This window comes from Pempheris klunzingeri, chromosome 6 (genome assembly GCF_042242105.1).
Source record: "Pempheris klunzingeri isolate RE-2024b chromosome 6, fPemKlu1.hap1, whole genome shotgun sequence".
NCBI lineage: Eukaryota > Metazoa > Chordata > Actinopteri > Acropomatiformes > Pempheridae > Pempheris > Pempheris klunzingeri.
The window spans coordinates 1,543,927-2,071,568 of record NC_092017.1 but is presented as its reverse complement, the minus strand read 5'-3'; the positions used below and the strand labels follow the sequence as shown (position 1 = coordinate 2,071,568).

The window sequence follows — 527,642 nt, the reverse complement described above, 5'->3', positions numbered from 1 at the left end:
AAGAAGAGTTCCAGTGAGCTGTGCCACTTCTGTATCTGTAAGGCGATAAGCCTGAACTCAGTAATCAAAGTTTTGCATTTGTTAATCGTTCTTATTGCCGTTACTTCCTCTGTTCGCTGAGGTGCAGCACCTGGAGGTTGTGTCCCTCCTCCCCAGGCTTTAACACAGGCAGGAAGTGTGGAAAGAGGATAGAACTTCTGCAACAACCTACAGGCAGATATCCACACCATGTACCACTCCATTCACATTCACCACCACCAGCAGCCCCCCCCCCCCGTTGGCCAGGAAGGCACAGCCATATTTACATGACGTTCATCTATTCTGGTTGGCATCAAGTTGTTATAACATGAAGAAGCTCTCTGTAATACTGTCGTAAGTTGCTGCTAGGAAAGACAACAGTTTTTCAGTTTTGTTCAAAGATTTTTCAGCTCATCCTCCTATTCCGTGTCACGCTGGCAGGCTATCATGGCGGGCTCGTGAAAAGAACCACAGTGAAACGTTGATCTTGATGCTGTGGGCCTGCTGCATACACTGAGAAATAATAAGGCAGGCTTGCGTGATCGTTTTGATCATTCTGAGATGGCAGCAAAATAGATGTGTCTGGAGGGCTGGCAAGGAGCTACAATGCATTTCCAAGCAGTGATGCTGTTTGAAAAGTAAATGAAGGAGAAAAATGCGTTGTTCAAAGAAAGCAGACAAATTGGAAAAACAAATGAGGTTGTATTAAACCAGAACGCCCAGCTAGAATTAGAAGGGTGGAATAGAATTATTAGCTGAGCTGTTTTGTTTGGATTTGTGATATCTTTCTTATTGATTATGTCAGAGGTGTTTTCACATGTATTTACTGATAAGACCACAAAGGCAATTCATCACTCGACACCTTTGGCATCTAAACTGAATATTAACTATTAACCAGTGGTACTGTGTGATAAATAAGGGCGATGCGCGATTTCAGCACAATACTCTCATCTGCTGTTTGGATGTCGGTTGAGTTAAACAATCAGAACTTATCATCAAATTCATGTAAGATGTTTTATTGTCATGTTGAAAGTTGTATCTGTAGCGGCTATCAACACCCTGCTTCTTCTTTTTTCTTCCCTTCTTCATGCCAGACAAATTATTACATTATGATACAAACATAAAATGAAACATTAGATAGAATTTATTAGCTACTGTTGTATGAAGAATACGAGATAATACAAAAGGAAAATGTTACATCTTTATTTATGATAATGTAATGAGATTTTGAATTACATTTTTTTATTTGAACTGATAGTAAAGGCAAATTATTCCAATATACAACAATGTACTCCTGTAACGCAGAGTCAGTCTGAACACACTTAAACATAATAATCACACGATGTAGCCTGATTGACAAGAGAACATGAATTCTTTTAGGCATCTTGCTTTATCAGGAATGGTAGTGCCCTGGTAACATCTGCAGTAAGGAATAAAATATATATACAAATACACTGAGTAATGAAAGCTATGTAGTTAATATACAGTACTATTATATTAATATATTAATTAGCGTTCTACTGTGTCTACTGATGTGCTATATGTGGTTCTTTACAGGCCAGAGGAGCTCTGCTTGTTCATGGGAGAGTCTCATCTCTCAGGTTCCTGTTGATCCTCTGGTTCCTGTGGGTCCTGGCCCTGCTGATGTGGTTCTCTGGTTCCTGTGGGTCCTGGTCCTGGCCCTGGCCCTGCTGATGTGGTTCTCTGGTTCCTGTGGGTCCTGGTCCTGGTTCTGCTGATGTGGTTCCCTGGTTCCTGTGGATCCTGGTCCTGGCCCCGCTGATGTGGTTCTCCATCAGCCAATGGATGTGCGTCTGTCCAAGACTACAGCCTGTCCGTCCTTGGGAGCTGGATCTCTCCTTCACTGTGGTGCTCCTGGAGGTTTCTCTTTTCCCACTGGGTTTTTGGAGTTTTTCCTTCCCGAAGAAGGAGGGTCATAAAGGGCAGGTGATGCCTCGGACTGATCCACCGGACTGATCCATTGGCCTCATCGACTGCTGGACTCTTTATTAGATTGTTTGTTCGCTTACACTTGTTTATTTCAGTGAACTTTGTAAAGCACTGTGAGACACTCTGTTGTGATATTGGGCTATACAAAATAAATTGAATTGAAAAAAATTGAATTGAATTGAGTGTATCTGAGTTATTAACCCAGGTGAAGCACAGGCCAGAGCCAGAGCCAGAGCCAGAGCCAGAGCCAGAGCCAGAGCCAGAGCCAGAGCCAGAGCCAGAGCCAGAGCTGGCTCTTGGCATAGGCCATATAGGCGATCGCCTAGAGCGCCACCTGCTGGAGGGGCGCTGCTGCAAGCCCTCAAAAAAAAACCAAACAATTAAACCAATAAATAAAATACGATAAATAACAGTAATAATTTGCATCCCTGACTGGTGCCCTTTCCTCGTGCTCTGTCTGTCTGTTCCTCTGAGTTGAAATAAAGCAAAGTTGCCTAATAGTTCTACTGCAGCTACTGTGGAACTATATAATTCTAGTGCCACCTCTTTTATTTCAGCGCTGCATCACCACAGCTAGATAATGATTCATGTTCTGTTGAACACATCAGTAGTCTGTCTGCTGCAGCTCCATGTTTTGCTTCTACTGTAATTCTAGCTTTATGTTGTCTTCTTCTATAAGGCCCGTTGTTACCAAGTATTCACTGACCGTAGCACCATCTCCATTGATGTTGTTGAAAACAGATTTGCTGTCACTGGGGCTGACTTTGAGTTAAACCCACACTGTAACTTTAGTATTCTGTTTTTATATTATATTGCACTGTTTTGTAGTGTTTGAACGTAGCACCTTTTTATTGTTCACATTGTGGGAGCTGTCAGGACTTTCTAAACATTTGCACAAAACCTGAACAGGAACTCTGGTTTTATTTCATTCTTTTTTATTGTTGTTTTATGTTATTTTAGTGTGTGTTTGTCTGTGTGTCGGTGTGTTAACAATTGAATCTTTAAGGTCTGTCATACGGCTGTTGTCCTTTAATGACTGGGGTGGTGTCATAATCTCGCCTAGGGCACCAAAATGGCCAGAGCAGTACCAACAGCAGCCACAGAGAGGCCCCACAGTCTGGAGGACAGAAGTCACAGTGACTTCATGCTGACGGACACATCACTGACGCCTGAAACTACTTAGCTAACACTCACAGTTTACATTTCTTTGGCTGTGTGAAATGGCAGAAACATAAGATGATATTGAGATATGCTGTGTGACTTCTGCCAGTAGCTGCCAGCCCCCTGCTGCTACACCCCCTACTATACACTATCTGGTTTATACCCTTTATTTCACATCCACATTTATTTTGCCAGTCCAGAGATCAATCCTACGAGCTAAAGCTCACGAGCTCAACACAGATTTGCTCATTTCTTACTTGTGACAAAAATTCTTAAAATGAATTCTTGGTGCCTCTGAGCATGGAGAGATATTTGTCTCATGATTAATAATACTAATAGGAGTCAACTTGAGTGTTGTAGAAGTTAACTAGTGTCTCGTACACTGGCATTTGAATGAGTGTGCAGTGATTCGTACAAATGCATACATATCTGTGAATCCAAGTTTTACACTTTGCACACTCCCCTATAGGAGCTAACTAATAGTTTCATTAAATACGAGGATATCCGCTCCCTGCCATGCAGCAGGCCGAGCGGGTGGTGACTGCAGCAGTCTTGGGGTGGTTTGCTCTCAAAATAAACCACACTAGTCCTCTTCCCTAAAAAGAATCATATAGACTCTTCTATGGTGAAACTATGAGCTTACTACTCCAGCAAACAGTCTCAGTTAAACTTGCACAACACAACGCTAAGCAATTTTACACAAGAGGGTGTGCAAGAGGTACTTGAGTTGAATACCATAATGGCCAGGTTGAGTTATTACCCTCCACCGCTGAAGAAGAAAACCGAAGCAGACAGACGTGCGTCGATCAGGAGCTAGGACTGACACACAAAGCTGTGAGAGAAACAGAGATCATCTCAAAACTACATCACTGAATGCACGCATGTCACTTAATCCACAAATGCAAATTCAACAGTTCCCTTATTTAGATTTTATTTGTCTTATTGCAACTTGTGCATGTGAACATATGAAAAAATTGTTTTTTTTGTAGGTCTTTTTGCAAAGTGTAACACTTGGATTCATACATTTGAATGCAATCGTACAAATCACTGCAAATGTATCGAAAAGTCAATTTACAGGGCAAGAATGAACTTTTACAAGTTACACAAGTTGACTCCTAACAGTATTAATAATTATGAGGCAAACCCCTCTCTATAGCAGAGACATGTACGTGTACTTCAGGTAAACGTAGAGTAGTTTTAAAAGTAGCAGCCACCCTCTGAGGTAGGCACACTGGCTCCTTCTAAGCAGCATGGCAGTGCATGCCACATACATCACCACCTCTACATAACTCCAGCAGCCAGTCCTTATGAGGCTGCTTAGAAAACAGCTGATCTCAGTGCGATGCTTCCAAGGATGGAAAATGTGCAGCTAGGCGTGATGCTGAGGCTCCCGCGTGTCTGTCACTACCTTCGTGATGAAGAGCTCGACGACTGTCAGCTCTCCATCTTACCCCGACACAGCGATGCACTGAAACAAGGAGGCAGAAGGCAGCTGAGACTGAGGGACGCACCAGACGGTGAACGGAATCCTGCTCAGATATCACTTTTGTGACACAGCGCCAAGCCGAGACAAAACAAATAAGACGAGAACAGTGTGCGGATGTATGATTGACCCTGACTTGATGGCGTGTTGAGGTCCTCCAGCTATGAGAGAAACATCAAGGTGTCAAAATACCAACGCTCTGAGGGAGGCATGTGTAACACACAGCAGCAGGGAGTTCAGCCTGGAGCTGCAGATACAAGTAACACAGCTAAAACAAGGTCACCAATATTCCACAAAAGTGAAGACGCAGAACGCAAAGACAAAGTGTCTCTGCATCGTCCAGACAACACAAGAGGCTTCTGAGGGCTGCAAATCAGCAAAGTGTCGGACTGAAGTCTGGCACTTTAAGAGAAGGGAATCGTCTGAGGAATCTGGTCGCCATGGTGCCCACGCTGGACACTTGAATGGAAAGATGCTACAGCTTACTGTGCGAGTGAGAGCTGTGACGCCGAGCGGTTCCAGAAAGGTTTCGCGCCGCAACTGAACATTTGGTTGGATGTCACCAATTGTTCTGACGTAGTTCTTAAAACAGTATTGGCACAGTATCACACCCCATGCGCTTACACATTCATCCTCCTGGGTTTTAAATGAGTCTGTAAAAAGTGTGAACTACTGGAAGTGTTAGCTGTTCCAGAAAAGGTTATGGGTGGATCACTGTGAGGACTGAGGCGGAGAAATAAGAAAAATGGAATTAGAAGTTGGGTTCGTAGAATCTCAGGATACATTTGTGGACAAGGTTTGTATGACAAGAAGTGTTTGTGTGTGTGTGTGTGTGTGTGTGTGTGAGAGAGGATTTCAATATTGATTTGCTGAAAAAAGGAACACAGAACAACTTTATTGTTTCAAGTTTATCACCACAAAGTGAAGCACACGCTCATCGTAAGTTCTATCACTTCTCAAGGAAGACTCGACGAAAAGAGACTGCTGCAGCTGGTGAAACAAGAAGAATCTTGTAGGACTGTCTCTCTGGGCATCATTCAGTATTTTTATCACACTATTTTAATCTGATTGTCCACATACCTGCTGGTTTGCAGAGCACAATCCTGCATCCAGCAATAAACGGATAATAACCTTCGGGTAAGAGTGCTTCTGAACCAACTGTCCACGTGTGAGACTGTGTAACTATCCGATGATTTCTGCGGTCAGTAAAATGCTGCTTCACGACAGATGCAGAAGCTTACAGTCATTTCACTGGGACTCCAGAGCTCGTCTGTCTGTGCTACACAAGGCTGCTGCTGACGGGGTGTTACCAGAGGTGGGACCAAGTCATTGTTTTGCAAGTCACTAGTAAGTCTCAAGTCTTTGCCCTCGAGTCCCAAGTCAAGTCCCAAGTCAAGACCGACAAGTCTCAAGTCAAGTCCCAAGTCTTACCATTTGAGTTTCAAGTCCTTTCGAGTCCTTTTAACAACAGAGAAATAATATTTACACAGATCATGTATGCTACAACATCTGTATTTATTGTTGCGTCTCCGTCTATAATCTTCAACCTGCATGTTTTACATACTGCGATTCGTTTTTTGTTGACCACCTCGTAGTTTTTATACCCAAACGAAACTGTCTTTGGTATAATTTTTGGCCAAGTGGCGCGCTGCTTTATCCGCTTCATTGGTTGTCCTGTAATTTGATTGGTTGGATGCTGTCGGATCAAAACAACATGGATCTAATTTGATTGGATGGACACACACACACACACACACACACACACACACACAGATATAGATATATAGCGGTCCATATCAACATACTTTTTAATCTTTGGGTTTGGGGAAAGTAGCAAGTCTTTTCAAGTCAAAAGGGTCAAGTCCAAGTGAAGTCACGAGTTACTGATGTTAAAGTCCAAGTCGAGTTGCAAGTCTCTTTACATTTTGTCAAGTCGAGTCTAAAGTCATCAAATTCATGACTCGAGTCTGACTCGAGTCCAAGTCATGTGACTCGAGTCCACACCTCTGGGTGTTACTGATAAAATGACATGTGAAATCCAATTCCTCAGCTGGACAAGCTCATTTACACTACACACACTCACCGTCCTGCAACAAATCCGTTGAATGTTGAGTTTGTGTTGAAACTGTTCAAAAGTTGATCATAAAGCTGTTTCTATTATTGTGTCCGCCCTATTTGAATCAGTGATGGATAGGCTAAATACCAGAGACACCTCTGTGTTTAATGCAGTACAGTTCAGCACACAGGAACAGGAGCCAGCTGAGAGTGGAAACAGAGCCGTGGCTCCACTGCTGACTGACGAAGTCTCTCCTTTGTAGTAATACTCTGTTGATAACTTTTGCCAGATTGAACCTTCCTCTCAGTGAGCTCCTGATCAGGCTCTCGGGCTCATGCAGACGCACCACATGGCAGCAGGGTCTTGGATGAACTTCCTTCCTTCCTGTGCGTGGAGTGAGTCATTAAAGAGTAATGATTTGTTCACTCGTCCAAACAAGTTTGAAATACTTCATACACAGTTAACTAGTTTAGTCCAGTGGTTCCCAACCTGGGGGACTAATGCGGATTAAAGAGAAAGGAAAGAAGTACAAACTTAGTTGTGATACACAAACATACATTCATTTGTGAAATGTTTAACATGTTTGAATAATTTGGCTTTACTGAGCCTCACACTGTTATTTAACCAGCACTAACTAACCATATGACACACGGGGTTGTTTGATTCCGTGCCCGCTGTGAGCTCTCCTGCTTTCTCTCGGTGTTCGTTGAAAAGAACGAATCTTTTGGGTGAACAAACTGAACCATATCGCTTCCTCAAACTCTCATTTATTCCTCTGTTCGACGTACAGTGCACGATGAAAGCTGCAACGTGCCAACAGATGGCTGAGGACGGGCTCAGATCTTTGCACTGCAGGGGAATGGTGTATGTTGGGTGTGTGAGATGAACATTTAACACAGTGAACGTGAGCCCTGAGTGACAGCGAGTGGTTGGAACTGCCAGGCCCAGCAAGTTAAAGATGAATTCTAACTAGATTAACTCTAGATCAGTTCAGAAGACATAAAAAAAAAAACAGCACTCATGTCCGATATTCAGCGAGGAAACGTGTACCATCATAATATCAACTATTAACGAGCTGATTCTAGTGAAGAGAACTGCCCTGCACACCACTATTTCCCTGTGTTCTCATGAGTTTTCTGCCACAGTCACATGGTGGATGTCTCCACATAGTCCTTAGGTAGACTGAATGGGAGTGTCTGTGTTTCTGCATTACAGACTTGCCCAGGATGCCCCACAGCATGCTGGGAGCGGCTGCCGTCCCCAACACCCTTAGAAAAAGAATTCAAACGTACCTCCTGAAATCTGTGGTGAGCCACGTACCACTGAGGAGCATCCCATATATACAGCTTTCATTGAACATGGATACATCACCCAGCTGAAACAGGCAGTGCTCGTCGCTCTTCGCGTCAAGAGAACTAAAATTAGCAAATCCAATACCGGAAATGATTGAATGAGAATTTCAGAATAAAACAGACGCGAATATTTGTGGTTTCAGTAATTGCATTTTGTTCTAACTTTGACATTTCTATGAGGACAGAGCAAAGCTTTTTAGTGGTGACTTCTGACCCTTTACCCTCTGATGTGACATATATATATGTATATAACTTAAACAAGTGTGGTACTGTTATGAGAAAAACAGCAAACATCAAGAAAATGTATATTAAGTGTCGTAAAAAGACGTTTGAAGGACAAAATGCCTTTCATTACATTTATAACAATACATGTTGGTTTGTAGCAAGGTGATTCATGAGTGATTGTGGCTTACTGGTACATAAACACAGTGAAAAGAGGCACTGATTGTTCTTTTTTTTGAGATATTTCTTTTAAATCAGTCCTGTATACCTACTAGTGCCCACATAAAAGTTCATGTACTATGTCATGTTCTCTGTGGGCCAGGACACTCAAACGGGTGCCAAAGTAAATCTGGGGGTTAAAAAAAAAATACAAAATGTATTTTGTTTAATTCTTCTGCTCTTTCTGTCATTTGGATTTCTAAATGAATTAAACTTGAAAAGCAAGAATCACATTCTGGTGCTCACAGTGAGGCCGTAGCCTTCGGTGATATCATGCACATTACATAATTCTACGGAGTTAGACGCGCCGAGAGCCGCTACTGTGTGCCACACGAGCCACGAGAAGCTTTTCTTCTGAAGGTTACGACCGGACGTGGCGCGCCTCGTTAGTGACACCTTGACAGCGGTCTGGAAGGAGTGACTCGTTGACTGCGGCGAACGCAATTTCGGCAACATGGGAGACGTTTTGGGATTTACTGTGAACGGATTTTAAGAAGTGTGGGGGAAAATGGCAGAGAGGTGAGTGCAGCAACACGCCCGCTGTGTGTGTGTGTGTCCCGCTCGCCGTTATATTCGATGGCTGCTCCCGGAGCAGAGGCAAGGCGGGCGGGCAGCGCAGCGACGAGGCTAACGGCGCTCCGCTCGGTGTCCGTGCTGAGGCGGCTGTTAGCTAGCTGCCGCTTCTTCGCTCCCACCATTCAACAATTCGCATATTGGGAAAATGTCTCTCTATATTCAGGCGTGTTTTGTGGCCGCTCGCCGGGTTGTTTGGTTGTTGCTGCGGACATTTTCCTCTGGATATTTGTCAAGGTGGAGGCAGCCAGCGTCGGGATGGGGATGCTGTGCACCTGGCGGTCTACATCGCCGTCTCTTTGCTGGAATGCAGCTAACCTTCCTGCTCTAGCAGTACCCGCCTCCGGAGCCGCTATGGCTCGGCTAGCCAGGTGACCCAAACCCTTCCCGCAGCATCCCGCAGCATCCTCGTGATGGATGGAGGCGCCTCCCACGAGAGGAGACGCTGGAAATGGAGCAGTGTGCCACGTCCCGTTACCTTTCTAAACACCATCTTACTGAGCCCCGGAGCTGTCAGCATCTGTGCTCTGCTGCGTGGCAGTCGCAGCACCGAACGCCCGTAGATATCTCTCAATTTCACATCAACTTGCTTCCTGGCAAACGTGCGCGTCTCCCAACACACGATTTAACAGCCATTTTTGAATCAGTTGCCCCCTGTGGGAAATTCGGCATCCATACAACCTATCAGTGAACGACATTAATGTAGTTAAATGTCCATTTTCAGAGCTGCTCCTCTCCTCTGGTCTGGTGGGGAGAGGAGATGAAGCAAAGACCGAAGTCCAACTTGTTCTGATTAAGAGCTGCCTGACTTCAAGAATCTCATACATGCGTTAATGGGGCGGCACAATAGTTCATGTGCTTCACCTGGCATGTGAAGTGGAAGCATTAAAACAGCCGGAGTTTGACTGGGGTTTGGCCCTACAGCAGAGGGGACGTCACTCAGAGCTAAATATAGCCCCCTGCACTGGGAGAGCATTAGGTGGAATCATGTGTTTGAGTTTATTCCGCTGTTTTAAAGTTGGGATGTGGAAGTGGAATACAGACAGTGACACCTCTCATCAGGCCCATCAGTCACTGATGTCCACATTTTTTGATCATCTGATGCTTTGGCAACTTTTTCTGTTTCCGACCATCCCGCTTCCAGCCGCTCTTCTTCTTTTCTATGAGGTGGCACCAGAGGAGAAGAAATCCTCGAGGACAGCGGCAGCATTTAGGCCCGTCAGTCCCGCCACGATCTGGTGGCCACTCGCAGGCGTGTCTGAGGTTAAAGGTCAAAGTTAGGAAATCGACCTACGGAAAGATTAGTCAGTGAATCAATGAGTTTGTGGTCAGAAAAGCAGCAATCACTTCTGATGATAGATTTTTGGTGACTTTATCCATCCTCTGTCTCCAGCTCCCCGCCTCCCTCCCCCAATGTGAGGGTGAGCTGTTGTAGCTCCTGAGGAACAGAACACACTGTGGAGCGTATCCACTTACAAACTTCAATCATTTTTTGGGGCCTGAAAAGTGTCAAATACTGCAGCGTCGCTACTCGACAGCAGCCGCTGGATCAGTGAGCCGATTCACGATCCTACTCTTTACTGCTGTTTCATGTAGACAAAGAGAAATGACCTTTTAATTACTACTAAATTGTTTTCCCACTTACATTCTGGTAGCAATTGGCAAATGGAATCACTGCCTCGATCGTGTTAACAGGCAACGTTTTCTCCAGCTGAGGACGGAGAGCAGTTAGAGAAACATCATGGTTTTGGTCAAAGCACGATTACTGTGTTGTGTCTTTGCTCTGCGGTCTTTATCTGCAGTGAATCAGACCAGCCTGTCATTACTTCCAGGCTAAATATGCAGCCATACAGCCGTACTTCATGGTCAGGAACACTGAGACCGTGCCTTCCTGGGAATATTGTACCAAGCGAAACAATAGCGGAAATGTCACTCTTAAATGTTCCACTTTTCCCACTAAGTTTTTTTTTTTTATTGATGTTCAGTGGCCACCTCCAGACCCCAAAATATGAAGGGAGACTGCGTGATTTGATTTTGAGTGACGTTTAATTGGTGTTGGCTTATTGTTGGATGGCTCACTAGGCTTTTTTCCACCGCTGTCATTCACTTCATCATCTACATGTGTCCTTTTCTACCCAGACTTGTGTGTGCTTAACAGTGCACACCAAGTCTCAGACGAAATCCCTCACGTTCTACTTGTCTTTATGCAATTAGTCAGCAAGGAAGCCTTAAGCTTTGAGCTTTTTTATGCCTCTTAACAAAAACAACCGGGGGGGGGTATGTGGGTTCAGCCAATGCGTCACCAATGGGTCAGGACCATAATGTTTTTATAGGGACGCTGCATTATGCTTTCTCACAAAGTTGAAACCTCAGATCTCCAAAAGCTTCTTCCCCCTGCTCTTGCTTTTCACAACAGGGAACAGAAACACTGAGTGGTGGCGTGCAGACATCTCTCACATTGGTTTGTCATAACCTTGTTTTTTGGTCACATTATTATTAAAACCGAATGAATGAATGTCATTTTCTCGAAGGCCTTTTAATGACCTTCATCGGATTTGATGTCTGCACTCAAGTTGGCCGTGTTTATATATAGACGGCGTAGGTTAATGTATGTCTGATGGCAGCTGCTGTCGGAACTCAAATCTCAGCATGTGTTGCGGCCGCGTTGCATTCCAGTCTATTGAGCTGCTGAGAGTGGAAGTATGATGAGCACTTACAGCAGCTTTTCTCCCAGCATGGCCACTAATTAATACCTCCTAAAAGAAACTGTTAATAGAAATTCTCTTTAAGCTCCTCGTGGTCGCAGCGGAAATGTTTTGGCCATTTATTCACGCAAAAACAGAAGAAAGACAGAAGAGCAAAAAGCATCAGCAGCTGATGCTTTTGAATGATCTTCCTCCTCCTAAGTCTTTTAATGGTCAGTGCTGAACTTCCTGAAAAATGTAGTTGACACACAACATGCCTCTGACGGCTCCACACCGCACGTGTCTACACGTCTGGCAGCCAGCTCGACATTTGATCCCAGCAGTTAGGGTGGGGCACTGAGCCCGTGTGTTGTGCCAGCAGAACGTGGTTGAAATATTCATATGGCTGTGCTTAAGCCACCAAGCTGCTGCCATATCTGTCACATATACTCGCGTTGCCTCTTGCTTGGGGACATAAAGAGGGCAGGTAGTCAACATGACTCAGGGTGGGGGTTGCTGAACTAAAATCTAGCTTTTAACCTTCACTTTTATGCAAGCTGACAGTAACGCACATGACGATTACACAAATTTCGGTTGCATGAGCGAACCCCCAGCATGCTCTATCCCAGGCTTATAAACAGCCCATCATGTCCCTTGATGATGTCTTTTTTAAGATCTGACTGATATCAGAACATAGTGGTGCGTAAAGCTGCACGCAGCGATGATCGGATCCTTGCACCTTCTGAACGGTGTGACACGCAGCAGCTGCCGTGCCTTTCATGTGGAACAATACTGTTCCGAACCTTGATCTTTGGATGCTGTGGAGGGGGCAGACCACTGTGTTTCACGAATGGATCGTGCACTTTGTGATGACTGAAAGGACAGGAAGAGGCAAAGATCCCTTTGAGAAACAGTTAAATATGATGAATATCAGAAATCACCAGTTACTGGTCAAAGAAACTGGAAGCTTGGCGTTAAAGTCTCCTGTTGTCAAGTGCACAGTAATGGCTCTAAAGAGAATCAAGAGGTGTGTTGTTTTGGACCTTTTTATACAGTATACAGAGTAAACTGGTAAGATTCAGCAGCAACCCCTGGTTGTTATTACAAATATTCAGTTATCAGTCAAATCAAACATTCCATAATGAATGACTGCCTCGCCCCATCTCCATCAGTGCTTTGGCCAAACACGGTTGTTCTGCCCTCAGCTGTGTAGCTTGTAACAAGCTGATGCACCTGACCTCACCGACTGACCCAGCCTGATGTGACTGACGGGGAGATTACCGAGCCAAAACACTGCGCACATTAACGTGATCTGGATCTGGAAGATCTGGATGATAACACCCGATCACTGACCTTTGCACAGCTGTCATTACAGGTGAATTCTACCAGTTTTACACATGAAGTTTAGTCTGCTACAGTTTCAGTCTGCTTATGAAAACAGTTGTATAATATAACATACTGTAAAATGGCCTTGCACCTAAAATGACGAAATTCCTTAACAAATAATTTCACATTCACAGGCATTAATTACTAAATACCTCCAGCATTGCCGTATATTAGTCATTTTGGACCGCTCATTCATTTCTCTCCAGTTTACTTCCTGCATATCTGTTTGAATGTGTGTGTGTGCTTATAGAGGCATTGAGCGCCCTCATGTTTGTGCTGCAGGAAAAGCATTGAGCGAGCAGCAGCACACCAGGCTGCTGGCTTGATGAAATGTTGAAATTTACCTCAGGATTGTTGTGCTTTGCTCTCCTGGGCTCCGTCGTTGTCCCCCCCCCTCCTCATTCCCTCATTATCCACATGAAAGAATCAGCAAACTGTTCGCTTCCTATTGATGTAGTGACATGAAAGGACAACAGTTTGAACAAGGCTGCAGTCGGAGCTATTCGTTTTTCATCCATGTGATCAGTGAGCAGGGTGGTAAGAAGAAGATGCATGGGGCAGACACGTGTCACTTTGGCTTCAGTGGGTGGGCCAGCGAGGGCCCCCACATGCTTCATATGAACTAGTCTGTGCAGCATGTCGTTTGACCACACCTGAGGTGTTTCCACCTCTTCTGAATGTTGGCTGCACCTGGCTGATCTCTCCCCACTGGAGTCTGCTGCCTCTGAAGAGAGCAACATGCGGCCTGTTTGTGGATAAACAAAAATGATCTTACAGGCTTGTCTCTGTAGCAGTCCTTTCCATAATGTTGTCAGACATAATACTCTGAGTCTGTCACTGGCACAAAACAAACACTTTTTGGAATTTCATGAGTAACTCAAGAAAATATGCCAAAATGTAACATTTAGCTGGTGCCTGTTTTGGGCAGCACAGTGGTGCCTCACAGCAAGAAGGTTCCAGGCGAATCCGGGTTTGCACCTGGGGTCTCTCTGCGTGGAACAGGTTCTCCCTGTGCTCCGGCTTCCTCCCTCCGTCCAAAGACATGCAGGTTAATTGGTGACTCTAAATTGCCTGTAGGTGTGGGTGTAGTGGTTTGGTCTTGTCTCTGTGTGTAGGCCCTGTGACAGGTGACCAGTCCAGGGTGACCCCACCTCTCACCCCCAGGGTCAGCTGGGATTGGCTCCAGCCCCCTGCGACCCTGACGGAGAAGCGATACAGATAATGGATGGATGGATGGATGGTGCCTGTTTTATATTTCAACAAGACCAACAGAGTGACAGGTCTTCTCTAGAGGAATTATAAAACTGCTTGTGTCACGTCAAACTCAGTAGAATTCCCCAGATAAACCTTTATTCACATCACATCAATATTTTAAGCTGATCAGCTCAATAAGCCTCAAGCAGGCGTCTCCAGTATTTGGAATAAAAGCCCTGTGAAAGGTGTGAAGTCAGAAGGCTCGAGCACTTATTTCAGTGTGTCAGATACATGTGTTATCATTCTTATCTTCTGCTGCACACGTCATCTTCACGTTGTAGTGACAGGTGTTTCACATTAATTAGGCCGCTATTGAAACAGCTTCTGCACTCTTTAACTTTTTAGTTTCTTGAAAATGAGGAGGAACACGAACACTGGAGAAACACTGACGGTGAGACATTCTGGTGGGCTCTTAATGCAAAATAGCAAGTTGGCTTTAAAAAAAACTAATCTCAGTAATCCTCCATCATGTGCTCACAAGCTAATCAAAAAGCAAATTCAGATATTTTAAACTCCTATGAAAATTACTATAAGAATTACACCTTTTCAATGGTGCTAGAATAATTTCGATCCTAAGGAATGGCCCCTCTATCTGTTCATCATTACACAGGGAGAGCTTTTTCCTTATCTCATGATAGCGGACTTGATTAGAAATGACCCTTGAATGGGACCTCAGAATACTAACTACATTAATTATTAGGTAACCTGAAGAAAAGGTTGATGCTGTGCAAACTTGTCATGCTACAGAGTCACAAGTTTAAAAAGAATTGAATAAAAAAAGTCAGATGGGAGACTCAGGTTGTAATAAACTAAAATTATATCCACTTAATGTTATTGCTGTTAAGTTAATGCATATCAGCAGGTGTTCTGACATTAGCCCAGCTTCTGAGCCCTGAGCAGTCATGTGGAGTAAAGCTGTTGGTAAAAAGTGTAATTTGTACTCTTCCATCAGTAGAAGTCAATGTAGTGTTTCCTAGAGGCGTGAATGGCATCTGTGGGGGAAATTATTGACCTGCTGTTATTGACCTTTCTGTATTCACATGCAGTTTGTGCAACACAACAATGATTATGAATGGTAGTCAATCAGATTACACTGTAATTCTAAGAAAAATGATGAGAGTGTGATTTTTGTTGCCCACCCTGATATATCCATAAAAGAAAAGTTGCATGCACAATCCTGTCCAGCCCTGTTTGGATGGTTAAAGGATGGATTCACCAGAGGAAAGTCTGAGAAACATGATGACATAGCGACATCATCAGTGCTGAGAGACTAAAATATATCTAACAGAGGGCCTGCGTTACAAACTGGAGGTGTACTCCTTTAAATAGCCTGTACTGACTGACATAACATATGGCTTGGGTCCTAGTAGCAATGTCTATCCTTGGTTTTGCTCTTAAGACAAAAGGTTGTAACCCCCCCCCCTTCTCCGTTCAACTTGGAAATAGGTGAGGTTGCTGCTTCTAGAGTAACTCCTGCCTAACACATAATACCACATAATGCCTCATTTCATCATACTGGAGATGGATGAAGTCCAATACCCTTTATTCTTTAAAAAGTATTTCTAGACATGCTTTGCTACACAGTAAAACCATCGCACCTACAGTCTGTAATTGTTGATACAAGCATGTCAAACATGTTCAAATATGTCAGCTATATGTCATATCAATTAATCAATCATCAATCAATCAGCCTTTATTTATGTAGCGCCAGTTCATAACAGCATTATCTCAAGACTCTTTCCATAAAGAGCAGGTCTAGACCAAACTCTTTAATTAGAGAGAGACCCAACGATTCAGGAATTCAACATTAAGGATTCAAGAATCCCCACATGAGCAACATCAGATATTACATTAGGACACAGTGGCAGGAAGAACTCCCCTTTAACGGGAACAAACAACAACAACCCAAATGATAACAGCAACTATAGTACTGACAATAAGAATATGACTAATAATTACCAATATGGTAACAGTGAAAAACATGACAATAGTTAATATATGCATAATAATAACAGGACTAATATCAGTAAAAAGTGATCTGCAGCAGTGATTCATGAAGCCAGAGAACCACAGCAGGAGAACCAGGACCAGGATCCACAGGAACCAGAGAATCACAGCAGGAGAACCAGGACCAGGATCCACAGGAACCAGAGAACCACAGCAGGAGAACCAGGACCAGGATCCACAGGAACCTGAGGGATGAGAAAAGCACAGAAAGGCTCTGGAGAAGATACCAAGTTAGTAACAGACATTAAAGAGACATGAAGCATCAGGATGGAGAGGAAGAGGAGGAGCCCAGTGTATCATGGGCAGTCTAAGCCTATAGCAGCACAACAAGGGGCTGGTCTAAGGCCTGAGCCAGCCCTGAACTATAAGCTTTATCACTAAGTACGGTTTTTAGTCTACTCTTAAATATAGAGACGGTGTCTGCCCCCCGAACCCAAACTGGAAGGAGATTCCACAGGAGAGGAGCCTGATAGCTGAAAGCTCTGGCTCCATCACTACTTTAGAGGACTTTAGGAACCACCAGTGGGCCTGCCATCTGGGAGCACAGTGCTCTAGTGGGGTAGTACGGTACTATGAGTTCTTTAAGATATGATGGAGACTGACCATTAAGAACCTTGTAGGTGAGGAGAAGGATTTTAAACTCTATTCTAGATTTTACTGGAAGCCAGTGAAGAGAAGCCAGTACAGGAGAAATGTGATCTCTTCTCTTAGTTCTCATCAGAACACGAGCAGCAGCGTTCTGGACCAGCTGGAGAGTCTTTAAGGGCTTACTGGGGCAGCCTGATAATAGAGTTGCTATAGTCCAACCTGGAAGTGACAAATAAGTGGACTAATTTTTCTGCATCATTTGTAGACAAGATGGGCCTGATTTTAGCAATATTACGTAGATGGAAAAAGCCAGTACTGGAAATAAACTGGAGTTAAAGGACAAATCCTGATCAAGATCCCAGATTCCTCACAGTGGAGCTGGAGGCCAGAGTAGCTGTATTGTTAGAAAATGTGTCTTTTTAGGGCCAAGCACAACATCCGTAAGGCAGACTTGGAGTTTAGTCAACAGATTGGATTCATCTGGCTTTGTTGATAAGTATAATTGGGTATCATCTGCATAACAGTGGAAATTAATGGAGTGTTTCCTTATAATATTACCCAGAGGAGGCATATATAAGGTAAATAGTATCGGTCCAAGCACTGAACCTTGTGGAACTCCATGTCTAACCTTAGTGTGGACAGACGACTGTTAACATGTACTAACTGAAATCGATCTAATAAATAGGACTTAAACCAGCTTAATGTGGTTCCTTTTATGCCAGTTAAGTGTTCTAGTCTCTTTACAGGATGTGATGGTCAATGGTGTCAAACGCAGCACTCAGGTCTAACAAGACTAGTACAGAGAGAAGTCCTCTGTCTGATGCCAGAAGGAGGTCGTTTGTAACCTTCACCAGTGCTGTCTCTGTGCTATGGTTCGCTCTAAAACCTGACTCAAAATACTCAAATAGAGTTTAGAAAATTACACAGCTGATTAGCTATGACTTTCTCCCGGATCTTGGAGAGAAAGGGAAGGTTGGATAAAGGTCTATAGTTGGCTAATACACCTGAATCAAGAGTAGGCTTTTTCAGAAGAGGTTTAATTACTGCTACTTTAAAGGACTGTGGTACGTAGCCTGTTAGTAAAGACTGATTGATCATATCCAATAAGGACGTGTTAATCAAGGGCAGGACTTCCTTAAGTAGCCCAGTAGGAATGGGGTCTAGGAGACATGTTGACGGTTTGGATGAGGTAATTATTGAAGCCAATTCAGGAAGATCAATTGGAGAAAAACAGTCAAAATGCACATTAAGCCCAACAGCTGTTTCCATGGTTCCTAAGTTTGAGGTTGAATCAGAGCCTGTTGAGGGCAGGAGGTGATGAATTTTGTCTTTTAATAGTTAGAATCATTATAGAAGCTCATAAAATCATTGCTACTGAGCTCTAAAGGAACACAAGGATCAATGGAGTTCTGGCTCTTTGTCAGCTTGGCTAACGTGCTGAACAGGAACCTAGGGCTGTTTTTATTTTCTTCTATTAATGATCCTTTCTATAGGTTTTCAGACTGTCTTGCCAGACTAAGCAGGATTCTTCTAATTTGGTGGCACGCCATGTCCTTTCAAGTTTTCGTGAATTTTGCTTAAGTTTGCAGGTCTGGGAATTATACCAGGGACCTTGTCTCTTTTCTTTAATTATCTTCTCTTTTGGAGCGGATGTGAGAGACTAAGAACAAGGCTTTCAAATGAATTATAGTTAAGTTTAGGTCTAGGCTTGATTAATAAACTAGAGTTAAAGATGGCTGCAACTCCACCACCTCGTCCAGAGTCTGGAGGAATGTGAGTATTAATATGACTGGCGGGGGAGTGGCCTCATTAAGGCTAACATATTCTTCATGGCACAGCCAGGTTTCTGTCAGACATAATAAATCAATATGATGGTCTGATATCAGATCATTTACTAAAACAGCTTTGGATGGCAGAGATCTGATGTTTAAAAGTCCACATTTAACTCTCCTGTCCTGTTGGACTGTGGCTGTGGTTGTATTAACTTTGATTAGATTTTTTTGCACAACTCCTCTTCTGTTTACTTTTGACTGAATAGATCTAAATGGTTTGAATGGTCGGGGGACGGACACAGTCTCTATGGGATGTTGGCTGGGTGCATGTAGGACTGCAGCTCTGCCTCCTGGTCTCAACTCTGAATTGTCAGGTTTTGGCCACATTTCATCAGATCAGAGAGCAATGCTCCTTCCAAAGTGGGATGGATGCCGTCTCTTCTCTTCAGACCAGGTCTGCCCCAGAGAGGACTATTATGTATGAAGCCCACATTGTTGAATGATGACATGCGGCTACAAGTCATCACAGAGTCCGACAGTGTTTTTGTAAAATCACACACAGACTCCACATATTTAATTTAGTGACCTCCGATTTCCGGGTTTCATTACCGCTGTGTGAATTAAAATCTTACGTTTAGCCTTAGTCAGTTTTAAATTTGCTTCTGTGTCTCCCGCTCTGGCCCCTGGGATGCTTTTGGCTATGGTCGCTGGTGTTGCTAACTGAATATGGAGCTGTCACTGAATCGGTTGGAGACCTGAACTGGGTGGTGGTGCACCGTGGGCTTCTCCTTAGGGCTATGTTTCCTCCGGACAGTCACCCAGCCGCCCTGGCTTCCCGGCTGCTCGGGAACTGCTGGGGGAGTAGGAGCTAAGCTAGGACGGCCCGCACCAGCTACTAGGGCTGGCTAGCTACAGCGGTTACTAATTTGTTTTCCATGGTGCAGAGCCACTAACCCTTCAGCACAGCAAATAAACTACATTTATTACAGGTACCACTTTCACTAAAGGAGGCTGAGGAAGAACTAAACATGTGACACACAGAGCAGGAGAGAGCAGGACACTGAGAGGGAGAGAGAAGCCATCACCCATAGAAATAGCGAGACAATCGCTAAAAGAAAGTGAGACCTACGAGTGCTAGCAGAGGATTAAATGTACTACGGGTGATTAACAATGAAGTATATAACATATTTAGTTAAAGTTGAAATGCCATCGACGGCACAGTACAAAGAAGCTCCGACAAACTGGAAATGGCAAACGCGCTTATCGTAGGCCGCAGACCAATCAAAGGTTGAACACTCCTGCAAGTCTGATCTCATTAAGGTGCACTTGAATATACATGTCATTTGTAGAGTGATTTGCTGAAGTGATGCAGCTCTAATCTTTAGCTATTAGCCCGTCTGTGGGCTCGCTAAAGGTCGAGTAGAGGGGGATGGGTGGACAGACGATGGAGGGGAGGATCGAGGGAGGACAAAAAGAGACAAAGCTATGAGGGAATATTGACAGGCAGTGTACGGTGGAAAAGTAGCATGAGCGAACAGCAGTGCAGAGAGCAACAGCATGTCGCCTCCATCACTCTGTGCCCCAAAATGAATCTGACACAGTGTTGAGCTATCGAGCTCTCTGCTGGTATTGTTGGACACTGATTGCTTGTGTCCGCAGAAAAGCCTGTTTGAATTAGAATCCTAAAGTGAGTAGAGATTGCAGCGTATTGACTGGCATTGACAGTGGGTACATGGGGAGAGGGAGTGGCGCACGAGATAGAGGGAGTATTGACGAATGGAGAGAGAGAGAGAGAGAGAGCACTTTCTCTCCCTAATAGGATTTTTGTGTAAATGTGCTCGTCTGAAGGGCAGCCCCTAGAGGCTCCCAAATCAGTGTGTGCGTCTATGTCGGATGTGTGTGTGGGCTCAGTGGGAGAGAAGGGGGGACAGTATGTAGTATACATTCAGTTGGTGACGCCACATCCTTTTATCCAAGGGGGAAAACAAAGCATTCCATACCACGCTGAAGAGTTGCTGCATGACCTGCTACGCATCAAATAAACATAAAAATCAAGAGTTAAAGTTTTGTATCTTACCAAATCATGGGACAGAACCAAGTAGAGGAAACAGTCCCTGCAAACAGACAAGAATAAGTAGTACATGAGACAGATAGAGTTAAAATACAATGCAAGTTTCTTTACACAAACATTAATATTTACAATGTTAATTAATCAATTAAATACTCTACATTTAGGATTATTACATCTACTTCACCAGCCACTCAGTAGTGGGCTAAATCCTTATTGTGTGTCTGGTGCTAATTTTCCACCTGGTCCCTCTGGGGTTAGTTAGTTTGGGAAAGCAGGCCAAAGTTAATGGTAAAAGTTACTAACTGAACCTTTATTATTATCCCTGCTGACGCACATCAACACGCATGTAGACATGATTTAGTCTTCTGTCCTCTGTTGTGACTTTTGTTTGGGGACGTGACCGACCGGTGGCCGACAGTCATCGGCCACTGAGCATCTACCATTGCACCGCTGTGCTTGAAAAGCCACAGCACCGGGCCAATCGCTGCGCTCACAGCAGGCTTACCAAGCGACATGCCAGTGGGGACATTTGTCATTAACTCTGTGCCTGAGTGGTGGGGCGGGGCACTCACTGGAGCTTAGCGCTCACTCTCCGCCACCCCACCAGGGGAAGTGACTTAAGGATGAGGCCCCTCCATGTTTACCTGAGACTTCAGTGGTGTTGTTTGCAGAGCCAGGTACCTGTTAGCACTAGTGTTGGCGTGAAAACTATTTTGTTGTTGGAATTTTCAACAAAGGTGGCCCGTCTGCCTTAGATAGCCAGGAAAAGCCCCGTATGATTAGACACCAGCTATATCTATTAGGTGTATGAAACATACAACAGATATGCATGACTAGGCACGTATCATTTTGCAGCATACTGCCACAGATCTGCAGTAGTGTCCCCTGTCTGTATGTTGGAACCATAAAAACAGCTTGGTTCCAGACTGCTGGGTATCCTCACTCTGCACCTGTACTAGAACGACTGGCACAAAATGTGGCACAGACAGTCCCAGGCACTGTGTCTTTTTAGTGTTCCCTTGACTTTTTCTCTGTTTCCTCTTGCCACCAGCAAGATGACATTTCTGGTTCCAACTGAAATGGTTTGACAGCTGTTGGATGGATTATACAGGTAAAAGGACAAAAGCAGTTAGAGAGAAACAGAGAGGTAGGGAGGCTGTTGTGTTGAATTCCTCATTTACACCATTAGGTGACACCGTTTTCAGTGTGTCCTGACACAAAGTGTTTCACATTGAATTTCTTTTTCCAGACCTTTTACCACTTACTGCCAGTGCGCCACATCAGCTCCTAGTCTCCTATTATTTTTGCCTTTTTAAATGCATATGCAACAGGTAGAGAGGCACACGCTGCAGAAATGATGCAGTGATTAGGCTCACCGTTTTTTTTTTAGCACCACAGGGGTCTCATGTAGTCATTAGATGGATATTGATTAGTTCTGTTGGTGGGGTGTTCATGTGTGGCAGGAAGGGTGGTTGTGACCTCAGCTCAGACTAACAGCTCCATTAAGTCTGCCAGATGCATCCCATACACATGCACACATGCACTCCAATTGTTTAGTAGTTGAATACTTAAAATGCAAGTACTTTCTCAAGGGTTGTAATTTAATTTCAAAAGCTTTGAAGAGCCAGTTAGTGAACTAGTTGCATTTTTGTTAGTTGGTGTAGAGGCAGCCGAAATTAAAGGTTAGTTATTGAAGTGTTTTACACACACAAAAAGCTGTAAATCTGTCATATGTATACGGCTAACCATCCATCCATCCATTGTCCATACTGCTGTCTATCCATTGTGAAGAGGGGGGGTACACCTTGGACTGGTCACCAGTCATAGAGACACACTCATACCTACAGGCAATTTAGAGTCACCAATGAACTAAACCTGCATGTCTTTGGACTGTGACAGGAAGCCGAGCCAGAGAAAAGGTTCCAGGTTCAAACCACATACCTGCTGGCCAGTGGATTCAAACCTGGAACCTTCTTGCTGTGAGGCAGCAGTTCTAACCACTGCACCACCATGAAAAACATGTGAGATGTGCATTTCAAGCAAAACTACTAAGTGATAGTCACTGTCACAGTTGAAGATTAGTCATATCAGAGCTAAGCTTACCCAGCTAATACCTAAGGCTGCTTCTAGAAGATCGGCTGGATGAAATGGGACTCAGGCTGCCTAAGCAACAATCTGTAGATGTAGATGTGCCCACATCTACAGAGACCTGGCTCCATCTCAGCACCCCGTATCAATCTACTGCTCCCGACGGGCGTACCTTGCATCATATAGGTCCATGGGAAGCGTTTCAGAAGCACCATAGTTTTCTGTCGGAGCACTACTTTCTTCTCTCTCGTTCTACAGGAAAGTAAACACCATGAGATAATAACCTATTATCTATCTACTTGTGGCATGTCTGCATTTAATATGAAAAAGAAAAACATACGTTTGGTAATGAATACATTAAAACCAAGACGACACGTCAAGATGACCTGTGTGATGCAAGAAAGCTGAGCAAATATTTATTTTATGTAAATCATAAATAAAAATAGCCATTTATGTACGGGAAGGTTGTGTGTTTTGATTTTTGCATGCGTTAGACAGGATGAATTAATTAGGAATCACCAGTGCCTGCAGTCTGGCAGCCTTTCTGGTGGAGCTGGTTGGAGGGTGGGGTTGTTAACAAGCAGGAGGCAATTTTAATTAGCCATGCTGATGTTGAAGAACTAATCAGATTTATGTGGGTGATCGCGCACACACACACACACACACACACACACACACACACACACGCACACACACACGCACACACACACACACACACACACACACAGCCTGTGGAAATAAAACATCCCCCGTCATGCATTGTTGTTGTTGGGGGTGGAAGGATTGGGGGGAGTGTGGGAGTGGTGGGGGTGAAGGCAGCAAAGCAAGTCAGGAAGCTGGAGTTGGCCACTTTTACTCATAGACAATTAACACACACCCCCAGCTATATTTGGCCCTCAAACTCTGTGCATCATACTGTTCTGTCATGGAGCGGGGGTGTTAGACCTGAGGAACAACTACAGTATATGACCTCACTGCTGAACATGTCAGCAGTGAACATACTGCATTGCTCCCACAACCTCCCTTTAACCTTTAGTGGGCCATCTTAGTAAAGCAGTCACTCCCAAACCTAGGAATGCTGAGGCCCTATTTGAAATATAAAAATCTCCTGCGGCCCACTCAAACCTTTAATCACAACTCTTGATAAACACACGAGACTGAGATGATGTGTCAACGTGGGCCTGGGGCAATGCAGCGCAAATTAATAATCCATCCACATCAACCTGTAAAGCAACAAATGTAAGAAATTAAGTGCAAATAGTGAATTGTTAAGCCCCTGTTTGACACTGGGTAATAAAACGCTTCAATAGACAATTTTCCAACATCCAACATAAAGTCAGTGTGAAGAAAATACAGTCATATGAACGCATTTGTTTCAACACAGTCCATCACAGCTCATTGTCATGCACCTTTTCAAGTATTAACCAAGCACTAACTCTCACTAGTCCATAAAATGACCTCGATTCCAACCAGTGAGGCATTGTTCCATTAATTACGATACCCTGCCCATGACAGATTTTAGATACATTCCAGTGTTGCACCATATTTGGTGTCCCATCAGATTCTCTGACAAATGAAGAATCACACTTCATTCAAATAGCTTCGTTTTAGTAGTTCTGTTTTTCCGTTTTTCAGTTTGTTTTATGGTCATTTCAAACGTTATTACAAAATGGAAGATTAATAAATTGAAAATGACCACTAGCGGCCCACCTGCAGTATGTACACGGCCCACCAGGGGGATGCGGCCCACACTTTGGGAATCACTGTAGTAGAGAGGTAATATGGAGCCTTTTCCACTGCAGTACTGTAATTATAATGTGTATCCACTGCCACAGGTTCTGTCACTAGTTATGTTTTTATTAACACAGTAGTCACCTGTGTCTGAATGACACAAAGCCGTCACTGTCAGCAGCAGACAGAGCAATGTTGCGTACTGTCTAAAGAGGGCTGTAGCGATATAGCACCGTAACACCAAGTGGTCTCTCCCCCTGACAGGCCCTCTGTCCTCCCACTTATTCCTCTGATTGGTGCACAGGGTGTAGGTAGAAGGGTCACAGGGGTCAGACACACAGACACAAGTGTTCCTCTTAGTATTCAAGCAGTACACAGCCATTTCAAATCAGCCCTCACTATCAGTTTGTTGCATTCGCCGTATCTATTTGTTGCTGTGTGTGCTGCTGGAGACCATCCTACTATTGACTGACCACAGATTTCTGTTATGTTTCCTTTGTTCAGCCAAGTTCTCAGCTAGAATCAAAACAGCTTGGCAGAAAAAAAGGAAAAAGTGGACACTTGAGGTCCACTTGTGATCCACTCAGAATGGATCCATTGTGTACTTTGAGGCTTTCTCTAACTTGATACTGGATTTTTGGGGCAGATACTGACTGAAGATATTTGAACATTTATGAAGTTAGATCTGCTTATTTTCATTTCTGCCACTCAAAAACATCACATAAACATTGCTGATAAAGATTTCTTTGTTTTTCAAAGGACTTGTACTGAAGAGGACAGTTTAAAGCCTCAGATTCTTCTGCATTTTTTCATTTAATCTGGTTCATTGTGTCGCTGGCCCTACTCAATGTGTCTATGATGGACAATGAACACACCCAGCCGATGAATTTCTTCACTCTTTCTCACATTGTGTCTCATACTTTAGATCCAGATGAGCTGTAAAGCCATTTCTCTCAGACCTGTTTGACCACACTGGACAGTGTTGCCCTTTACAACTAAAATGACAAATGCTGTCGTTTCATTCCCACAGATAACTGAGGACATTTGGAACCTTTAAAAAGAATGCAAAGAGAGGACAAGGACACATTACACATATCTTTTACTGTCAGAAATGTCATCATAATCAGAACTTTACGGTCCCAAAGTAAAAGAGGCAAGAAGGCATCAACATTTCTTTGAGTTAATCACCATCAGCTCCAGATTTTTACTTATAACCATTAATTAGCGTGTGAACTCTCCCACTTTTAGCCCTTGTGCTTCATCTGCTGCTGACAAAGAAATGTACCACATACTAATGCGTTGTCACTCACACACTTTGCCAGATTTCTCCCGTAGTTCTTCCTTCGTCTATGTCCACTCGTGTTAGATCGCTTCAGGCCAGTTGATTTGGGAACTCTCACTGACATTGTGCTTCATATTTAGCCACAGTTAAAGGGACCTTGCTTTGATCTGTTAGTTTTAAATACTTTTTAGACCAAACTCAAATGATTCTTAATTGGCAAATTTTCAGCTCTTCTGAGGTTTGCTGATGACTTTGGATATCGCTCTTTATTGGTGCTTGACCTTAGTGCAGAATTCGCCATGCTTATCAGTAGACTAAACATGTGGGTGGATGTTTCTGGAACGGAGTGATTCTCATCCCATCTGTCGAAAAAATATTACAGTGTTTAAGCTGATTAATTCCCCTTTTCAACTGCACAGACAATATGCTGTATACCTCAAGGATCAGTTCTTTCTAAGTTAGAGCCCATTAGCACTGGTTACCAATTTCTGTTGGAAAGGCACCAGAGTACATCAGTGAACTCTGTCAACTCCTTGCTGTCCCAAAATGCCTCTTAGGTCCGCTGGGTCAAGCCTTTTATTGTTCCAGAGACCAGGTTAAGGTCACGTGTGCGTCAAGCTTTTGCTGTGCTGGAACTTAAGCTTTGTCAGTTTTCGGTCTGTTGACGGTGCCGTAGTCCTGCCCTGATCTTACAGCAGCCCAGCCCACTTCCCTTTCCTGGTCCAAAGCCAAGCCTGCTCCAAAACTGTTATGCCAGACGCCATGCTTGAGGAACCACTGACGATCAGGTGCCAAGATCCATCTCTTTATACCAGTATTTCATCCAATGACTTCCACCCTTGTTCTTCAAGGTCTTTTCTTCTACTTGCTTCAGATCAAGTTCTCTCTCCACCAGACAAGCCTGCTCTTCTGTTGGACAGAGGACAGAGACAGTCACAGTGCCGTTACTTGAGGCCACGCAGTCTTAGCTTTGTTTCTTCCTCTTACTGAAGTAAAGCAATGCTGTACTCACCACGAGTTAAAGATGCTTAGCTAGGTGCCCGTGTTTACACACTGTGCTTGTAATCATGCAGCTAATAGGCTCATTTCACATGCCAGTCTATGCATAACAACTGCCTGCATGTGTGTGAGACTGAAGGTTTGAGTCAATACCATCTGTGGCAGGTCTTCAGTTTCCAGACACACATATGCAGCATCCAAGGGTCACAGAATTGAGAAGGCCACGGTTGCTAGGAGACCATTTCCCCCACGCTTTTGTGTTCAAGAGCCTCCATCATAAACCACTGCATCACACCTAACACACACACACACACACACACACACACAGTGTCAAACACATACATAACAGAACAGACAAACACACAAGAGTCTTTCTCTTATTGTATCGTATACACACACACACACACACACACACACACACACACACACACACTGACACTTAGAAGAGTATGAACAGACAACAGAGACAGTTGGCTTAAGAATGGCTGTGATAAGTTACGAGCTGCAGACACTATATCTTTGAGCATCTGTGGGCATCTCTCTCTAATGTGCCGAACTGATGCAGATTTAGATCCATGGGCTCCCGTACGATTCAGGAGCAGTACCCTTTAATTACAACGTGATATGTTACGATTTGATGCGGTTCATGTCATCTGAATCTATTTGTATGGAAAAAAATAGAAACTGACACAAACAAAATAGACTTGCTGTACGTATTATGAAAAAATATGCAGTGAACTATTCCTAATAGTTCCAGGCCTGGTGATATTGATGTTGTCTCCGCACAACGTACTGAACTGTAGTTCAGGTTGAAGCTGAAAGGATTAATTGGTCAGTTGTTAACTTAGTTGTCTATTTTCATAATCGATCAATAGTTTTAAGTGTTAAAATTAAAATATAAAATCATTTCCATGTTGGCTGAATATTCTTGTCCCAGCTTCTCAATTGTGAGGATTTGCAGCTTGCTACTTTTCTTGGTCTTTTATGATGACACATCACTGCAGCAATCAAGTTCCATAAATATATCTATATATGATCAGTAACAGTAAGCATTTAGATCTAACCTACCTGCCATTATAAAAGGCTAGTGTCCCATAATCTACAGCAGTTTTCATTTTACTATTAATAATGCCATCCTCCAGAGATGCTGAATACTTGCATCCTGTTTTTAGAAAAAATTAAATTAAAACATTAAGTTAAGAGAGCGTAGCGCACATGGGTTGAACCTTCCTGTACACCCATTAACCCCACATCATTTGTGTTGAATATTGTGTCCCTTAAACATTTCATCTTTCCTGAAACTAGATTGTACCAGAATAACAAAGAACATGCCAGGTTTATTTTGAATACACTGAACTAAGTACAGGGATGCTTTTGAATGGAGATGGGCTAATCTGATGGAAGGGTCTTTAACTCTGAGGCTGGGTCGACAGACATCAGAATTTAAGCTCAACACATACATGCATTGTAACGCTACAGGGTACAATCTGTTTCCTAAAGCTGCTGTTGGGAGGCTGTCTGTCCTCAGTATGTGAACACACCACTGCTCTTTCTGCTGCTGCAGCAGCTATTTTTAGTGTGTGGGTGTTGAGAGGTCCAGATCAGCCTACCAGATCATGGAAGCTCCACAGAGACTCCACAACCACCACTGGTGCAAGAACACATACAAAGCACTACACAATAGTGTGGGTGGGCTGTAATGAAGAATGAAATCTAAAGAAATGAGACAAAATAGTGCTATTGCAAGTCCTCAACACACAGTTATCTGATTCTTCCATCACTTTGGTAGGGGATGGGGTGTGGACACCCCACCCACAGTGAGATACTGTCACCCATGCTGGTGTATGTAAGTTCTGAGTGATGTCGCTGATGGATCACTGTGCTCTGCCTGATTGTGGGGTGGCCGTGGCCTATCAGGAAAGGAATGGTCATGAACATTTTTGTAATGGTAGTTTAGAAAAGTTTTGGAGGGATGTACAAATGGTGTTTTCTCGCCAATAAGGGCATCAGATCAGAAAACGTTTTTAAAGGCAATGGGAAATGTTAAGTCTTGAGAACTTGAGTATTTCCACCATTAACAAGCCAAGGTAAGTAGCTGTTGCAAAAAGAAAGTGGCCTCTGGGGAATGAGCATGGTGATTTGTGTCTGCTTCGTGTAGCTGACAATAGTTGAACCTGTTCAGCTTGCCATGTGACTGTGGCAAGCATGGAAAGCTCACTAAGGCAGTCGTATTTCACTTGAAAGACAGAGGAATTGTCAGTAGACTAACGCAGATCGAAAAACTGAAATTAATTCTGTATTTGTTTAAAAAAAGAAACTCCGCAGCAGAGTTGAGAGTATGATGTGACACGATGTTTTACTGATGGAGTTAGTGCTGTGCAAATGTGGATTGTGTTAAATGTATACTAACCTATCCCAATACCAACATCAGTGTTCTTTACCCCGCATTAATTAGCTCTAATTTTAACGCTGGCTGTTATTTGAGATTTTACTGTAGAATGTCAACGAATGTTACAGTGATGATGAGCGATGAGGTGCTGGTGAGTGGCTCCACTCGTTTGCAGTGAGCTCTCCCACCGAGTGAAGTGAGTCTTCTTGTTAGAAGCACATTTAGTACAGATGAGATTTAACAAAAAGGAACACGTGCTTGGGGTATTTTAGCTTTCCAAAAGTGTGAAAATCACAGGTATGTATCCGTACCGTCCCTTTCAGTCTGACCACTCATGCATACAATACTGGTGCAGAGTAAAACAGCTCAGCACCTTGGATTGGCGGTAGAGCTGTACGTTTTAAGCATATTGAGCAGGTGTACAATTTACAGTCTGGATATTGTCAATTTCCAATTTTCCTAAAATATTCATTTTCATCCGAAACCACCCATGAGAGCAGAAGAGTGTGCCAAAAGGCTGGGGCATAATTCTACAGCTAAATGTTTTTCCAGGACGGGAGAAAAGCATTTATTGATCTGTTAATGAAGAAAATGAGATGGAGAGTGAAGGCTTACATGGAGAGCAGCCTCAGGGCAGCGTCTGTGCACGCTGGATGAGATTCATGTATATAGATGTGGTTGGCTGGCTCAGGCAGGCTAGAATCTTAGTGAATGTGTCAGCTGTGAAATGATGATTGATCTTAAAGTTGGGACACGAATTAGGGTGATATTGTTTGGCGGCGGAGCAAGAATCCAAACTGCAGTAAGCATGGATGGAGCGCGCTCACACCTGTACAGGCTGTTGTAAGTTGACATAGGTCTTTGACGGTCAAGACCAGTATTAAGCCATTGATGTAATGAATACAATTAAGAACTTAAGTTAAGATTGAACATGATGAATATGGTTAGTGAGGGGCAACACATTGACAGGACAACATGAGGAACACAAGCGTGGAACTTTGATCACCTGCCTTACCAGGACTCAAGAGTGCTGTTTACCAAAATCCCTGCTGTGGAAGCAGTGAAGGCCACCAGACAGCAGCGAACACAGATGGGCCAACCCTAACTTGGACAAGATCATCCAACCACTAGTTTTTCTTTCTTTACTCCTTGAATATCTGTTTGTAGGTAGTTTCTCATGTGTGATAAGTGTTCCCAATTAGATTGCCTGTGTCTCTTCTGTGTGTCTGCTCAGGAGGACGTTAGTGGCCACATTATGATGTTGTCATGTGTGACCTGAAGTAATTACAGCCTCCCAGTAACAGGACACCCCAGAGACGTTCACACTCTTCACTTTGCCTGTCCTTCTGGGACTAAAACCACCTTGCTTGTTTGAATTCATTGGCTTTTCACAGCTGGCAACCACAGGGAATACTTAGCAAGATAATATGAAGATGATGGTGGAGAAGAGAGGGAAGCATTCATTTGACTTCTGTGCAAGCATGCAGCGCATAGACAGATGCAAGATGTCTCCAATCTAACAGTGTCAGCCGCCAGCGTGGCTGCAGTTCAAAGGACAGCGGTCAGAGCGAAGCAATTCATGGTCTTCACATCACAACACTTGTGAACTCATGACAGCAACATGTTCCTAATTGGTCATGAGGCTTTGTGTATTGACAGCGAACTTCTAAAAACAGGAAAAGTTTAATATGGCATTAAATAAAAATGTAGTTCATCTCCTGAACCAAATCAAAAGGAGGAGAGTTATTTAATTGAAACAAACAGGAATGTTCTGATGTTCAGGCTGTGGAAGGAAGTCTGAGAAACAAGAATCCGAATTCTTTGAAAATATCACAGAGATGTTTCCACTCCTTGATATTCCTGTCCATACTTGTACATTTCACATTTTATTTTATGATACATAGTGTAAATATTCCGTAATGTAAATATTTATTTATCATCACAACACATATTTATTTTGCTATTGCATCCAATGTAAATTTCCCCCTATGGGGGATCAATAAAAAAAAAAAAGAAGTCTATGTTCAAATCTGCCGTTTAAATTTGAACTAAATATACTGCACTAAAATATTGATGAAACTTGCTGAACAATGCACCAAAAATGCTGCTCCTTTATTTCCATGTATTCTATATTAATCATCAGCTCGCAGTGATGACTGACTTTCTGCGTGGTACGTACAGTTTTACTCTCAGTTCTTAGACCAGGATATCACGTATGTAGCCATGACGTGCACATTTAAGACACTGTTGTAGGGTTCAGACTTTCATACACGTTTTTCAACCATTCAAAGACCGTTCACTTAGCCACAGTGCATGTTCAGTGTATGAATTCACTGACCACTTGACACACCGTCAATCAGGAAAACATCTTCCAAAACAAGCCTCACTAGTATTTCACAGGTTCAGACACAGACAAGGGAAAGAACATCGTGTCTTTTGAAATATTATGGATCTGAGTTTGTTGTGAGAGATTTTGGAGCCAGCAGTATTTCTTGCATGTGTTCTCCCTGTGCGCCGGCTTCCTCCCACAGTCCAAACACATGCAGGTTAATTGGTGTCTCTAAATTGCCCGTAGGTGTGAGCGTGAGTGTGAATGGTTGTCCGTTTCTGTGTGTTGGGTCTCTCCCAAAGTCAGCTGGGATTGGCTCCAGCTCCCCCACCACCCTGACGGATAAGCGGTATAGATGATGGATGGATGGATGGATGGATAGATCAGGTGGAGATGATGGCCAATCAAGCTGATAACTATAACCCCACAATTACGTAGGTCAGTATTGACTTAAATAAGACATCAGCCGTGATTGCTAATATTAAGATAAGTGACTGTGCGTGTGTGCATGTGGAAAGTGAAAGAGCATGCCATGCATTTAACATGAGGCAGCTTCAAACTGGACAGAGCAGCCATGAATGTTTCATTAGATCCACAGAGTTTATTAGCCTGTGTGTGTGTGTATGTGTGTGTGTGTGTGTATCTGGGAGTGAGGGAGCAGCAGGGCAGGGTGGCAAGCACAGCTTCACCAATGTGATGATAAGGTACAGTGGTGTTACATCATACTGTCTGATCATTGTTTTACATTGTAACATGTGCCGTCCTCCTCGGTTTTACATTCTCTCTCTGTCTCCATGTCTCCCTGTCTCAGTGGCTGAGCAATCTGCAGCCTAATAACAGATGTCACACTGTGTGTGTGTGTGTGTGTGTGTGTGTGTGAGACTGTAACACAGATGCTGTGTCCTGTCACACTTCTCTGTGGAGACATCAGTCTGCAGCTCTGCTAAGGACAAGCTGTTTACATTTGCAATTCGAGCTACTGTTTCACTGTGCGTCATCAAACACAATGTTATTTTTGGAAAAATGATCTTTATTGACTCTTAAGGAATAATTAGGATGCGGAGCAGCCAGCACTACGGCGAGTGAAAAAGAGTCCTGCATGGCCATATTGTGAGACAGGATCTTGAAAGACACTGGAAAGTTAAAACAATTGTTTCATCTTTCATTGCAACAGTCGTGTAAGTAACAGTGTAGTAAGCTGTGGAATTATTCTGTTCACATTACATTACTGCCAGAAATGAGTGCTTACATGTATTTGATTTACCAATGGAGTGTCTTGCTGGATGACATCCTGCTGTGTTAGAAAGACTGAGCCAAGTGAAAATGTTATGTTATGAGCGTCAAAGCGGTGTTCCCATTGAAACGAAGGAGGGCACCCACACCGCTTTCCTTGACTTTCCTTGACCACATTTGCATGTTGAGACAATCACAACGTGGGCAGATAGAGATAATGAAAACACATAATAATAATAATCAGAAAGTGTGCTTGATTAGATGCCATTTTATGGATGAGGTAGATCACATGATCACATGGTAATACCAGGTGGAAATGGGATCATTTGCTTCAATGTTACCTAGAAAACAACACCCTGCTCGTATTTCGTTAGGCGATTATATTACATGATCGACAGAAAGTTAATGGACACAAATTTTGGACTTTTATCACCATCTGTTCTTCACAGGAGAGATTGTGAGACTTTTAATGTGATTCATCGGTGCAGGGAGCTTTGAGCTTCACTGACAATATTTTACCAGTGATAATAAATCGGCAAAGCAGAAACCAGCCAGCCAAAGTCTGTCTATAATTAGACAAACATGGTAAATAAAGGTTCCTGTTGCTATTTAGGGACAGTTAGGCTAAGGCTAAGCGGTAGATCGGGTCTTCCACAAATCATAAGACTGGCGATCCTCCAGTCCACATGTCGAAATATCCTCAACTTCAAATGGCTCCTAAAGCTGTCCTTGGGCGTGTGACTGTGTGAATGCTTAGCCGCTCCCTGATGAGCAGGTTGGCACCTTGCATGGTAACTCCTGTCACCTGTGTGAATTGGTGAATGCAAATGTAGTGCAACAGCGCTTTGAGTGGCTGAAAAGACTAGAAAGCTTCTATACAAGTGCAGTCCATTTATTATTTGAGATAATCTTAATAATAAGATCTGGTCCATTTAGATAAGAATCAATCATTTTTTGATTTGAGAAATAGAAATCTGAAAAAGGAGAAATGAATTGATGTCTATTAACACAGCACACAAAACGTATCTCCAGTGGAAGTAAACAGTGTGCTGTGCTGCTGCGGGTTGAGTGAGGGAGCAGGTGGTCTTAAAGGAAGGGAATCACACCTTCAGAGCTCTGGGGCTTTGTGGAGGGCGTGCTGACAGGCTGCTCCACAAATGTGGGCTTGGTATGGGCGCACTCATGCCTTCATCCTTCGCACAGTTCCTTCGATGCACACTTCAGCTGTGTTTGAAGTGAAGCAGCTAAGGATGCGGATGCTTTACAACTAAAGAGAATATAGGATTTTTTCATGTAATATTGAAAACATCTTAGACAAAAGGCTAATCACGGCCATGTTAGTGTGGCTGTCAGCAGTGTGCTAGTCATGCTGACTTGCTGTCAGTTACACCCCGCTTGAAGCAAATGCTGTAGTGCTAACTGATTCCATTAATAGTTGAGTAGCACAGAGCTAGACTCAAGTGTTCCACTTCCTGTTACTGCAGATAGAAACAATCATGAAGACCCAATTTACTCTGCGAAAACTACGACTTTTCATGATCAGTTACGCTGTCCATTATTTTCTTGACTAATGTCTTAATCCTTTGGTCTGTAAAACCTTACAAAATGGTAATAAATGCCCATCAGGATCAAGGTGGATCTCGAGATGTTGTCTATTATCTATAACCAACAGTCCAAAACCCAAAGGTCTTTGGTCAACTGCCATTAAAGCAAACCAGAAAATATTCACATTTCAGAAGAAGCTAGAAGCAGATCATTGATTATCAAAATACTTGTCTCGTTGCCAAACTAACATTTCATATACAATACACATGTCCACAGGAACCCTGTGAAATTCCACAGATGGGTCCCATGGCTTTAGAAGAACATGAGAACAGTGCTGCTTCTAGTGATCATGTCTGTCCGAGTGGAAATGATCACTATGAGCACACCATCATCATCCATTTTTTTCTTTCTCTTTATTTCTCATGCAGATTACCATGATAGACATTTGCATATTTATAACCTGAATATAAAGTAGCGGAAGGGACAGCTTCGTTAGTTATTACATGACTCATTATGTGATGAGGATTGTCAATTCACTTTGGCATCAGTATGTGCAGTCTGCAGCTGGCTCAGCATCTCCGCTGGGATTCAAGGAGGAATTCAAGGAATTTACAGAGAATCTTCTGTTTGAGGGATGGTGGCAACAAGGAATTTCTGGTGTGTGGTGGTATCACAAAGCAGGTGGAGGCGGGCAGGGGGGGTCCTGTTTCATTACATTTATTGTTGTTCCTAAAACAGATCCTAAATAAATGAATGACATCCAAGTTCCAGATTGTGGATCATGTCCTTTTAAACATGATGCAGGATGAGTCCTGCCCTCTCATCTCCTCTCGTCTTTTCCCACTGTGCTTTAACCCTCCCTCCTCAGGCCACACTGGCCCTCACAGCGGCACAGATTAAGCCGATTGAGAGCAGAAAAAGCGAAACAAAGGGTTGAGTGAAACGAGAGGCTGGGGTCCTATTGTTGTTCAGCCAAGAGGGAATAATAACACCAATGCAGTGTGGAAGAGGTCTGGAACCCATACTCTGGATTCATGTGGAGTAAAGCTCCACAATCTGCTGAATTCCATCAAAAAGGCTCTTCTTGTTCATTTTGTAATACGAGTGGATGCACACGTGTTACGTCATGATGCTAGTTTAGAATCAATATGAAGTTCGTTTATGGTATACTTACCGTGGCCAACAATTGTTTTGGTATACAACATTACAGACCAACAGTAGACTTTTGTGGCATACACCAATATATGAAAGGTCTTTTACATTTTCTACACGGATGTTTCACGCTTAAAGTCCAGTGGCACAGCGAGTATAATCCCTGTCTTTCCTGGTAGGCTATTAATGTGATAAATCTTCAAATGGGTGTGTTAATAAGCATAAATAAGTGGACTGTACTTAAATGAAATTGAGATGATGTTATTACCACAGTGCAAGACCCTTTTTTGGACACCGTCACTCTGGATGTCGTGTTGTGTGCTAAAACACTGTAGAGTGTCCACTACTGTAGCACAAATCTGAGCTCGGCTCTGACACAAATGGCCATGAAGCAGTGGCTTTGACAAAACTATTACTATTATTGTTTCTTCAGCATTATGTGCAGCTGGCTCAGGATCTCAGCTGGGTTAAAAGGAGGAATTCAAGGAATTCACTGAGGAGATTCTTCTGTCGGTAGTAGGTCCAGTTCTAAGGCAATCAGCACACAGGGAAGTCTGCCCCCCCATACGGTGACATGTGTGCTATTGTTTCCCCTGAAATACAGGGTAGTCTAAATGGCTACTGCTGGTTTGGATGGCTATGTGGCATCAGTGATAGTTGATTGAAAGCTGGGCTTTTGTCCAGATTATCTTTCAGTTTGTAGTGTTTAAGGGACAGGTCGCTCCCCCCCCTCCTCCACACACACACACACACAACCACACACTCTCTCTCCCATCTACACAAATGCAAATTGCACACATGCCTGAGGCCAGAGAATGTCCTTCCTCCATTGTCTTTCGTTTCACTCCTGCTTCTCTGTCCATTATTCTGCATGCTGCTGCCTCATTCATCTGCAAACACTAGTTGCCTTCACACCCCCACTTCCCCCATCTCACCTACTGGCCTTCTAAATCCTCACTCCCTCTCCTCTGTCCCCTTCATCACTCACACCCTCCTCCCATCCCTCCCTCTTCATCACTATTGCCTTCATCCCCACCTGATTCACTGCAGGCCTGTTAAGTAGTTTCTGTGTGTGTGTGTGTGTTGCAGTGCAATCTCATCTACTTCCCGTCTCCATATGCCGGGTGATGCCAGTAAGATAAGCCCCAGAGGTTGGTAACTCATCTAGCCTTGATCACTGAGTGGCACCTAACATCTGTGGTGATCTGTAGAGATCAGGGGGCCGTGCAAGACGCACATTACATTCAGAAAGAGGGGAACCACAGACAAGCCAAGCTGGAGGGATGAATGCCTGGATAGCATGCACACTTGTGCTAATTTGCAGCTATTTTTAGATTTAATAGACTACTCAGATCCGAAGTTCATGTGAGTCCTACTTAGTCAGCATCATTCTTGCTTTTAGTTGAATTTTAGTCAGCTAAAGGAACTGACAAGACTTCATGAACATTTCAGTCTAGTTTTAGTTGATGCAAAGTATTATCAGTTTATTACAACTTAAGCAAAATGCTTCCAGGTTCGAATCCACTTGACTGTGTATGAATAACTGGTGCTGAAAATGTACCACAAAATGGAAAACAGGGAACAGGAAGGTGGCCGAGGGGTGCAGGTAGGGAAGACATGGATTTATGTACTTGTCTCCTAATTATTCATGTTTTATTGTCATATTACAGTCATATATTGAGACCTAGTCATAGTTCTGCCAATAGGATACCTTAGTTTCAGTACTGCTACTGAAACAGTTGATGAACCACTAATATTATCTTGCTGAAATGACTAATATGGACTCTCCACTGGGAGATTGCACTGCGTCAGGGTGGAATTAGGGCTTAAGGTGTTGGATCTCTCAATGCTGCCCCGAAGTATTGAGTGTAAACAGTAATGTTTTCATTGTTATCACTTGTTTCTCATTCAGGATCATTGTAACATCAGTTCTCTTGTACTAAAGCACAGTTCCTCTTGTGTGTCTGAAACTTCTTGCCAATCCCAATAATGAAAATTCTCTCAGACGCTGCAGACAGGACAGATGAATGAAATGAAACCTCAGATGATCGTACTGCTCACCAGAGAGAGGAGCTGATGGGGGTCAATAGTAAGAGATGCTCCTGGCTGACATATCTAGAGGGTGTGCAGAGTGATCTGACAGTAGACTCCAGCAGGTTGATCTGCCTTCAGCTCCTCTGCTACCAAGACTAAAATACCTTAAATCGTCCCAGAGCGAGGCAGGGCAGCATGCAGTAGGACTGCTGGAAGCTCCTGGCAGGCGATCAGCTGGAGTGTGGACAGACAGGTAGAGGAAGACAGGGAGACTGCAGAGAAGGGGAATGCTGCAAGAGGGCGATTAAGATGTAGAGGAGAGAGGAAATAGAAAGGCAGCTTGTTTCATTCATGGAAACCTTTCTGTGGCCTCCATGTCATAGAATAAACTGAAGTGAAGCTGCTGAGGTGGGAAAGTCATCAGAACTGATTGTCATTAGTAGACACTGACCAACTTTCACAACCAAATTGTCCCCTGCATTATAATAAATTGTCTTCAGGGTTTTGGACTGTTGGTTGGACAAAACAAAACATTCAGTGAGCTCCTCTTGTGGTCTGCAATATTGTGATGGGCATTTTTTTCTGTTCTGGGATCTTTGTCGACCAAACTATTCATTTTGATTAATTAAAATAATCAGCAGAAGACAATGAACCCCAAATGACTCCCAGTGTATATGATTCATCATCATTTCTTGGGAATGTCTGTTTGCACTTGTGTTTGTCGATACACCAACTTCATCTCAGCAAAGCAGCAAAGCTCTTTTTTCCCCCCACTCAGCTTCTTTTGGGCAAACTGAAAATGTTTTTAAAGATCGGTATCGATCTTGTCATTTCTCACTCAGTGTTTTAAGTTGCATGTTCATCTCCCTGACAATTCACGCAGTGATTGTTGTCTGTAGTAATGACTGATAGCCTTCCATTGTATTCAAGCCTATATAAGCGCTACGGTATGTGTGTGAACTACATCAATTATAGAAGACGTGTGAGGCGTGTTGAGTAACACGTCTTCACTGCCAGGGAATATAAGCTGCTGGGAGTGAGAGCAGGAAGTGTTGCAGTGAATGATCCCTTGCTTTCACAGACGGTGCTGTAGTGCTGTGAGCCTCCTTGGGTCAGAGGACACGGAGGCCTCCACAGAATGAATGGGACTCCCTGCTTCCCCCTCTTCCCCATCACCCTTATAACTTCCCTTCCTCCCCTCCCCACTAGAACATCAGAGTCAGTGTGTGTGTGTGTTGATGGAGGGACCAGAAACGGCAAACTTGAGTGAGAGCTTCAATGAGGGAGAGTGTGAGAGAAACAGGAGGGATGAAGAAGAACAAAGCCAGAGAGACGGTGGGACATCTGATAGGGCAGCAGATGCTTGGTGAGCCGACCACCGTGTAAAACATTGATTGTGGCTGGTTGTGTTGTTGAAGGCCAGCATTCAGAGGAGCTACACGTTAGAGCCACAGTGCTGCAGCTCCACCACACCCAGGCGCCCTCCTGTACGTCAGACTTGTAGCTTTATACAACTATTAAGTCATTTAGTTTTCCTCACTTGCTGTGGCTGTCTTCTGTTTGCTCGTACACAATGCTAGGTTATTGACAGTTAAAGCAGTGTTGGGCTTGGATAGCCATGAAAATTGTGGTTCAATCAACGGTACAAAAGGTGGATCCACAGTAAATATCCATAATCTTCTGTTCTGCTGTGTTCATTTGCTGTGGTGAGCCCATTCCTCACCAGCTGCATGCACAATAGTAAATACATTCTTTTTAATGTGAAGCCAGTGATTGATTTTTGCTGTCAAACTGGAGATGTTTCCGTTTGCTGTGTGCCGATGTTACAAAAGACTGATTTGATGTATTTTTTGGGGGCAGCCATTTGGAAAGATTGCATTGATAACAATGCACTGTTTTAAGGCTATGCTGCGATGTTGATATCGATTTTTCAGCCAAAGTAACTTGCACACAGCACTGCTTCCCCCTACCCTCTCTGATGGACTGCTGTGTCACTCACCAAAGCTCACTGTGTGTCCTGGAGGTCTAAGACACATTTGAAGTCATTTCTTTCCTTATAAAACATTTTGAAAGCCAATTTTTTCTAGCATTGTTACATCCATGCTTAGCTGCCAGAGGTCTTTTTCTTCTCTGACAGGCACATTTCTGTGTATCTTGGTGTATAACCGCCACCTGTAGATCAGTGGAATAATGATCATTGGTAGGACTGTGTGTGTGTGTGCATCCTCAACATAATAGCTCCAGTGGACAAAAACTCCACAGGGCACTTCCACTTCCAGTTGTAGATGTTATGTTCTCCAGTTACAGACACGTTCACTTTCACGACATTCATCCCAAAGAGTTCCATTAAATTTGAGAGGAAAAAGAGGACTGGCAGGTATCTTGACTTTAACTATTGGAATTGATATCAAGAGACCAAAAATTGGATCGGTTCATCCCCAGTATATACAGTGTGGCATTTAGAAATGTCTGATTTATGAACACATGGCGTGATTAGGTATCAAAAGGACTAGCAGGGGACAGGTGTTCAGGCTAATCCTATCTCCCTGTGCACATTTAGAAGCCTTTTCTCCTTTCCTGTCTTTGCTGTCTGACTGCCTCACCTCTCAGAGCACACACACACACACACACACACACACAGATTACACTATTTAATCTTGATTAGAATCACACAGCCTTAGACTACTCAATGTTGCTTAGCAGAGCAGAAAAGAGAAATGAAGAAAAGGAGGACAAGGGCAAAAAAGACAAACCTCTGTGGCACGACAGAAAGACTGCAGGAACACTGAGACCAAAGGAGTATGTGAAGTAATCAGTACAAATATGGAAAAGATGAAAAGACACAAGAGGTCAGAGCTGCCAGTGTTTCCATTTCATGTTTTCTAGAATTTGTTAAATTGTAAATTTCCCTTTACAAAGTGGCATTAATTGCTTTTTGTAGACCTAAACATGGAACATGAGAATTAATGTTCTGTTGTAACTCACTGTTTAAAAATGAGCAAAAAATCATCTAGACCCTTGATGAATATAACCAAAGAACAAACTTTCCATGTTAGCACGTACTGATTTACATTAATTGGCTCCAGCTGGTCTAATTCACTGCTTCTGATGTCTGTCACTTTAATCGGCAGTCGGCTAATCAGAAGAAGCTGTTACTTATACAGTTGCACTCAAATTATTCAACACCCTTTGCAAATTAGGTGTATTGGCAAAATGTACAAACTTTCTGCTGAGTTCAATGAACAACTCAAACAAGAACAATTCAAATAGCTCAGCCGCATCTGTAGTACTTAGCAGAGCACCCTTTGCTGTTATGACCTGCTGCAAATGTGATGCACAGCCAGACACCAGGTTCTGACAGTGTTCCTGAGGAATCTCAGCCCAGTCCTCATGGACAACAGCCTCCAGCTCTCTAGTGTTCTTGGATTTGCCTGCTGCAAAAACCTTCTTCAAATCTCACCAGAGATTGTCTGTGAGATTTGAGGTATGTTCTCCTAGGACTTCCTGATACTTAGTGAATCCATCTTGCCCTCCAAACGCTGCAGGTCTCCAGTGGCAGAAGCAGCAAAGCAGCCCCAGAGCATCACTGATCCCCCGCCATGCTTCACTGTAGGCAGGCTGTTCTTTTCAGTGTCTGCCTCATTCTCCCTCCTCCAGACATACCGCTGATCCACAGACCTGAAAAGTTCCGGTTTTGTTTCATTGCTCCACCGAACAGAATCCCAAAACTTCTCTGGCTTATTTACATATTCTCAAGCATATTGGAGCCGACTTGTCTTCTGGGTCAGCAGTGGTGTAACGTCCTCAGTGCCTGCTGCCACCAAGTCTTGCTTGAGGATTTTTGGCGTCCTGCCTCCTCAGAAATCTGGTGGCAGCCGTTTTAGCAGTTTTAGCTTTAGTGTGTGTGTGTGTGTGTGTGAAAGAATAGTCTCCTCCAACTTAGATTCCTCCTGAGTGAATGGGTGAATGTGTGAATGAGGATGTGATGGAAAACTTTCCTATGATTTGCAGCAATTGGTGTTTTTCACACATTTACTGTAAATCTGCTGATGTCAGCTGAAATCATAGTATCCATTAGAAGTCAACTAGTACCCAAAGTGGTGTCTGGTGGTTTAAGTAGTCGACTAAAGGGTCAAACCCTGTCTTCTAACCATAAAGTGGTTCAAGTAATTCGGCTTAGCGTTTGGTTTGTTCAGAACTTGTCTTATTGTTTGTTTCTTGCTAGGCTTTGTTGTAATGATGTCACTATGTTACCATGTTGCCAGTAACTATGCAATCAGTAATTCATTTGGTGAATATGTTTTTAATATGTATCATAATTTATTAAAATAATGGTCAGAAGTACAAAAATATGACTTAAGTTGAAAAAAAGCAGAAGAAGTCTTTGAATTTATTTTTTGTTAAGTAATTTCAAGAATCATTGCACCATTAAGGAAATATTTAGACTACTACTACTAAGTAATAGATTACAAAGTTACAGGAAACTTGGATTCTCCTTTCTTCTGTATCTGTGTAGGAATAATGTGATGTACTTTGTAAAGCAAAACCATACAGGGTAGGTGAAGTATTGACCCTGTGAGTGGTCATCTTTGGATTAGATAGCTATCCAATATCACCAGTATGACTTTGATATGTGATATGACTATAGCTGTGCCATAAGGGACATCCATTCTCTCCGTCATATGGACTCCATCATATGGTCAGAGATGGGTGGGGCTAAATGACTGAATTACAAAATCTCTGTCTTTGAGGAGAGAGTGTGCTTCTATAAACTGAGTGGAATGCGGCCCACCAAACCCATCCTTTGTTCTTATCTCTTTACCCTCACATTATAGCCACAGGAAGGAATAGTAATGTGCAAAACGCACATACAGGCACACATACACACTTTATTTGAGTGTGCGTGTGTGTGTGTGTGTGTGTGTGTGTGTGTGTGAGAGAGAGAGAGAGAGAGAGAGAGAGATGCTTATCTTTCCCCCCCTTTAACAAGGTAAAAGTGTTCCCCTACTGATTATTCCTTTTCATTTGCATAATAAATGGTTATTCATTTCTTCAGCAGCAATGCTGTTCTTTGTCTGGAATCTAAGTTAGAGGTGAGAGTTGTGTGTGAGAGCGTGGAACAGGGAGCGCAGCAGTTTCATACTGACATGCAGGGTTGATAATAACTATACATTAAATATCAGGTATGAGTAATCCAGTGCCTTCCACCTTTAGCATAAGGGATAGGATTAAGAATATTTTATACATTGTAAGTGATTTCTGTAATACGTACAGTAAGATACTGTGAAACATACTGTATATACAGTATGTTACTGTAAACTGCATAGGATTCTGGGTAAATATTGGGTCACTACTGTAATTCTTCTATACTGTAAATCCATTTACAGTAATGAACCTGCCTGCCAAAAGCTGACCAATGGGATGGCAGATTTCTTTTTACATTTTTAATAAACGGTTTTGGTGGAAGTGACGGTTCGAGGACAGAAGAGAAAAGAAGTAACGCTGGATAACTGACAACAACGTTAAAGACGTAAGTATATTATTTTTATTATTATTTTTAGTAAAACATTTTCAAATGTAGTAGGTAACGTTAGGTAGGCAGCTTGATTTATTTTTCCCTCTGTCTTATAGTTAGTTCTATACTGTAGCTAGGTATAGTCAGTGTTAACATTCTAACTATCAGAGTTAACTAAAGTTAGCTTAAACTACACAAAGGTCTAACAGCTTGGCTAAAATCAGTTATACATTTTCTACCTTAATTACTTTGATATCCACAAAAATACACTGTTGCCCATAAAGTTGGAATCAAATGTTTTTTTTACCTCTTCTCATGAAATAATTGTGACAATGTGATTTATTCTTGATAAATAATGTGTATATCTTCTCAACTTTATTGATCAAACTCTTCCAAACATATCACAGTGAAACTTAAACCACAATGAACCTTTGCAAACTGTGGATTCAGGCTTTAACGAGATTGGGGGTATTGAACAATTATTCCAACTTTATGGGCAACAGTGTAATTTTGAATCGCAATGACTTGTCAAGCGGCTCCGCATTAATCAGGTAAGCAAACAGCTTGTTAAATGGCGGTATATTTAATATTTTCAAGTGAGTCATGTAACACTAGCTCTCTAGTGAAGCTTGTGTTGTGGATCTGTAAGTGGTGTCTTCTGGAGCCTTTTTTCTGGCTCTGGGAGGGCGGGTTAACATTAACCAGCTAATTAACATTAGCTGATGAGTGACATCAACTGTATAGATTACCTTACCTAATGTTTAGACTACTACGACTAAGTAATAGATTACAAAGTTACAGGAAACTTGGATTCTCCTTTCTTCTGTATCTGTGTGTAGGAATAATGTGATGTACTTTGTAAAGCATTTGATATTGCTACAAACATCAAATAACAACTAAATCAAAATCAGCAATTTCTGTAATTTGTAAGACAGAGAAACTGATGTAGCGCTGATGTAGCGTGAACGTAGTTATTATCAGATCTATTTCAGTTTGTACATGTTAACAATGAGTCCTCTGTCCACACTAAAGTTAAACATGGAGTTCCACAAGGTTTGGTGCTTAGACCGATACTATTTACCTTATGCTTCCTCTAGGTAATATTAAAAAACTCCATTAATTTCCACTGTTATGCAAATTATACCCAATTATATCCAATAAAGTCAGATGTTCAGTTAACTAAACTCCAAGTCTGCCTTAAGGACATAAAGTCCTGGATGACCATCAAGCTGCTAAACTCAGATAAAACTCAGATAAAACTGAAGTTATTGTGCTCTGCCCTAAACACCTTAGAGACACCTTTTCTAACAATATAACTGCTCTGGATGGCATTACTCTGGCCTCCAGCTCCACTGTGAGGAATCTGGGAGTTATCTTTGATCCTTTCTTTCAGCCTTTCTGTGCTTTTCTCATCTCTCTGGTTCCTGTGGATCCTGGTCCTGGTTCTCCTGCTGTGGTTCTCTGGTTCCTGTGGATCCTGGTCCTGGTTCTCCTGCTGTGGTTCTCTGGTTCCTGTGGATCCTGGTCCTGGTTCTCCTGCTGTGGTTCTCTGGCTTCATGAATCACTGCAGAGGATCATCGGCCGTCGCCACTTTTTACTGATATTAGTCCTAGTTAATATTATTCGTATATTAACTATTGTCATGTTTTTCACTGTTACCATATTGCTAATTATTAGTCATATTCTTATTGTCAGTGCTATAGTTGCTGTTACTATTTTGTTTGCTGAGCCTGGTTCTGTTCCAGGTTTCTTCCTGTTAAAGGGGAGTTCTTCCTCCACTGTGTCCTAATCTAATACCTGATGCTGCTCATGTGGGGATTCTTGAATCCTTAATGTTGAATTCCTGAATCATTGGGTCTCTCTCTAATTAAAGAGTTTGGTCTAGACCTGCTCTATATGGAAAGAGTCTTGAGATAACACTGTTGTGAATTGGTGCTCTATAAATAAAGATTGATTTATTGATCGACTGATTGATTGATTGATTGATTGATCGACTGATTGATTGATTGATTGATTGATAGCTATCACTAAACACAGATGAGGTCATTAGTTCTGTAGGTTATCTTGTCATAAACCAAAGTAAACGATGGGGCTAGATAAAGTCAGAGGATCACATGCTGCTAGTGTGACTAAAATGTGAACTCATGATGCTGAAAAGCAGAACAGGCATTACAAAATGAAAATAGAAAATGAAATGTGTTACATTTGAGTAGTTTTGCCTGTCAAAGTCCACATGCTCTCTGATGAGAGATTCCATGAGGGATTCAAGCTGGTTCTTTGTCTTCTTGCCAGATTTCCAGCTGATCTGTGACTTCCATGTGTATTTGGAGTCATTAGGGTTCTCAGAATAAACCTGAAAGCACACAAGAAAAACGTCATTATTTCTCAAACCAGGGTTTCCCCACCTGTAAGTCGCAGGTAGTTATCACTAGGTGCTGTATGTCCCTTAGTGTATAATTTATCTGTAATACAATGCACTTCATACATTGTATTAAAGGTGGCGGATTCAGTGTGTATTACCAACCTATGAACATTTCAGCCAAATTAAAGTCCTGAAGTGGTACAGCAACTGTCGCAGCAATATTCACTGAGAGGCGATTTAGTATTTTGTATTCTGGTAAAAGGTGTAAATTATTCATTTGATGATGACAAAAGGCTGTTACTACTTTGGGTTTTCTGTAATGAAATGAACATGAAAACATGGAACTAGACAGCTCCAACAGGGTGTATGTATAATGGTTAGTTTCAATAAATAGCAGGGGCCGTTCTCATGTTGCTGTCAGATCAAATGCACAAGAGCAAATAGTTTGCATAATAATCACAATATTATCTTTCTAACCTGTCCTGTATTTTTTTTAGTTTAAGTGAACCTGGAGAAGAGTCCCCAGTAATACAATAATACAATAATAAATCCAGTAATCCAAAGACACATTATATGAACATTTCCACCATTTTCTCTACCGTGAGATTATGTCAGTTAGAACTGCTATTATTGGTTTTTGTCTGACCGTCAGTCTAAAACCAAAACATTGTCAGATTTCTACTACGTAAGACAAGGAAAAAGAGCAAATCCTCACAAATGAGAAACTAGAACTAGAGAATGTTTGGCACATTTGATTGAAAAACCACTTGAGTCTTCAATCATCAAAATACTTTTGTGTCAGTTTCAGCTCTAATGCTGAATGAAAGCGTACGCCTCATGCACTTCTATACACAAGTCTTCAAACATTACAGCATCCCTCTTACCTTTATTTCATGCAGAGGATTTGCTAAAATTAGAGGTTGAGCGCTTTTGCTAAAATTAGATGCCAACGGCCATATGCCAAAGAAAGTTGGTTAACTGTGACAAGGAGTGTGGGAGCAGGTAAATAGTCCTGCTGGCATGTACATTTGCAGGATAATGTGTGTGTGCATGCGAGTGGACTGCATGATGTGTTGTGGGGCGGCACAGTGGTGTGTGTGTGTGTCTGTCTGTGTACCTATGCCATCTGCTGAGATGATGGCAGAGGATTTAGGTGTGAGTTAAGAGTAAGGTAGCAGGAGAGGAGCAGAGAATATGTGACAGATGGAAGGAAAGTGTGTGAGAGGATGTCTCTTTTAATGTGATTTCAGTATCGCTTTACTCTATTATTATTACTGCTGCTCCTGCACCTGAACACACATAACTGTCAACTGAAAAACAGCCTCCCTTTAACTGGATGACAGGCCACTTTCCAGGTTATCTAAAGGCACTTTGGATGCCGTACGAAAGCGTATTATCTGAAATATGAACAAATCTAAATTACACTACTCACTAAAAGTTAGGGATATTCGGCTTTCAGGTGAAATTTCAGGATGAACCTAAAATGCATTCTAACCTTTCCAGGTGAACTTAATGTGACCTTCTCTAAACCTTTGAATGCACATGTCCAACTGTTCAGTGTCTCAGTACTTTCTGCACCAGCTGCTGTTCTCTAACAAGAAGCTTAACAGCAACATTCACAACAGGTTTGATCCATGAATCCACCAATACATTTCCTGCTTCAGTTAGAATTGGTATTTAAACAGTCCTCCTCATCCTGCTGTTCACATTCTGACATCAGGAGACCAAGACGACACCTAACAGTTGATCAGCAGCACCTCAACACTGGAGGCTTCAAACAGGAAGTCCTCAGACGGAGGTGTTCACTGAGCTTAGAGGGTCACAGAGTGTCATCAGGAGGTTGGAACAGTGATACAGAGACTGGAAGAGTCACAGAAAGGAGAGGAGTGGACGTCCTTTGGCCACGTCCCAATTTATTGAGACACCGAAAATGTTTTGTTGTGGTATACCTACCACTGTTGTTAGATTTTCTTTCAATAAATTGTTTAAGATGAATAAAATTACCAGTGTATGCTTCTACTTAAATGTCCTACTTTCATGATATAATATCACTGTAGCATTCACTTTTTACATTTTCCATGTGTTTCACCTGAAAGTCGAATATCCCTAACTTTTTGTGAGTAATGTATATTAAATGAATAAGCTTAAGTAAAGCAGATATTCAGATACTGGTCAAGCCTTAGATAAATGCCAATACAAAATGAACGGGGTGTCACCAGATAAATTCAGCATTAGATTAGATAGATTTTTCACAGCATACATTTGGACTCATCATAGCAGGAAAAGCACTGGATTGAATAGGAGGTAAATTAGCTCAGCCTTTTCGTCTACCTCTTTATACCCCACCACCTCGTCATTTGTCCTTCTGTGAAGGACAGAAGACTCTCATCCTATTCATACCTTTTAAAAGTGTTTCAGACTGCTCAGTAGTCTCCCAGCAACAGCGTTGCAGTGATTTCAATGTGAGAAATGCTTTGGCAGGAGAACTGCAAACTGTGCAAACTGCCAGGGTCGAAGTCTGTTCCCTGGTTTGGATGTTGCTTTATTGCAATGGAGGTCTCACAGTAGGTCAGATTTATTGTAATCTCTGATCAGTGTCTCTTCTTATAAGCACAAGTGGAGTCAAATTAAATTAAATCAAAGCAACTTTAATTATAGTTAGTATAACTGATTTTTACTTTTATTAGTTTAAGTGTTGATACAGGGAAGGTGCTTCATTCCTGTGTAACTAATACCTTTTACCCTCAATTAACCCATAACTCACTGTATAATTAACCCATAATGCTCAGTGCTTCATTTAGTTGGCTTGGATAAAGTGCTTCTCAGAGATTGACCTGACTGCTCTGAACCAGTGAGCTGTGAAAACTGCAAACTGTTCAGCTGGAGATTTGATTCTCACAGGGGTCATCAAGGCTGACACTGTGTGCAAACACAACTTCAGCCTTGAGCTCCGAGTCAAAGCATCATCCAAGTAGAACATGTCACCATGTGTGTGTTCTTAAGCTGGGCTCTCTAATAGAGGAACCTCAGGCCAACACTGAACACCATAGTGCAGATGTCTAATTAACAGGAGGCCCTAAGATTAAATGAGACAAGGGGAAAGGAGAGGTACTGGTGTGGTGTAGATGTTTGTTGTGTTTTCTAAAGCTGGATTACATTTAAATAAATAGAACCTGTCAGGTCTTTCATACAGTGTGTTCTGTCTTGTTTGCTTTTCTTTGACTTATTGTTTTATGAGTAGTGCAACACTTTAAACCGAAGGATTGTAGAAATGAACTTGACACTGGAGCTTGAGCTTCAGCTGTTTCTTGCTTGCTTCCATCATGCTAACACATGATGCAAACAGTTGCCTTCACTTTATATTCTGATTAATCTTTTGACCGTCATGAGTGCCTGTTTTAACAAGGTGTAACAAGGCTGCTGAAATTCAAATGATTACTAATGGAACCTTCATATTTGTGGCAGTGCTCCAAGCAGTACAAGCAGCACCCTGACTGTTTTCCTCCTCTGTCTGCCAGTATTGTGCCCAGGAACTAAAGTGTGGTGGGAAGATGGGGAAACAGGTGTGAGCAGCTTCAAACAAAGTGGGAGGCTACTGGGATCTTATTAACTTGAAAGCCCTGATATGAGGTTCCTTGACGTGACACGTTTGCACCCTTGTTGTAAAGTTTTCGCTCCGTATCAGTAGCTTTCCGAGTGTAGCCTATGCTAACAGCGGTACAGAGCCTGTCTGTGCAGGCGCAGGGAGGAGGGTCGCCAACCAAACTGGGTCATTTGGAACACCAACACATCAACCAATTATGGCCAATTAATCCTTCTATCTCCGCTCTGGATCTCTCTATTTAACTGGCCTGTTCTGCTCCATTTGACAAGCATTCACTCTGACAGCTGATGTACCATTTCTTTCTCTCTTCTTTCTCTCTCTCACACACACACACACACACACACACAGGCACACAGGCACACAGAGTAGCCAGAAGAACTGTAGCTGTCCCAGTGCTCAGCAAGAGCAGAGATGATTCACGCTGGCATAGAACTCTACAGGGTGATAGAAAAGTCTAGAATCACACGGAAGCTGCCACCAAATGACAAAATGCTTGTCATTAATTCACTCCAGGCATTTAAAGGATGAATCGATTGATATGATTGTAGGTATTCTGACCATCATGCTCATAGATGATGAGCCGAGATCAGGGAACACTGCACCGTTGCTAATGTCTGACAGCTCAAGAAACACGAGCAGTCAGACGGATTGGAAAGAAGCCACCAGCTTAGACAAACATTCCTTCGAAGAGAAAACAGACCCGAACTGAACTGTCCGTTGTAAACATCCATCCCAGATTCACAGATACGGTCCCTGCCTCAACTTTGACCTACTCCAATTACTGGAGTTTTAGTTGCATTAATGCAGTGGCAGAACATGATCAGGGGATTGGGGACACATTCCAAAAAGATTTTCCAGCCTCAGCTTACGCTTACCTTCCCGAAGCAGCGCTGCTCTCTTGAACTGAATTGTTGGCTAACGTTACTTTTTTAAGGCAGAGATCAGCAGAATGTGATAAAAACACTCCATCTGGGCAATTAAAAACTACTAATAAAAAGCTAATTTGTCATCATGTGATAGCCAATGTTTTCCGTTCCGCCTCTTTCTCTGTCCGCACAGACTGGGATTGGTTATTATTATTGGCTGTTTGGACCACAAACAATCTACAGACAGAAACCAAAATTCTTGTGATTCCAAAATCTTGTCCCTTACTTACAGAGTCTGCATTCATATCACCTTTAGTGGGATTATTACTGACGCTTGAGGTGTCAGTAAAAGCTCCTCATGGTGGGAAACATCCCTCAGTTTTACTTTCAAAAGCTGGTTCAGATCCCTGTCTCTCCTGATGGTAGCTCCTGGTATTGTAGAGGCTTTGTGGACAGTTTTTTGAAATAAATGTGAAACTCAAATGTATAAGCCACTGATATAAATCTGTCCCTTAATAAAACTCCCAATAGATTGTTCGATTACTAAAGGAACTAAATACCGGTGTCAATAATTGTTCCTCAGTAGTTGTAGCGAAGTGGCTGCGTTGTGTTGCAGTCATATCTCCATCATGGTTCCAGTGGAAGTGCATCTTTAAGCAGCTTGTGCCTCAGCCTTCATACGTTATTGAGTTTTCTTACTAACTGTATGAACTTTAAATTGCTGGCTCCAGAACTGCATCTCTCTGCGTTGCCTTGACCTGTGTGAGCAAGCAGTCCCCCCCACAAAAGAAAAACAAAGTTTGAACGGAAGAATGAATCTTCCCTCTTTTAGCTCTTCCATTGTCTTACAGCACAAGTGAAGAACACTTACCTGCCTGCTTGCCACAGGTGTATTTCAACAAGCTGAATGATCTGAATGAAGCTTTGCACGTGCACATTTATCATGCACAGGGATATTGCATGGATCTGCTCCTTTAGGCATGTCAGTTCATCACAAGCGCTCAAAAAAGGTTCAGAAACAGTGGTTAGTAATTTGGAAGTGTTGGTTTGTCTCCTGTCAGATTTTCAGACTGCTCATATTTCTGCTCTGTCAAAATCTGCTATATTGATGTTGCCATGTTCTCAGATCTCAGTAGTTAATCGAGTGAGTACAATGTTATTATAACTCGTGAGGATCCTCACCATTGTGTCCACACGCCTCAAATTCGCTCCTTCAAAATAAAAGTATTCGGAGATCAGCGGAGATTTAGCATCCAATGTACTGATGTGTATTTAGCTGATAATCTAACAGGTGCATCATGGGTATTACAAAGAACTTGTTTGGCAGCGGGTGCACTTTAGTCCCTCTGTGATACATCAGCTGTCAGGACTGTGATCGATGCTGGGTCTCCCTCTCATCAGGAGGAAGAGGAGGATGGAGCTGTTAAGCTTTGTTGTCAGTACTGCTCAGGTCTGAGTGGATCATCAGATTCAGATGCACTTCAGCTACACCTCGGTCACTAATTTACTCTGCGGTATAAGCAACTCAGCAGAGCTGTAATTTCTGTGCATTCATCAGGGATGGGCTGTATCCGAGACGCTCGCTTCCATCAGATTAGTACCCAGATGTTGTTCTGATGTGGACTAAGGTCAAGTTTAGACCGATTTTAGCTCGGCTTGAGAAACTGCAGTCCCATCGTTCATTTGAAGGGAGCCAGTTTATGGATGCAGCAAAGCACCGCAGGAAAAAGTTGAACCATTTGAGTACAGTGACAAAAGATCAAATAATTAGTGCCATGGTAACTTTCCAGAGTTGTAAAATTCTGTCTCACTGTATTATAAATTACTGTGCATGTTTTAATGATATTAAATTGACTCACTAGCTCCTACTTGAAACAACATGCCCCCACCGGCACAGCCCCATGCTTTGTTTAAATACAGGGATCATTTCTGTCTCTAGATTATTCCCTGATGATTTAAATATATTTTTAGTTTTACCTTATAATCAGATCATTCATTATATCATTCATCATATCATATTCAATTAGCATGCTGAGTTTTGTTCTAACCAATTAGTGATGAATGACATGTCATCCGTCCATCCAGTCTATACTGCTTACCCTCAAGGTTCGCAGGGGGCTGGAGCCAGTCCCAGCTGACATGGAGAGGCGGGGTACACCCCGGACTGTCACAGAGCCATCACATAGTGACAGACAACCATTCAGGCTCACACTCACATCTACGGGCAATTTAGAGTCACCGACCCGCATGTCTTTGGACTGTGGGAGGAGGTCGGAGTACCCAGAGAAGACCCCTGCAGTCACATGGAGAACATACAGACTCCACACAGGCTGAAACCAGAAACCTGCTGGGCAGCACATTTGGAACCCAGAACCTTCTTGCTACCATCGCTAACCAGTGCACCACCATGTTGCCCAATGACATATCAGCCCCGCTGAAATTTTGAGTTGACACAAAAGTCGCAGTGGCGGCTGTCACGTAGGTTGTCGTCATCCACACTCTGTAATCATTTTGGCCATTTTTCTGTCACTATTGTTGGATATAATCACTGTAGGTGGGTAGCTGAAGACAATGCCCCCTTCTTACAAAGCTCTGACTGGTTGTATGTTTCTCCATCCAAGGAAACAGCCCCCAATGAGCCCGACAGCAGACTGCTAACTTAATTGAATGTGCACATCTCTAAATGGCACGTGGATTTTACAGTAAAATTGTGACTTTAAGTTAAATGTAATTGTAATTGTAGTTTCTCATAATGATAAAACCTGAACCTGTCTTACATTACAGCAACATGAAGCACCATATGAACCTCGGGCAGTGTCTCTGTTGAGGTCGCTGTGTCCCTGCTGCCCTGAGTTTTCTCCTCACTGTCTGCATTTCCAAGTACAGCATTAAGAATTCCCTCCAAGTATAGATCAATAGATTTGGGTTTCTTCAAGTCTGCCTGAATACAAAGCTCTCACACCATAATGTACAAGAATGTTGAAGCTACCATCTTGATTTTACAGCAGTAATACATCACAGTGAACATCAAGCTGTGATTGAGTTTAGTTACCATTACCATCACACGCTAATGTTAATCTATCTTAAAAGCCCTGCCAGAAAAAGGCTCTTATGCATCTATTTAAAAAAAAGACCTCCTCAGGACAGTACTTAATTCACAACTCTCCTCGTCATGATGTCATGTTTTTATCCATTTTTACTGTCTGATAGCGAAGCAGCTGAATACAGTGTTTGCAGCTCACACCGTCTTCCCACCAGCACATGAAAGCATTCGATAGATAAAGCAAAGGCCTGGTGTTATTTTATAGTTTTACTGAAAACATGTGGCTCAAGCCTTAAGTTCCAAGTGAAGAAGAACATCTTCAAAATGACGTGCATATATGGTTTCATTTTTAAAATAAAGACTCTCGTAAAACAGTTGGCCACTGTAGTTTTTAGTTAATGGGAGGAAAGACTGTATATGTTGGGGACTATTTTCAGTGGCGGAATAATCCATATTTGATGTGTGCTCATGGTATTGAAGGAACCTGACACCCAGTGCTGCAATGTGCCTACCTGATATGTTTTTAATTGTTGTGGACAACAGTGGAGCTCTGTGTCTCAGAGGAAGGAGGTAGGTCAGTCCAGTACAAGTAAAAGTTCTGCATTCAAAGCCGACAAAGGTAAAAGCATGCAGGTATTCTAGCTAAATGTACTTCCAGCAGTCATGTTGCAGTAAGATGTTCCCCGTCACCACCTGATGATGTATAGAGCAGCAGTATAAAGTGACATAAAATGACTTCATACCAGCAGTGGTGCTAGCACAGCTTACTGGGAAGTCACTACTACCTCTGAAAAATAAGATGATGTAACTATATTGATAGAACTATTTCAAAAAGCATTTTTATGAGGGGCGGCTGTGGCTCAGAGGTAGAGCGGGTCGTCCCTCAATTGGAAGGTCCATGGTTCGACCCCCCAGCTATGAGACAGCATGTGACTTGGGCAAGACACTGAGCTCCAACTGGATGAGAGTAGTCAAAAAGACTAGAAAGGAGCCGTACAGATACAGACCATTTACCGTCTGTTGTCATGTCATATATTGCAGCATGGCCTAAAATGTCAAGAGAGGGTTTGTAAGCCATATTGCTCACATTATGTAATACATTTTGTTCTTGTTAAAGACGGTTTGACATTTTATGAGAATAGAACCTACTTCTCACCTCCGTTTGCCCTGGTTCTGGGACTTTTTTGAAGTCTTTGTCAGCATCTCCTCTTTCTGCATCCCCCTCTATTAAACTCAGCTGAACTGACATACAGGTATCCACCCACTCTCTGCCTGCTCAACAGTTATTGTTTTAGCTCTTATCCAGCAACAACTGCTCTGAAGGCTTTACGCACACAGGAGCGCAAAGCCAGCAAACATTCAGGCTGTGTGGTTTCAAAATGCTGTTAAAATGGTAATTTATCAACTGTATGTGTGTGTATTTAGCAAATGAATGTGTCTGTGTAGGTGTGTGTGAGTCATCAAAGCCGCCCTTCCTCCTCTGGAATATAAACAGCTGCATTAGAGCTAAAGACATATGAGTGTGTGTGTGTGTGTGTGTGTGTTTGTGTGTGTGTGTGTGTGTGTGTGTGTGTGTGTGTGTGTGTTTGCAGGCATGTGCAGGAGCAGACAGCTATGTGTATGGCTACGTGAGTGGGCCTCCATTTTATTATTCATAATATGTGGTCGCTCTGTGTAATCCCTTTGCAGGTTTATAGTGTTTTACTCCATTAACAACCTGCTGTGCAGTTTTATCTTCTGTTGCTTCCATTACTGAACAAAAGGAATAAAATGTGGTTGTTCTGTTGGCCCAGAGGTGGATCAGCAATTTTTAAAGTGCGGGGGTTCTACGGACGTGAGCAGTGCAAGACTCCTCAGCGTTAAGAATTCTAAGCAGTTAAAATTCTTACATGCACACAGTAGTACAGGTAGTGCCAGTGCCAGTAATTGGTTCTAAAACTCTTAATAAACAGTGCAAATCATCCTGATGGGAGTGTGTATTTGATTAGTTTGAAAAAAAAGCTTAGCTTGATGTCTGACAATGGATGTCTATGTGTTTTCAAAAAAGGGTAATCAGTTTGATTGAATCTGAATGGAAAAATGAAAAAGCATGTAGCCCTCTCATTACCATAGCAGAGGTGACTTTGAGCAAGGCATTTATTCCACAAATGGCACAGTGAAGCTGGTCAGTGACCGGCAGAACAGACTGCTGGTCCTGAACGGCGTCTGTGAGCGTGAGCAGCATTCATGCTACACATGCATGTTGGTAAAAAGGGAAGCTGAAATAACTGTAATCCATCCTATATATCCACAGTGTGGTGTTTACAGAGACTCCGCCTTAATCACTTTATAATACTGATGGATGGATCCGTTTTAAAGTCCTGTTTGCTGTCATTCTGTAATGTCAGCGGGGGCTGGTGTACACACATGCAGACAGTGTTGGCTGTGACAGTTAAAAGTTATCCTACAAATTAGAATTCTTTCCTTTTAGATTCTGTAGATCTTTAAATGCTCAGAGTTTAGTAGAGGGGGAGGCAATAAGTAAGATGTTCCTGTTGGTCTTTCTGAAGAAAGCATGTTGTTGCTGTAATCTCAATGAAAAGTGCTCCTGCGTCTTTGTCACACTGTTTTATCTCTAGTGGTCCATTTCAGAATGAGGCCACAATCAGCTTATTTCACAGTCAGTTTGCTAAAAGTCTCATTCTGAACTCTCTTCTGCAGGTTGGAGTGGGTGGAGATCATTGAGCCGCGCACACGGGAGCGCATGTATGCCAACCTGCTGACGGGCGAGTGTGTGTGGGACCCTCCGCAGGGTGTTTGCATTAAGCGGACAGGTGAGAACCAGTGGTGGGAGCTGTTTGATCCTAATACCTCACGCTTCTACTACTACAACGCTTCCACGCAGCGCACAGTGTGGCACCGTCCCCAGGGCTGTGACATCATCCCCCTGGCCAAGCTACAGACCTTGAAGCAGCACACCGATGGCACCAACCCCCGTCCAGCTGGAGGAGGAGGAGGAGGAGGAGGGAGAACATCAGTTGACAACAGCCCGGGACGTAACAGCGGGGTCAGCCGAGAGGGAAGCACCTCCTCCTCCCTGGATCAGGAGCTTTCTGAAAAACAGGGCAACAGGGAAGAGGCAGACAGGTAAGGCTGCTGGTCACTTGGTTCACCTGTCAGGGGCTGGCAAACAGAAACCTGCTGAGCAAATGCATGGAATTTATTATAAGAGGAAATTTGTAAAGAAATGAAGTAAAGAATATTCCTGAAAAGGAAAGTCGGGGAATTTGATAAGTCATTTGGGCAAGTCATGAAAAATCAGGGAAATCTGAAGTCTTATTCCAAAACAATAAAAATGTATTTATTCACCAACCCAATGTTTTCTGTAATGTTAGTAATGCTCTTCTTTGGGTTGTTTCCAGTTAGACGAGCATTCTGATCGCATTCTGTTCTTGGATACATGACGTGTAGAGCCCATCTCTCCTCCTCAGTTACCACTCTTTAAGATAGCTATGTTCTGGCTAAGTCGGCAAACACGCCACCAAAGTCTGAAGTTCAGGAGCTTTGGTTACAAAATTCTAATCAAAAGGACTGGGCGTTAAATTAGTTGACAGAAATGCTAAATGTAAAGTATATGTCAATCATCACAGATCAATAGAATGTTGGAGAGGGAGCCTTTCACAGCCATGCTAAGAGCCAACTGATCCTCGAGGGTCGTGGTGCAGGCTTTTGTTCCAGGACACACCACACACCACTCGAATGAGCTCAACTGAGGTAACTTGGTGATCTCAGGTGATGCAGTTAAAGGGTTGGATCATAGAACTGCAGCTCTGTGACCATCGAGGGCTAGGAGTCTGTGTGATCCCACATCACGTCATAGCTATAGGTCATGGAAATTCAACTTTTCAGTCATGGAAAGCCATGACTGAAAACAACACTGACTTTACATTTGGCATCAGTGAGAATCCTGCATTATGTTGGAGGTCACACATCACAAGATTTAATATGAAGTCTTTTCTGGCTTGAGAGGGAACTGTACAAGGCCTGATAAGTGATAACTGAAGTCCAAGTTCAAACTAAAGTGTTTAGACTCGAGTCTTTTCATATTTTGTCTTGTTGAATCTCAAGTCAGCAAAGTTGTGATTTGAGTCTAGATCATGTTGTTGTGCTGATTACCGTACTGTGCAGTAATGGTCCAAGAGCAACAGCCCACAACATGATCTGTTGATCCTGGTCTCATTCTACAGTCCTTAGTGTCGCTGCATTAGTGACATATATCAACTGGCATGTATTAAGAACGATGACATGGATGTGGAGCAACATTACATCTATGTTGCATTTCCACTTTTGGTTCCGTGAGGATGGGGAACCCTAAATGCCTTGTGCGATGGCGGGGAAAGAGACACAAACAAAAGTTCTGCCGGAGAGAGGGGAGGGCGGGCTAAATGACCTTGGAGCATCACTGTAGGAAAGGTTAGAAGTTGGTTAAAAGTTCCCGTTTTCTCTTTCTTTTACATCTAATGATGTAAAGTGGAATGACAATGGAATGGTAAAGGCAGCAATTTCCACGCCACTTGTAGTTTTCCAGTAAAAGGTCTGGATTACACTGGGACTCTTCCTGTCCTTGTGTCAGTTTCCCTTCATCCCCTCATCTCCATCACTTTCACCCCATCACCTCCTTTTGCTTTCTGTCACTGTCCATTAATTCCTATCCTCTCACCTTCAGAGCCTCTCACCTCTGTTAACGCTCTCTCTCTCTCTCTCTCTCTCTCTCTCTCTCTCTCTCTCTCTCACCCTGAGCATCCTATCACCCCTCCTCCCCTCTGTCTAACCATTCTTGGTTGCCGGTTTGCTGTAATCTGCTGCAGTCTGCAGTGATTGGTAGATATGCCTGGCTGGGGTCACAGTGTCCTGTAAATGTCTTCTTTACTTCAGCAAGAGGACACACACACGCACACTCACACGCGCGCACACACTCACACACACTTTTGCGTGCACAGAGTGCACATAGTACACAGAGTGCGAGCACCCTAGCTGTTCTAGCCTGTTATTCACATTGTGTGCACTCAGACAAACAGCAAATCACTGCTCTTAGAGACAATTACAGACTCTGTGTAGCCCAAGGAGAACAACATGTATAGTGACAACGCTGGTCAGACCAATACTGCCATTTTATTAACGACAATAATAACCTGTTGACAGCCCCTGGACTGCAGTGTCCACCCCACAATATTGAAATGTTGGATGAATTAATAGAATGATGATATTGAAATTTGTTTGTCTCACAGGTTGTGGAGAGGGTTCACCCTCTTGTGACATTTTGGGCGAAAGGAAAAGTGATCAGAAACACGATGTCTGTAATGACCAGCTTTTGTCTTAGAAACGTGTTAATTCATGCAGTTTGTGGTTCTACTGGACTGCAGTGGATTGCTTTCAGCACGGTGTGTTGCAGGTTATGATGAACACATTAGTTTCCACTGCGGCCTCTCAGCAGAGGATAGCTGTGATTGTGTGGTCCCTGCCTGGTAACAGGGCAGACTATGGCCCGGTGAGATAGCTCTGTTTTTAAAAGTCTGTGTTAAGGGATTGCTGATGCAAACCCAGCATTTCCTGCTGCTGTTTCACATTAAAAGCACAATATCATTAAGCAAGCAGGATGCTTTTATTGTGAAGGAGCTGTTGGAAATAAAGTCAGCAGGGTCTTTTATTTAGTAGAAACTGGTCTACACTACAAGATATGGACAGAAACAGTGAGAAGCAGCACATCATGAATTCCTTTTATTGGGCAACGATTGCAATGTGCCAGCACACTTTGAATGGTCACAGTTGCTCAGGGCTCAGCTTGTATCCCCATCTCTGAAAACCTGCACACACAGTAGTTTGTGCAGTACTGAGGCAGAAGCATGATTACCTGATATTTCTAAGAAGCTTTGGTATCAGTCCAGTTGAACAAGGATGGTGATCTAGGGTCTAGGGTGAACCTAAACACTCCCATCACCTGCAATTGTGTCTGTTTTCTATTCAAAGTGAAATCATAGCACAGTATTCTCTCGTCGCATTGGTTCACCATCAGCATTTAGTTCTAACCGTCTGTTTAGGGCCGAGCGTCAGGTCGGAGACGGTCTCTGGAGGAAGTGAATGCTGTTAAGGAGAGCAGGACGGGCAGTTTGTCATAGACCACACAGCCTTCTCTGTGACAGATGGGAGCTATTGACCTCTGCACAGCTCTACCTCCCCACACACACCGTATTAAAGAAGGGATGAGAGAGGGACAAATGGAGAGGAAGAGGAAGAGAATGGAGAGAAGAGGATGAGTGAGGATAAAAGGGGTTCAGTCACTGGTATCCTTTATCGCAGTGTCCGAATCAAACTAACTGATGAATGTAGGCACAAAATTGACTTTGCAATCAGCACAGAAACACACACACACACACACACACACACACACACACACACACACACACAGACAATAGATGTGGAAGATATGAACACACACACCAGCAGCCTTTCAGTATAGCTGAGACCCTCCTGTGTGCAGATACTTTCTATTAATCTCTCTTTGCCTGATATTTTTGCAGTGGTTTAACCCAAACTAATTATGAAATGTAATTAACATTGGCTGTTGGATTCATTAAAGGGTACACGCGTACCTCGACTGAGGAACTCAACCCAGATCAGTCCTGAGAAGCTTTTCTCAGCACATCCTCTCCTCAGTCAGAGGCAAGGGCTTATATTGGCGGGGGCATGTTGTATTAAGTTGGCACACAGAAAAACAGCCCACTAGAGGGCACAACCGCTCTGCTCCTCCACTTCCAGTAGGTCTCTGCCACTTATGAACACAGACAGACTGCTGCTGAAGCACTGTTGTAAGAAGTCTGTCTCTTTTCCAAAACAGCAGCTACAGGAAATTCAGTCTATTGGTATTATTTGGAGAAAAGCTTATTTTATATGTTTACGCATACAGCAGGCCATCAGCTTTTACTATGTCTGTATTTAAAGCCAGTACTTATTTCATGCCTAGCATGCTCACACCTGTCCCCCACTTAAATTATTCAATTTATGAAGCAGATAAACCATTCTCAATTAAATGTACATCTGGTAATTATGCTGCCAGGGGTGACTTCACTGTTATTCCACACGACAGCACGTGTTTGATCTCCTCTCAGACTAAACAGTGAGTGAGTTGAATGCACAGTGAGTGCCAGGCTAAAAGATGCCACTGGCTTGGCTACTAAATCTTTCATCTAATGAATGAGACTAACACGTGCGTGCAGTTCCAGGTCTAAATGCACAAAAAAGATTGTACAAATTGTTTCTGATGGGGCGACTCTCCTGCCCCTCTGGGTCTTTTACTGTGAAAGGGAATTATTCATGAATGGTCCCAGACTGGCCTTAAAGACACTTTTGTCTTCAAATTGATCCATTTGTGTGTGTGTGTGTGTGTCCAGATGGCTGGAGGATCTGCTCTCCCACATCCCTCATTGGATCTGGTTACATGTGTCTACAAAGTTCCAAGTTTCTCTCACACACACGCACACACACACACACACACACACAGGAGCGGCGGAAGCAACTTTGTGGTTGGGACCACTGTAAACTGTTGTAAACTGATACACACAAACCCTTTTCATATTCTGGGGACGGTCATAAAAATGGCATATAGCACGACATCAGCAATCATTTGTGGCATGGGAGGCTACCGTGCTTTGAGATGCATGTCGAGTTTTGTCTCGGTGACATCCTCTGAGCTGTCGTGCTTCTGCTCACAAATGTGTTCCAATTATTATTAGTAGGTTTAAATGCAGTGCTTGAATTTAGATAGATACCTACTGGACATCAGAGCTTTAGTGCACAGAGGAGAACAAGGAGCAGAGATTTCCCCCTGCCTATATTTACTGGCAATTGAGTTAAAATGAACTTTTAAGGCGCATGTCATTTGTTTCTGAAATTATATACAGACATATACATGCACACTCTCTCTGATCACCATCACTTAACCCTCGTATGGTGTTCGGGTCTGTGGGACCCGTTTTCATTTTTTTATCAAGAGAAAAATGATACGATTAATAATTTTTTCAAACTCAGACTCATCAATATGAGCCAAGGCCAATGAGTCTGAGTTTGAAAAAATGATTAATCGTATCATTTTTCTTTTGATAAAGAACATGAAAACGGATGAAATTGGGTCCCACAAACTAGAACACCATACAAGGGTTAACAGTGTTGTTTTCATCTACATATTACCAAAATATTAAATTTGATTTTCATAAACTTTATGTTGACCAGCAGTTATTACCAAGCTGCTAAGCTGCAGATAAAATCATCATTTCATGACCATGACATCATCAGAATAGACAAAAATACAGATTACAGATAATGAGTCATTGAGACAGTTGTGTTGTGAGATTAGAATGAGTGTGGAAAGAGAAAAGGAGTCGTAGTGATACAGCCACACAGCATCTGTCACCTACTCCACACATGCAAAGTGCTGGCAAAACAAGTCAGAGCTAGATTCTAAATGTGGCTGCTGAAGAACAGACACATGCACAGTTTAATTTATCCGTCCATGATGCCACAAGGCAAAGATGGCTCACAGTGACCACACTGGGACGAGCACAAGTGGCTTACTGAATTGCAGACAGTATTATCTTCTCCGCTTTTATATTGTGGGTGAGAATTGATGTGCTGTGTAATCCACAACAAATAACCACAGGGGTGGAGATATTGTTTAGCTTTGTTTTTGTTCTCGCTCTGTCTTCATTCCATTCATATTGCATTGAATGCGAGTGTCACTTGTCTTCCTCTATCACTGGCGGTAAAGAAAACCTGTCAGTCACTGGTTTTTCAAATAGTCTGTGCACAACATGCAGAACGTATTCTGAAGAATCACTTACATGCTGTTTGCTTGTTCTTTGATTGTGAATTAAGATGATGTTTTATTGACTTATTGAAAGATCAGATATAGTGCTCGACTTAATTAGCGCTCGATATCCAATGCCTCACTGTCTTATTAGCTTAAAAGCACAACCTAAAGATGTAAAGCACGTGTGTGTAAACACACACTGGTTAACAGAAAAGATGCCGCGCTCATGCATATACGCACATATATACTGTACACTACTGGTGATAAAAAAATACATAGAACAAGAGAGAGAGAGAGAAATACAGCCCATGAGCAGAAGGACCCGTCATCATAAAACAGTAGAAAATATGTTTTCTCTTGCCCCGGTAGAATCGAGTCATGCTGTGACTAAAGTTGCGACTGTAAATCAGTTTTGCAAGATGTTTGCACCAAACCAAGCTGGTAGCTTGTCCTCATGTTGCTTCTTGCACAACAAAGCAGGGCTGTAGCACTCAAGTGTAGTCCCCATAGTGACACAAAGTTCTGTTATATCACCAGCACAAGTGCAGTTAAGGCTTTTCTTCTGTCTGTGTGGAAAACGTTTGGTTGTTAGCCGCGTAACAACGTTCTCATTTTAGCTTTATACACCAATGTGTGGAAATAGAGACGTTCATATTTAGTATTACAGTGTTATAATGTAGCATTGGATTAGATTAAACTATAGTCGTGTCCCTAGAAACACTGAGATGAAGGTTAAAAATCTGCAGGTTAACGCTGTGCAGATTTAGAAAGATAGGAAAAAGCAGAGAATGTGTAAATTGATTCAAAGGTCAAATGATGATGAATAATTAAAGGTTACGGATAGAAAGACCAACATTGACTCTGCTGGTAGAAGTAGGAGACAGCCAGAGAAAAGAGGAATGGATAGACACGCTGGAGAAAGAGAGGCTTTAGGGCAGAGAGGTGGATAGACTGAGGAAGAGAAAGTGGGTTAGAGCTCTGAGTCTGGAGCATGTTGTGATAAATGCCAAAATAGCCCTGTAATGCTTAATCCTGCCTCTTTGTTTCCCCCTCTCACACACATGCATATTGATATCTACAAGACCACAAACACTTACACTGCCTGACCCTGGGGATCAGTATGTGCAAGTATTTGGACACAGAGGATCCCCAATGCTGCAGTCGATGCCACATTTCCCTCCCTCCTGCCCACTTCACCTCTCGTTCTTCATCCCACACTGCTCTTCCTCCTCCTTTTGTCTGACAAACAGGCAGAATGCCACGGCCCAGTCCATGATGGAGTGAATGTGAGTGTATGAAGTAAAGGTCTGTTGTTGCCAGAAGCTGCTGTTGGGTGGACATTAGCAATGGCAGTGTCTCTACATTAACGATTATTGTCACTAAAACTGACCTTCAAGTGAATTAAGATGGAAAAGTAGATTTACACACAAGAACAGAAAACAGGCTAAAAATCAGCACTAACAGTTTTAAAGTCACTTCTTATTTTCAGGTTTCAAAGTGCACAATTACAGCTGAAGTGAAAATGGAAATTTCCATTTCCATTTCAATTAAAGCTGTATTGTGTTTACATTTTAAAAGTGAAAGTCTATTTCACATTTGATTTCATTTTCCTTATGGCAGTGTTATAATAATAATAATAATAATAATGACACATTTTCTTTATAATGCACTTAACATTTGGAAAACAAAGTGCTACAGATAAAAGAAAACACACGACATTTAAAAGCAACAACACTTAAGAACACGGCCTAAAAACTAGCATAAAGCAGAGTACAGTTTCCAGGGAAACAGTTCAGTTAGGAGTAAGCCCTCTTAAAGAGATGAGTTTCTTTTAAAAGAGTCCACCGTCTGAGGCGCCCTCCGACGGTCTGGGAGGGCATTCCACAGGCATGGAGCGGCAGACTGGAAGGCCCGGTCACCCATTGTGCGGAGTTTAGTCCTGGGGGAGCAGAGGCGGTAGTTGTTAGCAGACTGGAGGTTTCTGGTGGAGGTTTGGAGTGTAAGGAGTTCCTTAAGGTAGTCCAGGGCATTGACATGAACGCAGTAGTGAGTGAGAAGGGAGATCTGGTATTCGGTTCTGAGGTGGATGGGAAGCCGGTGAAGTGAGTGAAGGATGGGTGTGATGATGATAATTCGGCACCCTAGTCCTGGCAGCGCTATCTGTGGAGTAGATTGAAAATATTTAGCAGCTTTTGGAAAAATCTGTATTTTGTGTGACTCTGTAGTAACATAATCAGTTGGACAAATATGATGGTGATGGAGCTTACTGTCAGACACTCAGTTGTTCACACACACAGTCAAGAGGGAAGAAAGAGAGCGTGAGAGACAAAGTCAGACCCCGCATACTTTTGCACCTCATCACACTTGACCATTAACTGTTTGTGTTAGATTGCTCTTTTTAAGTCACTGTACAGTGTTATGACTTCGGATGAACCTTTAAACTCCTTTATAACCTTTATTATTCAAAATAGACTTCCTGGATTGTATTTGATTTATCTCTGACCTGTACCACTACTGCATACCATTGCATTATTTTTTCTTTGCTAATCATTGAACATAATTCAAATAGAACATCATGATACTGGCACAAAGTCGAGGCCATGTGGATGATTATTACAGCTGGCAGAAAGGATATAAGGTGTTAACAGGAATATGTAGGAAATATGAGGCTTTAATGAAAATAGTCTCTTTAAAGTGTTGCCAGGCCCTGTAGTGTGAATGTGACAGACAGCTCTTTATCTCTCACCTCCCTGACCCTTAATTACATTTTCTCTCCTCCCTCCCATCTCTCCTGTCACTCCTTTCCTCTCAGGACTTCTCCCTTCAGGTGGAACACTGGTACGAAGGAGCGAATGCTGATCAAGGTCACTGACAGAGAGCCCAGCTTCTTGGCCCACCAGGGAAATGGTTACTCCCCCTGTGACCCCCCCACCCCCGGTCCTCCCTCTGGAGGGGGCACCACCTCACGAACCCGCCGTTCTTCTGGAGGAAACGCGCCCTCAGAACCCGATGGCTCTCCCGTTCTCTACGCCGACCGCCGTCAATCTCCTTTCCTGAAACGGGCTGAGCTGGGAGGCACTGGCACCCATCGCCGCTCCTCAGCTGACTCCCAGCCTCCCTCGCCCCGCTACGCCTATGAGCCCCCGCTGTACGAGGAGCCGCCGTCAGAATACCAGCCCCCTCCCATCTACGAAGAGCCTCCAACTGACATGCACCTCTCTGACTCCTCATCCTTTTATGGCACCGGCAAGTCACCCGCTCGCAAAACCTCAGCTCCTCTCTATCACTCACCCAAGCAGGGCCAGTCGCCCTATGGCCAGCTGGTTCTGACCAGGCAGAAGTGTCCAGAAAAGACCCAGAGTCTGGAGTACAGTCCTGTGGGAAAGGAGTACGTCAAGCAGTTGGTGTATGTGGAGCAGTCGTCTTCCAGCCCCCGCTTCAAGACCACTGACCGTCTGCTCCGTTACGGCACTACGGGGGGCTATGGTGGCTCATATGGGGGATCCTATACTCTGCAGCACAGCCAGTCACTGATCAGGGACCCCCGCCTACTGCTGGACTACAGTGGGGAGGGTGGAGAGGGAGGCCAGAGGTTGCTTTATGAGGATTCCATATCCTGGACATCCAACCAGACCCACTCCCTTTCCTCCTCCTCTACAGGTGGTCCTGGGGCTTTCTCTCCTGGAGGTAATCGAAAGCGCAAGAGCCGCAAGCCATCCCTCCCCCAGGAGCTGGTACGCTGCGGGGGTTTGGAGGGGGAGCTGGCGGGCACAGCATCCGAGGCAATGGTGGCCCAGGCCAGGCTGGCGTGGGAGGCCCAGCAGGTTATGAAACAGAGGAGCAGTTGGGACTCGGGGCAGGGTGGGGGAGTGGCACAAGGCTCCAAAGATGGCTATGAGAGCGATGGGGCGATGCCGCTGCCGTTACCGGGACCGGTGGTGAGGGCCTTCAGTGAGGATGAGGCGCTGGCGCAGAGCGATGGCCACCACTGGAAACGCAACACCTTTGATCGGCTGGGCTTTCCCCAGGCGCTGCTGGAGAAAAGTCTCTCTGTCCAGACCAACCTGGCCTCCCCTGAGCCTTTCCTCCACCCCTCACAGGTACTACTACATCCTGGGTTTTCACAATTAGAGAATAGGATAATTCCAGTTTGTTACAACTTGGGTGGTCATTTCTATCAGTTTACAACTTGATCACTCCAAATGTTTCTTGTTGTGATGAGTACAATGCTGTTACAATAGATAAACATGATTAACAGAACTACCCAAATAAGACTGAAGCTTCGATAAACTGGAGTTATCATTTTAGGATATCAATACCCATCACTGACTTCACCTCGTCCTCTCAAGATGCTTTCCATAAAGAGCAAAAGAAGATGCACAACAAACAACAACCATGATAACAGCAACTATATTACTAACAATAGGAATATGACTAATAATGAGATGTAATAATATCATAATAATATGGTAACAGTGAAAAACACAATAGTTAGATATATGAATAATAATAACAATATCAGTGTTTAGGGCCGAGCAGAATAACAGCAGAAAATTGCTGCTCATCCAGGACTTTATGTCCTTAAAGTAGACTTGGAGTTTTGCCAACTGATTGGATTCATCAGGCTTTATTGATAAGTATAATTTGGCATCATCTGCATAATAGTGTAAATTAATGGAGATAATATCCTGATAATATCGGTCCAAGCACTGAACTTTGTGGAACTCCATGTCTAACCTTAGTGTGGACAGAGGACTCACTGTTAACATGAACAAACTGAAATCGATCTAATAAATAGGACTTAAACCAGCTTAATGTGGTTCTTTTTATGCCAGTTAAGTGTTCTAGTCTCTTTACAGGATGTGATGGTCAATGGTATCAAAAGCAGCACTCAGGTCTAACAAGACCAGTACAGAGAGAAGTCCTCTGTCTGATGCCAGAAGGAGGTTGTTTGTAACCTTCACCAGTGCTGTCTCTGTGCTATGGTTCGCTCTAAAACCTGACTGAAAGTCCTCAAATAGACTATTGGGATTTAGAAAATTGCACAGCTACTTTCTCCAGGATCTTTGAGAGAAAGGGAAGGTGGGATAAAGGTCTATAGTTGGCTAATACACCTGAATCTAGAGTAGGCTTTTTCAGGAGAGGTTTAATTACTGCTACTTTAAAGGACTGTGGTACGTAGCCTGTTAATAAAGACTGATTTGTCATATCCAGTAAGGACGTGTTAATTAAAGGCAGGACTTCCTTAAGTAGCCCAGTAGGAATGGGGTCTAGGAGATGATGCTGCAGAGCCTTACATACATTACATAACAGTTGCACTGCCTGTTCCAATGAGACACTACCACCTCACCTATAGTAGCACCATGCTCAGGGAATACAAGTGAATACAAAAACAGAGTGTGAAAGAAATGTTACTGTTAGGTTACTGCACATGCTTTAGCTGTGTTTAACTATACTGCATCATGCAGCTCACATCAGTTAAGAAAGACATCTTTTCTCTGGAGAATGCTGTTTTTTCATGTAGAACATCTCTGGACAGTGTGTAAACGTTATGACATAATACAACCAGTACTGGAAAGACTTCACATTCATGTGATATCACATATTGCTTCTCCATCAAATGGAATGGCCCAGTTGTCCTGAAAATTTAGATGTTCAGACATAAAGTACCAGCTACTAAACGGCCCTTGAGGTGAGACTGTCAACTGTCCATATGTCTTTCTGTTGACCAGTCTTACATAAGAATAGCTGCTGCTGCTTTGATTAAACAAATTCCCACTAATGACAAAAACTTTGCATTTCCTGTAGCTGTTCCACAATAAAAACCTCACACTGCTCTGACAATGGAAAGCTTTTAACGTGAAGCAGCAGCAGCAGCAGCAAGAAAGGTGCTGCTTGCACAAATCTGCTGCAGCTTAACATGGATCTTGAACATGTGAAAAGCAATGGGTAACCATTACAAACAAGCACACAGGAATACAACTCAACATTCACTAGATGATAAAAAAAAGTACTGAGAGCTGAACACTGACAGAACTATAAGAGCAGCACTTTGCTTTAGTCACAACAGATACACAGATGTTGAGTTGCTTTATGTGCTGCTGCTTTCTAGTACTGAAACCTTTTTTTTTATTCCAATTTAAGCACTGAACATGGGAGTAGGATGAGTCTCTGGCAACCTCACCAAAGGAACACTTGAATACGACTTCATCAGAGTTGAAAGGGTTGACAATGCAGTCATGAAAAATGCGCCAGAAATGTGTGATGTGCTAATCAGTTCTAGTCTGACAGCGCTGTGAGTTAGCCTAAAACACAACGAACCCATATTTATGTATAAATAGATGAATGTCTGGATTGTTTCAATGTGATGTAAAGAGGCTGACATGGAATGAAGACATGAGCACTGGTTGGTTTATCTGACTTCTCAGAGGCCCCAAGGAGAAAAAGGGGTTGGAAAGCACTTAGCCAAGAGGAAAATAGGCTGTCGCTCCTCTGTCTTTCTCTTCTCCCAACATTTTTTTCTTTTGCCTTCTCTTTCTTCTTAAAATCACCAATGCAAAGCTTCAGTTTAAAGCTGAGAGCATGAAGGGAGCAATCTGCTGAGCAGAATCCACCTTTGAAAGAAGAGAAAGAACAAAGAGAAAGGGTATAAGAGATGCACAGAAGAGAGTTCTATTCAGTAGCAGAGGACTAAGGGTACCAAAATAATTGTCATGTAAAATTGCAGCCACCTTTATGGAAGCTACTTGTCATAATCCATAAGCAGGGCTGCAGTGGGGAAAAAAGAGAATTAATCTTTTCTCCACAGGACTCCTAATGGGATCAGCCAAAAGTAAATGTAGCACAACAATATAAAGAAAGCAGCATTCTACTTTGTTAAACATTTATGAGTCTGAGATGTTCAGGTGGACGTCTGTCTCAAGTCTGTGTTACAGGCACAAAGCTGAAGTCGGGACATGGTTAGCCTAGCTTAGCATAAGGCCGAGCAGCAGGGGGAAACAGCATCGGTGGTTAAAAACTGCATCTATGTACACCTCTGCAGCTCAAATAACGAACATGTTACATCTTAAAAAAACAACACTGTGGTTTTGAGTACCATCTATTGGCGAACAGTCATGTGCTGTGCCGGTTTGAGGCCTCCTGGAGTCTTGTCTGCACGGGTTTCCAGGTTTGGCAACACAGTGCTACAGAGAGCAACATTAAAACCTGTGCTCACTGAGCAGATCTTACAGCCCATGCTACAGGAGACACTGGACCGAAGGACTGGGCAGATTGAGTAACTGTTGTTTCTGCACCCACTAAAACTACAAACTGACATTTTATGTTTTTCTCTTGTGTGTGAATTAAACAAGATACAACATGTTTAACAGCAAACTTTAGAGATGTTGATAGATGAAGTCGTGAAATTTGGATAGTACCAGGCTAGCTATTTACCCCTGCTATGCTAAGCTAGGCTAACCATGTTGCCACAGCATCACCTCAAATATCTCTGGGCTTTGTGGGGAATGGCTGTGGGCTGGTGGCCTAGCATTCGGAACTAATCGATTATCTAAGTGTCATTGACCACTTGTTGGATTACACTCGACATCTTCATTAACATCACTGGAGTGAGCTTCCAATCTCAGCGTTTTGTCTGATGAGTGTTGAATCCCGAAGACGCGGTGGTCCGTCTGTCCAAACATCTTACCAACACTTTGGTCCAGAGCTCGGTCCATCTAAACAACCACGCTATCAGGGTATTGATGATTGGATGAATATGAAGCTCCCAATCAGGTCAACAAGTTCACCTGCACACCAACAACTATCCCATAATGTAATTGTTTGTTATGATCTTTTTATTGTATGCCCTTTCACCACAGTGCACACAGTTAAAAAACAGGGCTCATGTCTCCATGGCAACAATATACTAAATGTTTTTCTTCCTTCACACTTACTTTCTTTCATGCTGTATTTATTTTACACCATGAAAGGCTCTCACATTATGTTTTCGCTGACCCACAGCCTGTATTTGAATTGTTTTTTCAATCAAGACACTGAGGAACAAATGGACTCTTTGTTGCACTGAAATAACCTTGTGGAGATTGACGTATTAGCGCGTCAGTATTAATCCCAGTCAGCTCTTTCTGAGCACTGAGGAAACTTTTTCAGCTGCTCTAAATGTTCCGCAGCAGCTCAGAGATGAGTGACATTTTCTGCCTCCTCTCTCCAACTCTTGCCTCTTTCCTTCTTTCTGTGTTCCTTCACCTGTTAGTCGGAGGACCTCGGAGCCTGTGCCCAGTTTGAGGCTAGTCGAAATGCCAGGAATATGATGCCAAGCGCCAGCTGTGGCATTTTCCCAGAATTCACCCTGAGAAAGCCCTCGTCAGAGACGGACATCGAGAACTGGGCATCCAAGCACTTCAACAAACACACACAGGTACTCCACTGGGTGTGTGTATCTGACTCTGAATACTGCATGACATCATACACATCACCATAACCCTGTCTCTCTTTGCATCTTTTGTTGGTATTCATGGCCTTAGTATTCATAAAATAGAGGTTATTCTCATGCACATACGGCAGTAAGAGACATGGTCATGTCATTTTGCCTTCATCTCATGTGCCACATACTGTATATACATATTAATCTCTTTCCAAATGGCATCTTAACACTGGAGAACGCTGCTAAATATGCAAGTCAGCTGATCACTAATCAATTTTAGCCACTCAAAAAATAGCACACAGTAGAGCTCATTGTTGACACAAAGTCCAACTTGTTTGTGACGGCTGTAAGATGTGATTGAAAGCTTCACAAACATCCAAGTTGGATCTGGCGTTGAGCATTTTTGTGTTCAAACACAAGCTGATCGGATCTTTTGATCAGGTTTGCCCTGAGAATGTTAATTAGGAGGAGGAAGTCCAGCCCAGAGGGGTCCTGGGTGTTTGTCATCCTGATGAATCCCCTCATTTATCATGTAAAGAGTAGGTTTGTAATGTGTCAGTGTCAGTCAACATTCTGCTCAGGTTTGCACTGTGGTGATTTTTCCCTCTGATCTGCTGCTGAAATATCCTGATGAGGTGATGAACTGACTACCTCATGTTTCACCTCTCTTGAAAAGTTTTCTATCTTTGAACTTTTCAAAATGTGTGCCTGTGTACCAACCTCTGTGGTAAATGGAATAATATCACTGTAGTAGAATTTTAATTGGATCTTGCTGCTAGTGTGAAATGTACATGTTACCCCCCTTCCTGCATTTCCTAAACTGTCCGTAGGTGTGAATGTGACCGTGAATGGTTGTCTGTCTCTGTGTGCCAGCCCTGTCTAGTCTCTAGAGATGGTCTGAGTACTCGGAGTGAATGCTCATTGGCTGCATTTACACTCTGCTTTTTTGAGACTGGACATCTAAAGTTTTTGTTCGTACCGTCTTACCACACTGTCAAAGCATTTCACATCCTCCAGCCTTCCACTGTTACCTGCTGGTCAGTACCTTTTCAAAACTCAAGGATGCAAGTGTTCAGTCCTGAGTCTTTGCCACACTTCAGAATTGAATGACTGGTCTGAACCCATTATTGTATCATCATCCTGGTGTTTGGTCGTAATCCCTCATTGTGTGTTGCTATGGTGATCCATGCAACATGTGCACTGTATGGTTGCATCCCCCTCTATTCAATAGGGACTAAGAGGTTATAATGAATGTATTAATAAAATGATGTGTCTGTATAATTGGTCATGATCACGCTGTAAATAATAACATTCTAAGTGACATGGAGTGATTCTTAACAATAGTTATTTATCAGTTCCTTAGTTGCTGTCATCCATCCATCCATTGTCTAGAAGTGTAAAATGGCAGCTAGTATCTGTCTCTGTTTCTGTACCACTCCTCTAACCCTCTCTGCTGCTCTCCTCTTGTGCGTCTCTCCTCTTGTGCGTCTCTCCATTCTCACTTGTTTTCTCAGGGTCTGTTCAGAAGAAAGGTGTCCATCGCCAACATGCTGGCCTGGAGCAGCGAGCCCATCAAGAAGCCCATGATCGTGACCTCAGACCGCACAGTGAAGAGGGAAGCAGTGGACATCTTCAAGCTCATCCAGACCTACATGGGAGACCGTCGTTCCAAGGTTGAGCCGCTCGCTGTGGCTCTGGAGGTGTGTGGACAGTCTGAACCACTGCTGTCATGGCTCAGGGTTTAACCTGGAGGTCTCAGTCATGCATGTGCAGAAACTGTTATTCTCACTGACTCCTGCAAGTCTCAGCTTGGCATCCATCTGTTGTGATTTTTACTTTTCCATGGTGTCCTTGGTCTGAACCTCACGCTTCATTCATGTGAATATGGGACCAATAAAGGAATATCTTATCTTATTTTCAGGCATAGTCACATTAGGAGTAAAACCTAGATGGTAGCAGTACCTTTACTGGGGAATCTGTGCAGAAATGTAAGGCAGTGTTTGCGCTGACAAACTGAATGGGGATCAGCTGACTCTCCTGCTCTCTGCAGGACGGCTGAACTGTGCAGGAGGCCTCACGCTATGAAGCTGTGTGTCCTTGTTCACTGTGTGACTTTGAGGGAAAGCTTTTAAACCACCAGGGACCTCATTAATAAAACTGTGTGTATGATCTATAGTAAAAGTTTACATGCACACAAAAGACAAAAACGGTGACATCAAAGCATAAGCCAATCTATAAAACTGTGCACATATGCATGGAAATCTCCCTTTATATTTATATCACAGTCAAGTTGTGCACATGTAGACGAGCTTCATATTCTGTCCACCTCCAAATATCTAGAAAAGGTCGATGCGAAACCCTTCATGAATATTGATACACATATTCTTCCTATTGAGAATGGCACCTGTGTTGGAAACAAAAGAAAGTTTGAGAGGCTGATGGCTGCAGCAGCTGTTACTGAATTTTTATGATTAAGTAGATGTATAATTTATGTTTGATATGAGGTGAAATGAATTTTGTTACAAGGGTCATAACACACTACTGTACACAGACAGTTGTCAGTGTTTCCAAACCTTTTGCTTGCCTTGCTCACAGCTTCTGCACAGGTTCTCCCAGCCAGTTACCTTTTGTAAATGTTCTGTATACACAAATGAAAGTTTGCCAACGTGTGAGTTTTACAGCTAAAACAGCTAAAATCGACCTTTCGTCAGTATTTGGGATTATTGTATTTTCTCTGGGTTTGTCCCCACTGTATGAGTGACCCCTCACACACAATGATCTGAGCCACTGTCAGAATAATTAGTACTGATAAGGGGAGCTATTGAAATATATCTGCCGTCCTGTTTTGGTGTTTTTCTGCTCCCTAGTGGTCAAGAATTAAATAATGCAGCTTTAGAAATATAAAAAATTGTTTATTGATACAAAAATACAGAGAAGACACTGAATGAGCCTACGGTCTGAAGACATTTCAGTTTTATTCCTAAAGGGACAGTCATCAGCTTGAGGAGGAAAGTGATGCTCCTTAACCGACATGGCTGTCTGTCTGTCTGTCTATCTCTCCCAGGTGGTGGTGCGTGGGTGGAGTAACCAGGGTCTGCGTGACGAGCTCTACATCCAGTTGTGTCGCCAAACCACAGAGAACTTCCGCTACGACAGCCTGGAGCGGGGCTGGGAGCTGATGGCTATCTGTCTGGCCTTCTTCCCTCCAACACCCCGCTTTCACACCTACCTGGAGGGCTACATCTACAGACACATGGACCCGCTCAATGACACCAAGGGTGAGGGGGCAACATTACAGAGAGCTTTCCTGACTTTGGGTGGCAGGGGTGATCTCAGCACATATATCTGCCCGTCCACTGATTATAGCTGCTTTAAACAAGACCACTATCAAGTGACATATTCATGCTTCAGTTGCTACGAGCAGATACTGTAGGAAAACAAATGAAATACATCTCCAGGTCTATTGAGTGTAAAGATTCTGTGACTTAATCATCGTATTATTCTATTATTATTATAATTACTAAACTAGGAGACAGGGTGTAGAGTGTTGGTTCTTCTAACATGTTCGTATTGTGGGCTGCTATAAATACTGCAGCCTCGAGGAGACATGAGGGGTGTTTGAGACCTTTTGTCTTTTTATCAATCAATCAATCAATCAAACTTTATTTATACAGCACCAATTCACAACAGCATTATCTCAAGACTCTTTCCATAAAGAGCAGGTCTAGACCAAACTCTTTAATTAGAGAGAGACCCAACGATTCAGGAATTCAACATTAAGGATTCAAGAATCCCCACATGAGCAGCATCAGGTATTATATTAGGACACAGTGAACCTTTTGGAACTCCATGTCTAACCTTAGTGTGGACAGAGGACTGTTAACATTTACAAACTGAAATCGATCTAATAAATAGGACTTAAACCAGCTTAATGCAGTTCCTCTTATACCAATGAACTGTTCCAGTCTCTGTAACAGGATGTGATGGTCAATGGTGCCAAAAGCAGCACTCAGGTCTAACAAGACCAGTACAGAGAGAAGTCCTCTGTCTGATGCCAGACTGTTTTTAGACAACAGTCTTGATTCCAGTGCCGTCTAGAGCTGTCCTAGAACCTTCAGTCATGTGATTCAAGTTCACTCTTGACCTTGAAACGAGCAGCTGATTACAAGGTCCAATTTAGTCACTGTTTCAGTTATATTTCATGATATGACATTTCTCCGTTTTCTTCCTCAGTTCTTCTTATTTTTCCCGTCTTTGTCAGTAACATAGGACAAGATTGTTTCTTGAGCACAACACCTAGACAGTATATCCCAATAACCATGGCACAGGTTGATGTTTTTTTTTAGTTAGCAGATGTTATTTGGACAGTTTCAGCCTTTTCAGCCACTCCTATTATGATAAAGGTTGCTGTTTGACCACAGCTGGTCAGTGTGTTATACTGAAATCAAAAAAAATGTACCATGATCATGTCATGTACCATGATTTCAGTGCAGATTTGGTTTGATATCACTCATTATTTGCCATTACAGTGGCCACACCACAAGCATTTTGAAGACGTTTAGAGGGTTAAAGATAAGATTTCATCATGGAGGATATTGGTGTGACCTGCACTGGGGATCTCCAGGATGGAATATCAGAGGACAGAGGGAAACTGACACTGATATACAACCTAACAAATATCTTCAGACCAGTCACCTCTCTTATTTTAAACAGAAAATCAATAACCTGCAAACTAAAATTTCATGTAGAACGCTGCTATAGAAAGCTGTGAACTGAAAAACCTGGAGGCCAACAAGCCTCCTAACAAGTGTCGTCAGTGAGACACCAGCATTGGTGCCGTTAAACCGTCTTTCAGTGCAGCGTTCCGCTCTGTGCTTCAGTGTGGGCAGAATAAAGCTGTCCTGGTGCTCTGCTTCCCCCTGCAGGTGAACAGAACCAATAACACTCTTCAGCTGAGCGGTGAAAGAAATCCATACACCTTGTTTTCCCTGTGCTCTGCTCGTCTTCAATACAAAATACAAGGTTATGTGCTTAAAGGTATACTAGTTTTTAGGTTAAGGTTAGTTTACTGCCCGATGTCAGACTTACTGTGAACTATCCACTGCAAACTACGACCCTAACTGAGTGCAGCAGTCTGTTAGAGGAGACAGTCTGGTGACGCATGGTAACCTATCATTTCAACATTTTTAACATGACTTTTTAGTTATAGAATATCCAGATACGCAGATTTAATATAATAAATCTGTGCAGATTGCTTCACCTCTGACTCTGTCCTACTTCCTGTTGAACCACTACATGTATATATCTTAAAAATGATGGAAAAGAAAATCTTCTAACAGTGTCGGCCGTGCCTTCTTTTTGTCTCTTGCTCCAGGAGTGGCCATTAGCAGCTATGCTAAATACTGCTACAGGAAACTGACAAAAGCTGCTCTGACAGGAGCCAAGAAGGTAAGGTGCTGTGTCCGTCTGTCCTCCTGCTGCTGTTTGTGCAACAAAACTCATTTTCCTTTAAGTATAACTGGTGTTTTCCAATTGTCAACAATTCCTGTGAAAAGAGCAAAAGCAACAATGCGCTTGTCTCTCAAAACCTTTTTCTCTTTAAAAACAGCTCACAAATGCATAATTTCTTCTTTTAAAGAGACTTGATGATTCCCTAAAATACTAAGCCACTGCAGGTTTTAATCCAGTGTCACTCAAACAGGAGGAGATTGCTTGTCTGTTAGGGACCAGGTGCAGCAGGATGTTGTATGTGGGACTGAGATGTATCAGGCTTTCATTGTTAGTTTGGGTTTGGTTTGAGAAGTATAGATCACCAGACTTAAAGATTTAAAAGAAGGAAAATGTACTCATGTATACATGTTGTATGGACACTTTTGCGTTTAAAGAGAAGGTAATATAATGTTTGAGCACATGTAGTTAGACTGTGTTCAGTCCATGATAGTGGATCATTATTTACAACCCAACACAATCAGTCTTGTTCCACTAACAGTCCTTTAACATTCCTCCTGCATTTCATGAATTACAACTTTTTGGCCATAAAGATTGTCCTGGACATGAAATACAGCTGCACATTATTCAACCCCCTTTGCAAATGAGGTGTTCTGGCAAAATGTACAAACTTTCAGCTGAGTTCAATGAACATCTGAAACGAGAACACTTTAAATAGATCACCACAACTACTATTACAGGTGGTTTCTTCAAATTCAAGACATTGTGCCACTTTTACTGACTACTGCAGTCTGAAAATCATTCAACCCCTTCTTGACGAGCATCTGCAGTACTTAGCAGAGCACCTTGTGCTGTTATGACCTGCTGCAAACGTGATGCACAGCCAGACACCAGGTCCTGAGGAATCTCAGCCCAGTCCTCATGGACAACAGCCTCCAGCTCTCTAGTGTTCTTGGGTTTGTGTGCTGCTAAAACCTCACCAGAGATTTTCTAAGGGATTGAAGTCAGGTGACACTCTAGTATCTTCCAGGACTTCTTCTGAAGCCACAATAATACTCATGGTTTTGGCATTATATGTGTGTGTGTGTGTGTGTGTGTGTGTGTGTGTGTGTGTGTGTGTGTGTGTGTGTGTTGGCAGGCAGCAGCTTGGCTCAGAGCCTGTGTAGCATGAAGTGCCAGGTTCTCAGCAGGCCACTAAAAGAGATCGTTTGTCATGTTTAGGACTCCTCGGTGTGTGGCTGGTGTTAACCCGCTAACCTTTAACAGCACATTACTGAGCGCTGTGGGCCTCGGGTGGACTGAAGGGTTCCTCCTACTGCTGTCTAGCAAACATCCCTGTGTGTGTGTGTATCTCTCTCTTCAGGGCCTGCAGAAGCCTTGTCTAGAGGAGATCAAGCACGCCAGCAATGCCATCTTCAGTCCTTCCATGTTCGGCTCGTCCCTGGAAGAGGTGATGGAGCTGCAGAAGGAGCGGTATCCAGACAGCCAGCTGCCCTGGGTGCAGACACGCCTTTCTGAAGAGGTTCTGGGTCTCAATGGAGACCAGACGGAAGGTATCTTCAGGTGAGTGGCAGAAGGGAGCAGAGGGGGCCACGAGTAGAACAGAACAGTAGCCCCCACGCACATGCAATACTCAGGAAACACGATGTAGGAGACGTGTGTCTGTGTCTCTTCCACCGTCCAGTTGAGTTCATGTTTATGCCCAACAACGATGTAGAATTCAGGGCATCAAGAAATAGAGAAGATCGAAAGAGTGAGAGTGGAAAGACGAGGGGAAGAGTAATCAGCCTGTGACATTTGACCCGCAGGGTACCAGGGGACATAGATGAAGTCAATGCCCTCAAGCTGCAAGTGGATCAGTGGAAAATCCCCACAGGACTGGAAGACCCGCACATCCCAGGTACCCAAACACCATGATGTTCAGTCAGCAGCAGCAGAGTCCTTACAGTGCTCTCACCCTTTCTCCGTCTCCGTGCGTCCCCAGCATCTCTACTAAAGCTCTGGTACAGGGAGCTGGAGGAGCCGCTGATCCCTCACGAGTTCTATGAAGAGTGTATCACTCACTACGACAACCCCGAGGCAGCCGTCAATGTGGTGCTGGGCCTGCCACACATCAACAAACTGGTGCTCTGCTACCTCATCCGCTTCCTACAGGTAACACTCAGCACAAGCAGAACCCCATCCTGAAGCCAAGCCACAGCCACACAGCAACACCACTACTCACGATTGATTGTTTTCAGTGAGGGGGGGGGTCAGTATTTGTTCTGATTCATTGATAAGGCTATTTTACAAGGTGTTGTTGGATGTGTCTTCTGAAGGTAAAAACCAGTAATGTCCTGCTGTGTGCTGTGTGCAGGTGTTTGCCCAGCCTGCCAATGTGTCAATCACCAAGATGGATGTGAACAACCTGGCCATGGTCATGGCCCCCAACTGTCTGCGCTGCCAGTCTGACGACCCCAGGGTGATCTTCGAGAATACCCGCAAGGAGATGTCCTTCATCCGGGTGCTCATCCAGCGGCTGGACACCAGCTTCATGGATGGAATCCTATAGCCCCCCCTCCCCTCACTACATGCAAACACAAACGCTGTTTGTGCTCTCTTTAACCGCCTTTATGACAGGCCCCTACACACTCCCCCAGCACAGGAACATCATACATACAGTGTTACTGCTGGGTGAACACCTTTCCTCTCCTACATGTTTACTTTTCTGGAACTAACAAAAACTGCCTTGTTTTCAGTTTGTCCACCGTTTTTTCAGTTTGAGTTGAACCAGCTGTTTTTTCTACTTCTCTAGACATAGTCTGACATTCACATGAGAGAAACACCAGTATTGGAGTTCATGGTTTTCATATGATAACAGTACTGTGTGTGTGCCTTCACATACATTAACACGGTTCACACATGCTATGGAGAAATTAGCAGGGACCTCATCATTTGGATCAATGTGTTAGTGTCACCCTCACACTCAGAGTTCAGGAGCTCAGAGGTTTATTCTAAATCCAACTTATTAACTTTAACTGAGTTTTCTCCTTAACTGAGTTTTCCCCTGCTTAGGCACACACACACACACACACACACACACACACACAGTTACATACAACTTGGTATAGATTATACACACATCAATAAGGTTTCCGCCCCCTGCTGTGTATTATAAAGCAAGAATTATCACTGAGATGAATGATGCGTTCATTTAAACATGACACAGCTTCTGCCACGCGTGTTACAGTCTCTCACACACGCAGCGGCCAAGCATCAGATTTGTACAAGATATAAAGTCCAAGTGCACCATTCCATCAGTACTTCATTATATCAGACTGATCCTGCTGGACACACACGTCAGACGACAGGTGAAGCTGTGTCCAACATCGTTTTACACTGCCATTACTCAGAGCGCAGAGCTCGGCTCTGAGGCTCTTTGCTCTGTTAGTTGTAACCTGCCACCAGATGGCAACTGGCAACCCTGTACCGAAACCAAAAGACAAAACATTTGGGTGAAACCACACCCTCATTCCGTTAGTCCGATGTTGCCCGAAAGCAGCGTTCCACTCATCACTTAGCCGTCACGTGAGGAGAACTTGGACACTCAATCACCCCTACTGTAGTTGTGCTTTGACTTCGAGGCTCCGACACTTCCGCTATGTCGGATTTACAGACACGTTAGCGTAGAGAAGTGTTCTGCAGGAAGCTCTTCAATTCTTTTTTTGTGGCGTTTCAGCCATCACGCCTGCAGCAAACACTGTTACCACTGCAGCTGCAGTAGCTTGGAAATGAAGATTCTAGGAAAGCAAAAGAATCACTTCTAATTGGATAGTCCGTCCGTCCGTCCATCCATTCGACTGACTGATGACTAATGAGAGATATTAGATAATAATTATTCTACATTGCTGAGAGATAATGACAAACATGTATACAGTAATAAATCATTCTATGACATATTATTCCTGCTTGTTTTCTGTCAGACCTTCAGACTTTGGTTGATATTATTGTTCGTTTGCACTGTATGTGGATGATGTAAAAACATCTACATAGCACTAACTCGATCAGCCCTGCACAGGTCTGTATACCACATTTACATACTGCTAACAGTGCATATAGTGCTCTCCATAATGTTAGTGTATACCATAGACTGCATATGGCACATACAACAGCCATACATACACTATGCTGTTTATAGGCTCCACTCTAAGACTCCAGCAGGCACCGTGCTGTGTCGGCTAAAACCAGTCTAGCATGAATACTGCATTACCGTGTAGCCTAATAGTCACCACTATGCTAACTATTAGGTAATGAACCAGTCTACGCTACGGTTCACACCAGACCAAGAAGGACTGTAGCAGTCCAACCTCTGAGCGCATCAAACGGAGCAACACTTTATTGTTTCTTACATATTTAGAAAGCAGCACTGGAGTCAGTAATCTGTGGTAAAGGTGGATTTCGGTGTCCTTGTTCTGATCACTTTAAACTTGTGTGAGCCGGTGACTCTTGGCTTGGCTCCATGACGGATGAACACGGCTGTGACATGTAAACAGTCCTGTATCCTTCAGCATCAGGTCATCTTGAACAAAATCTGGTCACGTTAACCACAGCCCACCTGAACCCACGAGCACAGAATACAGTTGTAGGGGCGATAGCAGCACTGCCAATAAGGCCCCACCCACAACGTGTTAACACCACACAGCATGCTTGAGTGCCAGCTCTCCCACAAACCCCCCCAGCCGCATCCTCCCACCCCACAGCAAGCCCACCACCACCACCACCACCACCACCACCACCGAGCCCCAGCAGGCCTCTCTGCTCACTAATGATTTGTGAATGTGTCTACCTGTCTGCGTGCTTGTCTGTCTGTCACTGTTTACAAAATGTACCCGTCTCTTGCATCCATATGGTCTTTGTCTATGAACAAGTAGTTGTTTACTGTATTCCTTTGAGATTTTTGCTGTATTTAACAGAATTTCTATGTTTTTAACCCATTGTTTTTATATGATTTAATTTATTCATATTTATTTGAGGAGATTTCCTTAATGCCTTCTTGAGATATTGTATTGTAGGCTCCAGTGTGTGCTTTTTCTTATGGCACATGTGTGTATGCGTGTGTGTGTGTGTGTGTGACACTGTGTGGATGTGTGATCAGGTGTAGTTTTCAGTCAGGTAGGGCACATACATGATGTATGATGTATGTATGATGTATGTGTGTGAATCCTGCTGTATCAGTTTGATTCATTTGGATTTTCCTGTGACATGATGTTGAATACTCCGTAGAGACACACACACACACACACACACACACAGACTGTCCTGGAAAAACACTGATGTTCACCTTAAACGTCCAGATGACACTCAGAGTTATCATTTGTCTAAATGAACTTTTTTCTTTGTGAAGACTGTGATGAGCGTCGCTGAGTGTGTGTGTGTGTGTGTGTGTGTGTGATGTGCAGCTCACTCACTCTGGCATAGACGCTCCACATAGACGACATGTACATTGACACTGTACAGACTATGTAAAAATAAGTATATAGAAAGCAAGAGAGGAAAAAGCACCACGTGTAACAGTGGGAATTTGCTGTGGAAGTTGATGTAACAGGGTGGGGGTTGTTTCTTTTGTTCTTTTTTTAGTCTTGTTAAAGTGTTTTCCTTACATTGATAGAGGTCTTAAAGTGGCAGTTTAAACCCGTCTCTTACCAGTCTGTGGCCTACACACATTACGACCCATTACCCACTCAAGTACCACAAAGTGTTTTAAGCCTCGATATCTGTAACTGTAGATCTGATTCACGCTCCAGGAAGAAGGGATCTGTCCAGTGGAAAAGTTTGACGGTCTGAGATGTTCCTTCGTGTGTCGTAGAGATTACGGGTTGCAGGAGTCAGCTGTCGATCTACAGTAGCTGCATCACCATCTTTTGCTGAACTGTGCCACAAATCCTCTGAGCAGAGAGACGGCCTCCTCTCCTATGGACTCTCTCTCTCTCTCTCTCTCTCTCTTTCAGAAGAACGAAAAGTGACCTGTTCTATTCCTGCCTACATTTTCACCTTGTGTACATTCCTCCAGTTGTCAGTTTGAGAAAGTTCCAAAAATTGTCAGTTAGCTCCTCGACGTCTGGAGGGTTTGGGGGGGGGGGGGGGGTCCGTTCAGACGGAGTTCGATGATCAGACGAGCACTTTGTTTAAAGCCTGCTGACGCCTGAGCTCACCTTAGATCTGTGGAAGCACGAGGAAACTGACTTTGTCGCTTTGCCAAACTGATACATCGCACCTTCTGATATCTCCAAAGCTGTCTTATTCACATGTTCACACAGAGTTAGAAGCCCAACATGGTTTGAGCAGAGTTAGGCAGGATCTAGTCTTCTCTGTAGTGGTGTCGCTGTGTTTGAACTCCGTCCTAACGCCACACTAATTAAATTCGCAGAGAACAAACTTGTCCTTCATTTGACAACTGACTTCTTTATGAGGTATGAATATAGCCAGATGTTTTATTTGCAGCAAAACCTCTTAGTAAATGAGAAGCCTTGAGGATAGTGAGGCCAGGCTGAACTGTTGCAGGAGTGTGTAAGAGTGTGGATGTGGTGTGTGTTTGTGCGAGTGTCTTTGTTTTCTGTACAAAATGGTTGTAGATAGACCCAGCAAATCAACCAGTTAGCATGCAGACATAGGGTCTTCACTCTCTTCGACTTGAATTTACTAAAATATGAGAATATACAAGGAAAACAAACTGAATTTACAGAAGATAAGTGTTACAGTATTTAGCTTTTAAAAAAATCCACTAAGAAAAAGAATAAGCTTTTTAATCTGTTTTCTGATTGTTTTTTCTACTTGGTTCCTACTAATCATGGATTGGTAGTCGGTGTCGATGCTGTTCGTCTGATGTAAAGAAAAGGACATTGAAGAGAAGGTGGAAGACAGCTGCTGTGAAACTGCTTTTCACCTTCACGTCCATCCTCCAGCTTTTTCAGTTGTATTTTAATGTCCACTGTCACTCACACTCTGTCTGAGAGAAGACTGGAAGTGTAACGGACGCTGGTTTAATAAATGATTCAAATGTCAAACTAACACGGGACGCTCCTTTACTTTCCACAGATCCGATGAGACATCATTTTTAATAAATAGAAAGCACGTGGAACATATGACATCAGTGACATAACTAATAAAGAAAAATGAATTTTCAAAACCAATGTTAATGCATGAACTTCTAAAACCACCTCCCCGCTGTGTGTCTGTGCCCAGGGCAGATCTGGACGGTGCTGTCCGCTCACAGGTGGATGTAGCCACGGTGAAAATACTGCTGCTGGATCAAATGGACCGTGGAGAAGTGACTCGAGCTGCAGACGTGGTTTGAGAGTTTTCTTCATATGTGAAAACTCACTGGACTCTTTGTATCCATCTGAACTGAAGTCAAACTGGCCACATTCACTCTTCTCTTCTCAGAGGAGATGAAGTTCACGTAAAGTCAGAACACTCCTACGGGCAGAGATTCTTCTCTGGCCTGGTTCACATATTGCTGATGTAGTCTGCCATCGAGTCGGTGGATGTCCATCCTTCGACCAGTAGAACGCAGCATGTGCGGAGGCTCTTCAGCGCAGTGCTCCATGTGTCAGGGTCTCGATCCCCGGGGTTTTTCCTGAGGTCAAGGGTCAGTCTGTGTGGGGGTCTGTGCGTCCTCAATCTCACAGCTAACTCAAGCAGCTCAGCAGGCTGGATGAAGTTGGAGCTGTTTGGGAGACAATGCAGCGCCGTGGAAATCATGACATCATGTTTGATAGGAAAAGCTTACAGTACACTGAACACCAGAGGAGAAGAGAGAGAGAGAGAGAGAGAGGGAGGGAGAGAGAGAGAGAAAGAGAAAGAGGGGGAGCGAGAGAGAGAGAGAGGGTACTAGCTTCTCTCTCTCACAAGTTAAAACACAAAGGTCAACACTTCAGATCACTGTGCTGTGTGGGAAACAGGAAGCTCATGAGGCTAAACTGAAGCTGAACATGCATCAATAAAGGCATTCATCAGTATCCATGGAGACAGACTGACATCCACTAGGCTGTCAGAATGAACAGTAAATAGTAAATAGTGTTTGAGTTGGCCTTAAAGTTAGACACTATTTAATTGTTGTGACCACTTATCAAAAGCACTGATTATTAAAATACAAAAATATATTATAGAAAGAACTAGTCAAAGGTTTTATTTCTCATATTTCATTTGATTTCTCATATTTGTTATTTTATAACTCAGAAAAAATTTTTACAGTTGCAGGCGAACTATAGGAGTACTCGAATACAAATACTCAGTGTGCAGTGAAATTCAAAGGATTCCCTGGAGACTGACTGAAATAAAGGACTCATGGTGCGCTGTAGCTCAGTAATGACTGGGAACATAAAGTAGACTAAAGTAGGACTATGTTCACATGTGAAATGCTGCAGGTTACAGTATAACTGTCTGAATTTAAGGATAAGTATCGTCCCAACGGTGTTTTTCTTTCTATGACGCTAAATGAACTGAACTAGTCCAGTTCACTTTGAGAATATTTCCTCAGATAATGTAATGCATTTTTAAGCAGGTTCCCTCCGTGCTTTGCACAACACAGTGTGTTCTGTATTGAACAATAGTTGGAAACGACATTAGCCCCTACATTTTCAGTACACCTGACATGTGTGTGCACTTCTACACATGGATGAGCAAACGATGCACTCCTCTCTGGAAGTGTGATGCTTCTAGGTATATGGTGTGTGTGCACTTCCTACCTGATGTCCAGTTGTTTCACTGAGCTTGGTGACGACCCTGAGAACAGCCCTGCCAGCACACACACACTCTTGGCTGTGGACACAGGCAGTCACAATAGTTCACAGCTGGAACATTTGCTTCAAAACTTTCCATGAGTAACACCAACACCGCAGATACAAGCCCCCTCTCTGTTGAGATGGGGTGTTTTTTTAAATCCCTGCAGACGAGCCCATATTTTAGCAGGAAAACAGGCTGTAAACACAAACACATCATCACATCCATTCACTGGAGCACTAAACACGCATGAAGAAGAATACGGAGCAGGAAGAAAACGTGTGGATGGTGACGGTGCAGCGAATGAATTAGCATACGATGGAATCAACTCCATTCCAGTCGACGAGTTGAAGAGCAGGGAGAATTTATGTCGACCAGTATTTCCTTCGGCGTGCTACAGCCCTACATTTTACCAGCTAGTCACTGTGTGCTGTTTCCTGAACAAAACAGCAAAGAGGCTGGGACACAAACGGTCGCTAAAAAGCCCTCAGAGCTCAGGGAAGCTGCAAAACTGGTGATACTTTCTCTGTGGGATCATCATCATGAATGCCACTTCTCACATTATACATAGGTTTGATCTAATCTTAGTATAAAAACACAGATTACAGCTGCTTTTACATTGATTAACCCCGGTTTATATATATATATTGTAGTGTGCTTAATCTGGGTCTGGGTTAGTTGTGGTGTGAAGATGACCACGACATGAAATCAAAAGATTTGGGCTGATGAAGAAAAAGAAGAAGCTTCTTAACTCCACCCTGTCCACTCTAAAGCCATTTGTTGTTTCAGTTATATAATTCTAATTCATACTAATTAAATCCTAATAGAAACTGTAGCAGGATGTCTGTATGTACCAAGGCTAAGCTGATCACACACACTCTCATCAATGCTGGAAAACCTGCCGTCTCAGAAGAGGCTCACTGCTAAAAACACAGCTGGTGTATTTCTGATGGAAGCAGCACAGGGCAGATAAGGCGGGCAAAATAAAAGCCCCCCTGCAGACTTTCAATTGTATATTCCACCACATCAGTATTATTTTATCATTGGTGGCACCAGGCCAGACAGTTAGAGGGCTTTTTAACACTGTGGACGACGAGAAGTCCGTCTTGGAAAAACACTTTCACCTTCACTTTATCTGCGGCCACAGCACAACAAAGTTGTGAATACATAGAAGAAATACATTTAAAGCACACAAAACAAGAGAAATGTAGCCTGTTTGCTCATGTTATAAGCACTAAAACCACAGGACAGTGAGGTACCCAGTGGGGTCACTGTGTGTCCTTCTTAATACAGCCGCTAGATGGCACCAGAGTACGGACATTTTAGATCCCACACAGGGAGTCTTGGCACATTTTGCTTTCAGTGAAAGTCTCTATCCCAAAAGACGGAACATTTAAAGATTTACAAAGATTTAATGTTCCTACCAGTAGACCAATCAGTCTGCTCTCCGTTATCAGCAGTTATGGAGTCAGTTGTTTTTGATCAGTTGCAAATAACCAAGTGATCACTCCAGGCTGCTCTAGTCCTTATGACTGAACACTGGACAAAAGATTGAGCTTTAGATTTACCTGAGCAAGCTAGAATGTTATAGTTTCTCAACATTTGCGCTCTCTTGGATCAACAGTTAATAAGAGGACTCTCAGGGAGCTGCCCGGGGCCTCTTCTCTACTGTGGTTCATCAACCAGGAGCCATGGTCACACCTGCTGATCATTGTGCATTATACCAAAGATATAATTTTAAATCAGGACTTGGGAGGCCGGGTAAGTAAAAATCTATGTTCAGAGATGGCTTTAATAATGGATTAGTGTCCCATCGGAGCAGGCCGATGGGTATCACTTTGAACCACCATGTCTCTTTTCAGCACGTTGCTAATATTAATAAAAATGGGGAGAGGCTTAAGCTTCAGCAACAAGTGCTCTTGTTGCCTCTCACTCAAAGTGCACTACATTGTTGTTTTAACCATCGCATTTCTTGCTGAAACAGATTATTTGTGGCAGAATTACACATTTGAATTAGTTTGGATTAAAGCAGCCGTTGATTTATCACTGCCCACAACATCTTGCGTCCCCCCTAGATCTCAACGCCCCGCATCAATCTACTGCTACTGAGGGGCGTAGGAATGGGCCGAGGAAAATATATTTACGATAGTCTTAGTATCGTAGTAAACTATTTGATTCTTTATCATTTAGTGAATATTCAAATATTCAGAGATCATGGCCCATCCCTAACTTTTATGAGGCTTCAGTGCAATTTAGACTGAATGAGAGCTGCAGGTTTACACTCTTAACTTCTGCAGTGGAGTGGTACTATGGGGGAAGAGGAGGACTGACCACAGCAATAACTAGCTGTTATATTAAGAAAGACCTGAACAAATCTAAATTAATACTATCATCTTATGGTAGGATGGTGATATACTTCCTAATTCTTCATCTGATGATCATTAGTTACGTAGTCAACGATAATATAAGCAAATATGAATACGTTTCAGGAGAAAAAGGTCTGCTAACAGGATCTCTACACAAAGAGCCTACAGTATTGGTAGTGATGTATCCCCGTCTTGAATCCTGCGTGAGCGATGTGCATACCTAGCCGATTCTGAGCCAGGCTCAGCGTGTGGAGAGACGGCACCACCTTCAGAGCGGTCACCAGCTGCTGCAAACTCTCCTCCTTGTCGCTCCACTTTTCAAGAAGGCGGCAGTCATTAAACCGCAGCTCTAAGAGAGGGAGAGGAAGAAGGGCACACAATCACACCCTAGACTGATCTTCCAACATGACACTAGGGAACGCTGCCTTCAGAAATCCTAAAGACACATTAAGCCATTTTTCCATGTGTGATCTACTTTAATATTTGAACTTCGACACCCTGTATTGTCACCTGTACCCTTGCTCAAGGCTACAGGGCCTTAATTATCAAGTATAGAACACAGTTGTGCATTTCAGCCTGAATGCTTTTATACTGACATTTCTCCATAATGCAACAGTACAAATTCTGAAAATGGAGAATTTTACATGAACTCCTTATTTTTAACCTCTGGAACCACAGTCAATATATGGAACCACTGCTAAAACTACATTCTACAACTATTCATTCAACAGCAACGTTTATTTATGTGCACTGTCCCTGATAAATAAGTAATAAACAAAGAGCCAATGTGTGACATTTGGAAATTTCAGAGTCCATAAAATCACCATAAAATCTTGTTTATACAAAGCAGACGTGCCGGACCACGCCATAAACAGCTATGAGACACACTGTGAGTGTTTTCCACCGCACAACACTGTAAAAATGTGTTGGAGGTGTGCTGGTTGCAGAAAATGCTGCAGGAGCCTGTCACCTGCAGCTTTTCATCTTATCAAGGTTTGTTCATCATGTAAAGTGAACATGCAAATGCGTGCTGGCTGTTTCTGCTTGTACTATTCCTCCCTGCAACATTTTAAAACTAATGAACACGGTCAAATATCTTGCTGGGATCTGTTTTTAATCGCAGCAACAAAGCTCTGTAGTTTTGTGAAAATCACATCGCATTTCATTTGCTCCTTCACAATAAAAGCCTCTCAACTGTATGCTGGTGGAAAGCTTTGGGTTTACATCCGTGGAAAAAAAAAAAACCTAAAAGATACTGCGGCAAGCCTCGCAAACAACACTGAGCCAGTATTCTTTCATTTTCAGAAAAAACTAAACAATCTACTTTGCTCTTATGTTCTACATACATGCTGGTATCAAGTTTACACGTAAAGACTGAACAGACGGCGCTCCTGCTGCCACGAGTCTCCTCCTTACCTTCCAACTTGCAGTCTCTCAGTAGATTTAGGATCTCTGGGAGACAATCAGACAGGTTCATGTCCTCCAAGCTGAGACTCCTCAAGAAGTGATTTGACTCTAAAAGGCGATGGCACGTTATTACTGGCAACATACATTTGATTTAGAGCTAGACTGATGCATCATCATTACATAGTTTGTCTTCCAGAGAGAGCCGACATGCTCATTTTTCAACTGTAAAACGTCCTTCTGGGTGAGTGTCTCCCTGAAGCCCTTCGAGGGCCTGGACACTCACACTGTAGGGAGCATTTACCTGAGAGCGTGGTGAGGAGTTGGCTTTGAGAGTAGCCGCTTGGTAGTCTCAGACCAGCTACATGAAGAGAGGTGAGACGTGGCGAGCGCCTCAGGACTGATGTGATGAAGTGCAGGTTTGTTTGGAGCTCAGCTACTTTGACTGTCAGCTTCTCCAGAGGCAGCTCTGCTGACACGGGGTTAAAGCAGCCACGTTAACTTGACTTTCAATACGAAATGTGCTTTTCATTCATTCATGCAGTATTGTTCAGGAGGAAGTCGTTATCGTTCTGCAGTATGATCCATTTAGATAAGCTCTTAGACACATTAGGTTTAAAACTTCTACAACCTGGGCCTTATTCTGTACACTGTGGTGGGTGTTTGCAACAGTTTACATGATCATTTTGCCGTTGACCTGCCTGACCTGGGGGTCTGTTTGACAGCTCCTGTTTCACAACCCGTCTGACTTCTACTTCTACTTACTGATGTCACCACATTCCTAGATCTCAGCAATTAACTTGGTAGGTGAACTGTTATTTAGAGCTGAAGCAATTAATCATTAAATAATCAGGTGATCGACGGAAGGTTTGTTGACAACAATTTTGATAATCAATGAGTCGTTTAAGTTATTTTTCAAGCAAACATCCTCTGGTTCCAGCTCATCCTGTGTGCTGGCTTTCTCAATCATTAAATCCTTCAACCAAATCAAATGATTCTTCACCGTTTTCTGACTTGCTCAGAAAGTAATTTTCTGATTAGAAAATATTGAAAATACCAGTTCCAGCCTTAATGTTATCGTTACCAATATATATATCATGATGAGAGCTGCGAAAATGTGACTGAAGTTGTAATAAACCAAAGCGAGCCTTTAACACACTTCAAGGAAACTTTCACACCAAGTCTTCAAATGCTACGCAGATGCTGATGATAGTGTAGACCCTTTCATGTTCTGATAACAGTCTGCTGGTCCCTGGAACTACCCTGTTTATTCTCAACATGGACCTCAGCATTAAAGCCATAAATAATCCTGAACACTCAATCTGGTTTAGACCAGACCATAATACTGACTCAGCACTTATCTTTCCAGAAGAACCTCGAGTTTCAACAGGTACAATACACTTTTAATCCTGCTCACTTCTAAGTGTTACTTCACTTTGGTAGAAGCTTCATGGCACCTGACATATCTGACTCCGCTGTCCTGGGATGATGTGGCGTGAAGCGTGGTCCCCACATCAATGTCTGCACCTCCACGTGCAGGGATGTCACACTGGGACTTGCGCTCAGCAGAATCTCCACAAGCTTGGTGCACGGCAAGACGCTGATGCTCAGATCAGTGAGGGAGCTGCAGGAGCTCTCAGACAGTTGTTTCAGGGCTCTGGCCAGACCCAACACTTCAGAGTTCCCGAATGTTGCTGCACAAACCAACATAAAAACAATAATAGCGTTTACAGATGCCACGCATTTAAACATGATGCTTTTGCAGTTCGTAGTTTGTTGGGATGTCGCAGAAAGGATTCTATCAAAGTATTATGCATAAATGAAATGTTAATGGATTTAGTTCAAACTTACAAAAGCTGTGCAGAGTTAGCGAGCGAAGGCAGAAAAATGTGGGCAGGGCGGAGTTTAGAACTCTGAGGGAGCCGGACTGACACTGCCTGATCTCCAGACACTCAATCTGTCCCCATGGACAAATCCCCGCTGACGGACCGTCACATGGAGCGAAAGTCTGACAGATAACCTGTGGGTCCACGGTAAAGTTTGCTTTTCCAGATTCCTGCCCCTCCCCCTCCTCCTCCACAGATACAGAATCCAACTTGGGCCGTTTGCATGGGGCGGCTTGATCATCCTGATCTTCTGAAGGCCTGGTCTCAAGACCTGGACTGCAACTGGCCCCGTCTGAACTGGCTGAGGAGACTTGTGAAACACAAGATGCCTTTTTGCAGTGCATTAGGTTCTTCAGCTCTGGGTTTATGTACTGAGATCCCCTTCCATGCAGGAGCCAGGCCAGCACAATGGGACACTGCATATGTACGACCAGTCTTTTAGCCTCCCCGTGGTCCAGCAGGCGATGGAGGACATACAACGCAGTTTGTGTCTTCCTCTCTGACAGATCAGTGCATTGCGTTATACCAACACTCCTGATGCGCTGTTCTAGGAGGTTTAGAAGAGGTCGCTGCTCCGCAATTAAACACTGAAGGGGCTTCTGCGAGCTCATAATGAGTAAAAATTTTGTGATGCATTTAGCTGCAGCCCACAGGAAGGATGGTGTGTTTAAATTTGTGATGTTTCTATTAACAAAGGGGTTCGTGAAGCCATAGAATACGAGAGTAAAAAGCACTCTCATGACTTCGTGTTTGGCCTCTTCTTCTTTGCGAAAGTCAATTACCTGAAAGACAGGACATGTATCACATCTGGGTTCTAGATTAGGTTACAGCATGGGATTTTTCATCATTAAAGGACACATTATACCTACATGGTTAGGTCCACACATATCCTGTAGGACTGCAACCCATCCAGAATGAGTCGATATCCCTGAGAATGCAAAATGACAACACCATCTCTATGAATAAAGAAAAAGTACAAAACACTATAACTGCGCTTTACCTCCAGGTCTTACCTCTCTGATTCAGGGAAGGCTGGAGCTCATCCAGCTGACATATAGTCAGACGAGAAAGAAGATCCTTAATGAGAGGCGTAGGGAGATCTAAAGTATGAGAGATTAGGACACAGGTTAGGACAGGTGAGGACAGGTTAGGACAGGTTAGGACACAGGTTAGGACACAGGTCAGGACACAGGTTAGGATACAGGTTAGGACACAGGTCAGGACACAGGTCAGGACACAGGTCAGGACACAGGTTAGGATAAATTAGGAGAGGTTAGGACACAGGTTAGGACACAGATTAGGACACAGGTTAGGACAGAGTAGGACACAGGTTAGGACACATGTTAGGACACAGGTTAGGACACAGTTTAGGACACAGTTTAGGACACAGGTTAGGACACAGGTTAGGACACAGGTTAGGACACAGGTTAGGACACAGGTTAGGACACAGGTAAGGACAGAGTAGGACACATGTTAGGACACAGGTTAGGACACAGGTTAGGACACAGTAGGACACAGGTTAGGATAGCGAAACTTCGCTAAAAGAGCAGCCCTAATGAAGGACTTTACCAGCTAAACTATTAAACAGAGTTCAGTTTAACGTTAGCTACACTCCATTCATGGCATATGCACATTTACAGGAGTGACATGCTGGCTTCTCCTGTTAGCAAACAGTCAGCTTAGCTTCAAAGTTAGAAGCCTGGGTGTTAGCTCTCCAAGTACCGTTACTGAACACAGCGTATATATTTACTTACCAAGAATAGCATCAGTGTCCAGAGCAGCAAAATGAGTCCTGACAGCTTGGAAACATGTCTCCTTCAGACATATCTCCTTCGGCTTCCCTTGGTCTGCTTTGTGGTCAGAGTTACGCATTGTTTAGCAGTGATGTGTGTCGTTTACTACCGAAGCTCAACTGTCACTCAGCCCTGCTTCCATCCGCGCCGGGTCAGGCCCCGCCCCCTTCTTCTCCTTCGGCTTCTGTGGTTTTTACGGCGGGCTGCCAACCAGCGTGAGGGGTGCATGGCGCCCCCTAGTGTACCGTCCTGAATATTCCAGGAAAGCCCTCCACACCTTCAATACTCCACTCTGTCCCCATTTCAACCACCCGTCCTACAGTCTGCCCACCGTTTTCCTTTAGTCTCCTGTGACACACTTTTGGATTTTGTAATAATTTGAGATGTATTTATAGACTTATGTATTATTATGCAGCAAATACAATACAAAGTAGAAAAGAGAGCGCATATGCAAATAGAAATTATTTCTGATTTTAACCAAAACGCCCTAGAAATGGTGCAACCTCCAATTTGTCTGGAATATAATCTAGGGACAAATAGGAAGATATGATTGAACAGAGCTGAGATGCTGTCCCCCTCTCTGCTACAGGAAGAAAGGATGTCCTCTGATGTTATCAGTTTGCTGCTGACAGTGCTCCTGTGCATGACCACATCGTGGAGATGGTGAGCATCAGTGTGATGCACTTTGTGCAGCATCACTACTCCTAGCAAAGAATGAAGCTCCATCGCTTAGATAGAGCCAGCCTTCCTGATGAGCTTATTGAGTCTGATGCTGTCGACTGCTCTTACCAAGCTGCCCCAGCAGGTGACAGCAAAGAAGATGACACTGGTTACAACAGACTGGCAGGTTATTCTCAGCATGGCACCGCAGAGCAGATCCTCGGCCCTGTTGTAAATAGCCTCAATGTTCTTCTTCCACGTCTAGCCACTCCTTCCTGCCCTGCAGGAATCCCATCTCCGCTATTCCCAACACCCGACCATCCACAGCCAGGTGCTCACCTGTGTCTTATTCTCCCAGCACCCTGTCAGCACACCTCTTTCCCCTGGTCAGTGTCAGTTGTCAGTGCTGCTTTCTGCCTTGTTTTGCAGCCATCTGCCTCTGACCCTGACCTGCCTACTGGCCTGCCTGTTCAACTTTCTACATGATCCACAGACTGATGCATCTCTCCCTTTTGATAAGTTTGCCTGTTCGAAAGCCTTGTCAGCACAAGATTATGAACCATTGTTGTCCACCACAAGAGAAACAGAAGCCTAACTTAAATGAAATACTAATGTCATGTTTTAGAACCAGAGAAATATACCAAAACACTCTTGAGGGTAATGGTGTGGAGCTGCTGGCTTCAAAGTACTCCCAGAGTTGGAGAGTCTGGAGTTCACATATCCTCAGCAGAACTAAAGCTGCACTTGTGAAAATTGTAAGAGAGCTGGCACTGATGCTTATTCATATGTAGTGCCTGAGTCAGGGTGTGTAGCACTTACAGAAATGTGTTTTCATAATTTGTCAGAGGTACTTTTATTTGTTGGGTCCACAGAGGAGGTATGCCATTCCTCTTGCTTCTCTTCCCTCATGGGAATAAGTGTTACAAAAAAGCAAAGACAACATCTGATCTACCCCCTGAATAACAAAGCAAGTTGAGTCCATTAGATTTTGTTTTTACATTTCTCTTTAGTAAAATGGTAAATGGTCCGTATTTGTATAGTCAGTTCAACTACTCAAAGCGCTTTTCCATCACATCCTCATTCACCCATTCACACATCATTCATTCAGGAGGAATCTAAGTTGGAGGAGACTGTTCTTTCACACACTGAAGCTGCTTCAGGAACAAGTTGGGGTTCAGTCCCCACAGCCGCCCTTTTACTTTTCAAAAGTAAAGTTACAAAGTGCCACAATGTACACAATAAAAACAGAGTACAAGAAGCAGGAACAGGAAAAGATGAAGTAAAATGTATAAAACAAAGTAGATAGTGGTGATAAGTGAGATAACATGCTTTCTAGTCATTTGTTTTATGATATTCATTTTGCAATATGTAGAATTAATATATATAGTAGCCTACATATATCCAAGTATTTGCAATTCATTTGCAAGACGTAGTTATTTTACAAAGAGTTACATAAAACTGAGGCTCTGATGTCATTAAACTGTATACACATAAAGCTCAATGTTTTTGCATAAATACATAAACTATTCTTTTAAATCTTCAGGGCATCAATTATGTTATTTGTGAATTACATACAGTGGGGCAAAAAAGTATTTAGTCAGCCACCAATTGTGCAAGTTCTCCCAGTTAAAAACATGAGAGAGGCCTGTAATTTTCATCATAGGTACACTTCAACTATGAGAGACAGAATGAGAAAAAAAAAATCCAGAAAATCACATTGTCTGATTTTTAAAGAATTTATTTGCAAATTATGGTGGAAAATAAGTATTTGGTCAATAACAAAAGTTCATCTCAATACTTTGTTATATACCCTTTGTTGGCAATGACAGAGGTCAAACGTTTCCTGTAAGTCTTCACAAGGTTTTCACACACTGGTGCTGGTATTTCAGCCCATTCCTCCATGCAGATCTCCTCTAGAGCAGTGATGTTTTGGGGCTGTCGCTGGGCAACACGGACTTTCAACTCCCTCCAAAGATTTTCTATGGGGTTGAGATCTGGAGACTGGCTAGGCCACTCCAGGACCTTGAAATGCTACTTACGAAGCCACTCCTTCGTTGCCCGGGCGGTGTGTTTGGGATCATTGTCATGCTGAAAGACCCAGCCACATTTCATCTTCAATGCCCTTGCTGATGGAAGGAGGTTTTCACTCAAAATTTCACAATACATGGCCCCATTCATTCTTTCCTTTACATAGATCAGTTGTCCTGGTCCCTTTGCAGAAAAACAGCCCAAAGCATGATGTTTCCACCCCCATGCTTCACAGTAGGTATGGTGTTCTTTGGATGCAACTCAGCATTCTTTCTTTTTACCAAAAAGTTCTATTTTGGTTTCATCTGACCATATGACAGTCTCTCAATCCTATTCTGGATCATCCAAATGCTCTCTAGCAAACTTCAGACGGGCCTGGACATGTACTGGCTTAAGCAGGGGGACACGTCTGACACCGCAGGATTTGAACCCCTGGCGGCGTAGTGTGTTACCGATGGTAGCCTTTGTTACTTTGATCCCAGCTCTCTGCAGGTCATTCACTAGGTCCCCCCGTGTGGTTCTGGGATTTTTGCTCACCGTTCTTGTGATCATTTTGACCCCACGGGGTGAGATCTTGCATGGAGCCCCAGATCGAGGGACATTATCAGTGGTCTTGTATGTCTTCCATTTTCTAATAATTGCTCCCACAGTTGATTTCTTCACACCAAGCTGCTTACCTATTGCAGATTCAGTCTTCCCAGCCCAGTGCAGGTCTACAATTTTGTTTCTGGTGTCCTTTGACAGCTCTTTGGTTTTGGCCATAGTGGAGTTTGGAGTGTGACTGTTTGAGGTTGTGGACAGGTGTCTTTTATACTGATAACGAGTTCAAACAGGTGCCATTAATACAGGTAACGAGTGGAGGACAGAGGAGCCTCTTAAAGAAGAAGTTACAGGTCTGTGAGAGCCAGAAATCTTGCTTGTTTGTAGGTGACCAAATACTTATTTTACCGAGGAATTTACCAATTAATTCATTAAAAATCCTACAATGTGATTTCCTGGATTCTTTCCCCCCATTTTGTCTCTCATAGTTGAAGTGTACCTATGATGAAAATTACAGGCCTCTCTCATCTTTTTAAGTGGGAGAACTTGCACAATTGGTGGCTGACTAAATACTTTTTTGCCCCACTGTACATGCATACATCACGCAAGGTCAAAGGGATTTGTATGTGTGAATCCCTACAAGGACCACAATGACAGCGCCACCACTTGTAAACAACAATACATTAGAAAAGAGAAAGACTAAAATGCAGTGGGCATCACTCTCCCACAAATTGCCCTCTACATACATGCACACAGCCTCCTCGTTATTGCATTGAGTCCCGGCTGCATTGCTCCACGCCTACAGGTGCTGTTGTTATGTTGGAGAGTGAGTTGTTACAGTGACACCCCGGTTACATGCCTCACATGTGGTGTCACTAGTGCAACAAAATGCTCCTGACATCAGTCTAGCGGTCTCGTTCATTTGTCAAAGAGAAATGTACAAACAACGCCCAGTGATCAGACGCTGTGGAAACACTGATGACAGATGGCTGTGGCACCTGTAGAACACAAAGTTCCCAGCGTGTTCTCCTCCTGAAATAAGACAAGTGTGACAAGTTGTTTTAGGATTGAAGAGTTTTCTCATTTAAACTGGCTCCATTTAAACGTACTTGCACGACCTCCGTTTGCCCCCCTCTTTGAGAAGGAGATGTATCTTCACACAACTTCCGTTTCTCAGTCACGTGACTCCTGACAGAATATTTCCTAACCAGACTGTTCTGTGTACACCCCCAGGAAAATAGCGATATGAGGAAAAGTCTTAATGATTTCACCAACTCTTTTCTGCTCTAAATGAACATTTCCTTCAATTATGGCAATCCTGCTGTGGACGAGCTGAAACGCTTCCCAGTATTCTGTGAACAGTGTGGCCGTTGTTTGACTGACTGACCTGAGCTCTCATGTTACAGCGCCACAGGTTTCTGATTACCGAAGGTCGTGTTTCAGTCAGGTGAAAACCCGAGAGAAGGACGGGCTGAGGCTGCGGAGACAAAGGAGAAGGAGGAGTGTGGAGGGGACTGCCTGGTAATGGACGAAGGCCGCGATGACCTGCAAAGCTGGACAGACAGAACAGAGAGGAGCTCCCTCTCCCTCTCTCTCCTTACATTCCTTGTTATCCCCCCCCCCCCCCCCCCCCACACACACACACACACACACACACACACACACACACACACATATATATATCTTGCTACTATGCTTCAACCAAAGGGACATTTCTCATCTAAACCTCTCTCATGATTTCATGTCAGTAACCACCCCAATGATCCAATATTTCACTAAATATTAGATTAAAGAAAAGATCAAACTGAAAAGAGAGAAAAGAGAGCTCTGTTTTTCCTTCCCTCCTCTCTCAGCTATCATCTGACTATGACTATGATATCAGATTTATCTGGGGAGCCTTTGGAGGAGCCTGACCCCTCATTTTGGGAACCACTGGGCTAAACAAGCTAGCTGCACATAAGGGAGTTAAAGCTAAGTTACAACAGTAAAACAACAGTAAACGGATCCTGGCACACTTGGGCAGATGATGACATTTAAAGCCCATTCCTGTCGGTGGTTAGTCAGTATCCTCATTAGCAGGTTCTAAAGACGACTTTGTCTCATCTACCTGCGTGGGATCCAGATAGGAATCTCCACAGAGGAGCAGGGGGAAGGCCCAGCCCTGTTACAAAGACATTCTATTTATCTAACGCTCATTCGCTTGAATTCCTGAATCGTTGGGTCTCTCTCTAATTAAAGAGTTTGGTCTAGACCTGCTCTTTATGGAAAGAGTCTTGAGATGACGCTGTTGTGATTTGGCGCTATATAACTAAAGATTGATTGATTGATTGAAACAATTAAGAGGGAGGTTAAAGAAAATTCTACTTCTTACAGAAACTACACAGCTGACATCAGCATTGTTTGATCGTTTGCAAGGTGTGTCTCTTTGGGGCAGATAAGTTTCTCAATAAACATTAAATGTGTGTGTGTGTGTGTGTGTGTGTGTGTGCGTGCGCGCGATTGCTCATGGTTCCAGTGAACTTTTTCCAGTAGAACCGGTTTTCACCCTGGGAACACTGAGTGGAATCACACCCTGTGATCAGCGGGGCTGTCATTCCAAACCAACATGTTACAGTTAAATGTGGCCGTACATCTGTAAAAGTGGCGGCGTTGTTCACCCACCTGAGCACTACTGTCTTTTCTCTCCCCCCCCCCAATATATCATCATTATATATTTATTTTGGGATATTTCAGCTACCTCCAATAAATGTGTGTCCACTGCTCATACAGATTGGTGAATATACACACTACCTTCATTTTAGCTGTGATGAGTGGCAGGAACAAATATATATATATATATACACACATATATATATATATATATATATACTGTATATATAATGTTACATTCAGTGACATTTGTCATGTATTCTTCATTTTTGGTAATTGTTTCATGTCCAAAAACCAAGGAAAAAAGGAAATTGCAGTGCATCAAATGTTCACAGCTCTGATGATGAAAGCATCCTTAGAGTCTACAGATACTTTGAAATGCAAAAGGCAGGAGCTGGGAATTGAACTGCTGACCTTTTGATTAGCAGGCCACCTTCTCTCCGTCTGAGCGGAAACACGTCCTCAGTTGTTTTGACCTCAGATGTTTTATTTCTGCACCACACAGCCACTGACCACTTTAGCTGCCATTACATTTGTATGTACACATGGCCAACAGGACCAACAGCCCACAGACAGGTGCTGACTTTTTATTTTCCACCTTGATGACTCAGACACACTAGAGGAAACACCACGGCCTTGGTGTCTGTTTAAGTGAACTAGTGAAACATGTTCACACACATCCTTCCTTTGAAGGATGAATCACCTGTTTTGTTGCCAAAACCTGAGGTAAAACAAGCTCTAGCTTGGAGTTCCATGTAATTTCTTTCCTTTTGGCACTACATTATTTCATCTAACGGCTTCTCTCCAAATGTAAGAGTAATCCAGCCGATTCTAAACCACAACATGGCCTCCTATCAGAGAAACACAACAATCCATATCTGACATTTACAGCTTGTGGAATTGTAGTAAAACCCTACAATTTTCATCTTACATACACAAATGAATCCATTTAAATGATTGTTAAGGCAGTCTCCTGATTGAAATGTGTGCACATAAAAATAGGTTTCTCGTTCGGAATAGCACACCAAAACTAACGTAGTCATCCATGACCCAACAACTGGGGGGAGCATCTGATCGGGATGCGTCCTGGCAGCTTCCTCTGAAGGTTTCTCAGTCATATGTAACTGGGACGAGACCCTGGGGTAGATGGACGGATAGATGGAGGAACGGATGGATAGATGGATCATTGATATTTACTGTTTATGTCATAATGCTGCCTTGCAAAGACAGATGGGGGTGCAGCAGGTCTAAGGGGCACTCAGGACTAATGGCTACAAGGAGTGGATGATGAGAATCTCACCTCACCTTGAAACCAGAGCAGACGCTGCTGACTCAACAGGGACCACCAGATGCATCCCAGTCACGAGAGCCATCAGCTACATTATGTGTTACTTTAAGTCTTTGTATCCGCTGTGAGAAATCTGTGTCGATTGTCTCCTCATTTCATTTGGGGCGAAATGACAAATATCAGTTTGTAATTTGTGGATTTCACAGCAGTGCTAGAATAGCGTGCGTTTATTCAAGTACTGTACTTGAATACAAAGTTGAGGTGGCCTACTTTGCACTTGAGGCTTTTCACGTCATGCCACTTTTCATTTCCACTCCACATTTTATTGTACTTTTTGCTTCCCTACATTTATCACAGAAGCTCAAGTAATCAGTTACTTTATCAGATTTTTTTTTAAATACAAAACATATGAAACTTATACAAAAGCATCATTTGAAAGTACTTTAACTTTTATTACTTTACCTACATTTACTCATTATATCTTCATGCATTTACACAAGAGTGTTGTCACAGTGTGGTTTTAGTACTTTTGGTGACGTAGTGTGTGACACTACGTCACCAAACACTCCCTCAGGCTGAGCACTCCTCCTCTTTCAAAAGCCCCCCCCCACTCTCCTCCACCAGCTCACAGTCGGTCAGGACTCATTTCAGTTAACATTTGATACGGACACCTGGACATTTTCCTCAGTTATGGTTGGGGTTTCTCCGCCCGTGTTTCTGCTGCTCCTGGTCACGGTGAGTCCAGAGTTTCTGTCCTTTTTACCTGCTGTGTTTCTACACACTGAAACAGTCTAGTTAGTGATCAGTGCTGCTCACAAGTCTCACTGTCTGTGGATGTCTGAACTCGAAACATTGAATAGCTTTTAAAAAGAGTGTAAAAGTAGTCCCAGGTGAAGACAACTTGTTTAGATACACACGGTTAGTTGGGCTGTAATAGAATGAATATTAGCAAATGTTGGATAAACATTACATTTACTTCAGCATATTGACTTTAGGAGCACTTCCTCCTGCTCATCATTGGCTGATTATTTTGCTCATGTTGACCGTAACAAAGACCTGGCTGCCATGGCAACACAGGTGTGGGATGGGTTGTTAGAGACATGGCATTTCACTTTTCATCAGACAACTCTGCCTTTTCCTCATAATCTCTCCTGACAGCCTGTTTACTTTACCTGTGTGCTTCATCAGTCTCAATAAAGCGAGGCCCATGAAGCAGAAATAGAAAGAAGAAAAGCAGCAAATATAACCTGCAAGATCATTTCACATAATTTCATCCCATTCTGATACACACATGATGTACACAGCTGCCTAACAACTCGTTACATTTGCTGTGCTTTAGATAATGAACTTATGATAATTATAAAGGATCAGTGTTTAGAATTGATAATAAAACACAGTATGAAATTCTTTTTTCTTTTCAGCAACATTAAAACCACATTTTACATTCATATAGTGTATAACGCTTTATAAAATTGCTACTTTAACACAAAACAAAGAGAAACTCACAGAAATGCTTCTGTTTTAACAAATGGTAGTTCATGGATAAGTGAGCATCTTAATTGCAATACATGTAAAATATAAAGTATTGAGGAAAAATGAAAACTCCACAAGCTTGGATACTGCATTGTCCATAGAAATGATTGACTTCATCATCTGTTAAATCTATTTTCTATCTATTTTCAAATATATGCTGTTTAGCCTTCAAAACTTATGACTTGATAACATCTGTCTTATCCATTGAACAGTGTTTGGTCTGTGAAGCCTTTTCCACAACAGTGCAACACGTTTTGATGTAAAGTAAGCTGAGATGTATAAATATGCATTCATTTTTACCATAAGTGTGTTTCTCCAGAAAACAAGCCAACAGAAAAGGCTAAGGGTCGAGTACGATTTGGGTTTTGAAATGATCTTCAAGATTACAGCTCTTACTTCCTCCCACAATATTTGAATCTTTCTGCCTTACCATGTACAATGAAACAATGATATTCATTAGTTTTCAGTTAATTCATTGCTTGTTTTTTGGGTGTTTTAAGGGGGTTAGTTTGGCTCCACCAAAATAACACGTAATAACACACACAAACTAGAGCGGTATAACGGCTGTTTCTATGCAGACAAAAGGGATCTTACAGGTCTGTCTATGTAGGGATTCTTTTCTGTATATTATTGACGTGCTTCGGTCAAGTAGGACTGCTCTGAAGGACTACTGCAGCCTTTACAACTGTTCGCTGCCCAGTTTTAGCTGTCAGATGAGGCATTCTACTGGACCAGTTGTTGTACCTACCCGTCATTTCAATCCCAAAATATGTAAAAAATAGGGCCCAGCTCTATCCAGATGAACAGCTTCACATGGAGCTAAAATATGAAGTATGTCCAGACTCTGAATATTTATCGAAGAGTTTAATATTCTTGTGGAAACAAACTAAAAGTGTAGTTGATGATTTCATGAGCCCATGGAGTGTGTTTTTGAAATCAACATGCATTGTGTGGTTGCTATATTTGCTTTTATTTGATTTTACATTGACAAAGTGTGTATTTGGAATCTTGCATCAAAATAAATGTTTTTTTGCCCATCCCTGCATACATGTCATGCACCTGGTGAGTAAGCCATTCACCTCTCATCTAGAGATGTAAAGCCTCTCCCTTCTGCTTTTCTCATCATCTGTCATTCTTACATGCCCATGCATTGACTGAATAGATGAAGCTTAGTTAAATCTCCTCAGGAGCGGTCGGGTGTGTCGGCATCTCCTGTCAACACAGGCAGCTGCTTGGTACCTAACAGATACAGTGGATGCTTTTACAAACAAGGCGTTCTTTAAATCTTAAGGTCGTGGTGCACACAAGAATTCATTTTAGTGAAGGGGTTCAGTCTGAGTGAACATGCAGTGATCTCTGTAAATACAAGCAGCCGAATGTTAAAAAAAGCACTGAATCAGCTACTTAATTTATGTCACAAATATGAAGTATGTTGTGTTCGGGACTGTCATGATATCACCAGTTGGCGCGTGAATGGCAAAAGTGTAAACAACTCTAATGGGATTTGTCATTGATTAATGCCATTAATGATGCAAGCACGTGTGAGGGCAGTGACTGACACCCCCAGCTGACTTTAGCAGCTCATAACAAACAAAAGAACCAAACAAAAGAAAAGGTCAGTCAGTACTGACTGAAAAAGAGGTCAGTCCCACCCTCTCTCCCAAACTGGTGGCCGGTCAAATTTCAGCAAGCCTGAAGTTGAGCAGCAGTAGGTGAGATCTGCAGCTGGCAGTGAACGCCTCTCTACTCCACCTTAATATGCATGAATGGGATTCAAAAGGGACTTGCGGACTTGCTCTCAGGACTGTCTGGGCATGTACAATGTACAGAGTGTGACTCACTGACTGCCCCATGTTTGTTTTGTTATTGTTAGATCAGTAGATGGAGGTTCATGATCATCGACCAGTTCATTTTCAGCATTCCTCTACCAACTTCAGATTGGGTGGAGCACAAACCAGGCAGAACATGTTTTACCGAAACTGCAGGCAATGAGGGTCTTATAACCAGCTCAAAGAGCCCTTTACTTATGGCTTTTCCATTCTTTGGAGTTTTTTAAGGTGTCACTTAGTCACATAGATAGCTAGATGTCATTTTAGATTGATTTAAAATGATTAAATTATTCAAGTTATTGTCCAATCACAATGAAGAGATTCTGATAACTATGAAATCAAATAAGCACTCACAAAGACACACAAAGTAAAGATAACTGAGACTTGTTATTCTTGTTGTTATTGATAATACATTATGTTATACATAAAAAAGCGATATGTGTTTTTCCAGTTTATTTTCTAAAAAAACCCTCAAATATAAGAAACATGGGAGGTCCCTGCTCGACAACAATTTCAACTACTATGCTTTCTCCTACAAACACAATCACATCTGATTCACTATTCTTTTTAATATTTTTATTAGAGCATGGAAGTCATACTGGTTTCAGCAGCACAGATGCTCATGTTGGACCTCATGTTAGCCACACCCCGCACACTACACACGCCTGTGCTGGGATGTATTGATATGCCAAACTATAATGGTGCAGCTGGCTTTAGATACGATGACCATAGATGAATTGGTCAAGTGAGGGTTCATTGTGAAGTAATTATATCTACTGTATTACAGCTCCAGGTTGTTGCTGTGGTGAAGGCCAACTCTGCAGACAATCTGGTAAGAAAAAGAAGAGAATGGATTATCCCTCCAGTTTCAGTGAAGGAAAATGTGGACTACACTGAGGTGGAATATGTTGCCAGGGTGAGTCACTGATCTCTTGTTCACTTTAAACTCTACCCTGTAAGAATCAATACTCTCTGCAAAAAAGTTGCAGTGTGGAATATTATCTTGGGGAAAATATGACTATAATAATAATGTTTGATACACAGCAGTTCTCACCTTAGATTAAAGGATAGGAAATTAACCTCTGCACGCTTGGACAATGAAAATATAATCATCAGTTTCACGAAGCGTGAGCAGAGTGTGATACTGATATTTAGATGATAAAATCTGCAATAAAAGATAAAATGTCACCAGTGGGGACAACTGGAGCATGTATCTTCAGGGTGCACTTGTTTTTCATTTGATCTATTTTTTCTGGTGCAGTGATCAGATTTTCTGTTTTGTGTTTCAGATTCGTTCAGACTTTGAATCTGGGGCAAATATTGACTACTCTCTAGAAGGCGAAGGTGCGAGCCAGTACCCCTTCCATGTGTTTGTAGTCCACCCTAAAACTGGATTTATTCGTCTGACCAAAGTGCTTGACAGGGAGGCGATCAATTGGTACAATGTGAGTTATACATGGCAGATTTGATTTATTTGACTTTAATATCATTTTTTCTTCATATGATTCAGTAATTCCTGCTCTTTATAGCTAATATTTAGATATTTTGCAGCCATTTGCTGCTTGTAAGTGCACCTGCTAAGACAAATGATAAAGACGACAACATTTGACTTTTGTATTTCAGCTGTCAGGTGTTGCTAAATACCATGATGGCAGAGAAGCAGAGAAAAGAATTGACATACGAATCAAGGTTTTGGATGAGAACGACAACGCTCCAGTGTTTGGGGTCATGGAGCCTGCTGAGGTGAATGAGCTCAGCCCGCCAGGTTAGTGTTTCTGTTATTGTGTGCAATACAACGGTTATCCTACATGAGACTGAAAATAATAGAATGTACCGACATTAACAATTACATTTCTAACTGTTTCATTTAATGCTGTTGTTTACAGGGACCTTCGTTAAGAAAATAACTGCAACTGACGCTGATGAACCAGGCCATGTGAACTCTCAGATCGCCTATACCATCGTAGATCAGAATCCACGTCATGACATGTTCTACATCACCAATGAGGGAAGCATCCATGTCAAACAGAATTTCCTCGACAGAGAGGTATTGACTACATATTCAGTGAACAAGTTGGCAACAGTGGGCTGGAGTCCTTCCCCTGTGCCAATCTATTTCTTTCTGTTCTTACCCTCTCTCAGACATCATTGTTTACTGTGGTGGAAATTTGTTTGCGAAGGACTAAACACATGAAATAAAGCACAAAACACAGATTAAAAATATTACTGTACAATAACTGGAGAAAAAACACATTCACAGGGAAACTGTAGTTAGAGGAAAAGGATCACAAAGACACTCCTGCCAGTCTTACCAAACTTCAAACCAACAGCATTTCACAATGTCCCTCCTTTATGTCATCTACTGTGGAGGAAATGCAGCATGCTTGTTGACCCAAATAGGTTAAAGAACATTTACTGGTGTGGATATTTAGATCTGCAAGCTCATTAAGTTCATACTAAGAATTCCACAGGCTGCACAGCATCCAAAAGAAAAGGAGAGTTCAATACCTTTCCCCCTTATAGTATCATTTCAGGTGCTAAAAATGTTCATTCCCTGGTGTATGACAGTATTGTACATACTGTGCTTTAGCTTGATAATTTGCTGTACTATTGTTCTAACTTCTAACTCTGCGTGACTGTCTTCTTATTGCATTGAATGACAGTTGTTGTTCGTTCTAATCCAGTTGGACCCATACAGCAAACAGTTTACACAAAAAGTTAACCCACAATTTCTGATATTCCAATGTTTTCTAATTTCAGAGAGAAGATAAGTACATTCTGACGGTGAAAGGACAAGACTTGAATGGTCAACCGGGGGGAAACAGTGGTACCGGCACTGTTACCATTAATGTTCTAGATGTGAATGACAACGTTCCCACTCTGGAAAAAGAGGAGGTAGTTTTCTTTCTCACACTCTTCTATATCAACATGTTGGTATACATAAATTGTATATTGATGTAGGAAGAAATGGTCTTCATAAGGCTCCTCAGAGTTACATTGTTTTAATGTTTTCTTTAAATGTAAAAAGAATATATGGAAATGTGGACATGCTTATGTCACACAGTGCTAATCAGCAAATATGTTATTAAAGCAAACACTGCTTAGGTTAACCCTGTCATTATCATCTCATGACGTGCTTTCTTTGCAGTATGAGGGCAGCATTGAGGAGAACACACGTGGTGTAGAGGTGATGAGAATCAAAGCAGAGGACCTGGACCTGAAGGGAACAGACAACTGGGAAGCCGTGTTTGACATTGTCAAAGGCAATGAGGCAGGGTACTTCAGCATTACAACAGACCCCAAGACCAATGAGGGCATCCTGATGCTTGACAAGGTACCACTGAATGAGCAACACAGCAGCGTTTTCTGCACTTTTCATTGAGAAGAAATATATCCATGGGTCTCCCAGTCCTTCGTGGCATAAATGTGATGATGTTTACATATCATGAAAGTGAAACTGTATGTGTATGCCACCCACACACTCACCCTCTTTCTGGGGAGGTGGTAGCAGAGTAGCTGGTGGTGACTGAACTGTTGTGCACTTTCATTCATGCAAACTTTTGTTTTATTTCATTCCAGTTAACCATTAACCATTTGACTTCCAGAAAACAAATTGAGTTTGAACACTTAATTATCAGCAACTTAAAGGAAAGCAAGCAAAACAAGGTTGTCCATATCAATGGCATGACTGTTAGGCATGTTTGTGGTAAAAGGAAAGTTTGTGCATAAAGGACCACAATGAGTGTCCATCAGTGGTGTGGCATTTCTTTTGTAGGTGGCAGGCAGCTCTGTTGCATGTGGTTATAGCTGATGCATACATATAGTGTGCAGTAGGTGATGTTGCACCCACTAGTGTGATTTATTTGGTATAATACTTTAGTGTAGTGACCTGAGAGTGGTAGCAAATGGTCACAGGTTATTTGAAATGAAATACAGCCATAGGGCATTACTCACCAAATCCTGCTCAAAGCAAAGTGGTTTCTTTGGCGCATGAATTCAACATTAAGAATGTACATAAAACACAGCATCTGCATTTCAGTCCCTATTGTAGTGAATTTTGTGAGGCTACATTCATACACACCAACAGCAAAACTGTCAAAATAATCTTGTGTACCATCCCACAGGAAGTGGATTATGAGGATGTGAAGGACCTTGAACTAGGACTAAATGTGAGGAACAAGGGTCTGCCGTATGTATCTGAGACACATACTGGAACTGGTGTAGCTTTTGGACCAAGTGGTGCAGTAAATTCAGGAGGATCATCATGGCAGAGTGGGACCACTGGTAAAACCTATCCAATCAAAATCAAAGTGAAGAACAAGCCTGAGGGGCCAGCTTTTGACCCCAAAGTCAAAACTATTCCCATATCAGAGGGAGGTGATTCCACCACCATTAAGGATTTTATCGCCTACTACCCTGCAATAGATGGAGACACTGGAAAAACAGCTGAGAATGTTAGGTCAGTGCATACACAAACATATACACATTAAAACCTCTGCACTTCTACAATTAATGATAGTAACTGACACAGCTTGTCTCTGATGTAGGTATGCCAAGGGCTCAGACCCTGACAACTGGCTAACCATCGACCCAAACACAGCTGGGATCAAACTGAACAAGATGCCTGACAGAGAATCTCCCTTCCTTGTCAATGGGACATATATTGCTAAAGTGCTGTGCATTACAAATGGTATGCTCTTCCACTTTGTGTCTGCTCCAGCAGCAAATCTTTTACATGTCAGACAAGAACAATTAGTGAAAAGTAGCTGTCAAAAGGTGTGATATTACAAGCTTAAAAGGCTGAGCACTGAAAGAAACTTCAAAGAAAGCTACAGTGTTTACTCCGTACATGTCACAATATGAACGTGACAAATGACAGAGATGAAAAATTCCATAACAAACATTCCATTAGTTTGTGAGACACTTTGTGCAGGGTTGGCATTTTCATCCAAGAGTTAACACAGCTGCAAAATAAAAGTAGGCATAAAATTCATCCTCAGGGAGCTATTAAATGTAACGGAAATCCAGATGATGGTTTTCAGTTTTTTGTGTATGAAGTTGACAGGCTGACATGAGGCAAATGGGGCTATCCCATGGGGGGATGTGCTGGCTATACAGTAAGTGAAACAAAGCAAATCTACTCAAGGCAGCATGAAGTGAAGAGAGGATTAAGAATTTGAGGCTGTATGACTTTGCCTCATGTACACAGACAAAGAGGAAAACCAAAATAGATCAATTAGATCAAGATACAGTTGGTGCACTGATTGTTTGTGGTAACAGTCTGGCAGTCAAATTCACATGAATAGATAAAGGAGAAAATTAGCTACACCTTTAACCTGAGCAGGGGCAAACAGTCCACCAGCAGGGGAGTGAAGCATTTGTCACTCAACTTGTCTCTGAATAATGGAGCTAGAACCAAATAAATCCTGAACCATCTGCTCTTATTCTGTTTTTCCAACACAGATATGCCTGCCCAAACGGCTACTGGAACCATAGCTATCCAGGTGAACGATATAAATGACAACTGTCCCACCCTGACCAGTAGTATTGAGACTATGTGTACCACAGCTGATTCTGTTATCGTGAGCGCTAAAGATGAGGATAAATTCCCTAATGGACCTCCTTTTAACTTCATCATCATCCCAGAGGGCACTGAGGGCAAATGGCAGGTGGAGAATCTTAATGGTGAGGAGAATACTACAATAAGATTATGATGGGTAGATATACATATATACAAATAGATAGAAAATTATGAATGGCTCTGTATCAACATGAATTGATGTCTGTCACAGATTTGTTTCTTTTTTTACAACAAGGAGTTGATATGTGAAAGAAAAACTACACAAGTTGCTTTAGACTTAAAAAATAACATGGTATAGCCTTAAAACGTAGCACTAAGATTGTTTTAACTAGGACCTCTGGCATGCATCTTAGACCAGAATGTCCGGAACCTGGTTTGTAACTATAATGTGGAGAAGGCAAATTCAAGCTTGAGTCTTCAAACCAAAATACTGCTAACTTTAGAGTAAAACATAGTGATTTTCTGCACTTTTCTTATATTTGTCTTGTTTTGTGCAGCTACTGCAGCAATCTTAAGGGCCCAGGAGTTCATGTGGCCTGGTTTGTATAAGGTGGAGCTGGAGGTGACGGATTACCAAAAACAATCCTGTTCAGAACCACAGAAAGTAGAGGTCCAGGTTTGTACTTGTGAGGAGGGAGCAGTGTGTAGAAAACGAGGTGCAAATGGTCATCCCAAGAAAGGAGCAGAGTTCGGACCTGCAGGCATCGGACTGCTATTCCTGGGACTGCTGCTCTTACTACGTACGTATAACTTGATGCTCATTCTGATGAAGGGTTGTGTGATGAAACACTAAATACTTTCGCTGTGTTCAATACAATCCCAAGACAGGTTAAGATGAGTTTAATTCTGTTTTAGACCAAATTCCAGAACAAGTGATTAAATATATTTCCCTAAAGAATAGGGGGAAAAGGGAAATATGTGACTGCACCCTAATCCTCACAAAGGTGGATGCAGAGGTTCAGCACTTATCATTGTTCTTAGCTCTAACCCCATCAGACAAAAACAGGAGCGTAAGATAAAGGCATTTCGTTACTTTTGGATGTCATTGAGGGCAGTAGCCAAATCTGACAACACGCTCAAGGCGCCTGACTACCAGCCCAGTCAAAAAATGTCAGACATGTTACAACATGTAACTTACACCACCGTTGGTTATAGAAACAAGTAGTGTTGACTACATGGTTGCCTAATACAAGAAAAGAATTGTTTCACTAATATTTGGGGGTTATTTTTACAGTCATTCCTCTGTTGCTGCTCTTCTGCCAATGTGGAGAAAAGGGCTTTGCTGAGATACCTTTTGACACCAAATCACATCTCATTAACTACCACACTGAGGGCCAGGGAGAGAATACGGTAAGACCAAAATAATTACCCTTTTAACACAAGACCTTCACTATTGAGTACAGGAGTGTTGTGATATACTGGCTGCTATTGCCATTGACATGATGTCTATTTGAAAGCTTCAAGAGGTGACATTTAAACACTAGGCAGCAGAATAACTGTTCTAACGTTTGGACAATTGGTCTACAATAGGAGGTGCTGCTACTGAACATGCCAACACAACTGGATGGAGATATGGTCAAAGTGGGCATGGGCATGGCTAACAACAATTCAGCAATAATGCCCACAGCAGGTTTGGATTTCCAGAAATCTGTAACTTCCATGGATGGGATGAACGGGGCTGGCTATCAAGGGTTTTCAAGCGGCTACAGAGAGGGGACATGGGGGATGATGAACCAGGCAAACGGCAGTGGCTTCTACTCTGAGTTTGAAGGAAGAGAATCAAGAATAGAGGGAGGACTTTATGACGGCATGGCTCTGCCAGACCACTTCTTGGCACAGTATTACATCAAGGTGAGGAATTATATGAATATTTCTAGTCTTTACATTCTTTCTTTTGTAACACATGGCACACCTTTGTCATTTTGGACGGAATTATTTTGATGGATGATCAAACTGATGATCAAACTGGATTAAAGACCTGTAAATGCTCAAAATTTCTTTGCCATGACAGTTGGCAAAAACTTCAAACTGCTTTTGTGGAAAAGGGGTAATTGCAACTGTTTTTTCGTTTCCTTTGATGTTTATGCTTTTTAATTCTAATTAGAGATTTTTAAAAATGTGTTTAATACTACTACATTCATTAAAAGTTAAATTAACAGTATAGTTACTGCCAAACAATTGGCACAGTCAACAAAAAAAGTAAGTCTGTTGATGATTTCCTTTTTCTCTTTGAACAGAAGGTGGACAGTGGAAACGAGAACCTTGAAGGGAAGGACAGTCTTTTGGTTTATGACTACGAGGGCCAGAGCTCCTCTGCCGGCTCAGTGGGCTGCTGCAGCCTCTTGGACTCCGACAACGATCTGCAGTTCCTCAGTGACCTCGGGCCAAAGTTTAAGACCCTGGCTGAGGTGTGTGGAGGCAAGAAGATCCCAGCTGAAGTCAAACAAGTGCTTACTCCTCAGCCCAGTGCCTCCATCAGAGCTCAGAGCTCAGTATCACATTTGATGACGGCGCAACAGCTGCCCCCTCCACCCAAACTGGAGCCGGCCGTCACAAAAACAGAGCAGACTGTGATCAATGAGACATCTAATCATTCTCAGGTGGTGAAGGAAAGCATGGCCAATGTGAAAGAAAGGATGACCACAGTGAATGAAGGGATGGAAAATCAAGGCCAGATGCTCCTGCTACAGCAGCAGCAGCCTGTCTACTACACCACCAGCCCTGTGTTGCAGCCGATGCACTACGTAGTCCAGCCACAGATTCAGAACACCATGCTGCTGACTGAGACTCCATCCGCTAACCTGCATGGCATGGTACTGGTAAACGGTACTCAAATGGGACCTGCCCAAGGCGTGGTCGTTCAGGGGCAGACAGTGATGTCCAGTGGACAAGCACAGGGCCCCGGCATGCTGCTGGTGGAGAAGACTGGGGTCCAGGAGGGTGGTACCAACCTGATTCACACTGGCAACCTCGCAGGCTCCCAAACCATGATGGTTGTTGAGGGAAAGATCCCTGCAGGGTCACTGAAAGTGCTGAAGGGTAGCCAGACCTGCCTTGTGCAGGGGGGCACTCTATCCGCAGGAGGGCTTTCAGGATCTCAGGGAGTCCTGATGGTCGGAGGGTCAACAAGCACTGGAGGGCAGCTGGTCCAGGAGTCAGGAGGTCTGTCCCACAAGAGTGACATGTCTAGCTCTCAGAGAGTCCTCTACAGCACATCTACTGGCCCTCAGAACAGCATGGTGAGTTCATCTACTACCACAGCGAGCACAACCCCCACCTACCGCAAGGTGGTGGTGCAGGAAAGAAAAATTCACTGAATGAGAGATTGTCAGTACACCAGAGGACTACCACGTGGTGATGGGATGCTTGTGGAATTCAACTTATGTAAGACAACTAATGGAGAGCAGGCAGCTTCAATAAGCACATCTTCATGTTTTGTTTTATGTGTGTGGAATGTGTAAAAAAAGTTGTTTAGATTGATGATAGATGATATCGTTGGGTCTCTCTCTCCTTTGGTTTAGACCTGTTCTTGATGGAAGATAACATTGTTATGAATTGGCACTATATAAATAAAGACTGATTGATTGTGAATTGATTTTTTTAAAAAGTTTTTTCTAGGAGTTGTGCTTTACCATGAGGGGAACAAATATAAAATTTTATGAATGAGTGAATGCATGTTGTCTCTAATTCTGCTGGCTTGTATGATATGTTATGTAGTTATTTGCTGTCTGTTTTGTAACAATAAAAACAAAATATCAAAACCAAATGACTCATTTTAGCTGAAGCTATCCGATGGAATGTACATCTTCTTGGAGTTCATATTAGCTATCCACAATGACAATAAAAATATGTGGGTATCACCTTTCTGCGTTGTCTTGGTTTATCTCTAAAGTGAATACAGAGCAGAGTGTATAAAAGTTCAGTTTGGATATTGATAGGCAGTCTTCCTTACATTTGACAATGTAGGGTAAAGTTAGTGTTACAATGAGTGTTCTGTCTTCACTTTATTGTATCTTACCGTCTAAGATATAATAATTATATCTTATCTGGAATGGGGAGTCGGGCAGCATGGTGGTGCTGTGGTTAGCACTGTTCAAATCCCGGTTTGAACTCGGGGTCTTTCTGTGTGGAGTTTGCATGTTCTCCCCATGCTAGCGTGGGTTCTCTCTGGGTACTCCGGTTTCCTCCCACAATCCAAAGACATGCACATTAGGTTAACTGGTAACTCTAAATTGCCCGTAGGTGTGAGTGTGAGTGGTTGTCTGTCTGTCTGTATGTGGCCCTGCGATTGGCTGGCGACCAGTCCAGGGTGTACCCCGCCTCTTGCCCGAAGTCAGCTGGGATAGGCTCCAGCTCCCCCCGCGACCCTAACGGATAAGCGATATAGAATATGGATGGATGGATGGATGGAATGGGGAGTGATTGAGCCTCTGAGCTTGTGCTGAACTCCTACCAGGAGTGTCAAAGTGCTGAGTGAATGTAATGCTTGGGCAAAGCATCTGTGCTCAGAAATGTACACTGCTTAAGTAAGTGAAGGTAAGATTAAAAAAAGCAACCCTACAAACTACAATACTACAATGAGACAAAGGTGGGTAACCTGACAGGTGGGTTTGTGTGTCCCATCAAAATAAAATGTATTTTGGTGAGACATGATGACGTTTGTATGATCTTGTGGGAAAATAAATACATCTGTTAGAAAGTACATGACCACATAACATTAACACGATATTCAGGGTGTGTTTCGGCTCTGTTTGTCCCTCAGGGGAGATGATCTCCTCAGTAGGCATTACTGGACATGTTTAAACTGTTTAAACTATTCATCTGTTTTTGTGTCTTGTGTGTGTCTGCGGGTGTGTTCTACAGTTCCTGTAGAGCTGGTTTCTTTCTGAGCACAATGAGTAGGAATCACTCCTTTGTAGTTATCAGGGCTTAAAGAGACTGAAATCTCTTTTTCACACCCAACATGCCACATTAAAGAGAAAAAGTGAAAGGTGGCTGGAGGGTTTGCTCCTCATGTTCACTCGGTCCATGGTTACAGCGAGCTGCAAACAGCGCTGTGACTCACCCACCCTACCACTGCGGTTTCTCTTCTTTAACATATGTGATCATGAGCAACGTAAATAAAATTCATGGACACATGCATTGTGTTTGGTGAGAAACATGGAAATGAAAACAGCACATAACTTTATAAAATATTTCATATTGCATCCATTATAACATATACTCGTATTGTACGATGCAGCCAAGATACAAACAGGTTGGAAGAAGACTGGCATTAAAGGAACTATTCATGTAGATCTCTACATTATATTTGCATTTCTGTATTTGGAGCTTTTCAACAGTTTTTGATAAGAGCTTTAACAGAGAGTTAAACATAGAAAACATCAATTTATAGGATAAAACTGTCCATTTATTTGTGAATGATTTTTTGGCAAATAAAACAATACAACACAAAATTTAACTTTATTTGTTTGAAAAGCAATGCATATTTTTTCTTTCCATTTTGTGCTCCATTCTTCATTTGAAGGAAATTGAAATTGAAATTATCATTATTACAGCCGTGGGGTCTGTGGGACCATAGTCAACAAAACAGTTAACATCGAGCCTTAGCAAAAGTACAAGACCAGAGGGGTCCAGAGTTAGATTTACATTGGTGTATGTGTGGGACTGAAACAGATGCACAGATATTTCACAGGTGGTAACAATATGCTTTTTGAATTTCTTCAGTCAAAGGAATATTTTCCCCTGTGTCAAATCCGATTAAGCCAGATTTTATTTATACAGCCCAAAATTCCAAATAATTTGGTTCAGAGGGCTTTTTAATCATTAGAGCACCATTTGTCCATAGACCCTCGCATTACATAAATAAGGGAAGGCTCCCCCAAAAGCCCTTACAGCAGTGAAAAAACAGAAGAAACCCCACCAGAGGTGGAATCCCTCTCCCAGGATGGACAGACAGGAAATAGTCTTTATAGAGAAATGCAGCACTTAATAGAAAGTTCACAGTTTTGATTTGATTTCACTTTACTATCAGAATATTCTTCTGAAATTTGTCCTTATTACATCAGTGTAACAAGAGACTGTCTCTGGTAGGTTCTCCAGCACATACAGACCAGACCGTACTCGGTTCACACTCAACTGTTTTATTTTTCGCACTCAACAATAGCTCAGGCCGGTGGCTCCTGCTCTGGCCGTGTGTCTCCTCCCTCTCTCGGGTCCCTGCGTGCTACCGCCTAAATAGGGAGAGAGGCAATTTACTGCACCTGTTCCCAGGTGCGCTGGTGTTACTTGCCTCTCTCCCGTGCCATCTCCTGGGCCAGTCCTGCAACTCTCTCCGTTGCAGCTTAGCTCAAAACCAGCCACCCCTCCACAATCAGACATCGTGAAAAAGTAGCTGTAGGGTATTCAATTTAATCACTCCCTTTTACATTCAGTGTTCAGTCTGCACAGGAAATTTGAGGCCTACTCAGAACACAAACTCTTAGTGAAATGAGGAAGAAAAGAGTTCCACAGCCTGTTCAGTTGAGCTTGTGGGACTCTAAATGCTCTGTTTGATGGCAAAAGCTGATAGTATTCAAATAAAATATGGGAGTGACCAAATGAAATATTGCCTGCCAATGTACGCAGCTTGAAAACTGGACCCACAGTCTTTGAGCAGATATGTTGAGGTCAAGCCAGATGTGCTTTATGCTGAACATAGAAACAACTGTACGATGCCCTGATTCTATACTGTGTGACACATATCAGGGGACACAGGTGTAGTCCCAGACGGATAATATCTGCTGCGTTGGCACAAAACATTTAAGAAACAGAAAAAAGATAGATAGATAGATAGATAGATAGATAGATAGATAGATAGATAGATAGATAGATAGATAGATAGATAGATAGATAGATGATCCCTTCTCTTAGTTCTCGTCAGTACACAAGCAGCAGCATTCTGGACCAGCTGGAGAGTCTTTAACTTATTGGGGCAGCCTGATAATAAGGAGTTGCAATAGTCCAACCTAGAAGTGACAAATGCGTGGACAGGATGGGCCTGATTTCAGGAATATTACGTAGATGGAAAAAGGCAGTTCTGGAAATGTGTTTTATGTGGGAGATAAAGGACAAATCCTGATCAAAGATAACTCCCAGATTCCTCACAGTGGAGCTGGAGGCCAGAGTAATGCCATCCAGAGCAGTTATATTGTTAGAAAAGGTGTGTCTAAGGTGTTTAGGGCCAAGCAGAATAACTTCAGTTTTGTCTGAGTTTAGCAGCAGAAAATTGCTGGTCATCCAGGACTTTATGTCCTTAAGGCAGTCTTGGAGTTAACTGATTTGATTCATCTGGCTTTATTGATAAGTATAATTGAGTATCATCTGCGTAGCAGTGGAACTTAATAGAGTGCTTCCTGATAAGACTACCCAGAGGAAGCATATATAAGGTAAATGATTTCGGTCCAAGCACTGAACCCTGTGGAACTCCATGTCTTTAGTGTGGACAGAGGACTCTGTTAACATGTACAAACTGAAATCGATCTGATAAATAACACTTAAACCAGCTTAATGTGGTTCCTTTTATGCCAATGAAGTGTTCCAGTCTCTGTAACAGGATGTGATGGTCAATGGTATCAAAAGCAGCACTCAGGTCTAACAAGACCAGTACAGAGAGAAGTCCTCTGTCTGATTCCATAAGGAGGTCGTTTGTAACCTTCACCAGTGCTGTCTCTGTGCTATGATCAATGGTCAAATAGACCATTAGAGTTTAGAAAATTACACAGCTTGTTTGATGTTGTCCAAACATTTCCTTTTCAGAATCAGATGGAGGATAGCGTCACACCTGTTTATCATTGTGTTACTGTAGTCAGCAAATAACACAAGTAACATACAAACTAATTGAAACATCAAGGGAACCTATGCTCCACCCAGTCCTGAAGCTCATATAGCAACACGAGTGACTAACTGTTGTTCTGCTTTTGTCTGTTGGGTATGAAACAGCAGAGAAAAAGCTTTGGTGTCAAACACTTTTGTCTTCATATCTGAACTTTTTTCTAGAGTGTGCAACGTACCAGCTGGATATAGGGCACGCATAGTGCATAGTGCATATGCAGTGCAAAACACTTCTCTGAGGCTTAATGCACCAGCTGTTCCCTTGTTTCACTTGATTGCAGTTCATACATTGTTTGCTGTTGTCTCAGACTTTTATGTTGAACCACAGGTAAGGGACAGGGGGCTCTATTAATTTGCTGTTGCCAGCATTCTTTACAGGTCACAGACAGTCTCAAAAATGTGACATGAAAGGGTCTTGGAAAACCTATAAACTTGTGTGCAATCAGACCTGATCCAATACTGCCAAGAATGTGAAAGTGTCAGTGCAGAGGTTTCAGGTGATTTTATCTTTGCTGCATCCTGGCTCTGTGCATGCTCAGTTCTCTTTAAAGGTGCATGTGCCAGATTGCTGAGGGCACAAGCAGATACTCCCTGAAACATCACGAACATTTTGGTTTTACCATAACAAAGCTCATCTCACAGAAGCATGACTCAGAGGCAAACACACCTGCAGCCACACCCCGTCTGTCTGTTGTCTGTCAACTGCTGTAATTAAAGTTCCACAGGTTTTATTTCCTTCTCAGTTCCCACTGGCGCCACATTATCTTATGTAAGAGCATAATGTTCATGAAACATTGTGACAACAGTTTTAAAAGGGTGTGTATCAATTAGCTGTCTGTTTGCCTCTCCCTTAATTTTACTCTACTCAGAGGGAAATCCAACGAGGCCTTCAGGCCTGGCTCTGGGATATGTCAATGATCCTTTAAAGAACAGTCAAGTCAGACAGGATCTCACAGGATCAGTTAAGCAAAGGAAAGCTTGGGGAAAAGAATGGGAAAACCAGACTGTTCTATAAACGCTATCATGAAGCTTTATTTTCATGTCTGCAACATTTATTTTCACGGTGCTTCACCATGTTGAGATGTTTCAAAATAAATAATCCCTCGCAAGGAAGGGACAGGATTTTACTCTCTGAACAACTGTGTAGATTCTCATGTGAAACAGATGGGGGATGTGTTCATTTTATTTAAACAGTAGGCAGATACTAAAGCAGATCACCATGACAGATGGAAGCAGATCAAAATCTGTGGGGGCATTGCGTCTCAGTCAGTTGAGGTCAATAACGTCTGAATCGTTTTGGTCATACAAACAGATTGGGATCTTGATTAGTAGGAGCCCAAGAGCCCCTGTAAAGACCTGTGAAGACCTGTAACTCAAACAATGCCAATACTACCTGTAGAAACAATGCTGAGATGTCTGATCATGAGCTAGAACCAGGAAGAGGTTTCACAACATTTGGAACAACTGAATGGAGACTTAATGTTGGGAACTCAGTACATAAATATTACATGTTTAGTATATTTCTCATCTAATTTACTATAAGTATCAAAGAATGAAATGTTAGGAAAATTCTGTCATCATTGGGAAACCATCAAGAAATCAGGATGTCATGGTAGAGTCAGGATCTGTGTAGGGAGTAAATGGACAGTAGTACTAAAGGTCCGCACATATACACACTCGGAAAACTAATCAGATACTAGATTAACAACTGATTTCCAATCAAAAATATCAGACAGCCCCCAGCTTCAGTGTCTAAATTGTATTTGTATTTCCTGCTTTGCTATGTCTTATGCGATGGGATATCTGGGTTTTGAAACTAACTTTGAAGAAGTGACCTTTGAGCTTCTGTACAGTGTCTATACATTCTATAGACCAAACGATTAAAAGAGGAAATACACTGGAGATGAATTGATAATGATAACAACATTTTGTTGCAGCCCTAAATTGTAACTTGAACACACTACAGACTTATTGTCATATCACAACAGGACATCAAGATGTCTTTGTGCTGACTCTTTTTGTCTGTAAATCAATAGGAGCTGGGTTTTAAAAGGAGTGAACACATCATTGTTCACAAGGACTGAATTTAGTCACTCCTCGTCTTGGGCATGACACCATCAGCACATTTTATGGGGATCAGCACGATTATGATAGTCACTCATATCTACCTTTGTAACTCTCACAGTGCTGGGAACACAGTGAGGTGTGTGAGACTGTGGAGGAACGTGGTAACACGTTTTGATACGCCCCTTTAGCATCTGACTCTGGGCAAAAGGCACACTTTTGGCATGCACCGGCCCCTGATTATCCAATGATGCCATAGGCGTACTAGTCTTTTGCTGTCATGGTAACAATAATAAAAACAATGTTCTGAAATGGTCACAGTTTCACACCAAATCTACATGGTTTAGAAAAAAGATTATTTGTTTTCAGTCAATCAGAGAGTATATGTAGTAATATGATATGTTGTAGGAATATGGCTAATAATGGATATTGACTAATAGTATTGGAATCAGTGGGAGTTGCGCAGGCCCCATGGAAGCCCATAGTGCTGCAGCCAGGTATATTGCCACCATGATCCACAGGAACCTGCGTTAATTAATAACATACACTAAAGGGACATGATGCATACAGATGAAAAGGCAGAGGAGGAAAAACAAGGTCAGAGCATCATGGGAAGTCCCCAGGCAGTCTAAGCCTGTAGCAGCATAACTAGGGGCTGGTCCAAGGCAAGTCTGAGCCAGCCCTAATCATAACTTTATCCAAAAGGAAAGTTTTGAGCCTACTTGAGTCTAAATCATTTAGAATGTCATCTTTAGTGAGTTTCTCACATACTACTGTCTACTTGATCTTGACCTCTCCAATATGGCAGCCGCTTGCCACCATCTATGCTTCTGTATCCGTGCTGCATCTTGTGCAGGCATCTTTGACTTTAAATTGAAACCTGCAAATGTTGCAGGGTGACAGTTAAAACTGTTCAGTCCAAATAACCTTATGATTTCTATCTGCGTAATAAATCAGTGCAAATTCAATATCCTCTGTGTCATTTGCTGTGTCTGAGATGACTCTATATACAGAGCACTATTAATAATATCATTTGAGTGTCTGAAGTGTTAGTAAGGAATTCATTTTCTGTTTAGTTCCCTCAGAAACCCAATTCACACAACAGAACCACAAAGAAAGTAGTTTTGGCACTTACACTGTATTTACTAATAATTCCCTAAATGATCATATTTGACTGATTAAATAGAAAATTAGAGTTTACAGTAGAAATGACTGTCAGTGATCAGGCAAAATGATTTAACAAAATAAATTGATAATAACAACAACAACAGTAATAATGATAATAATGGCTGTTGTCTATGCTAAATAGCACTGATGAGGAAAATATATCTGACATACGGTAGTGAAAGACAAAATGGACTTGTCAGTTAGCCTTTTATGCTAAAACATGACAAAAGTGTTTGAAGAGTAGCGTGAGGTCTAGTCCAGAGACAACAAACACTGTAATGTTGCTGGGCCAGGGCCATTTTATCTGGTACAGACTGGTTGGTGTGCTTTTCTTCTCTTTGTTTGGTTTTGTCAGTAGGCTACCCAGTCTACTGTTATATATTATGTCTGATATTTGAATGTAGATCCTCTGCTTATAAGCACACTGCTGTGCTGTGTCCCGAGGCTGTGTGTGTGTGTGTGTGTGTGTGTGTGTGTGTGTGTGTGTGTGTGGTGGAGCACTCCACCTCTTTCATAAGCTTCGTCCTTGCCTCCTTCAGCTCACAGTCAGTCAGGACCTCCTGGCAGTGCCATCAGGACTCCATCAGTTTACTTGATTCAGATAGTGGGACTTTTCTTCAGCCATGATTCGAGTTTCTCCATCCACGACTGTGCTGCTCCTGCTTACAGTGAGTACAGAAGGATTTTCCTTTCTCTTTTACCTGCTGTCTGCCTGAATGCTTTTATTTTGTTGTTGTTTAGGTCTGAACTAAATCATACTGTTAATGGTTATAATGGACACAGTAGCTGTAAACTGCTCAGTTTTGGTAGAACTAGGGTAGAGTGTGCATAAATAAATATATAATGGGCCAACAGGTAATTCAAACTCCATAGTGGCCAAGAAGAATCATTTTTAGAAATTCTGAAACTTTCAATTTCAAACATGGGAATGTCGGATAGCTTAAAAACATATCCAAACACACTCTCCTGATGAGACATTAAGGTTTAGGAGTGTTTATGCCTTCATTTCATAATTATCTTGTTCATATTGACCCAACAATACCTGGCTGCCGTGGCAACACAGATGTTGGCTGGGCTGTCAAACAGATACTCAGAATCATTTCTCGTCCAACAGCTTTCTAAAGTCTCATGAGGTTGTCTACATATAAAGTTGTAGAGTAATTTGTTTAATAATCAGTACAGCAAGGGTCAAGGCCTACAACCTGCAGTGGATCTTAGTCTGAAAATATATTTGAAGATACTCAAGAAGGTATGATTTTCCTACGCTAGAAGAAGATTTGTTTGCCACCTCTATATAGAAACCAGGGCTGGTCTTGCTATGAAACTGAGTTGCCTCCATCACTCTCCTTCTTGGTCAAATAGCCCTCACACAGCCTGGGGGTGTTTTTGGGCTCATTGTCCTGCTGAAAAACAAATGCTGGTCCCACTAAGCACAAACCATTTGGGATGGCATATCGCTGCAGAATGCTGTAGTAACCATGCTGGTTCAGTGTGCTTTGTTTTTTATTTTCAATAAATCACCAACAGTGTCATGCTTCACGTTCGGAAACACACATGAGAAACCATCTGCTCAACCTCAGCCTCACAAAGACATGGGGGATGGAACCAAAATTCTTAAATTTGGACTCATCAGACCAAAGTACAGATTTCCACTGGTCTAGTGTCCATTCCTTGAATTTGCTGGTCCAAGCGATTCTCCTCTTGTTGTCGTTCTCCCTGAGTAGTGGCGTCTTCAACCATGACGGCCTGTTTGACACATTCTCCTCTGAACAGCTTTATGTTGAGGTGTGTCTGCTACCTGAACTCTGTGAAGCATTTATGTGGCTCTAATCTGAGGTGCTGTTAATCTGTGGGTCCTGAGGCTGGTAACTGATGAACTCTTGGTCTTCCTTTCCTGGGGTGGTCCTCATAAGAGCCAGTTTCATAGTAGTGAACCCTTATAGAAGCCACCCACATTGAGCTTGGGTCTGTTCCAGGTTTCTTCCTGTTAAAGGGGAGTTCTTCCTGCCACTGTTTCCTAATCTAATATCTGATGCTGCTCATGTGGGGATTCTTGAATCCTTAATTTTGAATTCCTGAATCGTTGGGTCTCTGTCTCTCTTAATTAAAAGAGTTTGGTCTAGACCTGCTCTTTATGTAAAGCATCTTGAGATAACACTGTTATGAATTGGCGCTATATAAATAAAGATTGATTGATTGATTGATTGATCATAGTGTTTGTTTTTGTTTTTTGTCCTCTGCCTCTTAATATTCATACGCTTAATCAGTCAATTAAGGGTTCATTGTGAAGTAATTACATCTTTTGTATCGCAGCTCCACGCTATTGCTGTGGTGAAGGCCGTCTGGCTTCCCCCACCGATGCTTCTGAAGGAAAATAAAGACTATACTAAAAAGGAACATATTGCCAAGGTGAGTCATTGCTTGTTGTACTACAAAAAAGTGGCACAATGTTATCATCCATCACACAGAGAGGATATATGGCTGAAAAAGCCTGTAAGTTTTTAAAAATGGTTTGATAAACAATCAGAGAATTTTTAGAAACTGTAACCACCACATAAAAAAAACAGGGAGTCGAGTTAGAGGACTGCATTTACTCATAGCACACAAACACAAAAAGATGAACTCTCTGAACACAAGTACCCAATAAAAAAACAAAATGTGGACTATCCAATTAAAAACATTTAAGGAGGCACATAAGAGCAATAGTTGTTAATTAAGAATTGAATGATTGGAATGTTTTAAACCATGTATTAGAGGGGGGGCAGTTTGAATACAGTTCTCCAGTGAGTCTTTGGGATTTTCAACGTGATACAACAACATATCCAGGCATAAAGAAACAAATATTCTCCAACCATGTTTTGTAAAACTTTTATTTCAGTTACAGTTCATTTCATTTACAGTACAATTATGTACAGTGTAGTTTACTCATGTGCATGTTTATCTTCATTCATTGTCTTGTGGAGTTTGAATCTTTTTGTGAAATCTTGGTGAAGTAAACGACTCATTGCCTTCCATCTGTGTCATCAAGGCAAAATTCTGAAGGCAGTTAGAAAAAAGGGTCAGACTCAGATAAAATGTTTTAAAATTGTCTGTTTATCAAAACTCCACACACTCATGTCCATCTACGTGTGAGTGCCAGAGGTTTTCTTTTTGAACATGTTTGAAGATTTCAACGTTTCTTCAAGAGCACAGATGTCACAGTATCGTTACACTTACTCGTCCACAAAGATGAGAACACAAACATCAGTTTCTCTGAGGTTCAGTGATGTTTGTTACTAACATTTGGACGATCAAATCTGAAATAAAAAACACCAGAGACACCGGGGGGGGGGGGCACTGGAACATTTTCAGCATCCCCAACAAAGAGGGGGCCATCTTGTCACAGACAAGCATGTATCTGCAGGGTGGAGGCCTCCAAAGAGGAACCCAACAAGCCAGACAAGTTGGAGTGGCAGTAAAATGCTTGAGGGAATGCACTGATATCTACACTGTTGCCCATAAAGTTGGAATAAAATGTTTTTTACCTCTTCTCATGAAATGATTGTGACAATGTGATTCATTCTTGATAAATAAAGTGTATATCTTCCCAACTTTATTGATCAAACTCTTCCAAACATATCACAGTGAAACTTAAACCTCAATTAACTGTGTATTCAGGCTGTAACAAAGTTGATGGTATTGAACAATTATTCCAACTTTATGGGCAGCGGTGTATATTGATTTTTGTTCAACAACAGATGATGGTGTGGAGTTTTTGCTTTTTCCCCTCTTTTCAGCTTTTGTTTTGTTTCTACTGTGAATGCTTCTGCTGTTTCCTTCTGGTGCACTAAAATTAATATGAAGCTGAGTTTTGTTGAGCTGAATCAGCTCTTGTTTCACTTTGTGTTTCAGATTCATTCCGATTTCGATAATGGCAAAGGGAATATTGACTACTCTCTAGAAGGCATTGGTGCGAGCCAGTACCCCTTCCACGTGTTTGTAGTCCACCCTAAAACTGGATTTATTCGTCTGACCAAAGTGCTTGACAGGGAGGAGATCAATGAGTACAATGTGAGTTATACATGACAGATTCTGTTCTATTGTACTTTTTGACTTTGATGTCACTTTTTACTTGATACAATTCAGTCATTTCTGCTTTTTGTATTTAATATTGAGATATTTGGTAGCTGGCTTTTTCTACACATGAACGTCACAGGCACCTAAAAGCACCTGCTAAGATGAAAAAGACGAAGTTTTCTGTTTCAGCTGTCAGGTGTTGCTAAGTACTCCAGTAATGGCAGCCGTGCTGAGGGAGACATTCCTATACGATTCAGGATAGTAGACGAGAACGACAAAGCCCCAGTGTTTGGAGTCATCAAGCCTGCGAACGTGAAAGAGCTCAGTCCAAGAGGTAGTGGTCCTGCTTTTGTTCTCACAAATGGCTGTATTGTTATGTGATGACAAAGTAATGTGTCATGGCTTCATTAATAATAAATGAAATAAGCCAAAACCCTTTGACTTTACATGTGTTATATTTGTATTCAATGTTTCTCACTAAAACACTGAATGTATCCTTCAGATCTAACAAACATGTTCTCTTTGCTGCAATTTCACTCTTAAATACCACTCAGATTAACCTAGCATAAAACATTCATGTACATTTAGTTTCTGTAATTTGCATAGCACTATGGATATATTGTATGAAAGTGTGTGCAATTTGCAGAAAATTTCTGTATATTTTGATATTGCAGTAATGTATTGTTAACACATAAGCCATCATACCAATGGTTTACAACAAACATACTATGTAAGAGGAATTCTAAGAGTCAGTACAGTTACAGCAAAGCTACTGTGAAAAGATACTTTATTGTAAAATACAACAAAATGTATTAAACAGCTCTCAAAGAAAGGAGAAACAGCAAGAATTCCTCTAAGAGAGCTAATTAGATGGCAGTGAAGTAGACTTCAGCACGCAACCAGTGTTGTAAACAGTACTTGATTAAAAATGATTCAGAAAATCTGCACACATAGTGTGTTTTGGTGAGAAACACTGGATGTAAACATAACTTTTGTTAGGGCATGTTTAAGTTTTGTAATTTTATGCTGTTTTTTATAGACACTACAGTTGTGAAAATTTCTGCAACTGATGCTGATGACCCACAGACTTTACACTCTGAGATTGCCTATACCATAATCGACCAGAATCCACCTCACGACATGTTCTACATAACCAATGATGGAACCATTTGCGTCAAAAACCCATCTCTGGACAGAGAGGTATGGACTACACCAACAGCGTTTCTTTTTAAGATGAGTGTGTTGAAAGTGATAAATACTTCATGCAATTTATGTCTTGCACTCATCACCTGATCAGTGTCGGCTAATCCAATCCAATCCAATCCAATCCAATCCTTTCAGGAAAACACCAAACAACCTCAAATAATTGCAAACATTCTCTGTGTCTGTGTTTCGATATGAATCTTTTGCTTACATGTTCACTTTAACAACATTACAGTAACATATGCATTATATATTTATCATATGTTTATAGCTTGTTATGCTACTCCGGAGTGACGAAAAATTAAACTAATGCAGCTTTAAGGCTAAAGTTGAAGTTAATTAAAGTCACGATGCTTGAAGGAACCTATAAGACCAAGTGTTTGCTTCTAATTCATACCTGCTACTCAAGGCTTCTACTGTTTTTTTTTTGCTTGTTATCAGCTTTAGCAAACAAAACTTTCCTATGAGGGTTTTGCAGAGACTTTAAAGTAAACACCACTGTTTGGTCCTTAATCCTTTGGAACAAGTGTCTCTGACAATATTGCATGAGTTCAGACAGAGCAGTTAAGTTGTGCATAGCACACACTGGACTACATACTGTAGTATTTAAAGGTCCTGTCCTTCCTGTACATGGCCTGTACATGGTCATCCTCTTGGGGATAAAGAGATGACTTTTGAGAAGATCAGACACTGACAAATTCGGTGAATCCTAGAATTTCTGGAAACTAGAGCAACCGGAGCATTTCTACTCTGTCGAAGGCACAACCATGGAGAAAACTTTATATGGTATAGCTCGTAGTTCACCTCTCAGAATTCATACCGTTTACATCAGTCCTTTCTCACAGCAATGTGTTCCCGTCTCTCTAAATAATTTATGCCATGTTTTCTAATTTCAGAGAGCAGATAAGTACATTCTGACGGTGAAAGGACAAGACTTAAATGGTCAACCGGGGGGAAACAATGGTACCGGCACTGTTACCATTAATGTTCTAGACGTGAATGACAACGTTCCCACTCTGGAAAAAGAGGAGGTAGTTTTCTTTCTCACACTCTTCTATATCAACATGTTGTTATACATAAATTGTATACTGGTGCCAGATGAAATGATTTTCATGCTCATGTCACAGATCACACATTAAAATGCTAATGAAGTGTAGAGTTAAACAAATACCGCAGAACCCTGTCATTATCATCTCATGACGTGCTTTCCTTGCAGTATGAGGGCAGCATTGAGGAGAACACACGTGGTGTAGAGGTGATGAGAATCAAAGCAGAGGACCTGGACCTGAAGGGAACAGACAACTGGGAAGCCGTGTTTGACATTGTCAAAGGCAATGAGGCAGGGTACTTCAGCATTACAACAGACCCCAAGACCAATGAGGGCATCCTGATGCTTGACAAGGTACCACTGAATGAGCAACACAGCAGTGTTTTCTGCACTTTTCATTGAGAAGAAATATATTTGTGGGTCTCCCAGTCCTTCGTGGCATAAATGCAGTAAATGCAGCTGATACACAGAAAATGAAAATAAGGAACTTGTCCATAATGAAAAAATATGAATAGACATGACTAGTAAAAATTCAATTAAAAATAATTTAGAGACAACTGGAGACCATCTTGCAATGGGATCATACCAGCATTGAAGCCAAATCAGTGTGTATGCTGCACTGGAACACATGACACAAGAGAAGAGAGTTTAGAGAAATAGGAAAACTTACAGATGTATTCAATATGCTAAAACCTCCAGAAATCATGGTCCCTAATTATGGCCATTGAAAAAGTAATTTTATGATCCCAGGGAATGAATAACACCACACACATATTACACTAATTTACGTGTCGCAGAGATTTTCTTATTTTTGAGGCAAGTGACATTTTCATTTTCATCATGACTACCTCTTACAAGGTTGAGATGCTATCACTGTGACAAAATCTGTCCACAGACAGACACACAGACTCACAAGGTGAAAACAATACCCGCTGTTGCGGCTGGTGATCAGGTTTGAATGTAAATTGATTTTAAGCTGTCTATAAAATACAGAAGGGGCTCAAATGACAAGTCACAGAGGCAGTGTTAACTCAAGGTTGAGGTGTCATTTCAGCCTCTACATTAGGTAAACATGGATTTAACAAGCCCCATCAATTTGCGATTTACTTAAGGTGAATTAATATTTGTCTAAAAGCCCAGGAGGTTCCCTAATCTTTATGCTCCTCTCCGGGCCCTGTTGGGCTAAGCAAGATAGCCCATATGGCCCATATATCTTTCTCCCTATCCGCATCCTCCAGGTCCGACTGGGGGGTCCTGAGGCATTTTTGATCCAGATTGAATATTTTATGTACATAGAATATGTGTAAAACATAAACATGTATAGACACCATACAAACAAACAACTATAACAATCTGATGATTGTTAATCTTGGAGTGCATCCAATACAATATGGCAAGGTATTCCAGATGTTGAGACCACAAAAACAAAACCCAACTTTAGACGTAACCCTTGAACAACTAAGCCAGAAGAACTAAGAATGCTGATAGGTTCATATTGAATAATGGAAGCTGGGTAATATACTCTGATAATTGGATAATTGGCTCCCTTTTCTAACCTTTCAAAGTCCACCAGCAGAACTATGCAGGCCCCTGGTTGTGTTCTCTCCATGACCCCACCCACAGACCCCAAGCATACTCCAAACTACTGCTCGGTGTCTATGCACAAACAACTGTCAAAGCCTTCCTCTAAGTAACCCTTCATGGAAACAACCCTCTTGTTCCAACACGAAGGCTGTGGGTTTGTGAGAAACCCCACAACACTAGAACCCAACCGGAATAAAAGAAGCTTCAAAAGCTGTTGTTCTATATGGGTTTTGGCTTCGCTCTTACGCTGAACCATTGCCTGGGACAAATTTTGACTGACCCTACCAGGAGCCACAGTATTTCCCTGACAAAATAGCTCCCAGGATCACGAATGAAAGCAAACCCTTCTATCACATCAAATGACAATTTGCTGAGGGAGTGCTGATGCTTTGAGGGGTGTCATTTTTTGGAGGGGGAATTAATTCATGTTTTGAGTGAAGTTTACACTTTTTGTATATAACCATTACAAAACCTACACTAACCTTTAGGTATTTTAACAATCCATGATTAACACAAACTGTTACATTAACCTCAAATCAAGTTTTTATCTCATCTACTAATCAGCATTACTTTTACTACATTACTTTTATGTAGAACAAGTTAAAATGAATGCACATCAATGGAATGCTACCTTTACATTATGGATGAACACAAAACACAGCATCTGCACTTCAGACCTCATGTTATTCCATTGAATGACCCTGTACTGACAAACGTCAGTATCTGTTATTGTTATAATAATCATCTTCATTGATTGTGTTTGTGTGAACCATTTCACAGGAAGTGAATTATGAAGATGTGAAGGACCTTAAACTAGGACTGGCTGTGAGAAACAAGGCTCCACCATTTGATGGACCCGGGGCAGATACTGGAGCAGGGGGGGAGGCAGGAGGAGCAGCAGGAGGAGCAGGAGGAGCAGGAGGAGGAGCAGGGGGAGCAGGGGGCGGGACAGGGAGTGGAGCAGGAGGGGGAACAGGGGGCGGTACAGGGGGGGGTGCAGGAGGTGGAGCAGGGGGCGGAGCAGGGGGCGGAACAGGAGGGGGGGCAGGGGGCGGAACAGGAGGTGGAGCAGGAGGGGGAGCAGGGGGCGGTACAGGAGGTGGAGCAGGGGGAGCAAGTGGTGCAAGTGCAGGCAGTGGATCAAGTGGGCCCAAAATTAAAACCTACCCAATCAAAATCAATGTGAAGAACAAGCCTGAGGGGCCAGTTTTTGACCCCAAAGTCAAAGCTATCCCCATATCAGAAGGAGGTGATTCCAGCACCATTAATGATGTTATCGCCTACTACCCTGCAATAGATGGAGACACTGGAAAACCAGCTGAGAATGTTAGGTCAGTGCATACACAAACATATACACATTAAAACCTCTGCACTTCTACAATTAATGATAGTAACTGACACAGCTTATCTCTGATGTAGGTATGCCAAGGTCTCAGACCCTGACAACTGGCTAACCATCGACCCAAACACAGCTGGGATCAAACTGAACAAGAAGCCTGACAGAGAATCTCCCTACCTTGTCAATGGGACATATGTTGCTAAAGTGCTGTGCATTACAAATGGTATGCTCTTCCACTTTGTGTCTGCTCCAGCAGCAGATCTTTTACATGTCAGACTAGAGCAATTAGTGAAAAGTAGCTGGAAATAATATCCTACAGTTTTCTGATCAGTTGTGAGCTGTGACATAAACACATATCCAGTAAGCCACTAGCTACCTACCACAAATATCTATCACCATTACACTGGCTGTTTGTGGCAAAAAAACACAGTTCAGCAAAATAAATTTTCATAAATGAAGTAGAAAAAGTTGTGTATATCTGTTGTCTACAAGGAGGGGAAGTGAAGTCCTTTTCTCTGAAGAATGGGAAATGAAGGAAACCCTGAATGATCTGTTCTTATTTATGTTTTTCCAACACAGACATGCCCGCTGAAACCGCCACTGGAACCATAGCCATCCAAGTGGAAGATATAAATGACAACTGTCCCACCCTGACCAGTAGCATTAAGACGATGTGTACCACAGCTGATTCTGTTATTGTGAACGCTAAAGATGAGGATGAATTCCCTAATGGACCTCCTTTTGACTTTACCATCATCCCAGAGGGCACTGAGGGCAAATGGCAGGTGGAGCATCTTAATGGTGAGGAGAATACTGTCGATTATTTACAAGTTATACATTGCTCTGTGTCAACATGAACTAGTGTGTGCCACAGATTTGTTTCCTTAAGCTTAAAATGCAGACAGATGCACAGGCAGCCCAGGGTGGTTTACTGCTGATCATGTGTGGGTGGCTTAAAACATATTGATTTTCTAGACTTGCTGTATGTTTGTCTTGTTGCCGGCAGACACTGCAGCTATCTTAAGGGCCCAGGAGCCCGTTTGGCCTGGTTTCTATAAGGTGGAATTTATGGTGAAGGACGAGCAGGGACAGGCCTGTTCACAACCACAGAAAGTGCAGGTCCACGTTTGTACATGTGAGGATGGAGTGGTGTGTGGACAGCGAAGGCCCAATGGTCAGCCCAAGAAACGAGCAGAGTTTGGACCTTTAGGCATCGGACTGCTATTCCTGGGACTGTTGCTCTTACTATGTAAGTATGACTTGATGCTCATTCTGATGAGTTCTTTCTTCTTCTTCTTCTTTGCTGAGTTTGCATGTTGTCCAAAGACATGCAGATTAACTTAAGTGGTGACTCTAAATTGTCTGTAGGTGTGAGTGTGAGTGGTTGTCTGTCTCTATGTGTCAGCCCTGTGATTGACTGGCGACCAGTCCAAGGTGTACCCCACCACTTGGCTAATGTCAGTTGGGACTGGCTCCAGCCCCCGTGTGACCCTTAAGGATAAGCGGTATGGATGGATGGATAGATTCTGCAGCATGACCACTGCTTCAAGCGGCTTGATCTTTGCTGAGGTGCTGCAAGCATCAAAAAGTTCAGGGTGATAAACGCACATTTAGAAAGAAAGCTAACTAATAAAATGGTACAGTGCATAGATCTATCAGACCTTCATTACAGCATACATGAAACAACAATGTACAGGCAGTAAGAAATAACCTATCCCATTCCAGTCATTAGCAGCATGCAACACACCTGAGCACACTCTAGTGGTCGAGGCTCCACTTCTGGGAAGTGTAGTTTTAAAGTAATGAATGATAACAGCTTGCATTCTTGCTGGCATTGTTTTTACATACTTTTCGACTGTCTCTGTTGTTATTGAGTTCCAAATAGTTCCTAGCTGTTCCCAGTGACTTGCTTTGGATGAAACTTTTGTACAATCTATTTTTGAATTCAATAAATCCCAGATCTGTTCAATAGGATTCAAGTCTGGATTTTGAGTTGGCCAGCCCATCAGTTCCAGCACTCCAGATTCCTTTTTCTTGGCCAAGTAGTCTCTGCACAGCTTTGAAGTATGTTGGGGTTGTCCTCTTGGTATATGAACCCACGACCAATTAGGTTCATTCCAGAAGGGATTCCATGATGCACCAAGATGTTGTGGTAGACCTTCTTGTTCATGAAACCGTCGATTATCAAAGATAATTATTAATTATTAAAATGACTTTGAATAAAGTCCACCTCGATTGGGGCACCACCTCGAAAAACGAGGAAAAGATAGCCGTTCTAATTGATTTAGTCTCATAAAAATACTTAACTATCAATTTGGAATTATGTTTTATAATTAATTTAATAATTACTACCACATTGATAGCTAGCTGAAGGATTTTGGAGTTCTTGACAGTGTAGAGGTTGGCAGTGTTCACCCTTGTACAACATTAAAGGAGGCAGCAGGTATTAAAACATTTATTAAAACAGAGCAAAATTCAGGGACATCATTTGTTATTCATTAAGGTGAAGGACTTGTACTTTGGTTGTAAGTACAGCTGAAGCAGAGTAGGTATTAAAGACATCTGCTGTTACAGAAACAAAATCAATCAAACAATCTAACTAAGTCTCTATGACTAAACTAACACATGATAAGAGTGTGTGTGTGTGTGTGTGTGTGTGTGTGTGTGTGATAAGGCTGAGGAATGTGAGATGGTTCCCACAAAGGTGGGGGAGAGAGACCAAATGGTGAAGGCCAGACCCCCTGGGGTGTGGGGCAAAGGAGACAAAGGAAGCTAAGTGCTGTTAGCTTAGTTTTGTCCCTCAGTGGCCTGTTGCAGACTGTGTGTGTGTGACAGATAAAGGTGCCAGGTTAAGAAAAGATGGTTAGTTGCATGTAGACCCTGTGTCTGTGTGAACAAACTAACATCAACTAAACTTAATGGCTGCACAGTAACTACAACGCATCACAATAATCAAACTCAATGAACATTAAAGCAAGTCAATACATTAACAGGGGTAAACCATGTATGCAGTAATGCTATGCTAATTATGCCCAGTTAGAGTTTGTTACCAGTCCTTAAAGGGGTAGAAGAAGTGTCCTTGAGGGTGCTGCTTTCTCAGCCTGTTGCTGGAGGAAAGGTGTGGTTCTTGTCCGTTGCTGTGTGGTTGCAGGCTGGAGGAATGCGGTCCCTCCTTTGTTCCTGTTAGTTAGCAGCTCTGTGCTAACTTGCTGGTGTGTTCCTGTTGTTGGTTCTGGTTATCAGCTGGCAGACTCTGGGTCGTGCCTGCTGGCGCTGATCTGCTTACTTCAGGCAGGACCTTGTGTCGCTACCATGAAGGAGGTGGCTGCTCTGGACAGACCACACTGAGGCAGAGCTTAGCTGAGTTGAGCTTCTCTCCTCTTCAGGAGAGATCAGGAGAGCCAGTCTCTCCTCTGCAGGAGAGACGTCAGGAAAAGAGAGGGGAGATGTCTCTCCTCCAGGAGAGGCATCAGAAAGAGAGAGTTGGTGGTCTCTCCTCTTCAGGAGAGACGTCCGGAAAAGAGAGAGTTCAGTGGGGTTGAACTGGTTTTGTTGGCCTGAGGTCGTAAAATCATGTGTCCCCTCCGGCCAATGGTGACTATGGAGCTGGGTGCGGGGGTGATTTCACACCTATCTGTGTAACTGGGGGACATTGGGGAAAGGAGTCCAATAGTTTTACAGACAAAGAAACATGCGGTTTCACTATGTGCTATTCACTGTATAGTGAAGCACAACAACAGGAACCTGAGGGATGAGAAAAGTACAGAAAGGCTCCGGGGAAGATGTCAAGGTATCTGATGATCTGGCCAGCAGGGGCCAGTACACCACACTAAAGAGGCCAGACTGTCAAACAAGTCAAAATATATCAGACATATTATAACATGCAATTTACACCAGAGTGGTTATAGAAACATCTAGTGTTGCTAATAAAGAACAAAATGGCTTCCTATTACAAGAGAGTACACAACCACTTTGTATGGAACCAGGTACATTGAAGCTGCACCTCCTCTTTTGGAGGACCCTGTAAAATCACTGCAGACCCCAAATCTAACTTTGAGAACCACTGTGTTGTACTAATACTGTGTTGTTGCTTTTACAGTCATTCCTCTGTTGTTGCTCTTCTGCCAATGTGCGGGTCTTCCTGGGGGCTTTACTGAGATGCCTTTCGACACCAAATCACACCTCATTAACTACCGCACTGAGGGTCAGGGTGAAAATACGGTAAGACCTTCTTTACCCTTTAAACACAGCCCCACTCCACTGTTGAAGGTTGTCATATACTGATCACTATTGCCATTGAGATGATATCTTTGAAAGAAGAGACATTTAACCACTAGGCAGCAGGATAACTCTGTTCTAACATTTGGATCATTGGTCTACAATAGGAGGTGAACATGCCAACACAACTGGATGGAGATATGTTCAAAGTGAGCATGGGCATGGCTAACAACACCTCAGATATGGCGCCCATGGCATATATGGATTTCCAGAAATCTGTTACTTCCATGAATGGGGCCGGGTATCAAGGTTTTTCAAACTGCCACAAGGGAATGATGAACCAGCCGAGTGGCAGTGGCTTCTTCTCTGAGTTTGAGAGCAGAGAATCAGGAATAGAGGGAGGACTTTATGACAGCATGGCTCTGCCAGACCACTTCCTGGGACAGTATTACAGTCAGGTGAAGAATCATTTAAATATTTCTACTTGCTCCTTACTTTCTGTAATCCATATATCCACATTGTGATGTCCTGGACAGATATATTTTGATAGTTTTCAAATGCTGGCTCAACAAATTAAAACTGGTTGAAGAGGGTTATTTTGTTATGTGAACATGCACGTCTCTAGCATTTCTAGTCATTATTATTAGGATTCTTTTTTTAATTAAAAATTACATTTGAAATCTATCACGAAATCCAAACAAATGACTGTACTGTGTACTGTTTCTGTTTGAACAGAAGGTGGACAGTGGAAACGAGAATCTTGAAGGGAAGGACAGTCTTTTGGTTTATGACTACGAGGGCCAGAGCTCCTCTGCCGGCTCAGTGGGCTGCTGCAGCCTCTTGGACTCCGACAACGATCTGCAGTTCCTCAGTGACCTCGGGCCAAAGTTTAAGACCCTGGCTGAGGTGTGTGGAGGCAAGAAGATCCCAGCTGAAGTCAAACAAGTGCTTACTCCTCAGCCCAGTGCCTCCATCAGCACTCAGAGCTCACATTTGATGACGGCGCAACAGCTGCCCCCTCCACCCAAACTGGAGCCGACCGTCTCAAAAACAGAGCAGACTGTGGTCAATGAGACATCTAAGCATTCTCAGGTGGTGAAGGAAAGCATGGCCAATGTGAAAGAAAGGATGACCACAGTGAATGAAGGGATGGAAAATCAAGGCCAGATGCTCCTGCTACAGCAGCAGCAGCCTGTCTACTACACCACCAGCCCTGTGTTGCAGCCGATGCACTACGTAGTCCAGCCACAGATTCAGAACACCATGCTGCTGACTGAGACTCCATCCGCTAACCTGCATGGCATGGTACTGGTTAACGGCACTCAGATGGGACCTGCCCAAGGCGTGGTCGTTCAGGGGCAGACAGTGATGTCCAGTGGACAAGCACAGGGCCCTGGCATGCTGCTGGTGGAGAAGACTGGGGTCCAGGAGGGTGGTACCAACCTGATCCACACTGGCAACCTCGCAGGCTCCCAAACCATGCTGGTTGTTGAGGGAAAGGTCCCTGCAGGGTCACTGAAAGTGCTGAAGGGTAGCCAGACCTGCCTTGTGCAGGGGGGCACTCTATCCGCAGGAGGGCTTTCAGGATCTCAGGGAGTCCTGATGGTCGGAGGGTCAACAAGCACTGGAGGGCAGCTGGTCCAGGAGTCAGGAGGTCTGTCCCACAAGAGTGACATGTCTGGCTCTCAGAGAGTCCTCTACAGCACATCTACTGGCCCTCAGAACAGCATGGTGAGTTCATCTACTACCACAGCGAGCACAACCCCTACCTACCACAAGGTGGTGGTGCAGGCTGGACAAGCAAAGGGCCCCGGCATGCTGCTGGTGGAGAGGACTGAGGTCCAGGAGGGTGGTACCAACCTGATCCACACTGGCAACCTCGCAGGCTCCCAAACCATGCTGGTTGTTGAGGGAAAGGTCCCTGCAGGGTCACTGAAAGTGCTGAAGGGTAGCCAGACCTGCCTTGTGCAGGGGGGCACTCTATCCGCAGGAGGGCTTTCAGGATCTCAGGGAGTCCTGATGGTCGGAGGGTTAACAAGCACTGGAGGGCAGCTGGTCCAGGAGTCAGGAGGTCTGTCCCACAAGAGTGACACCTACCGTAAGGTGGTGGTGCAGGAAAGAAAAATTGAACAAGACACTGAATGAGAGATTGTCAGTACACCAGAGGACTACCATGTGGTGATGGGATGCTTGTGGAATTCAACTTATGTAAGACAACTAATGGAGAGCAGGCAGCTTCAATAAGCACATCTTCATGTTCTGTTTTATGTTTGTGTGGAATGTGTAAAAAGAGATTGATGATAGATGATATCGTTGGGTCTCTCTCTCTCCTTTGGTTTAGACCTGCTCTTTATGGAAGATAACACTGTTGTGAATTGGCACTATATAAATAAAGATTGATTGATTGTGAATTGATTTTTTTAAAACATTTTTTCTAGGAGTTGTGCTTTACCATGAGGGGAACAAATATAAAACTTTATGAATGAGTGAAGGCATGTTGTCTGTAATTCTGTTGGCTTGTATGATATGTTGTGTAGTTATTTGCTGTCTGTTTTGTAACAATAAAAACAAAATATCAAAACCAAACGACTCATTTTAGCTGAAGCTATCCGATGGAATGTACATCTTCTTGGAGTTCATATTAGCTATCCACAATAACAATAAAAATATGTGGGTATCACTGTCCTTTCTGCGTTGTCTTGGTTTATCTCTAAAGTGAATACAGAGCAGAGTGTATAAAAGTTCAGTTTGGATATTGATAAGCAGTCTTTCTTACATTTGACAATGTAGGGTAAAGTTAGTGTTACTAAGATGAGTGTTCTGTCTTCACTTTATTGTATCTTACCGTCTAAGATATAATAATTATATCTTATCTGGAATGGGGAGTGATTGAGCCTCTGAGCTTGTGCTGAACTCCTACCAGGAGTGTCAAAGTGCTGAGTGAATGTAGTGCTTGGGCAAAGCATCTGTGCTCAGAAATATACACTGCTTAAATAAGTGAAGCTAAGATTAAAAAAAGCAACCCTACAAACTACAATACTACAATGAGACAAAGGTGGGTAACCTGACAGGTGGGTTTTGTGTGTCCCATCAAAATAAAATTATAGTATTTTGGTGAGACGTGATGACGTTTGTATGATCTTGTGTGAAAATAAATACATCCGTTAGAATGCACATGACCCCATAACACGATTAACACGATATTCAGGGTGTGTTTCGGCTCTGATTGTCCCTCCGGGGAGATGATCTCCTCAGTAAACATGACTGGACATGTTTAAACTGTTTTATTTTTCTGTTTTTGTGTCTTGTGTGTGTGTTTGAGGGTGTGTTCTACAGTTCCTGTAGAGCTGGTTTCTTCCTGAGCACAATGAGTAGAATCACTCCCTTGCAATTATCAGCAGCCAGGAAACAAACAAGTTGGAAGAAGACTGGCATTAAAGGAACTATTCATGTAGATCTCTACATTATATTTGCATTTCTGTATTTGGAGTTTTTGATAAGAGCTTTAACCGAGAGTTAAACATAGATAACATCAATTTATAATAATATCAATTTGTTCATTTATTTGTGAATGATGTTTTGGCAAATAAAACGAATAAAGAAACAATGTTTCTTTATTCGTTTGAAAAGCAATGCATATTTTTTCTTTCCATTATGTGCTCCATTCAAGTCAGGTTAAGTCAGATTTTATTTATACAGCCCAAACTCTCATATCATTTAGCTCAGGCTTTATAATCATTAGAGCACCATTTGTTTTTAGTTCCTCATGTCTACATAAATAAGGGAAGGCTCCCCCAAAAGCCCTTCCAGCAGTGAAAAAACAGAAGAAACCCCATCAGAGGTGGAATCCTTCTCCCAGGATGGACAGACAGGAAATAGTTTACGTGTGCACAGAAAAGACCAACAATATCGCAGTATCTACACATTACAATGACAACATTTCTGATTAATGTCAATTATAGAGGTAACCCCGGAGGACAATGAGCAAAACCAAAGCTGATGGTTAGAGAAATGTAGCGCTTGGAAGTTCACAGTTTTGATTTGATTTCTCTTTACTATCAGAATATTCTTCTGAAATTTGTCCTTATCAGACATCGTGAAAAAGTAGCTGTAGGGTATTCAATTTAATCACTCCTTTTTACATTCAGTGTTCAGTCTGCACAGGAAATTTGAGGCCCACTTAGAGTCCAAACTCTTACTGAAGTAGGGAACAAAAGAGTTCCACAGCCTGTTCAGTCGAGCTTGTGGGACTCTTAATCCATTATCCATTATCCATCCATTATCTTCCGCTCTTCTGAGGTTGGGTGGCAGTGGCAACAGGTTAAGCAGGGCACTCTAGATGCCCTTCTCCCAAGCAATGCTTTCCAGCTCCCCCTGGGGGATCCCGAGGCGTTCCCTGGCCAGCCGTGAGATGTAATCCCTCCAGCGGGTTCTGGGTCTTCCCCAGGGTCTCCTCCCGGAGTGACATGCCCGGAAAACCGCCCAAGAGGCATCCTAACCAGATGCCCGAAACACCTCAACTGGCTCCTTTCGATGTGAAGGAGCAGCGGATTTACTCCAAGCCCCTCCCGGATGTCCGAGCTCCTCACTCTATCTCGAAGGCTGAGCCCAGACACCCTAAGGAGGAAACTCATTTTCACTTATATCAGTGATCTCGTTCTTTCGGACATGACCCAGAGCTCATGACCATAGATGAGGGTTGGAACCATGGCCTCAGACTTAGAGGTGCTGACCCTCATCCCGACCGCTTGACACGCAGCTGCAAACCGCCCCAGCGCCTGCTGAAGGTCACGGTCTGAGGAAGCCCTCCTCCAACTTTCTGGAGAAGTGCTAATTTTCTGGTGTGCTCCTGTTGCTCTGGTGATTAGCTGGCAGACTTTTGGGTCATACCTGCTGGTGCTAATCTGCTTGGTTCAGGCAGGACTTCGTGTTGCTGCCATGAAGAAGGTGGTCTGCTCTAGTACAGGCCACACTGAGGCAGAGAGGTCAGAAAGAGCACTGAGCTTAGCCCAGTTCCAGTGCTGGAAAGAGAGGATCTCTCCTCTTCAGGAGAGAGGTCCAAGAAAGAGAGCACCTCTCCTCTTCAGGAGATAGGTGGGAAAGAGCTGGTCTCTCCTCTTTAGGAGAGAGGACAGAAAAGAGTACTGAGCTTCGCTCAGTTGACCCTCTGGGGTCCTGGGCTAGAAAGAGAGGATCTCTCCTCTTCAGGAGGAAATTGGAAAGAGAAAGTTCAGTGGGGGTAATTTGGTTTTGTGATGATTATGTGTCCCACTCAGTCCCAAGACACAGCTACAGTATTTGTTTGATGTTGTTCAAACTTTTCAGAATCAGATGGAGGATAGCATCACACCTGTTTATCATCTTGTGTGTTACTGCAGCAAACAACACAGGTAACACACACACTAATTGAAACATCAAGGGAACCTATGCTCCGCCCATGTCCTGAAGCTCATATAGTTTATTAATCGATATCTATAAGTCAAACAGGAGAGGAGTTCTGCATAAAAATCTGAACAAAGTTAATACCACCATTGGCAATGTCAAACAGGACAGGAGAGTTAAATGTGGACTTTTAAACATCAGATCTCTGACATCCAAAGCTGTGTTAGTAAATGATCTGATATCAGACGATCATATTGATTTATTCTGCCTGATTGAAACCTGGCGGCACCATGAAGAATATGTTAGCCTTTATGAAGCCCCCAGTCATATTAATACTCATATTCCTCCAGACTCTGGACGAGGTGGTGGAGTTGCAGCCATCCTTAACTGTAGTTTAATAGTCCAACCTAGACCCAAACTTAACTACAATTCATTTGAAAGCCTTGTTCTTAGTTTTTCACACCCAACCTGGAAAACACTAAAACCAGTCGTAGTTGTTACAGTGTAAATGGTCTGTATGTGTATAGCACCTTTCTAGTTATTTCAACTACTCACAAGCGCTTTACATGACATCCTCATTCACCCATTCACACAGGAGGGATCTAACTTGGAGGAGACTGTTCTTTCACACTCATTCACACACTGAAGCTGCTTCAGGAGCAAGTTGGGGTTCAGTGTCTTGCCCAAGGACACTTCGACATGTATACCCACAGGATCGAACCCCCGACCTTCTGATTGAGGGGCGACCGACTCTACCACTCAGCCACAGCCGCCCACCCTTCTTGTCCGTACTCTGAATTCTTAACTGAGTTTTCAGAGTTTCTATCAGATTTAGTCATTAGTGCAAATAAAGTAATTATAGTAGGTGACTTTAATATTCATGTGGACAATGATAATGATAGTCTCAGCACTGATTTCATATCACTATTGGACTCAATTGGCTCCTGTAAATGAACCCACTCACTGTTTTAACCACACTCTTGACCTTGTCTTGGCTTATGGTGTTGAAACTGAACAGTTAACAGTCTTTCCACATAACTCTATTCTATCAGACCATTACCTGATAAAGTTTGATTTCTGTTTACTAGACTATGCATGATATGACAGAGAGGTCCTCACGAGATGCTTATCTGATAGTGCTGTTGCCAAATTTAAGGAGGTGATTCCTTCAGTATTTCAGTCAGTGTGTCCCTGTGCTATGGATGACTGCTATGCTAATCTTAGCCCCTCCCAAATTGATTTTCTGGTCAATAGTGCTGCAGGATCACCGCAAATGACACTAGACTCTATTGCCCCTTTACAAAAGATGATTAAAGAAAAGACAAGCCCCCTGGTATAACAACCAATACTCGCAAAATCTTGAACTCCTCAGTCCAGTGCCTCCATCAGCACTCAGAGCTCAGTATCACATTTGATGACGGCGCAACAGCTGCCCCCTCCACCCAAACTGGAGCCGACCGTCTCAAAAACAGAGCAGACTGTGATTAATGAGACATCTAAGCATTCTCAGGTGGTGAAGGAAAGTATGGCCAATGTGAAAGAAAGGATGACCACAGTGAATGAAGGGATGGCAAATCAAGGCCAGATGCTCCTGCTACAGCAGCAGCAGCCTGTCTACTACACCACCAGCCCTGTGTTGCAGCCGATGCACTACGTAGTCCAGCCACAGATTCAGAACACCATGCTGCTGACTGAGACTCCATCCGCTAACCTGCATGGCATGGTACTGGTTAACGGCACTCAGATGGGACCTGCCCAAGGCGTGGTCGTTCAGGGGCAGACAGTGATGTCCAGTGGACAAGCACAGGGCCCTGGCATGCTGCTGGTGGAGAAGACTGAGGTCCAGGAGGGTGGTACCAGCCTGATCCACACTGGCAACCTCGCAGGCTCCCAAACCATGCTGGTTGTTGAGGGAAAGGTCCTTGCAGGGTCACTGAAAGTGCTGAAGGGTAGCCAGGGGGGCACTCTATCCGCAGGAGGGCTTTCAGGATCTCAGGGAGTCCTGATGGTCGGAGGGTCAACAAGCACTGGAGGGCAGCTGGTCCAGGAGTCAGGAGGTCTGTCCCACAAGACATGTCTGTGTGACATGTCTGGCTCTCAGAGAGTCCTCTACAGCACATCTACTGGCCCACTTAATCTGGCAAGACAGTCTTAATACCTATAGAAAGGTGCTCTGTAATGCCAGAGCTGCCTATTATTCCTCATTGATAGAAGAAAATAAAAAAAACCCCTAGATTTCTGTTCAGCATGTTAGCCAAGCTGACGAAGAGCCAGAACTCTATTGATCCTTGTGTTCCCTTAGAGCTCAGTAGCAACGACTTCATGAGCTTCTTTAATGATAAAATTCTAACTATTAGAGACAAAATGCATCACCTCCTGCCCTCAACAGGCTCAGACTCAACCTCAAACTTAGGAATCATAGAAACAGCTGTCGGGCTTAATGTTCATTTGGACTGTTTTTCTCCAATTGATCTTCAATAATCTCCTCATCCAAACAGTCAACATGTCTCCTAGACCCCATTCCTACTGGGCTACTTAAGGAAGTCCTGCCCTTGATTAACACGTCCTTATTGGATATGATCAATCAGTCTTTACTAACAGGCTGCGTACCACAGTCCTTTAAAGTAGCAGTAATTAAACCTCTCCTGAAAAAGCCTACTCTAGATTCAGGTGTATTAGCCAACTATAGACCTTTATCCAACCTTCCCTTTCTCTCAAATATCCCCGAAAGTAGTAGCCAATCATCTGTGTAATTTTCGAAATTCTAATAGTCTATTTGGGGATTTTCAGTCAGGTTTTAGCGCGAACCATAGCACAGAGACAGCACTGGTGAAGGTTACAAACAACCTCCTTCTGGCATCAGACAGAGGACTTCTCTCTGTACTGGTCTTGTTAGACCTGAGTGCTGCTTTTGATACCATTGACCATCACATCCTGTTACAGAGACTAGAACACTTAACTGGCATAAAAGGAACTGCATTAAACTGGTTTAAGTCCTATTTCTCAGATCGATTTCAGTTTGTACATGTTAACAGTGAGTCCTCTGTCCACATGGAGTTCCACAAGGTTCGGTGCTTGGACAGATACTATTTACCTTATATATGCTTCCTCTGGGTAATATTACCAGGGAGCACTCCATTAATTTCCACTGTTATGCAGATGATACCCAATTATACTTATCAATGAACTCAGTCAGTTGGCTAAACTCCAAATTTTCTGTTGCTAAACTCAGACAAAACTGAAGTTATTCTGCTTGGCCCCAGACACCTTAGACACCTTTTCTAACAATATAACTGCTCTGGATGGCATTACTCTGGCCTCCAGCTCCACTATGAGGAATCTGGGAGTTATCTTTGATCAAGATTTGTCCTTTAACTCCCACATGAAACAGATTTCCAGGACTGCCTTTTTCCATCTATGCAATATTGCTAAAATCAGGCCCATCCTGTCTATAGATGATGCAGAAAAATTAGTCCACTTATTTGTCACTTCTAGGTTGGACTATTTGTGGCCGGGTGTTGTTCCCCCTTTTTGCCACTGCTGGGCACTGTGACGGCTGGGCACTGCGCCAGCGGCGCAGGTACTGATGGCGGGGCGGTGCCAGGTGCGGCGCAGGTATTGATTGCGGGGCGGTGCCAGGGGAACTTTTAAGTTCAGGGCTGTGGCGGCAGTACAGGTCTCTTCCGCTCTTTGCTGACTCCTGTGGTGACTGGTGCGGCGTGGCAGCCCCTTTGTTTGGTGCGTGCACCGTGTGTTGGTGTTTTCCATTCGGGCACCCTGAGTTTCCTCCCAGGTGAGTACCCTGCCGTCTTTCTTCCTTTCGGTTGCACGTTAGCGTGTGTGGGAATCACAAGATCTCCGCTCCTTTCAGCGCGGCTGACGGCCGGGGCAGGAGAGAGAGAGAGCGAGAGATTCACTGGCGCACCACTGTGTACGGTCACTTGCTCGCTCCGGTACGTAAATTCCACGTTGTCTGCCTGCCCTTTTGTCTGACGCTTACCTTGCTAACACAGAGCGTAACTTTTAGGCTGTGCGGTTGAGCCAACCATCGAGGCCTATATCTTCCGGGGGCTTGGGGATTTGCTGCGCTGCTTGGAGCAACTGCCTGCCCGCTGCTATCATCACTCCCTGGACTACACTGCTGTTTTGGTTCTGGTTATTTTTGTATTCTTCTGGTTTCTCCTTGTTTCGTTTTTGGTTCCGTTGCGGCGTGGGGTCAGTGCAGAGAGGACTCTGCTTTGGTTCAGCGGCTGACCGTAGCCTGGACCCGTTTTGTAAGATAAGGCTAATGGTGTTATGCACCGTCTGGAAATGCGTGGCTGTCCACGCCTCGTGACACGGGCCTTATGAAGAAGACCTTCACAAATTAAGTTCTTTTTTTGTTTGATTGTCTAATGATAGATTTAGTAATTTGTTTGGTATTTTGGTTTCACTTGTATTGTGTTAATCTGATTTGTTTGTATATTTATATAAATTTATTTTGCTTCATTTATTGTTTTTTTTTTAGTTATTAAATCATTGTTTCTTTGGGATTTCTTTGTTTAGTCCACACCAGTTTTTGTTATGTTTATGGGCACGTCGTATTAATCTGTGTTTTTCTGCTGCTTTCAGGTGCTGTGGGCTGATTGCAGCAGTTACTCCCTGGTGGTGGTGCGTTCTTCACGGTCCCCTCCCTCCTTTTTTTGATTTTGTGTGCGTGTGCATTTGCAGTGTCACGGGTGATTCATTTGAGGGACTCCTTCTTGGTTATCCTGCCGCATGGTAAGCCCCCAGCCCTGTGGTTTTATATTTTTCTGCCCATTTTATCGAGTGTTTGATCTGGTGTGTGATTTTGTTTATTTTCTTATGATCAAGTTTATTAATAAAATTGATTTTTGAAAACACGTCCTGCCCAGTGGTATCTGACCTGCGTGGCTAAGTTCATGGTGACTTTAGATTAAGGTTGCCTGAGCTCCTCATGCCACATTCTGGCGTTGTCGGCAGGATATCACATTTAAAGGGGCAGAGACGTGTTTTCTTTTCTTTCTTTCCCCTTATTGCCTTATTGTTAGTTGGTGTTTTTGATTTTGTTATTTGATTTGCTTTAGTGGTGAGAACCAAGACAGCAGTGTTCTCTCTAGGGGTCCAATTTGTCTTTTTTTGGTTGGTGCAGCACTCTCCTGGCCAGCATGGAGGAGGAAGTGCAGCAGCTTGAGGAGCTCGTGTTGCAGCTTAGGGCAGATAACGAGCGGCTTCGTCAGGAGCGAGCCGCCTCCTCTTCCTCTGCCCCGGCTGGTCATGTCCTATCTGCAGGTGTTGCCACTGCTGTCGCATAGCGTTTGGTTGTCATACCAAGGGATCATAAGTGCCCCATGTTCAATGGAAAGACTGGCATTGGGATAGCCGAGTGGGGGGAGGAAATTCAGGCGTGTGTGCGTGCCCGCCATCTTTCTGCTACTGACCAAGCCCTTTTCCTTTTTGACCATTTGGAGGGAGAGGCGAAGGAGGAGATCAAGTTTCGCTCTAGTGTAGAGCGAGGAGACCCAGCCCAGGTTCTCGCCATCTTGAAGGAGCTGTATGGTTGTGCTCAATCCTATGTCACTTTACAACAGGCTTTCTTTTCTAGGCACCAACTTGAAGGTGAGACACTGCAGGAGTTTTCTTTAGTCCTTATGGCTTTAATGGCACAAGTGAGGCAGTGTGCACCTGATGGGATGCCAAATGCTGATGTTCTCCTCCGAGACCAATTTGTTGAGCATGTCCTTGATAGTTCCCTCCGGAGAGAACTTAAGCAGTTTGTTCGCCGTCAGCCAGCTGCCACTCTGTTGGAGTTACGGAGTGAAGCTATTAGGTGGGAGAGAGAGGGCCTTCCAGGGGGTACTAGGGGACGCAGTTTTTCCTTGCCATCAGCTTGCGGCCTTCAGTATGGGGTACAGGGTCGTGTTCAGCCAACTGCTAAGGTCGCTTCACAGGAACCAGGGTTTGGTGAGTTACTGGAACTTATGAAGCGCCAGCAGGAGCAACTTAACCAGCTTACTCAAACTGTAGCCTCCCTGCAGGCCCCCCGTTACCAAGGCCGGGCTCCTCGCAGTGGCCCTCTGATCTGCAGAAGGTGCCAGCGGCCTGGCCATTTTGCTCGTGAGTGTGATAGTGAGCGGGTCCCCTCCCGCCCCCGTGCTAATTCTGTGGCTGGTGTGAACTTGAATACTGTTGAACTTCCTTTTCCCCACCAGCCGGGAAACTGAAGCCCGCTGAGTTGTCGAGCCACAGCTCAGTTGGGGAGTCTTTAGGCTCACAGAAAGGTGCGGCAGCTGAATTAGTGGCTGCTTGTCCAAATATTGAAGTCTCCATTGGAGGAGTTATGGTTTCATGCCTGGTGGACACTGGTTCCATGGTGTCCACCGTCACTAAGAGCTTCTTTCTGGCACAATTCGCGCCTTGGGACCAGGATCGCCTTCGCTCCTGTCACTGGCTACAGCTGCGAGCAGCTAATGGCCTAGCAATTCCATATATCGGCTACTTGGAGCTCGATGTGGAACTTTGTTGCAAGGCGATACCCCGCTGTGGGATCCTTGTAGTTAAAGACCCCTCTGGTGCCATGTCTCCTGACCCTGGAATCTTGGGGATGAATGTGATTCGCAGGTGTTACAGGGAGCTGTTTGGTACATTTGGCACCTCTCTTTTTGACTCTCCGTTTGTTTCACAGGCACCTAGTCCAGTTGTGGCAGCTTTGCAGAGGTGCCATCAGGCTGCCACTGAAACCCCAACGAACCCCACAGGTGCTGTGAGGGTCCGGGGCAGGTGAGCTGTGCGTGTACCTGGTGGGACAATGAAGTTAGTTGCGAGCACCTGCCCAAAACAGTTTTCTGGTCAATTAGTATTGTTCGAACCCCCAGAAGCTGGTCTGCCGGATGGGTTATTAGCTTCTCCTTGCCTTGTACAGGTTGTTCAGGGTACAGTGTATGTCCCTGTGGTTAATGTTGGGGCAACTGAGGCTCTACTTTATCCAAGGACTGGCCTTGGCACCCTTGGGTTTGCACAAGTTGTCAGTCTGCCTGCCGGTGTGACCGAGGAGCCAATGTGGGCTACTGTTTCTTCCCAAGCAGCTACCCCTTCAGTGCTAGATAGGATGGAGGCGCTGGATCTGTCTGTACTGACTGAGCAGGAGCAGACAGGTGTAAAGTCATTGCTGTGCAAGTACCATTCTGTCTTTTCCACTCATGATGGTGATTTGGGCTGCACTAATCTCATCACGCATGACATTCCTCTGCTTGATGATGTGCCGGTCAGACAGAGATACAGGTGCATTCCTCCGTCGGAATATGAGGCAGTGAAGACCCATATTCATCAACTTTTGGAGTCTGAGGTCATTAGGGAGAGCAGTAGTCCCTACGACTCCCCCATTGTGCTGGTTCGGAAAAAGGATGGCAGTTTGCGGTTGTGTGTGGACTACCGCCTCTTAAACACTAAAACCCGGAAGGATGCCTTCCCTTTGCCACGTATTGAGGAGAGTCTGGATGCGCTTTCGGGAACCCGTTGGTTTAGCACGCTTGATCTGGCCAGTGGTTATAACCAGGTTCCAGTGGCTGAGCAGGACCGGCTCAAAACGGCCTTCTGTACACCTTTTGGCCTTTTTGAATTCAATCGGATGCCTTTTGGCCTGTGTAACGCCCCAAGCACCTTCCAGCGGCTGATGCAAAGGATGTTCGGCGACCAGCAGTGTCAGTCCGTACTGCTCTATCTGGACGACATTGTTGTCTATTCATCCTCTGTCGAGCAACATCTGCAGCGTTTGGAAATGGTGCTTGGTCGGCTCCACCAGGAGGGCCTGAAGGTGAAGCTTGATAAATGTGCATTCTTCCAACAGGAGGTCACCTACCTGGGGCATGTGATCTCGAGCCAAGGGGTCTCCACCGACCCCAAGAAAATTGAGGCCGTGGCTAACTGGCGGCGCCCCAGTCATGTTTCAGAGCTGCGCTCCTTTTTGGGTTTTGTCAGCTACTATCGGCGCTTTGTAGAGGGCTTTGCTAATCTGGCAGCCCCTCTGCATCGGTTGGTGGCAGAACTAGCTGGCACAAAGTCTAAGAGAAGCTCAGGTCAGGCTCTGGGGGCTGCATGGACCCCACAATGTGAGGACAGCTTTGAGGCCTTAAAGGCAAAATTGGTCTCCGCCCCAGTTCTTGCCTACGCTGACTTCTCGCGCCCTTTTATTCTAGAGGTCGATGCCAGTTACAGTGGTCTTGGGGCTGTTCTCTCCCAGGACACAGACAGCAGTGTGAGACCGGTGGCCTACGCCAGCAGGGGCCTTCGGCCCACGGAGCGAAATATGTCTAACTACAGCTCAATGAAGCTGGAATTTCTTGCACTCAAGTGGGCCATGACGGAGAAGTTCTGGGAGTACCTGTTGGGGCATAGGTGCATTGTTTACACTGATAACAACCCGTTGAGCTATCTCCAGTCTGCCAAGTTAGGGGTCACCGAGCACCGGTGGGCTGCCCAATTGGCTTCTTTTGATTTTGATATTAAGTATCGTTCAGGCCGCAGCAACAGGAATGCGGATGCACTTTCGCGGCAATATGTGTCTGCTTCGCATGTGGTTGCTGATTCTTTGCTTGGTACTTCAGTTCCTCTTAACATTCAGCAAGGCCCACACCTAGGCCCAGTGGCATCTCACACTCAGTCTGCTATTTCAGTTTTTCCCTCCCATTCTGTTACCGATCTCTGTTCCTTGCAGGAGGCAGATCCCCTCCTGAGAGTTGTGCTGCCATTTTGGCGACGGAACACACCGCCTACCTGGGAGGAGAGGCAACGGCTTCCCAAAGCAGCCCTAGCCCTCTTGCGCCAGTGGGGCCGCCTAGTGGAGAAGGATGGGGTTCTTTTCCGCCAGGTCTCCCGCCCTGATGGAGGAGAAAGGTGTCTCCAGCTCATCTTGCCTGCAGTTCTCAGGCAGGAGACCTTGAACCAGCTTCACCAAGAACATGGTCACCAGGGCATTGAACGGATGACCGAGTTGGTGCGGCAGCGCTGTTATTGGCCAAATGTCCTCAGACATAAAGCAGTGGGTGTCCAAGTGTGAGTGTTGCCAGGTCGCTAAGGACTCTGGACACAGGCAGCATAGTTTCATGGGCCACTTGCTTGTCTCCCGACCCAATGAGATCTTGGCTATTGACTTCACGCTGTTGGAGCCTTCCCGAAACGGGTATGAAAATGTACTGGTCATGACTGACGTATTTAGTAAATTTACTGTAGCAGTGCCTACACGGGATCAACAGGCCTCTACTGTGGCCCAGGTTTTGATCTCCGAGTGGTTTTACAAATTCGGCATTCCGAGCCGTCTTCATTCAGACCAAGGAAGGAGTTTTGAGAGCGCACTGATTAATCAGCTCTGCCTTCTGTATGGTGTGGCAAAGTCCCGTACTACCCCGTACCATCCTGCAGGTAATGGACAATGTGAGCGGTTTAACTGAACCCTACATAATCTCCTTCGGACTCTTCCAGCATCACGGAAGCGCGACTGGGTTTCTTGTTTGCCTCAGGTGCTCTTCTGTTATAATACAACTCCTCATCAGAGCACAGGAGAGTCTCCGTTTTATTTGTTGTTTGGGCAGGAGCCCCAGCTTCCTGTTGACTTCCTTCTGGGCAGAGTTCAGGACCCCGAGCCGGGTCAGGTACATGATTGGGTGGCTGAACATCAAACCAGGCTTTGAGTTGCTTTTGAGGGTGCTCATGAGCGCTTGTTGGCAGCTGCTGACCGGCGAAAACAACGGCACGATCAGCAGGTTCGGGAGGCACCTCTGTCGGTGGGGCAGCTGGTGTACTTGAGGGACCATAGTCATAGAGGGCGCCAGAAAATCCAGGATCTCTGGAGCTCAGTGATTCACCAGGTGGTGAGGGCACCTGTTAGTGAAGGGGCGGTTTACACTGTGGCTCCAGTGAATGAGCTACAGAAGGTCCGGAACGTGCATCGGGACATGCTGAAGGCTGTAGTCCGGCCTGAAGCTGTGACTCCTCCACCGAGAATACCCTCTCTGCCTACCCAGACAGCACCCGATAGTGAGTCTTCTTGTGACGGTGACCTGTGGGTCTTGGTCCCTGAAACACCTCATCCACCATCTGCAGCTGTTGCAGATGTTTTGTGTCCCACCAGCCCTTCTGTTGCGGCCCCTTTGCAGGCTCCACCGGTTGTAGCAGGACCGCCAGTACCAGAGCCGCCAGTTCCTTCATTGTCCCCAACTGATCAGCCAAGTACAGGTCAGCAAACATTGCGTAGAACTACTCGCTGTACAGCTGGTCATCATTGTAATGTCCATCACTTTCCTCGATCTGCTGGTAACAGGGACAACGCAACTGTTGGGGCCCCGGGCCCTGTGTCCCATGCTCAGTTTGCAGTGTTCAGGCCTTGGTGTTAGCCCAGCATTTTCTGTACATCTTCGGGTCGACGATACAAAAGTGGGGGGTAGATGTGGCCGGGTGTTGTTCCCCCTTTTTGCCACTGCTGGGCACTGTGACGGCTGGGCACTGCGCCAGCGGCGCAGGTACTGATGGCGGGGCGGTGCCAGGTGCAGCGCAGGTATTGATTGCGGGGCGGTCCCAGGTGCGGCGCAGGTATTGATTGCAGGGCGGTGCCAGGGGAACTTTTAAGTTCAGGGCTGTGGCGGCAGTACAGGTCTCTTCCGCTCTTTGCTGACTCCCGTGGTGACTGGTGCAGCGTGGCAGCGCTGTGTGGCGTGGCAGCCCCTTTGTTTGGTGCGTGCACCGTGTGTTGGTGTTTCCCATTCGGGCACCCTGAGTTTCCTCCCAGGTGAGTACCCTGCTGTCTTTCTTCCTTTCGGTTGCACGTTAGCGTGTGTGGGAATCACAAGATCTCCGCTCCTTTCAGCGCGGCCGACGGGAGAGAGAGAGCGAGAGATTCACTGGCGCGCCACTGTGTACGGTCACTTGCTCGCTCCGGTACATAAATTCCACGTTGTCTGCCTGCCCTTTTGTCTGACGTTTACCTTGCTAACACAGAGCGTAACTTTTAGGCTGTGCGGTTGAGCCAACCATAGAGGCCTATATCTTCCGGGGGCTTGGGGATTTGCTGCGCTGCTTGGAGCAACTGCCTGCCCGCTGCTATCATCACTCCCTGGACTACACTGCTGTTTTGGTTCTGGTTATTTTTGTATTCTTCTGGTTTCTCTTTGTTTCGTTTTTGGTTCCGTTGCGGCGTGGGGTCAGTGCAGAGAGGACTCTGCTTTGGTTCAGCGGCTGACCGTAGCCTGGACCCATTTTGTAAGATAAGGCTAATGGTGTTACGCACCGTCTGGAAATGCGTGGCTGTCCACGCCTCGTGACACGGGCCTTATGAAGAAGACCTTCACAAATTCACAAAGTTCTTTTTTTGTTTGATTGTCTAATGATAGATTTAGTAATTTGTTTGGTATTTTGGTTTCATTTGTATTGTGTTAATCTGATTTGTTTGTATATTTATATAAATTTATTTTGCTTCATTTATTGTTTTTTTTTTTTTAGTTATTAAATCATTGTTTCTTTTGGATTTCTTTGTTTAGTCCACACCAGTTTGTTATGTTTATGGGCATGTCGTATTAATCTGTGTTTTTCTGCTGCTTTCAGGTGCTGTGGGCTGATTGCGGCAGTTACTCCCTGGTGGTGGTGCGTTCTTCACGGTCCCCTCCCTCCTTTTTTTGATTTTGTGTGCGTGTGCATTTGCAGTGTCACGGGTGATTCATTTGAGGGACTCCTTCTTGGTTATCCTGCCGCATGGTAAGCCCCCAGCCCTGTGGTTTTATATTTTTCTGCCCATTTTATCGAGTGTTTGATCTGGTGTGTGATTTTGTTTATTTTCTTATGATCAAGTTTATTAATAAAATTGATTTTTGAAAACACGTCCTGCCCAGTGGTATCTGACCTGCGTGGCTAAGTTCATGGTGACTTTAGATTAAGGTTGCCTGAGCTCCTCATGCCACATATTGTAACTCCTTATCAGGCTGCCCCAATAAGTCGTTAAAGACTCTCCAGCTGGTCCAGAACGTTGCTGCTCGTGTTCTGATGAGAACTAAGAGAAGAGACCACATTTCTCCTGTACTGGCTTCTCTTCATTGGCTTCCAGTAAAATCTAGAATAGAGTTCAAAATCCTTCTCCTCACCTACAAGGTTCTTAATGGTCAGGCTCCATCATATCTTAAAGAACTCATAGTACCGTACTACCCCACTAGAGCACTGTGCTCCCAGACTGCAGGCCTACTGGTGGTTCCTAAAGTCCTCTAAAGTAGTGATGGAGCCAGAGCTTTCAGCTATCAGGCTCCTCTCCTGTGGAATCTCCTTCCAGTTTGGGTTCGGGGGGCAGACACCCTCTCTATATTTAAGAGTAGACTAAACCTTCCTTTTTGATATATATAATATATACACACACACACTGGCTGTTGTCTATGCTAAATAGCACTGATGAGGAAAATACATCTGACATACTGTAGTGAAAGACAAAATGGACTTGTCAGTTAGCCTTTTATGCTAAAAGCGTGAGGTCTAGTCCAGAGACAACAAACAATGTAATGTTGCTGGGCCAGGGCCATTTTATCTGGTACAGACTGGTTGGTGTGCTTGTCTTCTCTTTGATGGGGTTAGGGTTAGGCTCTGATAGTTTTGTTTTTTTTTAGAACAGGTTTTGTCAGTAGGCTACCCAGTCTACTGTTTGATATTATGCCTGATATTTGAATGTAGATCCTCTGCTTATAAGCACACTGCTGTGCTGTGTCCTGAGGCTGTGTGTGTGTGTGGTGGAGCACTCCACCTCTTTCATAAGCTTCGTCCTTGCCTCCTTCAGCTCACAGTCAGTCAGGACCTCCTGGCAGTGCCATCAGGACTCCATCAGTTTACTTGATTCAGATAGTGGGACTTTTCTTCAGTCATGATTCGAGTTTCTCCATCCACGACTGTGTTGCTCCTGCTTACAGTGAGTACAGAAGGATTTTCCTTTGTCTTTTACCTGCTGTCTGCCTGAATGTTTTTATTTTTTATCATGTCTTTATGTTTTTTGTTTTGCTTTAGAAAAGTCTTGTTAATCCTCTATGGATTTGTTTCTCTGGAGGTCTGAACTAAATCATACTGTTAATGGTTATAATGGACACAGTAGCTGTAAACTGTTGCTTAGTTTTGGTAGAACTAGGGTAGAGTGTTTGTTCTGTGGGATACCTGCATAAATAAATACATTTATGCAGCAAATTTAAAAATAAATAACAATAACATTAAGGTTTAGGAGTGTTTACGCCTTCAGGTCATAATTATCTTGTTCATGTTGACCCAACAATACCTGGCTGCCGTGGCAACACAGATGTTGGCTGGGCTGTCAAACAGATACTCAGAATCATTTCTCGTCCAACAGCTTTCTAAAGTCTCATGAGGTTGTCTACATATAAAGTTGTAGAGTAATTTGTTTAATAATCAGTGCAGAAAAGGTCAAGGCCTACAACCTGCAGTGGATCTTAGTCTGAAAATATATTTGAAGATACTCAAGAAGGCATGATTTTCCTACACTAGAAGATTTGTAGATAGACATTGTAGACATAGAAACCAGGGCTGGTCTTGCTATGAAGCTGAGCTTCCTCCATCACTCTCCTTCTTGGTCATATAGCCCTCACACAGCCTGGGGGTGTTTTTGGGCTCATTGTCGTGCTGAAAAACAAATGCAAATGAACCAAAATTCTTAAATTTGGACTCATCAGACCAAAGTACAGATTTCCACTGGTCTAGTGTCCATTCCTTGAATTTGCTCGTCCAAGCGATTCTCCTCTTGTTGGTGTTCTCCCTGAGTAGTGGCGTCTTTAACCATGAAGGCCTGTTTGACACAGTCTCCTCTGAACAGCTTTATGTTGGTGTGTCTGCTACCTGAACTCTGTGAAGCATTGATGTGGCTCTAATCTGAGGTGCTGTTAATCTGTGGGTCCTGAGGCTGGTAACTGATGAACTCTTGGTCTTCCTTTCCTGGGGTGGTCCTCATAAGAGCCAGTTTCATCGTAGCATCTGTTGTTTTTTTTGTCCTCTGCCTCTTAATATTCATTTGCAACTTCCTGAATGTAATCAGTCAATTAAGGGTTCATAGTGAAGTAATTACAGCTTTTGTATCGCAGCTCCACGCTATTGCTGTGGTGAAGGCCGACTGGGTTACCCCACCGATGCTTCTGAGGGAAAATAAAGACTACAGTGAGGGATATATTGCCAAGGTGAGTCATTGCTTGTTGTACTACAAAAAAGTGGCACAATGTTATCATCCATCACACAGAGAGGATATATGGCTGAAAAAGCCTGTAAGTACCTCAAGTGCCCCAATGTATTCATTGCTCCAATGTCATTGAAACAATGACATTTCTTGATTTTAAAAATGGTTTGATAAACAATCAGGGAATTTTTAGAAACTGTAACCACCACATAAAAAAAAGTTTAACAGGGAGACGAGTTAGAGGACTGCATTTACTCATAGCACACAAACACAAAAAGATGAACTCTGAACACAAGTACCCAATAAAAAAACAAAATGTGGGCTATCCAATTAAAAACATTTAAGGAGGCACGCAAGAGCAATAGTTGTTAATTAAGAATTGAATGATTGGAATGTTTTAAACCATGTATTAGAGGGGGGGCAGTTTGAATACAGTTCTCCAGTGAGTCTTTGGGATTTTCAACGTGATACAACAGCATATCCAGGCATAAAGAAACAAATATTCTCCAACCATGTTTTGTAAAACTTTTATTTCAGTTACAGTTTATTTCATTTACAGTACAATTATGTACAGTGTAGTTTACTCATGTGCATGTTTATCTTCATTCATTGTCTTGTGGAGTTTGAATCTTTTTGTGAAATCTTGGTGAAGTAAACGACTCATTGCCTTCCATCTGTGTCATCAAGGCAAAATTCTGAAGGCAGTTAGAAAAAAGGGTCAGACTCAGATAAAATGTTTTAAAATTGTCTGTTTATCAAAACTCCACACACTCATGTCCATCTACGTGTGAGTGCCAGAGGTTTTCTTTTTGAACATGTTTGAAGATTTCAACGTTTCTTCAAGAGCACAGATGTCACAGTATCGTTACACTTACTCGTCCACAAAGATGAGAACACAAACATCAGTTTCTCTGAGGTTCAGTGATGTTTGTTACTAACATTTGGACGATCAAATCTGAAATAAAAAACACCAGAGACACCGGGGGGGAGCACTGGAACATTTTCAGCATCCCCAACAAAGAGGGGGGCATCTTATCACAGACAAGCATGTATCTGCAGGGTGGAGGCCTCCAAAGAGGAACCCAACAAGCCAGACAAGTTGGAGTGGCAGTAAAATGCTTGAGGGAATGCACTGATATCTACACTGTTGCCCATAAAGTTGGAATAAAATGTTTTTTACCTCTTCTCATGAAATGATTGTGACAATGTGATTCATTCTTGATAAATAAAGTGTATATCTTCCCAACTTTATTGATCAAACTCTTCCAAACATATCACAGTGAAACTTAAACCTAAAATGCTTGAGGGAATGCACTGATATTGATATGTATATTGATTATTGTTCAACAACAAATGATGGTTTGGAGTTTTTGCTTTTTCCCCTCTCATAAAGGTTTTCAGCTATTGTTGTTTCCTTCTGGTGCACTAAAATTAATATGAAGATGAGTTTTGTTGAGCTGAATCAGCTCTTGTTTCACTTTGTTTCAGATGCGTTCAGATCTTGATTGGGGCAATACAAGTATTTTCTACTTTCTAGAAGGCATTGGTGCGAGCCAGTACCCCTTCCACGTGTTTGTAGTCCACCCTACAACTGGACTTATTCATCTGACCAAAGTGCTTGACAGGGAGGAGATCAATGAGTACAATGTGAGTTATACATGACAGATTAGATTTATTTGACTTTAATATCATTTTTTCTTCATATGATTCAGTAATTCCTGCTCTTTATAGCTAATATTTAGATATTTTGCAGCCATTTGCTACACATGAAGCTTGTAAGTGCACCTGCTAAGACAAATGATAAAGACGACAACATTTGACTTTTGTATTTCAGCTGTCAGGTGTTGCTAAATACCATGATGGCAGAGAAGCAGAGAAAAGAATTGACATACGAATCAAGGTTTTGGATGATAACGACAACGCTCCAGTGTTTGGGGTCATGGAGCCTGCTGAGGTGAATGAGCTCAGCCCGCCAGGTTAGTGTTTCTGTTTTTGTGTACAATACAACGGTTATCCTACATGAGACTGAAAATAATAGAATATACCGACATTAACAATTACATTTCTAACTGTTTCATTTAATGCTGTTGTTTACAGGGACCTTCGTTAAGAAAATAACTGCAACTGACGCTGATGAACCAGGTCATGTGAACTCTCAGATCGCCTATACCATCGTAGATCAGAATCCACGTCATGACATGTTCTACATCACCAATGACGGAAGCATCCATGTCAAACAGAATTTCCTCGACAGAGAGGTATTGACTACATATTCAGTGAACAAGTTGGCAACAGTGGGCTGGAGTCCTTCCCCTGTGCCAATCTATTTCTTTCTGTTCTTACCCTCTTTTATTGTTTTATTATTGCTGAGTCTACAAAATAAAGACATCATTGTTTACTGTGGTGGAAATTTGTCTGCGAAGGACTAAACACATGAAATAAAGCACAAAACACAGATTAAAAATATTACTGTACAATAACTGGAGAAAAAACACATTCACAGGGAAACTGTAGTTAGAGGAAAAGGATCACAAAGACACTCCTGCCAGTCTTACCAAACTTCAAACCAACAGCATTTCACAATGTCCCTCCTTTATGTCATCTACTGTGGAGGAAATGCAGCATGCTTGTTGACCCAAATAGGTTAAAGAACATTTACTGGTGTGGATATTTAGATCTGCAAGCTCATTAAGTTCATACTAAGAATTCCACAGGCTGCACAGCATTCAAAAGAAAAGGAGAGTTCAATACCTTTCCCCCTTATAGTATCATTTCAGGTGCTAAAAATGTTCATTCCCTGGTGTATGACAGTATTGTACATACTGTGCTTTAGCTTGATAATTTGCTGTACTATTGTTCTAACTCTGCGTGACTGTCTTCTTATTGCATTGAATGACAGTTGTTGTTCGTTCTAATCCAGTTGGACCCATACAGCAAACAGTTTACACAAAAAGTTAACCCACAATTTCTGATATTCCAATGTTTTCTAATTTCAGAGAGCAGATAAGTACATTCTGACGGTGAAAGGACAAGACTTGAATGGTCAACCGTGGGGAAACAGTGGTACCGGCACTGTTACCATTAATGTTCTAGATGTGAATGACAACGTTCCCACTCTGGAAAAAGAGGAGGTAGTTTTCTTTCTCACACTCTTCTATATCAACATGTTGGTATACATAAACTGTACATGTCGTGACCCCGGGCCCGCTCCCTTAATAGGTCCTTATTGGATCCCCGGCCACCAGCAACATGAAACAGACAAGATGTAGTTTACCCATTTATTTGGCCCTTCCTTTTGGTACACTTTCAGACCATCATAATCAGCAGACACACTAGCCAGGCAGTTCCAACACAAGTCCATGAAAAAAACACGTGAGTAAAAAGAGTTCAGAGCATTTGCATTACAGTGGCACCAAACACACAATTCATAACCACACAGTAAAGTCACCGCAACCCACACTATGCTGCTGGCAGTATGCCGTAGCCACCTTAACATTCGTAACCAGAAGGGGGTGGGGGGGCCACACACACACACACACACACACACACAAATGGACAGACAGACAGACAAACAAATTAAATAACAACCTCCGTCTGGGGGGGACTGGCGGCTCACCCCTTACCATCCACGAGGCCCACTCCCCGAGCGGAGCAAACAAAAGAAACACAACCCCAACCAGTCCAGTTTTCCCTACTCGGGCACCCCAAGTCCATCCAGGGCTGCTCCTGGTGAGGCCTAATGTCCTCACTGCATGTAGGTCATTCCAGCAGACATCCTTGGCTCCCAACAAGCGTCTCCTGCATCAGCAGTGTGGGCCCTCAGGCTGTTCCCCTCGCTCAGCCAGTCACTCCTCTTTGAGCAAGACGGACCCTCAGTGGCGTGGCCCCAAACTCCCACCACTCTCCTGCATCCCCCAGTCTTCCTAGGTCGGAACTGGTTCTTTGCAGTGACACACACAACACCGACAGGGAGAGAAAGGTGGGGAGGGAACGGGGGAGAGACCAAGAGGGAAAAACAGTATGCAGGCAGCCAAACTAACACACACGGCCCAGAGGCACCAGTCCCTCTCCACTGCCGTCCTGGTTCTTGTCACTCTACCGCTGCTTCTACCTCTGCTCTGCTCGAGTGCCAGAGTGTCTCCTGTCTTTGTCCTGCTCAGCAGCCAGTCAGTCTCTCCAATCGTCAGCAGCTAGCTGCTGATTGCCAATTAATTGGCAGGACTGCAGGTAGGCCACCCACCGTGGGCACAACCAAAACAAGACAAAAAGCACACATCCCTGGCTGGGATGTGACATATATTGATGCAGGAAGGATAATAAGGTACTTGTACATGATAATTATCTTGTTCATATTGACCCAACAATACCTGGCTGCCGTGGCAACACAGATGTTGGCTGGGCTGTCAAACAGATACTCAGAATCATTTCTCGTCCAACAGCTTTCTAAAGTCTCATGAGGTTGTCTGCATATAAAGTTGTAGAGTAATTTGTTTAATAATCAGTACAGCAAGGGTCAAGGCCTACAACCTGCAGTGGATCTTAGTCTGAAAATATATTTGAAGATATTCAAGAAGACTTGATTTTCCTACACTAGAAGATTTGTTTGCCACCTCTATATAGAAACCAGGGCTGGTCTTGCTATGAAACTGAGCTTCCTCCATCACGCTCCTTCTTGGTCATATAGCCCCCACACAGCCTGGGGGTGTTTTTGGGCTCATTGTCCTTCTGAACAACAAATGCAACTGAACCAAAATTCGTAAATTTGGATTCATCAGACCAAAGTTCAGATTTCCACTGGTCTAATGTCCATTCCTTGAGTTTGCTGGTCCAAGCGACTCTCCTCTTGTTGGTGTTCTCCCTGAGTAGTGGCGTCTTCAACCATGAAGGCCTGTTTGACACAGTCTCCTCTGAACAGCTTTATGTTGAGGTGTGTCTGCTACTTGAACTCTGTGAAACATTGATGTGGCTCTAATCTAAGGTGCTGTTAATCTGTGGGTCCTGAGGCTGGTAACTGATGAACTCTTGGTCTTCCTTTCCTGGGGTGGTCCTCATAAGAGCCAGTTTCATCGTAGCATCTGTTGTTGTTTTTTTGTCCTCTGCCTCTTAATATTCATTTGCAGCCTTCCTGAATGTAATCAGTCAATTAAGGGTTCATAGTGAAGTAATTACGTCTTTTGTATCGCAGCTCCACGCTATTGCTGTGGTGAAGGCCGCCTGCTTTACCCCACCAGTGCTTCTGAAGGAAAATAAAGACTACACTAAAAAGGAACATATTGCCAAGGTGAGTCATTGCTTGTTGTACTACAAAAAAGTGGCACAATGTTATCATCCATCACACAGAGAGGATATATGGCTGAAAAAGCCTGTAAGTACCTCAAGTGCCCCAATGTATTCATTGCTCCAATGTCATTGAAACAATGACATTTCTTGATTTTAAAAATGGTTTGATAAACAGTCAGAGAATTTTTAGAAACTGTAACCACCACATAAAAAAAAAGTTTAACAGGGAGACGAGTTAGAGGACTGCATTTACTCATAGCACACAAACACAAAAAGATGAACTCTCTGAACACAAGTACCCAATAAAAAAACAAAATGTGGACTATCTAATTAAAAACATTTAAGGAGGCACATAAGAGCAATAGTTGTTAATTAAGAATTGAATGATTGGAATGTTTTAAACCATGTATTAGAGGGGGGGCAGTTTGAATACAGTTCTCCAGTGAGTCTTTGGGATTTTCAACGTGATACAACAGCATATCCAGGCATAAAGAAACAAATATTCTCCAACCATGTTTTGTAAAACTTTTATTTCAGTTACAGTTCATTTCATTTACAGTACAATTATGTACAGTGTAGTTTACTCATGTGCATGTTTATCTTCATTCATTGTCTTGTGGAGTTTGAATCTTTTTGTGAAATCTTGGTGAAGTAAACGACTCATTGCCTTCCATCTGTGTCATCAAGGCAAAATTCTGAAGGCAGTTAGAAAAAAGGGTCAGACTCAGATAAAATGTTTTAAAATTGTCTGTTTATCAAAACTCCACACACTCATGTCCATCTACGTGTGAGTGCCAGAGGTTTTCTTTTTGAACATGTTTGAAGATTTCAACGTTTCTTCAAGAGCACAGATGTCACAGTATCGTTACACTTACTCGTCCACAAAGATGAGAACACAAACATCAGTTTCTCTGAGGTTCAGTGATGTTTGTTACTAACATTTGGACGATCAAATCTGAAATAAAAAACACCAGAGACACCGGGGGGGAGCACTGGAACATTTTCAGCATCCCCAACAAAGAGGGGGGCATCTTATCACAGACAAGCATGTATCTGCAGGGTGGAGGCCTCCAAAGAGGAACCCAACAAGCCAGACAAGTTGGAGTGGCAGTAAAATGCTTGAGGGAATGCACTGATATTGATATGTATATTGATTATTATTCAACAACAAACGATGGTTTGGAGTTTTTGCTTTTTCCCCTCTCATAAAGGTTTTCAGCTTTTGTTGTTTCCTTCTGGTGCACTAAAATTAATATGAAGATGAGTTTCGTTGAGCTGAATCAGCTCTTGTTTCACTTTGTGTTTCAGATTCCTTCAGATTTCGATAATGGCAAAGGGAATATTGACTACTTTCTAGAAGGCATTGGTGCGAGCCAGTACCCCTTCCACGTGTTTGTAGTCCACCCTACAACTGGACTTATTCGTCTGACCAAAGTGCTTGACAGGGAGGCGATCAATTGGTACAATGTGAGTTATACATGACAGATTAGATTTATTTGACTTTAATATCATTTTTTCTTCATATGATTCAGTAATTCCTGCTCTTTATAGCTAATATTTAGATATTTTGCAGCCATTTGCTACACATGAAGCTTGTAAGTGCACCTGCTAAGACAAATGATAAAGATGACAACATTTGACTTTTGTATTTCAGCTGTCAGGTGTTGTTAAATACCATGATGGCAGAGAAGCACAGAAAAGAATTGACATACGAATCAAGGTTTTGGATGAGAACGACAACGCTCCAGTGTTTGGGGTCATGGAGCCTGCTGAGGTGAATGAGCTCAGCCCGCCAGGTTAGTGTTTCTGTTTTTGTGTACAATACAACGGTTATCCTACATGAGACTGAAAATAATAGAATGTACCGACATTAACAATTACATTTCTAACTGTTTCATTTAATGCTGTTGTTTACAGGGACCTTCGTTAAGAAAATAACTGCAACTGACGCTGATGAACCAGGTCATGTGAACTCTCAGATCGCCTATACCATCGTAGATCAGAATCCACGTCATGACATGTTCTACATCACCAATGACGGAAGCATCCATGTCAAACAGAATTTCCTCGACAGAGAGGTATTGACTACATATTCAGTGAACAAGTTGGCAACAGTGGGCTGGAGTCCTTCCCCTGTGCCAATCTATTTCTTTCTGTTCTTACCCTCTTTTATTGTTTTATTATTGCTGAGTCTACAAAATAAAGACATCATTGTTTACTGTGGTGGAAATTTGTCTGCGAAGGACTAAACACATGAAATAAAGCACAAAACACAGATTAAAAATATTACTGTACAATAACTGGAGAAAAAACACATTCACAGGGAAACTGTAGTTAGAGGAAAAGGATCTGTCTAACTTAAGACACACAAAGACACTCCTGCCAGTCTTACCAAACTTCAAACCAACAGCATTTCACAATGTCCCTCCTTTATGTCATCTACTGTGGAGGAAATGCAGCATGCTTGTTGACCCAAATAGGTTAAAGAACATTTACTGGTGTGGATATTTAGATCTGCAAGCTCATTAAGTTCATACTAAGAATTCCACAGGCTGCACAGCATTCAAAAGAAAAGGAGAGTTCAATACCTTTCCCCCTTATAGCATCATTTCAGGTGCTGTTTATGCCCTGGTGTATGACAGTATTGTACATACTGTGCTTTAGCTTGATAATTTGCTGTACTATTGTTCTAACTCTGCGTGACCGTCTTCTTATTGCATTGAATGACAGTTGTTGTTCTTTCTAATCCAGTTGGACCCATACAGCAAACAGTTTACACAAAAAGTTAACCCATCATTTCTGATATTCCAATGTTTTCTAATTTCAGAGAGAAGATAAGTACATTCTGACGGTGAAAGGACAAGACTTGAATGGTCAACCGGGGGGAAACAGTGGTACCGGCACTGTTACCATTAATGTTCTAGATGTGAATGACAACGTTCCCACTCTGGAAAAAGAGGAGGTAGTTTTCTTTCTCACACTCTTCTATATCAACATGCTGGTATACATAAATTGTATACTGGTGCGAGATGAAATGATTTTCATGCTCATGTCACAGATCACACATTAAAATGCTAATGAAGTGTGGAGTTAAACAAACACCACAGAACCCTGTCATTATCATCTCATGACGCGCTTTCCTTGCAGTATGAGGGCAGCATTGAGGAGAACACACGTGGTGTAGAGGTGATGAGAATCAAAGCAGAGGACCTGGACCTGAAGGGAACAGACAACTGGGAAGCCGTGTTTGACATTGTCAAAGGCAATGAGGCAGGGTACTTCAGCATTACAACAGACCCCAAGACCAATGAGGGCATCCTGATGCTTGACAAGGTACCACTGAATGAGCAACACAGCAGTGTTTTCTGCACTTTTCATTGAGAAGAAATATATTTGTGGGTCTCCCAGTCCTTCGTGGCATAAATGCAGTAAATGCAGCTGCTACACAGAAAATGAAAATAAGGAACTTGTCCATAATGAAAAAATAGGAGTAGACATGACTAGTAAAAATTCAATTAAAAATAATTTAGAGACAACTGGAGACCATCTTGCAATGGGATAATACCAGCATTGAAGCCAAATCAGTGTGTATGCTGCACTGGAACACATGACACAAGAGAAGAGAGTTTAGAGAAATAGGAAAACTTACAGATTTATTCAATATGCTAAAACCTCCAGAAATCATGGTCCCTAATTATGGCCATTGAAAAAGTAATTTTATGATCCCAGGGAATGAATAACACTGCACACACACATACACACACCTGTAAAGTTTCATGACTGCATCTTACATGGTTGAGATGCTATCACTATGACAAAATCTGTCCACAGACAGACACGCAGACTCACAAGGTGAAAACAATACCCGCTGTTGCGGCTGGTGATCAGGTTTGAATGTAAATTGATTTTAAGCTGTCTGTAAAATACAGAAGGGGCTCAAATGACAAGTCACAGGGGCAGTGTTAACTCAAGGTTGAGGTGTCACTTCAGCCTCTACATTAGGTAAACATGGATTTAACAAGCACCATCAATTTGCGATTTACTTAAGGTGAATTAATATTTGTCTAAAAGCCCAGGAGGTTCCCTAATCTTTATGCTCCTCTCCGGACCCTGTTGGGCTAAGCAAGATAGCCCATATGTCTTTCTCTCTATCCACATCCTCCAGGTCCCACTGGGGGGTCCTGAGGCATTTTTGGTCCAGATTGAAAATGTAGGCCCTTCATATTGTTTTGGGTGTGCTCCCAGCTGAAACATTTCCACATCAGATGCACCTACCACCTCAGCTGTCTTCTCAACACAAAGGAGATAGGTGTCTGACCTCCTCATTATGTTTCTAAGGAGTCCAGACACTCATTTCCTTTGCCTGCATCTGTCATCTTACTCTTTCAGTCATCATTTTGGAATGTCCACCAAGCGCTTTGCCTTCAGGCTCACTCCCTCTGCAAGATTACTGTTAACTGTTGATTTTACACTCCATTGCATACTCTCTCATGAAAAAGATCCTAACATATTTGAACTCTCTCAGTTGCAGTTGATTACAAACAGAATTAGTGATAAGACGCTATCCTGGTGGAGCCCAATGTCCAAGAATGAACATGAATTCCTGCTGAACATGTGAACAAAACTCTCACTCTGGTTACACAAGATGCTGTACATTACACACATACATGTACATATATTTTATGGACATAAAATATGTGCGCATTTGTATGTACTGTATATAAACATTTAAAGGTACAGCACATGCATATAGACATGCAAAACATAAACATGTATAGACACCATAGAAACAAACAACTATAGCAATCTGATGATTGTTAATCTCGGAGAGCATCTAATACAATATGGCAAGGTATTCCAGATGTTGAAACCACAAACACAAAATCCAACTTTTGATGTAACACAGCATCTGCATTTCAGACCTTGTTTTATTCCATTGAATGACCCTGTATTGACAAACGTCAGTATCTGATTATTGTTATAATAATCATCTTCGTTGATTTTGTTTGTGTGAACCTTTTCACAGGAAGTGGATTATAAAGATGTGAAGGACCTTAAACTAGGACTGGCTGTGAGAAACAAGGCTCCACCATTTGATGGACCCGGGGCAGATACTGGAGCAGGAGGTGGGGTAGCATGTGGTGTGGGTGCAGACAGTGGATCAAGTGGTCCCAAAACTAAAACCTATCCAATCAAAATCAATGTGAAGAACAAGCCTGAGGGGCCAGCTTTTGACCCCAAAGTCAAAGCTATTCCCATATCAGAAGGAGGTGATTCCAGCACCATTAAGGATTTTATCGCCTACTACCCTGCAATAGATGGAGACACTGGAAAAACAGCTGAGAATGTTTGGTCAGTGCATACACAAACATATACACATTAAAACCTCTGCACTTCTACAATTAATGATAGTAACTGACACAACTTGTCTGTTATGTAGGTATGCCAAGGGCTCAGACCCTTACAACTGGCTAACCATCGACCCAAACACAGCTGGGATCAAACTGAACAAGATGCCTGACAGAGAATCTCCCTACCTTGTCAATGGGACATATATTGCTAAAGTGCTGTGCATTACAAATGGTATGCTCTTCCACTTTGTGTCTGCTCCAGCAGCAAATCTTTTACATGTCAGACTAGAGCAATTAGTGAAAAGTAGCTGGAAATAATATCCTACAGTTTCTGATCAGTTGTGAGCTGTGATATAAACACGTATCCAGTAAGCCACTAGCTACCTACCACAAATATCTATCACCATTACACTGGCTATTTGTGGTAAATAAACACAGCCCAGCAAAATAAATTTTCATAAATGAAGTAGAAAGAAAATTTGCCACACCTCAGCCTGAGCAAGGGCAAAAAGTTGTGTATATCTGTTGTCTACAAGGAGGGGAAGTGAAGTACTTTTCTCTGAAGAATGGGAAATAAAGGAAACCCTGAATGATCTGTTCTTATTTATGTCTTTCCAACACAGATATGCCCCCTGAAACCGCCACTGGAACCATAGCCATCCAGGTGGAAGATATAAATGACAACTGTCCCACCCTGACCAGTAGCATTAAGACGATGTGTACCACAGCTGATTCTGTCATTGTGAACGCTAAAGATGAGGATGAATTCCCTAATGGACCTCCTTTTGACTTTACCATCATCCCAGAGGGCACTGAGGGCAAATGGCAGGTGGAGCATCTTAATGGTGAGGAGAATACTGCCGATTATTTACAAGTTATACATTGCTCTGTGTCAACATGAACTGGTGTCTGCCACAGATTTGTTTCCTTAAGGGTTACTAAAGTGAAAAGTTCAGATTCTACACATGAGTTGCTTCAAGCTTTAGAAATAACATGGAATGAATTGTATGGATCTGCTATGGATCTAAGACAATTGTACTTACAAAGGCAAAGCACAGTGCAGGTATACGTCCAAGGAAAAGGTAGTGCCTTCACCTAGTTGGATACCAAACAGATGCACAGGCAGCGCAGGGTGGTTTCCTGCTGATCATGTGTGGGTAGCTTAAAGCATACTGATTTTATACACTTGCTGTATGTTTGTCTTGTTGCCGACAGACACTGCAGCTATCTTGAGGGCCCAGGAGCCCATTTGGCCTGGTTTCTATAAGGTGGAATTTATGGTGAAGGACAAGCAGGGCCAGGCCTGTCCACAACCACAGAAAGTGCAGGTCCACGTTTGTACATGTGAGGATGGAGTGGTGTGTGGACAGCGAAGGCCCAATGGTCAGCCCAAGAAACGAGCAGAGTTTGGACCTTTAGGCATCGGACTGCTATTCCTGGGACTGTTTCTCTTACTATGTAAGTATGACTTGATGCTCATTCTGATGAAGGGTTGTGTGATGAAACACCAAACACCTTTGCTGTGTTCAATACAATCCCAAAACAGGTTAAAATGAGATTAGGTCCAGTTTAAACTAGCTCTTTAAAATGAATTTCAATGTGAAAACCTTCATATCTTCTTTTTTTTAAATGACCACAACTCTTGTAAATTAGGCAAAAGATAATGTGTTTTAAATACATTTTCTGGTACTTTTAAATGCTCCAACAACTACAAGGAAAAGTATTCAGATTAGTGTCTCAGAGCCCCAGGCTTGTTAAAGGTACATTTAAATGTGTGGAAGGTAGATTCTGCAGCAGGCTGCACGGTGGTGTGGTGGTTAGCACTGTTGCCTCAAAGCAAGAAAGTTCAAATCTGCTGGTTTGCAGTTTGAGCCTGGAACCTTTCTTTGCTGAGTTTGCATGTTGCCCAAAGACATGCAGGTTAACATAAGTGGTGACTCTAAATTGTCTGTAGGTGTGAGTGTGAGTGGTTGTCTGTTTCTATGTGTCAGCCCTGTGATTGACTGGTGACCAGTCCAAGGTGTACCCCGCCACTTGCCTAATGTCAGTTGGGACTGGCTCCAGCCCCCGTGTGACCCTTAAGGATAAGCGGTATGGATGGATGGATAGATTCTGCAGCATGACCACTGCTTCAAGCGGCTTGATCTTTGCTGAGGTGCTGGAAGCATCAAAAACTGCAGGATGATTCAGCTGTTAGCTTAGCTTTGCCTCTCGGTTGAAGCCTAGTATAAAACTGTGTGTGTGTGTAGATAAAGGTGCAGATTAGATGCATGTAGACTCTGTGTCTGTGTGAGCAAACTAACATCAACTTAACTTTATGGCTGCACAGTAAACTACAGCACATCACAACAATCAAACTCAATGAACATTAAAGCAAATCAAAACCAATACATTCACAAGGTTAAACCATTGTTTAGCCATGTATAGTTATGGTATGCTACATATGTCCAGTTAGAGTTTGATACCAGTCCTCAAAAGGGAAGAAGAAGGTCCTTCAGTGTGCTGCTTTCTCAGCCTGTTGATGAACCAGGCTGGAAGAAGGTTGTGGTTCTTTGTCCTTGCTGTCCTGGTTGCAGGCTGGAGGAATCTGGTCTCTCCTTTGTCCCTTGCTAATTTGCAACTCAGTGCTAACTTGCTGGTGTGCTCCTGTTGCTTTGAAGATCAGCTATCAGACTTCAGGTCATACCTGCTGATGCTGATAAGCTTGGTTCAGGACTTTGTGTTGCTGCCATGAAAAAGGTGGTCTGCTTGGTACAGACCACACTGAGGCTGGAGCTCTGGGAGGAGACCTCTTCTCAGTCCAGTTGAGAGATCAGACAGAGTTGAGAGTTAAGACTTTAGACCCTTGTGGGTCCAGAGCCGGGATCAGAGAGAGAGAGAGATCAGTTGGGGAGCTCTGGTTTTGTGTCCTGAGGTTGAGAGGTCATGTGTCCCTCATTGGCCAATAGTGGCGGTAAAGCTGGGCCCAGGGGTAATTTAGCACCTATGTGTGAAAACTTAAGGACTCTGGGAAACTGAGTTCAGCGAGGGAGCTCTTCGTTCAAAAGACAAAGAAACATTTAGTCCGCACCATTTTCTGGTGAAGCCCAACAGTTGCTAATAAAGAACAAAATGGCTTCCTATTACAAGAAAGGACACAACCACTTTTCTATGGTACCAGGTACATTGAAGCTGCACCTCCTCTTTTGGAGGACCTTGTATAATCGCTGCAGACCCCAAATCTCACTTTGAGAACCACTGTGTTGTACTAATACTGTGTTGTTGCTTTTACAGTCATTCTTCTGTTGCTGCTCTTCCGCCAATGTCTGCCTGGGGGCTTCACCAAGATGCATTTCGGCACCAAATCACATCTCATTAACTACCACACTGAGGGTCAGGGTGAAAATACGGTAAGACCTTCTTTATCCTTTAAACACAACTCCACTCCACTGTTGAGGACAGGAAGGGTGTCATATATTGATCACTATTGCTATTGAGATGATGTCTATTTGAAAGGAGTGAAGTGTACTTGGTCAACAAAAACAATAAACTTGCTGAGGATTTCCTTTTTCTCTTTGAACAGAAGGTGGACAGTGGAAACAAGAACCTTGAAGGGAAGGACAGTCTTTTGGTTTATGACGAACAGCTGAATTGAACAATTGTGCGCGTGACTGGTTTCAGAAAAGATTCAAAAAGTCTCAACAAATGTTGAACTGGCAAACCGCCTCGTCCACCTCAGCAAACCAAAAGTCACATCGTTTAAAATGGCTTGTGTATTACAGTAAGAAAATACAGAATCAGCCTATCCATATATATCATGATACTGACATTTGGGGTTCAACGTTTGGGTAATTTTTCTATGTGTGTTTACATATTTTTTTCTTTGGAAAGCACCTCAAGCCTTTTTATTCACCTGGGTTTGTTTTGACATGCAACATGCACAATAGTTACAACTAAATTGTACTGTGCTTAGAAAATACATGTCACACCTATTTGAATTACAACTCATGGTGCACATTGAATCTTGAGATTCTTGTCAACATGATCAGTTCTGCGTTTTTTTTGCTTATATTAGAAACTTGAATTCTATTCCATATGAATTGTGTGTGTGATTGTAAAGGGTACAGTACTGGATAGGCAGGTGGGTTTGTGGGTTATGGAAGGGTTAGCTTTGCATGTTATTTCAAATAAAGAGCCTCTGATGTAATATAACCACTGAGTGTCGGGTGCAGACTTGTTCCATCATGTGACTCCAGTATCAAGCAGTCTGTGGCTCACAGAAATGTCTGTCTTGCTCAACAGACTGTACATAAATTGTGTGTGTTATTGTAGTTTTTGTATGTGAGGACCACAGCACCAGAAGCACAGTAAATGTTTCATGTTTTACCGAACATGGTGCCATGAGTTTCTCCACTCCTAACTTTTGTTATTTTAGGAATCAGGCATGCAGCTTTTTTCAGCATGGGGGCGGAGGTGTCATAGTTTAAGTCAGGAGAAGTAAGAACAGAAATGTTTGCCTCGTCCTGCTTTCTAGTCTTTGGGTGTGGGTGTCAGCCTCCTTGTCACATCACAAAAACCCACAAAAAAAACTTTTATTACTCACTAATTTAATGTGTGTTATTTTATGCTACTGGCAGATAACAAACATCCTTCATGACTGAGACAAACTTAATCCTGGTTACATTAATGAATAAATAAAATCAGCACATCGTAATAGACTATGTACATCCTATTGTTCCATTCTTGAAGAGTTCCACACTTTATCCTGATGACAATAAAGCCTGATGAATCCAACCAGTTGACTAAATCCAAGGATGCCTAAGGACAAAGTCCTGGATGAGCAGCAATTTTCTGCTGCTAAACTCAGACAGAGTGGTGTGTGGACAACGAAGACCCAATGGTCAGCCCAAGAAAGGAGCAAAGTTCGGACCTGCAGGACTCTTACTATGTAAGTATGACTTGATGCTCATTCTGATGAAGGGTTGTGTGATGAAACACTAAACACCTTTGCTGTGGTCAATACAAACCCAAGACCAGTCCAGTTTAAACTATAGCTCTTTAAAATGAATTTCAATGTGAAAACCTTCATGTCTTCTTTTTTTAAAATGTTTTTAAAATCCCAGATCTGTTCAATAGGATTCAAGTCTGGATTTTGAGTTGGCCAGCCCATCAGTTCCAGTACTCCAGATTCCTTTTTCTTGGTCAAGTAGTCTCTGCACAGCTTTGAAGTATGTTTGGGGTCATTGTCCTCTTGGTATATGAACCCACGACCAATAAGGTTCAGTCCAGAAGGGATTCCATGATGCACCAAGATGTTGTGGTAGACCTTCTTGTTCATGAAACCATCGGTTTTAACTGATTTGACCATGCCATTTCCACAAATGGAACCCCATACCATAATGAAATCTCCACTGTGTTTCACTGTGGGTGCAATGAATCAAAACATTCTCCAGCTCTTCTGCGGACATTAACACGACGATGCTGATGGAAGAGTTCAAACTTGGACTTGTCCGTCCAGAGTACTTTCTTCCAGTAATCTACAGACCAGTGTTTGTGCTCCCTGGCAAATTTTAGGCATTTTGGATGTTCAATAATGGCTTCTTAGCAGCTGTTCTTCCTTTTAAGCTTTGTTCCTTCAGCCGTCTGCTTATGGTCATTCTGGAGACTTTCTCAGATTTTGATCTAGAAGCATTAATCTCTGCCTGAAGATCAGCAGTGGTCTTCCTTCTGTCTCTAGTACTTAAAATCTTGAGGTGCCTGACATCTGCTTCAGTTCACTTCCTTGGCGCATTTTGTAAGTACCAGTCCCTGCAATCGAGTCCAAGGCATACTTGATCACACTGTAAGAACACTTTATGTCTTGCCCTATTTGTCTCAAAGACCGTCCAGCATCATGAAGTGCTTTAATTTGGACTCTTTCTTTCTCAGTGAGTTCCCTACACTTCACCATTCTGAAAAGGAGTGAGAATTTCAAACTGAATTCATGTTTTTATATCCAAATTTAAGCCAGCACAGAAATTAATCAAGAATAACATACAACCACTAAAACAAATTTTGTCTGTTCAGGAATGCAAGTAAATAACTGTAATTTGGCATCTCAATCAAAAAATGATAATATGCTTTACTATTTCATTCAGCTTTTTGGTAAAACAGTTGATTTGAAAATTCGTGGATAACAACAGTAATTATATTTTAGCATTAAAGATATAATTTTGATTAAAGAGCTTGCACATACTGGTGGATTAACCATTACAGAAACATAAAAAATATTTTGGTAATCAGCAATACTGTTAATTTAGGGCAGCGGTGGCAAACACCTTACACTGTGTGGTGGTCTAATACATTTGTTAAGTACTGTACATACAAATAGGAAGCACCTTTTGATGGCAGGCATAGGCTATGTTTAAACAGAGATCCAGAAAATAGAGATGATAAATAGAACTGAAATCTCTGTCGGTGTCAATCAATCAATCAATCTTTATTTATAAAGTGCCAATTCATAACAGTGTTATCTCAATATGCTTTACATAAAAAGCAGGTACGACTTAACTCTTTAATGATAAAATCAGATAAGATCACCTTTATTCGTCCTGAAGGAACTTATTTTGCCAAAAGACAACAAAAGTTGGAGCAGTTTACACAATTACAGAAAGGAATTAAATAAAATCAAAATAAGCATACAAAGTACAAAGTGTAAAGTGTCTAAGTGTGTAAAGTGGCTAAATGTGTGAAGTGTCTAAATGGATGTAGAGAAATAGTGCCTAACAAATTAAATAGAAATAAGTACAAATGTGCTAATGAAGAGAGAGACCCAACGATTCAGGAATTAAAAATTAAGGATTCAAGAATCCCCAGATGAGCAGCATCAGATATTATATTAAGCAACAGTGGCAGGAAAAACTTTCCCTTTAACGGGAAGAAAACTTGAACAGAACCAGGCTCTTTCTGTCGGGGTCCGTGTTGAGAGAACAAACAGCAACCAATATACAAACAGCAACTAAAGTACTGACAATAGGAATGTGACTAATAATTAGCATTAAGGTAGCATTAAAAAAACATGACAAGTGGCCGACGATCTGCAGCAGTGATTCATGAAGCCAAAGAACCACATCAGGAGAAGCAGGACCAGGATCCACAGGAATCTGAGGGATGAGAAAAGCACAGAAAGGTGTCTGATGATACACCAGAGTGGTTATAGAAACATCTTGTGTTGCTAATAAAGAACAAAATGGCTTCCTATTACAAGAGAGTACACAACCACTTTGTATGGAACCAGGTACATTGAAGCTGCACCTCCTCTTTTGGAGGACCCTGTAAAATCACTGCAGACCCCAAATCTAACTTTGAGAACCACTGTGTTGTACTAATACTGTGTTGTTGCTTTTACAGTCATTCATCTGTTGCTGCTTCTGTCAATGTGCGGGTCTTCCTGGGGGCTTTACTGAGATGCCTTTCGACACCAAATCACACCTCATTAACTACCGCACTGAGGGTCAGGGTGAAAATACGGTAAGACCTTCTTTACCCTTTAAACACAACCCCACTCCACTATTGAAGGTTGTCATGTACTGATCACTATTGCCATTGAGATGATATCTATTTGAAAGAAGAGACATTTAACCACTAGGAAGCAGGATAACTCTGTTCTAACATTTGGATCATTGGTCTACAATAGGAGGTGAACATGCCAACACAACTGGATGGAGATATGTTCAAAGTGAGCATGGGCATGGCTAACAACACCTCAGATATGGCGCCCATGGCATATATGGATTTCCAGAAATCTGTTACTTCCATGAATGGGGCCGGGTATCAAGGTTTTTCAAACTGCCACAAGGGGATGATGAACCAGCCGAGTGGCAGTGGCTTCTTCTCTGAGTTTGAGAGCAGAGAATCAGGAATAGAGGGAGGACTTTATGACAGCATGGCTCTGCCAGACCACTTCCTGGGACAGTATTACAGTCAGGTGAAGAATCATTTAAATATTTCTACTTGCTCCTTACTTTCTGTAATCCATATATCCACATTGTGATGCCCTGGGCAGATATATTTTGATAGTTTTCAAATGCTGGCTCAACAAATTAAAACTGGTTGAAGAGGGTTATTTTGTTACGTGAGCATGCACGTCTCTAGCATTTCTAGTCATTATTATTAGGATTCTTTTTTTAAATAAAAAATTACATTTGAAATTTATCACGAAATCCAAACAAATGACTGTACTTAGTCAACAAAAACAATAAACTTGCTGAGGATTTCCTTTTTCTGTTTGAACAGAAGGTGGACAGTGGAAACGAGAATCTTGAAGGGAAGGACAGTCTTTTGGTTTATGACTACGAGGGCCAGAGCTCCTCTGCCGGCTCAGTGGGCTGCTGCAGCCTCTTGGACTCCGACAACGATCTGCAGTTCCTCAGTGACCTCGGGCCAAAGTTTAAGACCCTGGCTGAGGTGTGTGGAGGCAAGAAGATCCCAGCTGAAGTCAAACAAGTGCTTACTCCTCAGTCCAGTGCCTCCATCAGCACTCAGAGCTCAGTATCACATTTGATGACGGCGCAACAGCTGCCCCCTCCACCCAAACTGGAGCCGACCGTCACAAAAACAGAGCAGACTGTGGTCAATGAGACATCTAAACATTCTCAGGTGGTGAAGGAAAGCATGGCCAACGTGATAGAAAGGATGACCACAGTGAATGAAGGGATGGCAAATCAAGGCCAGATGCTCCTGCTACAGCAGCAGCAGCCTGTCTACTACACCACCAGCCCTGTGTTGCAGCCGATGCACTACGTAGTCCAGCCACAGATTCAGAACACCATGCTGCTGACTGAGACTCCATCCGCTAACCTGCATGGCATGGTACTGGTTAACGGCACTCAGATGGGACCTGCCCAAGGCGTGGTCGTTCAGGGGCAGACAGTGATGTCCAGTGGACAAGCACAGGGCCCCGGCATGCTGCTGGTGGAGAAGACTGGGGTCCAGGAGGGTGGTACCAACCTGATCCACACTGGCAACCTCGCAGGCTCCCAAACCATGCTGGTTGTTGAGGGAAAGGTCCCTGCAGGGTCACTGAAAGTGCTGAAGGGTAGCCAGACCTGCCTTGTGCAGGGGGGCACTCTATCCGCAGGAGGGCTTTCAGGATCTCAGGGAGTCCTGATGGTCGGAGGGTCAACAAGCACTGGAGGGCAGCTGGTCCAGGAGTCAGGAGGTCTGTCCCACAAGAGTGACATGTCTGGCTCTCAGAGAGTCCTCTACAGCACATCTACTGGCCCTCAGAACAGCATGGTGAGTTCATCTACTACCACAGCGAGCACAACCCCCACCTACCGCAAGGTGGTGGTGCAGGAAAGAAAAATTCACTGAATGAGAGATTGTCAGTACAACAGAGGACTACCACGTGGTGATGGGATGCTTGTGGAATTCAACTTATGTAAGACAACTAATGGAGAGCAGGCAGCTTCAATAAGCACATCTTCATGTTTTGTTTTATGTGTGTGGAATGTGTAAAAAAAGTTGTTTAGATTGATGATAGATGATATCGTTGGGTCTCTCTCTCTCCTTTGGTTTAGACCTGTTCTTGATGGAAGATAACACTGTTATGAATTGGCACTATATAAATAAAGACTGATTGATTGTGAATTGATTTTTTTAAAACGTTTTTTCTAGGAGTTGTGCTTTACCATGAGGGGAACAAATAAAACTGAATGAATGAGCGAATGCATGTTGTCTCTAATTCCGTTGGCCTGTATGATATGTTATGTAGTTATTTGCTGTCTGTTTTGTAACAATAAAAACAAAATATCAAAACCAAATGACTCATTTTAGCTGAAGCTATCCGATGGAGTTCATATTAGCTATCCACAATGACAATATAAATATGTGGGTATCACCATCTTTTCTGTGTTGTCTTGGTTTATCTCTAAAGTGAATACAGAGCAGATTGTATAAAAGTTCAGTTTGGATATTGATAGGCAGTCTTTCTTACATTTGACAATGTAGGGTAAAGTTAGTGTTACTAAGATGAGTGTTCTGTCTTCACTTTATTGTATCTTACCGTCTAAGATATAATAATTATATCTTATCTGGAATGGGGAGTGATTGAGCCTCTGAGCTTGTGCTGAACTCCTACCAGGAGTGTCAAAGTGCTGAGTGAATGTAATGCTTGGGCAAAGCATCTGTGCTCAGAAATGTACACTGCTTAAGTAAGTGAAGGTAAGATTAAAAAAAGCAACCCTACAAACTACAATACTACAATGACAAAGGTGGGTAACCTGACAGATGGGTTGAGTGTGTCCCATCAAAATGAAATGTATTTTGGTGAAATGTGATGACGTTTGTATGATCTTGTGGGAAAATAAATACATCATAACATTAACATGATATTCAGGGTGTGTCAGGGGACATGATCTCCTCAGTAAACATGACTGGACATGTTTAAACGGTTTTATTTTTCTGTTTTTGTGTCTTGTGTGTGTCTGCGGGTGTGTTCTACAGTTCCTGTAGAGCTGGTTTCTTCCTGAGCACAATGAGTAGGAATCACTCCTTTGTAGTTATCAGTGCTGAACGAGACTGAAATCTCTTTTTCACACCCAACATGCCACATTAAAGAGGTGAAATATGTGATCATTTTACATTTTGGATTTTCTGCTCTTAAAGCAACATAAATAAGATTGATGGATTGTACGATGCAGCCAGGAAACGAACAGGTTGGAAGAAGCCTGGCGTTGAAGGAACTATTCATGTAGATCCCTACATTATATTTGCATTTCTGTGTTTGGAGTTTTTCAACAGTTTTTGATAAGAGTGTTAACAGAGAGTTAAACATAGATAACATCAATTTATAGGATAAAATTGTTCATTTATTTGTGAATGATTTTTTTGGCAAATAAAACAATATAACACGAAATGTTTCTTTATTCATTTGAAAAGCAATGCATATTTTTTCTTTCCATTATGTGTTCGATTCAAGTCAGGTTAAGTCAGATTTTATTTATACAGCCCAAACTCCCAAATCAATTAGGTTCAGTCCCTCTCATCTACATGAATAAAGGAAAACTCCCTCAAAAGCCCTTCCAGCAGTGAGAAAACAGAAGAAACCTCACCAGAGGTGGAATCCCTCTCCCAGGATGGACAGACAGGAAATAGTTTTCGTGTGCACAGAAAAGACCAACAATATCACAGTATGTACACATTACAATGACAACATTTCTGATTAATGTCAATTATAGATGTCATATTTCCTCCCTCTTTCAACATTAATTTCAGGTAATTTACTCTGTGCAGCTTCCCTTCTTGAAAAGGATGATCCCTTCTACACGGGCTCGAGCTGGATTTCACTCAATAACCAAACCGTTGTTGATTTTCCCTCTTTCATTTTGCAGTTAGTTTAAAAATCAAGTGGCATCGAAGTGGCATGGTATCAAGGTGAAAAAACCTTTAGACAGAGCCAAAGAAAAAATGTTCACATTATTAAATATAAACAGATAGTCCCCACATAGCTGTATTCATCAATAAAGCCAGATGAATCAAATCAGTTGGCTAAACTTCAAGTCTGCCTTAAGGACACAAAGTCCTGGACGAGCAGTAATTTTCTGTTGCTAAACTCAGATAAAACTGTGAAGTTATTCTGCTTGGCGCTTAACACCTTAGAGACACCATAACTGCTCTGGATGGCATTACTCTGGCCTCCAGCTCCACTGTGAGGAATCTGGGAGTCATCTTTGATCAGGATTTGTCCTTTAACACCCACATTAAAGGGATTTCCAAAACTGCCTTTTTCCATTTACGTAATATTGCTAAAATCAGGTCCATCCGGTCTATGAATGATGCAGAAAAATTAGTCCATGCATTTGTCACTTCCAGGTTGGACTATTGTAACTCCTTATTATCAGGCTGCTCCAATTAGTCGTTAAAGACTCTCCAGCTGGTCCAGAACGCTGCTGCTCGTGTTCTGATGAGAACTAAGAGAAGAGATCATATTTCTCCTGCACTGGCTTCTCTTCATTGGCTTCCAGTAAAATTTAGAAAAGAGTTATTAGAGAGTTTTATTAGTCACATTCCTATTGTCAGTGTTATAGCCACTGTTAGTATATTGATGCTCTCTCTCTCTCTCTTTACCATAACAAAGCTCATCTCACAGAACCATGACTCAGAGGCAGACACACCTGCAGCCACACTCCGTCTGTCTGTTGTCTGTCAACTCCTGTAGTTAGTTTGTTTATCATATACATATCATATTTGACTGATTAAATACAAATGTATATATATACAGTGGAGGAAATAATTATTTGATCCCCTGCTGATTTTGTAAGTTTACCCCCTAATAAAGTCATTACCAGTCCATAATATTTATGGTAGGTTTATTTTAACAGAAAGAGACAGAATATCAAAAAAAAAAATCCAGAAAAAGAACATTAAATAAAGGTTATAAATTAATTTGTATTTGATTGAGTGAAATAAGTATTTGATCCCAAAGCAAAACATGACTTAGTACTTGGTGCAGAAACCCTTGTTGGCAAGCACAGAGGTCAGACGTTTCTTGTAGTTGGTCACCAGGTTGTGGCCCAACTCAGGAGGGATTTCCAAATCCTGAAGGTTTCAAGGCTGTCGCTTGGCAACTCAAAGTTTCAGCTGCCTCCACAGATTTTCTATGGGATTAAAGTCCAGAGACTGGCTAGGCCACTCCAGGACCTTAAAGGGCTTCTTCTTGAGCCACTCCTTTGTTGCCTTGGCTGATCTCTCACCTTTCTCAGAATCATCTTGACCCCACCAGGTGAGATCTTGCATGGCGTTCCAGAGCGAGGGCGATTATGTTGTATTTCTTCCATTTTTGAATTATTGCACCAACAGTGGTCTCTTTCTCACCAAGCTTCTTGCTGATGGTCTTGTAGCCCATTCCAGCCTTGTGCAGGTCTACAATCTTGTCCCTGACGTCCTTTGACAGCTCTTTGGTCTTGCCCATGGTGGCGGAGAGGTTTGAATGGAAGAGACTGATTCTGTGACAGGTGTCTTTTATAAACATGACGAGCTGAGATTAGAAGTACTTGCCTAAAAGGACAGGACTAATTTGTGTGACTCCTGGGCACATAACCGGTCTGTGGGGGTCAGAATTCTTGCTGGTTGGTAGGGGATCAAAATACTTACTTCACTGAGTCAAATACAAATTGATTTATAACCTTTATTTAATTTATTTCATTGTTTTTCTGGATTTTGTTTTGATATTCTGTCTCTCTATTAAAATAAACCTACCATAAAAAGTATGGACTTGTCATGTCTTTATAAGGGGGTAAACTTACAAAATGTTGCTGGGCCAGGGCCATTTTATCTGGTACAGGCTGGTTGGTGTGCTTGTCTTCTCTTCTCTTTTTTTTAGAACAGGTTTAGTCAGTTGAGGCTGTGTGTGTGTGTGTGTGTGTGTGTGTGTGTGTGTGTGTGTGTGTGTGTGTGTGTGTGTGTGTGTGTGTGTGTGTGGTGGAGCACTCCACCTCTTTCATAAGCTTCGTCCTTGCCTCCTTCAGCTCACAGTCAGTCAGGACCTCCTGGCAGTGCCATCAGGACTCCATCAGTTTACTTGATTCAGATAGTGGGACTTTTCTTCAGTCATGATTCGAGTTTCTCCATCCACGACTGTGCTGCTCCTGCTTACAGTGAGTACAGAAGGATTTTCCTTTCTCTTTTACCTGCTGTCTGCCTCAATGCTTTAATTTTTTTATCATGCCTTTATTTTTTTGTTTTGCTTTAGAAAAGTCTTGTTAATCCTCTATGGATTTGTTTCTCTGGAGGTCTGAACTAAATCATACTGTTAATGGTTATAATGGACACAGTAGCTGTAAACTATAGAACTAGGATAGAGTGTTTGTTCTGTGGGATACCTGCATAAATAAATATATAATTCAATATGTAATTCAAACTCCATAGTGGCCAAGAGGAATCATTTTCAGAATTTCTGAGACTTTCAATTTCAAACATGGGAATGTTGGATAGCTTTTAAACCAAAGTCTCCAAAAGTAGTGCAGGAGGCAGAGCTTTCAGCTATCAGGCTCCTCTCCTGTGGAATCTCCTCCCAGTCTGGGTTCGGGGGGCAGACACCCTCTCTATTTCTACTCTATTTAAGAGTAGACTAAAAACCTTCCTTAGTGATAAAGCTTATAGTTTAGGGCTGGATCAGGCCTTGCACCAGCCCCTAGTTATGCTGCTATAGGCTCAGACTGCCGGGGGACTCCTATGATGCACTGTGCTCCTCTCTCCTCCTCTTCCTCTCCATCATTATGTCTCATGTCTGCTTAATGTCTGCCACTAACTTGCTATCTTCCCCTTTCTGTGCTTTCTCATCTCTCTGGTTCCTGTGGATCCTGGTCCTGCTGCTGTGGTTCTCTGGCTTCATGAATCACTGCTGGGGATCGTTGGCCACTCATCACATTTTTCAATAATATCATACTGCTAATCTTTTAGTCACACTCCTATTGTTAGTGCTATAGTCGCTGTTAGTACAGTGGTTGCTGTTTGTGTTGTCTCTCTCTCTCTCCACCCCACACGGACCCTGACAGAAAGCCCCCCCCCCGAGCCTGGGTCTGTTCCAGGTTTCTTCCTGTTAAAGGGGAGTTCTTCCTGCCACTGTTGCTCAATATAATATCTGATGCTGCTCATGTGTGAATTCTTGAATCCTTAATGTTGAATTCCTGAGTCGTTGGGTCTCTCTCTCTCTTAATTAAAAGAGTTTGGTCTAGACTCTAACCAAAATTCTTACATTTGGACTCATCAGACCAAAGTACAGATTTCCACTGGTCTAGTGTCCATTCCTTGAATTTGCTGGTCCAAGCGATTCTCCTCTTGTTGTCGTTCTCCCTGAGTAGTGGCGTCTTCAACCATGACGGCCTGTTTGACACATTCTCCTCTGAACAGCTTTATGTTGAGGTGTGTCTGCTACCTGAACTCTGTGAAGCATTGATGTGGCTCTAATCGGAGGTGCTGTTAATCTGTGGGTCCTTTTTTTTGTCCTCTGCCTCTTAATATTCATACGCAGCCTTCCTGAATGTAATCATTCAATAATTGTTCATAGTGAAGTAATTACATCTTTTGTATCACAGCTCCACGTTATTACTGTCGTGAAGGCCATCATGTGTCCCGCATCGATATTTCTATCGGAAAATCATGACTACTCTCAAGATGGATATATTTTAAAGGTGAGTCATTGCTTGTTGTACAACCAAAAAGTGGCACAATGTTATCATCCATCACACAGAGAGGATATATGGCTGAAGAAGCCTGTAAGTACCTCAAGTGCCCCAATGTATTCATTGCTCCAATGTCATTGAAACAATGAAATTTCTTGATTTTAAAAATGGTTTGATAAACAATCAGAGAATTTTTAGAAACTGTAACCACCACATAAAAAAAAAAGTTTAACAGGGAGTCGAGTTAGAGGACTGCATTTACTCATAGCACACAAACACAAAAAGATGAACTCTCTGAACACAAGTACCCAATAAAAAAACAAAATGTGGGCTATCCAATTAAAAACATTTAAGGAGGCACACAAGAGCAATAGTTGTTAATTAAGAATTGAATGATTGGAATGTTTTAAACCATGTATTAGGGGGGGGGCAGTTTGAATACAGTTCTCCAGTGAGTCTTTGGGATTTTCAACGTGATACAACAACATATCCAGGCATAAAGAAACAAATATTCTCCAACCATTTTTTGTAAAAGGCAAAATTCTGAAGGCAGTTAGAAAAAAGGGTCAGACTCAGATAAAATGTTTTAAAATTGCCCATCTGTGTGAGAATACCAGAGGTTTTCTTTTTGAACATGTTTGAAGATTTCAACGTTTCTTCAAGAGCACAGATGTCACAGTATCGTTACACTTACTCGTCCACAAAGATGAGAACACAAACATCAGTTTCTCTGAGGTTCAGTGATGTTTGTTACTAACATTTGGACGATCAAATCTGAAATAAAAAACACCAGAGACACCGGGGGGAGCACTGGAACATTTTCAGCTTCTCCAACAAAGAGGGGGCCATCTTATCACAGACACGCATGTATCTGCAGGGTGGAGGCCTCCAAAGAGGAACCCAACAAGACTTAGACTTTAGACTTTTACTTTACTTTATTGATCAGAAAAGTTTAGAAGAGCTGCTGTAACTGGCTGCCACTCTCACGGCACCATCTTAAGGTGCTCTAGCTAGACAGTTGGAGTGGCAGTAAAATGCTTGAGGAACAGCACTGATATTGATATGTATATTGATTATTGTTCAACAACAGATGATGGTTTGGAGTTTTTGCTTTTTCCCCTCTCATAAAGGTTTTCAGCTTTTGTTGTTTCCTTCTGGTGCACTAAAATTAATATGAAGCTGAGTTTTGTTGAGCTGAATCAACTCGTTTCACTCTGTGTTTCAGATTCATTCAGATTTCGATAATAGCAAAGTGAATATTGACTACTCTCTAGAAGGCATTGGTGCGAGCCAGTACCCCTTCCACGTGTTTGTAGTCCACCCTAAAACTGGACTTATTCGTCTGACCAAAGTGCTTGACAGGGAGGAGATCAATGAGTACAATGTGAGTTATACATGACAGATTCTGTTCTATTGTACTTTTTGACTTTGATGTCACTTTTTCCTTGATACAATTCAGTAATTCCTGCTTTTTATATTTAATATTGAGATATTTGGCAGCTGGCTTTTTCTACACATGAACGTCACAGGCTATTTATGTTTGTAAAAGCACCTGCTAAGATGATAAAAACATTTGAGTTTTCTGTTTCAGCTGTTAGCTGTTGTTACGTTCTCCAGTAATGGCAGCCGTGCTGAGAAAGACCTTCCACTACAAATCGTGATAGACGACGAGAACGACAATGCCCCAGTGTTTGGAGTCATCAAGCCTGCGAACGTGAAAGAGCTCAGTCCAAGAGGTAGTGGTCCTGCTTTTGTTGTCAAAATGGCTGTATTGTTATGTGATGACAAAGTTATGTGTCATGGCTTCATTAATAATAAAGGAAATAAGCCAAAACCTTTTGACTTTTAATCTGTTGTATCTGTATTCAATGTTTCTCACTAAAACACTGAATGTTTCCTTCAGATCTAACAAACATGTTCTCTTTGCTGCAATTTCAGGTCCTTATCAACATACTTTTTAATCTTTGGGTTTGGGGAAAGTAGCAAGTCTTTTCAAGTCAAAAGGGTCAAGTCCAAGTGAAGTCATGAGTTACTGATGTTAAAGTCCAAGTCGAGTTGCAAGTCTCTTTACATTTTGTCAAGTCGAGTCTAAAGTCATCAAATTCATGACTCGAGTATGACTCGGGTCCAAGTCATGTGACTCGAGTCCACACCTCTGCTACATACACTGCTGCCCATGAAGTTGGAATAATTGTTCAATACCCCCAATTTTGTCTGAAGCCTGAATCCACAGTTTGCAAAGGTTAATAATTATATCCTGGTTAGAGACACATCAAACAATATAGATACGATATTAGATGATTTTAGATTTGGCGGACAATGCTCTTCTTTATGTGGAGCTCTCAAAGTATAGGAGAAACAGCAAGAATTCTTCTGAGAGAGCTCAGAGGGAGAGAGCTCTTCTGACTGAGCTGTCAGTAAACAATACCAACATTATAGCACATATGGTAGCAGCAGAATGTGGTGCTAGCATGAGCACACTCACTGACTTAATACTATGTGTCATTAGTGGCAGTGAAGTAGACTTCAGCACATAACCAGTGTTGTAAACAGTACATGATTAAAAATGACTCAGAAAATCTGCACACATAGTGTGTTTTGGTGAGAAACACTGGATGTAAACACAACTTTTGTTAGGGCATGTTTAAGTTTTGTAATTTCATGCTGTTTTTTTACAGACACTACAGTTGTGAAAATTTCTGCAACTGATGCTGATAAACCACACACTTTAAACTCTTGCATTGCCTATACCATAATCGACCAGAATCCACCTCACGACATGTTCTACATAACCAATGATGGAACCATTTGCGTCAAAAACCCATCTCTGGACAGAGAGGTATGGACTACACCAACAGCGTTTCTTTTTAAGATGAATGTGTTGAAAGTGATGAATACTTCATGCAATTTATGTCTTGCACTCCATCATCTGATCAATGTCGGCTACTCCAATTAATCACATTCATTCAAGAAGGTGTTGACAAGTTGGTAACAGCGGGGTCAACAATAGGATGAAGTCCTGTACCTCTGCCAATTTATCCTTTCCTTTCTTGGTTTTCTGGCAGATGGAAACAGTAAAAAGCTCTGATAAAGCAAATAACAGCTTCAAATAATTGCTTAGATGTTCACTTTAACAACATTACAGTAACATATGCATTATATATTTATCATATGTTTATAGCTTGTTATGCTACTGAGTGATGAAAAATTTAACTAATGCAGCTTTAAGGCTAAAGTTGAAGTTAATTAAAGTCATGATGCTTGAAGGAACCTATAAGACCAAGTGTTTGCTTCTAATTCATACCTGCTACTCAAGGCTTCTACTGTTTTTTTTTTTGCTTGTTATCAGCTTTAGCAAACAAAACTTTCCTATGAGGGTTTTGCAGAGACTTTAAAGTAAACACCACTGTTTGGTCCTTAATCCTTTGGAACAAGTGTCTCTGACAATATTGCATGAGTTCAGACAGAGCAGTTAAGTTGTGCATAGCACACACTGGACTACATACTGTAGTATTTAAAGGTCCTGTCCTTCCTGTACATGGCCTTGTCATCCTCTTGGGGATAAAGAGATGACTTTTGAGAGGATCAGACACTGACAAATTCGGTGAATTCTAGAATTTCTGGAAACTAGAGCAAACCGGAGCATTTCTACTCTGTCGAAGGCACAACCATGGAGAAAACTTTATATGGTATAGCTCGTAGTTCACCTCTCAGAATTCATACCGTTTACATCAGTCCTTTCTCACAGCAATGTGTTCCCGTCTCTCTAAATAATTTATGTTTTGTAATTTCAGAGAGCAGATAAGTACATTCTGACGGTGAAAGGACAAGACTTAAATGGTCAACCGGGGGGAAACAATGGTACCGGCACTGTTACCATTAATGTTCTAGATGTGAATGACAACGTTCCCTCTCTGGAAAAAGAGGAGGTAGTTTTCTTTCTCACACTCTTCTATATCAACATGCTGTTATACATAAATTGTATACTGGTGCGAGATGAAATGATTTTCATGCTCATGTCACAGATCACACATTAAAATGCTAATGAAGTGTAGAGTTAAACAAACACCACAGAACCCTGTCATTATCATCTCATGACGCGCTTTCCTTGCAGTATGAGGGCAGCATTGAGGAGAACACACGTGGTGTAGAGGTGATGAGAATCAAAGCAGAGGACCTGGACCTGAAGGGAACAGACAACTGGGAAGCCGTGTTTGACATTGTCAAAGGCAATGAGGCAGGGTACTTCAGCATTACAACAGACCCCAAGACCAATGAGGGCATCCTGATGCTTGACAAGGTACCACTGAATGAGCAACACAGCAGTGTTTTCTGCACTTTTCATTGAGAAGAAATATATCCGTGGGTCTCCCAGTCCTTCGTGGCATAAATGTGATGATGTTTACATATCATGAAAGTGAACCTGGAACAATCTGACTATGATCTGCAGTTCAGGGACATTGTATCAAATGAATCACACTGCTCCACACTGTATGTGTATGCCACCCACACACTCACCCTCTTTCTGGGGAGGTGGTAGCAGAGTAGCTGGTGGTGACTGAACTGTTGTGCACTTTCATTCATGCAAACTTTTGTTTTATTTCATTCCAGTTAACCATTAACCATTTGACTTCCAGAAAACAAATTGAGTTTGAACACTTAATTATTAGCAACTTAAAGGAAAGCAAGCAAAACAAGGTTGTCCATATCAATGGCATGACTGTTAGGCATGTTTGTGGTAAAAGGAAAGTTTGTGCATAAAGGACCACAATGAGTGTCCATCAGTGGTGTGGCATTTCTTTTGTAGGTGGCAGGCAGCTCTGTTGCATGTGGTTATAGCTGATGGATACATAGTGTGCAGTAGGTGATGTTGCACCCACTAGTGTGATTTATTTGGTATAATGCTTTAAAATGAAGTACAGCCACAGGGCATTACTCACCAAATCCTGCTTAAAGCAAAGTGGTTTCTTTGGCACATGAATTCAACATTAAGAATGTACATAAAACACAGCATCTGCATTTCAGTCCCTATTATTATTATTATTGTGTACCATCCCACAGGAAGTGGATTATGAGGATGTGAAGGACCTTGAACTAGGACTAAATGTGAGGAACAAGGGTCTGCCGTATGTATCTGAGACACATACTGGAACTGGTGTAGCTTTTGGACCAAGTGGTGCAGTAAGTTCAGGAGGATCATCATGGCAGAGTGGGACCACTGGTAAAACCTATCCAATCAAAATCAATGTGAAGAACAAGCCTGAGGGGCCAGTTTTTGACCCCAAAGTCAAAACTATTCCCATATCAGAGGGAGGTGATTCCAGCACCATTAAGGATTTTATCGCCTACTACCCTGCAATAGATGGAGACACTGGAAAAACAGCTGAGAATGTTTGGTCAGTGCATACACAAACATATACACATTAAAACCTCTGCACTTCTACAATTAATGATAGTAACTGACACAGCTTGTCTCTGATGTAGGTATGCCAAGGGCTCAGACCCTTACAACTGGCTAACCATCGACCCAAACACAGCTGGGATCAAACTGAACAAGATGCCTGACAGAGAATCTCCCTTCCTTGTCAATGGGACATATATTGCTAAAGTGCTGTGCATTACAAATGGTATGCTCTTCCACTTTGTGTCTGCTCCAGCAGCAGATCTTTTACATGTCAGACTAGAACACTTAGTGAAAAGTAGCTGGAGTTTTCTGATCAGTTGTGAGCTGTGAACTTGTGAGCTCAAGTTTACCAAGTCAAATTCCTTGTTTGCCTGTTCAAATTTGGTCAATAAAGTTGATTTGCCACTAGCCACTAGCTACCTACCACAAATATCTATCACCATTACACTGGCTGTTTGTGGTAAATAAACACAGTCCAGCAAAATTAATTTTCATAAATGAAGTAGAAAGAAAATTTGCCACACCTCAGCCTGAGCAGGGGCAAAAAGTTGTGTATATCTGTTGTCTACAAGGAGGGGAAGTCAAGTACTTTTCTCTGAAGAATGGGAAATAAAGGAAACCCTGAATGATCTGTTCTTATTTATGTTTTTCCAACACAGATATGCCCCCTGAAACCGCCACTGGAACCATAGCCATCCAGGTGGAAGATATAAATGACAACTGTCCCACCCTGACCAGTAGCATTAAGACAATGTGTACCACAGCTGATTCTGTCATTGTGAACGCTAAAGATGAGGATGAATTCCCTAATGGACCTCCTTTTGACTTTACCATCATCCCAGAGGGCACTGAGGGCAAATGGCAGGTGGAGCATGTTACTGGTGAGGAGAATACTGCCGATTATTTACAAGTTATAAATTGCTCTGTGTCAACATGAACTGGTGTCTGCCACAGATTTGTTTCCTTAAGGTAGTGGTTCCCAAACTACGGCCCACGGGCCGGATACGGCCCGCCTCCACATTTGGCCCGGCCCCCTGAACAATACCAGAGACGCATTATGATTTTTTTTTCAGTCTGGCCACGCGATCGAGACTAATACACGCATAGAACGTGACATTCTATTCCACCCTTCTGCAGTCTGTGCCCCTATCTGAACCCCCCCCCCCCAGAAAAACAATCCTAGACTCGCCCGTCAAATAGAACGGAATAATGGCGAAAAGGTTAGGTAAGAGAAAAATTGATTCAGAATGCAGGATATTTAACCTGCAGTGGACAAACGATTATTTTTTTGTTCAATGCAAAGAAAAGGCTGTTTGTCTCATCTGTCAAGAGGCAGTGGCAGTATTCAAAGAATACAATCTGCACCGACACTATGAATCCCGCCACAAAGACAAGTATGATAGCTTGCAAGGCCAAATGCGAGCAGACAAACTCTCAAAGCTAAAAAGTAAACTGTTTGTATGCCAAGCTCAGCTGAACCAGTCATCCGTTCGGGCCAGCTTTCGGGTTGCTCAACTGATAGCAATCAGCGGTCAACTTTTCACTGATGGAGAGTTTGTCAAGAAATGTTTGAATGCTGTCGCGGAGGAGGTGTGTCCCGAGAAGAAAGATGTCTTTAATGCCGTGAGTCTGTTGGCGAGTACAATCACCAGACGCATTGAAGAAATCGGGGGTAATGTATATGCCCAGCTGCAGCAGAAGACGAAAGAATTTGACTTTTTTTCATTAGCACTGGATGAGAGCACGGATGTGCAGGACACAGCGCAGCTGCTCATTTTTATTTGTGGAGTTAGCGCAAACTTTGAGATGTGCAAGGAGCTGGCAGCCCTCCAAAGTCTAAAGTAGACTAGTAGTAAGTGTTTACGTTTAGGCAAAGTTTGGGGACCCCTGCCTTAATGGTTACTAAAGTGAAAAGTTCAGATTCTACACGAGTTGCTTAAGGCTTTATAAATAACATGGAATGACTTGTATGGATCTGCTATGGATCTTAGACCACTGTAATGCCCAAATGTGTGGAACTTTGCTTCCAAACTAAAATGCTGAAGCTTAAGCTTGAGTCTTTAATGCAGGATAGTGTTAAGTTTAGAGTAAACCCACCTTCAGATGAGAAGAAATTTGCTCTTGGTTCACCACAAAGTAGGGTCCAAGTTTGCAAACAATTGCACTTGCAAAGGCAAAGCACAGTGCAGGTATACGTCCATGGAAAAGGTAGTGCCTTCACCTAGTTGGATACCAAACAGATGCACAGGCAGCGCAGGGTGGTTTACTGCTGATCATGTGCGGGCGGCTTAAAGCATATTGATTTTCTACACTTGCTGTATGTTTGTCTTGTTGCCGGCAGACACTGCAGCTATCTTAAGGGCCCAGGAGCCCATTTGGCCTGGTTTCTATGAGGTGGAATTTATGGTGAAGGACAAGCAGGGCCAGGCCTGTCCACAACCACAGAAAGTGCAGGTCCACGTTTGTACATGTGAGGATGGAGTGGTGTGTGGACAACAAAGGCCCAATGGTCAGCCCAAGAAACGAGTAGAGTTTGGACCTGTAGGCGTCGGACTGCTATTCCTGGGACTGTTTCTCTTACTATGTAAGTATGACTTGATGCTCATTCTGATGAAGGGTTGTGTGATGAAACACTAAACACCTTTGCTGTGTTCAATACAATCCCAAAACAGGTTAAAATGAGATTAGGTCCAGTTTAAACTAGCTCTTTAAAATTAATTTCAATGCAAAAAACTTCATATCTTTTTTTTTTTTAAATGACCACAAGTCTTGTAAATTTGGCAAAAGATAATGTGTTTTAAATACATTTTCTGGTACTTTTAAATGCTCCAACAACTACAAGGAAAAGTATTCAGATCAGTCTCTCAGAGCCCCAGGCTTGTTAAAGGTACATTTAAATGTGTGGAAGGTAGATTCTGCAGCAGGCTGCACGGTGGTGTGGTGGTTAGCACTGTTGCCTCAAAGCAAGAAAGTTCAAATCTGCTGGTTAACGTAAGTGGTGACTCTAAATTGCCTGTGAGTGTGAGTGGTTGTCTGTCTCTATGTGTCAGCCCTGTGATTGACTGGTGACCAGTCCAAGGTGTACCCCGCCACTTGCCTAATGTCAGTTGGGATTGGCTCCAGCCCCCGTGTGACCCTTAACGCCAGAAAGCTAACTAATCTATCAGACCTTTATTACAGCATACATGAAACAACAATGTACAGGCAGTAAGAAATAACCAATCCCATTCCAGTCATTAGCAGCATGCAACACACTTGAGCACACTCTAGTGGTCGAGGCTCCACCTCTGGGAAGTGTAGTTTTAAAGTAATGAATGGAGCACTGTGGCGTATAAGTGGAAGTCATACACAGTGAACACAGGAGAAAAACACTTACATACTAATCGGAAGCACCTTTTGATGGGGCCATGCAATGCAACAACATAGTCAATGGGGCTTTGAGAAGTATCTGGCATAGGCTATTTTTAAATAGAACTGAAATCTCTGTCGGTGTCTGCTGATCAGTACACCACACTAAAGAGGCCAGACTGTCAAACAAGTCAAAATATATCAGACATATTACAACATGCAGTTTACACCAGAGTGGTTATAGAAACACTTAGGGTTGTATAGTGCTCAGTGGTACCAGAAATGTTGTGGTAATGGTACCTTGTATGGTATTACAAATAACTTATTATTAATTACATAAATTAACCGTTTAATGCATGAATTATGATAACCTCAGTCTCAGTCTCAGGATTTTTTTAACAAGTGTTTTTATTCATCTTTATGCGTGAAAAACAAGATTTGAACTTTGAACTAAAGATATATTTACATGTCCAGTAGTTGCAATATAGCTACTGATGCATGATGTACAATTCAGTTGACATGTGATTAATCATAATTTCCTCCCAATATAAAATCAATACTTGGAAAATTTAGCAATTGCATGACTCCTTAGATGTTACTTGGTGTCACCATATTTTTCTCACCTGCAGGGGTTTCTTTTTATTGAAGGTTTGAACAGAAAAAAAATGAGCAACTTGGTGTTTCTGGCTGTCTGTCGACCATCTTGGTTTCACCCTTTTTTTGTTCACTTGCGATGGCTTGGCACTGGGTAGCAGTCAGTGTATGAGATGATGCAGTAGATCCACTGTAGTGGCTGATGTGCAACTATGCAATCAAAACTCATGCATATACAAGAAAACAGCTTTTGAATAGCTGTACACTGTAGTGACCTCTATGCATGAAAGGGTTAATGTGACTTTGTGTAAAGTCCACTTCGATCTGGGCACCACCTCGATAAACGAGGAAAAAGATGGACAATTTAATTGATCCAGTCTAATTAAAATACTAAACTGTCAATTTGGTATTATGAATTAACTTAGTAACTACTATCAAAATTACTATATTGACAGCTAATTGAAGGATTTAGGAGTTCTTGACAGAGTGTGTGTCTGTGTGTGAGGGAGTGTGTACATGTGAATGGGTAAAGGAATGTAACATGGAGGACTACAAAGGTTCGGAGAACCAAATGTTGACTCCCTACAAAATGACCACCAGACCCCCTGCTGTGTGGGTCAGAGGCAGACAAAGGAAAGCTAAGTGCTGTAGCTGTTAGCTTAGCTTCGTCTCTCGGTCGAGGCCTATTATAAAACTGTGTGTGTGTGTAGATAAAGGTGCAGGTTAGGAGAGGATGGTTAATTGCATGTAGACTCTGTGTCTGTGTGAGCAAACTAACATCAACTTAACTTTATGGCTGCACAGTAAACTACAACACATCACAATAATCAAACTCAATGAACATTAAAGCATAAAACCAATACATTCACAAGGTTAAACCATTGTTTAGCCATGTATAGTTATGGTATGCTACATATGTCCAGTTAGAGTTTGATACCAGTCCTCAGAAGGGAAGAAGAAGGTCCTTCAGTCTGCTGCTTTCTCAGCCTGTTGATGAACCAGGCTGGAAGAAGGTTGTGGTTCTTTGTCCTTGCTGTCCTGGTTGCAGGCTGGAGGAATCTGGTCTCTCCTTTGTCCCTTGCTAGTTAGCAGCTCAGTGCTAACTTGCTGGTGTGCTCCTGTTGCTTTGAGTTTGAGTTAAGACTTTAGACCCTTGTGGGTCCAGAGCCGGGATCAGAGAGAGAGAGAGATCAGTTGGGGAGCTCTGGTTTTGTGTCCTGAGGTTGAGAGGTCATGTGTCCCTCATTGGCCAATAGTGGCGGTAAAGCTGGGCCCAGGGGTAATTTAGCACCTATGTGTGAAAACTTAAGGACTCTGGGAAACTGAGTTCAGCGAGGGAGCTCTTTGTTCAAAAGACAAAGAAACATGTAGTCCGCACCATTTTCTGGTGAAGCCCAACAGTTGCTAATAAAGAACAAAATGGCTTCCTATTACAAGAGAGGACACAACCACTTTTCTATGGTACCAGGTACATTGAAGCTGCACCTCCTCTTTTGGAGGACCTTGTAGAATCACTGCAGACCCCAAATCTCACTTTGAGAACCACTGTTCAATTCAATTCAATTCAATTTTATTTGTATAGCCCAATATCACAACAGAGTGTCTCATAGTGCTTTACAAAGTTCACTGAAATAAACAAGTGTAAGCACTGTGTTGTACTAATACTGTGTTGTTGCTTTTACAGTCATTCTGCTGCTCTTCCGCCAATGTCTGCCTGGGGGCTTCACCAAGATGCCTTTCGACACAAATTCACATCTCATTAACTACCACACTGAGGGTCAGGGTGAAAATACGGTAAGACCTTCTTTATCCTTTAAACACAACTCCACTCCACTGTTGAGGACAGGAAGGGTGTCATATATTGATCACTATTGCTATTGAGATGATGTCTATTTGAAAGGAGTGAAGTGTACTTGGTCAACAAAAACAATAAACTTGCTGAGGATTTCCTTTTTCTGTTTGAACAGAAGGTGGACAGTGGAAACAAGAACCTTGAAGGGAAGGACAGTCTTTTGGTTTATGACTACGAGGGCCAGAGCTCCTCTGCTGGCTCAGTGGGCTGCTGCAGCCTCTTGGACTCCGACAACGATCTGCAGTTCCTCAGTGACCTCAGGTCAAAGTTTAAGACCCTGGCTGAGGTGTGTGGAGTTAAGAAGATCCTAGCTGAAGTCAAACAAGTGCTTACTCCTCAGTCCAGTGCCTCCATCAGAGCTCAGTATCATGTTTGATGACGGCGCAACAGCTGCCCCCTCCACCCAAACTGGAGCCGACGGTCTCAAAAACAGAGCAGACTGTGGTCAGTGAGACACCTATGCATTCTCAGATGGTGGAGGAAAGTATGGCCACAGTAAAAGAAAGGATGACCACAGTGAATGAAGAGATGGCAAATCAAGGCCAGATGCTCTGACACTGTTTAATGCAATTCAAACTTCTGGACATTTCTCAAGTATATTGTACAGTATAATGAGAGATACTGTGTATGTGCATAAACCAACAAGCTTTGTTATCGCATTGCCTAACCTCTCTTTTTGATGTAAAAATTAGAACAATTGTTAGATTACATTGTCACAATTTCCTAAAAAAATATTGTTGCAATCTTGACTTTGGATCCAAACATATAGCTGCCCTAACTTTACATTAAAGTATCTCTTCTTCCCACTGTTTAGACATCTCCTGCACCGATGATCCAGTATTTCTCTAATTTGGCATGCAGCATGAACAGGAATTAATTTCATCAAAAGAATATCCATATTTCAAATAGTCTGCCATCAATGAACGGTTGAATTGAACAATCGTGCGCGTGACTGTTTTCAGAAAAGGAGCAGTAACAAAAAGTTCAGTCTCAACTAATGTTGAACTGGCAAACCACCTCGTCCACCTCAGCAAACCAAAAGTCACATCGTTTAAAATGGCTTTTGTATTACAGTAAGAAAATACTGAATCTGCCTATCCCTATATATCATGACACTGACATTTGGGGTTCAGCATTTCTGCAGTGGAATCTGTAAGACCCAATGACCTAGCATGTTGCTGTTGGCTTTAACTCTACACTGTAAAAAATGTCTGTAAAATTGACAGCAAAGTGCTGTAAAATCATGACATCATAAAAATGTAAACAGAAAAACAAAGAAGCCCTGTTTATTTGACAGTTACATTTTGTAAAATTATGTGAAAAGAATCAAATTTCTTTGTAGAATTTAAAGACTGCTGTAACGTAGACAGAGAAAACCTGTAATGCAATAAACAATACAATGAGGTTAGAATTACAGCATTAAAGTGTTAAAGTAATGGGTAATTCCTGTTGGGAGCTTCATTTTTACAGGGATAAACTGTAACATTTAAGAACATTTATTCATGTTATATACCTTTTAAAATAATTAAAATATAGGTCACTAAAAAAATTAAAACTATCATAGGATTAAAAAAGTGTATTTTTAACAAACATAAAAGAGCAGAACTGATAATTGATACTTGATACTTGGCTAAAGGTTTAAAGCTACCTCTTTGTGTTTTTTTATCACTTATACATAAATTATAATACTACTGTCATTAACTACAACAGATACTACTGAATTCACCTTGACTTTAACTAATACAAAACATATAGCAGGACTAATTTAGCCAGTCCTGGTTAAAATCACATAGATAAATAAATTAAGAACATATAGTGTGTCTGAGTCATCCTGTTCTGTTATATTTATCACAATTCTCAAAATCCTAATTCATATTATATCCCTTAATAAAACTAACATTTATCACCTTCACTACTTTTACATTTCTCTTCTAAAACCAAAAATTCCGTTTCTTGATCTGTCGTACGAACACATCATAGCACTTTTTTTGGGGATGATTTGCAGTCGTTTCTCGTTTGATGGAGTTCACATTGAATGCATCATATGCGACGTCTTTCCTCTCCTGAAGATTTCAGCTTATCCTCCATCAGTCTGCCAGCATTGGAAGCGGTGTTTTTAAGGAACTCGACACAAAGCACTGGTAAGTTAAATTATGCTTTTTAAACTTAAACCGCTTCATCATTGACTGCGTTGTCCTAAAGATAAGATACTAGTTTAACATTTTCCCTGTCGTTTTGCTAACTTTCTGGAGTTGCTAAGCTAACTCTCCATTGTCTATGCAGTCACACCATAAACGTTGACGTTCCTTTTTTGGCGCTCCCGGGAAGCAGACAATCTGTAAGCATGTGGTTTTTCGTGTGTAACTAACTGCCAACATTTTAGTTTTCTGTGTATTGGTCGCTCAGTTGCAGCCTTCACCGCGGATTTGTTGACGTACACGTCCGTTGTGTCGTCGAGCTGGAGGCGTCTTTTTTTCACTTTTCAAATTTTGGCGCTCACTGGATGCAGATGTTAAGTAAGCTTGTGGTTTTTGCTGTAGCTGTGTGTAAATGCTTTAGCAGTGTGACGGTCATCAGAGGAAGGTAAATACTTGGTTGGCTTTTTTATTTGATATAATTATTTGCCATTTTCACAGTATAACTATCGACTCATGTTTTTTCCTTGTTTAAATGAATGTTGCTGATGTTTAATGGCACAGTTATCAAACGCTGGTGTATGCTGTTCTTACCTTAGTTATTAAAAATGATTACCTGTGCTTTTTGCAGTAAAACACTTGAGACAACTAGGGGTTATGTGCTGCATTATAGAGTTCATAGGAATGAACCACATTGTGTTTTCAAATGTGTCAGCTATGACTGCAAGCGAACATTTTGTACGTATGCAGCTTTTAAAGCTCATTTTTATCGTGTTCACAATGCTCCAGATCCCTCTGTTACTGCTAGAGCTGTTGTTACACACCTAAAATGTGCCATTTCCATGTGTGAGCGCCAGTTTCACACAGTGAATGAACTTGTAGCCCACTTAAAGGAGCATATTATTGAGGGGCGACCTGTGACATGTCCTGTAGCTGGTTGTAAAAATATTTTCACTGTGAAATCCTCCTTTACAGCTCATATGTCCAGGAAACATAGAACATGCTTGATTGATAGCATAAGTGACATATACCGGGAAACTATCCCTCAGACTACTGTTGTCAGTGCATGTGAACATGCTCCTCAGAGCTCAGATAATGCACCAACAAATGAAAACACTGAAATGCCAGAGAATTTTAGTGATACCTTTCTAAGGAATATGTGTTTGTTCTACTTAAAACTGCAAGGGCAGCTCCTTCTTCTAGCTTCAACAGTACAGACGATTGTTGAGGAGATTCAAAATGTCCATGAGTTGGGTCAGGATTATACACTAAACAAACTACACTCACTTCTAAAAAATGACGTGTGCCTCGCAGATGATGCTGTTGCTAAAATCTGTGATTGTGTCAAAGATTCAGATCTGTTCTCTGTTTGTCATCAGGGACCAATGAGAACAATATATTCAAGAGCTCAGACATTCAAAAAAATGTTTAAATACATAGAGCCTGTAAAAGTACCATTGGGAAATGATGAAAATATGACACCACGGTTTGCTTACTATGTACCAGTTAAAAAAACACTAAATAACTTATTAGAATCCCAACTCTGGAAGAATTCAGTGTCACAACAGTCTTATGAAACAGATTCAGATGTTTTTGGAGACATAACTGATGGACAGAGTTTTAAGTCCAACCAGTTTTTCAGGGAGAACCCCGGATCCCTAGAGCTAATCCTGTACCAGGACGCATTTGAGGTTGTCAACCCCCTCGGTTCCTCTAAAAAAAAAACACAAAGTTCTTGCTGTCTATCTGTCTGTTGCAAACTTACCTGTCCATGTGTGGTCCAGTATTGATCACATGTCCCTTGTTTTGTTGTGTGTAGAGAGTGACATAAAGCAGTTTGGATGGCCAAAAGTTTTTTTAGAGATGTTAGCGGATTTAAAAGATTTGGAGGAAAGTGGAATAAATGTGGGGAGTGAAACTGTGAAAGCAGCTGTTTACTGCATTGCCGGTGATAATTTGGGTTCACATGGCATTGGGGGGTTCACTGAAAACTTCAGTCGTTCTCAGTATTTTTGCAGGTGTTGTGAAATCACACGACATGAGTTTGAAAGTAATGATCCTAATGTCTGTGGTCCACAGCGCACCCCTGAAAGCTACAATACTGCTGTTGGTGACCTTGGAGAGGACTGCCAAGAAGTCAAAGGCATAAAGGTAAACTCAGTCTTTAATGCTCTTAAAGCTTTTCATGTTTGCCAGCCTGGACTCCCACCTTGTTTGGGCCATGACATCTTTGAGGGTATTTTATCCTATGACGTTGCACTGTACTTGAAGTACTTCATTAAGAAAAAGAAATGGTTTACATATTCACTTTTAAACCGACGGATTAGGCAGTTCAAGTACAAAGAAGCTGATGCTCTCTCAAAGCCATGCACTGTCAACTCAGATGCATCCAAGCTCTCAGGTCAGGCCATTCAGAACTGGAACTTTTTAAGGTTGCTGTCTGTATTAATTGGTGACAAAATTGAAAATGCAGAAGATAATGTGTGGCAGTTAACTCTCCAGCTTAAAGATATTGTTGACATGATTTGCGCACAAAAGATTTCACTGTCACAGGTAGCCTATCTTGACATTATAATCCAAGAATATTTGGAATCACGAAAGTGTTTATTTCCTGGAAGTCCACTAAAACCAAAACACCATTTCCTGCGACACTACCCAGCACTTATATTGAAATTTGGTCCTTTAATCCGAGTGTGGACTATGCGTTTTGAAAGTAAACACACATACTTTAAGAGATGTACCAGGCACCTGAAAAACTTTAAAAACATCTGCCTTACTTTGTCAGAAAGACATCAGATGTTTCAGGCATTTCTTTCAGCTGGTACTGGACTCGGTCAGCTTCTGCAAGTCATGGACAGTTGTACTTTTTATCCCAATCTGTACAGTGATACAATCAAACACGCAGTGAGGGAATTTGGCTTTTCAGAACATAATACAAGTGTTTCCACAGAAGTACAGTACAAAGGTACATCATATAAAAAAGGCCATTTCCTTGTGGCAAAAAATGAAGAGTCAATGGAATTTGGAGAACTTCTGATCATTTTAATTCAAAATGATGCAGCTGTGTATTTTGTGATGGACAAGCACAAAGCTAGCTACCATTCTGACTATCATCTGTACTCTGTGACAAGACAGAGTGCAAGGTTGCAGTGTCTTAACATAGACAACTTGGTAGATTTTTATCCGTTACCATCGTACATTTTCAACGGGCACCAAGTCATTCCTCTGAAACACAGTGTGTTGTCAAAATAAGCACAATCTTGGCTTGTTTGGTGGGAAAAACACACTAAAGATACACATAGTGTATATGCTGAGACAAAATGGCAATATTTGAAAAGAGAAAGTAACAACAGTTTGTGTATTTTTTAATTTTTAGATGCTGAGGAATAAGAAGTATTTCTTTTTATTTGAATACCGATTATGCACAATATTACTTGACTAAATGCTGCATTACTTGTGTCTTCTGGTTCTTTTGATCCGAGGTAAAGTATCATTTCACTTCAATTACAGAAAAGATGGACTTGGAGCAAACATTTCTCCGCACCGCCATCACTGAGGTCTTACCTGACCTTCCAGAAATGACGAAAGACATCCTGGAGGAGACCTTACAATCCCTTGGTGTGGAGACATATGATGATTTTCGATTTATTGAGGAGGCAGATTTGCTGTCAACGTTGAGACCGATTCAAGCAAGAAAACTTCTTGCAGCTTGGAAGCTAAGATGTAAGTCAGGTATTACAGCACAGGCTGCAACCCCTTTTTAAACTAACCTTCGTACAAGTTAAATTTAACACAGAAACATTTGCATTTTGACTCAGAATTTTAACTCTTCTTGGTTGTGTGGTTTTCAGGCCAGACTCCTGAAACAAGCAACTCATCTGTTTGTGCTTCTCCGGGATCTCCCACATCTTTGCCAACCTCTTCACCCCTAAGTTCACCCTCAACCTCTTCCAACAGCAGCCCAAGCCCCGGAATAGACTGGGTGAATAATTTTATTATACCATGGAAAGCAATGCCAGAGGAACTGATGCAGTCCCTTGAGAGTGAAAAGCGATCAAGTCCACGGCTGAGAAGAGAGATGGTCCGAATTGTGGTCCCTGAGATGATGCAAAAACATTCTTGCATAAGTAAAAAGCACACCGATGTAGTTGCCCAGAAGATGGTGGCAAAATATCCGAAATCTCTGCAAGATGTAATAGAAGGGGATATCATTGGGCCAGGGTATCATTCTCTAGCCAAACAAATGCAAAACAGGATTGAGAATGCCAGGCGATCTACTACTCCCAAAATAAGAAAACGAAAGCATCGATCTGAAAACTCTGAAGAGGTCCCTCTAGAACAGAGAGCAGATCATGAGTGGTGTGATGTCTGAACTTGGACTAAACTGAGTAAGATTTGTGGCAACCCATATGCCCCAACGATTGTTTGATGGTTTGCATGCTTTACTGTTACCATCTTTGTTGACAGTTGATACTGAATTATGTTCAGATTTTTTCCTTCATTTATAACCTTTCATACAATGTGAAGGAGTTAGTTTGAAGATACTAAAACATTCTTCTTAATTAGGAAATGCTGTGCTTATTCTCTCTGTTGACATAAGGCTTGATTGACCATAAGGCATTTCTCTCTTTTTCAGTTTTGATAACAGCCTAACACCCCCCAATGTAATATTTAGTTCATATTTCAAAAGTGTGCTTTCAGTAAGGAGATGTGTTTTGTTCACAGTTTTTGTACCGACAGATTTGAAAGTATCCAGTAACATTCTTTTTGAGTACATCCTGCTTCACCCTTTAATCATAAAATACTTAATATTTGTACACCTTTTTTTTGCATTTTTGGTAATAATCTGTTTGGAGGTCTGGGAGTTTACTTTAAATTGTCTAAGTAAAAAAAGTAATTTGTAAAAAATACATTTTAGAGTGAATTCAACTCCATTTTATTGTCCTTAAGGCATTTTTGCATAAAAGTTAACACCTGTCCCTTGCTATTCATTCAGAGTTTGTTTAATATAAAAATGTATTTTGGGAAGGGACAGATAATTTTGTTCACTGCTTTAAGATTCATAAATTTCTGGAGAGAAAGACATGTGGTGGTGTTTTCTATAACTAATCTTTTATCAAGATGACTCAAAAGCTTTGCTTTTCACTGCGTATAGTGGTTATATTCTGGTTCTATATTTCAAATATTCAATATTAATTTAATATGATTTGAGAATATGATTTTAAAATGTTATTAGATTGTAATGCATGCATTTTGAGTAAATTCTGTTAAAATAGAAAAGCTGTTGCTATGGCTGTAAAGTAAGTTTGTAAATACTGCATAATTTAGCACATTTTAATAAATATTTGAGTTTAAAATGCAAAACATATCAGTAAAATGGCATTACTATTTTTAGGTTTTTACAGCAAAACTATTTTTTGTACAGTGTTTTTCAGTAGTGTTTACTTGTGTTTGATGTAAAGTTAACAACAATTCAAGGCAAATATTACTGAAAAAACATGTGAAACAGCAACATATAACATGATTTAACAAAAGAATGTTGTAAGTTTTACCAGATTCAAGTGTATTCTTTCTGTAAATTTTAACAGTTTTAAACTGTAGAATTTACAGTTTAGCCTGTAAAACTGTTTACATTTCTACCGTAATTTTTACAGAATTATTCTGGCAACCACAGCTGCCAGATTTTTTTCGTAAAAACTACGGAATTTTTTTTACAGTGTACCACTTGGTCTGTTGGGTAATTTTTCTGTGTGTTTACATATTTTTTTCTTTGGAAAGCACCTCAAGCCTTTTTATTCACCTGGCTTGTTTTGACATGCAACATGCACAATAGTTACAACTAAATTGTACTGTGCTTAGAAAATACATGTCACACCTATTTGAATTACAACTCATGGTGCACATTGAATCTTGAGATTCTTGTCAACATGATCAGTTCTGCGTTTTTTTGCTTATATTAGAAACTTGAATTCTATTCCATATGAATTGTGTGTGTGATTGTAAAGGGTACAGGACTGGATAGGCAGGTGGGTTTGTGGGTTATGGAAGGGTTAGCTTTGCATGTTATTTCAAATAAAGAGCCTCTGATGTAATATAACCACTGAGTGTCGGGTGCAGACTTGTTCCATCATGTGACTCCAGTATCAAGCAGTCTGTGGCTCACAGAAATGTCTGTCTTGCTCAACAGACTGTACATAAATTGTGTGTGTTATTGTAGTTTTTGTATGTGAGGACCACAGCACCAGAAGCACAGTAAATGTTTCATGTTTTACCGAACATGCTGCCATGAGTTTCTCCACTCCTAACTTTTGTTATTTTAGGAATCAGGCATGCAGCTTTTTTCAGCATGGGGGCGGAGGTGTCATAGTTTAAGTCAGGAGAAGTAAGAACAGAAATGTTTGCCTCGTCCTGCTTTCTAGTCTTTGGGTGTGGGTGTCAGCCTCCTTGTCACATCACAAAAACCCACAAAAAAACTTTTATTACTCACTAATTTAATGTGTGTTATTTTATGCTACTGGCAGATAACAAACATCCTTCATGACTGAGACAAACTTAATCCTGGTTACATTAATGAATAAATAAAATCAGCACATCGTAATAGACTATGTACATCCTATTGTTCCATTCTTGAAGAGTTCCACACTTTATCCTGATGACAATAAAGCCTGATGAATCCAACCAGTTGACTAAATCCAAGGATGCCTAAGGACAAAGTCCTGGATGGCCCCAAACACCTTAGAGACACCTTTTCTAACAATATAACTGCTCTGGATGGCATTACTCTGGCCTCCAGCTCCACTGTGAGGAATGTGGGAGTCATCTTTGATCAGGATTTGTCCTTTAACTCCCACATTAAACAGATTTCTAGAGCTGCCTTTTTCCATCTATGTAATATTGCTAAAATCAGGCCCATCATATCCATAGATGATGCAGAAAAATTAGTCCATGCATTTGTCACTTCCAGGTTGGACTATTGTAACTCCTTATTATCAGGCTGCTCCAATAAGTCCTTAAAGACTCTCCAGCTGGTCCAGAACGCTGCTGCTCGTGTTCTGATGAGAACTAAGAGAAGAGACCACATTTCTCCTGTACTGGCTTCTCTTCACTGGCTTCCAGTAAAATCTAGAATAGAGTTTAAAATCCTTCTCCTCACCTACAAGGTTCTTAATGGTCAGTCTCCATCATATCTTAAAGAACTTATAGTACTGTACTACCCCACTAGAGCACTGTGCTCCCAGAATGCAGGCCTACTGGTGGTTCCTAAAGTCCTCTAAAGTAGTGATGGAGCCAGAGCTTTCAGCTATCAGGCTCCTCTCCTGTGGAACCTCCTTCCAGTTTGGGTTCGGGGGGCAGACACCGTCTCTATATTTAAGAGTAGACTAAAAACCTTCCTTTGTGATAAAGCTTATAGTTTAGGGCTGGATCAGGCCTTGGACTAGCTCCTAGTTATGCTGCTATAGGCTTAGGCCGCCGGGGGACTCCCATGATGCACTGGGCTCCTCTCTCCTCCTCTTCCTCTCCATCCTGATGCTTCATGTCTCTTTAATGTCTGTTACTAACTTGGTATCTTCCCCAGAGCCTTTCTGTGCTTTTCTCATCCCTCAGGTTCCTGTGGATCCTGGTCCTGGTTCTCCTGCTGTGATTCTCAGGTTCCTGTGGATCCTGGTCCTGGTCCTGCTGCTGTGGTTCTCTGGTTCCTGTGGATCCTGGTCCTGGTTCTTCTGCTGTGGTTCTCTGGCTTCATGAATCACTGCTGTGCATAATCATTGTCAGTACTTTAGTCACTGTTAGTACATTGGTTGCTGTTTGTTTTCTCTCTCTCTCTCTCTCTCTCTCTCTGTCCAACCTCCACCCAACACGGACCCTGACAGAAAGCCCCCCTCCCCCGAGCCTGGTTCTGTTCCAGGTTTCTTCCTGTTAAAGGGGAGTTCTTCCTGCCAATGTGTCCTAATATAATATCTGATGCTGCTCATGTGGGGATTCTTGAATCCTTAATGTTGAATTCCTGAATCGTTGGGTCTCTCTCTAATTAAAGAGTTTGGTCTAGACCTGCTCTTTATGGAAAGAGTCTGGAGATAATGCTGTTATGAATTGGCGCTATATAAATAAAGATTGATTGATTGATTGATTATCTACTATCTGGAGGTAAAACAAAAAGACAAAATCCTATTTAATACCACAGAAAAGAGATTAGGAGTGCTTTAAACTGCACAATTAAGAATTATACTTGAAACTAACAAAAGTCAGGTTGACTGAGGTTGTTTTAAAGTTGAAGTGACTCAGAATGAGCTAAGGGATTTGTATATTAAAACATTTGTTTAACATAAAATGCACGTTAAACAAATGTTTTTGTTCAGTTAAGAGCTGGTTTGTGGAATAATCTGTCAACGGAATAATAGAATAGATATTTAAAATTAAGATAAGAAACCAAATATAAAACTGATGTATTAACACTGATGTGTTGGTGATTTTTATATAGCCTTAACTAAACTAGCTAGTCTAGTCTCTGTCTGTCCTCTTGGGGAGGAGAGGGGAGGGTTGTTGAGCCCCTCCTCACACACAGGCAGTCTGAAAGTAATTGGATCAGTAGATAACATTACAACTTCAACACAAATTTTCATTGCAAGCTATGATCTGCTTAGTGATTTCATACATGCATGCTCACGTTTGTTTAATATTAACACATAGCCCATTTATCTGGATTGATGTATGAAAATAAGCAATTCCCGTTCCCACAGTTCTTATTATTTAGGCATCAAAACATCAGCTTGTCAGAATAACACATCAACATTTTTCAGATGGTTAATTTACATAGCATATTGATTAATAAACATATTTCTGCACAGCAAAGTTTTTGAGTGAAAGCATGAAAGAGTTTATGATGTAACAGAAGACAGAAGAAGAAAAAGTTTTTGCAGATCTTAAAACAGATAAACATTTAGCTTCATTAGTGTCTCAGTTTCCTGAGTTTTGGCAGGGCCTGTTTGTGACCTCAGAATTCTCGAGAAAGCAGGTTGTATGAAAGATAAAATTCCAGATTGCCAGATTCATCGTGCCACAATACCATACAGTATATACAGTGGGGCAAAAAAGTATTTAGTCAGCCACCAATTGTGCAAGTTCTCCCACTTAAAAAGATGAGAGAGGCCTGCAATTTTCATCATAGGTACACTTCAACTATGAGAGACAGAATGGGAGGAAAGAATCCAGGAAATCACATTGTAGGATTTTTAATGAATTAATTGGTAAATTCCTCGGTAAAATAAGTATTTGGTCACCTACAAACAAGCAAGATTTCTGGCTCTCACAGACCTGTAACTTCTTCTTTAAGAGGCTCCTCTGTCCTCCACTCGTTACCTGTATTAATGGCACCTGTTTGAACTCGTTATCAGTATAAAAGACACCTGTCCACAACCTCAAACAGTCACACTCCAAACTCCACTATGGCCAAGACCAAAGAGCTGTCAAAGGACACCAGAAACAAAATTGTAGACCTGCACCAGGCTGGGAAGACTGAATCTGCAATAGGTAAGCAGCTTGGTGTGAAGAAATCAACTGTGGGAGCAATTATTAGAAAATGGAAGACATACAAGACCACTGATAATGTCCCTCGATCTGGGGCTCCACGCAAGATCTCACCCCGTGGGGTCAAGATGATCACAAGAACGGTGAGCAAAAATCCCAGAACCACACGGGGGGACCTAGTGAATGACCTGCAGAGAGCTGGGACCAAAGTAACAAAGGCTACCATCAGTAACACACTACGCCGCCAGGGGTTCAAATCCTGCGGTGTCAGACGTGTCCCCCTGCTTAAGCCAGTACATGTCCAGGCCCGTCTGAAGTTTGCTAGAGAGCATTTGGATGATCCAGAATAGGATTGAGAGACTGTCATATGGTCAGATGAAACCAAAATAGAATTTTTTGGTAAAAAGAAAGTGCTGAGTTGCATCCAAAGAACACCATACCTACTGTGAAGCATGGGGGTGGAAACATCATGCTTTGGGGCTGTTTTTCTGCAAAGGGACCAGGACGACTGATCCGTGTAAAGGAAAGAATGAATGGGGCCATGTATTGTGAGAGCAACGAAGGAGTGGCTTCGTAAGAAGCATTTCAAGGTCCTGGAGTGGCCTAGCCAGTCTCCAGATCTCAACCCCATAGAAAATCTTTGGAGGGAGTTGAAAGTTGCCCAGCGACAGCCCCACAACATCACTGCTCTAGAGGGGATCTGCATGGAGGAATGGGCTGAAATACCAGCAACAGTGTGTGAAAACCTTGTGAAGACTTACAGAAAACGTTTGACCTCTGTCATTGCCAACAAAGGGTATATAACAAAGTATTGAGATGAACTTTTGTTATTGACCAAATACTTATTTTCCACCATAATTTGCAAATAAATTCTTTAAAAATCAGACAATGTGGTTTTCTGGATTTTTTTTTCTCATTTTGTCTCATAGTTGAAGTGTACCTATGATGAAAATTACAGGCCTCTCTCATCTTTTTAAGTGGGAGAACTTGCACAATTGGTGGCTGACTAAATACTTTTTTGCCCCACTGTACAATACATACTGTATAAACATGAAAAATGCAAAACTTCGACCAACTTTGTAGTGCACATAGTATTACATTGAGATAAACAATGTGATTCATATCATCCATAGCTGCCGACTCATCATAACCGCAAGGCTGAACAAATTCATAAACACACAGCTGTAACATGTATAGCTGATTACCACTTACTGTATCATTTTTATTCACCATCTTATTTCTAATGTGTCACTTTTCAAACACTGCAGATTTCCATCCTTTCTGTTCTCAGAATCAGCAGCTGCCAATGCTCTGAACTTGGTATTCTGTGCAGAGTAAATGGTAAAGGGTCTATATTTGTATAGCGCCTTTCTAGTCAGTTCGACCACTCAAAGCGCTTTACATCACATCCTCATTCACCCATTCACACATCATTCATTCAGGAGGAATCTAAGTTGGAGGAGACTGTTCTTTCACACACATTCACACACTGAAGCTGCTTCAGGAGCAAGTAGCAAGTTGGGGTTCAGTGTCTTGCCCAAGGACACTTTGACACTTCGACTCATAGGAGCCGGGGATTGATGGACGACCCACGCTACCTCTGAGCCACAGCCGCCCCGAGAGTGTGGTCTTTATACCCTGTTCCATGGTGGGAGGACACCAAGGGTTCTATCATAGGTGGGAATGTTAAAGGCATGGCCATTCACATTGACTGCATCCTCTTTAAACACAAGACTCTCACCTTGTCAGGATGCACTGACAATTTATGAATCCTGTGGAGAGTTTTCCTCAGAGGAAGTCTGTTCACAATCTGGTAATGAAACTGTTGCCTCTTCTTCAATCTTTAATCTATATTGCAACATACATTTTGTCCCTGGGAACACCATCGTAAAATTGAACCCAAGCAAATCGCATCATGTTGCATCTTGTTGTCAAAATACCAAGCTGTAGGAGTCAAGGAAATAACCTCAGTGCACGCTAGCTGACACCAAAGTCGAACCACAAGATCCGGCATCAACAAAATGAGAAACCATTGGATTTACAGGATACTTTACTTTTGGAATACTTTAGGTGTACAAATAACTATTTTCAGTCCCATGTCTTTAATCAGCTGACAGATTATAACTTATTTCATAATGTCTATCTAGGGGGTTGTCTAATGAAAACCATTTATGACAAATTTGCCAAACAAACTGACAAACTGTTTTGCTCAAAACGCCGTGGATAAACAAGAATTTTAATGTTCATTTGTGTCTGAAAGAGGGCAGGGTAATACATTGCTGTATGACATGCCTTTTGTTTTTTTGACAGTAATCTGATTGGTAAAATACCAGTTACAAACAGGATTAGGCAGTAAGAACACACCCTAAATGAATGAAAAACATCAGGTCAAGTTGTTAGTCATTTCAGAAAGATTTGCATATGCAAGCAAACTTATTACTGATTTGAACAGGAAAATGAGGAAAGCCATAAAAAATACGGAGATAGGAAGACTAAAGAAAAGCTATCTTGTAGTAGTAGTAATAAGTAATAGTTAGCAAAAGTAAAGTTAGTAAAAAGCACTTTGAGTAGTTGAAATAACTAGAAAGGCGCTCTCCAAATACAGACCATTTACCATTTAGGAGCTGAGGGTGACAGTTGAGGAAGACAGTAAACAAGTTGATAAAAGTGAGAAGGGAATAACTACAAAGGTTCAGCTGGAATCAGCCTAGAGATGTTGTGGTTACATGGTGCTGCATGTGCCATAGCCCTAAATGATGCCCCTGGCACCTGTCTTACCATTGTTGACAGATGCAAGAGGACAAGCAGTAATAGACGTTAGAGATGATCACATTTTTAAAACACGTGTTTTCAAAAAATATCAAAATGAGCAAATAAACACATCACAGGTCATGCTGTGTTAAATGTGGAATTAGGAGCCTGAGACCAACATATTCATGTAAAGAACCTGTTGAAAATTACACTGATCGTTGAGATACATTTACATTTATAATCACAGTTGAAAAAAATATTTTTGCAATCTAGACTCTGCAACTAAGCGCAAAGCTGCCCTACCTTTACAATGCATCTTTGTCTGTTGTTCAGATAGTTGTGGTAAAGGTATTTTAATCCATATTGCAACATACATTTTGTCCCTCCGTTACCACCGTAAAATTTAAGCCAAACAAATATCAATTGCGTCATGTTGCATCTTGTTGCCAAAATACCAAACTGCAGGAGTCAAGGAAATAACCTCAGTGCACGCTAGCTGACACCAAAGTCGAACCATAAGATCCGGCATCAACAAAATGAGAAACCATTGGATTTGCAGGATCAAATCCATGCTTTTGAAATACTTTAGGTGTTCAATGCCATGACTTTGCTTTGATCAGTTAAGATGAGCAGCTCCTCTAAATTTTTGCTGAGCTGAAGTCATTTCAGGGTACCTCCATAGAAAACCGTGACATTGTTTTCCTTCAAACTCGTGTAATTTTTCGTGCTTGAACCAGAAAACAAAGGTAAAGGTACATCTCCTGCACTGATGATCCTGAAATTCCTGAAATTTGGCATGCAGCATGAACAGGAGTTGATTTAATCGAGAGAATATCCATATTTTAAATACTCTGGCCTCACTGGCCAGTTAAGGTTGTGAATGTGTCACTGGCTTCAGAAAAGAAAAGGGTTCAAAGGAAGGTTACAGTTCAGTAACAAGATACCTACTGCTGATCAAGCATGCTGCTATTTGCTTTAACGTCATTCTCTACCACATGGTTTGTTGGCTTATTGTTCTTTTTTGTTATGCTTGCTTTGATTAAAAGTTTTGTTTGGCAGACTACCAGTTTGTTCGCATTACTCCACCACTTCATTGGCATGCAGTTGTAGTTTAGATTGAGTGATTTTGTAAAATGGATGATGATCTTTTTATTCATTGTGTAGACAAGACCTTACACTCCTCAGCCACTATGATGTCTGTTAACGCTTTGATCTCTTCTAGATCCCATACTATAATCAATCATCGCAGTTCCTTTTATTTTCAGTATCTTGTTAGAACTTCTGTTCAGTTGTTTTTTCTATCCATAATTTTAGCCATCTTTTTACTTTTTACAACAGATGCTAGGAGACTGATCTCACAAAAGGTGAAGAAATGTGCTATAATTACATTAAGCACCACAGAAGCATTAACAAAGGAACGTCAGATGGAATCCTTTGTCATTGTGGACACACAAATGACCTGGTTCAGCAACTTAATTAGATGGGAAGTGGCAGCCAGGTGACATAGTATCAAGAGTGACAAAGCTGCACAGGGAGTAAGTGACTTTCACCATGGAGGCTGTTGTTGACTCAACCATGCAAACCATGATTCCTAAAACCTAACCAACCTGTTACCATTTTATTTTAACACAATGTCACATGGCCATGACACATAAGGCTATGGCATTATGTGACCACAACATCTCTGGTTAAATTCCAACGTCGGTTGGCTGGGATATTATCCAAATGTTCCTTTACTTAATTAACTCTCAGAAAGAACATTCCTTGGCGTGCTCTTTCCTCATCTTCTTCATACTTTCTTTTTTGCCGGTACTGCTGGGTGGGAGCCACAATATAATAGCGAAGTATGCTTATTGCCAGGGGCTGCTCCGACTCCACCACTCTCCTTCAATATGTGAATGTGTATGAAAGAATAGTCTCCTCTAACTTAGATTCTTCCTGTATGAATGATGGATGAGGGGGTGAATGATGATGTAATGTAAAAAGTGCTTTAAGTAGAAAGGCATTACATAAATGGGGCGGCTGTGGGGGTTCGATCCCCAGCTCCTATGGGTCAACATGTCGAAGTGTCCTTGGGCAAGACACTGAACCCCAACTTGCTCCTGAAGCAGCTTCAGAGTGTGAATGAGTATGAAAGAATAGTCTCCTCCAAATTACATTCCTCCGGTATGAATGATGTGTGAATGGGTGAATGAGGATGTCATGTAAAGCGCTTTGAGTAGTTGAATTAACTAGAAAGGTGCTATACAAATACAGACCATTTACCATAAATACAGACCATTATTAAACACCTTTCAGCTTGTTTTTGTAAAGTTGCTTTCATAGTCATAGGTTGTAGTTTTTGGGCTTGTCTCTGAAATGCCATTCTTTATCTTTCCTTAAGAAAATCACACAATTAATACAGTTAGCTACTTCACTAACAATACCAGAGACTAAGTGGACAAAATATGGAAAAAATACAACAAAAAGTGGCCGAAAGAAAGTGGATTAAAAGACTGGATTCAGGACTGGATGCAGATTCTGCGAGTGTGAAACTGAATTGTATTTTTGAAATGATTGCTTAGGAAATGCAAAATAAATTCATACATAGATGGATAAAGGTACATGTGTGTCCACCATGACACAAGATCTAACTGACTTTCCATTGGCAATGCCTCTGTGGCAACATCAGTATCTTAGCATCTGTCAGTAAAAACAAGTTTAAACAAGATACTGAGAGGATAAGGAACTGCAATAATCAATTGCAGTTATGGGATCTAAAAGAGATCAAAGTATTAACAGACATCATAGTAGCGGAGGAGTCTAAAATCTTGTCTACACGTATATGGATGTTTTGGAAAACTAACATTTTCCCTCTCCATTTAAAGAAAAATCAGTTAACACAACCTCCATTTTACAAAATGACTCCATCTAAACTACAACTGCATGCCGGTGAATTGGGGGAGCAATGCTAAATTGTTGTTATTGTTAATTATTTATCCACTTTTGCCTTCATTTCTAGTCAATAAGCCCGGTCAGTTTTAACAATAGTTTCTTAATGGAGGATAATATATTGTTTTCAAGGTGGCAAATGCACTGTAATATACAATGTAGTCCAGATGGATGGTAGCAACTATAGTCATAAGGATCATTAATAATACTATTAGAATATTTATTTATATAAATATAAATAAAGATTGATTGATTGAATATAATAGATAACCCAAAAGCTCTGAAGAGTGATAGATGAAAGCTCTCCTGTACTACTTTTTGAGAATCTAGGAACCATAAGTGTGCTTTCTGGGAGCACAGTGCTCTGGTGGGGAAACAGGGTTTAAGATAGGATGGTGGTTTCTTGTCAGCACATGTGCAGCAGCATTCTACTCCAGCCAAAGAGTCTTCATGAACTTGTTGAGGCAGCCTGATGAAAAGGAATTGCAATAATTCAACCTGAAAGTGACAATTATTTGGACTAGCTTCTGCATCAGCTTGGGACAGGATGTGCCTGTTGCTATGTTATGTGGTGAAAAAGTTAGTAATTGAAATTTGTTTTATGTGGGAGTTACAGGACATATCCTAATCAATAATGATGATGATCAGTGTTGTCAAATGCTGCACTCAGATCTAATAAGTCAAATACAGAGAGAAGTCCTCTGTATGAGTGCATGAGTGGGTTATTAATGTTCACCAGTGTTGTCTCAGTGCCATAGTTCAGTTTAAATCCTGGCTGGAAATCCTCAAATAAACTACTGTAATGTGCCACGCAGCTGATCAGGGGCTGCTTTCTAAAGGATCTTAGACAGAAAGAGGAGGTTACAAATCTATCTATAGTTGGCTAAAATGCCTCCATCAATAGTAGAATTTAGGGGTATAATTACAGCTACTTTTAAAGAACTGTGGTACATAGCCTGTCAATAAGGTTTAATCAAGGGTAAGACTTCTAAAGCAGCCTGGTATGGCTATAGTCCAAGAGACATGTTGATAGTTTAGATGAGGGAATCATTGAAGTTAGTTCAGGAAGGTCTAAATCAGGTTTTCAAGTGAAGACCTAGAGGATACTTTATCTTCGATGAACTTGTGATGGACATGTCCTCATAGTGATTTGGTATTAGCCTGTTTCTCAGCTAACGTGGCTCCCCTTCAGAGCGGAGACGTTGCTCAGGATGAATGCCTAGGCTTGTGGGAACTAATCAATCAGAGCAGACTGGGCTTTTCTGGAGGGGGGGTCTTAAAAAGACAGGAACTAAAATTGACCATTCAGAAGAATCCTGAAAAGAGCAGTATGCAGTACACACAGACTGAGAGGAAAAGAGGTTTTTGAACATCATTACAACATTGAGAAAAGTGCAGGACTGCAGCTCTGCCTCCGGGTCTCAACTATCTCAACTCCATATAAACAGTTGAGCCGCTTTCACTATTTAAAACTGACAAAAAACATGATTATTCAGGATGGAAGGAGACATAAATTAAAATGGATGGTCAAAGCATAAACTGCTCATATTGTTCACGTATCAAACATGTTTTTTGACCAGCAGCAGACCCTTCAGACCACCGCAGACTGACGTGGACCGATAAAATAAAAAGACGAAAACAAGACTAAAATCTTGTGGTTAAATGTTGAGTAATATAGCAGTTATAGTTTAAAAACAAATATAAAATGAGAAATAACAGCACAGCTTCTGTGCTCCCAGGTCCTATTGAAGTCATAATGACAGAAAAAAGAGGTGATAGAGGCAGGAAAAGGTAATCCCATAGAAATACATTATGTGCTCAGGGACATGAAAAAAAGAGAAATTCGTGTCCATGGACACTAATTCATAGTTTAAGATTTTGTGACTATCTCACAAACATCCGTGAGACGGACTTGTAACTGCTGAGCTGACTAAGCTCCAAAGCTAACAGATAAGCATAAGTTGCTAACAACTGGGAAAGCAGTGAGACAGCTATGAGTGCTATGAGCTCAGCACAGAAGCTCTGACAACCATAAATGAGAGAGTACGCTTACCACAGCGCATCAGCAGGGATATGGCTGATGGCTTGGTAATATTCTTTATATCTCTATCTTGTTATATTCTCTCAGGTAACATGTTTCAGTCTTGATTGTATCGTATTATAAAATATGTGTGAGTTTTTAAAAGAGTCAATGTGATTGCATTACATCATTTATATATATATATATGTATATAGAGATATTTATATATTTTATTGCTTTATTGAAGGCAGAATATAGTTGTGTGTAACTGGGTCATCATAGTTCAATATGTGTGTAGAGTTTAAAGAAAAGTATTTAGAGATGGAGTTATGTACAGATGGATGATCTGTCTCCATTTCCTCCCGCTGTACAAATATGAAGCCAAACTATGTGGCATGAAGGCGCTGCCATATTGCGCTGGTGACATGTGGAGTGTGTGCAGTATAAAGGCTCCCCTCTCATAGAAATTGTGATGTGACACCCCCTTTTTCACCCACTTCCTTTTTGTCTTGACTTTTGGGGAACTGTCATGTTGTCTGTCTTTATCTAGTCTCTGGGCGTTGGTATCACCTTGTGTGTGGACTGTTCGCTGCCAGATTTCTAAAACCTTAGTTTATATTCTACTTTTGTGATGCAAATTGCATTGTATGCATGGCAGTCTTTTAAAGTGTGAACCTAAAACTAGTTTCCAACTAGTTTTCACACGAGTTTTACTAGTAACAATAATAAAATGTATTAATTTTTGCGTGTATGTGTGTATTTTTGTACAGTGAATGACTCCATTCACACTTCTGTTCCTCACTTGAGAGATGTTCTCTGATCCTCTCTGCCTTAGAAGTATATTTTTGGATAATATTACACTTTTAGACACTTTCATTCGATAGGATACACAGAGAACAGCTACGATGTGTGAGGCGAGTGAGAGGAAAAGACAGGCAACAAAGGTTCACAGCCAAACTCCAACCAGGGACGTTGGGCTTACATGTTCAGTGTCTTAAACTGCTGGGTGCCCCTAATCATTTATCATCATGACACAGACATGTCATTACTAGTAAGGGCTGGTGAGCCAAGAGTGTCTCCAAACTTCATGTAATAGGTCCACTTTGGTGTTTGCAGTTACTCTGGCTGATGAGACTCTCCTAGGGTTGAAGTTGGGTCAAGGTATAATGGGAATTACATTAGGAAATGAAATTCCATGAGGTGTTAAAGACCTTGATAGTAAAGACAATAAAGGTGTAATTAGACTAACTGCTTAAGTCAGGGGAATGTCAATCAAGGATGGTCTGTGCAGACATACACAGTCCTGAGCAGAGATCTAATCAGGTCACATGTGGGAAGACCATGGCTGACAGTGTTTAGGTCCACTGTTTGCTGAGTTTGTCAAGCTTCATGTCTGCAGCTGTGACCTCTGACCACTCCCTGAATGCACGCTCATTATCTTTTCTCACCCTTTCTCTCAAACACATTGCACTTCCCTGCTTTAATCATTGGGAATGATTGCTCTGCTCTTGGCAGATCATGTGTCATAGTGCCTCAGGATGCTATGTTCTGCAGAATATGATATGCAAATGCAAAACAGGTTCCCTTTTTTTTTGGAAGTGACAGATTAATTTATGACTCATGTCAGGTGATGTCTGCAAATAAAGGAAGCTGTCTAGATGGAAGAGTCAACAAAACATCAGACATTGGTTTCCTGTCTTCGACAGCCAAGTTTCTTTTAACCGTGACTAATAGAGTTCACTAAGCTTGATATAATCTTTATTATTGTACCGGTAATAACAAAAGTCCTCTCACCTTTCATATCCCCTTCAGACATTCAGAACATTAAAACAGCTTTAAACAGTGGAACAATGGCAGCCTTGTTCAGTAGGCAATTACGCAGTGAAACAAAGAAATGGAAAACACTTTCTTTTTGTCTGAGATGCTAACTAAGTACTCACTGTATTGCACTTATTCTAACCCAAACAATGATTCCCTAAACTCAACAACATTGTTTCTGTGCCCAAACCTAAGCACACCTCAACCACAGCTATGTTAACAGGGATTTGTCATGACTTTGAAGACAAATGAAGCGGTCTTGCTGTTGAGGGCGTCAAATTCTAGAAAACACTTCTTTATGTCCCTCTTAAGGTCATGAACACACAACACTCTGTATGTTGACTCTTCATTTGGAGGATGTGTCGTGGTTGTGTTATGTGATTTTCACATAGACAAAACAGTTTTGTAACCTGTAATGTTTTTGTTCTTTTACTGAATGTGCCTATTTGACCTCTCTGCTGACCATTTCCTAATGCATACTGTGATAGACAAACAGTTTGGGCACAAGGTCTGCTTGTTGATATCAAGCCAAGTTTAATCCTTTGCCATGCACCTGTAGTTGGTCAAATTCCTTGATTTTGTGCAGCTTCAAGACTTTTTATAGATATTTAGTTAATAGTTAAGACCTTGAAGACAGAAGTTGACAGGTGACAGGGTTCCGATTATTGAACTTATTGAACTGTCAAGATCTTTGTCAAGTGATTGTGTGATGTGAATACATCTTTGTCCACATGGCTTGAGGTTTGGTGCTGATTCAGGTTCTGATGGTCTTCATTTCATAAGTAGGTTACTTTCAGTCTGTTTGTGACCCAAGCTGTCATGTTCAGTTCAGAACAAAGCTAGTCTATGGAGGCACCGCATAGCCGACAGGCTGTTATTTTCAACAGAGCTTTCAGCTTATGAATTTCCTGTGCGTTTTGTGTTATTTTACTATTCTTTTTAAAAGGACGTAATGAACTTTTGATCATCCTATGAGCTGACAGCAGTGTAATGCACTTGGAACACACCCTTGGAACACTCTGCCTACCTGAGCAGCAAATGTGCATCGTAGAATCTGTTGGGGTTTTTTTTATTGCCGCAAAGGTTAGAGCAGGTTAGAGCAGCCACACAGCACACATGAGCAGTGCAGCTGTGGCGCTGTCATGCACAGCTCGTCTGGCCCTCACCTTGAGAGTGGGAGTCTTGTCTATTTTTACTGTGACACAAGCGTGATTCACAGCAAAAACAAACAGTAAAAATGATCTGTGATAGTGATATTGACCAGCAACATCATGCACCTTTCACCACAGTTTCAATGTCTGTACTGGTAGAATGATTCTTAGATTTTTTTCTATATCTATATACAATAGAATAGAATAGAATAGAAAGCCTTTATTGTCATTCTACTGGGTACAACGAGATTAAAAGGGCAGCTCCTTAAAGTGCACACAGTATAAAAAACACAGTATACAAAAGGTAGAAGAAAAAGTGGTAGCCTAGTATAAATACGTGGATATTGCACAGATATGAGGAAGTGTATATTGCACAGGTATGGGGTAGAATATTGCACAAGAAAGTGACATCAGTGCTGGAATACAGTAATGAGATAACATCAGTGCAGGTTGCATCAGTGCAGGTTTGAGTTTAATAAGGTAACAGCTTTGGCAAAGAAACTATCTCTGAGTTAATTTGTTCTTGAATGGAATCACCTGTAGCGCCTGCCAGAGGGCAACAGGTCAAAGAGGTGGGTGGTGTACCTCGTAATGTTCCTGGCTGTGCTGAGACAGCAGGAGTTATAAATGTCAGTCACGGAGGGCAGAGGGCAGCCGATGATCTTCTGCGCCGTGTTTACCACCCTCTGCAGTCTCTTCCTGTCGGCCTCAGTTCAGCTGGAGTACCACACTGAGACAGCGTAGGTCAGCGGGCTCTCAATTGAGGAACGATAGAAGGTCACCAGCAGCTGCGTGTTCAGATGTTCCTTCCTGAGCACCCTCAGGAAGTGTAACCGCTGCTGGGCCTTCTTGACCAACGCTGTGGTGTTCACTGTCCAGGGAGGTCTGCGGAGATCTGGACGCTGAGGAACTTATATGCCTTTTTCCATCTGTGCAACATTGCTAGAATCAGGCCCATCCTGTCTATGAATGGTACAAAAAAAGTCCACACATTTGTCACTTTGGTTGGATTATTGCAACTCCTTATTATCAGGCTGCCCCAGTAAGTCTGTAAAGACACTCTAGCTGGTCCAGAATGCTGCTGCAAGTACGCTGACAAGAACTAAGAGAAGAGATCATATTTCACCCATACTAGTATGTGATTTCTCCACAAAAGTAATGCGGAAGGCAGAGCTTTCAACTATCAGGCTTCCAGTGGACCTTTCTTCCAGTTTTGGTCTGGGTGGCAGACATTCTCTCCATATTTAAGGCTTAAAACCTTCCTTTTTGATAAACCTTATAGTTTAGGGCTGGCTCAGGCCTTGGACCAGCACCTAGTTATGCTGCTGAGGACTTCCCATGTTACACTGGGCTCCTCTCCCCTTTAATGTCTGTTACTAACTTGGCATTTTCCCCCAGAGGCTTTCTGTGCTTTTCTCATCCTTTCAGGTCTAGACCTGCTTTCTATGGAAAGCGTCTTGAGATAACTCTGAATTGGCGCTATAGAAATAAATAAATAAAGATTGAAACCAGAGTACTGTTTACAGGTTTGAATCTGGAACCTTCTTTCTATGTATGGTAAAACTAATCAAATAACTAAATGAGTTAGATAAACCAAATGAACCAATTGTGTTTCTTGCGTGTGTGGTGGAGAACTCTCAGGGTTTAACCCATGATTGTTGTACGGCTTGTTGTCTTCTATGAGAGAAAAGACTTGCAACTCAAGTAAGACAGCATGTGTAAATAACACGTGAAACGTCTCCATCATACACACCACTCCATTGTCTTTGTACATTCCATTTCCTGAAAAGAGAGCAAGCAATGACTGGTTTTGCACCATGTAATTTGGAATCTACGACTATATCCACTTCATCTGACACAGTGACCATCTTAACAGACACAAGTATCCTGAACTCGACATAACACAGAAGAATAACTTCAGCAGTATTTACCGCACGTGGCATAAGTAAACCAGTGGCGGTATATAACAGCCCCTCATGCATGTGCCCTCAGCTAATCCAGTGACTCATATATGCATGAATGCACGCACACTATCATTTTCTAGTAGAGGAAAGGTGATGATACAGGTGTGGGAGAACAGCAAGTGTGGCAGGAGGAGTTGTAAGGGGGGAGGAGAGTGAAGAGGGCATCAGATAAAAAGAGCGCAGGAAGGAGGAGAAAAAAGACAGCTAAAAAGAAGGAGAGGATGATGTGAGGAAAACACCACCACCAACATTAGTGCTGCAAACTTTCTTTTTATCCTATGTGCATCTTCTGCCTGAGACATGGAGGGTTTGTCAGCCATCGCTTTACTGCTTCACCTGTCTGTTACGGTGAGTTCAAACCTGTCTGTCTGTGTATGTGTCTCCATGTATGAGGAAAGGGAGTCCAGCAAATGAAGTGATTGAAAAAGGCTTAAAAAAAAGGAATGTGGATGAAATTATAGATAAGTCTTGTAGTTTTTGTATGTGATATAAAAATACACAGGTTACAAGAAAAGATGTATCAGCTCAGCCGGCATATTTAAGGCTGACGTTCACACATTCGCGTCCTGTACATTTTGTTCCCCCACCTCTCTATTTGGTCTATCATGACTGAAACACGATGGGATCGTTAGCTATGTTGGCTATGCATTCTTAATAATGAGCGGGTGGCTCAGTTATTTAAAAAGTGAGCGTGTTCAGGGCTCATCTGGTAGAGCGCATAATGCATCAGTGCAGGTTCTTCTTACACTGCATGTAATCTCATTTCTTTTCCTGTCTGTCTCTACTGTCTAGTATCAAATAAAGTGTAAAATGCCAAAAAAGAAATAACACTTAATGATGTAGATTTGACTGGAAAAGCAAGTAAGTGTATGCTGTATTGCTGTATGATTTGGTGTGTTAAAAGAAGTATGCTGATTCAGTATTTACTGTAAAAAACGGCCCTGACTTTGCTTTGGATGTTGTTGTTGGGACTGTTTTTTTTCCTGGCTGGTAAAAAAGATGAAAGAGAGAAAGGGATGCCTGAATAAGAGGTGTGTCGCTTTATCTTGATGAACTTGGTGGTCTTGGTGAACTTGCATATTTTGATTACTGTCTGTGGCATGACTCTGTATCAGTATAGACACCGTGAAACTGCCTCCCTGCTGGAATACATTTAATCAAACTAGAAAAAAGAAGTTGTCAGAAAAGTTTTACAATGAATGGTACACTGACAGACATGGTCATGTCTATATGGAGAGTTAATACTGCAGAAAACTTCTTCTAACAGGTGTTTACATGGTAGTCCAGATGTTTCCACTCATTTCAGCCGGTGCCTTTTGTCTTTATCCAAAAACATAGAAAGATTCAAAGATGTTTGTCACACACACAATTTGCACAGTGAAATGCTTAGTTACCGACTCCGTAAACTGAAAACAAAAAATAAAAGAGTTTTGTGTGAAGAGAATTGTTCTTTCTTTTCTGGTGAAAAGAAATCATACAGAAAGACACCAGGTCCCAACCTGGATTCGAACCTGAAACCTTGTGAGGGAAGAGTGCTCACAGTGCTGCCCCTGGTGAATAAGTCATTGCCAAAAAAGTGAGTGTGTAATAAGGTAAATTATAGCAGTATCTCTAAGGTTTGAAAATAATCGAACCTCTTCAGCTAAAACATTAGTGAGCAGAAGTCTGTGAGCTGTGGTTGGTAGCATACCACATCAGTTAAAGTCTGCTGCAGTGACTTTAAACACAAACAGCTGCATTAGACGGCTCTGTTATACTCCATATTACAGGAAAATAATGCACACAAGCCAACGAATCTGAAGAGAAAACTCTACCCATGCTATAGTGGATGATAAATCTTATACATACACTGTAGTTTACCACGGCTGCGGCTTGATCTGTGACTTGGTCACTGAGGTCCTGAAGTTGTGACCACTTACAAAACTTAAATGAAAATCACCACACAAGGGTGGTTGCAGGTTACACATTACACAGCGGTCGACAGCGGTACCGATAAAACTTGTAAAGCATCAGATGAAAAACACGACTGAAACTAGTCACATACAGGCAGGGCGCAACACATTGGTGAACGAACACTGCAGCACTGCAGACGCTTCACACTTTTTCCAATGCATTTTATGAAAACTATACGGGTAAGAATGACTGTCCGGAACACAGACACAAAGTGGCTGTCCGAGTATCATTAGGCCACATGTAGAAACAACAGTACAACAGTGATGTAAGATTAATGTCCTCTTCTCTCTGCAGATGTTGGGGTGTTGGGGCGACACACAGCTCATACGCCACAAGAGGGACTGGGTTATCCCAACAAAGATACTTAAAGAGAATGTTGACTACAGTAAGTCAGGTTATATTGCCAAGGTAAGAAGTTCCCCCACAGCATGCATCTGTGTGTTCTGGTGTGGATGTAGTAATAAGAAATAAAGGTGATAATGTTAGTATATTTTTTTAACAAACATTACAGATACAGAAAGAAGATGAGACATTAAGCAGCATCAGAAAAGTTCTGTACGTTCAACTGTAATATTATTTTTATTTTACTCTCTAGACAGATGGAAATCACAGATGTTCTCTAGTTACAAAACAGGGCTGATGTTCAAAATGGAGCTAAAAGCATAATTATGGAAAGTACTCTAAATAAGTACAATGCAGTATCCTTTCCTTATAGCCCAGTAACTCTGCCTTTCTACCTCATGATTTACTGTATGTCCAATGCCAACATTCAGATGTTGTGTGCTTTAATAGTAAGGATGAATAGGCCAGAGTGGTTGATGGGTGAACTGTAATTTGCAGCCTGTCCTCATACTGAAAGCAGCAACAGTGGTCATTTTGTAAACAAGATTAAAACAACCAACATTTACGTAGGCGACCTCTTATAATAGGAGCAAAGGAGGAAGTGAGGTGACGTTGGTCAAAGAGTAAGGAAGTCTGCATAAGGAGGAGACTGCTCTTTCCGTCCTATGTGGAACCAAAAGTCAACATTACTTATGTGAAGTGACTCATTTCAAGTGACATTACACATATGACATTACTTACATCCTATAACACTTCCATTTGTTCTACATCTAATGCACTCATTTTAACCCACACCATAATCTTGTCCTAATCCTGATTGAGTAGTTTTGTTGCCTAAACCAAACCAAACTACTATTTTCACAATGCTTAATGTAATGTTTTATGTAAACTGGTCCACTTCTGTCCTATAGCGTTCATATAGAGGTCATATTTTGGGAGGCACTGGAAATCAACCTATTCTGTTGTTTAGATATAGATATCGAACATAATATCATTCTTGTCTCTTTCTGGCAAGTTAGCTGTCCTCCGCAGTACAAATACAATACACATGTAACTTTTGATAGCAGATACATTACAGTGTGTTTAAAATGTGTATTTAAAATACTTTACTGCCATTCGGATTGTTGTGATCATTTTCAGATCCGATCAGACAAGGATAAATACGAGACCCTGTTTTACTCTCTGGAAGGTCCTGGGGCCAGTAGAGAGCCAGTCAACCTGTTTATTGTGGACAAAACTGGACTGGTTTTTATCCGAGGAAAAATGGACCGAGAGAAGAGAGAAATGTACATTGTGAGGACAAAACCCAACACACAACTTATTACATGTCTACTCCTACTCTCTAATTAGAATTCAACATCATGTCATTGACTTGACGTCATTTTCTTAAAGCAGCACTGCTGTTTCCCACAGTGTCTCGTTAAAGAATGTTTTGAGCTCTACGATGAGTGGCTTTAATTGAGCATAAAACGTTGTGGTTAAAGGTTGAGTAATGCAGCGGTTATAGTTAAAGAAACAAATCTAAAATGAGAAACAACAGCACAGCTTCTGTGCGCACAGGTCTACAGAAGTCCTACTGAGGGGATGCAGACACAAAAAGATGATCCCATTGAAATACATTACTTTGAAAACAGAGATATGAAAAAAAAGAAATTCCTGTCCACAGACACAAATTCATAGATTGCATTCCGTGACTATTTCATGAACTTCTGTGAGACTGGGTTGGAATTTAACTGCATGGCTCCCCTTGCAGCAAAGGTGCTCCCTTGAATGCCTCTATGGCCCCAATGGCATGATGTTTTCTTCACCACTGCTGTACATGGAGCTGTGAAAATCTTGTGAATTACCACTTGAAAATGTGCATGTGCTTTTATTTTTGTTCAACAGCTGACAGGATTGGCCAGATTTATCAACGGTTCTGACGCTGAGCCCAGAATAGACTTGAGGTTTGATGTGGCGGATGTGAATGATAATCCCCCTGTGTTTGCCCCTGTACCTCCAGCTGCAGTCGAAGAGTCCAGTCCAGCAGGTAAAACATGCTGTTTTCTGCCACAAGCGCTCAAAATACAAGATTCAAGATTCATTGTCTTCTATGTTTTCACTGCTACACAGTATTTAGTTTACTGCCACCATTACAAAAAGAGAAATAAACCAGACCAAATTCAGCACATAAATCAATCTCCAATCTGACAGTGTTGCCCTGTTGTACTGGAAGACAATAACTGTATAAATACATGAACTTCTTGTCCCTTTGGCAGGTGGCAAACATCACGAGAATGTTTTTCTGCTTTTTTGGCATAATTGTGGGTTGTTATGAGCTTTGCAGCATCCAGGAGCTGCAAGATGGGCTTAAGACATTTCATCCAGGATAGACTGAATGTTGTCTTCCTCTGTGTTTTGTCCAGGGACTCTGGCTGGGACGATCACAGCCACTGACGCAGACAAAGCCAACTGCTCCCATACAAAGATTGTCTACAGCATCATAAAACAAGAGCCCTTTCATGGGACACACCTATTCCGCATAGACAGACACAATGGATCGATTTATGTCAAAGAAAATAATGCCTTAGACAGAGAGGTCAGACGCATAACTGTGGTGAAAACATTCTGCTGTGAATCTGGTACGAGCTCATCGCTCATCAAATGATAAACCTGGGTTTGTCTCTCTGTTGCCCACAGAAACAGAGCTCGTATATCTTAACAATTCAAGGAAAAGATATGGATGGAGCACCTGAAGGGCTCACAGGCAATGGGACTATTCTTATCAAAGTAACGGACGTCAATGATAACATGCCCAAGCTGGAAAAAGATGAGGTAGGCTATTAGCTCTGACTTTGTTTCCAGAGGAAATATTCTGAACTTACTGACTTAAACAGTGTGTATGCAGTAGTATTTCTCTACCCTATCCACACACTGTGTGTTAGATCCGTCCAAAGACATTATACTATACCTTCCCATCCCGCTACTGACCTTAAACATTTCAGATTTTTACAGCTCCTCATACCTGGAATGTACTTAAAGCAATTGTTTGTCATTTTGGGAAAAACATTCATGCACTTTCTGACATAGAGATGTTATAGATGTTAATGTTCAGATTTCCTGTTTCCAGTCTTTGTACTAAGCTAAGCTAACTGGCTGCTGTTTGCATCTGCAAGGTTATACATGTATAGATGTATTTCCCCAAAGTCTGAACTGTTGCTGGAAGCTATTCAACATGATAATGGGAAAATTGTGCTGTGCTGGTGTAGTACGCAGGCAGCATTATGGAGAACACAGCCAATAAGGAGGTCATGAGGTTCAAAGTGCTGGATGATGATGAGAAGGAAACCGACAACTGGAGGGCTGTTTTTGACATCGTCTCCGGTAATGAAGATGGGACATTCAGCATTAAGACTGACCCCAAAACCAATGAAGGTGTTCTAATGCTTGAAAAGGTAAATCTATCTATACTGCAACACTCAAACAGCCGAAAAAAGAGGATACAATAAAAACTAAGCAAATTGGAACAAAAAATTGACAAATTAAAATCTGGTGAAGTAGATGAAGATGAATAATATAATTTCATCATATCATTTCACTGATGTGCCTCATGTCTGTTTTTCCCTCCAGCCTGTTGATTTTGAGGAAAATCCTGATATCAAGTTGGGTGTGGTAGTAGCCAATAATGTTCCACTTGTTGGAGGTGGAAATAGTGATGTTGGGGGTCAAGGAGGAGGACCTGGAGGAGGTGGAGGAGGAGGAGGACCTGGGGGAGGTGGAGGAGGAGGAGGACCTGGAGGAGGTGGAGGAGGAGGAGGACCTGGGGGAGGTGGAGGAGGAGGAGGACCTGGAGGAGGTGGAGGAGGAGGAGGACCTGGGGGAGGTGGAGGAGGAGGAGGACCTGGAGGAGGAGGAGGACCTGGGGGAGCTGGAGGAGGAGGAGGACCTGGAGGAGGTGGAGGAGGAGGAGGAGGTGGAGGAGGAGGAGGACCTGGAGGAGGTGGAGGAGGAGGAGGACCTGGAGGAGGAGGAGGACCTGGAGGAGGTGGAGGAGGAGGAGGACCTGGAGGAGGAGGACGACCTGGAGGAGGTGGAGGAGGAGGACGACCTGGAGGAGGTGGAGGAGGAGGACCTGGAGGACCTGGAGGAGGAGGAGGACCTGGAGGACCTGGAGGAGGAGGACGACCTGGAGGACCTGGAGGAGGAGGAGGACCTGGACGACCTGGAGGAGGAGGACGACCTGGAGGACCTGGAGGAGGAGGGGGGGCTCCCACTGGCCCTTCAGCTAAAAAGCCAAAAAAAGACAAGGTTTATGCAATAAGCATCGCAGTGCTGAATGAGCCCGAGGGACCTAAATTTAAACCTTCAGTGAAGCCTGTCCCTGTTTCGGAGAACCCAAAGGAAAATCAATTAAAGAAGGTGATCGCCGTCTTCCCAGCCAGCGACGCTGACACTGGAGAGCCTGTAGAAAATGTTCGGTGAGATGAATCCACAGTTGACTTTTACCTTAAAAACACCATAAATGCATATTCATGAAGCAACTCAGATTTTAATATGGATATAATACAACCAAAATCCACCACTGAAAATAAGCAGCAACTATTATGCTCCTTCTTCCTATTTGAGTGGCGCTTCTTAAAAACTGCAGGGGTCAGCTGTTTTATGAAACTGCTGAGCTTTTATAAGAAGATTGAGAGACAACTTCTTTATGACGCTGTGATGCTTATTGGAAATAAAACCAAACTGTTAGATACACAAAACAAAGTATTTGGCAAATTAAGATTTCGATTTGATAATAGTGGTAGGTGAAAAGTCAGAGGAGAACCCCTGGGCACTGAGAATGCCTGTACCTATCCACCCAATGGATATTGAAATATTTCAGTCTGGACCAAAGTGGTAGACCAACTGGCTGACAGACATGCAGACATTAACACACTAAACTGATGGTATTCAGTAGCAGAGAAATCAATATTGATTAGATTATTACAACTAGTAACTGAAAATTCAAATACATAACTCATTTGATTATCTTCAAAGTAAATGTGCTGCATGCTATTCCTACAGATATGCAAAAGGCTATGATCCCGACAATTGGTTGTCGATCGATCCGGAAACAGCAGAGATTAGACTTCAAAAGGCGCCGGACAGAGAGTCCAAGTTTGTGGTTAATGGAACTTACTACGCTCACATACTGGGAATGAGTCAGGGTAAGTCCTGTTTATGGATAGCAATTTAGAGAGCTGAGCTTGAGAAGATTTGAAAGACTATAGGTGCTTGAATATGTCAAACACTGAACTACATGGTTGTTAGTTGAGTGAAAGTTTTGTTACTACTGCTGATCACTCTGTGAATCAACAGCCACTATGCAGCTGCATTCAACTTTCAGCCTCTTTTGGCTTTAGTTTTCTGATCGAGGTAAGACTTCACTGTGAAAGCTTTGATTGTACAAGGTTTGTTGTATTTTCTGTTATGTATTCTTTATGTGTTCTGATTCCCACAGACATGCCTCCTAAGATGGTCACAGGAACAATAGCGCTGCAGGTGGGAGATGTTAATGATAACTGCCCCTCACTGACCAACAAGGTGGAGTACATCTGCTCAGACACTGTAGTTCTTAATGTCACAGCAGTGGATGAGGATGGAGACCCAAATTCAGCCCCTTTAAGCTTCAGCCTTATAGCAGAGCAGAGCCAGGGGAAGTGGACAGTTGAACCTTTAAATGGTATGATACCTTATTTTTTATCACCAGTTCGCATGACAAACGGTGACAAACAAGTGCTTTAACCTCTAATTACCTTCAGATTGAAAACTCTGCGCATGTTGCTGCATGAAACTCTGCATGAAAGTGTGCCTTTGATAAAGCCAGTCTGATCAGGGTGAATTATAAAAGGATATGGCCTCTACTATGCTAGCTTTTTACTAATGTTTTTTGTATCTGTGTTTACGAATGATAGGAAGTAGAGGTCAGCAAGCCTGTTGTGATTCACTGAGTTGATTGGACCATTTTTTTTCTTGCACTGGAAGTTTTTCTCTTTCTTTCTTGCTCTTAGCTACCAGTATATGCATCAGGGCTTTGAGACCACTGTGGCCTGGTCACTACCGGGTTACCTTCATTATTAAGGACCAGCAGGGCCTCGCCTGCCCAGAACCCCAGTACTTGGACCTACATGTGTGCTCCTGTGAGAAAGGAAAGACCTGTAAAACAGCAGATTTGAATACTGAAAGAGCTTCTCTCAAGGAATCTGCTTCTAAAATTGGAGGAATGGGAGCAGGGGCACTGATCCTTGGACCTCTGATCTTGCTTAGTGAGTATGAGCTCACATGCCTACAAAACACTTAGACATATCTACCCATATGATGTAGAATTGTGGTTAACCCAGTATGAACATTTAAAATCTCTTGCTTAGCTTTACTAATACTGAAGCATCCATGGGCAGGATTCTTTTGGATTACCCATGCAGTAGTGAGCATGTCATTTTAAAATGTAAATCTTCCCTATGACAGAGAAGTGTGCAAGTGTGAAGTGATTTAAAGGGACAGCTCACCAAATCATAAAAAACACATTTGGTGGTGGGCGTGTAGGTGCAAATACTTTTGCTTTTATATACATAAGGTTTTGAAAGATGATTTCTGCTGCTTCTGCTTTCCAGTAAAGAAACAGTTCAGAAACAGTTTATTCAGAGTAACCAGGACATTATATCTGGAATGAAAAGCTCTAAATTTTTACTGAAATTTCATTCACCTTCATTGCAGTGGGCGGTTATCTATTCACATGATATTTTGTAACCTGTATACATGAAGTGTAAGTTTTTGCCTTCTGTTGTGGTTTTGTTTTTCAGTTCTCACAGTTCTCTTACTGATGAGCTGCTCCTGTGGAGGAATACCAGTGACCTTCTCTGAACTTCCTTTTGATACCAGAGAACAATTGATTGCCTATCATACAGAGGGCCGGGGAGAGGACAAGGTAGAATATACAGTGTACAAAGACTGACAAAGACAAATTAGTTGTACATGTGCCTGGACAAAGTGAAGTTTTTAGTCAACAGCAAGTCATGTATACATCATTAATTCAGCAAGCATATGTAACTATATTGTATATTATTTAATGACAGATTTGAACTGTGGTGTCTGTCTATATTGGTGAACTGATAAAGGCGCAATATAACAGAGTTGAAGAAAATTAAAGATAAATTCAAAATGTTATAAGCTAACTGAATGTTGTTGAATAAAACACTGTTAATATTCTATAATGCTGAAAATGAGACTAAACCTTTGAGGAGAAATACCACAGTGTTCTACATTCAGGGATTTTGCTGTTATAGCCTTAGTTGGTCTGGTACAACCAGGGCCCTCTTGAAGCTAAACTCTAGATATGCGGTGGCTGTGTCAATGACTTCATGTACACTTCTCTGACTCTTCCATACACATCATCTTTGTTTTGAATGTTCTCATTCAACTGTTTGACAAATGTTTCGATTCATTACTTACAACTGTCTTTGAAATCCCCTAGCTAGTACTTGATGTGGCCTTTGTGTGAAAATAATTTTCATACTAAGCCTGGATAAACTGGAAAAAATTGAAAAGAGCTCCAAATTCAGGTTTAAGAATCAGTGGCCTCTATGGTCACTGTGACCTTCAGCTTTAAAGAGCACATTCAGTCTTTAGTAGATTATGAGATCATTTGGTGGTCTGTCTCGACGATCGACTGTAGCACCCAATCAGACAAAAACAGTGCTCAGGTCACTGTTTTCTGAAATTACATATTAGACTTATGATGTTTCACTAGTCAATTTTACAGCAGCTTTGCTTTTTTTAATTCCAAAATGTGAGGGTTACCTTTTATTGAAAACAACCTAAAATCTCAGTTCGAAAAAAAAACGTCTCTTCTCAATCTCTGTCTTTGTTTCCTTCAGGATGTTCCTGTGTTCAGCTTTCCAGCCAGAATGGCAGCCATAACTCCTGCACAGGCCAACATCGTAGCTTCCAACAATACAGAAAACCCAACTTCCTTTATGCCCCTTGACATGGGCACTGCCAAGAACATTTACCAGTCCAGTGAGAGCTGGAGAGAGGTGCACACATTGGATGAACTGTTGCTGTTGGAGAATGAAGGCGACATTGCCCTCTCTGACATGTTTTTGCATGACTACTACTCACAGGTGAGACAGTTTAGGGAGACATTTTACAGTTCACCTTTTCTTTCTCCAGAACAGACAACATGAGCATGTGAGATGTGTTTTTAAAAAAACAGGCTACCTGGTAGGATCATAGCACACCACTACACAAAATAAGACACTCAACTATCCTGATCTCAGCAGCTTCTTGTTTAGGTTACTAAACATGTAACCTGTGTTACATGTTATCTGTCATTTGATAGGTACAGTTATGGTAAATGGTCTGTATTTGTATAGCACCTTTCTAGTTATTTCAACTACTCAAAGCGCTTTACATGACATCCTCATTCACCCATTCACACATCATTCATAGGAGGAATGTAATTTTGGAGGAGACTATTCTTTCATACTCATTCACACACTGAAGCCATGCTTCAGGTTGATTTCAGTTGCACTTGAAATCATTCAACCCCCATTATAAATTAGATGTATTGGCAAAATTACCAAACTTTCAGCAGTGTTCAATGAACTCGACTAATTCAACTAATATTACAGGTGGTTTCTCTAAATTCAACACAATATGCCACTTTTAATGACTACTGCTGTCTCAAAATGATTCAACCCCCAGAATAGAATCCCTCATACAAGCATTCATTTGCAAATCAGGTGTTTTCTCAAGCACACCTGATTTAATTAATCAAGGGCCTCAAGTGTGAGGATTGTTTGTTTGAGGCATGCTGGATGTAATCACTGAGTTGGCTGAGGTAAGACTAACATACCTTTCATTTTCTTTGTATTAATGTTAATCCCTGCAGAAGGCAAGCTGCCCAACAGAGAAACAGGCAGCGAGGGATTGTCTGCTAAAGTATGACTTTGAGGGCCAGGGCTCCTCTGCTGGCTCAGTGGGCTGCTGCAGCTTCCTGGAGTCTGACAATGACCTGCAGTTCATCGACGACCTTGGGCCAAAGTTCAAAACTCTGGCTGAGATCTGTTCTCCTCCTAGACCTCCAACACCTCCTCTGATGCCTCTCATCACAGAGGCACATAAAGCTGCTGGGCCTTCATTGGAGACTAAACCATGCAGCATCCATGACCAAAGCCCAAAGGGTGACAACAATGTCAGCATCAGCCAGTCATCCACCAGTGTCAAGGCCTTTAACAGAACATCCACCAGCAGCATGCATGAGCAAACGTCCACCAATGTTATGGGCTTTAATACAGCAGCTTCTTGCAACATGGCTAACATGGCTAACCCTAACCTTAATACAGCAGCTTCTTGCAACATGGCTAACATGGCTAACCCTAACCTTAATACAGCAGCTTCTTGCAACATGGCTCAGTCACCGCCTGTTAGTCCTCTTACCACAGCCATGCTCCCCTCCCCTGGCCAGATGCTTCTACTACAGCAGCAGCCTGTTTACTACACCACTACCCCTGTGTTGCAACCGATGCACTACATCATCCAACCACAGCTTCAAAGCACAGTGGTGCACAATGCCAACCTGCAGGGCATGGTTCTGCTTCACGGCAGTTCTGGCCACCCAGAGCACATTGCGCACATGGGAAATGCTGCTGGCACTTTAACTCTCAGTGCAACAAGCGGCAACAGAGTAGTGGAGGATTACCATGGAGTGGGAGCTGTGCAGCGGTCTGATTGCCCAGGAGTGGTGACGGGTGTCAAGAGGACTGGTCGAAGGATCAAGTCAGATAGTGGACATGCTAGTGTAGGAGCGGCAGGGTCAGAAGAGGAGAAGCTTCAAAGCACAGTGGTGCACAGTGCCAACCTGCAGGGCATGGTTCTGCTTAACAGCAGTTCTGGCCACCCAGAACACATTGCGCACATGGGAAATGCTGCTGGCACTTTAACTCTCAGTGCAACAAGCGGCAACAGAGTAGTGGAGGATTACCATGGAGTGGGAGCATTGCAGCGGTCTGATTGCCCAATAGTGGTGATGGGTGTCAAGAGGACTGGTCGAAGGATCAAGTCAGATAGTGGACATGTTAGTGTAGGAGCAGCAGGGTCAGAAGGGGAGAAGCTAGTTTCACACAAGAGAAGAATTAAGTCAACAGCTTCAGCAGAGACAGGGTTCATGAATTCATTCTGCAATCACAGCACCTCCAGACAAAATGCCCTCTTCAAAGAATCTCTTAACTAATTTTGTACTGACGATTCAATAATGATGTATTCTTTTATGGTGAGCTAGTTCATGAATCCATTACTTTAGTCTAGATTGTGTCATCAGATTGATTGTTGTGAATTTTTATATAGCATTTTTTTTCGTGTGCATTTTCAATTTGCACATAAAAAAACAAACCACTTTCCAATAATAGCATTAAAGTAGTGAAAGGAAATGAAAAACCTGATCATAATAACCATTATACCTGCTAAATATCAGCATGTTAGTATTGTTATTGTGGCCATGTTAGTATGCTGATGTCTAAGTAGAGTCTAACAGAGCCACTAGCATGGTAGGAGACTGAGCTGTATTTTGACTACACTGTCTGGGTTGGCTGTTTGTACCAGGTACTCTTGATTTTGTTTTACACTGCTGAGGCTGAGTGGATAAAAAAATTGCAGTTGCTATTAATGGCATGTAGGGAATTTAAAAATGACAGATCTGTGCAGGATGTCCCACGTCTCGTGGAGGGTACAAATTGAAAAATAACATGTCAAGACCAATGTGTTTCAGTAAGCTTTGCATACAAACTTATTTCTGAAGATCATGTGCACTTTGGTTGATTAGCTGGTGTCAATTCGACTAATTATTCAGGCTGTGATTTGTCATAGCATGTCACCGTTGGTGAAAATGTACATGTTACTTGTGTTCTTCTTTGCTGATGAACTCTTCCTGTGTCCAGTGTACACAACTTTGCAGCGTGCCTGGCAGCATTAGGGTCTTTTACCTCAGGCCTGTCTTAGTTGCCACCTGTTGCCTTGAAAACTATTTTAGGCAATGTGACAACATATATTAAACTAACTCATATTCATCTTAGTATGACTTGTACAGATACCTTGTGTTACAGTTTTTACAACCAAAATGTCAATAAATGATTGATATCAATATGAAACTGACTTGCACACTTGTTGAAGTGTCCTTGGGCAAGACACTGAAGCCCAACTTGCTCCTGAAGCATGGCTTCAGTGTGTGTGTGAAAGAACAGTATGAATGTATGAATGATGTGTGAATGGGTGAATGAGGATGCGATGTAAAAGAGCTTTGAGTTGTCACAGCCTGGCTCTCACAACCATGACAAAAATGGAGACACACCGTGTTAAAGATAGAAGTATTTTATTGAACGCAACTAATTGAATGGATAAGTGCAACAGAGGAAAACATGTAGTGTGAATGTCAGTACATAAGCATGGGGTGCATGTGTGTGTGTGGAGATGGTGTGGTAAGGTGCATTAAGTTATCAGAGGGACAACATAAAGAACTAAATACTGGCACATCACTGGACTAAGGAAATAATAGTGGACTTCAGGGGAAACAAATCTGACCCTCAGCCCATATACTTCAGTGCAGAGGGTCTCGGAATTCTGGGCCTGCACCTGGATGATGACCTAACCTGGAAAACCAACACCACCGCGCTGATCAAGAAGGCACAGCAGCAACTCCACTACCTGAGGGTCCTGAAGAACAATGCCCTCACCAAGGAAATACAGACACTGTTTAGCCAAAAAAAAAAAAACAAATAGCTACGGTAACACTACATATTTATTTCAACATTTATCTTTGTACTCAGAAGCCCAGCGGAATGAATCATGACTCCGTCAGTTCACATGAAGCCCCACCTGTCCCCCGAAAGCTGTGCTGCCTCAATCCCACTAGAGGGCGCACATAATATGGATTTGTGCGGCCCAATATCCTAAACTCTCAGCAGCAACTCCACTTCCTGAGGGTCCTGAAGAACAACGCCCTAGCCAAGGAGCTACTGGTGTCCTTCTACAGATGCTCGGTTGAAAGTGTTGCTGATCCAGAGGGTCATCAACACAGCACAGAAGATCATCGGCTGTGCTCTCCTCTCCTTAGAGGAGCTGTACAGGTCCTGCTGCCACAGAAAGGCTGTCAACATCCTGAAAGACTCATTCCACTCAGCATGTCACCTGTTCCAATTGTTACCTTCAGGGAGGCGGTACAGGACAATAAAAGCCAAAACACACACACATGAACAGCACTGAAGGACATGCCTCTTCTCACTAACCTGCAATATTCTACCTTTTTATATATCTTGTTATTTATCTTTTCATTTCTATTATTTATTTAAAGTTTGCTTACATGCACTGACGGGGATTGCATACAATTTTGTTGTATTTTTATATAATGACAAAGATTCCTGAAACTCAGCCCCCGAAGTCTTCCCCACTGACTGCCTAATCAAAACGAACCAAATCTCAACCCTAGGCTTCATGCGGCTTATGGTGGGTATTTACGCACAATAAACCAGCGGGATTGGGAAGCGACCTGTAAAGCAGGCAATACCCCAGCACTCCGCAAATGTGCCCCCGAGACAATTGCCAAAAGACAATCGACACCAACCATGTCGCCACAACACTATCAAAAAAACAAACTGATGTAATCCAAAGGGGAAACGCCACAAACCTAAGAGGGGAAACTCCACCCAGTGTGCATCAGGGCGGCAACACTTACCTTCTCTTCAAAAACAACCCAAGGAACCCTACATAAATCAAAACTAACCAACCAGCGGCTCAAACGCGCATCAGGGCCAAACAACTGATTAGCGCGCGCTGCATGTGCCAAAACAAATAACACAAACCAAATTTACTTCTAACCAACACAACAGATCACAACCTAACAGGTTAGGACGAGCCCCCACTTCCCACAGCCTGGCTCTCACAGCAATGACAAAAATGGAGACACACCGTGTTAAAAATAAACACAAGTATTTTATTGAACACAACTAATTGAAAGGATAAGTGCAACAGAGGAAAACATGGAGTGTGAATGTCGGTACATAAGCGTGGGGTGCATGTTGGTGTGTGTGTGTGGAGACGGTGTGTGTGAAGGTGTGGTAAGGTGCATTAAGTTATCAGAAGGACAACATAAAGAACTAAAGATGACACATGACCGGACTGGATTGTCTGCAAGGAAAGAGAGAGAGCGAGAGTGTTAGTGCGGCCAAGTTTTATAGGCTGGTGACACCTGAACCCGGTGACACTGATTAGGACTCCATGTTGGCTGCACGCTGCTTCCCTGGCAACAAGGGTCGTCACAGAGTGGTCGAAATGAGTAGAAAGGTGCTATACAAATACAGACCATTTACCTGCAGGAGATGGTGACAAATAGCAGCAGTCAAGACAGACAGTTTCCAGAAGCCTTCAAAGAATGTACATGAAGTCAGAGAAAAATGTACATCCTGTTCATTCATCACAACAATAAATCTGCTATTCAATGTGATCTACGTTTGTCAGGTGTAACTTTTTATTTGATTAACAATACCATTTTTATGATTAAGGAGAGAATCAGAGAGAGATTTTAAAAGTCAAAATGATAATGGAATAAGTTTGGCCTACATAGACAGTTTATGAAAAGGCACTTTTATTTATAAATGAAACAGTATCTAAATTTAATGTCATCTAATTTATCTCAATTTTGCCTGGAGTTACTGTCCGACTGCTCTCACAGCTAAGTACAGAGGCAGGGAAGCAGCAAACCATTATTATGATCTTCATTTCTTCATTTGTCTATTTGGCATTATATTCTATCCTTTTCATGACCAAATTCTAGACCACTTCATAATTGCTGTGTTAAAATAAATAATCTATAATGATTATTATTATTACCACTTATACAATTACTATTGTTGTTATTAATGTGATTACTATAAACCAGTCACAATACAGAATGATAATAACAGAATAACACTAACAGAGTAAACCTTCATTGCACACATGAGATATCACAATGACACAGAAAATTCAGATTTTCTCCAAAACGTGATGTTTGCAGTCATAACCAAAAATACTGTAATAACAAAGATGACTTTGTTAAGTGGTGCCAATGGTCTGAAATGGTCTACACTTCCTGTCTCATAAGTGGGCATGTTTGTCTCCTTGCAAACTTCATGTAGTTGGAGGAAAGCAGATATTCACTATTCACAGAAGAACAACAGGTATAGATATACAGGTATACAGTTGCACTTACAATTATTCAACCCCCTTTGCAAATTAGGTGTACTGGCAAAATGTACAAACTTTCAGCAGAGTTCAATAAACAACTCAAACAAGAACAACTGAAACACAACTAATATTACAGGTGGCTTCTCCAAATTCAACACAAGATGCCACTTTTAATGACTACTGCAGTCTCAAAATTATTCAACGTCCTCAATAGAATCCTTCAGAAGAGCACTCATTTGCAAATCAGGTGTTATGTCAAGCACACCTGATGTAACTAATCAAGGGCCTCATTAGTAGCATCAAGTGTGCTTGAGATAGAACACATCAAATGTTAGCTAGGGGCTTGTTCACAGTGCTCTTCTAAGAACTCAAGATGGTTGTCAAGAAGAGGTTGAATAATTTTGAGCTTGCAGTAGTCATTAAAGGTAGTATATTGTGTTGAATTTGGAGAAGCACCGCACTGACACATCTAGAACCTGCCCTTTCTTTCACATAGTGTTTGTCATATTTATTACCGTGGGTCTTCCTGTGAGAAATCTGCTCCTTTAAATGTTTAAATGTTGCAGCTGCAAGGAATTATGGGACAGCATTATCTCCTTTCCTTTTGTAAAGGAGGATCCAGTGTATCCGCAGCTTAGGAAGAAAGTTGTCTTGAACTACATTTCCACAGTTTTTAGAGGATTTAAACAGCTCTTGTCATGGCTGACAAGTAAATACTTCTGGTTTATTTCAAGGATGGGTTCATGTCACATTCATTCTATGTCAGTATTACTGGAATAACCGGTTTCTGACTTGTCAACTGCATTCATGTCAACATCAGAGTTGTGTAGAAACCAAACATACATGAACACCTTCTTCTTCAGCAGAAGGAGCCAACTCCTTTGTTACATTTCATATATAGATATTTTACAACTGTCACAGCATCCTAATAAAGAAACAACAACAGAGAAAACGCATGTAGTTAGGTTAGGGTAATGGTTTCCTTGACCTCTGACCCCAGAAAAATTTCCATACGTATTGACCAACCCTGACATCATTAGTAAATTGCCTTGTTGTGGCCTCTAGTCACTATTTTAGAAAAGAAAGAAATTAAAGACAGCTTTAATAATAAATGTGTATTAATACTGTGTTTCAGACTTGTCATCTCGTGGAGTGAATGCTCTGTAAGTACCAGGTCATTTTGTTTAACATTCATTCTTCACACTTTTTAAAGTAAACTGGAATGGAAATACAGACACGAGTTCTTGTCATAAATTAATGTGTCATTCCCACAGTTTCACTTCTAAGAGATACACAAACACACAGAGCTGCCATAAGCACACCCTTCATTTAATTAAATACCTGTGATTCACCCATATCAGGAGCAACCTATATTTTCCAGTGCACCTTTGGCTTCCTGCAAAAACCATTCCGTTTTTCAACACACACAAACTGGTGGGACATTTAAAGTTCGTACAGTGAAATCATCTCTTCTATAGATGGGGGATACACCATACATCGATCAAAAGTACCAAGAGCCAGCTTTGCTTGGGAGAATTTTACTGGAAGCATACACAATACACAATACTCTCTCGTGAAAGTAAGTGTCTGCTCTGATAAGTCGGGGAACAGATACTATTATCATTAGCAAACAGACAGCAAACTCTTTTGAGATGTTTTTTTGAGACCAACAACGGAGAAGGAGGACATTACTGGAGGATTCTTTTTATGGCACAACACTGGCTGTCAAATGTTTGAATTGGTATGTATGCTGAATTGTATCTATGTCAGACCAGAAGGAACCCGTCCACATAGTGTGGGGAAAGGAGACAAGCCAGCACAGCCCACCTGTACATGATGTTCAGTGGGTATCATCATTGGACATGTGAGTGATACACGGTTTATAAGTTAATCCCTTTGAGGATCTGAGTTTTGGTCTTGACTCAGTGTCCTAAATGGCACTTGAACTCATCTTCAGTTTCACTGACATAAAAATAGCAGGTAGAACCAGTGCTTTGTGCCACTCAGTTTCTAACAAAACTATCAGTCAAATCTGTTTCATGACTGACAATGTGCCAAACCAAATTAGTCTCACATTTTGTGGCATGTAATCAGCATAGCTACTGTGCAAATAAGGTCAAGACCAAAACATAACATATGTTTCCTTGTCCTGAAAATACAGGAAAAGTCATCAGTATTAGTATCCAGCTTATTCCCTGTTTCACATTTAGAATGTACAGCACTGTATTTTCATAATGAAGTTTACTATCTTAGAACAAAAGACTCATAGACAGCAGGCAGGCTAGAATTTTTGACACATAGCTGTGAGGCAGTTTAAGACGGACTGGAAAGCTGTGTCCATGAAATACTTAACATACATAATTGCCAGTCCTGCACAGGCCTGGCCAGGGTCAGCGTCATTCTAAACAGACCCTCAGGGGGGTTTCAGTAATGGGTGGAGACAGAACGAGAGAGGAATGTGAGGCAGGATGAGTCATAAACTTTGAAAAAAGAAACACACATTACAACAACAATGCAAAAACCAGCATATTGTCACTGTCACGCTGTCAGTTTGTTGAGTTTGCTGAATGAAACAAATTCCAGAGCCTTTTAATAGCACTTTAACTAAAGAGTTAAATGTAACCTTTTCTAAGATGTTTTCGGACCTGTGGAAACCTACATTAGCTAAGGCTATAATATCAAGGTTAGAGATAAGTTGTTCTGCATAACATTAACAACGCAACAACTCTAACTATCATACGCACTCTTTCTTCCAACTCGACCAGCTGACTGACTCCGCTCTTCAATCTGATCTTGCCAAAGCCGTCATCCTGTTTCTGCCGGTGCCAGATGTATCAGATTGATGATCCTGCCCCACATCTCATCCATCATGATCTTCAGCTATCGCTCTTCACCCCCTCAGCACCACCAGTGTCTGGACTACATCAGGAGGCATTCCCGCACAGCTCATGATATCCTTACCCCTTTAAAATACAATGCCACACTGGGGTCTGACTGTCAAAGAGTCCTCATTTTCCTCAACCTTCCTATCGTGCACTATGTCAATGCATGTATGAGATTATAGCCAGTCATGCTTACCAATAAAGACAGATGAAACCAGTCAGTTGACTAAACTCCAAGCCTGCCTTAACGACATTAAGTCCTGGGTAACCAGCGATATTCTGCCACTGAGCTCAGACAGGTTACTGTACTTGACCCAAACACCTTTTCTAATGATACCCTGGCCTCCAGCAACACCAAAGGAATCTGAGAGTTATCTCTGATCAAGATATACCCTTAACTCCCCCTTAAAAACAAATTCCCTTTTTTTAACTGCATGACATTGCAAAGGGAAGGAAGCTGCCCACCGCTGAGCCAGACTCTGTCTGAGGTCTCTGCCTGTTAAGTAGGAGCTTTTCCTCACTATTGTCACCTGGTGTTTGCTCATGAGGGGAATCTTGAATCATTGGGTCTCTCTTAATTTATCAATTTTAGTCTTGACCTGCTCTAGATGAAAAGTGTCTTAAGATAATGTTTGTTATTAACTGCCACTATACACATAAAGACTGACTGATTGATTGATTGATGATATTCATTATATTTCTTTAAGCAGTCAGCTGGTACAGATTGAAAGGGGCGCGGGGTGAGAGTGGGCAGTAGTACTTGTTTTCTGCACAAACTGAAAGGATGCAATGAGTTTCCATCCTTGTCTTGTCTATACAAAGCATTTATTAAATTGGCAGATAGATGAGAGATAAGGAGTGGGGCACGTCTCCATGAAGCTTCATCATCCTTAAATGTAACCTGGGAATGTGGGCTTATCATAACTTTTTTATCATACACATGTCTATATGACAACAACAGATCACTTGTTGTGCTTTCGCGTTTTTAGATTGTGCACTGTCTGCCCTTATCAGCCTGATTGAGTGTTTAGCCCTGAGGCCTCAGCGTAATCTTTCAAAGTGCACGGTAGGGAGCAGACACACCTTTGAGAAACATGCATGAGACAGCTGTTATAAAACCACACATGAAGGGGGGGGGGGGCTGCAAATGCAGGAGTGGTTGTAGGTGTGAAGGGAGGAGGGTGAAGCTCCCACAGGTGTGTCTTTAACAGAACTTATTCTGTCTATTCTATATAAGGCTCATCACTTTGCTCTCTTTAGACCACCTGACTCAGGTCCTCAGTGGGATTTTCCACACATACAAAGGACAGACTGCCATATGCTGTAGCTTCCCTGCACTCATGGCTCGGCTCTCCCTCGCAGCAGTGGGCCTGCTGTTTCTGCTAATGCTGGCCTTGGTGAGTATTTACCCCGAAGCTACTCAGAATTTTCACTTTGACACATCAGGAGAGGCTGCAAACCATGAAGGAACATGTTATAGGAGAGGAATTCATTGTTCAAATGGACTAGATTACACATAGGAAACGCAATTACTGATCATGACAAAGCAGGCATAATTGCATATAATCCATGATTGCTCAACTTGAATGGTTTTTTCTAAGCCAGATTTACAAATGATCAAAATATCTTTAGTTACAACAATGGAATACTCACCGCAAGACACTGCATGACTAAATAATGCATTGCGTATGCATGCAATAATGCGTGTGTGTAGAAGTCAGCATTAGATTGTGACTGCCTAAATAAACCACAATAATGGGGCTGCCATTGAGACATACCTGAATAACAACAATGTGTTGGATGCAGTGAAAGCTGAGAAGTGTGGTCTGTATGTGAATTCATCCACTTTTTGTGCAGAGCACAGCTTCTCATATCTTCTTGGTGAGATACTATATACTATATAAGTCCAGTAAGTTTTATTGGTGGAGCCCCAAACCTGCAAATTTGCTTCATAGGGTATTCATACTGTAGTAAGTAAGTTGTTAAAATACCATTATATAATATCATTAAATGTGTTTCACAGAATGTACTTTTTTTGAGTAAATTCTGTAGATGTTGAGCTGATAAAATATCCTTTCACATAGTGACAAGGAGAGCATCAACCTACGTTTACCTGATTCAGTTGGCATGGAGATAAAAACAAGTTTGTTTACAGCAGGCAGTTGATTAGTTGTGTTGATCTTGGCAAATACAAGGTCACCATTGCAAACCGACAGCAAACAAGTCAAACTTTGTTACAAAACCATCAGTCACAGGCCTGAAGGTTTGGTAGATTTACTGTCCATTATCTGGATAACATCTATCCAGGACAATAAAAATGGGATTTTGGAAGAAAACAAAATAACTTGATGAATAAAATCAATAGTCGCTGGTTCAGTTTGTTAGAGAAATAGCATTGTGTTGGTGGAAAATGTCAGAAATCCGCCAGGACTTTTAATCTAAAAACAAGTCATCATTCAACTTTATGTTGACCAAATCATATGTAGTTTTGTATCATTTCTAACATCCTGACAGTGTGAGAGCAGAGGGCTCATGGCCGTCTAGAACCCTCCCAAGGCAACAGTTTGGTCAATAACAGAAGCAATACAACAGCAGTGATGGCACATTCCACTGGTGTTTAGGGAAAACGCTCTGTGTCTCCTAAAGTGAGTCTAAACATAAAACAGCTCGTGTCCCTGCTCTTCTCAGACAGAATATTCAGCAGTTCAACGGTCACTCAGGCGTCTGTAATTTAGACTTGCTTGAGCCTCTTTTTCAAAGCTATACAAGCTTTTAACTGTCTTACGTAGCAGGAACAAGCATCTTTGATCACTACATTCTTACATACATGCATACAACATAGTGTCTAACCTGAAATATACAGTATATACCTGTATATACAGTATATGTACTTTTAAGATTATTTTTTGGTCAGGAAAATGGCGGGGGGTGATTGGCTGCGCTGCGCTGCGCTGTACTCATTTGGCTGCCAAAATGCTCCACTAATCTAGATTTCAATCTATTTTTTTCAATCTATGATTTTTTTAAGACACAATTCATCATGTTAAATTATTCGGATGTTAATCAAAAATCATCAATGGATCTGAAAGTTTGGTCGGCTTCGCTCGGCAGGACGTCAAAGTCACTTTCTTTATTGTACGGAAAGATAATTCTGAGAAAGGAAAAAAGTATTTTCACCACAGCTAATATTTCACCTGTTCTTTTCTGTTTGCTCCATGTATCTTTTATTATTTTTTAATGGTACTTAACTACACCTGCATGGAGGAAAATAATGGGATAAATAATATCTGACGAACAAAAAGAAGCAGAAATTGTGACAATATTTTTTCAGTCCACCATCCCATTTCAAGAAGCGACCTCTCACGGAGCTAAGAGTTTGAAGGCGAGGGTACGGTAGCTTTCAGTGTAAACGGTGATGCCATATTGGTGTTGAGCTGAGCTGCCATCACAGACTCACAGACTGTACATTTAGTAAGGTTCGAACTTAGTGGTTTTCTTTCCATTATCTAGCACAAAGTAAAAAAAGAGCGAGTGTGGTAAAGATATTTAGAGAACAACACCGTGTGTCTGTGTGGATAATGTTATGAACGATACGTTAACATTTTAACGTTCTTGGATCGCCATTTGTTTTCCAGGTGTTTTTGTATATTTCCTAACATTGCCTGTGTTATTTTAAATGTTCACACCCTTGCCATGTGGCAGGCGGTACAGGAGCACCCAGACCCAAAACCTCAAATACCAGCAGGTTCAGAAACCGTTTTTAGTCGCAAGCCATTGAGCCACTGAACTGCTGACAGTGACAGTAACGCTTGCTGACTGTGTAGCACACACCACACCCTCATACTATGGTAACATGAGACACACACACACCACAGTGACTGGCCCCTTACCACACACACTTACCCCCTTTAAGTAAAACTACTGTTTTACCACCAGGCACTTTAATTTATGTCAGTATTGCTTTGCACACCTGTTCTGTCTTACCTCTTAGTATTACGTTGCTGTGTTTGTGTCTTACCACTCTGTATGATGTTATGTTGTTGTGGCCCATGACAATGTAAGATGTCAACTATTCAAGTTCACTATCACTTTAATTATTTTCTTTTTCATTTTTAAGGTAAATGTTTTTTCTACCATTCATTCTACACACCTGCCTTGGCTCTTAGGCTGTTAGAATTACTATTAAATGCTGTTTTAATTGAATCACTTTGTGCCCTTATTTTATTACTACGTAAATTTAAGATAAAGACAGTAGCAAGCTTGATGTAAAAATAACTTCCATTTTGAATCCGATTTGGGAAACCCCTTCAGTGCGTAAGCTGCTTGATAATGTCTGCATCACAGTTACATCATCATTCCCTTAAAATTTTAAAATGTGTGTGACCCTCCTTCAACCAACTCTGATCAGTAACACAGGAGCCATTGCTTTTGCCAGTACTGCTACTGTAAGTCATTGAATCTATCGGAGGTCATTTAAGCAGTTCACCATGAAAACTATAATAAAAATCAGCTTCTTCATTTAAACCCCGACAGGGTTAAATGAGGGAGCTGAATAAATGTCCTGCCTCACTGAACATATCATTTTTGGGCGTTATCTGCTTTTTGCACACACACAATCACATGATGGCGTGAATCTGCAGCGGCACAGCCGCCAACTGTTTTATCACCACACAGTGCGCACAGGTGCTGTATGCAAATCAGTCACATTAATCGCGAGCCCCGATCATATTATTTATGATCATGTTCATGTTCGGGACCACACCTAAGACTCGCCTCTTCATCTCCTCTCCTTAAAGAGCACACACACCCTTCAACAAGATTACATAAGATGACTTCATTGTACTTCCACTCATGATCTGATTACTTCAAGTGTGCTACTTCAGACGGATTTATATTGTACTTAATGCATTCATGATATGTAATTGGGGCAACTTCGTGATATTTTGAGTGACTGGTCCCTTACCCAACACACTTTAACTGAAATCAGTATTGCACTGCATACCTGTTTTGTCTTACCTGTTATTGCTGCATTGCTGAGTTTGTCTTATCACTCAGTATTATGTTGTTGTGATATTTTGAGACACTATTCAGTATTCACTATATCTGTGGGGGCCTTCAGCAACAGGCTGAGGCACCCACCGTGCAAGAAGGAACGCTATCGCAGGTCATTCCTCCCATCAGCCATCAGACTCTTTAACGGCAGCATCACTGGCTGATGTGAACACACCGAGAAACAGTCCATAGTCACTACATGGTAGCACTGCTTTTCATTCATACTTTCAAAATACGTCCATACTGTACATTTCTGTCTGTGCAACTAATTTTTCATGTGCAATAATTATTTCTTTATTTTTCATTTCACCTTAGTCATCAACAACCACATCAATATGCTGCACACAGTGTGTGTTTCCACTAAGAGTGAAAGGCGTACATAGTGTAAATATTTATTATTATAATATAATATAATATTGCCCTCAAATATAATTATCATTGTTTTTTATCATTGTCTTTTTGTCCTGCATAACTTTTCTACTATTGCTAATTTTTTTCTATTATTGCTCATCTTGCAATTTGTGTATGGATTAATTAACATATGCTTCCTGTATACATCATTTGTATTAGCTGATACCATTTGGTTTGAATTACAAGAAATATTTGTTTGATGTACTTTAGATGAATATACACAGAACAGCAATACAAGTTAGGTGAAGTTGTCTGTATTAAGTTGAAAAAGTACATTTAAGTACTTTTAAATACTATTAATGAAAGCTTACTAAGTTAATTCAGTAATCTAACACTGCCAAGTGTTTCATGACATTAAGTATAAAATCAGTAGGTCTAAAATAGTAATATAAGAGTTCTGCTTTGGGTATCACAGCACTGAAATGTATTCTAATAACAATCATGATATATTTTTTCATGTATCTCCACACATTCTCATTGTCCATGCCTTGGTATTTGTATCTTTCTCTAGAGTTGACCAGTAACATTACAGCACATTCAAGTCTTAAATTCACTTCTATCTTGTCAGTGAAGCTCTAATGCAGTGATGGTGTGTATACAGTATACACACACGTAAACAGTATTTTTTAGTCTTTAAAAACATCTAATTTCTTTACATGTCAGTATAAAAAATGTCTTCAACAGAAAAGCTGTCATTGTCTAAAGTAAAGTTCTGTATTGCCCACTGTACTGCTCACTTAAGACTCAAGTGTACATCTGTTTCTGTTTGCTTTCAGACACCGAGTGTTGAGGCAAGAGAGAAGTCAAAAGCACTGAGGAGGAAGAAGCGAGAGTGGATCCTTCCTCCTGCCAAGCTGATGGAGAACGTTGACTACAAAGACACGACTGTTGCCAAGGTCTTTTGGTTTATGCTCAATAAAATCTTATTTCCCACAGTCAGCGTATAATGGCTGACATGGCGCTGTGTTAACCCTTTATAGGGTTTACTCATTGAAATACTTAGAAATTCAAAATTTCAACCCTAGACTATGATTCGTGGTCATTACAAGATGTTTTTGTCTTTTGTGAGCTTTTCAAAACAATTTTAATGTTATGTTAATGTTATGGTGAATATCAAGGTCAATGAAGTCACCATATATGGTTTATCATGTAGCCTGATCGAAGAGAAATCTCATAGTTCTACTGCCTCATGGTGAGGCAAGGGGCGGCATTTTGAACTCCCACTTAAGTTACCAAATATGGTCACTTGCCCGATAAAGGGTTAAGAAAACTGAGCTTCAAACTTGTGAAAAACACAACATAGAACTGGTTTCTGTCATATCACTGGCAAGTTTGCTTCTAATCCTGCAATGAAAAACTAGTTCCCACTCGTTGAAAAGAGGCCGCTGTCCCTAGCTGCATGCTTATAGGGAATTTGGCTCAAGGCTAGAGATGCACATGACATGTTCTTCCAGATAGGTTCTTTCTGTTTTAACAGTGTGAGAGTGACAAACAAGAGTACTTGCAAACTGGTAACAACCAGCTCAGTGTTTTTTTTTTCAACTGTTGGGACAAGAAACGGTGTGTGCCATAACAACTCCGCTTCCTAAAGACTACATTTGTATATTACTTTGAATTTCTTTCTTGAATGAGTGAAAAACTACATTTATGGACTTCGGTGGAGGCATAGAGAGATGGTCTGCATTGTTATCATATGTATGACAATATTTCTGAAACTTCAAATACCTATATAACTCAATAGACAAGCTGTGAGACAAAAACTGAAGAGGATTGTTTAGGTGTCAGGTACTGGGACAGGTGTGACTGCTTCAGTGGTGAGAGAAAGAGACAGAGGCAGCCACTGCTTCTCTCTAGTTAACTTCTGCTGTAAAAGCTGTACTGAAGGAGGCTCATCAGCAGGGAAAAACAAGATACCTCCGTGCTTGAAAATTAGCCAAACAGCATGCTTTTCTGCTTTTATAATGTAATGAATGTGCTGTGATTAAGATCATAATCACAGTGGACTTTTCGAGAACACATGCTCCTTTCCCTCAGCAGAGATTTTGAGTTATAGCAGAAAAAATATCGATGTCACTTATAACACTAAAGTTGGCTCTGTTCTATTCAAGTGTCCCGGTGAGTCATGACAGTGACACAGAACATGAACAAAACAAGGACTGAAAACAAGGCCCAAAACTGAATCCTGCCATCATTTATTTTATTATGTACACCTGTGATTTTCTGTGATCTGCTGGGAGAAAAGCCTTTTCAAGCCAAAGACAGTAGCTTACCCACCTTCCAAAGTCTGATATTATAATACATATAACTTCCATCCTTAGTGTGAGACATTTTAGACCAGCCTCATATGTTTAATCTTTATAAAAAAAACACTTGTGGCCCTGGCCGGCAAAACCACAGTAGTTATTTTTAACATTAAAACATGTGGCACGTAGTAAAACATTGATGTTGATGGGAAGAAATATCAGTATTTCAATGACAATGTGAACAGAGTTTACAAATCCTTTTTCTGTGTTTTGGTGTCAGCTTCGCTCTGATAAAGACAAAATTTCAAAGGTGGAGTATTATCTCTCTGGAGCAGGAGCTGACAAGCCACCATTCAACCTCTTTGTGGTAGATCATGACACCGGATTTGTGCGGGTCAAAGGTACACTGGATCGGGAGAAATGTCCAATGTACAATGTAAGTCTATCTTTAAATAACATCTATTCCTTGCACTGTACCATATGGACTAAAACTTGTTGAAGACTGCTGAGAAAATCGGTTTCAGCTTCCTCCAGTCACAAGAAAGAAAGAAAGACAGAAAGGGGCATAGTGTTACTTTAGGTAGAACCTCCTAAAAATGACTGTATAATGTATAATCTATTTATATCTATGATATTTTCTATAAATGTTAAACATTGATACAAGTGTCTCTGGCTGAATTGTGTTACAACCTGTAACTATTATTTTGAACAGCACTGACATTGATTTCACTTAATGCAGCGTTCGGCCACAGAGTGTGGCCATCATCAGTGGTTGGAATTTGCTCCGTTGTCTTGAAGTTCAACTCACTAGATTTCTCCCAGATAAACTCCATCTGCTGATTAATGCCATCTGAAGTGGCTGCAAGCTCTGGAAGAAATCTAGTTGGTCGACCTTGACGGAGTAAAATCTAGCACGGGGACATTGAGTTATGACTTTTCTTCATCTTAAAAGATAAATAGTAAACCGTCTAACCCTGTCTTATCTCTTCATTTACGTCATGCAGCTAACAGGGATCGCCAGATTCCCTGATGGGAGAACAGCAGAGGAGAACATCCCGCTGACTATCACAGTCCTAGACGAGAATGACAACCCTCCTTATTTTGAGATGCACGTTGGCAACATCTCAGAGTCAAGTGAAAAAGGTACTGAGAGACAAATACAAACACTCCTTTATTTTCTGCTGTAGCCTGCTGCTGTGCTGCGGTAGGCAGAGTAAACAACAAATAAAGAGTAACTTCATTGGATGCAATTTATTACATCAATGTGTGGGGTCAAACAGGTCCTCGCCAGTCAAGTTTTCTGCTGCTCGCTCGCATTCACATTAAAAATTGTAAAATTGTCATGACATTTGCGTGCACGATTACTCCTTCAATTTTGGTGATTATAATTAGGTCATGGGTCATCTGTTGTCCTGCTGTGATCCACTGCAGGAACCTTTGTTATGCAGATCGAGGGGAAAGATGATGACGACCCTAAAACGATAAATTCACAGATTGCCTACAGCATCATCAGTCAGGAGCCAAAGGGCACAGGCCACATGTTCTTTATAGACGAAGAGACAGGCAAAGTGTACGTCAATGAACCCACGCTGGACAGAGAGGTGAGACTGCTGGTGACGCTCCACATATGCTGTCTAATTCTGAACGCTTCATAAGATGTTTTTTTCACTCTTAAAGGTATGACTGATCCGTCTGATAGGAGAATGTAATGAAAAAGAGGTCATCAGACAGAATGACAGAATTTGCCCAGAAATTCAGTTTGATGCAGAGTAAACATCACACACTGTTTTCACTCTGTGTTCTCTCATTCACCCGTCATTTGAACCACTCACATCATCCAACCCATAAAAGGATAGAATTAATCCATCCCCTTCAGTTATGGTTTTCACCTGTCAATTACAATCACAACAAATCACTTTTACACAGTTTGAACTGTTGCATGATGAGATCTTAGTTGGAGCAAAAACAAAAAAAGGACTGTTTTGCCCTGAGCTACATGTAACCTTTTGTCAAAACATTTTGGTGTACTGTTTGTCCCCCGGCAGACTCATGACCTCTACCGACTGGTTATAAAGGGGACTGATATGGCAGGTGCACCAGGGGGGCTATCAGGGACAGGAACTGCAGAGATCAAGATCCTGGACATCAATGACAACCACCCCACACTGGAAAAATCTGAGGTGAGAAAAATGGCCCATACAGAACATACCCTCACACCACACACACACAGATATCAGGAACCCAAGAAATGAGACAGGGAAGATAGCTGTTACATGTGCAGCATAAATCTATCCATCCATTATTTAGCCAGGAAGGTAAAGTTATTTAAAACAGCAACAGGTTTCCTTCAGGGTAGTTTGTAAAAGACCTTTAAAGATATTTCAATGAAGGGAGTGCCTGAAATGTAATGGTATTTTGCTGCTCAATCAATGCCCAAGGTGCATAAAAAAGAACGTTATTTTACCAACAGCTCTGAATGCACTCCAGGGACATTTAAAATGATCCAATTAGTAGATCTAATGTTATCGTTCCAAGCATGATAAGGTAAATGGCTGGACAAATATATACAGTTCTGCGCAAAAGTTTTAGGCAGGCGTGAAGAAATGCTGTAAAGTTAGAATACATTCAAAAATATGAAATTTAATTAATTAATTTTTTTTTATCAATTTACAAAATGCAATGTGAGCAAGCAGAATATCTAAATCTAAATCAAATCAGTATTTGGTGTGACCACCCTTTGCCTTCAAAACAGCATCAGTTCTTCTGGGTAAACTTGCGTGCAGGGAAGTCAGCATAATGTGTCTTTCATCTGCTGCACTAAGTTTCCTTGGCCGACCACTGTCGATCTCTTGCACAGGTGGGGCTCTGTTATATTATCAATATATAATGGAAATAGAGGGCCTAAATGAAATAAAGGCAGCCATTATTCATGTCATTAATGTTTTTCTGCTATAATGTCTGCTGTGAAAAAAGTCTATTCGGTCATCTATGAGGCAGAATCAATTGTTGTTAATTTAGTGCCGAGGAGTTACATGCGACAGATTTAAAAAGAATGATCTGTACAGGTTGGCATATCCTGACTTTCAGTCCATTGTATAGTTCAAAGCTCAAAAAATGCTGAATACAGCTTTCCCCACGATGCAACTGTATGGCAGAATTTGCTAGACCCTCCCTTGTCTTGTAAAGGCCCAAGTCATACCCACACCACAATTTCATCAGACAGGCTATCTATTAGAAATGTGTCTCCAAGCTGAGATAACATTGATGACATGATCAGGGTTATGGCACAATTCATATTTTGATACATGCTTTTTCCTCTGATTCAATGTGTGTTTTTCAAAGAACCTGTCAGATTGAGCTGAATTGAAGGAGCAATACCCCGAGTTTAGTGGAACCTCTAGTGGAACAGTGAAATAAAAATCTAATCTCAGATCTGAGATCCATCAGTTCAATTTTTTCAATTCAATTCAATTTTATTTGTATAGCCCAATATCACAACAGAGTGTCTCACAGTGCTTTACAAAGTTCACTGAAATAAACAAGTGTAAGCGAACAAGCAATCTAATAAAGAGTCCAGCAGTCGATTAGGCCAATGGATCGGTCCGGTGGATCAGTCCGAGGCATCACCTGCCCTTTATGACCCTCCTTCTTCGGGAAGGAAAAACTCCAAAAACCCAGTGGGAAAAGAGAAACCTCCAGGAGCACCACAGTGAAGGAGAGATCCAGCTCCCAAGGACGGACAGGCTGTAGCCTTGGACAGACGCACATCCATTGGCTGGTGGAGAACCACATCAGCGGGGCCAGGACCAGGATCCACAGGAACCAGGGAACCACATCAGCAGAACCAGGACCAGGATCCACAGGAACCAGAGAACCACATCAGCGGGACCGGGACCAGGATCCATAGGAACCAGGGAACCACATCAGCAGAACCGGGGACCAGGATCCACAGGAACCAGAGAACCACATCAGTGGGACCGGGACCAGGATCCATAGGAACCAGGGAACCACATCAGCGGGACCGGGACCAGGATCCACAGGAACCAGAGAACCACATCAGCGGGACCGGGACCAGGACCCACAGGAACCAGAGAACCACATCAGCAGGGCCAGGACCAGGATCCACAGGAACCAAAGAACCGCATCAGCAGGGCCAGGACCAGGATCCACAGGATCCGTTGAGAGCTTTCAAGTGCTAGTGAAAAGTAAACGAGGCTGATTCAGGTGTCATTATGTGACTTGGGCCACATGATAACAGGTAGTGGTATATGAGGAGAAATCATAACCTCTCTGGCTTCCTTAAACTCTCTGTGACCATCCTGCTCCATGACCTTTGACCTCTTCCAATGGATGCTGGGAGTAGTTTTGGCCTGGTGTACAAAAGCACCTGATGTTGTCTGTTCCAACATTCAGAAACTTTGCGCACAGAAAAGTAGAACTGATGCAGACACAGAACTGAAAGCATAACCACGACAGTTTTCACTATAGGCTGCATGTTCCCTTGTTCCCTTCTGCAGTACGCTGGCGCAGTGAGCGAAAATGTTCAAGATGTGGTTGTGATGAAAATCAAAGCTGTGGACAAGGATCTTGAAAACACAGACAACTGGCTGGCAGTCTTTAAAATCGAAAAAGGCAATGAAGATAATCTCTTCTCTATTGAGACAGACAAAGAAACCAATGAGGGCATCCTGAAGCTGATCAAGGTATTTAGACTTTAAATGTTTCAATGTAATATTCTATTTTCATTGGTTTTTATTTTGATTACTTCAACAATGTTGGGTAGGTCCCTAACATTTGACTGCTGCTTCTTATTTCATGCTGTCATCTGGTTTAACCTTATTTTCCTTCCATCCTTGACCAAACAGGCTGTGGATTTTGAAGATGTCCAGAATCTTGAGCTCGGCCTGATGATTGAGAATGTAGCTCCTTTTGTGGAGGGTGGAGCTGTACTGACAGATGTGGGGGTTCAGGTTGGAGAGGGTGGTCCAGTGCCTGTTGGAGGTGGAGGTGGAGGTGGGGGTGGGGGTGGCGGGGGAGGTGGGGGTGGCGGGGGAGGGGGAGGGGGCGGGGGAGGTGGAGGGGGAGGGGGAGGTGGAGGGGGAGGTGGAGGTGGAGGTGGAGGTGGAGGTGGAGCGGGACCGGGACCCGGACCCGGGGCAGGAGCCGGAGCTGATCTGGACGTAGGGGTAGACGTGGGGGTGGATGCAGGAGCAGATGTTGACGTGGAAGGAGGGGTGAGTGTAGGGTTGGATGTTGGGGTTAAGCCTGATGTGGGTGTTGGACTTAAACCAAAACCAAAGCCAAAGCCAAAGCCAAAGCCAAAGCCAAAGCCAAAACCAGGACCAGGACAGGGACCAGGACCAGAACCAGAACCAGAACCAGAACCAGAACCAGGACCAGGAGTAGGAGTAGGAGTAGGAGTAGGAGTAGGTCTAGGACCAGGGCCAGGGCCAGGGCCAGGACTAAAGCCAAAACCAGGGGCAAAGCCAAAACCAGGGGCAAAGCCAAAACCAGATACACCAAAGAAAAGCTATCCCATTAAGATCGCAGTGGTAAATGAGCCGGAGGGTCCAGCATTTTCCCCAGACACCAAGAATGTTCCTGTATCAGAAGATCCAAATGAAATGCCTGATGATGGTGTGCTCACAGTGTTTGCTGCCATCGATCCAGACACAGGAAAAATAGCTGAAGACGTCAGGTTGGTCAAACAAGACATATCTGTCCTTGACGCGCACTTATCTATATGCACTGATATCTGTAATGTTTTACCATGTTTACCATCTTAGTTTAGTGTGTTAGCATGTTAACATTTGATAATTAGACCTAAACTCAAAGTACAGCTGAGGCTGATGGCAATGTCATCGGGTTTGCTTGTATTTTAAAATAAACAAATATAGATGATGATGATGATGATGATGATGATGATGATGATGATGATGGCCATGGCGGTACTAAATGAATTGTCAGGGGATCGCTAAAGTTGTCTGAAATTTCATGACAATTGATTAAATAATTGCTGAGGTATTTTGACCAACTGTCAAACTACAAAGTAAAGTCACCAAACTTTAAGTTACTGTTGCCTTATTACTTGCCTTACTGTTTTTGTTCCTTGTCTTCCATATTTGTTGTTCTAGCTACGCTAAGGCCTTTGATCCAGATAACTGGTTTGTCATTGATGACAAAACAGCAGAGATTAAACTCAACAAGGCACCAGATAGAGAGTCACCGTTCTTGGTTAACGGAACCTACATTGCCAAGATTCTGGCCATAACCCAAGGTAAAAATGTTTGTTCTTAATGATCTTGTAGTCTTATTGTGAACAATTAGTTGTTATTTCTTCCCCACTGATACATTTCTGTTTGAACATAAATCTGCCATCAGAGGTGCATGGTTCTCCGCTTTCCCTCTCATGATCAATGATTTGATTTGATTAAATTTATCACCTGTATTTTTGTGAGTTCAATGAGCAGTTCAAAAGTCAATTTAGATTTCAGAATCAGTAAAAGTCATATCACACACACACACACACACACACATATATATATACATATATGATTCTGTTTTATGTGGCATTTTCTATTGTGGGGATTTAGTCATTTTAATGCTGTCATCCTCAGACATGCCATCAAAGACAGCCACGGGAACAATAGCCATTCAAGTCAAAGACTCCAACGACCACTGTCCCACCCTGACAACCACTTACAGTGATCTGTGTGCTGGTGAAAAAACTGTTTATGTGACTGGCTTTGATGAGGACGTTCACCCCAATGGCGCTCCATTCACATTCAAAATCGTACCCGATGGAACACGAGGCAGCTGGACCGTAGAAGTCATTAATGGTAAGAAAATATACTAAGTTTTTAGGCACTTAAGACAAAAACAGACCCAACCTGTTTTCTCTCTTGTAGTGATTGTTGCGTAATTTTCTTGAAAATTGAAACCTGGCATACAAATTCAAAATGAGGACTACAAATCCTATTTGATGTGCTCGTAATGGAAGCATACATTGAGATAACATTTGTTATGAATTTGCGCTATATAAATAAAGATTGATTGAGATTGATTATTAGAAATAGTATTGTAGCATTACAGTACTACCCGCAATGCTGCTAAAGTTACAACTAATACTAATTCTAATATCTATAATACAGTCAGTTTGACAGTCCTCCATCCTTTGTTGTCTCTAGATACGAGTGCCGCTCTTCACTCAGATGAGGGACTGTGGCCAGGCTCATATACGCTGCAGCTGGAGGTGTCGGACGCTCAGAGTCTGTCCTGCCCGGTCAATGAGGTTTTTACTGTGGATGTTTGTACCTGTGTGGAAACAGAAGGCTGTGGCTCAAGGGCAGAAAAATTGACAACTACTTCATCTGAGCTCTCTGCCCCGGCGATTGGCCTGCTACTAATGGCAATGTGCTTACTGCTATGTGAGTTAAGCTTTCTGGTACACAGTATTACCACGTCATATATACACATATGGCCACATACCCAACAACAAAGATTTTATTACTTTAAAATGGATTAATTTTGAAGGATTGTAGGTAGTGCACTTTCATATCATATAACTATGTCGTGTATGCAATAGACGAAAAATAAAAATAGAAAAGTGACTGACATCCCTTGTTCACTGTTATAAAAAAAATACATCCCTAATATATATATATATATTTTAAATAGTGTGACAAAAACAAAACAGTGACATAGGAGAAAAAGTGCGAGACATAATGGACAGAGATACAGACTGTTTGTCTGTTTGACTGTGAAATCTGTGATCCTGCAGAGGTCATGTGTGGAGTAAAGAGTATGGTCTATGCATATTACCTGACGATAATATACATATACTGTATATATATATCTTGTTTTTGCTTTTGTGTCTCTTGACATATTGAAATATTGACACAAGAGCTAAAAAAAAACCTTATTACTTATATTTGCTTTACATTGTTCTGAATGTTTTGTCTCTCTCTGCAGTCATCCCTTTCCTCCTGCTGTTCTGTCAGTGTGGAGGAGCAAACACCATCTTTCCTGACCAATTCAGTGATCTGCCATTTGATGCCAAAGAACACCTCATATCCTACCACACTGAAGGGAAAGGCGAGGATAAGGTTGGCTGGCTTTTTGTCACCTTTTTATAGGAAGAAAGGGATATTTCAACTTTTTTTTGTAATTTACCAGTACACAGAATCAGATAAAGTCCTAGTATTATTGAAAGTTAAAGTTGTGTAGATGCAACATAAGAGGGGATAGGTGGTAGATGGCAGCATGGAATAGAAGAAAAAACCACAGTCCTACATACCCTCCCTCTGGGACAAAAGAGTGACCGGATACATTTCTGCTGAATCCAGATATTTTATACCTACGCCCAGAGGGAGGGTTAGAAAAATCAGAGTACAGAGGGGCTAGAGCATTGTTACCCAAACCTCTTTCCTGAGGACCCACCTTTTTAAAAATAATATCGTGACCAGAAGCTCACACAAGAAGACAGACTCAAAGTTTACTGTTAAACAAGATCAACAAAGACAAGGCAGACTCAATCCAAAAAGCACTGACAAATACTAACACTGACTAGGATGCTGAACCTCTCGGCACAAGACGATCTGGCACAGGACAGGGGGCGACGCAGACAATATATACACCAGGGAGGGGGGCACAGGTAGAAACAATCAGGGTGGGGCAGACAATCACAGGAGCGGGAAACACACAAGAGCAGGAAGTCAAATGGGTCTGAAACAAGAGGGAGAAGTTGAGAACGCCACAATAAAACAGGAAATACATAAAAAACATGAACTAAACTTAACAAACTTGATGAGACATAACACCCAGCTCAGAGGTCTGATCTATAAATCATGAGGAGAGACAATTTGTGAATAAACATTCCTGACTATTTTTACTGCTGTTCCTGCATCATCTTATAGTATCTTGAATAGATAAGAGATACACATTTGATTAATCACAACTTTATTTCATGCATGTATTATTGAAAACATAAACACATTAAATGCTTTATAAATGAGACAACATAAGTGCACTTAGGCACAGTTAACAGTACTGTTCTTTCCCTTTCATCTGTAATTATATACATATTTTATAGGTTTTATGAATGGGACTAAATAAGTGCATTTGCAGAATGGCAACTACAGAAAAGTTGAAGTGAGGCAGTCACAATAACCACAGTATTGCAAATATTGACAAGCCAATCACAGGGGATGCCAAGCAACCGCTACAACTACAATATTTTGGGTTTTTTTTCAAATTCTGTATTCGACGAGTGGTATTATTGTGAGTGTTGACAAGAGTGTGCCTTCAGCATCCCCAGTGCCAGGGTTAGGGTTTTTAAGCCCCTCTGCAAAAGTCAATGGCCATTTTTTGTCTTTGGTGAACCAGTAGCAGACACTAGAACACTAGAATTTACTTTCACCCTCTTAAATTCACCCTATTAAATGCATGGCAAAATTACCCAGAAGTCTGTTTGCAAGACTGTGGGGCTCTGTGCAATTAAAAGCAAAGGAAAAGTCGATAAAAAGCAACCTAGCATAGTTGTGACTACCTATCCACCTACTATCTAGGTGTTTCAAAATGAATGAAAGAGGTTGATGGGGGTCCTCTACCCCTACATCTCTGCAGCATAAGCAAACTGTAAGAAGTGTCGTTCTGGTATCTTTGGTCATAGTAAGGTTCTTGTTTAAAGTCTGCTTAAAATATACAGTATGACATTCCCTGATTTAAAATTGAAAGCTACAAATAAAAAATACACTTGCTGTGGTAATTTTATGGTTTGGAGTCAAATGACCTATATGCATTTTGACACCAATGCTAACATTGCATAGGTAACATCTAATTTCTTCTTCTCTTTTTTAGGAAGTGCCACTCCAAAGTATCCCCATAATGATGGGTATGCAAAAGAAAGTTGAAATGGGACAAGCACCGAACTTTCAATCAAACTCATCTCATCTCACAGAAACTCATCAGGCAACTACAATCTACAATAGTCAGTTTCAGGATACCAGCCAAAGTTTAATGGATGTTGACAATGCCTATAGGTTTTCAAGGGAATTGTTCAACCATGGCAATAGCAGTGTTAATTTCAGCAGGCAATCTCTAGGTGCCCAACACACAACAGCTCTGTATGAGGACATAGCCCTATCTGACGTTTTCCTCAATGATTACTACTCACAGGTATTGTATTAGCTTTGCATGTAGCAGATTTTTACACTAGATGCTCCACCTACAAATATATGTTCAAGGTTTATTTACACCAGTGTTTGTGCTATTTCTTCTCCCTAAACAGAAAGCATTGTGTGCTGTGCCAGTGAAGGACTCACTGTTGGAGTATGAGTTTGAGGGCCAGAGCTCTTCTGCAGGCTCTGTGGGCTCCTGCAGCCTCCTGGAGTTTGACGAGGACCTGCAGTTCCTCAACAACCTCGAGCCAAAGTTCAAGACTCTGGCTGACATTTGTTCTCCTCCTAAACCTACACCAACACCCAAACCCACAACACACAAAGTGGTTGATGCTGTCAAAACAGCTGATATTGTCGAAAAAGTTGTTAAGCCCAAAACTGAGTTAAGTGTTGAAACAAAGCATACCAACGTAAAGACAGAGAAAGTCATGTCATCTACTAACATCTCCAAATCTTCCATCAGTTCCATCAGTCAGACTGCTTTGCCTCCCATGACACTTCCTAGCTCCAAGGTTACTAACATAAGTAATTCCTCTAACACTCAGTACTCAGTCTGCACTAATACTCAGTCTGCTTCTCTGCCCCGTCAATCTCAGACAATGGTTCTACAGCAGCAGCCATTTTACTACAGTGCCCCTCCTGTACTGCCAATGCACTACGTAGTTCAGCCACAGCTTCAAAACACAGTTCTGCTGGCAGATGGGAACCACGGTGCCAATTTTAGGGGCCTGTATGTAGTCAGTGGCCCCCAGAGTCTGTCTTCTGGATTCGTAATCAGTGGACCCCAAGGCTCTGATTCTGGGCTAGTTATGCAGGGCGTTCAGAGCCCCCAAAGCCCTACCAGCCCTACCCTGTTGCTACCTGTTGGCACAGGTGTGTCTCAGGGCTCTCCGTCTTCTGGATTCGTAATCAGTGGACCCCAAGGCTCTGATTCTGGGCTAGTTATCCAGGGTGTTCAGAGCTCCCAAAGCCCTACCTGCCCTGCCAGTCAAGTCAGCCCTTCCCTGTTGCTACCTGTTGGCACAGGTGTGTCTCAGGGCTCTCCGTCTTCTGGATTCGTAATCAGTGGACCCCAAGGCTCTGATTCTGGGCTAGTTATCCAGGGTGTTCAGAGCCCCCAAAACCCTACCAGCCCTGCCAGTCAAGTCAGCCCTTCCCTGTTGCTACCTGTTGGCACAGGTGTGTCTCAGGGCTCTCCGTCTTCTGGATTCGTAATCAGTGGACCCCAAGGCTCTGATTCTGGGCTAGTTATCCAGGGTGTTCAGAGCCCCCAAAGCCCTACCAGCTCTGCCAGTCAAGTCAGCCCTACCCTGTTGCTACCTGTTGGCACAGGTGTGTCTCAGGGCTCTGTCCCTATGGATGGCTTAAAGATAGTTGGGCCTAATCCTGATGGTACTTACATGTTAGTTAAGGATAAGAGTAGCCCAGTTGAGGCAGAGGGGGTGGGGCCAGGCTCACTTCAGGGCACTTTGCCCAGAGGTGCTATCCTGGTAAAAGAGGCTGCTCCCCCTCAGGGGGTGTTAGGTCCTGCAGCCAAGGGGAGTGTGTATGGCATTCTGCCAGACCACACTGTTTCTAAAAAGGGGGGTGTTGTTGTAGTAAATACAAATTTGGGGCAAACATGGGGTAGCCAGACAGGGCAGATGGGATTCAGGCCAGCCAGTGTTTGGGGAGTTGGTACTGGGCAGCCAAGAATGGGAATGGGAATGGGACAAGTGGTGGCAGGGAAGCCAGAAGTCACACATGCTGAAATGTGGCCAGTTGGGATAAGTCCTGTTGGGAATAGGCAGGTCAGTGTAAACCAGTTCCAAGGAATTTCTCCACCGGACCAAACAGCAGATGCCAGTGGTATTACAAAATCACAAAGAATAGATTCATCGCAGGAAAACAAGACCTTTAATGTTGTAAATACTATAATGACTGCAGAAGCCACTAAAACTCATCTGCCTTCAAAGGAAGACATTATGATGAAAAATATGTGCAAGAGTGACATCGATTCAGCTCAGAGCATCCATGACGATACAGTTGAAGAAACGCATTCAGAGGATTTGATCATCTACACATCAGAGCAAGACATAACATTAGATCATGACACACTATTAGATGATGAGAATTCTAGAGAGGTGTTCCGAAGCGAATTTGAAGATAAAAAGGGTACCCAAGAGAATCCAACAGAAACATCAGAAAAATCTTCAATAGTGCAAACATTACCAGGAACAGATGTCCCGCAAATATCATTGGAGCAGTCAGACACAGTGGTAGAGAAACCAGAAGATACAATGGACGAAATTGTGCCCGATCAATTGAATGAAATCACTGAAGATCCTACAAACAAATTTACAGATGTGATAAGTCAAACAACAGAATCCAATGACCCACAAGAGAATGCAAAGGAAGAAGCCAAGACTCCACAGTCAGAACAGCAGGAGTATAGTGTTCCTGCTGAAGGTTTTTCAGAGGAAGTTATATGTATGGTCGCTAATATGTCCACTGCAGAAGCTTTTCTTCCTGAATCAGATGCCACTGATTTTGTTAACACAGACAAAGAGATTGAGCAGACATCAACATGTCCTCAAGGAGAGGAAGCCACTTCTACTTTAAACCACAACAACATTTCAACTGATCAAATACATGATAGCACAGAAGATAGTGTGGGTAGACAAGAAGCAGCACACGACATTTCAAATCATCAAATACATGATAGCATAGATGAAAGTGTGGGCAAAGAGGAAGCAGCATCTTTGGGTGAACAAGGAAAACCTGTTCCATACAGCACAGTTGAAGATCCAGAGGACAAGAGTTCTGAGATTGGATCAGAATCAAATGAAGTAGAGGATCAAAGTGGAAGAGAGCTAGAGGAAGGTGTTTCAGACTTAGAAAAACATCACTTTATTGCCACCTCTGATAGTATCCAAACAGAAGAGAACTTGGAGGAAACAACTACCGTCACCAGTGTCACACATGAAGAGGTTAAGGCTGAGCAGGAGCAACTGTTAGATTTTGAAGTGGGATTTAATGCTGAAGGTGATGAGTCGTCAGCAACTCCTTCAAAAGAGATTTCAACAGAAACTTTTTGTAATTCTGATGAGAGATCTATTCCTGATCAAGAAGCAATGCCAGAACAAATGGTGAATCATAGTGAAGGGGTAAACATAGATGAAGGCAATACAAAGACAGATATTGTTGGTGCTGAAGTGAAAACATTATTGCAAACTAACCCAGACGAAGAAGACCTAGGCGATCCAAATGTGGTAACAGTGTCAGAAGAAATTACCCCTCAAACTCAAATGGAGAACTCTACCGTGAAAACCGTTTCAACATCAATGCAACATCTGTATACAGAAAAACACTTAAATGAAGAGATTGATGATAATCAACAAAATATAATGTCAGGATCAGAAATAGAAAATGATCAATTCAAAGCAGACGGTATAAGTGATGGAGAAAAAGAGGACATAATTGTGGAGGAAGGAGAATCACAGCAGAGTTTCAGCAACTGTGATGACGAAGATGAAGTCACTGAAAGACAAGATGCATTGAGCACATGTTCTCAGATGGAGGATAAGCCAATCTCTGATGACAACATCACTGATGACGAGAAAGACAAGGGTGCTGTGGAGGAAATTATATTACCAGAGCAGCAAAATATAGGTTGCTCAGATGACCAAGATGAAGAAAGCGCAAAAGAAGATGCATCACACACAAATTCAGAAGACGTGGATACCTTCATCTCAGATGATAGCAAAAATGTTGCAGAGAAGGAGGAGGAGATTGTGGAGGTAGAGGCATTACACATACAGCAAAATGTTAGCATCATAGATGGTCGAGAAGAAGTGAATGCAAAAGAAGATACATCATGCACAAGTTCTGAAGTGACTGATACCTTAACCTTGGTTGATTACATAAATGTTACAAAGAAAGAGGAGGAGATTGTGGAGGTAGAGGCGTTACCCATACAGCAAAATGTTTGCATCATAGATGACCAAGATGAGGAGATTGTAAGAGAAGCGCCCTCACGAAGAAGTCCTCCATTGGAAGAGCTGATCATCTCAGATGACAATATAAATATTGGAGAGAAAGAAGAGCATATTGTGGAAGAGATGGATGAGCATATTGCGGAAGGACACATAACTCTGGATATTCCTGAAAGACAAGATACTGTTGATCAACAGTTAGTGAGTGGTGCTAACATGGAGAGTTTAGATGATGTGGTGACATCTTCAGAGGAACTGAGATCATCCAGGGTGGCCAAAGGACATGTCTCTATGTCCAGTGAAGAGGCCAGGGGTAGCATATTGTCATCTGGACAAGTAGCTGAGGGTGAAGCAATTCAGTCTGACAACCAAAGCACAGACATAATTCAAATTGAACAGGGTGATAAAGATCTCATTTTGAAAAAAGGCGAAGCAGAGGTCACTTTTGACCAAGACTCACTCAAAATGGTGAAAAAGACCATGCCTTCAGAGTTGGAGACAGACTCAAGCTCAGTAGAGACAGGACCTGCAACTTTTACTGAGGTAGCTGTACAGAATGAGAACGTGCATGTGACTGAAGAAGCAGCAGGGATAGGCCTAAACACTGTGGGGGAAGCTGGTTCAATAGAGGTTGGCACAGAGGCAAGTGGTGGTCAAGTGAGCCCTGTAGAGCTTCAGACAGTCATCAGCAAAACTCCTCGAAACAAATCCAGAAAAAGTAACAAGGACTCCACCAAGAGTCCAAAAAGTCCAAAAAGCCCTTCTGGAAAATGTAAGCAACAGTGATTTCTTTCACTAACAACTATTTCCCATATAGTTCCCATAGCATCAAATGTGGAGGTGATATACCCCAGTAGAACTGCAGTGGCTGCCACACTCAAAACACTCACATTTTGTGAGCTCTGTAAGACCAGGTCAGTATTTGAATATGCCTTAGGCATATGCAAAAACAAAACTAAGCATACTGAAAACTCCCCTTGTCCCACCTTCACTTTCATGTCAGGTCCAGCAGGTCTGTTGTTCAAGAGAAGAGTGAGTTCAGCTTTCTAAATGTTCTAATACTCACTGTTGTTTGGAACACACATCTAGATAAGTCACTGGTCAGAGTCTTTGTTAGTAAGAGAAGATATATTTTACATTAAAGTGAGCCTATGTAACATTTGCTGAATGCCACTGTGTTAGCTGGTAAATGCTAAAGCATGACATACTGTACAGCATACTGTAGAAGAAATAGACCTAAAAAAGTGATGTCAGTTACAGCAATATCTATCTGAAGATTACCAACAGTAGCTAACACTGGCAGGGATGAGCAGCTGGTAAAACCAAAACAAGAAGTGGAATTCTTGGATTCAGTGGATTTTATTTTTGCTAATGATTTTAACTTTTCACATGCAAGAAAATTAATGTGTTATTTGTTTTTTCAAAATTGCATTACATGGTCACAACCACACATTTTGGACCATACAAATTTGAGGTAACTTTTCTTATATCATTGAAAACTTTGAGTTACAGATTTTTTGTGTTTTGTGTATTTGTCAATTTATTATGCAGCTTTGATTGCAAACATATCTGATGTTAAGTTTTTTGAATGTTGGTGGTGGCTCACTTTTGTTTACAGTTACTTGTACATTCTTGCATAATGTGGCTTTCACTCACCATAGAACCATGTTTGTAATAGAGCTATCTTTTCTTACTTGCTTTTAACTGCGTTTCAGTAGGGTAAATATGAGTCGTTACTAGACAGAACATGTTTAACTGGTTGAGCGATGCTGAATTCATGAACATGCTTGTCTGTACCGGCATGTGGCAGTAAAGTAACAAGGTAAAGTAACAGTTTGGTGATTTCATCTTCTTTTTACGAGTTATATTTACCATTAATAATGAAAATGTAACTATTAGTAAAACACAATTTGGGAATGCTGAATACTGTCATCATTTCATTAAGTATATAGTATACCCTATAATTTGTGTATAGCAATTTTGTTTTCCTTTAAATGACATTTAGACTTAGACTTAGACTTCTTTTATTGATCCCCCATAGGGGGAAATTTACATGTTACAGCAGCAACAATAGACAAGAAAGAGTGAATAAAAGCAACATTGGAAAATAAAGCAATAGCAAAATAAATGTGTTGTGATGATAAATAAATATTTACACTATGTATCATAAAATAAAATGTGAAATGTGAAATGTACAAGTAATTTAATATGATGAGGGTGGGGTGTGCAGGACTGACGGTGTCTTACAAGTTGCAGAGTGCCTTCAGGGCTGAACGCTTGTCTTGGATGTGACCCAGTTTCAGTACTGTGTGTGTGTGTGTGTGTGTGTGTGTGTGTGTGTGTGTGTGAGTGTACAATTATCAGCAAGCGTCTTGATGAAAGAGATTCCTGAAATCAGTAACGCCATCACCAACATAACGTCATCCAAACATGAATGATGCCTGATTCCTCACATTGGGTCATTGTTCGCTACAATAGTTGGACTTATGAACATATGATTCACACATTTAAATTTAGATTGCAGTGTTTTTAGAACATTGGCCACACAGATTTATAGATAATTACAAAGATTTGTATATATCATAGATTTTGCTGACCAATTTTCCAATTCAACTTGTTCAATCCCAGTATCGATTCTGACACCTTAACTCCACGTACCTGCAGATAATGAGTACTGATACCAGTGCACTCTGTATACTCACTGTATGGAACTTGTGGGACTAGTTTTTAAAAAACATTACTCAACATTTTACCTGTGTGATTCAGGCTGAGACCTGTGTTACATGTCATACCATGACATCTTTTTTTTGCCATGGAAAAGTTATTTACATGCAAGTTGTTAACATTGTTGTCAGGTTAATGACCCAATAATTTAAAAAAGTAAAGCTTCCATCTCCAAACTCATTGGCTAACTTGGTTCTATAAGGTTCTGCCAGTCAGTACTCAGAATCTCTTCTGGAGGACCACTGACTTCACTGCTCTGCTCAACATTTAGATCCTGCCTTTAACTGGGTTTATGTCTGTTAAACTTGTAAATTGTGTACTGCAGCAGATGCATAGTGATGACTGTTACTACGTTTAATGTTCAAATATTGATAGTGATGACGATATCTTGTCCAGACTAAAAAGTATGGTGCTGAGTGCTGAAAAACACAAGAGCACAAAGAAGGACAGCAGCACACTGAAACATACACCTAACCACAACCTGACCCATACCTGTCAGCTGTACTGCTAGTGGTCATAGGTTTTTTATTTCAACTCTTGGTCCTCCTAGTGTGTAATTGTAGACCCAAGCTGTGAACAGAAGGTGTCTTAAATGTGTTGTATAACTTTTCTGTGGATTCTATGTCAGTTTCTTAGCCATGACGAAGGCCAAAAAGTGGCCTGCAGCAGAGTAGGTAAGGCTCGTCTTAGCCCAGCCGAGTGGATCTAGTGTCAAGGAAGCAGATCGTGATCACTTGTGCCCCCTACCAGCCAGTTAAGACAAGTAAGGAGTCGGCACTCAATGGTATAAAAACACTGATTGCTTCTAATGCAGAAATGATGTGTGAATGTGAAATAATACATTTGTGTGAGCGTGAATTCACAGAAAACATGGAAACAAATGGATGAGTCATGTGTTTACCTGAGCACACCTTTGCCTCTTCATGAGCATTAGTTAAGACTGACAGTTGAGAATGTCTGAGGCGACTTGTTCCCAGGATTCTGTTTTGCCCCTCAGGCAGGGAGATGTAATTGCTCACAGTGCAGTGCCACGCCAACACCTGCATACTAAATGAGCACAGAAGAATTAAAAACAGTTTGGCGTGGACGCCAAGTAGAACAAATGAATTCCTACCTGTTAACAGATTCTGTTTACATCAAGACGCGGCCGTTTGTCTGATGAAGGAGGACAACACCTGTCGAACCTGTCGTTCTGACTTTAAAATCACAATCACTAACACACCTTCACACGACTACATCCAGTCACGGCAATGACAGTAATCATTATTAAGCACATTGTTAAATATGAGGGATTGTTATCACCTGGGTGTTAATAGCCAGATGGCAACTATTTTTATGTTTCTGTCCACGTTTGGTGGATTTACAGATTAACTACAGGACTTTCACCCAGCTGACTGAGGTGCAATTCTTGCATGAGACTAAATGCTTCCCAGGTTCTAAGTTCATGTAATGTTGGTACGGAGTCCATGCGTCCTGTTCCTAAGGCTGTTACACCACCTTCTGGTGGAAAAATTAAAGTACATATGACTGACAAGCCAAAGTTATGTTCCCATTCCAAACTATGAACCTGTGCAGCAATAGTGAAAAGTAACTTCGTACATTTGCCTGAGATTTAACACACAACATACAAAACATCCAGATGTTTCCAACCTTTATATATATGAGGTCACAAATCAATAAAATAATATAAGCCAATAAAAATATTCTTCACTGTTTAGTAACTGTAAGTTGTGCAGTACATGACAGACATCTGTCAAGCTGAAGCTGCTGCCAGTTCAATTTCACCAAGAGAACTCCCCAAAATCCCCAGAGCCTTGTCACCAGTATTTTACAATTAATCTGAACTTTTTACTGATATGAGCAGTTCCCTCATTTATTTTGTGCCCATTAACGGCAAAGAAAATGTAAAAAATGTAAAAAACAATTTTGCACACAATCGGCTCCGTCGTGGTTGATCAATGTGACATTTTAAATCAAACATAATACCAGCGGCTGCTTGTGTCCAGTGGGTGATCAGTCTGTGTAAGGTAACTGACTGGTTTGGTCCACAGCTGGTTTAGTCTAAGTTATTCATTGTCCAGATATTGATGTGGTCCACAGAGCTGGGTGGGACGGAGTGATGGGGGGGGACGCTTCTGTTATAAGAGGCCTGAGACAGTGGCGGTCCTCTGAGAACACCAGTGACTTCTGTCCGACGGTCAACCATGCTTCAACCACTGCACTGTCTGCTTCTAGCCTCTGCTGTGCTGCTCTGCAACGCCGCCCCCACTCCCACGGTCAGTATGTCAACATCACACATCCATTATTTGTCTGATCTATACGATGTTAAGGTGTATTCTGTAGACCTAATATTCAGTCTGTAGCCACTGTACGTGTTTTGAGTATTTAAAGTGGACCACATGTTAGTGGGGTTGGGGATGTACAGTATGGAATGTGAGATATGAGGAAAATCAAATTCTTCCAAATCTTCCAACAACATAATATTTCAATCCTGATTTGACTTGATGCTCTTTGAGGGCCAAGGGCGTATACTCTACGAGTCCCTGTTGGAATATTAGGAAGGCTTTGACCATCACGATGCACGGTAAACTAAGAGAACTAGATTTCACTTAAACACTGTGTTATGATTTAAAGTTTCCCACCCATATATTGCTGAACTTTTGGGAAAATGTGATGTGCCTGAACAAACTTCAGCCAGATGCGGCTACTGATTTCTTTTTCATAACACAATTTTTAACAAAACTAACACACTGTTACTGACTAAGCTTCCAAAAGGGAAACTTCTATGAGCAAACAGCAAAGTAAACCAAATCGATATGTGGAGCGGCAATCGGTTCAGTGACCTGACTGTGACAGTTCACTTTCACAATGTACATGCTGCTCTGTTGTGTGGATGGCAGAACACAACGAGCTGAATACACAATCATAGATGGATGGAGAGATAAAGACGGATAGATAAATGGAATTAAAGGCACAATCTCAAGACGAATGCTTTGGCTTGAAATTGAATTGTTATTCATGAAAAAACAGCTATTATTTAGGGCAGGAAAACTCCTCTGTGAAATGCCTTGCGTGCTGCTTTGTTGTGCTACTTTTAAGGATAAATGGCACCTCTGTCATCATTCACTACCACTACAACTAATAAAAAAACAGCACTGTTTCCTGGTAATTCCCTCTTTCGGCCTTTTGCTGAGTGATCATTTCATACACACATTGTTTAGGACTACGATACGATGCTGTAAATGTGACAATGAGCAACAGAAGATGAAGGATTATCTTGGCTTGTGTCTGTGCTGCAGGAGAGACATGGGGGCTCAGACATGAAGTGTCCTCTGATGGTGAAAATCCTGGATGCAGTGAAAGGGACTCCGGCTGGATCAGTGGCACTCAAGGTGTCTCAGAAGACTGCTGATGGGGGATGGACACATATAGTTAATGGGTATGTACAATACGAAATACAAAGCTGACAAGCCAAATGTCTTTTCTCACTATCCATTTAATATCTAGAAGCCATGCAGACACATTTCACTGTTCCTCACTGTAGAGTGACAGATGCCAATGGAGAGATCCATAATCTGATCACAGAGCAGCAGTTCCCAGCCGGAGTGTATCGTGTTGAGTTTGATACCAAAGCTTACTGGAAGACTGCGGGGAGCACGCCGTTCCACGAAGTGGCTGATGTGAGTATAAACCAGTCATCGCAACGCCATGTCAACAAAATGTGAAGAAACCGTGTCAATATTGGATAATATTTGCAGCCATTCCTTCTCAGTACGCTGACTCGACCTTTAATCTGAGATTCACCTCCAACTCCAGGCTGGAATTCCTATGATGATAAAGTTCAGGGAATGAAAATACTCGACCGGATACAAAGGCTGAATACCCAGAAGTAGACCAGCAGAGATATACTGACAGATACAGATAGATTGGAGTGTGAGGCAACAGGAAATAGTTCAACAGAGATAGACCGACAGTGGACAGACACACAGAGTCAGACAGAGAGCATATTTGAATCACATTTTTTGACATCAAAGTCAATTCTTGTTTCTGTCATGGAGATCTAATGTCCATTGTCCCACCGCTCCATCACTGCTGGGTAACTAGTCCCAATACAGTTTGTACTGAGGAAACCAACGTTAGCTAACTAACTCTCCACGTTGTTTCATTTAAACGTTTCTGTCTTCCTACTTTTATCTGGGAGGCTACAGTATGACTGGCTTCAGTCTCTTCACACTGACACTGTTTGTGAGGGCCGGGTACACTCTATCCCAGCTGGTTCTTACAGCGTTTCTTCTTCTGGATGATACTGATGGCACTGCTGTTCACATGGAAAGTGTTGTGTAAAGAATGGAAAAAGACACACAGCTGGCCAATCACAGAGTGGAGTGGGTGTGAATTTTTGATTGTCAGTGTCAGAAAGTTAGAGAACTTGTCCAACATACAGTGGGGCAAAGAATTTATTTGCAAATTATGATGGAAAATAAGTATTTGGTCTATAACAAAAGTTCATCTCTATACTTTGTTATATACCCTTTGTTGGCAATGACAGAGGCCAAACGTTTTCTGTAAGTCTTCACAAGGTTTTCACACACTGGTGCTGGTATTTCAGCCCATTCCTCCATGCAGATCTCCTCTAGAGCAGTGATGTTGTGGGGCTGTCGCTGGGCAACACGGACTTTCAACTCCCTCCAAAGATTTTCTATGGGGTTGAGATCTGGAGACTGGCTAGGCCACTCCAGGACCTTGAAATGCTTCTTACGATGCCACTCCTTCGTTGCCTGGGCGGTGTGTTTGGGATCATTGTCATGCTGAAAGACCCAGCCACGTTTCATCTTCAATGCCCTTGCTGATGGAAGGAGGTTTTCACTCAAAATCTCACGATACATGGCCCCATTCATTCTTTCCTTTACACGGATCAGTCGTCCTGGTCCCTTTGCAGAAAAACAGCCCCAAAGCATGATGTTTCCACCCCCATGCTTCACAGTAGGTATGGTGTTCTTTGGATGCAACTCAGCACTTTCTTTTTACCAAAAAATTCTATTTTGGTTTCATTTGACCATATGACAGTCTCTCAATCCTCTTCTGGATCATCCAAATGCTCTCTAGCAAACTTCAGACGGGCCTGGACATGTACTGGCTTAAGCAGGGGGACACGTCTGACACTGCAGGATTTGAATCCCTGGCGGCGTAGTGTGTTACCAATGGTAGCCTTTGTTACTTTGATCCCAGCTCTCTGCAGGTCATTCACTAGGTCCCCCCGTGTGGTTCTGGGATTTTTGCTCACCGTTCTTGTGATCATTTTGACCCCACGGGGTGAGATCTTGCGTGGAGCCCCAGATCGAGGGACATTATCAGTGGTCTTGTATGTCTTCCATTTTCTAATAATTGCTCCGACAGTTGATTTCTTCACACCAAGCTGCTTGCCTATTGCAGATTCAGTCTTCCCAGCCCGGTGCAGGTCTACAATTTTGTTTCTGGTGTCCTTTGACAGCTCTTTTGTCTTGGCCATAGTGGAGTTTGGTAGCGATGTTACCCGCGACACCGACGCTTCGAAGCATGTGTTAAAAAAATGAACCACTTTCAACGGAGCTTTGTGTCGGAGCTTGAGCCGTTTCCTGATAATCACGTGACCCATGACGTCTGACGCTTCGTTCACGCACACCCACGTGACGGTTCAACCTCTGCGTCAAAGGTTTCTAAAGCGCTGGAGCGGCCGGCCGTCTGTGGGTGGTGTCAGGAGAGAGAGAGAGAGAGAGAGAGAGAGAGAGAGAGAGAGAGAGAGAGAGAGAGAGAGAGAGAGAGAGAGAGAGAGAGAGAGAGAGAGAGAGAGAGAGAGAGAGAGAGAGAGAGAGAGAGAGAGAGAGAGAGAGAGAGAGAGAGAGAGAGAGAGAGAGAGAGAGAGAGAGAGTTGAGATTATATTGTGAGAATTTGATATGGAGCCTGTTGCAAAGAGAGGACGTTCAGAAGTTTGGGAACACTTTTGCCGCGTTTCCACCGGCTCGACTTGGCCCTACTCGACTCGACTCGGTACGCTTTAGGTAGCGTTTCCACCGGCCCTAGTTCCTGGTACCAGGTACTATTTTAGTACCTCCTCAGCCGGGGTTCCAAGCGAGCTGAGTCGAGCTGACAATGCGACGTCACCAGACTGCAGGCCACTGATTGGCCAGGGAGCGGCGTCATTTGATGAGTCATGAGAGCGACTATCAAACCCTCCGTTTTTAAAACCCCGGAAACGGAGACCGAGCGTTTTTATTATTTCTGTGAACGAGGTAAACAGATACACGCAAAACAAACACTCCACGTCCTTAGTTGTGTTTGTTTGTACCGTATTCAAATTACGCTACCGGAGTTTCAGATTACCATCACTAGAGTTTGGAGTGGGACTGTTTGAGGTTGTGGACAGGTGTCTTTTATACTGATAACCAGTTCAAACAGGTGCCATTAATACAGGTAACGAGTGGAGGACAGAGGAGCCTCTTAAAGAAGAAGTTACAGGTCTGTGAGAGCCAGAAATCTTGCTTGTTTGTAGGTGACCAAATACTTATTTTACCGAGGAATTTACCAATTAATTCATTAAAAATCCTACAATGTGATTTCCTGGATTCTTTCCCCCCATTCTGTCTCTCATAGTTGAAGTGTACCTATGATGAAAATTACAGGCCTCTCTCATCTTTTTCAGTGGGAGAACTTGCACAATTGGTGGCTGACTAAATACTTTTTTTGCCCCACTGTATCCTCACCTATCTAACATCAGAAAGGTGTGGAGGGTTCCTGAAGCTATTCCACCATCCAACGAGTATACAGGCTCCATAAGACACACTGTTTAATCTGTGTAAAGGTTTATCTGATTCTTATCATGGAGCCTGACGGCAGAACATCACACAGTGATGTAAGCACAGCAGCAGTATTTACATTAGCCCGCCCAGGCAGCTGTTTGCTGTGCTGCTGTTTGTCCCCTGGCCAAAAGTCGTTTGTTATCATTGTCTAATAGCCCCTTTCTCTTCTTTAATCACTTTGTCTGGTTTATACAATGTTTATCTGTTTGGATCGCATTGCCTGCCATCCATCCATCCATCCATCCATCCATCCATCCATCCATCCATCCATCCATCCATCCATCCATCCATCCATCCATCCATCCATCCCCCACATGAGCAGCATCAGATATTATGTTAGGAACAGACCCAGGCTCAGGCTTAACTGAAACTAAATTCATTCAAACTTGCCTTTAAATCTCAGCCATCCAACATATCAGCCATGTTGCTTCAGCTTTATTTCAACTCAGAATAAGTATTATTTGGGTGGTTGGTGCCCAACATGGGGAAGGATTCAACTCTACAGTATTTATATTTCTGTCCTGACAATGAATCAGCTCTCCATTGTATTGTTCACACTGAGCATTAATGTTTCTGCCATTGAACCTGGTGTGTGTGTGCTGGATGTTCTGACCCAATGTGTGTGTGTGTGTGTGTGTGTGTGTGTGCAGGTGGTGTTTGAGGCCCACACAGAAGGTCATCGTCACTATACCTTGGCCTTGCTGCTCAGTCCATACTCCTACACAACCACAGCCGTGGTCACCAACGCACACCAGTGATTAACCTCCCACAGTTATTTACAGCCTGTTGGAGGAATCGGGACGGGAGGCTGAAGACCTCTTCTTTCTTCTTGTCAACAAATTTCATGTGCTCATCCAAACTAATGTATGATGAATGTATCTACTGAGTATTGTGCGTATGTCCAAAGCCTCACATATTTTCCTTCTCAGCGCCGTTGGCTTCCATTGTTGTCCAAAAACTATTAAAAGCACGTCAATGAGCCACACCGGGTCACATCTTCCATCATTACCATGAACACACTCAGTGATGATGTTTTACTCAATCCCACACATAGAATCTGGCTGCCCCAAATACCCACAAGAGCACCAAATGTGCTTTAATCTGCCAGTGAAAATAGTCCCCTAAAAATACACAACGTCCTCCTGTTTGAGCAGCTGTTTTAGGAGATAACTGAATACTCCTTGAAATGAAACTGTATGCCTAAGAGCTGATTTTAAAGATCTTATGTCTTCACTAGAAACCAGTGGACAGAGAGGTCAGACAGTACTGAGACACCGGCAACACACATACACTGAACAAAAATATAAACGCAACACTTTTGCTTTTGCTCCCATTTTTCATGAGCTGAACTCAAAGATCTAAAACATTTTCTATATACAAAAAAAAAAAAACCATTTCTCTCAAATATTGTTCACAAATCTGTCTAAATCTGTGTTAGTGAGCACTTCTCCTTTGCCGAGATAATCCATCCCACCTCACAGGTGTGGCATATCAAGGTGCTGATTAACCAGCATGATTACTGCACAGGTGAGCCTGAGGCTGGCCACAAGAAAAGGCCACTCTGAAAGGTGCAGTTTTATCACACAGCACAAGGCCACAGATGTTGCAAGTTTTGAGGGAGTGTGCAATTGGCATGCTGACTGCAGGAATGTCCACCAGAGCTGTTGCCCGTGACTTGAACGTTCATTTCTCTACCATAAGCCGTTTCAGACAATTTGGCAGTACATCCAACCGGCCTCACAACCGCAGACCACATGTCACCACACCAGCCCAGGACCTCCACATCCAGCACGTTCACCTCCAAGATCGTCTGAGACCAGCCACCCGGACAGCTGCTGCAACAATCGGTTTGCATAACCAAAGACTTTCTGCACAAACGGTCAGAAACCGTCTCAGGGAAACTCATCTGCGTGCTCGTCGTCCTCATCGGGGTCTGGACCTGACTGCAGTTCGTCGTCGTAACCAACTTGAGTAGCAAATGTTCACATTCGATGGCGTCTGGCACGTCGGAGAGGTGTTCTCTTCACGGATGAATCCCGGTTTTCACTGTTCAGGGCAGATGGTAGACAGCGTGTGGGTGAGCGGTGGGGTTATGGTAGGCAGGCGTATGTTATAGACAACGAACACAGGTGCATTCTATTGGTGGCATTTTGAATGCACAGAGAGACTGTGACGAGATCCTGAGGCCCATTGTTGTGCCATTCATCCACGACCATCACCTCATGTTGATGCACGGCCCCATGTTGCAAGGATCTGTACACAATTCCTGGAAGCTGAAAACATCCCAGTTCTTGCATGGCCAGCAGTTCCTGCCAATATCCAGCAGCTTGGCACAGCCATTGAAGTGGACCAACATTCCACAGGCCACAATCAACAACCTGATCAGCTCTATGTGAAGGAGATGTGTTGCACTGCATGAGGCAAATGGTGGTCACACCAGATACCGACTGGTTTTCTGATTTCCCCTCCCCGCCCCCAATAAAGCAAAACTGAACATTTCAGAGTGGCCTTTTATTGTGGCCAGCCTAAGGCTCACCTGTGCTGTTTCTTTTTTTTTTTTGTATATAGAAAATGTTTTAGATCTTTGAGTTCAGCTCATAAAAAATGGGAGGGGATGTTCAGTGTATAAGAAGTGGGCGTGACCACTGTGATGTCACCCACTGGTTTCTGGATAGCCGTTTTGAAGCATCGAGGCTAACATTTTTAAAATAAAAGTTTTCTCCCCTGCCTCCGATTGGTTAGGCTGAGGAATGACCCACTCTGATTGGTTAGTCGTGAGGCAGTCCCACCCTAAACCACACCTTGCTTTATCGTCTGTTTTACTATAAATGGGACCATCATTTACAACATGAACATCATGCTGTGTTGAACAAGACCTGAACTTGAGGAAAGGTCATTTTCTTTTAGACTTCACTTTGATTTCCCCCCCCCGCCGCCTGGCCAGTAAAAAGAATGCAGGTTTAAGGAACTTCAGAGACACCCAGGTGTCTTAACTAACCTCTACTTCATATCATGAACAGTCATGTATTACTACTTAACGTGTGACCTTTTTATTGCACGGCCACATTTGCATTTTGTCAGAGTACATCGGTATTTATAGATGATTCATTTGAAAACAAGCCACTACAAATATAGTTTTTTTCTTCTGTATGCTCACAGATGTGTCCTCTCTGACGTCACCATCCCACAGAAGCAGCTGTGTTTGACGACCGTGTTCAACTTTAAACAGGTGTAACATCATGTGAAATAACCGCCACACACATTAGGTCTGTTTTCCAGAATATGGCAATGAAGTGTTTATTCTGTCTTCCGTTGACAAAACAGGGGAAAAAAAAAAAAAAACTTTACAAAGTAACGGTTCAACACCAGACTCAAACTGCTTTCATACGGTCTGTTACCAAAGACTGCAGAAGTGTGACAATGGAGCTAAGTTCACCATGTAAAAAAGTTCTGTGATGTCTGGGGGTGGGGGTGGGGTTGGGTGGGGTGGGGGGCATTTAGCACATGCTTCTGAGACAGTGAGAGGCAGAGCGAGATGGAAGTGACAGAAGTGAGCATGTGCGGAGCGGGTGCTACTGGGTTGAACTCCGCTCCACTCTTCCACATGAGGATCGAAGAGCTACGAAGAAAAGGAGGTGAGATTTGGATACGCAGGAAATGCATTCGCTTTCATTGGAGTTTTCATAAAGCTCTCAGGACATCGTTTACAAAATGCCTCCACAAAAAAAACGACCAACCGCTGTGACCACACACACACACACACACACACACACACACACACATCAGCACAGCCTGTCAGTCACAGTGGAGCCTGACTGATCCGTCCGTCTCCAGCTATTACTCATGTCCATCACAAGAAGACAGCAATATCAGCTGATTTCTTTCACCATATACTCAGGGTTCAAGGTTCACCATGGAAATAGCAGTCAGGCATTAAAAAGTGGATTCTTTTCTGGGGTTTTCAGGCACATCTCATGGTCTTCATCAGCAGATGTTTATTCAGTCCTAACAGAGATGGTTCAGTTCTTTCCAGGCTGACGCCAATATCCCAGTCAGATGGTTACAAAACTCAATAAAGCACATGAACGTTCATTTAAATAAAGACAAAAACATGTTGGATGTGTGTTCTTCTGGGTGTGTTCTTCTCTTAGGGACATTTTTTTAAGTTAAAAACTTGTCAGAACAAAAGGATGTGAAGGAAACACAACATTCTCCGATTCTCAACAAAAGCTCCACTGGTTGCTGTTTATTGTGTCACATCATCATCAGATTGCAAATGTTCTGTCGTCATAGAACCTAAATATTCCAAATATGTTAAAGACTTTTCGCTCTCGTTGGCTCAACAGCGAGACTGAAAGGTTTCTGCAGGAGAATATTTGATACTAACTGAAACATACATCTTCAGCATTCAGTCCGCTCTCGGCTGCCATGCACACCGACACCGACATATCTGCAATATACTAATATCAGCTGATTAATTGGCTCTGCTCTCATCATTACATCATGAGCTGTCTCCATCTGCAGACAGAGGCCACAAGATGTGTTTGAAAACTCCTAATGTCCAATATATACCATGTGATGGGAGTTTAAATGTTTTCATAGAGATTCCTTAAATGTGACTGGAACAGAATTAAAGCTAAACTAACTTGTCAGCGCTCTCTGGTGGACAAGTGTTTTTAAATAAGTTCAGACATCTCTTTGGCATTTCTGAACGCACATTATTCTCTACGCACCAGCAGCATGTACGCCAATATTGATATATCCGTGATACGTGGCCGGTATATTTATCAGTCAGGTTCTGATTATTGACAGACGTGAGAGTCAAAGAAAAGAAAAAGACATTTTTCATACAGCGTCAGAAGTGCCCGGTGAACACGAAAAGATCCAGACCACAGAGCGGCTCCACACGTCCACACATCCGGTCTGAAGCAGAGCAGTGACAGGTTATTCAGCTAAGGGCCGAGCGTGTCGTAGAACCAACATGGACACATGGTCAATCAGTGGGAAGCTGCCTGTAGTGCTGTTCACGTGAGCAAAGCCTGTTGTGCGCCTGCTCTGCTCATCATGCACATGGAGACTGGACGTAAATGACATTATTCTGTCCACACATGTATTTGTAGGCTGGGCTACAGCAGAGGTTTTAGGGTGCAGTTCTTGGTGAATCACCCTCACGGTTTCAGCAATTTGTGCTTGAAATAGTCTTTGACGGGTGTGTGTGTGTGTGTGTGTGTGTGTGTGTGTGTGTGTGTGTGTGTGTGTGTGTGTGTGTGTGTGTGTGTGTGTGTGTGTGTGTGTGTGTGTGTGTTTGTGTTCATTCTTCTGGAGGACGGTGAAGTTTGGTTCGTATGAATTTCTTAGCAAATAAGAATACACCTCGACTGCACATGACCCGCACGGCATGTGAAGTCTGCCCTTGTAGCCCAGTCTTAGCGTGCGCGGGCAAAGCTTTCACTGAACACGACCCACAAGCGGTCACAGCGGATCATTACACGGGCTGCCTAAAGTAGCCGTGAACACTGGAGTGGACAGAGTGAGCAGAAACGTTTCACCCGACCCTCTGGATTGTTCTCGTGAGCAGGGTTCACGCTCAGTCCGAGCTGATATGATTAACATGAAGGGGACCAAACATCGACAATTCAGGAAAACAAAACCTTTTTAATCTCTTCAGTTTGAATGTAAAGTGAAAAAGAAAAAAAAAGAACTCAAGGCACAAATAAATACTGCAAAATGGAATACAGTTGTCTAAGGGTGAACACATCATCTGAGCCGTCTTCGATACTTTTAGAGAGAAGGACTGGGTGGACTCAACCTCAGCTGATAGAGGGATCCACTTAGCCCACACCTAACACTTATCAGAGCCCAGGACGAACGCAAACTATTTAGACAAAAATAATCTGAGACAAATGACTTCCCAGTTTTGCATCTGGACCAGAGATTTGGCTTTGGCTATGCTAGATACTAAGCAGATCACAGAACAGTGGAGTAAAGCCTGATCTGAAGTGCTACATGCCGCCTTGCCCCGTCACATCACCTCCTAACACTTCCTGCTGGGAAACACTCCCTCCCACATTTATTGGCGTTTGATGCTGCTCTCTGGATCAAACAGTGAAGAAAACAAAGGCAGAAAAACATGTGAAAGACAGTTCTGTAATACCTAATAATGATAATATCACCTAATGACGCTGAGCTCATCTTAGGCTTGGAGTCTACACTCTTTCAGTGTTTTTGGAGCGTTTACCAGTCAAACCTGACAACATTCACCGGGGACTAGAAGTCAGGATATCTCAGACTCTGGTGATTTGATTTTCATAAGTTGCCCAACTTACAACAAACACAACACTAAATTGCTTTAGAGCCCCTTTAGCATCCTGCATCTCCCAGAATGCCTTTTTCAAACCCCAGGAAAGGGGGCCTACACTTCTACCGTCCAGTTCCAGGTGGTTCTCACTGGCCTGACGTGTCTGTGAAGACTATCTGCTAACTTTTCTGCTATCGAACTACACTGTTAATGAGATAAAAACCACATCAGAATCTGGGCTGCTGTAGATGAGAATAAGTAAAGATACTCCATACAATGGGCCTGGAAATGTAAGGTACACCGTGAACAGTAATGGCTGCTTTTCTAAGAGCACTACTAAGGTTTGCTTCGCTGTCAACTACAGATGTGTGGGCACAAAGTGTGGGGAGGGGGAGGGGAGGTGTATTTTTGACAGAACGCTGAGCACTTCAAATCTGAAGTCAAGAAAATATGATCTAACCTGTCTTGGTGTGTTGGGAGTCTTCAACTCCAATTAGAAAAAAGAAAATCAATGGCCAAACTTGAACTTCGTTTGCACAACAGCAGAACATCTAAAGGTCAAAGGTAGCATGCAGGTCATGCTCTTCTCAATCTTATTTCAACTGAATCGTGTTCAAATGTTTTGTTACCGATTTCTCCAACATCCTGAACGATGAAGAACGACACGTGAAAGCTTTCTGCTGACAGAAAGAGTCTGAGAATCACCGTCTAGTCCTTTATGGAAGTGGGTTCATATTTTGAATACGTTTACACACAAAATCTGAATACTGCTTCTCAGACACATTTCCTTACAAACAGTAATCAATTATTAAGGCATTACTGCTGCATTTAATACTGTAGCAACAGAACAGGATGGGCAGAACACGCGTAGTGGTGTCTGGAGGGGGGGGGTGACAACATGTTACTGTACACACCCTAACACGCTGATCACTAAGAGTCGTGAACGTAACGGAGTTGTGATGACGCGAGCAGCCAGGCAACGTGAACCACTTGTCGGCGACACTCCACCTCACTGCTACACAGTCCGATCACCTGGAAACAGGGCTGATCGCTTCTCTTATGCAAAAATGTGGTACTAAGCTAAGAAAGGCATAGCACAAGAGAATCATCTGCTAATCCAACACCGCTCAAACTCTCCAGTTGTCTCGGACAGGAGGCCGCGGCTAAAAGAGGTGGACTTTCCGCTCAGCACCACACTGGCTGGTGACTCTGCTCTAATCTGTTCCACATGCTGTGAATGTGAAAGCTTCGTAGCTGAACACAAGCCGGATTGTATCGTAGCACGAGGTTCAGCCGCGTCTGCTTTCGAGGAAGAAAAAAACGACAACTCTGAAAACATGTAAACATATATACGGGCCGCTCCGATGATCGGCGCTGCAAGGTCTTTTGGAGAAAGGTGCGGGGGAGGTGGGCGGGTGAGGTCAACTTTTACCAGAAGTCCTTGCAGTGCCTGTGTGGAGGAACCCTGGGTGTACTGACTGACGTGTAATGCTTTAAAACTAGAGAATAGAAATTACAAACATCACTCTGGCCATTTCATACCTGGAAGCCCTTTTCCCTAATGTGCCCGTGTCAGCCTTCCACGTGCGCACCGCACCGAGCGTTAGCAGCACAGAGAGACCGGAGCAGATGTTCTGCAACAAGCAGCAGCATCATCATTAAAGCCAAACACTAAAAATACCACTACAGCACCTCGGTGACAGTGGTGCAAAATTAACCTCTTTAAGGTTGTGATGGATGTACGGAGACACTTGTACATGTCTTATTGCGGACTTGGCTTTGATCAGACAGCTAGTGCTGATGGGAAGGACGCAGTGAGAAAAGCACCACTGTGTGACGTCCCGAGGTGGATCTGACAGTCTGACTGCAGCATAACAACGGTGTGGCGACTGAGTTTTTAGTATTTCTGCTTAACTGATCAATTGTTCAATTCATCTTTTGTCACACTAGTTGCGGGTCAACTTTGTCGATTAACTAATTAATCAATTGTTCTGAAAATGAAGTCGGCGAGGATGAACGAGATATCGTCTGCTGCCGCTGAGGTCTTAAACATGTATGTACGTTTTTTCTTTTAGGCTTTAAGTTCACTCTGTACCAAAAGCATCTTACAGTAAGGACCATTTAGTAGCTACTCTTGAGCTTTCAGTCACTTCTTATGATTTTCATAGGAAGACAGATTTTGTCCAGTTGTTTCTCTGCTACTTTCTATCCATCCGTCATGACAACAGGGCAAACTCCATCTGCTGATAAAGGTCATGTAAAATGATCAAAAGCTCCAGAATGGGTATTAAATGGACCTTATAGTGAGTTTACATTAAAAAATGACACCACAGATCTATAGACGGTTCATGTGGTATCTGTTCATACTGATCTGTCTGTTGGTTTGTAGATGCGATTCTCAGCAGCAGTCAGTGGCACAGACATCATTTGGTTCTGAGCTTCTTACATGTCTTTGGTCATCAACGCTCTAAATGAGCTGCGTAGGACTTCGCTTTGGACTGACGACCAGACACCACAACCGCAGTCCATCGGGGCCTCATCGTGGAGCCACTAACATGATTAAATGGTTCCTGGCAGAACAGGAAACACGGCCCAGGTAAAAAAATGGCCAAAGTTCTGATTTAACATCTCAGGACATAAAATCAAAGAAAATGTCCAAACATACAATTCATGGTCAAAACCTATAGATACAGAGTAGAATCTTAACAGTGAACATCTGGTCAAAAATAATCTGCCTACATTTTTCTCTCCGTCTTTATAGTGCTCAAAGCTTTAAGAAATTAAACTTTTCACAGCGTGTGCCACTCAAGAACAACAGTAGCTTCAGCTGTGAGGAGCTGACACCAAGGTTCTCTCATTCTGGCCCTTCTAACCGCCTCACAAGCTTAGAAAATAACAACACCACAGTCCAGACACACACATCATCCAGCCCAAATCCCCGTGCTTCAGTGCACGGTACAGTACAATTAAGAGCTTTATCACATGGTCCAGCACTAAATCATTAGGATAAAAATCATAAAAAATAAAAACACATCTGAGACGAAAAAAAAAAAAAAAAAAAAGTATACACTCACGAGACCATGAACCTGCACTAAAGCATGTTGTGGGGACATACTCCTGCTGTAATGGCCGACCCTGCTCCCTGTACAAAGCCGTGGAGGAGAGACTCAGTCACACCTCCCTCCTTCTGAGGGGCAGCTCTATTCTTTTCACACAGTGCACCTCAAAGAAAGCACAACAAAAGGCAAAATTAAAAATATAGACATCTCCAACTGATGAAATAATTTATGCTTGAAAAGAACAAAATCTGGTAAACAAAATAAATTAAGGCATGCAAGAGATAAATCAAATCTTGAGATTTGGATACTGTTGTTTTTTTGTTTTTTTTTTAGCCAAACATCCTATATTGTTAGAAGATCTTCCTGTTAGGAAGAAACCACTCACTCTTAATAAATCCTCAGAACAAAGGTAGCTGCCAAAATAAAATTCAAACCCACTGGAATATCACTGTAATATGCCCGAGCATTTAAAGGCCCATATTTACATATTTGTGTTCTGTGTTCGAGCTTTAAGAGGCCGATATTTACATACATGTTCATGCGGATTCAGCAGCAGTGCAGCAAAACAAACAGCAAACACTTGAGTGACACAGACAGGAGTGCTTCTTCAAGCATCCTGAATCAGAAAATAAATACCACTTATCAAAATTAAAAAAAAAAAAAAAAAGATTTTTTACACCACAAACAATGTGGACCTCACTCAGATCCCTCCTTTTAAAGGAATACTGTGGCCTAACAAAATGATATGTATAAAACAAAATGATAGTAGAAAGTGAGACAAGATCTTGTCTGTTGGCTTGTAAGGTGACGGTGAAACATCAGAAGTGAAGCAGTGCGGAGCCGAGCGGAGGGAGCTGTGGTTCTGCCACATTAAGGCTTTGCAGTAAACATCAGAGCTGAGATGCTGCTGCTCCCTCCAACCTAAACCAAGACTCATGTCAACTCGTAGTAGTTAAGCCGGCACGGACAAAAAGACATGCAGCAACTCACTCATCATCATACACACACACACACACTCATTCTCTGACACACAATCAACAGTTCACTATGAGAGACTTGCCACTGCCTCTTCATTTTTTCCTCTTTTTTTCTGTTTGGATTTTTTTTTCCTCACTAAGATTTCTTGGCAGCATTACATGTTGCGCCTCTTCACCCCTACCGGCCTGTGCCCCCCTCCTCTCCTCCGCTGCACCGCCGCACTGCCTCTGAGAGGCCAGGCCGGAGGGGAGCTGGGTGAGCTGAGGGTTGTGGACCAGGGGTTGGGTGGGGCTTGGCGGGGGCAGTTCAGTAGTCTGTAATAGGAGCGAGCTCGGGGGACAGGTCCACCGTGATGTTCTTGTAGAGGCTGCTGAGGGAGATCTGGGGGTTGTAATGGAGGTTGTTGAGGCCATCCAGGTGTTGCCGCTCTTTGGAATATCTCAGCAGCTTATACCTACAAACACACAGTTATACCACCGTTGTTAATCCACTGTCTGCCCTGCCCATACGCCCCCATAGGACACACACCTGTGGCTGCTTGATGTGTGCCCATCATCTCATCCAGTACATCACTTCAGCCTATGCATCTAAAATAAGCTCCATGCATCAATGTAAAGTAGTAAGTTGTCTGTGGAGCCAGTGTGCAAGCGTCTTTTCTTTCTATCACACCATCTCTAGAATAAAACTCTTACTGTAGATCTGAGACAAAAAGCCGTCATACCTCCCAAGGAACTGCACCTCTCCTCTGTGGTGATGAGGAATTGACTTGTACTTGCCGATCTCTCCCTCTGGCCGTGTGACATTCAGACCAGCATAGTGAACCCTGAGGAGAAACCAGGCTGCATTACTATTTACGCCAAACCAATATGACCAACCACAACCCATTGGCTTCACGTGCTTCAGCTGAACCGACAGTGTGAGCACTGCTTATAATCTGCACCAAACAGCTGCATCAAGGCGTTAACCTTCATAAAATCGTTTCACTCACTGCAGCAAACATTTTCTTCAACTCTGGTCCTTTTATCATTAAGAGTTCTGCACAGATGTGTCACTTCACTCCTAGAGCATTGTCACGCTCACAGTGGACAGTTTCAAAACAAAAAAGGATCAACATCGATTCAGCAGTAAGATGATGAGATGTCAGTTTTTAATTCCACACACCCAAACCTGACACCTTCATTACCGTCATGTGAGAGATGGGGGTGTGCTATTCCAGTATCAGCTAGTGTAACCTCCACCCTCCAGATGTGTGGGAAGCTCACTTCACTTCCACACTAACAGTTTCTGAATCCACTGCACGCCCCACTTTAGTGACTAACCTGTTCCATAAATCGTCATCCTCTCCTCCCCAACCCCAGAATGCATTGGGAAAGCCATTAATCTTGCGGAATTGCTCCACAGTAAGTCCACTCACACCACCAAAGAACTCGCTGTATGGAAGACTGCAAACAAGAACAAAACACAAGTTAAAAATGGATCCACTTGATCTGGATCTCTCACTGCATGTCTAAATATCAACTGCATTCATGTCATCTCTCACAGTTCATGTGCTTTGCTCCATATACACACACGTTAGATCTATTACTAGTCATTCTCTGGTGTGTACACGTCGCTGACACACTCACATGTACATGTATTTGTCCAGCTTGGCAGCAAAGTGGCGTGGCATCTGACCACAGCCGTAGTAGTTTCGGTCATTCTCAGGGATGTGGTCGACATCATGGAAGACCAAGCAGTCCCAGTCCAAGTCCTTCATGGCCTCCAGGAATCCCACATTAAACAGCATGGCTCTGTTGAAGGGCTGGCTCCCACTCTACACACACACACACACACACACACATACACACACACGGTCAATGAGCCTGGTTCTGGCTATAAAGCCTTGTTTCTAACATGCCTTCTCTCCCCAAGATGTTTTTGACACAATTCACACAGCATCAGCCCCGAGCACTTTTTCATTCAGCTGAGTGAAGATAAACACCACACACTGCAGCACACACACACACACACAGTACCTGCTCGATGACATAGAAGGCAAATTGCAGCCGCTGTCTCTGCAGCATGGGGATGAGGTGTTGGAAGAGGATGGGGAGATGTTCATGGCGGTTTCTAAATGGAATCAGGATGGCCACCTACATCACAAATAAGAATCGACCTATAGTTACCACATCCATCTGGTGTCTCGTTGAGATTTCTTTCCTCAGAAGAATACAGTCACTGACAATATTGTTGCGTTTCCACTGGTACCTACTCAGCTCGACTCGACTCGACACGGTTTGGTTGTGTTTCCACCGGCCCTAGTACCTGGTACCAGGTACTATTTTAGTACCTCCTCAGCCGGGGTTCGAGTCAAGTCGAGTCGAGTCGAGCTGAGTAGTGCTAGTGGAAACGCGCCATTAGTTAGAAAATATTTTTTTAAATATTAGAAATGAGATGTACACCATTACAAATTCATGAGCCCACCTTCCAGCGAGGTCTGCAGTCCTTTGGTTTCCAATGTCCTCCAAACTCAATGTCGAAAAATTTGGAGAACTTCAGTTCTATCTCCTCCATAGGGATCTCCGTCATGTTCACTTCCATAAGGCCCTCTGTGGAGAGTGTTTGTAAGGGTAAGGTTATTCCACCAGATACATCAGCAGCACCAAAAAAAATTTAAAATACACAAAATCACTGCACAAGAAACACAAGGCTATCACAGCAAAAACACAGCCTGTAGATTGTTGGCCTCTGCATGCTCTGGCTCAGGATTTTTGGAGGGGAAAATAAAATAAAAAAAAAAAAAAAAAAACAGTCCAAACACCCATTCATCAAATCTATGAGAAAATCCTCTTGGCCAGTATGCTGTGGGTAGCAGCAGTGGTGTGTCTGGTACTTCTCATATCCCTCCTGGATCACCACACTCCGTATACTAAGGAGCTTGTGACTTTACCTGCCTCCAGCAACTTACTAAGAAGGAAAACTACAAATCACATGCACTCTGTGGCTTGCTTTGAAACGGAGTCAAATCTGAATCTATTCAATCCCTTATTGAATAGATTCAATGTTCAACTTACACAAAAGCAATAAATAAGTGCAGCTGAAATAGATTCTAGTGAACCCTGCAGGATGAGAGGACGGAAACAGTTTTGAGCGGCAGCCTAATACGTCCTGAAATTGAAATTAACACATCTGTTGTTGTTGTTAGTGTCTCCCTTCATTGTTTTGAGTGCTTAGTCACTCTGCATCTTTCACCAATCCAGGTGTCAGAACAAAGTCAACACTTTTTTACATTTGCCCACTCTAATTTTAACTCACATATGCGAGCTGTAGAGCTCTGTACAAGAATGTCACACAACATAATTAGAAGTAAGCAGCAGAAGCTCTCAGGTCAGGTTTACTCACTCATAGAAGGTAATCGCTCTGGGCAGGGGAGGTTCTGGGCGTACGTGAAGTTCTCAGGGAGGTATGTGGTAGGCTGGACCAGGTACTCACTGGAGTTACTGCCATCAGGGTAGTCTGCAGTAAAACCAACATGTGCCATGTAGAAACAGCCTTTATACGGTACACATTACATTTATTTGGCAGCAACAACTGCTTGTTACTGTGCTGGATCCACAATAGCAAGGGGCTCAAATGAAACTAACCCTAATCTAATACCTGATGCTGCTCATGTGGGGGTTCTTGAATCCTTAATGTTGAATTCCTGAATCGTTGGGTCTCTCTCTAATTAAAGAGTTTGGTCTAGACCTGCTCTTTATGGAAAGAGTCTGGAGATAATGCTGTTGTGAAGTGGCGCTCTATAAATAAAGATTGATTGATTGAATATAGTTAGACTCTGATCCATACCTTCATCACATCTAATCTGTTTTGTTAGCTAGTAATTCACAGTCCCATACAATAAGGTTCATTAGAACAGTGATTTACAAGTTATTTTAGATATTATACCTTTATTTTTTAAATTACTCATTCATTCTAACCCTAACCCTTCTAGACTCAAATTCACGACCCCCCCTTCATAGAATCACAGCAGTGTGGCCAGTGTAGAGAATGAAAGACTGTGAATATGCAACCGAGAGAAGCACTAGTAGAAACACATTAGCAGTCCAACTTGTCAGCTAGTAGTTTACAGTGTTGATCAGTGTTACGGTGCAAATGCACATGTATCCATTCTTCTATCTGCCATTAATCTCCATCCCCTTGTCAATCCCCACGGCCTCTGCTGAGCTAAAAGCTTGGACAGCTTTGTTCAGTAGGGGTTAAATAAATGTTTTGAAGTTGTGAGGGTTGTGAGGAATATGTCGCTATTGAATAAACGTCCATCTCCAGCGACACCACCACACCCCTTCATGCGGCTGGTCTTTTACCCTGAACTACATTCATCTCTATAAATACAATGTGCTACTGAGCTGTAAACGTGGCTGCCACCGCTGCTAACTTTTAACACTAACTAGGGTTGAGTGGGTTTGTTGGTCTGGGCTGGTGAACAAACTTTATCATCATGAGATGTTCTGAAGAATTAAAAAGTCCTCAACGGGACATCAACGGGATTAACATAATATTAACTTCATTTGTTTAGGCTACGAACAGAGCCTCTACTGTCTGAATACTGATCTCTGTTTTTATCTTCAGAGGCGAACATCTGTTGTCATCCATAGTCCAGTCACGCCGGAAGATTTGACCGGATAAGACCTGAAAACTAACACACAGACAGACCAGGTGGACAGAGCTCCGTGCTGTGTTTTATCTGGTAAAATCATCCGTCGTTACCTGACTGCACCTATGTTAGCCCTGTTGTGTTAACCTCCAAGGCTACAAAGATGAGCTGGGGGGGCCACATTCCTACCTCCTTCTAAAGTTCAACACAGTTTTTTATTTTGATGTTAAACTTTAGAGGAAGAAAGGTCAAGTTGAATTGCTGTTCAGTTGTCCTGACGCCCACATCATATGTTCCCCCCAGGAGCGCCTGAGTCACGTGCGACACTTGGTGGATAATTCCATATTGCTGGTTTTAGGCTTAATATCAAACCGGTTTGAAAAACCATTACCACATTACTGTGTTGGCATATTTGGAGGGAAAGGAAACAGCAGCTTTTATCAAGTCAATGCAATGAGTTGAGTTGAGTTGAAAGCGGCTTGCTAACCTGGGTCAGAGTGATGGTTGTTAATCTCACATACAATAAATACTGATAGGCATCTAGACATATTGCAAGACAATCACCCCTATAGTAAAAAGTACATGTGTGGATGACTCACCCGTCCCGTTAAGTGTACTGTTCTTGTTGGTGTACAATCTGATCATCTGGCCGATGGTCCTCACATTGTCCCTTAACATGATGCCCTGAGCCTGCACCATGAAGAAGTATGTATTGGCTGAGAGACAGACAGGGAAAGGGTTACAATTTGCTTAACTCAATGCTTTACATACAATCAACTTCATTTACTTTGAGTAGCAACAGCTACTGCAGCTGGAAGCTTTTATCACAACTATAACAGTGACAACACAAACGTGGACACTGGAACAAGCTGCATTAACATTAAACAACACAATAATAAACTGCATATGTAATACTGGCTGAAGTTTGGAATATTAGCATGACAGTGATGCTATAGGAGGACTACGAGGAAGGGGACGGCTTTAACCTACTGGTTTAGTAACATTAACAACCGCACTGACTCAAGGAATTCTGATCAACATGCAGTCAGAGCTCCTTTAGCTTTGAACTACATCCCAACAGCATCTCTAGGAAACCTTCAGTGCCTTTGCTGTCTTTCTGTATCCTTTTCCTTGTTTGTGCAAGACAATGATCTCCCCTCTTCACTTCTTGGACAATCCTCTTGACTCACACATATTTTTAACATGCAACCAAACGTCACTGTGAACAAGCACCCCCCCCCTCCCCTCCCAGCCAGGCCGGGTATTTGTCTCAAGCACATCTGATGCTACTGAAGAGGCCCTTGATTAGTTACATCAGCTGTGCTTGAGACAACACCTGATTTGCAAAGGAGCGCTCTACTGGTGGTCAAATAACACTGAGACTGCAGTAGTCATCGTCAATAGTCATAGTGGCATTTTGTTCTAAAGTTGGGAACACCACCTGTGATAGCAGTTGTGTTGAGTTATTTCAATTGTTCTTGCTTGAGTCGTTCATTGAACACAGCAGAAAGATTTTGCATTTTGCTAGTACACCTAATTTGCAGTGAGGGTTGAATAACTTTGGATGCAAATGTACGGCCACTGGGTTTGCACGTATGTTTCAATAGTCTTGCACCAACCACAATGTTCAAAGCTTAATTTTAGATATACTTTCAGATTTCTTTGCATTTAGTGAATAGGAGAGACCTATTAGCATCTGATTATGCCGGGATTAGCTATCTGTGATGGCTTTCAGGTGTTCGTTTTGCTTTATTCATGACAGGAGAGCTGAGGAAGAGCCACATAAAGCCGACTGCATCGCTGACGGACCTTTAACACTTCAAGCTTCAATCAGTGACTGAGCTCAGAGAACGCTTCGTCTCACCGATGGTAATGAAACTGCAAAAATGCATTTTCTCATTGTTTCTTAAATCATTAGACTGAGAAATCTGATGCTCGTTTTAAAATGTCCGACAATGAACAAGTATAGAATAACAAGACGTGGAGTTGGGACTGATGTTATTCCTATTTGCTCATGTGCTGCATGTAAGGCACATTGCTGGATATTAATAATGCCATCCATGCAGGTGGCCTGATTGAAAGTTGAAAATATATGGTGGGTGAAAGCTCTTTTGCCCTATGCTGCGTGCAGAGAAACATGGACGGACTGATCCAACATGAGAAGAACAGTAAAGAACATCCATGTTTTCAAGGCCACTAACAGACACAACTTCCTCTTCTGTTTAAGCTTGAACTGAACACAATCAACATTTGTCTTGAAGATGCCTCATAAACTAGCTAAATGTAAATGAGAAGTGGGCCTCCCCATGTGGTCATTCTATATTACCTATTTATGAACTCAATTTACAGAAATGCTGCATCGTATCATTATCAGGAAATGAAATGACCTGCAACTGGATGTGAGACATCCCTAATAAGCATGTTTGTGTACATCAGTTTAGTGTGCGTGTGAATCAGTAAACAGGATGGTGTTTGGGGCTGATAAGAGTTTTATCACAAAGCAGACGGACAGCCTTGGTTAGTGAGTGAGTGGCGGGGCTGAGAGGACATGCCGGTCAAAGCAGACTATGCCACTCCAATTCTGCCTGACAAAGACTAACAATTAGCTGGTGAAATGAGTGAAACCAAAACAGGGTCATCCTCAGTTCAGTATCAAAGAAAAAAAGATTTTTGGAAACTCTTTCACATTAAAACACTCCCCTCTACATCTGCTGCCACTTTAACACGTTCATCACTACGCACTCCAGTTCCCAACTGCTTGAAAAGTCAAATTTGTCAGAAGGACGGCAGAATAAGCAAAAGCATGAAATGATGGTCCCGTGTCCTCAAATTAAACTCTCAGCTGGATGCTGAATGGAGCGAGGAGCACAGCTGATAATCTACAAAAGCTCGTCAGTCTGTGTAGCAGTATACTGATATACCAGAAAACCCAGGGGAAATGCAGCAAATGTGTCAGCTACGTACAGGAAGCTACACCCCATTCTGAACCCTGTGAAAGGCTAACATTGAGTGCCCTGCATCCACACCCAGCGCAGGGAAAAGAATCTGACTGATACACATGTGTAGGGTGTCACCTATGGTCGTGGCTTTGAGGCATGGTTTGCTATAACACACCAGCTGCTTCAAAAGATGGTACTCTAGAATAACACATAATAAGAAGTGCCTTCCACCTTTGGTACACCTGCACAACACTGGGTAAATCTCCTTTATATATGGAGGACCTAAACACATCACCATTCAATATCTACTTTCTTTATATAGCGCAATTCAGTACAACTAAATAAGCAAAAACACAACCCCCCACGCCAAATAATAAAGTCTAGATCTGGAACACAAAACCCTGCTTTTTTGGCCACCTAATCTCTTTCCATCTCCAGTCATGCTGCTTGACCTGGAGCTATCACAAGTCGTCATCGAGCTTTCCCACAACTGGTCTTCTTCCCAAGCATGACTACACCTGATTGCCAGTAAAAGCTTGCAGCGGGTTTCTAATTCCTCTTCCCACACAACCACTTCCCCACCCCCACCCCACCCCCTCTGGACATGTGATCGCCACAGAAACAACCCAGTAAAACAAAAAGCTATAGAACATTAAGTTATCTGAAACCTGCCAAGTGTCATTCTGGCACAGAGAGCTTTCCTCAGTCTTTACTATCACATGATGGGATTCATTCACATGCGGCTACAATATATTTTAGCAGTCATAATGTTCCATCATGTTTCTGATGGCATTTCCCTCAGCGACACAAAACATCTGGAGAAGGTGAACACTGGAACATCTGGCTGAGCCATGAGTGCAGGTGGATGTCTAACTCAGCCTGCCTGTGCTGCTGCCCCCCCCTGGAAATAACACTAGCAGTGATGCTCACAGCTCATTCATTCACAAACGAGCTGTGCGACGTCCGCTAAAAGGCGACCATCACCCATAAAGCCAACACAAGGAGACAGTTTTCGGGTCACGTTTCAACCACTGGGAGACACGTATCGCTCTTGAACGCTGCACCAGAGCGAGAGCTAGCTGAGCCCCGTGTCTGGGTGGACCTGGTAGCTGCGGGCTAACGGTAGCTAGCCTCCTGCCTCAGTGTCGGAGGGTTAGCACACACCGTGACAGCAGCTGGAGCTCGTCGGGCTGCGGAAGATAATCCAGACATAATCACATTAACTGTTACCTTGAGAGGCGTTTAGCGTAAACCTCTGTTAACTAACCTATTCCCGGAGCCACATAAATGAAGTAGAGACAAGTGGTGGACATGGAGAAGAAGAATATGAAGGCCAGAAACGATCGGTTGGACATTCGCAGCAGCCGCCTCCAGTTCACCATTTTGGCTTAGGCCCGTTTCTCTTTCGCCGGTACGAATCCCATAAAATACTTTTTGGAGTTAAAAGATCCTCGAATTGATAGCCAGCACTGTCAGTGGCGTGGTCATGGAAAAAACCGCACCGTCAAAGCCCGCAGATGCAGCGCGGAAAAGGCTAACGCTAGCGGTGCTAGCTGGCCTGCTTTCCCCTGCCAAGAAATTTCCAGATGGAAAAAGCAGGCCCGTAACGTTAATATCAGGCAACGGAGAGCCTCATGGAGCACCGCCGGTCAGGCATACTGAAACCGTGACACTACGGGCCGAGAGTTCAGCAGCGATGCTACTTAAAGAGACCGGGGGTAGCCTTCCATGGTTGCGGTGTCGCCGGCCAGCGAGGCTTTTATCGCTAGCACTGAAGGATGGTCATTGAAGGGGGCAGGACCGCTCTGCCTTCACCCACACGGTCTACTCTCGGCCGGTGCGATGCTTCCCAAACAGTCGGTGCACTACTTCGTCAAACTGCGCACGCAGGAGTCCAGTCATGCCACCGGGAGCCTCCACGCTGCTTCCGCGCGATTGTGACATTCAACACACGTCAGTGCGGGATGGGGTATGAAAAATAAAGCACATAAAAGAGATGTCAGGTCCGTCTCCTTTTCATTTTCTGCTGGCACTGCAGAGAACGTTTCCGGTGGGTGGAACGCAACCCCTCCCCCGCGTCGCCATGGAAACCCGTGCGCGCGGTGTGTTTCCTGTAGCGCCTTTTTTTCTCTTTCTTTTTTTTTTTTTTTTTACATTTGTCAAACGTGTTTGAAAAATGAAAGACAAATACGAAATGTTACTTGTAGTCTTATTATTATTTATCTACTTCATCCTGTTCGAATGATGCGTGAGTGTGGTATTAAAGCACTGCATGTGGTCGAAAAGACTACAAGTATGGTGTGTTTACCATTTACCATGTACTGTATAGTGTTATACAGCTGGTCAGGCGTGCACTGTTAGTGGCTAAGCAGGATACCCTGGTCTATGTTACATTCTGACTCCTTATTTAAAGTCAACGATGAAAAGATTCTCACAGTCTTTCGGTATTGATCAAAGTAGAAAGAAAAAAATCCCTCTCTGATTTTGTCAGAACCAACTTTGCACCAGCACAGGACAGCCCCTTTGACTCCAGCTCACCCCCGCTGCAGGGAGCTGCAGGGAATCTCTGACTATCATGAGCGCATCCCAGAATACATTTGACCACAGCACAGGCCCAACGGCTCTCTGGTCAATCAAGTGTCCGGCTCTGACACGACACCCCACCCAGTGCTCCTGCTCATGACAGATCCTTCACGCCTAACTAATTCTGATTGATGTCATCTTCACAGACAGCACGCCGGCCACCCGCCTGGTCCGATCTGCAGACAGAGCCAGGAGATGAGAAGGCATTTTGGATGTGGAGGAATAAACCGGAGTTCCACGTTTTCTACCTGCTCACTCCATTCTCCATCGCTTGACCTTCCCTGCCACCTGTATAGCTTTTGAACAGTGTGCCATCCTAGTCCAACAGCAGCTACCACACACACACCAGACGCCATTATCAGCTGGTGCAAGTAGCTGAGGAGCACACTAAAAACTGGAAGGTGACAGGCCCACAGTCTGGAACAACCCTGCAGTAACAGAGCAGCAACAACATAATGTACAATCACTTCTTCTGTTTTTCCTCTTCTGCTGGTATACTTTGGATGATTTTGAAACAACAACAATAAGAAAGCAGTGACAGATAAAGGTTTTTCAAACCGAACAAATAAAAACCAACTAAGTATCTCTAACCATGTGTCTGAGAGGCAGAAGCATGACCAGGGGATGGATTTCTGGTTCGACCCAACTATAGGCTATATTGACTAAAATATATTGACGCTAGTGGGAAAACTGACCATTCTTGGAGGCAAAGGTGATATAATATTGCTGTAAATTATATCCATCCCATTAATATTACCAACATTCTAATCCTAAATCCAAAAAAAGTTCGATGTTTCCCTGTGAAACGTTGTTAAATAGAAACATAAAGTGGCATACGCTGTACACAAGTAAAGTGCAGGTAAATACTGTACTTAAGCACTGTACATGAGTAAGTATTCTTAGTTACATCGCTCCCCTCATTTGTGTGTATATTTGACACTGTTTGATACTGTCTGGGGACAAATGAATAATCAAAAGTAAATTAAAAAGCAAACTCGCAAGTACAAAATTATTCACAGATGTTATTGGACCCCATGTAAAATGGCCAAATTAAAACTGTGGGACTCAGATTTATGTTGGAGATGCCATAGGAGTAAAGGCACACTCTTACACATATTTTACAATTGTCAGTGGACCCAGAATGTATGGAAGAATGTAATAGGATTTGTCAACAAAGTACTGGGTACAAAATTTGTGCAAAACCCTGCACTTTGTATATTAGGAATAGGTGTGAGGGGGGAGGGACTAACAGCCCAGCAGACCCTGTGGTGTAGGCTGGCCCTCTCCACGGGGTGCAGAATCGTACTTAGACACTGGAAAACTGATAATACCGTACCTTTTAGTGAGTGGTTGGGAGAAATGACTAAAATAGCCAATTATGAACAGTCTATCTTTAAAATTAATAATAGACTAAATATACTTCAGAAGACATGGGGCCCCTTCATGGATGAAATATTACACAGAAAAGAATAGGCTGAAGTGATGGTAATGTGTGTTACTCTCATGATGATATATTGGACTTGTATCTTGGCAACATAAAGGATGGTTATTATATAGTGATGTGTGACACCTACACTGCTGTCAATGTTTTATTGTCTTAGCCTATGTCTCTTATATTCTTCTCTTGGAAAGATGAATTATATAATTATTTACCCTGTGTAACAAAAGATTCAATTTTGCCTTTTCCTGGTTTTGTCTACTTGCGTAACCATTTTTTTTTTTTTTAACCCCCTTTTGTTTTTTTTTTTATATATATATATATTATATTTGTTTCATGGTTCTCAGACTGTTTAAGTTCTGTTGTTGTGGAAAAAATGGAAAAACACAGTCACTCCAGTTATATTGTCATGTAAGACAACACGCTGTTTCTGTTCAAGGTTAAAAGATGAAAAGATTCAAAATGTCCACCTCGCTTCACTCTTCTTTTTGTTAGTTTGTTGTGTCAGATGCTGTTTGAATACAGTTTTTGTATGAAAATGTACAGTACTGTAAATCAGCATCTGTCTTCCTTTTTCTTCAAACCTACAGTAGTCGTCTGTGGACAGTTGAATATTCACGCTGTACTACATTTTATGTGACAACGTTTTGCCCCGTTAGTTTTACAGTCTTGCTTCCTGTTGCAGAGGAGTTTGGGAATAGTTTCTGACCCGTGTAGTAGTAATATACAGTAGAGGGTCCTGCTTTCTGCCCAACTGTATCAGTGACTTATGAGACACAGAAAGTTACCCACAAGTCTTTTGTGGTCTGTATGCAACCTGGTCTGCAGGGGTCGAATCATGGGTGAAGTTTAGCAAGTAAAAAAAAATACACCTACAGTATGTGTAATGTGAAAAACTGAGAATGAAGAACTACAAACCGGTGCCCACACTGGTAAACCACCCTACGATGTCTACTTGATCAACATTGTACCTTTTGTTGTGGGGGAGTATGGAAACACGGTTAAGGTCACTGTGTGTGGTATTTAGACAGATATAAAGTTAGATATTTTGTTGAAAATATCCAGTATGGCGGGGCAGGGTGCAATGGGACATGGTAGCAGAAAAACACATTCTGACAGCCTAAATGATGAACCATTCTATGCCCACACCTCTGTGAGACAGGACTCACTCTTACCCTTAATCTGATTCTTTTTTCCTGAGCGGAATTTCCAGTCATGTCTTCTTTTAAGAAAATAGCTGTTTAATGTTTCATTAATTCTTAGGACTATCAATGACAATCAAGCGAGTTACCTTAGTTTACCGTTTCCCTGCCATTTGACATGGAAGCAAGCCGTGTGTATTACATTGTGTTTGTGGAGAGGATTTGTGAACACCATAAAATGCTGAAATTGACACGCAAGTTTGTAAATCTTTTTTCTGTTTGTACATAATGAAACTCATGTGGCCCCAGTGTGGAGCCTAATTTCTCTCCACAGTTGCTGAGAGTTTGTGGTTGTGGACCAGTGAAGCAGGCTGCAGTGGATTTAATGTACGTCCTAATCATGAGCAATGACTTCACAGAAACACGCAAAAGATACAAAAAACATTTATTACTTTCCAAAACGCAAAAAGCACAAATTTCTGGAGGTAAATACTAGAGAGATATCTGACGGGTGCAGCAACAGAAAGTATGTTCACATGGTAGCGTCTTATTCTCCCCCTACTCATCCTAGAGTAGAGGGAGACTGTTTATTAGATGTGGAGACACACCTTAAAGCTGTGTTCTCTGACATTTAACTACACCACTATCATCTGGGCATCTGGTGTCTGCAGGTGGAAGTCCCACACTGTAAATCTGAACAAAGTCTTCAGAGCTGAGTCCGAGTGCAGTGCTGACGTCTCAGTGAGGCTGTTGGTCCCGTTGCAAGTAGGGGACGGTACGGTAGAGAGGAGATGCTGCCCTGTGTGCTGCTCAGTTGTTGTGGGAGGCCTGCTGCATGATGACTGAACAGAGACTCAACATCTGCAAGTACTCATCGGCACCATCTGACAGGCATTTACCTACGACCTGAGAGCAGACCAGAGAGGAAACACAAGCACAATCTGAGGATTTAGAAAACGTGGACATTAGAAGGACATTATAGGAGAACTCCTATGTATTTAAATGCTTACATATTTTGGGGTGTGAATGACTAGTAGGTCTGAGGTTTTTGCCACCGACAGGCTCAGATTGTTATTCTAAGTGTTTGAAACCATAATGGAAAGGATCCTTACAGAGTTAGACCTGTAACATCCCAGAATCAGCCATTATGTCCCTCTTCAAAGCCACCAGACTCCATTGACAGAAACAGTAACTTCACCTTGCAGAACACAGGATTTTGTGTAGCTTTGGTCAGTTATAGGCTAATTAGTAGGCAATCAGCCTTTTCCTGCTCCAAACTCTGCACCAGTGCAAGTGACTCTGAACATTCATACTGACGATACACACAGATTTCCTACCAACAAACCACCGCTCTCTCTTACTAGCACAAAGCAGTGTTCAAAAAACTCTGCGGCCTCTCATTTTCAGCTGGTGCCGACTGTCTCTTTTACAGAACTTGATCAGAACACCCCTACGAGGCAGACTTCTCTGTTCCTATTTGCTAAGAGCAGTCCTAAAAATGCATTTACAGCATTCCTTTACATCCGCTGTGCTTCAATCCTCACGTCATCTGATGTCTGATTAGGCTCATGAGGCCGTTCGGCCAAACCTGAGCTTGATATGACAGAACAGTCGTGTGTAGCACTGTGACTACAGAATGTCTTTTATTGGATCCTTTTTTCTTCTGAACTCTTGTTAGCTCTCGCTCATGGAAGCTTATACACTAACCTATCACCCCCCCAAAAAAGAATCCTTAAAAATCAGGTTTTTAGCTCGACAAGAGCTTTCTCCATTAGCTCATAGCATGCTAACACAATCCCAAGTCCTCTCTAGGGTGTCCTGCTGGTCATTTCCAAACTAATTTCAGCATAGTGACCAGCAGCGCTGCAAATGTCCCTCTTATTCAGCTTTATGTCAAACATCCCCACTAAAAATACAATGAATTGCCCATTCAGCTGTACTTTTCCCCACCTCAGCTGGTGATAGTAAGCTGTACTTCTCTGATTAGTTATTAGAAAGTGAACACTAATCAACATTTAACATGATTTACCTGTCAACTATTGTCACCTGCTGAATTGAGTAAGACATATTAGTGCCTTTGCTCCTGAAGCCTGACAGTATATCTAATAAAAATGTACAGGAGCCAATGTTTCCTCCAGGATCACTTACCGCCATCTTCTCTGTGATGGCTGACTTCTGCTTGTCGCTCAGGTCCTGCTCTATGATAGACTCATGGAGCTGACTCAGGATCTGTGTGGCTGCGTAGCCTTCATCCACCATGTTCTGACAGGAAAGACGTTCAGCTTATGAGAATGTCATGTCTGAGATACATCTCACTTTCTAAAACGCTTTCTTTATCATTTAGGACTGAATATGTCTTTGGTCGGAAACTTTTAGCGTTAAATATGTCATTTAGAAACAAATGCATGTCACACAACACAGTGCTACTAGTTCAGGTCACAAACACTAACCCTGACTGCAACTTCTAGTTTCTCAAATGTCCCTCTGAAGCAGATCTGGAGTAAACTGTCGATCATCTTGGGAGGGACGACCTGTAAGAAAGAGAGCACAACAACAGAGTGACATGCTGTTAATAGAGTATGGCAAGGCGTCAGGTGTGCAGGACTTTTTAACTACAGCTAGCATATTGTTTATCATCAATCCCTGCTGTCTCATCTGTGACACAAAGAAGTACGTCTCACCCCGGCAATTTCAACGATGGTGCGCTCGGTGATCTCCTTGTCGACGTTGAGGCGTGCAGCACTCTGCAGGAAGGTGATGGCTTTCCGCAGGTCTCCCTCAGACACCCTCACCAATGCTGCTATACTCTAGATAAGCAGAAACAGACCGTGGCTATAACAAAGAAGCAGGCACAGTTCTCTGCCGCACTGGAAGTCCAAGAAGATTCTTCAGGTTGCAGTTGTTGTGGACCACTCATACAAATAGATTTGTTCTAAAGTAGCACATACAAGTGATCTGAGAGATTTTGCATCTTTCACCAGTTTCTTCTTGTATTTAGAATTTTCTCTTGTGAACAAACTGTAGAAGTAATCCACACCTGTCATGGAAGTCACGTCTTTGTCCAGAGGGTAAAACACTCATTTGACCTGAAATCATGATGCCTTAAAAGGACAGTTTCACATTGTTTCAAGTCAGTCTCGCAGGCTTCCATTGTTAGGTGGCACAGCAGAGACTGTTTTTTCTGGCTATAGTCTTAAACCTGCCTTTTACTGGCCAGTGTAAACGATCATTTTCTAGCATGCTTCTAATGGAACTGATTGGCGGCAAAGTCAACAGTATATTGTTCCATGCAGAAATAGATTCAAATGTTCATCATCATATGGCTCCACTGAATTAAACACAGTCCAGTGGGCATCTTCTAAAGCCACAGTTCTTTTTGCCCATTGACAGTCTCACCCTGCTGAGTCGACACAAAAAAATGACTTGCTGTACTAAAAAAGACTGAAACTTTGGAAGATGTCCACTTGATTTGACTGACTCAGACTGGAAGCCTTTCACACTGAATGATGTGGGAACATATGGGTCTCTCTGCCAATATGGACAAGAGGAATGATTACAGCAAGCCAGACTAGTTTGAATGTTCATATGAGAACCTGACAGCTGTTTTAAAACAAACTTGAAAAACTGAGATCCTGTCCTTTAATCTGAATTGACTTGAAATAAACTAAAATAACATAACATAACAAAGACAAACCTTTGAATAAACTAATATATATATCATCATTGTAGCCTTCCAATTTACGAATGGATCAAACTCATTTTCTACAAAAATATGACAGTTATGCATGTAGGAGGTCAGTTCATTCAGCAGTTGGTACAACAGAAATAGAAGACAGGATGCAGGCTAATTTATCTTCTTCTATGGTACGTAGAACACTTTGGAAATGTATGCTGTACTTTAGAAAAAATAAAAATGTATTTTTGTGTATATTACAGTTGGGTGTTTTATGATCGAGTATAAAACCATTTTACAACACGGAACTAGACTAGTAACTAACAGTGAACGTGCAAAAGGCAAACATTTCTACATGAGGTATGTTTAAAGGTATGCCTTCAGAAAATACCACTGAGTGGTAACAGTAAAGCCAATGCACAATGCCTTAAACCTGCATACTCTCCAGTGGCCATCAGGGGGCGACGCCACTGGTTGCAAGAAGGAAGACTACAAGGAAATGACCTTACTTCATCAGTAACCTCCTGAAAAGCATACGGTGCCAAATGCATTGTAACTTTCTCTGCAAACTACATGTTCTCAATGTTTTTGCTCATTTTAAAGTCCACTCATTGTTCTTTAATTCTACTAAGGTCAACAGTTAACTCTAGTAACGTTCAATAACACAAACTAACCGATTGAGACAGCAGCAGACCAGCAACTTTTGGGTTCTGCAAAGTAAAATGACGATGATGTTTTTGTCAATGGAGCCTGGGGACTTTGAGAAGACCAATGTAACGACTGTTTCTCATTGAACAAAACTGATTGTACAGGTCTGCCTCTGTAGGGATCCTTGCCTTATTGTTGTGAGACAAGTAGAATACTAATCTGAACCTGTCAGTGGCAAAAACAAGTAGACAAACTTCGATAAGAGCAGTTGCCCCAAAGGATTAGGTTGTAGCCATTGCAGCCTGGTTTATGACTGCAGTCTAAGGGGATCTACTGGACCAAATCCAACTATTTTAGCTACCAGTCATTTCAAGCCAAAGACATGCAAAAATAGGCCCTTGAGGTTATCCTTTAAGATTAGAATTAAAAAGAAACAGTAAATCTTTTTTGGTTTGGATTGAATGAACTAAACTACAGGTGTGAAAGACAGCTTAAGAATGTCTGGGAGCAACACGTCGTACTCTCTCTCCATTACCTCTTTGGTGTATTTGAGGCTCTCCTTCTCACAGATCTCCAGCAGGCGCTCTTCTTGGATCTGATTGGCTAGAGGTTTGAAGCGAAACTTGGAACATCTGGAGGTCAGAGGCTCAATGATCCTTGGGAACACATGGACACACAGCAGGGTAAGAATCAATCACACACAGAGTGCGGCAGCCGTCTGTGGATGATCGGGATAAGTCAGCTGACCTGCTGATGTAGTTACAGATGAGGCAGAAGCGGGTGGTGCGGGACTCCTTTTCCATTGTCCGCCTGAGAGCAGCCTGAGCTGCTGATGTCATGGAGTCTGCCTCATCCAGGATGATGATCTTAAAGGGAGGGCACGACTTCCCACTACAGATACAGCAAAGCACAGTGACTCAAAGTCTTAGCATTGGTTTGGGATCAATGAATTGAGAGATACATCTGAAAGGATTCATCCCAACACTAAAGGTTTTTCCAAAATATATAGGCTTTTTACTTTTAATAATTTGAGCATACACGTGATGCAATCAACACTGACTCACTCTGGGCGAGTCCCGGCCACTGTGAGTTGGGCAAAGGTCTTGACCTTCTCTCTGACGACCTGGATGCCTCGTTCATCAGAGGCATTTAACTCCAGCACCCTCTGTCTGTACAGCTCTGGACTGGAGAAACAGAGAAGGAAGACAAGGACTCATATGCGAGGGAAATGCATAAACAAAACACAGGTGAATGATCACATTTCTGGAAATGCAAAGACCTGAACCCTCTGCCTCTTACCAACAACATCATCATCGTCATTTCACTCACCCATAAAGTTCACGGGCAGCAGCTAAGATAGTGGAAGTCTTTCCTGTTCCAGGAGGACCATAAAAGAGCAAGTTGGGAAGCTGCATATAAAAAGAAAAAGCTTTACACAGGTGCTATATAAGCCAACTTATTATCAGTATCATTAGAACAACTTAATGGCATTCAGACATTTCAGAGCCACTAATCTCAAAATATGGCCCCATATACACATAGGATCAGCTCTATAAGTTTAGTTCCATCAGCATTTTTTTTTTTTTCCTGGATGATACTCAAAACCTGCACCTGGGATGCAGGGGTGACTGTAAAATAATGATATGTATAAGCCATTACAGAGCACAACACTTACATCTGCTCCTTCCAGAGATTTCTTCAGCACTGCTACCACCTCCTCCTGAAAGGCCACCTCATCAACACACTTTGGCCTGCTGGAGTTCGTGAAAATACAGTATGTAAATTAGGGTTGGGTCGCTTTCCAGTTTTGCCAGTCCAGTTTGATGTATGAACCTAAATTGGTTTCGTTTTATGTGGATCGACTGGATCAGAATGTGTCATTATGAAATATTCTGGCAAATCAAATTTCACTGGATAAAACCTGTAAATTAAACACACAGACAAGCGGAGGAGACGAGGGTTTCATCCCACATTCTTAACCGTCCGATACATCAAATTCCATTAATTAGAATTTACTATAAAAAAAACATTAAGTTATAAAAAAGTAACAGATGATAGCTGGGTAAGTTAGCTGTATTGAGTCACGACAATCCCATAAACTGTGATGCTATATGCACACAGTCTACAGGATTATTGCGATTTCAGATGTCTGATGGCTCGAGGTATTTAACTGGCTGAGCCCATCATGTGGTGAAATCAATACATTTATGAGAGGAGCAGACTGACAAAAGGCTGTAGACTGATCTAAGCTCTCCGGCCGGTTTAGGGGCAAGTTGTCATCTCTTTGTTGTGAGAGGTTACGATACGGGAGGTGATGGAGCAATGTGCAGTATTCAGTCTGTCTCTACCTGCCATGTAGCTACTGCTAAGTAGCCACTGCTAGCTCACTGATTAATAAACCTACGGTGGCTCTGAGAGCTCAACACACTGCAACTTAATAAAACACATGCAAGTGGCCGAAACAAGAAAAGTAAGAGAATGTCTTGCACAGCATTTAGGAGAAATGCTACGAAATGGTGGATGTGACAGCTTCATGCTACAGAAGCAGACATTCTCTACCACGCACCTTTGTGTGTGTTCACACTTACTATTTTTCTACCCAAGGAACAGCCCTGGCCTTCTTCTCTGTACTGGGACCTGCTGCAGCCTTGTCTTTCTGAGGTCTGGTAGTCTGCACAGTGGCTCCTTTCAGGAAGGCCTGCATGACTCCTTCCTAATTTGGTAAAACACAGATGCAAAAACAGACATTACATTACAAAGATATCACCTAAAAACAAGTTGAAGCACCAAGCTTCCCCTGGATAGAAGACACACGGTCTGTGATATCCGAAGTTTAGCCAGAAGGGTCAAATTGCTGCACCACCAGGGACTAAACAATAATGTCTGCTGCACTCACCAGGCAAGAACTGGTGCCTCATCTGTCACAGTGATTAGACACACACGAGAAGCTGAAGGTAATAACAGCCACAATGATAAACAACATGAACATGTCTGCATATAATGTGAATATGAGACCTTAAGGACCAAGCTAAAATTACATTACGTACCGTTTATTTCCACTCACACGGTATTTTGAATACGCGGGGTAAAATATAGTTAACAGTATTCAACACGTTAGCTAGCAACAACTAGCTAAGTTAAGCTAGCCAGCGCTGGCCTGTTGACTATTAACACTAGCTAGCTGAAAGTAATAGCTGATTGTTAGCTGTTGGTTCTACGCTTACCTTATATACCAGCCGCTGTTAACACAAACTACGACGTAAATATCCCACAGTCGGTGTTACAACGTGCTAATAGCTAACAATAATAGAGCCCAGCGTCAGCAGAGCCTTGGGGTTCATATGTCTGACAGTGGCAGTGTTTTCCCGCTCTGGAGGAGAAGATAACTTCCGCCGACGACATTTCCTGACTTCCAATCAGATCCCGCGGATGCTGGAGTCGGCCCCGCCCCTCCTTTCCTCGCTCCATATGGTCTCCTCCCTTTCTTTCCTTTCTTCTCTCCTCCCTTCTCTCTCCATACATTCTCACCCCCTCAGCTCCCATTTCTCTGCTTTGTTAATGCGCAGTAGTTCTTGTAATATTCCAAACTGTTAGATTATATGAAAATGATAACAAAACATCCATCATTCATTCACACTTAATTGCCAGTTATATTTGAATTCAAAATCTACAAAAAGCAAATTCACTGTAAATAACAATATTGCAAGTATCAGCACAATAGTGCTTTAATGGATGAATCAACACACATTGTGCTCTGCTTTGTCTACCAGCTGCTGTGTCTGTTCTTTGAAAGCCTTCAGTAGGGCCTATAATTGGCTGGCAGAGAGAGGCTGAGTACAGATGTCCCTTGATAATGGTGGTCTCCCAGTCCCAGGAGCCACGGGCACATGGAGACATGCTAATGCCCCTGCAGCACGGCATTGTTTGCTTTAAAACATGGAGTGGGATAAGCAGAGTGGCCCCTGGCAGCATTGAATGAACCCAGACAGCCAGGGCATGAATGACGAATGATGGGTGTAGGCTATTGATTTGTTTTGTGTCAGCCATCCTGACATGACCGCAGTGAAATCAGTGAATCAGTGAATCTTATTAGACTAAAAAAAACGATAATGATTTTAAAATGATTCTCTGTCATTTCCCCAACCTTGAATCTAATCCACAGTCTGGGAATATTTCATTTTGAGGGTCAGTCAATATTCCACTAGCTCCAGTCCACGCACAGCCCAGCTCCAGGCACCAGGATTTCCCTCGTGGGCCTGTTAACCCCCATCCTATCCATCCCCCCTCCCCTCTGTTTCGCCGTCTCTCCCTCCGCCTGCAGGCAGGTATAGCAGCCCTCTGATTCGTTTTTCCTCTTTGTGACTCAGCTTCTTTATTAGAGCAAACAGAGCATCATCAAAGCAGCAGCGGCAGTGCTTCCCTACCCAGAGCCTGAAGAGTGTCCTAATAAGTGGGGTGGACTATACATATTCTCAATATTTTCTTCCAGAGGAGCATCCTTTCTTTTCCTTTATTGTGAGGATTATTGTCTTTTTGACTTGGAGGCTTCCTTTATCATTTTGCCCAGCTTTATGTCAAGGACTGAATAAGAGTCTCGGTGGCTGATGTTTGTTGACTAATTAGTTTTTTAACCTAATAACTGAGTGGCTGTTTTGTACTCTGACTTTCACATTTAAAGACAAACTAGCTATTTCTGTTAATGTTGTTGTTGCTTTTGTTGCTGCCTGGTTTGACTAGCTGACATTCTAATTCTCTCTTTTGTTCACTGACTGACTGATTAGCTTTTATTGTTTATTGTCTGGTTGACTGGGTGACAAAATAACTGGCTGACTACTTGTCTTATTCACTGACTAGCTGACAGAGCTACCTGCTATTCTAGTCCCTGACTGGCTGTCTTGGTTATTCACATGCGCCTGGTTGACAAGCTGATTATTCTATTTCCAGGCTTACTATTTTGCTGACTGGCTGGGAGTGGCATCATCATTGTCGTCCATGAGCTTTGAGAGAGGAGCTGTGATGACGGAGAGGAGAGGACAGGCATAAGAAAAAAAAAAAAAAAATTAAAAACTAGAAACGAGAAGCAGCAGAGAGCAGAGAGGAGAAAAAAACTGAGAGGAGACAATTGGATTTGGGAGCAAAAGGACAGGAGGCTGTTGGGGAAGGTAGGGTGACAAGAAGAGGGAGGCGTGGCAGCGGAGAGAGAGAGAGAGAGAGAGAGAGGGAGGAGGGTGGATGCGACGAACATCCCTGAGATGCTGTGCTGGCTGAGAGAAGACGAGATGTCGGTCCAGGAGCTGCTAGAGAGGGTGCAGTGTGTCATCACTCATGTTGGTAAGTCATCCCGTTTCTCCTCTGTAATCTTCATCTCCATCCGCTCATTTCACACTTTCAGAAGGATTCTGACAAGAGCGGAGAAGAGCTTTCTCCTCTGGGGAAAATGCACGGGAGAGCCATTTTCTCTTGGAGCATCCCCCTGTTGTGTAGTTGAAGTGTGGTAGAAAATGTGTCGCGAGGTTTCTGGTAATTCTTGAATTGGTTGAAAATATGAGTGGAGGCAGAGCAGACGAAAGAGAGGCAGGGAAGCCACATCCTCTCATCAGGACCACTGAGTGAAGAGGGATGCAGAGCGCCGCTGTGCACATGGACAGTGAAGAAAGTATGCTATTAGCATACAGCAGGGGAGCCACTGAATTCGATCGATATTGTTTTTTTCTGTGGTTATCAGCATATTCAAAGTTATGATGATTTCACAATGTCCATCAGATGACAGCATACATTAATTGTTAATGAGATTTGCTCGTGCTAATGTTTTATTTGCTGAGACCAGGAGCTGATTTTTGCTGTTTTATTTTGAAGGATTTACAAGAATGCAATGCTCTACGTACAGCTCCTTTAGTATTATTAGTCTAATTGTATGTAATGGTTTATGTTGGTCAATGACTACAAATCCCATTAGCACTATTTTCTAAAGATTTACAAGATCAATATTTGTTAGATTTACAATCTTACAAATCTAGCAACTTGAATTTTCTACCCTATGTCGTGCTTTTTCCACCTTTGTCGCCGTCTCCTACCATATCTCCTCAGCTCTCTCTCCTTTTTCTAGTCACTTAAGTCCCTGTTTCTCCTTCTCTTATTCCTATCCCCTCTGCACCTCTACCACTACTCCTTCCTTCCTTCCCACCCATTGCTTTCCACCCATTGCGTTTCTGCCCTTCCTTTTCTGCCACCTTGTCCTCTCCTCCGTCCATTTTTTTCTCTTCCTCCTCTCCTGTTCTGTGTCCGGGTTATATCCCCGGCTGGTGGGGAAGTAGGTTAATGTGCCACGCTGGAGACTCTCGCACAGCTTCCTCCATCACTGCACTTCCTGCATCACTCAGTGGCGATGGGCGGGGGTGGAGGAGGACTTGTGCAGTGCGTTGCTATGGAAACTGAGCTAGCTTCTGCCAAGCAAGGGGCTCTAAATTGATATATTGGGAGCCATGCACATGCAGGATGCTGTCAGCAGTGTTTGCAGCACTGGTAGCTGCAGAAAGGTGTTGATTCAACTGGATATTTTTTCTTTCTTTCTGTTTAATTGCGTATTTCTCACTTATATTACTCTCCAAACCCACTGTCTCCTACTTCCATATTGTATTACCCAATGTCTGACCATTAGGGAATTACATGAGTTCACATACACAATGTATAGGCTCTATACTAAGACTCAGACAGATGACAAAATATTCTCTCTACCTGATTTTTTATCTTTAAATCTTAATCCCTTTTATTTCTTCTTTCTAATCCTTATTGTCACACTAGTATGACACGTGTTACATTACTTGTTCAAAAATTTGAATGAATTTGAATGTTCTATGGATCATTTCTTTGTTTGCCATGAAATTGGAGATTTTTCAATCTCCTTTTTTATGGCCACTTTTGTTTTTGAGATGTTCTAGTTCTAAAGCTTCATCTTAACAAAAATGGACAACATGCTAAAAAACAACATCCACAACTCCATGACCAGTGCTATCTGCTAATGACAATCACATGATATGATCGAAAGCTCCAGAGCTGCCACTAAATGGACCTAGTAGAAGTCAAGTAGCCTAACTCACCCCTTAGCATGCTGCTTTCTCTCTTTACCCTCTTAAGTGGCTTTACATTTTGAACAATGTATGTAATTCCACACTGTCTAATGCGGTCACACATGTTGTAACTGGCTTATTACAACCTTTGGAATGGAAAAGCAATGGAAAAGATATATTTAGATTCTGGACCAATGCGAACGATTAGAAACCTGAATATTGTTAGAATCGTGTGTAAACATCATTTCCAAATATGATCTGTTTTGAATTTAAAAATATTTCACGAAGTCTTGCACATTACCGTTGCTGCAGGACCATAGTAGGTTATTTACTGGTTGTATTTGACTTCTCTCCTCAACAACAGTGTTGTTTGTTCACCAGCAGGGAGCTCACTTGTTCCTGCCTGAAGCACACAGCTGTTTGCAGGACCACACACTATAAATATATAGATGTATACATATATAAATGTATGACTTGGTCATGGAAGCTCATCCTGTTCTCTCATTTCTTTGTCCAGTCTGTTGTCTGATTGCCATGTTGGTTTTTCATTAGTGTTATGTGGAACAGACAGAACGAAAGAGGAAGAAAGGCTCCAGTGATGGGACATCATTGGTCTAAGTTGACCTCAGCTCTCCCTGCTGTGTTAAATCTCTGGAGATGGTCTTTATGTCGTATGGCTGACACATCGCATTCTCTAATCATCACTTCATGTCAGTTTCGGTTTGCTGTGGCTCCCTGTCGAAGAGTCTAAGAGCAGAAAATAGACCAAATACTAGGACCAGACCCCAGTGCTGATCTGTGCAGTGTGGGAGTGTATGCCTGGTGTGTTCAGGTCAGTGCTGTTGGATGGATCATACTTTGGTTGCTATTCCAATAGCTTCATGTGACATATGCTGCCAAATGCAGCACCATAGCATTTACCAATAACTAGGTATAGTTATATTAGTTATATTGATGTTATGATATGTTAATGGAACTGGTAACCTCTTACATTTCTGGTGTTTGTTACTTTAATTTATGATTCACCATAACAGCTATTTACAGGGTGTCTTTTTTTCATTTGCACCTCACTGTTACACACTTTGTGCCTCTTGTTAGTAGGCTACATTTCTTGAATTGTGGAGATTTGGTTTTTCAACCTTACCGATCATCTTCTCTCTTGTATTTCATTCATTTTTGTTCACATTTTCACTCCATATATTAACACTCTGTCCTACTTTGTACTACAACTGCTCTACAACAGTTCTATCTTATCGTAGCAGCTGCATATCATTTCCTCCACATATCACATATCATTCAGGTATTCTATCGGACACAGGGGTTCTTGAGATCTAAGCATTGATTCACACCTCTTAGACAATAAGGAATATCACATATCCACTCACTTTATGTTAACATACACGATGACAAGCTTGCCACGCAGCTGGTTTGGAGCCAGAGTGCTTATGTGGAGGAGTAAGACAGGAAAACAGGGGAGGCTCTGGGGAGATACATCTATGGAGCTCGGTGAAATGTAAATCTGAGTCTCTTACTTGACCATCAGATGACAGTTTGGACACCAGTCTTACGTCTTAGGTATGAATATGGCACCGTGATGTGTTTGATTTAGCTTAGCATTATTATTTGAAAGCATATAATCCCCCCTACAATCCTGATAAGTGGTCCTTAAAAGCAAGATTTGTGGTGTAGGCAGTGTTACATAAACTAAATATTATCCACAGAAACTTGGTTTGCCTGTGATATATGTATATTACATGAAATCTGTTCTTTTTGTAGCATAAACATACATGACCTGAATATGTATGACATCACCACTTCACTCCACATTCACACCTATCCACAAACACCCTCTCTTTGTCATTGCCTATGGACCACGTGACCACATGACTCACAGCCAAATCTCCCATTGGTGGCCGATGAGATCACAGCAGCTCCAGGATGTGTAATTTAGCGTAACGCATGTCTTCCCTTCATGCACTATTCATGAATGCACATGCCGCATTATGGATGCCTGATCTAAAATGGCTACTCCTGTCCGTCTGATGATTGGTGCTGAGGCCAGCAGATAAAAAGCTGCTGCTCAGGCAGACAATCATATTCTTGTTCAATTCAATTATAGCTCCCTTGAACGGACCCCCCCCCTGCCCCTGCCACCCCCCCACCCCCAGCCCTGCTCAGTCTGTGAGCTCCTAAACTGGTGCTTTATCAAAGGAGGGTGTGTTACAGGGACCTCACGAGTGACGTTCAGAGTTTCCAGTGAAAAAGGTCAGGCTGAAGGGAGGGATGATGCTGAGTGTTGCTATGTTTTGTTGCTCTGGGCAACCGAGGGAGAAGAAAGGAAGACAACATCTCTTTGAGCGTATGGGGGAATTCCTGTTGTAAGACACTGGAAGTATAAATATAGATCATTTTGTCACATAATGCTGGATCCTTGGAGACTGCCAGAAGGTAGAGTGAGAACGTAACAAACTTGTAAAGGGCTGATTCACATCTCGTAAAGTATGGCAGCTTGGTCAGTGGCCCGACACTTCAAACTATGACACCGTCATTATTACCTAGTCATCCACTAGCTTTTGCACAGGCAATAATAAATATATGTAATGTGTGTGGTTAGATAAAACTTGCTGAGAAACATTTTACATCTTGTGAATTTTGGATGTGCAGGATAGGACAGGAAGTCAGGAAGTCATGTGACCTTCATCGTCATGGCGCCACTAGTCAGGTGACTTTGTCATCTTAGTCAAATGACCTTTGTTGTCATGGTAGCAAAAATAAACACATGGTGAACTTTGTGAAAGGGTCACACTTTGGTTCGATTTTGTTAGGATTAGAACAAAAATATAAAGTAAGTAGGTTGATTAGAGAAGTTATGCTACGCTACATATGTTACACTTTATGTATGGATTATGTTACTTAAATGACGTGTGCTAAGAAAGTTGAAATCACTCAAAGTTGACTTGGTTTCATGCAGGACACGAACGGCAGTCTAGTGTTGCATCCACCCCGGCCTCCCCTCCCTTCCTTAAAGGTCTTTTCCTGCTCCTTAGACTTTGATAGCACATCAGAACATTACACGAGGGGGGGATCTACAGTGGTATAGTTATAGTACAGTAAGCTGCTGTGTTTCACATGTTGGCAGTGAGAACAGGCCTTTGGGCCATGCTCTGTTCTGTCATACATCTTTTGTACCCATTTGCACCCTTGTTGCTTTGTTCAAGGGTTTATCAGTGGAGACCAATGTTACTTAGGGGATAATTGTGATTTAACCCAATGTGGTTCATAGTGGTTCATAATTCAGTCTAATTTTGCACTCACCAGATTATAATATTTCAATCTCACTTAATCTTATCTTAATCCGGTGATTTTGATTAAGGTTCACTCTAAATTTGGGGTTCATTAATAGATGATTTCTTTAAAATCTGAATGAAGTCTTCGCTGTTAAGACGGTATGAATTAAGGAATGGCATTTATGCTATTTGGTGAATGTCAAGTGACTTGTTACATATTCGTTATAATACATCATTTGTAAAATAAATGAAAGGCGATTTTAAGGTAGAAAATGAGACTTTATGGTGTAATTATCCTTTAAACTCGCGCCTGTCTCCTGGCACTCCGATTTCACACAACTTCTTTCTTACTTTTGGCGTACTGTTTACAGATTGGTGGGCTGAATGAAATAATGAACAACCACGTAAAGGAAAAGCGGCTTTGGAGAACTTCAGTCATCTGTTGGTAATGGGGCTAAGAGGATTAGCATGACAGCATGAATGGGTTTGTTACTGGAGCAAAATCTTAAAGGGATAACTTGATATTTTGAAACTTATTTGTTTGCATCTTTTATCAAAATGCCCGAATACTTTGCTAAGCAATTAACTGCAGACACTTCAGATTAGATGGAAGGACACATTTACCATCTGTGAGAAAGAGGCAGAGAGGGGAAATGAACGGGGAGGGGGCTGGATATAACATTAACATGTCTGGGTAATGGCTACAATGTGTTGGTTTCAAAGGCTACATGTACAACACATATTTGTCACAGATGTGCGGAAGTTGTTGCAGACAGGATGGAGAAGCAGTGTGTGCCCTTGTCTTGATAATAGGAATCCTCTGCTCTGATGTACTGTTGACAGGGTCGGACGACATTGTGAGGTCCTTGGCACCCATTACAGATAAACCCTACCTAATCGTCTTTTTACACATATTGCTTGTGAGAATACTTGTATCACTTGTCATTACCTTTGACCTTTCTCTCGTCTATAGGGAAACCTTGACATTTTCAGCTTTTGCCACTTGTTTTTTTTTTTTTTATCTTCAGGCAGTATCTACTTTGGCACTCAAGTTACCTGAGGATGTTTTACAGTATAGTATTAAAATAATTCCAGCTATTACAGGCCACAGGGAAACAGAATGGTACTGGGTGCAGATAGAGCCCGTTACCAAAGCAGACCTCATCTGAAGAAAACAAGTAAAAACCTGTCACCCCCCCCCTCCCTCCAATAGTCCAGTCTTCTATGATATGCAAATCTATATATGCCTTGATACAGCTATAAGAGTAATGTTAGAAGTGTTTTATTGTATGTTTAGTTGCTCCACACCATTCACGTTGTCACCGGTGTCACAGTTCTGTCAGTATTATTGCTTGTCCGTAAGTCGGATCCAGAATTAAATGGGTTCTTCCTAATAAACAGCACCTAAAACATAACCTCCTTGGCGGAGGTAATCAAATAGATCCTGTTACAGACAGAAATAACTCTGGTTATGACAATACAGTACATGTCCATTTTTCTTGTCCCTGGAAGGAAATGTATGACGCAAAGGACAGTGAAGAGCTTAACGTTGACTACAGTTTTAGTCTCATTCACACAGAGGTGATGCTATTGTGGCCTGAAACAAAGAAAGGCGACCAACTAATGTCTCTGCACACAGAGAGGTGAAAAATGGGAAGGCCAGAGGTTAGCTGTTACAGAAGGATTCCTTTTTTTTTTCAGATGATTTCCTTCCTGCGCACTTCCTGGCTCAGGGATTACATCACAGTGAAGGAAAGTTTCTGAATAACAGGAGCAGCAGAGGTGCAACAAGAAAGACACCACCACTGGCCTGCACACAAACCTTATTGTCAACAAGACTAAAAGATGGGAACACTTCTGTTCTTAGGCCGTTACCTGTTGTTCGGGCTAAACATGTAACATTCATCCTGAGGGTTGTGCTAGAGGACAGGTCACTGGAGTCGTTACAATGTGCAAACTTGACATTTTGGAAAGAGTTTAGCCTCTGCAAGAAGGTGCTTAAGGAATTTCCAAACCACCCTGTCATGGTCCAAAGTGTTGGTGAAAGTTTGATAGTAACAATGGATCAAATGACTAGCTGCTTACAATGACAACCCCCCCAGAGAATAATCTGTGAATCTGCAGTGTTCCTCAAGAGCGTTTTAGCATCTTTCATCTCACTGTTTCAGTTTTTTCCCAATGCATTTTACCTGCATTTATTCATAACACATTGAGTGTTCACCCCTCTGCCCAGTTACAGTAAAGTCCAGCACACCTGCAGAGCAACTGCCCCACAGTGTACTATTATAGCAGCTACATGACTCAGTGCCTTTGTTGATCATCTATGATGTGAAATATCACATTTCCACACAGTCAGATAAATGCATCATGGTCATAGTTAAGCAGTAAAACAGGAGACATCACAGAGTGCCTGTCAATCACATTGTAGATGAGGTTTTGCTGCGCTCAGCACCGGAGTGCTGGACAAGCGAACAGAAATGAGCTGCGCTGATTACACAGCCTTCTGTTGCGATGTCCCGTCTCTATTTCTTTTTCTTTTTCTGTTGGGGGCTGCTTTGCCTCAGATGGTAGAGTGGGTCCAACTGCTCGTCATGGTTAAGCCAGCACCTTGCATGGTAGCTATCGGTGTGTGAGTGTGTGTGTGTGAATGATTAGCAGAAACTGCAAAGCCCTTTGAATAAAAGTGCCACATAAATGCAGCAGATCCAGCCAATCTCCCTGTTATCAGGCTACTGAATAGGCTACTGAATACATGGGCTAGTGGGGGCCTACTGAACCTTCTAGTAGGTTCAGGAGGCTGTCATCGCCCAAAGGTAGAACAACTCCTGTTTGAATTATTCTAGGTGGCAAGTAGTAACTATGGTGGGAACAAGGAAGAAGTCAGGTGCCGCAGGATAAAGTGAAATAAGGTCCACATCGAAGGGAGGGTGGGGTAGCTGCATTGTTCAACCACAGGATTATCGCACAGGACACTGGTATTCATGTCCCAAGTGAAACCAAATGTCATTGTTGAGTTATTTTCACTTTTTAGGTTAATTAGTGAGCTTTAGAGGCGTTGGTAGCTTTATTTTATAAACTTTGGACAAAATCAGGCAAGCTGCCTCCAGCTAAGCCAGATGACCACATCCTGACCCTGGCTCTGTACTTAACACAGGCATGAGATTAATATCTATTTTCCCATCTCTCAGAAATAAAGCAAAGAAGCCTATTTCTAGCTACTCCATGAACAATTACATTTCCGAACATTACTGGCAATATTTTATTCGGTAGATGTTGACCCAAGATGAAAAAGCACAGCAATATAGAAGCTCTCAGAGTAAGAACATATGCATCGGCCTGGTCATGGGTAGGAAACGACATGTAGAGAATTTTAAAGGAAGACTCTCTCACCATCAACAGCTACTGTAATCTCATCGCCTACTCATAGGTGCTCGGGGGTTTGCGGTATTACCCAGAGCCCCCACCGTTCCCCAACCTTTGTTGTCATGACGTCAGAGCTGCATTCTCTCTGCTTCCCCTTCCTGTCTCTGATGGGTGGTGGTGGTGGCGGAGAGGGGTTGGTGACCATATCCTTTGGAAAGCCGTTTGTCTTTCTTTTGTCAGCTGGACTGAGGCCAGCTGACCCGCTCTGCTTACAACAACACGGCTGAACAATAGAATTGATCCACTTGGCCACAAGAGAACCTTGATTTCACAGTCTGGACTTATTTTCTCACTGCTCAGATTTTCTAAACAGGTCAATCCTGAGCAGCTCACCCGAGCCAAGGTCAAGTGAGCTGGTGGCCAACTTAGTGTTGATGAAAAGTGGCAGACTCAAACAGTAGATTTCTTAGATAGTAAGTTTCTTTTTTTTACCATACTGGGTGTCTGCATGGATGTGTTTACACAAGTGTACAGTCAGACAGTCTGCACCAACCCCTGCAGACATGGGGAGAAGTGCCAGAAACATCCAGACATTATAAAATGAATTGATTTGATCATTTTCTGATCTGACACTGCTTTGATTTAGGCACTATGTCTGTTAACATAACTACTTGATTAGGGTTAAGGGACCGTCATTGTCATGGTTTAAGAAAGAACTTGGCCATGGTTAAGGAAGGGTCATGGTAATACTTAAAGGAATTGTTGACTGTCATTTGGTGTGGGGTCCTGTGGTGTTTAAGGGTGGTGAGGACAGAGGCCAGGTAAATGTAAAGGCGTTTGAACAAACAGCTGGTGCCGTGATGTTTCTAGAGTACACAGCATGAAAACATCTTACTGCTGTCACTTGTTATTTTCATCATCTGTTAACCATTTGATGAATTCCTCTCTCAAGAATACATCACGGCAAGGAGCTTTTATCAACACAATCATCCCGTCTTTCCTTGAAAGTACTGCTACGGTGACTAATGATTTAATTATTTGTCGTGTAAATTCCCTTAAAATTCAACAAATAGCATGAAAGCCATTCCTTAATCTATACCTCATGGGATGTTCATTTTCCAGTTAAGGTTAAACTCAGGTATGGCAGTCAAGCAAGTCCAGTCATTTTCCTTGAACTTGTCAAGCTGAGCAGGCTTGCAGAGAATACTGAAATATGTCGAGTTAAATACAATATAAAGCTGCAAATGACTACTGGAAATGACTTTTAGTATCCACTTCAGTAGCCACATGATTACGATGTACCTGAAGCTGATCCACTCTCTGAGAGGCTGTGATATCGTTTTAGAAACAGGAAATAATCTGTCAGCCCATTTATTCCCCCAACAATACTTTAGTTATAATGCTAATAACAAGAATTGTAAAATCAAACTATTAATTCCAGGCTTTTTGAGAGCAATCCCCATGTCTGCCCCTGGGTGGGATTCGTTCCATTTTTTCCTTCTTTTTTTTTGATTTATGAATATTTTCTTGGTTACAAACCTAATTAGACTATAATCTGTACATATAGTGACCCTTGAAACGGAGTACGTAATAAACTAAAATGTTGTCAGTGGACATGAAAGCATAGTAAGTGGCCTGCAGAGGCATCAGTCTCTTTTAGGTGAAAATATCATAGAAGCAGCTTGTTCAAAAGTATAACTGTGGCTCAACAGCAGCTGTCTTTAGCTGTGGCACTGATGGAAACGCTCTGCTCACCAATTATACTAAGTGCTGAAGGTAGTGTGTGAAATGGCATCGACTGACTGCAGACACTTTCAGTGAGTCATCACTCACAGATGTGCTCATGTGACCTAAAGGACTGTGACTTTAAATGTTTAGCCTTTTCCAACTGTGTGCTGTTTCACTGGCTCCAGTAGCAGAATGTCATTCCCAGTGAGGCAGCCGAGGACTGCATTGATGTAATCCATGAAGCAATGAAGCCTCCTCCCTGCAGCTGATTCTCACAGCACATAGTGAAGATAAAGACATGACTTTTTAAACTTGACAAACTGGTTCAGGCTCTATCAGCAAACATCCATCCTGTTCAAGGCACTGAATCCTGATCCCGACCTCTGACTGGTGTGTCCAATCCTTTCATTTATATTCTCAGTTCTAGTTGATCTATGTGGACTTTATGTGATTTTCCCCTGTCTTGACATCATCCTGTGGTCAACCATCACACGATGAGGGTTTGCTCTCTTTAAATGAGAGATATGGTGGAATTGTGATCTATCTAAATCACAGTTGGAAATACACATTTTCACAGAGACGACTGAAATCAATCTCATGTTTGTGTATTATAGTTGGAGTCTGGGTGTGGTTAGCCTAGCTTAGCATAAAGACTGGAAGCAGGGGCAAACAACTAGCCTGGCTCTCTCTGAATGTATATATTTTATACCTTCCAACACCTCTAAAGCTGTTTTTGTGAATCCTCACGCGAACGGAAATGTCCAATAATGGAGCATCAGACTTGTATGTGGGATAAATATGATGGATTATATTCTCTTTGTCTTCCACTTCCTCTGAGTGTCTACTTGTGACTCTGTTGCTATTCTTGGCCAATCAGCCACACTATCGGTTTCACAGTTACTCGCTGTCAAGGCAGCCTGCAATTATGGGATTAGACTCATATTGACTGATTTTTGACTCCATACGTGTTGCTTGCTGTGGATATTCACGATGTCAGTTGGTTGGTTTCTGTGTAGACTGGATCTATGTAGTAGTTTCAGTAGCATGGCTAAATATATATAACCTTACAATGCCTCTAAATAGATCACGGTAAGCGGATCAGCTGGAGACAGTGACCCGCAAGAAGATCAGATGGACAACATGTGACGTGTGTGTGTGACTGTGTGTGGACCTTTGTCCTGCCAGGCAGCATCCTTTACCCTCTGGCTACACACACATACACACACACACATGACACTGTGAATAACAACCACATAGAGTGGTGGATTATTGAAGAAAAGGTTCTATTTTCAACACGCAAATCTCTGACCCCTGTTTGCTCCAGGAATATTGTTGTGAGGAGGAGGAGGAGGAGGAGGAGGAGGTGGAGGGAGGAGGAGGGACAGTTGGAGGAGGACGGGAGCTTAGATGGTGACACTGGCCGTGGACAGGAGGGGTGGAGACTACAGATGCACGCATCAGCCTCATGGAGGAAAGCTGGGAATGTGAGACCACACTGGGAAGCCTCAGTATAAAAAAGGGCACAACTGGAACTCATTTTAAAGGCCTCCTCATAAACATGATGGAAAACACCTAGAAAAAAAGGAGGAAGAGAAAAAAAGAGAAAGCCAGACAGAATCAGACTGGGTGGTTGCCCCGCGCAATATGGAGAGATTTTATGATTTAGCTCCTGATGTTATTTATGACGATGAGTGTGTGACTTCGATGGAGATTCGGTGAAGAGCTCCTTGTCAGTGTGTCTCTAAACATCTCCAGTGTGCATCTTCTATGGGCCCCAAAACACCGAGTCGTGAAGCTGCCTGCTGAGACTGTTCCAGTGTATGTGCCAGATGAGCAGCTTTCATAGGAAAGAATGGAGCACTTTGTTCAAACGTAGTATCCAGTTCTTCTTAGTGCATCCATGGGAAACGGTGTAGAAAACATGATGGCACTGTGGCTTTTATGGTTCTTTCATGTATTGATTTGAGGAATGTCTCTTAATCACTTCACTCATATCTGATGCTTTCTTCTCTTTAGTGGAAGCTTCAGTGATGTTTCAGGAGCATTTTCTTCTTTTCTGATACACCAGCTTTTTCAGCTCGGCAGAGTCTGAAAACCTTTTTGTGATTTTCTTTTGTAATTTCCAGTATTTCAACTCAGTTTCTTCATGGCCAGTTGAAAATGTGCATAAAACAGGTGGATGGAAACACACTTACAAGCAGAGGACCTGTCCATTCTGGATAAGGTGTTATATTCTGCCCAGGACATGTTTCACAGACAGACACATTTGACTTTTACTCAATGGAACTGACTTTAGAGGTCATGGCTTGCCTTTTACTTTCATAGCTTCAAACACAGCATATTCCTTCTCTTCAAGCCTGTTTTCTTCCAACTTATGTCTGCGGCTCTGTTCAATATGTTCTGGGCTTCCAAAATGCTTCTAGTGCAAACGCAGTGCTGATGCTGAAAGTGTCCAGTTGAGACACTGCTGTAAGAAGAAAAGAGGGTTGTTTGCATTGAACTGGAGAAAAGGAAAAGGATGGTGAGAACAAGAATGAAAAGCTGAAGTCATGAAGCGTACATGGGTGACTCAATAAAGGGAAAACTGGGGGTTCAGATCTGGTGTTATGGTCTTTGCCACACGCCTTTGTTTTTCTCTCTCTTAAGAGTGTGTAACAACACTGAAAAGCCATAAAAGTCTTTTGGGAGAAGGAGGAGGGGGGAAGGAAAGGTGGGAGTAAACAGGGGAGCGGAGGGGAAGTCTCCGCTGCCTGATGGGAGTATTGTTGAGAATATTTGTGTAAACTGTGGTAAAAATTGAGCCGCTCAGCCGGTCACAAGGCTGCCAGGAGAGGCTCAGACCCCCCCTCTGGTAAAAACACACACATTCACGTTACCCTGTCTCTCTCACTCTGTCTCCCTCCCTCCCTCTCTCTCTCTCTCTCTCTCTCTCTCTGGATCTCTTACACACAAAAGGGAGGGCTTGTCCTGCAGTGCTTCGGGACACCAGACAGCCCTGAGGCCTGGGCCGTAGTGTCAGCGGACCGGTGCTTGTGTGTGTTTGTGTGTTATGTTGCTGTGGACGCCGGGTTGGACGCTGGTTTAGCCACAGGGTTTGGACCTTTCTGTCTGTGTGGATTGCTTCAGAGCAAAGAACAGCAGCAGCAGCATGGGATCAGTAATGTGTAAGTGATGAACATATTGACTGTGTTTTGGGTGTGTGTAGTGTGTGTGGTTGAAGGGTCAGCACCTGGAACAAGCTGGGACACGATGTACTCCAGCCCGCTGGCTTGGTATCACCTAGGCAGTGGACCTTTAATCATTCACAAAACAGCCACCAAAGTGAGTGTGTTGTTAAGGTCCATGACGGGTGAAATGGACTTGCAGTCCAAAGTTTGGACTGTTGCAATCGGTATTGTCATGGATACGTCTTAAATATTGGAGTTTAGTGTGGAGTTCAGTGACAGGAGGCCCCGCAGTACTTTCCGATCCTTCTACATCTCAAACATTTCTTCTAATTGAGCTCACTGATTTCTCTTGGCATGATTACCTGCAGTACGAACACATGACGGATGAATTTGGTCTTTAATTGTGGCTGCAGTATATTTAGTCTTTTTAATTGCAGTTCTATGTGAATGTACTTATGGGAGATGTATGGGGGTGCACATATTAATGTTGGCATTTAGTATGTATTAATTGTATGTATTTTGACATACTGTAGTAGTCAGAGCATTCCAATGTTAAGAGAAACATCAATATAAGGACATAATAAATATCAATAAGAGCCAACTCAAGCCAATAATAAATAATGAGGAAAAATAACGAAAAAAAAAGAATTGTTTTGTGTTTTGTGTTTTGTGTTGCGTTATGATCACTACCCTTGGAGTAGAATGGAATAAGATACTAGCTATGGCTTGTGGTTGACATGACAGTGTCTAGTCTGCTGTAAAGCATGAACTCAAGAAACAACCACAGCATCAGGAGCATTTCTCAGTCCTGACGTCTCATAACTTTCATGCAGATTATTTTTTTTTTAGTTTAGTTAAGATTATCTGACATCACACAGGGCATAGAAAAAAAACAATAAAAAGGGGTTAGGGTTATTCATGCTGTGGTCCTTAAGTTCAGGTAACATCATACAACCAACAAACCAACATAATATTGTCATCAATAAAATCATTCACTGTCTAACATCCAAAAAATGAATTAAAAAAACGACATATAAATTGTTAAATTAACCCACGAGTCATAATTTGAGCTTTGTTTTAAAATTATGGTGGTTACTGATTATTTATTGAATGAGAAAAATGTACATATTTTAGTAGAATAAACAGAGAATGAATATATTTCTGCTGCTGTTGTTTAATGGCTTTAAACAAGCTCAGACACAGGGACACACCGCTGTGTCTCCGGTGAGATGACAAAGGTTTGGTAACTTTGTGGCCAGGCTCGTCTCACACACCTGTGGTGCACTTAGATACTGGGTTGGATCAGAAACACGTACATTGTAACGTGGCAGTAAAGTTTCAAATCACCTTCTCCTTTAATATTTTCTGTATGTAATAGTTTGTGATTGTATTCGTCGTCACGATGATCGACACAATAAGCATGTGCAGTTAAATACCACCTTAGTGGCAAAATAAAATCAATACTGAATTAAAAATGCAGTCTAGTTTGTATTGTTGTCATGTTGTAGAGATTTCTGAAAATAGTTGTAAAGCTGTTAGTTCCATGAAGCTGCTTCACAACAGTTGCTTTCTGTGAGGAATCTGATCAAACGTCTCAAGTGTCAGCATCGACTGCTTTACTGCAGTCCAGGAATATCACCGCAGCAAAGAGACTGAGTCAGACGTGAATTGAACCACCTGAGTGTGAAGTCAATCCCGCACAGCAGGTTGGCACGCCCACACAGCAGGGGGGGGGGGCAAATGCACAAGTCCAGTAATAGGCTTTACTTTCTAACACAGAGATTATGACGGAGGGACAGACAGGGAGAGGTTGGATGCACCTTGCTGGACAGGGACACATGCAGGAACAGCTGCAGTGGCATTGCTGTAGGGGAAAGACACTGTGTGTGTGTGTACAGAGTGTGTGTGTGCAGAGGCACAGAGGAAACAGGGATTATTCCACTGTGTCTGCTGCAGAGCCGGTCGGCAGGCTTGATGTGTAGACGCAGCAGATAGGAACACACACTTGTTCATCCCAGCTGAGGTTAGGTGGAGTTCCGATCTGACATGGACGCCCCAGACAGGCTGCGACTACAGACCCTCCTGTCTCACTGTCCAAGGTGTGGTAAATATGGACGAGCCTATTCGACCGTACGGATCTCCATCGCTGAGATGGAGTCTTACCACCACTTCCTGGGGGTATGTCAGGAGACCGAGTCTGCCATACTAAGACGTATGTACCCACCCACCCCTCCATTATTCACTTTATGCTTCCCTTCAACTTGTTCATTTGTGTAGTATTACAGAGTCCGTAGACTATTTCTGTTTGAGGCCCACTACAAACAGGTGCATCACAAATGTCCTTGTACAGCTGGTGCAATCATGAAAACAACGAAAAATGTGGCCACTGAAGCTAAAACTCAGCCGGCATGCAAAACAGCAGCTTCACAGGTGCGTCACTGGTCAGAGAAAGCGCTGGGATGGTGGACAGGCTGCTGCTCAGGCCCTGTTTTGTTTTGGGCCCCTGTGTCTGAGTTGAGAGATTTATAATTTATAATTATTTACCATCATAAACTAACTGACACACAGAAAACCTGGGGCCTGAATGCAGCCTCGCCACAATAAGGCCTGAATATACCAGAAACCAACAGAGCTACATTTCAGTCACAGACTTAATCCCTGAGTAAATGATCAGCAGGCTCTGTGTCTGTATGGCACCTTTCTAGTTATTCTGACTACTCAAAGCACTTTTCCATCACATCCTCATTCACCCATTCACACATCACTCGTACAGGTGGAATCTTAGTTGGATTTCACACACATTCACACATTGAAGCTGCTTCAGGAGCGAGTTGGGCTTCAGTGTCTTGCCCAAGAACACTTTGACTTGGAAGAGCCGGATATCAAACCGCCTATCTGCCATTTGACGGACTTGATGGCTCTACACTCTACCTGTTAAGTGTTGACATGGTTGGGTTAATGCTGGAAGAATTAAAAACAAATCCGTCAGACAGACGGTGCATCCTCATCTTTAATATTCATAATAATGATAATAATAACTATTATATAATTCTATATATGTGTGTGTGTATGTATATATGTATGTATACATATATATTGAAGGGACGAGTGAGTGTGAGTTGTGAATTAGTGAAACAGTCTGCTAACAGTACTGTACCGTGGTGCTCTGAGCTAATTCCTAATGTGCACAATTTCAGTTCTAACATGCTGATGTTTAGTTACATTGTTTACTAGCTTTACCATCAGCCAGTTAGACTGTGATCAGCCCATAAAGTGGCCTTGTTGTCACCTGGAGCATAGATATGAGGTTGTATAGCCCTGCTCTATCTCCTAAATTGGCTCAGTGGATATTTAGGCAGTGACACTTAGGCGATACGCACCGTATTAGTATTCTAATGATAGGGGTAACAACTAATAACGAGACGTTTAATGGGCTGCTAACATCCAAAGCAGATGCTACCATTTGTGTCTAGCATGTTAGGAGACTAACATGGGCCCATTAGCAGTAAGCACACACTACAGCTGAGGGATTGCCATCAGCTTTGCAGATGTTTGGTCACAAACCAAAGTATTGGCACATAGTGATAAATAGATGACTAGAAACCTGTGAATGTAGACAGAATGTAGATTTGAAGGTGATTTCAGGTTGCTGTGGCGGGTATTTACTACACTATTGGACTTTTGTCAGTTATAATTAGAAAGAAAAAATCAGTGGACTTTAATGGCATTTGACTTGCATTGATGGTTACTGGATTGATTCACTTTTGACAGGGGTGCACTGTTTTGAGCGAGGAACATTATAAGATGATGTGACGATTGTATTATTGGGTTAATAATCATGTTTTGTCTCATGAATCTCATGACCAGTAACAATGGCAGCAAGACAGAAACACAGACAACACCAACATACTGCACACATGCAGACTTTCAACTCATCTATATCATCTATCTATGACTGCAGCAGCAGCTGTGCAGGCTGGCTTCACTGGTGAAAATATACAAAATCAGCACGTTCAGCATCAACACAATACTATCGAAAGCTATATTCACAACCTGTCCTGCATCAGCAATATTTTCTGCAAAATGTATTTCCACAAGCTCCCACAAAGCTTAATACTTGTACTGACTCGTGCCTTACATGCCTCAGAGCGCCTACAGACAGGCGCAGTAAACATACATGAATAATATACGATGATCCCATCAAAAGGAATGCAGAAACATTAGTCATTTCCCAGCAGTGCATACTCAAGTCTTACATTAGGACAGAATAGAAACAAGAACTACAGGGTAGAGAACAACACTACCTTTGTCATTACACAAAAAGAATCATCATTTTAAAGTCCACTTAGTTTTTTTTTTTTTTGCAAACCTTTCATCTCAGTCTCCAGTTTACTTAGCTGTTGTGTTACCTGCTCAACAGCAGACAGCCACAGTCAGAAAATAGCTGGTGAACATAGCGGAGCATTCAGCAGCTAAAGGGTAACAGTTGGTGGAGACCAAAAACAGAGCTAAAAGATAATGAATATTGGGCTATAGGACCACCATCTTACGAAATTGTTTTTGTCCTTAAACCTAACCAAACCTTAACCACGAGCCACCTTTATGTGTCTTTTAGAGTTAGTCAGTTTAGCTGCCGCAGAGGTGGAAATCATCTAACATCAGAATGCAGAAAAGGAGTGGGCACCAAATCGTCTATTTACGTGGACACATTCCACTAATAATTGGAGTATTAATCAACTTGTGTAGTTAACCCAATCACTATAAAGATGCCTCATGTAACCACCTCAATAGAAATAGACTGGCTTGATCTTGTTTTTGTATTTTTGCACCATTATTTTCTCCCCATAAGCGCAGTTCATGCGATGGGGTTGTGCCCAGTATAATATCATTTTGGTGATGAAACTGTGACCAGTTCAGTTCTTTACCCACACTTTACAGAATCAAGCCAAAGAGGACTAGTAGCAGTCTGTCAGGGTTATTTAGGGACTTCATGGACCAGAGGTCAAAGCCCCAAATCATTGTAGGAGTATTTTTTTTCACATAATCTTGTGGTAGCAGTTATTATTAAGGTGAAGCCGGCTGGATGAAAATTTGATCAAAATTTGATCAAATCTTTTTGTGTCAGACAGAATAAAGAACGGCTGCTCTCCAAGTAACATGTCCACCCGGGAAAGGCTGGAAATAATCACCAGGTATTCCAATCTGATATCAAACTGTCAAAAAACAAATAGTTCTGGAGGTCATTAAAACATTTCTATAAGCAGCAATAACCACACTTTGATGATATCTTCTAAGTTATTCAGGCTTTACTTACTCAGGAAGTGTCAGACAGATGAAGATCTTTCTTGCCTAAGTGTCTTTTTGAATATCTATGCTGCAGTGATATCACATGATATTATAAAAAGTTATTGGGCCAAGAAGTCAAAAGAAAAAGCAAAACAGAATTAGAATATTTCAACAATTTATTTATTTTCCACATCAAATAACTATGTGCAGAAGTTTATGATCTTCACATGTGTGCCTCAATGCTTCAGTTAAAAAAAAGAAAGAAGAAAGGACTCTATTACACCTGCACAACTGTTCATATCTGTTTCTGGGTGTTTTTCTTTAATACAACAACAAACTATATGCAAATATCATTGTTCTCACATTTGTAGCCCACGGCTACCGGTCCGTAGCTCAGTGCACCTCAGATAATTATCTTGACACCTCTACTCTCTGGAGGTCACTTCCGTGTTGCATAAAATTTCTAAAGACTCAGGACAGAGCACAGATGTCGTTAGTTATGTTTGTGCACTGGTCACTGGTTATTAGGTTATTAGGTCTATTCCCTCGTTCGAAACGAAAGATTCCCATGGTCACAATTTGCAGATGATCATATCAGCAGACAACTTAAATGACAAATTTGAAGTGACAGGATTATTAAATATAAAATCTATGTATTAGTAGTATTCAAGATAAAAATGGGTACTGAATCAAAGTTCATTCACTCTGCCTGACATATTTGTTTGTAAGACACGATGGCTGAAATTAGCAGGCTGTTTTTAGTGCAGTGCTACAGTTTTAGCACACATTGTTGACTGTGTTCTCGTCACTTAACATGTCTGGTGAAAATCTCCCACAGCCCTGCTGTGTGCTTATCATGTGCACACGTTGTCCACACATTCCTGCAGCACATCCCTCGCTTGTGTTTGTGATAATGTCAGCTCTTGTGCTTGGTGTGAAGACATTGTCAGGCCCGTGCCTGCTTTTCAGCAGCACATGTTGTTATCATGCATGTAATCATGAGGTGATGATCATATTCACTGGAGTAGTGTGTGTGTGTGTGTGTGTGTGTGTGTGTGTGAGCCCGCCAGCAGGTCCCGTCATTAGACATCCTCTGATTGTCTTCTTGCGCTGACGCCTTCTTCCTGAGAACCAATAGGAAACCCCCCTTCCCCTAGACCTTGAGGAGCAGCCACTCAACATAAAACAACACAAACTCCACACAATGTGTGTGTGTGTGTGTGTGTGTGTGTGTGTGTGTGTGTGGGGGGGGGGTGACTCATGGTCTGAGTCTTATCAAAAAGAGCAGCAGAGGTGATGGTTTTTATTTAAAGTAGATCAAGCATTTTCTGCACTATTCATGTGTGAGAGTCAGTCAGTCAGTCAACACCAGCTCGACACGGATTATCTGAAGAGTTCACACGTCACATTTATTAGTCTCGTTGATAAGGAAGATGAATGGCTAAACACATTTCATTCTACAGTAATCTGTTTCCTTCATCACAAAAGAAGCAGTTGCAGGGGAGTGTCGATTAACCCTTTAACATAGTATTTCACAAGTGTTTGGGCTCAGTTTTCAGTGCAACACAAAATGTTCAAACACACGCTGTTGCATGTGCAAAACACTACATCACATGGAATAGAACAGCTCACATGAGCACAGTGTTTACTGTACACACAGAGCACAGAATCAGTGCGACATGAGCTAGTGGTCACTTCCCCTTCTAAAAAGATTAGCCTGGTGAGCAGCTTAATTGTTGGTCAGTTCATCATCACATTTCTGAAGAAGGCAAGAAAACGAGGCTTTGATGAGCTCTTTCAGATGAGGAAATGACACTTTGGTTAATCTCTATTCTTCAGCCCTCATAGAAGAATTCTTTTCCTCAACCCACTTGAGCAAATATCCTTCTTGGATGCAATGAACGCTGAATATCTCGGACCAGGGATGCAGGGAGATTCTTTCCCAGGTATTAATATATAAGTCCAGACTCACACTTATCCACAATTAGTTAACAATGCCAATATATTGTGTCACAGAGTGATCATCGGCCCTGTGGCACTAGATAGAGACTCAGTGTCCCAGCGCTCAGTGTAATCTCCTCTGTTATGTAAGCTGTTTAACACAGACTCTATTGTGAAAGTGTGGGAGGTCTGCTGGTAAGTAAAAACCAGCAAGGTAGACTGAGCTAAGACACCACGACTATTAACTGGACACACTTACACATTGTACACTGTGTATACACACAACACTGGACCTATCTGTCACTGATGCATGTCTACGCCTTTTTCCATCCACTCACATATGTTTATGGTTATTTAGGATTTTGGGGGACAGATTTATCTAAAAACGTACGTTTCCTGCATCTCCGCTCATGTTCGATTCTGCTGATTGTACACGTTGCACCATGTTCACATCACAATATTGTACACCAATTTACTGCCTCTTGAGAACATCTCCCTATCACCAACAAGTCCTACAAAACAAACCACAGAATCTAGAGTTTGTCCGTGCAGTGACACACACTGTGGAGACGTTTTGTGATGTGACGACACTACGGTTAGGTTTGGTTAGATGTAGGAAAAGATTTTGGTTTTAGATTAAAATAAGTACTTTGCCATTCTTACAATAATTACTGCATGTTTAAGTTTGGGGAATGATTACTGACTGTGTTGGTAATGGATATGAACAGTGGTCTCCTGTGTTCAAACGCATTGCTTTGTTGACCCATCCATACACCCCGACCTCCCTATGTGGACTTTGTCAGCTCTGTCTTTCTACAAAGAAGTTTCTCCTTTGCTCTTATCACAATTACTATATGGTGGCTGCAGCCTGGATGAAGGCGACATTTCTGTTTGGGCATTTTGCACTGCAATACTTCAGCACAAGTGCAAGTACAATGGACACCATGATATAGTATACCCAACATTTTGTCACCTATATTAGATACACTGCTGTGATTGGCCGGTGTGAAATTTGTCTGAATGGCTCCAGACGCACCGGCCATTTGTCTTGTTCCTGGGCCAGTATTATGTTGTAATGTAATGAGGAAATGTTTAGACTGAACTAATTTGCAAAAAAAAGCCCAAGTTTGTGGACTACAGTTGTTAGCATGCTAAGCTACATCCTACATTTTATGCTTACAACCAAACCCACACTACTTCCTGCAGAGAGTAGCTCCAGCCAAATGTAATCTGAGCAGACGTCTAATCAATAAGAAGTGGGATCCCGTGTGGCTGTATTAAGTCTTTAGCTCTCAGTGTGTTTAATCCGTTTTCCTACAATATCCTCTCCCAGCAATGAAAAAGGTACTGTTGACTTTCTTTACACTTACCAGCAAACGCTACTGTTTCCTAACCTTAACCTACAGTTTCAGGTGAAGGAAGAAAATGTTGCCAGTGAACATACAGTAATCAATATAATTAGCAAAAAATAGTATTTGATTTTTGACGACACAGACGACTGTTGACCTGTGCTTGTATTAATGGATACTGTGTGTTAGATGCTACAATTTGACCTTATTGTATAACTACAAGTCGTGCTTTTTCACTTCCTTTCCTCAGAGTTCTTGTTTTGGAAAACTTGTGTTACAGTGGAAGAGAATAAGGACCTCTTACACGCATTACTTGCCTGGGAATGCAGTATTGTTTATGCTCTTATAGGAAGTCGTTCCCAAGATAAATCTGACAGCTTGATAGGCATTGTATTGAAAACAATGTGCGTATCCACATACGTGTCTGTTTATGTGTGACTGTGCGGTTTCATGTGTGTCTATTGTATGTGTGTGTCAGTATCTACAGTCCATGTGTTTCCACGTCTGTGTCCTGCTGGTCTGTGTGTGTGTGTGTGTGTGTCTGTGTGTGTGTGTTTACATATAAATCAGTGTACTGTTCATACATTTGGAAGAGCAGAGCAAGGAGGTGGACGGTACATGCTTTTACTACAGTATTTATGTGAGCAATAAACTCAAGTACTCACACACACACACACACACACACACACAGAAACATAGACACACGCACATGCACACACCTATACACACACACACACACACACAGAAACATAGACACAGACACACACACACACACACAGACAGACACATAGACACACGGACACACACACACACACACACACACACACACACAGAAACATAGACACAGACACACACACACACACACAGACAGAAACATAGACACACACACACACACACACACACACACAGAAACATAGACACACAGACACACACACACACACAGAAACATAGACACACACAGAAACATAGACACACACACACACAGACAGAAACATAGACACACAGACACACACACACACAGACAGAAACATAGACACACAGACACACACACACACACAGAAACATAGACACACAGACACACACACACACACAGAAACATAGACACACAGACACACACACAGAAACATAGACACACACACACACAGACACAGAAACATAGACACACAGACACACACACAGACACACAGAAACATAGACACACAGACACACACACACACACACACACACACACACAGAAACATAGACACACACAGACACACATACAGCAACATAGACACACACAGAGAAACATAGACACACACACAGAAACATAGACACACAGACACACACACAGAAACATAGACACACAGACACACACACAGACACACAGAAACATAGACACACAGACACACACACAGAAACATAGACACACAGACACACACAGAGAAACATAGACACACACACAGAAACATAGACACACAGACACACACACAGACACACAGAAACATAGACACACAGACACACACACAGAAACATAGACACACAGACACACACAGAGAAACATAGACACACACACAGAAACATAGACACACAGACACACACACAGACACACAGAAACATAGACACACAGACACACACACACACACAGAAACATAGACACACAGACACACAGAAACATAGACACACAGACACACACACAGAAACATAGACACACACACACATAGACACAGAAACATAGACACACAGACACACACACACACACACACACAGACACACAGAAACATAGACACACAGACACACACACAGACACACAGAAACATAGACACACACACACACAGACAGAAACATAGACACACAGACACACACACACACACACACACAGAAACATAGACACACACAGACACACATACAGCAACATAGACACACACAGAGAAACATAGACACACACACAGAAACATAGACACACAGACACACACACAGAAACATAGACACACAGACACACACAGAGAAACATAGACACACACACAGAAACATAGACACACAGACGCACACACAGACACACAGAAACATAGACACACACACACACAGAAACATAGACACACAGACACACACACAGAAACATAGACACACACACACACACACAGACACACAGAAACATAGACACACACACACAGACACACAGAAACATAGACACACAGACACACACACAGACACACAGAAACATAGACACACAAACACACCCACGCACACAAACAGAAATGTACCTACAAACATTATTCTGACTGTCAGTGTGATTCCTGCCTTATTGATCTTTTGAATTGTTTCCATGAGTAAACTTGATCGGGAATTATATCAGGGATAAAAAAAAGGGCAACGAGGTCTGCTTCCACTTGTTGCTGATTTACTAGCGAACAGAAAAGCTAGCACAGCAGAGGAAGAAAATTAGTCTGAACATATGTGTTTCACAAATTTTAAAAAAATGCATTGAAACCCTGCAGGTGTATTCACATTACAGCAGAAATCCCAGGGTTTTGCCCGGCGTGTATGTCAGTGCAGCATGTACTGCTCCAGAGATCCCGGTGGTGCTGTACTGAGAAGTACTAACTGAACTGCAGTGCTGATGGTGCTGGTGCCACATCACTGTCTCAAACAATGACTCTGGGACTATAACAAACCAGTAGCTGCATCTGCGTGCTGATACTTCGCCAAGCTTTTGTGTCTGGTCTGAATATGAGGCCAGGTTTTTTATCGTATGTTTTTTTTTTTACCCCCAAGCGGTGGTCAACAGTCACCACAAAGGTCAATGCAGTTTGGGTGCAGAGAACCATCACAAGACCCCACAGCAACAATGGAGGATGCAGGTGCAAAAGTTTTCACCTGTCTTGATGTCTAGAATTAACTTTTGCCAGTCATCAAGAATTCCCACAACGTAGTAACACATTTTCACAACATCAGCCTTGTGTTTTCACCGTCCGCTGGCTGAAACTGAAAGCAGACTCAGAAAAGCAGATTCACTGTTCAGTCACTCTCCGAGGAAACCTTGTGGAGACTCAGTCCATCATCTGGTCTATAAAGATCACTTCCACAGATGGGACACATTTGGCAGTCTAACATCGACTCCATAAAAACACTCAGGCTCAACAGTGTGTAACATCTAGCCTGAAAAAATAAAACAAGCATGACTGGATCCATGTATACACACACACACACACACACACACACACACACTGCAGTTCAGCGTCCGTTCTGTATTTCACTCTATCCTTCCGTCTCCCTGTGCCGTTCTCTTCAGATACAGGCACAGAGTCTGTTTGCCCTCCCTCTCTGACTGCTGATAGGCTGTTTAGCCGTCTCACTACAGCTGAAGCTGGAAAAACTGACCACAGACGTTTCTAACAACTACAACACACAGACAGACCAGGGCTCGGCTCCGGCTGTGTGTGTGTGTGTGTGAAAACTGGAGAAAAGAAAGAGGAAGCTTGAAATTGTTGGTCTGGATGTCTAGAACGGACTGAGTTGATAATGAGGATCATGATGGTGATGAAGAAGCAGCTGCTGCTGACAGACTGGGGTTGCTGCTGGATGCCTTGCTGTCCTCACTGGTTTCGGATACCATGAGTTTACTGTTATTTCATTGGATTGCTTGCTTTTTCTGGAGGCTGGTGAATGTGTTCGAACCGGGAAGGTGTTAAGATGAAGAGTGTCAAACACGTTATAGGTAATGTTCACACACACACACACACACACACACACTGTAAAACCTGCAACCTGCAGCAGCTTGGTCTCACTTTGTCACTTCATCTGTTTATTCCTGTAGTGTTTCCGTCACACCGAAAAAGTTATGTATAGCTGTATATATACTAATAATATACTACATACACACACTGTCTTCTTCTCATGAGCTGTGTTTAGACACCACAGCAGAAGGTCTGGGAGGAAAACACACACACACACACACACAGACACACACACACACAGACACATCTGTTGAAAGCTGTTCTCCTCTCTGTCATCTTTTTTCCATTTCACCAGTCTTTTTTCCATTACAGCCTGCTGGTGAGGTGACTTAGTTTTCAAAGTATTTCCTTTTATTTTCAAGAGGCTGATGACAGACTTTCAGCTTAGCCTTCACTTTACTAGTTGAGGCAATGCCCGAGGTAAGGTAGGGATCTTTCTGTGATGGCTCCTTTAAATTAAAAGGAGTATTTGAGGAGTATATAAGGGTATTTTCAAAGCATTAGAAGGCTCATGATGGTGGTAAAACATGGAGCTCGTGCTTTTTTCAGTGCGTTTCAGTTATATAAACGCAATCGGGGATCAGTCTCTGGAATGTGGCAGGGGTGGGGGTCATGTTGGTTGTGTATACAACAACAGCAGCAACAAACAAAGCATTCCTATATGAATGCATCCACAGGTGAATCCCTATGGTCACAATATAGATATGTTTGTTAAAATACTCCCTCTTCCATACAGAGGGAGTGTTTTACAATGTTCCAATGTTGACACGGCACGTACGTTCATTCCTGCTGTTCCTAAACACAATGAAAATGTCTTGATCTAGTTTTCATATTCTGCTTTTCAGCTTAATGCTCGGAGGCCTGCAGCGTCTGTGATAGTAGCAGTGAAACGTATATGCAATAGAGAGCAAATAGAAAGTGGCAGCAGTTTACATTTCAGTCTAACATGCAATCTTATTATGGTAATGATTAAATATAGATGTGTCTTACAAGTTGGAGCATTTTTATGACTCTGTGGTGGCGTCTGCAGTCCTCTATGCAGTGGTCTGCTGGGGAGGAGGGAGCACAGAGAGGGACAGAAAGAGACTGAACAGGCTGGTCAGGAGGGCCGCTTCTGTCCTGGACTGCTCCCTGGACTCCATAGAGGAGGTGGGTGAGAGGAGGACACTAACAAAACTCAAGTCCATCATGGACAACCCCTCTCACCCCCTGCATGAGACTGTGGGGGCCCTCAGCAGCTCTTTCAGCAGCAGGCTGAGGCACCCACCCTGCAAGAAGGAACGCTACCGCAGGTCATTTCTCCCATCAGCCATCAGACTCTTTAACACCAGCATCACTGGCTGATGTTAATATACTGCCTACCATCCATGCCATTCCATTCCTGTAAATATCCTATGGTGTAAATATTTATTTCATTTCATCACAATCCATATATTTATATCTATATTTATATTTATATTTATATTTATATTTGCTATTTTTTGTCTTTTCTATTGCTTTGTTTCTTTCACTGTCCCTGTTTATATTGTTGCTGCTGTAACAAGAAAATTTCCCCCTATGGGGGATAAAATAAAGAAGTCTAAAGTCTAAAGTCTAAAGTCTAAACTACCACAAAGTGTACCACTTATGTTGTTAACACAAACATTAGACCTTGTTTAATCTTTGTTTCTTAAAAGAAGGGAAGAGAGTGGCTGAAATATTCTGCTTCAAGTACTGATAGCGCAGAAATACAATCAGGGACTTATTGCTGTTGCTCTTGATTGTCAACCAAGCCAAATCATTCAAGTATCCCCTTGTGGTCCTTTTACACACATTTGCTTGTATCAGATGGAGGCAGGATCAGCAGGAAACCAGTGTCGAATGATGCCTTGTTCAGACCAGTATCAGCCCGATGATTGCCTGACCTGACAGCCGCAGGATGTTGGGAATGAAAACAGGCGTCGGGCGTGATAATTGATCTCGTATTCCGTGGGCAATAACTGTGGACAGCGACAACTGACAGGAATGCTAGCATGTTAGCATGTCAGTTTACATTCATGTACCTGCACGTCACCCTAGCACCTCCCTCCCGATGGCATCACCCACAGTGTGACAGATGGCAAAGAGATGATTGACCAACATATAGTTCATCCCGTGTCTCTGCCAAGTCATGCCAAGACACTCACTCACACCATCTTAACAGACAAAAGTATTGTGCAGAATTGGTTATGATCACTTTCTAATTGTATAGTTTACTTTATAGGTTAATTTAAAGAAATACAACATTTATTTTTTCATTGTGTGTATTGTAACATTATTAATACATCTGAAAATAAACACATGTGCATGTTTCATATTTAGTCGAGGGTGATTTTAGCCTTTGCCATGAATCACGCTGTATTCTTGATTAGGTTTCGTTTCCAAACGTTGAGCTCAGTGTGTCTGTGGACACCAGCAGCAGCGGCAATGTCAGTGTATGAGAGCACGCTGCTTAATCCTTATATATTTAGAGCAGATGGATGATGGGTGACAACAGAAGTGTGTATGTTGCATACGTGTGTGTAGACAGTGTTGGCACCATCAGTGTGTTGCCTTAGCGGCATGGAGCTTAGACACCTGACAACCTGGCAGAGAATCAGCTGAGTGTGTCACAGCTCAGTCGTCGCTGCCATGAACTCGGGACAACTGCAACAAGACAACTTACAGGATCTTCTGTCCCAGTTTCAGCTCCCACAGTGTGCCTTATCTTTCTGCAGCAGTCCTTGAGTGTTCTCATACCGTCCGTTAAATAGGAACTCTCTTTGTCTGACTGAGGAATGCCCAGGCCTTTCAAGAGGCTTTTCACGCTTTACAGCTTTCCTCATGGGACTGTAATTGTGGTCGGACTGAACAGGAGAAGCGGCCCGACATAGAAACAAATGACAGCTAAGTAGCTTGCAGCTAATTGTAGGTGTCCAACGCACGACAGCGTAAACGTAACCATAGGTCGTTTTGCCAACCTGAATTGTAGACTTACTAACACTTCATATCTGTACACGTGTGTGTGCGTACAGTATATATATGTGCCAGTGCATGTAGGTTGTTTGTGTGCATGCATCCATCTAGATATACGATGTGTATATCAACAATTATTCAGGAGTCCTCGTCCGCTCAAACGTTTTCAATGTGCACTCTTGGAAGATTAGCCAATGAGCTAAAAGAGTTACAGATGAAAGTAAAAGCATCTTCAGTGTGAATCCCTCAAATCAAGAGAATCCCACTGGCCTCCATTAGCATATTTACTGCAATGGACCACAGCCTGACATCTGCTTATGCGAGTGCTTCCTGCACTTACCCTCTGCCATCCGCCAGTCTCTAAAAACAGATTGTTTCTGTCAAACCTTGAAGAGGTCATACATCACGTCTGTCTGCGCCACTCCTTCCTACTTTGAAGTTCCAACAATACAGAACATCCTCTGTACTTAAGGGCCTGGTTCCAGTTGCATAACCCTGCTGTACAACCCTCGTACAGTGTTTTGGGCAGGCTTCATGTTTCCTTCGTCTTTCAAAATGAATTTCCATTTTTACAATATGCATTTATCACTGGGTTCTCATATTCTGCTGCTGTTCGTTTTGGTTTCTTTCTCAAGGGGTGATGTTCGAGAGAAGTAAATGTGTTTTGGATATGATACGTGTTTTGGGCAGACATGGACATGGAGTTTTGGGAATATTTGTTTTTGAACCCCTCTCATCATTTGCCAAATAATCAAAAGGTACGGGTTCATTGGGTTATTTAATTCATTTCTATCAAGTTATTTTATATTGTATTTGTGTTTATTCAAGCATGAGCCAAATGAAAGTGGAAAACAATCCAACACAAACTGAAGTAATCTAAACAACAGATGCTATTTTGGAGATTCTTAAAATGATACTGGCTGCTCCAATAACGTGATGAAACATGATGTGTGTGAGCCACATGTTCCCTCGCTGGGTGTCCTGCTCTTAATAGATTTTATTACCTGTGTTCACATAAGCCCCAAAACATTTGTTTCACAACAAATGTCAAATAAATCTTAACTCAAACTCCATGTACTCACTTTTCCTGGGACTTTTAAATGAACCCATCTGCTGAGGAGAAAGTTAATACAAATGGACATTGAACGTTCACACCAGTGTTCCAGTTACAATATGGCTTTCGGGGTAGCCCTGTTTTTCACGGATGGTGGGTGGGAGGGTACCGTGCACATTCATGCCCATACATGAATGCACCAGTGTGCAAAAATATACTAATAATCCATTTCAGTTCATACGGAGAATATTTAACCTAGGACGGCAAAGAAACAGAAACATAGATGTCAGTGCACAGTGGACAGGCAATAGTTTGCATTACTTTGTTAAACCAGACCAGACATACGTTGCGCCCCATGACAGTTATGAGAAAGAAGTTTATTAGACATGGTTATGTGTAAAGAAACGCGCACGTTGACAGGTGCTTTATTATTTGTCTGTTATTCATTTCAGGAGTCTGAACATACAGGACATCAATTTATACAGACGATATTGTTGCAGTCTTCCTAAATTTCTCAAATGAGGCAGGGGAGCGGTGTTCCCCGTAGCCCCCCAGTATTTTGCACCCTGGTTTTATGACAGATCGCCAGATCTTTGAAATCTGCACCACCTTTCTGATTGTAATTGATTGTTTTTAACCGGAATTTTGGGTGGAGTTTGTATTGTGTGTGTGATCATCAGTGAATGCATCAGCAGACTTCTACCAAATGTTTGTCAGTGGAACAGACTGTGGTGGAAGATGTATTTTTAATATCCTTGGTAGGTCAGCAGACTCAGATACTAAGAACAGAGGTACATTGATATTGGCTCCATGAAAGGCCAGGCTCACTACCAGCCATTGTGCTCTCCTTCTCACTCCGTCTGTCCCCACCAGCACCAGCATGCAACCTAGCCGAGCATGTTTTAGAGTAATAAAATCCAGGCAGTGTTAATGCATGTCTTTATTCTCAGTAACAGAGAAAGGTTTGTTCACTTAGACCTTCAGGCTGCAGGGAACCCAAGCGGGGTCGGCTCTTCCACACAGATACCCACCGGTCCACTTAAAGCCACGTCTGAGAATGCTTTGTTCTAGTTCACTGTATATACATCACATAACATACGAACACTAATCAGAAATGGATAGCTACAGAATTGGCGACATGTGATGACAGGATGTGATAATCATGTGTTTCTCAGTCAGCAAGGAAGCTTACAAGATAGGGGTCATCTGATATTGAAAATGTTCTTGTTGTTATCGTCGTTCCTGTTCAGAGTTCTCCTTCCTTTTCTGAAGTCAGTTTCTTTATCTTGTGTACCCTGAGGTGAGGCGATGACTGTCATAGATCGTGATCTGAAACGACAGCGAGAAAGTTCATTCTTGACCCTCGAAGTTAACAAAAAAAAATCTTAACTCAAGGTCAGCTTATGAGTACAAACATTACTGTAAGGGAAATGGCTCAGCATTTACAGTCAACCATTGTATTACAGAATCAATCCACGCTAATTAGAGGGATTTTGATAATGTCCAAGCACGGTAGTGAGGTCCATTCCAACAATGAAGTCCGGTATAGAATATGAGATGAAGTAGCTGCAGAACAGTAGAACACAGTGATACACTGTTTTTAGCTTCATCAGCAAGGGGAGGATAACTGTGACTGTGTGCACGTGTGCTACCTTCACTGACTGTCTGGATTTTTCATCACAGTTCCTCTGATCAGTGTGTCCCTCCTTACAGATGAAATCATGCAGCAGGAGATCAGGCCCCTGCTGGCTGTGGACATCATAGAGCAGCTTCACCGCCAGTTTGCCTTGCTGTCAGGTACGTAAACAAGACTGTGCTGTCCCACTGACCTGACGTCCACACCTGGAGTGTCCAGACTTGATGCTGTGACCCTACATGCAAATTGGCTATGTGAAATGAGACTTAGGGTAAAAGAGCTCTCTTATTGTGTGGGGTACGCAGCCTGAAGGGAAAACCTGCAGACTGTACTCAGGGCAGAAAACAGCACTGTTTTTATCAAGTTAATATTCCCATTATAAGATGGCTGTAAATGCATATCGCTTATATGCTCTCTGTATCATATGTCATTTAAAAAATATTTTATGTCACATATATTATTGTCTTGATTGTCTAACTTGATCACCCCCGTGTCTGTTCGAATCCCCTGTGTAAAACTTTAGACTACAGTGCCCACACATGTTTGCACATCAGTCCCACTGCTGAGCTTCTCGTAATCATTTAGATTTCGGCAGCTGCTGGATATTACACTCTAATACTGTGGGAAATAATGTGTAAAACTGCTTCATTGGCCCAATGAATAGTGAACAGTTGAGTTTAGAACTGTGGAAAGTGTCTGTCCACCACACACACCGAGCTGCTGTCACTCCAATGTGAGTCTCCGCTAGTTACTTTGCTTTTGTCTGAAAGATATGATGATGAAGACTTTATGTGGTAGCAAAGAACAATATCAAACTCTCAATTAGTTCAGCTTCAATTTAGTTTTTGTCATGGATTTGTTTGTTTTTTTTACGCTTCATGGCACTCCATCTGGTGGAAAGTCACGTCTCATCACTTTTGAAGTTTACACAGGGATTTTTGCCTCTGCCACCCCAGACTTTCCAGATGTGCTGTTACTGGTGGCACAGCAGCCTGCAGTGGTTGTCCAGGGATGCCTCTCATTCCTTCTCTCAGTCCTCTCTCAACAGACAGAGTAACGGTTTTCCAAAAATCCCTCTCTCAGCATTACTTGCCTTGGCAGTTACATAAGTTTAACACAGGCCTGGTTTATGGCTTTCACCACATGTGTGCGCCTAGTGTGAGTGTGTGCGTCTTCTCGGCTGGATGTGGGCTGGTAGGATCCTTTGGCTGGATATTTTGGTCTTTTTCTGTGCATGCAATTTTGTCACATGTGAAGTGGAACTACTCTTCGCTTACTGCGCCAAAGTGAGTGTTCCTCTTTCCTCTCAGTCGGTGAGTCTCACAGTGTCATTTCTCTTCTCTTGTACTTGTGTTGGTTTCTATTTATGAACTCTGGATGTTTATTTGTGTGGTCATCGTGGCTCTCACTTCTCTGTTTCTTTGGTTTTTTTCTGCAAAGCAAATTAGAAACATAAAGCGCATCAGTATTTGAGTTCTCGCAAAAAAAAAAATCCCAGACTGCACAGCCACACTGGATGTACTTGACACTAAGCAAATCCATCCATCCATCCATTTTCTATACTGCTTATCCGTCAGGGTCACGGGAGCCTATCCCAGCTGACTTCAGGCAAGAGGCAGGGTACACCCTGGACTGGTCGCCAGCCAATCGCAGGGCCACATACAGACAGGCAGACAACTCACTCTCACACTCACACCTACGGGCAATTTAGAGTTACCAGTTAACCTAATGTGCATGTCTTTGGAAGACGGAGTACCCGGAGAGAACCCACGCTAGCATGGGGAGAAACACCCCGGGTTCAAACCGGGACTAACCACAGCACCACCATGCTGCCCCTAAGCATGTTGGAGTACTACCTTGGCCCAGGTTGTTACTTTATTTAAAAATATGGACCTCCACCACTCTAAAATAATGAGGATCTTTATTTATTTAGAGATAATAAAGCAGCTGTGAGCAGATCAGAACACAGTGTTTTCTCAGACCTGTACACTTGGTACATGGTGTCATGGAGGCTGTGACTGTGTGAATGTCAGTATGACACACTGTATGCAGCATCTTTCTCCCAAGCTCCTTCACTGTGAGACCACATGACACTCTCGTTACACCCCTTCTGCTGCACGTCAGGTACAGAATATCCATCTTGAGAAAGTTGGCTGAATGTCTGTGGATCAAATCAAATCAAAGTTTTATCATCACATACACAGTCATACACAATACAGCATGTAGTGAAACTCTTACGCTCTTGTTGCTCAGAACAAATCTAACAAATGGATAAATAAAGTAAAAGGAATAGAGACTGAATGAACATGTAATGAAAATACATATAAGAATAGATCAAATAAAATAGAAATTAAACCGTTGAAATAGTGAAACCATGTAAGCGATTTGATTTCAAGTGCTGAGTATGAGAAAATGAAAGTAGAAACAAAGAGTGTGGGTGCAGAGGGAGAAGTGTGTTGGACCAAAAAGTATTAAAATGAGGTCTTAAGTCAAAATGAGCTCACAGTTAGACTCTTACAGTTACAGAGAGGATTTTTTAGCTCAAGGTCGCCATCTTGTGACTCTCATGTGGAAGCAGAGCTCTCCAAGAATCTGGTTTCTTTCCTCCTGACTTCAAATGTTGTTTTTAACGAGATGAACTCTGGACTGACTTTTGGTCAAATGCTATTCAGTTTGATGAAACGTATAGAGAAAACATAATGGGACATGAGGAATACATACTGAGTGATATTTATTTCAAGATGACTGTCACTGACTGTTTTTGAGTATGTGTGGCCATCTAAATGTATGTTATATTATCATTAACAAAGGGCAGGCACCATAATATGTGTGTCATGGCATGTGTATGAGTGGATGGGTGACAGTGTGGTATATGTTTTGTAAAATGGTGTTGCAGGCGGGCGAGGGATAGATGGCGCCCCGATCATTATCTTCCCAGAGTACTCAGGCTTCAGCGAAGTGCCAGAGGAAGACTTCCTCAACGTTGTTACGTACCTGACCAGCATCCCCAGGTACCCACACTCTCATACACATACAGCTTTCCTGCTTCAAGCCACCTGTTGGCCAGAAAAAGGCTTCACTCTGCTCATTGGATATCAGCAAATGACCCTGTGAGAGAGTATCACATTAAAAGGCTTCAATTTAATTTACTCCCATGGATGAGCATGGCAGCTAACTCGGTGCTAAAATGAGCTCTCAGGACTATTACGTGTCTTTTTTTTCCTACTTTCTGTGCAATGTGTAGTTTTTCTATCCAGAAATACAACCTGAACCAAGAAATTCAGTTTGGTACTTTGATTAAACACAATAATTTAGCAACTTATAAACAAATTAATAATAAAAGGGCAGTTGATTTTGTGTTTTAGTGCAGCACATATAAACATATATATATATAACATATAAATAAGTTTACTCTCAGTAAAGCCGTGCACTCATCAGCCAACCTTAAGTGAGACGTGATGAGAATATAGCCACTCAGCAGGATTACATGAGAGGATGAATATCTATATACATATTTAAGGCTTGTCTGTGTTTTTAGCACAGCTTGTTCAGGAGCAGTGAGCCTCCGTGTCACGCAGGAACATGCACACACTGAGCCGCAGTCCAGTTACATGTCCTCTCTTCCTCCTGTCTCCAGCCTGGATGCTGCCAGCATCGGCTTCATCATCATCATTGACCGGCGGAAAGACAAATGGAGCTCAGTAAAGGCCTCTCTATCCAGGATCGCTGTAAGTCCTCTAAGACCGAGCTGTAAGACACCTAGTATTCAAGCCACAGTAGAAATCCATACATATGTGCCTCTAAGTAAAGATATTTATATCTAATACTGCAAACAAAGCAGAGCAACCAAATACACCACCAACCAAGGTCATCTGAAGAAAACACTGTGCATTTACAGTGATCTTGTATTCGGGGCTATAAATGCAATCTTCATCCACCTGTTTTGTGCAGGTGTGGGTGGCAGATGTAGATACGACTTTCCACTGACACCCTGTAGTAGAAAAAGATAAAGTCTTTACTACAGTTATGCAAATGTTAAGTTAGAGGAAGCAAAATAAAAGATTAATTCATTAACCTTTACTACTTATAATATTGTTTATTTTATTGTCAAAGTGGGTAGTATGTGTGCAGTATTTGTATATCATACATGTACAATGGATGCCCCCCACCTGCCCATCACACTCACACTCTAACTAACTTATGATTTACTGAAACCTGTTGAAAACCTGCACAAGACCTTCGGATGCACAGACAGTTGCCAGTAAAAATCCCTCCCCTCTCAGTTGTGGTGCATTCTGCTGCATTGTAGCATTCATTTAGTTAGCTAGCGCTGCACTTTTCGGCTGTTTTGCAGTGTGTAAGGCCGGGAACTAACGAGCAGTGCAGTCATCATCAGATACGACAAAGAGATCATCAAGAGGATGGCGGTTTTAAAAATGAATCACCGTGGTGATGTGCAGTTTTAACAGAAAAGTTAATGTTGAGCCATCAGGCCTTGCTTAGTTCAGCGATTCTCATTTTTAATGACAAATGAGAAGCAGTGTGATTAATGTATTTGGACGAGTCAGCAGTGTTAACCACCTCTCAGACCTGCGGAGCCCAGTTGAACTCCACCAACCTGTTAAAGTATCAGTGTTTTTCAGAACAAGCTGTTCTAACAATTTAGTACTTAAATGGTTTGATACCAACAAGACTTAACCAACATATGAACACGTTTACACATCCAGCTCTGTCACTGTGGTCCCAGCACTTGCCTGGTGGTTCGGTCAGGGTTTGAATGAGGGAATGAAATGATGTTGTGGCCGAGACAAGTGTTTTAAATTCTCATGTTGTTGTGATATCAAGGGGGCGTTTCCAGGAAACCTGCAGCTGGTGTTGGTGCTGAGGCCGTCCAGGTTCTTTCAGAGGGCCATAGCAGACATTGGGATCAAGCTGCACAAGGATGACTTTAAAATGAAGGTACCGGTAAGCATGCTTCAGTACCAAGCAGCAGCAGTCACGGGGGAAACATTTCGTTTTTCGTTTGGAAAATGTGGTTGATCGGGGACACGACAAATAAACAATACATGAAATACACATTTTTGTCAGCTCAGCTCAGCTGCGTTAGACATCGCTTGCGTGTGGTAACCTCATGCATAACCTACAATACTATACAATACAATCCTACTAATGTTCAGCGCAGCAGAGTGTAGCTGCAAAAGTTCATATGACAAAGAGATATACTCAAAGAGTGGATGTTCAAAGAAGTATACAGCCACCAAGGAGGTGAAAAGGAAGTGAAAACCTGTGGGGGGAAACAAGAATACTACATGAAAAAGATTTAAATGTCATACTATAAACTTTTTCTAGGAGAAGATGTGTAGACACGACGTACGGTCACAAAGGACTGTGTTGTGCCGTGGGTGCAGCGTGTGCAGTTGTGTTCTATGATATATTGGTCACTTAATTTAGTGAAGGCAAATCCATTTAAACCTCTCTGACACACTGACGTACACAAGCGTTTTGTCAGTGTTTTGTTCATTTTTTTGTTTTTCAACCAGATGACATGTGATCCCACCGAACGGATGAAGTTGTATCACAAACAGTTAGTAGTCTGTAGTACACTAAAGGCCTTTAACAGCGATGGGAAGGCAGCAGGTGTCTGTTCCATCTGCAGTCTGAGGCAGATGAGGTCAAACCACTGGAAAATAACCACAGAAACCTCCGTGCTTATGAGCACATACACCTTCCTTTTGTCAGTTGAACTTTATAATGCTGCTCCGAGAAACATCGTATTTTTATTTATTTGTGGGTCATTAAACTGGGTCACATGTCACAATATGAAGAAAACCTTTTTGAAACTTTTATTTCCTAGATTGTCAGTAATTGTTCTCAATTCAAAATAGTCAAATTTAAAAAACAGATCCAAAAATATCTGACCACATTGTGAATGTGAAGAAAACACAGCACAGGGTTCCCAAACTGGCAGTGCGTCATGACGGGGAGAGCCCTGTGATTAAAGGGGAGGAAGACGGCACATGTGATTGGTCATGATGATGGCCAATCACATGTGACAGATAATTCATTCTTCCTGATGACATCCCAGACTTGACCGTGTGCAGCGCTGCTCAGTGCATGTTTCATGGTCAGGTTTTGGTCTAATATATCACACTTTAGAGGCAGTAAAAATAGTGAGTAGAATTATTGGACTAAGTCGGGATCAGCTTACTGACATCTACCACCCATGGGTCCTTGGAGGGCTATGGTCATTCTAGATTATCTCGTAGGACATGGGGAGTTTGAATTACTGCCATCAGGCCATCCTTTTAGGGTAACACTTACAGGATCTTTTGCTCTGGTTGCCACTAAAAGAAATGCTAAACCTTCATACAGAGGTTCAGTCAACACAAGCTATCATCTGTTGTGTCTGCAGTCTACTTAGTTCTTATCCATTGTCTTTGTACCTCTAATGAGATTGTGTATTGTCTGACTCCCTGCGTGATTGAGGACTGCTTGGCTTATCATAGTGCGTCACTTCTTTAAAGCTGGGGGGCTCAAAAGAGACAAAAGATTAAAAAAAAAATGTTGGTCAAACTAATGCAGCAGAGAACTGACTATTGAATCTGTCTGCAGATTGTGATGCTGAACTCTCTGTCAGACCTGCACGGTTATGTGGATAAAGGCCAGCTGACCCGGGAGCTGGGAGGAAGCCTGGAGTACTGTCACAGTCAGTGGATCCACCACCGGACTGTGAGTCAACATGCGATACTAAAGACTGTGTGCCTTGGACTTCATGCTAGTAATTTAGCAGTTTCCAAATTATAGTGTGATTTTTGTACAGTCAGTTGCATTCTAGGGTGCTGCAGATTCACATGTGGCTCTCTCTCTCTCTCTCTCCCCCCCCCCAGGCCATAGAGAACTTTGCCATGACGGTGAAAAGCACAGCCCAGCTGTTACAGAAGTTTGGGACTGACCTGGCCGAGACAGAGCTGCCCAATGACGTCCAGTGCACCAAAGACCTGCTCACAGCACACACTGACAAACACAGCAACCTCAAGGTGATCTAACACACCAACACGTCCTGACACATGAACAGTGCGTGCATGACTACAAAGAGTTTGTTGATTGTGACAAAATAAGGATAATTAGCATTTGTCCATTTTGTTTTAAGTACTTGGAGTAGAAAAGGACTGTTTCCATTTCCTGGGGGAGTTAAAAGAAGCATAACTGATGGTCAGTTGTTTGCTCCCAGGATGTCAGTCCCACGTATCAGAGGACATTTGCATAAAGTTGACCCTTTCTCAGCTTCCCCTGACCTTTGAATTTTGAGTAGCTGTGGGTAACACCAGCATATTTTAGGAAGCCTACTGACAAGTAGCCTCCCTTTGGCTATTTTTTGTCTTTCATGAGAGCCTTGCCTTGCAAGTTGTAGCAGCCCTTCAAGAGCATCCTCCATGTTTCCCTTTTTTACAAGTCTGCCAGCTCTGACTACAGAATTTACATATACCTGGCGTTGTTAAACCACCTGAGCTGCACCAGAGCTTCTGTTATCAGGCCATTAAATGACCTGTTATCACTACCAATAAAGTGCTTTAGATAAGGGCTACTGCACCGGCCTAGTTGGGCCACAACTGGAACCTCCCTGGGCTGCACATATCTGTCGATATCAGTCCTCCCACAGTTACATATACGACCGTAAGAGAGCACCGTTTGCCGAGTAAGACATTGTTTATTGATCCCTCAGTGGGGAAAGTTTGCTGTTACAGCAGCTCAAGAGGACTGACAAAAGCACACAGTTAAAGAAAGAGAAAATGAAATAACAATAATATGATATATGAAGAGGAAAAATCTGTACATACACATACACAACTTGACATGTGATGTCACTTAAGTTTCATGGCGTACGTGATCTATCAGGAAAATGTTAAAATAACTCAGTTTCACTTGGGACACAAACACCAGAAGTCAAGATGTCACCTCCTTACCAGAAATGTAAATGGCGTTCGTTCCATCCTCGGGTGACATCAGCCTCCTGAATCTACTAGTTGGTTTAGTCGGCCCCTTCTACCACATATATTCAGCACTTATGTGGGATGATAATTCCCGCTGGATTAACCCTCATTAACTTGGGGAATCAGCCAGCAAAACTGTTATTATCCAGATAAGATATGAGATCTATGCATATATGCAGATATATGCATGCATGTTCCAGTAACAGGTGTGAATGGGACACCACACGCACTGATCGACTGTTTTACACATAACATGAATGTCATTTGCAATGCCTTTCTATCTCTAAACCAGGATGAACTGAAGCTAGCCTTGAAGCAGGGCACCACCTTGTTAGGTTGTATCAAGGAGCAGGCAGCCAAGTCAGAGAATCATAAACTCAACCCAGACGAGATGGAGAACCAAACCACTGTGGAAAGGTGACAGTCATCAATTTTTTTTTCTTACATATGTTATATAATGCATCTCAGTCTATATCGTGGCCATGAAGTCCTTTAGTAACCCCCAGTGTGTGTGTAATGAAGTGCCTGCTGTGTGTTTCAGGCTCCTAGCCCAGCTGGATGAGACAGAGAATGCCTTTGAACAGTTCTGGTGTAAACACCATCTGAAACTGGAGCAGTGCCTGCAGCTACGTCACTTTGAACAGGACTTCAGAGAGGTACTGTATATCTGTAGATCTGAAGTGTCTCTGTCTGCCTCTGGCCTGCGACCTTTGGATCTCGCCTGTGTCTGCTCTTCCCGCAGTTTGAAAAGACTTCAAATCATACTTCAAAAAACATAATTAATGAACAATTTGGAATTGTCAACACAAGAACTCTATTTGACATTCTACCTAACACGTCATGTTCTGTTATATGAGGTCCATATAAGGTTCTGTGTTTGGTGTCTGATTGCTGAGTCTGTGTCATTTCATTTCAAGAGTTTGGACTGAAGCAAGCAGAACAGCCTTAACATGGTTCCTTGTTTTATTAATACAATATTTGTGGAAAGAATTCAAACTAACCCACAGTAAAATTACTTGTTTTGTGCCGATGAGATTATTAGAAATGATCAGTGGTGAGATTGTTGGACTTAAGACCTAAAATATTCTGCAGTGAATCTTGGTCTGAATATGAAAAAAGAAATGTTATCACAGTGTGGATGAGTAGGTAAATAATGGTTTTCCTTTATCGCTGTATCTCCAGGTCAAAGTGTCACTAGACAGTTTGATGGACAGTCTAACCAGCCTATCAGATATCGGGGATTGTGTGGCCAGAGTTGAACACCTGCTGAAGGAACTGAAAACACTGGAAGAGAAGGCTCAGGTCAGTCAACACACACACACACACACACACACACACACACACACACAGTCTGCAGAAGCCAAACCAGAACCGAATTACTTGAAATGTTTTTATAGCTGCAGACTTCATGTTTGTTAACCTTCTTCACACTTGGATTGTTTACTACCCTTTATCAATGGTTATGATGACTTGATGTTTATTACCCCTCTTTAATGAATTATTACTGTTTATAACTGCAGGTCTGATGGCTTGATACAAAGTGAGACACTCTTGATCATTTATTAAGAAATGTATTTTCAACACTTAACCACCCAAAATGAATTATTGGTATGTACTTTAGTTTACTTCGTGGACTATGAGCAGTAAAGCCAGCAGTTACAACTTCCAAATACTCTATAAACGGTGACTTATTAGAAAGTGGGACCACAAATCAATTATTAACTATTAACTACTCTGGTAGTGATTGGGTTGACATCATAGATGGTATCTCCAGTCTGAGAGGTCCAATGATTTATGTTAATCCGAAACACTCCAGTATTGTGGAATGTTAAACTCAGAGACTGCCATTGAGGAGCTGGACACAAAAGACATAAACATTGAGTAGTGTAGCTGATTTGCATCTTTACCTCAGTAGACACAGCTACTGAGCCGCCACAACTGTTGTACTTCCAGCCCACGCTAGAAAAGGCCCAGCTCCACGCTCTGCACGGTGACCAGCTGATCCAGAGCAACCACTATGCTGTGGACTCCATTCGGCCCAAATGTGTGGAGCTCCGGCGGGTCTGTGACGACTTCAGCAATGAGGCCAAGAAAAAGACGGATGTCTCGTCCAAATCCCTGCAGATACACATGGGTATTGACAAGGTGAGGATATGATAGGATACACTTATAGACGTCAAACCCAGAAACACATTGCGTGTGTGCATGAAAAAGTCTAAACAATCCAAACGCTGACTTTGGATCAGCCTTGAATTAGTCCTTGCCTACCTTCCTGCAGGCTGCAGAGTATGTTTTTAACATCTAAATCTCATTTTTCAGACTTGCTTTTTTTTAACTGTATATCGTAACTTTAACTTTTGTGTCAACTTTGTGATTTTGCATTATGTCAGTCCTTCCCGATGTTGGCCGAAGATTATGATGACTGGCTTGCTGTACATTATCCCTTACATAAAGTTCACAAGGCAAATTCAGTAGCAACTTTACCTTTTTCTACATCCGATAGAGACAGCACAACGTCAGCATTGATTTAAACTTGTTTCTCAGGTGACCTGACGAAGTCTGACATTCACGCCCCTTTTAGCTCTGTTTTTGTCTCCACCAACACCTGAGAAAAATATCTCTTAAGCTGTTGTCTGCGTCCAAACAGTTACACAAAATTGTGCAATTTGACAAAAGTTTGAATCTGTTTGCATTTCTGCTGTGTACAGGTGAACCAGTGGTGTGAGTCTGGCATCTACCTGCTGGCCTCTCAGGCAGTGGATAAATGTCAGTCACAGGAAGGGGCAGAGTCAGCGCTGACCGACATCGAATCCTTTCTGGAGTCAGCAGAAAAGAACCAATTAAATGAACTGAGAAACCTTCACAACCAGTATGAGGTCGTCCTGTCCGAGGATATCAAAGTATGGTGCACAGAAACATTCACTGAGGATGACTAGGTATTGTCTTGTAAAAATGATGAGGACGAGGGTTGCTAGTGAAATCTCTGCCTGCAGGTCAGCGTCCTGACAGCACTGAAGCGCCTGGAGGACGTCCAGGAGATGTTCGAGAAGCGGCACATCAGTCTGAAGAGACTGTCAGCGAAACAGACAAGGCCCGTCCAGCCTGTTGCCCCGCGGCCCGAATCTTCTCCCAAACGGCCCTCGCTGAAGAACCCCGCCAGGACGACAGGGAGCCAGCCTCGTGAGTTCATTTATTCAGCCTTGTCTAAAAGGTTCACACCGTCTCTGTACATGCACAGTTTTTGGACAAGCTCGTCTTCTTTCCGTGAACACATCTCGAGACTCCGCTCGTGCAATGTAACACAAGCTCTGAAGAAAAGAAGAAATGAAGAAGAAATTGAAGAGATGATTAGACTTACTTATGCTCTGTCCTCTCAATTCATTTCAGCCTTGTCTCGCAGAGTTTCTGATAACTCTAACAGTGGTAAGCAGCCAGCTGAAACGGATCCCAACAAGAGGAAGAACATACGCAAGGCCAAAGGAGGCATCAAGGTACCCTGTTCCAATCCCACCTTAAAAACTCTCAGCAGAATAAAGCTCTTTTGAACTTTAAGTGACTTTAATCATTTTAAAGCTGTTCACTGACAAATAAGTGGCTGACTGGTGTCACAGGCCAGAGTGTCGTTCTAACATTTACTGATACCAGAGCCAATCATGATACCTGTTCCTAACAGTACTTCTCTTTTCCTTTCACTTTTAATCTTTGTTAGGGATGTGTATCTTTAGAATTGTACTGATACCTCTCCCCATATCATCACTGCTTACCCCTCCCTTTTGGTTACCGTCCCAGAAAAAGAAAAAGAATATACCATGACTTAAGAATGGATGGTGGTACTGAATGAGCCAGTAGTACCAAAGTATATCAGTTGGTATCATAAAGGTACAGAATATCAATACTTATCTCCATATGACAAAAGATCATGGTAACAGTTTTTCTTCAAATTGAATTCATCTTACAGAGGTTATGCACTTAATTAGGATAGAATTAGTTAGTTAGTTAGAATTAGTAAGGTTTAGAGGTGCTAGTAAGAGCAGTCAGTTATCTTCGCACAGAACCAGGCTGGTTGTCCCCGTTCCCAGCCTTTATGCTAACTGAGCTAACTAGTTCAGCTGGCTCCAGCTACACATCTACAGTAAAGATGTGAGAATTTGATTGAAGTCTGGGCAGGGAAATTAAATAAGTCCTGAGCTCTGCCGAGTGAGCTGCTCCACGCGTGAGGCCTCGTTAAGCACAATGTAACTTCAACATTCTGCAGGTCTCCATCATGGATCATAGATTACACATCAGCCACACTGTTGAATTTGATCGTGCACTTACGGATATCAGATAGAACCTTCTGTTAAGTGAAAGCAACAGAAACAGCATGCGTTACATTCTCAAATGTTCTAGTCCCATTGTTGATTTGACTCAACAAAGAGAGAACAAAGAATGGTTACACCTGTGCACTGGCCCTCCCCCACAGACACAGGAGAGCCTCTGGCGTAGGACAGCCCAGCTACAGGTACCCACACACTGACCCTCTAGAGTCTACACTCGAGGGACATGGATTTGCTTCTCGAGACTGTCCAAGCTGCTGACAGCTGATTAGCTCTGATTAGCATTCCTATACATATTCACACTGGGCTGTTACAGTCAGTATGTAGCTCTACATCCCGCAGCATGGTCAGACACCACATGGCCACAAAGCCACACAGATCCATGCCCCCGACCACCCCCACTCCACTGTTACATTTTTAAAATACCTCAGAAGGGAGGGTCCAGTTGTACCTTTAACTTTGTCTTAAATGCCTGCTTCCTTCTTGGCCTCCAAGTCCAATACAACAAGTCCAATACAACAAGTCCAATACAACATCCAAACTGATACCATCACTCATGCTTTATCTATTTAATGTGAAAATAACTAGCAACAACAAAAAAAGCAAAAACACATTTTATCATGAAGTGCTCTCCCAGCGTCCCTGAGAACCACACTATCTCTCCTTGCACCCCCCCCACCACCTCAGGAGGGTCAGAGGCCAGAACGGCAGCCCTGATGCTGGTGGGGATTCAACGTGCTGTCTGTCTTTGTCATTTAAACTAAGTCCCTTCGGTTGAAGGAGGGTCTCACTAATCAGTATGCTGCCCTGTTGCTCGTAGCTGCTCTGCTGCGATTCTGCTGATCTCATTAATTGGTTGACAGTGTGCATAATTTGGATGCACACCCCAAGGTTGTTTTGCACCGCTGACAAACACAGTCTGTCTGTGTAGTGATAGTGTTGGTGTGTTAGACCATAAACCTTCCTCCATAATTGATGAGGACAGAGCTGTGTGAAGTCAGTGCCAAAATCAAAAGTCTACCAAGTAGTTTCCTTCTTGTTGTTAACTCTATTGAGTTCCTTGAGCATGTTCAAAATAATCTGATCTGAATTGTAAATGTTTATGTAGGCAAAAAGTGAAACTTGTGCAGGAGTTGTTTTTTTTTCTTCCAAGGACTGCTGTTGAGATGCCCATGAAAGGCACTCTATCTGTGGGGTTTCTGTCCAAGTACGTGCACCAAAAGCTAATCAGGTAGCCAGCCATTCAACTGTAAATAAAAGTCAGAAACCCTAACTGTGAGTACGCTTAAGGTGCAATAGGCAGATTATATTTGAATAAAAGGCCCTCATTTAACCCCAGCACTCTGGGGCTGAATGTATAGCACTCAGTCTAGTAGGTCTGGAGTGGCTTTACTGTAGGTCCAGTAAAATATTTACCATCGATGATCACCACCTGAATGAAAGCACCTGATACCACCATGACATGATATCTTATGACTTTACAAGTTGACAGGGATTGGTTGAATGTGTCATTAAACAAGGATTGAGAAGAAGACACTCGGGTTACTGATATTGTAGTGGTGTTTCTAGACATAATGTAACCTGCCTGAATGATTAAGGCAATATGTGTGTGTTTGTGTGTCACAGATTGAGGTAATGCACGAGGAAAGCCAAGGAGGCTCCACCCATGTCGTTGTGGCCCACGAGACAGAGGAGAGCCTGTCCAACAGACGCAGGTAAAGACAGAACACACCACTGTGACCATCTGTGTGTGCTCATATGCAGCTCTCTGCATCTCCGCAATGTTGTTGTGTCATTGTCTGGGTCAGTAAACAGCAGAAATACAATTGGTTTAGTATTAGATCTATGCCATAATCTGTGCACGGTTTGAAGTGAGGGTGTCATATTCCAGTGATTTATAGCACTTACCACATGCACTGTGTATGTGAAGAGCCCATTTCAGACACAGGTGGTGTAACAGTTAACATCCAGGTGACAGTGCAAGTGGTGATGTAGGACTCCAGTGTGGAATTTATCCATGTTTAATTTTACCCTGCATTGTATGGACTTAGTCAAATCAGACCAACCTTAGCATTGGAGCATTTCTATATACGGCCACTTTATAGATAATCTCCATTCGGGTCTAGAAATACTCTACTTGGAATGGAGTTTTTTTCTGATGTTGTTTTTTTTCTATAAAAGAGTTCATATACCTTGTAAAATCTAAATCTACTCCCTATCTGTTTGCAACAACAATCTAGTCAAAGTGGTTTTAAAAGTTTAACTCATATGTGTTTTAAATCCATTCAATCGCCGGTCTATTGTTGAGCTGAGATGACAACATCTAGCTAATATTTCCTTGTATATAGACTTCCTCTTCTGAGGTTCAAATGTGGTCTTTCATCAACCAGTATTCCAGATTCAGCAACAGAAAACACTGCTTCTTGTGCTACATTCATTCAGCACAGTGACCACAGTGACCACAGTGAAGTGTAACAGGATGCAGTAGGGCTATATTCTAACAGACTAATGAAGAGACTCACTGCAAAGGAGGGGGGGTGGGGAAATCAAGGGGAAGAAACAGAAACAGGAGGGTGATGAGAAAAAGAATCCATAAAGCTGAAAATGCAGAGGAGTAAAAATCCCAAACCCCTTACTGTGAATCTGACAAACATTTTCTACTTTATAGAATAGCAAAGTTCATTCATCTGGCATTATTTAACTCCAAGTCTGGCCGGATCTAGCTTTTGTCCTACTGGCTGACTGGTGTCTCAACAGGAAATGATTGGTGCGTTTTGTCAGCATGATGGAAGTGAGTCAGAGCAGAACTAAATAACACACAAAGTTGAGGGTCTAAGAGTAGGAAGGCTATTTAAAGAGTCTGTGACCACCCAGAAGAACATTTCAGCTAAATACATCTGTTACTCACACAGAGTGTCCACATTTGTTTCTACATGGTTCCTGTTAGTTTGCAGCAAAGTTATGGTCCAAGCACCCTTTTTTTTTTGTTAACAGTCCAGTATCCTTGGAATTACATTCATATCAGACAATTATGCACCTCACAATTAGTATCTAATGCCAACGGCTACTTCTGATGTTCTTGTCTGATGACAGGCTGGTTTTGTTTTTAAGACAAAAATGATATCTGACCAACTACTGATGATTATTTCCATTATTGGTTAATTGGCCAAATATTTCGAGATGACTTCTTCAATTTGCTAAACCCAAAACTGCAATTTTTGCTTGAAAATTTGATTGAAATATCTAATCAATTATCAAAATGAATGCCAATTAATTCTATCAATCCATGATAGTTTCAGCTCTAATTGTCATACACAAAATAAAATTGTTATTGTACTTGAACCCTCTCTTCTGAAAGGTTGTTCTTCAGAGTTGCCTATCATGAAGTCAGTACACAGAGGTTTTGACACAATGTTTACTGCTATTATGTATTCATTTTACAAAATAACTACCTTTTGCCACAGTGATATCGTGTTCTTCAAATGATCTACACAGTGTTGTGCTTTCTGCTTTCATATGGTTTGTAGTTTGGGAAGCACAGAGGCTTTTATGATAATGAGGATTTGACAGGATGCCATCCCTGATAACTTCCTTCCTTCATTGGGGCCGCTTGTTAAAAGGGTTGAAGTAGGCCAGATTATACTTCAAATCAAGCACTTTAAGGGATTTTCATAGAGGAAACATTGATGAAAATATAAAATAATATGAAAATTTGGACACCAAGTTTAGTAGTTTGAAGCTGATAGTAAAACTATCATCCATCAAACCCTCATAACTGCCTTTGGATAAAAAAATCAATCATATTATATCTGGAGTGCATTCAGATTTTAAATATTGATAATAATCCTCTAAAAAGCTGCAATTATCTCTGAATATGACATGAAGGCAAAGTTAACAATGTGAAGCACTAAACAGTGTATACAAGCTTAACCTGGTCCTGCTGGTGACTGAAGAACAACTGACTGCATTTGTTTGCTTAACAGAACAGGTTTGATCTTTATTACAAGAGAGTAAATACACAGTATAACCAGCAAACACTGAAATATAACATGAAAGAGAAAAAATGACTGTGTGAGGCACCATCATTTGTTTATAAGGTATATTTAGTATTCAGCAGTCCTTGCACCAATCCTTGCATTAAGACCATTTATGTAAAAGCAGCCATACAGGAGTACGTATTCTGGTAATACGGCACACACAACAGCATCACTCTCACCGCTGTGCAGTAAAGATTACCAATAAATCCTCTGGAGTGGCTGTACACTGAAGGGTCTGTGGCTGCCTGCCATAATGAGCGCACATCCGTGGCGTGACCATGCGATGTGATCATGTGATCATAAATGCAGGGATGGTACGGAGCCTTGCCCTCCCCTGAAAAATACACATGTTCCTGGGGAGAGACCCCCATGGCTTTAGCACAAATCCCCATGAAGACATCATCGATGTACATGGAGGAGTTCAGCGCAGTAGTCGCGTGGTAGATCTTAGCGGCCACATCCCCTGAAACCACATACCCCGCCCCTGCAGTGTAGTCTGGGTAGGAGGGCCAGGGATACAGAGCATAGGGTACGTGGTATTTGCTTTCTTTACGGCGAATTGGAGGTGCTCCTCTGTGTACATGCCCCACCCACAAGTCTTTGGCCCCTGATTCTATACTCAGGACCTGCCGCAGGTACTTCACCAAATTGGGCATGTGGACAAAGATGTCGTCATCCGCAGACATGAGGAAGCGTGCCTGAGGGCAGTACTTGTGTCCCCAGTGGAACTGCAGAATCAGTTTGGCTGTCAGATTGTGGAAAGTGTCCAAAAAATTCTGCTGGATTAGGTCTCCATAGGTCTGGTCCTCCTGTAGCAGCGCGCTCTGCACCCTGGATCTCTGCCGAACATCTGGGTGCACGCCGAGGGCAAACACCATCCTCACACTCGCCCCAAGTTCTGATAAAACAAAGCTCTCATTCCCCCATGTGTCCCTGATGGCCTGGCGCCGCTCAAAGTTCTCTGGCGATGATTTGACAAACAGAAGCAGAAGGACATCGTCCTGGCTTTGCCCATCACCTCCACATTTACCTGGGTGGTTGATGAGGTACGGATAGTTCACCAACCCACCATCCATTCCGTTAAATCCATCCTTTCTGGGGTGACGGTTTGAGGAGATGGCGAAGGAAGAATTGAGAAAGTCATAGCTGTTGACCAGGTAGCGGTACGTGTAGGACCTCATATGACTGACCACGTGGTGGTCCAGCTCCTCCCAGCAGACCATCACCACACACAGCACCAGGCCTGTGGTCAGCAGCTGCACACACTGGCACTTGCGGATACGACGGAAGTTCATGAACATTGCGACTAATGCTGATTTCTCTGTCTCTGAACACTGACAGGATCCTTTGAATCTGTCCACAACTCTACTTTCGTGCAGATGGATCTTCCTCCGTCTTACCCCTCTCTTCTTTTTCTGATAGTAGACTATGTGATTTCACCTCTACCTCCACATTTCACTCTTAAGCTTGACTTCTCATTCGGCTCTCCAATCATCCAATCCTCTTCCCCATCATCTCCTTCGTTTTATCTTCTACCGTGTGTCTCGCCTGTCCCCTTTCCCTCCTCCTCCTCTCTTTTTGATGTCGTCAAGTCCAGTAAGCTTTTGTCAAGCTCTTCGGCATTCTGGGTGCTCCGCTACTGATCCACTGTGTGAAGCAAAAGCTCCCCTCCCTCATAGTGATCAGGATGGAAGCAGCTTCCGGGTAAAACTCAGTGTTGTTCGTTCAGCCCAAAAAAACTTGACATGCTCCGGGTTAGTTTCATCCCTCTCCTCCACTTCCTCACCCTTTTTCCTCCTCTGGGTTACTGTAACGTCAGCATGTCATAGGACCACGTGGCACCTGAGAAAAAGAGGAGCATCGGAGATCAGGGTCATACGGACAAGATTTTGACTGCTTGGGCTACATACATTAGACTTGACATGATTAGTGGAGTCATTCATCAAACTAATTGCCACTTATTTAGATTTTCAACTAATTCATTGTGTCATTTGTCACACATGAACTCCAAACTGTCTGTTCAAGCCTGTCACATGTTATGATTTGCTGCTTTTCTCTCATTATACTACTGCAAACTGAATATCTTTGGGGTTTTGAATGCACAGAGCAAAACGCATAAAGATGTCAATTTGGGATCTTGGAATATTTAGTCACATTTTATAGACTAAACAATTAATTGTTACAGTATTAAATGACAATAATTCTGTCCTATTTTTGTAGTTTAGAAAGCACTCACATAAACACACAATAACTGTTGTTGTCTTGATTACCTTCTCTATCCATTGTTTCAGAGCAACAAAACATATTACTCAAAGAAGTCCCAGGGTGTGTGAGAGCTCTACGGTGCAAACTTCAAAACCACACTAGTGTCTCTAGATCAGGGGTGTCCAAACTACGGCCCGTGGTCCAACTGTGGCCCGTGATCCAATTTTCATTGGCCCGCAGGAAATTCTAAAAATGTATTGGAACACGGCCCACACATGGAACCTGCGTTGGACTGTGTTGTACTTCTTAGTCTCACCACTAGGTGGAGTAACTGTCTTGAACGAGGCAGCTTCTCTATAAAATGAGTAATAGAAGAAGAAATGTGCTACAGGTGACCCAAAATAGCAGAATTAAGGAAACGTAAGAGAGCAAGTGAGTGTAGAAAGTTTCAGACGCGGTGTGCGATGAGAGCACAGCTAATAACTAATGAAGATCACTTTTGCATTACGGAGGAGCTGCTTGATGTTAGCAGTCTAAAGAGCACCACGACGGGTGAGGATGTTTTTGAAGCTGGGCCAGGTGCAGTTGGCATGATGGGACTTAAATGGGAGGAGTCCAGGGATCTTAGTTGCAGCATCACTTTTTCTCTCTTTCACCAGTTCTCTGCTTTTGCAAAAGAAACTTTAAAATGACCCCCACCCCCCTTGTCCGCCCACACTGTGATAAGATTGTGCCCCAGGGTACCCCTATTGTGAGGTTTGTTTACATGGACCAGATCTGCATAACAGTCCACTGCAAGAAGGTGATCAGGGTCTAAACTCAAGACTAACTCAAATGCCTTAGTATTTTTCACATTTGTTGAGAATTGTGCCGCTTATCTGCAACTACTTTGTATGTATGCATGGCACACATGGTCCACAGCGAAACGTGGAATAACCCGATTTTAGTTTAGTTTTTTCATTAATTTAGATGAGCCTGCAACCGATGATTGTTTTCACTATCAACGACTGTTAAATCTTTAAAATAAAAAATACCCATCACAACTATCCAGAGCCCAACGCAGGCAATGCCTCGTTTTGCCTGACCAAAAGTTCAAAACCTTAAGATGTTCAATTTGCTTATGCACGTGATAAATAAAAGCATCAAATCCTCACATTTGAGAAGCTGAAACAATACGACGTTTGGTATTTTAACGCGTTTGCAGATTATTTTTCTCTTCGGTTGCTTCAGGAGTTTATTGGATCATTTCAGCTCATTTCATTTTAATTAGCAATAAAAGTCTGTTTTCATCCCAGGCTTCATTCTTTATTGCTGCAGGCTGTTGACATCCTAACAAAAAGGATGTTAACAGAAAATGAGAGTGAAATGAGACCAATGTAGGCGCAGTTCATGTTAAAGACAGCAAAGTATGACCACCTGGTATTGGTGGTCATACTTTGCTGGAACAAAGAAGTGGACTAATTCATGTGAAAAGTGTGAATCGAGCACAAACAGGTGGCTTTGGGCGGGCTGACCCCCCCTGTAACACTGCAGTGAGAACAAAAACGCGCGCACAGATCACTTTGCGCACACATTCGTACAACTTCCAGGTAAGACCGTGTTTTAAAAATCCAAAATCAAGATGATCTAAGGGTCGCCCATCAGCCGGGGAAGACCATGCCAGCAGCTCCCACCTGTTTCAAAGTTGCGCTTCCGCTACGGGTGACTGACAGACACACACCAGCGGGATCGGCACCGGGAGGACACGTCACCGGTCCGAAAAAAAAGATTTCCCACATATGTGCTACTCACCGCAGGTCTGCAGAAAAACACGCTGACAGAGCGCGAGACTTGGAGAAGAAACTATGATGGACGCGATCACTGAAGGTAGTCCGGGCTCACGGCTTCATGAGCCTGGCCGCTATTGGAGTCGCAGAGGATGGTGCATGCGTCACCACGTGGTTTTTACGCACAGGTGTCTGTGCGTATTGTTCTTCCCCCCCGGCTCTGTAGTGTGTGGAAAGTGTGTGTGTGTGTGTGTGTGAGTGGTGTGTAGACCTGCAGAGTGAAATATAACCCCCCCCCCCTGCATTTAGTTATTGAGCTCATATTGTAACATTAATATAGCGACTGCAAGAAACGTCTGCATGGACACTGGCTCTTCATTAGGATCATATTAGAATATCTACAGCCGTTCTTTAATGTGTGTTTTAACCCTATGATTGACTGTCTGTTTGGTAAAACATCAATTCAATGATCTTACAGTTCTTCTATGGTGATTTAATAATAATTCTAATTTTGGTAGTTCTACCATATTATTTGTTTTGTGCCTCTTAATTGAGTCTAATGCCACTACTATGTGGCTTTGAGTCTATCTAATCTACAGTGTTGCTAAAGGGGCTAAATGTCTGCATTCTAGGAATACAGGAGGAGATGATAGACATGTAATGTGTTCAGCATTACCATAGGGACCGCACATTTATTTTAGGTTTGTATACGTTGTTGTGTTTCACTTAGAATAATTGACCAGGGTAAACTACGTGCCAATGAGGCCCATAACTTCGATTTCTGCCATTCAGAACATGTCCAGGCTCACAACTGTTTTGATTTCCAAAAGAGAGGATGACAGAAAGTTTGGGCGCCGCTGGCTCTAATTCATGTAAAGTCGTTGCTTTATGACCGCCACATATCTGCAACATGCAAATGGACAGTAATGTAGGCATGCAGTATTTCCTTCATCTTAGAAAAGATCCTGAATCTGCGGCACACGGCAGTTGTTTCAAGGAAAGGATGGTGGCTGTTTTTGTCCAATTTTACTAATGATCCTACTCTTGGTGAAACCCTCTATGGCAATTACTATTACACCACTCTGATACTTGTATGAGAACTTCCTGTATCTCCACTAACAGTATCTCTTTGTGTGTTATGTTCCATCAGGATTATTCTGGGTCTATTCTACCTCTGTATTTTTCATTCCTCTCATTTGACTCTAATTTTCACAATTGATTCATAGGTACTTTATAAGGACTGGCAGTGTGTCTTTGGCTGGCTTCAGCAGCATATTTAATTAATCAATATCCTGTGCTTTCACCGCTATTTTACAACTATATGCTATCATGAAAGAGCTGTGGCACACAAGTATGAGTTTAAAGGGATCTTATTTTACTTGAATATATTTCTAATATTCTTATTTTATCACAATATCTCTGTATGGATGTCTGGTTCTGCTGCAGTCAAAACATGCACCTTCTAGGTGTGTAAACACTGTGCAGGGCCCTTTGGGTGAGAATGTTGCTTAGATGATAAAAACGATGATGCGATGATGCTCTCTCTGGAAATGGCAAAGTGACAGCTAGAGAGGCACCTCTGCTATGAGTAAACCATTAACTAGACACACTAGTGCACACACACACACACACGCACACACTGAGAGACAAGCAAAGTGCTCTTTGATGAAGGGCGAGGTGGAAATATTATCACATTCCGGTGGCTTTTTATATTAACTCAGTGATACTGTCTAGACTGTGATATCAACAAGTCCAGAACTAGCCATGAATAACCATGAGGCTAAGGGGTGAAATTCAGTGCAGATGACTGTATCACTGACCGTGCTGGAAACAGTAAATTGCTTCATTGGCTGTGTCTGTTGCATGTGACTACTTGTAAAGTGACACTGCCAAGCATCCTGTTTGCTCTCCCTGCTAAAGCATCTGCTGTAAAACTCTGCTGATGTTGTCCGGCATGTCACTCCCCGCTCTCTTCCCCATTTCCTGTATAATCTTTGAGACTCATTTCATCTGTCTTCCTTCCATTGTTGGTCCAAATATTGGTAACCGATATGAAGCAGCCTGTCCGGTCCTTCTGTGAGGATAACGCTAGTTGTAGCAGCTAAAGTGCTGAGTGTCATTAGGGGTCTCCTTCCATTTGTAAAATGATTTGGGATTTGGACTTTTTTTTTAATGTCAATGTCAATGCCTTCGATACCAAAGCCACCTTTTAATATCGTGACTGAGGAATGTGGAGTATATCACTGGATGCATATCATAATAAATGTAGGTTAAACAATTAAAAAAAATAATGAACAGAACTGGTTTCCAAAGAACTCTGTGAGGATATCAACAACTCGCAACTGCGTTATTTATTTCATTGTATGTAAAAAAACATACATCTTTGTAGTGATTACTCCTCAAATCATTCAGCCATGACTGGGACCAAAACAGGGAAGGGGGTGCACAGAAACAGACTGGCCCCTTAACACGAAAATCACCATTGTATATCGTAAACACCAAAAAAATAGTCTGCCCATGTTGACTAACTGTCCTTAACTGTGAATGTAAGTGCCGACCCAGCACAAAGAATTACAATAGAGGGGTGTTAGCTCAGCAGAGGCCCTGAGCAGAGAAGCTGCTGACGTCCGCGCAAAGCTGCCACACAACAGGCTGATATTTCCGCAGCAGCATATTTTGACTGAACACCGAGGTCAACCGACAATGGGGAGCTCTGACAACACGTGGCTTAGCATCCACAGGTCTTGTGACTAAACACACTGTGAGTGGATCCACCATCTAGGCTTTGTGCCCGGCGCCTCTTCAAGTAGTGATCTGTACATTTTCATATAGGATATGTCACATGTGTTACTGTGTGGGTGCTGTGTGTTCTGTGGATGTGTTATAGGAAGTGGAAAATCAACAGCAATGAACACTACAGTTGATAAAAATCAGGCTCTCGCACGTCAAATAAACAGTGCCCACATGCTCCACGCTCATTGAAGGCAGCAGCACCTTTCTTTGCAAGCGTTCCTTTGGCAGGAAACTACACCTCCTAATTACCCAACAGGCTAATATGACTTGAAGTTCATTAAAACAGTTAGCAGTCGAAGTTTAGCTTCACTGAATATTTTCTGTAACCACGTCTGGTTCGTGTCGGTGTTCCGCTATTTTTTAAATTAATCTTCTAAATCTACATTTAAATCAAAGGAGTGCACATTTTGAGAGAGGTGATGCTGTACAGTGATGATGCTGGTTGTCTGGTGAAGTGAGGGCATGCAGTGTGGAACGTGATGCTCTCTCTCTCCTTGGCCATAAAAGCTTTACCACAGATAGACACAGGCCACGGAGTCACATTTCTTTTCCAAGAATCCCTGAAAAGCTTCCCAGTAGCTACATGCAGAGTTGAAGAACAATGACGCGATAAAAACAGCTGCTTCATTTTTGTCTGGTCGCCTGCAGGTCGTCTTCTGAGTGAGCGCGTTTCTCCGTTTTACTTTCAGAGGGCCGGAGGAGAACAATAAGCGTAAGAAGTCACGTGACACCGAATAATTGAAGTGGGGCAGCTTAAAATTTGAGACTCTCTCAGACTTGAAGTGAGATCACATTAGCGGACATCAGTGCTCACGTGTTGATATCTGACACCAAGCACATCTTTATGCTTGAACAGCCCTGACTACCCAGACACCTTTTGTTTTTCCTTCACCACAGAAGGCAGCGCAAAGCAGTTCCCTTTCCTATGTTTAAACTACAGGAACTGGAACTGGTTTTTGAACACGTCTCTCCACAGCAGGGAGGACCAGTAGGCTGTTAGTCATAAGGCTATATGATGGCTCCATGCACGGTAAACACATCATCTACCCAGCAACATTAGAGTATTCTTCAACTAACCATCATACAGTGGAACAACCTTAGTTTGACATGGCTATGGTTCTCTACATAATGGTCACATGGGTGAAAAATCACAGGAATGCAGAATATGTCTGTGTCTGTTTAGGCTGCAGTCACCCATGTTTACTCACGGTGAGTTTAATCATACAGTCTGATAACTGGTGTGGGACACATGGATTAAAAATGTCTACAGCCCCCATGACAGAACCTGTCAGAAAAGTTCCTCGGCTGAATTCCAATGCAAACCGAAGCATTACTTCATGAAAGAGGCGGAGACAATTGAGATTACAAGATGGAAGTTGTGTTTCATCAAAGAATTGTGTTGGAAAAACCACACGCAGTCAGTCAAGTCAATCTGTCAGACACGAGGTGGCAGTTCACCCAGTTTTTTGTGTGAAACGGAAATTGAACACATCCTCGTACAGAAAATGTTACAGGATATGTGGGTTCACTGCATAAACCATATCCAGAGTCAGAGACACACACAGTGCAACACAGGTGGGAGGACGTGATGTAGAAACATGCCTTCCAACCCGGCTAGAAGAAAGCACTGAAGTTAGGGTCTGTGATAGCAGCATTTCAGCCAGAGACAAACACTAAGCTCCCACTGTGTTGTGAAATAAGCGCTTCACTTTTACTGTTAAAATATTAAAATTATTATTTTATTTTTTTTTACACAAGTGGAACTTACTAAAACAAGTCCAGTGTACTGTCTGCATTCTTTTGTGAAATATCCCTTTAGGGCACTGTACAGGAAATGATGGCAGTATTTCCTTATCTCTCATCAGTAATGAGGTTACACCTGCTGCGGGCACTACAGTAGAACAACTGACAACAGTAAAATAGGGAATCAAGTCTTTTAAAGCCTGGTCAGATCTTTGAATCAGCTTTTCAAAAAGGTGTGGGAGCCCGAGAAATGGCAACTAATACGGTGACATGCATGAAGGAGCCATATGATGAAATAATTGTATTATAATTTGTGTGGGGAGCCAAGAGGACTTCAGTCAGCTCTTTAACACTCACTGTCACATATTGTATGCATGAGCGGCGTCAGGAAGGAATAAGGTGCTCTCTGGGTCATGGTATCCAGTGCTTGGTAATACGTCAGTGCCTGCGTGACCCACCAGCAGCTGACCACTTCTTTGTTGACTGAAAAAGATGTACCAAGGCTGAATATGTCATATGCACATACTGTATTCAGTCAGTGATGTAGACAGCACTGGCTGGAGCCAATCTCAGCTGACTTTGGGCGAGAGGTGGGGTTAATTGGTGACTCTAAAATCGTAGGTGTGTGAGTGTGAGCGTGAATGGTTGCCAGTCAATCGCAGGGCTGACATATAGAGACAGACAACCGTTCATGCTCTCACTCACACCTGTGATCTTTGAGTCACCAATTAACCTGCATGTCTTTGGACTGTGGGGGGAAAAGAGAGAGAGAGAGAGAGAGAGAGAGAGAGAAAACCCATGCAAGCATGAGGGGAACATCGTGTGCTAACCACACAAGAGTCTGCAGCAGTGCAGTGCAGCACCCAAGCCACATCCGGGTGAATGATATTGTAAACTTTGTAAAGAAAGACGAGAGAGAGGAAAGGGGAGAATGAAACGTATAAAATATATATAAAACAGTCCTATCATGTTATGTGCTGTTATAAAACATACACTGCATGTGTTTCCATATTCCTGCACCTGAGCCCTTTTTTCACTTAAATGTCCCATTGCACTATATTTTATTTTGTACATTTCTATATTTGTATTTTTTGCACTTTTGCATTGTATTTTGTATATTTGTATTTTTATTTCTTCTCAATTTTTTATCTCCTTTTTCTTCGGTTCTGATGTAGCTGTTGCGTTATGACAATTTCCCCCTCTTATCTTATCATATTGTGCAAAATGCACTTTTCAATCAATCAATCAAAATGTATTCATATATGCCCTTTCCAACAGCCCAAAGGGTGACCAAAGTGTGAGACCAAAATGTATTTCATTTCTATCAGTGAAGTCTGATTATACCAAACCACACACACCTCTGACCTGCAGTGACAGGCCTCCACTCTAGAGCTACGGTGAAACCTGGCCACATCGGTTTAAGTAGAACACAAAAACTTCCCTGTGCTCCAGATGAGTTCATGAATATAAGCTGATTTCCTGTCAGTGCGTCCCCCAGAGTCATTTCACTCTCATTCCCCTGATCAATAAAGTTGAGTTTTATTTTTTAAATGCTTATATTTTCCATTTTAACACACAGTGTTTTGTTTCAAAATACATCTAAAAAGTGATTGTTTCTCACAAGAAAGAATCGATTTTCATTCCAATAATTGTATAAAGTGATCTCAATTTAGCCCCACTAGAAAATTGACCTTTTCTTTAAAAAACGAAAAAATGAAAACAACTGTTCCAAAATAACATTTAAACCACTGAAAAGTAACTTTTAATTTTAAGCGTGAACAAAATCTTTGGTTTGCAGGTTTGTCTAAGGCCAGTGTTGGACTGTAACTATGTACATTAACTCAAGCTTCGTCCAGTTTTGAGAAACTTGTATTTGAGTTGAGTTTTTCCATTTTGTGCTACTTTATACTTTTGCTCAGCGACATATCAGAGGGAAATGATGTACTACATTTATTTGACAGCTTTAGTCGTTACTTTACAGATTTATATTATTAATAAAAATCACAAATCAATAAATGCTGATGTATTAATACAGGTTAAACTGTTCAGCAGTGTATTAAATCATTCAAATGAGCTCCACATTCACAAGCTGCTGCATTACAATGATGAACATGTTAATGCATCAATAATTGAATCCAACAACAATATATATATTCATTTGAAATGGGTCATTCTGCATAATAATACTTTCACATGTAGTACTTTAGTGTATTTTGATGCCTCTGTACATTTTACTTGAGTAAGTGCTATTACTGTTTTTACACAAGCAAAACACGTGAATACTTCTTCCATCACTATCTATGGCAGAGAGTTAACCGCTTCACTCCTCTTTATGACTCTCTGTCCTGTAACTTCTTAAAGGTTTTGTTAATTTTTACAGCTATGTTGGCTCTCTGCTCCCCGGCTAAGCTAGCCTGCTCAGTCTCAGCCTCAGTCATCCTGTCAGCCTCACAGGAACACTCCTGTAAACTCTGGATCTGACTTGGCAATCTCCCAACAGAGCTGAAAAAGTGCTTTGAGTTCTGGGACTATTTACTTGTTTGACTTCATCATCTTGACACATCCAGCTTGTATCCCCCCCCACCCTTACTTCTCTAACACTGTCAGTCCACTACTGCAAGCTGACACCTTTAGCCTTGAACACTGGAAGGTATTATAGACTTCATTTAGAGCAACACCCTTCAGCATACAAACAAACACACACCCACTTCAGCTCCTGACTTACCGGACTGTTTGTGAGTCCCTTCCATGCGTGAGGTAAAGTACAGATGAACCCTTCTCCTGTGCTCTGCTCAGCTCCCATGAACTCGCTCTCTCCTCATGTCTTGTCTACCTGTGACGCTCACTGTCTCTGCCTGTCACCATCTCCACTTTCTGCCATTTCAGTTTTCCTCTTTGCTCCTCTTTTTTTCGTTCTTTCCCTGTGAGATGCGGTAGTCCACCTCAGCAGCTCATCTGAGCTTCAAATTTCTGCTCAGATTGCGCTGTAGGTCCCTGTGTGAGCATATGTGAGTGGGACCCTGTGTGTGTGTGTGTGCGTGTGTGTGTGCGTGTGGTGTGGGTGGGTGTGTCTTGTGAAGGGGAGGAACCACTGGGTAGTAAGGGGAAAACTCTTTACCTCCCCTTCACTTTATCCCACCTCCCTCTATCTGTGCTTCGTTTATGACGGCGTCGACATTTACGTGTGAGCACATGGGAGGAATTTCAGTCCGTAAATATGAGCCACCAAATGAAAAAGTAAGCTGGTGCTGGGCAGCAGGCTGAGTGGAACCATCCTGACACAGACACTCCAGGCCCCAAATCATTTGTATTTGAAAACCATGCGCTACAACTCTAGTGTCATTACAATTCATATTTCCTGACACAGAAAGATTCCAATTTAGTTAATCTCTAATGATATCAAAAACTGTGCGGCGGTGGTTAGCACTGTTGCCTCACGACAAGAGGGTTCCGGCTTCAAATCCAGCTTTCTGTGTGGAGTTTGCATGTTCTTCCTGTGCTTGCATGGGGTCTCTCTACTCCTGCTTCCCCCCACAGTCCACAGACATGCAGGTTGGATTCATTGGCGAGTCTAAATTGTCCAGTAGAGTGCGGGCGTGAGTGCTTGTCTGTCTCTATGTGTTGACTGTGTGACCGACCGGCGACCGGTCCAGGGTGGACCCCACCTCTCACCCAGTGTCAGCTGGGATTGGCTTTAGCCCCCTTATGACCTGAAGGATAAGCGGTAGACAATGGATGGATATTATAAGGCTGCTTGTCATGGTGATCTGACTCCAGACCTCCGTGACACCTCCATGAGTTTCTGACAGCAGGCAGCAGTGTAGCAGCCAGGACGCAGAACTGGCTTAATGGGTGTTTGTACGTAGATCTTGCAGTTTCATTTCTGTGCTGTAGTGCAAAAATGTCATTGAAAACAAAATGCATGCTAGTTTATAGAAAACCAAGCAGTTCCACCAAAGTAACCATTACTACTCTTAATGGGACCGCTTGTTGAGAAAAATAGGTGTTGGACATAATTTGAAAGGTGAATGGAACATATAACTTTAAGATAAAAGTACTGGGAGTCTGGTTTTACAGTTAATCAGAAAGCTAATGCAGTGAAATATTTGTGCTTCATGTATTTATTTGCTTCACGTAATTTTTACCGACCAAGAACATTCGTTTTGCATGTCGTAATGCTCAGCAATGCATAAACATATGTCCTCTGAGTTGCATCAGCTGATACACACATCGTGTGCAATAAAGCAAATTATGGCTTTATGTCGGTGAGAGGGTCCGTCTGTGTCTGTGCATGAGGACGTGTGTGAAATTGTACAAATCAGCACCAGCACTTATGTTGTGAGCATTTGCTAATATAGCAGCTGTACACAGTCAGGTAGTGAGCACACAAGACTAGCTCTTTGTGTCCCTGTACTTGTGTGCATTCTTAGTAATAACAAGGTTAGAGAGAAGCGCTGCACTTACAGTCTGGGTCTTGCTGAGAACTTTGCTGCTGCACTTACAGAATCTTAGCAAAGTAAAAACAACAAAACAGCTGAAAATACATTCCTTCCATTTCCACAATGTGTGTGATGTGACAAATAGGAGCATCTGACATATGTGCTTTAAGCTTTATTGAACTATGTACATTGAAGTGTACATAAACTGCCTTTTAGCACCTTTATATGGGCTTGAGACAGCAAATAAATTGTACAATTGTGCAAAGATAACTGCCTGTACATATTTGCTTTGTATTTTAGTATTAAGTATTTAGTAGATGCTCAACTGCTCAACTTCAGTGCTTTCTCCAGAGCTTTCAAGCACATGTCATTATCTTCCCTAGTGGGTGGAGGATGGAGTCCATGTGGTTGAAAACTCTCAGTCAGGAGTTCTTCATACTCATCCATTAAATTAGATTTTAATGTTGGGATGCTGAAGGATTGAATGCAGGCAGGGGAACTGCCCCTCAGCCTCTGAAAACACACACATATGATGTCCATCTGTGTCTCTTCACTCCTGTGAGGGTGTCACAGCATAGAAAAATGTTTTGCCTCATGTCAACAGCACCCAACACTCCCCATCAGAGCAACATTGTATAGATGAATAAATGAATGGTTTTTGGAGGAAATTCTGCCAGAGGCGTTTCATCCTGATTTGCTCTCTAAAGATATCCCCGATTCTTTCATCTTTCTCTGCAGACACATCATGACTGAGCTGATTGAAACAGAGAGGCTGTATGTAGAGGAACTGCAAAGCATCATGGAGGTACAGTACTCGATGTCTGCTGGCTCTGGGATTATCTTACCTGTTTTACATTGCCTCATGGCTAACTTACATCAAAACATCTGCAGTCATACACTGTTAAGTTGGATTTGTCTCTGCTTTGCAGCATGAGAAGCAGAGCTCTTAACAAATAGTCCATAATCGCTGCTATTAGTACTGTTCTAAATGTTAACATGCCCCTTTAATTCACCCATTGCATTACTACTGGGGTCTTGTTTCCAAGGTTTCAGCTATTGGCTGATGTTTCACTTTTGCAATGTATAAATTTGAACATACACATCAGCAAAATCTGCAATGTAGACAGGATAATAGCATACATTTTAGGGTAATTACGTGCTTGGGATATTATGGTATTTAATTTTACATTTCTTTATTTTACTGGAAGTTTGGAGATATTACCAAAAAAAAAGGAGTCAGATGTACTTTTCTGGCATTTTCTAATTTCAGCACGGCTGGTGCGGTGGTTAGCACTGTTGCCTCACAGCAGGTTTGTGGTTTGAGCCTGGTGCTATTCTGTGTGGAGTTTGCATGTTCTCCCCGTGCATGTGGAGGTTTGCTCCGTATACTCCGGCTTCCTTCCACACTCCAAAGACGTGCAGGTTAGGTTAACTGGTGCCTCTAAATTGCCCCGTAGATGTGAGTGTGAGCTCTATTTGTTGGCCCTGTGATTGACTGGTAACCAGTCCAGGGTGTACCCCGCCTCTCGCCCGATGTCCTGCGCGACCTTAAGCAGTACAGACAGCGGGGAGTGAGGAAATTCTTAATGCAAATAGACTTCAATCCAGACATTCACTTTCAGACATCAAGTCACTGATTATCAATAGCGCATGGTGTGTTAGCACATCTTAGGTAATTCTCCAGTAGGTTAAGAATCTGTTTCTCTGGTGGGAATGATTCGCTGTGATCTGCTGCCTTGCTGCATTTCTGGTTAATTTTGCTATCTACTCTTTCCTCTGTTTTCCACTGTCTCATCATTCTTCCCATCTCCTCATCCTCCTACCCAGGGTTATTTTGGAGAGCTGGATAACTCAGAACTCAGCCACCTCATCCCCCCGTCCTTGGAGAACAAAAGGGATGTGCTGTTTGGCAACATGCCAGAGATATATGAATTTCACAACAGGTAGGTGGAATGTGTTTTGAACACTGTACTGCCAAAAGTGTCTGAATCCCTCTTTTTAGTAACATTAGTGTTTTTAATTCATTTTGTTGTCTGAGACCTGGTAATTATTTTGATGCACCTTCATCAATTCAGTTTGTCAAATCAATAATTGTCTCTACCATGCTGAATTAAAGGGAAAAAAAGACCTCACCCTCTCCCTTTTTTTTTTGGCCAATTGGGAGCTGTAAATAAAAAATATTGACATATCACCCTAAAATGTTGTTATGATGAACATGTTAGAGAACTGTTGCCTGCTTACACATCCAGCTGCTATTGAACTACATGTGCCCTCTTTTAGAGTAGTGTTTGTTTCCACAAGTTCAAACATCAGTGTCATTTTAGCTCTGTTTTGGGTCTCCACCAACGACTGAGAAAATAACCTCTGGCTATGTAGCTGCTAAATGTTCCATTGTTTCCAGAGCTGGTGACTCTGTCTGTCTGCTGTTTGACGCTGGGCCGGCAGTGTACGCTGGGTTTATCAGATCATTCTGAACTGAAATGGGCTGTCTGCTGTTGCTGGGAAAGAGGTTGAAGAATCAACAGTAAAAATGTGCTAAAAAGTTCTGTAGCTGAGGGAAGTTTGTGTCCCTGGTGTGTCACAGACCTTCAAACTGTGAGAAAAGACCATCTTCTCTCTTTTTCTACAGCTCCGTCTTTCAGCAAAATGTGTGTTAAAAATACTCTGTTTCGATTTGACCTCCTTCAGCCCTTCGGCAGGTTTACAGTCCCGTCCGCTGAAAACCTGAGTCCACCTTGCCGTCGCCGTTGCCATGCAGCTAAGTCTAGCTCTGGTAATATGTCAAAGATGTCGAATGTAGAGCAAAGCAGGCAAATTGCACTTGGCTGCTAAAAAGCAAAAACGGGCTCCAGCCCCCCAGCTGCCCTTCAAAGGATAAGCAGTACAGACAATGGACGGATGGAAAGACTTTATAAGAGTATGGCTATTGATGGTTTATGTCTGTGTATATGCGTATCTGAAGAAGTTATGAGTAAACACAAAACAGGGTATGACCATCTTTTCTTTGTTGATTGGCCAAATTGGATGACTAGCTTGTCAAAGTATACATTTTATTATTATTATACTTTTACTATTATGTTTCTCAATACCTATCCTATGAATATTTCTCTTCTATATTCTTGTAAATATATTGTATATTTATGCTTCTTGATTATGCACTACACCAAGGCAAAACTTACATGTAATAAACCTGGTGCTTAGATCAAACACGGGTAGTCCTGGTGAACTGAATTTGAAAAAGAAAAAAAAAAAAAAAGCATGAAACCTGACATCATTATGTCATGCATTTGTCATGCAGTATGAACGGTATGCACTCGTGGAGCACAGACAGGCCTACTGGCCCTTGGGCCAGAGCCTCTGAACTAACATTTCTTGTGGTAAAAAGTCACATAACTCTAATAACAATCGAATCACATCAATCAAAATCAACAAGTAGATTTAGTAGACCAGCTTATACAGTGTGCTGTATTATTAAGGATAATATCTGTGTAATCTTTAGTGTCAGCTTCATACAAAAGTTCACTTGCAGTTCAACAGCAGTGCCTGATGCTCATCTGTTGTCCTTTAGTGACATTTCTGCAGGTGAACCAGAACTCTTTGGCGCTGCAGTTGGACGAAAAACTGCAACTGAATTTTCATAATTTCCTGCACAACTACAAATGCTGGTCTTTTGTAGTCATATCTCTTTCAGTGGGGGGTCTTGTTCCTGTGTGGGAGGGGTTGGGGCCTTTTTATGTGTCTGTGCCCAGGGGCGAACTGTTTCATCATCCATCTGTGACTCCGAGCACAGTCAGGAAATAAATGAACTTTACATGGGAACAGCGGAAATAATTCTTTTCCAGCATCAGTCTGCTGAGGAGTAAGTGATTGTAATGACAAATAGAAGTAACATTACAATGATCACACTATTCAATGAACATCTCTCTTACTTTATCAAAAGCGGTACGTTCCACAAAGGTGGATGACAGAAATACAAGGAAAACATCCACACCTGTCTGCCTACTCACTGAATTCCCACTGTCTGTTTGCAGAAGGCGGCCCTTGCACGCAGAGACACATACACCAACATGGTGTCTTCCTGACAATCACACGTTGGGGGCTCACATACTTTATTTAAATAGTAGGAGGAACAGCAAATAAACTACAGTGTATCTCTGTGTCTCCCAACTGAAGTCACATGATTTCCCAGCAGTTGAAAGCAGAATTCATCAGTGCTCTTGAGTGTGGTTCCAGGGTAAAAAAAAAACAAAAAAAACTTATCTGTCTGTATGTGAGTTAATGTATCATAAACTGACCAAAATGTGTAGTGTTTGACAAAGAGGTAGTGCTTATATTAGCAGCTGTTTCACCAGTCGTACTTGGAGCGCAGAGTGGGTCGTCCATCAGTCGGAAGGTTGCTGGTTCGCTCCCTGGCTTCTATGAGTCGGCATGTCCAAGTGTCTTCTTGCTCCCGGGGCAGCTTCAGTGTGTGAATGCGTGTGAAAGAACAGTCTCCTCCAACTCAGGTTCCTCCTGAATGAATGACGGGTGAACGGGTGAACGAGGATGCGACGGAAAAGCAACTTTGAGTAGTCGAACTGACTAGAAAGGCGCTACTTAAATACGGACCATTTATTTCACCTTAGGGCTAGCAGCAGTGTCAGTAATGTTGCTATGACAACCACCACGACTGCTGTCGTGCTGTGTGGGGCGTGTCGTGAGTCTGCAGAGTTTATAGCTGTTGTTGTTTTGGTTGTGTTTAACAAGGAGGATGAAGAAAAGTCAGCCCAAGAAAGATCCTCTCACTCGCCCGGCGGTACGCAGCTAGTCAAGGAGTTGTGGATTTATGTGGCATAGTTTTAAAATATGTGTGGATTTTATTTAAATGTAACAAAACTGGTTGGGAGTTTGTTTGTAGTGCTCAAAGCATTGAAACATTCCAAAGTGTCTCACCTGAAACAATGTTCCATTCACACAGGCTGCTCCACAGAAAACTGTTTTCAGGAAATGTCATTTCTCAGTGAAATGCCTCCCTTGGGTATGTATGAGTTCAATCTCATTGAACTCCAATGAGTGGCCCTCCAATGTTGTTTTCATTGGGACTCTGGGTTTGATAACCTCATGATAGTTCCCTGCTAAGCAGTTGACAGTGATAATGGTGGCAGATTAACCATCCAAACTGGTGTTTTTTCTTAACTGTAGGTCTTTGATTTCACAGGGACGTAAACTAAATCGGTGTCTCCTCTCTAGCCAGAAGTCTGTTCATTTTGCCGGGCTGAAATTCCCGCTGACTTTTAGTTATTTAAAATGACTATACCCTGTGTAAGGGTCTTAGATGCATTCAGTGGCTACATACATAACATTATGCTTTAAGACTGAGAATGAAACTTTAATGGTCCATATAGAAGAGATGGACCAATGTTTAAGGACGTTTCTACGTCTATTTATGGAGAAGTATAGGAGGTCAAATGAGGTTTTTGCATATGCTCCTGGTTGCACAATTATCGATATATATAAAACATAATAGGGATGTGTAGTTTCATAAATCTGGCAAAGAGAATGAATTTATTTAGTGCCTTTGAGTTTCAGTCATGATCCTGCACAGTTCTATGCATCTGGCCCCTGTGCTGCCTAGTTTTGGTTGCTATGACTACTTAGTTAGTTAGTTAACAGTCAGTTTGTTCTGATAAGTTGGATTTCATCCCCTTGGTAAATATTTATGTGGACAGTATATGACAAATATTCAAGTTTTGTGACAGGTCACTTGAACTTTTGTGATTCACCAGCCAGCATTTGGGCCCATTTGAGCAGCAGAACACTGGTTTGTGTATCCTCAGGATGTTTCCATGCACCCGACACACAAACATAACCGTTTGCACCAACAAGACAGTTAAACAAAGCAACCGCCAACAAGCGGAACAGTTCAGAGACATCACAGGGGTTCCAGGCAGATTAGACTCCCTGAAGAGATCCATCCTTTATCTCCATCTACTTGCTTTCTTCTTGCACTTCCTTTCCTCTCTCTCTTGCTTCCTGGTTTGTCTCGTCTCTTTTCTTTATCCCTCTATGTATTTCCTTCCCAGTCTACTTGTTAGCACTTCCTTTCATCTCTTTGCATATTAACTGGTTAAGTCTGAGGTGGCGCCATCACTAGATTGCCCTTTTCTTCCTTCACTTTTTGCGTAATGCAATCAGTACCAACTTCACACCGGCAAGTTCAGCAAACTTTCTGTTCATACTTTGGACCTCAGGTCCAAGCCATGATTGCCTTCATGACATCACCACGGTTATTTTTTTAGACATGACAAAGCTCCTCCAGAGCCACAAAAGACACTACACATCTGCTTTTAGAGGCTGAGGAGGCTCAGGAGTCCTTCTGTCATTGTAACAGGGAGGGTGTTTTCACATTGTGGCCATATTTCATTTGCCAAAATATTTGACTGATAGAATGATAGAACACTGAATCGGTGTTTGGAACAACTGACACATGAATCATTTGTTCGATAATGAGATGAGCAGACTTGGAGGTCAATTTACTAAGGAATGTCTGAGTTGTTGGAACTTAAAACTGCTTACATGCCATAGTTTAATGGCTTGGTCACTTAAAGCATTAGGTAATCTGGCTCTGATCCTCTGCTGCCTGCCAATTATCGTAGAAAAGAAAGTGTGTGACCAGGAAAATAATGACTTGTACGGCGGCTCTGTTAGGCTTCTTCACCGACTGCTCGGGTTTCCAGCTCGTCAAAGAAAGATTATAATGTGTATTGTGTTCTTATTGTGTTTGTCCAAACTACCTGCAGGACGTTTCTGAGGGAGCTGGAGAACTGTGCAGAGAGACCAGAGCTGGTGGGAACCTGTTTTCTCAAAAGGGTGAGTGGCTCAGAAATGAGGATGGAATTAAGTACATTATGAGTGTTTCCATGGAGTTAGTATAAATACATATTTTCTTCTATTACATTTTTCTACTTAAAGTAAATGCTACTAATAATACCTCAGCTGATGAAAGTGTTTTAATTGATACATTCATTTTAACTAGATGTTTATTACGGAGATTACTGAGACCTATTTACAGGGATGGGGGGGGGATAATATTAGAAACACCTTTCAATATAGTTCATTACAACTGCAAACTGCAACCTCTGTAATAAACATATGGCATAAATGTCTTTTGAAGGAAATGTATTGCTGCGAATACGAAGCTTTCTTTCAAAATGTTCTTCATCAGTCTGCAAAATGTTCTATCAGTGTATTTGGTGTTTCCCCTCTGAAATCTTTTCCTGATTGAAGCCTTTGAACATTTTTATGGTTATGTTGTGGAAACTTAAAGCCCTTGATTCATTTTAGGAAAACATTGTAGTTACATACTGAAAAAGTCGGACACTGACTTGTAGCAGACATATTTCTCCAAAACGACGATGGACCCAAGTTGGGTGGGGTCAACGTTGCATTTGGTAGGCTGCTATTGTATTGCTGCAGGTCTCGAGGCGTTTGTGTGTCAGTGTTTGTAATGTCAGAGTTAATTTACTCTATTGCATCCTACATCAGAGACAAGGAATGACCATATGCCTTATACTGCAGCTCTGTAATGGACCACACTGCTTTCTATCACTAAAAATCACTACATGATGAACTTACTTTGTTGGAAGCAAGGCAAGTACATACTGACTCCTTTAAACTAAGGTATCCAGATTGAGTGGATGAGGTTTACCGTCCAGCGATGTGAAGAACAGTAGCTGACAAGAGATGATTTCAGGCCCTCTCCTCACTCCGCCACGCCTTTGTGTTGTCAGAAAGAAGAGCTTCAGGTCTATGAGAAGTACTGCCAGAATAAACCCCGCTCTGAAGTCATCTGGAGACAGTGTGGAGATAGCCTCTTCTTTCAGGTAACACACACACACACACACACACACACACACACACACACACACACGATATCAGCAGACAAGAACTTTCCTTATTCAGGCCCCATGTACAGTGGCCGCTAACTGTAACATAACTAGCTCTTTTGCGATCACAGGAGAATTCCGTGAATCAAATATCTTCTTAGTGAGTGATGGGGATGATGGTTATGAGGTTATAGTGCTGTTTATGATGTTTGACTTCAGTCATTGGTTCTTTACCCCCCCCCCCCCCCCCCCCCCATTCACCAGGAAAACACTGTCCGGCGTGATACGTGTATTTCAATCTCCTAACAGCAACATTTACAGCTGTCGCCTCCCCATTGTGTAACTTACCCTAACAGGACAGGTGTGTTCTGACTTAAAATGTTGGCTGCAGCAGCTGGCAGGTCTGGCATGTGTCCCCCTCCTGACGGAGAATGTGTGTTTGAAACAATAGGAATGCCAGAAGAAACTGGACCACAAACTGTCTCTGGATGCCTACCTCCTGAAGCCTGTCCAGAGGATCACCAAATACCAACTCATGCTCAAGGTAGCTACACACACCATTACACACACACACACACCCACACACACACATGTCTGCTTGCTTGCTTTTGTTGAGTAGCTTGTTTGATTTGGCTTCAAGATCTCATGAAAGATTATCCAAATTGTGTTTAACAAATCTCTACATTGGGAACATTTTGTGTAATTAAGTAATAATTACACAGAAACGAATCCGTTCGCTCTGCTCCACGTGATCTCCCACAGGAGCTCTGAAAAGCTGTTTTTGAGCCCGTAGCCACAGTGAAGCGTTAGTGTTTCACCCTGAAGCAGACAGTTATAAACATCTTCAGCTACACTCCTCATGTTGGAGTTGGAGGTTAACGCTGTCCAATAAAGTGAAGATGTGCCGAGATAGATGTCAGCTGTGTTGCAACTGAGAGCAAATGGCCAGTTCTTCTGTAGATTCAGTACGAACTTAATACCGGTAACTGCTAAAATGTTTTTTTGAAACAAAAAGATTCATTGTAGAGTTATTTGTAGGTGACGACCAAGAGCTTCTGTTTGTGTGTGAGCTGAGGATCTGGGTGTCTAACAGTAGCGCTCAGCTTCACCAGCCTCAGCTGGAATTTTCTCACAGTTTGCAGTCATTAGTGGTTTAGTGACCCCGTGTTCTGACCTCTGACATCACACCATCCCCACAGAGAGATGTCCCAAAACTAACAGAAATATAACATTTTCATGAAAGACAAAGGAGGTAGGAGTTTACAAAACTTTAAGAATGGGGTCGTATGGAACCAAAGGCACGCATACATGAGCCAAATGTGAGTTCACAGCTGAGAGTGACACTCCCGTTGACGTGAACTTCTTTTTGGTGTTAGGACTCAGCGTAACCTCTCGTTCTTCAAAGATCGGCGACCCATTTATTGCAGGCAGCTGCTGGTTGGACTTTGCTATGACACAACAAATTCAAAATGATCTCAATTTCTTTCTTTTTCCAAAGCTCATAAACACCCCCGAATACAACTTTGACTTCACTGTTTAGATACTGCTTAACAGTTCTCATGTTTTATTAAAACATTTCAAAATGACTTAAGGCGTCTCAAACCTTCACCTTTCACCCTTAAAACCCCTCCGCAGCATACGAGCTTCCTGCAGCAGCTTCTTCATGGTGTCACCGACGAGGCCCCCTCAGAGTGTGCGCCTCAATGCCTCAACGTCAAACATCAGTTTCGTTGTCTTCTCTCCTCTTCTGTATTTTTGTTGTGCTCCTCGTGTTTCTATTTCTTTAATTCAATCATTCCAAACCAGTTTTTCTCTCGCTCCCGTCTTCCAGGAGATGTTGAAATGTAACAAGGGAGAGGGGACGGCTGAGCTGGAGGAGGCTTTGGCCACCATGCTGGACATCATCAAGTCTGTCAACGACTCCATGCACCAGATAGCCATCACTGGCTTTGGGGTCAGTATGTAGAACCAATCCAACATCATCATCATCATGTTCGCTGAAAAATAAGACGACTTGTTGCAAGGTTTTCTTGATTTTTTTTTTTTTTCTTGGTTTTCAACTCACACCGATTAAACCTCTATGCTGGGTTTAACAAACTTTTTGGTGTCTGGTCGTATGAGCGTTTTCAGCATCCTCTGTTGGACAAATGGGAACCAGCAACAAGCAAGTGAACGATCTGTACATGCTGAAAGTTAACAGTTAACAGCATGTGGCTCAGATGTGATCAAGAGAGAATGCGGGGAGTTGTTAACATTGTTTTAACGTTGATTAGCGAGACAAGAAAGCCATGGAGACGCATAACGAGCATCCATCATAACGTTCCTCAAATTAGTAAAACGATTTAGGAGAATTTTAACCAGATAAAATACATCATGAGAGGTGTCTTAATGAGCCGATCATTCTTCCAAACTTATTTCGGTGACCTAGAGAACAATCAGTTGGGCATTTAGTCACATCAGCCGTTGTCTAACTTCTGAAATGGTTTCACAAGACATATTCTAGAAGCATCCGGTGCAATTTTTGATTCTTTCAGAAGAAAAACAAAAAAAGCTGATGGTGTTATGATGGTTTAATTATTGATATGTAAATGGGGGAAAAAAAGGATGAAACACATCATTTGTCTGTTTCGTTTGTTTCATCAAGCAGAGGAGGTTATTGTGAGTAGACACACATTAAGTTGCTTCCGGTCAATTCTTGTTCCATCACTTTACTATAAGAAGCAGTGAAAGGTCAGTCTTTATCTGACTTGGGCAACATTCCTCCTGACTTCCCACTCGTATTTTCAAAGTGTATAAAAGACTAGTGATAACGAGGTTTTCAGCCAATCAGTAATGCTGTCTTTAACCCTGAATAATTGTGGTGTGTGTGCGAGAGAGATATGTGTGTGTGTGTGTGCGTTATCTTGGGTTTCAGTTGAGGTTGTTATCTTGATGTGATACGTGACATCAGTCACCTTTATAATAAGACTTAGGCCATGCTGCTGTAATGACAGAACATTTGTTGTTCTCATTTATTTATCTGATTTCCTCATCCTTTAATGCCTCTGGTTCGTGATAGTTTTTCTCTATTGATCTTTCACTGATTCACCTAACAGACGTATGACATTTCGATTTTGAGTTTAGCAGTATGTGACGTCAGGCTCAGATCATTTGTTAACCAAACACTCTCGGGGTTGGCTCAACATTCTTAAAAAGGTCAGGAAGTTGAAACCATACTTGGTTAATAAATCAAAAAGGTGAGAGATAGTTGGCAAAGTTTTTGTGATTCTTGGATGTGTGTGTTAGTGAAGAAACTAAGGGAGATCTGGAATCGATCCCTGGCCGGATGTACAGTCAGGACCATAAATATTTGGACATTTGACGCAATTTCAATCAGCATCTTGGCTCTGGACACCACCACGATGGATTTGAAATGAAACAATCAAGATATGCTTGAAGTGCACACTTTCAGCTTTAATTTGAGGGTGTTTACGTCCAAGTCGGGTGAACGGTGCAGGAATCACTACACATTTTATATGTGTGCCCTCCACCTTTTCAGGGGATCTGCTTGATTACACATAGAGACGCTGTCTGCGATCATGGGATCAAACTCTGCCTAGCACATGTTTGATTTCTTTATGTGTCCTTTTTAAAATTTCAAGAATGACCCTATTGGTCTGAATAAAAGACAGCGTTTACTGGAAATCATGTTTGACAGAAGTACTCAAAGGTGTTTCAAACCCTTAGCTTTACCATAATGTTTATTATTTATTATTATCATTATTATCATTATCAGTTCTCAGTTTACAGAGGGGGGTAATGAGCATTTCAGTCAAATACGTGTTAAGAATATTACGCCTTTTTCCTCTTTTATGGATTACAGATTTTCATTTATGTCATGTATTTATTATAAAGGCAGAGTCTACAATGTTGGATTAATCAGCAGGAGTATCTAGAGTTTGAAAGTATCCAAATGAAAATATCCCACTCCCCTCCCGTGGGCCAAAGCCACCCCCCCACAACACATGAACGTGCTGCCAGACTAACATTACAGCTGGAGGACGAGTCCATGACAGTGACGAGAAGACCTCGTCCACTCAGTCAGTATAACTAAAAGTGCCTCTACACTGAGCTGCCTTTTAGCTTACTTGTGCTATTGCGACAGAGCTGGAGCTGTAACCCCCTGCTAATGCTCTTGAACGTCTGCATGTGTGTGTTGATGTTCACAGGGGAACCTCAGTGAACTTGGGAAGCTGCTGATGCAGGGATCCTTCAATGTGTGGACTGACCACAAGAAAGGCCACAGCAAGGTACAACCCCACGTTCTGGGAGATAGTCACTACATTATCAGAGGTCTTGTACACAAACATGAGAATGCCATGCATGTCATTCTGACATCAGTCAAACAGAGCAGACAGACAAACAGACACCCACACCAGTGTTCAGCTTCTTAACTAAAAATCATGGATCATTATCCATGATTTTTTAGATTTTGGACATTACTCCTACCAAGATTTATGCCCATAAATGACCTTTCCTTGGTCTAAAACTACACATTTGTAAGATGCAACTAACAGAAGATAAGATTTGATTTGTAACATTCAGACATGTTAACATCTAAGATTTGACATCCCTTAAATTCAATTCAATGACTTTATTTGTCCCCAATGGGGCAATTGGTTGTGCAGCAGTGGAAGCATAACATAAAATACATGTACACTTGGAACATATGTTAAAGATTGTTTCTTTTGAGCTGTACACTTGCATTCATTTCTTTGCACAGAGTAGTTGTTGTTTCTCTCCGGTGCAGCTATGGCTCAGTTGGTTCCCAGTTCTGTTTATCTCAAATCTGGAGCAGAGTCTGTTATCAGACTTTTGAAACTTGTCTGAACAAACTTGAGCAGCGTTTGTGTGGCCAGAGCATCACGTGCTGCAAATGGACGCTGAGGTTGCAGTAGTTGTTGCAGTTGCTGATGGTGAAATGAATGAATTTATTATGCCCTAATTCCATGTTCCCACAATAATGGCTAAACTATGGACCAATAGATGGGTAGGTGTATGGACAAAATGACTGAGTGACTTCCTGATTTCAGGTGAAAGACCTGGCCAGGTTTAAGCCCATGCAGAGGCACCTGTTCCTGTATGACAAGATGTTGCTGTTCTGTAAGAAACGAGAGGAGACCACCGATGGACATGAGAAGACCCCATCCTACAGCTTCAAACACTCGCTCAAGGTCAGATGCTGCTGCAGTGTGTGAGCAACCAATGCACTATAGAGCATTTTAGCTTCTTTTAGCTAACAGACAGTGAGGGACCGACTGGGGAACCAAGCCAAATATTTCTAATATTTTCTAAAGACACAGATGATTTTTAAAAAAATGAAGACTAAAATTAGGCAAACACAACTCCAAATGAGTGCTAATGTTGCTCTGGGTCTGCTAGGTGTGTTAATAGGCAGCTGTCACATCTAACATGTGAGCCCAAACCACATTTGTTGAGAATGTCTCAGCTGGTTCAACCCCTAAGATGCTTCAAGTTAAACCACAAAAAAAGTCAAAGTAAAAGCGATCAGAGCAGCTCAGCACGACAACAACATTTTAAAGTTGAAACATTTTCACTCACTAACTGCACAAGCTGTTCCTCGTGGCGCATAAACAAGCGCCGTTGTTCACCAGCAGGGGAACGCTGACATTTCTCCATACAAACCCCCGGGGAACCGGAGCTGTCATTCATAAATATGCTGTACAGCTCCTCGAGTTTCTATCCAAACAAGTCTACAGAAAGGAAGTCACAAAGGAAGTCAAGTATGAAAGAAATTCAATCACTTTTTTTCTTCAGCAAAGCAGCTCAGTGTACCATCGTTGTAATGAACAGCGATGAAATGATGCTGGGGGTTTGTGTGTCAGCACGGCATTGGTCGGCTGTTGTGTTTTGTCCTCAGTGTGCACTTAACTCTATTTTGGGAGCTTCAAGGCCGCAGTATGAATACACCTACACAATGTTTCTGGTTAGGGAACGCCCAATGATACATTGTCCCCCAGGGGCTCTCTAGCAGGTTCATCTGGCCATGTGAAGTTCCCCTTGGCTCATTGTGGTATTGTATTGCTGAGGATCTCACGGTGTCTCTGCCCTCGTGTCTCTGTCCAGATGAGCTCTGTGGGGATCACAGAGAACGTTAAAGGCGACTGCAAGAAGTTTGAGGTGTGGTACAACGGCAGAGAAGAGGTTTACATCATCCAGGTATGTTGACACCGGCAGAATGACGCAAACCTTTCCTCACTGCTAAAACTTTAATATCATCCAGGTTTACCTTTAACCAGTGGTGTAAAGTAACTCATTTGATTTACTCAACTCTACTACAACAAGCTCTATAAAGACAAGTTCCTCCATACTTCTCAGATGTTCAATTTAAATGTCATGCTCATTGTCAGATTTCTTCTTGTATTAGTGGGTCCTACTAGAATATGTTTACTTACATTCTTTTCCTCATGCTGTGCATCCTGCATACTGTCCTTTTCAGCCTCTTTCTGGACGCTCCGTAATGGCTCCTGTCTCTTTAAAAATAGAAATAATGATATTCCCAGTCTGCAGTCATTGTGGAGACATCTCCATGACAAGTCCAACCAACATGAAGAGAATCCATTACTTCCACACATGGTGGTTTTTGCAGGGTTATTCAGGGTTTCAGTGGGCAGGACCTCCTCCTCCAAGGGCCGAGGGAGGTCACATGATCAACCGATCCCTGTGTGTGATGCCTCAAGTGGGGCCAAACACATTCACTGACAGGTGGAGCAGGAGACAAAAGAGAGAGGGCGGTCTTTTCTCATAGTTTAAGGGTCTCTGGAAACACTGGGGACACAATTAGCATGTTTTGTTATGTCACTTGTAAATAACTGTTTAAGGTCAAATGCAGCATTTACAAAAAAAACATCTAATAGATAGAGGTAACAACATTTAATACAGATTTGTGTAGCAGAGCTTATTTTTTTTACTGTCCCAAGTAGATAAGACACACTGATATTAACAGTCCACTAATTCATAATGAAATGAAACAATGAAATAGAAAGATAATGATATATCAGTAACTGGCAGCAGAATGGTTACTTTACTTTTTATACTTACTACTATGCAGTATTTTTCCAACAGTGTATTTTAGGTGAGGAATCTGACTATTATGATGTGTTTGCAGTAAACGTAACACAGATGGAAGAGTTAGAAAATTGCACGTCTTGCGCTGTGTCTCTGCATAAATTCATTTATAATGTAATGCTGTGGTTATGTCAAAGAGGATACATTTATTTTACATCGTGCAAAAAGATTTGATTGAAAAGATGAAATTGATTGGAGGCATTCAAAGATCATTTCCACAACCGTCCTCTTGGGGGCAGCAGTGCTGCACCACACAGCTCCTCCTCTGAACAGTTTCTCACTAAGAAAAACAGCATTAGTGTTAAGAGGCTTTTGTTGTATATGTTGGCTGATCTGTGTGTGTGTGTGTGTGTGTGTGTGTGTGTGTGTGTGTCTTCCCCAGGCTTCTTCCATGGATGTGAAAAATATGTGGGTGTCAGAGATTCGTAAAGTTCTTACAGGCCAGCTAGAGGCATGCAGAGGTATACACACACACACACACACACACACACGCACACACACACGCACACACACACACACACACACACACACACACAAGCAGTCGTGTTTCCATCACTTCGGAGGACAATACATTGACTTCCATTCATTCCCTGGAGACTTACCCTGACCCTAACCAAAACCACTACTCCCCTAACCTTAACCTAAAACTAACCTAACTAACTAACTAACTAACTAAACCTGTGCACTCAAGAATATCTCCTTCTTTCATAAGAACCATCTTCAGTTCCACTTTGCAGCTCATGAATCCGTTCATCCGGTAGCTCTTCTTTACATGAAACTAATTGCTGTTGCAGCAGTTCTGGAGTTTTCATGCTCAAAATTCAAAAACCCAAATTCTTATTCATGTACTATTTGTTTAGTTCTTCTTCTCTTTCTCATGATCTGGCTCTGTCATTATTTCCTGCTGCAACAACTCAAATTTCTTTCCGTTATCATGAAGATTTTTTCATCACCAGTATCTATCAGCACATCTTGGAGTCATCTTTGGCTGGAATCTAGAGATAGGCTTGTCATTCTGTGTGGTATGGACAGCTCGGTCAGGAAATGTCCTCCATCTGTTGCTGTCTGTGAAAAAAAAACAGAAACAGAAAAAAAATGTAATTACAATCTACAAACACAATCTATTCAGCCAAATACATCCCAAAATATAGGACATGTACAGCAATACCGTGTGACTACTTGTGTAACTAAGTGCTGTCTTATAGTTGCAGATCTGCGATGTGATGTGAGATGTGCATTGTTTTAGGGTTCTTTCACGTTCATTGGAATTCTTAAGCGGTGTGATCCTTGTTGTGGACTACATTTGGCTGTGCTGTATGCAATCGTTTTTTTTTTTATGCGTTTCCAAGCTGGAAGTTTACTTGTATGTCTAAAATCAGTGGAGTGCCCCTTTAATTGACACTTAATCAATTAAGTTTATTAAGAAAGAAAAGCCTGTACGTTCTGTAGTTCCAGATTATCATATGTGAGGGCTTGCTGCTTTTCTCTGTTTGGTGTTATAGTGAATAGAATATTTTTTGTACTGTTGGTGAGACAAAACAACCGATTTAAAAGACGCGACTTAAGAAACAATTGTGATGGACATTTTTCATTATTTTCTGACATTTCATCGACTAAACAATTAGTCTGTGCATGAGAAAAATGTAAAAATAATTGTTAATAGCCGTAGCCCTGATGTAAAGATAATGCATAAACACAGACACGTACAAAAACATATATTTGCTTACATACACACAGCGACACACACCTTCCTGTGTCCCCTCTCTCTCTCCCTGTGTGTCTCTGCCTCTCTCGGCCCTCTCCGTACCAGTAAGCATCAGTTGTCCACAGTTCCACTCTGTGGTCCTGACTGACAGGAACACCACCCGCTGTGAGCCACACTGACAACCATCTGTGTGTGTGTGCATATGTGTGCCTCTGTGTGTGTGTGTGTGTGTGTGTGTGTGTGTGTGTGTCCGTGAGAGAGGACTAACTAATAACGCACCTGCCCTGTCATGAGGCCTAGAGAGCAGAGGCTGTAGTAGGCCCTGATGGTCCAGCTCAGCAAGTGTGTGTGTCTGTGTGTGTGTGTGTGCGTGTGTGTGTGTGTGTGTGTTTGTTTGTGCACACATGATTTACACCTCTGACTCCATATGAGGGGGGTGGAGGGAAGACCGAGAGAGAGAGAGAGAGAGAATGAAATTGGTCTGGGAAAAGGAGATTGAAAGTGATGGGGAGGGAAGGGAAGTGGGTGTTGAAATGATGGGTGGAGAGAGACAAAGAGAGAGACAGAGAGAAAGAGAGAGAGGAACATTTTCAGGATGGAGATAGCGGCTGAAAGGCAGCACAGAGGGAATGATGGGAGGCGAAGTGCAGTCATTTCAGCTCTGTGTGCTGGAGAGAGAGAAGGAGAGATGGAATGACTGTGACAGGAGAGAAAAGAGAGAGAGGCAACGCTTTAATATATTTTACCCAACACAGGTGATGTGTTAGGTAGAATATATGAATGTACAGATAGAATCTTCATTGGAAACACTTCCATTTTATTTCAAATAAACTTCAGGTCTAGAATGAACATTCACTCTCATCTCCATGACAACTGAGCAGACTCTGAAGACCGTGAGATTTTGTTGAAAAGGCTAGTGAGTGAAAATTCATTCTTCTCCATCTGTTTCCAAGGTCAAGAATGAATCTTGATGCTAGACTGGAGTTTTATTTTCATAGTTCAATCAATCAATCAATCAATCAATCTTTATTTATAGAGCACCAATTCATAACAGCGTTATCTCCAGACTCTTTCCATAAAGAGCAGGTCTAGACCAAACTCTTTAATTAGAGAGAGACCCAACGATTCAGGAATTCAACATTAAGGATTCAAGAATCCCCACATGAGCAGCATCAGATATTAGATTAGGACACATTGGCAGGAAGAACTCCCCTTTAACAGGAAGAAACCTGGAACAGAACCAGGCTCGGGGGAGGGGGGCTTTCTGTCAGGGTCCGTGTTGGGTGGAGGTTGGACAGAGAGAGAGAGAGAGAGAGAGAGAGAGAGAGAGAGAGAGATGAAGAGAGCAGTGATTCATGAAGCCAGAGAACCACAGCAGCAGGACCAGGACCAGGATCCACAGGAACCTGAGAAGAAGTAGTTCTAGCTATCGTGTCCTTCAGCCCTGATAATACTTTCGCTCACCAGTTACATGTTGACATGATGAAAAAGAGTGATGGGTCGATAAAAACACAACTAGCAAGTCCAAGCACACTCAAGAAGTCACTTCGTTATGGATGTCTGAAATACCCCCCCCCCCCTTCCTGCTGCAGACCGTCTGCACAGCTGTATCCAGAGGCTTCATCTTGATGCTTTATGAGAAAACCTCATACAGCCTGAGAGTGAACACATTACAAAATATTCAGCAATTTATGAAGTGCCTTCTTTGCAGTGCTGTAAGATAATTAGATACGATGAGAGCTCACTGGTTTATTGACCCTCTGGAAGACTTTGAGGCAGAATAATCGACACAGCAAGAGAATGTAATGTAAACACCAAAATACAAATAATATATATGAGGTCTCATCTTATCTAGGCTGCATGAGAAAGACGAAGGGATCACTTCCATGTATGGATTTAGTCTAATTTCTATATACTCTAATGTTAGTCGGGGGCATAGCCGGCAAGACAAATAAAGGCAATAGCATGAAAGAGGGGTGGAACAACCTGAACTCTTGTAGGTCACATGGTTAGTTTAGAATAATGGACATTTCCACTTTTTATTATTGATTTTTTGATTCTTGTCAAGTTACTATCAATGAAATTCAACATTTTCTGTAGATTTTCAATTTAAAACCGCTAAATGGAAGCAACTGGCAGTAAATAGTAAATGAAAAGAGCATTTCTGCAGGAGAAGACAGCAGCACATTAGTGCTAGTGGCCACGTCCAAAGCACTAACTCCAACATGGAGGTAAACATTCAGTTCAATTCAATTTATTTGTATAGCCCAATATCACAACAGAGTGTCTCACAGTGCTTTACAAAGTTCACTGAAATAAACAAGTGTAAGCGAACAAACAATCTAATAAAGAGTCCAGCAGTCGATGAGGCCAATGGATCAGTCCGGTGGATCAGTCCGAGGCATCACCTGCCCTTTATGACCCTCCTTCTTCGGGAAGGAAAAACTCAAAAAACCCAGTGGGAAAAGAGAAACCTCCAGGAGCACCACAGTGAAGGAGAGATCCAGCTCCCAAGGACGGACAGGCTGTAGCTGTAGCTGTAGCTGTAGCCATGTAACATGGAGGAAAATATCACGAGACAAGACTGCGTCTCACATTTATGTTCAGTAGCTTGTTGTTTCAAAGGCCTGGTCCTGGCTGCGGTTGAGGGAAAGTAAAGTAACTGAGTAATCGTGGAAGCATCAAAATACTGTCTGTGTTGTTGTTGTATATGCGGATAGTAACTGTGAGCAAAGAGGAAAAGAGGAAAGCGGTGATGTGCATGTGAACCGAGTGCATCATCATGTGCACACGTTTGTCATTTTCACATTAACAAGCTGACACGATGCCAGCCAGGAGGCAGTCACTGGAAAAGACTTTGTTTGATGCCAGCCTGTGTCTGTGAGTGTGACCCCCCCACTGCAGCTCTCCGCTAACCACCTCTCCCCACACTGTCGTTGGCTGCACACACCTCCAATGGAAGCAGCCTTTATGAATAAAACATCGCTAGATCCATGATGAAAAAATATATCCCTTTTGCTGAGCACAATATTTGGAGCACATGGAATGGCTCTGTGCTGAGTTTGCATTTGTGCGACAGGTTCATTGGTTGCTTGGAACAGAAGGTGACAAGCCAGATCATTCACAGAGCTTGGTATTTCACTTAGTGAGCTATGCGTTTGGCCAAGGCTGCGGCTCACTGTCTGCACTTATTTTCCCAGATTCTTCTCCAGAGATTTCTTGTCACACAGCAGAATCCGGTGGCAGGCCAGATTTGTTAATGTTGCATTTACGAAGCTCTCTGTTTTTTCCAGGCACAGGTCGACATCCGCTGCCGTATTCCTGGTGACTTCAGTGTTCTGATGTTCCTTGTTAGCGCAACAAAGTGATTTCTATCAAGGCGGATAAAGGCAGGAGAGCAAGAGGCGATGCAGCAGTTTGAGAGATTTTAAAATAACTCCGAAATGTTGGAATGGAAGGACAGAGAGAGAGAGAGGGGGGGGGGGGGGGGAGTCAGGAGACGTCACCCTTTTAACATCGTACTGGAGGTCAGACACTGAAACCAGCCTGAAACACGTGTAGTGATCAGACAAAAAACAGTGGGGTTGGACCTTTTCGTGTCCTTCTGTGATTTAAGATCTTAACCTTGTACCATCCCGTCCTGCATCCTTTGTGTCACCTCAAGGCCTCCGTGTCACACTAGATGCACTGTGGAAGACAGACCACAGAGTGGAGGGCCCCTGTGCAAGCTACAGACTCCACAGTTACTCTACTGGAGCTGCCGAGATAAAAACTAAAATAGTAAAAGACTGAGCTGCTTTGCAAATGTTTAATGAGGAGCAGTCATCACGTTCTTTTAGATGTCATTTGTATCTGATTGATCTGATTGCTTGATCTGCTGCGTTTGGATTTTATCCACCTGTGTTTCAATAACATATATGAGTGGAGTGATAATGCTGGTGGGGCAATGTGGACAGAATGGGTTAGTACTGTACTGTACTGCCTCTGATCATTACATCCTTTGAACTGTCTCCAACTAAACATCATTACATCTGTTTTTTTCCTCCCTCCTGCTTCGTGTTTGTTTCTGAGTCACTGTTGTTAATGTCACTGGATTTATCCAGAGTGTGATCGCACTCGTTTGACGGTTATGTGCGTGCGGCAGAATATGAATATAGAAACAGTGCCAACGGACAATTATTGTAACATTTTAGTCCTCCAGCACAATAAGTTCACATCTAATCTAAATGTTCATCAAGTAGTTTTAGTTGCTTTACCCCTGTAACAGACGGCGTGGGTTCTTGGGGGAACGATGTTGTCGTTTGATTGAACAGTAAGATGGAACGTCTCTCTTGTGTTTACAGAAGCCAGCCAGCTCAACATCTACAGCGCCCCCATGAGGTGAGCCGCCAATTTCATCCCACAAACTGCACATGCTACATGATGAATCTTTTCAACATCAAGAAAACAAGAGTTAAAAAAATGGAACACCCATGAGATCTCATACAGGATTAGAAACCTTAGAAACAGGCCACAAGAATTCTGCCTTTTCATTGGCTGACACCAGCTGCACCTGTCCCTCTCCTCCAATAGGAATGTGCGTAAGATGGTGCTGAGACAGTCCGATTCATCAAGTCCAGAGTCTGGCTTTAGGAGGACGAACCCCAGCCCAAATATGAGGCAGAAGAGAGGTGAGAGGTCCCGTGTTACCTTTGGACAGACGCTGCCCTGAATAGACTCTTTGTCCTGTAGAAACATCCATTACCTTCTGAAGTAAGTGAGCTCTGCTGCTGCTGGAGAACCCTCAGAGTGGGAACCCTCTAGGTATCACCATCATTGTTGAATGATGATGATGAACCATCATACTGCACACACACACACACACACACACACACACACCATCATACTGCACACACACACACACACACCATCATACTGCACACACACACCATCATACTGCACACACACACACACACACACACACACACACCATCATACTGCACACACACACACACACACACACACACACACCATCATACTGTCCACACACACACACACCATCATACTGTACACACACACACACACACACACACACACACACCATCATACTGTACACACACACACACACCATCATACTGCACACACACACACACACACACACACACACACACACACACACACCCACCATCATACTGCACACACACACACACACACACACATCATCATACTGCACACACACACACACACACACACACACCATCATACTACACACACACACACACACACACACACACACACACCATCATACTACACACACACACACACACACACACACACACACACACACTCAATCTCAAAGCCGCATCAACTCTTGCAAACACAGTCAGGCCAAAAGCATGCAAGGATGCAGCGCAGCCTGCACACACACACACACACACACACACACACACACACAGTTATCACCGGCAGTCAGGGATAAGATAGCAGGTACGATTTCACGCTTGTGAGAAAACTCTTGGTGTTACTTTACAGTGAGTGAGTGAGAATATCAACAGTCTATCAGCAACGGTTGTGTTGACCAGAGCGTGTGTGTGTGTGTGTGTGTGTGTGTGTGTGTGTGTGTGTCTCAGTAAGGGTGGGGGGGGTTTAGAGGGAGGCTAAGTCAAGGCAACAGGAGGCATCCTCCGCAGTTATCTCCAGGGAACCACCTTGTCTCCTACATTGCTTTTTTCTTTCCTCTCTGACTTTCTCCACGTCTCCTTCTGTCTCTTTAGGTTCTTTTCTTTAAAATCTTGCCCCAAATTTTATACTTTTACACCACAACAAGAAACTGGGGACAGATAAGCACTGCCGAAGTGTCCATCTGTGTAATCCATGCCATCCATATTCCAACATCCCTTCAGCCGCACAGCTAACCTGGGGTGCTGCGACATCAGCAGCTGGTGCCGACCACAGTGTTTTCACCAGGCTGACTAATGTCAGCAATACCATCACAACCAGCCATCTGTTCAGTTTTACCTCTTGATTTCACCCCAGCAAAGCTTTAGATGAAACCAGAAAGCTTATATAGTCACATATAGTCTTTTGGACTACTCAGAGAGCTTTTACATTACAATTGTAAGTTGGGGTTCAGTGTCTTGCGTCTCAAGGACACTTGTTGACTTGGAGGAGCTGGGAATCGAACCGCTTATCTTCCGATTAATGGCCGACCCATTCTGCCCCTGAGCCGTTAACGAGTCCACAACTTTACAGTCAACAGGGAGTTTCTGCTCAGTCATGAGTTTAGCTGCAACGGAAGCGGCCAAACGGCACCGTGCCTCGTAGCAATCCCTAAATGTTCCAAAGCACAGCACAGCTGGCCAGATGCTGGGTGACACAGCTGGTGTCTAAAGTTTAAAATGCCAAGTTTTATGTGACCTCTCATCCACACGAGTGTTCCCAGAGCGCTGTGGCTTAGTGAGGAAAGTTGAGCCTGAAGCCAGTGTTCTGTGTCACAAAGGTGGCTGTCCTTTACACTGCCTCCATAACCATGGCAACAAACACATTTGAGCAGTTCCAGTGACACAAACTGTAAACAAAGTGGAGGCATTAGAGTCACCGAGTGGTGAAATAAATATATTCACGTATTCCGCAGCATTCCTCTCTGGCCTTATTTGCAGCACTTTTCACATTATACATATTTCCCCAGCTTAAAGACGCTCTTGACTGAATTAGGGAGCACGAGATCCGTCTTGTTTTTTTCTGTCTTAATGAGGAAACATTCAGTAATTATGCGCGGAGGGTCAAATGTCTTGTCAAATGCCCCTTTTATGGGACTGCACACAGAGCCTGAGGCAAAAAGCCTGAGTTAACAGAATAAAGTTGCTAATTACCTTCATGATGCCCATTATCTCTAACTATCTGGGGCCTGGCCTTGGTAGTGCGCCCCCCCCCCCCCGAACAACTGAAAGCGACGGTTCCAGACTGGACTGGCTTGGCGTGGATGTGCTGGCAGAGTAAGTGTGGGCTGAAACATCTGTCCAGACCGATGCACATGTGTTTCATACGACTAGTGAAACATGTCTGAAACACTGCAGGACTATTGCTCTGCACAAGCAGCGGCTCTGCTTTCTCCGTTCCGTCCCTGCTCTCACTTAGAATTCTAATGCTTTCCACACACACACACACACACACACACACACACACACACACACACACACACACACACACACACTCATGCACTTCCCATACCCACTGCTAGTATGCAGGTAAGGGTTGTTGTTTCTGGTGTCACCCGTCAAATGGGTGTCTGGCCACTATTATGAAACCAAGCGTCCCAGCCCATCGTTGTCTCCTCACATCCATTTACACCTTCACCTCCTTCTCGCTCGCTCTCTTCCTCCTCTGTCTCTTCCTCTTTCACTCTGTTTATCTCTCCGTCTGTCACCCCTCCTGCCACTTGCTGTCTTTCTGTCCTCTCTGTGCACTTCCCCCACTGCAACGTGTTCTTTTTTTGTACCATTCATTTCTCCCCCCCCCCCCAATCTCTTCTCTCTTCTTAGACTGTTTGTTTCTCTAGATGAAACGGTACTCGTCCAAAATGACAGTGCTGTTTGAGTGTACCTTCATGCTGTGAAGTTTCTCAACCCCCACCCGACCCCCACACCACCACACACACACACACACACACACACTGAGCAGGCGGAAGCACTTTTCCCTGACATCTCAGTACTGATCAGCTGCTTCCCACTAATGACTAACAAACAGACACACACCCGTGCATCCTTGATGTGTCAGTATTTGTCAGATTACTCAGTTTGTACCAGACTTCTGATGGTGTGTGTTTGAGAAAAAGGTGTTAATTTCCCGGTCTGGTGAAGGAGCAGGATTTTACAGCTGATGTTAAGCTGCGATCTGTATCTGGATATGCTATAAACAAACTGTGCAATTGCATCCTGTCTAAACTGGTGACAGTTCAACCAGAGGAGTAATTGTTAGGACTCCATCAAAAAGTTCCCCCATGCGCTGTGACAGCTGTTTCACTGTTTCACTGTTTTACTTTGATACTAAAGAAAACCAAGTCTGGGAATCATTAGGACCGTCATTTTCTTCGGTCTTTGATTTGTGGACATTTGTTGACAATGAACATCTAGCTGAAGATCATGATGCCCTTGGAAAGTGTAGTGCACTGAATCTAAAAATATTGGTGTTCAGTTTTGATTCACTTGCGAATGAGAGAGAGAGAGAGAGAGAGAGAGTGGGATTTTTGCCTCAAATTGTTTCAATTGGCCACTAAAAGTTTTAAAGGTGTTATAGGTTTTAAAGGACATGAGTCCCCCCCCGTGAGCTGTGTGTCACAGGCACTGCTGGTGGGACAGTTGGCTGTTAAAAGAGTTGCAAACAGAAGTTAATTCTAAGGGCTAATAAATTACATAGTGGTTATGATATAGCCAAATGTGATCCATTACAGTATAAATGATTCTAAATGGCAAAATGCATCCAAAGCAATAATCTTTATTTTTATTCTTATGTGGGGAAAAAAGCACCGACAAAATGGCGTTGACGATGTTCCACTGCTGCTGCAATAGAGTTTGATAGCAGCAGATGTTGTTTTGGTGTCTGGGGTAAGGTGTTCAGAGCAGCCACAACGAGGCTCACCACTCTCTCCCTCTCCCTCTGAATGGAACGAACACATCTAATCATATTTGTGTTTGCGTGTGTGTGTGTGTGAGGGAGAGCCTGCCTACGTACGAGACAGACAAAACCCAATCTGATAAAAGCCATCATCATGCACACCTGCGCGAATAGTTAGCCGGACTGACGGGCTGTGAACGTCCTCCCACAGCGAGGTCACCGGGCCCTTCGGACCAGACGGCACAGATGGAGAGAGTAGACGAGTCGTTTTGATGTACAGATCAGAATAGTGGAAAGCAAGAGAGTTTTTCTACGCTGACTTCATATTGAATAACTTTTTCATGGATGAGCACAGGGTTTAAATGGATCAGTGATCCCAGTTAGTGTCTCTGAGTCTTTCTGCTGACAGCCTGCTACCTCTGCGCCTCTCTCTCTCTATATATATATATATATTCTCATATTTATCTGCTTTTTCACCAAACTGTGCTTCATTCTTTATTGCATCTCACAATTGGGCATTATTGAGCTCCACTCGAGCCATTCAAGGTTGATTAGCCAGCTCAAGCGACAGCTGCTCCTTCACAGGATGCTTGAATCATTGGCAAAAAAGAGCAACAGCTCAACAGTTCCAACAATCTTAAACATGAATAGCTCTTGTGGATAAACAAGGTAACAAAACGTCAGTGTGGCAGTTTGGCTACTAAAAGCCCAGTTTGGCTACCTAACGTGCGACATGAAACAGACCGGTGCTGTGTATTGTTGTGAACATGTACCAACAAATATCTGGAATGCCACAAAAGTTTATCACTTCACAACATCATCAACTAATAAAGCATGCAGAGTGCAAGCGCCGAATTTCAAACAGCAGCAATTAGACCCATCCACTGGAACAAGCAGTGAGGCACTCAGAGAAATATTCCTGCGGCAGACTGCCGCACTACAAAATGCTTTTTCCACTGTTTAGAAATGCATCACACATGCAAGACACGGCGCCATGACACGCAGTCACAAATGAGGGTTTTTAACTGATGAACATCACTGACTTAAACTCCCTCGCTGTCAACGTTTCTTTGATTTATATTGATGGTGTGATGGTTTGTATATTTATTCACTGAGAATTTGCCTTTGCAGCTTATATAACATCATGCTTTGAGTCTATGATATTAAACTGAAGCAAAATCTCAACATGAATACTAACTTAATTGTTCTTGTGATGTATTTTTTTTTTCAAACAATACTCGAGGCCAGCTGTACTTTTCCCCTCTCTGCCGCACTAACTCCTGCTCCCGCTTGCTTTTCCACTCAGTTGATGCTTCAGCCAACCAATCAGGCCAGTCAGCTGCGAACGCAAGGAAACGCTTCACCTTGCAGGGACTCTCCAATAGGAGGTCTCTTCCTGCAGGTAACAACACCATGTGACACATTGCGCCTGCGCTCGCTCATGTCACCTTCATCGTGGTCATCATCAGCGCTGGCACCTTTGTCTTGTCGTCTGCTGTCATCATTTTCAGTTCAGTCTGCACTCTTTCAACGTCTTCCTCAAATGTTACACACATTTCTGTGTCCGTGTGTCTTGTTGTTGCTGAGCAGATGTCTCTGTTCACCCCAGCGCCCGCGGTGTCTCGGCATAATAAAGGCCGCATCTCCCTCCACCCCCCCCCGTGCCTTGCTTTTTATCTGTTCATGTCGGCGTCGCCTGGGCTGGTAAGGAAACTGTGATTTAGGGAAGAGAGGGACATGGTATTGCTGAAGAGGCAACACCTGAAGACAGGGAGACTGCAGCAGATAGACGGGTGGACAGAAAGACGGCGAACCTGCATGAGTCTCTGCAGCGCTGACACCACAGCGAGGTTAAATTCTGCAGCGCAGTGCTGCGCTAAATGTCACCCTCTAATATTGGAGCTCTCTTGACATTTGGAAGCGTATTAACATTTTTTGAGGAGGACGGGCGTTGATTCACAGTCAGGAAGCGGCACATGCTCCTAATGACAGGTGGTGGAAGGACTGTCACGTAGTAGGCTTCATTTACCTTGACTGTACTACTGATTTCCTGCTTTATGATTATATATTTGATCATATGTTTGGTTAGGTAGTGCTTCACGTCACTAGTGCTCTTGTGTGGGAGAAAATCCCAGCAGACAAGTTCAGCGCCTGGTGAAAAGTCTGAAGCCAGAAGAGTGGAGGCTTCTTGTGTGGTTGTGCTGTGGCAGTCAGTAATCAGGACACACACCACTGTGCTCTTCTCGTTACTAATCCTTACATTTTAAGGCTACACTGCTGAGTATAGTACAATAGCCACATCCACACTTGCACTGCCCTGAGCCCGACGAGTGCTCCGCCTGCCTTATGAGATGAAAATCAGGCATCTTCCAGCTAAACAGACTCACCATGAACAGGAGTCCTGTTTTCAGCTTCCTGCGCTTCACTGCTGCACGCCCACTCAATGGGCCCGATGTTAGATAACCGAAGAAAGGAATGAGGGGCTGCCCTCTGGTCTGCTCTGTCCTGTGACCTCCTGCAAGCACTCTGACATTCACACCACGGTTCGGCTGCATGTTCACAGCGGCGCAGCATTCCAACACGGCGGTGAGGAGGTGGAGTTCGACCTGCAGCTTCACTAGATGCTTAACTCACTCAGTTTACAGTGAAGCCGCTAGCTATGCATCCCAAGTGATGGGAAACGTTGTTTTAAGTAAATGAAAGCCGTTCCACAGTTGTGTTGCAGTGATATTGCGTCAGGTATAACAAAACACTGCTGTCCCATTTATTCAATTAGTGATGGCTGACAGCTATTTCTGTGAAGCCTTGTACCATGTCCTGACTTTGCCAGTCAATTGGGACTTCTCCACTGACATCGCTGAAATGCATGTAGGAAGACAGATAGGAACAACTTCTACGAAGAAGTCACTTTGTAGTGTGCGAGTGTGTCTTATTCTTTTCTCGAACTGTCATCAAGCAGACATCAGCTTGTTTTTGTCGAGTTTTAATCTGTTAACACTTGTTTTATATTAGTGATCAGATGACTGTGATGTAGTTCAAACACATGGGCAGTGACTGAAGTCACTTCACTGCAGAATGAATTAAAATAGTGATGAAAAAAGTAAAAGTACACTTTCTTACCTATTCTTTGCCATGCAGGGCTTTTGATTTGTGCAGCCACTCCAGTAGAGCGGTGAGGTGAACGGATTTCTTTTGCGATTCTGAACAGATATCTAGACATACAGTATGTTTCTATAAAAACTGAACAGAAATGTGTCTAAACAGAAGCAATGCCCAATGAAAGCCGTTTACCCAGAGTAACTAGAACACTGTGAATGGATTTTAAAAAAACTATTACACTATTACTGTGATTGTGATGAAAACAAATGTCACATTATTATTTCATGCAGGATCAACAGTCTACCAGCTCACAGTCCTCCTCTGAATCCCTTTTGGATCAAAATCAAATCAAATCAGTGTTTACTTAGCACCTTTTTTGAGCTTTGAATCTCATGTCATGGTCGTCTTCAGTGGAAGGCCGGGTTTATGATGCAATCTTCAACTGTGGTTGTCGTGGAGATGGCTAAGTTGTCATGTCATGTAACCTGAGCAAACCCAGCAATACTTAAAGGAAGGAACTTCTTCTTTTGGTCTGTGTTTTTATTCTTGTTTTGTTGCTCTTTCATTATTTCATGCATTTCCTGTTTGGTCTTTCCATTTGTTTGAGCTACAGTTTGTTGTTCCATGGATCTGATTGGTAACTGTTCAGTAGGTAGACTGCTATTGTTATTATTAAGTACGTTTTATATGTATTAGATGTCGTAGTATCATCTTCATCATTTTATTAAGAGTTTGCGTGTCAAGAAATGGTCTCTTAATAATGTTAAACTAATAATATCTTCCCTTCTTTTATTCTCTGCTAAGCTGTCTCCTTGTTTTTCTTTTTTCCCCCCCTATGCCTTCTGCTTAACCCCTGGTCTCTCTACCCGCCCCCTCCCTGGAAACACCCCCTGGTCTCTCTCCGTGTCTCTTCCTCCCCCCTGATCCCTCCCCTCTCCGGCCATAGAGCCTGCTGCTAAGGAGGCAGAGGTTGGCCGCCGCTTCTCTCTTAGCTCCTCTCTCGCCCCATCTTCCTCTTCCTCCTCCTTCGCCACAAGACGCACTAAAGGTACCTAATTTGTTGCCCAAATTCTTTGCTATTTCTATATATTTTTTGCCTTTACACTCTGTCTCTATTCTGTACACATTCGTGCTCTTACGCCCGTACACACACAGCAAACTAATGAATATGCACATGGCGTATGCAGAGTTGTGCAGCTCAACAGATAGAAGCCTCCTCATCACACTACAGTATTTGATGGGCTCATTCAGTGGTGCAGTGTTGAATAAAAAGCTTAATTAAGACTTTTAGTCAGCTTTTGAGGATATACATAGAGACAAAATGATTTGGTCCTAAACCAAGCCAGAGTTGTAAAATGCAGCCCCTCAGAGTGGTTGTTAGAGGATGCTGCTCCACGAGTCTCAGCAGAGATGTAATTGAATCATTTATGGCAGAGCCAAGCTCCGTTTTCAACAAATGCACGGCGAATAATCAAACTAGAATGAAATCGGTTCCATTCCATTTTGCTTTTTAGAAAGAGAAAACAGAATCCATAACACGACTAATTTATCCTTAGGTTTAAAAGAATATGTTAACACCAAACGTCCAACTAAAAGATGAAATACAGCGGTTAGATGTTGTTGTTGTTGTTTATATTTCAATACATCCCAGATTGTCCTTTTTCCACAAAGGCTTTGTAATTACACACATTCTCTGGTCTGTCATGACCCAAACAACACACTTGAATTAAATCCTAAGTGTGAAAACCGTGTGTGTGTGTGTGTGTGTGTGTGTGTGTGTGTGTGTGCGTGTGTAGTGTGGGGGCAGAAAAAAAGTCATTTTCTTATTACGTTCTGCCCATTTACTGCTCTCTTGAAATTTATGAGATGTATAAAGAAAGTCAAGTCTTTGCTGAGAGCGAAAACAAAGGGGGGGGAAAAAAACGCAAATGAGTAGACATACATATTCTTTTTTAAAAGCGACGGTAAGGAAATAAGAATTTTGATAAGCTGACATTTGGAATGTAAGGTGACATTCAAAGTGGCAGCAGAAGTGCAATTTACTGCAGGAATACAGATGAGAAGTTCATTTCCAAGCAGGCTGAGGCAGGGGAGGAATTAAAAAGAGCAGAAGAGAGCTACTGAAGTTTTCTCTTGCACTACTTCCACTCAGTCTGGTCTCAGCTTTTATTGTTTTTCTTTTTTCCTGCATGCAGAGAGGGTTTTTGATAACGTACGACCAGATGAGAGCACTGAGGGTCACATTGGCTGTAAAGTGCTCCGTGGAATTTGGAATGTGGCTGCAGCTTTTTGGCTTCTGATTTTAATTCTCATCCAACCTTGTGCACTAATGTCAGTGTCAATGTCACTGGTACCATAGAAACACACACACACACACACACACACACACACAGCACTGTGCCTTTGCTATATGTATGACATAATGTTTGTGTTTTCAGCCTCATTAATCCATTCACAAGGTTAAATAAACAGAAGGAGGTTTTTAACATGCTTCTTGTTCCACAGCAATCAAATTCAAAACATCATCAATTCACTTTAAACCAAAAGAGAGAAGAGAAAGAGTTAATTTTCCATTTGTGTCAAGTGCTTACAGTGTGAATATCCAGCAAAGGCTTTATTTACAGCATGTGAGAAATGATAAACACCTTTCACTAGGTTTGGCAGCATGAATTCTAGATTCTGTCCAATGATTAAACTGATGAGAGGACTCGAGAAGACGTATTTAACAGATGGAGGCTTAACGTTACAGATTTCATGTCTAAAAGGGTTTTAGGGTCATGCTTTGTGTCTGCCATCTTTTACAAATGTGAGTAAACCTCTGGTTTCCTGTCGATCCCCCTGGCCAGGTCCCCTCTCGGCTAGCATAAAGAGCAAGAGACATGAGATAAAGAGTGATCCCACCCCATTTGGTTATGAAGGTACATGCGCATGGAAAGATATGTCATGTTTGTATTGTGCAGGCAGGAAGCATGTTGTTTGGTGAGAAAGGCAACTTCGTTTGTAGATGATGTGTGTGTGTGCGTGTGTGTGTGTGTGTGTGTGTGTGTGTGTCTGCATGTATTTGTGTGCTCGTTCACTTTCTGTTGTGTTGTGATTTGTGATGTGATGTGTTGTTTCAAAATGCATGAAGAGTAGCAGATAGAATATGTCGTTGTGGTGAGGGGGGCTTGCTGGTTTTTCAGCCCGTTGACTGCTTGGTTGAAAACTGCATGAGAAGAGTTGTCCTGCTGTCTTGACTTAGATAGACTAGAATTTCATTTCATCTACTGGAACCCACTTTTTCAGTATTGGTTGTTTCTAATCACGTTGAGTGGCGATCATGGTGAACAGGATGGTATAAAGCATTTGGCTTCCCTTCAGATACTTTGCGTGGTGCTATGGCTGCAGTCAAGAAGCGTCAGAGCATGACTGGCAGCACCGCTGTTGCTGCTGGACGCACCTCAGCCGTCCCTAGATCCACCTCCCAACCAGGTAACTGCAGAGGAGGACTCATCTCCTGCTGTTATTTCTGTGGTTGTCTTCATCATGGAATTGATTTCAGGTTTCTGGGTCGATAGGTTGTTGTGGGTAATTATTTGGTGCTGGACAGTCTTTTGTTTCATATTATTGTTTTTTCCAGAGTTTTTAGTGTAACTTCATTTTCTTTTTTTGCTGCATGTTGTTTGGAGACTGGTCTTAATAGAAATTGTTCCGAAAAACTTGGTTGGAAAGCAACCTCCCGTCCCATCACATTTTACCAACAAGGTCAACAAGTCAACTAGTTCTCATACCTGAATAACAAAATAGGTCATTTGTCAGTGCCTTCAAACGTGGTGGTGAAGGATGGCTGGTGGTGGTGGTGGTGGTGGTAGGAGAATGGATGAACTGCAGTCTCTGGTGCCCAAGTCAGACGAGTCAGACACTATCAACCAGTGACACACTAGCAATGTCTAGCTTGGTGCACAAAGCTTTGGCTCAAAGAACAGAAGACGGTTACATTACGTCATCAACTGAATCAGGATAGCAAACGCACTTCACCCAATCAGCTCAGCTTACTCACTTCGTCGGTCTCTTTTCTCACTGAGCAGGAGGATCCCTCAGAAAACAAACCTATGACCTGGAAAAAGAAAAAGAATGGGTCCAAATCAAATATCACATAAAGACACAGTTGGAAAATAGCAACGATAAAAATAAAACAGCAAAACTGAAGATAAAGCAATGGGTAAGATTAACACTTCAAATCCAGGAAGTAGCAGATAAATAAATAAGAAAAAGCCACATGGTAAAAGTAGGTTTGAAAAACAGTGAGTGCAGTGAGTTTCCTACTCTAAGTTATTCAAAAGGGTTAGAATATCAGCAGAAGCCCTGCCGCCCTTGTTTTTTTGTACTGATTTTTGACTGGGGAATAGCTAAGAAGGCCTTATCAAATTACCTCAAGCTACGGGCTGGTGAGCAATGATTAAAAACCTCAGCCAGGTAGCTGGATGCCAAACCATGCAGGGCCTTAAGAGTCAGAATTAAAATTTTAAAATCAATTCTAAAACGGACACACAGCCAGTTAAGGGGACGCATGATCTTGCCTTCATGATGCGGTTAAAAGAATATCAACCGCATTTTGGAGACCCTGAAGCCAAACTTACATTTTTCATAACCATGCCAAAAATTGAAAGGGCAGCTTACAGTTTAACTTACCATTGCTAGTGTCTTATGAGGCTGTTAACAGGAAGAACTTGAATGTGTCCTGCTGACAACACAGATCCTAAGCTGAATTTGATCCTTTATTTCCGAGAAGAGTGCAGTAAAGTCTCTGCTGCTCGGACAATCAGCCACAGTTATTGAGGCTCCATTGTGAGGGCTTATCATTGGCTGCTCGTCTTTGTATGTGTGTTAGGGTCCTTTTTTAAACCCAGAGGTGTGATAAGAGGGAAGCTAATGTTGAACCAGTGTGTACGGCAGTTAGGTCAGCAACAAAATACATTCATTTTCTGCAGCTAATTTCTTACTGCCTAGCTTCACTTGAAGAGGTATTAAAATGAAAACAATTGAATAGGCTTGCTGACTCTGTCCACACTCTGGCCTGCCACCGCTGCTATGAACCTTCCACCAAAGACCACAGGAAAAGCTTTCGTCGCATTAATCTCCTGTTGCGAGCAAAACGTTCCAAAAGTGCGAACTCTTCCCATCGAATTGGGAATTGTTAATGAAGTATTCTATAAAGTGTGCTCGACCACGTCTCCGTCATCGATTTAGCATTAGTCAGCAGTGTTAGAGATGGTTCCACATGCTTTCGGGGTCGTTCTTTGTGTGAGAAGCTTGGGGTCAGAGGTTTAATGCTTGCAAACAGACTCATCACACTTTTATGATGATGTAAGACAAATGACTTAACTGCGCGGTGACATTGCTTTCCTGTCCGTGAAGCACCATCACCTGCCAAGTGGAACTGTAAAGTGCCCCTTGTTTATGAGTACATTTTGGTGGTTAATAACATGCATTGATTCCCCTCAGGCTGGGGCCAGCGGCGCCTCCCTTCCATGGACACGGACGACTTTGAGACGATCCCCTCCAGTGGAGAGGAATCCTCCAACTCTTCGGAGGAGGAGGGCAGCAATAAAAATGTAAGTAACACTCAAGACCTGCACCTCACTCTTAGCTGGGAAGTGTGGAAAAGTTTAGCGCAGAGAAGACTTTCTAAAATGTGTTAAATAATGAAACTGAACAAAGCCTAAAGTTATAAGAGATGTTATTCTAAATTAAAAGAAGACGTGAGTTCAGTGCCGCTTATATTGTCACATTGTTGTCCAAGTGAAAAATGTACTTGGAGCTGACCCGCGTGGGTCCTGCTGGGTCACGCCAGCTTTCACCATGAATCATCACGTTCTACGATCACTCACCGTCTCTTGACAGCTCTCCGCTCAGCCCGTGTTTCCTCTCCGCTCATCCTTCACTTTCCCTTCTCTTCTACTAAATCTGTTTCTGATCCCCCCTGAAAGAGAACCCCTTCACTGCTTAATCATGTCCCACGGACATGTGTCTCATTAGCAGCGGGCACTGACAACTTGACATTTAAGAAGCGAGGGAGGAGAGACGAAATACTGGGGAGGATTATAGCTGATTATGGGTCTGCCGGGTGTGGCAGCATTTCCAGATCCATTCCAGTCTGTGTGATATACAGTAGAGCCAAACATCGTGTTGCATCATTAGATGGATTCATTGATGCAAATTTGATTTTTGCGTGTTTATCAGCAGGGAAATAATTGAAATAATTGTGCCTGTGGCTGCAGTTTACACAGCAAAGATGAGATGAGCAGCAGCATTTCAGATGCTGCTTGCTCTAAACAATACGGTCCTCATTAAGAGTTATTACATGATAAGTTTGAAATATTACTTCAAATACAAATGTCTAATAAGATATTAACAACAGGCAGCACCAGCTCGTGCAGTGGTGAGAACTGTTGTCTCACAGCAAGAAGGCTCCAGGTTACAGCTTGCATGTTCTCCCTGTGCTGCATGGGCTCTCTCCAGGTACTCCAGCTCCCCCCCACATGCAAAGACATGCATGGTTAGGTTAAAGTGACTCTAAACTGAGGGTGTACCCCGCCTCTCGCCAATTTCAGCTGGCATTGGCTTCAGTCCCCCTTCGAGCCTTTTGATGGATGGAATACTAACAACTATAGTGTATTTACAGAAGGTAAACATGGAGATTCCAACCCCTGATCCAGATACGATGTGACCCGCTACAGTAGGTCACTGTGCTCTGCTCTGGTGGTTATGTTTCAGCGCAAACACACGGTGCACTGTCAGCTCATGTTATCGGTTGCTGTGGACATTTGTCGAAAGCAGCTAAAATGGAATCCATGCATTTACCAACCTGGAACCAGATCTAAAATGGAGCTGACTAAACGCATTGAGTTTGACTCAGTCATTTCTTGCTGCAGGGTGACAGCAGTCGTTTCCGGGTGCAGCTGACCTATGAGTCTCGTGAAGCGCAAGACCTCTCCCTGGAGACGGGCGACCTGGTCCAGTTTCTGGAGGAAGCAGAGAATGGACACTGGTGAGTTCCAATCCGCTCTACTGTTGAAGTACGGGAAGTCAGTCAGCTTGTTCCTGCCCCCCTTCATTCTCCCCCTTGTTTAGCTGCAGCTCTCTCTGAAGTAGCACTTTTTTGAAAACTCTGGTGAGGTTGGTCCCCATCTGCCAGTTCAAACACGTCTTGTTCCTAAATAAAAGGTGCGAGAACATCAACTCGCCAGTTTGTTCCCAGTACAGCATCTCACAAGTACGGCAAAAATAAACTGTCTGATATTGCATTCTGCTTTATTTAGGGCGAACTCTGGTTCCACGCTCGTTTGTGGAGAATGTGTTTTTTTTAGTTCTCCTAAGAAGTTTTGGCTCAACATTCTCTTTGCAGATTACTATTGTTGTTGCACATTCTCCATAGCAACATTTAGCTTTTAGCTTTGGTCTAAAGTCCTGCATACTGTATGTGTTCTGATTAAATATCTGCATACTTGATTCTTGTGACTGGCTGTGGATCGTATCAGTATCATGGCACAAAAGAGTTAGTTATGAAAATGGAAGGATGAGTGGAGGCAGAGATCAGTAAAGGTAGGATTCAGATAAGTATCCAGAGTTACACACTGCTCTACAAATTTCCCAGCACCACCCATTTGCACATCTGTATGATACACAATAACAACTTCTACCTTCTGCCACCTGAGAAAGAAAATACAGTAATGTACCGACATAGTAATATGTAGGCGCAAAAATAACATAGTAAGCATGTACTGTAGACATGCGTAGTGTGAACATGTAGCTTTTTGTTTCCATCATGTAATTCATTATAACTACAATACCTACTTAATAACAAAAATAAAAAAATAGAAAAATAGAAGAAAAACAAAATCCCAAAATACAAAATGATCTCAGTACCAAGTACAGACATTAAGACTCAAACCCTGCAGCCTGCAAAACAAAACCAGGTTTTGGATGAATAACATCGAACGATGTGACTTCTCAAAGTAAACCTGCAGGAGCATCCTAAAGATGATCAACATTAAATCAGACTGCACGCTGAGGGCACAACACATGTAAAATACACTGATGAGATCTCAGTATCAACATGGGAAAAACAATAAATCATTCAATGAAATAATCAAAAGACACAAAGCGTCTCAGCTCTGGCACTAAAGAAGTAATACTGTTTGTGCAAAACACTACAAACTGCTGCATCATTTAGAGAGCAACTAAAAGTGCCAGCAAATGGGTTGTAATTGTGATTGTTGTCACCAACCTCTCTGGCCGGTTGGAGGATGAGCCGTTATTCCAAGACTAAGGATAAAACTTAGAAGTCAGCACTGATGCAGTGGCGTACATCTGCAGCTCCATCAACCACCTGCAGCTGTGTTATGGCCATTTTCCGCTATGGGACAGCTCAGTGGGTCATTAGGTGGCAATGTTTCACTGAAAACCTGCTCAAATGACCCTAATAGTAATGTCAAACACCTTCCACTCTGCTATCGGCTCCTTTTATTCGTGCATCACTTTGTACTAAAATGATGCAGTAGATTACAGCAGACTTGGCAGCAACACATTTCTGCAGAGCCTCGATTAAAATGTACAAACGGAAGGTGATGGAAGAAGCCTCTCCGGAGTGTTCCAGCGTTCACAATTACGCGATGAGCTCCTGCGGTCGTTCTGTTCCTCCAGACGAAGCACTGGTACTTGAAGCATGAGTGAACCCCTACACAACAAAGACGTTTCTTTCTCAATTCTTTCCTGCTGTGGTGACTTACCAGTACTTAGCACGATTATGGTTTTCAGTCAGTTGGTCTCGGTCATTGCTGTGTCATGCTGTTTAAAGCTGAGACTCATTCTAGGTAAAACAAAATGAAAATTCTTATAGTTCTTTACTGTTCAATTGAAATGTTTGAAATGAAACAGAACACATAAATCATGGTGAAATCTCTAATCCGTCGCTGGCTTTAAATCTTATCAAATCTTTTCTCTAGACAGACCTGAAGCCAACCGTGGCAGAACATGTCTATGTGGACTGCACATCATATGATGTCTTCATTGAATTACAATGCGTGACAATAAAAAGTTTATGATTTGACAGTTTGTCAGCAGTCTAAGTGATTGCATTTTAAATGTAGACTTAACAAGCAGCTGCCGCTGAGGCCGCAGGAGACGGGGGGGGGGGGGGGTGGGGGGGTGGGGGGGGGTGGAGAAGGCAGCTTCTGCAGGAGCCACTGTGGAAGTGATAATAGGTCTGTGTGACTGCCTGAGCAAGTGTCATTGAGCACAAATGAGTTTAAGCAGGGAAAGGCAATCTTATTTATGAAGCGTATTTCATTACAAGCAGGCTGCTTTACATTTAAATACACACAGCATCACATAACGTGCTGAAGAATAGAATGAATAAAATGCATGGAATGGAATAACAAAGGAATAGAAAGAGAAAACATATTAATTGCTTATTCAGATCCTATCTTGTGTACTAATGAGTCACCGTGTTCGCGGAAAACAAGAAGTTCAAAGTTCAAGGTGTGCGTTCACATTTGAGGCAGGCTGAGAATCAAACCTCAATACATTTTTTACCAACAAAGTGTCTGTCGTAATTATTCTGTGAACAGTTTAATTTAAAATATGTATTCAGGAAAAGGGAGTTTAGCCTCTTATGTGACTGATTACTGAATGTGTTAACGGATACTGAAACTCTTGTTTGTATCAGACTGAGTATTGAATGATATGGTTCACATGAACACTTTACTGTATCAGATAACAGATCCCAGCAAAAGAGATGAATGCCATTCTCACAGTGAAATACACAAACACCGCCATGATTGATATTCCCTGAAGTGTACAGTAAAAAAAAAAAATCAGGAAAATTAAATCAAAATCTTATCGGAACAAAAGAACCCCATATAGATGTTCTCATCTGCTAACCTGTGCACGATGCTTCCACGAGCCTAAACAGATATAGAAAATGGATGAATGGATCTTACAGTATAACGCAGTGCGATACACACACACACAACCACAACAGATACCGGGCTGAATCCATCCTCTGTGACAGGGTATCAAGGAAAGTTGAACGCTAAGCTTCACAGAGGCAGCGCTTGATGCAGAGCTGTTATGTTGGATTGTGGCGGATTATATCTGCGTTGATGATATTATGTAGTTTTGCACGAGGAAAGCCTTTTTTTTTTTTTTTTTTTTTTTTTTCTACTTCCTCCGCTGCTATCCGTAATCATTACCCATACCATGACTTCCCTGGTTAAAAGTCAATATTAAGTCTGGTCCACGTTAATTAACCAAGCCTGAGAAAGGAAATGAGACTCGTGCAACAGCTGCTCCTCTGCTGCCCCTGTTCTCTCTCTGCAAGGATTAAAGGCTCAGAGTTGCTCGTTTAGAATCAAAATTTCATTCACTGTAACGTTACCCTGATGAAGCCGTGGGAGATGCAACAACAAAACGCGTGACTAATGGTCTTTCCTCAAATCAAAGGAGGCGGCTGAAAACACAATGGCTTCAGATGAATAATAAATCTCGGTTTCATTCACCACACCACCACCATCTATCCCGTCCTTGGCCAAAAAAAAAAAAAACAGAGGCTACTGCCTTTATGGAGAAGCATATTCTGGAATTCACTGCTGAAAGAGTGTTTGGGGCTCATGCAAGCTCTCTGCATTGGGGAGCGACTAATACTATTAGATAAAAGCTTGACTTGCTTTGAATATGCTCATTTTTCATCAGCTCATGCATATTTCAGCCTTTAAAACCGTCTCCTGTCGTCTGTATCTATGGGTTTTTGCCACTAAAAGGCATCACTCACTGACACTCGTCTCTCCTTCCCACTTGAGGAAAATGAAGAATTCATGTCTTTTTTTTTTTTCTTCAGCTTTTTTGTTGGATCAAAGTTAATGTGCAAGAGCGTTGAACTTTGTGTGGATGTGTCGTATACAACCTCATATATTCTGTGCATGTGCGCTCATGTGTGTTCAGTGCATGTTTTTTCTGTGCATGGATCGTCTCCTGTGTTCATGTGTTTATTTGTGTGTGTGTGTGTGTGTGTGTGTGTGTGTGTGTGTGTGTACACTAGGGCTGAACAATATTGGAAGATAATCGACGTGTGATAATCGATCTTTTTTTTTTTAAGTTCCGTATCTTCTGTATCATTCACTATACACAGTCTATGATGCGTAACTTGATATGACTGACATCTTTACACTACTCACAAAAAGTTAGGGATCTTCGACTTTCAGGTGAAATATATGGAAAATGTAAAAAGTGAATGCTACAGTGATATTATATCATGAAAGTAGGACATTTAAGTAGAAGCATGCAATGGTAGTTTCTTCATCTTAAACAATGTATTGAAAGAAAATCTACCAACAGTGGTAGGTATACCACAACAAAACATTTTCAGTGTCTCAATAAATTGGGACGTGGCCAAAGGACGTCCACTCCTCTCCTTTCTGTGACTCTTCCAGTCTCTGTATCACTGTTCCAACCTCCTGATGACACTCTGTGACCCTCTAAGCTCAGTGAACACCTCCGTCTGAGGACTTCCTGTTTGAAGCCTCCAGTGTTGAGGTGCTGCTGATCAACTGTTAGGTGTCGTCTTGGTCTCATGATGTCAGAATGTGAACAGCAGGATGAGGAGGACTGTTTAAATACCAATTCTGACTGAAGCAGGAAATGTATTGGTGGATTCATGGATCAAACCTGTTGTGAATGTTGCTGTTAAGCTTCTTGTTAGAGAACAGCAGCTGGTGCAGAAAGTACTGAGACACTGAACAGTTGGACATGTGCATTCAAAAGTTTAGAGAAGGTCACATTAAGTTCACCTGGAAAGGTTAGAATGCATTTTAGGTTCATCCTGAAATTTCACCTGAAAGCTGAATATCCCTAACTTTTAGTGAGTAGTGTAATTAGATATTGAATGGTAAAAACCATGGGCCTGCTTGACCCACTGGTAGTCAGGATTTCAGCCACGGAACTTTTCATACACAGCCTTGTGATGCCTTTTGAAATGCGGTCGGTGTGCTGCAGGTTCGTGGTGTCGCCCTGTGTAACATACTCTTCCTCTTTAACATTAAAGTCACCTCCTGCTTGTCTCTGCTCGGTTCTGCTGAGGCCATTTTCACGCAGCTCTGCTAGCGTCAGTGCTTGAGTAAAGACGTTTTTCAATGTTTGTTTTTCTTCATCTGCTGTCAATCATATGTGTTGGGTGAAGCGGAGGGCAGCTTTTTTGCATGCGAGCCGCCGGACCAGGTGTTTCCTCTGGTTGCTTAGATTGTGCAGCATTAAAAAGGAATAAAACATTTCTTTAATCACTGCTTTTGCAAATTGGATTGTGTTACTTTAGTTGAATTTGATTAATTGTTCGGCCCTAAGATACCCTCTGATAATTACTTTTTGCTGTCTAATGTGCCCCCCCAGCAATGTGTTGCACCTTTCCAGATTTAGGCTTTCATTTCACACCCACAACACATGCAGTGTCCCATCCCCTGTGGGCTTGCCGTCGGTAATGTGTGGTATGTTTGTATGAGAACTGAGAGCATATTAGCACATCCAACCCCATCCCGTGAGCACGAAGTCACAGCATGAGCAGAATAAAGAGGGAATTACTTCTCTCTGATGTGTAATGCCAGCGTCTTTCAGCAACTTCCTGTGTCCTCAAAGTCAACTTTTCAGAAGTCAGAGGCTTGTTGATGGCTCAGCTGGAAAAAGGGGCAGATTACTGTTCTGATTCGGGATCATGACAGAACCCGTCCAGTCTGGGAAATCATAGCAGCTTCAGAATGATGTTCTTACTGGCCGATTCACCAGGTCACGCTTTATGCCAATAATTCAATCAGTCACTGAACCAGACAATGTCAATTATGTCAGGATTCAGTGCTAATGCAAGGAGAGTGACTTTTATAGGAAAAGGTGGGAAGTAACTCTAACCCTCTCCAACAACCTCTACCAGAGTGCCTCCTGTTAACGCATTCAATTCAGTTTATCATCATTGTACCAGTCTCTGGTGCAACATAAAATCAACATACAGACTCTGATACAGTAAGAAACCCATTTTCAAGACAGTTCTTAGACATAAAAATATCAACACAACATATGGAAATAAAAATAAGAATATTAAAGCATTAGAATTAAAGTGATCTATGAAGACTGCAGGCTGTCATTGGCGGCATTAAGTGTAATAATAATAGTGTGTTTTGCAGTAACTGTGATTTCTGCCTAACTTTATCCGTATCATGACTTTAATTTGGGTAGAAAGAAAAGAATCTTGCCGTTCTATGTTACAAAACACTTTTATTAAACCCACTTTTTCCATTTTAACGTTCTGTCTGGTGACAGCATTTGGTGTTTTCATTTTGGGGTAAATGGAAAAGGAAGAGACAAATAGTATAATAGGGAATACTGAATTATAATCCAGGTCATCAAATCTCAGTGCAGAAGCACAGCTCAGCTGAAGCTCCCCTTCCACCCTTGCATCAGATGTTAGATATTTCCATGTTTTATTGTCTTTTTCTTATCATTGCACCATAAAGTGTGTCTTGAGAGAACGGGTCAATTTGACTCTGAACAGAAGAGGTGTCTCATCTTATTTATCATCTTTATCAACATCACCCCATGAAAAAAAAAGTTTAAAAATGTAAAACAGAATTTTAAAAAAAATCAATGTTATGTAAAACCATTGTATTTTATATGTAGGTCTTTTCAATGTGCTTTAACAAAAGTTTGAACGTGTATTTTTTAAGAAAAACAAGTGAATTATCTTAATTGAAAATGGGTAAAGAACACCATTGCACTAAATATGGATGGAATTGTTAGTAATGGAGTTAGTAATGAGATAGAAACAATGTTTATTTAACTTTTGGATGATTAAACATGTTCCTGACAAATGAACACAACAGGAGGGTTGAGATGTTGATTTCCCATTTGGTACAATTACAGGTGATAAGTAGTATTTTGTGGTTCAAGTCTTTAAACAGTGCACCTATCTATCATGTCAGTGTATTCAGTGTGTCAGTTGTTGCTCAGTATGTGCTTCTTTCTGACTGTTTCTGATGAACCTAAGACATACTGTAGGTTCACTGTAGGTTTCAATATTCTTCAGGAGCAGGTAAGAGCTGCTGAAAATCTGGTTTTTGCTGACCCTCAGTATTTGAGCCTCTGCCCTTGCTGCAGTGATGCACAGGTGTACTCTGTGACATCACTGCTGGGTGTGGACGCAGGCGCGATAGACACTGCTTGTGTTATGTTACATTAAATAGTCTTTAATGAAGGTACCACCTCTCTCACGCTGTAACTAAATCCACAAAGCTGGGTCAGGACTCTCTTCTTATGTTTCTAACCGGCCCTTCCCTCTCAGGCAAATGTGTCCCCAAACACTTTGAAAGATGAGGACATCTGGTCGAGTTTTTAATGAGACCCCTCTCTTGTTCCCCCTCTGTCCCTCTGATTACTTATATGTTCTGGAACCAAGCTCTGCAAAACCAATTATGCCACTCAACAAGATGTTGCCCAGCAACTAACAAACAAACAAATCACACGTGGAGCCTCGTTTAAAACGGTGACAAACACATGTCCTCGTCTCGTTAGGGTCAGAAATCATGTGACTTCTGGTGCACCAGGGTTTACTTTGTCACACTCCTCCACAAATGTATCGTCTGTCTCAGGTTGTGATGTTACTCACTCGGCCTGTTGAGTCATCTCAACAGGCCGTCGGGCTCTTCTAGAGACAATTTATTCCTGTGTCATTTAGAAGTACCATCTGTTAAGACATGGTAGAAACCTTCATTACATTCCGTTTTGTGTTCTGACTTGCAGGATAGTGTTATATACTGTTTTATGTTTTATGTTTTTATGTCGACAACCTTCAATCCATTACCTCACAGCCCCTGGCTGAGTTAAACTCAGTATGTAAAAGATGTTGCTGCAGGCCTCCGCAAACACCATCTTCATTTAATTAATGCCAAAAATGACTGACTCATATTGATGCTATCTCCTCTGACCTTCTTGTGCACTCACAGCGCCCGGGCAGGTCTGTATCCTTACTGGGGAGATCAATAGCTTTGGACTTGCTGTTTTATTTGCCTGTTTCTGTGACTGTGTAACCGTTTCATAGAAACTTGTAACGACGTTATGCAGGTTACAAAAACCAAAGCACAACCTGTGGTCAGAGTTACAGAGATTAGCACAGAGAGGGGTTGATATTTTAGATCTGCCCTAAGCACTCACCAGCATATGACGCACGTGGCAACTGACGTCCTTTTCAGTTCACAGTGAAACGGCGGCAGATGAAATGAAAAGACTGACAACATTTTTCCAGATCCCTATACAAGTGTAGTCTTTGGGAGTATTCGTTATTCGACTACTGTGTGTCCTCAATTCTTGATTAATGTTTTTATTTCTGTAATTATGTATGTAGTTATGTCACAGTACACCGTTTTTTTTTGTGTTATCAAAAAAAGCTTACTTTGGTTACTTTTGTAGGAATTCCCTTGTAGGAAACGATGGGACCTGTAAGATAAAGTGTTTCTGTATTTCCTTTCCTCCTGTGAGTGAGTGAGTGAAGACCCCCCCCCCCTGCATTGTGTTTCATGTTCTAGGCTAGTCAAGAACCTTGTAACAGAGGAGACAGGGCTGGTCCCACCCAGTATACTGCAAACAGCATCTGAAGGAGGTCACTCATTAAGTAACAACACAGCCACTTCTCACTAACCACCGGCGGCCTTGCTGTAAACACACTCACTAACCCAGCCACTCCTCCCTCCCCTCCTTTACTCCAACTTTGCCGTTTGCTCCCTCACTCTCTCACGTGGCAGTTGGGCCAGGGAGGATTGGGTGGGCTCGGCTGGCCTGCCGCTCTGGGAGAGGGAGGGACTGTTGGACAGGGCTCAGGTTGGATGGAGGGATGGGGATGGAAGAGCTTTGGCTTGTTGAGTCGAATAATTAGAGCATGATGTCACTGACTGCACATTTCCTCTACTTCACTCTCCCTGTGATTTCTCTCTCTCTCTCTCTCTCTCTCTCTCTCTCTCTCTCTCTCTCTCATTATTATTTATGTGTGGACATAGGAAAATAAATATATATATATATATATATATTATTCTCCATGGCAAAAGTGGCTTCCGCTCAGGGCTAAAAGCCATCAGCTACACCGTGCTGGTAAAACAGAATTCTCAAAAGCAAAGTTATAAAAGTGAACACTCGGTGGCCATGACTTTAATCTATACAGACTCTGGACATACCCAACCCCCCACCACCACGTCCCTGCTCCAGCGGTTAAGCCAAATTGATGTCATACCAGAGTTAATGTAATTATCAGTTGCTGATTCACATCAACATCCAAGATGTAAAAGGAATATTCTGTTACAATAAATCCAACAAGACGGGAGCTAGTAGTTTACTAGCAGCAATGGCAGAACATGTTTTTTTAGTGTTTCATTTAATCATAATAACAAATCCACCAAACTTTTAGCTTATTTACTCAAAGAATAGCATTTAGACTTAAGTTACTCTTTAAATTACCCAGGAGACTTCAGGAGACTGTCATCAAAGCAACATAATGCAAGAATTTGTATTTTTTTGCAACCAGATCAGTGCAATTCACTTTTACACAGCAGTCGTAAATAGAAATCCTCTTTGCTCTCTTTGCCTCTGCCATGTTGAACACTGACAACACTGAGTAAGCTTCCTCTAACGGCTAGCTGAAGACCCGAGGTGGTGCTGTGTGACGTAGTGCTATAAAGCCTGACTCAACTCTAGCTACACAGTGCACAAACGGGCGGCGGAGTGGGAATGAAAGAGGCGCCACTCTCCCTATTGCATGCCAGTGGAGCATGTAGTTATTTTAGGTAAAACAGTTACTTATGTTGCTTTAGGAGGGAACTTTAAAATAGAAGTGTACAATGAGGGAACACTCAACACAGACTCAGCTTCTCTATCAATCTGAACCTCACATGAAACTCACCGGACGGCCACTCTTTGCTCTCTGTCTCTCTCCGTTCTCTCGCTTTAGTGTCCCCTCTGTCCTCAATCCATCCCTCCACCATCCTCTCCCTTTCATGCTGGCTTGAAGGCTGCTGCTTGAAGTGTCTGTCGTGGCCTTGCTTGCTTTGTTCCGGAGCTCTGTCCGCCCCTCTTCAAAACAGCTAGACCCTCCCTCTCCTCACTTACCCTCTTTTTGTCCTCCTTTTATCTCTTTCTTCTTCTGTTTGAGTGTTTTATTTAGTTATTTATATATATATATATATCTATATATATAAATATAGATATACTTGGGGAGGACAGAACTCCATGCTCTAGCAGTTGACCTTCAGTATTTTGGTTAAGTGGAGCCCATTTACAAAAAGCCCCCTTCAGCTGTCTGTGTTGATTGCCCATGTCTGCCTTCCCTATAATTCTTTATGCACTCTACTGGCCGATATTGTTGCAGATATTGAATGCCTCACTGTTATCTCCTCTTGTTTTACACTCCTATTAAAGCTGCACTGTTTTGCGTGTTCTGTTTTATTGGCACTGCAGTCCAGGCTGTGCATCGCTCTTCTTAAATGCTGTGTTTGAATGCCACTCTTAGTCCATATTTGCTTGTTTTGTATATATCATAAAATAAGACGCCACAATGTGTTTTTAACGTTGAGTATGACTCGAATCTCTCTTGTATTTCCAGATATCTTCAGTGATCTGTGTACAGCAGCACTCTCTGACTCGGATGAAAATGAAGCCAGTTCGTGGGGAGAGGTGTCTCAGGACAGCAGATAAACATGGCTGACTACTGCACTTCATTACTTTGGACTACAGACTTTTTTGTTGGTTCACAAACATGGCTCTCACAGTAGTTTTCCAATTGCAATTTAGTAAGCTGGACCCTAAATAACAACTGTTCGTTTTCTACTTGTAGTTGTTCATGTCGGACTACAAATATGCCCTGCTATTCTTTTTCAACTAGTTTTTCACGTCTGACTCTTTTAAGCTTCTCAGTGAAGCCTCTGGAAAAGGCTGGAACCTTAATATGCCTGAATGCCACAGTGGGAAAGCCATATAAGACTTTTCATTGCTCAAGGAAGTACCAGCTGTCGTCTGTGGAGAACTGAAGACTGCATGGATGTGGACACTGAACTTTATATCCAAAGTTGGACAGATTCAGATTATGTACTGTGGAAAATGCAGTTCCAAAGTGGTTGGACTGGATACCTGAAAACTCAAATCCCATTTCTGACTTAGGTTAACCTTAGGGAAAAGCGATAAATTCCAAGTGCTGGTTGTGAGCAGGCCTTGGCGAAGTGCCCTGTTTTGCTGCTATGCTGCGCTGAAGCAAAACTCTTTGAGACCACGTTCTGCCCCTTGCTGACCCGCTTCGGCTGCTTAAACTTTTCAGGTTCAAACTTCGCAGTAGCTGCACTCTCCAGAAGAACCAAGAAGTTGTCTTGCTTGCCTTTCTAAGTATTGTTAGAGCAGCCACATAATATCATTACGTTACGTCAGATATACTCTCTCACACCCTGTAGACTAGCAAATGATCTGTATAAACTGCTCCAAGAGGCTGCGAGATCTCTCCTTTTCATATTTGAATTTATTACCCAGCCAGCCTTCTGTGTGTGCTGAAGGAGAAATAATATTATTTTACATCTGGTTTACTCTATTTGGAGAAAAAAAAACCCCAACTTGTATTATAACTTCACAGGTGTTATAGAGTTGCAGAAACCTTTTATATATCATTGTGCTCTATCAATGAACAACCACAAATTGTGTCACTGAAGTCCTTTTTCGCATAGGTGGTGCATTCAATGGTTGAACAGAACAGCGGGGACGGGTCCAAGATGTTTTTCTGGGGACTGAGTACTTGCTACATGCATTTACATATGAGAATACATAGCAAGCATAACAACAATATAGGTGATATAGGGATATATTTGTTATCTGGAACCTGATGGCAGAAACTGCTTTCTAAAGTTGAAATGGCAAAACACTGGAATTCACTTGGAGTCATGTCTCTAGCAGCCTGATCAAGTCAAATACTAGCTCTCCCAGATGTGTTTCGGTCTTCACCAGCTTTGGAGAAACATAATATATTTTGTTTGTTGGCTGGTCACTATGCTTGACTGTCTACCTTCTAGTGCCAAGCAAGGTGGCTTGTTTGAGCAGCTCGTCGCTTTTGGGTCCAGAAACAAGGTTGATGAGAGTGAAAACAGTGAGAAGAGGCTTCTAAAGATCCGCAGAGTTGGATGATAATTCTCTGTGGATTTGTCACTACATGTGATCCTTTTGCATCACGAGTAGAAATTTGTCTTGTTTTTTTTTTTTTATATATATAAAATGCATTGATCAGTGCAGCTTTAAAAAAAAAAAAAAAAAAGCAGGGGTGCAGCAATTGCTTGACTCTAATTCTAAAAGAAATTCCTTTATCAGCTAATGACAGCTAAATTATTTCCCAGCAGAAGATGCATGTGAGAAATAAATCAGTCATGATGTGTTTTCCAGTTTATTTGCTATTCTGGCAGAGTGAATAGCAGACAGAGGAAGCCAAATGGCTTTGATGGAAATTAAGCATCACTGCAGCACAACTCCTCTGTAGATGAATGAGGTTGTGGTGTTTCAGGAAACAGATTTATCTCTGTGACATGTTATGCTACTTGGACTCATCTCTACCTAATGGGATTTTCACTAGCAAGCTTTTTGAGAACATTTCACACTTTATTTTGCTGCATGCCAGCTGGTATCTATAGGCAGAACCTATTCAAGCATCGTGTTTCTGATTTGTGTGCATGTAAACACTTCATGTTACAATAATTCAGATTAGATGCTATCCAGGCAATCAGAAACCCATATGCGAGGTTGCAAGGACGCTGAAGAACACGTAGGCTTTATTCCATAGTAAGTGGACTCATTTTCAATGGATAATATTCAGAATATGGTATCAATTCATGCACATTGATATTCTTCATGTCCCGTCGACTTATCAATGATTTCACATCCAAGCATCTGTTCAGTCAGAGACCACATTGATTGGATCCCAACCTTGAAATTCCCTCCAATCCGAGCAGTGCTTCACCGTTGCAGCAGCATTTAAGGATTCATGAGAGTCATTGAAGTCCATGTTGAAAGTGCTTACACCATTGTTTTTTATTACTGAGATATTAACATGCATCAGCAATTTGCGATCAACACAAGCCAGGCAGGCTGAAAAGCATTTCTTTGACAGATCAAACTGCAGTGTGTTGTGGGGAATGTCAGGGAACTGTTAGGCCATTTTCTTCAAGTGATTTTTCAGGGAAATACCTTTTTAGCAAGCAGCACCTGAGATTTATAGGTCTCACCATTTCAGAGGGGGAAATAGCACTGTACATTCAATGTTCATTCACAGAGCGGGCCAGGAGGACATCTTGGCAAATGTAAATAAACATCAGTGTTAGTTTATTATGGCATCATTTTGGGTAAAGGTCCATTTTCTGTTTGACTGCTGTATCATTGTACACCATTCTCCCTTTTTTTTTTCTTCCGGCATTATATTGCATTTCTGCTGACAGAATTCAGTTCTATGGACTATTCACTGAGAAATAGCACCACTGTATTTACAAATAGATGCCATGCCATGTGAACATTCCCAATTTATACCTGTTTATGACAGCTCCTTTCATTTACATTTACATTTATTGTGTAACTTATTGGAACTGGAAAAAAGAAACCAGAAAGTTATCTAAAGGCAAAAATATTCACCAGGAAGGCTGAATACTTGTCAGAATGTGAGACTCAGTTACTCTGTGAGGAATCAGTCTTTGAAAACAAGTAAAGTACCTAGAGATCCATAAGCAATTAAAATGAATGGTTGGGTTAGGCAGAACCGGATAGATAGATCGGTGGATGGATGGATGGATGGATGGATGGATTAATGGATGGATGGATATGTGCAGTAGTCAGATGAATTAATGGATAGGTAGACAGACTGACAGGTAAATTTTGATATTCTAACTGGGTTACCATCTGTAACAGAAGGCAGAAACATGTACATTATAATATCATTCTTATTGTAAAGAAATCACCACGTCCTCATACTGAAAGGAAAGAACAGGTCAGTTTCCAATGGCTCCTAAAATGACACACATCAGTACTTTCCCTTTGTAGGACAACAAGCAGACAAACAGTGACAGAATTTAACCATCAAATGGTTGCAGTTTGGTTAGGTTTTGGGAAAGATCGTGGTTTGGGTTAGAATAAGTGACGTGAATATGTGACGTTTGTGCTACATACGATACATAATAACAGGGACATCAGTCCTGTGTTTGACTTTTCCATCCTCCACTATCTCCTCCCAATTCAGACTTTGAAACTCTTGACTTTGCTGCACTCGTCGTTACTAGGGCCACTAGAAGTCTCCTACGTAATCATTAGTCGTTTTAACCCCCTTGAAAAAACAATAATTGCTGGGGTTTTTTTTGGTATGAGGACATGCTGAAAGACATACATTCCTGTTACACATGCTGTATATTTTGTTTATCCTATGTCCATTGAAAAATATTGTATCTTTGTAAAGGAAATATTTATATTGAACTGCATCCTGCTGCAATTTAATTGCAATTTAATTATATTATAGAATGTATCAACTCTGTATATTGTATCATCTGTCATTGTAATGTACATACTGGGTCATTGTGATAATATGCATTTACAATACGAGTTTTGTCTCACCTTGGTTTTTTTTGTATTTAAATTTATATTATTCCATATTCTATCCTAAAAATGTATGAGAGGCTCAGATTTGATACATAGTGGTACCAGATTGACTTGACAATTAAGACCACATTTCTTCAAACAGCTACCAGAGCAAGAAGACCACATACTATCAGCCAATGCCATCGAATAGCAGTCACTATGCATCAACCAGTATAGTATATAGTGATTCAGTCATTCTATATAAAAGCAGAGAATATTCGTAAAGAGGAACATTTTGAGGGTCTTATTTTGGTGGTTCAACCCCTCCTACTGCTTTTGTGCCATAAAGTAATCTGGTGTTGTGACCTCACCAGTAGAAGCTGATGGTTTTATTTGTTTTCGGGAAAACGGAATGAAAATAAAAGAACACTAGTAAAGGAAAAGTACTGTTTATTACAGACTGGGTTTTATTTTGGAAGTATGACGATCATTTCTCTTAGTGTTGATGACATTGCACTCAACAAAATGACTGCTAACATTAGAGAACACGATAATATTGCTGCAATGAAATGTGAGAGGTAAAAGAAATATAACAGTCGATTGATCAGACCAAAACAAATTACCAGGTTAGCCAAACTTATTTGGAAGCAAAAACAACAGTGAACAGGAACATAATTACCCAAACTCGCAGTTGTAAACATCCATCACAGTTTTTACAGGGTTCTCAATCTAAGTCAAATGTGAAAAACATGACTTTTCATGATTGAAAAGTTGAATTTTCATGACAACACACACTAGGGACCTCAGACCCATTAGCTTTTTTTTTTTTTTTGACGACTTGTGACACCCTGTCCCAGTAATTATCATTTTGTAATACACTTTTCTGGCATATTTGCTGACATTCACTCAGTTTTTCATCGATTTGATGGGAAATAGGAGAGATAGTCAACAACATTTCATGTAACCAATCAGAATGTGCATGAAGAAAATTACTACTGATGCAAAAAATACTGGTTTGCTGCATAAACTTGGACATAATTGAACATAAATGGACAAAATTCCCTGACTTTCCCTGTCTGTGACAGAATTTTCATGACCCACATGTTACAGTGCAGTGTTACTGAACTATAAAGTGTTATTATAACCCACAGACCAGAACTACAAAAAAACCCAAGGTGTAACAAACCTTTACATTCCTTTAAGACAAACAGTCAGTCCACATGCTCTGTACATCTTGATGATGATTCTTTAAAGACCCTCATTCAGCAGAGATAGTACTGCCTGTATCATGGTTTCTGTAGTTCTGGGCTGCTGCCTGTTGCCAGGCATTGCAGTGTTGATCAGTTGTCACTGCTTAAAGATTGTGGGGAAAATATCATTACTGTGCAGTCCCAAACACATCCATCCATTTGCTGCTTCACAAAAACCAAAAAGTAGAGAACATGCTGCAAAAATCTTTAGTCTTCGTGTGGCTGCAGCGAACTCTTTTGGTGGCACTCAAGAGGAAATAGTTTCAAATCATAAGGGGTGCAGTCGCACAACAATTTCTTCCTTGACTTCCTCTGCGCGTCTGTTGTAATTGTAGACCCATGAACAAGACAAGGAAACATTGTCTCTTTGATATCTGCTGAACAGGAGATTGTACTATATAGACTGCTTTACTCAGCAAGCACAAGCAACCAGCCTGAGAATGGAACGAGCTGATGTGATCTATTTTCAACACCTCACTGTGTTCTCTATCTCCCGGACCAGACTTATGAAAGAAGAAAAGACGGGAGCTCCAAACGAGATGTTATTAAAGCGTGTGCCAGCAGGCGGTGAATTCACTCGCTGTCTGAGCAGAATCCTCTCTGCACGTCTTTTTTTTTTTCATTATAATTTAACATTCTAATAAAATGAAATGTAATTATTGCAAGTTGGGTACTGAAAGGGGAAGAAATGTGAGGGAAAGAAGAAGAAAAACAAGAGAAGTGTTTTTCGCTGCGGACATGGCTATCAGGGTGATAAGTGTAAATGGCTATTCCATAGCTGAAATATGTGATGAAATACAGGCATCATGAAAAACCCTGGTGTATTTCCGTTCTTTTGTCAGTGATCAATGGCTCCACAGGTATGGTGGAGTGGCGCTTCTGCATCATTTCCATTCGAGCCGGGCCTCTGCTCCCCCATCAAGGTGAAGAGAACAAGCTATTAATGTTAGACTTAAAACATAATGTATTCTCTCTGTCTGAGGCTGGTGCTGACTCTTTCATCTGCTTTCCGCTGCCCCCAGATGAAACCATGATTTAAAGACAGGGGACGTGTATTATAAAGTCTTAAATGCTCAGACACTGACATGGAGATAAGTTAAGGCTGCCATTTGTATCAGGATGCTTACACTTACCTACCTTTCATACTGTCTTTCAGTGATGGAAAAAGTACTTAGATCTTTAACTTGTGTAAAAGTAAGAATGCAGCTCCGTTGGGCTACCACTTTGGTCCTGATACCCCACCCATTTCTTTCCATTTCTCATTTTTTCCTAACTTCCACTTGCTGTTGCTGATGTTAGAGTGGGTGTGAGCCATCACATTCTGTGGCCTGAATAGAGGTTTCAGGTGTTTAGCTGCTAACTCACATGTGTCCCCATTATATTCAATTCAATTCAATTCAATTCAATTTTATTTGTATAGCCCAATATCACAACAGAGTGTCTCACAGTGCTTTACAAAGTTCACTGAAATAAACAAGTGTAAGCGAACAAACAATCTAATAAAGAGTCCAGCAGTCGATGAGGCCAAAGGATCAGTCCGGTGGATCAGTCCGAGGCATCACCTGAAAATACCTGATCACGTCACACAGCCTGTTACACATTTCTGAGAGATGGCAGCACGTGTTCACATAGCCTGACATTGCTACATCGAACACAAGTATCAGATTAAAAAGGCGATTTTTGTTGCAAAAACGTTGTTGACTGTTTTTCAGCTAGCTCAGCTAGCTTACTGTGTGCGACCATAACTTAGAACAATGATTCAGGTCATCAAGTTCGGAACATTATTTGTAGTTTTCGCAACAATCTCTGTTAACCAATTTTGCTTCGTTGGTCTGGAACCTGATTTATAAAATGTATAAAATTGTACTAAAACATATCTTTTCACCCAGATATATAATATATGTATATGTAATATAATATAATACATGATATGATTTGGAATCATATGAGCTGCACTGTTGCCTCACAGCTAGGTTGCAGGTTCATTGGTGACTCTAAATTGCCCGTAGGTGTGAATGTGAAGGTGGTTGTCTGTCTCTGTGTGTCGGCCCTGTGATTGGCTGGTGACCAGTCCAGGGTGGACCCCTCCTCTCACCCAATCACAGCTTGGATTGGCTGCAGCCCCCCTGCGACTCTTAAGGATAATTCTCATAGAACTGCCACGGTGTAACAACACTGGGATCACAATCCCGACGGGGATGATGAAGATTAAAACATTAATGAAATCTATCAGAGAATGAGACCTTTTCAAACCTTTGTGTTAACCTTTGGTGCCTTTCAGCTCCCACACTTTAGTCCGTATCAAAGGGGATTCAGGACTCTTACTTACTTACTTTGGTCTTGAGAATCTGCAACCTTCATTCACTGACAAACTGTAACCTTTGCTGTACATCTACTACCAGATTTTCAACGTCACTGCGAACGTTTCCCTCCGCTCCGATCACATCCACCGTCACTACACGTCTATGCCTATGGTCTTGGATGATTATTGAAAATGTCAGCGCCGACTTGAAACAATATGTAACACACACTGATTTTTAGGAGTCAGTTAAAATGATTTGCTTAAAGTCCAGCCAACGCCTCTCGGAGGTACATCGACCGCTGTGAAAACAAGCTGCCGTTCACTTTAAACAGATAAAAAGATATAGATAAAAGATGAAACTTTTATTGATCCCCACAGTGGGGGGAAAGCACACTGTTATGGCAGCTCCGGAGATAGACAGAGAAGCAAACAATTGAAGAAAGAGACATTTAAATAAACATAAATAAACAGGAACATTATGTACACAGGGACGTTAGACCCTTTTCACCTCGTCTTGCTGCATTTTCACAGAAAAATTGTTAGTCACTATTTCCTGACTAAATATTTGGGTTCTAATAGGAAAGCAAATCTAAAACATGACATGTCTGAACCACAATATTCCAACCAGCAGTCAACAGCAAAAGCTTTTTCTTTTTTGTCTTTTTTGTACTGATAGACACAATCAATGGCACTGGGCTGGTATTAATGCTCCGATAGGTGTGTTCTTTTACATACTCTAACACACACACATTACATTAGAAACATTAGACCAGTTCAGGCCAGATTGTAGTTGAGGTGGTTTCACCTAGAAGCAGAGAATGAGGTTGAGAAAATAACATGTAGATCCTTGTGCTGCCTTTCTATTAGTCGCCCTCAAGAGTTCTTTAAAGTCATTAAACGTAGCCTATTCAGTGATACACTTGTGAATCAATGTCACATCAGGCTCTAAAATGGCAACATTTTGCAGCAATATCAGTTCATTTCAACAGAATGTCAGTGAATTTGCACAAGGATGAAATTAATTATGCATGTGGGTAACGCATTCAATGAAAACTGAAAACATATGCCAAAAAAGCCAGTGTTGTTGTGTGAAGAATGCCATTATCATTTCACAGCCACTTCTTTTGGGCGTGTTCACATCACATCACATGATCCTCCAGTAACCAAACCACCATCCACAATTGCCTAACAGCGCAGCATGACATCACAAGCATCTTGACAATTTCAATTTATTCTGGAATTTTAATCTATTCTGGATTGGTTTTCCCCTCTTCAAGACGGATGGAGTCCACCCAAACAGGCTGGGTAGCAGAATGGTAGCCGCTAACTCACAGCATGCTGTACAGTCCCACACCCCCCTCACTAGAATCTGTTTCCTCACCTGTTCTCCCCACTAGCTCCCTCCATTGGCCTCGGCCTCATCTGTCATTAACCCTCTCGTCTGGAATCTTCACAATACAGACGATTACCAGGCACAAAGCCTCCCGCTCATATCCCTCTTCTAAAGGTGGGAACAATAAAAATTTTCAATTTATTCGCTATGTGCCCGTTTCTTCCCCCTTCGCTCTGAAACCTTACAATGTTGGTCTCTTAAATGTCTCTTAAATCGCTTGGGAATACTCCTTCATCATTATGATTTTTTCATAATGCTCTGGACATTTTTATCATTACTGAGACCTGGCTCTCTCCAGGGGACACTATTCCCAGGCCCTCTGGGAACATTACATTTGGTAATTTTATTTCTTTTGATGTGCTAAGTTTTTTTAATCACTGGCCCTGCTCCCTTACTCTGCATCTTAATTTACAGACCACCACAACAGTCAGTTTTATCTCTGAGTTTTCTGGGCTTTTATCAATTTTCATTCCTAGATACTGTGCTTAGATTAAGATTCCTAGATTCCTAAATTAAGTGCTTAATCTTGGTGATTTTGATATCCACATCTGTTTTTTTCTTTTTAGATGTTATAGATTCTTTTAACCTTACTCCATCTGTTAAAGGGCCCACACATTCTGAGGGTCATACTTTAGACTCAGTACTTTCATCTGGTGTCTTTCTCGAGGGTTTCAATTTGATGGACATACCTGTAACAGCTGTGGTTTTCAACGTTTCTCTACTTCTACTATTTCACCCTATTATACACTCTCGCATCCTTAACCCTGCTTTCAATCCATCGTGTATTACTTCCGCTAATTCCCCTTTAAATCCAGACACACCACTTAACCACCACTATCAATCCATCCTGGAAGTCTGTGATAAAATTATCAGATGTTGAAAAACCAAATGTTAACATATCAGAAAGTAGTAAAGGATGTGAGAACAGCCCACTTTTCTGACTTAATACCAAAGAACAATCATAACCCTAAAAACACTTTTCTTTCACACTAATTCATTACATTATTAGTGGTCACCCAGCTCCTTTCCCTGAACGATGCGCTAAATATTCAAGTTCAAAATCTTTACTGTACATTGTGTAATTCATTGAGAACAAAATGACATGACAACGGTCAATGGAAACCAAAATCACCAACCGACTGAAGGCTGGAATCAAAATCACACTGCAAATCAAAGTAAAAAATTTAAATGATGATGATGATTGATCCAACTTGCTTGAATTTCATCACGGCAACTCATGCTGTGACTCAGTAGTGTGTATGGCCCCCTCATGCCGGTATGCACTCCTGACAACATCTGGGCATGCTCCTGATGAGACAGCTGTCCTGTGGGGATCTCCTCCCAGACCTGGATCAGGGCATCAGTGGGGTCTTGGACAGTCTGTGGCACTACTTGGTGGCGTCCCAGAGACTCTCAATTGGACTCAGGTCTGGGAAACATGAGGGCCAGTCAATGGCATCATCGGCTCAGAGGTAACATGGGTCGTCAAGCTCTGGTTCAATCCCCGGCTCCTCTGAGTGTCGAAGTGGACACAAGAACCCCAACTTGCATGTGTCTTTTGTATTTGTATACAAATACAGACCATACTATGCTGTCATCATACACATACACACCCAGAGTGTGTATGTGTATGATGAAGCATGAAGCCTGGCAATGTCCTGCACCAGCATAAGTTCTGACAATGGTTCATCCAGGTACCAAACAGCAGTCAGTGTACCGTTGGCTAGCACATGGAGGTCTGTGCGACCCTCCAAGGATATGCTTCCCCAGACCATCACTGACCGGTCATGTCGGATCATGTTGGATGATGTTGCAGGTAGCATAATGTTCACCATAGCATCTCCAGACTCTTTTACATCTGTCACATTTGCTCAGTGTGAACCTGCTCTCATCTGTGAATGGGGCGCCAATGGCAGACCTGCCTATTCTGGTGTTCCCTGGTGAATGCCAATCGAGCTTCATGATGCTGCGCTGCACCACTAGAGGACGTCGGGGCCTCGTGCCGCCCTCATGGAGTCTGTTTCTGACCGTTTGGAGGAGGTCATTTTGTAGGGCTCTGGCAGTGCTCCTCCTGTTCCTCCTCACACAAAGGAGCAGATACATCAATAAAAGTCTATCTATCTATCTATACCAGTCCTGCTGCTGGGTTGATGTCCTTCTACGGCCCTGTCTAGCTCTCCTCGTGCGGCAGACGTTCTCTGGCAGACGTCTCCTGGTATCTCCTCCATGCTCTTAAGACTGTGCTGGGAGAGACAGCAAAACTTCTTGCGACAGCACGTATGGATGTTCCATCCTGGAGGAGTTGGAGGAGTTGGACTACCTGTACCGCGTCATGCTACCGGTAGTGACAAGGACACTAACAAAACTCAAAACTAGAGGAGAATCACTCAGGAAGGATAAGGAGAGAGCAATTTGCTGTGGCCACCACCTGCAAAACCATTCCGTTTTTGGGGGTTGTCTTATAGTTGCCTCTATCACTTATGCTTCTTAACAAGACAAATTGATATCCCTGAAGTTTAAGTGACTTGGTATTATACTGTGATGATAAGGCGTTTCCTTAATTTTTTTGAGCAGTGTAGTTCTTTTAGATTTAATCGCCGCCTTTGACACAGTTGATCCCATTGCGTGGAGACTTGGGTAGACATCAAGAGCTCTTAGGTCTCTAACAAAACTTTTTCCATTGCTCTGAGCAACTGTACTCAGCTAAATTGAGTTGTGTCCCCCAAGGCTCAGTTAAGTTTGCTTAATCACTTGTACATTTAAACCTACACGAGCGCTCCTAGCTCTTATTTCCACAGTGTAGTAACTTTAGTTTGTCAGCTAGCTAATAGTCGGCAATTACTTCTTTTTCTCCTTCTCACTCTCCTGCTCTCTTGCTCGGTGTGTCACATGTGTAGTTATTCTTCTGCCTTCTTTAGCGAAAATGGTATGTGTTATAAATGTTCTTTTTTTGCTATGCTGGAGACAAGGCGTGGTGAATTGGAAACACAATCACTGGCCGTTGTAGTTAGCCAGTCCCCAGAAGCCAGTGTGGGTCGACTCTCCCAGCAGCTGGGTGACTGTCCAGAGGAAGCATAGCCCTAAGCAAAAGCCCACAGTGCACCACCACCTAGTTCACGTCTCTAGCCAATTCTCCCCACTCAGCGACACACCCGCTGAGAAACCGACTCTGGTCAACGACAGCTCCATAGTCAGAAACGTGACGCTAGCAACACCAGCGACCATGGTCAAATACATTCCTGGGGCCAGAGCGGGAGACATAGAGTCAAATCTGCTGGCTAAGGCTAAACATAGATATGGTAAGATTCTTCTACACGTTGGCAGGATTGACACCCGATAACACCAATTGGAGGTCACAGAAATTAATGTGGTGTCAGTGTGTTGTTTTGCAAAAACAATGTTGGACTTGGAGAAAGTGGTTTTCTCTGGTCCCCTGCCTAATCTGACCAGTGATGACAAGTATAGCTGCACGCCATCATTCAACCGCTGGCTGTCAAGGTGCTTTTTCGGGAAATGCAATTGACTGGAAGAGACTGCATCCATCTCACTTTGGAAGGAGCATTGCTCTTATCTAAAAATTTGGCTGAGTTTATTAGTCCCAAAACATGACAATCCAGAGTTGAGACCAGGAGGCAGAGCTGCAGTCCTACACACTTCTTCTGCTCCTCCATTAGAACAGTTATCCACCCAAAACCCCTTAGAGACTGTGTCTGCCTCCCGACCACTTAAATCATTTAAATCCAATAAATCTAGTAAGTCTAAAGCTAAAAGAAAAGGTGTTACACATGAAAGTTTAATCAAAATTAATACCACCACTGCCAGAGTTCAACAGGATAGGAGAGGCTTGTGGACTGTTAAACATCAGATCTCTGCCATCCAAAGCTGTTTTAGTAAATGATCTGATATCAGACCATCATATTGATTTATTCTGCTTGACTGAAACCTGGCTGCTCCATGAAGAATATGTTAGCCTTAATGAAGCCACTCCCCCCAGTCATATTAATACTCACATTCCTCCAGACTCTTCAACTTCAACTCTAGCTTGGCCTGTACTCTGAATTTCTTGTTCTCAGAGTTTCTATCAAATTTAGTCCTTAGTAGAGATGAAGTAATTATAGGACTCAATTGGCTTCTCTCAGGGTGTAAATGAACCCACTCACTGCTTTAACTACACCTTTAACCTTGTTCTGACATATGGCATTGTAACTGAACAGCTAACAGTCTTTCCACAAAACTTTTTCGTTTGATTACTATGCAGCATTCGTCAAAAACATCTTCACTAGATGCCTATCTGATAGTGCTGTTGCCAAATGTAAGGAACCAATTCCTTTAGCATTTAAACTAATGCCATGTTTCAGTACAACAGATGACTCCTATTCTCATTTTAGCCCCTCCCAACTAGCCCAAGTAGGCATTTTCATTTTCTAAATACCAATAGTCTATTTGAGCATTTTCAGTCAGGTTTTAGAACATTCCATTAATTTCCACTGTTATGCAGATGATACCTAATTATACTTATCAATAAAGCCAGATGAATCCAATCAGTTGACTAAACTCCAAGTTATTCTGCTTGGCCCTAAACACCTTAGAGACACCTTTTCTAACAACATAACTGTTCTGGATGGCATTACTCTGGCCTCCAGCTCCTGGGAGTTATCTTTGATCAGGTGTGTCCTTTAACTCCCACATAAGACAAATTTCCAGAACTGCCTTTTTCCATCTATGCAACATTGCTAGAATCAGGCCCATCCTATCTATGAATGGTACAAAAAAAGTCCACACATTTGTCACTTTGGTTGGATTATTGCAACTCCTTATTATCAGGCTGCCCCAGTAAGTCTGTAAAGACACTCTAGCTGGTCCAGAATGCTGCTGCAAGTACGCTGACAAGAACTAAGAGAAGAGATCATATTTGTACCTTCTCTTCACTGGGTCCCGGTGAAATCCAGAATGGAATTTAAAATCCTTCTTATCACCTACAAGAATCTTAATGGTTAGACTCTATCATATCTTAAAGAACTCATAGTACCGTACTACCCCACTAGAGCACTGTGCTCCCAGAATGCAGGCCTACTGGTGGTTCCTAAAGTCCTCTAAAGTAGTGATGGAGCCAGAGCTTTCAGCTATCAGGCTCCTCTCCTGTGGAACCTCCTTCCAGTTTGGGTTCGAGGGGCAGACACCCTCTCTACATTTAAGAGTAGACTAAAAACCTTCCTTTTTGATAAAGCCTATAGTTTAGGGCTGGATCAGGCCTTGGACCAGCCCCTAGTTATGCTGCTATGGGCTCAGACTGCCGAGGGACTCCCATGATGCACTGGGCTCCTCTCTCCTCCTCTTCCTCTCCATCCTTATGCTTCATGTCTCTTTAATGTCTGTTACTAACTTGGTATCTTCCCCGGAGCCTTTCTGTGCTTTTCTCATCTCTCTGGTTCCTGTGGATCCTGGTCCTGGTTCTCCTGCTGTGGTTCTCAGGTTCCTGTGGATCCTGGTCCTGGTTCTCCTGCTGTGGTTCTCTGGTTCCTGTGGATCCTGATCCTGGTTCCCCTGCTGGTGTTCTCTGGCTTCATGAATCACTGCTGCGGATCGTCAGCCACCAACACTTTTTACTGATATTAGTCATGTTGTTATTTTTGATATATTCATTATTGTCATGTTATTCACTGTTACGAGTTACTTAGTTTTGAATTCTTGAATTATTGGTTCTGTCTCTTAATTTAAGAGTTTGGTCTGAACCTGCTCTTTATGTAAAGCGTCATGAGATAACATTTGTTATGAATTGGCACTAAATTGATTGTTTGCTCTCTCTATATATGCTGTTACTTGGCCAAATCATTAATAACCATGTGTATTTTACCAATTTTCTGCTGATGACATATTTACCTTTAAAACGTACTGATCCTAGCAGCCTAGCTAACCTCGCTACATGCCTGTCTAATATTAAATCCTGGATATCACAACATTTCCTGACAAGTCAGAGGTCATTCTATTCGGTCGGCTCCGCTCCCTGAAACGTGTTGTTCAATCATGTTTTTACCATCGTAAGCTTAGTTTTAAAATCAGGTCATTCTTATCACTTGCTGATCTAAAAAAAACAAAGTTCTAGTTTTATTTATTCTCAACTGGATTACTGCATTGCACTTTATTCAGGTATCAGTCAGAGTTCCCTCCATCGTCTTCTGATCGTTTATAACGCTGCTGCTCGACTCATCGCTGGAACAAAGTGACATAAGCACATCATAAGCACAACAAGCAACTGGCTTCCCGAATTTTATAATAATAATAATAATAATAATAATAATAATGATACATTTTATTCATAATGCACTTTACATTTGGAGGTACAAATCTCAAAGTGCAACAATTAAAAAACACAAGACATTTAAAAAGCAACAGCGTTTAAGGACGCAGCCTAAAAAAACAACATAAAAGCATTATGATCCTTTAAGGTCCTCAATGGCCTTGCCCCTAATTATTTATCCGAGCTACTCACCCAATATGTGCCTTCTTGTCCGGTACGATCAGCAGATGGAGCCCTGCTAGTCATTCCAAGGTCACAGTTGGTGATAAAGAACTCAGGAACTCTCTGTCCACTGAACTGAGACTCCTCATCAAATCTCCTAAATCTTTTCTCTTGTGAAAGCTTTCAGTAATGCTTGCTGTATTTTATTTTTACCATTCTTATTTATCTTATCTCATCTGTATTCTTTTAATTGTTTCCTATGTGCCTTTAGCTTTAGTTTGTATCCTCTTGCCTGATATTACTTTGTTTTCTAAAAGTGCTATACAAATAAATCATTATTAGTATTATTATTACTTGTTGAGCTTTGAAGGAATGGAGGGCTGGTTTAATCAATATAAACTGCTCTATAAAAGAGGCATGATTTTTAGTCACCTATGAGAGAGTCCATGGTACAAAGTAAGTAACCATGCTAACACACTTAGCTAGAAACGTCTAGTATCATTTATGACATCATTCCATGTGAGCTTTGGCTTGTGGCTGGGTCCAGTGCCTTCCTTTGTGTAGATGTCCATTAACATGGACTGATCCACTGATTGTCCTCTTTTAAATTCAGGTCAGACCACTTTCCCCTTCCCCCTGTGCACCTTAGACCTAATTTTTCACTCCAAATATATATTCAGCATAGCCTGGGAACCAGATGAATCTGCAAGCTCATGTTTTATTTGCTCTGGCGGATGTGTCTGGTCCCCCTCCCGTTAATTTCCAGGCAACTGAACCCAGACTGGGGCAATCACAACAATTTATCTAATATGGGGTGGGTTTGATACACTATGCAACTGAGGCATTTCCATAAACAACCAAGATGACTGCTGCTGATATGGAACGTCCTGCTAAATCCACAGTAGAACAAACAACTGCACTTAAAGATTTTGTTGATAAGAAAGATGTGTTTGCTGAACTTCTGACAGGATTTAGTAATGCTATTGGTAATGTGGTGAGATATAGGAGGTGTGCTGCTGATTGAGTTTTGCAGTTTTAGTGTCCATTGAGTCAACAGCATCTGAACAAGGTGCCATAGGGAGATAACTCTTGAAGGTCCAGCTATCGTGGATGAGTAAATGCTTGAGAGGGTTATGGCAAAACGTCTGTATAGATAGATTAATGTAAATATTGCAAATATGAGAATACACCATGCCACTATTGTTGACAGATAGAGGAAAAATGACCATATCTGAATAAACAGTTTATTCTCAGTGGAACATTTTAGGCTCCAGATGTTTTACCACTGTGTATGCATAGACAGCGTCGTGCAGTGAGCAGCACAGCTTTGTGCTGTGTGTGGCCGTCTGTACCTGAATGATTAAAAAGAATATCCACCAGGGCTGAAGTGCAGTTTTGAAAACAAACTACAGTTTGTTTGAGAGTAGGTCCTATTGTGATAAATAGCACATACGAGCAGTCAGATAATCACACAGGTAAACCTCTTTTATGGAGCGCGCCTGAAATGTTGCTAATAGTCCCACATTGTACAGGAAGTACGGCAAGAACCAAAGGCCAAGTTCAACCAATTTGACCTGTACCACCACACTACAGACTGTTTGACTGATTATAGATAGATACCTGCATTTGACGTGCCCAAAATTACCCCAACAGACCTGATGGGGGTGCAACAGTTACATGATGAACATGTTTATAAAGACACCCGTAAAAAAAAAAATACACGTCACTGCAAATGAATGTACGGGGTGAGAGAGTTTGACTGGTTACCAGTGCTTTTATATGTGTGTTATGGCCCGCTTACATCTCAACAATGGGTAGTCTGCCTCTACCTTTGTGTGTATTTATAATTCGGTGTGTTTGGTGACTGAACGTCAAAGAGCAGAGGACTGTGCAGAAATATAAAGGTTTGAGGAATTGTAGAGAGGACAAAGCTGGGTAGAAGGAAGATAAGGTCTTGACAAAGCTTTGTTCCGCACAGTGAACCTCCTGAGGGCTGAATACAGAAAGACAGACAGAGATTGTGTGTGCGTGTGTCAGAAAGATGACTGGGGGAGCAGTCCAACAGCCCCAGGAATACGACAAGCATACTAAGGATTTCACAAAAGTCAAAGTAGAAAAGAAAAACAAAGGAATCGCTGGAAGTGAATGTCTTCACTGTCCTCCAGACCGCATGCTGTTACCCAGAGGGCCACTGCGTGTGCGTGTGTCTTTTTAACTTTGTGTCTGTCTGATTGCATCACTGTGTATGTGCATGTGCGTGTTTGAGCATAAAGATCATTGTGTATTGCTGAAGCCAATGCTTTCACTAGAACAGAAAGATGAGGTACGTACTCCAAACACAGGTCATTCTGGCAAATTGTTGCATCACCACGCGGATACTTTAGGACTGGATTTTGGCCTGAGTGTAAGGATTGAATTAGGGTCTATGACATGTGGGTACAGAGTAATGATGGTAACTTGCTTCCTTAATTGGACTTTTGTGGTCAGGGACATCAGGGGCTCATTATTCATATGGGTATAAACCGTGTTATCCTTAAAAAAAAGTTTGTTGCAGAATGTTGCTGCTTTGGAAACAAGACGTCACGTTATTCACCTGGTATCAATAAGCATCCTGCACTTGCTTTACAGCCTAAGTAATGGTATTTTAGGTTGTTCTATTTACCTTTAACACGTAGAGAAATGTTACTTTGAGGTTTAAATTTGGTTTTAGGCTTTAAGTCAGACCAAATGTTAGACGAAAGTTTCATCATTCGTCATGTAAGGTTGAGAATAAAGACGTGAATATGTTAAGTGCACATGACAACATGACAGATTTGCATTTAAATACAATTTCTTTGTCAGTGTCATTTTAAAAACCTTTTTTTCTTGTGTCACACATTCACATTACATTCACTCAGTTATGATGGGTTGCTGACTCATGTTCCCTTGGTCATGGTCCACTGGCTGCCAGACTGTGAGGTAGACAGATTTTAAATTTGGGGAAAAGAGACCATTGGTATCGGGCATTGCAAGCTAGCCCATAAAGGAGGCTGCAAAGGATGTAGTATCTGGCTGTTTCATGCTATGTACTTGTCTTTATACAAATAAACATTGAATTAAAAAAAAATAATCAGAAAAGAAACTTTTGATTGAGCATTCCCAGTATAGTAATATCAGAATGGGCTTTAACCTAAAGCAGAGGTTTTGCCTGCCCCCCTGCTTTAGGTTAGGCTCACTGCCAGAGAGGAATTCACCGTCTGTCTGTGTGCTGAACACACAAACAAAAGAAAGTTCCCAGAGCTCTGGGCCTTTTAGAAAAGGCACTCTTCGCCTCCTCTTTAGTCTGAGGACTGAAATCCAAGCATCTGTATGCTGTATTTTTGATAGAATTAGTTAGTGTATTAATGCGCTTCTGACAGGAGTCACCTGCAGCAATGCAACGGAACATATTGTTTCACTGCTTCAAGTTTTGTGTGAAGCAGTGATTCAGTTTGACTTCTGAAATTAGAAATGTGCACCCATACTTTTTACACCGTATGTTCTAGGATAAGCCACACTGCTGGCAGTTAGTGATTCTCTGTAAAGTAGCAGAATCACAGGTTAAATACAAATGGTTACTTCACTGCTCTTTGTAAACTATAGTATCTAACTTCAAAATGTTTAAAATGCCACATGCCAGGGCATATTCAGCTAAGGTGGTTTTGGTAGAGAAAAATTGTGCACGTAGCTACATTTTTACAAAAGCAGCAGAATAGAAGGCATCACTTTGCAACAGGTAGTGTTTTACTAGGCTTTGGGTAGGTCTGCATATTTACATTTCTAAATTGAATAATCTAAACTTTTAAGTTATACCATACGAGAAGTGAATCGCTGGGTGTATATTTTCATTTACATAGCCGTACTGTTGAATTATACTGGCAGACTTAGTTTATGTAAAATAAAGTTTCAATGTTTACGTTCATTCATAATATTTCCGACAGTACCTGGAGGTTGCAAACGCAGTGCGCATCGTGATTTGAATAAACAAACCAATCAGCGGCCTCGCCGGGCGGAAGCCGCTGGCTTTCCGTCACTCTTGGCCAATCAGCGCGCGCTACCGTTGTTTGCCTTGCTTTTTGAATTGAGCTCTAACAGCAGGCTGACACCCTCTACGCTTTACTATGAAATAGTTAGCTGTCAACAAACGAAAGCAGCCACATTTCGACAAGTTGTACTCTTTTCTTGCTCAAGGGGCGACATGCATCGACACTTGACTTAATGGAGTGATGTTACAAGTTTTTAGGGGAGCGCGTTGGACCGAAGAGGAGTTAATTTAGCATTGTTGACTTACTAGCTCGGTAGCTAGCTAAGTTAGCTAGAGAGCTGTTTGGACTGAACTGGTTCAGCAGCCAGCTGAACTCACCTGTCTGTTATTCTTCTATCTACGGTACGAGCCACGGAAGCAGTCGGTAAGTCTGGTGTACCAAGACTTTATTATTGTGCTGCTGGAACCGCTCCATACTATGTACTTAACTGTAGCTAAACTCTTACGTGAAGCAAAGGGAATTTAGTGCCGTGGTGAGAGCAGCTAACGTTAAGGGGGCTAACGTTGAATTAAAGGAGGATACAGGCCTAATTCTCCTGCTCTTGGCCTGATAATTCGAGGCATTCCCCATACATTATATTGTTAAATGGAAAAGTAACGTCAACGATTCTTGACATCCTTAAATTGTCTGACCTAAGTAGTGTGAAAAAACGTTACTACAGTACTGTTTGTCTAGTGGCCTAGCCATAACCTACATGTCTGTCAGCCTTGTGTGTACTTCTACAACCATTACAATTCATTAAGCCTAGTAGCTGCTTTGTGGCTGCTATTTTGTAAACATTAAAAAAGAGTTTCAGTATGATTTATTTGTATCCACCATGCCTAGTTTCACCAAAGTTACCCTAGTTCACAAATTCTGCCTTCTCTCCAGCTGAATTGTTAGACTTAAGCAGCATTTGTGTTTGAAGTCATGGCGAGTTGTGTCACATTCCTTTAGTTTGACAGTTGTCACCCCCTTTTCTTCCTTGTTGCTACACTTTCCTTCTCCTCTCTGCCTTGCTGTGTTCTCCCCCTGTGTCTCTCGGTTCATCCGCTGTAACTTTTGATAGTTTGGACAGTTTGGTGCCTCCTTAAGTTCCTGCTATGGCTGACAGCAGCATACTGACTTTGGGGACAGCTCGGAGTCTGTTGGTGGATTCTTCAGTCTATGATTCGAGGATCGCTGAAACCACCAAGGACCATGTATTTCTGGGCATGGCATGTGAAGATGGGGAAGGTCAGTCTGTGGAAGGCACCATTTTTTTCTTCTCTCAACTCTCATCCTTTCTCTAACTAACTCTAAATACCCAAATAAATGGCTGCTGTCTTCACAAAAAGAGGTATTTGACCTTCCGTTTCAGAGTATATAATACCCAATAGTCTGTAAAGATCTGCCTGTATGTGTGCAAGCCAAAAAGCTATGAACAGAAAATCAAACACAGCAATGTCACAGATTCCAAAATTTTATGGAGCAGTAAAACCTTAAAAAACTGACCCTGTAATCTAATCCTTGACCTCTGGACCATTGCCAGTTTATTATGAGGTCCACCCTTGAAAATATTTAATCAGTACTATTCTTGGTATTTTAATCGAAACTTCATTTTACCTAAAGGTTTATCTCAATTTAGAAAATCATTTCATTTCATTTCATAACAGCTACATTATATGGATAACTAAAAGTACTCAGGAGCAATCCTTACATACGTTCAGTGATGACTACTATGACATTTTCTGATTATGGTATGATAAACCGCTGGTAAAGCTGGGTTTATACTTTATGCAAGAAGTTAACAGCAGGTTTGGTTTACAGTTGATTGTTAAATTTTACGCACTAATATCACCACCTCAACACCACAGGAATGTATTTTTTTTTGATAAGGCTGAAGCTTTAATCAATTTCCCTGAAATCAGTGCTAAAATACTTTCATTCACTTATCAATACATCGTGGTAGTGGGCTTTCCATGTACTTAAATAACTGGAGTTCCATCTGGGTGACTTCACCATCTGAATATGAGCCCAACGAGCTACCTAGTGCTAGATTGTTTCTTACAAACAGACCCGACTCTCTTTCTGAAAGAAGTAGAGTGGTCCTTCTGTCTGTTAGCAGCCATCTCTGGCTGCCAGTGCATGAATGGGGTGTAAATGGGTAAATGTGAATGGAGTGTTAGAGTGCTTTGAGTGGCCAAAAAGACTAGAAAGGCACTATATTACTATATACTATGATGCACATTTACCACATAATGGCCAACATTTTCTTTAATGTGACGAGCAGCATTAAGGTCACACAAGAAAGAAGAAGAAACTGATGCTAATTGTCTGCTAACAGGCTAGTTAGTTATAATAAGTCCACACAGATTATTCAAAAGATTACTAAATGGTAAATGGTCTGTATTTGTATAGCGCCTTTCTAGTTATTTCAACTACTCAAAGCCCTTTACACCCATTCACACATCAATCATACAGGAGAAATGTAATTTGGAGGAGACTATTCTTTCATACTCATTCACACTCTGAAGCCATGCTTCAGGAGCAAGTTGGGGTTCAGTGTCTTGCTCAAGGACACTTCGACATGTTGACCCATAGGAGCTGGGGATCGAACCCCCGACCTTCTGATTGAGGGACGACCCACTCTACCACTGAGCCACAGCCGCCCCACTACTACTAGACTCCTGTCCCTAGCTGTCTGTAAACCACCAAGCCCTACTGATAAACTGGAAGAGTTAATTTTAGTATATTTTCTTTCCTCATTAATGCACACTATTCTGAACCTAAAACGCTTTGCTGTCTCTGTAGTCAGTATGAAATAACGATCATTTGTTTGTGAAGCTTAAAGGTTTTAATAGGCTGTCTGCTCTAGCTAACATGCTGTTTCTAAATACAGTCAGCACATACTGTATCCTCCTTTTTATGTGGGAGCTGAAATGAGCTCTTATTTTACACTAAAGGGAGCATATGTTGGCTCTCTCATGGGGCTGAAAGATTAATCAGCCCCAAGTCAGTCAAACTGACACTGTGATGTAACACAAAACAACTTTCAGATAGTTTTTTAAACACATGCACCATTCTGCCATACACTTCATCTTACATACATGAGTGGTAGAAGATGTGTAGGATGTACAGTGTATGACGATAGCATGGCTAATATCTCAACTGACAATGTGTCAAGTAGGCCGACTACTGTCATACATTAATTCTCACACCTGCTGGCTTCGTTGTACCTTTTCTCTAGATTTCATAAAAAGTGTGTCATGATAATTGTATCATGTAGAATCAATATTCTACTGTAACTGAAAGTAACTACAATTCAGTAGCTAAACAGAGATATGTCAGTCATCAGTCAATCATGAATTTATCTGATTTCCTCATAACAGGTTGGAAAGAGTGGTTTTTGTGTTGACTGTATCTGATATTGGACTATAGAATGATTCATTGCTTGTGGTTAATAATAAAGAAGATAGGGACATTAATTCATAAGTAATTCTAATTCATAAATTACTTGTATGTTAATCCTCTTTTAGCCAATTTCTTTTTTTCTCCTCCCTCATACACGGTAGATGTGCCGTATGGATGTAACCCCTGGCTGTCATTCAAAATGAGGAAAAACTTACATCACCTCCCAGAGACGACCAACTCCTTGATCTGTCTCTTTCCCGGTTGTGTGTGTGTGTATATCACATCCATCCCCCCACTTGTTCACTCTGCCTCTCTGTTGCTATTCATCTCTCTCAGATATGCTGCCAAAAGTGGAGACGAGGGTTGTTCTGGTGGGAGAAGCAGGCAGAAATGGAGCGCTGGTGAAAGCACTGCAGGTACATCATTCCTCTATTAATCCCCAAGGTTTACTGTGGTCCACTGGTTTCTATTAAGGTAGCAGGCCTCCATGATCTGTGCTGGCCAACCTTCCTGCTGTTCTCAGTTCGATAAGTGGGACACCGAAACTCTGTTTTGAAGGATAATACTGATGTTTCTGGGTTTAAATTGCCATGATGATGATGCGTTAAATTTGCCACCAGAATTTCCCCATAATTTGCCTGTTCAGGGTTTTTCCCACATTTTGTCTCCAATGGGACATGAAAAATCCTCATGGATGTTGATAAGGACTCTAATGAAGATACAAAGAATTGTAATACTTATGTTCAATCAGATTTGTTTTGTGTAATCATGCAAATATAATTGAACCCAACAGAAGTCACTGCCACTGACTGAATGATTTATCATATTTTTAATGTTGTGCCCGTCCCATATAGATTCATGAATGATATTGATATAATGATATGTCCTATTTCTTTGATATATCATAGATATTTAAGAATGATCATTCCAGCTGGCTGTTGCATGTATAGAATATATCTTGCTGCATAACACAGTATTCTTATCTGAGAAAGAACATACTCTCAGGCAGGTATCATGTTTGAAATGAGGTGGATGGTTACACAAATGGTGTGAAGAGCAGTTCTGAGGCAGGGGGAGTATTTTGGACGGATTATAGATGTGGAGTACTTTTGGATATTTTCGATAATTTCAGAGTAAGAAGTTATTGTAATGCAGAGAGCTGGCTGTCAGCCGGATGGCTGGTCATTATAACATTTCCAGCCAACTACTTTCTCACTGTTTCCAGTCACATCACTGCCACTTTTTAGATCTTGGTTGTTTTTAACTATATCTTTTAATCAGATGAAGGAGAAACACTGAATAAAGCAGATTAATGTTGAATATCAGTGTTTTTACCATTTGAAAAAGTGAGAGGAAATCAATAACCAGTCTTTATTAACTCTCCATATTATACACCCTACCCTTCAAATATGGGCATTTTGAAGTAAGCAAACAAAATTGCCTTTAATTGCAGCAGTAAGATAAGAAAGACTTTATTTATCCCACACTGTGTTTTACTTGTTACAGAGGAGAGGAGACAGAAAAGGTCAGTAAAAGAAGAAAAAAATGATTAGGCTTATTTCTAAATTTAAATGATGTGCTATTATATGTCTACAATAGTGAGCAGGACACATACTGAGAACACCTCTTGTTTTCTAAATAATCTTCCTGACTGTGTTGCTTCAACAGTAAAAGGCCAATGTTTATTGAAGAAATTGACTCTGAAATTGAGCATGACAGTCAACATGATCAAATGAATTTGTCTGATTTTGTTTCAGTGTAGAAAGAACATCTGAAAACAAGAATCAACTGGTGCCCTGTATTGCAGTGGCTGACACAGTGTCCTAACATCAAATATGCACTTCTGTTGTTGTCACCATGGAGACAAACCACGTAGCTACCAGCTGATCAGGCTGGAGATGTAACAATTCCAGTGAAAGATGGCGAGTACTGACTGTCTTCCCACGTTTGTGCTTTTTTATTGTGATATTTAGACGTTTCTTTACTGGAAATGAGCCAATCCAGCCAAAAGCAGCAGGTTGTTGTTATGGATATCAGCTGTCTGTGACCTCTCTCCCGCCACCTGCTCAACTTGTTTGATTTTTGTTGTGTGATGAGGTGCTATCATACAGACAACTCCTCATTTCAACTTCACCAATCAGCTGTTCCCGGTATATTACAGCACTTTCAAGGTGAAAGTAATAGAAATCGGGCGTGGAGTGTTGCTCATGGCCAATTAGGAAAGTCCAACAGAAAACAGGGCAATCAAACTACTTTTTTCACTGAAGATCGCTTCGCTTGCGTAATTTCGTTGCTGCCAGTGTGTTGACAAGAGACCTAGAGCAGGCTGTATATGTAGGAGCGCTCTCTGGTGGCACTTTTCCCACACCTACTTGCAGCTACATGTCTGGGGAAAGGATTTTTGATCATGGAAATTATCGTGTTGTTTGGTTCAACATTTTCATTTGTCATGACAGAATTTTGGCGGTTTAAAAGCTGCTGAGTTCAGAGAAACGTACCTCTCTTAGTGGTTCTTCTTAATAGCTACTGGATTTACCTTCCAGCACTTTGGAGGCTTGTTTACAAAAGAAACCAAACTTTATTTCCTAATTTAGTAACATTGACAAGATGCATGTTAGTGAGTTTATTTAAGAGAGAGTGGACACACTTTCCTTAAATCTCTCTCTCTCACACACACACCTGCCTGTCTGTGAAGATAAGGCACGCTAATAGAAGGGTCTGGGTGTAATATTTGGCAGCCTGCAGAGCCTTTACAACCTACAGTGTTGAAGTCTAGCTTCTGCATAGAAATGAGTGATTTTTGTGAACAGCTGCTGGCTGTGGCTGGTGTTTTTACATCTAAGCCACACTCCCCTTCCTGACTGCCATATCAGCCCAACAGAGATTATCAGCTCACCAGACAACTCCACTATGCTTAGAGAGCTTTTTTATGAAGTGTTTGTGAGAGGCCAACAAAATCGTCTCATCCAGTTTTCTTTTGATCTTTGACAAAATGAATGAGGAGATTAATTGATCTAATTACAGACAGGACACTAGCACAGAACTATCATAATGGAGATCTGATCTGCGTCTTGGTTGGCATCTATTATCTGGCCATTGGAGAGATTTAATTTCAATTCCATATGCCAGAAGAAACATAATCTGACATTTGACACAACAATCTAAAGACAAGCTTTCAATTTGATCACACAGTCTTCAGTAGAAAGACTCCACCATGTGTCTTTCATGTCAACCTTTATTTTTAACTCATTGCACGATCAGTGTTGGTCCACATTCATCTTTTTACCTTCTGCTTTTCTTTCATGCAAGTAGGCAGAAACACTTCAAGTTAGAAGTGGAGCTCAATACAGCTCACTACTGGTTAATTTTATATATCCTTTTGACCAAAGAAGGATGAAAGTGGTCATGCTGTTAAGATATAGCATCCTGTCGAAACGCATAGACATTTTCATGGGGATATTTACAAGTCTACCAGTGCATGTTTGTGTCCGCTGCAGTAAGCAGCAGAGTTTTGTGTCTTTGAGTAGCACCCTGTGAAGGTGATTCGGAGGCGTGGCGGCAGACTAAGTGCTGCTAGAATGACTTCCTTCCTAGGTCTCCTGAGCCCTGTCACTTCTGAAGGCTTCCTGCTTAAATCATCTATTTCTCCCTGCCAATCTGCAGTGCAGCTACATCCAAAGACATCTGCTGACAGCTCCATCAGAGAGCTCCCAATTGCCTGCCTGACCGCCCGCCGTCAATGCTCATGCAACCCACAAAAAAGAGGCCCCCCCACTATTTCTTTCTGTCCTCTTCCCTTTCTGTCCCCCCCCAAGGACTTTGAACTTTTGTATTAATTTTTAGGAAATTTCTTCTTGTCCCTAGCCTCCCCCCTCCGATGCTTGATATTTGTTTGAAGTCACTGTCTTTAGACGTTGCAAGGACATGGACTCCACCCCATCTATTCCTTGCCTCCTCCTCCCTGCATCCATAAACACTGCCGTCCTCTCTTTTGTCCTCATGCAGGCGTAATTTGTATGACTTTGTCTCTGGCTTTCTCTTTTACTTGGTTTCTCATTCTTTCTCAACCCTCTGTCCTCTTTTTTTTTTTTTCTCTCTTCCTTTCAAATGCCAGTGTTTGACATCCACTTCCTGTTGGTTGGTTTTTACAGGCCATCAAAGTAATGGAGGTACCGGTGGTAAAGATAAGAGAAGGCGAGGCGGGTGCTGAGGAGAAAATGATGATAAAATCTATAGTCAATATGGTACAGTACAGTGTCTGCCTCTCTGTATGACTGTCTGACACTTTGATGGGAACTTGGGGAAGTGCTGCATGAGTCCTAATTCACACTGGGTACTCACTCAATCACTGTGCATGGCCAAGTCACTGATTGTGAATTGATTTGTGGGTGAATATTAAAATACAAGTCATGTAATACCTGATGTCTGGATTGCTCTCTATTGGAGATTTGCACTCAAATGTCAATGTAAGGCTGAGGAATAATATTAAAGTCATTAAAGTAATTTCTATTCAGCCTCATGGAAATTGGAAATGGCCAATTCCCTGCAGTTTATAGAGAGGTCAAATTTGCAAGCAGTCCCATGAAAATCTTTCTGTTTGCAGACAAAAATAGTTTCAGACGACTTGAAATGTGATCAATACCAGTGTAGCTAAGGAGCTTTTGATTTTTTGAGTGTCATCTCCTGTTAAAGAAATGGTTTAACATTTTGCAAAAATACGTACACTTGCTTTCTCTGACGATGAGATGAGTAGAGTGAGTGTCAGGATGTGGTTAGGGGGAGCAGGGTGTGACGGCTTGCATAGCCTTGTCTAAAGTTCAAAAATGCATTATAGTACACTCTTAAACATCACTCATTTACACATATCTTATATATTGTTTGATTGTAATTTTAGCTGAAGCTATGTGCTGGAACAATTTTTTTGACCCACAATTTATCATTGTGGCCAAGACTTTTCTACACAGAGCTGCTAGTTAGACTCTTGTTGCATTACTTTTATGTACAGCTAGGGTTTGATATTTGTGTTGCTCTGCTCATCTCACCTTTTAGAAAGAAAGCAAGTAGGTGTATTTCCTAATTGTTAAACTATCCCTTTAACACTCTGGTGTCCAAAGCAATGTGGATCCTAACGGTGTAATACCAGATGTGTGTGCCACTTCACTGATGCTTCTCCACTTCTGCCTTTGTACTCCAACAATTTTTTCTGAGGTAATTTGTTTTATGGGCAGGTTTACAGGTAGCACAAGTAATTTCACCCCTCCTGCTCTGCCAGCTCTGCCTATGAGAAGCCTGTAGTCTGTGATTTAATTTTTGCTCTCTGTTATAGAAGCCATTGATTCAAACTACTCTATTCTGATTCAGAGTAACACATTCTCTCATCTGAGAGGGCAGGATTGATTGTTTTCATGCAGCACTGAACATTTCTTTTTTTTTAACTCTATAGCACAGAGAGAATATGATTGTGTCTACTGTATGTGTAAGAGCGAATGATTGTGTACTGGAGTCTTTTCTACACCTATTTATTTGATTGATTTAAGATGGCTGCAGTAGTATGAAGAGCTTCCCTGGCTTTGGTACATTGACAAAATTGTTTATCAAAATAACAATGAAAATATGCTTTCAAATAATTTAAATATCTCAGTGAGTAATTAGGTTGATGTTAAAATGATGCAAATGTTTGGTCTGAGCATAGCTTTGCAGGCCATTAAAATTTAGTGATTCCGTGTTTTTTATGCTGTCAATGAACCCTATAGGAAAAACCAACAATGAATTGGTCTGACTTGACTGTGTATCCAAATCGTTTCCATGGTTTCCATCAAACTTGAGTCCACAGAAATGAGCCATGTTAGTGAATGTTACTTAATTGTGATGGGCATGGCTATCCCATTTTATTGTGACTCAATCCCATATACAGTATTAACAGTTTTACAGCCACTGTGTTGTCACAGTGCGCAGTGTCATGTTTCAGCAGCAGCTGATGATTCAAAAAAATCAGACATGCACAGTTAGCAGCAAAAGCAAATATATTTGCAGGACTTGGTACAGACAAAAATAGAGCTAAAAGGACAATAATATTGGACTTACATTCGCCTGAATAACATCTTCATATGGCCACAATGTAGTCAACTTTCATGTTTTTTAGGTTGTTGTGGAGTTTGAAAATAAACCAGCATATTTGTGAGTCTGTGTTGGGAAGTTTAAAAATATTGGGAAATTAGCATTGAAATCCAGTTACATTCTTAAACATTATATCTTATTCAAGTTTTTAATCATTACAGAAAACACCTGCCCATAATGAAATGAGCTAATACATACCCACATCTGACAGCCTCACTAACAAGGCTAACATACTCTTCATTCACACTGATAAATCGCTGATTAACTTTGTGCTTCTGAATGTTACATTTACCTGACCAGTGCACCATGCACTGCTCCATTACTCCTTATTGTGATTCTTCCTATTCAGGACATCAACACCCCGTGCATAATTACAGACAACATCCAGGAGTTTGGAGATGGAGAGAACACTGAATTCGAGACAGTGTTCGTCCTCACTGACTTTGATTCTCCCGAATACAACTACCTCTACAAACGTGACAACCGCATTGTTGGGCCTCCTGTTGTGCTGCACTGTGCTGCGAAGGAGGACGTAAGTAATTGATTCACGACATATTCATTTTAAGCAAAGGATCTAGGGCATGGAATGTGTTACAAACTAGATTCACAGACATAACGATGTAAATGAAGAGGTAATTAGATTAACTGAATATCTGTTACAGATTTCCCCACCTTAGTCTAAAGCATGGCTTCTTAAAACTTTTCATCCTGGAAATGAAATGAAAGATGCAGAGCTTCACCCTGAAATTCTAGCTCAGGCAATATGTTGTCTGTTTGTCACGTGTGGAGGACCCACCAGAAACGGGCCAGAGATGAAGCTTGGTTTCACAAAGCAGGATGCCAGAAATGCTTTATGCCTCGAAACGGGATGATGAACGAGAGCTGCCTCTGCCTGCTGCGCTGTCTGTCTGACAGAGACTTCACATAGGATGCTAATGTCGTACATGAACAATATGCCCAGACTGTGGCTGCTATCAACAAGACAGAGCTGTCTGCACATTTGTCAGCTGAAGACAGCACACGCATATATGCAGGTTTAGACGGCACTGCAGAGCATCGTGGAGATGTTTTGATAACAGGGGAAATGGTGTTGGCCATTTTTCAGTTTTTCACCCATGTCGTGCATTTATCTGGCCTAGAAACTAAAGGGTGTTGGAGTCTCTTTTTATTTCAAGTTTTGGTTTTTCCTCTACTCTAGATTAATGTAGGTTGTTGTGTATATAAAAAATCCATTGGAAGTTAATTAATACAGTAGCCGCCAAAAGTTTAGACACATCTTCTCATTCAATGGTTTTTTTCTTCATTTTTATTATTTTCTACGTTGTAGATTAATATTGAAGACATTAAATCTATGAAGGAACACATACGAAATTATGTAGTAAACAAAAAGTGTTAAACAACCCAGAATATATTTTGTGTTTTAAATTCTTCAAAGTTTTGCTTCGACAGCTTTTATGCTCTTGGCATTCTCTCAATCGGCTTCATGAGGAGAAGCTTTTCCAAGGAGTTCCCAGAGGAGCCTTTCCTTCCCTCTGCGGTCCAGCTCATCCCAAACCATCTCAGTTGGGTTTAGCTCTGTTGATTGTTGAGGCCAGGTCATCTGACGGAGCCTCCATCACCCTCCTTCTTGGTCAAATAACCCTTACACAGCCTGGAGCTGTATTTGGGCTCATTGTCCTTCTGAAAAACATATGCTGGGATGGCATGTTGCTGCAGAATGCTGTAGCAGCCATGCTGGTTCAGTGTGCCTTGAATTTTTACTAAATCACCAACAGTGTAGCCAGCAAAGCCCCCCCCACACCGTCACACCTACACCATGTAGAAACCATCCTCCCACCTTTTCTGTGTCTCACAAAGGCAATGGTGGTCTTTGGTCTTTGGCTTTGACAAAATGACATTAAAAATCTTAAAATGTACCTTTGTACTTTTGTTCTAATTTTCTTTTTCCTTTCCCCCGTAGCCTCTACAGTTTTCATGTCGTCCTCTCTACTCCACCACCATGCTCAACCTATCGCTGTGTTTCACCGGCTTCAGGAACAAAGAGGAAATGGTTAGTTCATAAACTAAACATTACTGTGTGCAGCATTAATCTTGTTATGGAAGGATGATAACTAAGCTACTTTATTTGATCATAATCACTCTCCATAGAAAGATCTGTGTGTTTAATAGCACTCAGGCTTTTCTAAACAGACTAGACTACTTCTTGGGAACATCACTCCAGTTGTACTGACATGGCGTTTCATTAAGTATGCATATTGTAGAGGAACACTTACTAATAGTGTTTCTCCACGGTAGGGTGAAGTTGCACTGAGCCATGCTATCAACAAGCAGCAGGGGTGCAGGTGTTATTTTCAGAGCAGTAAAATACAGCTGGTTTCTGAAAGCACAGACGGGAACGGGAGTGAAACTAACTTCCTAAGTACAGAGATTCAGTGAGAGGCCGAAAATACTGTACTGTGCTGAGGGCTGAATAAAGAGACTTAGAAACAGGTAAACAGGTCTCTCTGGTAACCAGCTCAGCCACACAGCTAAGGGTGGGGGCAGACCTTCATGGTTTTTTTCACATCGCTAGAGATGGAACGATAAATTGAACACGTTGATGTATCGGCTGGCAGAGGGTTATTGCAGACACATTGGTATCCGAATACACACTCACTGTGTGTTGTACACACACACACACACACACTAAAACTAATTCAGTCTAAAACAACAGCTTTCATACCTTCATGATGTGTATAATGCTTTTTATTGTCTTTTTGACAGTTACAGTAAGATGTTTTCACCCAAAGCGTTGCGTACATGGAATAAATGGTATTTGGAAGTCAAATGCATGCACTGTGTTTACCCACGCCGTTTAGTCAGGGACAATAACAAACCCTGAAATGAAGAGTGACAAATTAACTATGCGGAAAAAAGCCGCTGGAATATTCCACCTTGATTTCTTCCCTCTTTGTGTTAAGCTTGTGCTTAAAATGTTTGGTTCCTTGTAGAAGAACTTGGTGAATCTGGTTCATCACATGGGTGGAACCATCCGGAAAGACTTCAGCACCAAGGTCACTCATCTCATTGCCTACTCCACACATGGAGAGAAGTACAGGGTTTGTACATGCTTACTTACTCTGATCTTGTATTCTTTTTACTCTGTGTGTATCTGACGTTACCACTGTGCAGTGGGGGTGGGCAATACTGTTACAATGTATATCCTTAAAAGACTGAATTGAAAATATATTTCAAAAGAAATTCCCCTCCCTGTCCTATTGCGCAGAACTGATGAATAGTCCAATAATTTCTGGACATAGTGGAATAATTAATTCATTTATCCAAACGTGTGTGTGTGCAAAAGGCTTTTACAGAGGACACTGATTGAATTGAAAATACTAACATAAATGCATGTTTTAGTTCTGTTGTGTCTCAGCTCTATTCACTCGCTGGTGGTGGCCCAGCACGTGAGGAATAATGACAGCACTGCCAAAAACCTCAACAATGCATCAAAATCAGAGGAGTGCCGGCACAGAAACACATACTAGAGCTGAAAACAGATCAATGTCGAACTGAAATGAAAGAGCCGACATTAAATAAACCTGAAACATTAACAACAACCAATCAATTGGGAAGCAGCACTTTCCCCCATTTCTGGTTGAATTAACAGAATGAGCAGGAAATGATGTGGTCCCAGTGTCCGGGTCTGTGGTCAGAAGGTGGTGATTTAACTCCCAGTTGGATTCTTTTTTAAATGAGCTCAGTACATGGGATACGAGGAGGTGGATGGATAGATGGGTGGATGGATGGATAGGTGGATGGATGGATAGGTGGATGGATGGATAGATTGACACTCGCCATTCTCTTGGCTTCTCTCTGCACAGATTAAGATGCTTGATGGCTGTACTTTTTTCAATCATCTCTGGCAATGATTTTCAATTTGATCTTCCTTTTTTCTTTCTCTCTCCCTCCTCTCAGTTATTGCCTTCACTGTTTTTTCACCTCACCACCACCCCCTTTCCTCCTTAAAGTCTTGTAGAGGGTGCATTAGAGCAGAGCACGACAAGATGCAGTAAGAAATCGTTGGCTTTGTGACAGGCAATCAAGGCTATTTGCCATTTGAAAGTGTGACACCAACTGGAAAAAAAGAACCGTTGCATCTACTGAGCCTCTCTCACTTGTTTTAGAATTGCACCTGAAGTGGAAACTGTTGGTACCTGTTGTATTTGTATTGTGATTCTGAGTGACAGGGCGATCAGGAATAATGAAATCAGGCTGAGATGGCAGTGGAGCTATTGGAAAGTCTTATAGTAATACAATTGTGCTGCCATGTTGGCCCCGGTCTATCTCATCTCTTGGATGTTTATTTAGTCGGTTGTATTTTTTTTTCCCCCTCTCCTTATATCCTATTGTGGTCTCATCTCTCAGCTGGCCGTGTGCATGGGGACGCCCATCCTCACGCCATCATGGATTCATAAGGCCTGGCAGCGAAGGGATGAATTGTAAGTCGAACGTCCTTGAAGAGACCAATGCCTATTTTGATATTTGAGAGTCAGAAAAGTAAATGTGTTGACCAATATTTACTTTTTAAGAAAACACATAACCAAATGATGTAATAGGATCTTTTAGATAATAGCTTTTTACCATTGCAGGAAGTAAACTAAACTACTTTACTACTACATAACTAGAGATGTCCAGAGCTGGTCCTAAGGATCCGTATCCACGCTGATCTGGGCATATTGTAATGGATCTCTATTGGCTAAAATTAATCCAATCAAAAGCTGATCATTTCTTTACTGCACTGTATTGTTTTCACTATTAAGGTATAATAAATTTGTATGTGTGTGCACACAAATATTATGTTTAAAGTACTTGAACACAAACCCAGCTGTAGGGATTATGACATGGTTTGTTTCTCTCATCTTTATGTGTTAAGGAACTTTCACGCTGGAGAAGAGGAGTTTCGAACAGAGTTCAAAGTGCCTCCATTTCAGGACTGCACTCTCAGTTTTTTGGGTTTCTCGAGTGAAGAGAAAGCTAACATGGAGGAGAGGACTCTCAAACATGGTCAGTGCAGTATTTTCTGTGTGTGTTTTTTTTGGTTGTGGTGTCGTCTGCCTGTAGGAAGCTAGTTAGCCCGCTATGCTAACATTAGCGGCTTACATTACAATTTTATTCCATCACCATTTCCCTGTTTTTCTGTGTCTTAGGTGGCAGTTATCTTGAGGTTGGAGACGAGAGGTGTACACACATGGTGGTGGAGGAAAACTCAATAAAGGAGCTGCCATTTTCTCCCTCCAAGAAACTCTATGTGGTCAAACAGGAGGTATGCCTGCAGTGTTTTAGAAAGAGTAGAGTTTGCTTTAGTGCTACTTCTGAAGACAAACAAGTGTGATACCTCTGTGATATTGGTCAAGTACCATCCTGACATAACAGAATAATCGGTATACTCTGGGGTTTTGCTACAGGAGGATAAAGACAAAAGGGAGCAGGAGAAAAATAATGAATCCTCTCTGTTTTTTTTCCTGCCAAATGATCATCTGATCAGGACTCCTTTTAGGTTAAACCTCAGTCGATAAAGTCTCTGCTCTTTCTCTCACTCTGTCTGTGCTGTCAAAAGAAGGGATCAATAATAGATTTCCCCTTCCAGCGGATGAATAATTTGAACCAATGTAGAGTGGTGGTTTAGCTGTGGTTATAACCCCGCAATCAATACGGCCTTTTCTTTACTCTGCCAGTTTTATTGGTTTTCAAAGGAAAGTGTATGTCATCAGAGTATCAGATCTCTTTTCTTTTTTTTTTGACCATCTCCTGTCCTAACCCAGAGGTCAGTAAAAAAACGTTTTCTCCTCTCTGTGGTAGTGGTTTTGGGGAAGCATTCAGATGGATGCTCGGGCCGGAGAGTCGATGTACCTCTATGAGAAGGTGAGTATATTATGGTTGATGTTAGTTTATGTGTATTAAGGACCCTGTAGGCTACACTTACAGAATGCACTGATAGCACTGTATGGCTTTTCTTTTCCCTTCACATTTTTCCATATCCATTCCCATATAATTTGCTACACATGCATCTTTATGTTTCTTTTATTTACTCATCTTGTACTTATCGCGTCCTGATGCATATTTTCTGTCTCACTATACTTCAGAACGACAGCCCAGCCATGAAGAAGGCAGTGTCCCTCCTGTCCCTCACCACCCCCAACAGTAACCGAAAGCGTCGGCGTTTGAGGGACACGCTGGCTCAGCTTACCAAGGAGACCGAGATCTCCCCATTCCCTCCGCCACGCAAGAGGCCATCAGCAGAGCACTCCCTGTCAATGGGCTCTCTTCTGGACATCTCTAACACCCCTGAGACATGCAAGGCCTTGGCAGGTAAGAGGACATTGATAGGGGACTGGAAAACACCTGCTTGATCCAACCCCAATCACAGAAGGATATTCTCTTCTGTGATTATAGCTGTTTCTCTCCTCTTCAGAGGAGAACAGTAACACTTAAACAACTGTTCATTCCAAAAGGTAGAATAGGGAACAGTTCAGAGAGCAAAGGAGACAAAGCTGTGACCAGGAATAGGATAAGAAGACTGAAAACCAGGGAAAGCAGGATTTGGCCAGACAGGGAGGAGAGGAGGAAGAGATCCTACATGAGTACAAGTACCCTTCAACAACCAGAGCAGCAGCAGCCAGGAGCTTCTGCAGGTCAGGTTTGACTTCAAAAGTTGGATGGTTAGCAGACGTCAGGCCAATTCAAGGTCAATATAAAGTAGTTAATAAAAGGATGAAAGATCTCTGTGGTAATAATCAATAAGTCATGCATCAGTTTTATCAATAGAACTGAAACATTTTGTAGTGATCATGCACTGGATTATGCCCAGGCACACCAAGTGTTAATGCAGTAAAGACATGGACCATTTATCCAACAGGTAGCATAGTGCCTTAACAGAGTTATGGCCATTCAGATAAATGGCAAAAATCTTTAGTTCCACATTGGCAAATTCATTGTATTTTTAGATTGTTCCTCAATCTGACTCTCAGGATGATGAGAGATAGTGTTTGCTAAAACAACAAATTAGGATTGCTAACATGACTTTATGTACAATGCTAAATCACAATTATTTCTAACAACAGAAAGAGTAGTTACTGAACTGAAAAGATGCGTTACTGTCTGCCGGGGTGAAGCAAATAAATGGCCTTCCAAACACATGCACACAGATTTGTCCAAATACATGCGATTGTACCAATAGTGTGTACTTTAAGCTTTACCCAATGTCATCATGACTGCTAAAAAGTACTAGCTGAACACCTGGCTGTATCTGTTCATATTTCAGTGCAGTATTAACAACTTCCCTTCCTCCCTGCCTGTCTTGTTTCTCTAGAGAGTTCGAAGCCGTGCAAGAGTTCGACCCCAGTTCTGTCCAAGCAGTCAGCCAGGTGGCAGGTCTCCAAGGAACTCTACCAGACTGAGAGCAACTATGTAGACATTTTAAGCACCATCCTACAGGTAGCAGTGTGTGCCTGTGTGTTCACACAATGTGGACACTTCTAACGCTCCCCCACAGGTTGGCCAGCCAGTTGCCCCTGACAACAGTTTCAGGCTAAGTTACAATCATAAAAGGTGTTTGTGCGTCTGTGTGTGTGTCTGTGTGTGTGTTTGCATGCTCTCACTTGGCCTGTCTTATCAGTTGGTCCCAGCAGAGAGTCAGACAGCTGACCAGTGAGGGAGAAAATGACCTGCCTGACCATTTCTCTTTCTGTCTCACTCCCCTTCAAAATCTTTTACTCTTTTTGTGTTTTTTTTTTTTTTTTCAAACCTTTCCTATCTTTCTCAGACTTCCTGCATTTTCATGTTGGTTCCTTTGCATTCACATCTCTCCCTGTCCCTCTCTCTTTGTCTGCCTCGTATATCTATTTTCGACTTTTGCTATCTCCCCCTCTTGTAATCTGAGTGCACTGTTCCTCGTCCAGTCCTTTAACTGAATCTAGGAATATAAGGTTAGCCTCTTGTTGTGGTTTTCTTTGCCTTTAATCTCAAAACTAAGTCATCATATGCACCCAAAAATGCTACTGTAGCGTCACTACTGTGCCATTTATCAAAGGAAAACCCAGTTGAGGCTGACTCCATAATCCAGACCTATAGTAATCAGTGCATGCTGGGCATGAGTCATAGCGTGGCTGATTTCTGCCTAGTTCTTAGTCAATCCATGCTCCTTTTTCACTTCAGTTGGCAGAAGGGAAAATATACTTAATCTGTATTTGTGAGTGCTGCAGTTTCCTTTTTCATTTTACAGCCATTTACTGAGGCGGCAGATAGTAAGGGCAGCAGACAGTAGACTGCTAATTGGATTTTATTTTTAAACATGACTCAACAGTAACACAGGTTGACTGTCTATGTGCGCACGGCACTAAAATGGTACAGTGTACAATGGTTTTCAATGCAGATCCAGAAAATATGGATATATTTGTTTTCCAGAAAATATGTGTAGTTGTGAAGTAGCAGATGATTATATGATTGCAGGCCTTGTAGACTGAACCCGATTCATGTCTGTTCACACTGTTCCATCTTTTCTGGAAAAAAAACACAAACATTTGACACAACATTTTTCTTTGATGTTTATGACTCCTGTGTTGAGAGCTCATGCCATGTGCATGTGGATCTGCTGTGTTACTCATTTTAACACACAAGTCAAGTAGAAATACAACAGGACCCTACCCAGCCAAATTAGACTGGCTGAAACTTGGACATCTATGTCGGTATGAACCAAGTGGACTTGTGAAGGCCTCTACCTTGTAATTTAGACATTGTTAATATGGCTGTGTCCTAGGGTGCTTTGACACCTAACCTGTTTGCTTTAGTTTAAACAAACTTCAGTACATTTGCCACCACCAATGAACTGTACAACAGTTTGTGGTGTTAAACCACATCAGACCAACGGCGAGGTTTTATTATAGTAGTATATTTTATCATCAATCAAGATCTTCACTAGTGCTGCTGCTCTATTACGAAGTGATTGATGCTCTTCCCTGATACATCACACAGTGATTTACAGTCATTTACAATTTGATTGCCACGTTCTTTCCTCAGGCACAACAAACCATTTCTGATTTGTCTAATTTGTACTCGCAACATTTTATTTCAGCCACCCGTTTTCAAAGCAGAGTGAGTAGGATTTTCCCAAAAAACAATGTGTAGACAAAAATAATCCCTCTCAATCATCACTTAAGAACCACACAAAGTGCATGGGGGTGTCCATGTCTGCAGGGATCCTTCTGCTTCTTATTTTTTTACTGCTCATCTCAGTTTGTTTTATTTCAGTGGGTAACTGTGCATGGTGTCAGATCAGGACTCGATAATGACCAGGTTCCATGGCTGTCTCTGTCTGTCTTCTCTAACTCGAACTACACACAGAACAGAGCAGAGACCACACAGCGGACAACACGGAGTTTGGCTTCGGCTACATTCACACAGTTCAAAACCTTTCCATATGGATGTGTGGATGTATTTGTTTGTGTTTGTTTGTAACCATCATGAAACAATTCCTTGAAAAAGATTCCTGGGACTAAATGTTCTGGGTACATTTGGTTCAAATGTGATTAAAAGTGAGTGAAAGGAGGGAAAGGGTGACTACACTGTAACTACCCTTGCCCACTACTGCAATAAAACAGTTTAAGTCTTAGAACATAATCAGTTATGTCCTCATCACAAAGTATAATAAAGCTGTTCATGACAGTGTATAGAATCAGATTTTTCCCCATATGACCATTCCCAAAACTGTGAATGAGCTACCTGTCAGTCTTTATAGCATTATGTTTACTGTGCTTAGTTGTTTGGTTATTTTATTAGTCAGTCAGTGTGAACATATTGGTGTGTGTGTTTTACCTGTCTTTCATATTTTTCTTTGAAGCTTTTCAAGCTTCCATTGGAAAAAGAGGGGCAGGTAGGTGGACCCATCCTGGCCCAAGAAGAACTCAAGACGATATTTGGGAGCATACCAGAAATCCACGAGGTTCACACCAGAATAAAGGTACTGTGTCCTCAACTGTTTCTATCAAAACCAAATCTGTCCACATTTTTATGATGTGATATGAGTTGTCAACGTGTTGTTGTTTTTTTTGTGCATGATGGTTTGTTCATCAGAGTGACCTTCAGGAGCTCCTGACCGACTGGTCAGAGGACAGGAGCGTGGGAGATGTCATTCTCAAATACGTGAGTAAAAACACGTATATAGATGTTGAATTTTTCCTCGACTGTTTCCATGTTTGTTCAAGAAATCACAAACATATGGTTACCTGTGCTGTTGCTCTTGCACACTCATCTGAAAGAGATGACTGCAACTAAGAACTAGTTTCATTGTCGATAAATCAAATCCATCAGTTTTCCTATTTAATTGATTAGTTGTTTGGTCTAGAAAATGTTGAAAAATATCAATTTGGTGTTTCCCAAAGCTTCCAAGATGATGTCCCCGAATGTCTTGTTTTGTCCAAAACCCAAAGTTATTCAGTTTACTGTTATAGACGAGTTAAAAAACTGTAGATATTCATATTTAAGAAGCTGAGATCACATAGTTTTTTAATAATTTCCCCCCTCATTCTTGCATCTGTGTGGATCTTCCTTTTTACGTCCTCATCCTCTCTGTCTCCAGTCTAAAGAGCTGGTGAAGGCCTACCCACCCTTTGTCAACTTCTTTGAAATGAGCAAGGAGACTATTGTTCGGTGTGAGAAACAAAAGCCACGCTTCCATGCTTTTCTCAAGGTATGACCTCTGCATGTGTACTGTTTGGTTGCATGACTGGTGAATGGTACATACACACGCATTCTGCATAAGAATGCAGAGTTTTCAAATTAAGGAGTATTTCACAAGAACATTGTACAAGTTAGAGAAAAGTTGAAGTAGTCATGCATGATGGATGATCTTTGTCTTTCTTATTCCATTATGTGACCCCTCATTTATTTTATTTTGGTTCCTCTTGGGTTGCCAGTGGTAGAGACTAACTAGTGCATTTACTCAAATGCTGTATGTACAAATTATTAGTATTTGTATTTTCTGCTTTTTTGTAAATAAGATGAACAATACAAAATACAATCAATAAATGAATGAAGTCTGCTGTTATTACATCAATAAGATCTCAAAGGGCAAATTCACAAGCTACCCAGTAGTAAGTAAAGTAGTACATAAAAATAAATGTACAGGCTGCAGCATTGAAGCAATGACCACATGAATGAATCAATAATTATAATCCTATTCAGAAACTAGCCATTCTGCTTACATTTGCTATTTAAAGTGTATTTTGATCCACCAGTGTACCAGCTTACCCTGTTTTCCTTTGCTTGTTGCCATTGTGATTATAATGCAATTGAAATGCAAACAAGATGTTTTCTCATTGTATTCTAATCTGTATGTGCTCAAAAAGACTTCATTTATGCATCAAAATCACTAAAACGCCCTCGAAATCATGGAGGACCCCCTTACCTGCTTTTAGCTTCGTACTTGGTTGCTGTTTTCACCACTCACAGTTTGCAGGTCTGAAAATCAGACTCCTTTGAGACTGACAGCCTGCTCCATCCCACACACAAAGATTCCCTCAGTTTACCTGCATAACAAGTACCCTGGTGTCTTGAGTGCATGTGAACATAATGTGTAAGACACTAAGACAGTATGTATTGCAGGGCTGATACACCAATGTGTATTGAATTGAGTTGTGTTCATCTTATAAAGGCTTTTTTTTAGTATGCCGTCACCAGAACATGCCCGTTCACCGTGAGATGATTATTTAAAAGTGTAAAGTAGTCACAGTACCTTTTCGAAAATACTAGCCACTACCTGCAAATATGGCCTGATAAGCAAACTGACTGACACTTGCTGGTGGTTAGCGTGCAATTTCAACTTTTATTTTCCTATTCAATTTGTTGCGTGGTGTGACAGCATGTGTGTCTGTGTAAATGCTTTCATTCTACAGATCAACCAGTCCAAGCCAGAGTGCGGCAGGCAAACACTGGTGGAGCTGCTCATCAGACCTGTGCAGAGACTACCCAGTGTGGCCCTTCTTCTTAACGGTAACACACTCACATACACATCCCTTTGTTAAAACAGTTAAGAAAGAAATCATTCCTTGTGCCAATTATATCCCTCCTTGTCTTTTTTTCTTATCTTTCTCCTTCCACACCTGCCCCCTTCCTCCATTATGGCCTGTTGATAATTCCTTTTCACTTCTGTTATTTTCTACTCACCTTTTCTACATGATTGTCATCTCTTTCTGCCTGTCTACTTCTTACCAAACATTCCCTTTTTTCCGCTTTTACAGACATAAAGAAGCATACGTCAGATGATAACCCAGACAAGATAACACTGGAGAAAGCAATTGAGTCTCTGAAAGAAGTCATGACGTGAGTTGGCTTGGCTTGATCATTTCCGGCACAACATGTTTTTTGAGCTGAAGTCAAAACCACTGCATGACCTTTCCAACAGCTCTGCACTTTCAAGCAATGTACAACATGCAACTTCCAACTGAAGAAGGTGCATTAGTAATTCAGTAAATGATCACACCACTTGAAGCAGGGATTGGCAGTGTCACTGATCATAGGTGTAATGTTATAATAAGACATCCATGTGTTGTGTATGTAGATTTACCGAGGTTTGCGGCTTCGGCTACTTCAAGTTCGTGCATAACATTCTATAACAGCACTAGGATCACAAACACGATCAGCTGGAGCTGCTAACTTCATTTTCCTGCATGTGTGAAGCGTGTGCACATGCCCGTGCTGCTGGCACATGCTGGGCCGGAGGGGAGGGGCTTGGGACAGAGAGGGGACAGCTGCTGGAGGTCTGGCTTTTTTGCCTTTTCCAGAGAACTGCCTCCCCCCGCTTTGATTGACCTACATTTGTCAATTTAAATGAAGGTGATAACTGCTCCTCTTCTTTAAACAGACATTCTGCATGATCAGTTGTTGAAGCAAATAGCACAGAGCTACTGATACAAGTCTAGCCTTAAACCAACTTCAACTTGATGCACGCTCTAGGCTAAAATGGGTTTGCAGCTGGTGATAATCAATTTCACTTTTATGTTCCTACCAAACTGACAGATAGAGCTGTTTTTCTCTACTTTTCCCACAAGTAAAAGCTTAGAAGGTTTTCTCGTTGACATTGTGACCTGCTGCTCTGATTTATTACTTGCTGCCACAAAGTTAAAGAGAACTCAATCTTGTGATCAACTTAATATTGATGACAGTTTTATGAATCGTCTCACTTTTTAAAACTCACTTTGCTGTGTGAATTGGTGCTTCTGTTTGTTTTTTTATCTGAAGCTTAATATAGTTCATAAAATGCAATAATTTCTTCTGACATGACCAGAGGAGCTCTCTACTTTAGGTGGGGTTGCGAGCCTCTGCTGTAAAGCTCTGAAATACTCATGAAAGATGTACTTAAATGTGGGCAGTACAGTGGTGCACTGATACCGGACAGCAAGAGGGTTGCAGGTTTGAACCTGGAGTCTTTCTGTGTGGAGTTTGCATGTTCTCCTCGTGTTTGTGTGGAGTTTCTCCGGGTACTCCGGCGTCATCCCACAGTCCAAACACATGCAGGTGCACTCTAAATTGCTGTGAGTGTGCGCGTGGTATCTCTGTGTCAGCCCTGTGATTGACTGGTGACCAGTCCAGGGTGACCCCGCCTCTTGCACAGTGTCAGCTGGGAGTGGTTCCAGCCCCCTGCGGCCCTTAAGGATAAAATAAGGATGGATGGATGGATGATGTTAACTGTTAATGTTCTTGTATCTATTGCCATTTTCTAGCTGGTCTAACTTTGTGTTCAGACCATCACCACCATCAACTCTGAAGAAAACAAATCAGAGAATGTCAGAATTGGTATAAGAAAATTCCAAATAAAGTTGGAAACTTTTTGTGGGAATGAACTGGAATTTATGGGAACAAAACACTTGTAATAGGAATGCGAAATGAACTGCTGAACAACGTGACTCATTTAATATTCTATTGAACTTAAGTTGAACAAACAAACATTCCCTATGACCCTCCTCCAAAAACAAAAAGCTGCAGATAAATAGCCACGCAGTTTGATTAAACCTCTGAAAAGAGAGTCCTCTGTTCCCGAACAGAACATTTAGACTGAACTACTACAATATAATACAGTAAAGTCATTTATAAAAGAAATGTTTTACAATAAAGTATAAATAGAAATGACTCAACTACTACTCTCAATTAAGCCACATCCCACGTGGCAACAGCTAGCTATCAAAAACTAGCATAGGGTGTTAGTGACCTACAGTACTCAGTTTATAACTTGACTAGGTAACTGAAATATTACCAAATATCTACAGTCAATTTACTCCTGTAATATAGTCAGAACTTAAACAGCATGTGGTCCTTCAGCTGACACAGAGCAGCAGTAATGGGATGCACATGTGACAGGATGCTCTGTGCATGCAAATCATCGACACATGCGATGGAGGACTGCACGAATGCATTGCATGATTACAATTTCATTAAATGGGAATACTTTGAACAATTTTAATGTTCTCTGAGACAGTTGGATTTATTTCACCTTTTTTAAAGTGTTAAATTGATGACATTTTCCCACACTCTAAGGAGAGTGTCTTGTTTAGTCTGACCAACAGTCCAAAGCCCACAGATGGAAATCCTGTTTCTCCCATTCTCTAACATTGTCTCCCTTTCCTCTCCACCAGTCACATCAATGAGGACAAGAGGAAGACAGAGGGCCAGAAGCAGATCTTTGATGTTGTTTATGAAGTTGATGGCTGTCCTGTAAGTTTGAGGATTGCTGCTGTTTGCCTGCCTGTGGTTGTGTGGACCAAGTTTATTCATGTGTCCCCACATGACAAATCAAACAAATTGTTAGGGTCTGCATGTTGTCCCTTAAATATCTACCTGCACTATAGCCTGACTGATGCAAAGTGTCTATAGTTGGTCTATTGGAAGTATATTTTACATACTATGTAAAGCTATGACACTATGCTGCTCTCCACCAGATGTCAGCAAGTCATTAATGAACTGCTCCAATAGGCTGTTTTCTTGACGAGGGAGACTTAACCAAGGGCATTATCACATGTTTCTTGTACTGAGATATGGCTGTGTGAATTCCTTTAAAACTAATGGGTATTTTCATTAGAAAACATAGGTCATCATTTTTGGAAATGTAGAGGTTAAAAACATCTGACCTGTGAGGCAGTAGGAAGTCGTTCCACTTTGACGAGTGCCTAATAATATGAATCAGAAATCATTTTGATTTTTGAAAAGAATCAACTTGGGCCTTAAAGAAATGGTCACAGTGTGAATGCAACCTCTTTTACTTGTTCTTTTCTCCATAATCTCACAGTCCAGTCTCTCTCTCAATACCTTGTTTTTATCCCATTTGTTTCCCTACATGTGCCTGTTTTTCTCTGTTGGTTTGGCTGACATGTCTCTTGTTTTCTTTTCTTTTTTTTGACTTCATATTTCTCTCTTCGTTTTTTGCCACCACTCTCCACACCTTCCTCTCACTTGCTATGCTTTGTATCCTCTTCAGGCCAACTTGCTGTCCTCACATCGCAGCCTGGTGCACCGAATAGAGACAATCGCCCTGGGAGACCAGCCATGTGACCGTGGAGAACATGTCACACTCTTCCTTTTCAATGACTGCCTTGAGGTGAGAATGCACATGACTACCAATTACTTCAAGAAGCTACTTCTATTATCTAGTCAGTTATTCAATTTAGTTTTCAATAGACGTAGCTCATTGTGTTAACACTAAATCAAGTTTTTTGAATTAGTAAATTACATAAAGTTACCCTAAGACACCCTCATCTGTAAGGCAACATTATGTTCACCCCACACACCCCCACTCTGACTCTGCTAAGAGAGTTAAAGTTTTTGAAAACAGAAAGGACATCAACTTTTTAAACTTCTGCATACACAATATTGGACTCTGTATCGTTAAACCAGTGATGTTAGAAAAATGCTCCCCAAACACCTCCATCTCCTGTGTCTGTCCTGCTTGTGGAGGGTGGTTAGCATGATTGAAAAGGTGATCAATTAATGTGTGTACAGTCTATCATTAGTCAATATGTGTGTAAATTAGCAAAGGGCCAGCATAAGAACAGAGGAGGGCGTAAAAGGGAGGAGGTGGGTGGCTGCGCTGATTCAGGACTATCAGCGGCACATCCTAATGAGCGCGTGTGTGTGTGTGCGTGTGTGTACCGCCACACATGGACTGTTTTCCATGTAGTCCTTTTGTATACTGACTGAATGTTGTGTTAGAGTAGGGGGCCCTCCCCACTCCCCACCATCATCACTAATCATTGATTAACTCTTGCATTTATATAATCACTCTCACCCTGTTCACTTACTCTGCCAAAATAACAATGGCCTATGATGTAGTGTCCTATTTTATCCTCTCATCTCTTTCTCTGCCTCCTTCGCTCCTTTTTTCTCTTCAGTCTTTCTCAGGATCTAATTAATGTGGCATTAATGAGTTGCATCGTTTACCTCTATGAAGGCTGTATTGATTTATTGCCAAGTAACCGATAGCAGCTTCACCCACACCTTGCGAAATGGACCCACACTCGATTCAAAATTGCAAGGACACACACACACACGGGATTATATCTGAAAGTTACTTCACTTCTCACTCTTGTTGTCTCATTTTGTGCATGTATTTGCGTGTGTGTGTGCCATTGCAGATTGCAAGGAAGCGACACAAGGTGATCAATACTTTTAAGAGTCCACTGGGCCAGACGAGACCGCCGCCACCACTCAAACACATTGCACTGATGCCGCTGTCCCAGATTCGAAGAGTGCTGGACCTGCAGGACACAGAGGGTAACATAGTGACAATGTGTAAACAGTGGGAAAATGTCTGCCTATCACTTCATCTGCAGTGAAGTGCAGGTGGTTATATGTTTTCTTCTCAACATGCGCTCCGTTGTAAAATGCAAATGTGGTTAAACGCTGTTTTTGAGCCTCCCTGTAATACAGTCCTAAGTGGTAATGACAAACCAGCTTCTAGATCTCCACTCCATTCATTGGAACACAGTCGATTGTAGAAGTTGCTTCCCCAGTACATTCATTTAAGGTTGCTCCACTCTGAGATGTGAGTTAGTTGCTAAACATTTCATTTCCAAGTCGTGTTTCGGTCATTAACAGTATAATCGCATCTCGGCAGCTTCTTAAATCAAGAATGTCATTTAGTAGCTGAATGCTGGTTTTCTTTTGAGACACCAAAACTAAGGTGTTTTTTTTTTGTTTTTTTTAACTTCCAATCCAATTATCCAAAAATGGTTGGGTTCACAATTTGAAATCTTCAAAATGGGCCTAGATGAACACTGAAAGAGGCTTTGCGTGCTGTAATAAGTCCTCTTGTCCATACTGTCCATGAGAATATCCATTCCGAATGTGCTTTCAATGTAATAGGGACTAAGTCAGTGTTATAGGGAACAGAATCCAGTCCTCCTTCTAAAAGGAAAAATGGCTTCCAATGTTTATCTGATGTTGAAATGTGACTTTGTCATGTATAACTTCCAAAGTGAGTATGAATGACGTGCAGCACTAGATTTGTCTAACTCAGACTACTAAAGTTAGGTGTTACCTGTATTTTTTCTGCCTCTGTAGTTTCATATGAAAACACACTGTTCAAAGACTAAAGTTGTCTTTGAACAGTGAACAGTACTGATTGATGGAGTTTGGATTAAAAACCAAAGTAGATTTTGTTTTGTTTCTTCTGTCTGCTCTTATCTTTCCATCCTTTCTCCCCCTCCTCACCCCCTTCTTTTTCTATCCCTCTCCATCTTCACTGGCTGATTTCCCTTCTCCCTTTTGCCACTTTTCTGCCACTGTTCATTATTTTCTCTCTCACTCCGTCAATGTCTGTTCATCTCTCGCTCTTTCGGTTCCTCCCTTCAGAGTGCGTGAATGCATTCGCCTTGGTGGTTCGCCCTCCAACTGAACAGGAGAACTTGTTGTTCAGCTTCAAACTGGCTGGAGAGGAAATGGGTAAAAGCACCTGGCTGCGAACACTCTGCCGCCATGTCGCCAACACCATCTGCAGGGCTGATGCGGTGAGTAGCCATGCATGTGTACGCTTTAAAAAAAAAAGGTAGTTTGACCGACCGGAAGGAAGCTGAGATAGTCTTGTCAACAGCAGTTTACACTGAGAGAACCTTTTGTTCTCCCTAAACACATTAGTCCAGGCGTATTCCCACCCCCAATCTGTGGGTGTAGTAAGACTGTTTCCAACCCTGAACTGGTATGCACTTTCTCACACGGTCCACTGCCCACCTGCTCTACGGCCGTGCAGTTGGAGAGTGTATGGATCAGTGTGACAGCAAACACAGATGTTATGGGGGATATATATATGTGTGTGTGAGAGAAGTTATGTTTCTGAGTCTAATGGAAATGCTGTTCCACTGAACACTATAGACTAGTAGCTGGTTCAATTGTTAGCATAATGAAGTCATTCCTCTTCCTATTATTTACTAACTCAAAGTACAGTTAGATTTTAGTAGTTTTTAGCAAATGTCACTCAAACAGGTGGAAATAGTGCATTTGTTCAGGGCCGTTTTCAGCTGTGAATGAATCCACATTTGATGCTCTGTTGAGCATGTGGGGCAGCAGAATGGTGTATTTGGGATTGAGTCAAAATAAACTATGGTGTTTGTGTCCATGGTAATAAAGGAACATGTCACCCAGTGCGCTAGTCGACTGATTAAGAAACACATAAAATACCATCAACCTCATCTTTTCATAGTTTTTATGAGCTGATTAAGCTTAATGATTATTGAACCCACTGGAGGAAATGGAGGCGAGGCTGTGTGCTGTATTCAGCAGAGCAAGCAGCAGGGGGCGATGTGGGCCTCTGGTCTGCCTGCCACCTCACAGCTGCATATCTAATGCCGTTTCACTGGGTCAGCACTGCAATGTGAATACCAACGAGATAGAGCCCTGCTTGTTAACAAGCCCTCTGCAGGGTGAGTGGGAGAGAGAAATAAAGACGGTGTGTGTGTGTGTGTGCTAATCCTACCACACAGCCCCTCTTGCAACTATTTTGACAGCAAAGCCTAATGTGTCTATTGGTATTGATTGCATGAATTTCACACTTCAGGTCATGATTTATTATATTGACTTTTTTGTGTTGTAACCAGGAGGACCTGATTCAGTGTACAGACCCAGATTCACTGCAGGTCAGCACTAAGGATATGGACAGCACCCTAAGCAAAGCCTCCAGGGCCATCAAGAAGACCTCTAAAAAGGTACAGACAGAAGAACTGGTTTCTCATGATTATCCCTCACAGTTGCACCTTTTCCAGGGTTGGGTTATTTTATCAGATACATGAGCAGCCAAACATCTTTCAGACTAGGGCTGCCTCCTAACATGTCCTTTTCTCTACCTGTCTTGGTCTCTTAGATCAGACTTTAAATAAGAGAAACAATTATAGAGAAACTGACATGGCTATCTTTGGAAGTGTTTGTATTGTAATTATTATTACATTGGTCACATTGCTCTTTTGATAAAGCAAATATAACAATTCAATTGTTAATGAAAGCTTTTACAATTGTTCCATCCACTCAGGCTAATGCCTGGTGCAGAGGTTTCTCTGCCTAAAAATACTGTGTGTGATGTGCTATGTGATCAAAATGAAATGGCTGAAAATCCAAGATGTTCAGTGCAAACGTACCACGTGGCAAAGACCTGCTTACAAAGCACAACTGTATTAATTACTAACATCCTGTGGGTATGTGTGTGTGCTAGGTGACGAGGGCGTTTTCTTTCACCAAGACCCCAAAGCGTGTGATCCAGAGGGCATTCATGGCCAACAATACTCCGGATGAGAAAAGCCAGAGGCTGAGTTGTGAAAACCGCGTCGGCAGCAGCTCCACGCTGGCTGTAAGTCCTTCTCTTTACTTACCTGCCTGAATACATCACCGGTCTGTCACTGAGACGAAATAGAAGCTGCACTGATGTTATAGCCACACTAAGTGTTGTGTTTGTCCTCGTCGGAACCAAACTACTACGCAGATGTAGGCATTTTGTAATGAGCGTAATGTTATATCACTTATTCACACTTTGTAAATATAGAAAAAAGGACAAGGATGTGACTGGATGCTCTATCATACCCCAGTTCTTTGTGACTGAAAAACCAATATCTGTGTTTTTTTTGTGTACACGAGCTTGAATCATTAAGACAAGTTTGCTAAAATGTGTTTACAAAATATGTTCACTTTATCTCACATCACAATTAATACTGGGTCAGCTGTTGGCTGTCTCTCTGTCCATCTATCTCTCCATCTGTTACTCATTTCCTTTCTATTCTGTCCATCTCTTTCTCCTTTTGCTGAGAACCAGGCAATTGATCTCTCCATCAAACCATGATGGAGCAGCCAATGTCCGTCGTTTTGATCAAACTTGATTAAAGAGCAGGAAAGGGGCCTCTGCTCCTAATTGTGCTGGTACCTTTTCTGTTCTTTTTGTAAGAAGGTGTTGTTTTATACATTTCTCCATTATTATTTGTCGCTTTTTGTGTAATTGCCAATTTGCTAATGCTAATTGTGTTTTTATTTAGCAAATAGAGGAGGGTCATTGTAAAGAGACATGGAAAAGTTATGTTATTCACACCATTTACACACTTAGATAACCTACTTCCAACTATTTACTTGTTTCCAGTGACACAAGGATGTAAATGGGCTCAGCAGCTGTATTCTAAAGTAACTGAAGGATAAATATGAAGTATTTTTTCTATTTTTGTCCATATTAGTTACGTTCAGAGTGGTTAAGAAGCCTACCAAACAACCACAGCGGCCCCAGGTTGATTCTGGCTAAGGAACTTGGCTGTATGGCAAAAAAAGCATGGCCTTTTAAAAAATGATTAGGGAGTGGTGGTGAAGACCAAGGACCAGATGATAAAAACTGGTTCATGATTCTGCATACATACTAAAACAGAAATGAGCAGTCTTTCCATTATATTTCTAAGGCCATATACTCCCCTTCATCACCTGTTATCATATAAATCCTTTCTGCTCCACCAGCCTTCAGACCAGAAAAAGAATGGCAGAGTGCAGCTCCACAGAATGTGCTGCCAAGTTCTCCTGCAATAGCGGAGGAGCCACGCTGTCGCAAAACCAGTACGCACAGCTTTATTATAGTGCCCGTACTGTCATTCATTCAGCAAGCAAGAACTCAAACGTCATAACATCATATGTCGAAATAAACTTTAGAAATGCACCTTTAACTAGCATATTACAGACTGCACTGTAGAATGCAAAAATCATGTATAAATCAAGTCAACCCCCACCCCATCCACACAGAAAGTGATAAATGACTATCTAGGTAATAAATACATTAATGAAATTCAATAACGGCAAAACTGGAATTTAGGAAATGCGATCATAATTGCTGTCATAAGTGTATACTGAGTAAACACCAGTGGCAGGAACTCCAGCAAGTATTAACAACAACTCTCTGCTTGACTTGCATTTCCACTTCATTATAACGCCTTTAGCTCATTTTAGGAATCTACGAGTAAACTGAATGAGCTGCCCTCCTCCTCACTGCTGATTCTTCTTTTATGTATATACCAGTTTACATGAAGGAAATAGCATAAGCATGTTCCTATGTCTGAAACCAGAATGACATGCAACAGCGTCCCTGGCCAATTTGAGCTCAATGCATTGTGAAATTCATTTGTAATGAATGGTCACCAATGTGTGCTTGACTTCAGGCAGACAAAGACAAAAGCAGGCTCGTTGTATAAAGCTGGAATCCATCGCTTTTGCAAGCTTAAATTACACCTCTCCGAAGCTAATTAAGATAAAGTTGACTTGATTCAAAATCCTGGTTCTTGCTGACTCATTCTAAAACGAGAGCCCCATAAAACAGTCTTTAAATAGACACTTGATGGCTATAGACATGTTACTGGGCCTGAGGCAAAAGTCAGCATTCTCATCAGTTAATGATCCTTGTAGAGGATAACAAGTTTGGCTCGGTTTGCTGGAACGTAAACTCACCCAGATCCAATAGAACAGGACAGAGTTATCGTAGCATCGAGAAGCGGCTCCCACACAGTGGGGAAGAATTGATGTGCTAGTATGATTTTAAATTTCCCCATTCGCTCTCCTGCTGTGCCTGAAAACCTAAAGTCTGCCATTTCTGTCTTACTTCATGTGATATTCATCCTATCCCTCCCTTTCCTTCTGTGCTCCACTATCTTTTGCTTTACCTTCTGAAGATTTTCTCTCTCCCTGAATTTAGTTTCTCTCCTGTTTCATCTTGTTTTTTTTTTTTCATGACATATAAATCCCTACTACATATGTATGTCCCCTCTGTTATGTACTCTAGATGTCTCGCTCTGCCTCCACGTTCAGTCTGAGTGATTCTACCAAGAGCAGTGCTGTGGTGCAGCGCTCTAACTCTCTGGACCATCCTCCCGTCAGAGCCAGAGTCCCCGTCTGTATGCGTACCCCCTGCAGCCCAACCCTAAACCCTGCCCATAGCCCTGGCCCCAACACTGCCTCTGAGTTCAGCCAAAGCCTCTGCCCCAACTATTGCCCTAGCACCCAAGAACGGGCGTCGAATGCGTCATTATCAGTCCAACCAACACAACCGCATTCAAGCCTCTACACTTCCCAGCAGTCCTCCTCTTCAGCCCGTCCCACCCCCACCTCTGTTCCAGCTGTCGGAAACTCCACTCAGCTCAACTCCAAACCCAGATCTAGCCAGCATGTGTCCAGACACCTACACTCTGTAGGGTTCCAGCTAAGGTCCCCGGCTCCTCAGCCTGTTAATATCAAAGGCAGGACCTTCTCAGAGTCTTCCAGGGATCCTGTAGTCGCCTTGGACCCACACAAGGCTGCCCTGACCAGTCCTCGCAGGGAGACTCTGCTCTAAACCATCGCTCAGCTCAGTCCTGGAGCCTGATGTGAGAAAACATTATTGTGGGTTCAACTAGGGGTGCACCACCTTTTCATTTCAAATTAATCCTCACTAACTGCTGTATACACCATGTTGGCCTTTTAACAAGTAAATGCCACCGGTGCATTTCTTTCATTCCCAAATCAACTCCTTAGAAGCTGAGACCCTGTGATGCAGATAGGTCAGATTAATCAGGGGTTGCTCCACAGCTCAACTCTCAACTCCAGAATATACAAGTAGTGCAAGTGTAATTCTTCTCCCCACTTGAGATTGGCATAAGTGTAAATGAAGGGCAAAGATTTTTAAGGGTTGATTTGGAATAACTCCTGATGAGTCACCTTGGTTACTAACTGGTGGTGGTTGTGGCTTAGAAGACACAGTAGGTGGCTGCTATCAATAATGGGCTGTGTAGAAAAAGGTAGAATGGAGCTGGGCTGCTGTAGAGTTGGGACACAAAAGAGTTTTGTTCAGGTGGTAGCCTGCTTTCCCTCAGGAGAGAGAGGCTGGTTTAAAAGCATATTGTCACATGTAGACGGGATATTTTGGGCCAGCTGTTTACCACATTACTGTTTAGTACAGGCAGATCCATGAGCATGTGAAAGGGTTGTCCTGATTATTAATCATTCAAATTAACAGCTGTTCTCGTGTTAAAGTTGCCTCTTAGAGATCTGTGTCTGAGTGGAAACACTTCCTCTAGAAAGAACATGAAGAACTAAATGAGTGCTGGTCAAAGAAAATATCAAGAGTAAACATTCAAATGACAAGAAATTCCTTTCATTTTTGATGCTTTGCTCTTTGCAGGCTTTGGCTAGTTTACATGAAAACTGCTCACAAAATTGAAATGTCAACGTATTTCTGGGAGCCAGGCTGACATCTTATCTGAGGCTTGATGTGGGGTGGCTCTTCTACATTTTAACCACTTGTGGCCACAGCGTCACCAGACACATCATACCATTATTCATCTCAGCCGTTTAACCAGTTCCCTGTCATATGAACACTGCTCCACCCGTCTCAAACGTATCCATGCTTTAGACACTGTTATCTATTCAGAGATAACTGAACCGTTTCACAACGAGCCATACACAAGGCTTTTCATTGCAACCTGCTAAGGAAAACAACAGTTTAGGAATGACCCCATTCTACAGCAGTTTGACTTTAAGCATTCAAATGTGTGGGCTAAACAGTCTGTACCCGTTTGTCATTAAATTAGATGTGTATACATGATATTAACTTGTTATATTAACAAGTAAATAAATGAAACTCCATAATAACTATCAAAAAGTCAAAGGCTGTAAGACATGGTTCCATCAGTAAAGTCAGTTTCACAACATCTGCAGAAACCTGTTGTCCATTCCTACGCTCAGTGAGTAGTATACACAAGTGTAATACAGTCGAGTCAGTCTGCCACGCCTGAAATAACCATGGGCCTACAAGCATTGACCACATTATAATTTGCCCGTCCATTTCTTGGGATGGGAGTGGAGAACCGTTCCAGTTGAGAAGCGATCCGTCCGATCCATTGGAATTGTATGCCTCCAACCTTAAGAGTTCCTTTTATCAGTGCCCTCAGTTGCACATTGCAAAACGAACTTCAAAGTCATGCATCTGCGCTGCTGGGAAAGAATGAGTCATGGCAGAGAGGAAGAAATGGTTTAAGCGTGGCTTCATTTCATGAAGAAAGATGACAATAGTGCCAGTTATAGTCTTTGCAAAATGGTAATTTGAAGTAAGATGTCACAGGACATGAACAGGGTAGTGAGAGGTGGAGTGAAGGGAAAGTGAGAAAGTGATGGGAAACGGTGGAAAAGTTGAGCAGGAAATGTACGGTTTGGGGCAGCTGTGACTCGGTGGTTCGAGCTGTGTTCTGGTGTGTTCTGGCGTGCGTGAATGAGCAGCCTGTCTGCGTGAATACCGTTATAATAATGTTAATGCATTGTTGGAGCACTTTTGAATGGTGACAGACTGAAATGGTGCTATACGACTACAGCCTGTTTACCACTCGCCTCTCCTGATTCCGGTGCGGCTGAATGAAATGAAAAACTGCTCTACCTCCCTTTTCATGTGCCATTTGAGCACTGCTTACAGCCCACGGTCCGTCACAGACAGCGGCTCTCCCTCAGCAGTGATGTATGGCCTGTGGAACTGGTAAATGCTGCCATGACGGTGCTGTGATCGGCCCTCTTAATTCACTTCAGTAAAAGCACACCTGGGTAAACTTTAACGTTGAGAGGGAGAATACCACTGCAAGACACTGGCAGTATATCACAGGAGCCAGGGACAGTCTGCTGTTAATTTGCATGTCTGACTGTGTGTACCTCTCATGCACACATGGTTCATTAGCATGCACGCGTGGCTATGGCAGGTGTGTAATGAGGGTCAGACATGTTTGCATTGCGGCCAGCGCTGTCCTTGACCTCATCTCCCTCTACAGTGAAGGCAGCCCGTTAATCTGGTCATTCATTCAGCTCTTATCATCCTCTGAGTTTCTGAAGCCTTCTAGCACCACTTAATAACATGTAATCAAGGCTGCCATTCACCACTTACTGTTCATCAGCTAACAAAAACAGAGGGCAGGAGAAAGGCACTGCCTCTGAAATGCTTGTGGAGAGCAAGTGTGTGTGTGTGTGTGTGTGTGTGTGTGTGTGTGTGTGTGTGTGTGTGCGCGTGTGCGTGTGTGTGCGTGTACTAATCATGTCGTGGACATAAATTACACACATTAATACACAGTCATCTTGTGGGGGGGCTCACCTTCCTTTTGGGGACAACATGTAAATCAAGACATTTCGGGTGAAGTCTTGGTTTAAGGTTGAGGATCACGTTTAAACAAGTAGTGCTTTGGTCTCACCCTGTGAGCTCGATGGATTCATGATATCACCATCGAGCTTCAAGTATACACTTTTTTTTGGGGGGATGGGGGGGTCCAAAAACCACAACGTTGGTCCTAAAGTTGCTGCTATGGCATCAGTTGATGTGGAGAGTGTGCGTTCAGTGAAAGAAAGTAGCTGCCCTTTTCCCAACGGTGTCCAAGGACAACCTCTCAGAGCCATCTGGAAGGTCAGGTTGGTTAGGGTTAGGGAACGTCTCCAGGAAATGAATGTAAGGAGGTGTACTGTCCCCTGAAGTGATGGAAACGCTATTCTACGTGTGTGTGTGAGAGAGAGAGCCAGGTGGAAAGCTACTGAAGTGTGATTGTCTTGGCAAAGGTTGCCTGTCTCGATTATTTCAGTGCCAAGGTTTGGCTTTGAAGGCAGAGAGGCGCGAGTAACAGCATTTGTCTTTGTGCACTCAGTAATTAAAATGAGGCTGGAGCACATAAACCGACCCTGTCCTTCATACGCACACACACACTCCTGACTGCAAGCTAGGTGGCTCACATGACAGTCCATCTTGTTGCACACGCTTTTTAATGTGCACATCCAACTGAGTTGAACGGCTGAGTGAATACTTAGTAAACACACACTCACACTCGCACTGCACTCTGCTGTTTCCAATGGTAATACCATGTCCTGCTGACGACGTAGCTGCTGTCAGGGGTTATTTAAATGAGATTTCAGTTCATTACGACAGTTTTTGCTTTTAGCTGTTAGAACAATTTACTCACCAAAGTAGTAGTGGAAACCCAGATACATTCCTATAACTGCATTCGATGGGACGACAAACGGGAGCAGTCGGGTTTCGCCCCTTTGTTAAAAACATCAGTAGTATCAGCACAGGATGACAGGATACACAAGTGCTGTCGCTTTTCAATATTTAAACTGCCATTCAAACGTGCAAAAAATGGAATATCCAACTGCAATCATCTTAATTCAAATGTATGAAGGACATTATATTCATAGAAAAACAGGCCCTACCCTTCTACTCTGTGTGTATTCTGAATTCACAGTCTGCTCTGCTGCATGCCTTGTTGTCTTATCAGAGATCTCAGCGCCGACACTGACTCTATTTTAGAAAACGAGCCGTGCTCAACATATAATCGTGACGTGAAATAGTTTGACAAGTGATACATGGAGGCATTTTAGTTAGCTGGCCACTTAAGTGAGACAGTGGATGTACTACAAATGAACTGATAATGTCAGTGCTTAAAGCACAGCCGAGGCTGCGTGGGTTGCATGCATATTAATTAGGACAGAAAGTAGGTCTGTAAGTTCTGATTGATGTTTATAACCGACACTTTGGGGTGATAATTGTAGCGTTCACATTTGTTTTCTCTTCCAAATAAATCCAACTAAGCAGGAGGTTTGGTTCCACTTTCTTCAACTTTTGATAAATAATGTTTGGGTATGAATGTTTTATGTCAGGTTTTTCTCACCCCTTCACAGTTTTCTTATTTGTTCCCCTTCTCTGTTTACAGGCACACCATTCCCCCTCCATGGTCAGTCTGCCTTCCATGTTTGAGAGGAAGTACCACACATTCAGCCGCTCGACCACCCACCTCTTCTGAGAGGGCCCGACCCGTCTTTTCACCTCCTTTGCTTTGACTGCTGCTAACAGTGACTTCTGACCGGACAGGTGTGTGTAAAGCTGAAGCTACCTGTAAAGTATGGCAAACTAGGATCTGTCCATACAGGAGCTCTGCACAGACTCTCCACATCCAGAAGAAGCAAAATGCACTGAAGGACACGCATCATCTGATATGTGGCAGTATCAGAATATGAGAGCAGCAGTGTGGTAACTCTCTCCAAACACGCACAATGCTTGAATTAAGAATGTATAGCTTGGAGCTCACTGGAACGGTACGGCGCTGTGCTCGGGGCTATGGGTGTGTCATTAAAAAGTGAAGGATCTTCGGGAGTATCTTGACGGAACAGATTTTTTGTTGCGCGTTCCTCTCTGTGTTGCCTGTTCAGCCTCCTGGTCGGTTACCACGGTTGGCTTTGTTCAGTGAGCTATTAACACTAAGTATAGACCAAGTAAACATGTCTGTTCTGTAGTTAAATGGACACTTCACACCGTCCCCCTGGAGACTAGTTTTATGTCTGTGTGCTTTTGGAAAAAATAATAAAATAACATTTAATTTTAGATGTTGAGGTATTCTTGTTTAACAAATGCAGGTTGCTAAGCTCTGTCTTTTATTTACTAGCTCTCGTCCTTTACTGCATTTTTTTAATGAACTTACTCTGTGAGAGAGCCTTTATATATATATAACTGACATTTAATGTTGTTTTATCGTAGTGGGGTAGACTTCATTTCACCCGATATGATATTGTACTTGCATATTGTAACTAATCCCCCCCCCCTCTCAAAATGTAAACTTATAATGGCTTCCGGCTTTTATAAAGCTTCCATTTTAACTTTGAAGAGATTCAGCTGAGAAGAATAAAAGCACATTTGAGCTTGCTTCCTGTGCGCTTGTCCACGTTTTAAATGATCTTTTTATGTGCGTCTGTGTGTCGAAGAAGGGATTCTGCATCAGTGAACCTACATTACATTTGTTCCTGTTTTCTTTGTTCTTGCTATTTATGTTTTTTTCCTCCACTTTTCTGCCTGTCATCTCTCTAATGCTGTTTTCACTGAGCTTAAATGGCCTCCTTTTGTTTTGTGTCTGTATTAAATGCACTTAAACATGTAGCTGAAAATGTACTCCTGTTTATGTCTATCTTAATCACAAGAACAGTATAAATAATATTTTATTTTCTCTTTGTCCTGGAGTAAGGTTCTCTACACATTCACTCTGTTATGGGGAAAATGTTCGTTCTGGTCTTGTAAAAGCTGATCTCAGTTCTGCCACAACTGCCCCTTATTTGAAATCTTAGCTATAATCGATAATTAAACAATTATGGTGCTTCAGTGTATCTTAAAATGGTTGATTTGCCAAATATTCTTGGAGCTTCAGTTTGGGACCTTAAAAGGCCAGTTTGTGATTTGCATACCACTTTGAAGCGAGCTCATGATTTCTCCTCAGTACCCTTGTTGCTCATTTGATGTATGAGTTGGTTTAGAAGTTTCTGGATCCCTCTAGACATAAAGTGCACTTTCCCAGTTTCCCTTTTTTCATCAGAGCTTCTGTTTTAAATTCACTTTTGAACCGAGAGTCAGATGTGTCTTTGAAGAAAGTAAACCAGTCCAGGAACTCTGACAAATGAGCAAAGCTGACTAACCAGCAGATATGTTTTAAGCTTCTGACTGTGATAAGATGGAAAAGTTTTAATGTTGTAACAATGAGACCAGGGAGCCGCTCTGTACAATATCTTGTAGGGAGGGGAAACCAAGTCTGTTGCACTTGTCACCTGATGAAATGCAATCTTCACACCTCTGGCTCCTGAGAAAAGCTCTGTAGCTGAAGAATGTGAACCATGTTCACTAGCCAGGAGCTAACTTCAACTGGTGTTTGATCTACAGCTGACTTATCAGAGACTTGATCTGAAATCAACCTGTTGTATCTGGAAGAGAAGCTGATGAGAGCATGGAGACCAAAATAAAGTGCTGAGAGGAGCTGCAGAGATGGCAGCCGCTTCCACACACAAGTAGTCATTTACTGCACTGTTGATATAGAAATATTGATTATAGCAGGTTTAAATAAGACACATCAAGGTGTTCAGACATGGACACGCAGTTTAGGTGAAATTGCATGATGTTGAAATACTTAAGTGAAGTACAAGTACTTGAAAATTGTAATTAAGCAAACGTATTTAGTTAACTTCCTCCACTGGTCACAGATGCACAGATGTACGTGCAGGTATCGTAGCTGTCAGTCACAGTTTTAATAGCTGTTCCATTACATAAAGAGTTAATGCTATAAGAGTTAATTATGTTCAAAGATCTGAATCGGGGTGAAAATTAGAGTTCAATAATGGAGAATAAAAAAACATTCTTTTGAACTTTGACATGGCTTTGGTATTTGTGAACTGGGGCCTTAGGTTTACATATTTATGGATTGAAGTTTTGGATTCAGTCGAGTCGATCACATCAGATGGCAGCCATCAAACAGGCTTCAAAGACCGCAACGTAATCCTGTGTGGCAGCTACACCCAACCAAAGAAGGTCCTCTAAAGGTGCTTGTTTTTGCCCCTGACAGGCTCCGATTGTTATTTCTATTGTCTAACAACATTATTTCTGTGTAACATTCCTACAGAGACAGACCTGTCACATCATTTCTGTTCACTCTCTTCAAAGACACCAGCCTATTAACAAAAACAGATGTGTGTTGGTCTACTGCTGCCTTGATCAGGTAGTTTGTTTGCATTGGTTTTGAACTCAAAATGTGTAAAAAAAAAAAGAAATGGTTCTTAGGTTTTAAAATACCTAAGTTATCCTTTACAGGACTCAAAGGTAGTATAGTTCTAATTAATAAGGTGCTACATTTCTGTGTGGGTTCACACACCTCCTGCACAGTCAGACCTTCGCTGTGTGTCCTCTTGCCCTCAGCTGAACTATAATCACATTAGCTACCCCAGAGTCAGCTCGCTTCCTCACACCGAGTCAAGGTGTGTTTTGAATGTTGAGCCTTTAAATTTAGCCACATCTGTATTTATGTCACGCAGCGGGCTGGGAAGGGAGGTGCTCCTGTTTTGTCCTCCTCACATGCTTTGCCTCTTCAAAGCATTAGAAGATAATCTGTGTCTCCTGGATAAAGCGTGGGACGTGCCAGGCCGCCAGCCAGCAACTGGAGGTAGAGTGCCATGCAGGCCTGAGGCAAGGCGAGACTGGGGAATAGACACAATGAAAAAGCACCTCTTCACGGAGGACACTCACTCTTTATATTTGCCTTTACCTTCACTTCAAAGTGTCTCTGACTGGCTGTTTAGGGGTGAAATGAAAAGGCAGGCGGGCTAAAAGGAGCAGATGGGCTGGAGCTGGAGTGGTAGGGGTCTGCCGGCTCCAAGGTACCGTCGCGAAGAAGGACATAGACCAAAAACATGCAACCCCAGTTTAAAGACCACAGCTAATACGCTGCAGTCTCACTAAATGGTCGAACTGAGAGGAGTGTCTGTTCTGAATACTCTGCTCTGTGCATGAATATGAAAGAAATACATTTCCCCTCTACAAATGGATTACTCAGAGGAGACACAACAAGAAAGAGAGAGCAGTTTGACATTGAAAGCCCTCAGTGGAAAGTGTGGGTGTGGAGATTGGACCCATCTCATGTAAAGGCGTTCTCTACTGTGAGAAAAGTTTCCAGTTTCAGTGAAAGTTTTTTTTTTTATTTAACCGTGACCCAAAACTTAGCCTAACTAAACTAGCAAATCTGGGGATATTCCAGACAGTGGGATTAGGAGTTTTTGAAGTATGAAACACTCGCCCCCTGTAAACTTGAAAGCAGTGGCATTCTCTCCCACAAGCCAATGGAAGCCACGCTTTGCATTACTCAAACGTATTATTTTTTTTGGCCGTTTTGTGTATATTTGCATATGATCATCCCATGTCTCTACTTGATTTTTGAGTTATTTAACTTTGTTGAAAAAATGATGCAGTCCTTGTGGAAATCGATGGGGATATTGTTGCCTACCATTGTCAGTTTGGGGATATGGAGGGGGTGGGGGGTGAGGGGAGGGGGGTCAGCAGTGTTGGTTATGTGTACGAATTTGACCTGGTTTGTGACATAGATAGTCAACACAGAGATAGTCAGGGCAGCACGGTGGTGCAGTGGTTAGCACTGAGAGAAGGTTCCGGGTTCGAATCTGCCAGCCTTCCTGTGTGGGGTCTGTATGTTCTCCCTGTGCTTGTGTGGGTTCTTTACAGTCCAACACAAGTTAATTGGTTACTCAAATGGATCAGAATCAGAATTCCTTTAATAATCCCCAGGGGGAAATTGCTTTTTGTTACACACAGCTCCAAAAGAATAAGAATAAACTTTAAACACAAAAGTAAATCAGTTGAGTCCAGAGTCCAGGGTCCTCTCTCTCCTCTCTGGTGAAACAGTTCACATACTGGGTGAAGTTGGGCAGAGCCTTTGCCATGGTGACATGGTTGAAGACAGAGATAGCAGTGAGTGCACTCTGGTGTAGAGTCTGTACCCGGCTATGGCGGAGTGGATGACGTCACACGCCGAAGTCGGGTTGGCAGAAGGAGGAATGTAAACAGTCACCATGACAACATGTGAAAACTCCCGTGGCAGATAATATGGACGAAGACCAACAGCAAACAGGTCAATGTCCGGGCTGCAGATGAGCTCCTTGATAGTAATATGAGCAGGACTGCACCACCTGTTGTCCACCAGAACGGCCCCCCACCTTTCCGTTTACCGCTCCTGGTGCAATCCCTGTCGGCCCGAACAGTTTGGAAGCCACCGATGGAAACATTGTCGTCGGGAATGTCCTGATGCAGCCATGTCTCCGTAAAGCACACCAGACTACACTCCCGGTGCTCCATCTGACTCCTGGCTAACGCTGTTAGCTCCTCCATCTTGTTTACCAGCGATCTCACGTTGCCCATAGTAACGATGGGGAGACAGGGTTTAGATTTCTTTTCCTCCATACGCCTCCTGGTTCTTCTTTCCTCTGCAACCTCGGTGTGTTTTCCTCCACAATTCTTCTGGAATTTGTGAAGATCTCGTGGTCAAGATGCCAGCAGGTTTCAGAGCGATCAGCTGATCACTCGTGTAGCCAAAACGATTGTCAACGGCTACCAACGGCCATATGTTTACTGCACCCGGCAGAGTTAAAGTAGTACTTTCACAGCAAAAAGATGACAAGAGCTCTCTCCACCAGCATGTATTGGAGAGGGAACGTCTTAAAAACATATTACAAGCAAAAAAGTAAAACAAATAGTTAAAATAGACAATGGATGACAATGGTTCAGAATGTGAGAGGAGCAGGAATTGCAGTGTCGTCAGAGTATATGAGGTAAGCAGTTGTGGTAAGGGGCTGGTGCAATCACTGGGCCCAGCACACAACCCTGTGGTGCTCCGGTGTGATTTCAGGTGTTGTTGTGCCCACTTGAACAGCTTGCCGCCATTATGCAGGAGGTGTATCAGTGGAGGGGGTGGTGATGTAGCCTCTGGATCCTCAGGTATCTGATGTATCGTGTTGAGAGCAGAGCTGAAGTCTACAAAGAGGATCTGGGCGAAGGTGCCTGGGGAATCCAGGCGCTGGAGGAGGTAGGACACAGTAGGCAGGCTGCAGCATCCTCTGTGCCCCTCTGTAGGCAAATTGGAAGGTGTCAAGTTGACAATTATTATCAGCCTCTCATTTGTAATTAAGAATGGTGAACTGTTAATAGCCACCGTCACTTATGGGCAATGCTGAACTTGAATTGCTGTATCATAGACTAGTGTTAAATGAAACATTTACTTTCTGTACATGGGCCCTAGAGGAATTGAATTGTTTTTCCTTTGTGTGTGTGTGTGTGTGTGTGTATGTGTGTGTGTGTGTGTGTACGTGGGACAAAAGCCGTGTCCTCGATTAGTAAAATGCTTAAGTAATTTTATAAAAATACCCCAAAAGTCACCTAAGTTCCTGTGCGTGTGTGTGTGTGTGTGTGTGTGTGTGTGTGTGTGTGTGTAAGAGAAAGACAGAGAGACACATCATGTGATTCCTGGTGGACTATGGCTGACCTTCAGAACATCAATGGGCTCTGTAGAGAACAGAGCTTAGCTGGGTATTGACCAGCACTGATCTGCTTTTCCATCAGTTTTCTCTTCTCCCCTTTCACAACCAATTACATCCTTAATTGGTTCAATGAGAGGGCGGCATGGTGGTGCATGGTTAGCACTGTTGCCTCACAGCGAGGTTCGAACCCGCTGGGGTTCTGCAGTTTGCCTTCCTCACACAGTCCTAAGACATGCAGGTTAGGCTAGGCTAAATTGCCTGTAGGTGTGATTGTGAGTGTGAATGGTTGTCTCCATGTGTGACTGGTGAACTGTCCAAAGCCTCAGTTGTCCCCCCCCCCCCCCCCCACGAACCCTCTAAGCACAAGTGGTGTATGAGCCCCTCCCTCTGGTACACGCAGTCATCATTGCTCATTTACAACAGCCGGAGGCTGAATGCGCTCCTCACCGGGAGAGCTGCAAAAATCGCTTTCAATTGAAGTCGAATGAAGTGAAGTGTTAAATGGAGCCGAGTCATCTACGAAGCTCCTGTTGTCAAGGTGAGATGTTTAGAACAGTTCGTCCGTTTCATTTTTCTCAAGCGAGATCAGTCCTCGATTCTGAGCAAACACGATCAACTGTCCAATTACTTGAGATGAGAGTTAGGATCTGTGGTGGTGCAAACCTCTGCTTCTTTCTCATTCATTATGTTTCGTGATGGCACACTTACAGATTTTTAAAAAGTTAATTGGGTTCATTGACAGACATTTATTTGAAGCTGGGTCCTGAACGTACGTTGGTATAAAGTGCATTTTCTGACTATTGATGCTTAAAAGAAAGACCAGTATGAAACAAATTGCTTGTGAAAAATGGGTCGGGGGTGGGGGGGGCTGGCTGGCTTGTTATTAAAAGCCTTGAAAGTGAAACCATTTGGAAAAAGTGGATGCTGAAACTAGTTTCACAGCCATCATTATTTAAGTGTGTGTTGAGCTCACAAGGTAGATGGACTTATTTCAAGGAGCACTTTCTTAAAAAAACATGGGCAGTTTTAAATGCTGGTGTAACCAGGCCTTACATCTGCTCCATTTGTCCTCTTCAGTGTGACAGGATACAAACACAGTGCAGATGGCAGTGGCACCGGGTTTTCACAATGAAGATGAATGTGGAATGTGTTTGGAATAAAAAGACGATATCTCTGGTTTTGCTGTATCCATTTTAATTTTTTTTTTTTTTTTTTAATGAAAAAAACTTTCATCATCCAAAATGTTGCAGGAGTGCAACGCTACATTGCTGTAGTACTCTTTTAAGATTACAAATGAGGTTTTCGGGCGCTTTACGGTATAGCAGCAACTACCATGCTGAGCAAACAAGAACGACAATAGAAATATGTTGTTTATGAGAAAGTATCCTAATGGGGTTCAGACATCAATCTAAAAACACAGCACTGGTACTAGTGTTGTATTTTCATGTGATAAAATGAAACAAGTGCAACATTCTGAAAGCAGGGCTCTATTTAATAGATGTAACAGGCGTTCAAAACACTCAACGGTACAGTGTCACACAATCTCCTCTGTCGACCACTATCACTATCTCACCTCTGGTTGTGATTGACGGCACAATCAAGGCCTTCCCTCCCCCGACCAACCATGCAGGAGGTCTAACAGACAGTAAGAAAAGAAGCTTGTCCTGAAAACTAGACAGCAGAAGAGAGCAGGACACTGCAAGAGGTTTAGATTTCATCAGCAGAGCTTTCACAAGAAAGAATGCTCTTGGTTTTTCTTGAACTGGGTTACCCAGTTTGACAGTTTATCTTAAATAAATGCAGTGCATGATTCTGACTATTGAATGAAAACTGTATCAAATAAACGGTGACCGCCAAGACCTGGAAAACGTCGGTGAATTTGGCGAGATCGACCCTCTAAAGGCCGAGGGAGAGAGTCAAGGTTTGGTGCATCCTCAGTGGGTAGTTTGGACTGAAAGTGTCCAAGAGCAGGTGTGCACCATTTAAATCCCCCACCTCCTCCCTCACCCACCTTCCCTCTGTGGTCCAAGTGGCCTCCGTGCAACGCATCCCGTTACCAGATACCAAGGGCTGGGGGGCAGTGGAACTGCTTATGAAACACAGCTCAACACCAGGCAAGCTGCAGAGTTTAAAAGAGGGGCAGGGGGCTCACTGAGAGAGCAGCTGAGGCCAGCCTTTGTTTGGTGTTTGATTTGGTAGATTTAAAAAAAATCGATGCAATATCATGGTTTTAACGGTGAAACTGTAGAGCCGTGCAAATATTTCTTTTAGCTCATAAATGAAAGATTTGTTAAATAATTGTTATTAATCCATAATTTACTGGATTCTTCATGTATAGGTATTTGAATTTGAATAGGTGTTTGGTCCCTTTAGTACAATATGAACATGGTTCTTCATACATCTAGATTCCCCATGTCACCTGCATGTCACCTGCATGTCACCTGCATGTCACCTGCATGTCACCTGCATGCCTCCCAGTGACATGCAGGTGACATGGGGGCTTTTCTTTTAGCCATCTTGCATACGTGCTTTGAGTTACCTTAGCTTGCTGTGAATACATACATCTGAGAGCAGTTTTGAATTGGTTTGTCTGTGCTGGTGGTTTATTCATAAACCCTTTTTCTACACATTACTCTACTTTCACTTCATTATGTCCTGCATTTGGTCCCTCCATTGAAACTTCCTCGCTGCCACCCAGTTGAGTTCAGTGCATTTGCAGTAAAACCAATATTTTTGGTCGAGCGGTCTGTGGCTCCATTTAGTATCACCTAGCCACAAACAGAATCCCTCATCTTTAAACCTCAGTTGTCATTTTCTATCCACTTCAGTCCTCACGGCGCTTAGAATCCAACAAATACAGGTAACTCCTGCACACCTGCTTGCGCTGGAACAAGTTTCATTTCTAGCTTGTGTTGATCCTTCTTTTGGGTTTAATTGGCGCTCCTTTGGGGGGATGCCAACAATAACTCCTTAGCACACCTGTCCTCAAACTGTGAAGCACTGTCAAAACAAAGCTGTGGCTCCTAAATCAATTAATGGTTTCCTCGTGGTAGCAGCTGCCAGGTTTTTCCCAGGATTGGGGGGGTATTGTCTGCCGGGGTCCCTCTAACGAGGCCCAGATGAATTAACATGGATGAGAATTTAATTAGAGCCCACTGCTATTTTTCTTTGTCACTCTTTCTGAACGCACTTTATTTTTCCTCCTCCGCATCAAAGGGCTTCTTGTTCTTTCAGTTTCATAGCTGCTTTTCTCATAAATCCTCGAGCTGAAGTGAGGAGCTGCCAAAGATGACGTAGGACCAGCTAGCGGACCTTCACAGGAAGACGGAGAGGAGGACAAGGAGAGAGATGTTAGCAAATGACTGTGAATCGATGTCGAAAATGAAGAGAAATGGCTGCATGGCACCGGGGGGGCTTCCAGCTACTTATGAGCTGTTAACCAGGTGAGAAACACTATCGACATCCCGCTAAGCTGACTGTTTACTTACTACAGAAGACATCAAAGGCAGAGAGAAGCTGAGGTTATTTACATGTTTTACCATAATGATAGGACGAAGGCATTCACCTCCCTCCTCACTTCTCTTCATTTCACATTTTGCTTTCATACCGTGACTGTGCATGCGTGGATATACAAATTCTGTTGTTCTGTTATGCTCTTCGTGATAAGCTCGTTGCTCCGGGGGGAGATTGCAAAACACAACAGACCCCTTTTCGTTCATCAATGGATTCCTCTTTCAAGTTTGCTGCAAACAGAACCAAAATTAATTATAGAGATTCCCTTTTTTTTTTTTTTCCCCTGTTCGTGAACACGTGTAGCTCCGTTTGAAAGGATGCGGAGCGGTTTGCTGCTCATGAGGCCGCAGCTTCACACGTGGCGACGTTCATTTCTGCACAAATATATTTGTCGAGAGCAATGAATTGGAAGGAGGAAATGAAGAATGCAGAAAGGGATGCTTTCCCCCTCGAGGTGACGATGTGAATGCAGAGCTAACTGGTCTATTTACATAAGCCGGCTGTGGCGGGTGAATACATGCGCACATGCTGTGAAAGCTTTAACGCTGGCTGGGTATTTACTGCAGGTTATAGGACCCTAAGCAGCTCACCGTGCGATTTCAATGAGCGTCCTCAAAAAAATGACTTAAATCCACAGGGGGATCTCCGCTTGAAGAAAGGAAAACAACAGCTTACTGGGGTTAATTGTAATGATAAACACATTTTATTTATACAGTGATTTTGCTAACATTTCACAGTGTTCTGCACACAAACGTAAGTTGTTACTGAGAGATGAGTGAGGAACAAACGGATTGATAATTGCTAAATCATTAACAAGTAGTTCTTAATCAAGGTCTTCTTAGTAGATGAAGTGTTACTAGAGAACTATTTTAATGAATCATTAGGTAATGATTAGTTGTTTTCATTGTATTCCTGATGAACTCTAAACTAGTCACTGAGCACTGCCATGGTTATTGTTAACAAAACAAGAGGTTATCTCCAGTGTAAAAACAAACCTATTTTGTGTATTCATCTAAAATAAATAAAAAATGAAGAGAAAATTCTGAAACTTTTCAATCTTGCCCCACACCAACCCCCCCCAAAATAAAACTGACACTAAAGCCAGTAAAAGCTCAAACTAGACTGACATTGAAAACAAAGTCAAAATGAAATGAAAATGAGTTCATAATTATGACAAATAGCTACTGAGTATGTCGTTGGAGAGTCATAAAGAGTTCCTTAATAACAAACCAGAGCCAAGAGCCTTTCAGTTATTATATCCAGACCACATCTATATTAATATTGAAATACAGTAGTCCCTCACTATAACACGGTTCACCTTCGTGGCCTCGCTGTTTCGTGGATTTTTTTAGTACAATTTTGCATGCTTTTTTTTTTTTTTTTTTACAGTGTATGAACGCGCATTGTGTTCTGCGTCCTGATTGGCTAAGGGACTGTTGACCAATGTCAATCAATCTCCTCCGTGCCGTGTCTCTGTACAGTACAGAATGCGTTCGGCTTGCCAAATTTACATCAATGTTCAATCGCTAGCAGTGTGACTTTTAAGTGCTGCCTGTTTGTGAGACAAACAAACAAGTCAAACAAGAGATAAATGTGAGGAAATGTTAATGCCTGTCTGAGAAAAGTGTCTGAACTGTATGGTGAGGGGTTTTACAGCCTTAAATATATAGAATAATTGTAAAAAATAAAGCTGACTACTTCGCGGATTTCGCCTATTGCGGGTTATTTTTAGAACGTAACCCCCGCAGTAAACGAAGGACCACTGTATATCAAAAACAGCAGTCTTCAGTTTAGGTCGTTAATTTGTCAGCTGAGTGGTCCAGCAACTTTTCTTTCATGTTTTTTCCCCCTTAAAGGTCTACTGGGGCTCGCCTCACTTCTTACATAATACAAGCCTCCATTGGCTTCTGTTTCACTGATGTGAATATGAAGAAGAGCTTGAAGCACCAGATCATCTGTTGTCACTTCAGGACTGTTGAGCCAAAACCCATCCTCAACAACATGAGTGGTCATTTTCACAAGGGGGCTAAAACACAACCTGTGTGCGCCACAGAAATGATTTGGTTTCGGTATAAGGACGTGTTGGCTGAACAGGTGATCGCAGCATCATGCGATGCTGCACGCGTTTGGTTCTGTTGGTTGGTTGTTGTGTTTCTGCACAGAAAAGTGTCTGGAAACCGTGTGGTTTGAATGATGAAAAGCAGCTTTTGTTTTCCGAAACACTCAAGGTTACACCACTTTTCACATCCGTCCCAGAATGCACTTCAGTAGCTGCAGTCTGCCGCTTGTTAGAAACGTCAAGCTGACGCAAGGAGGCAGACTGCAGCATCACACAGGGCGGTCACCCACTGAGCAGGTTTACCGAGACGAGGTTAAAAGAAGAGCGAGCGTGTGTGTGTGTGTGTGTGTGTGTGTGTGTGTGCGCGTGTGTGTGCGTGTGTGTGTGTGTGTGTGTGTGTGTGTGCGCGCGTGTGCGTGTGTGTGTGTGTGTGTGTGTGTGTGTGCCAGGAGAGATTTCTGGGTCTAGTGTATGTTGACTCCCATGATGAGTCATTCATTAGCATCCAGTGCAAGGACTGATGCACGCATTTATACACACACACACACACACACACACACACACACACACACACACACACACCTCCTCTCTCTCACCAAGCGTCTCACTGTTTCACCTGACTCTGTAAACGCACTCTGAATCTGTTTTTCTTCATATTTTGTCTTCAACACTCACAAACAGTCTTTTTTTTCCTCCTTTTTCCGCTTGTTCGGCTTTTTGCACCGGCGGAGACGTGTGAAAAGGTCAGCGATCGAGGGAAGAGGGGGCCGCTGACGAAAGTGGAGAGGACAGCAGATATATTGACCTGTCATTGGCACAGGGCTTCTGCTCCAGATGAGCTCTCTCTCTCTCTCTCTTTCTTTATATTTGGAAAAAGGGTGCCACAGTGGCCAGGCTTCCAAACAGATGTCTCACATATTTGAACCAAATTTCGAGAAAAACTGGCAAAATGATTGAATGTTTTCCATCTGCCGCAGCTCTGTGCGGAATAAGAGAGCCCAACGAGATCATGTGATTAAAAGAAAGGTGAAAAAAACAAAGTGGAAAATGATATGGAAATGAGACATTTCTGTGCTGTCATGTCTAGTTTCATGTATTCATTTCCTCACTGCTCTAGACACACACACACACACTGATTCCACACCTGGACACTGTGGCCATTAGTTTGCTAATCAATCAAAGCTGTCAGACGAAATTGATATGCGAGGTAACTGGGGAGCTGATACAGTAGATTTTAATTCATTTATCGGTTAGTGTTCGGTGTACTTCGTCTGCCAATCAAAACGAATGAAGTTCTGCAGCCAAACAGCGTCGCTTTAATAAAGCAGGTATGAGTGACTTTCAAATGTGTAGCTCCATCTAATCATGCACTCACCTTAATAAATGTGTCCATCACACGTTTTCCCAGACAAGAAAAACAACAGCAAATCAATGGAAGGCAAACTGACGTCCTGACGACGGAACCCTCCGCCGCCAACACTTTACCTGCGCTCAGCACACAACACGACCACGTCTTCTTTTTTGGCTTGTTTTTTCCGCACTGTGAAAGAAGCTCTCAAGGTAAATGAAACTAAATACTTAAACCATATATGTCAGACCTCTGAAACATGGCCGTCAGAAGAATTTCTACAGCTTCGTCGATGAATGTAAAGCTTGTCCTTGTGGCGCTGTGGTATGAAAAGCTTGTCAAGTGTCAGCACGGGCTCATCAGATGTTTCTTTAAGGTCATGATATCATCAGAATCAGGATCCAGCCTCTAAAGAACAAAAAATACTCACAGCAGGACCAAAGTCTCTTTAGCCATCTGTTGCCCTCTAGTGAATCCGTGTATAGCTTTTGTGCCTTGTGTATTGTGCTATCTGATTTTATTGGGATTCTCGTCTGTGAAATAACACCTGGTGTAACTGTGCTGTCACACTGGAATCAAATTCTAGCAGCTTAGCTGAGTGATAATTAAAGAAAGTGAAGTGGCCCCTCTCTAGCTACCTGCCCACTCTCTACTCTATTAACAGTGAATCTCCAATGTCCCAAGAAGTACGTTTCATCATCATCAATCACATCACGAGTGACAGAGATTCACTGATCCTAAAGCTTCTTAGTGATTTTTTTTACAAAAGTCAGATGACACATTTTGTGCAATGACCATTTCAGTGGAGCTGCTGTGTCCACTGAGCTGCAGGCGTCTTGAAGATTTGAGGGTAAAAAGTGTTCAGATTAAAGGAGTAACAATTATCCAACCAGATTTTGATTATGACTTTATAAATGAATGTGCTTCGATACATGTTCTTGATGTGGACTGAGGGAATAAAGCAGCAGATCTGGCTCTGCAAGGAGGAGCAGAAAACCTGCCAGCGAGCACGGGCCTGCCTGCACTGCAAAGCAGGATGTGGTGTTAGTGAGCTAACCTCAGGTTTAACCCTGGCTTTTCTGTACGATGACTGTGGTTTACTTCTTACCAACTGAGTACATCGCTGCACTTTTGTGCACCGATATCTTTCTAAAACAGAGACTGAAGCTCTAAAGCCTCGTGCTCGTTCTACTTTTAAGACTATAAATCTCCTCACTCCCTCAAATTCTAATTCTAGTTTTAGCACTTACCACTTAGGAGGTGAGAGGCTTGAGCTGAGGAGAGGTGTGTGAGAGGGACAGCAGTGGGGGGGGCTCTGGTTTTGTTGACCTGAGGTTGTAGGCTCATGTGTCACACATTAACCAGTGGTGGCTGTAAAACTGGGTCCAGGAGTGTGTTTAGCACATAGACTACTCACAAAAAGTTAGGGATCTTCGACTTTCAGGTGAAACATATGGAAAATGTAAAAAGTGAATGCTACAGTGATATTATATCATGAAAGTAGGGCATTTAAGTAGAAGCATGCAATGGTAGTTTCTTCATCTTAAACAATTTATTGAAAGAAAATCTACCAACAGTGGTAGGTATACCACAACAAAACATTTTCAGTGTCTCAATAAATTGGGACGTGGCCAAAGGACGTCCACTCCTCTCCTTTCTGTGACTCTTCCAGTCTCTGTATCACTGTTCCAACCTCCTGTTGACACTCTGTGACCCTCTAAGCTCAGTGAACACCTCCGTCTGAGGACTTCCTGTTTGAAGCCTCCAGTGTTGAGGTGCTGCTGATCAACTGTTAGGTGTCGTCTTGGTCTCATGATGTCAGAATGTGAACAGCAGGATGAGGAGGACTGTTTAAATACCAATTCTAACTGAAGCAGGAAATGTATTGGTGGATTCATGGATCAAACCTGTTGTGAATGTTGCTGTTAAGCTTCTTGTTAGAGAACAGCAGCTGGTGCAGAAAGTACTGAGACACTGAACAGTTGGACATGTGCATTCAAAGGTTTAGAGAAGGTCACATTAAGTTCACCTGGAAAGGTTAGAATGCATTTTAGGTTCATCCTGAGATTTCACCTGAAAGCTGAATATCCCTGACTTTCTGGGAAACTGAGTTCAGAGAGAGAGACCCTTGTTCACAGATACATGTAGTCCTCCCCACTTTTGGTGAGCCCTACAACTGTCTCTGGTAACTGGTTTTCTGCTTCAGACTGTGATTATTCCCACTAAAGGGGTGTTTGGGGGTCATTTTCCTCCTTCCGCACAAATTTGCTGAATGTTTATTAATAAAAAGTGAAAAAAAAGAAAAGGTTAATATATTTATTTTACCTCTCAGTGGCTCTAATGCCTCCCATTTATTTCTAATGTGGCAGCTCTTATTCAGTACGTCATATTAAAACATACTGAAGTGCATTCCGGTCCAATTCTCTCCCATGATGGAGACGTGGAAATCAGTTTGTGACCAAAAAGTGATGATGTGATAATGACTAATGGAATAATCGCTTTTATCAGTGTGGCTGCAATACTGACTGTGTAAAATGGACTTTGCAGCTATCAAGGACCAAGCTAAAGACATAATCTTCATTAGTTGTTAGTACATGGAGGGTCTGCTGTGTACCATTTGTTAATGAGTGTGTTAATATTAAAGATTTTCTGCTATAGGTTCCCATGACAACACGGCGCTGCTGTTTGTGCTGTTGTAGCTGACATTACCAACGTATGCTGACACAGTATAAGGTCGTCACCCAGCTAAGAATCTACATCGCTCACAGAGAATATCATGGGGACTTTTTTACAGCCGATTAAAGCCAGAACTCTGAACATAGCCTGGCAGCCAGGTTAAGTTTGCAGTCCAAGTTAGCACGAGGATCTGGGCAGGTTGAAAGACAACCACCTTCACGGCGCTGAAAACCCTGGCTTTAGGCTCGGCATACCTCGTTGAGCCACTGAGCTCGCTTCGTAGCACGCCCCTCAGGTTACCCCACGAGTGCCAGACTAAGCTGATCTGTCCCAGATCTTAGATCAGCATTGACCTTAAACCTTACAGCACCACTAAACAAACTAATGCTCGTTGAAACCTAGAGGTTCCCAGTTCTCTTGGGTAGGAAGAGAACTTCTTTACAATTACAAGCCCCCCCCCCCCCCCCCAATTTGTGTACAAAAGAAGGGAATTCAACAAACCTTTTGCACAGCATTCTGTATAGCTGCTGCTATCTGTCCTTCACCTCTGTGGCTGCTTGGCTCCTCCTCATGTTTACAGGCTGAATAGGTAGAGTGTTAATAATGATGTTTTCCACTCATTTACTAATTGTATCTCATCAAAAGGCGTGTGTGTGTGTGTGTGTGTGTGTGTGAGAGAGGGAGAGAGATGAAACATAAGGATGCTAATGTCTGATTGATGATGTAATCCTGGGAGGGGGGGGGGCTATTGAAGATGTTACAGCTCACCACAAGGGAATGGACAAAGAAAGACAGGGTAATGATGTGGTAATGAGCATGGGCAGAGGACAGGGAGGCTGGGGCCACTTCTCCTGGTTGGTGCCATCATCAGTATGACCTCCCTGATATTTTTCCATTATGTCGTTACAGTGTGGCAGACAGCCTGAGTGGGACTCTCTGATGGCCGTATGGGGCTCAGCGAGCTGCTCTTCAACCTATTTGTTGCCATCAGACACACGACCCCATTGGATTTTTCAAAATGGAGAGAATGTGTTTGTTTTGTCAGGCGGGACCTGTGGAAGAGTTAGTCGCTCTCCGCCACGCGGAGCCTTTGCTCGCCGACCCTGAAGGTGGCGTCAGACAGCTCACATATGACATGAAATGGGCAGACTGTAGCTCAGAGGGATTGGAACTCAGACATTTTTCCAGTTAGTATTCTGCTTGGATATATACATTAACAGTAAATGCATTTTCCAATATTTCAAACCTAATTTTGTGTCCTGCAGTTCAGGATGGCAATTGCCCATTTACCTGCTGATTATTTTCTCAAATTAAAATAGCCCATAACAAAAACCCAACAAAGTGACATCATTAATTGTCCAAAAGCCCTAAATATTCCATATTATTTACATTTATAAGACCAAGATCAGCAGTTATCTTCCACATTTGAGAACCAAATGTTTGGCTTCAAAACTTACTTCAGCGATTGATCAGTTATCAAAACAGTTGCTGATTAATTTTCTTTTAATCAGCTGATGGATTAATTACCTAATCAACCGTACGGCGGTACTGTGCTGCTGGTGATCCGAGGTTGGAAAGTGAACAAAGATCTGAAGTTGCATTTGGCTCTCGTTCAGATTTCATCTCTGTCCGGCATGAATGTTCGAGTTGGCTGCTTTTCCATTTTCGCATCACAGGACTTCCACAGTAAAGAGTGTTGCAATGTTGCAAAATCACCCCTCAGCCCGTGTAGCTGCAGTGCTCAGTTTGCGGTGTCACACTTTCAAACTGAGAAAGGTCACGTGTCGAATGAAACACTCGTACGTCCCACTTTCTAAAAGCTGGCTGTGGTGTGGTGAACAATCCTTAATTAGACTGGAGATGGTGAGGACAATGACTGTGTGCCACACAGCGATATGTGCACATTAACTGGGTAGATGGGTATTTTCCATATTGTGATTACAGTTGAGATCTGAAGTTGCTCTCAGTATATAAAGCAGAAATATGTACATACTGTATATATTTAGAGGCCAAATAGTCTGGAAATCTATGGTCCACTATGGTGTCAAGCCATATCTATGGTCACATGTGTAAAGGTTTCCACAGAAATAATAATAATTATAATGTGAGAGCTTTAAAAATGTCATGAAATCCTCCTCTAACACGCAGATCTTGAACTAATGGCATTAGTTCTCTCAAATACTTTAATATGTATTTCACAATTAAGAAACTGATTGCTTAAGCTATCATGTTAATAGTGTCACAGATAAATAAGACCTTGTAAATATATCCATCATGAAGTAATTATCACATGCAATCATTTGACATGAGCCCGACAGTGTGTCACATTAAAAGGTTCATGAACATTCTTCATTCCATTTAACCAACATGAGAGGTTTAAACGAAGTAATGTTTCAATGAGAAGTGTTTAAGACACTGGGAAAAGATCCACATCCACTCATGAGCTGGATCCACAACTGGGGCTGGCCTTGGGTATCCTGTTGGTATTAACTCTACCTCGGTCTACCTCTAATAGATATTAGTACCTGATACATACTGTATACAGTAAGTAGGTGGTGTGAAAGTGGGACACAGCAAATGTCTTGATGGAGTCCCATTGAGACATAAACTAGAGGACAACACCACATAATCAAAACCGAGAGAAAAACTATTTATAGTATATACACTACTCACAAAAAGTTAGGGATCTTCAACTTTCAGGTGAAATATATGGAAAATGTAAAGAGTGAATGCTACAGTGATTTTATATCATGAAAGTAGGACATTTAAGTAGAAGCATGCACTGGTGATTTCTTCATCTTAAACAATTTATTGAAAGAAAATCTACCAACAGTGGTAGGTATACCACAACAAAACATTTTCAGTGTCTCAATAAATTGGGACGTGGCCAAAGGACGTCCACTCCTCTCCTTTCTGTGACTCTTCCAGTCTCTGTATCACTGTTACAACCTCCTGATGACACTCTGTGACCCTCTAAGCTCAGTGAACACTTCTGTCTGAGGACTTCCAGTTTGAAGCCTCCAGTGTTGAGGTGCTGCTGATCAACTGTTAGGTGTCGTCTTGGTCTCATGATGTCAGAATGTGAACAGCAGGATGAGGAGGACTGTTTAAATACCAATTCTAACTGAAGCAGGAAATGTATTGGTGGATTCATGGATCAAACCTGTTGTGAATGTTGCTGTTAAGCTTCTTGTTAGAGAACAGCAACTGGTGCAGAAAGTACTGAGACACTGAACAGTTGGACATGTGCATTCAAAGGTTTAGAGAAGGTCACATTAAGTTCACCTGGAAAGGTTAGAATGCATTTTAGGTTCATCCTGAGATTTCACCTGAAAGCTGAATATCCCTAACGTATATAACTATATAACTGTATATACGCAAGCATTTAGCTCACATAAGGCTGAACTCTGTCCAACATGCACACTGTCACCATGGAGGGAGGTGTCCTGTCGAAGCAGGAGTCAGGGGAAATGTCTCTCCTCCTTATGTATGTCACTGTTTTCTGTTTTGCTTAAATTAGTTCTGTGCTCCGAAATAAGTCATAATTAAGTTAAGTCTTATGCCGTATGTATCATTTGTCTGGTTTTATTAAACAGCACATTTGTAGGTCTTAGGCCTTTTTACAGCCCGTGCATGCCCTCAGACCGCAGTGCCCTGTGGTCTCTGTCTGGGTTACACTGATGTTTTGCATTGAGGCTAATTGCTTGCAGCTCTATATAAACACCACTGTGTGCTTTCATTCTGCCCAAAGAAGGTGATGGCAGGCAGCTTTCATGTGATCAAATACATTGAACAGAACCGAGTGTGCAAATGTTCTCTTTTTTTTTTTACATGAACATAAACATTTTGTTGTGTTATGTTAATGATAATGATAATGTTGATTGGTTTAAGTTTTCACAGTCCACAGTGGTAGAGGTGGAGGTGGAGGTGGGTCAGCCGGGTGGATTAATGACAACAATAAAAGGAATACGATGAACATGAGAGGAAAATATGTGGAAAACTCACTGGATTTCTGTTTCTGCAGAGGATCTCGCTGTGGACTTAACTAACCTATCTGACTTTGGTGCGGAGCACGTCGAATACATCACTCCTGAAAGTTAAGATGCGTTTTGTTAAAATCTTTGTTTTCCTGGTTTGTCACGGTGCTCCACTATCTCACCTGCTCCCTCCGTGGACATGTGCTCTCTGCACCCTTGTGGCATGCTAAAGTGCAACTTTACGCTTGGGCAGTCTATCTTGAGAGATACATTTAGTCTTATCATTTCCCTGTAACGCGACATTCTCTCACTTTTCCCTCTTTCTCTCTGTCTCTTCAGTGACCACCTGATGGTTTTAAGCAGTAATGGTTACATATTCTAGGTATGACCTACTTGAATCCTTCTCTGAAACGTTTGCCTTAGCAATTCATGGTGCAAGTAGAACTATAACAGTGAGTCAACCCTGGAGACCCAACTATCCTAACTAACCCCACACACTCATATTGTTCAGATCTTTTGTTTCAAAGTTTTATGCTGGGCCCCTTGGTTCCGCTGAAGAGAATTCCTTTGCCGCTGACATAGGTAGTATAGATTATAGTGTTACAGTTCTCTGTCAGGTAAAGTCACTGTGCTTGGTGAGGCAAAGCAGTGAAAATGTTCTAAAAACACTCACTAATCACTAAGAGGAAGTTCTACTGCTTCTCCAAACTACATCTACTGTACAGATAAAAGCTTGATTCTTTTTAGAAACGAGGAAGAAATAGTTCAAACTAAAGCCTTAACGATAGTCCGCTGTATTGTTGAGCTATCAAGGACATTGTCGTGTTTTTATGTTGAGAGATGTCTAACTGGAAGCAGCAACAGCGAGGAACAGTGGAGCATCCTCACCTCTATAGAAGCAGCCACTTAAAATTAAAAACGGACAAAAAACATGATTATTCAGGATGGAAGGAGAAATGAATTAAAATGGACGTTCATAGTATTAACTGTTAGCTCGTATTGTTGACTCATTAAACACACATGCTCCGGACTGATAAAATAATGGTTAAATGCTGGGTAATCTAGTGGTTATAGTAAATGAATATAGATATAAAATGAGAAGTAACAGCACAGCTTTTGAGCTCCCAGGTCCTCCTGACAGGGAAGAAGATGTGATATAAACATGACAAGATTATCTGATGGAAATACATTGGTTTTAAATTCATACTCAGGGACATGAAAAAAATGAGAAACTCAAAAATTAGATTTTTCATGACTTTTTCACGGACTTCTGAGACTGCGTTGATATATAGTATTGTGCAAAAGTGTTAGGCAGGTGTGATGCAATGCTGTAAAGTAAGAACGCTTTCAAAAATATCAAATTTAATTGTTTATGTATCAATTTACAAAATTCAAAATGTGTGAACAGAAGAAAAATCTAAATCAAATCAAAAAGGTTGTGACCACCCTTTGCCTTCAAAACAGCATCAGTTCTTCTGGGTACACTTGCACCCAGTTTTTGAAGGAACTGATGGTACTGTATAATGATCAAGTATCTGCCTGTATTTTTCAGCATTGAGGACACCATTAATCCCGACCAAATCAACTCCAAGCAACCTCCACCACAGGCACTTATTACCATACCGCTCTCCAGCCCTTCCACGAACAAACTTCTGCTGCAGTCTAATAATTCAAATTTTAATTTGTAATCAGTCCAGAGCTCCTGCTGCCATTTTTCTACACCCCAGTTCCTGGTTTCGTGCATAGCTGAGTCACTTGTTTCCATGTCGGAGGTTTGGCTTTTTGGCCACAATTCTTCCATGAAGACCACTTCTGGTCAAACTTTTCCAGACAGTAGATGTTGTACCTGGATGCCACTGGTTTCTGCTGGTTCTGTGCTGATGGCTGCTGGACATCTTCTGATTTCTAAGGGAATTAAACATAATGTGTCTTTCATCTGCTGCACTAAGTTTCCTTGGCCGACCACTCGGTCCTCACTGTTTCTTTGTGCTTCTTCAAAACAGCTTGACCAGCACATCTTGAAACCCCAGTCTGCTTTGAAGTCTTTGCCTGGGGGAGACCTTGCTGATGCAGTAGAACCACCTGGTGTCTTGTTGCTGTGCTCAGTCTGAACATGATGACCTGTGACATGAAACTGTCTCCCACAACCTCACCTTAGTATCAGAGTTTGTCTGTTCCTCCCCAAGTTTTAATCCTCCTACACTGTTTCTGTTTCAGTTCACGACTGTGTTTTAGCCTACACATGAAACTGATGATCATCAGCACCTGTTTGGTATAACTGGTTAAACATACACCTGATTATGATCCTACAAAATCCCAGGCTATGCAAGTGTCACATATCGGATCTTGATGAACTAAATATTAAAGTTCAATTACTTAAGTATACATTGTGTAAGTCATTGAGAACAAAATGACGTAACAACAGTCAATGGAAACCAAAATCACCAACTGACTGAGGGCTGGATTCAAGATCACACCTTTGAGATATCAAAGTAAAAGGCCCCCACATGCCTGTATGCACCCCTGACAAAGTCTCTTCCCAGACTTCTGGATCTCTTCCCTGACCTGGATCAGGGCATCAGTGAGCTCCTGGACAGTCTGTGGCACTACTTGGCAGCGTTAGATGCACTGATACAAAATGTCCCAGAGGTTCTCAATTGGATTCAGGTCAGGGGAACACGAGGGCCAGTCAATGGCATCAATGCCTTCGTCATCCAGGAACTGCCTACACACCCTGGCCACATGAGGCCGGGCATCGTCCTGCACCAGGAGGGACCCAGGGCCCACTGCACCAGCACAAGGTCTGACGGTGGCTCTGAAGATTTCATCCCGGTTCGCTGGCTAGCACGTGGAGGGCTGTGCGACCTTCCGAGGATATGCCTCCCCAGACCAAACGGGTCATGCCGGGTGATGTTGCAGGCAGCATAACGTTCACTACAGCGTCTCCAGACTCTTTCACGTCTGTCACGTGTGCTCAGTGTGACCCTGCGCGGGGCGCCAGTGGCCGACCTGCCAATTCTGGTGTTCTCTGGAAGGGGAACACCAGGTCCCACTATGGACCATTGTTCTAGGATATCGGGCCCTCATTCTACCCTCATGGAGTCTGTTTCTGACAGTTTGATCATAAACATATGCACACCAATAGCCCGCTATATATACAGTATATACACACATATATATATGTGTGTGTGTGTATATTCCATTCCAACATTGCTTTGCTTTGCCCAATTATATCAGGCTACACGGTTGTTCAGACAGGAAGTCAGTGTGACTGTACAGAGGTGCTTGTCAGCAGCCATGACTGGATGAGGATGTGATCTTTGTACACAGGAAATGACCGTAATGACTGCAGCAGTATGTTTATGTAAATAAAACCTGTCAGGGAGCTGATTACAGTGAGAGGGGAGGGAGTCTGAGCACAGGGCCTCTACCTGGGCCATGAATATTTGATTCCCTCTATTGTTCAGGAAAAAATATTCATGAAATCAGGAGAGCTTCACTTCACCTGCCTCCTTTCCCTCCTCCAGTACTTTCTCACCTACCTCCCCTCTTCCCCCAGAATCGCTGACCCTTTCTCCGCATTTCCTCTTTCTTCGCCTATCTTCTCTCTCTCTCTCTCTCTCTCCCTCTCTCTCACTGTGGCTTTACGTCTTGGCCCAACTCCAATCTCTACTCCAGTAATTGCCTCATCCAGAAACTTTCTGGAGAGGAGTGGAGGAGCTTTGTGTGCTCTCTTGTGTACTGACGACACTGATTGTTCGCAAATGAGCTGGCAGCATATTCATTCAGCCGGAGGTGATAAGGAGGTACTTCCAGGGGCCGGAGGAGGAGGAGATAGGAGGAAGGGAAGGAGTAGGAGAGAGGGAATGAAACTGATAGAGCAAACGGTAGAGGGAAGATGTGGAAAGTAAGGAAGGGAAAAAAATGGGAGAGGGGAAGAGGAGTCAAAAGGAGTCAAAGAAGTGCTTATTTTCCTCCGAAGAGACCATCTTAGTCGGTGAGCATTCTCAGGCCCTGCTTTTGTTTAATGCCATCAGACTGATCTGTTCACTTTCAGAACTGGACTGGAAACCTCAACTGATCCTCTTTTCAAATGCACTGAAAGGCACGATTGCGATGCCGAAGTTCTCTTACTCAGCATAATCTGTATATCTTTATTAATTTGCATTCAATTCATTTGCTTTTCAAAAACACGGCGAGATCACACAGCGACAAACGACAGGCTTGCAAAAGACAATAGGCAATTTCAGTCATTGTCCTCATTGTCAAAACGGCTCCTTAACCCTAACCCTAACCTTCATTATCGTTTGCTTATTCCCAAAGAAAGTAATATCTCTTTAACCCTTCGGAGTCTAGGACACATAAGTCACATGTCACATGTCGCACGTTTGAAAACGTAAAGCTGTGACACAAGCACACAGGTGCTCAATTCAAAGACTGTTGGAAAGCGGACACTTCAAACTTTTTACAAGTGTTTGAATTTTGTCGATCGGCCTATTAAGACTAAATTTATGAAGAGCCGAAGTCGCGCACTACAGCTCTTCTACGAGTTAGAAGATGCTGAATCTGGGGAAGAACGTTCTGATTCTGAGGAAGACTCCTTTGAGAGGATGAAGTGGATGCTGCGCGTGAAGACGAACGAGAGGAGGTGTCCGCGAAGACCCCCACTCCTCCAAAGATCCAACTAGTTCCTGCTCGGATTTTGTGTTTCTTTTGCACTTTTACATACAGTGTGTCCATATATTATGTCAAAATAAATAAATACTTGTAGAATCACATAGGTGAGAAAGGCAAGCTAAGCAGTTTTAATGGGAAACACAAAGGTAAAATGAAAAGTAGTAAAAAACGCCGTTTTACCCCAGACTGAAGGGATAATCAACCCCAAAACACTCAAAACTGCTGTAAACCACATCCCGTCATAAGACTTAAGTTTGTAACACTTGTTGTTCCGTCAAAACCTAAAATGTAAATGTTGCTTTGGTTTTGAAGCGGCGTGGCTCCAGGGATCGCACTGACTGAAATATGCCAACAACTACTGAATAGTCGTAGTTGACACAGCAGCAGTAGTAGTAACATTCAGGGTCCTGTCATTCATGGTCATTAATTCAGGCTTCAACTGCAAAATAAGTTGTCTTAAATCCATTACTAATGCAGCCTGAGAGACAATTGGCAACACTCAGAGCTGCTCCCCAGCGATGATGCTACTTTCACGCAACAGGAGCGAAATATTGCAAGAGCAGTCGGGCCCCTTCAATCCCGACATGTCTGAGTAGAGCCGCTCTGGAACACACGCAATGGACAAACATCCATTACGGTCTGTAACAGATAGATGAAGTCGAACTTACCATGCACATTTGGAGTGAAATGGTCTCATCACTGTAGATATTTTTAATATATTTTACCTCCTTTGTTACAGACACTATCACTCAAGTAAAAGCAATTAAATTCAGCAACCGTATCTCCGATAACCTTGGCGCATCTGCACAAAGCGTGTTAGGCACTAAAAAAAATCTTTAGGAGGAAAATACTTTTTGTGCCTTTTGTGCTTCACTGTGGTAAAATCTTTTAAATTTTACACACACAAGCCCCCCCACCTCCCCCAACACACGCACACGTACATTTCAAAGTTCAGGAGTAGTTCACATCTTAAATTAACTGACCTGTGGACCCGCTGTCACCACCAGTATTGAAGCTTTTATTGCCCCAGCCATCAAAACTAATGATTGCCATGCCAACTTCATGAAAGCTGTGACCCTGGACCCAGAGTGAATTCAGACTGCTCTGCTCTGCTTTGCTGTGTCTGAATAAATGCCCCATATAGGCTGCAGGTTTTAGACTGAGAAAGTGACTTCCTGTGGGCCAAAATTATGGCTCGAGGCAGTCTGTACTTAGTGTTCCAAGATGTCGCCCCATTCATTCTAATAAAAGTTGCAGAGGCTCTGGAGAGCAGGAGCAGTCTTCCTGTGGTCGGGCCAGCTGAGAGCATGTGTATTGAATACTTTCTCCGGCTGAAAGTAATGTACAGATATGGCTCTTTTCAAATTTTATTGGATCCAACGGATCTGAATTTTTTAATACAAAAAGTTCCTTAAGAGCATTTGAGATGTTCAATAAAACTATCTGAATCTTTTTAAGTCTGGCTCCTGGGTAACATTTAGGAATGGCAAAAAGTATTTTCAGACCAATGTCACATGACCTGCAATTCTGACTGTGACCTTTAAGCCAAAATCGCCTCACAGTCTTGGGCTCTTCCTGGGGGGTTGGGCTGTGCAGCAATTCTTCCGTTGTGGGCAGGGTTGGAATTGCAGGTCATGTGATGCATTTGGATCCAAAAAGACCTTTTTCCAAACACAATCATCACAATGGTTGTGAAATGATGATGAAAAATGTTGTGCCACCGCAAAACGTCTGCTTCTATTATCAAGTACCAGGTAGTAGCCACGCCCCTCGGCTGATGGAAAACCAGTCCAAAGCAGTAGAGTTGAGCTGAGCTGGTGCCATGCTGTGGAAAAGGGGCAACGGACATGTACAGTGGGACCGAAAATGCTGAAGCCTGAAGAACTTTTTAATACGTTTGCCAATGGGCCAGCATCTTGGAACGCAGTAGCCATACCCCCAGGACCATGTTATTCAGATCAAGTGTATCAAGTGTTCTACTTTTTCAGACAGAGCTCAACTCTCATCACTTGAGACAAATGTTAATAATGTTAGAACGTTAACGCTGTCGCATTAGCATTTCACTCAAATAAGCCTTTTTTGTGGTATGTCGACTATTTGATGATGAAGCACATCAACATCCGCTAAGGGGATGACTTAATAAAGTATAATTTGACATAAAATATAAAGTAAAAAAAACTTGCAGGCTCCAAACACAAAACAAATTGTTTTCCAGGTTTGTAATGTTGCCTTTGATTGACACTTTGGTTCTTTCCCTAGAGGGAGGCAGTGCAGCTGACAATGCCAGCGCAACTACAGACAATCGAAGACACCATTATCAGCTTCACTGTCTGACTTTCTGTGTTGCCCAGCTGAAAAGACAAAGGCAGGATGTTTATTGGATGTTTCCTCACTTAAGATCCCTGCTCAGATGAGAGCAGCCTTTCAAAGCTTAAGGCTCTGAGCCACAGGAACGTAAAAGCAGCTGACTTCTTCTTACTCTTCTTACTCTTTTGTGCTCGGAGATGATTATAAAGTATAATTTTACTTCTCTTTTATTCCGTCTGACATTTGACAGGCACACCCATACATGCCCACACACACACACACACACACACACACACTTTGGTGCTGTTTTGAAACTGGTTTAAAAAAAAATCAGAGAAGCTTGAGTTATCTGAATAAAATGTGCTGCATTTCTTTGATCTTAACAATGTTGCCTTTGCATTTATGTGTACTGGGTGAATACATACATACATAAATACATGTCAAGGCACAGAATATAAAAATATAAGTGTTTATACTTTTTGTTTGAGAATTGTGTTTCCTGCTGTCTCTTAGATATTTATAAAAAATCTCTGCCTGTAAACTCGTGGCGAGTGTTTACAGCTGTCTGTAATTTGAATGTTAGGTGGGCAGGCAAAACTGCTTGGCATTGCAGATTAGAAAATAACGCCGTCATCTCCCACTGCAATCATGCTATTGGTAGGTCTTCCCAAATGTTGGAGGAGATTCGATGGGACGTCTCAGTCAGCAGTGCGGGAGTTTGTACATAAAAGGATCTGCCTGAACAACCTTTCTTTATTTTCTTATTAATTGTGGTTGTCAAGGCAGCAGTGCCCAACCCAATATAGAGTACCAGAGTACGCAACTTAATAAGACATTTTTCTGTAGGTCTTCTTGTGAAGGTGGGAGCTGCTGTCGGCGAGTGATAAATGATGCACTCGGCTGAGTGATGTGATAACGTTCAACCACTAAAAAGGACTTTCAAAGACCCGTCTGTTTTGTTTCTCAAAAACTGACACACCTTTATGAGCTGCGGCGCACACAGAAACACCTTTTCAGTGAAGGTTTGTGAGGGAAAAGCAAACGTCTTCCAGGCAGATTCAAAGGTGTATATCAGTGCCAGCAGTAATCCCTGTTGATTTACTGTAGCTGCCAGCAGGTGGATCGCGCTGGAAGATAGACTCTGACTCGACCTCCTGTCTTCTGAACATGTCCACAAAGACTGACAGAAAGAAGACTCAGACAGGGAGGCATAATCCTTTCACACTGCGGGGTGAAATCTGATCTGATCTTGTGTGATAGCTCTGTTTTGGGTCAGAGAGGCATGTTGAAGGAAGCCGTGGACAAAAACACTCTGCACCCGACCAAGACAGGGCTCAGATCTACTTTATCTATTTCATTTTTAGGGGTTCAATTATTTTTTACTCAAGTAATATGATGGTACAAACAAGTACACTGAAGGAACAAGCCAATGCACACATTGATGATTTGTAATTTATGAAAAATGCATTCAGTGCATGTGAATGTGTGCCCTGCCCAGCCACCAACTATGTGTCTATTTTAGCGACATTTTGCATCATAAGCCCCAGCCCCACCCCAACTACCGCCTGTCCCCTCTAGGGGGGAGGTGACTGTGGTCACACTCTACTCCCTGCTGTGCTGAGCTTGGTGTATATTTGTGTGGATACCAGACCTAAAAAAAGACCTGTGCACACTGTGAAATCACAACGATCGATTTAATAATCCATTCCATGTGAGTTGGCTGGCCTGGAGTTACTACTTGTGTAACCCAAGTGGTTTATGTGCATCTCTACATGTCGCTCATTGACACTCTGTTCTCTCATCCTCATCTTCTTGTCATCTACCCCTTGAAATGACACTTTTTTTTTTGCTCACAGAGCAGGATGACATTGTTTTTCCAAAGAAGTGCCTCTTTCTCTGCGCGACTTTTATTTCTGGGCTCAATTGTTCTCTCTTGTCCTACAAATATCTCCTATTCATATCTCCCACAAAGCCAGTGTTTTAATTTTTGACAGCCCTGATTCAAGGTGTAGATGGGGCCAATTTTCCTGTCATCACTGGCCTTTCAGAGCGAGCTGGCTTTCAGTGGCAATTAGCACAGGCACTCACAAACTGATGTGACAGTTAGAAAGAATAAAATGTACATGAATTGGACACATTCATCTGGAGACAGACAAGAGCCAGTGTGGTTTTGTAGCTTAATTGGTTAACCTACATGCGGACACTGGCTACGACACCATCATACCTGTATGAGCTTGTTGGACATATCATTCTAAAATCATGGACATTAACCCTTCAGAGTCTGGGGTAAAACGGCGTTTTTTACTACTTTTCATTTTACCTTTGTGTTTCCCATTAAAACTGCTTAGCTTGCCTTTCTCACCTATGTGACTCTACAAGTCTTTATTTATTTTGACATAATATATGGACACACTGTATGTAAAAGTGCAAAAGAAACACAAAATCCGAGCAGGAACTAGTTGGATCTTTGGAGGAGCGGGGGTCTGCGGACACCTCCTCTCGTTCGTCTTCACGCGCAGCATCCACTTCATCCTCTGAAAGGAGTCTTCCTCAGAATCAGAACGTTCTTCCCCAGATTCAGCATCTTCTAACTCGTAGAAGAGCTGTAGTGCGCGACTTCGGCTCTTCATAACTTTAGTCTTAATAGGCCGATCGACAAAATTCAAACACCTGTAAAAAGTTTGAAGTGTCCGCTTTCCAACAGTCTTTGAATTGAGCACCTGCGTGCTTGTGTCACAGCTTTACGTTTTCAAACGTGCGACATGTGACTTTGACGCTGTGTGGCGGCCCTAGACTCCGAAGGGTTAATATGGAGTTTGCCACAATTGGCATTCTTACTCCTCCCAAAGGTGTTCAGTGGGGTTGTGATCTTGGCTCTGGGCTGCAAGCGTCCTTCCCCAAATGGTTGCCACAAAGTTGGAAATGTCAAATAGGGTAAAACGTCTTTGTATCGTGAGGCATTAAGAATGACATCACCATTCCAAAGAACATGTTTTCAGTGCTCCCTCTGACATTTGGCATCGTATGTGACGGTACGCGACTTGCTTGCAACTGCTCAGCCATGGAAACTGATTTCATAAAGCTCCTGCACACAGTTTGTGTGTTGATGTTTCTTCCAGAGGCAGTTTGGAACTCTGTAGTGAGTGACGCAGCAGACAACATGCGATCAGCACTGCTCATGCCAGAACACATAACATAAGGCTTTGCGTGGTCTCTGTGCTTGAGCTGTTTGACACCTCCACTTCACAATAGTAGCACTTACAGTTGCCTGGACCAGAAGTAAGCACCTGACCAAGTTTTTTGTTGGGACTGATCAACAATTAATCAGGTTTTTTTGTCCAGGACAAAACCATGTCACCAATGCCACGCGTCATTAGAGGTCATTGTACCTGCAAAAGAGGAAATAGCGTGTCCAATTACCAACTGCCTGTCAACGGTTAACCATGATAACAATTGCACCATAACTATTACCACATGCTTAACCATGACTATGAAAGTTCATTAATCACAACAAAGCACAAATTATAAACTTAATCCTTCCCTTTATCTGATTTATTTTGCTGATTTGAGGCTTCTCCTTGTTTTATATCACCACAAACTCAATAATTTGGGTCTTCGGACCCTTTGATCAGATACAAAAAGCAATTAGAAGATGCACCTTAGGGTACAGGGAACTTTTTTCTGTGTATTTTCACATGTAATGGGTATAGATTAAATGATGAATTGAGATAAAATGACAAATTAATCAATGAACTAAAACAATCATTTGCAGCCAAAGCTCTGTCATAGTTATAATGCTTCATTGTTGTCATTGGAAAAAAAACTGCAAAATGTATCCAGTTTGACATCAGATTTAAGTCCTGTGATCGGATTCTCCTAACCAAAATGCACTTTGGGTGATGTAGTTAACTTCTGCCCCTGTCTGTGTGTCAAGTGAAATCAGTCACTCGGAGTGACGAACCCAGGGAGAATGATCATCATGTGCAGTTCCCCTTCGATCGTGGCGTTCAGCTCACTGTGTGGGTTTTACAGCCCACAACTTTACTGTTTTGATTTACTCTCACTGCTCTCATTAGCATTGTTTCCAGCGACAGCAAGCAGCTGTTTGAACATAAAAGCTCTGATAAACCCACTGTGCTCCACCTGCCCAGGACACCTAAAGACTGGCTGGTGAAAGCTGCAGTATGCTAACTGCTGGATGCTAACTTTCTAATGTCTTTTATCTAGATTAAGTTCTTATGTACACACTTTTGCTGAATTCCACCAGCGGACTTTAACCCTCATCCTACCAACTATGCTAATGCAGTTTTAAAAGATAAAACCATTTTGTTGAGTTCATGTTTGCCAGGGGTTCATATTTAAAGGATCACATCCTGTTTAGGAAGTTTAGATTTTCATTTTATAAAATAGGCAAACTGAATGTAGCACATGGATTTTCAAAGTACAAACCCAGGAATTCTTTTAGTTGCTTCAAAAAGACTAAAAATCATCAAAAACCATCTGACGTGTGTTTAATGACACACGAATCACACACGAAAAACCAAAGCTTTGCAAATGCAGTTCGTACTGACTGACTGTTTATTCAGTATACAGTAGTCCCTCGCTATAACACGGTTCACCTTTCGTGGCCTCGCTGTTTCGCCGATTCTTTTAGTGCAATTTTGCATGCTTTTTTTTTTTTTTTTTTTACAGTGTATGAACGCGCATTGTGTTCTGCGTCCTGATTGGCTAAGGGACTGTAGACCAATGTCAATCAATCTCCTCAGTGCCGTGTCTCTGTACAGTACAGAATGCGTTCGGCTCGCCAAATTTACATCAATGTTCAATCGCTAGCAGTGTGACTTTTAAGTGCTGCCTGTTTGCGAGAATGTGAGGAAATGTTAATGCCTGTCTGAGAAAAGTGTTTAAACTGTATGGTGAGGGGTTTTACAGCCTTATAATATATAGAATAATTGTAAAAAATAAAGCTGACTACTTCGCGGATTTCGCCTATTGCGGGTTATTTTTAGAACGTAACCCCCGTAATAAACGAGGGACCACTGTACTGTATTATGCTTTTTACTTAACCCTCTCCTCTGCTCTTATTGCTCCCAATGTACACAGTATGTATAATCTCTGTTGTGCCACTTGACATTAAAAGTGCTCCTGAGAAGAATTGAATGTGAAGTATTTTAACTACTGTAACCTGCGCCAGGTTCCTATCTCGCCTCACCCAGCGAAGGGAACAGAGACCTTGCATCAGCCGTTTAATCCACTCATTAATTATACATGAAGCTTGCAGAATTATAATAATTGTTTACCAATTGGAAACCACCTTGGGCACGATTAATCTTTTTAAGATGCCAATACAGTAACAATGCCAACACAGTCTCCTCACTGTGTCTCGCCACTCAATAAAATGCCACTAATTTATTCAGCAGTGAAATGAATGCATGCCCATATTGCTGATCACCACATTGTGTACATCTGCCATCCCAGAGGAGGAGGAGGAGGAGGAGGGAGAGGGAGGGAAAGATTGTTGCGTGTAGTAGCAGCATGTCGAACTGTTCTACAGCAGGTTTGGTCAATAACATCGGAGCACATATTTTATAAGATGATCACATGGTTTGGAAATGAAATTCTAACCTGTTAAATGTAGCCGTGCGCTCTGCATTTAAACTCTTCATCCTTGTGCTGAAGAGAAAGCATTAGCGTGTCTGTGTTTAGCTCTTGGTACTTTTGGATCTTCTACCTGAATGTCTGTGTTTTCAGAGAAACTCCTTTTCCTGTCTGTCTTTTCACAGCAGCCTTATTTTACCGTGTACTAATCTCCTCAGCCATATTGGAGCTGTGCTAACTTCCTGCTGCTGCAAACAAAAACCAAACCTGTGCAAACTCTTCCAGTAAGTCAGTCACCGCTCTGTGTTTCTGTTCTGACTTGGTTTGTATCGCGTGGTACAGCACAGGTCTCATGGAGCTGCTCAGAATCGCGCTCATGGCTGGCAGGTGCACACTGATGCATGATGCAATGAGGGAACGCAGAAGAAATCTCAAGTCATTCGCAGCCGCAGAAGTGCCACAAGTCCTTTAAGGGCTCTGACTGTTTAGGCGTAATTATCAGCAAGTCCAAGTCAAGCCTGTTGTTGAAGATGTGTTTTAATTCAAGTTTAAATCTGGCTAATTTGCAATTTGAGTGCAAAGGAGTAGTAAGTAAATTCAGAGTGTCTTTCTCTGCTAAGAAACCGTTATGTTTGTGAGAATCCAGCCAGGTCATTGACTTTGACCATCTTTTGATAGGCTCGTGTTGATTTCTTTGCATTTTCATGCCAAAAATTGTTCAGATGGAGTCAGTGTTTACCCAGTTTGCTGGAATGAAAATAAAAACACGAAGCATTATAAGCCTTTTTCGTTTTATGGTAGAAGAGAGCACAGGTGTAATCAATAACAATGATGGCTGCATTCCATTTAATTTCCCGCAGCCCTGCAGTTCTACTGGATGACTGACTTATTTACTGAGACACTTCAATGGAAGTGAACCATGGTTATTGTCATTAGTTCCACCGGTGCTTTTCCTGCCAAGCACAAAAAAGGTTTGCAGTGAAAAGGCTGCTTCCGTCCTCCCCATATTAACTACAGTTTAAATAATTAATTGCTGCTCAGTAATTTGCCAAAAAAATCAGTGATTTTGTCAGTCATCTTTAATGAATAACAAGTTTGTGTTTTCTGATACAATAACAATACAATAAATTGTTAATTTCAGAAATTCTTCTACAATCCGTTGCAGTTGCTGATTTAATTTTGGATCAAATAAGATGAACTGTGCAGATTCATATACGTACCTCAGCTTTTATATTGATGGTCACGATGCTGTCAAAAGTTTAAATGTTTTTGCTGAATCAGCACTTAGAGCTTTAGGATGGATCCCTGGTGAAAGAAAAAAACCTGAGAAAAAGCCTTGAGACTCTTTCAATGTGCGTCCTGTACTTGATTATCCAGCCGGGGCCCAGGGGTCTCTTCTACCCAGTGTGCATGCATCAAACAGGGCCTGAAAGAGGTGTGCACCACATCCCACCCAGTAGTTCACGGCAGAATGTGCGCACCTGTAGAGAAACTCCATACACTAATGATGCCTCTCACACATTTAATTTCACCTCATCTCAGAGGTTACTTATAGACCAACTATATCATGAACATTCAAACTGTGGTCGTGAGCCCGAACTATTCCATGAGCATCTTTCAGTTGTAAAAGATACGTGCCAACTCAAACTTCAAATCCAATTCCGTTCCGTATTTCATTAGTTGTCTGATCATCTCACCATCACGGCGCTGAGGAGAGGGCTGCTGACACATGATGCTAAGATACGGCAGCTTGCCTCTCCCCATTTTTAAGCGTGAATCTACTGAATCATTTTCACCTCAGCCACGTTGACCGTGCTACCTGATGGAATTATATAATTGGTTCTAGAAATGGCATCAACGAAATGCAGAACAGAGCGTCAGCAGTTTTTGATGATATCTTCTAATACCCTGCATGTATCAGCAAATAGGATTTACTTGCAGTTTTTGTGTGAAATCTGGCTGCAGAGAACACGACTGTGCTGCCAGTGGAGGCACCATGGTGGCTGTCACACACCGCACCCGCACACCTTCACGCCAACCGAACAGTGCTTTCTAACCTCCACCTCACCCACAAGCTCAATTCTTGTTCTTGGTCTTCCTCTTAGTTGTTGACATGATTCACTGTAAAGTTGGATTTTATTGAAAAACTGATCAGCAGCTAATTTCTATGCATCAGCATTCACTTTGCATTGCCTGTTTCAGGCAGATCTACCTGTGCACAACTCCAGGAGGACTGCGATTTATAAAGGGAACATTGCCTGCAGGTATGCGTACACACGGTTTTATAAATTTGATTATTGTTCCATACATGAGGCACCAGGACCTTGGAAATGCTGATCCTGTGTGAATCAAAAAGATACTAATTTGGGATGGAAGTACAGTGCAGAGAAGTGTTTATACATTATCATAGAAGTCGGTGTGTAAGAACGGAATCTGTTGTTCAGTGTGTCATCTGAATCATGCAGTAAATGAATTTCAATGTTCAGATTAGAAAGATAAAAATAAGAAAAAGATCTTTTAAACATGCATTTCTGTTCTTTCTTCTGCTCTGCGTGTGCAATATGGTTGAAATCTTTCACAGGAATGTTATTTGAAAGCATGACGTTGATGTTTTTTGTTGTATTTCCATGTATTACCAGAAGATCTTGATATACTTCTGGTGTTAGTGGTAAGTGGCAGTGTCATGGAAGAGGCTCAATATTATGGGACTACATAGAAATAGAAGCCAAGTAAACTACTATGACTGCAACTAGAAGAGTACACTCAGAGTGCCGTCCTCCACAAGGAGGCTACATCTGACCATACCCAAACCTAAACCTAAGCCCAACTGTGGAGGACACCACTATGGGAAACACTATTTGACTGTAAGTTAGCCAGGACGGCTGGCCAGAGATTCATTCGTCTCATTGTGCCAAACTTCAGTGGATCATCACATATCAGGTATGGAATTGATCTGCAGAAGCTCCAGTTCAAAATCAGACCAGATTTTTCTATGGATGTCAGTTTTTGAGCCACGACAAAGGCCAAAATGTAGCCTGGAGCAGACACAAGATCCCCTCGTGGTTTGAGCTCGGCTGAGATAATTAACAGGAGACTGCCGATAAAATGACACATCGGGCCCGTGTGTCTGCTCGACCCCCGCCCCCCGCTGATCATGACACGAAGCAGCCGCAGAGAGATGAGGAGACAGCAGTATGCGTCCATGCCACCAGTGTGATGCTGCGTGATTGGCCGTCCCCGGAGAAGGCCGCTTGCTGAGTAGCCAACGATTGTCTGCTGGGGTGGTGATTCTGCTGTAGTGAGTGATGACCTGTGTCCACATGCAGAGGTGTCCGCGCACTGTTTACTCACACGCTCTCACCCTGGACATGTATTGATCCTGCAAATACTGAAACACACCCACACACACACACACACACACACAATCACAAGACTGGGTGGCTGTCAGATGCTCAGTAGTCACTTTCGGCTGAGTCAGGGAAATAGGAAGGGCAAAGGGTGTTTGTTTGATGTGCGTGCTGTGTTCCCTCAGGGTTTCAGTCCGTGGGAAACAGGCGCTGCTGGAGTCTTGTGGTGCAATCAAAAACTTCATAGACTCTCTCCGGCTGACAGCGGAGAACAGGTTCACTTTATTCAGTATCGATGAACAATGTTCAGATGCTGAGATCCATAAGAGGCTTCACACTGCATATTCATTGATTTGCAGATTTATTCATTGTGTAGGCCGTGCCAGGCGCACTTGCTCTGCAAAGTAGAGGATGTCAACATACAGTAGAGGAGTGATGAAGGGAAAAGCAGAGGGAGTGAAGTGAAAATGTGCTTAGTCTGCTATAGTATAGCAATATAACTAAAGTAATTCATTTGGAGGAAAAAACAATATGTGTTGGCAGCAATCCTACTAAAAACTGTGTTAGGTGGGTCAAAGCTCAACCAGGAAGTCGGTCTACAAACTGTGACAGATGTTTAAAGTGGACGCTTTAGATACACACTCTCCTTTTGCCTTTTTATCCAAATGAGTTAGCTCCTGTTTTATGCCCGGTTATACTTACTCTCTGCAATGCTGCTGTGTTTCCAAAAGTCATCTGGCTTATAGAACAGTTGTTACTGTCAGATTGATGATGAAAGAGTTATTGCTCTGAGCGCAGGGCCATAGATGGAGGCAACTCAAATTTGAGTATTAACATTTTTATCAGATCTTCATCTGTATTGTGGCAGCTGGACAGTAAAAGACAGAACAATGTTTAGAGGGGGTTTATTTTAAAATTACACTCTTGGAGACAGGAAAAGGGCCTTTCAGGTGCACCCGCCTTGTACCTTAACAAATTAGCCAACTGGTGGGTGGAGGTGGTTGGTTTACATAAGCATGCATGGGTAGTGAAAATAACACTCATGACTGTAATTTTCACTATCCACTATTTTATTCTAAGTAGAGGATGTCTGAGTAAATCCTATAATTGAAATAATATTTCATTTATTCAATTACAGCCTCGTCAATTATCTCTCATTTGCCGGTGGTCCCCTGGCAGCCCCCTGAGGAGTCCTTAAGGCTCTGGGAGAGACTTCACATAGAGACCCTACACACAGCCGTCCGAACTGTTTCATTGGCTGCACAGTGTGTGCAGAGGCTAAACACCAAAAATGTCCGAGTGTGATGCCTTCATTAAAAATGAAGATCACATTTGAAACTCCATGGTGAACAAAGTAGTGTCTATGAGAACATGCCGCCATGCCACTACATCTGAATGAGAAAGAATACATAAACTGAACACAAAGCGGCACATACATACACACTTCACCTCAGTCTGTGACACCTCAAGGCTGGGTAGTATGCAGAAAGACCTGACAAACGAGGAAATGAGTAACAGGGCGGTGAGAGAGGAGGATGGATGAGGAGAAACGACGGAGAGAAAGGGAGAAGATGAAGGGCTTAAATCAAAGAGAGAAAAGCAAGGCGGTGGCATGTTCATTTATTTGTGCCACATAAGAGTAATGCTGCTGAGAAGAGAGAGAATGAGAGGGTGGTGAGTGAAAAGTACAAATTGGAAGGAGGACTCCCAGAGTTTATTCCTTTTAGTGGAGGAAAAAAAGAGCTGGGACAAATGAGTAGCAACAGGAGTAGAAGCACTAAGTTGTTTTTTTCAAAGAGAGAAACTGGTTATTACCACTGCTGGTTCTCTGAAAGTATCAAGTTTACTTCACTTTCAAGAGATTTTCATAAGAATGTGGCAGCGCTCTTTAAAAAGTAATTGAAAGGGTCTTCAAATGAAGTTAAAACAAGTGGCAGCTCGTGCTGTTCTCTCCCAGCCTAAATGGTCAGAGTCAGTTACCATTTTAGGTCCCTCACGTTATGTTTAAGTGCAACATAAGGCTCCGTGCGTTTCTACGGTGGCACTGAGGCTGTAACGCACAGCACAACGGACCACATGAATGCAGAAGCCACAACCCGTATGCAAAAACACAACGGAGGTGAGCAACAAACGACATGTTGGCAATGATTTGCCAGACTCACTCCTCTCGTGCCATGTGTTCCGTTACACTACACACACCGATTAAGCATTGTGGCTGCTGTGATCCCATCACAAGGTGCTCTCTAGGTTTCTTTTCCCTAACCCATATGTAACGATTAACATATGTGCCTCAACAATGTCATTTTTTAAATGGTCAGGGGAACAACCTCTAAAGATCCGTTGATCTCATTATCATCATTAACACACTTTTTCTGGCCAGTTTGTTGCTACTTTTCATACATGTAGCTCCTGTAGACATCCAGCTACCTTTGTAGGAAGATGATGCTCCAGCTTCCGAAACCTGCCAACAAAGCTCCGACTGTTCCTCCTAATGGCCAACCAAAGCCCAGCGCTAGATCCATTTTAATCTCTGAAACGAACAGAAATATGGTTTTAATTCGGCAGACTGGAATCAGGCTAGTTCAATGACAAGAGTTAATGGGATGGCGTAACCAATTTTGCTATGTTAAAGTTAAAGAGATGGTGCGGATTTGTTGAAGCAGCCCCATCAGCAGCAGTACATTGCTTAGTGTGCTGGAGCTCCTGCCTGCTTCTCCAAAGTAGGGGCATGCTGATCGCCATCTACTGTAGGTAATACACTGACAGTGGATAAGAACCTTTATTCTCATAGGCCCAAACCCACCATAGAGTATTAAGAATCTCTAACATACATTCAGTAGCTAAACTAAGACTAAAGCAGTCCAGCAATAAATACAGAATATTTAGAAATGGAACATTATAACCATAATGAAGGTTTTTGTTTTTGTTAAAACCATTTTAGAGGCGGTGGTCCTGTTGTGCTGTATTGCATTATACAGATTGGAATTTCTATTATTGCCTTTGCCGGTGCAATATAGTTTTATCAGATATCGGATATATCCGATATTTGCATGCATTACATCACATCACAGTAATATTTCCATATTTTCCACACTGCTTGCGTATGATCTCATATGCACACATTATCATTCACATTACACCATTCTAACAGATGCATTAACTAAAATGAACTGAAAATGATATCTGAAACACAATTCTCTCATGTGCTTTAATACGTTGTATACGGCTCTGTGTAGCGTTCAAGCTGGCGAGCTTTACATTCTCTGACTCTCACAGTGTCAAACAAATTACTTTCAACGAAGGATTTTCCCTGAAGAGAAAGAGCTCTCATTGACTGTTTACTTTTAATTTAACTTTTAAATTACATTTTATATTAATTTTATTTCTATCTTTGTTTCACTTATTTAGTCATTTAAGATAAGATAAGATAATCCTTTATTGATCCCCATGGGGGATATTCAGGTGTTGCAACAGCCAAGACAGGGATATGAAATAATTTAAGTTTTGCTTATGACAGTAAGGTCTAGAAGAATAAGAATTTTTATTTTTTTATTAATTATTGAAAATGCATTTTGCTTTCTCTTGTATAACATTGAATTAGCAGTGGCAAAATGCTTTAATTTAGCAATGCATACATCTTCAATTAGTAAACACAAAGAAAAAGGCTTAAGCTTAAGCTTAAAAACAGCTGATGGAACCAGCTAACACACAGCATGTAGTTGCTTTGTGTGTGATGCACCACCTGCATAGTAGGTTAGACTTTGCATTGTGAGCCACTGATTCATGCAAGCCAGCGCTCTGTAGGCCAGACAAAACTCTGCCAGTCCCAATCTAAAGCCAAGCTTTAGTCTGAGTCAGCCATGACTCTCCTCTATGTGCAGCTCTGAACTGCTCACTGCACAGTGGAAACATGGCCAAGCATGACACCAACCAAAGAAGAGAAAGTGGCTCTGATCACACAGCAAAGACATTACAACATTACATTACAACATTTTGACACCATGCAACATTATTTAGTAGTTGATAAGGTTATTTTTTTTACAATTACCAACAAAGCATCATGCTACATATCAAGATAAACTATCCAACTTAGCAATGCTATTCCCAGATATGACCCAGGACAGTCATGTAAAAAGTCTCTTTGGTCTATTGAATCGTCATAAATTTTCATAAGCGGAGCGGGGTCGACATGGGCTGCGCTCAGTTTCTCTGTCGTGTCAATCGTCACAGCAAAACATGCACATGATCATAAATATGCATCTAGTGGATATGGAGAAACTATAAATATTCAGTGGTGTCTTTAAATCTCATGGACTTGAAACGCATGCAGTCATCCATCCCCAGACTACTCTGAACACAACTACAAAGGTTTCCAAAGCTTGAAATTCCTGTTGACTCGCTTCCTCATGTACTCAATTTGGTATAATGGATGTATACCGCCTGATAGCAGATATTAACATTTAATGTCAGCTAAAGCAAGTATTGGGTGTTTGTGATACTGCCACATTAATAGTTGTGAAATAGCAGCTCTACTTCTCTGCAAACTTGAAACTGAAGCGTTATCAAGCATGCTTGGCAGTTTTCTTCCCCTAAACTTCATTATATACTGCGGGGACAGACATCACAGAGCTGAATACAAGTTATTAATGCTTTACCATGCCAACAACAAGCATGCCAATGCAATTTTAGTCATACTTTCACATCTAAACTTTTAGGCTATGCGGTCAGGAAATGACTGACTGGCCATTTAATTACCTTGTCTTTGGGCATCTGACTGTGCCGGTGTCTCTGAGCTTTCTTATCGAGGTATTTCTTCTGCGCTGACTGAATCGCATCCTCTAGCCAACCAACCTCAAAACAAACACACAACACACAGGTTTGGGTGTCTGGCAGTGTTCAGCTCCTGTATGGCACTAGAGTAGAAGCTGTTCCTGATTCTGTTAGTCCATGTTGTGATGGATCATCTTCCAGAGGGCAGCAGTTCAAACATGTGACGTCCAGGGTGGGAAGGGTCTTTCAGGATGGTCGCTGCTCTGCCGAGGCAGCAGAGGGTGTAAAGTTCCTCTAGGGAGGGCAGTGGGCAGCCGATGATTTTCTGAGCAGAGCTGATGACTCTCTGTAGGGCCGTCTTGTCTGCTGCTGAGCTGCTGATGCGATGACGTGGAGATGCCAGTATGTCAGTAGAGTCGCTGATGTGGCTTTTTGATTACCGCTGTTGTCATTATAGTCCAGGACAGATTCTCAGTGATGTATGTGCTCAAGAACCTGAGTATCAGGGAATCTGACTGTGAAGGGAAATACCATTTTTCTTCTTTCAACCAGAGTCATCTGACTGCCAATCATTTACCATTAAGATCCAAGAACCGGCCCTTAAACTTTCATGACAACTTCTTTTTTGTGGATGTAACTATAGAGTCCACATATTTTCAGAAATCCCAATTCATGGATATTCTGTTATAACAGTCCTTCTTCTAACAGATAAACATGGAGGAAGCAATGATACCGTCTCCTGGTACCTTTATGTGTAAGCTGGGCACTAATCTGTATTTTCTTATTGTTCACAAATCTCTTTTTTCTCAATACTTTTTGACTTCTCTACCCCGTCTGTGGCTCTCAGCCCCAAGCTGAGCAGTGCTTCCGACAGAAAATGTGAATCTTTCAGTCAAATATGTCTTTTTTTAAAGTCCAATTTATTTTTCTAAACCAGCTGGGTACAGTGGTCTTCACAAAATGTCACTCAAATAGGAATGAATAGTGTTTTTGTTAAAACCGCGGCCACACATGAATCCATGTGTGGTTCACCAGTGAGTATTTCCGGCAGCAGGATGGCTTGTGTGGGACTGAGTGAAAATGAATTATGGAGTATGTGGTCATTCTGATGAAGGAAGGTGTCACTATCTCAATATTTCTCTCCAACGTGCATTCTCTGTGATCAATCTGGAAAACCGTTGGTGACTGATCAGAAGAGCGGAGACATTCTCTTTTTGTTTTGTGCTTCACGGAGACGTGGTTGTGTGGATCAGCTCTGAGCTGCAGCATGTAGGCCTCCAACTTCCAACTGTGAGACAAAAATGAAAGGTGGAGGAATTTGTTTCTACACAACCGATTGTTGGTGTGACAGTGATCCTGCGGCGCTGTTCTCCTGATCTGGAATCTTTCTGTGTAAACTGTAAACCTTTCTACTCTCTGTGTCTTATTGCCGTTCAGAGGAGCAGGGAGAGATCTGAGGAGCCATGAGCGAGGGCACACGAGAGCAGCCATCACCAAGCAACATGCCCCCTCACTGGATATGAGCTATTGACTGGACACTGCAGCTGATTGTACTGATCTGACACATCAAAGCATCACTGGAGTGTCACACTGGGGGGAAGCGGGACAACAGATTCAACTTGTTCACTCCCGAATTTTCAATGTTCTGTGATTCACCATCTAATCAAAAGTCTGTGTTAATTGTAGGTTTGAACTACAAAACGACAACAGACCACTTTCTGTATTTATTAGAAAGATTTTCCTTCTCATGTCATTTCCCCCATTAAATGTAATTATAGATAGACACTTCAGAATCCTCAGACATTTCATCACATCATGTTTCAGAGGACAGGATGTCTCATTCTCCTAAAAACACATTTCCTCGTTTCCTCTCTCCTCGTCTCTCTCCGTGCATCCTCAGTGGGAGGGACTAGGACACAAGGAAAACGTGCCAGTGAGGGAAACGTGGATGAAGTCTAACCCCTTCAGACCTGATTTTTTTCTGCTGAGCAAAAAAAATTTTATCCAGTTGCTTTTTACTCCTCTCCAATATAGAAATGCAGGGAAAAAAAAACATTTTTGCTAAGTCAATTTTTTATTAGTATTTTTACATGTCCATTACAATGGACGCCACGACTGGATGGGCGTGAAATGTCATAAAAACTTAAGAGAAAAAGGATATGTTATGACATTTAGAAGTAGATGTCTGCATGTGTCTGCATGTTTGTCTATGTGTATGTCTGTGTTCAGGTCTGGACATGAACAATTTGAACAACCTGTGTATGATTTTGGGAAACATAAAATCAAGACATCAGTTCTGATGTCTTTGTCAGCAACATTTCATGAATGCATTGCCATACTTTTTAACATAGTAGGCTGCATGTAGAAATTGATCACACAAAGAATTGGAACATACTTTTATCTAGTCACTCATTTCTGATGAGTGGCCTTGAAGCAGCTTCTGTGTGGCACAAGGCACAGGTGGATATTGTATTTGCCACAAAAGACGCGTGTTTTTCCCATGCAGTAGGGCCTCTTGCATGTGGTGGCCTCCCTCTTATCATCATAATTTGGCATGTGGTCAACCATGTCTAACTGCACTTCAGGTAGGGGCCTTACATCCTGAATGTGTGGTCTGTGGTGGACATGCTGTGGTTCTGGAGACATGCTGGGTCTTCCACGTTTTGCTGCCACTGGTTTGTAGACCCTCACTAGACATTGGGCCACATTCATCTTGAAGTGGAGGAGATCGAGAGTGTCTTTGGCCTTTATTTTGGCACTCTTGGCATCCAGCCTATACTCCAACCAACTAAACTGTCAAAGTTTAGCTATGAAATGCTCACAGACTTTGCATAGTGACACTAAATAATGTGACACTGACACTGTTGGCTGACATCACCCAACTCCTGATGTCCATTGGAATGGACACTGAACTTTAAAAAAATCCTGTACTTTGCAGTTATGAAATATATTCAGAACAACATAAAATATCATCACTTTGAATTGTTTGAATTATGCTGAGTGCAAATTGATTAGGCTACAATCATCATAAATGCATATTTATAAGAAAATAAAGGTGCTTACTCCTCGTCCTGTCAAGCTTCAGAGCCATGCTTGTCTTGTCTGATGTCTACAGCTCTCTCAGATCAAATTACCAGTCATAACTTCATTGTGACTGGATAATCAGGAACCAATCAGCAAGAAAGCACTATTCAAATGATGAAATCTCAGATATTTATTGGTCTAGACCCATAAATGTGTCATGTCCATTCCAGTGGACGCAGGGTCTGAAGGGGTTAAGAAACTTGGGATGCACCCAATGACAAAACCTGGTTCACAGCTAAGCTCGGACAGCTAAGGTTGGAGAAGGAGCAAGTGTTTAGGACGTGAAGAGCATAAATACAGGTTTAGCAAGGCAGTGAGAGAGGCTGAAGGACTGTACTCTGAGAGACCCTGAGAGACTTCATCAAGTCTCTGCTTTAGTCTGGAGGGGTCTCAGACATCACACGGCATCAACAAAACTAAAGCCTCTCCACTGATAACTTCCACCTCCACAATGACCTGAGTGATTTCATCACTTGTGAAGTTAGCGGTGCTAAATGTTTGTCTGACGGCCCGGCTAACAAGGTGAGGAGCACAAACGAGACGTGTGTTCATGTTGGAGGGAACCCAATATGGCTTGTTGTTGTGCACCGCGTGTAGCGTAGCTGTCAGGCTCAGTGTGACCATCTGCTGTGCCTGCCATACAACACCAACATCACCGCTTTATGCAAGACTTGATCGGCTGCATCGAAACACACACCTCTGTAGACTGACAACTGAGCTCTATCCGTCACGGGCAAAAGTAGGAGACACTATCATGAAACCGAAAATTAAGTGAATAAAAATAAAAGTGAGCTATAGAGCGAATATTAATGATCTTGCAAAAAAAAAAAAAAAAAAGCAATTTAATGTCAATAGATTTTAAGACATGAGAAGTGTATTCATAAGCTTTGCTGTGCAGTAAGCTCTGTTTGTGGTGTAAATAAGGGCTGAACAACACTGTGCCCTTCTCAGACAGGCTGTAAGCTAGCAGAGAGTAATACAGTTTGAACAGGAGGCACCAGGTTATCAAGTGGTTATTTGTGAGCCAAAATAAATCCACCATTTCTCTCTCCCACAAACTGTTTACTGCCTTCTCTCCATCCCTCTACAGTGTCTGCCCCCTTTACCTTGCTTTCTCCGTCTGTCCTCCCTCCTCCAATCCAGAAGACTGGAGTGTAAAAGAAGGGTGGGGCAAGAGGAGAGAAATGTGATGATGAATAAGTGATGGAGAGGTGAACTTCCCGTGTTTAGTTGAGCGGAGACAAAGCACACTCGCATGCGCACACACTCTCACCTCTGTGTGTGTTGAGTGACAGCTGTCAGGCTGACGGTCATATCTGTCAGCTGTAATCGTTGTGGGCACACAGACAAATGCACAGGGCCGTGGGGGTTGTTGTGGTATGCCCTGCATACACATTTCCCACCGCCTTCCTCCCCAGAGTGCACGGCTCTGTCTGTGTGTCCTTGAACAAACGGAGAGCGGTTTAGGAGGTGGTGAATTAAAACAAACGCACCTTTTCCGGCATCATGACAGCTTCTGCCCAGCTCATGAGGTCTCACTATCAGAAAAAGCTTAATGCTAATGCACAGTTTAAATAGCTGTGACAGCCCGTGGCCTGTCTGGTTTTTCATTTCAGATAAATTTTGTAGGCTGCTGTTTCTTTCTTTCAGTTGCAAGCACTATGTGTTATTTCTTATTTTCTGTATATGATCATAATTTATATTCAAGCATTTTTTTGTTTTTGGTTTTGCATGTACCATATTTACCGGACTATAGAGCGTGTCGGAATATAAGCCGCACCCACTAAATTAAAAAAAAATAAAGATATTTCTACATATATTAGCCGCACCAGACTATAAGCTGCAGATATATATATTGTGAAATGAGATATTTACACAGAAAGATTTTATAAATGTTTATTTACAGACCTTAATGGTTTCCAAACGGTGCCTGTAACACGGCAGTAACACGTCTGATCGAACAAAACAGAAAAGTCATTAATGTTTTTATTCATCCTCCTCCTGTGCACTGAAACCGTCACTGAAACGTTAGCGAAGAGAAATCTATAGATTAGCCGCATCGTTGTATAAGCCGCAGCGTTCAAAGCGTGGGAAAATAGTAGGGGCTTATAGTCCGGTAAATACGGTAGTTTGTTTTGTTGCATGCGTTGTGAGATATTCAAAGGACATTTTAAGCACTCAACTTTTCTATGTTTGAATGTTTTTTAGCCTTTTTAATTTGTTTTTAAGTATTGCTTTTATTGTACACAGTAAATTATGTGAAAGTTCATGCGTTGGGTACTGTCAGCTGCCCATTAAAAGAACCTGAGTCCCAGGATCCTACCTAGGTGGTGTTGCCGCAACGATGGTGCTTAATCCCCCCCCCTCTTCCTCGACTCCCACATGACAGTTGCTCCACTTAAAAGCGAAACGTTACACAGTTTATCACACATAGGATGTAGGTGTGATCGTTTGATTAAAGACCAACTGTTTCTCATTTAGTCTTCATTGGACATAGCATTTACAAACCAATGCTTGATTATTTTTAAGGTACACTCTTGGTTTACAGGTTGTGGCTGAGAGCTGGACTGGACTGGACATGGCGCCGCCACTCTTTGCTGCCAATTTAATTCAATGAAATGGAAAAAAAAACAACCCGCTGTGCCCAAAACACATTTTCCCCATAGACTGCTATTTTAAAAAAGGCATTTGTTAAACTGCTGACTGGTCACCTTGAACAGCAAACAAGGTCAACTATTACTCTTTGTGTCATGAATTTTGACTTAATGTATGGCTAAGCCAACGTCAGCATGCTATAAAAATACTTACATAATGTATGTAAGAGCGTAGAGTGATAGCTTGTCATGAATAAATCCATTACTTACAACTACAAAAACAGCCTTGTTAGAAAGTGGTTCTCTTTTTATAAACAGTTCCAATATTTGAAAATGAAACAAACTGTCTACACAGAGAATAACTTTGCTAACACATAAACACGCACACACATTGTGCCACTTGTTGGAATGCATTATGCATGGGCGGAGGCCTGTGGATATGTAGACTCCTTTGTGTTCATGGCCTGTGACCGAAGGCTTCACTGTCTAAAAGGAGAGGAGGAATAATTACAGCAATCAAAAGTTCTTCTCAGTATCACATTAACATATGGAGCATTTGAAAAAGTCCGAACCAATCCCAATAAGTAAGGAGCAAAGGTCTGGAAGTCCAGGTCTGTAGTTGTCCACAAAAAAACAATGGAGACATCTCTACAGAAAGTGATTGTGTATTTTACTTTATTCCTGGTCATTTTAAGGTCGGCAAATTGGATTTGAATAAAAGAAAACAGTTGGCAGCATGATGCAGATGTTGTATTTGGTATAATACAATATGGTGCTGAAAATAACAGAACATCCTTATCCTTACATGCAGTCATGGCAACATAAAACCCTGAACTGAAAGGTCATTCTAATGTGCAGCTCCCTGTGCCTACAGCATCAATGTGTTACTCAGAAGAGCACTAAAGCTTATGTACGGTGGTTACAGATAGGCCATGTGCATGCCGCTCGACTCCAGGTAACAGATGTGTAAAGCAGATCACACACACCGACAGCTGCAGTCAAAGCCTCCAATTCCACTTGGTGCTGTCATATTTAATCATGTTTTAAAGGGAATATTTCAAATCAGATTATAGGCATGCAGTCTATTGCCATTAACTGAACCTGCGCTACTTTGTTAGTCACTCAGCCCACACACTGATGACACAATCTCAACAGAAGTGCTATCCAGCAAATGCTGCTTACCTCAGGGATACCTCAGGGATGTTCAAGAAAAACACCAAGATTTGGAGAAATTGTCCTATTGGTGAACCTGGCGATGATTCATTCCTCTCCTACACACATACACGCTAAGGTTTTATAGTGTTATGTACATCACTTACATAAACCATCTCAGCAGGCAAACATTTATCTGAATCTAACACAGTATATATCGAGTGGTAGAAGGCCTCTAGTAGTAACCGACCATTGGGAAGAAATAATATGAAGTTTTAGCTCTAGCTGTTGGAAAAGAATAATCAAGGAGCTACTACATGCAGGCTGTAATGCCCCATCTCACAGCCCATACTTACACGACTTCTGTCTGGTGCAAACCATTTCCTCTACGCAGAACTTCCACTGCTTTACTGAGGCCTTTGCACCCTTATTTCACTGCATTTAATTTCATGATGCAATGTCTCAAAGTCGCTTCAACATAATGTCATGGAACAGGTAGTACTGGTAAATTATCTTAGGGCTAGGGGATTTCATTTTACTGCTGAGCCTTATGGCTGTACCAGCTGCTAATAACCATTAGAGGCGAGATTAGAAGTCATCCAGATTTGATTAATTTGAAAGTCCAGGATGAATCCTATGAGTTGATTAGTTTATTTTACTTCCATATTTTTTTTTTTTACTAAATATGACTTTACAGCAAAAATGTCCCTGTTCCAAGGAAAAGATGAGGGCAAATTGGAGAGGAGAATAAAGCGAGAGTCAGGATGGTTTGGTGGCCAGTGTCTGGAAATAGACCCAACAGAGACGAAATAAAAAAGCACCACCATTATTACTGCAGCAGAGCGGCACAGTCGGCAAATTCTCTTATAGATATTTTATGGAGTGGAAAACATTCGATGCACCCTCACTGTTCCGGTCAGAGCTGAGAAGGAAAAAAAATGGCAAAAGACAAGAGAGAAGGAGGAAAAAGAAAAAAAGGTGAAGCAGGCGGCAGTTATTTTTATGTAATGGAATTTTAACGAGGGCCAGCAGACATCAGAAAATGGCTCAGTTGACTCAGAAAGCGAATTTCCTGTAAAATATTTATGGGGGTTGTTGACTCAAAACATAACTTCAGGTTGGGAATTCTGAGAACGTTTTGGGAAAGTTTACAGAGACAGGGCCAACAAAAATCCTAAGCACGAGCTGTCGATGTCAAAATGAGCATGGGTGTTTACCAATGAGAGTATTTTTGAACATGCTCGAAAATGTGAGGTGTCAGTCAAGGTTTGCCACACCAACAAAAATATGAATACAATTTAAATAATAATAGACACAAGAGTGCCTTCACCAGAAGAAAACATCATCAGTCGTTCAAGTGCCTAAAACTACCTATGCTGACATTTCCCTGAGAAGAACCTCTGGCAGCTGTGTCAGTCATGACTCTTCTCCATGACGAATAAAGGTGTGGGTAACCCTGTCTGGGAATGGATACGTGACACTTCTGGCTCTGTCTCCCAGAGGCTCAGGGCTCCTCTTTATTTATTCTCATGTACAACAAACACACTGTTTGTAGATTGATCTCACAGGAATACTGTAATGACCACGTCATCTTAAGATTTGATGAAATAAGATATTCCTTTATCAGTCCCATGGTGGGGAAATTCACAGTGTTGCAAGTCAGCAAAAGTAAAAGAACAGCAGAAACAGAACTTCAATAAAACAATAAATAATAAACTAGTGGACAGAGATATACACATAAAAAGCATGTACAGCTCTGACAAGATGAAGTATGAAAACAGGGACAATGTATATCGAATAAATATCGAGCTGAAGCTTTGACATTATTTATCATTATTTCATGTATAATATATAGTCTGTCATTTAGTTTACAGAATCTAGAGTAGCTCTGAGTCTTTAATACTTATGCCAAAAAAAATAAACTTGATTAGTATTTAGTCATTTGCCGTGATGTTAGGGATAAGGATAGATGGAGGGTAGTAATAAGAAGAAAATGAACGCCTTAGAATTGCAGCACTAGAAAAAAAAAAAAGGTTACTTAGCGCAATGATGAAAGATTATAACTCAGTTTTTTTGTGCAATTACATTATAGCAGGGATAGTCGGTAATGAAATTAAATTTTCCACATGATTTGCTCTCTAGATGCGTCTGTAATGTTCTTCTGAGGTGGTTTTACTTTGTATTTGCAGCATTTTAATGTCCATTAGGGATCAAGTTCATAAGTCTGATTAGTATGCATTGTTTGTGTTCAGTGGATGAGTAATATGGCTTTTAATTACACACTTTCTCCTGAAAGAAGAGCTGTAAATCAACCCATTTGAAAAACACATTCATCACACACAGAAATATGGGTAGCCAAGAAATTACTGAAAACACACAATTCATTGTAATTGTCATTATAACTAATTTTCAAGTTTGGATTTCTTCCTGTAAAATAATCAAGCACTTAAATATGACCTGAAAATCTGCAATAGCCAATTAGATTTGAGAGTAGGAGAGAAGGAAATAAGGTTGTTTCATCTCTGTCTCTGTCCTCTCCGTCCTCTCTGTCCTATGCTGCAAGACAAGCAACACCGTGGTCCGCAAATCCAACTGCTTATCATATGTGTGCTCCTACACTGTTACCGATGTATTAAAGGCAGGGTCTTTAACATTTGAGAGACTAACAAGAGGGACAGAAACGTCCCACCTCCTCCTCAGGCCTCCTTCCAAAGCCTCTCTCCCACAACACGTGAACGGTCTCTCATTCATTCTGTCAAATATATAAGCAACTCAGCTGAATGCCACATTCAAATAAACATAAGCAAATTACCTTTCGACAGTAGTTACTGCTCAGTGTGCTGTCACCTGACACGGTACGCAGACTTAAGAGCCGTGGGTGTCTTTTGTTCTTCGTCTCGGTGGGTGTGTGCTTTTTGCTTGGTAACTTGTGACGGTTTGTTGCTTAGTCACGGCTCCGAATTTGACTGCACCTTCTCTGCCATTGTGCGCACTCTCAGTGTGCATGCAGGTAAGCAGCAATGTAGATACTGTCTGCATAGAGTAACGCGTCACACTGCTCATTATGCTACTTTTGTGTTTTCACCACCTCTAACGTTTGTGGTGAGAGTTTTCCTGGTGGTGTCTGACTTCCTCCTTTTCTCCTTTTCTCATAATTGTAATTATAACCACTGGCACTATGGCCATTTTAACCCTCTTGAAATAAACAATGGATGAGTGGTGTTTTCATACATTGAACTTGCATCATTACATACACAGCCAATACATCTTGTCAAGCACATCCAGCTATTGAAATCTTTCCGGCAAATTCTAATTCATTCGTTGTCACATGCCGCTTGTCCGGAGCCAATCCAGCTGCCCTGAGGCGAGAGACGGGCTACACCTTGGACTGGTCATGAGTAAATAACAGGGCCGATGTATACAAAGACAAACAAGCACTGACATTCACATTCACACCAGTGGGTAACTTAGAGTCACCAATTCTCTCAACATGAGATAACATGCAGGCAGGTTCAAATCCAGAACGTTGTTGCTGTGAGGCAGCAGTGTTAACCACCACACCGCTGTGCCACGTTATGAATTATTTACAATTACGTGATTTTTATGAATAATAATTGATGTTTGATAGAATTAAATATTCACAGTGATATATTTATTTTAAGAATCCTGATAAAACTGTTTAACCATTTAAAAGAAAGATTGGTTCCATTTCTCTAAGCCATGGTGAATTTTTAATCAACTTCCTTGCTCTGTTTGAGTGCACCTGAAGGCAGCAAGCCTTCATTAACTGTTCATCCTTTTCCTCTTTCGTGACTTTTGGAGTGCTTTTGATCTCTCCCTTTTTTTTAATAATAGAATCTTAGGATAGGGCAGGATAATAGGTAAGAAAAGGGTCCGTGCACTTCTTTTTCTTTTTACAGATGCGTGGCTTTCCGGTCAAATATAAATCTGGCCGACTGGCATCTCTCTGGCCTTTTGACATTAAAATTGTGGAGAAAGGGAGAAGGCAATTATGCTGTAATCCTGGGAGGCAGAGATGGCAGCAAATGGCAGGCTAATCAAGTCATTAAAATGATTCGTTACAACATAAACACTGGTTACACACAGACAGGCAGGAGGACAGGAGGACACACACGCAGGCCTGTGTGTGTGTGTGTGTGTGTGTGTGTGTGTGTCAGGCAGTGGCTGATGGTGTGATTAATACAGGCCATCAGTAACAGCAGTGGCCTCGCTTCACTGAGCGGCAGAGAGACTTGCCTGACGATTCCCCGTCCTCCCAACACACACACACACACACTCACACACACACTCACTCAATGACGCACGCGTACACAAACATACACACACGCAGAGACGCACCCATCCCATTCATCATCTGAGTTGCAGGAGAGCTGTAAGTCCTCTGCCTTTTCTTTCCTCTTTTCTCTCAGCCTGCACACTCCCACTCTTCCTCTCCACTACGCTACACTGCCTCAGAAGCCATCAACTCCACTCCACCTCCATTTTTCTCTCTGTCTCTCTCTCTGCTCTCTTCCTAAATCACTTAACTGTACTAAATCAAAAATGTCCCTCAGATCTTTACCTCCTGCTTCATCCACCCTTCACTTTCGGGCCCTTATCCAGGTGTGGAGTTGGCTCGTGGGGGGGGGGTGAGTGAGGCTTGAGTTCAGTAACGTGTGAGCCATTGAAACTGAAGGAGCAAACTGGCTCCACTGAATGCAATAGTGAACAAAATAGGGGCTCTGTAGAAGTCCTTATACGGTGTTTGTATGTCTTGGAGGGGGGTCAAAGGGGCTTTTCCAGTTGGTCACTGTTCTATTACTGTGGACCAATAACTAATAATCAATACTGTGAAAGCTGTGCGGCCAATGTGTGACACAAAATGATATCAAAATGATGTGGAATCAGTGTCATCAGTGGATCAGTTATTTTGCTTAAAGTCAACTTCGAAGAACTTCCTAACTTATCTGTATGTAGAAAGCCAGACAGCCGCACTGTAGCTCACATTTAGCACGACTGCAGCTACATCGCTGTGGCACCGAATGATTATTCATTACATTGCAGGGGTGGAATTTCATTTAATGGTGATTGCTGTGTAATTGTCAACTCTTGCTAATAATGACAATGGTCACAGTTAAAAGACAGTTAAAAGGTGAAGATATCAGATTTCATGCAACGCTGCATCGATCCTGTTGACACCTCTGTCTGTTCAGCTCTGGATGTCCAAAGATTCCAAACAGGATATTGGTAAAATCATCTTAAAGGTATATCAGAGGGATTCCAGCTGTTGCACTCTCTCTGCTGGTGCTAGCTGCCCGTCAGTCAGTCAGGACGGTCGATGAACAAGTGTTATCTATCTAGAATGTCCTGAGTTGGATTATGATGTACACAGTCAGCCAATGCTAGATTGTCCGTCCGAAAAACCGGAAGCCAACTTGCAACTTTGATTCTGCCCTTGATTCTATGGGAACAATTGGGTGCAGGGAGGACGTAGTGCCATGCCTTGGCATTCTAGAAATGGTTTGACCTTCAGATATATTTAATGTGTGATTATTAGATGCACTGTAGTATATCTGTGTGTCTTTTAAACATATTTTCAGGTGACTTCTTTTTTTTTTTCAGGCAAACTAATCTGACAAATAAGTTTGGAGGTTCGAGCGTCCTTGCTGAATTAAATTGTCTGGTGTACAGGAGACATCTCCTTTTGATGCAGGAGATTTAAGGCACTACTGATTTGAACCAAACCTTGATGGATGATGTGTTTTATCTAAATTGTAATAATGTATGACAATTGACCCTTCAAACGATGGCTGGCCAATCATAAGATAGCACTGGCCAGCTCAGAGTGGTTTCTAACAACTTAACAGCTGTGCTCTATGACTCTCATGCAATTGTTTAAGATTTTCTTCATTTTCAAGCTGGTTCTGTGGATTTCAAGCTAGTCATGATTAAGTGTTGTGCCTGGGGCACGTGTTATAGTGATATTTTTTACCCGGAGAGGTTGGAAGGAGACATATGTTTCTAGTTTTTCATCTAACATCAGCAAACTTAACAACACACATTAGTTATTATCTAACATTAGCACATCCATGCTACACTTACTAGTCAAGGTACACTGAATGTATACACAAACAGTGTTCCTACATAGAATGAAACTTTGCAAATGAATGAATGTTTAGCTCTCAGACATGCCACACGAGGGGGGAAGTCATTTACGCTCAGATATACTACCCACACTGTATGATACACAGCTGGCTGAAAATCAGCAAAGAGTCCCTTTAATTTCATCGTCTTTTGTCTTGATCACCAGGTGTGTTAGGATCCTGGTGTCTTTTCCCTGTTTCCCCTGTCTCTCTACCTCATGTGTGTCTGTCTCCCCCTGTCTGTCACTGGAGCAGAAGTCGAGGAGGTTATTCCCGGTCATCAACCCACGCACCTGCATCTCCACACTCACCTGTTCCTGATTACTAATCAAGCCACCTACTCCTCCCCTGCCTTTATAAGACCAGCTCAGTTCTCAGTTTCCACATGGTGTACTTCAGGCTCCCTCTTACTAGACTCCTTGTCATGTTTGCTTGTGTTTGTTCCTGAGCTCCACGTAGGCCCTGGTTTCTTTCCCCTGGTCTCTTCCCCAGCCCTACTTTGGTTCATTGTTGTGAATAAACCTACCTGTCTCCCAACCTACCCAACCTGTGTCCTTGTCTGTATTGTGGGTTGAGCCAGTTCCGTTTGGCCTAACAAGGTCATGTGGTAGTTCACTTTTACATATGCAATATGCAACGTTAGGCTTTGACATCTTTCATATTTCCTTTTGACACATATTGTAGACCGTTCTGTCTGCTACTCTCCGAAATGCTTTTTTTTTCTCCAAAATTTAGATAATAATAGACTAATGTTATTGTGGGAGTATGAGTGGACTGGTTATAGTGGGACAGAGAAAGAAGACTGGTTATAGTGGGACAGAGAAAGAGGACTGGGTATAGTGGGACAGAGAAAGAGGACTGGTTATAGTGGGACAGAAAAAGAGGACTGGGTATAGTGGGACAGAAAAAGAGGACTGGTTATAGTGGGACAGAAAAAGAGGACTGGGTATAGTGGGACAGAAAAAGAGGACTGGTTATAGTGGGACAGAGAAAGAAGACTGGTTATAGTGGGACAGAGAAAGAGGACTGGGTATAGTGGGACAGAGAAAGAGGACTGGTTATAGTGGGACAGAAAAAGAGGACTGGGTATAGTGGGACAGAAAAAGAGGACTGGTTATAGTGGGACAGAGAAAGAGGACTGGGTATAGTGGGACAGAAAAAGAGGACTGGGTATAGTGGGACAGAGAAAGAGGACTGGGTATAGTGGGACAGAAAAAGAGGACTGGTTATAGTGGGACAGAGAAAGAGGACTGGGTATAGTGGGACAGAAAAAGAGGACTGGGTATAGTGGGACAGAAAAAGAGGACTGGGTATAGTGGGACAGAAAAAGAGGACTGGGTATAGTGGGACAGAAAAAGAGGACTGGGTATAGTGGGACAGAAAAAGAGGACTGGGTATAGTGGGACAGAGTGGCTGACTGAGTGGACCTGGAGCAGGTTGTAGAGGTCTTTGCAGACAGGTGGAAAACACTCACAGTGATGGCTCTCTCGGAGTCTCTCTCCAGAGATCGCAGTGTTCCAGTGCAGGGTTGAGTGTCCGTTTGTGTGTGCACAACACTTGCACAGAAACTGTGCAGCTCTTTCTGCTCCCTGTGCGTTAGTGGCTGCAGCTGCTGCTGAGCGTACATTGTTAATACATGTCTGTATTGTCTACATTGGTGATGTTTTATTCTGCTGTTAAAAGTGACTGATATTTAAGTTCTGTAGTTCAAGATGCTTGTTGAACCACTGTGGTGCCCATGGCTATTTACTGTTAAATTGCCTGAGTTAGTGAGGTTACATTAAGGGAGGTGGTTGTTCATAACATAATATAAGCTGCAAGACTTAGACTTTCTTTATTGATCCCCCATAGGGGGAAATTCACATGTTACAGCAGCAACAATAGAAAAGAAAGAGTGAAGAAAACAACAGTAGAAAATAAGCAATAGCAAATAAATATATGTTGTGAAAATGCAGTGCTTAGAAAAAGAATATGTTATTGGCTCCACCCCCCCTTCACTTTTAATACAGTAGCATTTACTTACACTGAACAAAAATATAAACGCAACACTTTCCCACTTTTTCATGAGCCGAACTCAAAGACCTAAAACATTTTATATCTACAAAAAAAACCCATTTCTCTGTCTTGTTCACAAATCTGTCTAAATCTGTGTTAGTGAGCACTTCTCCTTTGCCGAGATAATCCATCCCACCTCACAGGTGTGGAATATCAAGGTGCTGATTAGACAGCATGATTACTGCACAGGTGAGCCTGAGGCTGGCCACAAGAAAAGGCCACTCTGAAAGGTGCAGTTTTGCTTTATTGTGGGGGGTCAGAAAACCAGTCAGTATCTGGTGTGACCACCCAACACATCTCCTTCACATAGAGCTGATCAGGTTGTTGATTGTGGCCTGTGGAATGTTGGTCCTCTTCAAAGGCTGTGCCAAGCTGCTGGATATTGGCAGGAACTGGAACACACTGTCGTATACGGCGATCCAGAGCATCCCAAACATGCTCGATGGGTGACATGTCCGGTGAGTATGCTGGCCATGCAAGAACTGGGATGTTTTCAGCTTCCAGGAATTGTGTACAGATCCTTGCAACATGGGGCCGTGCATCAACATGAGGTGATGGTCGTGGATGAATGGCACAACAATGGGCCTCAGGATCTCGTCACGGTATCTCTGTGCACTCAAAATGCCACCAATAGAATGCACCTGTGTTCGTTGTCTATAACATACGCCTGCCTACCATAACCCCACCGCTCACCCACACGCTGTCTGCCATCTGCCCTGAACAGTGAAAACCGGGATTCATCCGTGAAGAGAACACCTCTCCGACGTGCCAGACGCCATCGAATGTGAACAATTTGCTACTCAAGTTGGTTACGACGACGAACTGCAGTCAGGTCCAGACCCCGATGAGGACGACGAGCACGCAGATGAGTTTCCCTGAGACGGTTTCTGACCATTTGTGCAGAAAGTCTTTGGTTATGCAAACCGATTGTTGCAGCAGCTGTCCGGGTGGCTGGTCTCAGACGATCTTGGAGGTGAACGTGCTGGATGTGGAGGTCCTGGGCTGGTGTGGTGACATGTGGTCTGTGGTTGTGAGGCCGGTTGGATGTACTGCCAAATTGTCTGAAACGGCTTATGGTAGAGAAATGAACGTTCAAGTCACGGGCAACAGCTCTGGTGGACATTCCTGCAGTCAGCATGCCAATTGCACGCTCCCTCAAAACTTGCAACATCTGTGGCCTTGTGCTGTGTGATAAAACTGTACCTTTCAGAGTGGCCTTTTCTTGTGGCCAGCCTCAGGCTCACCTGTGCAGTAATCATGCTGGCTAATCAGCACCTTGATATGCCACACCTGTGAGGTGGGATGGATCATCTCGGCAAAGGAGAAGTGCTCACTAACAGATTTAGACAGATTTGTAAACCATATTTGAGAGAAATGTTTTTTTTTGTATGTAGAAAATGTTTTAGATCTTTGAGTTCAGCTCATGAAAAATGGGAGCAAAAGTATTGCGTTTATATTTTTGTTCAGTGTATGATGCATTGCTGTGGCTAACATGTTGCCAATATGTGTCTTTCTATATAGTCCTTTGCGTCTTTTATGTTTAATGTGAAGCACTTTAAATTGTCTTGCCTCGCATAAGATGGCTCTCTCACACTCACAAAAACAAAACCACACACAAAATCTGGTCAAAACTGAGTTTCAAGAAATCAAGCAATGCCGAGTTATCAGTAACTGTACTGCTTTACAAAATGTCTTTGTTCTATGCACAGTCCCCTGCTCTCAATTAGCGTTTCTCTCCAAAAGTAGCGGCATTTCTTCCTTTCCACTCCTTTACTTTAGGTGTGTTTGATTCATACATCCTGGAAGAGCTGCACTGTTGAAAGCAAAATTTTTTGACCATCTATTTTATATCGACTTCAAAACAAACACGTGGAAATTGAAACAGTTGGGTCTCTCTCACCAACAGACCTACCATAGCATTTGTCAGATTGGGTTCCAGCAGGAAACTAACAGCTATTAGAGAGAAGCCCAGTGACCACAGTGCCTTAAAACATTTTTGTTTCAGTGTTCTCTGTATTTCCTGTGTAATTTATTTTGAATGGGGCATTATTTATCACACAGAAGCACCACTTGAGAGTAGATTTAGCAAAAAGACACAACCTAGAATCAAATTGTCAGACAAAACTCTTATTTTGTTGAAAATGTTGGTTAATGTCTAAATGTCATGAAAAACAAGCCTCCCTGGAGTTTACATTCAGCGGCTGAATTACCAGATAATGAAAAGTCGTTCAGTTTCAGTAGATCTTTCAGTTTGACAGTGTGCTCATCTCAGCTGATTTTTTTTATTTAAGAAACTGATAGCAAGTAATGTATTTGTCCCGTGAGTGTCATTTTTCATCAACACAGACGCTGTGGTGGCAGCTGATGGAGGATCATGTTTTTTACAAAACAATGGAAGTAATATTGTAATTGAGCAGTTGCTAAAGTTTATGTATGAAATGCAGTGCTGTGTGCAGGTGTAGTGGTATCATTCACACCGTTATCGTGGCATCATAGTTTCATAATCATATCATAATTTTCCTGCCTGCAGCCAAAAAAGATGACATCCCATGCTTCATCCAAAGCTCTTTTTGAGTTGGTTGCTTTTCTAACTGGAGAAATAGACGGTGATGAAGCCTTAGCCAGACTTTTGAAATGCTCTCACATTCAGAAACATGGCTGGCAATCCAGAGGTCTGTAACCAGGCTAGTACACAATTTACATTCAATCCCAATATTTACTGCCAGTGTAGGAAATGGTGAGGTGTTATTGGACTGAGGTGCCGTGGTTAGCACTGTTGCCTCACAGCAAGAAGGTTCCGGGTTTGAATCCAGGTTAGAACCTGGGGTCTTTCTGTGGAGTTTCTCCCCATGCTTGCATAGGGTTTTTTCCAGGCACTCCAGCTTCCTCCCACAGGCCAAAACCATGCAGGTTAGGTTAATTGGTGGTTAATTGGTCTAAATTCCCCGCAGGTGTGAGCGGGAGTGTTTGTCTCTATATGTGATTGACTGGCGACTAGTCCTGGGTGTACCCCGCCTCTCGCCCAGAGTCAGCTGGGATTGGGTCTAGCTGGAGGTCAGAATAGGGCATGTGACATGTCAGACTCAGTGCAGAAATGAATGTTTCTTTCCTAAAATATCTAATCTTGACTATGTGCTTTGCATAAACGGGAATTCAAGCAATTCAGGCATTTTGAAGGACTGTTGCTTTAACCTGAAGAAAGGACCAGCCCCCACAGATCTTTCCATGGCCCAATGAAGCACACAAGCAACCCGCCAACAACGGCAGAGGCATTTGCAAGGTTCTCTTTTAGATGAATGATCAGAGGTGTTTGTTTTTGTTACTTGTCCAAACCCTTGTCCTTCTGACTGCAGACTGAAAATCCAAAGTTGACGGTGGAAGAGTGGCAACAAAGGATTTATTTTGCTGTAAAATTATTCACTTGCCAAAGCCAAGTTATGAACTCCTAATCTTCACACCAAGCACAAAAGTATTTCCTTTTTGGAGAGGCTCTCTTTGGCTCCAATCACGCCTTAATCATGCAACACTTGCCAATAATTTACAAACAAATTCCTGCCAAATCCAATATCAACCTTTTGTGTGTTGGAAAACCACTTGAGCAAACAGTGGGGCAAGATTTTCACCAGTGGGTCTCTCTCTCTCTCTCTCTCTCTCTCTCTCTCTCACAGACAGACTGCTCTTTACCTTGTGCATCTTATTCCAGACACGTTCAGGGCTGCTCCTCCGTCCTCCCAGTTCATCCATGATGCCTGTCAGTAAAGCCTGCAGCTGTAGAGAGTTAACAGACACACACAGAAAACGTGCAGACACACAAAGCTCGACTAAACTGTTGAGTAATACCACTTTTTCCCTTTAAACACAATGCAATGTGCCTGCCCATAACTCCCCTACATTTCACACACACACACTTTTACAGCTAATTAAAAATCCATTTGCTGGGTGTTAATTTTCAGAGCCTGGTGAGCTCTGTACAATGTGTGCCAGGCTGTCGCAGAGCAGGATGCCCTGCCATTCAGACAGGATTTAACGATCTGAGAGGCCGGCATACATGTATGCATTGCTGCTCATACTGTATTTCTGCATGTACTGATAAAAAGATTTTCTATTAGCAGCCTCTGCTGGGAGGTCAAAGGCCAGGGTCAGTTGCAGAGCAGCGTCTCTAGGGCTGGTAAGGAGTCAGTGTCTTGCTCAAAGATGCTTTAGTAGGGTGGGAATTTGATGTTTTGTGCTCAACCTCAAGAGTTACAGGAAAGTTACAGTAGAGTGTTTGGCCAAGGTCATATCTTCTGTAGTTGTCCTCTGTATCTGTATATGTTCAGTTTCAGGAACAACAAGTAGAGATAATACCTAGACTTAATATAAGTGACTTACACATGACAACAACAGAAATAAAAATGGATGGATGGATGAATACATGGATGGATATCCAGTAGCTCACACCGTCCATTAACAAAACATTAAATGGACAAATAATGAATAAGAAAAGTCATAAAAGTCAGGGGGAAGAGAGAGAGAGAGAGTGGGTTGTGAGCCGCTGCCCACGGCCCTGACCGAGGTGTTGTACAGTCTGACGGCTGTGGGGACAAAGGATCCTCTGTACCGCTCACTCCTCAGCTGCAGTGATAGGAGGCGTCCATTGCGGCTGCTCTTCTGTCCTGCCAGGGTGGGGTGAAGAGGGCTGCTGACATTGTCCATGTATCTCTCTCCACCACCATCCCCAGTGGCCGCCTTGTCAAACCTATTGTAGAACCAGTTTAACTCATTGGCCCTGTCCTCAACACCCGCTTGTAGCCAGTGATGTAGACCTTCTTGGTCTGCTTTTTGCCTGGTCTCGTTTCTAGTTGAGGAGTGAATTAATCAGTGGTGATCCAGGGTTTATTATTGGGAAAACAGCATAAAGTCCTTGCTGCCATGTCCGTACAGAAGTTAATGTAGTCCGTAGTGCAGACAATCATTCTGTCAGTGTTAGCATCAGTGACCCCAGTGGTACATCCCAATCTGTGCGCTCAAACCAGGCCCTGAGAGATTCACTGGCCTCTGGCGTCCACTTCCTAAATGTGTGGGTGGCTGCAGGCTGCCTCAGTTCACAGGGTTTGTGGGAAGATTTAAGAAAGGCCAGGTCGTGATCTGATGGTGGAAGGGCTGAAGCAGCATGTGCCTCCTTGGCATCTGCATACAGCAGATCAAGTGTCCTGTTTTAGGTTAAGATACTGTGCAAAGATGGGCCCTGAGGCTGACATGATTAAAATCTCCTGATATCACAATGAATGCATCAGGGTGCTGGGTCTGTATCCTCACAACAGTGTCATGGATGACATCACAAGCAGCTCCAGGCCCGTGGTTGTGGTTGAATGTAAACAGCAATGGAGATGGTGAGAGAAAACTCCCTCAGTACATAGTGAGGTCTGAGACCAAGGGCCAACAGTTTAACATCCTGACAGGGGATCTTCTCCTTTAGACTGATGGGGTTAGGGTTAGGGTCATCTGTTGTACACAAACAAAATCAGCCCCCCACCTTTGTTCTTTCCTCTGCACCCAAGGTATGCTTACAGGTTCTTCACAAGAGCCTAGTCTAGCCCATCACACTTGTTGGAGAGTTGACATTTCCCATGATAATCAACGGTAAAGCCAGCTTGTATCTCCGTCTCCTAGCTTAGCCGCAAGCTTAGCACCAGCTCTACACCTGCGGTACAGCTTCTTCAGCTCAGCTCAGCTTCAGCCAGGACGGGGTGTTTGGCTCCACTTGCGGGCGGCTGTGGCTCAGTGGTCGGGGGTTCGATCCCCAGCTCCTATGGGTCAAAGTGTCCTTGGGCAAGACACTGAACCCCAACTTGCTCCTGAAGCAGCTTCAGTGTGTGAATGAGTATGAAAGAATAGTCTCCTCCAAAATTACATTCCTCCTGTATGATTGATGTGTGAATGGGTGAATGAGGATGTGATGTAAAGCGCTTTGAGTAGTTGAAATAACTAGAAAGGTGCTATATAAATACAGACCATTTACCATTTACTCCGTTGCAAAGCAAGGAGTGCTTCCCCTGTGTATACAGCTTTCTCCCAAGCTGTAGTCAACATTGGTGGTCAAAAAAACACACTTAATGCACAACAAACCACAAGAGCTACAAGGACGTGCTGCCACACAGTATGGCACGTCATTCAAAAAAAGCAACAACAAACTTTGAAATATCCCTGGAAAATTGCATGTTCAGAAAACATGATTAAAAGGAAAATATGAATGAATAAAATATGAATAAATAAAACATGAAAAATCAAATCCTATATTTTTTGGATACTTTCTCTTTGGTGTCTGGTTCAGACTTTGTCAGATAGGGTGTGAGTTTTGGAAAGAAATTTGGACTCCAGGGCCTGTAGTTATCTCAATTCTGAAAATTATACCAAATGTCCTGAGTTTACAGGATTTCCATCATTTTTCTGTCTTTGTGAGAACTTTGATCCATATGACAAGAGATATACATGTACAGTGCAAACACAAATGTACAAGCTACAACCCACTGTAGCACATCTGCTTTCCTGAGGTTGGAACTAAGCTTTTCATGTCTTACCAGCAACAGACTGAATTCTTTTGATGAATTGTGAAGAAAGACAAGGAGAGCAATTTGACCCAGCTCTATCACATTTTGACAGACTGAGGAACACAAATGCCGTACTGGACAATGAGTTGGACTAATAAGCACATTTTCAAATTCAGGAATGGTTAAAATACATCCAGTGCACCAATACAACAAACAGAAAAAATGCTTTTTTGGGAAAGATAAACAGAGGATAAAGTCTTTATTCAGAGTGCTGTTCTGAGACCGTGTCTAGACAGCTGATGATTTACCTACCACATCTTATTCATTTTAATCAATGCACCTTTGTTTAAACACAACTCAATTCAGATAATCTATACAAGCATTTCACATTTACTTAAAACCTGGTTTTGGTTCTGATGAAGTTTCTTTTTCTCTTGACATTTTACGGTGCATTACTAAAGGGGACATGGAATGTTTGTATTATAAATATGGTAGCTGAGTAAAGAGTACATAACATTTATCGTAATAACTTTTAAACGTCAAAGTGTTTTTCTTAGCATTTCTGTAAGTATGCAGATGCAGTAGTAGTAAGTATGAAAGCAGACATTTCCAGTAACGTTTTCCTTGTTGTAAATTCTCTTTCTAAAGTTTTCTTTCTAATGACACCTTCAGTATCTCGCAACATAAAAATACACCGTCCTAAATATTTACTATAATACTATATGCGTTTATTAACAGATATTTAAAGAGATTGAAAATATTCCATGGTGCATTGGCTGATATTTATTTTCTAAATAAACATGATATGCACAAGGTGCAACGATCCCATAGCTTTTTAAGGAATTGTGGCCTACTTGAATTTTTAGAGATATACCAACAACAATATTTGACAAATAAACTTGTCAAATGGAGAGACTGTTTCTAAACCTCAAGTATATTTTTGTCATTTCTGAAATGTAATTTCTTGTTACTCATAAGCTGACACATACAGTGGCAACAGAGATACTGTATATCAGCAATGAACTAATATTGTTCTACACATCCGTGGCTCTAGTTGCTATGGAAAAATAGCATAAAATAATCCATCAACCAGACCTTCCAATTGACTCCTGCCATTTCTTTGCATCTCCCTGGTGTGGGAACTTTGATAAGGTAAGATTGCCAAACATCCATTGTCTATATCACTAATCTGTCAGGGTCGCGGGGGGGGGGGGGGGGGGGAATCATAAGGCCGACACATAGAGAGACAACCGTTCATACTCACACCTATGGTTACGGACAATTTAGTCACCAATTAACCTGCATGTCTTTGGACTGTGGGAGGAAGCCCGAGTACACGGAGAAAAGCACGGGGAGAACATACAAACTCCACACAGAAAACCCCAGGTTCAAACCTTCTTGCTGTGAGGCAACAGTGCTAACCACTGCACCACCGTGCTACCCCAGATTACCAAACAGTATCCTGTTAATATGTAAAAATTGTAAATATGCTCTATGCAAAACTGAAAGTATGATTGCTATATCAATCATCAGAGCAAATAGGGATACATTATTTCATTGTAGATTAGGTGGAGAATGCCTCACAGTTGTGGGTTTTTGGGAACACAACTGTAAATTAGCTTCCAAATGACTTGGTTTAGCATTACTGTGCCCTCCACAGTTAGTGCCATTAACTGATAACTCCTGTGAGAGCCCCAACATGACTTGGGCAAAACTTTGGCTAGAGGGAAACAAGATGTCTGCTTTTAGATGAAAACCTCTGCACACTTTCTCTCTTTGCACCAGTGAAGTGTGTCATTAATTGACATCCTAGCCATGGAGCTACCCGCTGCTAGGATAAATAAGGCTGGCCAGGATGTGCTCGAGGCCTGGAAAGCAACACTTGAAGCGGCAAAAAGTCCACTTACATGAAAATTAACTTCCTGCGCTATCTTCAGAGTCACAGAGAAAAGGGTGGGGTGTGAAATGGTTCCAGGGGTGAGGTTGAGGGTGGGTGGAGAGTGGCTGTAACAAGGCCGATAGGAAGTAGAAGCAGAGGACATGGGTGGAAAATAAATGAAGGAAAGGAAACTGAGCAGTGGAGGAAAGGGTAGAGGAATAGGTTTACTTGGTCAAGGACCTTTTACCTTTTAAAGTGGACAAGGGTAAACTGTGTGCATGTCTGTGTATGTGTGTGTTTATGTGTGGTGCGTGGTGCATGTATATTGGTTTGGATGGTCAGGACATGCTGTTTTGATAATGGACTTTAATTGGACTATTATCTTCTTTTTTCTTAAGCATACAGTACATGTTGGGAAGTAGCAAAAATATCATTGTTTAGTAACTCAGAGTTCTGTGAAGGTGAAAATTATCTCATTTAAAGTGACCAAATAAAATGTCAAATGATTTGGTGTATGATTTGATTGACTTAATTTACACTCCAACAATCATCTATGCTCATGACTTTTGGTGACGGAAAGAAACCAAAATCTGTTTGCTCTGCAGGGTTTCAAGGAGGAACTTTAGATATATGTACAGGACTGTAAATTGTGTGTTTGAAATGCTTAAGATAGGTAAAAACAGACATGACATTTTCAATGTGACAATGACATTTTCTTGTAAATATTTTGTAAATACTAAGTAAAATGGTATAAAATGCAACAGGGTCAATTCATTAGCAATTTGAGTACAGCTGAAGACAGCTGATTGAATGAGAAATGCAACAATTAAACTGTATGAAGAGTCAATGGAGATCATGACAGAATGATAGAATTTGCATAAGCCATGCTGGTTATTTGTAGCATTCATGATAAATGTCATGGCAATTGTGGTTACATATAAACCATGTAGCTAAGTATAAAAGGAGAGATGAAGCACTGTTATTGTTCTGTGATTGTTGTTACTTGTACTTCTACTTTGTATAAGTTATAGAGGGCATTTATTATATTGAGCTACATAACGTTCTTTTAATTTGTAACTACTTATGCACATGCTTTTATTGTCTTTTAATGCATCTTCTCTTAAGCTTTAACTATTTATTGTCTTGTGCTTTTGTTATCTTTTACATGCAATTTAATGTTTTGTTGTGTTGCTTTTATTGTATTGTGTTTTATGTCCCTGTGAAGCACTTTGAATATATAAATATATTTGCCTTGCCTTGTCTGTAGTTACTATTTTTCAGCGACATTATGTCGTCATTGAAATGTGAATGACGTGCATAATGTATGTAGATAGAGCTTTTGGAACAGAATTTGTAAAATTGTATTTTGGTTTTGACTTTCTTGTCTCAGTACAGTGCATATTATCAGATAAATCATACAGCTATTATGGAACTGACTGCTCGTGTTTCAGCCCTGGCGAAAAACCTGGAGAGGATGATAAAGCCTCCAGATAACCCGATTCAAAACCAAGCCAGTCTGATCCCAGACAAGACCCATAATAAATCTGAATGTGATGAATGTGTCAAACAAGGGAATCAGAGTTGTTCACATTGCTTCTGGGGTGGTCAGGTTGGCCATCGAGCTGTGTGGTGTTTTCAGAAAGGTCCAATTGCAGGAAACTTGATGAGGTCATTGGTGAAGGACAGCCAGTGAACATCCAGTCCCATCCCAAAGTAAGCTGTGACTACAATAACAAACCAGCCTTGCCACCCAATAAAACCCAATAACCGATAGAAAAAACGAGTTGCAAAGCATATTGGAAACATATCTATGCTTTCCTGCCTTATAAATGGAGTTTCCATGGAGATCAGCTCAGGTTAGCGTTGTGGGAGGGACGTGGATTTAGAAAAACTTACCAGATGCTCAGATACAACCTATGACAAGCCTGATAGAGGAAGATTTTAATGCCATTGCTGCAAATGGTACTCTAAATTAATTTGAAGGATGGTCTGAGGTCCTCCTGGAACCCATGGAAACATTGCCAGTCATGTGTCACTGTTAGTCAGCCATAGCTGAGTGGAAACTCCTCTGCAAGGATTTAATGTCATTGAGGAAAATAGCAAGCAGCCTGAAAGCCATGAAGTTGAGGAAGAACATCATTAACAATCTTGTCTCTGAAGTTACAACCGAGACCCCAGAGGAGAGGTTTGAAGACTGTGTGGTCAAGATGGGAAAGAGAGGGCTTGTGATCAACTGTGGTGAGTTTTGTGAAAACTTTCTTTCTGAAAATTTTCTTTCACACACTGAAGCCATGCTTCAGGAGCAAGTTGGGGTTCAGTGTCTTGCCCAAGGAAAGCATTCATTTGCAAATCAGGTGTTGTCTCAAGCACACCTGATGCAACTAATCAAGTGTGCTTGAGATAGAACACATCGAATACCCTGACTGGCTAGGGGTCTGTTCACAGTGACATTTGGTAGCATGTTAGAAATATGGTTAAATCAAGAGAATTGTCCAATAAGTTAAAGGTTTTCCTGAGTTACTGTTGGAAGCATAGTTTTGCAAATTGAAAGCTAAAGGAACACTGGCTACACTACCTGGATGTGGCAGAAAGAGGAAGCTATCAACGGCTGCCACCAGATTTATGAGGAGGCAGGAGGCCAAAAACCCTGAAGTGATGCAAAAGACCTGCAGCAAGAAGCACTGAGGTTTCGGTTTTTACATTAAGGTGCATACTAAACGCTGAGGGCCTCCATGCCTGAACTCCAAGATATACACCACTACTGAGCCAAGAGCACAAGACAAGTCAGCTCCAATATGCTCAAAACCATAGAAATAAGCCTGATAAGTTTTGGGATTCTGTTCTATGGAATGATGAAATAAAACTTTTAGGGTCTATGGATCAGCGGTATGTCTGGAGGAGGAAGAATGAGACAGACGCTGAAAAGAACAGCCTGCCTACAGTGAAGCATGGTGGTGGATCAGTGATGCTCTGGGGCTGCTTTACCTCTGGTATTGGAAACCTGCAGCGTTTGGAGGGCAACATGGATTCAATCAAGTATCTGCAAATGCTAGCAGAGAACCTCGTGCCATCTGTGAGGAAGCTGAAGCTTAGGCATCATTGGACCTTCCAATTTTCAGAAAAAAGTCCTGGAAGATACTAGAGTGGCTGTCACAGTCACCTGACTTAAGCCCCATAGAAAGCCTCTGGTGGGATTTGAAGAAGGCGGTTGCAGCTGCAAACCCAAGAATATTAGAGAGCTGGAGGCTGTTGCCCATGAGGACTGGGCTGAGATTCCGCAGGAACGCTGTCAGAACTGGCTGTCAGTCTGGCTGTGCATCACATTTGCCGCAGGTCATAACAGCAAAATGGTGCTTTACTAAATACTAAAGCTACTTGTCAAGGAGGGGTTGAGACTGCGCTAGTCATTAAAGTAACATATTGTGCTGAATTTGGAGAAACCACCTTCAACATTAGTTGTGTTGAGCTATTTCAATTGTTTTTGTTTGACTTGAACACAGCTAAAAGTTTGTACATTTTTCCAATACAGCTGATTGATGGGGCTCAGTCGCTGTCTCACCAGGGCCACCAACATCATAAAGGGCAGCTCCCATCCCCAACATGGCCTGTTCTCCCTGCTGGCCTCGGGCAGGAGGTACCGCAGCCAGAAAACCAGGACAACCAGGTTCAAGAACAGCTTCATCCTCCATGCCATAAGACTCCTGAACTCAGGCCCCACGACAATCTAAGTGAATGTTTACGTATAGATTTAGAGTGCAATAATTTATCTGCAGGTGTAAATATAAGTGCAATAGGTGTGCACTGTTTTTATTTATATACTTCTTATATTTTTATATTTCTTATTTAAGGAAAATGTCGTTTTGGAGAACAGATGCAATGAAATCTCACCTGTATGTCGTGAATGACAATAACGTTTTTGAACTGAACTGAACTGGCAATGGGGGGGTGGAATAATTTTCAGTGCCACTGTATGGACGGTGATTCAGAGGTCTGGAGCCTCGGTATCTTCATGGAAAGATTAAAGGGTTATTCTCCACAGCCCGAATAAGGGTTCAGTGTGGTGTCACGGTCCAGGTTTTAGTCCTGTGACAAATCAATCAGTCAAAATGA

At 42.2% G+C, this 527,642-nt stretch overlaps 14 protein-coding genes across 15 annotated transcripts; 10 read left to right on the top strand and 4 right to left on the bottom strand.

Annotated features, from left to right (window-relative positions):
• Positions 1-55,658: 55,658 nt before the first annotated feature.
• Positions 55,659-78,232, top strand: arhgap39 (Rho GTPase activating protein 39; the record flags this gene model as incomplete). The annotated part of the gene is made up of 10 exons (XM_070832104.1): positions 55,659-56,095; positions 64,624-65,911; positions 70,063-70,227; positions 71,748-71,933; positions 73,298-73,511; positions 75,608-75,681; positions 77,045-77,244; positions 77,490-77,581; positions 77,666-77,835; positions 78,038-78,232. Coding segments are annotated over 10 exons (3,021 nt in total), but the record flags the coding sequence as incomplete, so codon positions are not given.
• Positions 78,233-82,764: 4,532 nt separating this feature from the next.
• On the bottom strand, positions 82,765-91,969 carry lrrc41 (leucine rich repeat containing 41). The gene is made up of 10 exons (XM_070832496.1): positions 91,852-91,969; positions 91,111-91,197; positions 90,967-91,025; positions 90,063-90,879; positions 89,669-89,905; positions 88,516-88,680; positions 88,224-88,322; positions 87,028-87,156; positions 84,408-84,480; positions 82,765-83,386 (listed from the first exon to the last, which is right to left on the bottom strand). The coding sequence occupies exons 1-10, from the start codon at positions 91,967-91,969 to the stop codon at positions 83,167-83,169; spliced, it is 2,004 nt and encodes a 667-aa protein (XP_070688597.1). The 3' UTR covers positions 82,765-83,166.
• Positions 91,970-99,702: 7,733 nt separating this feature from the next.
• LOC139203264 (desmoglein-2.1-like) lies at positions 99,703-135,196 on the top strand. Its single transcript, XM_070832956.1, has 15 exons — positions 99,703-99,790; positions 103,205-103,333; positions 103,707-103,862; positions 104,041-104,182; positions 104,304-104,464; positions 105,178-105,312; positions 105,566-105,751; positions 106,542-106,876; positions 106,965-107,107; positions 107,881-108,102; positions 108,496-108,738; positions 109,233-109,348; positions 109,529-109,849; positions 110,236-111,285; positions 134,653-135,196. Exons 1-15 carry the CDS (start codon positions 99,746-99,748, stop codon positions 134,692-134,694), a joined length of 3,426 nt encoding a protein of 1,141 aa, XP_070689057.1. The 5' UTR covers positions 99,703-99,745; the 3' UTR covers positions 134,695-135,196.
• LOC139203266 (desmoglein-2.1-like) lies at positions 119,737-172,492 on the top strand. The gene is made up of 20 exons (XM_070832958.1): positions 119,737-119,769; positions 121,415-121,510; positions 122,993-123,151; positions 153,960-154,101; positions 154,223-154,383; positions 155,122-155,256; positions 157,311-157,406; positions 158,714-158,872; positions 159,060-159,201; positions 159,323-159,483; positions 160,233-160,367; positions 160,553-160,738; positions 162,432-162,757; positions 162,846-162,988; positions 163,380-163,601; positions 163,972-164,214; positions 166,030-166,072; positions 170,151-170,244; positions 170,411-170,701; positions 171,010-172,492. Exons 2-20 carry the CDS (start codon positions 121,460-121,462, stop codon positions 172,087-172,089), a joined length of 3,969 nt encoding a protein of 1,322 aa, XP_070689059.1. The 5' UTR covers positions 119,737-119,769; positions 121,415-121,459; the 3' UTR covers positions 172,090-172,492.
• On the top strand, positions 124,298-134,569 carry LOC139202237 (desmoglein-2.1-like). Its single transcript, XM_070831618.1, has 12 exons — positions 124,298-124,357; positions 125,257-125,391; positions 125,577-125,762; positions 127,773-127,995; positions 128,053-128,323; positions 128,412-128,554; positions 128,911-129,132; positions 129,338-129,580; positions 132,431-132,552; positions 132,717-133,007; positions 133,285-134,451; positions 134,540-134,569. The coding sequence occupies exons 1-12, from the start codon at positions 124,298-124,300 to the stop codon at positions 134,567-134,569; spliced, it is 3,093 nt and encodes a 1,030-aa protein (XP_070687719.1).
• A 3,798-nt stretch (positions 172,493-176,290) lies between the features above and the next one.
• Positions 176,291-190,454, top strand: LOC139203265 (desmoglein-2.1-like). Its single transcript, XM_070832957.1, is given in 14 exon segments — positions 176,291-176,372; positions 177,813-177,908; positions 179,125-179,283; positions 179,491-179,635; positions 180,578-180,738; positions 181,694-181,828; positions 182,014-182,199; positions 182,961-183,295; positions 183,384-183,526; positions 183,963-184,184; positions 185,645-185,887; positions 188,930-189,039; positions 189,213-189,447; positions 189,450-190,454. Coding segments are annotated over 14 exon segments (2,418 nt in total). The 5' UTR covers positions 176,291-176,327; the 3' UTR covers positions 189,653-190,454.
• A 4,293-nt stretch (positions 190,455-194,747) lies between these two features.
• On the top strand, positions 194,748-225,936 carry LOC139202577 (desmoglein-2.1-like). Its single transcript, XM_070832103.1, has 17 exons — positions 194,748-194,850; positions 195,084-195,214; positions 215,640-215,753; positions 216,828-216,980; positions 217,575-217,716; positions 218,093-218,265; positions 218,367-218,501; positions 218,936-219,121; positions 219,297-219,369; positions 219,442-219,756; positions 219,925-220,144; positions 220,731-220,873; positions 221,167-221,388; positions 221,717-221,971; positions 222,506-222,630; positions 223,580-223,825; positions 224,596-225,936. Exons 1-17 carry the CDS (start codon positions 194,748-194,750, stop codon positions 225,934-225,936), a joined length of 4,077 nt encoding a protein of 1,358 aa, XP_070688204.1.
• An 8,205-nt stretch (positions 225,937-234,141) lies between these two features.
• Positions 234,142-258,057, top strand: LOC139202576 (desmoglein-2.1-like). Its single transcript, XM_070832102.1, has 16 exons — positions 234,142-234,198; positions 239,041-239,160; positions 240,788-240,943; positions 241,512-241,650; positions 241,939-242,108; positions 242,553-242,687; positions 245,025-245,210; positions 245,373-246,205; positions 246,642-246,784; positions 247,125-247,346; positions 247,695-247,934; positions 248,479-248,612; positions 250,366-250,683; positions 250,796-251,095; positions 251,282-252,231; positions 258,012-258,057. Exons 1-16 carry the CDS (start codon positions 234,142-234,144, stop codon positions 258,055-258,057), a joined length of 4,149 nt encoding a protein of 1,382 aa, XP_070688203.1.
• Positions 258,058-259,587: 1,530 nt separating this feature from the next.
• On the top strand, positions 259,588-265,164 carry ttr (transthyretin (prealbumin, amyloidosis type I)). Of its 2 annotated transcripts, XM_070832678.1 has the most exons (4): positions 259,588-259,667; positions 260,688-260,822; positions 260,928-261,063; positions 264,871-265,164. In XM_070832678.1, the coding sequence occupies exons 1-4, from the start codon at positions 259,588-259,590 to the stop codon at positions 264,976-264,978; spliced, it is 459 nt and encodes a 152-aa protein (XP_070688779.1). In that variant the 3' UTR covers positions 264,979-265,164. The 2 variants fall into 2 exon arrangements, 1 of the variants encoding a protein (XP_070688779.1); XR_011584370.1 differs by lacking the exons at positions 259,588-259,667; positions 260,688-260,822; positions 260,928-261,063 and adding an exon at positions 263,277-263,653.
• Positions 265,165-269,855: 4,691 nt separating this feature from the next.
• b4galt6 (UDP-Gal:betaGlcNAc beta 1,4- galactosyltransferase, polypeptide 6) lies at positions 269,856-283,558 on the bottom strand. Its single transcript, XM_070832077.1, has 9 exons — positions 283,395-283,558; positions 279,788-279,904; positions 277,937-278,050; positions 277,019-277,143; positions 276,571-276,687; positions 276,181-276,368; positions 275,875-275,997; positions 275,277-275,378; positions 269,856-275,009 (listed from the first exon to the last, which is right to left on the bottom strand). Exons 1-9 carry the CDS (start codon positions 283,507-283,509, stop codon positions 274,862-274,864), a joined length of 1,149 nt encoding a protein of 382 aa, XP_070688178.1. The 5' UTR covers positions 283,510-283,558; the 3' UTR covers positions 269,856-274,861.
• Positions 283,559-287,718: 4,160 nt separating this feature from the next.
• On the bottom strand, positions 287,719-294,959 carry rfc4 (replication factor C (activator 1) 4). Its single transcript, XM_070832509.1, has 11 exons — positions 294,836-294,959; positions 294,200-294,324; positions 293,287-293,365; positions 292,941-293,020; positions 292,676-292,795; positions 292,359-292,502; positions 292,147-292,267; positions 289,972-290,097; positions 289,741-289,821; positions 289,439-289,552; positions 287,719-288,196 (listed from the first exon to the last, which is right to left on the bottom strand). Exons 2-11 carry the CDS (start codon positions 294,313-294,315, stop codon positions 288,101-288,103), a joined length of 1,077 nt encoding a protein of 358 aa, XP_070688610.1. The 5' UTR covers positions 294,316-294,324; positions 294,836-294,959; the 3' UTR covers positions 287,719-288,100.
• Positions 294,960-322,479: 27,520 nt separating this feature from the next.
• Positions 322,480-403,583, top strand: mcf2l2 (MCF.2 cell line derived transforming sequence-like 2). Its single transcript, XM_070831734.1, has 30 exons — positions 322,480-322,496; positions 328,256-328,339; positions 331,075-331,189; positions 331,816-331,906; positions 333,024-333,143; positions 334,791-334,907; positions 335,066-335,215; positions 336,462-336,586; positions 336,711-336,825; positions 337,352-337,471; positions 338,123-338,314; positions 338,878-339,069; positions 339,163-339,349; positions 339,557-339,660; positions 342,112-342,200; positions 358,207-358,273; positions 359,296-359,411; positions 364,248-364,317; positions 365,238-365,330; positions 365,785-365,877; positions 367,165-367,287; positions 369,542-369,622; positions 370,406-370,546; positions 371,460-371,552; positions 372,844-372,922; positions 378,510-378,546; positions 378,739-378,836; positions 391,342-391,451; positions 392,772-392,887; positions 403,520-403,583. Coding segments are annotated over exons 2-30 (3,111 nt in total). The 5' UTR covers positions 322,480-322,496; positions 328,256-328,263; the 3' UTR covers positions 403,521-403,583.
• b3gnt5a (UDP-GlcNAc:betaGal beta-1,3-N-acetylglucosaminyltransferase 5a) lies at positions 344,549-346,011 on the bottom strand. The gene has a single exon (XM_070831735.1). The coding sequence runs from the start codon at positions 345,821-345,823 to the stop codon at positions 344,633-344,635; it is 1,191 nt and encodes a 396-aa protein (XP_070687836.1). The 5' UTR covers positions 345,824-346,011; the 3' UTR covers positions 344,549-344,632.
• A 19,690-nt stretch (positions 403,584-423,273) lies between the features above and the next one.
• On the top strand, positions 423,274-455,312 carry ect2 (epithelial cell transforming 2). Its single transcript, XM_070832085.1, has 25 exons — positions 423,274-423,331; positions 424,017-424,183; positions 426,677-426,756; positions 430,492-430,584; positions 432,807-432,989; positions 434,418-434,507; positions 435,448-435,555; positions 436,865-436,938; positions 437,373-437,503; positions 437,647-437,762; positions 438,299-438,361; positions 438,583-438,808; positions 439,809-439,933; positions 442,335-442,454; positions 442,568-442,636; positions 443,073-443,183; positions 444,388-444,484; positions 444,733-444,814; positions 447,124-447,202; positions 447,963-448,082; positions 449,116-449,254; positions 450,335-450,489; positions 451,573-451,680; positions 452,181-452,315; positions 454,764-455,312. Exons 2-25 carry the CDS (start codon positions 424,051-424,053, stop codon positions 455,310-455,312), a joined length of 3,186 nt encoding a protein of 1,061 aa, XP_070688186.1. The 5' UTR covers positions 423,274-423,331; positions 424,017-424,050.
• Positions 455,313-527,642: the final 72,330 nt, after the last annotated feature.

Excerpts from the sequence above, each read along its gene's own strand:
- lrrc41 (XM_070832496.1), bottom strand. The coding sequence starts at position 91,969 with ATGCGTAACTCTGACCACAAAGCAGACCAAGGGAAGCCGAAGGAGATA. Across the intron at positions 91,026-91,110 it reads GCCTTCCCTGAATCAGAGAG|GGATATCGACTCATTCTGGA; the intron begins GTAAGACCTGGA and ends TTGCATTCTCAG. Across the intron at positions 83,387-84,407 it reads GTGAAACAACTGGACATCAG|CTCCAACTTCATCCAGCCTG; the intron begins GTAGGAAGTGCA and ends TCTCCCAAACAG.
- LOC139203264 (XM_070832956.1), top strand. The coding sequence starts at position 99,746 with ATGGTTGGGGTTTCTCCGCCCGTGTTTCTGCTGCTCCTGGTCACG. Across the intron at positions 99,791-103,204 it reads TTCTGCTGCTCCTGGTCACG|CTCCAGGTTGTTGCTGTGGT; the intron begins GTGAGTCCAGAG and ends ACTGTATTACAG. Across the intron at positions 108,739-109,232 it reads GGGACTGCTGCTCTTACTAC|TCATTCCTCTGTTGCTGCTC; the intron begins GTACGTATAACT and ends TTATTTTTACAG.
- LOC139203266 (XM_070832958.1), top strand. The coding sequence starts at position 121,460 with ATGCTTCTGAAGGAAAATAAAGACTATACTAAAAAGGAACATATTGCC. Across the intron at positions 159,202-159,322 it reads GAATGAGCTCAGCCCGCCAG|GGACCTTCGTTAAGAAAATA; the intron begins GTTAGTGTTTCT and ends TGTTGTTTACAG. Across the intron at positions 160,739-162,431 it reads GCATCCTGATGCTTGACAAG|GAAGTGGATTATAAAGATGT; the intron begins GTACCACTGAAT and ends ACCTTTTCACAG.
- LOC139202237 (XM_070831618.1), top strand. The coding sequence starts at position 124,298 with ATGTTCTACATAACCAATGATGGAACCATTTGCGTCAAAAACCCATCT. Across the intron at positions 127,996-128,052 it reads TACAGGGGGGGGTGCAGGAG|GAGGTGGAGCAGGAGGGGGA; the intron begins GTGGAGCAGGGG and ends GGGGCGGAACAG. Across the intron at positions 129,581-132,430 it reads GGGACTGTTGCTCTTACTAT|TCATTCCTCTGTTGTTGCTC; the intron begins GTAAGTATGACT and ends TTGCTTTTACAG.
- LOC139202577 (XM_070832103.1), top strand. The coding sequence starts at position 194,748 with ATGGACTTGGAGCAAACATTTCTCCGCACCGCCATCACTGAGGTCTTA. Across the intron at positions 215,754-216,827 it reads AGTCAGGTTATATTGCCAAG|ATCCGATCAGACAAGGATAA; the intron begins GTAAGAAGTTCC and ends GATCATTTTCAG. Across the intron at positions 223,826-224,595 it reads TGCATGACTACTACTCACAG|AAGGCAAGCTGCCCAACAGA; the intron begins GTGAGACAGTTT and ends TAATCCCTGCAG.
- LOC139202576 (XM_070832102.1), top strand. The coding sequence starts at position 234,142 with ATGGCTCGGCTCTCCCTCGCAGCAGTGGGCCTGCTGTTTCTGCTAATG. Across the intron at positions 234,199-239,040 it reads TTCTGCTAATGCTGGCCTTG|ACACCGAGTGTTGAGGCAAG; the intron begins GTGAGTATTTAC and ends GTTTGCTTTCAG. Across the intron at positions 241,651-241,938 it reads CTCAGAGTCAAGTGAAAAAG|GAACCTTTGTTATGCAGATC; the intron begins GTACTGAGAGAC and ends GATCCACTGCAG.
- ttr (XM_070832678.1), top strand. The coding sequence starts at position 259,588 with ATGCTTCAACCACTGCACTGTCTGCTTCTAGCCTCTGCTGTGCTGCTC. Across the intron at positions 259,668-260,687 it reads CCCACTCCCACGGTCAGTAT|ACATGGGGGCTCAGACATGA; the intron begins GTCAACATCACA and ends GCTGCAGGAGAG. Across the intron at positions 261,064-264,870 it reads CGTTCCACGAAGTGGCTGAT|GTGGTGTTTGAGGCCCACAC; the intron begins GTGAGTATAAAC and ends GTGTGTGTGCAG.
- b4galt6 (XM_070832077.1), bottom strand. The coding sequence starts at position 283,509 with ATGGTGAACTGGAGGCGGCTGCTGCGAATGTCCAACCGATCGTTTCTG. Across the intron at positions 279,905-283,394 it reads TTATGTGGCTCCGGGAATAG|CCAATACATACTTCTTCATG; the intron begins GTTAGTTAACAG and ends TCTGTCTCTCAG. Across the intron at positions 275,998-276,180 it reads CTGGACAAATACATGTACAT|TCTTCCATACAGCGAGTTCT; the intron begins GTGAGTGTGTCA and ends TCTTGTTTGCAG.
- rfc4 (XM_070832509.1), bottom strand. The coding sequence starts at position 294,315 with ATGCAGGCCTTCCTGAAAGGAGCCACTGTGCAGACTACCAGACCTCAG. Across the intron at positions 292,503-292,675 it reads GTGGCCGGGACTCGCCCAGA|TGGGAAGTCGTGCCCTCCCT; the intron begins GTGAGTCAGTGT and ends CTGTATCTGTAG. Across the intron at positions 289,822-289,971 it reads CCATCGTTGAAATTGCCGGG|GTCGTCCCTCCCAAGATGAT; the intron begins GTGAGACGTACT and ends TCTTTCTTACAG.
- mcf2l2 (XM_070831734.1), top strand. The coding sequence starts at position 328,264 with ATGCAGCAGGAGATCAGGCCCCTGCTGGCTGTGGACATCATAGAGCAG. Across the intron at positions 331,907-333,023 it reads CCTCTCTATCCAGGATCGCT|GGGGCGTTTCCAGGAAACCT; the intron begins GTAAGTCCTCTA and ends TGTGATATCAAG. Across the intron at positions 370,547-371,459 it reads GCTTCAAACACTCGCTCAAG|ATGAGCTCTGTGGGGATCAC; the intron begins GTCAGATGCTGC and ends GTCTCTGTCCAG.
- b3gnt5a (XM_070831735.1), bottom strand. The coding sequence starts at position 345,823 with ATGTTCATGAACTTCCGTCGTATCCGCAAGTGCCAGTGTGTGCAGCTG.
- ect2 (XM_070832085.1), top strand. The coding sequence starts at position 424,051 with ATGGCTGACAGCAGCATACTGACTTTGGGGACAGCTCGGAGTCTGTTG. Across the intron at positions 442,455-442,567 it reads AGGTTCACACCAGAATAAAG|AGTGACCTTCAGGAGCTCCT; the intron begins GTACTGTGTCCT and ends TTTGTTCATCAG. Across the intron at positions 448,083-449,115 it reads TTTTCAATGACTGCCTTGAG|ATTGCAAGGAAGCGACACAA; the intron begins GTGAGAATGCAC and ends GTGCCATTGCAG.